The sequence below is a fragment of the Sus scrofa genome, chromosome 9 (genome assembly GCF_054392235.1).
Source record: "Sus scrofa isolate SSC_HxYL_T2T_F1_AM1 chromosome 9, Sscrofa_HxYL_maternal_Yorkshire_Landrace_v2.0, whole genome shotgun sequence".
Lineage (NCBI taxonomy): Eukaryota > Metazoa > Chordata > Mammalia > Artiodactyla > Suidae > Sus > Sus scrofa.
This window is the reverse complement of record NC_139391.1, coordinates 9,063,846-9,572,298: the sequence shown is the minus strand read 5'-3', so window position 1 is coordinate 9,572,298 and position 508,453 is coordinate 9,063,846. Positions and strand designations below refer to the sequence as shown.

General features: G+C 47.6%; 10 protein-coding genes, 6 long non-coding RNA genes, 1 other non-coding gene and 2 pseudogenes across 112 annotated transcripts; 10 read left to right on the top strand and 9 right to left on the bottom strand.

Annotated features, from left to right (window-relative positions):
• Window positions 1-5,075: 5,075 nt before the first annotated feature.
• On the bottom strand, window positions 5,076-8,310 carry TPBGL (trophoblast glycoprotein like). The gene has a single exon (XM_021062510.2). The coding sequence runs from the start codon at window positions 7,790-7,792 to the stop codon at window positions 6,623-6,625; it is 1,170 nt and encodes a 389-aa protein (XP_020918169.2). The 5' UTR covers window positions 7,793-8,310; the 3' UTR covers window positions 5,076-6,622.
• Window positions 8,311-38,364: 30,054 nt separating this feature from the next.
• On the bottom strand, window positions 38,365-86,345 carry SLCO2B1 (solute carrier organic anion transporter family member 2B1). 14 transcript variants are annotated; one of them, XM_084975244.1, is made up of 17 exons: window positions 80,472-80,856; window positions 79,170-79,907; window positions 78,398-78,529; window positions 76,476-76,585; window positions 71,875-72,005; window positions 70,660-70,797; window positions 68,516-68,678; window positions 65,347-65,586; window positions 65,031-65,129; window positions 61,938-62,128; window positions 52,735-52,837; window positions 48,210-48,567; window positions 45,814-45,979; window positions 43,082-43,245; window positions 41,645-41,709; window positions 41,198-41,318; window positions 38,365-40,155 (listed from the first exon to the last, which is right to left on the bottom strand). In XM_084975244.1, exons 5-17 carry the CDS (start codon window positions 71,956-71,958, stop codon window positions 39,975-39,977), a joined length of 2,073 nt encoding a protein of 690 aa, XP_084831370.1. In that variant the 5' UTR covers window positions 71,959-72,005; window positions 76,476-76,585; window positions 78,398-78,529; window positions 79,170-79,907; window positions 80,472-80,856; the 3' UTR covers window positions 38,365-39,974. The 14 variants fall into 14 exon arrangements, 13 of the variants coding, with proteins under 13 accessions (XP_084831370.1, XP_084831371.1, XP_084831373.1 ...); XM_084975245.1 differs by lacking the exon at window positions 78,398-78,529; XM_084975247.1 differs by lacking the exon at window positions 78,398-78,529 and having other exon boundaries at window positions 79,170-79,428.
• Window positions 63,051-78,943, top strand: LOC102160367 (uncharacterized). Its single transcript, XR_014814734.1, has 5 exons — window positions 63,051-63,139; window positions 63,629-64,904; window positions 65,724-65,840; window positions 74,298-74,757; window positions 76,580-78,943. It is a non-coding gene; the product is annotated as an uncharacterized LOC102160367 (long non-coding RNA).
• A 1,667-nt stretch (window positions 86,346-88,012) lies between the features above and the next one.
• LOC146399727 (uncharacterized) lies at window positions 88,013-109,563 on the bottom strand. 2 transcript variants are annotated; one of them, XR_014814735.1, is made up of 4 exons: window positions 109,399-109,563; window positions 90,143-90,263; window positions 88,680-88,859; window positions 88,013-88,128 (listed from the first exon to the last, which is right to left on the bottom strand). It is a non-coding gene; the product is annotated as an uncharacterized LOC146399727 (long non-coding RNA). The 2 variants fall into 2 exon arrangements; XR_014814736.1 differs by lacking the exons at window positions 88,013-88,128; window positions 109,399-109,563 and adding exons at window positions 91,479-92,095; window positions 94,288-94,516.
• On the top strand, window positions 104,318-105,280 carry LOC100739359 (olfactory receptor 2AT4-like). The gene is made up of 2 exons (XM_084978233.1): window positions 104,318-104,372; window positions 104,532-105,280. The coding sequence occupies exons 1-2, from the start codon at window positions 104,318-104,320 to the stop codon at window positions 105,278-105,280; spliced, it is 804 nt and encodes a 267-aa protein (XP_084834359.1).
• On the top strand, window positions 108,555-114,263 carry LOC100739332 (olfactory receptor 2AT4-like). Its single transcript, XM_084975262.1, has 3 exons — window positions 108,555-108,672; window positions 109,024-109,085; window positions 112,142-114,263. The coding sequence occupies exon 3, from the start codon at window positions 112,193-112,195 to the stop codon at window positions 113,156-113,158; it is 966 nt and encodes a 321-aa protein (XP_084831388.1). The 5' UTR covers window positions 108,555-108,672; window positions 109,024-109,085; window positions 112,142-112,192; the 3' UTR covers window positions 113,159-114,263.
• A 9,964-nt stretch (window positions 114,264-124,227) lies between these two features.
• Window positions 124,228-125,199, top strand: LOC100627340 (olfactory receptor 2AT4). Its single transcript, XM_005667128.4, has one exon. It carries the CDS (start codon window positions 124,228-124,230, stop codon window positions 125,197-125,199), a length of 972 nt encoding a protein of 323 aa, XP_005667185.4.
• Window positions 125,200-134,205: 9,006 nt separating this feature from the next.
• Window positions 134,206-135,173, top strand: LOC100739258 (olfactory receptor 2AT4-like; annotated as a pseudogene).
• Window positions 135,174-148,273: 13,100 nt separating this feature from the next.
• Window positions 148,274-207,671, top strand: LOC110255399 (uncharacterized). Of its 3 annotated transcripts, XR_014814715.1 has the most exons (7): window positions 194,460-194,605; window positions 194,708-194,770; window positions 195,234-195,361; window positions 196,250-196,354; window positions 201,302-201,391; window positions 203,375-203,535; window positions 204,645-207,216. It is a non-coding gene; the product is annotated as an uncharacterized LOC110255399 (long non-coding RNA). The 3 variants fall into 3 exon arrangements; XR_014814716.1 differs by lacking the exons at window positions 194,460-194,605; window positions 194,708-194,770; window positions 195,234-195,361 and adding exons at window positions 148,274-148,383; window positions 156,324-156,435 and having other exon boundaries at window positions 203,375-203,441; window positions 204,645-207,671; XR_014814713.1 differs by lacking the exons at window positions 194,460-194,605; window positions 194,708-194,770; window positions 195,234-195,361 and adding exons at window positions 148,274-148,383; window positions 156,324-156,435.
• On the bottom strand, window positions 176,318-208,254 carry NEU3 (neuraminidase 3). Of its 24 annotated transcripts, none has more exons than XR_014814702.1 (6): window positions 199,829-199,903; window positions 198,637-198,772; window positions 198,046-198,171; window positions 194,289-194,500; window positions 181,654-185,004; window positions 176,318-176,407 (listed from the first exon to the last, which is right to left on the bottom strand). XR_014814702.1 is itself a non-coding variant. In XM_084975236.1 (6 exons), the coding sequence occupies exons 5-6, from the start codon at window positions 184,920-184,922 to the stop codon at window positions 183,925-183,927; spliced, it is 828 nt and encodes a 275-aa protein (XP_084831362.1). In that variant the 5' UTR covers window positions 184,923-185,004; window positions 194,289-194,500; window positions 198,046-198,171; window positions 198,637-198,772; window positions 199,829-199,903; the 3' UTR covers window positions 179,707-183,924. The 24 variants fall into 24 exon arrangements, 13 of the variants coding, with proteins under 13 accessions (XP_084831362.1, XP_084831354.1, XP_084831351.1 ...); XR_014814700.1 differs by lacking the exon at window positions 176,318-176,407 and adding an exon at window positions 178,666-178,965 and having other exon boundaries at window positions 181,537-185,004; XM_084975236.1 differs by lacking the exon at window positions 176,318-176,407 and having other exon boundaries at window positions 179,707-184,621; window positions 184,792-185,004.
• SPCS2 (signal peptidase complex subunit 2) lies at window positions 208,235-233,015 on the bottom strand. The gene is made up of 5 exons (XM_003482563.5): window positions 232,878-233,015; window positions 222,236-222,319; window positions 221,247-221,407; window positions 214,525-214,659; window positions 208,235-209,136 (listed from the first exon to the last, which is right to left on the bottom strand). Exons 1-5 carry the CDS (start codon window positions 232,989-232,991, stop codon window positions 208,950-208,952), a joined length of 681 nt encoding a protein of 226 aa, XP_003482611.3. The 5' UTR covers window positions 232,992-233,015; the 3' UTR covers window positions 208,235-208,949.
• A 153-nt stretch (window positions 233,016-233,168) lies between these two features.
• On the top strand, window positions 233,169-360,239 carry XRRA1 (X-ray radiation resistance associated 1). Of its 50 annotated transcripts, none has more exons than XR_014814652.1 (21): window positions 233,169-233,349; window positions 236,297-236,352; window positions 239,143-239,240; window positions 244,884-245,068; window positions 248,847-248,918; window positions 250,768-250,840; window positions 253,891-253,988; window positions 259,702-259,835; window positions 272,943-273,071; window positions 273,819-274,036; window positions 305,965-306,005; window positions 309,034-309,159; window positions 327,686-327,779; window positions 328,790-328,905; window positions 331,387-331,731; window positions 334,213-334,411; window positions 335,139-335,254; window positions 335,462-335,567; window positions 335,977-336,225; window positions 338,192-338,393; window positions 359,659-360,239. XR_014814652.1 is itself a non-coding variant. In XM_084975215.1 (20 exons), the coding sequence occupies exons 9-20, from the start codon at window positions 273,010-273,012 to the stop codon at window positions 338,266-338,268; spliced, it is 1,749 nt and encodes a 582-aa protein (XP_084831341.1). In that variant the 5' UTR covers window positions 233,169-233,349; window positions 236,297-236,352; window positions 239,143-239,240; window positions 244,887-244,964; window positions 248,847-248,918; window positions 250,768-250,840; window positions 253,891-253,988; window positions 259,702-259,835; window positions 272,943-273,009; the 3' UTR covers window positions 338,269-339,411. The 50 variants fall into 50 exon arrangements, 10 of the variants coding, with proteins under 10 accessions (XP_084831341.1, XP_084831339.1, XP_084831338.1 ...); XR_014814692.1 differs by lacking the exon at window positions 359,659-360,239 and adding an exon at window positions 338,964-339,411 and having other exon boundaries at window positions 244,887-244,964; window positions 273,874-274,036; XR_014814671.1 differs by lacking the exon at window positions 359,659-360,239 and adding an exon at window positions 338,964-339,411 and having other exon boundaries at window positions 244,887-244,964.
• LOC146399725 (uncharacterized) lies at window positions 280,801-288,919 on the bottom strand. Its single transcript, XR_014814719.1, has 2 exons — window positions 288,865-288,919; window positions 280,801-284,642 (listed from the first exon to the last, which is right to left on the bottom strand). It is a non-coding gene; the product is annotated as an uncharacterized LOC146399725 (long non-coding RNA).
• On the bottom strand, window positions 282,725-282,831 carry LOC146399726 (U6 spliceosomal RNA). Its single transcript, XR_014816991.1, has one exon. It is a non-coding gene; the product is annotated as a U6 spliceosomal RNA (small nuclear RNA).
• LOC146399724 (uncharacterized) lies at window positions 338,069-341,499 on the bottom strand. Of its 2 annotated transcripts, none has more exons than XR_014814712.1 (5): window positions 341,381-341,467; window positions 340,293-340,526; window positions 339,593-339,713; window positions 339,195-339,364; window positions 338,069-338,260 (listed from the first exon to the last, which is right to left on the bottom strand). It is a non-coding gene; the product is annotated as an uncharacterized LOC146399724 (long non-coding RNA). The 2 variants fall into 2 exon arrangements; XR_014814711.1 differs by lacking the exon at window positions 338,069-338,260 and adding an exon at window positions 340,781-340,976 and having other exon boundaries at window positions 339,228-339,364; window positions 339,593-339,716; window positions 341,381-341,499.
• RNF169 (ring finger protein 169) lies at window positions 341,508-477,665 on the bottom strand. 5 transcript variants are annotated; one of them, XM_084975219.1, is made up of 7 exons: window positions 477,601-477,653; window positions 468,338-468,494; window positions 412,220-412,293; window positions 372,197-372,343; window positions 365,814-365,932; window positions 348,167-348,266; window positions 341,508-347,733 (listed from the first exon to the last, which is right to left on the bottom strand). In XM_084975219.1, the coding sequence occupies exons 2-7, from the start codon at window positions 468,393-468,395 to the stop codon at window positions 346,549-346,551; spliced, it is 1,683 nt and encodes a 560-aa protein (XP_084831345.1). In that variant the 5' UTR covers window positions 468,396-468,494; window positions 477,601-477,653; the 3' UTR covers window positions 341,508-346,548. The 5 variants fall into 5 exon arrangements, with proteins under 5 accessions (XP_084831345.1, XP_084831348.1, XP_084831346.1 ...); XM_084975222.1 differs by lacking the exon at window positions 365,814-365,932 and having other exon boundaries at window positions 477,601-477,665; XM_084975220.1 differs by lacking the exons at window positions 468,338-468,494; window positions 477,601-477,653 and adding an exon at window positions 462,904-463,213.
• On the top strand, window positions 395,245-396,094 carry LOC102158166 (small ribosomal subunit protein mS31 pseudogene; annotated as a pseudogene).
• Window positions 406,029-412,127, top strand: LOC146399723 (uncharacterized). The gene is made up of 4 exons (XR_014814718.1): window positions 406,029-407,279; window positions 408,344-408,690; window positions 408,992-409,820; window positions 410,117-412,127. It is a non-coding gene; the product is annotated as an uncharacterized LOC146399723 (long non-coding RNA).
• CHRDL2 (chordin like 2) lies at window positions 462,486-497,935 on the top strand. 3 transcript variants are annotated; one of them, XM_084975223.1, is made up of 13 exons: window positions 462,486-463,243; window positions 475,563-475,675; window positions 479,829-479,922; window positions 482,115-482,257; window positions 484,598-484,691; window positions 486,605-486,660; window positions 488,327-488,495; window positions 489,418-489,612; window positions 492,613-492,786; window positions 493,628-493,682; window positions 496,535-496,627; window positions 496,992-497,084; window positions 497,779-497,935. In XM_084975223.1, exons 1-13 carry the CDS (start codon window positions 463,162-463,164, stop codon window positions 497,867-497,869), a joined length of 1,452 nt encoding a protein of 483 aa, XP_084831349.1. In that variant the 5' UTR covers window positions 462,486-463,161; the 3' UTR covers window positions 497,870-497,935. The 3 variants fall into 3 exon arrangements, with proteins under 3 accessions (XP_084831349.1, XP_003482610.3, XP_005667181.3); XM_003482562.5 differs by lacking the exon at window positions 496,535-496,627; XM_005667124.4 differs by lacking the exons at window positions 493,628-493,682; window positions 496,535-496,627.
• Window positions 497,936-508,453: the final 10,518 nt, after the last annotated feature.

Genomic DNA, 508,453 nt, shown 5'->3' with positions numbered 1-508,453 from the left:
ACCTCATGCTTTCCAAAGGAGACAGTTTGGAGGGTGGGGGGATGCGCTAGCGGTTTGGGATGGAAATAATATAAAATTAGATTGTGATAATCACTGTACAACTATAAATGTAATAAATTCATTGAGTAATAATAATTTAAAAAATCTGTTTAAACTGCTTCCGCTCTGCCTCAAGCTGGCCAACAGATGTCACTGCAGCTCCCTGGGTGGAGGAGCCAAGGCCCCAGCAGGTTGAGCCAGGGCGATGCAGCTTACCCGGGGCACTGGACAGGTATCCCAAACGGAGGGCCAGAAATTATCATTGTATCGACAAGTCAAAGCCAAGCGCTAAAGCCAAATTATGTTTTATGTGATTACATATTCTAAAGCTGCGTTTTCTTTCTGTTTTCTCACTTTATTGAATAGTGACAAGGAGCTGGCCACGCAGGCATCTTCTATAACCGCAGCCTGAGTTCAACGAGGTGAAACGTAGTGGGAGATAAACAGAGCGGGCATCCGACTTGCAGGAGAGGAGGCCACGAGCCCTGCGTGACACCTCTTCCTCTGCGCTTTGGATTTGTGTGGGGCAGGGGCAGTGCCTGTGAATCTTCTCTGTGTGCCAGGGTCAGGGATATGCAGAAGGGAGCTGGGCCCGGCCCTGGGGAAGCGTCTGGTCTTCGCCCAGACAACCAATCTGGGCCAGCAAACCAATCAGTACTAATGACGGTCTGGGGGTGTCTAGTGACAGGAGGAAGAGGGTGAGGTCGGGAAATCGAGGGGGGCTTCTTGAGATGTCTGGCTGCTGTCTGTTGGGGCTAAGGCACCCTGGGCCGAGGTGCTTTGTGAGCAAAAGTGGGGGGCCTGGAATAGCTGGGCTCCGTGACTGGTATGGCTGGAGAAGAGCATTCAAGAAGCTGTTTAGCCTGCCTGGAGGACAGGGCCAAGGACAGGGAGCATGTTAGTTACCGAGCGCTGGCAGACTAGCTAGTCTAGCAGTCTAGCACTTTTTCTTTTCCCTGCCAGGTCTTGTCAAAAGTCAGTGGAGTCCAGCAGCCTGGTATAACCCTAGCGTATTTTTGTTCCAGTGTAATTATTCACGGAAGTCCCTTTCGCTCTCCAAACTTTCCTAGTTTGGACGGTCACCTTAGCTCGAGACCCACCTGCCTCCGTTACCATGGTGAGTCCCTCTTTCCTGAGCACAGGAGCTGGATGTTGTCCATCTCAGCAGGTACGGCTGGGAGGAGAGGAAGAGTGAGTCTCATTCCGGGGAACCTCGGAGCCTTTTCTCCTTCTGCGGAGGGGCTGAGATGTCTCTTCCCTTGAGAAGGAGCCCCCATCAGGGTCTCTGCCCGCAAGGGGTTGGAGCAGATTTCCGAGTTTGCTGGAAGCTGCCGATGGAGGCTGAAGAGAGCTCCTTGCCTGTTCCTTGTCGGCTGTTTTCCTACCTCCAGGCCACTGCAGGCCTGGCCGCAGGAGGCAATGGCCACAGGGGTTCAGATCCACAGTGAAGGGGTGGGGCAGCCCTGCCAGGTACTCAGACCCAGAGCAGGAGAGGATGGCCGGGGGTACCCCGAGCTCTGCATCTGCTCTGCTCCTGACACCCTGTGTGACCTGGCTGGGCTCCTGCCCTCTCTGGGCCTCGACTTCCCCACCAGTACCCTGAAGGGTTAGTTGAGATGGTCTGCGTGGGACTGGCCACCCCCGGGAAAGTCGCCCTGAGGCAGTTCTGTGGGCAGGGGGTGGGGGCGGTGAGGGAGGGGTGAGGGCACAGGCGGGGGGGACTCCGAAGGCGGCCGGGCACATCTCCGCAGGAATATTAACTGTCCCCGTCACTTCTCCCAGTCTGGGAAAGGCCATGCCCATAAATTAGGGCTGTGAGTCTGCCAGGAAGAGACTTAATGAAAGGAGGAGATGGACTTCGGAGAGAGCAGGCAGTGCCTCTGGAGGTCAAAAGTCCAGCCCCAGCCTGGACAGAAGGGACCTGGAGCCAGGGAGGGGCGGGGGAGTCCACAGTCAGGGGCGGCCTGGGCCAGGAAAGCAGTGCTCACCACTGAATTCCCAGCAGCCGGCACCCAGTAGGGCCTCACCAATGTGTCTGACTGACTGGGGACCAAATGACACGGCAAGTCATGCCGAGCTCAGATGGAAACCCGGGCCTCTGGACTCCAGCTGGTTCCCCGCCCCCCAGACCAGAAGGGTCTGGATAGGAAAGGGGTCGCAGAAGCAAAAGGCTTCTCCAGGAGATGGTGACGGCGGCTTCCTTTTGTTTTTGAGAGGAAAGGTCAGCTTTGACAGGGTTGCAGAACCCCCGGAAGCCTGATGCGTTTCTGTCCCGGCGCAGAGCTGCCTCATGTCTATCACATTTCTGACAGTCACACACCTCTTCTCTCCCCCCTACCTGCTCTTTAACGGCACATCCTGGATGGAGAGTCCCCCCACCCCCTGCCACCCCGCCCCTGGCACCTGCAGTTCCCTGCCCACATCAAACTTGCCCCAGCATTCGCAGCATCCTATTAGAGACAAAGGCCAGCCATTCGGTGGGTTCTTGGCTCTGCTGAGAGAGGGTGTCGGGAGGGCCGGCCAGACCCCTCCCTCTCGCCTTTTTCGGTGAGGCCTCTCTGTGGCCCCTTCCCTCACCCCCCTGCCTCCGGTGGACCTCTTCTGTCTCCAGTGCCCAGCATAGAATGGGCAGAAGGAAGGAACACGTAAGAGAGCTACGCAGTTCTCCTAGCCCACCTATCACAGCTCTCCACGTCCTGACTTTGCCAAGGGCGGAAGTCCCTCTAGCGCCTCCCAGTGGAAAATGAGGGGAATGCAGAACCATCTTACCCACCCACATCTCTGCCCCTAGCCATTAATGGTCTTCTTGAATTCTCAGACTCACAAGATCTTCTTGCCTCCAGGCCTTTGTACGAGTTGATGAGACTCCTGATCGGTCTCTGTTTTTCAAACGCCTACTCATCCTTCAAAACCCTGCTCATATGTGACTTTCAGAAGTTTCCCTAGGCTGGGTCAGGCCCTTACTCTGAGCTCTCATGATTTCCTTGGATTTCTTTTCTCTAGAACTTGATTGAATATAATTCCTCCCCTGGGTCATTAGCTTTTCTAGGACTGGAAAGGTTATATTCAGTAGAGACTAAGCGAATTGCTGGATTTGCAGAGGAGGCAAGGCTGGGGGCCCTGGGGACCTGCTGATAGTCCCATAAAGCCAAAGGCCACTGACAGGCTGCAGGAAGGGTAGCAGCTCAGAGACAACATTTAATGGCAATCAGGGAATGGCACTAAGGTTAAATGTTGATTGGCAAACATTCAGCACTCGATGAGTTGATTTTTTTTTTTTTGTCTTTTGTCTTTTTTGTTGTTGTTGCTGTTGCTATTTCTTGGGCCGCTCCCGCGGCATATGGAGGTTCCCAGGCTAGGGGTCGAATCGGAGCTGTAGCCACCGGCCTACGCCAGAGCCACAGCAACGCGGGATCCGAGCCGCGTCTGCGACCTACACTACAGCTCACGGTCACGCCGGATCGTTAACCCACTGAGCAAGGGCAGGGATCGAACCCGCAACCTCATGGTTCCCAGTCGGATTCGTTAACCATTGCGCCACGACGGGAACTCCCGATGAGTTGATTTTTGACAACTCTTGATTTGATATCTAGCTTAGCGACAGCTGTCATCTAAAACCCTCAAAAATTTTTGCTGACAATGAACCCACAGCTAGTAGCATTTCTCTGTGCCGGGACTCCCTGCGTGCCGTTTTAGTCTTCATTACCAAGGGGTATGTCTTTGGAAAGGCGGGGGGAGGGGGGCAAGGGGGTGCGGGGCTGACCCGTTAGAGACACAGACCTCTAACCTGCGTAAGCGAGACCATCACTATTGCGTCCTGCGGGATTGGTCGAGCACGCTTTGAAAGTCACTGATGGTTGGGAATGAGTCAAGAGAATTTAACCCCTTCTCCTGAGGAATGACTGGGAGGAGGGAGTTTGCTGGGAGGAGATGAGGAGACTCGTGCACTGCCAACCACTCTGTGAAGAGCTGTCCTGGGCTGAGGTGTGCTCCCGGCCTCCAAGGCAAAGCTGGGACTATTGAGAAATCCCAGGCGGATTCCTCTGGCGCCGAAAGGTATGCACCCAGGAGGGAGGTAGGTGAGTGCCTCATCAAGAGAGGGTGCTCCTTGCTGACATGGCTTTCAAGGCGTCCCACGTTACCTCTGAGGTCCCTTTCAATGTCTAGAAGACATGAATTCTAGAATGACACAGCCCTAAGATTCTAAAATGCGAGAACGCTAGACTTCTGCCACATAAAGGACATAAAGGAGTATCAGCTGATTCAACACAGGGGACGATGTCAAAGCAGCAAATAATGACCACTCCTCTTTCCTGTCTGAGTTAACTGCCTCTGATTCGCCGATGCTGGATTTGCTCCCTGACAGCCTCATCTGATGCTCGTGATTGTCAGTCCAACGCCATCTTCCCCACGACTCCCAACCCCACCAGAGTGATGGATGTGGAATCAAAGGTAAGAGGAGGGAGGTTCCCGTCGTGGCTCAGTGGTTAACGAATCCGACTAGGAACCATGAGGTTGCAGGTTCGATCCTTGGCCTCGCTCAGCAGGTTAAGGATCCGGTGTTGCCATGAGCTGTGGTGTAGGTCGCAGACGCGGCTCGGATCCCTTGTTGCTGTGGCTGTGGTGTAGGCCGGCGGCTACAGCTCCGATTAGACCCCTAGCCTGGGAACCTCCATATGCCACGGCAGCGGCCCAAGAAATGGCAAAAAGACAAAAAAAAAAAAAAAAAAAAAAGGTAAGAGGATGCAGAGGAAGTGTAGGATCCCACCCTGGCTGTGGAGAACCCTATCTCAGGATAAAGAGCAAACTGGTTTGGAGAGCAATGCATCCCATCGGGAAGTCCCTCCACATGTCTAGCCTCAAGCTTACGACATGCAGTCAGAGCCTGTTTCCTCTCCCCTTGTCTGGGAGAAGACACCGAGGGTCACCACTTCACCTCAGGAAGGTCCCAAATGCTCTCCCAAGGGTCCTCCCACCCCCTTCAACGACCAAGGTCAGCAGGAGTGACACGGCGCCATTTACAAGAACGGAGCATCTGAGATTATTGCAGACTTTATAGAAAACTGCTCAAGGGAGACTCAGATTTCTTGGGTGGGGGCGGGAAGACAGGCCTCAAGCCAATATGGTGGGGGAGGGGAACCTCCTGTGCGCAGAGGCAGCTCAGACCAGCCATTCCGCCTGACCTGGGGGTGGGAGTCAGGGAGAGGCAGCCCCCTCCCCTCTCACCAGTTGTGCTTTGGGATCATGCAGAAGGCAGGGCGCTGAGCTCTGACCCTGGACAGGAGGGCTTGTGCCTGAGACAGGAGGAGAGAACCCCCTTCCTCATCCAGAAGGTGTAGGGGGAGGGGAGACAGGGGTGGGAAGCCGGCAGCAAAAATTCCCAGGGGAGGAGTCAATGGGGGGCGGGGAGAACATGAGGGCAGCAGCTCCTGGCCCTTCAGAGACCCCTCCCCCACCCCTCTCTGTGACCCAATGGTCAGGTGACACCGGGTCTGAGGCCAGCCCATCTACTTTGCACCCCCAGGACTCTCCCCTCCAGGATCTCCCACGGGGATCTGCTGGACGGCTGGGGATGCTTGGCACCGGCGCCTGTTTTGCAGGGCTGGAGAGCTCACCCTCAGAGGGAAGCACAGGTGCATATAGCCCAAGGATGGATTCCTCGCTGACCTCGTGAGCAGCAGGTGCGGTACTGAGTGCAAATGATGGCCGTGAGGGGGACGGAGAGCCCAAGACTTGGGCAGGCGGATGAAACTCGGATTGAGGTGAAGAGCCGAGAGTTTGAGACGGGGGACAAGCACTGAGTATTGGGGGCTCAGAGCCAAAAGTGGAAAGGCTGAGGACTGGCTCCGCACTAAGGTGATAACGGGGTTTGCCTGTCCCTGGGACGGGAAAGACAGACAGGAGCTGGGCCAAGGAAGGAGGGGGCCAAGGAAGTGAGGGGCCTGAACCAGAGCCGGGTGGTGGGTGGTATGAAACACATCCACAGGTTGGGGAAGGGTGCTCGATTCTCAGAACCCCCGGATGTAGGTCTCTAGGATGGAGAGTTAAGAGCTCCAGAATGAGAGGGGAAAAAAGGCTCAAAATTCACAAAAACCTTGGGGGGGGGGGGCGCTCTGCCTGATACCGGAATAGGATATGAGGGCCCCTGAGCACTGGAACGGAGCTGAGGGCTCCAGGTGCAGAGTAGTCTAGAGGGATGTTTCCTGTTGAGAGGTCTGGGTGGCGGAAGCAGTCTCAGGGCCTCTAGACTGAAGGACAGAGTCTCGCGCGGGGTCGGGGGGGCGCGCTTTGGGTGGTTCAAGAGGGATGCCAGAGCCTGGGATGGGCAGGTGGGACTTATGGAATCAGAAGAGGGATGTCTCTGGGTCTTTGATGGAGACAATTCTTGGAAGCTGGCGGAGATGGGGTACCGCTTGGGGCCTCCGGGTAGGGGAGATGGCATAATCCCAAGGTCTCGGGTCGGTCGGGGTCAAGTCTCACAGCCCCAAGCTCGCGGGCGTCTCCGACCCACGGCTTCGAGCCAGGCAGCCTCAGTAAGATCATCAGCTGGCAGGGGCGGACCCCAAGCCCCAGCGGGCAGAGTTCAGAGGCCGGAGCCGGGGGAAGTGGCGCGAGAGCCGGCGGGGGCGGCCGGGGCGGGCGCGCGGCGCGGGTCGGCGTCCTGCTCGTAGCGGTAGTGGTAGCCTTCCATCTGGTCCCGGCAGGCCTCGCGCAAGTTGCGCATCCAGCGCTGGATGCCGCGGCGGTTTAGGTAGAGCACCATTAGGAAGATGAGGCCGATGAGCGCCAGAACCAGCCCGAAGAAGACGTAGGAGGCTTCCAGCTCCGGGCCAGCGAGTTCCACTTCTTCCCCGCGACCGTCGAGGTCGCCGTCGGCGCAGCGCAGCCGCGCCTCGTCCAGGTCCAGGAAAGGCCGGTCGTGCAGCGCCCGTGGGGCGGCACAGCGTAGGCGCCGCGCGTCGGGGACGCGCTCCGTGGCGTTCCGCAGCCAGGCCAGCAGGGGGCGCGCGGCACAGCCGCAGCGCAGGGGGTTGTCGGCGAGCAGCAGGCGCGGCGCCGGGAGGTCGCCCTCGCGCTCCAGCGCGCGCAGCTCGTCGGGGCCCAGGCCCGCCAGCGCGTTGAGGCGCGCGTCCAGCTGCTCCAGGCGCGGCCGGCGCAGCGCGGCGGGCGGCAGGTGGCTCAGCGCGTTGCCCGCCAGGCCCAGGAGGCGCAGCTCGTCCAGCGGGGCGAGCGCGACGTCCAGCGCAGCCAGCAGCGCGGGGCCGCCCCGCGCCAGCGCGTGGTTGAGCAGCAGCGAGCGCAGCGTGGGCAGCCCGCGGAAGGCGCCGCCGCCGAGGACGCGCAGCGGGTTGTGGCTCAGGTCGAGCGCCGCCAGGCTGGGAAGCCCGTCGAAGGCGCCGTCCTCCACCACCTCGATGTTGTTGTGCGTGAGGCGCAGCGCGGTCAGGAGCGGCAGGCGCACGCCGCCCGCCTCCGCCTCCTCGCCGTCCGCGTCCCCGCCGGCGAAGGCGGCCGCGCGCAGCACCGTCAGGTTGGCGCCCACGATGGTGAGGTTGCGCGCGTCGGGCGGCACGTCCCGCGGCGGCTGCCGGAGCTCGGCGCCCGACGCGCAGCGCAACAGCAGCCTGGGGCTGCCGAAGCAGTAGCACTGGAAGGGACAGGGCGCGGCGGGCCGGCTCAGCGCCGCCGCCACGAGCAGCAGTCCCGGCAGCAGCGGGCCCCTGTGTTCCGGCCGTCCCGCGCGCGGGGCCATCGCGACTGCCCCCGCATCCAGCGCCCGGGCCGCCGCGCTCACCAGTGAGTTCGGAGCGCCTGGGAGGGGAGGGGCAAGGGAGGGGGGCAGGTGGGGCAAGTCCTTGACCCGGAGCTCCTGGCGCTCGCGGTCGGTCCGTCCGCTGGCTTTGCAGTCCGAGGAGGCTTCACTTTCCTGGCTGGAGCGGGAGGGGTCAGGCGGGGAGCCGAGCCCCCCGCCCCCGGTGCCCTCCTCGCCCTGCGCACCGGCCTCCGACTTCCGCGGCGGTGCCGGGCTCCGAGCCGAGTGGGCAGGGTTTGCCTCCCCCCTCCCCGCCTCCTGGCCTCCTCCTCCGCCCCCAGTGGTGTCTCCGCGCCCTCCTTGCAGAGAGGCGGAGTGGGAGGCTCCCGAGAACCAGGGCTTTTGGCTGCCGCTCTCTGTCGCTCTCTCCTCTGCCTCCTCGGCTTCTGGGCTGCTGAGAAGTTTGGCTCCGAGGTTCTGACTTGCCTCCGCTTCATCTCCCCCTACCCGCCGCGTTTAAGCTGGTTCCTCCCTCTCCGGCACGTGTGGGGCGGGGCCCGCCCGGGCGGGGAGGGCTGGCAGGTGGGTCAGCATCACCGAGAGAGAAACTGGGGGGAAGACGTTCGAGTTCCTCCGACCAGCGCAGGCAGGGATGAGGGGTGGGCTGGGCAAGAACCTCATTTTTCCGCCTCTTCCTAATCCCTGTGATCAAGCAGAAGGCTGCGCTAGGAGGGAGGAAAATCCCCAGCCTCAGCCCCCTCCTCTGCGACCCCAGTTACATCAGGCCTGGCTGGGTCGACACCCCTGCAAGTCCCGCGAGACCACCTTCTTCTCCAGCCCCACCCCATCCACCCCGAGGAAGTCGGCAGCATCCCCTGCCTTCTCCCCACCCCTCCTCCCCCCAACTCACTGGCTTCTCTGCCCGAGTTCTGGCATCTGATTTCCTCCACCAGGCTGGACTCCTCCCCCAAGCCCTCGCCTAGGCCCTGGGACTCAGTGGGTGTGGTGATTCAGCTCTTTGCCATCCCCTCCCTGCCCCAAGACCTGGGGACCCCTGCTAGATGGTTCTGGGTCTCAGGACCTGAGGGTTGGATGCCTGCCCCTCCTCCCCTCCAGGGTACCCCACCTATACATGGTGAATGCCTCGGAGAGTTCTGGGCTCCAGAGGTTGTCCAAACAGAAACAGTTTTGCAGCATGGAGTAGGGGTCTCAGAGGGGGCTGGGGCTGAGCTGTTTTTAGGTTTGTTTTGTTCTGGATTTTTTTTTTTTTTTTTTCCCCAGAACTGGGAAGCTCAGGACCTGATTTAAAGAGACAGGCTCCTGAGAAGGGAACACTCTTGGCCTTGGCATGAATTATTCAGGCTAGAGAGGCTGACACTTGATCTGAAGGCCCTTCTGGTATCAGCAGAATTAGTTGGGATAAAGGCTCTGTGCCGCCCCCCACCTCCCCGCCCCCGAAGAATCAGTCAGTCTCTTTCTTCTGAATTAGGATTGGTTGTTGAGTTGACTCCTTCCGTGAGGTTATATTTAACTGATCCACCGACAGAGCGATACCACTTAAGGAGAAGAGGTAGACCCTGTGGTGGCCTGGGTCTCAGGCAAGGGCCAGTGTTAAGGAGCAGGGCTTTTGATGCTGGGGGTGGAGGGTAGCCCTCCTCTTCCCCTCCCCTCTCCGTCCCCGTCATCACTCCCAGGTATTGGCAGAAGAGAATAGTAACTTGCACATGCATATCGGCGTGTCCGATGGATGTACATGCGAGGTTGCACATGTACAGTAGAAGCTTGACACATAAAGAGACCTAGGTGTGTCCACATGTGAGCACACAGCCTCATGCTCACTTGGGTGTGCATACACATGCATAGGAAGGCTTGCACAAGCTTGTGCACAGCTCCAGGCAGGCTCAGGTGTGCCTCTTACAAGTCCATGCAGGCTCATTCACACACGGGCACATATGGACATAGATTTGAGAGCATCCTGATATGTGTCTGTAGACCCATAAGCACATACATATTTGAACATTCGTACTTCTGGATCCATGCAGGTGTTTGGGTGTGTTCTCAGAGGGGCACGCTTATGGGCTGATGCATGGAAGCACGTGCATCCAGAGGTTGCCCATCTCACTCTGACTGAGCCCACTTCTGCCGGCCACCATGCCCCTGGTCTGTGGAGTTAACAGGGCGTGGTGTCCTTTCTCATGTGGGCACAAGGACTCAAACAGATGCTGTTGAGGCTGAGCTCTCAGCTCTTGCCCCAGTCCCAGCCATGGCCCATGGCAGCTCTAAGCCCCAGCTCGGACATCTTCCTCAGTGGGAGGCACTGGCTCTTCTGCACTATTGTGTTTTCAGTACAAGGACTAGCATGAGACTGGGCAGTACATGTTTGCAGATGAATGAAAAGTTATTTGTCTCCTTGTCCTGCTGCATGGAGCCCCTTCTGCCTCCAGCCACTAAGAAATCACAGACCAACTGCCAAGGCCACACCTCCCTCCACAGGCCCCATGGTGGCTGGTTTCTGATTGGCTGATGGCTCTCCTGGAAAAGGCCTGCAGAGGAGCAGGCAGCTTTGCTTGGTGGGGGGGTGGGGGTGGGGGGGTGGGGTGCAGGTGCTAGACACCTCCTTTGGGGAAGGGAGGTCTAGCGAGAACCTAGCACCATCAGGAGCCAGAGAACAAGGCAATGACTATTTTATAAATGGGAAGGAGAGCCCAGAGGGTCAGGGACTTGCCCCAAAGCCTGTGGTCCTCAGGGCTTTGCCTGGAAATCTGGCCCCAGGGTCCTTTCCCAGGGCTTTGTCCAAGGTGGTAGCTGTGTCTGAGCGGGGCCAGCACCACAGGGAAATCTCACCCTGACCCCAGGAATCTGAAGCTAAGAACAGATGCCAGGGTGGGTCTGCTGTGACCTTGGGCCTCTCTTCACCCCTGGACTGTCGGCTTCTACTTCTGCAAAGAACGTGGGCTTCTGAATTCCTGGTCGTTTCAGAGCTATTGGGATATTATGAAAGGAAAATATTTTGAAACAAGAAACACTGTGTCATTAGGGCCCGGGGCCTGGCACCCATGTAACTCTGCATGAAGCACCGCCCTTTTGGGGACTCATTAGCTCCCATGTCGTTTTGCTCTGTTCCATCTTCCTTCATCCCCCGATACCACAAATTCATGGTAGCTGCTAACAGGGACAAGTCTGCAGGTGCTGTCTCTGCCTGTGCCTCCACCCTGCCTTCCCCCCATCTCCTGTTTGTGCAGGTGTTCCTCTCCTCTGTCCAGGACCCCATGGACCCAAGTTTGTGAGTCATTTGGGGGTGTCTGTTCTCTGGGGGAACAGCCCTCTCCCTTTCTGGGGTTGTCCGTGTTTGGCATGCAGTAGGTGTTCAGTAAATGTATGTCCAAACTACAGAACATTAGAGAACAGGTAAGCAGTTGGAAAGATAGTGTTAATATCAGAAAGAGGCTTCTCCACCCCAAACTGATCAATAAACAGTGCAACTCCAGCTAAAAAAAAAAAAGTCTCTGTCCAGTAGCTTCTGAGGCTGTGTGTCTGTTCTCTGATGCATCCAGTGGGTTTTTCTCACTCTTTGCCCCACGTGGGCACTCTCTGCCCTCCCCTGGATGTTATTTCTCCACTCAGGCCTTCTGCCCCTTCTGCTTGAGCTCTTTCCTCCTCCAGGGAGCCTTCTTGGCTTCTTCTCTCTCCTTGAACTTCACGTAGTGATCAGAGGGGGAGAGGTCCCCTGAGCCCCCTGAGGGTTGGCAGTTGGAACTCGGGCCCAGTTGTCGGCTCAGAGCTCAGCGTGCAGAGGGCCCCAGGGAACACTTACTAAATGCAGTACTGATTGAGAGATCTCTGGCTCCGTCCACCCTGTGAAGCAGGCTAGGTGAGGACCCCCCCCCCCCCCACCCCCATCTACACTTGACTCAGGAGACAGCTTCCCAGAAAGGTTAAGTGCTTTCCCCAAGGTTGCACAGCTGACCAGGGCCTGAGCATGCCAGCAGCTCGGGTTTCCTGTTCGTTCATCTCCCTTGCCGCAGCCCTCCCCATCCTAGATCCTCTCTCTAGGGAGTGTGACTGGGTCAGATCCCAGGGGAGCCTGTGGGCCAAGAGCTCAGGCCCTCAGGGTTTTCTTAGGACTCAGCAAACGAGTCACCCCAGCCCCGCCCAGGCAGAGTGATCCGCTGCCCTGGGCTGGAGTGACAGGCCCCATGTCAGCCCCACTGGACCCCAGTTCTTGAATCTGTTATCCCACAGGGTCTCAGGGCCCCCCTCAGCTTTCCAAGGCGCTGTCCCTCCCCTAAACTCCAGCTCCTACCCTGGATCCCCTTTCTCCCGGCAGAGACCCTGCTCTCTGGAAGCTCCTCTAGGCTTTGGTACAGAACCTGATGAGGTTTTTGACTTCCCTGAGGTCACCCGGCAGGTAGCGCTGCCCCATCTGCCTCCAGCTCCATTTCTAACAGGACAGAGTCTCCAGTGCCACTGGAGCCTGTGGGCAAGTCTGCCTTTCCCACTCTCGGCTTCTCTGTCTGCAAAGGTGCGTATGTGCACAGGATGAGCTAGGAGGGCTTTTGAGTCTTGCATCCCTTGGCCTTTTAAGAATTGGGGGTTGTGGAGGAGAAGGTAATACTGTGACTTGCCCGAGTCGGGGGCCCTCACCAAATTGTGACCTTGAACTTGGCCCCACCCTCCGCTATAGGGCAGTGGGAGGACGGTCGGGGGGTCCTCCTGAGTCTGATGTTCGAGCAGCCTGCAGTCCAGGCTCCCTTCATCCCGGCAGCCCTCATGCTGGCCTCCCCTTCCCTCCGCTCCCCCTTCCTCTGAGGCAAGTGGAGGAGCTGCCTGGCAGGCCTGACATGATGAAGCTCAGTCATTAGGTGGCGGGGGAGGCCCCAGGTTCTCTCCTGGAGCTTCTGCGCTGGCGGGGAGGGGCACACTCCACGGCGGCCTCTGCTGTTCCCATTTCTCCCTCCCCCCTGCCCCCACCACCGCGAAATGGGAAAATCCATAGGCCCAAGATTCATTTTCTCCATTGAGTCAGCAAAGGCCACACTCTGCTTCTGAGGGGCGGGCCAGTGGCTTTTAAATAACTCTCCGATATTTAATACCCTCCTCCTACATTCTGTGGCCTGGGCCTCTGGGGAAAGGCTAGAATAAACGAGTTGGATGAATCCTCTGAAAGTCTGAAAGTCATAAGGGCTCCTGCCCAAATCTTCCCCCCCTCCAGACCCCCAGGCCATGGGGGGTGGGGGGGGAACCCGTTCCTTACCACCTTCGCACTGTGCTGTATAGTTTCTAGGCGGTACCCCAGTTTAGAATTGGAAACGAGTTTAGAAAAGGGGATTTACCCCATTTGTCTTTTGGTCTTGGTCTCCGGCTGGCTGTGTGCTTTCGAGCAGGTCCCTGTCCCTCTCTGGGCTTCTATTTCCTCACAAGGTGCTTCACCCTGTGGGTTTCCACTTGTTCCGCGTGGGTGCTCTCTGCCCTCCCCTGGATGTTATTTCTCCGTTGCAGCCTTCTGCCCCTCAGGGCTCAGCTTGAGCTCTTTCCCCCTCCAGGGAGCCTTCCTGGCTTCTTCTCTCTCCTTGAACTTCACGTAGTGATCAGAGGGGGAGAGGTCCCCTGAGCCCCCAGAGGGTTGGCAGTTGGAACTCGGGCCCAGTTGTCGGCCCCCAGCTCAGAGCTCGGCGTGCAGAGGGCCCCAGGGAACACTTACTAAATGCACTACTGATTGAGAAATCTCTGGCTCCGTCCACCCTGTGAAGCAGGCTAGGTGAGGACCCCCCCCCACCCCCATCTACACTTGACCTCATCAGCCTGTGGGTTTCCACTTGTCCCTCTAGCTGTTCCATTTCCCGAGTTACTGCCCTGGTCCAGGTCTCCTCTCATGGAGCTACTTTTTGCCTTCTTGGGGAAGCTAAAGGGTAGGGCAGACTGAGGCGCAAAGCCAGGCAGCATCTGGCCCCAGGATGTCAGCGTAAGTCGGGGACAGGTGTGCGTGGGGGGATGGGGGGGAGGCACAGAGTTGGATTCTCAGGAGCCCTGCCCACCCCCATCCCTGTTTCCTTTCTTTTGCACGTAGAGGTCAGGACAGACCCAGGGCAATCATGTATGTAAATCTTGGCTTCCTTACAGCTCAGGGTCTCTTGGGTTTCAAGGCAGTTTGAGGAGGTAAGAGCAAAACCCTCTTCCTAAGCTGTGTCAGGGTCAGGCTCCTGACCTGAAGTTAGCGGCCAGTTCTCCCGGCTTCACCACTGTTCCGTGTCATTGGGAAGACAGGGATTGATATCTCTGTTGGTTATATGAGAACCCGGGAGGTTAAGAGATGTGCTTAGAGCCACCTCAGATGAGTGATGGAACAGGGCCTAATATCTAGGATTTCTAATTCCCAGCTCATGCCACCGCCTGCTCTGGGAGGAAGTTGGGGGCTGAAGGGTGGGACTGGAAGAGTCAGGTGGCCTCCTGCTTAGTCTGGGAGTGATCTTATTTTGCTTGACTGCCCTGGCATCCTCTGGGGTCCTTATGATCCTCCTCTGCTGTACCAAGCCTTCTACTTCTAACTCTATAGAATCTTAGACTCAAAGCATTGAATTCTAAGAACCGCAAGGCTTGGAGAGCCGTAGAACCATGATCTGTTCGAATCAGAACATAGGATTCTTATGGTGTTGGTTGTATGAATGGTGGTAAAACAGAAGCTGCAGTAGGTTGTTAATATTGATGTTCCCCAATGAAACCTGCCTGCTGTGGCCATGCTTTTATCCTGTCCCTTCCCACACTGACTTCGGTTTGGCCGTGTGAATTCCTTCAGCTCTTGAGACATCAGCAAATGTGATGCAATCGGAGGATTACAGATTGCTTGTGCCTGGGGTCTCCTCTCTTCTTGCTCCCCTGAGATCTCCATGTGTAGAAACCTAAGCTAGCCTCTTAGAGGAAGAGACCAGAAATGAGCCACCCTGCTGAAGCCTGCTAAACCAGCAACTCTCAGATGATCTTCCAGCTGCCTGAGTGACCCCAGATAAGATCAGGAGACCTACCCAGCTGGCCCAAGCCCAAACTGCTGACTTGCAGAATTGTGAACAAATAAAGGGGATGCTCTTTTGGGTCATTAACTTTTGGGGGCTGGTTTGTTACACAGCAGTGGATGACTGACTCAAAGCCTTAGAATTAGAACGGTAGATCTTAGTCACCGATTCCACATACTGCTACAATGACAGTATCATAGATTTCTGGGACCAGAAACTGGCGTCTTTGGTGTAGTACCAGAGGAGTGAAAGGGCCCTGGGACCTCACTTCTTTAACTCTCACCTGTGCTGCACTCTCTAATTCACGGACCAGTGGACCCACTTGCTCTCTTCCAACCTGGAGTCTTCTGCCCCAGGGACCCTGACTCTTTAGTGTCTGCCCTTCGTGTCATGCCGTCTTCTTGTTCCACCTCTCAACCAGTCTCTCAGTTCCATCCTTCTTTAGGGAAACTTCCCATATTGATCTACTTGCTCTGGTCTTGGGAGATAAATGTGGATTTGGTGGACGTTTGTCCTGGTATTTATCCCAGTTCCTGGCACAGTGCCTGGTACAGAGTGGGGGTCAGTGAACATAGCTGGAGGGAAACCAACCATCATCGCCATCAGGAAACTTCCCTCTTTTCCAGCCCTGTCCCCTCATTACTGCAGTCCATGAACTGTCCATGGTTCTGAACGCCTATCCTTGCTACTGTTTGCCTCAGAATGGCTACTTCCCAAGGGTAGGAATCCTGGAATTCAATCAGTCTCTCCCCAGCCCCCTCTCTCTTCCTTCCTCCCTCCCTCTCTCTCTCTCTCTCTTCATCCCTCCTCTCCTGCCCTATCTCCCTCTCCCCCCACCCCATCCATCATATACAGATCATTGGCCCAAACTATTTAATGCAAACTAATATGAGATGATATATACTAATTAGGCTTAGGTTTAGCCGTGTGCATCAGAATGCCCCAAACAGCAGTCTCTTAAATGATATGGAAGTAGTTCATGTTTTTCTTTCATAGAAGAGAACATGGTTCCAAGTCAGCCCAGAGTCTGAACAGCTGCTCCATAGTTATGAGAAACTAGCCCTCCTTCCAGTCTCCCACTCTGCCTTCCCTAGGGTGTAGTCCCTTATGGTACAAAATGGCTGCTAGGGCGCCAACACTCACATCAGGTAGCAGATGGAGGGAAAGGATAAATAAGGGTACCCCCTCCCTTTATGGGCACTTCCCATGATTTCAGGCAGCACTCTCACCCGCATGGCCACATCTAACTAGGTTCAAAGGGCCTGGGAACTACAGTCTTTTAACGAGGGGTCGATTTTCCTAGCAGAAAGTTGTGGTCTTTATTACTGCGGAGGAAGGAGAAATAGTTACTGCAAAGTAACTGGAAAGCTCTGACATTAGTACTGGAACAGTGGTGTTGGTGACAGCGACTGTGGCATCCTAGTTGTGTTGATGGTGACAGCAGCGGTCACGGTGGTAGAGGGAGTGGCAGTGGCGGTGACAGCGGTGATGAGAGTGGTGGCGGTGATGAAGAAGGACGTGATGGCGAGGGTGGTCACGATAAAGCTGCTGGTCCATAAACGCTCTGATCCAGGAGCACAGACTCACTCAAGCATCCTCCTGGACCAGGAGAAAAATGGGAAGATAGACCCAGTGATGCCAAGGTGTCTGGTGCTTGGGGCCTGCTCCAAGCCCCAGGGGAGTGATTTCTGGCCCTCCCCTCCGCTGCTTTGCGGTTCATCAGCCATGAGACTCTCACCTTCCTGAGTCCAAGTCACCCCCAGCCGAGCATGAATCAGATTTCCCCCACACCCCATTTAGGCTGGAAATAACTCTGGAACGAAAATGTAAGGCCTTAGGGAGGGGAAACAGGAAGGGTGATATTGGACTTCCATTTATTAGACAACAAATGTTGACGCAATTTGTTGTTTCAGTCAAGGAAATCTTTGCTGTGAAATATACAGAGAAACACATAGACATATAGTCTCAGACACAGAGATGAATGGTAGAGAGAGCTGCAGATGTGCAGAAACAGGCCCGTAGTCATGGAGACCCGTAGCCACAGACTCACGAGGAGGCACTAGGCCATCTGATTCCATAGGACGACCTTTCCTGTTACCCCAGGGTCCCATGCACTGAAGCCAAAAGGACAATGAAGAGGGGGCTCAGAGCTCAGTAGCCACTCAGAAAAGGAGGCCTTTCGACCTTTGAAACCTGTCTTGCCTGGGGTGAGATTGTACCAATGCACTGAGGCCTGCCCCGGGCCAGCCCAGGTTCTGCGGCTGAAGGTGACCAGAGGGGTGGGACTGGAGTAGGAGGGGGTGTGTCCTCCAGGACGTCTCCCCCCGGGGGCCCAAGGACACACCTGGAGGCCATTAGCAGAGGAGCCATCAGGCTCCGGCTCCAGGTGAGAAGGCGTGATGGGAACATGTGGCAGCCTCCTGGCCGCTGGAGCTGGAGCAGGGAGGACACCTTGGCCCGAGTGGATCCAGCATCACTCCCCCAGCACCGCCCCCCCCCCCCCAGGATGCGGCGGTAACCACAGCGCAGGCCCTGGTGCTCAAGATGGGTGGTGAGCCCACCTCAGCCCTTGGACACCAGATTTCCTGACCTTCGTAGTGACACTCCTCTTCTAGGGAGCCTTCCAGATGATTCCACTGCCCCCTTTCCCACCGCCCTGCCCCTGACCTACCTACCCTTTCCATCGATCTGTGCTTGTCGGTAAATGGCAGCCCTGCCCGGCCCAGCAGCTGCCGCCCTCCTCCTCTCTGCCTGGCTGGAGCGCTTTTTTTTTTTTTAACTACAGTTTCAGTTCTTTCCAGCGATTGACGATTTTAGGGTCCCCCTGGAGTCTCAGGGCCCTTTGCTGCTAAGCCTTGGCCCTGGGACTCGTAACTGCATCGTTTCCCACCACGGGAGCGCTGGCGCTCCAGCTCACCAAGGATCCCTAGAGAGCCCCCCTCTTTACAGACAGACCATCTCGTGCCACCCAGCCTAGACCTCAAGACCTGGAGGTTTCCTGCCATCCCAGAGCTTCTGGTCCTTTCCAGCCTCCTGTTGGCCATTTCCAGGGATGCCTTAGTGCCAGTTTTTCCCATTGGGTTCCATTCTAGTTCCCTCCCTTTCCCCGACTGTGTCCCCAAGTGGTAGAGAAAACATTCAGCCTCAGGTGTGGTTGGAGTAGCTTCCCCCAACCCTCATAAGGTCTCCTTCCCCTGGGGAGCTAGCTCTATGACTGCATCGCTTTCTCAAAGGCTGCGAGTGGGCAGGAGGACCTCGAAGCTGGCCAGAACATGGGTTATTAGCTGCCCCACGCATTCCTGGACGTCGGGCAGGAACCTGGGACAGACAGTGGAGGAACCTGAGCAGTTCCCTGCTGCGTGGCCCTCCCTCCGCGCCTGGCAGCCCCAGGGCACACCCGCCGTAGACAGTCCTCCCTCCTTAGCGCGGTGCTGGTGCCTCCTCGCTGTGCCGGGGCTTTAGCTCGGCCCTGCCCATGGGTCCCCGGCCCTGCCCTGGGGAAGGAAATAAGAAGCCAGTTGCAAGTTCAGAAAAAGAAAGGCTAAAAAGGAGCCCACAATCGGCCCTAATTAGCCACTGGGAAGAGAAAAGGAGGTCAGAGGACTGAGTCGACTTCTGAAAGGAAGCACCTGGCAGGCAGAGTGGGGCTGGTTGGTGCTCCACGCCACCCAGCATGGGGCTGGGCCTCGAGCATCCGGACCCACCCGACCCCCAGACTCCTAGGGCCCCCAGCTGGGGAGGGGCTCCACTTCTACCCACAGGCCCTTTGGAAGAGGCTCTGGATCTCGGGAAGGGGGAGGAAGGGCCATGGGAGGAAGGGAGCCGGAGGGAGGGCGGAAGCCAGGCTGACTTGACTGAGCATCCCTCGTACCCAGTGTGCTGAGTTGAGAGCTTTACACATGGTTGTGTTTAGTTCTCACGGTGGCTCTGAAATGGAGGTACTTTGGCCCCAATTTTTAAATAAAGAAGTGGACCCTCAGGTTAAGTAGTTGACCCAAGATCACACAGCTTAAAAGGGGCCGAGTGGAGAGTCCAGCTCAGGCTGTGGGCTCTGCAGCCTGTGCTCTTGGTGCTATAAAGTGAGCGCTCAGAGGGCAGAGCCCTAGCCCGCGTCATCCCTGTGCCCCCAGGACCCAGTCTGGGGAGGGGCAGGCACATGGCACGTGCCGAGAAGAGCGGTGAGCTCAACAGGCAGAACAGGCTGAACCAGGGAAGGACATAAAAAAGAGGGGGACAGATGGAGGGATGGGGGCGGCACTGCCTCTGGAGACAGCCAGATCACTCCGGTGCCGGGGGCCCCCATGCAGGGGACCCCCAGAGTGGGGTGGGGGGCTTTCCTGGGGCTGAGGACCGTGCTGGACTGAACACAGCCTGTGCCCAGCCATGAGGGAGACAGGCAGGGGACAAGTGCATGTCTTCTCCCCACTTTGCTGCTCCTCCTACCACTGCCCCACCCCAGACCGTTCAGCTGAAGCAGAAAACAAAATGAGGAACCCTTAGCTTTTGCTGGAGCCATGCCACCCCTGCCTGGGCAGATCACCAGCAGGCCAGCTGGGCCGGGGCCAGGCTGTGGTCCAGAGCGGCAGGGAGTGGGGGGCCGGGGGGCTGCGGAGGAGAGGAACATCGGGCCTTAGGGCAGGGCCACTGTGGGCAAGGCACCCCTCCACACTGGCTGCTGCTTCTGGCACAGGCTGAGTGTCCCTAACACAGGAGACAGGAGGCAGGATGATGAAGGGGATGGGGCCCCTCCTTTGGCTGCCTGTGAGCACCCCAGTAGCCCCTGGGGTGTAGGAGAGAGAGATTTGGGGTCAGGCTGACGTCGCATAGCAGCTGGTTCAGTCTTCACAACTACCACCCTGAAAGCTAGTGATTCTCAACCCTGATTTTAAAGATGAGGAAACTGTGCCTCGGGCGAGGAACTTGCCTAAGGTCACGGAGTGAGTAGGAGGAGGGCTGGGAGTCTACCCCAGGCTCCTTGGCTCCAGGCCTGCCCTTAATCACGATCTCCTGAGAGGAGCAGCAAGAGGCTTGCCTGTCTGCACCCACCAGCAATTAGGGGCCCCTCGGTATTGTGAAAAATGTCACTGGAGTGTGTCTGATTAGCCTCATCAGTGCCCAGCATGGGACACGTGTGTTTTTAAGATGGATTACCATTATCCTTGGCTGAAGAATTGCATGGGGTTTTCTAATTACAAATTATTCCTGCTGGATTTCATTATGCTCCCTCTTGTCCTGGCTTTTTGTGTTCTCAATAATCTTACAAAAGTTGAAAATCATAGTTTGCCAAGCTTATTTTCTAGGTCTTAAAATATACAGCTAAGCTTTTATTAAGGCACAGTGTTGTTATATACATATATTTTTGTTGTTGGTGGTTTTTTTTTTTTTTCAGTGTTGTTATATTTTTAACAAGGGAATGTTTGACTCAATAGTGTAGGCAAGCGTTTGAATTTCACCCTTCCACATTTATAATGAGTCAAAAGAGCAGGATGGAGATTTACCTTCCTATAGTAAAACGTTCATTCAAAAAGCAAATTTCCTGGGTTAGAGGGAGATTCTTAAAATGTTTCGAGCTGTTTTCAGTCAATAGCCAGTAGTTGTAGCTAAGTAGTCTGGGTAAATTTGGTCATTTCTAAGTGAGACTTTTCACTGAGGACTGAACATTCTTTCGATTTAACGACATTAACAAAGAGAGCAGATAAAGAGTGCTTTATAGCATTAAAAAATGAGGAAGAAGAAAATGCAGCAGTCAGCAGGACCCAGCATGGGTTTACCTAAAGGAAATTGGGCTAATCTCCCATCTCCTCCTTGGGGAGAACCTGAGTACTAGATCTGCGGTCGGTCAGAGTGCTGAAAATCTTGATTTCAAAAAGGCATTTAGAACCTCTCCCAAGGTATTTTTCTGGCAAGATGAGGGGCAGGATCAGATAGTGATCCTCGAGGGGAACCCCTAGCTGCCTGGCTAGCAGGTGCAGGAGAATTGATGAGTAAATCAAGGGCAGCCTGCAAGGCTGAGTAGCACTACTCGGGCTCCAGCCTCCATCTGACCAGCGGGTCTGATGTGTTTCTGAAGGACTTGGATGAGGCCAAGTAAGATGTGTGTCTAATCTGTGGGCGCGAGAGTGACTGTGTCAGGTGGACAGATTGGGTTTCAAAATGATCTGAATCGACTTGACCTACAGGTTCAAGTTCACCCAGGTAAATGTCAAGTCCGTACCTACCGGGGAAGAGGTTAGGGGAGGGAGAGGGGAAGGATTTATGGAGCACACACTATCTGCACACCCTTTGAATAAGATCGTTCATTTAGTTATGAAGCCCCTTGAGGGAGGACGTTGCTCTCATTGTATAGAGGAAGCAGCTGAGGCCCTGCGGGCGGAGCTAAGCCCTGGCTCTAGGTCATGGCTAGAAACAGAGCTGAGATCCAGACCAAAGCTGGTCGGACTCCTCAGTCCAACCGCTCACGAATTGTTTGGGATGCAGTGGAGCTTAACAGCGGATTATGCGAGAAGACAAAAACACCCATTTATGTGATGTTAGCCCCCACGTCGAATGCGGGGGCTTTCCTGAGCCTCAGTTCTGAGACCACCCCGGAGCCAGGCGTCGGGCACAGAGATGAGAACATCTAGCCCCTGGGCAAGCTGAGCATCTGGTCGAGGCAGAGAAACCAACACCACCACAGGTGAACTGACAGTTGTGGGCATCCTGGGCGCTATGGGGGTCTAGGAACAGGGGCCTCCTGCCTCAGGGCATCCGAGGACGGTTGATCTGGGAGGTCAGGGAGCACACGGGTTGCCGGCCCAGGTAGAGGACACCGGCCTGGGCATTTGATGTCACCCCCTCTGCTCTGGGCTCACTACGAGCCCCGGGAAGGGTTGGGGCTAAAGGGATGGGGAATTTTGCCAACCCTCCACTCCCAGCCCGCAACCCAGAAATGGAAGAGAGCAAGAGGAGTGGGTGTTCTGGAAACCAGCGTGAGGGCCGTGCCTCTGGGAACTCTGGGAGGTTTTGGGACCTTGGGCTCCAACCATGAGGGTTCCTTTGTCACCGCCAGTGTGTCCTAAAGCTCTTCCATACAGTGAGAAGGACCAGAAGCGGGTGTTCAGGGGCAGTGGACAGGCAAAGCGCAGATGTCCTAAGCATCATTTGGAAGAGGAAAGGACAGACCACGTCCTTGGGCCCGTGGGGGTGACGCTGTGAAGAGGCTACGGAGGTCTACGCGGTGGGGGTGGCCTAGGTGGGCAGAGGCAGGAGGTCAGGGGACGGAGGAGGGGGCTGCTGAGATGCAGTTGTCAAGGTCTTCAAAGGCCACACCATGTGGGCCTTGCCGGCCTGTTCAAGATGTTCACTTTTATCCCAAAGGCAAGGAGAAGCCACTGAAGGCTTTTTAAATAGAAGAGGTGACAATTTCATGAGCTTTTTGGAGAGATCACGGTCACTGCAGGATAGAAGAGGGGCCACATGTGAGAAGACAACTGAGGGGATGCTTGGAAGAGCACAGGTGGGTGGTGCCACTGCCTGGACTGTGAGGCGATGTGGACGTGGGGAGACTTGGTGGGTTTGTCCCTCGGAGACAAACTGGGTCTGGGGGCAGGGGTGGGATGGCTCTGGAGTGCCTGGCTTGTGGATGATGAGATCATTCACTGAGAGAGGGGAGATGAGGGCAGGGTGGGCAGAGAGGGTGAACTCGGCCTTGGTCCTGACGAGAGAGATGCCCGGAAGACCAAGTGAAGCTGCTGAATGGGCAGCTGGACACTGACGTCTGGGGTTTAGGAGCCGTGTCAGGGCTGGAGCTGCAAAGCTGGGGGTTGTTGGCATTCAGGTGGTAGTTGAAGCCACCTGCTTATTCAAGGCCCTTGGGATCCCCTGCCTTCCCTGGGGATGCAGGGCCCCGTCCTGCTCCGAGGCTGGCCCCGGGCCGCTGCCTGGGCTCCCACGGCTGCCCCATCACAGTGCGTGGTCAATGTCTGCCTCCCTTCTTAGGTGGCGAGCTCCTCGAGGGCAGAGACCACATCCATCTCTGCATCCCCAGGGCTCAGCCGGGGGCCTGGCACAGAGGAGGCATGGGTGGCAGTTTGATAACAGAGGCATGAACCATCTCTCAGTGGAGTGGGCATGAGTTTCCCACCCTAGAAGCACATGCATAAGGTTCTAGAGCCCACTGGGGAGTAGAGGGGATTCCTCTGTCCATCAGGTGTCCTCTCGGGATCCTCTGAGCCCTGGATTCGAATTTCCAGGACCTGAGTCACATTCCCTAGGGAGGAGGAAGTATTATTTCCTCTCATCCCTGAGTCCAAACCTCTCTGTGGCCTCCTCCTCCACTGGAGAGGTTTCTGGAGGCTGTGCTGACCTCAGCAGATGCTGCCCTCCCCCTCAAGCCTCTCAGCTCTGGAGCTGCCGCCCCAGCGTAGATGCCTTGTTAGAGGTTCGCAGAAGTTGCTGAGGTAGCTTTGGCCTGGCCGCTAGGGCTGGCTGCCTGCCCTGCCCAGCTTCTTCGACCTCAGCCCTGGCCTGGGCTCTCCTCCCTTCCCAGCCACCCCTACGCTACCCACTGCATTCCCTACTGCAGCAGCTTGGCCACTGCAGGAGCCAAAGTGGGCCTCCACCTGGAGATTCTGGGGGCTTGGCAGGAAAGGGGTGTACATGGAAGGAGGAGGCGGGGGAGCAGACTGGGGTGAAGAAGCTGGGCAGGGGGGCAGGGGATGGGCCTGGAAAGGGGCAGTGTGACACAGAGCAGAGGACATGCAGGATTATTTAGCTTCCTGGCTTTGCCCAGGGAGAAACTGAAGAGCTGGAAGGGAGGGGCTGGGAGGGGGGCAGGTGGGAGAGGGCCCAGGAGGCTGTGACTGTGACAGTCCCATCTGCAGGAGGGGCTGGGAGCTATGAGGGTCCTGGGGCGGGAGGTTCAGGAGTCCAGGTTGACTGAGATGGACTGTTTTCCTGTATGAATCAGGTGTCTCCTGTCTTGTCTCCCTGTTACACGGGGAGCTCCTTGAACACAGGGACTCTGCCTCCTCCATGTGACTGGGATATTCCTAAGGCGGGGACTCGTCTAGAGTCTCCCTGAGGTGGGTAGACACGGCCCAGGCAGGACCAAACCTTCAACCTCTGTCCAACCACAGCCCTTGGCGTTGGGGCAGCACAGAGAGGAGAGGGGACTGGGCCCCTGCAACTCAGACAAGGAGACAAGAAGACACCTCAGTGAGGCCTAAGTTGCACAGGGCTGAGCAGCCCTGCCCCCTTCGCAGGTGGGAAGGGGGAACCTCAAAGCCTGGGAAATGGGAGATAAAACCAGCAGAGAGGAAGGTTCCAGCCCCTCCACCCCCGGGGGCTGAATTCTTACAGAGGCAGCAGAGCCTGAGAACATGTACATTGTTACAAAAGGTGGGAATGCTGCAATCTTCCTACCCTGGCTCAGATAACTGGCCAGGCAGTGACCCACGCCAGCTATGCCAGCTACGCCAGCCTGGGTAGCAAACACTGTGAGGGACAGCCAGGCTGCTCCAGAAAACCCAGAACCCCCTTGGCTTCCAACCCACCATAGAACATGACCACAGGAACTTAAAATGGACCAAGACATGGCTGTACCATACCCTTTGTTAATATCATTTTTATGCCTGGTTTTAAAATAAAGCTTATTTTACTGGTTAGTTTCAGAGAGGGCTCACCATAGAAAATTTGAAAAATAGAAGTTGAAAGAAAAATAAATAGACCCACCATTCCACTATCCAGAGATTTTTTGGACAAATTTCCTCCCAGTCTCTTTTCTATGCATACTTTCTCCATAATGGTGTTAACACTGCCCCGATCTTTAACATTGTTTTTATTTTATCTTATTTTATTATTTTATTTACTTATTTTTGTACTTTTGTCTTTTTAGGGCCGCACCCGAGGCATATGGAGCTTCCCAGGCTAGGGGTCTAATCAGAGCTGTAGCCACTGACCTGCGAGACAGCCACAGCAACACCAGATCCAAGCCGCATCTGCGACCTACACCACAGCTCATGGCAATACCAGACCCTTAACCCACTGAGCGAAGCCAGGGATTGAACCCGCAACCTCATGGTTCCTAGTCGGATTCGTTTCCCCTGCACCATGACGGGAACTTCCCTATTTTATTTTTTCTTATAATTATTAAGGTAAAGCATAATCTTTGGGTTTTTTTTTTTTAAAGGAAAGTACAGAAAAAAAGCACAAAAAATCAAGAAAAAATTATTCACAATCCCATTAGCCCATAAATCATTGTGTGAAGATATTGGAATATTTACTTCCAGTCATTTTTCTGTGCCTCACACTTAAAACACGTTAGGAACCATAAGTACAAATTCTCTGTGTTTACAATTTGGGAGATAGCATTATGTATTTATAATAACAAAATCACCCACCTGTATTTGAATCCTGACTCCATCACTTACCAGCGGAGTGACTTTGAGAAAGTTACTAGACCTCTAGAACCTCAATTGCCTCATCTCTAAAATGGGATCAATCCTTACCCAGTGAAAAAGAGAGTTTGCTCAGTTCCCTTGCAGTGCAGCAGGTTAAGGATCTGGCATTGTCACAGCTTCAGACCCTGGCCAGGGAACTTCCACATGCCGTAGAGAGAGAGAGAGGGTGTGTTAGCTGTGCAGATTTGTTTATATAGAAGTCCTGGAATGTGTCCAGCATTTAGGGATAGTAGGCATCTGTCACATCTTGTGCTGCCTGTGACTAATCTATTGCCTTTTTTTTTTTTTTTTTTGAGTGAATATCCCACTAGGTCAGTTCTTATGGCACCTGGGATGGGGATCTTCCATTTCAAAGCTAAAAGGGGCCAGATATTTTCCCACTGCCACCATCTGCCAATTTGGCCAGTCCCTGGCTCAGGACTTTGATGTGACAATTAGTGAGGCTAGGAAGAATATTCATTCAAATTCACTTGTGCTGACATGTAGCAGTGCCACGTCCAGGTGTGCAGTGTTGTGGAGATGTTCAAAGGTTGGTCAGGCTGGTGGAGGTGTTGGGGCCCCCTGTTCCCATGGCATGAACTTAGCTGTGACTCCATCTGCCCACTCTTGATTCTCCAGCTTTCTCATCCATTCTGAGCTGCCCAGTGGAACTGCTACATTTTTTTTTTTCTGTTTTGCTTAGTCCGAGTCAATTTCTGTTGCTTGTAATCACAAAGGTTGCTTCCTAAATCTTTTCCACAGTAGCATAAATTTTAAGCACGAACTTCAATTCCCAGCCAAAGTTTTAATGCAGACAAGTCCTGGATGTGCCTGAATGTTGTGCTTAATGCTGATCTTTTGGACAAAGAACAGGGTGACCCTAGATCTGTGCCTTGTTGCTCAGCCCAGAGCCTGTGTGGAGAGAGGAGATACTCAGAGCTGCTTGAAGGAAAGAATGAAGGAAGAGAGAGAGCAGGCAAGGGATGGATTCCTACGTGCCCACTTTCTGCAAGCAGTTTGTCTGTGGTCCACTTGAATTTCTGAGTTTTTATGGGCCTCTCCCTGATGAATCCTGTGACTTGAGCAGCCTAAAACCATTGCAACTCATTTTCCCCTCCCGTGTTTTCCATTGGATGGCGTGACCCAAGATAAAACCCTGAGTAGCTCCCCAAACCTTTCCAGTCCAACTCTTAACTGTTTCTCAGTCCATGCCTTGCCTCCCTCCCCAGGATACCAGCTTAGTCTGTCATTTTCTGTCATCTATCTGAATTTGCTCATGGGGACCTGACCTTGCTCGCCACAAGACTGGGCTTCAAGAGTTAGGTATCAGGCTCCAGAGGCCAGGTCACGTTTGACCAGCAGGACTGCTTGCCTGGGTATCTCAGGCCTTAGGCAAGGGGCTGCAGGCAGACCCAGCCAACAAGCAGAGCACCAGAGATACCAGCCAGGCCTGGATCTCACCTGGAGCCAAGTTTGGGACTATCAGTTTGGTAAGGGGAGGTATTTGTGTGCCTTTCTAGAACTCCTAGAGGGCAGGGGATGAGTCTCATTCAGCTCTTTATCCCCCGCTCCCACTCCCCCAGCCCCCCTCCCCAGTCCCGGCATAGGGCTTGGCATACTGTTAGGGCTCAGGAAGTGGGCATTGATCCGAGACTTTGGGGTCACTGCCTCAGTCCCCCCTTGGCACGCCATCCGAAGCTAGACCTGGACCAGCTACCTCTCCTGCCTCAGCTCCCCGCTTCCTATCTCATGCTCTAGACTCCATCCACACCAACTAGTTCCCTGAATGTGTGCCAGGCTGTCTCAGCGCCATGCTTTCGTACATGCTGTTCTCTTTGCCGAAGGCCCTCCCTCAACCGGGCCAGCCTGCCGATCTCCCACTAATCCCTTCTTCCTTTTAGGCTCAGTAAGTGCAATTACCACCTCCCCTGGGGAGCCTTCTCGAACTGACCTCGTGACCCATCTGGGTCCTGCGTGCAGTGACACCACTAGGCCACACTTCTGCGGGAACTGGGTCTCTTTCTCTCCATACTTCCAGTGCCCAGCCGGGGCCTGGCACAGACGGCAAACCAGGGGGTGTTAGGTGGCCCTCTACCCCCCAACACACACACACCTGGAAGGCAGGAGATGCAGCTGGAGAGGTTGTAGGACCTTGAATGCCAGGCTAAGGAGAGAGGCCTAGTCAGGTTTCATTTTTCAATAATCCTGGTGGCCAGGACCCCCTCATTTTGGGGAAAGAAGATTGATTTTTCAGTTTATCCCTCCCCTAGCCCAGAGAATAGGGGATGGTTTTTGACAGGAAGGTGGGCCTCTGCCTGACGTCATGGCCTCCCCTTCCCCTGGACCCCCTTCCTTGCCTGCCTTTACCCCCAACGCCTGAAGTCTCTTCCCCCAAAGCTTGGGGTCCAGGATCCAACCGCACTACTCAAAGGCCAAGTCCAAACCTCATCCCCTGTTATGTAAGTGAATTATCCGCTGTTCCCAACTAGCGCCAGCCAGATCTCCTCCTCCTCCTAATTGATTTAATCTTCTCATACCAGAGAGCTGGGCGGGGCTGGGGAGACAGTGTTGATCAGATGCCAAAAAGTCAGTGACGTAGGCTCGTTAATTACAGAGAATCTAGGTCATGGATTGGCTCTGGGTGGCTGGTGTTTTTCCCCTCCCCTGCCATTTGGGCCTCTCCAAGGCCATTTTCAGCTTCTTCTTAGATTTTTCATCTTCTCCTTAGACCTCAAACCTCAGGCCTAAATGGAGTGAAAGCTGAGGGTCCCATTAAACCCTATTTCTGCCTCTCAAATCTCCCCAAACCCTCCGCTCAGGATGGAAATGCCCTGCATTCCAATCTAAACACAGCTCAGTTAACCTACTTGTTGAGGACTGAAAAGATACACAGATGATTTAATTTGAGGATGGGAAGAGCCTTCAGAGATGCCTTTATTTACTTCCCACACCAAGCACGTCTCCCCTCTGTAGCTTCTCTGATAGAAGATGCCCAGATCCTACCTGCGCAGCGCCACGGATAGGAAGCTCACTTCTCTAAGAAGGTTCTCCTCTTGTATTGATGTCCTTTCTCACGTGGGGCTGAGCTCTCAGCCTTGTGACTTCCTCGGGGAGCCAGTTTTGCCTCTGGAGCCACACGGCCGGCCCCAGGACGGCCACCTGATCCTGGGACATGGTCATTGTCACCCCTAACTTTTCTCTTCTCCAGGTTGAACACCTTGGTTGTTGTTGATCTTCTTCTTCTCCCCTCCCCTCCCCCCCTCCTTCTTTTTTTAAACCAGCTCTTCACTTGGTAGATTTTACAGATGACTCCTCTCTGTATCTCTCAGGTAGACAAGCCATGGATGTCATCACCCCCCACCCCCCACCCCTGATGCACAGAGCAGAGCACAGGCTCCAGGGCAGTGTGGACAGCTCAGGTCAGGGCTGGACCCCCACCCTGTTTGATCTTGATGTTAGACTTTCATTGATACCAAGCTGAGATCTTTTGGGGCCTTAGTGCACTTTGAACTCTACTTGGGTGCAAAGTCCACTCACCCCCGTAGTAATTTTTCTCACATTAGCAATGGAAGGTCTCCAAGAAAATGATCTTTGTTATATTAGGACTATCTCCATGTTTCCCATAATTCTTCTATCCATATACCCTGACATTTATCTTTCCATATAATCACGTAATTATATATCCACTCTTTCACCCACATGACTATATACCTATATATGAATCTATCCACTCACCAAACACACTATCCACCTACATACCCTTCCATTCAGGTGTCCCCATGCATGTACTCATTCACCTGTCCATCTGCCCACCTACCTACCAACCCAGTTGCCCATGTATCCATTTTCCTTCTGCCTCTACAATCATGTACTTATCTGCCAATCCATCCATCCACCCACCCATATACCCACTCAGCCATCCACACATCATCCCTTCATCTCCTCTCTCTCCTAGTCACCCATACATCTATATTCATCATCCGTCCAACTCTCTATTCATCCATCTAATACTGAGATTCTATTACATTTCGAACCTTGTGTTGAGTATTCTGAGTGATTCAAAGCTGAATAAAATACAGACTCTCTCTCTTCACTCTTCTTAGGAGAAGGACAGGAGCAGATAAGGCAGTTGATGCTGAGAGTTATAAAAGAGGAACAAAGAAAATGCTTTGGGGATTCAGAGGAGATATAAGTGGCATCTGGATAAGGCTATGGATGCCTTCTCACCAGGGGAGACTTTTGGTTTGAGCCTTGAAGGAATGGCAGGCGGTATTTGGACATACATAGATGCAATGGAAGTAATTTCAAGAAGCAGCAGCACATCCAAGATATAGAAAGAATTCCTATCTTCTTTTTTTTTTTTCTGTCTTTTTAAGGCCACACCCACAGCATGTGGAAATTCCCAGGTTAGGGGTAGAACTGGAGCTGCAGCTGCTGGCCTATGCCACAGCCACAGCAATGCAGGATCTAAGCCATGTCTGTGACCTACACCACAGCTCGTGGCAATGCCAGATCCTTAACCCACTGAGCGATGCCAGGGATCGAACCTGTGTCCTCATGGATACCAGTCGGGTTCATTAACCTCTGAGCCACGACAGGAACTTCGTGTCTTATTCTTTATATCCCTGCCAAAGTGCCTAGTGCAGATATGGACACACATTAGTAACCTAATACATACTTTCTGATATTTTTTCATTTCTTCTCGACAGGGGCACCTCCCAACACTTGATCAGGATCAGGATAAGAATTCATTCTTTCTCTTTAAGAGGATTCTACTTTTGCCTTGTTAGATGGCCTTGAGCAAGTCACAAAACCTTTCCAGGTCTCTCTGAGTCTAGGGTTGAATTTCTGTCTCTATCAGATGATCCTTTTCCCGTAATCTTAGTTCCCTTTACTGTGCATTCTGCAGGGAGGTCAGCATTTCCACACATCTTAATTTTTCTTTTCTTTTCTTGGCAGCAATGAACACAATCCCACCTGTCTTCAACGTCTTAAGACTCATCCCCAGGCAAACATCTGCACTGGCTCTAGTGTAGAGGGAGGGACATGTTCCGAAAGGGACATAGAAATGAAGTAGAAGCCAGGAGCCATGAACTCAAATCCACTTTTGCCTTGAGTTTGCTACATGACCTTGGGCAAATCTCTTTCCCTCTCTGTTTTAAAGTTTCCCCCTATAGAATTTTAGCTCTGAACACCACATTTGAGATCATCTAATCCAACATTCATCTTACAAATTGAAAAACAGGCTCAGAGAATGTACCTGTTTGCTCTAGAGCATGTCAGAATTAAGCTTCAAATTTTCTGACTTTCAGCTCAGGGTTTTCTTTATCCAACGACTACATTTTATCACCAGTCCTAGCCCCCAAAATCTTGGGGAGAGCGTCCTCTCCCACCTCCGTTCTCCAGGAAACAATAAGTGAGTCTTGCAAGCGTTCTGGCCGGGTATTCCTGATTCATGCCTAGGTGGGGGGCTGGGCAGGCAGTATTTAAGAGCAAGTATTCCGAGCCTGACGGAGTTAATTATGTTCATCAGGGAGAGAGAAGAGAAAGGAACAAGGCGCTCTGGTTATCTACTGGGCCTTAATCAAATTGAGAAACGAGGAAATCCATCACCCAGAGGCTAAGGGAGTTGGAGAGCTCAGCTTCCGCTGGCTCCAAGTCCTGTAATGGGTTGGGTGCTGTCCAAGGTGCTGACATCTTCACTTACTGCTCTGGGTTGCTGGGAGGAGCTGGGAGGGGCCGCATGGGGCAGAGGGATGGCAGCTTTTAGGAGATGGCCCAGGATAGAATGGAAAAATGTCTGGACACGTTGGGGAGAAGCTAGAGCTCCTAATCTTTCCTTTTCCATTTGCCTGTCTGATTTAGAGAAAATTATCCCTTCTTAAATCTAGAATCTTGGGCTGGGATTAGGGAAATGAGAGGGGAGTGCCCTAGAGCCTTTGATCCCAGGGAGTGCACCCCCCCCCGCCCCTGGCATGAGGATGGAAATTCAGTCTTTGTCCTTTGGAACTTCCACATATTAAGGGGAGATGCGGCTTCTGTTTTTAGAAAATCCTCAGTTCAATGGCAGAGAAATGAACTTGCCTTTGGGAATTTATTAATCTGGTGGAGAATCATCATTCTGCCTTTAACTCTAACTCAAGTATGATATAAGGGAGGCAAGGCACAGACCCTGTTTACAAGGAGCCTTCAGTCTAATGGGGAAGACATGGTCTTTCTTTAGAGAACTCTGAGTTTGGCTGAAGAGACATGCCTTAATTTAGAGGGGAATGTCAGTTATAATCAAAGGGACAAGATACACAGATATGTTAAAAGGTGCACTATGAAAAACCAAAGAGTCAGATCTTTACATTTGTAATTGAGGTTATTGGTCCTAGATGTTTTGTGTCAATCAAGGAAGGCTTCCTGGTAGAGGTGAACATTTTGAGCCCGTAGACCTTAGGCCTCCTGAGAATTACAGCCAGGCCTTTTCATTCTTTTATATCCCTTTTGGAATTAGCTCAAGTCTGGGCACAGAGAAGGTTCTTGTTTAATGAACAATCAGCAGATAGGGAGTGAATATTACTTGGTGGGTGTGGAGACAGCTGAGTGAGGATGAGGTAGGAATCAGGAAAGAGGACTGGTTGGAATGGAATGCCAGAGGTTGGGGGTGGGCTAGGGAAGGCAGTGGGATGATAGCATGAGCAGAGCAAGTAGCCCAATGTGTGCCCAGGACAGTGAAGCACAGCATATGGAGCAACTCCCTCATGTTTTTGGAGCTGGGGAGAGACACTCTATTGAATCTTGGGTTATTAAAGCTAGAGACTATTAAATTACAAAATCATAGACTGCTCAGCTTCTAGACCCACAGAGATGTGGAAAGTTAGGGTATTAAAAATCATAGCATCTTAGCAGGGCAGAATCACAAGGGTTGAAATTATACAACTGTGGAATATTAGAGCCAAAGAGTCAAAAATCCATATTAGAGAATCTTAAAACCCAAGAATCTCAGTGTCAAAAAGGAAAAAACCCCAACAATTTATTGACTCCCTCTATTTGTATCAGTTATGGTGCTGGGAATGTTGGAATATACTAGAGTATATTATCCTGTTTAATTCCCATGAGAAGCTTTAAGATGTTCAATCCCATTCCTACTTAATGCAGTACTTCTGACAAATGTTTATCAAGACAGACTTGCATAAATTTCACCACAGGGAAGACATTGCCTCAGTGCATACCTCTACCCCCTGCTGAATGGAAGCTAGGAAGCTCTCCCTTATATAAGCTGCATTCTGTCTCCCTGTAGTGTCCCCACACTGGTCCAGTTCATGTCCTCTGAGCTCCACTGAGTAAGTCTAATCTCCCACTCACATGACAGCTTTTCAGATGGCTAAAGACAGTCCTTATTTCTTTCTTCTCTAGGATAAGCTGGTTTGTTCATTCTGTAGCTAGAAATGGGACAGCAAGTCAAAGAATATTTGAGCTGGAAAAGCTCTTAGAGGTCATCTTGTCCAGAGACTTCCTTTTACCGCCAAGCAGTATAGAATCATGGTCAGGAGCCTGGGCTTTAGAAAGAGATGAGCCTAAATTCAGAATCCAGAGATCCAGCACTAACTTGCTATGTAACCTTGGGCTTCGATCTCCTTATCTATAAAATAAAGAGAATAATAATATCGACATAGCAGAGTTAGTTGATGCGAGGCTTGATTGAGATAATGCAAGGGAAGCTCTTAGCAGCATGCCTGGCACAAAGCAAGCAGTCAATAAATATTAGCTATGATTTTTGGAGGCCCAGAGGGGGCAGGGACTTGCTCAAAATCACAGAGCAACTCAGAGGCAGAGCTGGGGTGAGACCAAGGACTCCTGCCTCCCATCTCAGGGTCCTTTCCTGTTCCACATTTTTACTCTACCTTCCTGGGGGAAAGGAAAAAAAAAAACAAACACAGGGAACTGGAATACTTGGCTCACTGAATCAGTTAGAATGCAAGTAAGATGAAACTTGGTTTAGAGTGGCTTAAACCTTCTCTTTCCTTAACAAGGAAGCTGAAGGAAGGTGAATCCAGGATTGGTCTGGTGATTCAACCATGTCTCTGCTGACCCAGGCTTTTCCCATTCTAAACCTTGAGAGAGAGGCCCCTTGTGATCACAGACTGGCTGATGTGACACCAAGCATTATGTCCTCCCAAGCAGGAAGAAGGGGTATGGGGGCAAAAGGGGTCTTCTCTCTTGCCTCTCTCTTACCCAAGAGGGGAGGCTTCTTATATCTCACTGTCCAAAATAAAGTCACATGTCCGCTTAAGAGATGACTCACTGGCAAAGAGGAAGGGCATTTCCATGAATGGCTTGGCTCATCCTTGGGAACATTGCTACTGGAAAGAGGAAAAGGGGATTGGCTGTGGGAGGCAACCAACAGTGCCTGGCATACCCACCCTCTGTCTCTTTTCTGGGTTGGGCTTCCCTCTCAACTTGGCCTCTGCCAGGTGGCCTTCTCTGATTTCCACCTCCTTGTCTCACAGACCCTCTTGCACCATGTACGTGAGAATTGCCCAATTCGAGTCACAGTCTACTTTGCTAAGCTCTCATCTTTTCATGTCCAAATCTTGTCTTCCCAGCCCCTCTATGAGAATTGGGAGAATAATACCAGCTACTCATGAGCAAGAACGTCTTGGGTGCCAGGCACCATTCTAGGCACTTGTGGTAGCTTACTTCCAAATGATTCCCAAAGAGCCACACCTGCCAGTATCCATTCCATTTTGTGTTCCCTTCCTACACTGTACCAACGTTAGTCTGTGTGACACATAGAATATGGTAAAAGTAATGGTATGTCACTTCCAAGGTTAGGTTATAAAACATACTGTGGCTTCCATCTTGGTAGATTCTCTTTCTTGGATCATTCATTTGGGAGGAGGAGACCTCTTTCCCTGATGCATTTTCTCTCCCAATTACATTAGTTAGCAGCTATTACATCTATTGTGTATATGTGATTCAAGACAAATAGGTTTATTAGAAAAAATATTGGCGTTTTAAGAGGGGGCATCCCTGCGCTCTTGGGCAACCTTGGCCACATTAACTGCACTTTTCTAAGCTTTGGTTTCTTTATTCACCATACAGGGACGATAGCCCCTGTTCCACATTGCTCACCAGGAAGCCATGAGGATCAAGTGTGAAGATACTTTGTGAAATGTAGAGAAGAAATTGAGGGCCTCGACCCACTTCTTCAGTTTCATCACTCACCATGATCTCCTAGACTGCACTGTTGCCCTGCTGAGCTAGTGGAAATTTCCCAAGCCTGCCAGGAGCTCTCTGTGTGCTGAGCTTTTATTCTGTGTAGTTTCTTCTCCCTGAACACTCTTCCCAACTTCTCTACCTGGTGCGTTCCTACTCATCTTTCAAGACGCATCTTAGATGTCCCCACTTCTAGGATGCCTCTCTTGACCTGGTTCAAGGCCTCCTACTTCTCTTGATTAGAGCACTAGTCTCCTGCCTGAGCTCTGGGCCTCCAGCTTCCCTCTTCATTCAAAGCCCCCATGGTGCAGCCTGCAGCCTTTCTAAAACACAAATCTTGTCCTGTCACTCTTGGCTTAAAATAACCGGTCAATTGAATAATCCATCAATCAATGCTTCAAGGGCTCCTCTTTGCCCTCAGGAAGACATCCAAAGCTTTCGGCTAGAACTCAAGGCTTGGTCCCCACTGGTATCTCCAGCCTCAGCTCTCCTCTCTCTCCTGATGGCCCTGCACATGCAGCGCCTCCCAGCTACACCACTCTTACACCATAGTTTACACCAGCCTGCCCTCTCGTGTCTTCCTATCTCTGTTGGTCCTGTTGTTTCTCAGGCCCACTCACATCTGCTCTCCCTGGGGTTTCCCATCTAGTCTTTAAGGCCAGATCTGATTTAACCTTTTCTGGGAAGCCTTCCACAGTGGCCCCAAGAAGCAGCCCTGGCTCCCTCTTCTTCTCTCTGCAATATGACTACACATGCTTTTGTTAATCGTTGTCAGCTTGTCTTCTTATACTGGGGTTTTCCTGTACCAGACACACGGCTGCGTGCCCAGCATTGGCAGCACAGGGAAATAGAGCAGCCATGTGATCTGGTGGATAGTACGATGATTGAATGAATGAATGGATGGCAAATGAATGAATGAATGGTGAATGAATCCATCCTTGAACCACCACTTTTTGGCCAGTCTTAGAACTGTTGTTTCCAAGGATTAGCCCATTTCATAGCAAAAGGGGAAGCAGAAGGAAGGGACTGCTCTGGAAGGGAGAAAGAAAATCAATAAAAATGTAAATCTGGTTGAGAAAAGCTGTCCCAGGCTGGCTGTGGGGAGAGATAAGCCTGGGCTGACTGAGCCCTGCCTGACAGTGAAAGAGAGATTAGGCGACAACAGCACCGTAGCCGGGGCAGGGCAGGGGGAGCATGTCTCCCCTCCGTGGTGCCTCCTCCCTCTGACTTCACTGCCCACTCCCACCCCCACCTGCTCCTTAAATTCTTTCAGGGACATGGGAAGGGACAGGAAACTTACAAATAGTGATCCTCAGGTGCACTGCCTGTGCATGAGTATGTCCTCCTTATTTGGTTCTCCAAGCTTCTGGGAGATCAACTCACATTACAGGTGAAGAAAGTGAGAAGCAGAGAAGTTAAATCTTGTTCAGGGTCACACCATGAGCCAGTGGCAGAGTCAAGATGTGAACCCAAATCTGACTGACTCCAAAACTCCATTTTTTAAAAAAAAATTCCATTCAACTGGAGGGCTACAGCCAGGCTTCAGGTGGTCCCCGAGCTCTGAAATCAGAGGCACACTGGTGTATACGTTTGTGTGCATTTTCAATGGCGAGTCCATCTCTTTTATCAGATTCCCTAAGGTGGTTGTCACCACCCCATGGCTTATACCCTGCTGTGTCCCTGGAGATGGTGGCCTTTGAGCTGGGTCTGGAAGATTGGGTAGGACTTCATGAAGCAGGATGGAGAAGCAAGCAGTGGGGTGGGGCGTGAAGGGGTCCAGCTGCGTGGAGGGAGGAGCACATGCGGGGCTCGTTGGGGGAGAGAATTTGACATGTCCAAAGAGTGGCAAGGGGGCCGTGGATTCTTGCTCCTCATTTATTTATGCTCCAATTGAGGCTCCTGGCTCCCGGCTCCTGAGGGGCACTGCCTGCCCTGCAACTTCCCAGCGTGGGTATACAGGAAAGGAACTCCAGGCTGGGCATCAGGATGCCCATTCTGGTGCCAGCTCTGTCCTCTGCTAGATTTTACTGCCAAAAAATCTAGTAGGAGGGGTTCCCGTTGTGGCTGAGTGGTAACAAACCCGACTAGTATCCTTGAGGACATGGTTCGATCCCTGGCCTCACTCAGTGGGTTAAGGATCCAGTGCTGCCGTGAGCTGTGGTGTGGGTCACAGACGTGGCTCAGATCTGGTGTTGCTGTGACTGTGGCTGGCAGCTGCAGCTCCAATTCAGCCCCTAGCCTGGGAACTTCCATATGCTGTGGGTACGGCCCTAAAGAGGAGAACAAAATCTAGTAGGAGACTTAACACCTTCTCCTACAACTCCCAGGGACAAGGTAAGAAGAAAATGAGGTCACATGTGCAGTTGCTTGAGGCTTCTCATTGGCCAGAGGCTGTGTCAGGGAAAGGGCTGCTCCCTGGAGCCCCCAGGCCCCGGGAAGTCCTCTGGCCCTTACCTGCTCCAGCCCTGGCTCTCAGCCCCACATCTCACTTGGAGTTACTCCTGGAGTCTCCTCATCCTGACTAGCCCGGATTTTTTTTTTTTTTCTTCAGGGCTGCAACCACAGCATATGGAGGTTCCCAGGCTAGGGGTTGAATCAGAGCTGTAGCCGCTGGCCTACACCACAGCCACAGCCACGCAAGATCCGAGCCACATCTGTGACCTCCACCACAGCTCACGGCAACGCTGGATCCTTAAGCCACTGAGCAAGGCCAGAGATCGAACCTGTGTCCTCATGGCTGCTAGTCAGATGTGTTTCCGCTGCGCCACGACGGGAACTCCTCCAGCCTGGGTGTTTTTAAGCACAAGCACCTCATCTTTAAGTCTCAGCTTAACCTCAAGATGGACTCAGTACAAAGCTATGGCTGTTTGAGCATCAGGGCCTCTCCTCCGCCCGGACAGGGAGAGGCATCTGCAGTATGTTGATGCTGTCAGGTTCTCGGGAAATATGCACAGGTAGACACTTTGCCCACAATGGGGCAAGATTGCCAGTTCTTTCCGCTCCAGCTTCCCTTGTGTCCCAGTTTCCCTTTAACTGAGGTGGTTGGCACGGGCCTGTCTGGGATCTGGCTGAAGGGGACTGGAGTTGGGGATCAATTTAAGTTGGGTTCACAGGGAGATTTTATATCTCTATATGCAGTTCTCGGTCACTTTTGTGTACAGATAAATCATGGCTGGCTTCCTCTGTAGAGAAGATGGCTTCTAGGAATCTTCCTACCCATAGTCCAACCCGTTTGGCTCTGTGACATCAAGGTGTCATATCCAGAGGTCATCCTGTGATATGACTATGTCTTCTGCTGCCCAGCCCTGGACGTATGCGGGCAGTAGAAGAAAAACAGATTTGAAATGTACAGAACCAAAAGCTAGTCTGTAGAAAATATTTCCAGTCGTTCAAAGGAAAAATTGTGGAAGTTTGCCCAGCAGTTAGTAAAAAATCTTATGCTGTTTTTCTGAATTGTGGAATGTGTATGTTTTGACTCCTTTTTTTTTTTCCGTTCTAAGTAAATATTCACCTTCTTACCTAATTTTCTGTTCCTTTTCTTAAAGAGGAGTCTCCAGATTGTATAAGCTTCAGTTCCCCACACAATCTGGATCTCATTCTAGTGCTACCGTTACTTTTGTGTGATCCTGGAGAAGTGGCTTATCCTTCCTGAACAGCTCTCTCTCCTGGAAAACATGAGTGACAGTTTGGACAGGTGAGGACGTGGAAGGCCCTGTGACTTTGTTCCATTTCTGAAACTGTTCCTAGAGGAAGCTGCACAGCCAGACAAAAATTAGACCAGAATATACAGGTAGGGGAGGCTGTAATGTATGAGACATCATGGTGAGCCGTGCATCCAGTAAAACTTAAATCGAAAAACTGGCCATAAGGTGGTTGTTGCAAACTGCAATGCAGTTTATAAGAAAGGATTCTGGAAACAGAAGAGACTTTACGCAAGAACAAATTTAGTAGTGAGCTGTATCTATAATTCCAGGTTATTCCTGCAAAATCTGGGAAACAAGAGGGAAAGAAAAGGGGTATGAAGTACACAGAGCCTTCTCTTGTTGGAGGACTTTGAAATTCCTGGCATGGATAAATACAGGCTCAGATATTTGTTAAACAGTTGAAGGTATCAGCTAGTAGAATAAAAATGGGGCCGAGAACTCTGGTCCCTCTCTCTTCTTTCATGTGGGATGGCCTCGAAGCCCTGCCACTGAGAGAGGCATAGAGGGCCAGAGCCAGGTGCGCCCCAGGCCCCCAGCTTCTCCCCCAGCTCCCAGCAGAGGGCTGGACACAGGGTTCGGGAAGCCCCTGCTGATGGCTCCCCGCCTCCTGCCTCCCAAGTAGCCAGGCTGGGGATGGGTGGGGACCAAATGGGACAGGAGCAGAGGGAGAAACTCTCCCCTTCCCAGAGAGAGAACCAGGCCGGAGAAGACTGGCCATAAAACAAGCCAAGCCAGGACAAGGCCTGACACAGACAAGATCTGCTTGTTCAGACCCAAGCATCCCATGGACCACTTGTTACACAAACCCAGGCATTACCCCAAAAGCAGGTTCTTATGCCAACCCAGGCATCACAGAGAACCAGATGTTACCCCAAAACAGGGGTGTCACAGACCCAAACGGTGTCTACACACCCCAGGCGACACCACATCACTTAGGAAGGGATGAAATTAGAATTCTCATCACAAAAGTCACAGTGGCTTAGGTGGGCCCGGGTCAAAGGTGTGAAATCTTGGCAATGAATGGTACCAGTGAGTCTGTGCTGAATGCTTGGTCCTTGAAGTTAGAAAATGCCCTCCACCAGAGACCCTAAGGCACAGTCACCCACACTGTAGCTCCCTGAGGGCAAGGGCTGGGATTTCCTGAGTCCAGAGAGTGAATCCCCCAGCTCAGCCAAGACCCCTGGGACCCTCACACCAGGTGTCCTGAAGGCCCTGCCCAGCCCGGATGTCCCGAATGTGACCCATTCCCTCCCCAGTGGGTGTCCCCAGAGCTCTGCCTCCAGGGGGCGCCAAATGGACACTTCTCAACAGAGGCTGGACAGGCTCCACCTCCAGCAGAGCGGGCTTGGGGAGGAGACCTGAGTCCCTCCTGGCCACAGAGAAGGTCACCGTTGGAAGGAGCCTGAAAGCTGACAAGTTCATGTCCACCTGATAGAGGTAGAGGCTGAGGCTCAGAGAGGCGCTCCAGGTGAGCAGCAGAGAAGGGCCAGGACCCAGTGTGCAGGGCCACCTGGCCTACTACTGTCCACTTCTCCATCCTAGGGCCCTTGGGGAAAGAGATGCAGTCCTTCCACCCAGGAAAGCCTGGTTTCAAGTCAGCTGTGCAGCTGGAGGAGAAAGCGGGGAAACCCTAGTGCTTCAGGAGTGGCCAACGCAGCAACCCCCCACGTAATTCTTTGGTTCAGATGAGAAAACAAAGGCCCAAAATGGTCAGTAACTTGCCCAAAGCCACAAAGCAAGTGAGCAGAGGACTCAGAATTGGAAAATGGGGCTCTCGACACCCAATCTCAGGCCAAAGGCTCTTGCTGTGGCTGCCACTCTTGGCCAAGGTGGGGGGCCCAGGGATAGCTCACACTCTGGATTCCTCAGGCTCCTTCTTTGGCCCAGACACTAACAGCTGCTGCTGGAGGCCAGGGCTGGACATAGTCGCCTTGGTCCCCTCCTCTTTTTCCTGCTGTCTCAGGATGGCCAAAATCAAGGCGAAGCAGGCCAGGGAGCCTGTCTTGAAGAAGAACTGCAGACCAATGAACCTGGGAGAGAACAAGGAATCCCTGAACACAGGAGCGCCTTGTCCAGGGCTTGGGTGTCCTGGGGATGGGAGCAGAGCAGGGTCAGCAGTCATCACCCATTGTGTAGTTGGAGACATTGGGGCCTTGTAGGGGAGAGGCCTCTGGCTGCAGGGCAGTGGGCCCTGTCACCATGGCCTTGGTTGGGGAGACAGGAGAGCCCTTGGGAGTTGATCCCCATGGGGGGTCCTTTTGTGGAAGGGGGGAAAGGCTCTGAAAAGGGAGCCTCCAGTCGGGGCAGAAGCCCGGGCATCTTCCCTGCCCTGTCCCCCCTGTCTTGTGACCTGGGCTAGCCCCGCCTCTCTCTGAATCTCTCTAAGGGCTCAGGGGGTCTGACAACTGCAACTCTGGATCACCTCACCTGCCACAGAAAAGAAGGATTCCCTCTCCCCAGTTTGTCTAACTCATCAAGGCTCTTCTTTAATTTTCCTCCTCAAGGAAGCCCTCCTGGACCCATGTGCTCCTCAGAGCTGGAAGGGACCAGCTTCCTGCTCCCAGCCCTGCTGGCAAGTCCTTCTGCCCAACTGCTCATCTATCCCAGGGCCAGTGGCCTCTCTGCCTTCAGGTTCCTTTGGGCTCCCCATTGTACAGATGGGAAGACTGAGTCCCAGAAAAGGCAGGTCTCACAGTGAGGGAGACAGAGCTGAGCCTGGATCCCAGGCCTCCTGAGCCTAGACAGTCATCTTCCTACCCTGCCTCAACCTGCTCCCTCCCGCTGCTGGGCCGCTCCAGTTCCCCCTCACTCAGCCAGCACAGACTGGTTGGGCCGGTTATCAGCTGTGTGTCCTTGGGCCAGTTACTTAAATCTCACTTTCCCTCATCCATCAAAGGGGTAGACAGAGTCCAGCTCACAGGGCTGGTGAGCTCACCGCTGGATAGAGCACCTGTCACCCTGCAGGCGGATGTCAGTGGACCTCCCCTCCCTGCTGGTGTCCTGCCTGGGACCCCAAGAGTATTTCCAGGTTTCCCAGGCAGCCCCCCTGGCAGCTCTCAGCCCAGGTCTCACCGGTTTCGAAGCAGGTCGTGGTCATAGTAGCGACAGACGGCCCGGCGCCCACAGCTCTGGGCCCAGTACACACAGGTGGTGTCGATGGCGCTGCCGTGGATCACAGGGCTGGGCATCCAGGCTGGAGGAGGAAGTGCTCAGGGGACAATGGAATCTGGCATTCCTGTACCCCTCCCACTCCTGGCATATGTAACCCCCGAGGGGCTCCGAGCCCCTCCGGTTAGGTCTTCAGCCTTCAGGCCCACCCCTTACACTGGTATTGGGTGCCCTCTCCCTCATGGGCTGCTTAGCCGCTTGCGCACCCACCTCCAGGGCACCTACAATGGATCTGCGGCCCTGTGGGCCAGTGCACCCTAAGGCCAGGGACTGGGTCCCACTCCTCCCTGTGCCCCCCTGGCCCAGCACACAGTGGGTATCAGGACCAGTGGTCCCCAGCCGATTCCTTACCCAAGACTCTCTGGAGCATAAACTGGATCCCTACAGCCAGAGTCTTATCTTCTTTCTTCACTCCCCTAACGACAGGGACACAGTGACATGAGGACTGAGTGAGTTCCGGCCTTCAAGGGGCTCTCACCACCCTCATCTCTCCCATCACCCAGCCCCACCTGCCCCCAGTCTAAGGCCCTTGGACAGTGACCCAGCCCCAGCCTGCCCCCAGTCTAAGGCCCTTGGACGGTGACCCAGCCCCAGCCTGCCCCCAGTCTAAGGTCCTTGGACGGTGACCCAGCCCCAGCCTGCCCCCAGTCTAAGGCCCTTGGACGGTGACCCAGCCCCAGCCTGCCCCCAGTCTAAGGTCCTTGGACGGTGGGGCTCAGGCCCTATGCTCCCTTCAACCCGCAGAGCTAGGTCCCCAGCTACATCAGGGCCCCAGGCTGGCCTCCCTGGGTCCTGGTCACAGATACCTCCCCTCTTTCCCACTCCCTGGTCCCTCCGAATTCTTCCCTTCCTCCTACACTTGGCAAAACCTGGAGCTGGGCAGCCAGACACAGCATTTAGCTTCCCAATCATTGTAATGCTTCAGCCTGGGGGGCCCTGCCAACCCCTGGCTCCTCCTCCTGAGTAATCCCAGCACCTGGCATCTATCTACAGCTCAGTCCTTCTGCACTGTGCGCCCACATCACCCCCATGTGGTAGGCATAGTACCAGGCCCATTTTACAGATAAAGAGACTGACAGATGTTTCGACAGGTTAAGTGACTTAGCCTGGACCCCACGGCTGCTGGGTGTCAAGGATCAGAATTCTGCAGCTTTAATGCCACTTAATCAGGCTGCCGGCTGGGGCATCTGAGTCCTCTACTTCTGCACTTATGGCCAGATATGGATCTAATGCCTTCTAATAGTGTAAGGGGCTCCAACCCCCTTCTAATTTTCTAGAAAACAGGGAATAAGATAATCCCAACATAATGAAAATTTGGAATTATCCTGCTCTGCCCCTTATTCCAGCCCCCACACCAAGAGACGCTGACTTTGGCTTCAGGTAACAGTTTGCAGTCCCATCAGGCACCCTCAGGACAATGGCCAGAAAGATCTAGCACAGGCTGGGTCCAGAGTGGATACTGACAGGGGCCTAGGTGTGGCCTCTCCCTCTCTGTGGAACATAGTGTTCGGGGCTCTGGGCTCTGGCATCAGGACTGATCCACCCAACACTTGCTGTGTGACCTGGGGCTAGTGCTTGAATTTCTCTGAGCCTCAGTTTTCTTATCTGTAAGATGGGAAGAAAACTACATCTCATCAGGTTGCCAGGAGGATGAAGACGAGGGAGAGTCTAGTCTGCCACGGGGGCCCGGGACACGTCCTCCTTTGAATGGCTCCCTCCAGATTCCTTGTCCTGCCTGTGGTTAAGGCCCTCTTGGTACCACTGGTTCCAGTCCGCCTCTGCTATCACCTTAGGATGAGCATGAAGGAGGGCGTGTGGGTGACGCTGGCCACTGCTGCACCCAGGCTGACCAGGATCATGAAGGGCAGCACCAGGTGGCTGCAGGGGGACTCGCAGGAGCCCGCGGGCACAGGGCTGCCCCCCGCCACGCAGCTGCAGTTGGTGTAGAAGACCTGGGGGGCGGGGGAGAAGAGCCTCAGGAACCTCTAAGGACAAGCAGGCGGCCACGGGCCGAGGCCCTGGGAGGCTTATGAGAGACCCGTGGACACAAACAAGCTGGGGCAGAGCTGGCTGGATGCTGGGATTTCGGAGCCTTTGCCTGAGTCAGGACGGCCCGAGCTGGCAGACAGGCTTTCGACACACAAATGGGCTGAGGCTGGGCTGATGCCGTGGGGAGAGGTGGACATGGAGGAGGGAAAAGCAGAGCATCACACCCCCCCACACACACCCTCTACACACACTCTCACCCCCCCACACTCGCACATAGGCAGTCATTACATATACACACGGACTCCACATATGCAGCCCCCCCAACACACACACATGTTCACATGCTTACGTACTCACACTCAAACAGCACCGACACTCGCTCGTTCTTTAACCTGGTGATGCCAGCATACTCCACATCCCTGACTGTGCAAGGAATTAAAGCGTGTTTGGGGGAAGGAACTCAGATTTTCCAGTTCTTTCACTGAAGTCTTCCAGGACACTGGATTCTAGAGTGGGTTCTCCAGGGGCGATTCACGCACAGGATGGAGAGAGGCAGAGAGCACAGTGGGAGTCCTGGTTCCCCAGGTGAGGGAGGGGCAAGGACGTCTTCACCAGAGAGGGCTGTTGGATTGGGGCCTACTGCATGCTTAAAACGTCTCGGGGACTGTGCTCCTTTTCCTGGATTATGTCATGTGGCTCTACACTTCATGAATTTATCTGAGCGAAGCATTTAGCACAGTGCCTGGTATGCAGCAGGCACTCAATACTGTCACCTCCATTTTGCAGGCCAAGAAACCGAGGCACAGATTAAACCATTCGCCTAAGGTAACAGAGCCAATAGGAGGCAGAACAGGGATTCCAACCAGATGGCCTGGCCTCAGTGCTCATAGGCCCATATCCACAGGCGATCACTTGTCCCCTGGGGCCCCTGGAGGGGTCTCAGAGAGATCCAACCAGGACAGGACAGTGAGTGCTAGGAGGCTCGAAAGCCTTTCCAAATTCAAACAGTTTACACGGCTCGGGGGCACCTGGCTAGCTTCTGAAGCACCATCGACCAGGTGCTTTGCTCTGCGCCAGCCCAGGGGCCCAGGTCGCTCCCTGTAGGAGTCTCAGGCTTAGATGCTAATGCTCAGCAGGACACACACACTCCCACCCACCAGCCCAGGGCCTGAGGGAGGTGGGTCTTGTCCCCACTTGTCCTTTGGGGACAAGGAGGAGAAAGCGGAGGAGCCAGCTGGTCCTGGTGTTCTTCCTAAGGTTGGCACAGAATGCCCTGCTGCTAGTTATGCTGCTCTTCCTCCCTGCGCACCCCCCACCCCCCAGGAATTCCTTGAGAGCAGGGTCCCTTGGCTCTGGGTTTGTCCTCAGCCCCCCTGCACAGGGCCTGGCACAGAGGAGGGGCTCCGTGGAGGTTTGTTGACGGAGTGACTGACTGAATGGACTCATTGCTCCAACCTCCCCACTGGTCTCCCGTCTCCCTGTCTCCTGGCCTGCAGTCTGCATTCTTCCTCCTTTTTTTTTTTTTTTTTTTTTTTTTTTTTTTGCCTTTTTAGGGCTGCACCTCCCACATATGGAAGTTCCCAGGCTAGGGGTCCAATCAGAGCTGCAGCTGCCAGCCTACACCACAGCCACAGCAACGCCAGATCCAAGCCACGTCTGCCACCTACACCACAGCTCATGGCAACACTGAATCCTTAACCCACTGACCGAGGCCAGGGATTGAACTCGCATCCTCATGGATGCTAGTCAGGATTGTTACCGCTGAGCCACAGAAAGACTCCTTGGCCTGCATCCTGTTCGCCTTCCCCCTCATTATGGCCTCAGATGTGATCCAGCAGATCTGACCCTGTCACTGTGCTTAAAACCCATCCAGGTCTCCCCATTGCTCTCTGGAGAAAGTCTCCACTCATGGCCTCACATTCAAGGCCTTCCTCGCCTGGGCCTTGCTTTTCCTCTGTGAATCCTTAGGCTTCTGCTCCCAGAAGTTCTTTGCAGTGTCTTGAAACACTGCGCATGTGTGTGTGTGTGTGTTTGTGTGTGTGCGCGCCTGTGCGCATGCATGCACACAAGCAAGCTGTATGATGTGTCCCCTGCCTAGAAAGCCATTCGCTGGTTTGCCTGCTCACTCTTGAAGATCCAGCACAAATCCCGAGTCCTTGGAAGCCTCTGGAACCGTCCCGGGGGCTGCATCTCCTACCATCCTTGTCTGTATGTGTGGGGCCCACCTCTCCTGCCCGTCACCCCCCCGGGATTCCTGAGTTAGTTCCTTTTGCCCCGCCCCTGCCTGGACAGCTGGGGCCACATCTGATTCACCTCCGAGCTCTGGGCCCTGGCACATGTCTGGGCTGGGCTGGCAGTGAGAGCTTATTGAAAGCATAACATTCCACATCTGCCAACAGAAAGAGGCGGATGACAGAGAAGAGCCAGAGGATGAGACCACTCCGAGGTGGAGGGTGTGACGGGCACACAGAGACGGGGAGGGCGGAGCCCGTGGGAGGCAGAGGGGGCGGCCAGAGGCCTCACCCACCTACCTGGCTTTTGTCCCGAGCCTCCTGGACTAGCCGGCTGGTGCAGCCTGCGTGACAAGGCGTGAGGTACTCCACACGCGCGCTGGAGTCGCAGACGGGGTTAAAGTCATCGGATGGGCAGGAGCAGGGCTCCATGCAGCCTGGAAATAGCTCCAGCCCAGGCTGGGCGCTGCGGGGAGAGAAGGCCCGCCTGTTGGTCCAGCTCTCCCTCCCACAGGCCATGGAGCCAGAGCTACCTCAGCCCCGGAGAGCCGTGGTCAGAGATTTCGGCTCCACACAGAGGTTTTTCACTGCCAGGGCAGCTCCATCACAGGCAGTGATGAGCCCCTTGGCATGGACCCCACAAGAGGCCTCCAGTGGGAGAAGGGGGGGGCAGAGTCTGGACCAGAGGCTCTGAGAGCCCGTCCAGCCCCAAGATCCTACAGGTCTTTGAGCTGCGTCTGCAAACGTCTCTGCTCCTCAATGACCCATTTTTAGAGGCTGTAAGATAAATTCTTCGCAGAACGTAGTCTCAGCTGAAAAGGGCCTTTATCTGATGAGGTGGATGTGACTTCCTTTTCTGAGAGCACTCGAGTCGTCCATGTGGGGCCCAGTCAGGGTACCTGCGTAACTGGGATCTCTGAGCTGCTCCTGCCTCTCTCTGGCCTGGTTCTCTGACAGGTTGGCGGGTTCTCCTTTCCCACCTCCCTCCTGTCTTCTCTTGACCTCTCTCTCACTCTAGCAACCCTGCCTCCTGTCCAGGGAACATTTTAGTTCCACCCAGCTCCCTTCGGAGGGCCTGTCCCCCTGCCCCAACACCCAGGGGTGTCCCTGTTCTTGTCCAGCCAGGACCAGATGGGGTGCACAGGGGCAGGAGATCAGAAGAGAGGCAACTCAACCTCTCTGTGGCTTGCTAGCCTGCTGTCCTCATTGGTGAAACAGGGATGGTGGCAGGACCCGTCCTGGAGATGCCGTGAGGGTTCAGGGCGATGGAATATGGGAGGGGCTGGCACGTGGGAGACCCTTGGTTCTCGGCAGCTATTATATCACTAGGTGTGCTGGAGTATGAGGAATTCTCCTCAATTTGATCTGCTGCTCCCCAAAGACATCTTCAGTGACTTAGAACTCAAAGCTCAGTGAGTAAATTGTGAGAATATAGAAGAGAACGTGGGTGAGATGAGATGCCAGGGTCAAGGTGAAAGGCAGAGGAAGAGAAAAACGGGGCATGTGAGGTAGGCTGGTTTTCCCCCACTTGCCTTTTAAAAAATCATGGGAAAATAGTTATGTACTTTTGACTCGGAAAATCATTAAAAGGCCCCGGCTCCCTCCTCAGCCCAGGGGTTTCATGCAGGCCTGGCTGGAGCTCCACCTCTGTGCCCAGACTAGGCTCTGCAGAAGGATGCGTCCTGGACCTTTGGGAAAAGGAGAAGGGAGACAGAAGGTGGGCAGAGAGAAGGGAGACGGGGAAGGGGCTGGCGAGGTGGGACCGGGACCCAGGGGCAAGGGCTGAGCGTTTCTGGGCTGAGGCTCCCTGTAGTGACACAGAAGGAGCCTCAGGTGTGCAAAGTTGGCACCTGCGTGGAGGGAGGAGACGTTGAAGAATAGGAGGAAACAGAAAAAGTTGGGGACTTCTAGCTGAGTGTGGGGCCGCCGTATGCCTGGGGCAGTTCCTGGGCAAAATGGAGTCATTCTGGAGACGAGGCAGTGTTGGAACTTCCAACCTTCCCTCCAAGACGGCTCCCAAGGAGAGAGGGCCTGTGTCATGAGGGGTCGGGGGAGAGGGAGAGGGAGGGATTTTCAGAAGCTTTGCTCCTGGAGGGCGGGGGCAGGCACTGGCCCCCAGACAGGAGAAGAACTCCAATGTTAGGGTCATGGAACAGCAGCATTGTAGCTCCCAGGCTCTAAGGGCCAACGATCTCCAAAGTCTTTAGGCTAAACTCCTTCCAGGGTGTAAGCTTGCTCTGCAGCACTCCCAGCAGGGGCCTTCCAGCTCCCACCGCCCACCCCCAGCAATGAGAACTCCATGTCTACTGGGCAGGCCTTTCCTCTGCCAGGGGGGCAGAGCCTTCCTCAGGCTGAGCTGGTCCTGCTCCTGTGGTATGGCCTCTGCTCCAGCCCTGCTAGGCCACTCTGCCTTACTTACGCCATCCACCCTGGTGGCCTTGCCCTGCCCCGGCCTCCACGCCTCCTGAGGCCTGAGGGGTCCTGCCCGAGCAGTTCCATCACTCCCTCTTCCAGGGGTACCTGACACCTTCACTGGAGCCTTCGGGAAAGAAGCCCCACTGCTCACAACTGATCCCGGTGGGGAGCTGAGGGAGATTTGAGGTGCCCCCTTGTCCTGGCCTTATCTGGGCCACCCCCTCGCGTGTCCCCGGCACCCTCCTCCAAGCTTATGCCCGCAGGCTCCCGCCCGGACTCACCCAGGCTGGTGGTTGATGCCCGCGATATGGTGGGTAGAGCAGCCCATGAAGAAGAGGGGTGTGCTGAGGAGTAGGCATAACAGTGCCCCCAGCAGGCAAAGGATGCCGCAGTGCATGGGGCCCAGGCGGAGGCGCTTGACCAGGATGCCCCCTGCCACGATGCCCAAGATGGCCAAGGGGATGGTGAGGCAGCCGATGAGCAGGTTGGCGTAGGAGGCTGTGACGGAGAACTGGCGCTCCAGGAACTTGGGCAGGAAGGTGGCCATGCCCGCCACCATGGACGACATGCACACCTGGGACAGGACCACCAGCAGGAAGATGGGGTGGCGCAGGGTCCGCAACAGCACCCTGGGGAACACTGTGGGGGGAGCGGGGAGAAGGTCAGAGGGGACCGGCCATGCCACGCGTTTCCGCCCCATCCGGCGCCGTTCACATCGTTCCGTTCCTTCGTCTCACGGCCTTGCAGGTGATTCTCTTGCACTCAGCCCCACCCCATTTGACTCCTTTCCACTTAATTCTGTTCTGTCTTTGAAATGCGGTTGCCTTCCTTGCCATGGAGTCAGCCTTTCATTTGACTGCATTTCCTTCCATTCAATGCTACTCAAGATGCGATTCCACGTGGCTCTATTCCATTTCGATTCTATCTCATTCATCCCATCCCATCTCACTTCATTTCTTCTCTTCTATGTATTCATCTCATTTCCCCCACTCAGCTGTTTCCATCCTGTCCTGCTCTAGCTCTTTCCAGGCCAACCCAGGCCTTCGTCTTCCCTTTTGTGTCCCTGACATGGGCCAGCATCCGCTCCCCTGATCTTCCCATTCCTAGTTTGTGTTTGTTTCTTCAGAGCACTTTACCTAAAATCCTACACCTTTAACCCATTTAGCCACATTCTTGTCATCCCACCAGAATGTAAGCTTCGTTTCAAGCAGGGATCTTTGTCTGTTATGCCAGTTGCTGAATCTCCAGAGCCCAGGATATAGTAGTTACTCAACAGGTAGTTAAAGAATGAAGGAAAGAATGAGTGAATGGACATAGAAATGAATAGGTAATCAAACAGCCAAATATTGGGGCAGAATCTAAAACCTCCAGAGAAGGTGAAAGCTGAGAAGGCCTGGTGCTGGGCTGTTTCCTGGAGGTAGGGCCTGAGGAATGGGGCACAGCTGGAGCAAAAGCACGGAGACAGGCGTAGAATTGACAGCTCTGGCTTTGAAGCTGCCTCCTAAACCAATGCCTATGTACAGGTCTCCCCCCTTGCAAGTCGCTAAACTGTTTTTTTGTTTTTTGTTTTTGTATTTTTCTAGGCCACACTTGCGGCATATGGAGGTTCCCAGGCTAGGGGTCTAATCAGAGCTGTAGTTGCTGGCCTTCACCAGAGCCATAGCAATGCGGGATCTGAGCCATGTCTGCAACCTACACCATAGCTCATGGCAATGCCGGATCCTTAACCCACTGGGCAAGGCCAGGGATCGAACCCGCAACCTCATGGTTCCTAGTCGGATTCGTTAACCACTGTGCCATGTCGAGAACTCCTCCAAGTCACTAGACTGAAGGGCACATGACATTGAGAAAGGCCTGGCCTGTGGGCACATGACATTGAGAAAGGCCTGGCCTGTGGGCTTCAGGGCCTTCATCAGCGTAGGAAGAGCTGATACTGGAAGGAGGAGAGCGCGGGCCCTGGTTAGGGGAGGAAAGCCAAGGCGATGGCCAAGAAGACTTTGCTCTGACTCGTGAACTCTCTTCACTAACAACAAAAGAGAAGAGGTGTTTCTGCCCTCAGGAGGCTACACGGATTTAGACAAAGTGAGGGGAGAGAGGAGCAGAGGCCTTTGTAAGAAAAGGCATCAGAGGCACAAGGCCAGGCTGGGCTGGAGGAAAGAAGGCCACGGGCTCCTCTGGGCGAAGTGGGGGGCCCTTCTGTTCTGGCAGCAGAAGGACCCCGGCCTCTGCCACAGAGATTTCCCTCCATCCTCAGCGTATGACCAGGGCCAAGCCAGCTGGTTCCCTGGCCCCCTGGGCCTGGCCAAGAATGGTTTCCTTCAGAGCCAGAAAATAAAAACAGAGTCCAGGCAGGGTGGGTGGGAGCTGGGGCCATGGAATTCCCCCTTCTTCGTGTCCCAGGTCAGCCTCCTGGCCCTCGTCCCTTTCCATACATGCCATGTACATTCAGCTGGCACCTGGGATGGGGAGGGTGTGACGCCAGGCCTTCACCCCAGGGCACTGCTCCAGCTTCCCTCCCTCCCTGAGCTTCCCTGGCCAGGAGTAGCCTGGATTTGGCCCAAGCTGTATAGGTGACCTCATTGTACAGGTGGGGACAAGACAGGAGCAGGGACTTACCCAAGTTCATCCAAAGAGGTCGCAGCCAAGCCAGAGGGCCCCGGGGGTTTCCTGACTCCCGGGGTAAGGGCCGTTTCCCCTCTATCCCCCCCCCCCCCCCGCTGCCACCCCATTCAGCATTCCTGTGTCTCTGGCTGCCTGACTCCAGAAGGTTCCATCTCACAGACTGCTTCTCTCCCATTCTCCTGTGCTAATCACTGCAGTGCACTTTGTCCCCATTCTCTATCTCTCTCCGCATCTGCAACCTGTGCCTAGAACAGATGGAAAATTCCTGGAGGGCAGAGTGATGCCTTCCCCTTAGATAGGGATGCCTGAAAGAGAGCTCTGGGCTGTCTCTAGCTCAGAGACATCCTTCTCCACCGGACAGGGCCTTCCCTTAGCTCAGCGCAATGTCTCCTCCCATCAGACAAACCAGGGCCTCTTTCCAATTTGAGACTATGTCTCTCTTCTGAGACGGGGACTCCTCCTGCACGGAGGCCAGGTCTCCACCATTAGACAAGGCAAGTTCTCCCTCCATCCAGGGACTCGGTATCCTCCATCAGACAGAGACCTCCGTGTCTCTCATCAAAGAGGGCCTCTCCCAGCTCAGGGACCATATCTCCCCCATCAGAGAGGGCTCTTCCTTAGCTGAGGGCCCTCCCCCCCCAAGAGCTTAGGACTCCTCCAACTGAACGGCCATGGTTCCTCCTCCCTCTGCCTCCCTCCTGGCCCTAGGTGGTCAAGGCTAAGCCTCAGGATCAGACGGACCCCTCTGGAGCTCAGCAGAAAGCCCAGCAGCCAGGGTGGTGGACCAGCCACAAGGCCTATGCTGGCCCTGCCTTGGCCTGCCCCCAGGATCATGTAGGAGCTGAAACCGTCAGAGACAGTCTGGCCCAGGACACCCGCTCCAAGATCCATTTTCAGCAACTGGCCCCAGCTTTCCTCTGGGCTGGAGCCAAAGCAATGATTAATAAGCTCTTCCACGGAGCATCATACTGGGGCCTTCCAGCAGCTGGGGGTGACCTGAGGTTAAGGCATCTAAGCCCCTGCTGCGAGGCCCAGTACACCCCTTTCCTGGAGAAGTGGAGTCCTGGAGAAGTGGGGCGAGATTACTGGCATACCCCAGCATGGAATCATAGGAAACTCTTCCCAAGAAGCAGATCGAATAAACTTCCTATTTGCAAAAGTCCTTGTGGAGGGAGGTGGTTCAAGCAAACTCTGTGGTTATCCCACTCCTAAACCACAGGCAACTCAATTTACTGACCTGGGACATGGTCAGAGTAATAATAGGAGGGCGGGGTGGTAATTGAAAGAATAATTGTGTCTTATATAAGCACAGTTTTTTAAAAATAGTATACAAAGGGCCTTCCATTCATCATCCCAGCTGAGTCTCCTAACAGTCCTTGAGAGAGGCAGAGCAGATTACCGATCCAGTATTTCAGATGAGGAAACTCTGGTTAGGGGAGGAAAGTAACTTCAGATTGTGCCCAGTTAGTGTCAGGGCTGGGTCTCTAACCCAGGGCTTCTGACTCATCATCCAGGCTCTACAAGAGCCTGGCACACAGCAGGCACTCAGTCAATGCCTGTGGGATCAGACTCTTTAGAAATGATGGTGGGGTCACAACATGGACCCCAGTTACAGATAACTGAGTTCATAGTCTCGGGGTCGGAGTGACATGGATCTTACTTCTGTATTAACGGGGAAACAGAGGCCCAGAAAGGAGCAAGGACCTAGGACAAAAGCCCAGGTTTCTGGACTTTAGCCCAGAGCTTCTTCCACCCATGCCACAGCCTAGGAATTTAATCAGTATTTACTGAGAGCCTCCTCTTTGCAGGCTCTGGGGTGGGAGAAGAAGGGTCACAGAAGAGCTGGAATGGGCCTTGACCCTCAGGAGCTCGCGGCTTGGGAAAAGGGATGGACAACACAGATCCAAGCTGATACAGGAACTCCAAGGTTTTGGAACGCTGAGAAGCGGGAGAGCCAGGCTGGGGGAAAGAGAGAATGGCTTTGACCTAGAGGGATGAGGAAGATTTTAATAGATGGCAATAAAAAATGATGTTCAAGGCAAAGAGGATCTTATGAGCAAAGGACCGTACGGTGCTCACGAGGGGCCTGTAGGCATGGAAGATGCATCGAGAGAGGCAGGAGGGGCTGATCCTGTACAGTCCCATGTGCCTCTCTGGCCCCACCTCTGGCCTGAGCTCACTTACCTTTGATGAACTGGATCACAGTCAGGTCTGGGGCCATCTGGGCTAGGCCATCCTTCTTTTCTGGAGACGCTCCAGGGCTCTGCTCAGATGGGGAGTCCTCACCCTGGGAAGACACACAGCCAAGGACAGTCAGCTGGATGCCAGGCATTCTGCGCAGGGAAGCTCTGGGCCAGGGAAGGGAGCTCTGGGCCGGGGAAGGGAGCTCTTGGAGAGGACAGCACAGGGTCCACCACCTCATCAGGAACAACAGGGGCCAGCAGAGTCCCTTTTGATATTGGCCCTGCAAGTACTTAACAAGTGGGATTTTTTTTTTTTTTTTGACTACTCCAACAACTTGCATAAGTTCCCAGGCCAGGGATCGAACCTGAGCCACAACAGTGACAGCGTTGAGTGCTTAACCACTAGGCCACTAGGGAATTCCCTTAATAAATGATTTTGAAAGAACGGATGAAATCCCAACGGTGGAACTTGGCCATCACCATTATGAACATCGTTTTTGTTTAATTTTTTTATTATTCAATGAATTTATTACATTTATAGTTGTACAATGATCATCACAACTCAATTTTATAGGATTTCCATCCCAGACCCCCAGAGCATCCCCCCACCCCCCGAACTGTCCCCTTTGGAAACCATACATTGTTCAGAGTCTGTGAGTCTGTATCTGTTCTGCCAAGAAGTTCATTCTGTCCTCTTTTCCGAGTCCCCATCCCCGTTATTAACGTGGTAACAAGACACGTCGCCATGAAGTTCCCACCATAACCCCCCCATCATCGTCATCCCCAGCACCTTCACTCGCCCCATTCACGTCACCAAGGCCGTCAGGAACGAACGACCCGTACCGCCCTCACTGTTGTCACTGTCCCGGTCAGTATCCCCCACTGCCTGCGCGATCTCCACCGCTGTCACCTGACCCTTAGAATCACCAGCAACACCCATGATCAGAATCACTAATACCAAGATCACAGGCTCTGACAGCCACGCAGGAGCACATTCGTTGCGAGGTTAGGTAACGTGCTCCGCATCCCACAGCGAGAAAGTGGCAGAACTGAGATCGGAGCTCAGGCCTGCCCGAGTAGAAAAAGCATGCTTTACTTCTTAGGTCCTGTGAGTCCGAGTCCTGACACAGGAGGGGCCGAATTCGGAGGCACCTTTGTGGGGTGATGCGAAGGGGCCTGAAATCTGTCTTATTTCTCTGAGTGAGGCACTAGGGGTCTATTATTCATGCATATCTCAGAGCGGTGCTGTCCAATGGAGCAGCCACCAGCCGCATGCGGCCTCTGAGCACTGGAGCTAATGGCTGGGCCAAATTGAGATGTGTAAGATACATATTGCATTTCAAGGACTTAGAATGGAAAAAAAAAAAAAAGAATGGAAAATACATCATGATTAGTTTTCTATATTTACGAAATGCTTAAAAGAGGGTTTTTTTTTTTTTTTTGGTCCTTTTAGGGCCTCACTTGTGGCAAATGGAAGCTCCCAGACTAGGGATTGAATTGGGGCTGTAGCTGCCGGCCTACACCACAGCCACAGTAACACCAGATCCAAGCCAAGTCCACCACCCACACAGGAGCTGGCAGCAAGGTTGGATCCTTTAACCCACTGAGCGAGGCCAGGGATTGAACCCTCATCCTCATGGATACTAGTCAGATTCTTAACCTGCTGAGTCACAATGGGAACTCCAAAATGAGAATATTTCACATACAGTGGGTTAAAGAAAATATTTTGTTAAAATTAATATCTCGGAAGTCCCCATGTGGTGCAGAGGGTTAAGTATTCGACGTTGCCACAACCGTGGCATGGGTTCTCTCCCTGGCCTAGGAACTTCCACATGCTGCAGTTCCGGGCAGGAAAAAAGAAATTCAGTTCTTTTCCTTCTGAATGTGGCTCTTAGACAATTTAGAATGCCATTTATGGCTCACATGATATTTCTTTTGGACATGTTGCCCTAAGGAGAACTAGAGAAGTCCCCTCCTCGGTTCTCAGTCCTGGCCCAGCTGTGGGAGAGCGTGGGTCCCTGGGGGGGTGGGTGCTGCCCCAGGATCGGAAGTCAGAGAGGCGGGGACAGACTGCCAGCTTCCCACGTTTCTTATCAAGGAGGGGCAGGCTTGCTCTTCAGACAGGTAGCATCTTGTTAGTTCCTTGCCTGGGGTTCCTTGTCCCGAGGGAACAATAAAAACAAACACCATGTCATCTGCTGCCACATGTGTAACTCTGTGGTCGACACCTCACTTTCACAACTACCCTGTCCTTTAATTCCCACGAGTCTGATGCAGGGCCTTATCACTGCATCTATTTCACAGAAAAGGAAACGGAGGTCCCCAAAGGGGAAGTGTCACCCCGGAGTTATTGACAAAGCAGGGTCTAGTACCGTGCCCTGTACCCATCTTGCCCTCTGGGGTTTGTGGGGGAGAGAGACCTCAGGGGCCGGGGAGGGGGGTCTGGAGGGCATCCATGGGGAGGGGAGGTCTGGGAGCGGACAGACAGGAAGGAAGGTGTTTTGACGCAGGGGTGCAGTACCTGCAGGAGGGCCGGCGTGGGATGGGACCTGTCGGGTGCGGGACGTGGGGGAACCAATCTGACCACGGCCGAGAACCTCTCCGGGAGGGAGCAGGGCAGTTAGGAGGGCCGGGCTGAGGGGTCTGGGCTTTCTCCTGCAGGGGGGACTGAGAACACAGACCTCCAGCCCCTGTCTCTATGCTCTCCAGAAGTTTCCGCCTCTCTCCCCGCATCTGTTTTGAGGAATCCTGACTAATAGTGGGCTCCAGAAACAGGAAACATCTAGCCTCTGCTCAGACTGGGTCTCGGAGCACAGTCTATCTGGCCTGCGGTTTGCCCAGGTCAGCAGGTCTGGGCCGAGGGGGCTGGTCCAACTTCCCTTCTTGGGCCATATGCTGACTGCTGCAGCCTGCAGGACTGGGTCTCTGTGTGTGGTCCAGCTGGGCCTCCAGGGGGTCCAGAAACTGTCCTCAGAGGAAGCTGGGTTCCTCAAAAGATCCAGGCCAGGGCTGTGACCCCAGCCCCAGGGAGCCAGTGCTGACCCTGGGGGATGATGGGGAACTCTCTGTCAACTTTCAGCTTCCATCACATGTGGCCACAGGAGGCAGCCACGGGGATGGGGTTATCTGCTTAACTTCCCATCCTCTACAGGAAGGAGATACTGTTTTCTAGCAGAGTTCCTGAGCCTCTGAGCTTTGGGAAGGAGCAGCGTGCCCCTGGCTCCCTTACAATGGGATTCTTGCAATTGGCTGTGACTCTTTTCTCTTTGGCTACTGGAAAGCTCAGGAGCAAATAAGTGGTTCAAGGATACCAAGCAAATTCATCTCCATCTCTCTCCTGTTCTGATAACTTTTTGCTGTTATTTCTGGTGTCCTGTTTCTCCTTCTTGATTGAGGGACTCAGCACATGCCTAGCAATGGCGCTTCCAGGGCCTGGATTCCACGTTTCACTAGCCAATCCACCAGGTCATTTAATCTCTCTGTAAATCAGTACCTTGATTTAAAAGAGGGGTTAGGAGTACCCATCGTGGCTCAGGGGAAATGAATCTGACTCATATCCATGAGGACACAGGTTCAATCCCTGGCCTCACGCAGTGGGTTAAGGATCTGGTGTTTCTGTGAGCTGTGGTGTAGGTCACAGATGCAGCAGGGATGTGGCGTGGCTGTGGCTGTGGTGTAGGCTGGTGGCTATAGCTCTAATTATTCAACCCCTAGCCTGAGAACCTCCATATTCTGTGGGTGTGGCCCTAAAAAGACAAACAAACAAACCAACCAAAGGAAAGGTTAATAAATGAAACTATTTCATAGAATGGAGCGCACTTAACACAAAGGGCTCAGAAGAGGGTACGATCAGAGCAGGCGATATGTTTTGGCCTGATTTATTGGCCCTGTACATGTGTTTGGTGTGAGCTGCCTCAAACCTTTTACGGAATATAGTGAAAGTAGGAGACAGAAAAGCATCTAAGAAGAATACAAGAGAAAAGGTAATTTTCCCCTTATTTTTTCTTTTAAGACCTGGCCTGATCTGTGCTAAGAATGAGCACTCCTGGTTACTGAGCTTACATATCAAGTATTAAATCACCCACTTTTTAGCATCACTTTGCCTCATTTCCTTCTTACAAAAGCCCCAAGACGTAGGTGGTATGTTTCTACCCATTTTACAGATGTCAGACTTAGTGAGTGGCCAAGTCAGGATTCACACTCTGCTGGTGTGGTATAGACAAGCCTGCTGTTGGTCTCCCTCCCTGCCACTGAGGGGTGCCTCAGACACCGAGGAAACACTTGCATGGTGCCTCCTGGGCCAGGTCAGCTACCGGGCACTTCTCTTCTGTAGCCTCCGTCTCTTCCTCTGTCAAATGCTGTATTGGGCTAGATCAGTGTTCTTTTAAAAACTGGTTTTTAGCAGCAGAAACCTTTTCTCAATGGAAATCTCACTCAAAAGACTAGTATAAAAACCCCAAGTAGAACTGGTCTGATTGAAGTGTGTGTGTAGGAGAATTCTGGTCCTTCGCCCTGCTGGAGCACACCTAGCCTCAGTCCCCCTATGGTGGCACCCTTAGGATTCTATGGGGTGCAGTTTGAAAACCACTTGAGTAGACTACCCAAAAGGGCCCTCTAGCGCCATTGTTTGGGGAAGCTCTGATCTGCACCTGCGGGAAGAGGAATCCTCTCTTTAGTTTTTGGGGCTGAGATCCGGCCTTGTACAGGCCAATGCAGTGGGAGGTGGTAGTGGCCAAGCTATGAGCACAACCTTGATTGCCTCTGGGCCTGAACCCTGCTGTCCATCAGGCAGAGTGGAGGTTGAACCGGATGATCACATGGAGTTGGCAGAACTTGCCTAGTCTTCTGCCCATTGTACAGACAGGGAGACTGAGGCCAGAGACCTTCTCTGGGTCACTCAATCTTTTTTTTTTTCTTTTTTCTTTTTTCTTTTGGTCTTTTTGCTTTTTATAGGGCCACTTCCCAAGGCATATGGAGGTTCCCAGGCTAGGGGTCGAATTGGAGATGTAGCCGCCGGCCTAGGCCAGAGCCACAGCAATGCCAGATCCGAGCTGCATCTTTGACCTACACCACAGCTCACAGCAAAGCCGGAGCCTTAAGCCACTGAGCAAGGCCAGGGATCGAACCTGCAACCTCATGGCTACTAGTCGGATTTGTTAACCACTGCACCACGAACGGGAACTCCTCAATCTTTATCTTACATATCACCATCTCCTGGATACCAGCAAAAGCTGCATTTGCTTCTAGGAGGGTATCTTGGGGACCCCTGAGCCTGGGAGGGGGTGCTTGAAGGGACTTCAGAAAGGGCACCCCTTTTATGTGCTCCCCCTCCTGTTCCTACTCACTGCAGAAGATACACATCCCATGTCTGAGGACCTGGGCCTTCTGGCTGCTGATTTTGCCTAACTGGGCCCTTCCTCCTGTCCCTCCACTTCCCCATCAGTGGCTTGAGGGGGCGAGGCCAGCCTGAGCAACCGCGAGCGGACCCAGCCAAGGCGGCCTCGGGAGGCGGGGGAACAGTTCCTCCCACATCAATATTTATTGCCCCAGAGCTGCTGGAAGCAGATCATCATGTTCTTAGTCTTCGGTTCTTTTTTAAGAACCTCTCACCCCTTCCCTCCCCACTCCCCAACCCCGTGTGCTGACAACGGAATGAATCCAGACAGCCAGACAGGTTCACAGCCGGGGAGCCAGGGTTTCAAGGCATCACAGAGACGCGGCTCTTAAAACGCAGCATCTCTGCATTACAGCAACTTCAAGTCAAGGAATTGTGCATTCTCGGAACCCAAAGTACATAGAAGATTGATTGCTTCAGGAATATAACCTCAGCATCTTGCACAACGGCACATAATGAAGAAGTGACTTGCTCAAGGTCACATGACTGACATATGACTAAGCCTGGCACAGCCACGTTCACCCTTGTTTCTTCCACCTAGTCTACCCCATGGCCCAAGTGGCAGTTCTTCTCTGTACTGATGTAGGACCCAAACTGGGGACTACCCGAAACTAGCAGCTCTGTCTCTTCCTTTCCTCTGTGATCATCCCCGCTTCTAAGAACTCTCACCCAAGTTCCAGGAATTCTATCTCATTCACATTTTGGCTTGTGCTAAGCAGAACCGGGAAGGACCATGTGTGGGTCCAAGCCGTCGTCTTCCCCGGAAATCGGTCCTCTCCAGCGCCTGCCTCCCCCTGCTTCTGAGCCCACATCAGCCTTTTGCTGTCTCTGGGGTGCCCATCCCACAGCAGAGCAGGATCCAGGGCTGTGGGGTCCCCTCCCACGCTGCTCTTTGGGCTCATCCCCTGCCCCACCTTACTGCCGATGCCCTGGTTCCTGCCTGGACCAACGCCATAGCTGTCGGATCCATCACCCTGCCCCCAGCTGCTCTCTGCACACTCCCCTATCCTTTCAGAGCCTTTCTGTGCTTAGCACCTGTCATAAAGTCACAGGACTCCCTGCTTCCTGTCCAGGGCTACCCACCCCTCTTAAAACCGGCAGGAAGGCTTTTCCTGATCTGGCCCCTGCGGGCTGGTCAACGTCAACTCTCTTTGGTCCCCCGCCCTGCCCCGTGTAGACAGCCCCTGCCGCAGTAGGGGTGAGACATGGGATGGTGAGGTTTGAGGGGCAGTGGGTGTGGGGTTAGACCCCTTGGGACCAGGTCCCAGCTTTTCCAGGCAGGGACATTTTCAGCCCTTCCTCTTATGGCCAAACTTGCTTGCTCTAAGGAGGTCCTATCTCATATTATGGCAAACATATTCAAATGCACCATCCTGCCACATTAAATTGAATTATTCTTGCTGCAAAATAGTTGACAAGATTTTTACAAATTGTCCCTTTGAAATTAGAATTACTTAGTGACAACCAACTTCCTTAATTTATTATTGTGATTTCTCAACAAATACCTCCCGTGAAATAAGAAGAAACGTATTTATATATTTCTGTGCCACCGGTTCCTGGCACAGAACTCCAGAAACGCTTGAACATAAGGGCGCTAGGAGAATCTTTTGTTCTAATATTTTGTCTTTGACCTGGTTCCTGACACAGAGCTTCTAAGATCTTTGTACTTTGCTGGGATCTCAGATGCTCCTGACTTGGACTTTTTGGACTTTCCCTTGGACTCTCCTGAGTGGTAGGAACATCCTTTGTTTGAAGGAGGTGATGCTGGCCGGCTCCTGGATGAGGACAGCTCACCAGAAAGATCAAGCCATGATTGGAAGCTTGGAACTTTCAGCCCAATTCTGCAGAGAGGGGGAGGGGCTGAACATGGAATGAATAATCAACCATGCCTACAGCATGCAGCCTCCATAAAAATCCCTGGAGTATGGAATTCATAGTGCTTCCAGGTTGGTGAACACAGCCAGTGCCAGGTGGGTGATGCACCCCAGCTCCTCGGGGACAGGGGCTCCTGTGCTTGGCTTCCTCCCAGACCTCACCCTATGGGTCTCTTTGGCTGTTGGTCTGTATCCTTATCATATCCTTTATTACATAATGCGCTGGGAAACAAGTTTTCCCCGAGTTCTATGAGCCAGTCCAGCAAATCATGAAATGCAAGGAGGGGTTGGGGGATCCTCCAATGGGGAGCTGTGTCAGACAGAAGCTGTGTGGGTAACTCGGGGACTCTTCTACCTGGGTCTGGCCTCTGCAGTGGGGGTGGTCTTTTGGGGTTGAGCCCTTACCCTGTGGGGTCTGGCATTGTCTCCAGGTAGACAGTGTCAGCGTGGAGTCCCGTTTAGGACACCCAGTGGATGTCACAGAGAATTGATCAGTGCAGGAATAACCCCATGGACTTGGTCACAGAAGTACTGTGTGTCGGGGGGGCGGGGGGTGTAAAGGTGAAACAGGAATACTCTTCCTTTATACCCCCGGACTTGGGAGAAGAGAAAATCTAATGCACAAATTTTCAGAATGTAAAGAAATCTATAGGAGTACTAAAGAAAAATTAATGAAGCTGACATTAATGACATAATTGAGCTTTGGGGTTTTGTTTGTTTGTTTTGCTTTTTTCTTTTTAGGGCCACACCCGCAGCATATGGAGGTTCCCAGGTGAGGGGTCGAATTGGAGCTGTAGCCTCCAGCCTATGTCAGAGCCACAGCATCGCAGGATCTGAGCTGTGCCTGCGACCTACACCCCAGCTCACGGCAACGCCAGATCCTTAACCCATTGAGTGAGGTCAGGGATCGAACCTGCATCCTCATGGATGCTAGTCAGATTCGTTAACGGCTGAGCCATGCCAGGAACTCCCATGACTGAGTTTTTGGAAGACATTTCTATTTTGTCATTTTCTTTTGTATTTTAGAGTCAGTTTATTGTTTTTCAGGCCTCACATTTTTGTGGGTACCCGGAAAACTTAGAGACCGCCGGTCTAGAATCATCTCTCCTGCTCAGTGGCCCCACGTGGTCCCGGCGTCTCCTCCCACCTGCGACCTTGAGTGCATCCTTGCACCTTCTGGGCCTCAAGGTCCTCCTTTGAGGAAAGAGCCCAACCAGCTAAGCAGAGGGGTTCAGTGAGAGTGCCCTGACGGGCCTCGGCAGCTGTTACTTGTCAGAGAGCTTCTGTCCTCACCAGGCTGTGCCTGATTTAAGGGCAGAGCCTTGAGCTGAGCCCAGGGTCCAGCCCGATGCCTGGCCCAGGGGAGGCACGCAATGCATGTTGGTCCCCTCACTGTTCCTGAAAAAGCCAAGTTCATTTCTACAGGCAAATCCTTTGCCCAGGGTGGTTCCACACCTAGAATCCCACCCCCCTCTCTTTTCTGCGCTTCCACCCATCCTTCAAAGTCCAGCTCGGGTCCCCTCTCTTCAGAGCCGTCTTCTCAGATGCTTCTGCAAACCCTCCACCTCCTCCTAGCTCTCATCCTTGCTCTAGCACATTCAGAATCTACCAAACGCTTTAAGTAATGAGCAGAAAGGCAGTAGGGTCGTAGTTGGGGGTGTGGGCTCAGACAGGCTTGGCTTCTGGTCCCAGCCCTGTCCTTGCTGGCCTTCTGATCTTAGGCAGGTCACTTCCATCTCCAGCCCTCGATGGCCTCAGCTATGGAAGGGACTCACTATGCAGGGAGGCTGCGGGAAGGTGATGGAGCCTGGACAGGAACGGCTTTGTGAGCTGGGAAATGCAGCACCCAGGAAGGATGAAGTTTAATGTCACCAAGGAGGACCCATGGGTGGGGGCTGGAGCCTGGAGTAGGGCAGGGATGCAAAGGGGGCTTACTTTGCTGACAGGTGAGTCGGAAACTGCCAAGACCTTGCGCCGGAAGCGAAGCTCATGCTTCTCCTTGGGCATCTCCTTGGGGAAGAAGAAGTAGGGGATGGCCGCCAGGGCCACTGCGCCAGCAGAGATGAGGAAGCCCAGCCACCAGGCACCCACCCATCGGGGGTCCTTTGATGTTAGGCTGATGCCACCTGGAAGAAAAGGCCATGGTGATGTTGGGGTCAGGATGGGGTGTCACTTCTTGGTCACCACCCAGGACTGGCCTGAGACATGAAGTGGCCTGGGCCCAGAGTCAGGAGACCCAGCTTCCAGTCGTGGCTCTGACAGTTATGCCTTGTGTGACCTTGGGCAAGTCTCTGGCCTTTCCTAGGCCTTGACTTTTTCAACTACTAAGGCAATGTGTGCTGTGGTCACTGTCATTAACTTTGGAAACGGACTGCTGGGTCTGAATCCCACTGCTAACATAACCTTTGGCAAATTAGTTAATCTCTTGATGCCTCAGTTTCCTTCTCTGTAAAATACAGATATCAGTAGCACCTACATTATAGGGTTGTTGTGAGAATCATAGAAACTAAACTATGTAAAGCATTTAGAGGAGTTCCTGTCAGGGCTCAGTGGTTAATGAACCCGACTAGCTTCCATGAGGATGCAGGTTCGATCCCTGGCCTCTCGCAGTGGGTTAAGGATCCTGTGTTGCCGTGAGCTGTGGTGTAGGTCGCAGACGCAGCTCAGATCCTGAGTTGCTGTGGCTCTGGTGTAGGCTGGTGGCTATAGCTCAGATTTGACCCCTAGCCTGGGAACCTCCATGTACCACGGGTGTGGCTCTAAAAAGACAAAAACACACAAACAAAAACATTTAGAATAGTGCTGGGGGAGTTCCCTGGAGGCCTAGCAGTGAAGGATTCAATGTTGAAACTGCTGTGGCTTGGGTTTCAATCCTAGCCCAGGAACTTTGCAGGCTGCAGGCATAGCCCCTCCCACCCCCCCCGCAAAAAAGAATAGTACAGGCCCATAAATAGTACGGGCACATAAATGCCAGAGCATGAGGTGGGAAGGTGAGCAAGGAGTCTGTAACTTTATCAAGTTCCCCAGGTGATTTTGCTCCCCTTCCAGGTGTAATTGGGACAAGATTATCCCAGATGTACCTCCTGCCTGAAGTGCTTACATCTCCCATCAAACCTACTGACTCCCTGGCAAGTCGGGTATGTCCTCTCTCAATCACCACAGAATCTGAAAACACTTTATTTCTATTTTTTATTTTTTTGTCTATTTAGGGCCATACCCGCGGCATCTGGAAGTTCCCAGGTTAGGGCTCGAACTGCCTACATCACAGCCACAGCAATGTGGGATCTGAGCCGCGTCTGCGACCTACCCCACAGATCACAGCAACACCAGATCCTTACTAAACCTCTGAGCCACGATGGGAACTCCTGCAAACACTTTATAACAATTTAGATGCATGATGACACCAACCCCGTGAGTGGGGCTGGTTCCCGGGTGCTTGATCCTGAGCTCCTCCGGGACGGGGCCCAGAGTACACAGTCAGCACTCAGCAAATGTATCTGTAAAGCTGGGAGTGGAGCTGCCTTTGCACCGATTCCCTCCTCCACTTACTATGCCCTGGCTTCCGGGTCAGGCTGGTGGGAGCTCACACTCGCATCTCTTCAAACCCTCCGCCTCTCACTTTCAAGTCTGTGCCTGCAGTGAACATGACCGGCCCCGCTCATGAAATCCCCAGAGAGAAAGAAGGACTAGGGAGGTGGCACCCTGGTCCACAGAAATGGCACATCCACCCACGAAGGTGTCACAGCAGCCAGGATGATGTCAGCAGAGCCAGAAACATAATCCCTTGCCCTGAGCTGGCGTGTGTCTGGGAAACTGATTCCCGGACTCCCAGGACTATTCCATCAAGGGAGATAGGAGTTGCAGGAGTTCCCGTCTTGGCGCAGCGAAATGAATCTGACTAGGTTGCAGGTTTGGTCCCTGACCTTGCTCAGTGGGTTAAGGATCTGGCATTGCCATGAGCTGTGGTGTTGGTCGCAGACGTGGCTCGGATCCGCGTGGATGTGGCTGTGGCGTAGGTCAGCAGCAACAGCTCTGATTAGACCCCTAGCCTGGGAATCTCCATATGTCGCTACCAACTCTTGTTCAGAGCTGCCTGGACCTGTCCTGACTTTTGCAGGCGCACTTGGGCAAAAACCTGGAGAACAAGAAACAGAATCTGGTGCGTCCATCTACTCGATCACCTGAGGCATCTAGAGCTTGCTGAAAAATCTCCAGGTGCAGGATGGGACATCTGAACAGTGGGAGGCAGAAGGCAGAGTTGGGGGATCAGAGCTGCTTGGTGACCAGCAGGCAGCTGAGATGCCACAGTGACCTGTTCTACAAAGACGCCACTCCCATGCCCCTTAGGGCACCAGAGATGGAACCTACCCAAACTCCTCCCTCCTGGCTGCCTTCAGAACAAACTTTGGTCCCACTCCTTGGGCCACCTGACTATTTCCTGGAGCAGAGACTGCTGTTCCCCAGATGGTGACCTTGGCACAGGTTGCCAGGCTCCGGGGTTGTCAGAACTGGTAGAGTCCTTAGAGGTTACCCAGTGGATTTCCCACCTGAGACAGGCTCAGGGTAGCTGAGTCCTGCTTCAAAGTTCTCTCCAGCAGGCCAGCGTCCTCTCTGCGTCATCTGGGGCTTGTTCCCCCTAAAGATGGGAGCCCTCTATAGGCTGAGAGAATATGTGGCCCTGTCTGCCCCACAGCGTATCCGAACGTGGGGCTGGGGGCCTGGGCCAGCTCAAGGGTGGAACTGGGTGAGGATCTGTAACACCAGTGATAACTACAACGCCCCATTCAATGCCACTGTAGAGCTTATGGCTACCCTCTCACCACATTCTGACTGCAGCCTTGGGAGGTGGACAGGACAGAGCATCTCAAAGATGGGAAAGCTGAGGCTCAGAGAAGTTAAGAGGTAGGTCTAAGGTCAGTGGGACTGCTGGGATTTGAACCTGGGTCCCCCCAGGCTCAGTGTCTCCTACGATGCTCAGTGAGCTGGGTCTGCGTGCTCCTGGGGACAATTGCGTGTGCCGAGGCTCACCTGCTGGCATTCGATCGATGTCCACGTAAAGGCGCAGCATGAGGCCTCCCAGCCCATAGGCCATGCCTGGCCCCATCATGGTCACTGCAAACAGGATCCCTGCAACAGGATGCCTAGGTCAGGCCCCACTGGCATGGCTGCCCGCTGCAGGTCAGCGCCTGCCCAGCCTCCCGTGAACGCGAGCAGCCCATTCCCCCGCCCCTCAGGCCTGGGAAGCTCTCCAGGGCCTCTCTGGCCACATGGAGCAGAGGTCAGGGACTTGTACCCAGCCCGACCTGGCCCCCGCTCAGAGCCCCAGGCGTGGCCGGGTCCTTACCCAGGTAGAGGGGTGAGTTGCTGCTGTGGGCAAAGTCGTCGATGTAGGAGATGCCAAAGGGCTGAATGGGCACCCCGCCCACGCCGAGGAGGGTCTGGGCTGTGAACATGATCCCTACCACGGCCAGATGCTGGACCTCCGTGGAGCCTGAGCAGCTGCTGTTGGACAGGGCTGGGGCTGGGGCTGGGGCCTTTCTGGTGGGCAGGCACAGGGATGCCTCAAAGTCCTGAGACAGGTCCGCTGAGAGGTGATAAAAAGAGAAGAGCAGTCGCTAAGACTTACAGCACTTATTGGCGCAAGGTACTGTTCTGAGTGCCGTGTGTGTAAATTATCTGACCCCGCCACAAACCCAGGGCATGGGCGCTCTCATTTCGCAGATGAGAAAACTGATGCTCAGGCAGCAACCAGCAAGGGGTGGAGCCAGGATTGGAACCCAGCAGTCCAGCTGCAAGTCCATGCTCTTAAACGGCCCTGTGCCACCTATCTGAGCAGAGGTATGTGGAAGTGCCATGGCCATGGTGGCTCCTGGGTGGGGGTGGGGTGGGGCTATTGAAGGAGGTAGAGTTTGGACTCGGGGAAGAACAAACAAGATTTTCCAGAAAGAGAAGGTGGGGAGAGGTGTTCCAGGAAGAGGTCACAGCACATGCAACACCAGGGGCTTGAAAGTTCCGCAGGGCTGTCTCAGGGTCAGGAGCAGGCTGAAGGCAGGGCCTGGACCTCAGAGGGCTCTAATGCTCTTGGCCTTCATTTTGGGAAGGGCTCGGGGTCAGCTTGGGACACAGATGCAGGGTGCAGTAAAGGGACATTTCTTAAATTAGTACCAGACATTCGTTTTCTGTAACTCACCAATATTTGGTGAGCAAACTTAAAGAGACCCTCATACTATTATTATCCCAAATGTGGGTCTAGGAGGGGCCTTCTGTCTGTGGTTGGCCCCGCCCTTTCTGAAGCCGTGTCCACCTGGCCCAGAGAGCCACTCTCTGGAGCTGGAAAAAGCCACGTGAACCAAGGGCAAGGACCTAGAGCCTCACCCGAGGCTGCATGAATTGAAGACGGTGAGACTGACAGAGGCCATTGCTCAGCCCCTCTGGGTCTTGGCGTCCTCATCTCTCAAACAAGCTTCCTCAAATTCAAGTTCCACAAAAACATGGATTTCAGAAGCAGAATGATCCAGTAGTTCAAAGCAGGGGCTCTAAGGGCCAGGCTACCTGGGCATCTCAGTGCTCCACTAGTGGCTGGCCTTGGGGAAGCCCCACCCTCTCTGTGCCTCGGTTTCCTCATTTGCAAAGTAGGACAATGATAACACCTGCTCAAAGGATGGTAAACATTAAGAGTGATGAGCGGTGCCTGTGTACAGGGCCTGCTAGACATTAGATAAGAGGATTATACAGCTCTGTCTTCTTTTTCCACCCCGGGGTCCCCAGAGCCCAGCAGAGGGCCTGCACATAACTATTAATGAGAATTAATTAATTACTATTGCTGAGGAATGAGTGAAGGAAATAGCTGTGACCGTCAGAGCAGGTGGTATTTTGGGGGTCACCACGTCTGGTTCACCCATTTGACAGATGTGGACACTGAGGCTCAGACAGGAGAAGGGCTTTGCGGGCCTGGGGTTTCCTGGGGAGTAGCAGGGCGGTGTGCAGCAGTGAGCATGAAGAACGTGTGTGATCCTGTGCGGGAAAAGCTCTGTTAAAGTGAAAATTCTGCACAGAGAAATGCGAGGAAGCATCATTCTTCAGCATCCCCATCCGGCCTCTGGACAGTTCTCCGCTCAGGCCCCGACAAGCACTCTGCCTGCCAGAACTTCCTGCCCCCACGTGGCCATCACGCATGCGTCTCCCACCACCTGATATGCCCCCTCTCTCTACCCTGAGGCCCAAATGCCACCTCCCCCAGATCACTCCATCCTCCAGTGTCCTTCCCCTACTCAGGGCTCTACGGCTCCCTGGCCGTATCCCCAGGTGCCGGACTCTTCAGCCTGTGGCGGGGCCACCCGTGCTCATGCCAACACTTGCTCCCTTGGAGCTTCTTGAGGGCTGGTCATATCTGCTCCACCTTCCACCCCTGGGCCTGGCATGGAGTAGGAGCTCCGGGGTCTGAGCTGGTGGGAGGGCGAGGGAGGAAGGATGCTTTCTGACAGCCCTCCTCCCCTGGGAAGCCTTCCAGGATGTCAGGCTGGACTGCGGGCTCCTTCCTTGGGCTCCTACAGCCCTGTCCTTCCTTCTTCACACAATTGATACCCTGGGCAGGGGAATGGGAGGGGTTATTTGTCTCTCTTCTCTCCCAGACTGGGAGCTCCCAGGAGGCAAGGACTGAGTCCCCTGAGAGGGTCCACCACAAAGTAGGCAGTACTAGGGTTTCTTGGGTGGACCCCATATGGGAAGGGGTGGTGGATGGGGAGTGGATGGGCATGTGGATGGATAGGTGGGCGGATGGGTGGGCAGGTAGGTGGACGGATGGGTGGATGGGGAGGTGGACAGATGGGTGGATGGGTAGGTGGATGGATGGGTGGACAGGTAGGTGGATGGATGGGTGGACGGGTAGGTGGACAGATGGGTGGATGGGTAGGTGGATGGATGGGTAGACCGGACAGGAAAAACTGCTTGGGTCATTCTCCAAGGGATAAGCATTCATCTGTCAAGGTGATTCTCACAAATCCCACTGGGCTAAACAGAGGCTACACTATTCCTAAAATTCTTTCATGTTTTTGTCTGTGCATTCACTCACTCATTCTTTCTTTCATCAATATCATGGCTTCTTGTGAGGCTTAAATGCATCAATACATGTAAAGTGCTTAGAAGAGTGGTGTCTCATAGGTGCTGGGTGATACTGCTATTATTAGTCCACAAACATCTCCTGAGAACCTACACATGCCAGGCCCTCGATGAGGCTGTGTTATTAATTCACCCCCACCTCAAGAAAAGACAGTGACATACAAGCAGGCCCTCACCCCTCTGCCCCACTACACCCTACCTCCCTGCCCAGGGCTGCCAGAGGACCCGCCGGGGCTGAGACTGCTGGAGGCAGTGGAGTGGGTGGGGGGGGGGGGACTAGCAGACGTGCTGGGAAGCTGGGCACATCCTGACCGACGGAAGCCTGGGGATGGGCCCTGGTGCATGGAAATGCAGCAACTCCTGTCCACCCTCAGCCCGCCCCCTGCTGCTCTTACCAGGGCTGGTGTGGTCGTAGCGATACGGCTCTGAGATGAAGTGCGGGACAGTCATGAGCACGCCTGCCACGGTCACAAGGAGAGCACCATAGCCAATCAGCCGGGGGCGATGCACTCGGCTGCCAAAATAGCTCACGAACACGATCAGGGCTGTGTTCCCCACCTGCAAAGGGATGAGGGGACCCATTAAAGTGGAGCAGGGGGCCCTCCGTGTCACCATGGCCAATCTTGGTCTTCCCTTCTATAGAATGGACTAGCTGTCTGAATACGAATCATTTGGGTCCCTCTTACAAATACCGATGCCAGGGCTTCCTAGGAAGGGCCCCACTGCTCCCACTATGGAGAGAATTGAGAGCAGCGTGGACAAGGCTAGAGGTTCAGTTTCATTCTAGAATACGGGTTGGAGCCCGGGTTAGAACTTGGGGTGGTGGGGCAGTCAAGGAGAGGGATCTGAGCTTCCGGGACGTCCTGAATGAGTAACAAAGTCTAAAGCCAGAGGACTCAGGCTTGGAATTTCAAAATCCTCAGATGTGGGTGCTGGAGGGCACTTGAGGGCATGCAGGAAGGGCAGGCTCTGTGTCGGACGCTGGGTGTGTACCCCACTCAGCTGCTTACTGGCCGATCACCAAGGATGAAATACTCACCCTCTGAGCCCCGGGTTCCTTGTCGGCCGAGTGGGGCAGAATTAGCAGAGGGCCAGTGGGAGGGCTGACCCTGGGAAGGAGGGCCATTCTCCATTTTATAGACGGGACACCGAGCCCTGGAGTCAGGGAGCGACTTGCCCAAGGCCCCAGAGCTATGTAATGACGTTCCCTTTCCCCCTCTGAGATGGGGAGTTGGGTGATAAGGAATACTGAGGCTGTGGTGCAGACCGCAGGCCTTGGTTGGGAGGAAAGTGACACATCACTTCTGGAAAGTACAGATGGCCGGAGTTCTCCTTGTGGCTCCGCCATAACGAATCTGACTAGTATCCATGAGGATGTGGGTTCGATCCCTAGCCCTGCTCAGTGAGTTAAGGATCCAGCATTGCCATGAGCTGTGGTGTAGGCCGGCAGCTGCAGTTCCGATTCAACCCCTAGCCTGGGAACTTCCATATGCTGCAGGTGTGGCTCTAAAAAGACAAACAAACAAACAAATAAAAAAGACAAAAAAAAAAAAAATGGAGTTCCCATCGTGGTGCAGTGGTTAACGAATCCGACTAGGAACCATGAGGTTGCGGGTTCGATCCCTGCCCTTGCTCAGTGGGTTGGGGATCTGGCGTTGCCGTGAGCTGAGGTGTAGGTCACAGACGCGGCTCGGATCCTGCGTTGCTGTGGCTGTGGCATAGGCTGGTGGCTACAGCTCCGCTTAGACCCCTAGCCTGGGAACCTCCATATACCGTGGGAGCGGCCCAAGAAATGGCAAAAAGACAAAAAAAAAAAAAAAAAAAAGGCTAGATAGCCAAAGGACCATTTTGTATTGTTTCCTGGTTACTAATCCGATTACACTGTGCTAATGTACTCTATTCTTTTTGTTACAGATTATCTTAATGGTAGGCCAGGGTAATAAAAGAGATTAAAGAATTCAAATAATTCAAAAAAAAAAAAAAAAAAGGGCGGGGAGAGAATTTTACAGAAATCTGCAGAGGGTGGGGTAGAGAGAGAGGGTTCTGTGGACAGCGGCCTTCTCCGAGGGTGCAAACATCTGGTGGGGGAGGGGCTGGGCACAGCTGGACTCTGATCTCCAAATCCACCCAAAGCAGCTTGTCTACTCCCCACTGCTTGGCCCTCCGCCCAGAGGCAGAGGCCCGTGGATCCTGGGGCACCTCCAACCCTGGCATCCTCCCCGCCCCCCCCAAGTCTGCCTTGGATCTGATCTGAACCTCTCCCACTCCTGTGGAATTGACTGCCTCTGATTCCCTCCTGGGACAGACACTAGCTGGGTGCCTGGAAAAAGCTAAAGGACCCGAAAGGAGAGTGGGTGGATATGGGGACCCTGGCTAGCTCTGAAAGCCTCCCCCGTCCCCGTGCCCCAGCAGAGTGTCCCCAAGGGCGGCTGGGAAGTGGTTGTGATGGGGTTGCACGTGGCACTGGGAGGGAGGGGCTGGGGTGGCGGGGGTGGAGTCTCCGCAGGGTCTGCCCCTGAGGCTGCCCCGGGGCCAGTACCTCGTTGAAGGCGGCCAGCAGCCCGGAGGTCTGACTGGAGAGGCCGAAGCGCTTCTCCACCGTGGAGATGGAGCTCTTGAGGTAGCCGGAGATCATGAGCTGCGCCAGCTGCAGCAGGCTGTGACACAGGACGAAAAACTGCGGGGGCCCCCGCGGGGGCGGCAGCAGCGGGCGGGGGGGGGGGGGCAGGGAGACGGGTAGGGAGACAGAGATGGAGATGGAGGGAAAGTGAGGCCATGAGGTAGAGAAACAGAGAAACGAGCCAGAGGAGACAGATAGGCAGCAGCAGAGAGACGGAGGGAGGCAGAGACCAGAGCAAAAGGGGAGAGAGAGAGAGAGTTAGGGAGCAGCACACGGCTTCTCACCCGGGCCTAAAACCTGGAAAAGCCGTCCCGGGTGCCTGGGGGTGTGGTGGGCACCGGGGACCCACATGAAAGCCAGAAAGCAGGGTCTTCATGGGGCCCAGAATGGTGGGAAGCTCTCTGCCCCTCAGAGCACCCGTCACCAGGCTGGACTGGAACCCCCTCCCTGTTCCACCACTCTGCCCCTTTCTCCAGGAAGCTCTCTGCCCCACTCTGTGCTCTCTGGAAGCTCCCCTGGGCGGCCACCTGCACACAACAACCCCCCCCCAGCTGCCCAGCCCCACCCCACCCAACCTCACCCACATACCCCACCTGCCTGCAGTTCTACAAAACTGGCAGAATTTCTAAGGAAAAAAAAAAAAACTTGCTTCAAAGAATTAAAAATAGAGTGTTTATGCCAGAGCTTGAAAAATAGTCTTTGTTCTTGGTTTCCTCATCTGTGCAAGAGGGTGACATCCCTGCCTTCCTGGGTTGCTGTGAGAACTAAAGAAGATCATGCGGGAAAGATTCCAGCGGATGCTTGGATGTTTAGTGCTGCCCCTGGCGGAGCCAGAGCTCCCAGGATTCATACAGGTTCAGGGTCACCAAGGTCCTGCTCTTTCCTACTAGAAAAAGAGGCGGCAAAAAGACTGGCCCCTCACTGCCCCACAGAGAAGCCCCTCGGGAAGGAGAGAGCCTGGGCCTGGAACCGAGCTAAGGGCTGCTACCTAGATCACTGCCACCCATTCTACAGGAGAGGAAACTGAGGCTCAGGGAAAGGGAGCAATGTGCTTGGTGTTTCATGGCCAGTAAGTGGTAGAGCCTGCCCTGCCCAGCTCGGATAACCCCGCTCCTGCCAGGCCCTGAGAGGTACCTTGATGCTGTGGAACACACTTGGCCTCAAGTCCTGAGGATGCAGGCTGGCTTTGCCTCCAGGTGTGTCTTCTGTGCCCATCATGGCCTTGGTGTCTTTGTCTGGCACCTGGAGCGCCTCACCCACTGGCCCTGTGGGACAGACAGCCGGGGGTGAGAGTGGAGATGACCCAAGCAGCCCAAGGTGTTTCAAGGGGTGGTGAGAACCTGTCAGCCTTCTTGCATCGTAGGTGCTGGAAGGGCCCTTCCTGAGAAGGTGGGTGTGTGCTCCATATGCCCACGCTAGCCAGATCCCACTGGGACCGTCTAGTGATGCCTTCATTTCATTCCTAGCATAAAGCATCCTTCTAAGGAGAAGATGCTGCCACACAAGCTTTAAGCTGTGGCCTTACTGTAGAAATGCACAGCCTTAGCCGCCCTGGGGCCTCTAGCTGTGAGACATCCAGGGCTCATGGAGGCTGAGTCTCGGTCTGAGTCTGTCTTGCTCAGTCTAGGATCAGAGGTCTGGGACCAGGCGTAGGGTCAAGGCTTGGTCCAACGTCAGGCCATAAAGGCTTCACCTAGGGTTAGTTTTGGAGAAATACCATCACCTGCACAGGGCACCAGACTACATGTAACCACAGAGCTAACCAGCCCAATGCCCAAATCATGCAGGAACCGTGTTGCTGGGCTGTGCAGAAAGGGCCCTCAGAGGTCACCCCATTTAACCCCTGCCCATCCACCCCTGGTCAAAGAGAGGCCCCAAGTGTGGAGATGCCTCAGGAGGCAGAGCTGGGTTAGAACCTGGATCCTCGGCCCCATTGCATGTACCTCCCATGGTAACCGCGGTAACCACGTCAGGCTCCCCCTCACTGCAGCCCTTTCGGAGGCATCTCTCAAGGTCTCCTGACATGTAATCTCAGCGAGGAGCCAGAAGTCTGGCCTGGGGAGATTCCACCCCTTCATTTAGAATGAAAACCACCTGCACCTCCTGGCAGGCCAGGCCTCCTTGGCCTTCCTCCCCTCCCGAGGCCCCACTTCCTGAGGAAGCCTCTCCATTGTGTCAGATCCCTCTCAACCTGGCAGGAGCTTCCCCTCATTCAACAAACTCCATGGGGAAGCTGAACACTGCCCTGAGGACACTTCTAACCCAGAGCGGGGAGGTGGGGACTCCCACTCCATCTCCAGACCTGGAAGGCAAACTCAGGGAGGGGGGTGACAGAGAACCGCCACCAGAGAGGGTTTTGTGCTCCTCATAACGAGGTACCTGGAGCCGGAGGAATTTTTAAAAATTAAGATATAATTCACATACCATAAAACTTACCCTTTCAGAGTAGACAATTCAGTGGTTTTAATATATTCAAAAAGTCATATACCGTCACCACTACCTAATTCCAGAATATTTTCATCACCCCAATAAGAAATCCCATACCCATCAGCAATCATTCCCCATTCCTCCCTCTCCCAAGCTCCTGGCAACCACGAATCTATTTTCTAGCTCTCTAGGTTTGCCTGTTCTGGATATTTCATATACATTCATGTAAATGAAATCATTAAACATGTGGTCTTTTGGGACTGGCTTCTTTCAGTGAGTATAATTTCTCACAGTTCATCTACGTTGTGGCATGAATCAGTACTTCATTCCTTTTGATGGCTGAATAATATTCCAGGGCATGCATGTGTATCTATCACATTTTGTTTATCCACGTATCTCTTGATGGACATTGGCGCTGTTTCAGGTTTGGTGAACACGCATACACAATTTTTTGCGTGGACAGTTGTTCTCAGTTCTCTTGGGTATACAGCCAGAAGTCAGGCTCTTGGGTCACATGAGTTAACACTCGATGTTTAACTTTCTGAGGAACTGTTTTCCAACACTGACACTCCTGCCAGCAGTGGATAATGGTTGCAATTTCGCCACATTCTTGCTAATACTTATTATGGTCTGTCTCTTTTTTTTTTTTTTTTTTTTCAGTTCTTTCACAATCTATCTTGACTTATCATGGGTTTTTTTTTAATTTTTTTTATTTTCCCACTGTACAGCATGGGGGTCAGGTTATCCTTACATGTATACATTGCAATTACAGTTTTTTTCCCCCATGTCTCTTTGTTTTGTTTTGTTTTTGTCCTTTTGCCTTTTCTTGGGCCACTCCCGCAGCATATGGAGTTTCCCAGGCTAGGGGGTCGAATCGGAGCTGTAGTTGCTGGCCTATGCCAGAGCCACAGCCACGCAGGATCCGAGCCGCGTCTGCAACCTACACCGTAGCTCACAGCAACACTGGGTCCTTAACCCGCTAAGCCAGGCCAGGGATCGAACCTGCAACCTCATGGTTCCTAGTCGGATTCTTTAACCCCTGAGCCACAACGGGAACGCTTGGTCTGCCTCTTTGATGAGAATCATCCTCATGAGTGAGAAATGCTATCTCATGTGGTTTTGATTTGCAGTTTCCTAATGACGGATGAGGTGGAGCATCTTTTCCTTGCTTATTGGCCATGTCTTTGGGAAAATGTCCATTCAGAGAGCTTGAGGAATCTGGCTGAAGAAATGGAAGCGTGTGTGACTAGAGAGATGTCCCTTTTCAGAGGCCTGAGCACTCAGAGGAAACAAAGGAGATACTGAAGCAGAAGTAACACCTGCCAGGGAGAGCTAAGTGATTGGCCTAGGTAAGGGGCGTGGAGGGGGCTCTGTGGAGACCCCTTCGAAGGAGAAGAGAAGGTCCAAGCCAATGTGGCCTCAGGAGACTGATGGGACCGTTCCTGAACCCCGGTTCCTCTGACCAGCAGAAACCAGTCACGGATTCCAGCCCAGATCCTGTGCGGGCTCATGTGCCTATTCTACATGCTCCTGAAGCCTTGTCCACAATGCGCTGCCTCTGTGCTTCTGCGGAGGACCCGAGGCTCGCAGGTAACTAGCTCCGCTGGCTCTCACTGGCGCAGGAACTCAGGCCCAGGTATTACCCTCAAGGGGCCAGGCCAACCAGGTGATGAGGCTGGAGCAGAGGGTGGGAGGGCAGAAGTCCCTGACCTGGATCCCCAGCTCTGAAAGAAACCCATGGGATGGATGAGGGAGGGGTCAAAGGGTTACTGGGCTAGCGTAGACCCTTCCATCTCCCTGTGGTTCAGTCTAGAGTGTGCGCCTCTGTGTGGACGAGGGAAGACCTGGCCCCGTTCCCCGGGGTTCTGGGAGCAGCCACCAGTCAGTGGCCAGTCAGTCACTAACCAGGGCTGGTCAGATGGGTCATCAGCCCCCTTTTAGTCCTTCCTGTGAGCCGGAGGCCGCCACAGAAGGGCTGGTAGTAGACGGTCTGACCCCCCGATAAGGAATAGAACTCCCTCGAAAGGAGGGTCCCGAGTCCAGGGCTGTGTGTCCACCTTATGTGCTGTCTCTGAGGCCCTTCCTGTCCTGGGAGGGTTTTTTCAAGGACCAGTCCTGACAGGAGAGAGGGCAGCTGAAGAAGTGAACATGGGCCGGGCCAGGGTGGCCTACAGGAATGAGGGGAGACGCAGGGAGCCAGGCCCCAGGAAAAAATTCCAGCCTCTCCCTCTCCTAGGTGGGCAGTCAGTTTTGGGGGCCCCAGGAAGGCCAGGTGGTTCCAAGGGCTGGCAGCCCACAGCCCCAGAGCTGCCAGGCAAGGGTCTGTGTGACTGTAGTGGGTCACGCAGCTGGTCACAGACACAGGCACCCTCATGTCCATCAGCTGGCAGGTCACCAGTCCACTAGTCCACTGTCCTTTAGGAGACTTGTCTGCTGGGGCTGTCAGTTGACCGCCTGCCTTGCTGCTGCTCAGCAAGCTGGTCAAAGAGTGACTTTGAAAGCCTGCCAGCCTGAGACCTTCCGATTAGTCTGAGACTCTGGGGGTCTGCCAGGCAAAGGGTCTGTCTTTCCTTTGACCAGGAATCTGAGTCTTCAGGGAAGGGGCCAGGTTCCAAGAGCAGCCTGACAGGGAGGGCTGCTTTTCTCGGCCTCTTTCCTGGAAAGGCTCAGAGGCCTGCCTTCCCCAGCCACCTCCCAGCTACAAAGAGCAAACCTCAGGCAGATCTGGGGCTGCAGGTAGGTTTCAAAGTCCTCAGACCTGGGTCTGAACCGCAGCCCCATCACTGGTCTGCTCTCTGAGCCAGGATGTGGGACTGTTCCCTCTGTAAGGTGAGGAAGTAGCATCTATGTCAAGCAAAGACAGCTCAGTGCCTGGCTCAGGCCTGGCACACAGTAGGTCGGTCCCCTGAGGGCGGATGCTGTCCCCTCTCCTGATAACCTTCAAGAAGCTCCGAGGTTCAGGGCCCAGCTAAACGCACTTCCTTCCAGGCAGGCCTGGCTCCTCCACATCAGGGCCCCCCTGTCATCACCGTCACTCCTTCTCTGGGTCATCTCTCCGCTCCCATCCCAGCCCATCGTCCGCAAGACCCAAGGACCTGGACCCCCTCCTGCCGTGCACATACTCTAGCTGGGGAGGCAGCTGCCCAGACTGGAATCCTCCAGCTGCAATCCCTCTGTGCGGCCTTAGACCAGCAGCCCCTCTGCCTCCTCGTCCTCAATGCAGGGATGGCAATCCCCACCCCACCCTGCAGAGAGCACCTGCCGAGAGCCAGAAACTTCCACACCCACTCAGCCTGGGCATGCCTTACCGACTATGTGAACTTGACTTTGCTTTACCGCCTCATTAGCACTTTTTCTTCTTACTGTTCTTACACTGAGCAGCCCCAGCAAATGGTTTGATTTTTTATTACAGGAACTTCTGGAAAGACAGAGCGACTCTTCAAGGGGAACCATCAACAGAGTGTGCACCTCAGATTCTTGGACTATCTTCCCCCCAAATCCTCGCCTTGCTCTTTCTACCAACACAATTTTATCATGATTCTTTCCCAATCCGAGGCAAGCCTCCCTCCCCCACCCCCCTCCCCATCCTGCAGAGCCGGCCTTAAAACAAACTTCCAAATTCTCAACAAATATTGACCTTTCCTCCCCACTCTGAGACACTGCCAAAGCTTGGAGAAGTGGTGGCGTCCCTTACCACAGTAAAGAGACTTTGTCTGAGCGGCAGAGTGTGTCAGGAATGTGCAGGGAGCCAGCAAGGACATAATGCATCATAGGTGCACCGTCAGCATGGTTCTCCTCCCTGTCAAGTGCAAACACCTCGCCTGCCTCCGTCCTTGCTTTGGGACCTGAAGGAGCGTGGCCGAATCTAGAACCCGGGAATGGATGGAGAGGAAGTTCCATCCTGGAGGGAGAGGGGGAGCGAGGAGGGCTGGCTCCCTGGCTTGGCCCCACCCCCACAGGAAGTGGGAGGATGGAGGACTTTGTCCTGGGGTTGTGCTATGCGCTGGGCTGGGCACACGCACCCATCCTCTGAGCAAACCATTAGGGTAGGTGCTATGAGGAAACTGAAGCAGGGAGAGGGGATGGGCTCTTCCAGGTCCGGGGCTGGTAAACGGCAAAGCCTGGGCTGGAACTTAGATCTGCCTGTCCCCTGACACCACAAGGTGGTAGCTGCCAACGATGGACTTAGGACAAGTGGAAAATGCTCCTCAGGTAGCCATTTCTTTTTTCTTTTTTTTTTTTTTCTTTTTTTAAATGTCTTCCTTAGGGCCACACCTGCAGCATATGGAGGTTCCCAGGCTAGGTGTCTAGGTGTCCAATCAGAGCTGTCGCCGCTGGCCGATACCACAGCCACAGCCACTCGGGATCCTTAACCCACTGAGCAAGGCCAGGGATCGAACCTGTGTCCTCGTGGATGCTAGTCGGGTTCGTTAACCGCTGAGCCATGCAGTAGCCATTTCTTATTCTGGTCCAGCTTCCTTCCAGTGAATTTTCAAAGGGGGTTGTATGGAGATAGTCAGCCATTCCACCAGCTGACTCTTTTTAAAAAAATTTTTGGGCCATGCCCATGGCATGAGGATATTCTCAGGCCAGGGACTGAACCCGAGCCACAGCAGTGACAGGGCTAAATCCTTAACTACTAGGCCACCAGGGAACTCCCTACCAGCTGACTCTTGAGCAAGTCAGTCAGTCAGTCACGGGTCGGTAAACACCTGACAGGCCTCAGAGAGCACGGTCCGGGCGAGGCGGGACAGAGAAAGGTGCTGAGAAGGACGTGTGGCTCCCGTCTGGGGGACGTGCTCATGACAAAGGTTAAGACTCTTAACCAGGGCCCAGGTTTGAACTCTGAGGAGGGATGTGGTGAGAAATGCCGAGAGAACCTGGGAGGGTTGTCGCATCCTGAGGGCTTAGCCCAAGGAGGGGTAGGCAAAGGCCACATTTTCTCCAGAACTTTCCAGCCTGTCTCTCAGCAGAGACAGCACAGACTAGGATCACGTAGACCCAGTGTGGCCTTGGGCCAGCAACGAGACCTCTCTGAGCCTCTGCAAAATAATGTCTCGCGTCTCACAAGGGTCCCATGGGATGAAGTTCAAACTCCGAGATGTCCCACATTGTCGTCTGGTCAGTGTTTGCCCTAAATTCGCCAGGGAGCAATTTCCAAGCCTGGGCACCAGGCTTCAGAACCTACCATCCTCCTGTGGGACACTCAGCCCCAGTGTTATTCTCTCACCTCCTCCTGATCCCCGAAGAGGCACAGGCACATCTGGAAGCTTCCTTCCGCTGTCTCCTGTCTGCCCTTTCCACTCCTTCCCTGCCTGCTGCATTCTAAGGCCATTTATGGGTTTCTTTTGATAGTCTCCCCCTGTGAGAGAAAGAACGACCTCTCGTCAACACCTGCCACCACACACGCTTTGCTGGGGCCATCGGAGGAGCCAGCAGAGAGAGAACACAAGGCAGAGCCCTGGCCAAAGGCTCCATATGCAGCTGTGTGAACTGTGCACCATGAGGTGACCAGCGCCCTCTGGAGTTGTGCAGCGCATAGCAGTCCCGCCTAAGGACATCTGACTCTCAGATATTTTTCTTGGCCTTGCATAATGCTGGCTTGCTGAGTGTTTTTACGTTAGTTGCCAGCATCAGGAAATTTCATATAAAACTCCCAACTTTTGTTTTTTCTTGGAAGATTAGTAGATCTGGCAACACTGGGCCCACATTTCCAGTCGGGTTTTTTTGTTTTGTTTTGTCTTTTAGGGCTACATCTGCTGCATATGGAGGTTCCCAGGTAGGGGTTGAATCAGAGCTGTAGCTGCCGGCCTATGACAGAGCCACAGCAGCACAGCATCTGAGCCACATCTGTGCACCACAGCTCACGGCAACGCCGGATCCTTAACCCACTGAGCGAGGCCAGGGATCAAACATGCTTCCTCATGGATGCTAATCAGATTCATTCCCGCTGAGCCACGATGGGAACTCCTGGGCCCACGTTTCCATGTGAAAACACTCACCTGGTCTCAGACTGCCGACTTTCATGTGGCGATTTGGCCTGTCAGAGCCCCTTTGGGTCCACCTGGCCTACTTTAGAACCCTCTTCGCCGGCCTTTGAGCTTCCCCATCTGTGCCCCATAGCAGCCCTGGGCCTGAGGCGTCTGCTGGCCAAGAAGCCAGGGCTGCATTAACCCTCTGAGAGGTGAGGCGACAAAGCCAGAAAGGGCCGTGACTTGCCCAAGGTCGCCATGGAGGGGACAGAGCTGGTCTCTGCTGGTTCTAGGAGTGAGGATGAAGATTAGTTCCATACATCCTGACAGCTCAGCAGGGCAAGTGGCTGGGGTCCCAGAAGCCAGCAGCCCAGGGCTCTGCTTTCAGGGAGCTCCCAGGGTGTGTGTGTGTGTGTATGTGTGAGATGGTGAGGCAGACATTTAACAGACATGTGCTCACTCTGTGACACAAGGAGTTCCAAATCTATAGAAACATAGTGAGAGGTCCCAGCCTACACTGGAAGGTTCTAGAAGGCTTCCTGGCAGAAGAAACATCAGAGTAAAGGGCAGAAGTATGCAAGTGCAAAGACTGCTCAGGGAACAAAGAGTCCAGCAAGACTGGAGCGCCGGGTTCAAGGTGAGGAGGTGATGCTGAGATGTTGGAGGGGCTAAGCTCTGACCGCCCTTGAACACCAGACAGGAGGGCTGGGCTTTGTCCTGAGCCCAGTGGTGAGGTCTGATGTGGCTTCCTGGGAAGGCGTCAGGTGCCTGCGGAGGGTTAGTGGAGACGTCAGGATGGGCGCTGGGGCTGGGGAGACGGCAGGGGTGGAGTCCAGGGGACCGAGTGACCGGAGGGCCTGGGCCAGGTCGTAGCAGTGGGGTGTAGAGTAATGAGCTGATGGCCCCCGGGGAGGTGGGAGGGCTAGGACTTGGTGGGAAAGCAGGTGGGTGGGGAGTAGGGGGGACTGAGTTGTCCTGGGGTCAGGGAAGCGGGGAGAGGTGAGGCTTGGGTCTGTGTACCCCATTGAGGGCAGGTTTTAGGGTGATGGTCTCAGATGTGGTGAGACTGGGCTGGTGAGAGTCTCTAGGGGGCGATGGCCAGGGGGCTCTCAGTCTGGAAGGCCTGCAGGCAGAGACCGAACAGGAGGCACACATGGGCAAACTCGCCTTGAGAGGGAGCAGCCCCCACCATACGACCTGATGGAGGAGGACAGAGCAAGAGAAGGAACCCATCCTGCCACCACAGTCAGGGGCCAACACTGAGCGCGTGGGGGGCGGGGGGGCGCGGTAGTGTCACAAAGGAGCCGGGATGTTTCTGGAAAACCTACCAACCTTATACCTTCACACCAGAGCGCAGAAAAGGAAATATTCCCAGCAGCACTGGGCCATCCGTCTGTCACAGTGATGGGAGAGACCGCTCTCCAGAGGTGATGGGGTGGGAGGAGGCCGACCCCTGCCTCCAGCCCCTCCTACCCCCGAGATTGTCCTGGGCTCCCCAGGCCTGCCGGCTCCCCTGCCTAGCTCCGGAAGCCCATGCCAGCTGCTTCTCCCTCCGCAAACCTCACCCCTACTCCTGATCCAGGTCCTCAGCCCTTTTTCAGGGAGGCCAGGCTAGTCACCATCCTGCATGATTTACGTTCCCCTCTTACCTGCTTGATTAGCCAGTGGACTCTCCCAGACAGAGGCTGTCCTCTCCTGGGTCCTGATGGAGCCTATCAAGTTCCTGTTGAAACCCTCTGGGCCAGAAGACTTTGAAATCAAATATTTGTTTTGCCCCACGGTGGCTCTGACCTTGAGAAGTTGATTTAGCCTGTCTAAGCCTCAGCGTCTGCCCCCGAGCACAAGCATTTTGGGTAGGATTAAAGGAAAATGCCCTGCCTGGTAGGCTGTGGTCCTTAACAACGGCTAACCCCCTTCCCCCCAACCCCATCTGCAGCTTGGGACTCCAGACACCTCAGCCTCCAGGAGGTCAAGGCCACCCCTAGTAACCACTCTTCTCTGGCCCCAGGAAATGCTTGCCATTCGCCAAATTCATCCTATGCTTTTTCCGCTTCTCAGCCTTTGCATGTGCTGTTCCCTCAGCCCGGAGTGTCCTGCCTTTCCAGCAAACCGCTTCTCATCTTTCAAGCCTGGCCCGCCTTAAAAACATGATGGTTGAATTGAGCTAAACTGAATGAGGGAGAAGAAAAAGTTGGGGTGGGGGTAGGGGGTTCTGGGGAAGCAGGGGCTGCAGTGTGGGCCTGGGCTGGGGTGGGAGCCGTGCGGGGACACTGAAGCTTTCACTTCCCAGTGTGGCCTCACGGGCGCGGGGTGAGGGTGGTCTCTGGCTTTGGACTTGGCTGTCATCTTTGGGAAATTCCTCCTAGCAAGACCCTTGGATGGTCTCTTGGGAGGACAGCATGCGGCAGGCATCCAGCTGTTGCTTTCTGGTGGTTTCCAGGCTGGGTCAGAGACCTTGTGCTGGGACTTTCTAATCCCGATTCTGGCCCTGACTATCCCATCTAGACCCGAGATGACCCAGGAGACAGTGATGGGGGGGAGGCGGCAGAGCCCTGAGCCCACAGGGAATCTGGATCAGCCTCTTTAGGCCTTAAACACGGCACCTGAGGCTCAGAGACATGTGGCTATTGACTCAGGCTGCAGCAGCTCTCCCCAACCACGAGTCCCAGCTCATCTTTCTTTGTGCTCACATTATTCCCCAAGGCCCCATTGCAACCCCCCTCACTCCTTATCATGAGTCTTGAGTCCTCACTAAGAGTAGGCTTTCATGACTGACAAGGGATTAATCTCCAAAATATGCAAACATCTCATGGAGCTTAATATAAAAAAACGAACAACCTAAGCAAAAGAAATGAACAGAAGAATTCAACAGCAATGTCTCCAAAGAAGACAGAGAGGTGGCCAAAAAAAAAAAATATATATATATATATATATATATATGAAAAGACGTTCAACATCACTAATTATTAGAGAAATCCAAGTCCAAACTACAGTGAGGTACCACCTCACACCAGTCAGAATGGCCATTATCAAAAAATCTACAAACGATAAATTCTAGAAAGGGTGTGGAGAAAAGGGAAGCCTTCTACACTGTTGGTGGAAATGGAGGACAGTATGGAGGTTCCTTTAAAAAAACTAAATATAGAACTACCATATGATCCAGCAATTCCACTCCAGGGCATCTATCCAGAGAAAATCACAATTTGGAAAGATACATGCATCCCAACGTTCATAGCAACACTGTCTACAATAGCCAAGACACGGAAGCAACCTAAATGTCCATCAACAGAGGAATGGATCAAGAAGATACGGTACATACATGCAATGGAATATTATTCAGCCATAAAAAAGAATGAAATAATGCCATTTGCAGCATCATGGATGGACCTAGAGATTATCATACCGAGTGACGTAACTCAAAGACAAATATTATGCACTATCACTTATATGGGGAATCTAATAAAAATGATACAAGAGATCTTATTTAAAAAACAAAAACAGGAGTGCCATTGTGGCACAGTAGAAATGAATCCAACTACTATTCATGAAGATGTGGGTTTGATCCCTGGCCTCGCTCAGTGGGTCGGGGATCAGGCATTGCTGTGAGCAGTGGTGTAGGTTGTGGACGTGGCTTGGATCCCCAACTGCTGTGGCTGTAGCTCCGATTTGACCCCTAGCCTGGGAACTTTCATATGCTGCTGGTGTGACCCTAAAAAGCAATAAATAAATAAATAAAATTAAAAAACAAACTCACAGATTTCAAAACCAATCTTATGGTTACCATAGGTGAAACTGTTGAGGGGCGGGAAGAATTGGGAAAGTGGGAATAAGGTACACACACCACTGTATAAAAGAGATGATTAATGAGAACCTCCTGCACAGCACAGGAAAATCTACTCAATAGTTTGTAATAACCTATATGGGAAAAAATATGGATATATTTGGATGTATGACTGACTCACTTTGCTGTACACCTGAACCTAATACAACCTTGGAAATGAACTATACTCCAATAAAATAAAATTAAAAAAAAAAAAAGAGTAGGCTTTCGAAGCAGGTTGGAGGAAAGGGAACAAGGTCATGGGGTGGGGATGGGGGGGTAGGAGCATGGGGAGGCAGGAGGACAGCATCTCTGCTAAGCCTTCCCCAATAACCCATCTCTGCCCAGCCTGTACAGAGTTCTGCGGCCTCAGGAATGGCTCATGTCAGATCCTCTCCCCAAGAGGCTCCCAGCCTGGTAAAGTAGGCATTGTTTCCCATCACTTCAAGTATTAGTGCTTAGGGCTCTGGGCTGCAGCCCAAGAGGGGGAGCAGGAACTCAGTTTACCTCCTCTGTACCCCTAGGGTGTGGCTGAGGCCTAGACTGGCATGGAAGAGGGAGCCAAGGCTGCTCTTACAGAGAGGCCGTCAATATTTCCTCCAGGGACAGAAAACTGAGCTTCTCAGCACAGGAAGGGACCTAGGGACCGCTTCAGCTGACCCCTAACGTCTAGCGCACAGGTGAAGAAATGAGCCCCAGAAAGGGACAGAAGTAGACTGGGCGCTGGCTACCTGGCACCCATTTGCAGGGTTTCAGCAAGCTCACTCGCCATCTGGTTCCCAGCTGCCCGAGAACTGGCCCATCAGGCAAGGCCTGGCCTGGGAGGAATAATGCCTCTGCCCGCTCCCCAGCCACTAGCTCCCAGAGAACAGCTAGCTTTGTCTGGAGGCAGTGGAGGAGCACACAGGCGGGTGGAGGCTCACCAGCGTGGGCTGTGTGGCCGGAAGAGAAACTGCTGAGGGCAAGGGCATAGGACGGAAAGGGCTTTGGCATTGGGCAGACCTGGTTCTGGCCCCTACTCTGCTGCTTGTTTGCTGGGTGACCTCGGACAAGCCACTTGCCCTCTCTGAGCATCTGTTTCCTCACACATTAAAAAGGGGCAGAGCATGGCACTAAATTCTCATAAAGCCAGTGATGCAGCGTTGCAATTCGGACCTGGTTCTTTCCCTTGCCCCACCTCCCTGTCCTGGGTTGGCCCACATTTAGGTCTAGGACAAAAAAGAGCAAAAGAAACAACACCAGGCACAGGGAAGGGTGAACACAGAGAGGGTCAAACAGCATATGGGAGAGAGGTTACTTCCAGCTGGGAAAATCAGCCTGGAAAGCTTCCTGGAAGAGGAGGAGGAGTTAAAAAAACAGGGCAAATTTCACCAGGATGGAATGTGGGCAGGTGTCTTCCAGGTAGAGCTAAAGCCGAGCGATGAGGCAGAGGTAGGAAAAGGTAGGAAAAGCCGGCTTCTCTGAATCGCAAAGTGGGAATAGCCTAGGGAGAACATTTTCTCAGGCCCCTCCTCCACTGATAGGGAAGCGCTGCCTGTTGCCTAAGGGCACGTGGTGAACGGCTGGTGGGGCCTGGCCGAGGGCCGGATCGGACCCTGATTCCTCTCTCTCTGGTGCCTGCCCCTGGCTGGGACAGCTGGCCCCTCTCCCTCAGGAATGGGTCCCTTCCCAGGCTCCAGGCTGGGTATCCTGCCCCGCCTGCATCGCCACATTCCCCAGAAAGAGTGCACAGGGGAAAAAGCCTGGCCACAGCTCAGGTTGGGGCTCAGGAAGGGAGGCCAGAGGTGGCTTCTGGTGGCTCAGTGGGGGTCAGCCTCCTGCTGCACGTGTGGGAAGTGGAGGGGCAGCGAGAGAATATTCTGGAGCTGCGCCCTACCCGGGTCAGGATGACAGCTGGAGGATCAGCGCAGTACAGCCAAAGTCACTAGATTCTTCCCGTATCCACGGGATCACCGACCCTCTGACGCCAAGGCTGACTGGGAATTGGGGTTGTCAGTGGCCCATCTCCAAACCAACCCACCCAAATCTGACCCCGCTGTCACCTCTCCTGGAGGAACTGCAGAGGGAGCATCCAGCCCTACCCTGCCTTCCACGCCACAATCCTCAAGCCGTGGCTGCAACACAGCCACGCCTGCCTGCTCGGCCAAGGAAGCCCTCACATCGTGCGTGCCCTGGTCGCAAGTCCGGCCTTGCCTGAGCAGGCGGGAGGCACACGGATGGCTGGAGGGAGGCCAGAGGTGATGGCCACAGCGTGTCCCGCCCCAGAGCCACTGTGTCTGAAGAGCCTTTGTTTCTTCCACCTCCCGCCTCCTGCCCAAGAAATGCTCCACTGGGAGCTCCGTTTCCAGAACCACGGCCCTCTCCACATGGTGCTTTGGTCACATGCCAGACTTGGCTTCTCAAGGCTTCAAGCCACCTCCCCTGCAGACTCCTCCCACACCACCGCCACCCGGTGCCTGTAGGGCTCTGCAGGTCGCTCTCTGCATCAGCTCCTTTGCTGTGCTAATCTTTCCGCTTCTCCGCCTGCAGCTCTGTCTCTCTTCTGTGGCTCTTTTGGTCTGGTTCTCTCTTTCTCTCACTGCTCTGCTTGTCTTTATTTCTGCTGGTCCCTCCCGCAGCCCCCTCTCCTGCTGGTCGCCCCTGTCCCTGCAGATACTCCAGCTGACACCTGTCGATCTTTGTCTCCAGCTGTCTCTGGCCTTCTGTCTCAGCCTTTGTCTGACTCCATCTATCTCTGGATTTGCTTCGTCTCTGACTACACGTCTATCTGTTTTTATCTGCTTTGTCTCTATCTTTGCCTGCTTCAGAGAAGGAGCAGGGCTCGAGGAACTGGCAGGGGGCCTGCTTTCCAATCCCATCTTGGGAGATCAAGGGAGAAGAGAACCTCAGGGAGGTCAGGCTGGGTGCCCTGCCTCCAGCTGAGTAAACAGCTAGTCCTGCCCCTCTGGTCATTATTCATTCAGCACGCCTGCCCGCTCTAGGTCCAACCACATGCCTGGCTCCCCGTAGGGACCTGCAAGCCCCCTGCTGTGCACAGCACACTTGCGTTAGCTCTGTAGCCTCACCCTTTGCAATGCCTCTCCCTTACTTTGTCTGGACTTACCTATCCGGGGTCCCATGACTTCTGGGGTGCGCTGTTTCAATCTCAGGACTGGAGCTCAGCAGGAGAGAGGAAGCGCAGACCTCTCGAGGGCTCCTGGAGATGGGGATGCCCGGCGTGGGGACTCCAGGCACCAGGTCGGTCGATGCTTCTTGGCCACACAGGACAGCAGCCACCTCTCAGCCTCCCACCGAGTACGGGCTAAGAAGTCCTGCTCAAACTTGACTGCACTCCCCAAGTGCCTATGTCACTTGTTCCTTCTCTCTCTCTTTCTCTGAATTCCTCTGATTTCTGGCCAGGGCAGCCCGGGGCTAGAGTTGTGTAGGAGGCTGGGTCTGTTTAGATCCAGCCCCACGGATGGGAGGAGGCTGCTGACTAGCCTCCCCTCCGCCTGTTCCTTCCCAGCCCCTAGGCTTGGCATTTCCCCTGGATGTTTTCTCCTACTAGCGGTGGAGCTGGAGCCGTGAGGGGCCCCGCAGAGGGGAAAGCGGCTGGGCCGGGCCCTCCCAGGCCTGGGGTCATTCAGTGCTGATTTTCCTGAGTCTCCTCTCTGCACCCCCATTCTCACTCCCAGCCTCCCCCCCACCAAACTGTTGTCCCCGTCCTGGTACCTTTCCCACCCTCCATGAGCCCCAGGCAAGCCCCTTTCCCTCTCTGTCCCCCTTCACAGAACCTCTGTCCCCCTTAAGCTCTCATCCTCTCCCATCGAACCCCAAATCCTGTCTCCTCTCTGGGCTCCACAAACCCAGAGCAAGGAAGGACCCTATCCCCTGGGAATCAGAGTGGCCAGCGCCTGCAGGAGGGATGGCGGGGTGGGGGATGGGGGTGGGTGGGGGGCGGGGAGGGGTAGCAGGGGATGACTCATGGTAGCAACTCCCTAAGTAAGACGATCTCAGTGGAGGGGGCTGGAGAACAGAAGGGCACATATAACACCGGCCCAGGATTTTGGGGACTGTAGCCTGAGGATGGAGGCCTTGGAGCCAGACCCTCTGAGTCCCATCTCAGCCTTGTCATTTACCAGTCAAGTGCCTCAGGCAAGTCCCTGCACCTCTCCTGGTGTCAGCTGCCTCATCTATAAAGAAGGAGCAATCGTCCTCCCTTGCAGGGCTGCTGTGCAAGTTCAGTGAGTGAGAACGAAGCCAAGCCTGAGGCCCGGAGCTCTGAGAAGGTAGCAGCAGAGATGGGGCTCAGAACAGGGCAGCAAGAGGGACAGCAAATCTGGTTTGCTCCTTCCAGGTTGCTCAGCACTTTCACGCGTGAGGTCCTGTTGGGGCCTCCTAGTGGCAGAGGGCGCCGGGCACCTCTTCCTCCACTTTGCTGATGAGATGTTGAGTCTCAGTAACCATCCAGAGGCCACCTTTTAGTAAGTGGTAGGGTTGTGCCTTGAACCTCTGATGCCAGGAACCAGGCTTTTTCCTCTGCCCAGGCTGCGATTTTCTGAGGAAGACCTCTGGGTTTCCCCAAATCCAAGATACAGAAGTGAACCCAACTCGCTTCTGAGAATAGAGTGATATGAGGAGGTGGAATTGGAGTCCAGCTTTGGAGGTGCAATGACAGACAGACATCAGCCCCACTTGGCTCCTAGTGGCTGTATGGGATGCTAGAAGGAGGTGGGGTGTATCTGAAATAATCAGATCAGCCTGGCACATAGTAGGCCTTCAACTGATACTCATAGTGTGAATCTCCGAGAATCCAGAAATTGGAATGGAAGACCATCACTTGGGGAAAGGTCAACAGTTGGCTTGGGTTGATAGAAAAACCAGACCCCCATCCTGCTTAAAATCAGGGTCTCTTAAGCAAACTGGCCTAAGAGCAAATTGACTCTCTCTTTAAATCCTTCAGACTGAAGTCCACCCACAGAGTCGGGCAGAGGTGCAGACTTCCAGACTCCAAAGTGCAGGTGCACGGTTGAGAGAGGGAAGGTCCCTTTAGACTTTCTGGAGGCTTACTCACCTCCATCTTGGTCCTGAGGACTGCGTATGGGGTGGCATAATCTGGGTATAGGCTGGGACCAGCGTGGCTGGCTACGTTCACTTCATCAGTCTTTGAGCACAGCAATGCACACCATCCTGCAGGGCACGGAACATGCAGTAACCTCAGGCATGAGGGAACTTCATTGATGATTCCAGCCTTCCCAGGCTAACACAGCCGAGTCCAAGTATATTCCCAAACTTAGCTGTAGAACAGGAGCAAGAGTCCAGTCCCCAGAACCTTCTGGGAGTTAGATTAACAGGACTTCAGACAGTTCTTGGGCTGATCCTGCAGGGAGGTCCCACTCTGGGTGGCCCGGGCTGGAGGTTCAACCAAACTGGTTTGCGCCCCACCTTTGCCACTTGTGGTATGGTGTTTGCCGAGCCCCGTGCATTTGACAGAGCCCCGTGATGTGTGTGCATGGCAGCACCATCCATGGAGTCCCACAGTTTGCAAAGACAGACACCCTTTTTTTAAAGTCCCACACTGTTGGCAAAGCCTGGCATGGTTTGCAGAGTGCTGCAGCTTCCAGGGCTCTGCGACGTTGGTACAGCGTCTTGCGCTGGAACTGATGCTGCTTGTGAAACCCTAGGCTGTTTGCAGAACCCAAGCCCTTCTGCTCTTTAAGTCAACCCACGTGGGAAAATGCCTTTTTGCCAATGAGACAAAATAGGAGACTCCTCATTTTGTAGAACCATCTGAATTTGGGTACAAGGGAAGGGTCCTGGGCTCCAGCCTCAAGACCTCAGTTCTGGTCCCAGATCAGTCGCTACCTCGCTGTGGGACTTGGAGCAAGTCCTGTCTCCTCTCCGGGCCTCAGTCTTCTCATCTGTTAAATGGAAATGGTGACATCAAACCACCCACCCTCAGAACTGTTAGGAAGGTCACTGTAAAGACGCCTGGAGGATGGGGAGCAGAGCGGGGGCGGGGGGAAGAGGAAGAGTGGCCAGAGGCCCCTTCCTGAAAAAAGGCTCCAAACTCAAATGGCCACATCAGCATGTTTACTCCCACTTCCCTGTGGCCTGGCAGCTGGGGAGCGGATATCTATAAATGAGCCCTGGGCTAGGCAGACAAGTAACGGCCTCAGCGCCTCAGCCATCCCTACCCCAGATGCTGCCTGGGGGTCTGACCCCCAGCTGTGCTGACATCCTCTTACGCCTGGCTCATTAGATCTGCCCCTAGAAGGCAGTGTCATATTTATTTCACCCATGAGGCCTCTGACACGCAGAGAGGCCATGTGACTTGCCCAGGGCTATCTGTCAAGCAGATATCCGGGGCTAGGATCTGCGCCAAGGGCACCAAGGCTAGATGCATGGTAGTAAGAAGGTCAGAGCAGGGAAGAACTGGGAGCTCACTTGATGCAATGCCTCCCTTCTTCAGATTGGGAGACTGAGGCCCCGAGAGGGACAGGCTCTGATGTTTTGTGACCACGAAGAAGTCACAAATCTCTCTCTGGGCTTTAGTTTCTTCCCCTAGTGGAGGAGAAAGAGACCCCCTCCTGCCAAGGGTTCAGGACTTTCCCCTCTTTGTTGGCATGGCTCCTGGATCGGAAGGCAGCAAATTTCCCAACAGGGTAAAAGGGAAAACATGGATCTGCAGGCAGGTGGCCGTCCGGCCTGGCCACCCAGCCCTCCCCACCCTGGCTCAGCACACCCACCCTTGCACAGCCCATGCCGTGCTCCCTGCAGCCTAATTGGCCTGGAGTTTCTTCCTGGAGAAGCCCTTTTGCCCTAACAGCAGCCTTCCCCTAAGAACACCTGCCTCCACCTCTCAGCGGCCTCTCCCTCCAGCTCAGAGAGAACACGTTCTCTGCTAGAAACTCTGCATCCCTCCCTGAAAGCAGCAGCCCTGCGTCCCAGACAGAGCATGAGCTTGGGCCTCAGCTGCTTCAGTCTTGACTCAGTAAGAAGATCTCTGAGACTCAACTTCCTCACATGAAAAGATGTCAAGAAACCTGGCAGGGCTCTACTAAACCCAATCATCTCACCCTCTCATCAGTCTGGGTGTTTGAAGTTCTCCCAGGAGACTGTAAACTCCCCAGTGGCCAAGCTGGGTGACCTGAGACCAGTCGCTTGCCCTCTCTGATCCCCAGTGCCTTTGTCTGTGAAATACCTTCCAGGGCTGTCCAAAGGCTCAGAGGGGTTGATGGATTGTGCTCGCTCCGTCTGAGAGCTGAGCAGACATAAGCCGATATTAATATGGCGATGATGTAATGATGATGAGTCTCGGAATTCTGGAAGCAGAGGATGAGGAAGAAGCAAATGAGATGCGTGCCAGGTCAGTCTGACCTCATTGACAACCCCATGCGAATCAATCACTGCGAAGGCCCTCTGAAGCGGAAGGGCGCTCACGGGCGAAATGGGGGCTCACGGGCAGTGGGGGCGGGTGGGTGGGGGGAAGTTATTAGCAGCTACTGTTCTCTGAGTGCTGCCCGCTATGCCCTCTCACAGGGCCCAGACTGGACACTGGCTGGCCCGTGGTCCCCAGCCCTGGGTCTGCCACTCACACACGCCCTGGCATTGGTCAGGGCCTCTCTCCTGCCTGGTCCTCAGTGTCCTTATTTAAAGCGGTGAGAGTGGGCTCACTCTGCTCTGCCCGGCTTTGGGGAAGGAACCTGGGAGCTGATGGATGTACCGCTGCTTTTGTAAAGTGCTAAGTACGGGACATGAGGGATGATGGTTATTAATAATCCTGCTCCTGGGAGAGAGGGCATGGGGGAGGGGATGCAGCAGAGGCTGGGGGAGGGGAGTGAGCATCTGCCCCTGGCCGTCAGGGCCTCAGCGCCCCGCAGACTTTGTAACACTGCCCCCTGGGGGTCAGAGAGGAGGTCTGTGCCCCTGGCTCTTCCAGGAGAGTCCAGTCCAGGAGGAGGGACCAGAAGGACCACTGTCGGAGGAGGCTGAAATGGATGCTCCTGAAAGAGCCCAGTGAGAGCAGTCACTGCCTGCTCCCTGCTCTCTCTCCTCCACACTCTCAAATCGGCCCACTTCTTCCCATCCTGCTGTCACTGCCCTGGTCCTGCCACCAGCAGCTCTGGACTGGAGAGTCCCAGCCTCCTCTCCATCTCCAGGCTCTACCTTCCTGTGAGCCAGAGAGAACCTTCCAGCCCTTCAATCTGCCCATGCCCTTCCTGCTTAAAACCCTGTCCCCACCTTGGCCCCCCAATAACCTCAGGATAAACCCATCTCTCTCAGCCTGACATGGAGTGCCCCCAACTCTCTGTCTTTTTTTTTTTTTTTTTTTTTTTTGTCTTTTTAGGGCCACACCAGTGGTACATGGAAGTTCCCAGGCTAGAGGTCGAATCGGAGCTGTAGCCACCTGCCTACACCACAGCTACAGCAACACCAGATCCGAGCCTCGTCTTCGACCTACACCACAGCTCACGGCAACACCGGATCCTTAACCCACTGAACGAGGCCAGGGATTGAGCCCACATCCTCCTGGATACCTGTCGGGTTTGTTAACTGCCGAGCCACGACAGGTACTCCTACTTCTCTGTCTTCTGCCAGATCGGAATTTCCACTTGCAGGTGAGGGGAAATGGTGGTTAAGCCCAAGGCTTTGGGGCAGGAATACTGGCTTCTCCATAGGGTAGCTGGATTATTGAACTCATTGCTTGTTGGGTTTTTTGGTGCGTACGTGTGGTAGAATATCCAAAATGCAAGATTGACCATTTGAACCATTTTACGTATAGAGTTCAGTGGCATTAAGTTCAGTCACATTGTTGTGGCATCGTCCCCACCGTTCATCTCCAGAATTTCTGCATCTTCCCAAACTGAAATTCTGTTCCCAAGAGTGAGTTAATCCTTTATGCTTCTGTTTTCTCATCTGCAAGTTGGGACTGATAAGTGGACAGCTTTGCACAGTACCTGGGAGGTAAGTAATAGACGCTTAACAATCATTGCTACTCTTTTATGCTCTGGAGGAAAGTAAGTGTGGCAGCACTGCAGGGGTTGTCTCTAGAAGTCCAGGGCTGTCACAGCCCAGAGTCATTTCTGTGACTGGCAAAGTTTATGACAGCTGCTGGGGAAGATGAGTCACTTCCTCCCCTGAGGAGGCGATGAGCCTGGAGATGGGAAGGCAGGAAGCAGAGTGAGCTCGAGCAGCTGCTTCTTGACCAGGCTGGCCCTCCTAGGATGCTCTGGGGACCACTATGCAGGCAAGGAGGATTCTGACAGGCAGTAGGGTCCAGTGTGGGCCCGTTTTCATCAGTACAGTTTCTTTTTCTTTGCTTTGCTTTTTTTCCTTTTTTTTTTTTTTTCTTTTTTAAGGGCTGCATCCTTGGCATATGAAGGTTCCCAGGCTAGGGATTTAATCAGAGCTATAGCTGCTGGCCTACACCACAGCGCACGGCAACGCCAGATCCTTAACCCACTGAGCGAGGCCAGGGATTGAGCCCACAACCTCATGGTTCCTAGTTAGATTCGTTTCTGCTTTGCCACAATAGGAACTCCCCCCTTTCTTTCTTTCTTTCTTTCTTTCCTTCTTTTTTTCTTTCTTTCTCTCCTTCTTTTTCTTTTTTTTTGTCTTTTTAGGGCCACACATGCAGCATATGGAAGTTCCCAGGCTAGGCATTCAATCGGAGCTGCAGCTGCTGGCCTACACCACAGCCACAGCAATGCGGTATCTGAGCCAAGTCTGTGACCTACACCACAGTTCACGGAAACGCCGGATCCTTAACCACTGAGCGAGGCCAGGGATCGAACCCAAGTCCTCATGGATACTAGTCAGGTTTGTCACCGCTGAGCCTCAACGGGAACTCCAGGACTCCTGTCTCTTGAGTGAAAAATATGGACTATCTTTCAGAAATAGCCACAAGGGAAGGCAGTTCACAGAAGCAAACCAGTCTATTCCCTGGAGTCCCTCAGACCTGAAATCTGCGAACAATGAGCTGTGTATTTCATTTTTCTAAGCCTCAGGGTCCTTGACTATACAATGAATGTGATAATTATGACTGAAATTCATTACAGGACAAGTATTATCCAAAGTACTTTATGGAGTTCCCGTCGTGGCGCAGTGGTTAACGAATCTGACTAGGAACCATGAGGTTGCGGGTTCGGTCCCTGCCCCTGCTCAGTGGGTTAACGATCCGGCGTGGCCGTGAGCTGTGGTGTAGGTTGCAGACGCGGCTCGGATCCTGCGTTGCTGTGGCTCTGGCGTAGGCTGGTGGCCACAGCTCTGATTAGACCCCTAGCCTGGGAACCTCCATATGCCGCAGGAGCGGCCCAAGAAATAGCAAAAAAAAAAAAAAAACAAACCCAAAACAAACAAAAAAAAAACAAAGTACTTTACTTGTATTAATTCAGTTAATGTTCCAACTACCTATGATAATCCTCCATATCCTGCGCAGCTTAGTGCTGTGCAGTGAGCAGTAAGGTCTGAGGCACACATGCAGTGGTATCACAGCTCCGCTGGCCGTGTGGTAAGATGCGAACGATCACCACACAGCCTGTGACGGCTTTCACAGCATTTCCATGTACCTTAGCATGACACACACCACAGCTCATTCACCAGAGGAAGCTGTGACAGAGGTGCCGGTGGGCCCCAGAGCTGACCACTCCCCACGAGTCCTCTCACCTGAGGAGGCTGTGACAGCTGTGCACATTTACCTCAGATATGACCACTGACCACAAGTCCCCTCACCCCAGAAGGCTGTGAACGAGGTTCACAGGTATCCCAGGCGTGACTGCTGACCACAAGTCCCTTCTGGGGAGGTTTGACTGCAGTGGTCATGATCCCCAGACCTGATCCCTCACCAGAAGTCCCCCCACCTGAGGAGGCTGTGACAGAGGTGCATGTGGACAACAAACCTGACCACTGACTACAAGTCCCCTTTCCCAAGGAAGCGTGACTGCAGCACACCTGTACCCCAGACCTGACCACTCACAATTTGCCTTGCCTGAGGAGGCTGTGACAGCAGTGCCCATAGACCCCACACTTGACCCCTCACCACAAGTTCCCTCACCTGAGGAGGCTGTGACAGCAGTACAGGAGTACCTCAGCGGTGACCCCTTACCACAAGTCCCAACCCTGAGGAGGCTGTGACAGCACTGCATTTTATCCCAGACCTGACCCCTCACCACAAGTCCCCTCACTTGAGGAGGCTGTGACAGAGCTGCATGTATATTTCAGACCCGATCTCTCACCACAAGTCCCCAAACCTGAGGAGGTTGTGATGGCCGTGAAGGCATACCCCAGACGTGACCTCTCACCACAAGTCCCAAACCTGAGACGGCTTTGACAGAGGTGCATATATACCTCAGACCTGACCACTGACCACAAGTCCCTGCACCAGAGGAGGCTGTGACAGCAGTGCCCTTGTATCCCAGACGTGACTGCTGCCCGCAAGTGCCTTCTCCTTGTTGGAAATTACAATAACTCTGGCTCAGGTCGTCAGTGTTGGAAAGTGAGACATATGGACAAGGAGAAATCTCGACAAGGATCTTTACTTCTGCAGAAGGGCGTGGGCACTCCAAAAAGTGTGCGCGCCGAACAAAGGACCCTCCCCTATTTATCCCTAACGCAGGTGATGTACCTGTCCCCTTCCCATTGGTCAGGTCTGGGCGCACACTCTTCCTGGTTGGCTAATTTGAAACAAACTGTTACTGCGAGAAGAGGGAAAGGGGAGGGGGAGGGGTCGCAGGAAGGTGAAACGGAGCAAAATGGAGTGACCAAGATTTCCTTTGATAGAAAAGATATTATGTTACTTTCCACATCCTGAGGAGGCTTGACTGCAGCGCACGAGGACCCCAGACCTAACTGCTGACCACAAGTCCTCTCACAGGAGGAGGCTGTGATGGCAGCGCAGGGGTACCTCACAGATGTCTGCTCACTACAAGTCCCCTCACCCAAGGAGGCTGTGATGGAAGTTCCAGGTTACCTCAGAGGTGACTTCTCACCAGACACCCTCACCTTGAGGAGGCTGTGACATGGTGCACCTGTACCCCAGACCTGACCCCTCACCACAAATCCCCACACCTGAGGAAACTGGGACAGCGGTGCCCACGTACTCAGACATGACCCCTCACCACAAGTCCCCTGACCTGAGGAGGCTGGGATGGCTGTGAAGGCATACTGCCGACGTGACCCCTCACCACAAGTTCAAGCTGGAGAAGGCTGTGACAGAGGTGCATGTATACCTCAGACCTGACCAATGACCACCAGTCCCCTCACCTGAGGAGGCTGTGACAGCAGTGAAGGGGTTCCTCAGAGGTGACCCCTCAGCACAAGTCCCCTGAGGGGGCTCTGATGAAGGTGCACTTAACCCAGAACTAATTCCTCACCATAAGTCTCGTTACCTGAGGAGACTGTGACAGAGGTACCCATGGACCCAGACCTGATTGCTCACCCCAAGTCCCTGCCCCCAAGGAGACCATGACAGCAGTGCCTTGTATCCCAGACATGACTGCTGACAATAAGTTTCACCTCCCAAGGAGGCTTGATTGTGGTGCACATGGACCCCAGACCTGACCAGTTTCTACAAGTTCTCTCACATGAGGAGGCTGTGACATCAGTTCAGGGGTACCTCAGAGATGACTGGTCACCACAAGTCTGCAAACCTAAGGAAGTTGTGATGGCCATGCAGGCATACCCCAGACATGACCTCTCACCACAAGTCCCCACACCCAAGGAGGCTGTGATAGCAGTGCCCGTGGACCCAGACTTGATTCCTCACACAAGTCCCCAAATCTGAGGAGGCTGTGACAGCAGTGCAGGAGAACCTCGCAGGTGACCCCTCACCATAAATCCCTGAACCTGAGGAGACTATGACAGCAGTGTCCTTGTATCACAGATGTGACCGCTGACCACGAGCCCCTTTTCCAGGGAGGCTTATCTGCGGTGCATGTGGACCCCAGACCTGAACGTTCACCACACCTCCTCTCCTGTGAGGAGGGTGTAACAGCAGTGCGGCAAGCCTGAGATGTGACCCCTCACCACAAGTCCCCGCACGCAAAGAGGCTGTGACAGCAGTGCCCGTGGATCCAGACTTGATCCCTCACCAAGAGTCTCCTCACTCGAGGAAGCTGTGACAGCAGTGCACCTTTACCCCCCATCTGACCCCTCACCCCAAGTCCTGGAATCTCAGGAGACTGTCGCAGCAGTGCTTATATCCCAGACGTAACTGCTGCCCACAAGTCCTCCTTCTACGAAGGAGCCTTAACTGCAGACCTGACCATTTACCATAAGTCCCTGACCCTGAGGAGGCTGTGACAGCAGTGCAAGGCGACCTCAGAGGTGACCGCTCACCATGAGTCCCCAAACCTAAGGAGGATGCGATAGCTGTGAAGGCATACCTCAGACGTGACCTCTCACAAGTCCCAAATCTGAGACAGCTGTGACAGAGGTGCACGTATACCTCAGATCCGACCTACGACCACAAGTCTCCTCACCCGAGGAGGCTGTGAGGGCAGATATGGGGTACCCCAGATCTGACGCTTCGCCACGAGTCCCCTCACCCAGAGAGGCTGTGACAGAGCTGCACATTTAGCTCCGATCTGGCTGATACCACCTCCCAAGCTGTGACAGCCATGCGTGTGTACCTCAGACATGGCCACTCAACACCTATCTCCTCCTCTAAGGAGAAGGCTGTGGCACAGAGAGGTGAGGAGACTCGCTCAAGGTTACACAACTGGTAAGAGGCAGACTGGCATAACCTGGCCCCAGAGCTCACGTTCCTAACTATGGCACTTAACTGTCCCAAGGGCTAGTGAGAGGACTTTGTCATCGGTCCACTGGTCACTCAACCATGGGGTTGAAGACAGAGCAGCGTAGGAGCAAACCACCTTCGCCTGGGTTCCGGAAAGAACGTGGATGGGATCAGGGTATCCGTGTTCTCCGCAGGACCCCGGTCAAAGAACATTAAACCTCATACCCTCAGGGAACTTTCATTAGCCAGATCCTCTGCCTCTGGAGGGAAAAACCTTAGAGGGAAAGCTATCCGGGATGGCCCCTCAGTGGCTGTGGTGGCGATGGCAGAGAACACGTCTTCACAGCACTTCACAGTTTGCAAAAATCTCATCTAGCATGTCTTCTGAAACCTCCACTCCAGCCAGAATTGCTGGTACTACTCTCCTGGTTCACAAAGAGGAGATGGAGGCAGAGAGAAGCGAAGTAATTGCCCAAGGAGAGCTGGCAAGTGGAGGGGCTGGGATTTGAACCCAAGGGTGTTGGCCCCTGAAGCTGATGCTACACTGCCTCCTGGTGGCAGGAAAGTTGGTGACAGTGATAAGTGTGCTGGAGGCGCGGTCTCTTCTCTCCCGAGCTCCAGGAACCTCTTGCCCGCAGCAGGAGGCAGCCCAGATTCTCCCCAGCCTTTTATAACTTCCCTTTCCTCCTTGGCACCTTCATTTTCTAGCCTCTTGGCTCTGTTGGAGCCTGGCGCCAGCGAAGGTGAGGAGCAGCAGGGGTGAGACGGAGACAGACAGGGTGTCACTGACGACTTCCCGGGGCAGAGGGCTGTGGGCGCTGCCTGCCACTCAGGGGGAGCTTCAGAGGGCTGCCTGCCTTCGCTTAGGAGCTCAAAGATGTTCCTGAGATACACAAGCTCCTCCTGGAGACATTTCTGGACCTCCCCACTTTCTCAAGGGGGAGAGATCCGGACTGGGTGTGCTATGGGCTCCCCATGGCCCCAGGAGAGAGATGCAGGGCTGTGTAACCTGGGTGGATGCTTATGACACCTGCCGGCACCTTTCACCTCTTCTCAGCCTGCACAGAGCGTGCATTAAGTGAACAAGCCCTCATTCTGGGAGAGGCAACCGTTTCAGAGAGCTCCAAGCCAGGCTTGATTCACACGGGTCTGGAACCAAGACCTGAGCACATAGGCACTATCTAACCTCCCACACCCACTCGGTGGGGAACAAACACCCCCGCAGTCTCAGATCTTCACAAAATTCTCCTCCACTCTTGTCTTGAGCTCTGCCGCCCTACATGCACCGCGCCACTAAATCCGAAAACTTGCTTTTGTCTCTCTCTCATCTCCTTCTCTCCTATCTGATCTGACTCACTGGGAGCTGGACCCTGAGCTCAGAAGTCCCTGTCCTCCTCCTCTGCTGACTGTCCCTCCCACTCCCCTCCTGTTCCTTCCTCCTCCCCCTTTCTACTGGCCAATGCCCATCAACCAGTGGTAGGAATCTGTTCAATTTTATCTTTTTATTTATTTGTTTGTTTGTTTATTTATTCAGGGCGGAAACAGCAGCGTATGGAAGTTCCCAGGCTAGGGGTCAAATCAGATTTGTAGCCTCTGGCCTACACCACAGCCACAGTCATGCCAGATCTGAGCCACATCTGCAGCCTATACCACAGCTCATGGCAACACCAGATCCTTAACCCTCTGAGCGAGGCCAGGGATCGAACCTGCATCCTCATGGATACTAGTCAGATTCGTTTCCGCTGAGCCACAACGGGAACTCCTCCAATTTTAAAATGCAACAAAATCTCCCCTGACCCCTCATTGCCCTCCAGTCACCCATGTCTCTTTACAAACATCTTGAAAATATTGTTCACTTTCTCCATTTACCCCCTAAATGTCCATGTCCCCAAACTCCCACCCCCACTGTTCCACTGGACCTGTCCAGGCTGAGGTGGGCAGTAATTTCCTCCTTACTGGATCCCTCAGCCCTTCTTTTTTTTTTTTTTTTTTTTTTTTTTTTTGTCTTTTTGCTATTTCTTGGGTCGCTCCTGCGGCATATGGAGGTTCCCAGGCTAGGGGTTGAATCGGAGCTGTAGCTGCCAGCCTACACCAGAGTCACAGCAACTCGGGATCCAAGCCGTGTCTGCAACCTACACCACAGCTCACAGCAATGCTGGATCGTTAACCCACTGAGCAAGGGCAGGGACCGAACCCGCAACCTCATGGTTCCTAGTCGGATTCGTTAACCACTGCGCCACAACGGGAACTCCCCTCAGCCCTTCTTAACTGATCATCTTTCCAGTTTCATTAAGCAGCTTTTACTGCTGCTGGCCACGCGTGCCCTTTGGAGAGCTTTCGTGATGTCACATGCTCCTGGCTTTGCTTCGCTCTCTCCGGCCATTTTTCTCCCCAGCATGTTTTGCCAACCCTTCTTGTTCTGCCTCATTCTCATGCTGGTTTACCTCCAAGGTTATGTCCTTACTCTAAACCCTCTCACTAGCCCCATAAAACATAGACCTTCCAAGTCTTTGTATGCAACTTGGCTCTCTCCTGAGCTCCAGACTTAAACCCTCCAATTTCTGCTAGACCTCCCCACCTAACTATCCCATGGGCTCCTCTAATGCAACATGTCCAAGACCAGACTCCTTGTCTTCCTCCAAAACCTTCTTCTACCTACACTGCCCGCTGCCACCTGCTCCACCCCATCAACATCACCGCCCTCTGCCTTGTCACCCAAGCCAGAAAGCCAGCCTCATCTCACCCTCTTGCATATGCAGTTATCAAATTCTGACTATCCTTCCCCTGGAAGATTTCTCTGATTCTTGATAGTTAAGAAGCAGGAGGCTTGGATACTAAAAACTAGGGTAATGAAACCACTGCTCAGATGAACTGAAGTGAAGCATGTGACCCCCTGGGCACAGTCATTGGCACAAGGAAGCACTCAGTAAAGGGCAGCGGCTTCTGCCATCATTACCATCGTTCCTTCTCCTTCTTTCTCTCCCGCCATCTCGCTCCCTGGCTGGCCTCCCTGCCTGTTGCCTCTCCCGCTTGAATCTCTTCTCCTTGTGGCAGTAGGTGTGATCTTTCCGAAACGTGCACCTGTTAGTCCCCTGCCTGAAGGCTGCCGTGGTTCTCAGTGTCCTCGTGCTGAGTTCATATTCCTTGGCCTGGAATTCAAGACCCTTCTGGCTCTGGCCCCTGCCGACCTCTTTAGCCTCGTCTTTGGAGACTCCCAGTCTCTCCCTCTGTTCCACATCCCAAACACACTTTTCTCTGCCCCTCGGACACAACTGCCCCTTCCTGACTCTGCCACACATTTTCCACCCTGTCCCTGCCCTGTTGGCCCGGAGAGCGCTCCTCCACTGCTTATAATTCACAACCACCTGAAAGATGTCTTCTGAGAGGCAAGCCTGTTTTGTTCCCTTCTCTGGGCCCATCAGCTCTGCAGTAGCCCAGATCACACTAGACATGATGGGGGGTCAGTTTTTTCCATAGGCTATGCCACCCCCCCCCCCGACGCTGTCAATTCACTGTGATCAGGCACCCAACCTGAAGCCAGCTTCATTTACCGTGGAATGAACGCTGGACCTCAGTTCTCCTGATCTTCAAAGTGTAAGACTCTTGCTGTAGCGTGGATAGCTGTGACTGGTGAGTCGACCATCTGCGGCTACCAGTTACACCAAGATTGCAACAGCATTTTTACTTTCAGTACAACCAAGCAGCTCTGTAAATAAAATCTTAACATTTTGGGCCTGTTTTTTTTTTTTTGGTTTTGTTTTGTTTTGTTTTTTTCATGCCTTTCTTTTCTTTTTAATGAAACTTTTTTACATTAGGACATTTTATGTGACAACTGCCAAAAAAGTATTTTTAAGAATTTAAGTGAAGTAAACACCTTCCTCTTTGGTTAAAAAACAAAACAAAACAAATTTTTTTTAATTTAAAAATCAAGTAGACAGCAAAGGCAGAGAGCCTGGTTAACCCAGAGGAGAACAAGAACCCTGGGCAATGGAGGAAGATGAAGTCACAGAAGGCTTCCTGGAGGAGGTTTGACTTAAGAGTTAATAGATATCGAAGAAAGCGTGAGGGTGAGCCAGAGAGGGCAAACGAGCGAGAGAGCGTGCAGCTGTGGGAAACGGAGTGGCTCTCTGTTCCGTCACACTCGTTCCTCTTGCCTCAAAATACTCAAACTGTCCTCTCACCCCCATCTTCTGGCCAATAGCACAGCACTTTACAGTTTACACAGAGGGTTTTCACAGCTTGTTCCTGATTTGTGTGTTTGTCTTAGAGGCTAGCCTGAGAGTTGGCTAATCTGAGACTCCATTCTGCCTTGTCCTCGGCCCACTGTGTGACCTGGGAAATTCCTTTCACCTCTGAGCCTCGGTTTCCTCGTGTCACATGGGGATGGCAGTTGATGCTCAGTAGGTAGCAAAGCCTCCATAGACCACAGAGTTCTGTGCCCCCGTGAGGACTATTAATCTTGTTGTTCTAATATCAGCGAAGCCCAGGGGAAGCTGCTAACCAGCCACTTGGGTGTCCCCAGAAAAACATTACATTTGGCCCTATTAGAAGGGGAGCCTGGGGGCAGGACCCCAGCAGGCTAAGGATGGGAGGGCCTGAAGATTTAATGAAACCAGTCTCAGCCCCGGCCTAGTCCTCCCCACTGAAGCAGTGCTGGCCTGGGGAGAGGAAGGGACAGCTGGAGTGGCCCAGGTTGCAGGTGAGCTGAACCACCTTCCTTAGGCTGCAAAGGAAGTGCCTGGCACCTGTCAGAGACCAGGAGGGACAAGGTTCTGAAAAGGCACAGTTTAGAGGAACAGGCAGCGAGGGCCCCTCGCCCCAGTGTAAGAGGGGCTCTAAGGGAAGGGAGGTGGCCTAAAATCTTTCTGCCCCAATTTACAGCATTCCAGGCTGGCTGCTGATTTACTCTGTGGCTTTGGCCACACACAGCCCATCCCTGGGCCTCGCCCTCCTTGTCAGCAGCAATAGGGCAGCAGGACAAGAAGTTCTCCACAGCCAAGGGTTTGATTTCTCAGAAATGCTGGAGGGGAAGCCCTGACGTGGCCAGGACAACACAGACGCCATCTCCAGCCCCAAGGGACCCCCTGGCTGTGAGGGAAACATGGATGATGACACACAGAACGATTTGGGCCACCAGACAGGGACACGTCAGTGCTTCTCCCTTGGTGGGCCTTTGGGAGCCCTGGGCAGGGAACCTGGAGTCTGCTTCAGTGCAGCTCTGTCACCAGCTCCTTGTGTGACCATGAGCAAGTCACTCCTTTCTCTGAGTTTTTTTTTAATTTGAAAAACAGGGGGAGGCGCATGGGGATTGGACTACATTGCTCGCTTTTAAGGACCTTCTGGCTTTGATGTTCTGCAATTACCCTGCAAAGCGTGTCCAACCCGCTTTCATGGGCCCAGTCAGCGGAGGGAACAGCTTCTCAGAGTTGCCGTGGCTTTCAAAGAAACGTGGCATCTCATAAGATGCTGAAATAAAAGAATAAAAATTCCCCCTGGCTAGCTGATTATGGGAAAGAGTTCTGCTTAACTCAGGCAAACCCTTTTATTCATGAATTCATTTATGAACACTATTTGTTGAGGGTCTATCATGAGCCAAGCTCTACCAGGCCCTGGTTGTACAACAGTGCTGCCCAGGACACAGGGCCTGACTGTCACAACCTTTTCCTATGGAGATGAACCCAGTTTACCTTTCTCTTAAATCCGTTCTTGAAAAGAACATTTTTCTAGCCATGGAGAGCCTCTGTTTCAGAGTCCATCTGAAACTAGTTGAAAATGCCCTCGGAACAAAACAGAAATTCATAACTCTGACATCTGCCTAAGAAATGGAGAGAGGAAAATAAAACCTTTGCCCTGACTCTTCCCCGGGGGAAACGAGAGCTTCCGAAGCCTCCAGGTGTCTTGGCTTGGTGGAAAGAGTCCAAGGCAGAGCCAGAGGCCTGGTTTCCAGCGCCAAGAATGGTACAGACCAGCTGTTGACCTGGGCTGCTCCCAGCTCCCACCCAGGCCTGACTCTTCATTTGTGAAGAAAGAATCAGGGACTCAACGATCCGAGGGCTGGTCCCACGCTTCCTTGCTCTGTGATGTGACAAGGCTTTTGTTAGAAGAGGGAGAAGCTGGAGGTGGTTTTGGAAAAGCAAGAGCATCTGCACCAGGGGTCACAGGGGCAGAGAGGCGTGATCTGAACATCAACGCGACCTGGCCCTGGATCGCTCAGTCAAGGTGAAGGGCAAGTCAGCACTTCTCTAGCTCAGTTCTGGGGGTTGGAAAGTCTCGCCTGGGGGGTCTTGGGCTGCCAGGCCTATGCGGAAACCTTCTTCAACAGCCTGGGGAGGGGACTGACTCCCTGCACTGCTTGGTCTTCTCTCCTGACACTGGTTCTGGGGCTTTTCAGTTCTCTGTAGTTCCCCCCGAGCTGGGCATGAAATGGCTAAACAGTGACATGTGCTAAGCTGCAGCCCGGAGTGGGAAAGACCCCAGTGTGATGTGGGGTCTGGCTTTCCCCCCCCGCCCCCCAATACGGGGAGAATCCATCTTCCACTTGGATTCCATTTGGGAAATGACTCCTTCTACCCAAGGCACGGATAATGCCTCTACCCTTGTAGGATCACCAACCTCTGGGGTTGTTGGGGACTAAGGGATTTCCTGGGACATTGGACTTGCAGTGCCAAAACCGGCAGTTTTGGGCAAATCAGGATGGTTGGCCCCTGGATATGACCAAGAAACCGGACACAAAGACAGATCCCAGGGCCCCAGCAGACACTGCACAGAAAGGGGAGCTGTTCTTGGCTGAAGCAGATGGCATTCTGCAGCAGCCTTTGGGGCCGGTAGCTCTCCCTGCCAATAAGATTTCATAGAAAGGGGATACTCCATGATCTGATTGATATGGTTCATTTATGTTACTTTTTTTTTTTTTTTAAAGAATCAATGGATTGAGGGTGAGAAGTTTGCTTAAAGGTGTAAGTTCCCATGCTAGGGGTCGAATCAGAGCTACAGGTGCCAGCCTACACCACAGCTCACAGCAACACCAGATCCTTAACCCACTGAGCGAGTCCAGGGATTGAACCTGCATCTTCACAGATACTAGTCATTTTGCTTCACCTACACCTCAATGGGAACTCCTTGCTTAAAGGTTTTTTAATCCAGTTCCTATTGATATAGTTCCTATGTTGAACTTCCTTTGCATCATTTCAGCCCAAATACCCCAGTTTGCATACCTCTAGTTATATGGAATTCACTCATTTTCAAGCCAGTCTTTTGCCTTATGGGATAGTTCTAATTGTTAGAAAATTATTCCCTGTATGGGACTAAAAAAACTCTGGGTCCCTGGAGCTTCTAAAACTGGTCCCCCAGTTCTTTGTGAGTCTTGTAACTGCCCTTTGACAGCCCTTCAGGCACTTATATTCACCTCTCTTCCCCACCAGACAGAACCAGCTTTTCAACCACTGAGCATTAGATAACTCACCATCTTGGGCATCTTGGTTGTGCAATGGAATTCCAGACACAAAGAAACTGCTGGGGTTAAGATCCATGATTCGAAAGGAAAAGATGCATGTTCTAGCTAACGATTCCTTGATTTTTCTGGTTTCCAGTATGGGCTGATGTTTGCTGTGTCTGTCTGCAAACTTGCTGATCTGACCCACTATGGAGTCCACCTGTAATGGATCAAAGGACTCCTCACCTGTCTTCTACCTGGTGGGCATCCCCTCTCTGCCTGAAACCCTCTTCTTCCTTGTCTTCTTGCTTTTCCTCTTAATTTACCTGCTTATCCTGGTGGGTAACGCCCTGATCCTGGTGGCCGTGGGGACAGAGCCCAGACTCCATAAACCCATGTACTTCTTCCTGATCAACCTCTCAGCCCTGGACATCCTCTCCACTACAACCACCCTCCCCAAAATGCTGTCCCTCCTCTTGCTTGGGGACCACGTCTTCAGCTTCCCCGCCTGCTTCCTGCAGATGTACCTCTTCCATGGCCTTAACTGCTCTGAAGCCTTCATCCTGGTGGTCATGGCCTATGACCGCTACGTGGCTATCTGCCGGCCCCTGCACTACCCTGTGCACATGACCCCGCAGACCAATGCTGCCCTGGCGGCCAGTGCCTGGCTCGCCGCCCTCCTTCTGCCCATCCCAGCAGTGGTGAAGACCTCCCAGATGGCATATGACAACATTGCTCGAATCTACCACTGCTTCTGTGACCACCTGGCTCTAGTTCAGGCCTCCTGCTCTGACACCACCCCCCAGACCCTCCTGGGCTTCTGCATCGCCATGGTCGTGTCCTTCCTGCCCCTCCTCCTGGTGCTTCTCTCCTATGCCCACATTGTGGCCTCGGTGCTTCGCATCAGCTCCCGAGAAGGACGCTCCAAAGCCTTCTCCACCTGCACCTCCCACCTGCTGGTGGTTGGCACCTACTACTCATCCATCGCCATAGCCTATGTGGCCTACAGGGCTGACCTGCCCCTTGACTTCCACATCGTGGGCAACGTGGTGTTTGCCATCCTCACACCTGTCCTCAACCCTCTCATCTACACCCTGAGAAACAAGGATGTCAAGGCAGCCATCACCAAAATTGCATGTCGCCAGGAGCCAGGACATCCTGGGGGCCCTTGATCCTTAGATGTACTTAATTCTGTTCCCAGGATATCAGTGTGCTAAGAAGACAGAATGCCATCAAAAAAGTTCCTTGAAGGAAAGAATGACATAGCAGGGCTGTCACCAAAGTGGCACATCCCCAAGACCCAGGGCATTCTGAGCCACTTGATCCTTAGTTGCAACTAATTTAGCTCCCTGGACACCAATGACAGTGCCCAGCACAGAATAAACACAGTATTTTAAAATGACTTACTGCAGCCCAAATTGACTTTATTCAGTTGACCAGAGAGCTAAAACCTGCTACTCAAATATGGGATCAAGAAGTCCTAGAAGTTCCCTGGTGGCTCAGCTGGTAAAGCAGATTTGTCACTGCTGTGGCACAGGTTCAATTCCTGGCCCAGAAACTTCTACATGCCATAAGCAGGGCCAAAAGTAACAACAACAACAACAACAAAAACAAAAGAAGTCTTCCCACAGGTGCTGTGGAATAATTATAGTTTTCTTGTTTTTACTCAGTCCTGAATGTGATGATTAAAATTTGATCACCCAATCACATATATCTGGACCATACTTCCCTTAAAAAAGACACAGGCACCCGCATGTTTATTGCAGCTCTATTCACAATAACCAAGACACGGAAACAACCCAAATGTCCATTGACAGATGATTGGATTAGGAAGATGTGGTATAAACACACAATGGAATACTACTCAGCCATAGAAAAGAACGAAATAATGCCATTTGCAGCAACATGGTTGAAACTAGAGACTCTTATACTGAGTGAAGTACATCTGAAAGAGAAAGACAAATACCATGTGATATCACTTATATCTGGAATCTAATATATAGCACAAATGAACCTTTCCACAGAAAAGAAAATCATGGACTTGGAGGATAGACTTGTGGTTGCCAAGGGGCGGGGGGAGTGGGGTGGATGGGGAGCTTGGGGTTAACAGATCCAAACTATTGCCTTTGGAATGGATTAGCAATGAGATCCTGCTGTGTAGCACTGGGAACTATGTCTAGTCACTTATGATGGAGCATGATAATGTGAGAAAAAAGAATGTATACATGTATGTGTAACTGGGTCACCATGCTGTACAGTAGAAAAAAATTGTATTGGGGAAATAAGTATTACAAATAATAATAACAACAAAAAATTTGATCACCCAATCATTTATAAAAATTTTTACTAGGTGCTAGAGAAAGAAATAAACCAGACATAGTTGCTGCCCTCAAGGAATCCATAGTCTAGTTTGAGAGTTGGACTCAAGGAAATAGTGTAAGGTGATAGAACAGAGAGAAGAAAAGGTGGCTGTGGGAGCCAAGAAGTTAGCATTCAATTCAGTGTTAAAAATTTCTCTTGTAAGTTCTTAGACTTTTGGCATTGATACCACTTTTTTTTTTTTTTTTTTTTTTTTTTAGAGCTGCACCCGTGGCATATGGAGGTTCCCAGGCTACAGCTGCCAGCCTGCACCACAGCAATGCGGGACCTGAGCCGCACTTGTGACTTACACCACAGCCCGCAGCAATGCTGGATCCTTAACCCAGTAAGCTAGGCCAGGGATCGAAACCACGTCCTCATAGATCCTAATCGGGATCGTTAACCGCTGAGCCACAAAGGGAACTCCTGATACCATTTGTTTTTTAACAAGTACTCAGGCGTCAGCAATATGGTCGGGTGGGAGGCTTAAAATAACTGCATAAGAAAATCACTGGCTGCTCTAATCAGGGAACTCTGATAGGGTCCACGTTCCTGTCCAATGGGAAGAATCCGTTTTCAGCTTGGATGCCCATTAAAAAGTGATGCTGCCTGCCAAGAGCCAGTGGGAGGAAGTCAGAGTGGCTCCACGCACCATTGCCCACAGTGACCCATTTGGGGGAACTTGTGCTTCCAGTATTGACGCTTCTGGCCTCTGGATTAAGCAGTCCTGATTCAACAGAAGACACAGTAAATCTCACTAAGTTTAGAGTTACAACTTCTGCCTGGTCATTTTCAGCCCACTGTGCAAGTGGACCAGCCATCAAAAAAAGGAGTTGCCATCCTTAGAAGGCCAATGGACCCTGATCTCCTGGAGGAAGTGAGACCGCTCTTACATAATGGGGGCTTCGAGGTCGGTCCTCAGGCACAGGAGCATTTCTTGTTTCTTCCATGAACTTTAACTTTTAGTGGGCAATTAAAGCAACCCTAGCTTGATGAGACATAGTGACCAGGGTATCCGAACTGTCAGGGATGAGGGTCTGGGTCATGCTAGAAGGAAATCCATCTAGACCAACTGAAGTGACAGAATGTGAAGGAAAGAGGTTGGAATATAGGATGGGAGGCAGAAGAGAGAGAAGATGAGTGTCACTGGTGGCTTTGGGACTGACTGCGGCAACTGGGGCAGTAGTTAATCCTTTGCTTAGACATTCTCCCTGGGAGTTCCCCTCATGACTCAGCGGAAACGAATTTGACTGGCATCAATGAGGTTGTGGGTTCGATCCCTGGCCTCGCTCAGTGGGTTAAGGATCCGGCGTTGCTGTGGCTGTGGTGTAGGTCGGCAGCTGCCGCTCTGATTTGATCCCTAACCTAGGAACTCCCATGTGCCATGGGTGTGGACCTAAAAAGACAAAAAAAAAAAAAAAAGAATTTTCCCCTGAAATTGTGACTAATCAGAATCCTGGAAACCCTATGTCCAAATGGAGCAAACTTTTTGTGATAAGTATATGACGTAAGAGGTTCAAGGCTTAGACTGTGAAGTAGACACAGCTGGTGGTCTGCCCTCCAGCAGCTGAGCGTTAGCTGCTAACACCTCACACACATACATCCCAAAATAGAGGCATAATGGCCCTGGATCTTGTTGCCTTTCTTTTGGGAGGCAGGGAGGGAGCACGAGAGTAACGTTACAAGCAGAGCAGACCAACCACTGGGTACTAAGCCATCTAAGCTTAGATGCCAGCTTTTGATTGCGGAACGTGGTAAAGCCAGCTGTTTGGCATCTAGAGACCCTGAGAGCCCATGAAAGTTGCATCTTCTCCTGCAAGAAAAGAGTATCACCAGTCCCCCTGGTAAACTGAATATGTGCAGGCAGCCTCTGGCCTGGATCTTGCTAGATAATACAAACGAAGCTCCTGGAATAATTTTCAAAGACTCCTGTCCTACTCCCATCATTATCTCATTAATCCTCTCCAAACCTCTATGAGCTGGGCAAATTATGTTCCATTGTTTACAGCTGGAGAAACTCAGACCGGGAGAGGTTAAGTAATTTACCGAAGGTGACAGAGTTAAAATATATTAGAACTGGTATTCAAAGCCCAGACTTGTCCCTTTGGACCCCACGCTCTTAGCCACGATAGAGCAGTTAGAACAAAGGCTGGGGAACGAAGTCTTGATCAGCCCAGCAGCTCTGATGTTAAGCATGAGCATCAGCGTAAGTCATTTCACTTCTCTGGACCCCAGTTTCCTCCTCTTGGCTGCCTGCCTCCCCTGGCTGTTTGGGGGACTGGACCGAATAATGTCAATAAAAGCTGCCCCATTGATTGTCAAGTTCTGGAACCCATGCGGGCCGATAACAACATTGTTCTCATTATCAGCAAATCCCAGAGGCAAGTCCCCTCCCAACACCTGCTCTAGGAGGGGCCAAGAGGTTGATCCTGGGTGACTGGGTGGGGCTGAGTGCCCCCAAAGGAGCCCCATCTTGAGGGAGAGGGCCCCAGCAGGCCTGGCTGAAAGGAGGGTTAATAAGCTACAGCCTAGCACCTACCTGCTTCTCTCCTGCCAGGCCAGGTTGGAAGACACAAAGAAGACACCACAGGAGACACCAAGGTAGACGGGGCTTGGCAGGTGAGTGGGCTGGGGATGAAGTGCCAAAGCCCAGCAAAGACCAGAGTGGGGAGATGGGGCAAGGATGGTGGGGGGCGCGGTTTAGAACCAGGGCCAGGGATCGGGAAGATGGGCTGGGTGTATACAAGAGGCAGGCAACCAGGATCCAGGTTGGCTGTGCACATGTGGGCTGTGGGACCTTGGACCACACATCCCGGCAGGTCTGTGTGCTCAGAGGTGGGATTCACATCATCCTGGCCAAGTCCTTCCCACAGGAAGGCAAGGCTGATGACAGCAATGATAATGAAAACGCCAACAGACTTCGAGTTCTTACCTGTTCTGGGCTCTTGTGTAGCATTGTCTAAGCATTCTTTCCACAAGAACTCACAACAAACCCTGGCCATCACAGATGAGGGAAATGAGCTCAGAGAGGGGAGAGCGACTGGCCCAAGGTCACGCAACTGCAGGTAGGAGCTGGGATTGGAATCCAGCCCTTTCCGACTCACAGGTGCACACACTTGACCACTAAGGCCCACAGGACGTGATGGAGGGCAAGTCCCTGGCTGGCAGCAGGTGCTCACTAGGCGGGAGAGCCTTCATCCTCTCCCTATGGAGCACGGACCCTGTGACATGCGCTCTGCCAAGCCCGGCGGCGGGGGGACACCCCAGAAAGAGTTCATGGAATTAGAAACCCCTTAGAGATCGTCTCCTCCAAACCCCTCACTGTACAGGTAAGAAAACCAAGGCTCAGGGGCCCAAGGTCACAGCAAGCACGTGGGAGAGCTGGTCCAGGAGCCAGGCCCCGTGGTTGCCGCTCCTTTACAGCAGGCTGCCTCCTGAACAGCCTCCGCTCTCACCCCTCACCGGCCATGGCCTTGAACGAGGGCCTGTCCTCCAACCCTCAGACTCTCATTTGCTAAAGGCCACAGCCACTCCCGGGAGGCGCTGGATGACGGACAGGGGGGACATACCTGAAGTGTAGCACCAGGTCGGACACGTGCTGATCGGCTTTGCTGTCCTTCCCTGTCCCCACCTGCACCGTCACCAGCTCGTAGACAGTCAGTGCCAACAGGGAGCACGCGTGGGGCAAGTTCTGTGCCCTGGGAAGCAGCGCCCTTAGGCCCTGAGCCCAGGCTGTGTCACTCAGGTATAGTGTGCAATTCAAAGCAAACCGAGAGCCCTGACCGGTGACACAGGTGTGAGCAAGTCCAGCCACGTGTGGCTAGTTCCTCTGATGGGCTCGAGGAATGGGCTTTGAAAGAGCAAAGGTGAAATTCTTTGGGGATGTATTTGTGGTGTCCCTCCTTGGCTGATGGCGCAGTGCCACCTGGCAATGAAAAGCCATGTGCCACCTCTCCACTGTGGCCTCACATCCCTACCTCCATCCGCAAAGCAGCGGGACAGAGCAGGGGCAAGAGAGGTAGCAGAGTTGATGGCTTCTAAGGAGCCCTCTGGCCTCAGCTCTCTGTGTTTCTGCCCCTCGGATCCTCCGTTTTGCCTCCCCTGGGCCTGGCAGCCGTGACCGCCTCTCTGAGAGCAGAAATGTCCAGGGCAATGCAGTTTGCATTCCTTCAGGTGTGAGGAAAAACCTGGTGACCACACTATTTGGAGTGGGGTTCTACCTAACTGAGGGTAAACCTTTTAAAATGGAGACCATCAGGTCACGCTCTTGCCAGGTCCTGGGGGTGGCCTCTGAGGTTCTCTTCCAAGGAGCACACACGCGGGCTGGTTGTCTCTTCCCCGCTCATTTCAGACAAAGCATTGGCCAGTCACCACTTCCAAATCTAGAAACCAGGCTTCATGATCCAAATCAATCACAGAGCAAACCTGTACATTTTTAAAAGGTGGTGAAGACGGGTGGCGGAGGGGAATCTGGCTGGAAGAGAAGATTCAAAAAACCCTTTTTTTTTCTAGTCTGATATTCCATGATTCTAGGACCTGAGAAGTGTTTTTTACCTAGTTTGTTTTGCATTTGTTTTAGAAAAGAAAGAAGGTTGCTGTCATTCCTAGGAATTCAAAGGGAAACCCCTGGTGAAATCACTAGGGTTCAAACAGCAGTGATGCAAATATAAACATGAAGCTGCCTGAACTGCTCATCAGAGACTCCCCCTGAAGTAGGGATGAGCCCGAATCGCCTCGGCTCAAGCCCAGAAGCCCCCCTGTTGATCCCAGTGCAGTTAGCAAACATCCTCTGATATAGGGGTTCTTGTCTTTGGGCAGCTATAGCTTTTGGTTCCCTGGGTCCTTTCCAGCAACAAGAGGTCTCATGACAGCTCCTTGTGGCTTCTTCTGAGCTGGTATTGGAGGAGCCAACAGCAGAATGGGCATCAAAAAATGAAACAGCATCCCCACTGGGCTGTGACAGCCAGGAGGAAGGAAGGTGGCAGATGCAGGATGCACCCTCAATGGGGGGGGGGGGAGATACATCTGCTTGGACTCCAAAAGGGAGAGAGTTGTCCTGCTGAAGGCATTTGTCCCTCTCATCGATGCCACATGAGTGGGAGAGCACCCGGAGAATTCAGCAGGGAGAGAGGCAGGTGGAGCTGCTGCACCTGCAAAATGAGAGGGGGGCCATTCACTGAGTCTTGAGTAGCCTGAGCAGCAGCATGTGGCAGAAAACCCAAGAAAAATCAGCCCTTCCTAGTGAGGTGGTGATAGTGATGTTACTTTAAAAAAGAAAAAACAAAACAAAACAAAAACAATAACATAGGAATATAAGAGCTCATCTAAGACCTGACGCCCAAAAGATAGTGTGGGACTTGGAGCAGAGACGAGACAGAAATTCTTTCAATGCACTTATCACAGTTGTAACTAGATAATTAACTGTGTTGTTAGCTGCTAAAAATACCATCCTTCTACTAGAATTGAAGCCCCGTAAAGACAGAGGCCTCATATGCCCTGATTACCGTGTACACTGTAGCTGCTTACTAAACACCTGATGGAAGAAAGAAGGAGTAAACTGTAGGTTAAGATAGAAGAATTTATCTTGGATGGTTCCAGTCCTCTAGGGATTTGGATTGCAATAATTGTAGATGGGACCATGCAGAAATCTCCTTGCAAACTCCTGTTTTATCCAGTTTCCAGATGATCTGGTTGCCTGTTGCTCCAGCATGTAGTTCTGTCCCACCATGGATGCCACAGCCTGTAATGGATCAAAAGACTCTTCACCTGTCTTCTACCTGGTGGGCATCCCTACTCTCCAGGGGTCCCTCTTCCTCCCTGTCTTCTTCATCTTCTTGTTCTTCTACCTGCTCATCCTGGTGGGTAACGCCCTGATCCTGGTGGCCGTGGGGACAGAGCCCAGACTCCATAAACCCATGTACTTCTTCCTGATCAACCTCTCAGCCCTGGACATCCTCTTCACCACAACCACTGTCCCCAAGATGCTGTCCCTCCTCTTGCTTGGGGACCACGTCCTAAGCTTCCCCGCCTGCTTCCTGCAGATGTACCTCTTCCATGGCCTTAACTGCGCCGAAGCCTTCATCCTGGTGGTCATGGCCTATGACCGCTACGTGGCTATCTGCCGGCCCCTGCACTACCCTGTGCACTTGACCCCGCAGACCAATGCTGCCCTGGCAGCCAGTGCCTGGCTCGCCGCCCTCCTTCTGCCCATCCCAGCAGTGGCACAGACCTCCCACATGGCTTTTGCCAGCACTGTTTACATCTACCACTGCTTCTGTGACCACCTGGCTGTGGTCCAGGCCTCCTGCTCTGACACCACCCCCCAGACCCTCCTGGGCTTCTGCATCGCCATGGTCGTGTCCTTCCTGCCCCTCCTCCTGGTGCTTCTCTCCTATGCCCACATTGTGGCCTCGGTGCTTCGCATCAGCTCCCGAGAAGGACGCTCCAAAGCCTTCTCCACCTGCACCTCCCACCTGCTGGTGGTTGGCACCTACTACTCATCCATCGCCATAGCCTATGTGGCCTACAGGGCTGACCTGCCCCTTGACTTCCACATCGTGGGCAACGTGGTGTATGCCATCCTCACACCTGTCCTCAACCCTCTCATCTACACCCTGAGAAACAAGGATGTCAAGGCAGCCATCACCAAAATTGCATGTCCCCAGGAGCCAGGACATCCTGGGGGCCCTTGATCCTTAGATGTACTTAATTCTGTTCCCAGGATACCAGTGTGCTAAGAAGACAGAATGCCATCAGTAAAGTTTCTTGGAAGTTCCTGTCGTGGCACAGTGGTAAACGAATCTGACTAGGAACCATGAGGTCTCGGGTTCAATCCCTGGCCTCGCTCAATGGGTTAATGATCCAGCGTTGCTGTGAGCTGTGGTGTAGGTTGTAGACATGGCTGGGATCCTGCGTTGCTGTGGCTGTGGTGTCGGCTGGCAGCTACAGCTCCAATTAGACCCCTAGCCTGGGAACCTCCATATGCCGCAGGTGTGGCCCTAAAAAGAAAAAAAAGACCAAAAAAAAAAAAAAGTTTCTTGAAGGAAAGAATGACTTATAGCAGGGCCAAAAATACACCATTGAGTCTTCCCTTTTCATTAATCATAGGCTAGGTAATAAAATCAATCCTTCTGTGGAAAGAAATAGAATAAATAAGATAAAATACAAAAAGGAGATCTCTGGTGGCCTAGTGGGTTAAGGATCTGGCATCGTCACTGGTGTGACTCGAGTTGTTGCCATGGTATGGGTTCAATCCCTGGCCCTGGAAATTCTGCATGCCATGGGTATGGCCAAAAAATTTTTTTTTTTTTTTTATCTTTTTGCCTTTTCTATAGCTGCCGGCCTATGCTACAGCCACAGCAACACAGGATTCGAGCCAAGTCTGTGACCTACACCACAGCTCATGGCAATGCTGGATCCTTAACCCCCTAATCGAGGCCAGGGATTCAACCAGCAACCTCATGGTTCATAGTCAGATTCGTTAACCACTGAGCCACAATAGGAACTCCCCCCCCCAATTTTTTTTAAATATATAAAAAGTCATATAAAATATGAAAGTATCTTTTTAAAAGTATTACATAGATTTTTAAACATATAATAAGGGTAAAAGGTAGTAAGATGGGAACACAGAGAGGTTAGTTATTGAGACAGAGAGAGGCATATAGATCAATGAAACAGAATAAAGAGACCCAAAGGAGACCCTTGAATATATGGGCAACCGATATATATGTTATGATATATAAATGACATTGCAGTTCAGTATCAAAGATGGATACATAATAAAAGATATTAGTACTATCAAGGCTCCAAATGTCAAAAATGAAATGTGTCTCTTACCTCAAAGAAACACAATCAATCTCAACCTAAGTATGAAAGGTGAAACTATGAAACTGTATAGAAGACTGTAATTCTGATTTGGGGAGGGGGAAATATTTCTTAAACAAGATTTTTTTAAAAGGATGTAAACCTAGAGAAACAAGTATAAACTCAACTGCTTTCAAATGTAAAATTTCTATTTATCAAAAACACCAAAAAAAAAAAAAAAAAGAGAGAGAGAGAGAGGGGAAAGTCAAGCTACAGAACAGAAGAAATTTTTTTGCAATGCATATAATCAACTAAAAGACTCAGGAGTCCTGGCCAGGATATTTAGATTCATCTTATATCAATTTTTTAAAAAGGTAGTCAAGCCATTAGAAAAATGAGCAAAAGAATTCACAAGAAGGAATAAATGTCCAATACATATAAGAAAATGTGCCCAACTTCTTTAGTAGAAGGAAAAGCACAAATTACAACAGTTATCACTAGAAACCACTCGCTTCCACTAGAAATAGTTAGCGCTAGAAACCAAATGTCAGTCTGATGATACCCAGGTTGGCAAGGATATGGGTTGATGGGGCACTCATACATTGAGAGTGGGAAAGGTTTTTTGTTTCTTTGCTTTTTCTTTTCATGGCCGCACCTGCAGCATATGGAAGGTCCCAGGTTAGGGGGAGAATCAGAGCTGCAGCTGCTGACGTATGCCACAGCCGCAGCAATACCAGGTCTGAGCTGCATCTACAACCTACACCAAAGCCTGGGGCAATGCTGGATCTTTAACCCACTGAGCAAGGCCAGGGGTGAACCCATCCTCATGGACGCTATGTTGGCTTCTTAACCCACTGAGCCATGACAGGGACTCCGAGAGTGGGAATGCTAATTGGCACAGACAGACACTTTGGAAAATGGTTTATCACTATCTTATAATGTTGAGGACACACATGCTCTGTGATCTAGCACAGCAGCATTTCTTTGTGAAATGTTCATAAAAAGTAACACTACATATACCAAGAAAATATGAAGGAGGAGTTCCCGTTGTGGCACAGTGGAAACGAAACTGACTAGGAACCATGAGGCTGCGGGTTCGATCCCAGGCCTCGCTCAGAGGGTTAAGGATTTGGTGTTGCCATAAGCTGTGGTGTAGTTCGCAGCCGCGTCTTGGCTCTAGTGTTGCTGTGGCGTAGGCCGGTGGCTACAGCTCTGATTAGATCCCTGGCCTGGGAACCTCCATATGTCACGGGAGCGGCCCTAAAAAGAAATAAAAGACAAAAAAAAGAAAAAAAAGAAAAGGAGGAATTAGGTATACATGCGCCATAGAGGAATCTCACATAGTGCTGGGTGAAATAATCACAACTCAGTTATACAAAACTCAGGCACAACTAAACTGCATTTTTGATCAATACATACAGATGTAATTATGAAGAAAAGAGAAGGCATGTTTATTTAAAAGTCAGAATCACAGTTATTTCTGCAGGTGAGGAAGAGGTTTGTAATCAGAGAGGGCTACCAAGGGGCTTATGGGGTGAGGTCAAAATTTTGGTCTCCCCTGAATAATAGTGACATGGTATATTCTTTATGATTAGACTCTATATACTTAGGCTTTGCCGTGAGCTGCGGTGCAGGTCGCAGGCGGAGATGCTGTGGGACTTCCCTCCTGATTGGCTGGAGTGACAATAGGAGGCGGTACCGGTGAATTTAAAGGAGAAGGTGTGAAAAAGTGTAGAAGAGGAGACAAGGGAACAAAGCAGGAAAGTATAGGACGACTACCTGCCAGCATTAAAGTCTTATTTGAGTGAGGTTTATTGTCTGCAGAGCCTTCTTGTGTTAAACTCAGATACATCAGGAAAATACTTAAAATCGATTTCATTTTTACCTAAAAGAGCAGTTCTCCTCCTGAGTTATAGTATGTGACTACCTGTGCTAATGTTACTGATTCTTCCCAGTGGAGATGGTTTTTTTTTTTTTTTTTTTTTTTTTTAAGGCTAAGCTTTGGGGCTTTGTTGTATCTGCAGAGATGATCTGATTTTTTTTTTTAAATCGACCCTCACAAATGGCTGCCTAAGCTTCTTGTCAGAAAAATCAAATCTGTCAGCAAATGACATAAGGTGTCTTTCATGTGTTACGTGCACAAATCATGAGCCTACTATGTGCTATATTTTATAGCTCAGTGTTACTGGGAGAGGAAGGAAGAAGAAAGAGATAAAAATAAATTCCAAGATTTCAAAAGCAACTTTAAAATACTTCTAAACTTAATTAGAATATTGAGCTCTAAAACTGACTTTAGTTGTCACTTAAGTGAAAACATTTTTGCAGCCATGAAATTTTGGTTACATTTTAAGAACGATATTTATGTAATACCATTTTTCTGAACTGGTTTTTTTATATTCTTGATGATAGACAAAATATTCTTATTTTCTGCTTTCTATTTGTATTCTAAATAGTATGGTTCACTTTAATTTCTTGTATCTTCCCCTTAAGTTTGCTTCAAATATATTCCCAGAATCATTTGCACTTACCCTGTCTAGTGTCACCTTTGAAGACTTCGTTATTTCTAAGTTAACTTTGTTTTGTTCTAAGCAGTGCATGTTTTAAATAACCTGCCCACTTTTCCTAAGCTGGGTCACCAAATGCTACACCCACAACATGTGGAAAGTGAACAGCACCCTCCTAAACAACCAGTGGGTCACAAAAGTAACCAAAGACAAAGCAGAACATATTTTGAGATGAATGAAGATGAAAGAACAATGTGCTGAAACTTATGAGATGCAGCGAAAGAGAGTGCTTAGAGGGAAATTTATAGCTGTAAATAATATTTACGTTAAAAAGGAAGATAGCTCTCAAATGAATAACCCAATTTTTAACTTTAAGAAATGAGACGAGAAAAGCAAACTAAGGGAGTTCCCAGTGTGGCTCAGTGGTAATGAATCCAACTAGTTTCCATGAGGATGTGGCTGTGGCCAGCAGCTACAGCTCCAATTTGACCCCTAGCCTGGGAACGTCCATATGCCGTGGGGTTTGGCCCTTAAAAAGACCAAAAAAAAAAAAAAAAAAAAAGAAAAAAGAAAAAAGAAAAGCAAACTGAACTCAAAGCAATCAGCAGGCATGAAATAATGATAAAGATGAGAATGGAAATAAATGGAAAGAGTAGAAAAACAATAGAGAAAACAGACAGAAGCAAAATTGGCTCTTTGAATGTATCAACAAAACTGACAAACATTTAGCAAGATGGGCAAAGGAAAAGGAAAGAAGACCTAATTACTAAAATCGGTAGGACGCAACGTTGTCTCTATGAGGATTTGGGTTCGATCCCTGGCCTTGCTTGGTGGGTTGAAGATCCTGCATTGCTGTGGCTGTGGCGTAGACCAGTAGCTGCAGCTCCAATTTGACCCATAGCCTCGGAACTTCCATTTGTCACAGATGCGGCCGAAAGAAAGGAAGAAAGAAAGAAAGGGAGTTCCCATTAAGAAAGGAATTCAGCTGGTTAAGAACCTGACATAGTCTTGTGAGGATTCGAGTTCAATATCTGGCCTGATCAGTGGGTTAAGGATTCAGGTGTTGCCATAAGCTGTGGCGTGGGTCACAGATGTACTTGGATCTGGCGTAGCTGTGGCTGTCGTGTAGCTTGGCAGCTGCAGCTCTGATATGACCCCTAGCCTGAGAACTTCCATATGCCTCAAGTGCAGGTGTGAAAAGAAAAAGAAAAGAAAAAAAATGAAAGAAAGGACATGACCTCTGATTACAGAGACATAAAAATGATAAGAGACTGCCACATAACATCTGAAACAAAAAGCTGAATTTATCCCTTAAGCATGGAAATGTTTCGTTTGTGGCATAGTTTATTTCCGAGCAACACAGGGAGCTGACCTCATAGGGTTGTGGAAAATCTGGAGATTAGGCGTTGGTGGACTTTTAGGAGGAGGAGGAGTGTCTAGAGACTGGTTTGCCTTTAGCTCTGGAAGTGTGGTTACAGCAGTGAAGCGGCTGCTGGGTGGCTGGCTTTCAGCAGTGTGTGTGCTGATGCGAAGTTGTCATTGAGTGATGAAACAGGTTTAAAAAAAGTTCTGATGACTATTTGTCACCATGGCTACGGAGGAGCCAGTCATTTCCTAGAAGTATGGGAACATTTTTATGCTCAGAGGTAATGAAATAAATCATATTTTATCCCATAATGGTAAAATGGTAAGTCTCAGAATGTTGGCTTTTGACAAGGAAATCTCAGCCAACTCTTAACTCTCCTATTGAGGTTCATTTTCTTTAGTAAAACCAAACAAAATTAGAAACCTGAAGGGAATCGAGGTCTCGGTTTTTGTTGGATGTCTCCAGCTTAACTGCAATTCTACCAACTGTTGTACTCCAAGTGGATTCTTCTGGCCCAAGTCCCCAAGTCTCTTAATTAGTTTTATCCATAACACACCAGAAAGTCTTTAGTCATCCTCGTGTTGCTGACAGCTGGGTCTGGATGGTCCTTAAGGAGTTCTGTAGTCTCTGAGAGACAGAAAACAGATCAAAAGAATCCACCTGTTGTGTGGATTGTTATCTGCTGATTCTGCAGAATTCTTTGCCTTTAACTTAAGAATGATTATATCTTCTCCCCCAGAAACACCTCTAGCATTTACATTTATGATCTGGAAGCAAAGATCCATAGACACAAATTTATTCCAAATGCGAAGTTCTCTCTTCCATCAGAGGGAGAAGGTCTGGAGAGAAGATGGCCCATATAGCGCTTGTTTGCTATTCAAAGAAACGACGGAACCACCTTCAGCTCCATGGTGAAGTTCATTAGATCACGAGGAGCAGCTACAGCCTCTGCTGTACCAGTTTCTGCTTTCCATGAAGTTTGATACTCAGCTGCCAATGGCTTAGTATTCTCGAATCCTACACTATCTGCTATGGAAGTCTCTTCTCTGGGCTGAAATGAATCATTCATGCATGGTTTCTCCCAGTTCTGGGCAGCAGCCTCAGGCACTGGTGTAACAATGTCATCCCAGTCATTGCTGTGACTCAGCATCCTCAGAGCCTCTGGGTTTGAAGCTTGGACTGTCCCGGTACAGGCATATACACACAGATTTTATTTTATCTTATTTTATTATTTTATTTATTGCATTTTAGGGTCACGCCCACAGCATTTGGAAGTTCCCAGGCTAGGGATCGAATTGGAGCTACAGCTGCCGGCCTGCACCACAGCTACAGCAACGCCAGATTCTTAACCACTCACCACGGCTAGGGATCGAACCCACAACCTCATGGGTCCTACTCAAGTTCGTTAACCACGGAGCCATGAAGGAAACTCCAACACACACATTTTAGAATCTGCTTACCTCTTGGCCCAGAATTCCTACTTCTAAGGATCTATCTCAGAGAAATATTTGGGTATATATGTCCCCAAATACATATTAAGAGGATGTTAATTATAATATTATTCATAATAGCAATAACTGGGTACAACTTAAATGTCTGTCGTCAGGGAAATTACTACACAAATGTCATGTCCACGCCATCAAATACCAAATTCAGATAAAAGAATAAAGTAGATCAGATAAACGATTCCAAGGCTTGGTTTCTTTCATTTTTCTCTCAATTTAATTTTTATTTTACTTCAGCGTATGCTAGATTTACAATGTTGTGTTAGTTTCAAGTGTCCAGCAAAGTGGTTTAGTTATACGTATATTCAATCTTTTTCAGATTTCTTTTCCCATATTGGTTATCACAGAATTTGAGTCAAGTTGCCTGTGCCAGACAGTAGGTTTTTGTTGATTATATATTTAGTATGTAGTAATGTGTATATTTCAAGACATTAGGTTAGAATATAACGGGATAAGGACAAAATGATTCAAGATATGCTAAAAGCAAAACAAAGCAAAACCACACACACGCACATGTTTAGAAAAGGTCTGACACGAACACACCAGTTTAGTAACAGTGATTTCCTCTGAGGAAGGAAGGAGAAAAATGGGGAAGGGCTGGTGTGAAAACTTCCACTTTTACAAAAGAAAGCTCTGGATTGATGAAAATACTTTACCAGGGGATCTATCTGTTGCATGTGAAATTTTAAAAATCACTTAAATTTTGTACATGTTACTGAAAGAATGACAGAGTCAGAAATAGAGAGCTATGGAGCCAAAGGAAGCATCAGGAAGCCGAGGCAGGAACCATCTGTGACTTGACCTTGGCCTTGGGGCACAGACCTCCGCCTCACATATAACAGCACTAGTTCTATTCAATCATGCAGCAGGTTTTTCCTATTTGGGTTGATTGAAATAACTGCTCTTTTTAATTGAATGTTTATCATGAAATCTTACCGATAGCCCATTACACTCTTTTTACAGATAAGGAAGAAAGGCTCAGTGAGGGAAGGGATTTGTCCAAGGTGACGTAACTGGAAAGAATTCAGATCACAGCCACCATGTGCTGCTCACTAAGCTGCTGAACCCGTCCAAATCCCAGCTCTGCCACCAGCCATTTGCACGACTTTAAGTCCACCAGTCACTCGTTGGACCTTGGCCAAGCCACTTCTCTAGATCACAGTTGCCTCAAATGTCAAACACTAGGAATAAACCTAATGGCTGTTGTGAGACCAGACAGGCCAGCAGGAAGCAAACTGCTTCATTAGTGATAAAGTTCCGGGACTCAGGAGGGTGGTTAATGATGCTGTTTTCATCCTCCGCAAAGCCCAGAGCCAAGTCCCCTGCTCCATCCTAGGAAGTTGCTCCCAGCTGGCAGGGACAGGGTCCCATAGGAGAGTCGACTTAACAAAGAGCGCCCAGCAGGCCCTGGCTCTGAGGTTTAATGGGCCGTGACTCAGCCCCAACCTGGCTCTCCCCCTAGGGCCAAGGTGATGACTCCACAGATGACACCAAGCTGAATCGGGCGGGTCAGGTGAGCGGGGCTAGGGAGGGAGTATCTGCGTGGCTGAGGGAGGCCTGGGGCAGGTAGAGCCATGCGGAGGAGCCTGGGGGCGCCCCCCTCCCATGTGTGAACCTCAGGGTCCCCATGTGCACACACTGTCAGATTGTGTGACTGTGGGTCAGCGACCCCAGCAGGACAGACAGGGATGAGCGGTCACAAACCAAGAGCCCGATGGTATGGTTAGAGTTTGTCACAAGGAATCCAGGCCCATGACAGGTAAAGAAATGAGACTATTGACTGAGGCCTCTGCCACCACTGAGCCACAGATGGGGGACCTGCAGTTCAGAGACAGAAAATGGAAGGTGGTGGGGCCAGCGTGGAAACCCAGGTCTTTCTCACTCCAGTTAAGGAGCCCAAACTCTGTAATTCACACATGTCCTGCTCCTCTTCTGTGGGAACAGCACAAGTTAGGGGAACTATGAGAGAATGGCATGGATTTGGGAATTGCAATGACATGTAATGGCACAAAGACTCTAAGGAATCAAGCATGCAACAGGAGCTTCACAAATGGGAGAACCTCACTCTCCCTTCTTAGAGGCTTGGGCCACGAGACATCTCTGACCCCTCACCGGGCCACTCAAAAATGTGTACTGAGGAGTTCCCACTGAGGCTCGGCGAAATCAATCTGACTAGTATCTATGAGGACACAGGTTCAATCCCTGGCCTCGCTCAGTGGGTTGAAGATTCAGTGTGGCCATGAGCTATGGTGTAGGTTGCATACCCGGCCTGGATCTGGCGTTGCTGTGGCCGTGGTATAGGCCGGCGGCTATAGCTCTGATTCGACCCCTAACCTAGGAACCTCCATATGCCACACCTGTGGCCCTAAAAAAAAAGACAAAAAAAAAAAAAGTGTGCTGAGTTGGGAGAGACGTTTCAGATGGGAAAAATGAGTTTCAGATGGGAGAAAAGAGTCTCAGAGGCCCGAAGTCACAGCAAGTGAATGGCAGAACTGGCCCAGAAGTCAAGATGGACTCAGTCCTTTGTAACAGCCTGGCTCCAGAACAGTCTCTGCTCTCAACCCCTCACCACGCTTGAACAAGGCTCTGCTCTTCTCCAGCCTCCAGCTTCTCATTGTTGAAGGGGTGTACCTGCTCCCTGGCAGGGTGGGATAATGGGAGGAGAAATATAGTGTTGGGGTGGACTTTTGGTAATTGGTCTTTCTGTCCTTCTCTGTCCCCCACCAGCACTGTAATTGGCTCATAGATGATCCTGACCAAGGAAATGGTCTTATAACAACATTTAGTGTCCTTAAGCCCTGAAAGCATCCCCGTGGAGTCCCTTTGCGGAGCACAGGGTTAGGGATCTGGCATTGTCACTGGGGTAGCTTGGGTTGCTGCTGTGGTGTGGGTTTGACTCCTGACCCAGGAACTTCTACAGGCCAAGGGCTTGGCCAAAAAAAAGCCTCAAAAACAAACCATCAAAAGCCCTCTATAATGTGTATTCAAAATAAAGTCATTTAATTAAGGCAAAAAAAAAAAAAAAAAGAAATGTAAAGTCTAGAACATTTCTGATTTTTACCATGATGCTACACCAATGCTTTTTAAAAGATGTGGAATTCTAAAGTCTTTCCAAAACATTTTTTGGTGTCCCCATCTGACTAATGCCCTAAGCACGTACTTTGTTTGTCTGTTGCATAGGCCCATTCTGCCCAATAGACGTTTAGAGAAGGGAAGTGCTTCAGTGCCTTTGGGGTGAGCAAATAAACCTCAACTCCATGGTCTGACTTGTGGCCCCGAGTAGGTGGAGCAGCCTGGGCTTATTGATGAATTGTCCCCAGGCTCAAGGTGATAATCCTGCCCAGATGCTAGTTTAGTTCTGGTTCTGTCACCACTGACTGTGTGACTTTGGGCAAATTATAGCCCACATCTGAGCCCCCCTGTTGTATTCCTAATCCGTATAAGAAAAGGATTAGACTAAAACTATTTCTTGCTAATGACCCTTTCATTCCAATTTTATGATTCAGTAGCAAAACAAAGCCAGTTGGGAAAGCTGCATTCGGGCTCCTGCCTCTGGAGCACCGGGTCCTGAAAACGGTGGTGGTGGATTATTAAACAGAAACAATCAGTCTCCATTACAGCCCCTGCAAATGCTGGCTGTCTGATGGAGCCGTAGACACAAGACAACCCAGTGTGATCAGTGATGACAAAGAAAAGTGCAGGAACCCAGAAAAGAGACGCCCAAGCCAGGGGGACAAAGGCCTCACGGAGGAGGGAAAGATGAGGCAAGAGCAAGGAGTGGCCATTTGATGAGAGTAAGGAGAAACAAAGCTGAAGAGAGGGTAAGGAATCAGCTTCGCTCATGAAAAATCCTTATGAACACTGGGTGGGAACCAAGACACTGGGTTTAAGACCCACCTCTGCTATGAACTTAAGGGCTGACCGTGAAAAGACACTCTGTTTCCAGACTTCAAATTCAGACCCCTCAATAGAAATGGGCCAGGAGTTCCTGTTGTGGCTCAGGGGTTAAGACCTGACATTGTCTCTGTGAGGATGCGGGTTCGATTCCTGGCCTTGCTCAGTGTGTTAAGGATCTGTTGTTGCCACAAGCTGTAGCATAAACCTCAGCTGCAGCTCCAATTTGACCCGTAGCCTGGGAATTTCCATTTGCCACAGGTGCAGCAGAAAGAAAGTAAGAAAGAAAGAAAGAAAGAAAGAAAGAAAGAAAGAAAGAAAGAAAGAAAGAAAGAAAGAAAGAAATGAGGGAGGGAGGGAGGGAGGGAGGGAAGGAAGAAAGAAAGAAAGAAAGAAATGGGCCAGAGGAGGGAGGAGGAGGTGTACGACTGGACTTGATAGCTCTGAATTTCTGCCCCTCAAACCCCACCTCAGCTTAACTCAGTGACATTCAATCCAAAATTGACTTTTTTCTAACAATGTGCAGGAAAATGTGATCAAGAGTTGGTTGTAAGTAATTATGCTTATACTTAACTAGAGAGTAAATATAGAATTCTCATTCCAGAATCCTTTGTTTCTGTGGTTTCCAAATATTCCAGTGTCCAGATGTTCCAGTTGCCCATCTTGCAAAAATCCAGCTCTGTCTCACCATGGAGGCCACAACTTGTAATGGATCAGTGGGTGGCTCACCAGTCTTCTACCTGGTGGGCCTCCCCTCTCTTCCAGAGTCCCTCTTCCTCCCTGTGTTTTTTATTTTTCTCCTCTTCTATCTTCTCATCCTTACGGGTAACACCCTGATCCTGGTGGCCGTGGTGACAGAGCCCAGACTCCATAAACCCATGTACTTCTTCCTGATCAACCTCTCAGCCCTGGACATCCTCTTCACCACAACCACTGTCCCCAAGATGCTGTCCCTCCTCTTGTTTGGGGACCACGTCCTCAGCTTTACTTCCTGCTTATTGCAGATGTACCTCTTCCAAAGCTTTACCTGCGCCGAAGCCTTCATCCTGGTGGTCATGGCCTATGACCGCTACGTGGCTATCTGCCGCCCCCTGCACTACCCTGTGCACATGACCCCGCAGACCAATGCTGCCCTGGCGGCCAGTGCCTGGCTCACCGCCCTCCTTCTGCCCATCCCAGCAGTGGTGAAGACCTCCCAGATGGCATATGACAACATTGCTCGAATCTACCACTGCTTCTGTGACCACCTGGCTCTAGTTCAGGCCTCCTGCTCTGACACCACCCCCCAGACCCTCCTGGGCTTCTGCATCGCCATGGTCGTGTCCTTCCTGCCCCTCCTCCTGGTGCTTCTCTCCTATGCCCACATTGTGGCCTCGGTGCTTCGCATCAGCTCCCGAGAAGGACGCTCCAAAGCCTTCTCCACCTGCACCTCCCACCTGCTGGTGGTTGGCACCTACTACTCATCCATCGCCATAGCCTATGTGGCCTACAGGGCTGACCTGCCCCTTGACTTCCACATCGTGGGCAACGTGGTGTATGCTATTCTCACACCAATCCTCAATCCTCTCATCTACACTCTAAGAAACAAGGATGTCAAGGCAGCCATCACCAAAATCGCATGTCTCAAGACCCGTTCTGGGATAGGAGACTTTGACCTTTAGATGTGGCTAATTCTGCTCTCAGGATACCAAGTAACAGTGTCCAGCACAGACTGGAACAGAATAAATAATCTTGAATGTATAGATTAATGAATGTGCGGTAGGAAGAGAAAATTCAGTTGAGCAGATGGCTTCAAAAGTTGTCAGGATTTCCCATCGTGGCTCAGTGGAAACAAATCTGACTAGCATCCATGAGGATGCAGGTTTGATCCCTGGCCTCACTGGGTGGGTTAAAGAGTGTTGCCATGAGCTGTGACGTAGGTTGCCGATGTGGCTTGGATCCCAAGTTGCTGTGGCTGTGGTGTAGGCCAGTGGCTGTAGCTCCAACTGGACCCCTTGCCTGGGAACCTCCATATGACATAGGTGTGGCCTTAAAAAAATAAATAAATAAATACAAAGTGGTTGTCATATCTTGGTCCGAGGCTTTCGTCCAGTACAATGGAATAATGTTAATCTTTACATGACATCTTGATTTGTTGTATAAGAATTTCACTACTTCATAATTCAAAAAGCCTTTTATTTATTTATTTATTTTAAATTACTCAAATGAATTTATCACATCTGTAGTTGTATAATGATCATAACAATCTGATTTCACAGGGTTTCCATCCCACAGCCCAAGCACATCCCCCCACCCCCCAAACTGTCTCCTCCAGAGACCGTAAGTTTTTCAATGTCTGTGAGTCAGCATCTGCTCTGCAAAGAAGTTCAGTCTGTACTTTTTTCAGATTCCCCATGTCAGTGAAAGCATTGGATGTTGGTGTCTCATTGTATGGCTGACTTCACTTAGCATGATAATTTCTAGGTCCATCCATGTTGCTAAAAATGCCGGTATTTCGTTCCTTTTAATGGCTGAGTAATATTCCACTGTGTATATGTACCACATCTTCTGGATCCACTCCTCTGTCAATGGACATTTAGGTTGTCTCCATGTTTTGGCTATTGTAAACAGTGCTGCAATGAACATTGGAGTACATGTGTCTTTGCGAGTCATAGTTTTCTCTGCATAGATGCCCAGGAGTGGAATTGCTGGATCAAATGGTAGTTCTATTTTCAGTTTTCTGAGGAATCTCCATACTGCTTTCCACAGTGGTTGCACCAATTTACAGTCCCACCAACAGTGTACTAGTGTCCCTTTTTCTCCACACCCTCTCCAGCACTTATTGTTTGTAGACTTTTTGATGGCGGCCATTCTGGCTGGTGTAAGGTGGTACCTCAGAGTGGTTTTGATTTGCATTTCTCTAATAATGAGTGATTTGAACATCTTTTCATGTGTTTTTTTGGCCATTTGTATGTCTTCTTTGGAGACCTGTCTGTTTAGATCTTCTGCCCATTTTTGGATGGGGTTGTTTGTTTTTTTGGTATGGAGCGGTAGGAGGAGTTTATAAATTTTGGAGATTAATCCCTTGCCAGTCGATTCACTTTCAAAGATTTTCTCCTATTCTGTGAGTTGTCTTTTCATGTTGTTTAGGGTTTCCTTTGCTGTGCAGAAAATTTTCAGTTTGATTAAGTCCCATTTCTTTATTTTTCTTTTTGTTGTCAATACTCTAAGAGGTGGATCTGAGAAGATGTTGCTGTGGTTGATGTCAGAGAGTGTTTGGCCTGTGTTTTCCTCTAAGAGTTTTATAGTGTCTGGTCTTATATCTAGGTCTTTAATCCATTTTGAGTTTATTTTTGTGTATGGTGTCAAAAAGCCTTTTCTAAAAAATATCTGCATGGCAAAAAAATATTTATAAGCAAAGTCAAGTAACAAAAGACTTACATCACAGGGAAAGGGCAAATATTCACAATAGATGAAGAGTTCCTAAAATTTTAGAGGAAAAAAAGTCTAACTTTCCAATATAAAAATGGCCAAAACATGTGAAAAGACAGATTATAAAAAATTGCAGTGGTCTTTAAACAATGAAAAAGTATTCAGTCTACTGTATTAAAAATACTGTGTAAAGAAGAATTTAAACTAAAGCTTTGCTAAAATGTCATTTTTCACATCATCAGATTAGCAAAAATCCAGTATCTTGGCAATATGTGTGTAGAAAATCAGCACTCTCACCAGTTGCTTGTGAGTAGCGTGCTGCTATAAGACCCACCAAGAGTGTATATGCACTTACTCTTTGACCCAACAATCTCATTTCTAGGATTCTATCTCAAAGACACACTGACAATGATTCATTAGGCTACTCATTCCTCAAAAGGGGACTGGTCTGGAAAATTTTTTTCATTTTCCCTGAGAATTCCCAAATGTGCCATGTTTTCTCATATCACTGCTTCATGCATCCATCCATTCACCCACCTGTGTATCCACTAAACATTTATGTATCCCCTTCTTTCTACAAGATACTGCTTGGGACTAAAAATGCAAGGGTAAACAAGAAAGATTCTAACCTTATTTTCAGGAATCTCACAGTCAGGCAAGGAATAATATAGGATGGTAAATGGTATAGTACAGAAGATTTATGGAGATTCACAAGAGGAAAACCATACTTCAAGTAGGACCTCAGAATCTTTCGAAGGAATAATACATTTAAAAAAGCATCTAGGGGAGTTCCCGTCGTGGCGCAGTGGTTAACGAATCCGACTAGGAACCATGAGGTTGCGGGTTCGGTCCCTGCCCTTGCTCAGTGGGTTAACGATCCGGCGTTGCCGTGAGCTGTGGTGTAGGTTGCAGACACGGCTCGGATCCTGCGTTGCTGTGGCTCTGGCGTAGGCTGGTGGCTACAGCTCCGATTCGACCCCTAGCCTGGGAACCTCCATATGCTGCAGGAGCGGCCCAAGAAATAGCAACAACAACAACAACAACAACAACAAAAAGACAAAAGACAAAAAAAAAAAAAAAAAACTAAGAAGCTAACATTGGAAAATACCAACACTGTAAGCTTTATTCAGATTTCTCTAAGTTTTCTATTCATGTCCTTCTTTCATTCTAGAATCTAATTCAGATACCACGTTGCATTTAGGCATCACGTCTCTTTGGTGGACTGACAGTATCCTGATCTTTCCTTGTCTTTTCACGACCATTGTCGTTGTGAAAAGTAGTAATAAATTTAAATGCAGATGATCAAGTGAAAAAAAGTCCATCTGAAAAGGCTACCTACTGTATGATTCCAACAGGGTGACGTTCTGGAAAAGCGAACAATGGAGGCTGTAAAGATCAGGGGTTATCAGGGTTTAGGAGGTAGGAGGCATGAACTGGCAGAGCACAGGGGATTTTTAGGGCACTGAACCTATTCTGCACAATCCTGTAACAGTATATCTGTCTATCTATCAATCAGCCTATCTCCTATATACATAGTATACATTTGTCTAAACCCAGAGAATGTACCACACCAAGAGTGAACCTTAAACTATAGACTTTGAGTGATGATGTTGTGTTATGTAGGTTCACGGATTACAACAAATGTACCACCAGAATGCATGATGCATAGCAGGGGAAGTTGGGTGATGGGGAGATGGGAGGGTATGGACAGGAAATATATGAGAATCCCACTCAGTTTTGCTGTGAACATAAAATTGCTCTAAAAATAAAGTCTCAAAAATTTTTTTAAAGGGGGCAATAGGTATTTTGTTGAATATTCCTCAATTTGGACATTATATCATTAATGGACTGAGGTTATGAATTTTGGTTGGATTGAGGTAATATGCCTTTCTTGCCACAACATATCGGTGGACAAATGGCATCAATATTATTTATTAACCTAGGACTGGTTTCGCTGTGTGTATTGTTAGCTTGGTAAGAAACGGATAGGAGTTCCTGTCGTGGCTCAGTGGTTAACAAATCCGACTAGGAACCATGAAGTTGTGGGTTTGATCCCTGGCCTCACTCAGGGGTTAAGGCTCCAGCATTGCCATGAGCTGTAGTGTAGGTTGCAGACATGGCTCGGATCCTGTGCTGCTGTGGCTGTGGTGTAGACCAGTGGCTACAGCTCCAATTCAACCCCTAGCCTGGGAACCTCCATATGCCGCGGGAGTGGCCCTAGAAATGGCAAAAAGACAAACAAAAAAGACAAAACAAAAAACCACTCCTTTTTTTGGTCTTTTGATGGCCACCCCCGTGGCATATGGAGGTTCCCAGGCTAGGGGTCCAATCGGAGCTGTAGCCACTGGTCTACACCACAGCCACAGCAGCACAGGATCCGAGCCGCATCTGCAACCTACACTGCAGCTCACAGCAATGCCGGATCCTTAACCCACTGAGCGAGGCCAGGGATCAAACCTGCATCCTCATGGATACTAGTCGTGTCGGTTAATCACTGAGCCACGATGGGAACTCCACAAATAATTCTTCAAAATATTCTGGGGCCGCCCAAAAGTGGACTGCTGCTGCATTATAGTTCATTCAGTAGGGCCTTGAAGGGTGAACAAAAAGGTAAATCCTGACAGTTCACCTGAACTTTGACAGTTCACCTGGTTTTTCACCTGGCAGGTTCATTTCACCTGGAAGATAAAATGAAATGATCGATGGCCAAAGTCTTTGCTGGGCTATGAAGGAACTTAGAACAAGATAAGAGGATTGGTGAAGAGAACACCTAGAGAAGACTTAAGGTGACAGACTTCTCAGAAGGGGCACAAACTGTGAAGATATTTGGTCCCATGTGACAATTTACCAAAGGGAACCCATCATGGAAAAGGCTCTCAAAATCAGCAAAAGCAGAACAAATCAGGTAAACAAGATGGTCTATCCATGGCTAGCAGCCAGACTCAGTGAGTCTGAAGGCTACACCCCTGGCACGAAGTGCTAGGTCCCCGAGAACTGTTCATAACGCTCTTCTCATTACCACCAAAGCCTAGGGACAAATCCAACCCCCACCCCTCATATATGCTCTTGGAGATGCCAGGGAGTTGATCCCTCAGGGATAGTGGGTTCTCAAGGGAACACCATCATAAGGAAAAGTACCCCAGGGGGCCTGGCAGAAAGGAGGAAGCGAGGGGTTTTAATGGGTCACATCTTAGCCCCTAACAAGTCCTTGCATGGAGGCATCACAGGAAACACCGCTATGGACCAGGCTTAACAGGTGAGCAGGACGAGGGATGGAGTGTCCAGAGACAGGCAGAGAAAACTGGGGCAGGGAGATAGAGGCCAAGAACCTAGGACCTATAGACCTAGGCCATGGATGAGGAAGACTGGTTGGGTGTATACAAGAGGCAGGTGTCCAGAATGGAGGTTGGCCATGTGGGCTGTGGGACCTTGGACCACACATCCTGGCTGTTCTGGGCAAGGGGGGCACATTCACAGGTGAGATTCCTTATCTCATCAAATCATTTCCTCCCACAAGAAAGCAAGGCTGATGGCAGCAGGAACACGGAAAACACTAGCACATTTCAAGGGTTTCTGGCTCTTGCGTAGCGTTGGCTAAGCACTCTCGTCACAAGAACTCATAACCTGTGGAGGTCACAGATGATAAGGGAAATGAGCTCAGAGAGGGGAGAGCGACTGGCCCAAGGTCACACAACTGCAGGTAGGAGCTGGGATTGGAATCCAGCCCTTTCCGACTCACAGGTGCACACACTTGACCACTAAGGCCCACAGGACGTGATGGAGGGCAAGTCCCTGGCTGGCAGCAGGTGCTCACTAGGCGGGAGAGCCTTCATCCTCTCCCTATGGAGCACGGACCCTGTGACATGCGCTCTGCCAAGCCCGGGGGCGGGGGGACACCCCAGAAAGAGTTCATGGAATTAGAAACCCCTTAGAGATCGTCTCCTCCAAACCCCTCACTGTACAGGTAAGAAAACCAAGGCTCAGGGGCCCAAGGTCACAGCAAGCGCGTGGGAGAGCTGGTCCAGGAGCCAGGCCCTGTGGTTGCCACTCCTTTACAGCAGGCTGCCTCCTGAACAGCCTCCGCTCTCACCCCCCACAGGCCGTGGCCTTGAACGAGGGCCTGTCCTCCAACCCTCAGACTCTCATTTGCTAAAGGCCACAGCCACGCCCGGGTGGTGCTGGATGACGGGCAGGGGGGACGTACCTGAAGTGCAGCACCAGGTCGGACACTTGCTGATCGGCTTTGCTGTCCTTCCCTGTCCTCACCTGCACCGTCACCAGCTCGTAGACAGTCAGTCCTAACAGGGAGCACGCGTGGGGCAAGTTCTGTGCCCTAGGAAGCAGCGCCCTTAGGCCGTGAGCCCAGGCTGCGTCACTCAGGTATAGTGTGCAATTCAAAGCAAACCGAGAGCCCTGACCGGTGACACAGGTGTGAGCAAGTCCAGCCACGTGTGGCTAGTTCCTCTGATGGGCTCGAGGAATGGGCTTTGAAAGAGCAAAGGTGAAATTCTTTGGGGATGTATTTGTGGTGTCCCTTCTTGGCTGGTGACCCTGTTGGATGGCTCAGTGCCACCTGGCAATGAAAAGCCATGTGCCACCTCTCCACTGTGGCCTCACATCCCTACCTCCATCCGCAAAGCAGCGGGACAGAGCAGGGGCAAGAGAGGTAGCAGAGTTGATGGCTTCTAAGGAGCCCTCTGGCCTCGGCCCACTGTGTTTCTGCCCCTCAGGTCCCCTGTCTGCCTCCCAGGTGCGGGCAGCCCTGCCTGTTTGAGATCAAAAGTGTCCAGGGCGGTGCAGAGCCGGTTCACTCTTTTGCTAGGTCCTGGAGTCTGATTTCTGGAACATTATTTCAAAGGAAAGTTTGCATTGCCAAGCACTGTTGCCAAAACTCAGCCTCTGTCCTCTAGTGCCACAGAGAAACACAGAGACAAGAGCTGTGGGTGAAGGAGAAAAAAAAATAGCTTTTATTGCTTTGTCAGGCAAAGGAGGCCACAGCAGGCTAATTAATGCTTTAAAGAGTGTGCGCCTCTTTGGGAAAGAATTACAGGGAGTTTTATAGTCTAAAAGGAGAAAAACAGGGTTTCAGATAAGAATCAGGTTAGGGCAAACATGCATTCTTCTTTCTTTTGGGGAATCTTAATCAGCAAAGCTGCCGTCAGGAGATGTGATCCCAGTGGGGGGTCTTCTGGGTTATTTCCTAGAATAACGGTACTTGCGAAAAGGGCATATTGATCAGAAATTAGAAGAAACAAGGAAAGTTCCTGAAAAATATCCTGTGCTACTCATCTTTAACCCAAAGGCAATTGTGCTCAGGGTGCCTCATCTTTAGCTTACAGGTGATGCGTTTAGGGTGCAGTCAAACAAGGGAGAAACACAAGGAAGGGTTCCTTGCTGTTTAATATTAAAGTGTTAATTTCTAAAAGAAGCATAAGGAATATAAGATGCCTACATCATTATGTGCATCCCTTGAGGGGGAACCAGGATCCTGCCTCAAGGCTGTACTATTGTCTCTTGACTCTTCCTCCCTTGTCTTCACGTCCCCCTCCCTTCCCACCCACTCCCCTATCAGGAAATGTTAGAACCTGCCTCTTGGAACTCGGGGAAGGCCCTGGAGGCTGAATGAGGTCCATTTCCTAAAAATAAGAAATGGAAGACACGGGAAGTCTTTTGGACCGAGGAGCCCTACGGGGCCCTGCTCAATTAAACTACAAGTTCCTAGTACTTATCGCAGAGCGACTCAGATAAAAACCTGAAATATAAATTTGTCTGAAGTTATCCATGGAAAAGCAGAAAAGGAAACAGAAAATCTTGGTCTTAGTATTATCTCCCTTGGGAACTTGAACTTCTGGATTCTCTAGAAAACGTGGTATAGATGAAAGAGTCCTGCTCTGGGAATCGAAGACCTGATGCTGGTGGTGGCTCTGCTTCCAGTGACTTTGGCATCTGAGAAAACTTCTGCCCTTTCTGTGCTCAGGGTCTGGCCTTCCAGAGGAAAACTGGTTAGACTTGAAAATAAAAAAGCTTTTTTTCCAGAGTTTACAGCAGTGGTTTTACACATAAGAGATGTTTTGGGGAGAGAGAGGATCAGAAATGACTAGAAAAAAGTCACGGGGCCGCTGCTCATGGAATCATTAGGATCAACATGGACTTGCCTGAGTCTATGTCACTTGCGGGGCAGGAGTTGCTCAGTCCAAAGAACAAGTAAAATGTAGAGGGTGAAACAGTATTTTTCCCCCCAGATCTGTGGGTTGAAAATACTCCCTCCTAATTCTTCTGAGAAGGGTTCCTTCCTTGGAACAGCTATTGCAAGCAAATCTCCTGTTCCTCTCCATCCAAAATTCTTCTCCTGCAGTGACTAGGGACGAGGGAAGCACGCTAGGCAGAGGGCATGCAGAACAGGAGCATCTGATGAGCTGCAGCAGCCGGTAGGGAGGCAAGGTCAGTGGAATAGTAGGGATTCTGTCTTGGATTCTCTGTGCTGCCTAGTTGTGGCAGCCACACATGAATCCACGATCGGCTCCGACTTCAGGCAGGCATGACTCTTCCTACCAAGAGCATTTTCAAAGTCATTCCCTTCACTGTAACTTGTCAAACAGCCCCACACCCAGAGATAGGACAGGGGGAACTCAGACAGAGCCAGGCGAAACCACTGCAGCCAGCGGACAAGGGAGAGGGAGCCATTCCCTGGTTAATAATTATGATTGCAAGAGAGCGTGTTGCCGTAAACCTTAGAGAATCAGCCCTCTCTAGTGATGTGCTGACAAAGCTGTCACTTTTTAAAAACTTAAAGCAAATGCCAAAAGAGAAAGGGGCTTAGGGGCCTGGTTGAAGATATCTGATATTCCCCAAAGGACCCTATGGGACATGAAAAAGGGACCAGCAGCAGCAGTTCTTCCATAGCACTTAACACACCTGAAGTTAGGTTAATATGTGATTCTTTGTTCAATCTCTTTCTCTACCACTAAAACATCAGCTCCGTGAAATTAGAGATCTTCTTTGTTTTGTTCAACCTGTTACATACCTGGAATATAACACATGGTGTGTATATTATAGGTACTCTGTCCACACTTAATTTTCCAAAGGGAAAAGGGATAGAATGAAAGAGCCCATCATTTCTCTCTGAGAGCTGGTTGTAAAGAAATGTGATTACATTGATTATGCAGTGATCACTGTGTAGACTGATTTCTAGGATCATTCTTCTGGTTTCCAGATGTTCCCCCTGCTGATTTCCTGGGCATCCAGCTTAAGCCATCATGGAGACGGCAACCTGTAATGGATCAGAGGACCCATCGACCGTCTTCTACCTGGTGGGCCTCCCCTCTCTTCCAGAGTCCCTCTTCCTCCCTGTGTTTTTTTTTTTTTCTCCTCTTCTATCTTCTCATCCTTACGGGTAACACCCTGATCCTGGTGGCCGTGGGGACAGAGCCCAGACTCCATAAACCCATGTACTTCTTCCTGATCAACCTCTCAGCCCTGGACATCCTCTTCACCACATCCACTGTCCCCAAGATGCTGTCCCTCCTCTTGCTTGGGGACCACGTCCTCAGCTTCCCCGCCTGCTTCCTGCAGATGTACCTCTTCCATGGCCTTAACTGCACCGAAGCCTTCATCCTGGTGGTCATGGCCTATGACCGCTACGTGGCTATCTGCCGGCCCCTGCACTACCCTGTGCACATGACCCCGCAGACCAATGCTGCCCTGGCGGCCAGTGCCTGGCTCACCGCCCTCCTTCTGCCCATCCCAGCAGTGGCACAGACCTCCCACATGGCTTTTGCCAGCACTGTTTACATCTACCACTGCTTCTGTGACCACCTGGCTGTGGTCCAGGCCTCCTGCTCTGACACCACCCCCCCAGACCCTCCTGGGCTTCTGCATCGCCATGGTCGTGTCCTTCCTGCCCCTCCTCCTGGTGCTTCTCTCCTATGCCCACATTGTGGCCTCGGTGCTTCGCATCAGCTCCCGAGAAGGACGCTCCAAAGCCTTCTCCACCTGCACCTCCCACCTGCTGGTGGTTGGCACCTACTACTCATCCATCGCCATAGCCTATGTGGCCTACAGGGCTGACCTGCCCCTTGACTTCCACATCGTGGGCAACGTGGTGTATGCCATCCTCACACCTGTCCTCAACCCTCTCATCTACACCCTGAGAAACAAGGATGTCAAGGCAGCCATCACCAAAATCGCATGTCCCCAGGACCCAAAAAATGCTGGGAAACACTGATTCATAGGGGAAATTCATTCTCCCACAAACACCGGTAATAATAAAGGAAAATTTGGACAATTCAGACAGCCAGGCAATTAGAACAATAACTCTCAAAAGACAGTCCTAGGAGTTCCCGTCGTGGCGCGGTGGTTAACAAATCCGACTAGGAACCATGAGGTTGCGGGTTTGGTCCCTGCCCTTGCTCAGTGGGTTAATGATCCAGCATTGCCGTGAGCTGTGCTGTGGGTTGCAGACACGGCTCAGATCCCGCGTTGCTATGGCTGTGGTGTTGGCCAGAGGCTACAGCTCCGATTGGACCCCTAGCCTGGGAACCCCCATATGCCGCGGGAACGGCCCAAGAAATGGCAAAAAGACAAAAAAAAAAAAAAAAAAAAAAAAAAAAAAAGACAGTCCTAGTTATTCTTCCATTGTAATAAAATAATGATTTTCTTTCCTTAATTCAAAGACAAAATGGATTGGACTTTTCCATTCAATTTTTAAGCTGAAAATCCCAAATTTCAAAAGACTGTGAGTACAATTGTGGTCACAGTTCCATTAATTCAAATAATTTTGATTCTCAGGGACTTCAAGTATTTGACTCGAAAGAAATTCAGTCTTTTCCTTTGTGTCGCTTCTTCTAATACTTCTCAAATGTCCCCAGGATTCCTGACACAGAGCTAAGAATCAGTCTTGCCCTTTTTTGCTGGAATGTCAAAAAATCTGAAACTGCTACCCTCTCAATCTCTGTTGCCTGAAATTTCATTGCCAATACTGAAATTTCAAAAACAGTCACACAAGAAATTTACCTCTCGTGTGGAACCCCTCATGTGTTGTTAAATTAGAGCATGCCATTCTTCTAGCTTATATTTAGGCAAAAAGTATCCATTACCAGGTCTGTGTGGGCATGAAAGCATTACAATTCTTTTAATTCTAAACCACACCGTAGTTTTTCCATCCATGACAATGGGGAGCTAAGAAGAGAAATTTCCCCTTACAAGCGTATGCTGTGTCCCAGACATACCACTCTTTCTCAAAATACAGTCCTAGGTATTCTTTCTGGCCTTAGAAGCCAGCCCCAGTTGTTTATTCCTTCCCCATGCCAAATTTCATCGTGAAGAATGTTCGTTACATGCAGCCTGCGCTGCCCATTGGCACAATCTCTCTGTATTTCCCAATTAAAAAAATTAGTTTCAACTTTTGTGCATCAAAGGACTATCAAGAGAGTGAAAAGACAACCCATAATGGGAGGAAATATTTAATATTTGCAAATCTGATAAGGGATTAATACCCAAAATACATAAAGAACTCCTACAGCTAAACAGCAACAACAATGACAAGCCAAAACAATCAATTCCAAATATGGGCAAAAGATTTGAATAGATATTTTTTTGAAGAAGATATACAAATGGCAAATAAGCACATGAAAGATGCTCAACATTATCAGACATCAGGCAAATCAAAACCATAATAAAATATCACTTCATCCCCATTAGGATAGCTATTATTTAAAAAAGAAAAATAGTAAGTGTTAGTGAGGATGGGAGAAATTGAAAACCTAGAAAAAAATCATGGAGCCATTGCGGAAAACAATATGGTGGGTCCTCAAAAAATTAAACATAGGGAGTTCCCATTGTGGCTGAGAGAAAACAAACCTGACTAGTATCCATGAGCCTGTGGGTTCGATCCCTGGCCTCGCTTGGTAGGTTAAGGATCCAACGTTGCCATGAACTGTGGTGTAGGTCGAAGTCGCAGCTTGGATCCTGCATTGCTGTGGCTGGGGCATAGGCTGGCAGCTGCAGCTCCCATTCAACCCCTAGCCTGGGAACCTCCATATGTCATGGGTGTGACCCTAAAAAATAAATAAATAAATAGTTAATTAAACATAGAATTACCAAATAATCCATAAATTCCACTTCTGGGTATATATCCGAAGGAATTGAAAGCAGAGCCCTAAAACATATTTGTATACCTGTGTTCATAGCAGCGTTATTCACAACAGCCAAAAGGTGGAAACAACCCAAATGTCTATCAACAGATGAACAGATAACATGTACATACAATAGAACATCATCCAGCCTTAAAAAGGAGAGAAATTCTGACACATGGATAAACCTTGACGACATCATGCTAGGTGAAATAAGCCAGGCATAAAAGGACAAATATGGTGTAATTCCACTTATATGAGGTAGTTGGAACAGTCAGATCATAAAAACGGAAAGAAAAACAATAGTTACCAGGAGCTGGGGGTGAGGGGCAAAGGAGAGTTATTTTATGCATATGGAGTTCCATTGGGGATGATGAAAGTCCTGGAAAGGCCAGTGGTGATGTTTGTACAACATCGTGAATCGACTGGATGCCACTCTACTGTGCATTTAAAAGTGGTTTAAAAGGTAACTTTTAGAGTTCCCATTGTGGCTCAGTGGGTTAGGAACCCAACTAGCATTCATGCGGATACATGTTTGATCCCTGGCCTTGCTCAGTGGGTTGAGGATCCAGCATTGCCATGAGCTGTGCTGTAAGTCGCAGATGTGGCTCAGATTCCACGTTGCTGTGGCTGTGGTGTAGGCCAGCAGCTGCAGCTCTGATTCACCCCCTAGCCTGGGAACCTCCATATGCTGTGGGTGCCACCATAAAAAGAAAAGAAAAAGAAAAAAGCTAATTTTTATGTTATGTATATTTTACCACAATAAAAAATATTTTAACTGGTAGTTTCACATCAGGCTATAAGCTACAGGTCCTGGAGTAGCCGAGGGGCTGTGTGCCATTTTGTCAGCTGCCGACCTCTGTGTGGACTGATGGATGAGCTGTGGCCAGAGGGAGGTGTATGGAGTTTAATCACATGATTTAACACAGACACAAGGATCAGTGGAGCAGTTTGCCCTAAACAGCAGGCTGGGAAGGCGGGCATTTGAAACCTGCACACTTAGGGGAGTTGTTGCCCCGTCTGTATCAGGCTGCTGGGAGGATTTGCGTGAGACAGGGAAATCTCACATCTCAAATATTGCTAGGCTGCGTCCAGGAAATTTCACCCCCTCTCCATCCACACTTCATCCACCTGGTCCAGATGTTCCTAACATCTCTCTCCTGAATTAGCACAACAGTCTCTGCACTGGTCCCTCTGCCTTTGTGCCTGCCCTCCACTTAAGTGGCCAGAAGGGGCTTTCTGACACACAAATCTGAGGCACACACCTTACCATTCTCAACATAACTTAAAGGCTCTCTCTGATCTGGCCCTAAATGACTTTTTTGACATAACATCTCACCACTGCCTCCCTCACAGCAGTTCTGAACTTCTTTCAGTTTCCCAAACACACCAAGTTCTCATTTTCACCAATAACTCACTCTTGTCTCTTCCTAAGCCCTCTTCCTCTTGGGATATTTCAGTAGAAATCTTACTCAGTCTTCTGAAACATCACCCTGGCACCTCACCTGAAGAGTGAGGTAGATACCTTTTGTAGGTGCCCCTTAGCACTCGATAATTCCCCCATCATGGCACGTTTTCACTTTTAATTCTTAGTCCTTAGGAGAAAAGAGCTCTGGGCTCGTATACCTATTAGTCTGTGTAGGTGCCTTGCTTGTTTTATTTTTCTTCTCCTGTACCTCCAATGCCCCAATTCCCATCTCATTCCTCTTCCCACTGAAGCACCTACTCTGATGTATTTGCTGTATGTCCATAAATATACGCATATCTTTGTAAATATGCAGTGTTTTTGTGCTTGTATGTACATGTTTAATTTACATCAAAAATAATTATGTTACATATCTTCATTTATTACATTTTCTACTCAGTTCTGTTTTTTAGATCTGTCTGTATTGGTATTTATGTATCTAGTCTCATTGGTTCCTGTTGATAGTAAGATTCCATAGTATGACTTCATCAATTTCACTTTTCTAGTGGAGGACACCTAAATGGGCTCCAACTCTTTGCTACCACTGTGTCGTGATAAATGTCCTTGCGTCTGTCCTTGTATGAACCCATGGACGAATCTCCCTGAAATATATAACAGGAGTCAAGTAGGTTAATCATGGGTATGCCTAAACTTTAGCTAAACATAGTCCCTGTTCATTATTTGCAGTTTCTGTATTTGTCAATTTGCTTACTCACTAACCCCAAAACCAATATTCATGGCACTGTCAGGGTCACTCACAGACACACCCGGAGAGCAAAACAGCTGAGTCCCCCTTGTGCAGGTTGCCAGATGAGGTCTAACAAGGCAATACTCTGCCCTCCTGTTTCAGTTCATACTGTAAACAAGGGTCCTTTCCATGGTCTATTTTTTTGCCAGTTTTTTTTTTCACATTTTCAGCCTTTTTTGGTAAATTCCCTATATAAATTGGTACTCAAACATAGTGCTCAAATGCTATCTAGGCCCCTCATCTCAAAAACTCTGTGATGTGCCTTATGGAGAAAATCCATATGTTAGATAAGCTTCATTCAGACATGAGTTACAGTGCTGTTGGCCATGAATTCAATGTTAATGACTCAAGAATATATACCAAATAAGGGGTTTTTAAACAGAAACATCCATTGGAGTTCCCCGTCATGGCTCAGTGGTTAATGTACCTGACTAGCATCCATGAGGACACAGGTTCGATCCCTGGCCTTGCTCAGTGGGTTAAGGGTCCAGTGTTGCTGTGAGCTGTGGTGTAGGTCGCAGATGCAGCTCAGATCCGTGTTGCTGTGACTGTGGTGTAGGCTGCAGCTACAGCTCCAATTGTACCCCTAGCCCAGGAACTCTCATATGCTCCACGTACAGCCCTAAAAAAAAAAAAAAAAAAAAAAAAAAAAAAAAAAAAAAAAGAAAAAGAAAAGAGTAAGAGCTGCTCCTGGCCAACGTTTCCATCAGTTGTAAAATGGAAGAGCCAGGGTTGGCTTATCCATGGGCACAGTAGCACAGTGCCAAAGGCTCACCGTATTTTTAGGAACCCATGAAAATGCTTTCATTACTTTTAAAATCAGAAGAAAAAAGGACTACAATCCAGCCTTGGTTATATTCATCTTTATCACAATGTAATCGTAAAATATAATATTTTATATTTTTTGGTAGAGGGAGGAACTCAAAAAACAAAAAAACACTGAGGGGCCCTGAAAGTTATAATGCGACTCTGAAAAGAATCTCTCAGAATGAAACCAACATGGGAAAAATGCCTTTGAGAGATGGAGCAAGGAGAGCAAAGTCATCACGTGACTCTCTGGATTGGCCATGTCAGAAACGCAACTACCCACTTGGACTCCCCGGTTAAGTGAACAATAGAGTCTACATTTTACTTGAGCTGTGAGTTGGACGTTTGTTATTTTCTTGGCTGCCCAGAAACTTCCTACGTTTGTGGGTTTCTATCTTCTCCCACTAAGGATGCCTTCACGTGTTCTCCAGCTTCCCTTTCAAGTAGATCCCAGGCATGTGACCTAAATTCTCTGGCCCAATAGAGATTTTGTGATCTACCTGGAATCTCTTATTCTATTTTTTATAATGATTTTTTTTCCATTATAGCTGATTTACAGTGTTCTGTCAATTTTCTACTGCACATCGAGGTGACCCAGTCACACATACATGTATACATTCTTTTTTTCTCATATTATCATGCTCCATCACAAGTGACCAGATCCCAGTGCTGTACAGCAGGATCTCATTGCTTATCCATTCCAAAGGCAATAGTTTGCATCTACTAACCCCAAATTCCCAATCCCTCCCACTCCATCCCCCTCCCCCTTGGCAACCACAACTCTGTTCTCTATGTCCATGGTTTTCTTTTCTGTGGAAAGGTTCATTTGTGCCATATATTAGATTCCAGATATAAGTGAAATCATATGGTATTTGTCTTTCTCTTTCTGACTTAACTTTACTTAGTATGAGAGTCTAGTTCCATCCATGTTGCTGAAAATGCCATTATTTTGTTCTTTTATGGCTGAGTAGTATTCCATTGTGTATATATACCACTTATTCTTAATCTGATCATCTGTTGATGGACATTTAGGTTTTTTCCATGTCTTGGCTATTGTGAATAGTACTGCAATGAACAGGCGGGTGCATATGTCTTTCAAGGAAAGTTTTGTCTGGATATACGCCCAAGAGTGGGATTGCTGAGTCATATGGTAGATCTATGTATAGTTTTCTAAGGTACCTCCATACTGTTTTCCATAGTGATTGCACCAATTTATATTCCCACCAACAGTGCAGGAGGGTTCCCTTTTCTCCACACCCTCTCCAGCATTTGTTATTTGTGGACTTATTAATGATTGCCATTCTGACTGGTGTGAGGTGGTATGTCATAGTAGTCTTGATTTGCATTTCTCTAATAATTAGTGATGCTGAGCATTTTTTCATGTGCTTGTTGGCCATCTGTACATTTTCTTTGGAGAAATGTCTATTCAGGTCTTTTTCCCATTTTTCAATTGGGTTGCTGGGTTTTTTCCTATTGAGTTGTGTAAGTTGTTTGTAAATTTTAGAGATTAAGCCCTTGTCAGTTGCATCATTTGAAACTATTTTCTCCCATTCTGTAAGTTGTCTTTTTTTTTTTAAAGTTTCCTTTGCTGTATAAAAGCCTGTCAGTTTGATTAGGTCCCATTGGTTTATTTTTGCTTTTATTTCTGTTGCCTTGGGAGACTGACCTGAGAAAACATTTGTAAGGTTGATGTCAGAGAATGTTTTGCCTATGTTCTCTTCTGGGATTTTGATGCTATCTTGTTTTACATTTAAGTCTTTAAGCCATTTTGAGTGTATTTTTGTGCCTGGTATGAGGGCATGTTCCAGTTTTATTGATTTACATGTGGCTGTCCAGTTTTCCCAGCACCATTTGCTGAAAAGACTGTCTTTTTCCCACTTTATGTTCTTGCCTCCTTTGTCAAAGATTAATTGACCATAGGTGTCTGGGTTTATTTCTGGGCTCTCTGTTCAGTTCCATTGGTCTATGTCTCTTCTGGTACCAGTACCACACCATCTTGATTACTGTGACTTTGTAATATTGCCCGAAGTCTGGGAGAGTTATGCCTCCAGCTTGGTTTTTGTTCCTCAGGATTGCTCTGGCAATTCAGGGTCTTTTGTGGTTCCATGTAAATTTTTGGATTGTTTGTTCTAGTTCTGTGAAAAATGTCATGGGTAATTTGCTAGAGATTGCACTGAATCTGTAGATTGCTTTGGGTAGTATGGCCATTTTTACAATATTAATTTTTCCAGCACAGGAGCATGGAATAGCTTTCCATTTCTTTGCATCCTCTTTAATTTCCTTGATGAATGTTTTATAGTTCTCAGCATATAAGTCTTTCACCTCCTTGGTCAGGTTTGTCCCCAGGTATTTGATTTTTTGGTGTAATTTTAAAAGTTATTGTAGTTTTATATTCCTTTTCTAATATTTCACTGTTAGTATACAGAAATGTGACTGATTTCTGAATGTTAATCCTATATCTTGCTACTTTGCTGAATTTGTTGATCAGTTCAAGTAGTTTTGGGGTTGAGTCCTTAGGGTTTTCTATATATAGTATCATGTCATCTGCATACAGTGACAATTTTACCTCTTCTCTTCCAATTTGGATACCTTTTATTTCTATTGTTTGTCTGATTGCTATGGCTATTACTTCCAATACTTGGTTGAACAGCAGTGGTGAGAGTGGGCATCCTTGTCTTATTCCAGATTTTAGTGGGAAGGCCTTCAGCTTTTCTCCATTGAGTATTATATTTGCTGTGGGTTTGTCATAAATGGCTTTTATTATGTTAAGGTATGTTCCCTCTATACCCACTTTGGTAAGTGTTTTTATCCTGAATGGATGTTGGACTTTGTCCAAAGCTTTTTCTGTGTCAATTGAGATGATCAGGCAGTTTTTGACTTTTCTTTTGTTAATGTGATGTATGCTGTTGATTGATTTGCATATGTTGAACCATCCTTGTGAACCTGGGATGAATCCCACTTGGTTGTGAAGTCTGATCTTTTATATGTTGTTGGATTCGGTTGGCTAAAATTTTGTTGAGAATTTTTGTGTCTATATTCATCAGAGATATTGGTCTATAGTTTTCTTTTTTCATGGTATTTTTGTCTGGTTTTGGTATTAGTGTGATGGTGGCATCATAGAATGTCTTTGGGAGTGTTCCTTCTTCTTCAACCTTTTGGAAAAATTTAAGGAGGATGCATATAAGTTCCTCTTTGTATGTTTAGTAGATTTCACCTGTGAAGCCATCTGGTCCTGGACTTTTATTTGTAGGGAGTGTTTTTATGACATATTCAATTTCATTTGTAGTGATCGGTCTGTTCAGCTGATCTATTTCTTCTTGATTCAGTTTTGGCAGGCTGTAAGCCTCTAGAAAGTTGTCCATTTCTTCTAGGTTGTCAAATTTGTTGGCATACAATTGTTCATAGTATTCTCTTGTGGTTTTTTTGTATTTCTGCAGTATCCATTTTGGTTTCTCCTTTTTCATTTCTTATTTTGTTTATTTGGGTTTTTTCTCTCCTCTTCTTGGTGAGTCTGGCTGGAAGATTGCCAACTGTGTTTACCTTTTCCAAAAACTAGCTGTTGGTTTTAATGATTTTTTCTACTGCTTTTTGAATCCCTATTTTATTGATTTCCTTCCTTCTGCTGACTTTAGGTTTCATTTGTTCTTCTTCTAATTCATTTAGGTGATGGGTTAAATTGTCAATTTGAGATTTTTCTTCATTTTTGGGAAAGGCCTGTTTTGCTATGAATTTCCCTCTGAGCACTGCTTTTGCAGCATCCCATAGATTTTGAATGGTTGTGTCTTCTTTATCATTTGTTTTGAGGTATTTTTAAATTTCCTTTTTGATTTCCTCATTGACCCATTGTTTTTTTAGTAGCATATTATTTAGTCTCCATGTAGTTAGTTTTTTCTCATTTCTTTTCCTGTGGTTGAATTCTACTTTCATGCCATTGTGGTCAGAGAAAGTACTTGAAATAATTTCCATACTCTTAAATTTGTTGAGGTTAGATTTGTGCCCCAGTATGTGATCAATCCTTGAGAATGTTCAATATGCACTTGAGAAGAATGTACATTCTAATTTTTTTTTTATGTAATCTCCTGAAAACGTCTAACTTTTCTATTGTGTCATTTAGGATCTCTGTTGCCTTATTGATTTTCTGTCTAGAGGATCTATCCATTGATGGTAGTGGAGTGTTAAAGTCTCCTACTATGATTGTATTCCCATCAATTTCTCCTTTTATGTCTGCTAGTATTTGTTGTAGGTATCCGAGTGCTCCTATATTAGGGGCATATATATTGATGATTGTAAGATCCTCTTCTTGAATAGATCCTTTTACCATTAAATAGTGTCCTTCTTTGTCTTTCTTTATGGGCTTTGTTTTAAAGTCTATTTTGTCTGATATGAGTATTGCAACTCCTGCTTTCCTTTCTTGTCCATTGGCATGAAATATCTTTTCCCAACCCCTCACTTTCTATCTACATGTGCTCTTTGAGCTAAGGTGAGCCTCTTGGAGATAGCAGACTGAAGGTGTTTGCTTTTTTATCCAATCCGCCACTCTGTGTCTTTTGATTGGAGCATTCAGTCCACTGACATTTAAGGTAATTATTGATAAATATGTATTTATTTCCATTTTAAACCTTGTTTTCCAGTTGATTCTATGTTTTCTTTTTTGGTTGGATGATTTCCATTTATTTTATGCTTGAGTACTTTTCTTTTTAGTTTTTGTGAATGTAAAAACTACATTTGGTTTTGATTTGTGGTTTCCCTGTTTTTCAAGTATGTTAACCCCTTCCTGTATCTGCTTCCTTTAGCCTGAGAGACATATAGGCTCAAACACATTATTTAAAAAAAAGGAAAAGAAAAAGAAAAATGAATATATATTTTCTTACTTTCCTTCCCCACATTCTAAGATTTTGTAGTTCTTTTTTAACATCTTCCTGTGTATCCTTTTGTTGTTCCTTGTGTTTATCATTGCGTTTAGAGTAGGTTTTTTTCGTCTTGTAGATCTATATGCTGGCTTATTTAAGTGATTGCTTTCCAATTGTGGTTTCCTTCATCCTATTTCTTCCTACTTCTGTTTCATTTAGAGAAGCCCTTTCAGTATTTCTTTTAGAATGGGGTTAGTATTTCTGTACTCTTTTAGCTTTTGTTTGTTGGGGAAATTCTTTATTTCCCCTTCTATTTTAAATGACATTCTTGCTGGATAGAGTATTCTAGGCTGCAAATTTTTTCCTTTCAGAACTTTAAATATATCTTGCCACTCCCTTCTGGCCTGTAGTGTTTCTGTAGAGAAATCAGCTGTTAGCCTTATGTGGTTCACTTACAATTAATGCTTAGTTTTTTCTTGCTGCCTTTAGAATCCTCTGTCTTTAATTTTTGCCATTTTTACTATAATATGTCTTGGTGTGGGCCTATTTGGGTTCAACTTGTTTGGGGCCCTCTATGCTTGATATCAGTTTCCTTTAGATTTGGAAAGTTTTCAGATATAATTTCTTTTTTTAATTACTTAATGAATTGTATTACATTTATATTTGTACAACAATCATCACAATCAAATTTTACAGCATTTCCATCACAAACCCTCAGTGCATCCCCCACCCCCAACCTGTCTCATTTGGAAACCATAAGTTTTTCAAAGTCAGTATCTGTTCTGCAAAGAAGTTCACTGTGTCCTTTTTTTAGATTCCACATGTAAGTGATAGCATTTGATGTTGGTGTCTCATTGTCTGACTGACTTCACTCAGCATGATAATTTCTAGGACCATCCATGTTGCAGAAAATGCTGTTATTTCTTTCCTTTTAATGGCTTAGTAATATTCCATTGTGTATATGTACCACATCTTCTTTATCCACTCCTCTGTCAATGGACATTTAGGTTGTTTCCATGTCTTGGCTATTGTATATAGTGCTGCAATGAACATTGGAGCACATGTGTCTTTTCGAGTCATGGTTTTCTCTGTCAGACATAATTTCTTCAAATATATTTTCAATCCCCTTTTCTTTTTCTTTTCCTTCTGGAATTCCTATTATGTGTAGATTGGCCCACTTTATATTATCCCATAGATCTCTTATATTGCTTTCCTGGTTTTTTTCATTTAGTTTTCTGTCTGCTGTCTTGATTGGGTGATTTCCATTATTCTACCTTCCAAGTCACTAATTCGTTCCTCTGAATTATTCATTCTGCTTTTAGTGCTTTAGCTCAGTTTGCATCTCTGCAAATGAATTTTATATTTTTTCTATGTTCCTCCTTATATTTCCTAGTTCTTTTCTAAAGGAATCTACATTACTTTTTATCTCTGCTTTTAATTTGTTGATATTCAGCCTTAATTCCTTCAGTATTTTCACTATATCCCTTTTGAACTCAATGTCTGTCAAACTGCAGAGGTCTGTTTCATTGTTTGCTACTTTAGGTGAATTCTCCTGGTCCTTTAACTGGGAATGGTTTCTGAGCTTCTTCATCATGCTTATGTTTTTCTTTTTCTGGGAGTTTAGCGAAGCCAAACTGTAGTCTTGGGGGTCTATTTCTATGCAAGAGCACCTCTTTGTATTTTGTGGGGGGTTACTATTTATTTTTTTGTGTGGGAGTTTGAATATTTGCTGTCTGTTTCTTTGGTGTGAGCAGGCTGTTCTCCCCAGGGTGCTGAGTGTGTTTCTGGGAGAAGGAGGCAATGGGTCGGGCTAGTAGTCGGTGCCCGGTTGTAGGGCTCTCAACAGAAGCAAGGATCTGCAGGAAGGTGGCACAGGCTACTCCTAGTTGCAGGGTCCTGGAAAGTGGCAATGAGCCTAGGCAGATTGACAAGGTGCCCAGAGCCTTTGGCAGCGGCAGCAGCAGGGTGTGTGAGTTCCCAGGGGAGTGAGAGCAACAACAGGTAGTGTTTCATTGCAATGCCCTCCTCTGAGATGACTGGAGTCACAAGTGGTGCCTGTTCAGGGACCCCTAATGGTAGTGGCCCACACCCACCTCTGGAGTCACTGATAACTGCAGTGGTTTGCCCCTGCCACCTGCAGATCACGCAAGAAGCACCCCCATCTCACTTAGCCCATGCAGGAGGTGCTACACAGGCTGCTCCTAGTTGTAGGTTCCTGGGAAGTGACAGAGATCAAGCATATGGGTACTGCCCGGAGCATTCGGCTATGGCAGCAACTGGGTGGATGTGCTCTCAGGGGAGCAACAGCAACAACAGGTGGTGTCCCGTCACAATGCCCTCCTCTATGGTGCCCTTGAGGTAATGGGGGCCGCAGGTGGTGCCTCTTCATGGACCCCCTAGTAGTGGTGGGCCACATCCACCTCTGGAGTCAGTGATAACTGGGTGATTTGCCCCTGCCACCTGCAGACCACGCAAGAAGCACCTCATCCCACTTAGCCCCCACAGGAGATGCTGCACCAGCTGCTCCTAGTTGTAGGTTCCTGGGAAGGGACAGTGATCAAGCATCTAGGCACTGCCCAGAGTGTTTGGCAGTAGCAGCAACTGGATGTGCTCCCAGAGGAGCAAGAGCAACAACAGGTGGTATCCCGTCTCAATGTCCTCCTCTGTGGTGCCCTCTGAGGTGGTTGGGGCTGCAAGTGGTTCTCCTTCAGGGATCCCCAGTGGTGGTGGGCCATGCCCACCTCTGGAGTCAGTAATAATTGCAGTGTTTTGTGACCCCCCCATAGGCTGTGCAGGAAGCACCCCATCCCACTTAGCCCATGCAGGAGATGCTGCACCAACTGGTCCTAGTTGTAGGGTCTTGGAAAGGGACAGTGATCAAGCATCTGGGTGCCACCCAGAGCATTTGGCAGTGGCAGCTGCAGGGCAGTGTGTTCCCAAGGGAGTGCAAGCAACAGCGTATGGTGATTGGTTGCAATGTCCTCTTTTTTTTTTTTTTTTTTTTGTGCCAACCCCTGAGGTGACTGGGGCCATGGGCAGAGCGCACTCACAGGCCCCCAGTGGTGGCAGGCCACTCCTCCCTCTGGCCTCTGAGAAGACTGCCACAGTCTTTCGCCGCTGCCTGTAGGTCACGCAAGAGGCACCACCTCCCATTAGCCCCTCGCTGCCCCCAGCCCGCCCAAGAGGTGCCCGGCCACCTGCAGCCCATACAAGAAGCACCAATCTCCCAAAGCCTGAGCAAGTGGCTTCTCGCACCCCGTAGTCTGAGCCAGAGGCGCCCCGCCCTCTGAGAGCTCGCTCGCGCATGCGCAGGGAGACTGCTATGGCGGCCGCCTCTCCTGCGCTTGGCCTCGCCAGCAATGGCGCCTCGCCTCCCCTGTGGGCCCAGCCCTTCTCCCGGGTTCCCTCTGCGGAGGCGGTCCACTCCCCAGCCTGTAAGTAGCACACCGCTCCCCGGCCCGTGGCACGACCCCCCCTGGCCCCTCAGGCTGTCCTCACACAGCCAGCCAGGTCCTCTCCCCGGGACTGACCCCCAGAGCCTGAGGCTCGGCGCCCAGCCCCCGCCGGAGCGTCTCGGGCGGTGGGGTCGGGGTGGTGGTGCCGGGAGTCTGGGTGGCGGCTGGGTGGCGTCTGGGTGGCGCAGGTGTCTGGGCGGCTCCCACTCTGCTTTGCCCTCCTCAGTCCAGCTGCTGCGCTTTTCTCCGTGACTTCGTGACTTCGAGGTCCCACCCTCTCGGCTGATCTCCGGGTGGGTTAGGTGGCTTCCCAGGGGGCGGGTTCCTTTCCTCCTTCACAGCGTCCTCTCAGGAATGCTGTCCCCACCCAGTTCCTTCTCTCTCTCTTTCTTTTGTTCTGCCCGGTTATGTCAAGAGTTTCTTGCCCTTTTTGGAGGTTTAAGTTCTTCTGCCAGCGTTCAGTAGATGTTCCATGGGAGTCGTTTTCCATGTAGATGTGGGGATTTTTGATGTGTTTGTGGGAGAAAGTGAGCGCGACGTCTTGCTCCTCCACCATCTTAATCCGCCTCCTACCTGGAATCCTGAGTAAAATTCTTTCCTGATTAAGCCAGCTAGAATTGGTTTCCGCTTTTGCAACAAGACTCTAACAGGTACAGCTAGTTTGAACTGAGCTTCTGTTACCTGCAACCAAAAGTGTTCTGTCTGATACACGGCAGAGCCCTCTTCTGCCCCTGCTCCTTCCTTAGGGAACAGAGCCTATCACTGGTGGTGTCTTCCCGGCAGTCAAAGCTCATTTGTCCCCAGACAGAGAATGAGTCAGGCTAGATTCTAGCCAGGAGAGGACTCCCAGGGCCGGGAGAGCTACATAATCGCAGCTTGAAAGGTCAGTGTGATTTCAGGACTCTCCCTTGTCTTCCTGACTCCAGCCTCTTGTTTACCCAGGACCTTCCCTCTGACACCGTTTTTAGGAGGTGGTGTGTAAGCAAAATCCCTTTGTTTGTTACTTTTTCCCTCCCACAAGCACCGCAGACACTCCCTGTTTGTAAGAAAAGTGCCTCTTCCTCTTCCCAGTGCCTAAATGGAGAGAAGGTAATAAATATGGAAGAAATTTTTTATCTATTTGTTGTCCTTGAAGTAGAGAACCCAATGACCATGACAGAAGGAGTGTCCCGAGACAAACTGCAGGGAGGTTCAATGAAATGAACTAATTCTGCAATGCTAAACAGTGCAGTACATTTCAAGAAAACTTGGTGCAGGAAGATCAGTACCTATACATGTCTCGATTAAGTTATCAAACTTCAAGGATAAAGAAAAACTATTTCAAGTATTTGGGGAGAAAAAAACAGCAATTCTTGTATTCCTCCTCAGCAGCATCATCAATGTTCCAAATGGTAGAATAATGTCTCTGAAGTCATTCAAGCCTAAAGGCAGTAGGTAAATATTCTGAAATATGAAGGCACTTGGGAAGTATAGCGTCTGTGAGCTCTTCATTAAAAACCTACTTCAGGAGTTTCCGTCGTGGCGCAGTGGTTAACGAATCCGACTAGGAACCACGAGGTTGCGGGTTCGGTCCCTGCCCTTGCTCAGTGGGTTAATGATCCGGCGTTGCCGTGAGCTGTGGTGTAGGTTGCAGACGCGGCTCGGATCCAGCGTTGCTGTGGCTCTGGCGTAGGCTGGTGGCTACGGCTCCGATTCAACCCCTAGCCTGGGAATCTCCATATGCCGCGGGAGCGGCTTAAGAAATAGCAAAAAGACAAAAAAAAAAAAAAAACCTACTTCATAAAGTAATCCAGACAACCAAGAGATGAATCAAAATAAAGGATTCTGGAATAGCGAAGCATGATAAAAGGATAATGGTGAGTACTAAATAATCCACTTAAATGTAGAACTAAGACTCAAGAACTCTGGAGATTATAACTGCAGAAAAGAACTTAATGTTAGAAACCTTGACAAAGTAAAATTAATTACTAACATTTTTGAGGATCCAAAGGAAATGAGAACAAATGTACAAAGTTAATATCTTCTAAAATTGAAATGAGAAATTTAAAAAAATGACTCCACTATCTTAATTTTTTTATAACTTTTTCATTTTTTAATCATTGTGTTATTTTCAAGAAGTAATATCTCTTGGCATTCCCATAGTGATGCAGTGGAAATGAATCTGACTAGGAACCATGAGGTGGGTTCGATCCCTGGCCTCACTCAGTGGGTTAAGGACCGGCATTGCCGTGAGCTGTGGGGTAGGTCGCAGACTTGGCTTGGATCCTACATGGCTGTGGCTATGGTATAGGCGGCAGCTGTAGCTCCGATTAGACCCCTAGCCTGGGAACCTCCATATGCCACAGGTTCAGCCCTAAAGAGACAAAAAAAAAAAAAAAAAAATTAATATCTCTTGAGCTGAGTACACGTTTATCTGACCTTCATTGGTTTCTTCAGTTTCACTTCATTTCCCTTGCCTTCTATTAAATGTAAGTAAAATAAAATTTAACTATTTATATATGTTTTTTCAGATTATTTTCCATTATAGGTTATTATAAGATATTGAATATGGGGAGGGATAAATTAGGAGTATGGGATTAACAGATATACACTACTGTGCATAAGATAAGCAACAAGGATTTACTGTACAAAACAGGGAACTAGTTATATTTTTAGTAGGACTTGTGTAATAATAAAAAAATAAAAGAAGCTTCATGTTGAAAATAAATAAAGAGGTTCTTTCCCGGTCATCCAACTACCAAACTGCTGGCTCCCTTCCACAGTCTCAACCTCAAGAAGCCAAAGAAGGAAAACACTGGGACTCTGAAAAAACTGTGCAAAATCCTTGGTATGACAGGGGCCTTTTTAGAACTGGTATATTAAAAGGTGATTTGGGGCAGGAGGCAGCCTTAAAGAGTTGGAGAAAGAGGAGTTCTCATGGTGGCACAGTAGATTAAGAATCTGACTGTAGCAGCTTGGGTCACTGTGAAGGCATGGGTTTGATCCCTCACCCAGTGTAGTGGGTGAAAAGATCCAGTGTTGCTGTAGCTGTGGCTTGGATTCAGTCCCTGGCCCAGGATCTTCCATATACATAAAATTTTTAAAAATTTTAAAAAAAAAGGGGAGTTGTAGGAGGAGAAAACGAAAGGGGAACCTATTGGAGTTCTGCTTTGATGTCTTTCCCACCATTATCTTGGAACAGATACTGCCTGTCCCTCACACCAGCAGCAACTCAGAACTCCATTCAAAGTGGCCTCAGCAAAACCAGGGCCGTACAGAGAACTTCTGAGGAACCAAGAAACAGAGGTGTGAATCACTGGCTCAGGCATTTGCCCAGATCTTTTGTTCCCCTCTAAAACCTCAAAATTGGGTAATTGCAGTCTAATTATTATCTGATCCTAAGGCTACTTCTGCCTATGGGGCAAGAGGTGACTTGACTCCTGAGGACTCGATTGTTAGGAAGAGAGGGATTGGTTGTGGTTTTTTCTAGCTGTGGCTCAGCTTCTCCCCACATCCTGAGTTAATTGGGACTGACAGAGTTTGGGTCTAGCCTTCCCTCATATGTATTGCTTGACACTGCTAACCAATATGAACAATGAATTACAAGACTAAAATAACAAGGCATTTGAGGTACAGAACCGTTTTTTAGGAAAAGCAATGTACTGGGTTACATATTTCAACAATATCAGAAATACTAGGAGTTCCCATTGTGGTGCAGTGGAAACAAATCCAACTAGGAATCATTAGGTTGCCAGTTAGATCCCTGGCCTCACTAAGTGGGTTAAGGATCCGGTGTTGCTGTGAGCTGTGGTGTAGGTCACAGACACAGTTCAGATCTGACATTGCTGTGGCTGTGGTATAGGCTGGTGGCTCCATCTCCGATTAGACCTCTAGCCTGGGAACCTCCACATGCCGTGGGTGCGGCCCTAAAAAAGACAAAAAAAAAAAATTAAAAAATAAAAGAGGAGTTCCCGTCGTGGCGCAGTGGTTAACGAATCCGACTAGGAACCATGAGGTTGCGGGTTCGGTCCCTGCCCTTGCTCAGTGGGTTAACGATCTGGTGTTGCCGTGAGCTGTGGTGTAGGTTGCAGACACGGCTCGGATCCCGCGTTGCTGTGGCTCTGGCGTAGGCCGGTGGCTACAGCTGCGATTCAACCCCTAGCCTGGGAACCTCCATATGCCACGGGAGTGGCCCAAGAAATAGCAACAACAACAACAAAAAAAAGACAAACGACAAAAACAAAAACAAAAACAAAATAAATAAAAGAAATACTAAAGGAGAGAGACCAAGAATTATAGTTAGCTTATTAAATGCATGTATTATGATGCAGTAAGACATTAGCAGTGTATAACACAAACAAGGAAACTGAAAAAATCCATATATGAGTTCCCATTGTGGCACAGGGGAAACAAATCCAACCAGTATCCATGAGGATGTGGGTTCCATCTGTGGCCTCACTCAGTAGGTCAGGGATTCAGCATTGCTGTGACCTGTGGTGTAGGTTGCAGAAACAGCTTGGATCCTGCGTTGCTGTGGCTGTGGTGTAGGCAGGCAGCTGTAGCTCCAATTTGACCCCTAGCCTGGGAACTTCCATATGCCATGGGTGCGGGTCTAAAAAGCAAAAAAGAAAAGATCCATGCAGAAGTATTAAAGATTAAAAATATAATGGTAATAATATTTTAAATTATACTACATCAAATATAATAGTAGTATAATTTAAGTAAAGAATACTACCTGTGTGTGAAGTTAATAACAGAATAGATATAACTGAGGAAGTTGGAGGAAATTACTACATTGAAAAAACATTACACTGAAAAAAAAGTGCCTAGAATTAAGAAGAACAAAGAAGAAGAAATATTTAATATCAGATATTTTTCTAAAACCTGTGTAGAGATATGGAGAATTTCAACAGAAAACAGGAAACTATCATAAAGAACTAGATAATAATTCTAAAACTGAAAAATATAATATTTGTAATTAAGATGCAGTGGTTGAGTTTAACAGCCATCTAGACTACTGAAGAAAAAAATAAATGAGCTGAAACATGTGTCAGAGTAAAATATCAAGAATTAGGAATGAGGCAACAAAAGCATGACAAATAAAGTAGAAAGTATGAGATTTATGGAATAAAGAAAGAAGGTTTAACAGGCAAATCCAGAGGCAATGGGGAGAGAAAATGTGGCAGAAGCAATACATGAAGATCTAACGATTGAGAATTTTTCAAAACTGACTGAAGACTTCAATTCACATACTCAAGTAATACTGCAAACCCTAATTAGGATAAACAGGCAGATCATAGTAAAGTTGCTAAAAACCAAAAACCAATAAAAACTCTTAAAGAAGCCAGAGAAAAAAGACAGATTTTCTTCAAGTAACAATCTTTATGCACTGACAGCATATTTTTCAACAGAATGATGGAAACAGAAGATAATGTAATAATATTTTCAAAGTGATGATAGAAAATAATTGTCAACCAAAACTGTATACCCAGTGAGAGTATCCCTTAAAAAAGAAAGACAAAATCATTTTCTGACCAAAACAAAGCTGAAAGAATACATCATCATCAAGTTCATACCAAAGGGTGTTTCAGACAAAAGGAAACCAAATTCTGATGATGGGCAGAAGCAGGCAGAGTAAGATTCCACACACACAGACACACACACATCTAACTCCATGGTCCTTATAATGACCATCTCCCCTACATTTCTCAAATGCTGGAGATACTAATCCAGAGTTGATTTACCACAAGTCTAAGACCTCTACACAGGAAACTCAATACATTAGTGAGAGAAATTAAAAAGCTCTTCATAAATGGATATACCATGCTGGTATGTTGGAAGACTTAATGTTGTAAACATGTTGATTTTTCCTAAATTAATGTTTATGTACAATGAACTTCTAATCAGGATCCGTGCAGGGTTTTGTGCATGTATGTGAGGAAATTAACAGTGATTCTAAAATTTAAACAGGGAGTTAACATTGTGGCTCACTGGGTTAAGAACTCACCATAGTGTCTGTGAGGATGCGGGCTTGATCCCTGGCCTCTTCACTGGGTTAAGGATCCTACATTGCCACAAGATGCAGCATAGGTCACAGAGGCAGCTCAGATCTGGTGTGGCTGTGGCTGTGGTGTAGGCTATCAGCTGTAGCTCCAACTCGACCCCTAGCCTGGGAACTCCCATATGTCACAAGTGTGACTGTAAAAATAAAAAATAACATTTAAGTGTAAATGCAGAGAGCCAAGAATAGAAAAGATGGTCTTGAGCAGAAGGAGGAGAGGAGGGTGCAGAGGAAGGAGAAAGATGAAGAAGGTGGAGGAGATTAGGGAGAAGACGACTCCGAAGACTGAGAGGAGGAGGCGGAAGAGGGAGGGGAAGGTGAGAGTTGAAGAGCATGAAGGTTTGATGTGGCAAATAGTGCAGTAGCAAGTGGGAGAGGGAGCTGACACTAAGATTTCTGGGTGGTGCTGAAGACTCAGCTATGACATGGGTCTTCACAGATGGGTGAGGATTTGGGGTTGAGGAGACTCAATCCCCAACACTAAACAGAGTTTACTGAAAATTCTTCAGACATATCATTTCAGCTGTTTTTTCACAACATGTTGGGAGAGACTATTCTCCCCAGTATATAAATGAACCTGGGCAGGGAGATGACCAGCCCACATCACACCGTGAGTCGGTGATGGATCCCTAACCACAGAGCCTGTGGCAGAGCTGAGTGCCTGGGGGAGGGACCAGGATCTGCTCACTTGGACTTTCTCCACAGGAGCCATCGTGTGGCGCTCACTAGGAGGACTTTGAACAAGCCCCTGACCCCTTCTTGGCCTCAGCATCCCTATCGAGACAGATGGAGGCATAGGTCTATGATCCTGGAACCCCATCTCCCATCCATCCCCTCTCCACACTGGGAGGGTGGCACAGAGCTCTGCCTGCATTTGAGGCAATGGAGAGCACCCCCCCCCTGGGGGGGGCGAGCGCAGAACCCAGGAGCACAGGAAGCAGTCACTGATGTATGACTACAATCACTCCAAGTGTAAAGCCCTCCTCTAGGCTTTTCTTCTCACATTCCTGGGGTAAACAACCTGCCCCTGGGGTGGAAAACAAGCCTGGGCTGGGCAGCAGAACACCAGGGTTCCAGTTAAGCTTTGTCATGGGCTTGTTGGGTCCCTTGCCAAGTCCTTACCCATCTCTGAGCCTCAGTTCTCTCCTTGAAAAATAAGGGGCTTAGACAGAGGTATCTTTAAAGGTCCATCTGAATCTGACCCTGTAGGATGCTGAAAGTTGGATGTAAGTCCAGGGATCTCAATATTCTTAAAAGGGGCAGGCTTCAGTGGACTTTTTTTTTTTTTTTTTTTTTGCTTTTTAGAGCTACACCTGCAGCATATGGAAGTTTCTAGGCTAGGGGTTGACTTGGAGCTGTAGCTGCTGGCCACAGCCACAGTAATACCAGATCCGAGCCATATCTGTGACCTACACCACAGCTCACAGCAACACCAGATCTTAACCCACTGAGAGAGGCCAGTGGTTGAACTCACATCCTCATGGCTACTAGTCAGATTCTTAATCCACTGATTGACAATGGGAACTCCCTCAATAGACATTCTGAATTAACTGTTCTGCACTGCCTTTTCCTTTGAATCAAATTGATAACATTCACTCATTCAACAAGCACCTATGAAGAAAACACTGTAAGCTAGGCATAGGAAATAGATGAACAAGACCCTTTCTTGTCCTCATCGAGTCTATGTTCAAGTGAGAATACAGACAAGAAGTAAGGAAATAAGCAAGATAATTTTACTTTATATAGTGCTATTCATGAAATAAACCATTTAACAATGCATAAATAAATAAACCATCAGATCCACGGGTGGGAGACCTAGCTAATAAGAGTGATTCTAAGTAATTCACTCTTCCATTCTGGGCCTCATTTCTTTCTGCAGGAGAATAACAATCCTGGGTTGAGGGAGAGAATGAGCACAGGGTGATTTTTCTGCTGCGCTGCCATGACAGTGAGAACCAGAGTCATTGGAGTGGAACACATCCACGATCCAGGTGAGAAGAGCACACTCACACTCAGGTCACAGGGAGGAGGGAAGGGAGAGAGAAGCCACAACCAATATCCGAACACTTGCTCTGGGCTGTGCACTGTGTCAAGGGGTTTTGTTCATTGTTTCTAAGCCTCACAACAAACCAGCCATGTGAGCATCTCTGTCCCCATTTTGCAGAGGAGGAAACACATTTTGAGAGATGACGTGACTTTACAAAATAGCAGAAAGATGAGTCAGGTTTCTCTGATTCCAAGTCTGTAGCTGATTCAAGTATTAAAAAGATTTTTAGGGAGTTCCCGTCGTGGTGCAGTGGTTAACGAATCCGACTAGGAACCGTGAGGTTGCGGGTTCCGTCCTTGCCCTTGCTCAGTGGGTTAATGATCGCCGGCGTTGCTGTGAGCTGTGGTGTAGGTTGCAGACGCGGCTCGGATCCTGCATTGCTGTGGCTCTGGCGTAGGCCGGTGGCTACAGCTCCGATTCGACCCCTAGCCTGGGAACCTCCATGTGCCACGGGAGTGCCAAAGAAATAGCAAAAAGACAAAAAAAAAAAAAAAAAAAAAAAAAAGATTTTTAGTGAGATACAAATAAGTATGATACAAAGACTTTGCATTCTTTGAGAAGAGAAGGGAATAGATGTGAGGGCTGAGAGGTTAGGAAAGTCTTCCTGGAGCAGGTGGGTTGTCAGCTGGGGCTTTGTAAGTGGGTTTGAGACAAAAGAGAGAAACAAGAGAGCATGAAGCATTGGACTGAGACATGGTCACTGGCTCAAGGGAGGGGTGCCTAACAGTGGCTCAGGACAGATGAGGCTGGAAATGTAGACTGGCCCAAGAAAGAGTCCAGGATGCCTTATTGTGGATTATGGTCTTGGTTCTTGGACATTCAGGAGCTGCAGGAGGTGAGCAAACAGGGGAGGGACATAGCACAGGAGAGTTAATTCGAAGTCACAAGACCTAAGGTGGGATCATGATTCTCCCACTTATTAGCTGTGTGACCCTAGACAGTTTGCTTCATTTCACTGAAGCCAAATAGCTCGCTCTATAACATGCCTGACTTGTGTTCATCATTGCATCCTCAAGCCACTGGCCCAGGATCCAGTAAGTGTTCAGTAGATGTCTATTAAATGAATTAAGACTAAAAACTCCCTATCCCAAAGACCTAAACATAAAAGCTAAAAGCATAAAACTCTTAGAACAAAACACAGAGGAAAAGCTTCATGACACTGGGTTGAATAATGATTTTTTGGATATGACAACAAAAGCGCAGGCAACAGTAGAAAAAAATAGATGGATTGGGCTTCATCGAAATAAAAATCTTTTCTTCATCAAAGGATACTATCAAAGGAGTAAAAAGGCAAAGCATAGAATGGGAGAAAATATTTGCAAAGCATGTATCTGTTAAGGAATTAACGTCTAGAATACGTAAAGAATACCAACAGGAGTTCCTGTCATGGCTTAGTGGTTAATGAACCTGACTAGCATCCATGACGATGTGGGTTCGATCCCTGGCCTCCCTTAGTGGGTTAAGGATCTGGTGTCAGCTGAGATGTAGGTTGCAGATGTGGCTCGGATCTGGCATTACTGTGGCTGTGGCATAGGCTGGCATCTACAGCTTTGATTGAACCCCTAACCTGGGAACCTCCACATGCTGCGAGTGTGGCCCCAAAAAGACCAAAAAAAAAAAAAAAAATGCCAACAACTCAACAACAACAAAAATTCCCAATGATCCAATTCAAAAATGCACAAAAGACTTGAAGAGACTGCTCTCCAAAGAAGATATGCAAATGGCCTAAAGCACATGAAATGGTGTTCAACATCTCTAATTATTAGGGAAATTCAAATCAAAACCACAATGAAATACCACTTCACCATCAGAATGGCTATTAGCAAAAAGAAAAAACAAGCAAAATCACGTGGAAAATTGAAACCCTTGTGTGTTTCTGGTGGATCACGTATGTGAAGGCCAAGCCTAGGGCCTGGCCCCAGGGAGCGCTCAGTACAGGACAGCGCTCTGGAGGCGAGGTGATTTCTGGGATGGTGATAATACACTTGGTCCAGTGCAGCCTGAAAGTTCTCTTCTTAGATGACGAAAACAGTTCTGTGATTATCTTTGCCCTTGTACTTTTCCTGTAAGTGAACCGGATTCCCCTGAGGTCTAGTCTCCCCTCAGAGGGACCCAGCACAGGATAGACGGGCCTGCCTCAGGCACACACACACGTCCTACCTCCCTTCTCCCCACCTCCCAAGCTTCCTGATGCCCTAATTGGCCTCCAGAGGGGAGATGGATCTCATTGAAGGGCCCTAATTAATCCCCAGGAACCCAGGTCCCCACAGTCTCCTCTCACTCCACACCAACTCCCCAGTTATTTGTTCCAGACAAGAAAGGAACTTTGCAGACTCCCCAAGGAAAGAGAGGCCTTGGGAAGGGGATGTCACATGTGTGCTCTGTGCCGACTGTTGTAATGAGGGCCCAGGAGACCTGGCCTCATCAAGACAGACCTGGGACTTGAGAAGTGAATGCTAAGTACCCTTCCCTGCACCTGTTCTGGCTGGACACCCACACTCACCTTTGCCCTGCATTATAGGCATCTGTGTTCTCACCTGGCTTCCCCATGGGCATCTAATTTCCATGTCTCTGTTCATACAGCTCCATCTGTCCCTCCATCACTGCTAGAGGTCCTGTCCTCACAAGAGGTATTTCCATCCCACACTTCTACTCATCCTTCAAGGCCCCGAACAAACTCGCCTCTAAGACTTAGCTGAATGCCAGACAGGCCACCTTGCTCTCCCTGGGGCACTCAGGGTTTGTGGCTCCTGGCAGAGCTCTTAGGGCTGCGGGCCTCAGAGTAGAACTGGTCATGTGCATGGCACCCTTCTTGGCCAGACCCCGGATCCACAAGCAAGTGGAAGCTGGGGCAGAGGAGGCCTCTGTCTCGGTGCTTCTCTGCTCCACCTTTCCTCCCAAGTGGATGCTCTGCATTGTGCTTAGGGCTGTTATGTAACAACAGGTTCTATAGTGAAATAGAAAATGACATAAAAATTTCCTTGCTGCAGGACTCCTCTGAGCCATCACCACATCTGTGTGACACTCTAAGAAGGTTATTGAGCTCCAACAGTTCTTAAACATTTTCGACTACAGATCTTTTTTTATGGTATTTTATTACTCTCATTTCTATTTTCTTTATCAGCCAGAACACTCTTGTATGTTTTTAACAAACCCATTTTTTTTCTTTGGCTTTTTAGGACCACACCCGCTGCACATGGAGGTTCCCAGGCTAGGGGTTGAATCGGAGCTACAGCTGCCGGCCTATGCCACAGCCACAGCAGTGCCAGATCCAAGCCATGTCTGTGACCTACACCATAGCTCACAGCAATGCTGGATCCTTAACTCACTGAGCAAGGCCAGGGATCAAACCTGCATCCTCATGGATCCTAGTTGGGTTCATTAACCCCTGAGCCACAACAGAAACTCCTTGACTACAGATCTTTTTCACTCTTGAGCATCTTATGGGACCAGTGTTCTGTAGAATCACTCTGGAAAATTCTGACCTAGTTTACAACTCACGTGTGCCTGGTCCAGTTGGGGGAAGATCATTTTAGAGCTTCATCTGATACCATATGCCCAAATAAACCCTAGGTGAATTAAAAAATGAAATGTGAAAAATGAAACTATAAAAAACTAAAGGAGGAGTTCCCGTTGTGGCTGTTGTTAACGAATCCGACAAGGAACTATGAGGTTGCGGGTTTGATCTCTGTCCTCGCTCAGTGGGTTAAGGATCTGGTGTTGCCATGCGCTGTGGTGTAAGTCGCAGACATGGCTCGGGTCTGGCATTGCTGTGGCTCTGGCGTAGGCTGGCGGCTACAGCTCCAATTAGACCCCTAGCCTGGGAACCCCCATATGCCGAGGGTGTGGCCCTAGAAAAGACAAAAAGACCAAAAAAAATTTTTTTTAATTTTTTTTTAAATAATAAAAAATAAAAAACTAAAGGAAATGTGGGCCTAGACTGTGGATCCCCCAAGTCTGGCCCTGAGCCTCGCTCACAGGGTTCTGTCATTATCTGCAGAATGAACACAGGATTTATGATGTCACTGACAGACAAGCGATGTAGGTTCCTCAATTTTGCATCCTGAATAAGCTGCTTCAGGTGTCAGATTAACAAGCTTCCATTTTGGCTCTATTCCTCCTATGAAAATACATCTAGGAAACTAAGAACCTGACACCTGAAAAAGTTCCCTAATGGTGCCACTTACATGGCCCTCACATTGGGCCTGCATTAAACACCCTTTCATCCAAGCAGTGACTTCAGCCCTGAGATGATGGTTCCCTGGCAGATGGAGAGGGACCTGGAGAGAATCTCCTAGACCTTCTCCTAATAGGTCTGGTCTTTCTGAGCAGGACTTATTCCCCCAAAAGACCCTGTGGTCTCATTCCCTAGGGCAGATGCTTCGTACTTTCCCACTTGGCCACCCTCTCCTCTCGACACCTGGGATCCTGACATCACACATCCTTTTAGCCAGTTCTGTTTCTCTGGCGACCTTCCTCTCCTCTCTTCCCACCACCACTGCCATGATTTAGTCTTATCTTCTCTGCCCTCAAGCATCCCTGTCGCCCATCTCCAGGCCTGTGAGCTGGAAGGGCAAGGACCAGGTGTCCCTGACTGGCAGCAAGGAGCTCATGTTTCTGGATGGGTGGCTTCACTTGCTAGGGAGAAGTTCCAACCACAGGTGGAAATTGGGTTGGGTAACCTGGAGAAGGAAGCTGAGCCCCTTTCCAGTACGCATGTGCCCAACAATATCATGAAGTTGTCAGTGACTAAGATTTGCAACTTTTAAAAATTGAAGTATAGTTGATTTACAATATTAGTTTCAGACATATAGTGTGGTGGTTCTGTAGTTTTGCAGATTATACTCCATTATAGGTTATGACAAGATAATGGCTATAATTCCCTTGCTATACATCCTGTGGCTTATCTGTTTTACACACAACAGTGTGTATCTGCTAATCCCATACTCCTAATTTGTCCCTCTCTCCCATTCGCTCTCCCCTTTGGTAACCACAAGTTTGTTTTCTATGTCTGTGAGTCTGTTTCTGTTTTGCATATAATTCATTTGTACTGTTTTTTAGATTTCACATACAAGGGTTATCATATAATATTTGTCTTTCTCTGACTTATTTCACTAAATATTCTCTAGGTCCATCCATATTGCTGCAATGGCAGAATTTCATTCCTTTTTTATGGCCAAGCAATATTCCATTGTATATATGTACCACATCTTCTTAATCCAGTCATCTGTTGATGGACATTTGGGTTGCTTATATCTTGGCTGTCGTAAATAGCGTTGCTATGAACATTAGGGTGCATGTATCTTTTGCAGTTAGTGTTTTTGTTTTTTTCTGGATATATACCCAGGAATGGAATTTTTGAATCATATGGAAATTCTATTTTTAGTTTTTTGAGGACCCTGCATACTGCTTTTCCGTAAAAGTAAAAATAAACAAACGGGCCCTAATTAAACTTAAAAGCTTTTGGATAGCAAAGGAAACTATTGACAAAATAAAAAGACAATCTATGGGATAGGAGAAAATATTTGCAAATGATACATGGTTAATATCCAAAATACACAAACACCTCATACCACTCAATGTCAGAAACCAAACAGCCCAATCAAAAAATGGGCAGAAGACATGAATAGACATTTTCCCAAAGATATACAGATGGCTAACTGACACATATAAAGATGCTCAACATTGCTGATTATTAGATAAATACAAATCAAAGCAGCAGTGAGCTATGACCTCACATCTGTCAGAATGGCCATCATCAAAAAGTCTACAAATGGGAGTTCTCTGGTGGCTCAGTGGGTTAAAGATCTGGCATCAGGTTGCTGCTGTGGCATGGGTTTGACCTCTGGCCCAGAACTTCTGCGTGTCATGGGTGTGGCAAAAAAAAAAAAAAAAAAAAAAAGTCTACAAATAACAAATGCTGGAGAGGATGTGGAGAAAAGGAAACCCTTGTGCATTATTGGCAGGAATGTAAACTGGTAAGATGTGTAACTTTAATACTGATCTCCAGGCAGGATGGAGACTCTCTCCCCAGCCCCAAGTTTAGGAGACTAGTATCTTCTGAGAAGAAATACCAGGTGATCACATCTGTCACATCCCCATGGGCAGAGACTAGCAGCAAGAGGTGCTGCTGGAGTGGAAGAGTGAGGGAAAGCATCCTGTCTCTTTGCTTCCACAGGAGTAGGAATCATTTTGAGTCCTCAGCATGTGGCGGTTTGTCAAAGGAGAAAGCCTCAGTGACATGAGATGAATGGACGGACGGACGGATGGATGGATGGATGGATGGATGGATGAGTAGACGGAAGAGTAGGTAAAGAGATGAATGAGGTGGTTTCAGGGTTGGGCATAGAGCCCTCCCCTATAGGGAAGCCCACTTTCTAGGACTCTCCTGCCATCACTACTGTCCTCCAGATCAAACCTGAGACATACTCTTAACTCCTCCTTCCTCACCCTACTATCTGATGTTCATCTTGGGTTGAACAGAACTGTTGGAAGATCTTTCAAACCCATAACCTCCTTTCCACCCCCAGCCTCTGCCCACCCTGAGTCTCATTGCCTTTCTCCAGTGTCATGATTTTAACCTACTCTCTGACCTTCCTGTCTTCTGTGGCTCCCCCAATCCACTTTTGTTACTATATATCAGTGATCTTTCTAGAACACAATTGTAACCATGCCATTGCCTATCTGTATTGCATGTCTGTCTCCCGTAGGATAAAGTTTGAACTCTTTGGTTTGGCACCAAGGGCTCTGTCTAGCCTGGCTCCAAACTGCTAATCTATAGGTGTTCTACCACTAGTCTATACCACAGCCTTTATGCAGATCCTCTTATGGCATATGGATTACAAAGAAGCCCTCTTTCTGGTGAATTCAAAACCGTGTCATTGAGAGCAGATGCTGTTTGATCTAAGCACAAGCAGGAGAGAGGGTAAGGGGAGGGAAGACCTTATGAGTGGAATGAGGGCTGAATGGTGCCTTTGTGCAGTGTGCAACTTTTTTTTTTTTTTTTTTTTTTGTCTTTTTGGGGCTGCACCCACAGCATATGGAGGTTCTCAAGCTAGGGGTCAAATCGGAGCCATAGTTGCCAGCCTACACCACAGCCACAGCAATGCCAGATCCTTAACCCACTGATCCAGGCCAGGGATCAGACCTGCATCCTCATGGATACTAGTTGGGTTTGTTACCACTGAGCCGTGATGGGAACTCCCAGGTGAAGCATGCATCTCCATGTAGGGAGGGACTAGGAAGTGTCCCCTTGTCCATGGCCTTCTTTTTAGACTCTGAGCTCTGGCAGGGCAGGCTGCTTCCATCCCATCTCACTGAGCACAAGCCCTCCTCGGCAGTTGCTCGTCTCTCCTTCTGCAAGCCTGGGGCTCACAGACTTGGGGCGGAATGTGGGATGCTGGGTGGGCTCCTGGCTGGGGATCTGGGGCCTTGGGTTTTGGTCTCCGGCCCGGCCCTAACATTCTGGGGCCATCGGGCAAATCTTATCCTATCCTGTCCCTTGATCAGGTCAAGTTTAGAGCCCTGCAAGCCCTGACAGAATAGAACCAGAAAGGGCCCAGTGAGGGTGGGAGCCCAATCAGCGGAAGCCCTTCCACCTTCCTGAGCTCCTGTGAAGCTCTGTCACTCTGAGGGGCACATAGCCTGGATGGCCCTCCTGCCCAAGCCTCTGGAGTGTTCAGTCCTACTCCAGCCCATGCCCCAACCCTGGACAGTAGGCATAGGAGGAGCCCTAGCCCTGGCTGTGCACTGTGCCGAGTAGCTGGTGGCCACTGCTCCCTCTGGACCTCAGTTTCTCCCTCTGTACAGTGGGGATTAAAGGAGGTTATGCCTGGGCCCCTGTGGCTCATACATCCTCTGGTCACATAGGCAGCAGGAGGGACAACAGGCAGCATCATTCCCACCTGAGACTGTAGAACTCCACAGACTAGGTACACTGTGGGGCTCAGATCTCCAGACGCTTCTGGAGGGGCTGAAACAGGGACCTAGGCACAACTCTGACCCCATGTGGCTAGGGCCCCAGAGCCTCCCAATGGCCAGTTTGGGAAGGCCTGATGGCAGAGCTAAGGACAGGGAAGGAGAGAGCCTGGGAGATCCGCTTGAGCCAAGGTTTGGAAGAGGGGAGCAAGGAGGCCAGCCTGCAGGTGCAGACAGCTGGGGCCAGGAGGACAAGGCAGGGCCAGGTCATGCAGGGCCTTCAACGCCAAGCTGAGGAGCTCAACTGAGGACAGTGGGGGGCTGAGGCACAGTTTGATACACGGAGGGGCAGGCATGCCCAGATACATGCTCTAGAAAAGTCACTCTGACTAGAGAGTAGGGAGGGGGTAGCGGATGCCAGTGACCAGTGAAGAGGCCACTGCCCTGGTCTGGGAGGGGACGATGGGTACTGATGTGTGGCACTGGCCACAGTGGAGGGGGTGGGGTGGACTGCAGGACACTTAGAGGGGAAGCTGCAGAACCTAGCTGCTGACGGGCTCTGGGCTTGCGTCGCCTAATGCCACCCAGAGTCAGAAATCTCCAGGTGGGGAATCAGGCCTGAAGAGGGTGGGGAGACTGGTCCAGAACCCAGGCTCCTGGCTGCCAGCCCCGGACCCTCTCCTACAACAGCGCAAATCATCGAGGTGATACTGCGTAGTTTCCTCAGGCCTCAGACACCAAGCCCGGGACTGTGGATCATCAGGGACCATACCAGGTTCTTCACATTCAGCAGGATTTCCGGATTGTTTTGCCCTCCTGCAACAGGGAGCCTTCCAGTGCTGCTGCTAAAATGCACAGCCTGGCTGCTTGTAGGCCATGTCAACCCCCTCAGTCTTCTACAAGGAGAAAGCACAGAGCTCAGAGAGGTAGAGAAGCACCTAAAGCCAGGCAAGCAAATGAGTAGCCCAGATTTTCCCAGGTTCCAGAACAGCTCTCCCATACCCAGAAGCCTGAAACCATGGGCCTGGAGACGGAAGGGTCTGACCCAAGGTCATCATAAGTGGGAGGCAGCAGCAGGACCCTGGCCCTGGGTCAGCCCCCAGGGGCCACAGCAGCAGCCAACTAGCTGCCTCCCCTTCGGGCCCCCCTCCCCCAGCTGCAGCCCTGGGAGAAAGCCGGTGTCCTGACTTTCCAGCAGTCACTGGGCCCCCATCTGTCTTGCTGGGGCCAGTGCTGGGACATCTCCAGGCTGCCTTCAATTATGAGCTAATAAATATGAGATGTGCTGGGCGAGGAGGGGCTGCTCAGGCTGCCAGCCCTACCCCCCACCACACTGCTGCCAGCCTCTGCTCCAGGGAAGATTGGATTTTGTGTTGTTCATTTTTTATCTCTAGTCCATGTCGGATGGGGAGATACAAGGCGTGGGCAGTGGATAATTTTGTCCTTCCTCCGCTATCTGGCGCAGCACTGAGATGAGGCAGGTGATGTCCTAGGGCCGCCTGCAGCCCTCATGTGAGGCAGTCCCCCACCCCAAGCCATCAGCCCTGGGGTCCTGCTCTCTGCTGAGGCAAAATGACATGCATAGAGGAAAGAGTCCTGGATAGGAAGACAAGGGACCAGTGTTCAAGCCTTGGCCTTGCTGCTGACCCTCTCTGCAACCTAGTCAAGTGTTGGAAGACATTCTGTGAGGCTCTTCTGTATACCAAGCCTTACATAGGCAGGCAGGAGCCACAAGAAAACAGACCTGCTCCCTGCCCTCAAGGAGCTGGCAGTCAGCTCCAAGTAAACAGACATCCATGGGAGTCTGTTTGGCTCAGCGGAAACCAATCCAACTAGGAACCATGAGGTTGTAGGTTCGATCCCTGGTCTTGCTCAGTGAGTCAGGGATTCAGGGTTGCCATGAGCTGTGGTGTAGGCCAGCAGCTGTAGCTCTGATTTGACCCCTAGCCTGGGAACCTCCATGTGCTGCGCACGGCCCTAAAAAGCAATTAAAAAAAAAAAGACATCCGTGGAGGGGTGGCAGATGTTGGCACTGGCATGAAGGATGAGGATTTGCCGGGAGGGAGGGAGGGGAGGGGGAGAAAGGAGACGTGCGGGCAGAGGCAGAGGCAACTGCTTGAGTGAAACGCAGCAGAACACAGTGAGGGACCATCGTGTGCTTAGAGACCTGGGTGAGGCTGGGGCACCAGGTAGAAGGAAAACCAGGAGAGGAGAATTTCAGGTAGATGAGTATCGTGATCAGATTTGCATGTTAGGAAAAAAATCTCTCCAGTAACTGTGAAGAGCAGATTTCAGGGAGTGGTGGTGGAGAGTGAAGGCAGAGAGTTCAGAGAGGAGGCTGATGGTCCAGGAGAGAGAGGAGGTAATGTCCTAAATCAGAGCGCTGAATAGTGAATCCGGAAGCCATCACTGTCATCACGCTCATCATTGTGATGAGTGCTGCCGTTCAGTGTTCCTAGGCACAGGCTCGGTGTTTACATCATCGTTTCTAACTCCTAAACAACTCTCCAGATGAGGGTATTGTCCCCATCTTTAGGATAAGAAAATTAAACCCTGGGTGAATTAAAGAGTTGCCCAGGAGTTCCCACTGTGGCTCAGGGAAAACAAATCCAGCTAGTATCCATGAGGATGAGGGTTCTATCCCTGGCCTCAATCAGTGGGTTAGGGATCTGGCCTTGCCATGAGCTGGGGTGTAGCTTCCAGGTGTGGCTCGCATCCGTCGTTGCTGTGGCTGTGGCATAGGTGAGCAACTGCAGCTCCAATTTGACCCCTTACCTAGGAAACTCCATATGCTGCAGGCGTGGCCCTAAAAAAAAAAAAAAGCAAAATAGAGTTGCCCAGAGTCACATACATGATGAGTGGCAGAGGTAGGATTTCCACCCCAAAAGCCCACGCTTTAGGATTTATCACTAAAGCTCATGCTGTTGCTACTGTGTCCTGCTTCCTGGAAAGGAAGGCACAGCTTTCAGAAGGTCTAAGAGGGCATAACATCCATCTGATTCCTGTGATTATTTGGATGTGGAAGCAAAGGACAGAGAGGATCAGAGGAAGCTGTGCAGGCTTCAGGCCGGGGAGGCTGGAAAGATGGAGCATGGGAGGAAGCACAGGTGTGGGAGCAGCGGACGTGTTTGGTGGTTGAATTAGAGATCAGTTGGATATCTGGAAGTGGAGCCAAGCCCAGCCTGGAGAAGGAGATTTTGGAGTTGTTGACAAACAGTTGGTCACAGTTGTGTGAGTAGATTAGGTCATTAGAAGAAATTTGTATCGCAAATGGAAGATTGAGGCTGGAACTTTGGAGAATTCCAAAGCAGCAGGAGTACACATAGGGGATCACAGTGGTGCAAGGTGAGTCAGCCCTGTAGAAATGGAATTGCTTTAGGAAGGTCAGGGAGTAAGAGGTTTAAGAACCAGCAGGCAGACAGCTGTCATTGGAAACTTGTAGTCTTCATGGGCACCTGGTTACCAAACAGTTGGAGGGGCCTATACATGCCCTACCCACTGCCCTGGGGGCATTTTTTGACCCTGGCGCATGAGTGAATCCTATCCAAACTCTTCCAGAAGTCCTGAATCAGGTAAGGAAAGCAGCAATGTTAAAAAGGAAGTAGAGGAGTTCCCTTTGTAGCTGCAGATTAAATGAATCTGACTAGTATCCGTGAGGATGTGGGTTCAATCCCTGGCCTCGCTCAGTGGGTCAGGGATCCGGCATTGCCAAGAGCTGAGGTGTAGGTTGCAGACATGGCTCTGATCCGAGTTGCTTTGGCTGTGGTGTAGGCTGGCAGTGGTAGCTCAAATTCAACCCCTAGGCTGGGAAATATATGCTGCGAGTGTGGCCCTAAAAAGAAAAAAAAAAAAAAAAAAGGAAGTAGAGGAGCACTGTGAAGGGAAGAAAACAGAAGATTGTAGGAGGAAGAGAGAATGGCTGAGAAACGCTTAAAGACTGTTAGGAAGGTATGATAACTGAGAAACCACCGAGAAGAAAAGAAGACTTTATTTTGATGCTGTTTTCTTTTTTCTTTCTTTTTTTTTTTTTTTCCTGTGTCCTCATGGTTACTAGTCAGATTCATTTCCAGTGAGCCATAACGGGAGCAACTGATGCTATTTTCTAATAAAATCGTAGTTAGCAAGGAAGAAGCCATGGTCCACTGTGGCTGAATGTTATTTTATTTTATATTATATTATTTCATTTTATTTTATGTTATATTTATGTTTGTTTTTTGGCCGCCCACAGTATATGGAGTTCCCAGGCCAGGGATCAGATCAAAATCACAGTTGCAACTGATGTCACAGCAGCAGCAATGCCATATCCTTAACCCATTGTGCCAGGGATCAAACCTGTGTCCCAGCACTACCAAGATGCTGTCGATCCCATTGCCCCACAGCAGGAACCCATGTGGCTGAATGTTAAATGAGTGAAGAGTAAGAACTGCATAGAGCAAGGGAACTAGAACAGCACAAGTGCCGGTTGCTGCCTGGAAAGACATGTGGAATGTTACCTTTACACTTGGATGACATATCAGTTGGGTATAATATTGCAGTGCACGTTAACAGAAAAGCAAAACTCCAACTGGATTGAGAAGACTCAACTCAAGGGCCATCATAAAGTGGGTTGTACCAGAGTACTCAGTGTTTGTTTTTGCTCCTCTTTTTAATCTTGATGAAAAATTTGTTGTAGAACTATCAGAATTGTAATATGCTTTACCACTGACTCAGCTAATTTCATGTTTGATTGGCAGGGTTTTTTTTTTAGGCTGTTGATGGACATAAATTGTTTTCCTCTGGAAAAGGTGGGGCACAATCTCCATAGGCTTAGGGCAGTTTGGTGGAGTGAGAGGAGGGGAAGCCAGTGTGAAGAGGGGCGAGGAAGTGTAGACAGCAAGAGGAGAAACGTTTTCAAGAAAACAGGCTGTGCTGTGATAGGAAAGAAACAGGAGTAGTTGTAGAGTACCGTGAGATGGGAAAGTCATAAACACCTTGAACACGAAGGAGTCAGTGGAGGGAGCGCTTAGAGAGGAAGGAGTGATGGAGGGAACCAGTTCCTGAAGGGAGTGGGCAGAAGATGGGTTCCAGGGCTTGGAACCCACGTAGGGGCACCTCTATGGCCACCATACCCCATATAGCACAGTGGTTCAGCTCAGGGATTAGAGGGAGATGGTCTGGCTTTGAAACCTGCATCATCAAGACGGCTTGACTTTGGTCAAGTTACTTACTCGAAGGCAGAAATGTCCGTTCCTTGTTTCCAAACCGGGGATACTAGCAGCATTGGTGGTACAGTGGTGAACATAGCTGTCTTCCAAAATGGGGATACTGACAGTGCCTGTCCCAGAAAGTTATTATGAAGATCAGATGAGTTGATACAGGTAAAGAGCTTAGGACAGTGCCTGGAACATATGAAGTGCTGGATAAAAGATAGCTATCTGTGGTCAGTGCAGACTAGCGGTTAGCTAACTTGTAAAGCTAGAGAGAGGAGGGGAAAGACTGCTGAGGCTTGTGGAAACTCCACTTGGAAAAGAGGAAAGATAATAGAGCCCACACCAGGGGCTTTGTTCTTTGGAGTTAGAGCTGGGCGCACCTCCCTGTGCCAGCCAAACCTTGATGTTTTTATCTGGACAGAGCTCCATCTCAAGAGCGATTGTGATGAGTAATAACATAAATGGGTAAAACACTTAGCACAGGGCCAGGCACTGAGAGGTGCTCAATGACTGGTAGAAACTTACAGCGATCACCCTCCCAGTGGCATAGACCTGGCTGGTCTGGGCCTGGAGCTTTAAGCATGAGCAGGTGTGCTGAGGAGCAGGGTGGGGGTGCTGGGCTCTGCAGAGGGTCTGAATGGAATGATCGCACCATCCCAGGTCCAGGTTGGCCAGGAGAAGAAGAGAAGCCAAGGAAACTTCGAGGATAAGGGGATCTGAGGCTGGAGGCCTCCATGAAGGTAAAAGCAAGAGGAAGGGGCCAGGAGAAAGATCTATGGTTTGAGAGGAGGATTTCTAAGTTTCATTCTGTCCTACTTCTGAGCACTCACAGTATGCCAGGTGCCAGGTGCGGCAATTTACATCCCTAACCTCATCCAACCCTGAGACCCCCCCCCCCCCGAGGCGTGTTCATTCCAGGCGCCTGTCCCTCCCCCAGATCTATGAGGCCTTGTGACCCCCTGATCAGGTGCAGACCCTAAGTGGTTCTGCAGTCATTGTCAAGGTTGGGCAGGACAAAGGAGCAGGGCCAGTCAGATCCCCTCTGTCACGTATGTGAATTGGGAAGGATGGGGAATATCTGGTCATAAGAAGTGACAACAGCAACGTGGTTCAGAGGGAGGAGCCATGGCATTGGGTTGTAGCTGTGAGAGGTCATGTGCAAAGGTCGTGGGGAGCAGGGTCTCTGAGGAACGAGAAGAGAGAGGCAGAGAAGAGAGGGCAGACTCAGCCTATGAGCAGACAGCAGCCGAGATCCACGGGCGGAGAGATGAAGAGAGACACCGGCCCCCCAGGTAGCCTCTGTTCCTCCCAAGGTCTAGGTCTGGTTCCAGTCCTTGAAGCTTCCTCCTTCCCCAACTCCCCTTTGTTTGATTGGGCTCCATTATTTTTCTGTCCTTTGCCTCTGAAGAAATCCAGATAAAGTATATTCCCATTTGGCAGATGAGAAAACTAAGGCTGGGGTGGGAAATGACTTAAAAAGTCACGTAGCTAGCAGGCTAAGGGGTAGAGCTAGAATTAGAATCCAAGAACCTTCTTTCTCCAGAGCCCTGTCTCCTCCTTCCTGAGCCCCAATTAGGCCAGGGCCCCTTCTCTTCATCCCTGGTTCTTACCCTTAGACGCTGTTGCTCCTTAAATCCCAGAGTCCTGCCAAGTGGGAGCGCAGTCAGGTGCCAGCAAGAGGCTCTCCTGGCTGAGAGGATTGCTTTGTTCCCCAAATCTACCCCGCCTCAGGGCCCCTTCTTGGGATCCCTCACCCCCCCAGTCCCTTTGAGTCTTCCCACCCCTCTGGGAACTCTTGGCATTCATGTGGAAAACACCCACAGTGGCTGGGCATGACATTTTAGGGCTCTGGGGAGAGGATAAAGGGGCTTGCAGGATGCAGATGGGGGGACGAAGGCCAGATCTGAGCAGTGATGGTGAGAATACGTTCCCCCAGAGTGGGTCCCAGGTCTACATAAGGCCCAATAATCCCCTTGAAACCTCACAACTTCCTAGTAAAGTCAGTCCTGTCATCCCCATTTTACAGCTGGGAAAACTGAGACTCGGAGATACATATAAAGTCCTTCCCAAAGCGAAGTACCCAGTAAGAGACAAAGCTGGGCTTTCCCCCCTGACCTCTTAAGTCTAAGCCTCGGCACCTCCTGCCACTACAGCTGCCTGTCCTCCCCCAGGAGGAAGCTGCCACTCAGAGAAGAGCCCTCACCTGTGGGATGGCTGTGGCTCTGGGCCAGTGGCCTCCCTCCCTGGGTCTCAGCTGAGTGGGGAAGGGTCCAGAAGGCAAGGGATTTCTAAGATCCACCCGCCTGCTGGTCCAGTGACTTACAGTCTCCACTGCTGGGCATCGTCCAGTCCACTCCCCATCCTCCCTAACAATTAATCTCCAGCCAACAGTCCCAGCTGCAGTGCTCTCACCATCCAATTACCGGAGTTGCTAGCACAATAAATCTTGGTCACACAAATGCAGGCAAATCTGCAGCTATTTTCATGGCCATTACTGTGCATAGGACATTGTGACTCAGGTCATTTGCCTTTTTAACAGGGGGCGCTGCTCCCCGCCTCCCATCTTTCCTGTCTTCTTTCACATCTCTTGGGTGGCTGCCCCACCCCCTCCCGTCCCCCTCTGCCCATCGTCCCCCTAAGCACACAGTCCTCCCTCCCCTCGCCTAACTGTAGGTCATGGGGCCAAGATCAGAAGAGTCTGTGTGACTTTGGTTAAGTCAGTTCACCTCTCTGAGCTTCTGTTTCTTTACCTGTCAGACAGAAGTAGTATCGATCTTATACGGTTTGGGGAAACTAACCCCAGCGTGGCACACACCTCACTGGTGGTACATAGGATGTTTGTTTTATTGGCTACATATTAAATGTGTAGAAGGAAAAATACGACCAATGTATCAAACCTGTGATCTCCTGCGTATTATTACCTAAAAGACAGTGAAATTAGGTATAGACATAAAATATGCTAAAGAAAAATATTAAGAATAATACATGGATTTACAAAAATCATGGGAGAGGCATGGGACCGAGAGAAACTGCATGGCTACCCTTGGTAAATATTTGTTCTGCTCTCCACACTGCCTGCCTGTGGAGGGAGCGTGGGGACCCGTCCAGCTCTGAGAGGCAACCGGATCTAATCTGGTGTATGGGAGGGGTGCCTCATTCTTGTGATAAAGTGTCCCCAGTGCCTGTTCCATGCAGGCTTCTGGTGGGTGCTGGGGACACAGAGCTCAAATGGCAGGTCCTTGCCCCAGTGAAGGCCCCGCTGGTCTCCCTCACTTCGGAATGAAACCCTCTCGGGACGCGCCCAGGTAGCTGTCTTGACTGTTACCTGACATGATGTTGAGTGGCCTTTCCCTGAGGCTCTGGTTTGAGGAATGGCAGCACCAGGCCCCAAGCTGAGGAGCGGAGCTTGAAGGCTGCACACACTCCATAAAGACAGACGTGAAGGAGCATGTGGGACACAGGACAGGATGGGCTGTGGGGGCAGAAGTGAGCAGCAGCCTTGTAAGACGTGCTCTCTTTGTGCTGAGAAGTCACTGCCATGATGGAGAGCGGAGTGTCCCAGAGCTCCTGAGAGGAGTGGGTGAGCCTGAGGGTGGGCAGCAAGCTTGGGGAGTTGGGAACCCACAAGCCCACCCCGGGGCAGCCCCTGAGTTGCGCAGAGATGGGGATGAGGCCTGCAGGGCAGGACTCCCACTGCAGGCAACTGTCCAGCACCAGGGATGAAAGGAGCATGAGCAGTGGACTCAGAGGATGCCTCCCGGCCTTCCTGGCCTTCCCACGCTCCACCCAAGAACACACAGGCGAGAACAGGGGCAGGATCCGTGGACAGGACAGATGACCTCGGACCACCTAAGGGTGACGCCATCCATAGACAGGGCCAGGCCTTGGGCCTCTGACAGAAGCAAAGGAAAACTCAGCTGCCATCTCTGAGTGAGGTCTTGGCAACAGAGGGGGCAGAGGGGGAAGCATGCTGTGCCAGGAAAACCACGCCCACCATACCTCAGTGGACGAGACAGGTCTGTAGGTCCACTGATCTCAAACAGAGCAGGACAGAAGCAGATCAGGCACACACCCAGAATTTCCTCCTCTGGAAAGCCACTGCCCACCTCAGGGCATCCATTTCTCCTTGGGGACAGCAGAGTTAGTCACTTATTGTGATGCTGCAGGATGGTTTTGAAAGACTGACAGATTGCTGCCCTGTCACCAACTCCAGGCACTGCTGTTGAAGAGTCCAGGGTGTCTGTGGCCAGTGGGGAGTTGGAGGAGATTGCCATCTGGTGGTCACTGTTGGCAGTGCCATGGGGCCACAGGCAAAATCCTGGTCTGGGGGCTCCCAGGCTTAGATCCAGGCTTGACTTTAATTGTATGACCTTGGGCAAGTCACCCTCTGGGCCTCGTTTTTCTCATCTAAAATATATCCAATGATGCCAGCCTTACATGGCAATAGTGGGCATTAAACTGAACAATTGTGCTGACATACCTCTCTTGGGCAGGCCCCTTAGCAAAGGTTGGATACACTCAGGTCTTGTCCTAGTCAGACTCAGAGCAAGGATCACCTCCGAGACAGCGGAGGAGGTGAGTGCTCTCAATTTAGATGCAGGAAAGCAATCCTAGGCCCAAATCACCCTCTCTTAGAATCCCCCAGAGAAGCCAGACCTGGGCTCCCAAGCCTTGAGCTTTCAGGTAGCCATGCTCAGCCCAATCTCAGACACTCAAACCCAGGGTTTCCCACGTCTGCCCTGTACTCATTAGAAGAAGGTGTGCCCTCTGGGTGGTTGCAGCCTTACAGGTACATGGCTTGGGGAGTACATGGCTCTGCACTAGCTGGATTTCAGGCCCCCTTGCCCATTGGCCAGACACTTTTGTGTGCTATACCAAAAGAGCAGCTCTGTCCAAATGCATCTCTTACCTGAGCTCCTGACTCTGAAACCCATCTTTTCCTAGTTGGCAGGATCAGCCTCAGCTCCCCAGCGAGTACAAGTGTGTCTGTTGCTATGGACCCTTCTCAGGTCCCATTGGGTCCATGAAGGTGTGATGAAGACCTGAGCTTAGTATGAGGCTTCTGCCCTCCATCAGCAACCCCTGGAGCACTGGGATACTCCCTGGCCCAGAAACCAGACTTGCAACCCTACTCCCCAGCCCTAACACAACCTCCTGAGAGTTGTATTAAAAAAAAAAAAAAAAAAGTTACTCTCCTGCAAAGGGAATCTTTACATGAGGGGTGAAAGGTGGTAGATTCAGTGTCCCCTTTAGGTCTTCTCTGATTCCTGTTGCCACTACCACGCTGGCTTGTGGGAGCCTCACTCTCCACTGCCAAGGCTCCAGGTCAAGTACGCTTACCCAGTTATCCCGCAGTGCCAACAACCTAGTGGAAGCCAGCCTGCAGTGTTAGATCAGGCTTTAGGAAAGGTTTTTGAGTAAAAGCACAAAATGTGGCATGAACCTGGATTTTGCTGAAGTGACAAAGAAGGTGTCCCTCAGCTCTAATCCGGGTGCCATAATGGCACCTTCCTGAATCCAGGATGACCAGTGATCCTCCTCTAGGTCACTTAGATGCCATGAAGTCCCACCAAAGGAATGAGGTCAGGAAAGGCAGCAGCGTCCCATCCTACCTCAGCCCCACCTTTGAGTTCCCAAATCTGGAGGATCTCTACTTCTCCAAGTGAATGAAAATGGAAATGGCCATTCATTCATTCATTCATTCCAGTAAGGATTGAGCACCCGCAATGCTCGGGGATGGGATAATACGGTGAACATACATACATACATGTGTGTCTGTGTATAACTGAATCACTTTGTTGTATAGCAGAAATTATCACAACCATGCAAATCAACTACACCTCAATGCAACTTTTTTTAAAAACGTATTTATTGAGCACCTACTATGCTAGGAGATGGAATAGTATGGTGAACAAGTGGGCACTGGGCAGGTCTCCGATGGAGCCACTAGTGGACATAGCGCCTCCCCCTCAGAGCTCCTACCTATCCATAGGACTTAACCTTATGCAAACTCCATGGCCTAGATCCATCATTCAACTTCAGCAACAGGTACCTGAGCTTTCATGTCAAGCACACAAAGTCGTAGGACAGGTGCTGCAGCTTTCTAACCATTTTGCAATGGCTTGACCTGAAAGAAATCTAAGTCTGAGGCCCCTGAGGAGAAGGAGTCAAAGCAAGGGGTGTCAGGAGACAGTAAGGCGGACCGTTGCCTTGTGGCCACAGTGTGACTGCTAAGGGCAGAACATGCCAATTCAGACGAGACCCAGGGTCAGACTGAAGGGGACCACATGGACAGCAGTACTAGCCATCTCTGTTCCTCCCACCCCACAGGGCTGGTGAGGGTGTGGAGGTGGCAGGTGAGGGGAGCAGTGAAGAGCAGGTCATGCATCTGCCGCATCAGCATTGCTTGGGGACTTGGTAGAAATGCAAATTCTCAGGCCCCACCCCAAACCTGCTGAGCTAGATTCTGGAGTAGGCAGAGGGCAGGAGACAACTAAAAAAAAAACTCTTCAGGTGATGCATAGGCACACACAAGCTTAGAAGCACTTCCGTGGGCACGTGATGGGCTAACCTAATTACTGCAGGGCAAGACCATAATTACCGCGGCTTCCATTTTCTGAGTATCTGCTGCGTGCCAGGCACTTGGTAACTTGTAAGTTTAAATACCTTATCTCACAGAACTTTCAACATCGCTTTGGGGTACTTTTAGTATCCTAGTTCTTTTTGTTTTTGTTGTTTTCTTTTCTTTATTTAGGGCCGCATTTGTGGCATATGGAAGTTCCCAGGGTAGGGATCAAACCAGAGCTGCAGCTGCCAGCCTACACCACAGCCACAGCAATGCCAGATCTGAGCTGCATCTGTGACCTACATCACACCTCAGGACAACACTGGATCCTTAACCCACTGAGCGAGGCCAGGGATTGAACCCACATCCTCATGGATACTAGTTGGGTTCATAACCTGTGGAGTCACAACGAAAACTCCCTTAGTATCCTAGTTTTTACAGATGAAGAAATTACAGTTAACTGCCAAGTCGTTTATCCTTTCCAAGGCTCAGTTTCCTCGTCTGTAGGGCAGAGACAATGTCTTGCCATCCTGGTTGTTGCGAGGATTAGAGACAGTGCTGAAGGACCACCCACCTTGCATGATGGCCTCAGGCCTGGCACAGGGTGCAGCCCCAGGGACTGGCCCACAGTGGGGAAATGCAGAGGCAGCCTCACTATCTCCAACTTGCGGCTCAGTCGGAGACCCACCCAGTGCGCACAGGCTCCTGACCTCACTCTGCACTAGGTCAGCTTCACCTGCTACCAAAGTTCTATGTTTACCCCTCAAAGGAGCTTATGCTCTCATTTGTGTTTCTATTCCTAGTTGATGACAACAAAATCTATGTTTAGGATGACTCTGGGACTTGGAAGGCAGCTGCACTGAAGGTTGAGGGTATTGGAAAGTAATTTCCAGCTGGATCTAGGTTCCCAAGGGGAGAAATTAATGCCTTTCTCTTGGATGAAACAGAAGGGGAAGACCTTCGGTCTGAGAGGCCACTCTAGAGAACTTACTATCACAGGGATCAGCAGAAGCAGCAGCCTCTTACTAGCTGCAGAATGCCCACCCTGTTCCAAGGACCTAAGAGGCACTGCCTCTGCTTTGTAGCAACCTGCAGGGTAAGCATCACCAAGAGTTCTGCTCCTTATTTGCCATATGGCAAAATTATAGACTCCATTACTTACAGGTGTGTGACCTTGCAATATATCATGTGATTGTTGAATGAAATGGGAGAATCTATGTATACCTCTAAGCAGACAGCAGGCACTTTATCAGTGTTACGCCCCTCGCATCGTCTTTCCCACGTTGTGCTATAACCTGGCCCTGCAGTGGGAATGGGGAATAGCAATGACTCAGACCAAGTCCCTTCCTACTTGAAGCTGAGATTTCCTTTTCTATATACAGGCTGGGCCATTCCTTAGTAAGGGAGCAAAAGGTCTGGGGCGAAGTCAGAAAATTGGGCAAAATCATAAAGCCTGTGGTTTGCTGAGGATGCGACGGAGGCAAGGCCAGATGGCTGTCCAGCTTTGGCGAGCCCTCCTCAGTGGGCCATGCCTTCCTCTCCTCCCCTCCATCCATCGCCCTCGTTTTCAGCCTAACTGTCCAGTGTTGCCAGTGAAGGTGAAGGAGTGAAGTCATTTATCCCCTATCTACAGTAAATGACTCCATTTCCTAAATTCTTTTGAGGATTCGCTAGCTCATCAGATCCACACGACTCCGAGGTGAATCTCAGGGCTCGGAGCATGCTCCTGCCATAGGTGAATAAATGGGTTCCCAGAGAGGGCCCATCGGGTCAGGCCAAGACCCTGGACTCCTGATTTCCTAGTCTGGTCCTTTCTCCATTCCATCCCAGTGTCTCTCCTGGTAATATACCCTTCAGGTAACACTGTCAAACTTTAGTAGACTCAACTGACATTTCTCACAGCTTGTAGTTCTGCTCCAGGGAGTGACTGACAGGTTGTGGTACCAAGTAATCAAAGTTTATATTCCCCTGGTTGCAAGCTATATACATCCAGTCCATATTCGCTTAAGAAATAAATAAAAATCAAAGGTCGGGGGTCAGATTCCCGTAACAGGGAGGATCCTCGTGGATGACATCAGGACTGGCGTTGCCTGGCTCAGTTCTTTCAGGCTTCTGCCCCATACAGGCATTGTCCCCTGGCTGAGGGCGAGATGGCTCGTTGTGTTCCCAGGCCTCCAAACTTCCCAGTTTAATGCTCCCAGCAAAACAGAGAGTTTACCTGAAATGCTATTCTTCTTCCTTCGAATATGCTATTACTAAATCCCTAGGAAGATAAGGGGACAAAATCTTCAAGTTACTAAAACTCTAAAGAGGTCTGAAAGAACTCCCAAAGTTAAATCCATGGCATCCGCTCTCTTGTACTCCATTTTTGGTATAAGGATATGTTTTATACTCATTAGATTTATGCAAATCTTACCTACTATTTGAAATATTCAAAAGGATCAGCTATACTAAATTTGTAACTGGTAATTATATTTAAGCAGTTTAATCAAATTTGTCACTGTTTAAATATTCAAGAGGTTTTCAATGTTTTATTGAATGAGTTTAATAAACTAAGCACTAGACTTTATATAGTAGTGCACATTCCTCTCAAACCCACAGGTCCCTGTTAGTAATCCAACAGAACGTACAAGAATAAAATAGATCATTGGATTTTAAAAAGTGATAATATAAATAATTATTGTAAAACAGTTTTGGGGGGGGCTGCACTCGAGGCATATGGAGGTTCCTAGGCTAGGGGTCAATAGGAGCTACAACAGCCAGCCTACACCACAGCTCATGGCAGTGCCAGATCCTTAACCCACTGAGCAAGGCCAGGGATCGAACACACACCCTCATCATTCCTAGTTGGATTCGTTTCCGCTGCACCATGATGGGAACTCCCTGTAAAATGATTTTTAAGAGGAAAATGAGAAGTTCTCAGAACTTCATTTATTCTTTCATCTTTATATTACTTAGTGTTATGACGAAAGGCTCATTTGAAAGTTTTTCAATAGTCAATTTAAGAAAGCAGATTGACCTACTTAAGTAGAACTTGAGGATTTTTGCTGAAACATTTGACAAAGTTCAGCAGTGCATTAAGCATTTCAATGGGACAAACCGTCAAGCAAAAACCATGAGTTAAGTTAAAGCTATCACCCCACTTAACTGAGGAAAATATGTGTGGCCTCTCCAGCTTCCATTTAAGAATAACCTCAAGGTTATTTTCAAAATAGAAAGACACGCAGTGACAAGCATGGGGCTGGTGTCAGCCAGGGGTGATTCTGTGCATCCTAAGTCCTCCACTTAATGGCTAGTATGTAATATGCAGCCAAACCAGTCACGCTAATCTCTGCCCTGCTTCTCTCAGAAGGAAACTATGTTCAAATGACAGTGTGTGAAAATGCAAAGGATTATTATTAATCAGGTTTTCGGAAAGTTAAAGTTCTTATGAAAAGCAAGAAAGTGCCTCAAATTCATTTTTTGAAAGTAGTTGGCTGCAAACTAAATATAAGTATCAGGGTGATAAATGTCTCACTGTTTCCTCAATGACAACAAAACAGTAGCCATCAGAATTAAGCTATTTATTCATCTTCCTTGTTTCCAAGAGTCATGGTGGTTCTTATAGTACAGAGAGCATTTCTGGCACTTGGCATCACAAAGCCAAAGCACACCCAAACGCACTGAGCCCTGGTATCTCCCTGAGTCCCAGAGAATCCACTCTGCCACAGAGGGGGATTCCAGTGCAGTGAGAAGCCCCAAGTCAAAGCTTGGCTTTAGGCTTGGGCTGTGATCCTGGGACAGCCAGGCAGGACGCAAGCTGAAGCCTGAGAGCAGCTCACTTGCGGCAAGTGCTGTGTGACTGGCCTGGATGTAGGTCCCCACAGAGGAGACTCATTTGGACCCAGCATTCAATAGGCTGAGAGTGCCGTGCCAGCCACAGAGGGACACAACCCCTCCTCCCATGGGGGGACTCGCCTGCCCTTTCAGTCAGCTCCAGAAGGCCAAGGGTCTTTGACCCCTTTGTTCATTCAGCACACCTTTACTGCTGTCTATTCTATGCCAGGCCCCATGCGAGGTGCAGAGGACAGAGAGGCGTCAGACACAGTCCTTACCTTCAGGGAATTCAAAATAGGAAAGAAAAATGTATTTAAAAATAAGTCACTGTGGTTCAAAGTAAAAAGGATGCAGAGAGGTGTGAGACGGACTTGGCCCTCAGGGAGTTCCCAACACAGACAATAACTCAGGGCAGCCTGGGTTAAGAACCAAGGAGCTCGGGCCATGCATTCTGGCAGCACAGGCAAGGATAACGCGACAGCCACTGGGTAATGCAGTGGGGAAGCTTTGCAGCTTTTTGGAGAAGTCTTAGCAGCCTAATCTGCCCAAAGTGGAAGTAATGAGCCCTGCTGCCCTCGGGCCCACCTCTGTGCCAGCTTGCTTATCCCTGGCTGCAGCTGCATGACACCCTGTGGGTATCTGAGGGGAGCCTGGTGATCAGGAGGAGCAGGTCCAAATTACAAAGGCCTGCAGTAAACGTTAGGGGCCCAGGAGTGAGTGAACCAGGCGTTAGCATAAGCCGGGCCAGTGGCTGAATGAGGAGGCTGGTCTGGGTGCATACCAGTGGGAGGCCCCTAGGTGGGCCTTCCTGCACCCCTAACAGAGGGCCATCTGCGCTGGATGGGTCCATCCTAAGGGTCCGAGGACAGGGCCCGGGCCTCGGGACCACAGCCTACACAGTCTTCTCTTCATGCTGCTAGACTGGAGGCCTCCAGTCTGCGTTCCTCTTTTCTTCACAGCTGCCATCACCTGCTCTATCTTTGCATTTTCCCAACATGCTGTGGCTGAAACTGGCTGTTAGGGAACCAATTCCTGGTATAGGTCCCAGGCCCTGAGGACCCTGACGAGGTGGAGTGCCTACAGCCCTTTCTGCTTGTCACCTGGCACACAGAGAGCTTAAAGTTACAGGTTGCGTCAGAACTTGTGCAGCCTGACCGGTGTGGGCCTCTTTCCCTTCCCACACATTTCAGCAACAGCTCTAGCCTGCTGTCATTTTGCCTTCATAGCAGCCACCACCCACACTATCTCTCCAGCCCAGGCGTTGTCTGTGCCCCTTTCTCTTTCTTCCTAAAGGTGCTAGGACTCCCACTTGCTGTTTTTTTTCCTTCAAAGCTGCTGTCACCCCTCTGCTCCTTTCCCTAATCCTTATCCTGGATGGCCCCTGCCCCCAGTCCTCTTTTCTTGCTATACTTGAAACACACACATAGGTCCTTCACCTATTAAGAGTTTCACTGTTGGAGTTCCCGTCGTGGCTCAGTGGAAACGAACCCGACTGGTATCCATAAGGACACAGGTTCGATCCCTGGCCTTGCTCAGTGGGTTAAGGATCTGGTGTTGCCATGAGCTGAGGTGTAGGTTGCAGACTTGGCTCAGATCCCACATGGCTGTGGCTGTGGTGTAGGCCGGCGGCTACAGCTCTGATTTGACCCCTAATCTGGGAATTTCCATATGCTGCAGATGTGGCCCTAAAAAAAAAAAAAAAAAGGACACATACAAAAAAAGTTTCACTGCTAGTCTTCAAGGAGAAGCAAACATGAGGCAAAGAGGAAGAAGAAAGAGGCAACTGAAAGATGGATGAGATATCTTAGGACAACTGGACATCTGTGGTCCTCAGTGGCATTAGACTTGGCTCCCTTCCTTGACTCCCTTTTTGGATGGTCCCGAAGGAGTCCCATGTTATCTTCTCCACCCTCAACTCTGGCTGTATAACTTAGCCACCTCCCCATTCCTGTCTACTTGAGGTATGCTCAGGAAAGCTGTGCTGACGGAGGAGTTGCTACTACTCAGAGGAGGGGGCCTCCCTTTCAACTCTCTCCCCTCCCCAGTTCCTACCTGTACCCTCAACTCTGCCCACTCCCGGAGCCCCACCCCTCTCCACTTGCCAACTTGACAGAGGTCCTCTCTGACGGCGGCTTCACATAGAGAAGTAGAGATGACTAGTCACCATTTCTCCCACCTGCTGAAGGTCCCACATGCCAGGCTAAATGTAAACACCCTTCAGCCGGCCAGGTGGAGCTATTGCTTTTCAACCAGGCAGTGATTTTCAACCAGGGAATGGCAACAGAAAGGACCTCACATTATGCACAGGCACCCAACTGGAGAAATAGATAAACAGACAAATGAGTAAATGAATGATCATAACCAGGTATTGGGAAGATAACTTTGGCACATGTATGGGAGGCTGGGGGGATTTTTAAAAGCCACATTAAGCCCTGGGCTTAAGCCATATGCAGAAGTAGGTGAAGTTATTAATCTCTCCTTTCATGCCGTAGGACTTTCTGCCATCTGACTGGTGTGTCTGCAACCCCTGGCCCCCTAGGCTGTGCGTCATGACTCAAACCTGCTCTCCAGGATCATTACCCAGCACCCAAATATATGCACCTGGCACCTGTTTAGGGCAATACCCACCCAAAACAGGGACAAAAAAGAAATCTCTCATGATAGAAATGTCTGTCACAGTAACAGGCGAGGGGGGAAACGACCTAAAATAAGAGCAGCCATCTGCTGTCATCTGAGAGACCCGGCTCTGGCAAAGTTCAGCCCCAGACAGAGAAGCATTCCCTCCTTCCCCATCAGTGATTTTGGTAGATCCAAACACACAGGCCTGATGCAGAGGTTTGGGAGTCTGGAGAGCTTCCTGATGGGCCCAGACAGCACCCTGGAAAAAACAAACTGAGAAACCCAGCAGCGTGGACAAGCCCGGGGCAGATGCCTCCAGGAACCAAGGAAGATGCAACTAAGATAATGACATTAGGAGCTACCATCACTCCTAACTTAGAGCCCAGCATCTACAAACTGCCCCACCAGTTGCATTTATCTTCTTCCTCTTCCAACCCTACCACCTGTGAGCTCCTCGAGGGCAGAGACCGTGGGAAGTTTTGTCCAGTGCTTTACAGTCCTAACGAATGTCCTTTTCCCATTAAGAACTGTCCTAATAAATGAACTTCCAGTTCATCTTTCATAGGAGTCATGCCATCAGAGTCCAGAAGTACCACTATCAAGGACCACTGGGACACTGAGCTTCTCATTTTCTCTGTCGGAGAGAATGCTTGCGGGCTGAGGCAGGGAAGCTTGAGCAGAGCTGCAAAGCTGGAGAACATAGGTGACCTCATGATTCTACTGTTCTGTCCAGCTTCTCTAGAGAGCCTGGAGAGCTCTGAGCATGATTAGAAGGGTGTGGGTGTTTTGTTATTAAAAACAGGACAGTCCATCTGGACCTTCCTTTGTGCCGGGACATCTGCTTGTAACTTCATGCTTGGATAAGTGGCAAGCCATTGGAAAAGCTGAGTCATTGGACTTCCATTTTGAGATCAGAGTCCCATATGCAGCCAGGACTTGCTGATCAGGGAGCATGCAGGCACTGGGCCTCTCCTAGGAATGGGAAGAAGTAAAAAAATCCCAGAACCAAGCCTCTCATTCTACAGATGGAGACCTGAGGCCCAGAGAGTTCAGGTGACATGTCCAAAGTCCCAGAGCAAGCCAGTGACAGAGCCAGAACTACATCATGGTCTTTCAACCCACCGTCCAGTGCTCTTCCCACTGCAGGAGCTATGGCATGATTTTCATTTTGCTCTTTGGAGGAGAAGTGAAGAATGGTCGGGAGCAGAGTATTACATTTTTGGATTCCCTGTGGACTTCGGTAACCTCTGCTATCCTGGCTTCCACTGTCCTGGCAGTGGTTGCCTCCCAGGGCAATCCTTCTAACGACAGTTGGGTCCTAAGCCAATTAGCTTTGAGCTGGCTCAGAGTTCCTGTCAGGGCTGGTGCAGTCCCCCCGCACATGGCTCAGGATCTCTCGGTCTGTAAACAGGCGGAAGGCAATCTGCTCACACTCCTGCTTGGCCCCACATTCAAACAAACACCCAAACAAACCTTCCTTCTCCAGGGCAGCCAAATCAGAGTAACCACAGGGCCCACAGTGCAAAATCCAGGGGCGGGACCAGCAGGCAGCCTCCAAAGGGCTCTGGTTGAGGTAGATGCCCAGGTTGACCCTCCGTTTCTTACTGGTTGGGTGTGAGTACAAGAGCCATGATTCTGACAGGGTTCCAGCTCCCCGCTGTGGCCTCCATGAACTGCCCAGCAGAGGGCTCTGTTGAACGGTAGGAACGTCCTTGCCAGCAGGGTCCTGGTGCCCACTTGGGATCTCCAGGGGCTGGAAACTCACCACGCTGCCTTGGCAGCCATGCGGAGGCTCACAGAGCTGTTGGCTCAGGGCTGGACTCTGAAAGCATTCACCATGGTCAGTGCTGAGCGCCTCCGCCCGACACCTGTTTGGTGTCCGGGCACTACAGTATAGCACAGGTTGACCAGCCCTACTGGTCACCTCTGCCACTTCGCACTCCACTGTCACCGTGGGCTTAATAAGCCTGCCATGGTGCCATGTGGCTCCTAGGTCATCACTGTAGATCATCAGGGAATGAGGCCTGGCTTTGTAAAGGAACCGAAAGCAAAAGAACCGGTAAGGGATGTAGTAGGTGTATGCAGGGATGACCAGCCTCCCCGACTGCAGCTGGATGCCATGCCCCGGGCCCACAGCAAATGTGGCCCAATGCGCCACATCCGGGCCAATGACCTCCTCGGTCAGGTCCCTCACCTCACTCCACGAACAGCCAGAATCCTGACTGCAGATGAAGCAGAGGCGGGCAGCATTCCTGCCCGATACGATCTGTTGACACTCAGTGACGTGGCCCCGCACACAGATGAAGAATAGGTACACGAGGCCATTCTTCCGTTCCCACACAGGACAGGGGTTCATGGTCCGATGCCCGGGTAACGTGGCTTCCATTAATGGCTTCATGGGCTCCCACTAAACAAGGGGAAAAGTGAGAGAGCAGGAGTGAAAGACTAATAGGAAGACATGAGGCTCATTAAAAGCATTAGCACTTCTCAGAGATAAGAAATAAATGGTACTGAAATCAATAAAATCGTGAATGCGCAAGTGTTCACTGAACCTTCCAATCTCCTCTGTCTGGAACACTCTCCCCACCCTGCCTCGATGTCCACGTCATCTTCCCAAACCCAACTCAAGGTCACCTCCTTTATGAAGCCTTCCATGAGCCTCCCTCCCCAACCCTACCGAAGACAAAGCAGTGGTTTCCTCTTTGTACACAAAGAAGAGTTACAGCACATATCACATGTCATACAGGTAGACCTTGGAGATACTGTCATTCAGCTCCAGGTCCCTGCAATAAAGTGAGTCACATGAAATTTTTAGCTTCCCAGTTTTTAAGTTTTATTTACTATATACTATAGGAAGTGTGCAATAACATAACGTCAAAAAAGTCACACCCCGATGTACACACCTTAAGTTAAAAGTACTTTATTGGAGTTCCTGACTAGTGACCATGAGGACACAGGTTCAATCCCTAGCCTCACTCAGTGGGTTAAGGATCCAGTGTTGCCATGAGCTGTGGTATAGCTCACAGATGCAGCTTGGATCTGGCACTGCTGGGGCTGTGGTGTAGGCCAGCAGCAGCAGCTCTAATTTGACCCCTTAGCCTGGGAACTTCCATAGGTCATGGGTGTGGCCCTAAAGAGACAAGAGACCAAAAACAAAAACAAAAAACTTTATTGCTAAAAAATGCTAACCATCATCTGAGCCTTCAGCAAATTGTAATCTTTTTGCTGGCAGAGGGTTTGAAATATCTCAAGAATTACCAATATGTAAGAGACTCAAAGTGAGCAAATACTGTTGGAAAAATGGTGCCAACTTGCTTGACACAGAGTTGCCACAAACCTTCAATTTGTTAAAACTATTGTATTACCTATGAAGCACAGTAAGGTGAAGTGCTATAAAATGAGCTATGTGTGTAATTTTTTTATGTGATTGGCACCCTTCTTAGACTATGAGTCTTTTGAATATAGAAAGTGAATTATTCTAATAACTGCATCACTAGTGCCTAGCACATGATGGAAGCAAAATATTTTTTTTAAAAGACACCCCCCACAAAAAGAAAAGGAAGCAAAGCAAAGCAGACAAATATGGAAATTTTAGGCAAATAAAGGGAAATTTAAGGTTTTTTTGTTTTGTTTTTCTCCTTCCTCTAGTACCCTGGGAGGCAATTCAAACAATGTCATTAAAAACTAAAGCAGAGGAGTTGCTGTTGTGGCTCAGCAGAAACGAATCAGACCAGCACATATGAGGATGTGGGTTTGATCTCTGGCCTCGCTCAGTGGGTTAAGGATGCAGCATTGCCGTTATGGTGTAGGTCACAGATGTAGCTCAGATCTGGTGGGCTGTGGCTGTGGCTGTGGCACAGGCCAGTAGCTATAGCTTCAATTTGACCTCTAGCCTGGGAACCTCCATATGCTGCAGGTGTGGCCCTAAAAAAAAGAAAACCAAAAAACCCTCAAGCAGAGAGTCAGAGATACCTAGTTCAAAGCCTGCATTCATCACTTATCTTGTGATCTTGACCAAGTTACTTCATCTCACTTTATCTCATTTCTTCATCGGTTGAATGGAGGATCTAATAGTGTGCTCACAGAGGAGCTGGTAAGAATAAAAAGTGAAACGAAGCCTCGTCAGACATCACAAAGACCTAATTTCCATTAATATATTTTTAAAATGATATTAGAAACTGGTAAGAAAATTTCCAAAAACCCAGAAGAATTACACAAAGAATAAGATCAGACAACTCACAGAAAGAGGAAAAAAACAAAATGTGAAGGAAAAGGACTTCCAATTACAACAATTTGAACCAAACTTTCTACTAAGAACTAAGATAGATAAAAAATTAAGAAAAAAACATCACCTGAAAGCACCAGAGAGCAAAAAAGGCCATGAAGAATTATAATTATAGGCCAAGAACTGAGAGAAGTTCATTCAGAGAGGCTGCTGTGGTATTTTGAGTACCTTTTCCCCTGACGTATCTCTAATTCTCAAAGAGGTTGAGAAGCTGAGCAGTTCATCTGAAAGCCCTCTGGGGCTAGAAGGACAAAAATTAGAAGTCCTGGTAAGGGCACCACACTTTGGAAAACCTTAGCTAAATCCCCAGGAGTAAGGGTGAAACTGAAGTACACCAGCCCTTACAAACATCACTCTAGAAAACTGGTTGCTTTTATCTACTAAAGTGGCACATGAACACATACCCTGCAATCCAGTAATCCTATTTGTAAATATAAACCCAACAAAAGTGCATGCACACAGTACTGAAAACATGTCCAGTATCTATACACGTAATGGCTAACCTGAACAGGCAACAAGAGTAGAAGGGCTCAATTCACTGTGTGCAGTCATACAATGGAAAACTATGTAACAATGAAAATGAAAAAAATGATAGCTGTCACAACAATCTGGATAAACCTCAAGAATACTGAACAAAAAAAGCCAAACATGAAGAATATATACATTAAAAACAAACAAAACTAGGAGTTTGCATCGTGGCACAGTGGTTAATGAATCCGACTAGGAACCATGAGGTTGCGGGTTCGATCCCTGCCCTTGCTCAGTGGGTTAAGGATCCGGTGTTGCCATGAGCTGTGGTGGAGGTTGCAGACATGGCTCTGATCCCGAGTTGCTGTGGCTGTGGTGTAGGCAGGGGGCTACAGCTCCGATTAGACCCCTAGCCTGGGAACCTCCATATGCCGCGAGAGCGGCCCAAGAAATGCCAAAAAGACAAAAAAAAAAAAAAAAAAAAAAAACAAACAAAAAAAAAACTAGAGAACTGTAACTCTGGCTCCTAAGTACCTATGGGAAGAGAAGCTTCTGCAGTGCTGGCAATAGTCAATTTTTAAGCTGAGCGGTGAGTCCAGGAGTGTTGGCTTTGTCGACACACACAGCTGACATTTATGTTTTATGCATTTGACACTTGTTTTATGTTTTCTGTATCTCTGTTACCATTTTACATTGAAAAAATTTTAAAAGGGGGTATTAGGATTACGTACTTGTATTTCGTTGTTTCTGTATAAAGCACTGGAAGCATACATTTGAAATAGCAGTGACTGCCCCTAGGAGGTGGAGGCCTGGGAATGGGATGTACACCTTTTTATATGGTTTTTATCCTTCAGCTGTAAAAATGTGTTAACTTCCCAAAACAAGGTGAAAGAAAATTAATTCCTGCATGAATGAGCAAAACATATCAAACAAAGCTCAGATCACAGAATCTCGGCATCATAAGGACTTTGTGCTAACTCTGTCCTACAGAAGATTCTCCTCTAAGTCTTGTGGACAAGGCCATTCAGTGTCTCCTTGAACTAGTCTAGGAACATGGAACTCACTCTCTTTGGGGCAGCCCATTCCATACCAGAGTGCCTTATAACTTCAAACATGTACCAAAGTCGACTTAAATTGTTGGGCAGAAGCCCATCTTCCTCCACAAAGCTCTCCCAGATTGGCCAATCGATCAAAGACCGCTTCCTAAATGCTCCCAAATGGCGCTGTTTCTCTCTGGAAACTATGCATGAGAAGTCACATCACTGTCTGATCTGACTGCATTTTAAACTGATGGAGGCAGGGACCTCAGTCCCCCGTGACTCTCAGGAAATTGAGGCCCAGAAGGCCACCTGCAGGAGGGGATAGCCAGACCTGCCTCAAGGGGGAGTGAAAAGGCACCCACAGAGGCTACTCCAGAGCCTTGCAGATACTACCAGAAAGAGGAGGTACAGAAAGTGCTGTGGATGTCAGAGACAGAAAAGACTGTGTCTGGACACAGAGAATCCAAGGAGAAATCACCCTGACTCTGCTCACCTTCACTGCACCCACTTCAGTATCAGCTTAGATGCCGTGCCCTGCACCAGAGCCTCTCTGATCCCCACTGCATTTCCCCCTCTAAGGAAACACTTCACTTGTCATGGACCTGCCCTGTGACACCTGATGGATTCTGAGTGGGCGTTTTTGACAGTTCTCTCTGTGCCCAGCTTTGCTTTCTCTCTGCGGTTTGGTTGTGCAAATTCTTCCCAAGAGGGATCAGAGTCTTATCAACTTTTGTATCCCCTCCATTCACAACATCCCCCAACCTAATGCCTGTCCTTTGTAGAGAAAAGGAGCTAGGAGATGCTCTCAGATGAAAACAATCATCTATAAACAATGTATGGAGGCTTCTCTCCATGCTCCTCCGGGACCTATCTCCCCTCCCTTACAAGTGCCAACAAAAAGGTCTAAGGAGGCTTAATTTCTACTGTCACCCTGGGGATAGTGCCCCGTCTCCTCAGCACCCTGTGGGGCAGACCAACACCTTATGGATAGCACTGAATATGGGATCTGATGAGAAGTAACAGCTGCAAACTCATCTGGATGATTAAGATTGCTCAGATCAACAACCCTGAGCAGGATCCAGGAAGATTTAAGAAATCCATTAGCACAGCTACTCCCTTTGGGAACAGAAGGGGAAAAAAATGATTGGGTTGTCTTGCCATTGGCAGTCAGAAGCTCAGTCATCCTTACTAGCTGAGAGGAGCAAATGATATGGGCGGAATCATTTTGCTAGTCAGCGGAAACGAATGTGACTAGCATCCATGAGGATGCAGGTTTGATCCCTGGCCTCACTCAGTGGGTTAAGGATCCAGTGCTGCCGTGAGCTGTGGTGTAGGTTGCAGATGCGGCTCAATCGGGCACTGATGTGGCTGTGATATAGGCCAGTGTCTACAATTCCAATTCAACCCCTAGCCTGGGAACCTCCACATGCCAAAAGTATGGCCCTAAAAAGACAAAAAAAAAAAAAAAAGATTTGGGCCAGATAATGTCTAATATAAAGTTGACATGAAGCTGGAAGGAACTGTGAACAAAACATGAAAGTGTAGAAAGATTAGAAATGATCTCAACCAGATGGGAGTAGTAGGATATAAACAAGCTAAGGTCTGACAGAAAAAACCAGTCTTGAGATAAAAAACTTAGATGGAGAACATGATTAAAAAACAGCAAATGTGGAGTTCCCGTTGTGGCGCAGTGGAAATGAGTTTGACTGGTATTCATGAGGATGCAGGTTCAATCCCTGGCCTTGCTTAGTGGGCCAGGGATCCGGCAATGCCATGAGCTGTGGTGTAGGTCACAGATGCGGCTCAGATCTGGCATAGATGGGGCTGTGATGTAGGCCGGCAGCTATAGCTCCAATTTGACACCCAGCCTGGGAACTTCCATATGCTTCAGGTGTGGCCCTAAAAAGCAAAAACAAAAAACAAAACAAAACAAATATAAGAGCCAACAAGCATATCAAAAGATACTGAACACTGATAATAATTAGGGAAACGCAAGTTGAAATGATGATATCGCTTCCTATCTATTAGGATGAAAATTATCAAAAAAAAAAAAAAACAGGAAACAAAATAAGCATTGGTGAGGCTACGGAAAGATTGTGCTGTTAGTGGGAATATAAAATGGTGTGTCACTGTCTGTGGAAAACAAATAGAGGTTCCTTAAAAACTTAAAATAGAATTACCACATGTACTAGCAATTCAATTTCTTAGGTCTATAATCAAAGAACTGAAAAAAACTGTCTCAAAGAGATGTTTGTACATCCATGTTCCACAGCCGCATTATTCACAACAGCCAAAAGGTGGGAGCAACTCAAGAGTCCATCAACCAATAAATAAACACAATAGAATATTATTCAGCCTTTAAAAAGGTAATCCTGACACATGCTACAACATGGATGAACCCTGAGGACATCACACTAAGTGATATAAGCCAGTCACAAATGACAAATACTGCATGATTCCACTTATGTGAAGTATCTAAAATAATCAAACCCATAGAAACAAAGTACAGTAATGGTTTCTAGGGGCTGTGGAAGGGGGTAATGAGTTACCGCTCAGTGAGTATAAAGTTGCAGCCATGCACTGATGAATAAGTTCTAGAGATCAGCTGCACAACAATGAGATACAGTTACAGTACTGCGGTGTTCACTTAAAATGGAGAAAATGGAAAGTTTAATGTTCATTTAAAATGTTGAGTTAATGTTAGGTTGATTTTACTTAACAAAAATCTCTCTCTCTCTCTCTCTCTTTTTTTTTTTTTTTTTGTCTTTTTGCCTTTTCTAGGACCGCTCCCATGGCATATGGAGGTTCTCAGGCCAGGGGTCGAATTGGAGCTACAGATGCTGGCTTACGCCAGAGCCACAGCAACATAGGATCTGAGCCGAGTCTGTGACCTACACCACAGTTCATGACAATGCTGGATTCTTAACCCACTGAGCAAGGCCAGGGATTGAACCTACAACCTCATGGTTCCCAGTCAGATTCATTAACCACTGAGCCATGACAGGAACTCCAACAATTAAAAATCTTTTACCACAATTAAAAATCTTTTAAAAGAACATAAAATGTGAAAAAGACTTGGAAGTTTTCATTGACCATCTACTTAACACTTATGCAGTTACCAAAAAAGTAACTGCTATTTTAACTTAGGTTGTATTGAAAGGATCTAAGACAGGATAGGCAGCTCTCTGCTGAGCAGGTCAATCTATCCTTGGGGTCCTAAGTTCCATTCTAATTACCATACTTGAAAAAAGACACTGACATCCCAGACCACGTCCAAGGACAGTAATCAGTTTTCAAGGGACCAAAAACTAAATCAAGACTGTGGCCTAGGGAGCCGCTCAAAGAACTGAAGCTGTTGAACTCAAAAAATAGAAGGTGTGAACACTGCTTACAGGTACATCCAAGAGTAGCTCTCCAGAACAGGGACTTTATAGAAGGTACAGGTGGACTTCTCCAAAAGGGTAATTATAGGAAAGTACACTTACCACCGAAGTTCCTCATTTGAGGAGTTGTAAAAGTGGAACCTTAAGATGACTAATGAGTTCCTACTAGGAATATGCAATTGCTATTATTTAATTACATATTTAATTACATCTGCAGATAATGAAACAGAGTCAAGTATTCAAGGTCACAGCCAAAAAATGATAGGTCTTGCCTGACTCCAAAGCCATGCTCTTCTTAACCACTAAGATATTAGTAGCCACCAGTGGACTACAGAAGATTTCTATACTGGGAAAGAAGTTGGGCTGATAATTCTTCTAAGACTCTACAATTAAGTAAATGAGAGAATGAATGTGAATAAAATAAAGAGAAGAGAGAAGCGTTAAAGTGGGCACATCTCTGAATGTGTGTGACTAGCGGGTAGTGAGGTTATGGTAACAGATAAAAATTGCTTAACTGCCTGTCTGTGGCAGAAAGGAGGGCAACATAACCACAGCATTGCCTGAAGGAAACCTCGAGCCAGAATTCCCAGCTGGGCTGCAGGACACCAGTGATATAAGCAGAGCTTTGACCCTGGGAAGCCAAAATAAAGACTCGTGACAAGGTCTAAGATCAAGGACCGGAAATTCCCTAAAGCAAAAAACTTCCCCACAGGGAAACAGAAGTCCTCAAAATCAAAGGCGCGGTGCGTGTAGCTGGCAAGACCCACCTTCAGCATTTGCACTGTAAAGGCAAAGCAAGGCATCCCTTCGGGACATGGAAGTTTGTTGTTATTGTTTTTCTTTTTAGGGTCCCACCTGTGGTATATGGAGGTTCCCAGGCTAGGGGTTAAGTTGGAGCTGCAGCTGCCGGCCTACACCACAGCCACAGCCAAGCAGGATCTGAGCCATATCTGGGACCTAAGCCACGGCTTGCGGATCCTTAACCCACTGAGCAAGGCCAGGGATTGAACCTGCATCCTCATGGATACTGGTCAGGTTCTTAACCCACTGAGCCACAATGGGAACTAGGACATAGAAGTTTTAGTGGTGATATTTCTGTGAGCAGAAAAGCAGGGCAGGTTAGGAGGATTAAAGTACCTCTTATTATAAAAAATGTATGTATGTATATAATGAACTCTCAAATCCATTGTCTCACTTGATCCTCATTTCAGCTAGCTCTGAGAAAAAAAAAAGGCAACAATAAGAAAAATGAGATCTAGGAGTTCCCTTCATGGCTCAGCGGTTAAGGAACCTGACTAGGATCCATGAGGCTGCAGGTTTGATCCCTGGCCTCGCTCAGTGGGTTAAGGATCTGGCGTTGTCATGAGCTGTGGTGTAGGTTGCAGATGCAGCTTGGATCCCGAGTTGCTGTGGCTGTGGTCTAGGCCAACAGCAGGTGTGTCCCTAGAAAGAAAAAAACTAAAAGGGGGGGAGGCAAAAAAAAAAAGGAGGGGGGATCTGAACTGTAGTTCACAGACCCATGGGCAGCAATCATTCTAAAAGGTGCTACTTAGGGACAAGGGCTCCAACCCCTGTTCTGCCACCTATCTGCACACCTTGTGTGCCTAAGACAAGTCACTTTCAGCCCATTTCCTCTTGTAAAATGGAGATAATAATATGTACCCCATATAAAGCATGGAGGAGGAAGAGGAAGAAGAGGGGTACAGGTGTTGTTACCCTCCACTGCATCTTCTGCTGGTTGTGGTCTTAAGCTACTTACCCGTTGGAGCACCAGGATCCCTCCTCAGAAAAACTAGATGAGCAATGCTTACTACTTTGGATGACTTAGGAGGCAAAAAGAGAATGAGAATAAAAAGCATATCACACATTGGCTAAACCCAATGAACCAAAGAAGTCTTTAGTCAGTGTCTGAGTTGGAAGTCTGCTTTTACTGCTTTATTATAGCTGTGTGACCTTGAGCAAGTAGCAACCTCTCTGAGCCTGTTTCCTCAGTTGCAAAATGTAACTGACAACAGTTTCTGGGTCATGGAATGGCTGTGAGATTCAGCGTGCTCCTGGCTCACGATAAGCACTCAGTGAAAGCCACTGCTTTTACTGCTTTTTTTTTCCTCCTCAGCTCTGACACAAGGCTTTTCTTTCACTGATGGAAAAAGGCACAGGAGTTCCCATCGTGGCGCAGTGGTTAATGAATCCAGCTAGGAACCATGAGGTTGCGGGTTTGATCTCTGGCCTTGCTCAGTGGGTTAAGGATCCGGCTTTGCCGTAAGCTGTGGTGTAAGTCGCAGATGCGGCTGGGATCCTGTGTTGCTGTGGCTGTGGTGTAGGCCAGCAGCTGTAGCTCCAATTAGACCCCTAGCCTAGGAACCTCCATATACCACAGGAGTGGCCGTAGGAAAGGCAAAAAGACAAAAAAAAAAAAAAAAAAAAGAAGAAAAAAGAAAAAGACACAGACTCTGACATGCTCTGAACAATGTAGAAACCGAGACGCAGGCTCAGATCTGGGATGAAAAGTCACCTGTACTGAGTGCCCAGTCCTCACCCCTCGCCTCAGCACCAGGTGGAGTGCATCCTCGTCCCTGCTCGTGGAGCGCTTCTCTGCAAAGGCCAGGAAAGTGCGGGTGGGGGGGATATAGAGCAGGGCTGGGATCCGGTAGGTGACCCCTCTCTTGTCTTCCTGCTGGAACAGAGGACGGTTGAAGGAGCACGATGTCATTTCTTCCATGACCTCTGCAAGGAGAGGAGGCAGCTAAATGGGTGTCGCAACCAAACGCTGGCTTGTATACAAGTTCTGCTCTAATAGTCTGCTTCTGGAGATCACTGGGAGGCACAGATGTACTCAAATGTTTACATTTTTATACCAAAGTTCCATCATGACCTCCACAGCACAAAGCCAGCAACATACCATTTACCAAGTCTATCTTCCGGACTCTACAGGAATCCTACACAGCCTCGGTCAAGTGCCTCTCCAGAGATTCTAATGTGTGCTTCTGCCAAGAGGTATTACCAGCTCAGATGATTTCTAATGTCAGTTGCTTGTCTTGGAGTTTTTAGGTCATTCAAGTAACATAAATATAAACCCAAATTCATGAGGGAGTGCCTGGGGTTAAGAATTCTCCTGGGAGGGAGTTCCCTTCGTGGCTCAGCAGTTAATGGACCCAACTAGGATCCATGAGCATGGAGGTTTTGATCCCTGGCCTCAGGGGTTAAGGATCTGGTGTTGCTGTGAGCTGTGGTATAGGTTGCAGACTTCAGCTCGGATCCCATGTTGCTGTGGCTGTGGCAGGCAGCTGTAGCTCTGATACCACCCCTGGCCTGGGAACTTCCATATGCCATCAGTTTGACCCTAAAAAGCAAAAAAAAAAAAAAAGCATTTTCCTGGGAAACTTTTCCCTTCTCCTAAAGCCTAGGCAATCTTCTTTGTCCTCTCTGTCAGTAGTGAGATTTCTTTTTCCTACTCCAGTCAGAGGATATAGACTTTCAAAGCACCTAGCTTCATTTGGGGATCTCAGTTCCAACCAGAGTCTAACCCGTGCAGGCCCATCATTTTATTCACCGTGACAGCAGGTCTACTAAAACCCAAGCTTCTGGGTAAGTGGGACCAGCAAACATCCAAGGGAGCTGAAGTCAGGTAAAGGGTTTTGCTTACACTTGGTCTTTGGGGCCCTTGAGCTTTCTCTTACTTTCTGGCAAATTCAACCATAAATGAACATTTATCCAACACTGTACAGGTTAGCTAGCCTGCCATTACACTGAAAATTGAAGTCTCAAGGTACATGTCTCAAAGACACTCAGGTGTTCAACTTCTCAGAGGCCCCCAAAGAGAATCAAGCCTGTCACCCAAGCCTTATCTTCCAAATTAATTGTAAAAATAGTCAGGCTGTAGGAGTGAGGCCAAGATCAAGTACACATTTTAGACCACACCTTCTGGGCAATGAACTGAAGAATAAGGTTGCACTGCTTTTAGCTGCAGCCTCCCAGTGTCAATCAAGACAAGCTTTGCCATGGACAGCAGGTGAATGATTTATTTAGCATATGAATTCATTTTTCATGTAAATGATTCATTTCACTCGTTTCTAACTCAAAAAGAGAGAATAAACAAGGCTCACTATCTAACTGGGTAGGGAGGTGGCCTCCTTAGTCCCGAAGAACAGGCTGCCTCACTCCAATTCTGGGCTCACAGTAACTGTCTTCCTCACACCATAGCTGAATACATCTCTCTTTCCCCAATTCAGGCTGTCCTGCTGGAGGGTCAGGCTTTCTTCCAGGCAAGGATCCATCCCTGGGCCAGGCTGGTGTAATGGTTTAGAACACAGGGTTGGACCAGGCCAGGACTACATCAGTCTGGGCATGGCCTTTACTTCCTCTGTGCTTCCAGATCCTCACTTATAAAATTCAGGAGAATGGCTGAGAGAATTAAGACGTTTAAGTGGCCGTTACATGACAGAGTAACCTTGTGCTAACCATTTCTCTCTCTAGGTCTTGGCTTCCTTGCTTAAAAGCTGTGACCCACCATACTTACCTAAGACGATCCAATGAAGAACCCACTCAAAAGTGCCTTATAAACAGTAAAGCACAATGGAGGTAAAAAAGTATTATAAATTCTGATGTCTTCAAAGTTTCGCGTACGGCTTTGCTATCACTGTAGCCATTGGAGTCCCTGTCGTTACTCTTTATTAACTGTGATCATGCTGATCGTGTTGATGACACAGGTAACACAAGAGGTGGCTCTAGCACCGATACCCAAACTATTGGGCCCAAACCATATGCTGGGAGCTAGGGGTAGAGCAGACTCAGATATGGTTCCGCTCTGGAGTAGTTCATTTTAGCAGAGAACTCAAAGTTATTAATTAATTGCTGCTCCATATAATCATCTTTCAACCAAGCCCTGCCTGTTTTCTTACTGGGAGAAAATATAGCATAGTATGGACTTTGAAATCCAAATGGCTTTCACACTTACTAGCAAATCTTTTTACCTCTAAGCCTGTTTCCTCAATTGTAATGGAGGTAATACCATCTATTTCTCCAGCTTTAAGAACAATGTTGGAGTTCCCTTGTGTCTCAGCTCTAACAAACCTGACTAATATCCATAAAGATGAGGTTCTGATCCCTGGCCTTGATCAGTGGATTAAAGATCTGGCCAAGAGCTGCGGTGTAGGTCGTAGATGCTGCTCGAATCCAGTGTTGCTGTGGCTGTGCTGTAGTTTGGCAGCTGTAACGGTGATTCAACCCCTAGCCTGGGAACTTCCACATGCCGTGGGTGCAGCCTTAAAAAGGAAAAAAAAAAACAAAAAAAACCCAACAGACATATGAAAAGATACTGAACACTGGTATAATTAGGGAAATGCAAGTCAAGACGATATTGCTATCATTTCCTATCAGGATGGCAACTATCAAAAAAAATGAGAAACGAAATAAGCGTTGGTGAGGCTGTGGAAAAACTGCACTGTTGGTGGGAATATAAAATGGTGTGTCACTGTGGGAAACAGTATGGAAGTTCCTTAAAAATTTTAAATAGGGTAGTTCTCATTGTGGCTCAGCGGTAATGAATCCGACTAGTATCCATGAGAATTCGTACTTGATCCCTGGCTGTGCTCAGTGGGTTAAGGACGTGGCATTGTCTGAGCTGTGGTGTAGGTTGCAGACATGGCTCGGATCTGAGCTTGCTGTGGCTGTGGTTAGGCTGGCAGCTGTAGCTTCCCTTCGACCCCTAGCCTGGGAACGTCCATAGGCCGCTACTGCAGCCCTAAAAAACAATGTAATTCCAGACTCCAATTAACTCCGTGTTGCAATCAGTCTCCAGTGAACCCTAGAAGGAGGCCTCCCTATTAACAACTAAACTTAAGGAGCACCCATCAAATGCCAGGCCTCTGAAGACCCCGTGGTCCAAACCCCTCTCCTGGTACACATGGGAAAACTCAGACTCACAGAGGGGAATAAACTCCTCTAAGGCCACTCAGTGATCAGGAACAAAATCCGGACCAAGGCCCAGATCTCTTAAGTTTCAGCTTAGCGCTCTCTGCAGCCCACAGGTCCTCTCTAGTAACGAGGGTCTCGGTTCCCTTTCATCTCCAAGTAAGTGTGGCTTCAGGCGAAGGAAAGCAAGCACAGAGCTGGCGGAGAACACTGCCTACGTCTGAGACCCCGGCCAACTAGGGTGGCTTAGACTCAGTATTTCCCGCGGCTGCAGTACCTAAGCCCACGTGATGCTGCCGAACCTGTGCCCAGTCACAGTGCCCCACAGTCGGGGGCTCCAGTCCTCCAGCCCCACTCACCTGCGCGGGGTCCCGGCTCCTCCTTCGCTCGGGGCAGAGCTGGCCGCGAGGCCAAGCCTTCACGTCCCGGATACCGACGTCCGGGAGAATGCCCAAGGCTGGGGACACCGAGGCAGGAGAGCGAGACTGCGGACACGGTCACAGGCCACGGAAAGTGGAGAAAGAGGCGACAGAGACATAGAGGACAGTGCGGTGGCTGACAGACCCGGGACGCCACGAAGAGCCGGTAGGAAAGCGGGGCGGGGACGTGCGGAAGCCGCGGCGGGCGGAGGTTGGGACCTGCCGTTGGCTGCGGCGGGGAGTCGGCCCCGCCCCTCGGGCGGGCGTAGGCGAGGCCCCGCCCCCGCCCGCCCGCTCCCCCGCCACCCCGCGGGGTTCCCCTTGCGGCCCTGCCTGGGACGTCACCCTGCTTTCTCCAGCTCCCGGTGCTTGGGACTTGGGACTTCCCGGTCCTTCTCCGACCCCCGGACTACCACCCGCTCCAACTCGGGCCCAACTTCAGTCTCCGACGAGCGCTCCGCTCCCTGGCTCCGCCCCACCCCCTTCCACTTCCTCACCCTCGTCTTCAGTCCCCTGGCCTCGCGCTCTCACCTATTGGCTGCGGGTTTGTTGCTAAGTATCACCGCCTAAAACTTCCCTGAACAGCTTGAGAGTTGAGCAAAGGTTCCAGGTTTCGGAGGTGACTCCGCCAAAAGGTTCAGAGATGCAGAGCATTGGGCAGCCCACCCTTTAAAAAAAGGATAGATATTATTTTTATATATGCGTGTGTGTGCGTATATAAAAATGTATGAGAAAAAATAGTATAGGTTATAACACGCTGAATAAAATAAAACCCCGTGAGTTCATACTGTTAAGCGCAAATGAGTAAAGAGGAGGGAAAGGACAGCTCTTCCTTTGGTAGATTTCCAATTATTGAATGTAGCACGTGCCTGAATACAGAATGGCTTATGTTGAACACCTGGTTTCCTTTTGGGAGTTTGGAATTTTGATACATGCCAGGCGACAGTGCCCACATGGCCAACCTCCAATGAACACCAGGTACGGAGTCTCTCATGGGTACTCTAGGCAGGAACGTGGCACACACGCTGCATTGCATTGCTCGGGGAAATTGTGCTTAGTGTTGGAACCGAGCTACTGCTCTGGGGGGGTCTTAGGCACACAAGCCTTTCTGATTGTTCTTAGGGAATAAGCCTGAGCCTCCATGACCTTCCCTGAGTTCCAAAGGGCAGTTGCTAATCAGGGAAGGGAAGGGAGGCAGAGACCCGAGAGGAGCAGTGCAGCCCTGGGGCAGGGCCCTGGTTCCTCCTTAAGGAATATACATAATAACAATTTTGAGCCTTTCTGTAGAACTAAAACCCCCAACAAATAACTTTTTTTTTTTTTTTTTTCCTTTTTGTTCCCAGGCTAGGGGTCTAATCGGAGCTGTAGCCACCAGCCTACACCAGAGCCACAGCAACTCGGGATCTGAGCCGAATCTGCGACATACACAGCTCACGGCAACGCCGGATCCTTAACCCACTGAGCAAGGCCAGGCATCAAACCCGCAACCTCATGGTTCCTAGTCGGATTCGTTAACCACTGAGCCACGACAGGAACTCCCAGTGTTCGGTATCTTTTCATATGTTTGTAAAAATATAATACTGAGGCAGAATAATAACTCAAGATAGTCAGTGGAGGAGCATGGGCTTCATTTTTTGATATGACTGTTGATTAACATTTGTGGTTTAAGGGCTTCAGGGAATAACATCCCACAGGCCTTGTTTCCTGCAGGGAGTGTACCTACCCCCAGGTGGACTTGAAAGGCCAGTCGAGTTAAAATCCCTCTCGTCCTGACTCGGAAGAGGCGACACCCCAAATCACTCACGAGAAGCGGTCTTGATGCAAACAGCAAGAGGATTTTTATTCCGAGCGCGCTGGGGCCCACAGTCGTACGCCACGCAGGGGTAGAGGACTGCGGCCCCGAGTGTGGAGTCAGGACAGCTTTTATGGGGTTCATAACAAAGCCCGCGCTTTTACAAACTAATCATTTTTAAAATATCGCAAACCAGTCAATTCAAAACTTCGAGAGCCCGCGCTTTGTGGACCAATTAATTTTAAGTTGTTCTGGAGTTACATGTTTGTGCCTGTCTCTGGGTGGGGGAGACATATTGTCACCAAGATATATTTATCAGGATTTTCAACATTTTGTGGCACGCCCGATCTTACTGGGGTCGGTTAGGCGATTGACTTCTCCTCTTTTTATCTTATGCAAGCAGGTTTACAGAAGCCAAACAAGCAGTTAGGAGCAGTTTCAAGAAGTTTCAAGCATAGAGGCACATACTCAGGGGCCTGTTTTTCCCCTTCCACAAAGTTTTGTACAGAGCAGAAAGCAAGCCCTAAAACAGCAAAAAGTATGATCTTTTACCTATAGGGAACAGGGTCTGGAATTCGAGGGCATTTAGAGCTTCTTATTAACTTCCTGGGTTCTGGGAGAGTCAGGTTGCATTTTCATCCTTTCAGACATAACCCCCTGTGACTCAGTTTACGGGAAGAAAAGGGCAAAGAAACCCTGAGACTTAGGGGACATGTCCACCCCTAAGACCCCTATTGAACAAGCACTAATAGAGGTAACTGGGCAAGGGCAATGGGAGAAAACCACAGCTTTCTGGACCTCATATTGGTAACCCCCATCTTTATGGGATTAAAAACACCTATAGGACAATAGAGAGGGGGACTCATCTTCCCCCTCCCAGCTGTCCTGGGAGCTGTTTGCTTTCCTGTAATAAAGACTTTGCTTGCTTGCTGCCTGTGTGTTCTCAAAATTCATTCTTTGGCTCTGTGAACAAGAACCTGGATTTGGTAACATCTTTCTGGCATCAATACCATAATTGGTAATGACACATGTATGAAGAAAATGCACAGGTTGTTCCTGTCGTGGCTCAGCAGTCACAAACCTGACCAGTACCCAGGACCTGGCTTGATCCCTATACTCGCTCAGGAGGTTAAGGATCTGGCATTGCCACGAGCTGTGTGTGGTGTAGATCACAGATGCAGCTCAGATCTGGAGTTGCTGTGGCTGTGGCTAGGCTGGCAGCTGTAGCTCTGATTCAACCCCTAGCCTGGGAACCTCCATGTGTGGCCCTAGAAAGTAAACAAAACAAAAAAAAAAGTTGGGGTAAGAGAGAATTCACTGTCTCTGCCTGACTGCTCTCAAACGAGGGCATTAGTCTTCTGCTTCTGGACTGGAACTTACACTTTTGGTTCTTCGGATTCTCAGGACTTTGAACTCATTCTGGAACTACACCACTGGCTCTCCTGGATCTCCAGCTTACAGACACATCATGGACTTCTCAGCCTCTATAAGCATGTAAGCTAATTCCATATAATACATTTCTTTATATCTACTCAAACAAATACTATTAGTTCTCTTTCTCTGGAGAACCCTGATACAGTGGTAAAGAGGAAGTGATGATTTCTAGGGTCAGCGATATTCAGTGACCTTTCTAAGATATATTGACCATAATGAGATGAGAGGTAGGAGTCAGAAATCTTTAAAGTAGGCTGTTCCAACATTCAACACTACTATATAACTATAAATGAAAGAGTTGAAGGGCCGTAAAATACCTTGACTATCAGCCCACTATTGACTGGCTTTAGCAATAAAAGTCAGACTGTATACAGACCAAAAAAAAGAACCCCAAAACACAAAGCAGAGGAGTTCCCATTGTGGCGCAGCAGAAACTAATCTGACTAGGAACCACGAGGCCTCGCTGAGTGGGTTAAGGATCCAGCGTTGCCATGGGCGGTGGTGTAGGTCACAGACATGGCTTGAATCTGGTGTTGCTGTGGCTGTGGCTAGGCTGGCATCTGTAGCTCCAATTGAACCGGTAGCCTGCGAACCTCCATATGCTGTGGGTGTGGCCTTAAAAAAGCAAAACAAGGAGTTCCCGTCGTGGCGCAGTGGTTAACGAATCCGACTAGGAACCATGAGGTTGCGGGTTCGGTCCCTGCCCTTGTTCAGTGGGTTAACGGTCCGGCGTTGCTGTGAGCTGTGGTGTAGGTTGCAGACGCAGCTCGGATCCTGCGTTGCTGTGGCTCTGGCGTAGGCCGGTGGCTACAGCTCCGATTCAACCCCTAGCCTGGGAACCTCCATATGCCTCGGGAGCGGTCCAAGAAATAGCAACAACAACAACAACAACAAAAAGACAAAAAGACAAAAAATAAATAAATAAATAAATAAATAAAAGCAAAACAAAAAACAAAGCATGAAGCAGACTGGTTTCAAGACCAAAATGGTGTGGTCAGAGCTGGATGAGTGGACTAGAATGACACTGTAACCTGAAAAAGTGTCGGCAGTGGTGAGGCACTACTGAGATCTAGAGCCAAAGGTCTGATACAGTCAATAAGCCAGGAGACGGGGGGAGGCCATGCCTTGTGCTCGTGGCCTCACTCAAGGGTAGACAAACAGGAGTCATAAGCCTGGCATGCAGTGGTAGCCTCTGCGTCGGAAGCATAAGCTTTTCAGCTTTGTGCCTAGGCTGCGATGGTGCGTGTGATGCCATGTCAGGTGTGATGATGGGTCCAGGCAACAATGGTAGATACCTGGGTGGTACAGGAAGCTTGATTATAGTTGGTCTCATCAAAGAAAGTGTCCTCTTTGAATAAGCCATGAATGACCCAGACAATTCAATTAATAGCTGTAATTCACTTCTACTTTGGGGCCCCGAGGAAGAGTATCTTGGACAGTCTGCAATCTTCTAAGTGAAAGACTAAAAGACCCGGTCACTGGCAACAGCCCCAGAATCAATAAAAATGACAACCTATCCAGGTCCTAGGAATATTGTCTAAGGTAAGGGTGGCAGTTTTCAATACAGCCCTTTGTCCTGATCAAGCCCTCAGCATAGTCAGTCTTCCAGAATTCTCACTGGGCGCCAAAAGCTTGCCGCTCAGCCGGACCATCAGTGAACCAGGCCCTTGGAGAAGTCTCTGAACCAAGGGGCCCAGTGAGCTAGTAGCTTTGCTTCACACAGCCGGGAGGGGAATACCTTTCCTCTGAAGGAATAGCTGTCATTTTTCATGGAAAACTAAGATGCTGAGGCTGGCCACATCCCAGCCATTTCCACTTGACTAGGCGACTGCTGGGCTTTCTTGTTAGTTGTCAAATCTGAGTTGATATGGCTTCCATGGGTCAAATGTTTGGTTTCAGCAAGAGCTCTGTAATAGCCTAATCGTAATTCCTTTTTTATTTGGTATTTGCAAAAATACACCGTTGTACTGGGAAGTGGCCTGAGTGCTCCAGCAGTCACCAAGTTTGCAACTAAAGCTGTGATTTTCATTTCTTTCTTCTCAGAATTCCATATTGTTTTTTTTGGTGGAAGACTCAAGAGGAGACAGAGGCCACTTCTCTCTATGCAGAGGTAGTCCCTGAATGGGAGACTTAGAGCATTCACAGTTCAATCAAATGTACAACTGACGGCAGTAACACACGGATGTGAAAGCCACAAAATATTAGTACGCTGAATCCGTTTAGAGGGTCCCCCTACAGCTCATTTTAATTTTCCTTTCCTATTGCAAATTTTATCCAAACCCCACCAGAATTCAGGCACTTTCTCCTCCTCCATGGGAAGCCAAACCAAGCAGTTTAAAATAGGCAGGCTGCAGGCTATAGCCATTGTGAGACTAGGACTCTCCCAGCCAAGAGTGTGGGGACATCACAGGAGTGGGAGGAGGCAGCCTACAGGGGCAGCTGGGTCAGTGAAAAGGCCTTTTCTCCTGACTCCTGCTCGGGGATCAGTGCTGCCTCTTCCCTACTTCTTGGCTCTGACATGCACCTGTGGCTCAGGGATGCTATTTTGTTTGGAGCCCCCACCCCCACCCCCCACACCACACCACTGTGGATCTGCCCCCAGTCCTTGGCACTTACGACCATTCCTATGCCCAGGGTTCCCTGTCCTCAAGCGACAAAGTAGTATGGTGACTTAGATGCTTATATTCAATTGTGTTATAAAAGGGGAATCCCTCCCCTCCTCAAAGATCCCCCCACATACCCCGCTTCTTTCCTTAAAGCAGGAGAAGGAGTGGGAGGGATCAGGTCATGTACTTACTTTTGTTTCAGGTAGTCACCTGCTTGGACTGAACAAACTCTCAGGATTTTTGGTCCATTCAAAGCTCTATATCCTAACTGCTGACACCACTTACTTCACTTTTGGGGCACCCTTTCCTCATCAATCACAACCATTCTGCTACATACCTGGGGCCACAGGCTCGCTGCCTCATTGTCAAAACATCCTTTCCTTCTCCTGCACCAAGGAGAACGAGCAACAACCTAAGTACCAGCTGGGCAGTGTTTCAGTCCTACCTCCTGCTGCTTAGTCTCAGAACATTAATATGCAAGACAGCCAAGGACCCTTACTTCCCTCCTCACTCAGCAGTATTTGCTACCAGACCCCAAATTATCTTCTCAAATCCTCACCTGGCCCATGACCTTTCTCTTCTGGAAAGGCTTGTCAGGATACCATCCCTTTTACCAAATCGTCAAGAGTAGTGCATGAAGGGTCTCGAATTTCATCCTACTTGCAAACTAACAGGTTAACTTATTATTTTTTCATGGATATTGGCAGATGACATGAGACTCCGGATCAGAGACAAAGAACTTTATTACTTAGAGCGCAGCAAGCAGTAAGAAGCACCTTTGTGCCAGTTCCCATCCCCGCTCCCCAACAAAAGCGTCACGGGTAGGTCTAGATGGATGCCTCAACCTGCAGTGGGTTGTGTCACAGGAAAAAAAACTCTGAGCTTAAGGGAGTCAGCACTTTCACAGTAAAGAGTGGGCCAACGTGCTCCCAGGGAAGAGACGTGACCTCCTCTCTCCAGGTTGCTAACTACCAACACAACACTGAGTTACGGCCCAGGCAAAGAGTGGGCAGGCTCTCGAGTTCACACAAAGCAAGAACGTGCAGGGATGCTCAGGGCTCTTGGCCGACTGCCTCTCCCAAGGCTTTCTCCTTCTCCAGGGGGTCACCTGCCACAGCATTATAAACCAAGTCCCGGGCACTAAGAGCCTGGACACTATTTGATGGTTTCCCAGAAAAGTCTGTCAGTCACAGGGAAATATTCCCAGAGCCAAAGCTCCCTTACAGCAGCCAAGACCCACTGCAAAAAAATTCTGACACCTTTACTACTGCCTCTGAACGGATCTAAAGCTGGCGTGATAAACTATGGGAAGAGGCTGGCTACAAGACAACCTACCATTGCCACCCCTCCTCACCCGAGCCAACCAGCCCAAGTTCTAACAGTTCACATGGTTTCTGTGCACAGAGGTAGGGACGCCCCTCCTTTCACGCTTGTGCAGGTGTGTCTCTGTCGGGAAGCAGGAGGAACCTGCTGTCCACCTGGGATGAACACTAGCGTCCGCAGTTTCAATGGGTGGATGACTGCTCGATTACTGAGGAAGTCCTCCTGCTCAGAGGAGACAGAGCACCATCGAGCAGCTTCTGAGCAACTCCCAGTACTAAGAGCCCACAACCACCTCCCCAATCCTCATGAACAGGCAATAATGTGTTTAAAACATTATTTTGAGAAGCAGGTCATAGACAACACCCGACTGGCGTGAAAGATCCATGGCATAAAAAAAGGTTAAGAATCCTTGTCAGTTATTCTTGAAGAGGTTGTGGATATCAGCGGAGTTATCTGAGCACGTGTGCTTTCAGGCTAGTGAAGAATATTCTATTTAAAAACATTAGGGGCTGTCAGTGGGGACAGGATATATTTTTACAAAAAATACTGTGGTATTAGCAGTTTTCTGATAACTTCCAACAGGGAGACAGGGTTTGGGTCAGGGAGGAGAGGTGTCTAGTCATGGGTGGAGACACGGTAGAAAGTTGGAAAGAGAAAGCTCAAAATTGAGTAGAAACCTGGGACTCAAGGAGAAATACAACTTGGGTGTATTCAAAGGAACTTTTACATTTTCTTCCATTCCTTAACATTGTCCTGAAGCAAAAAGAGTTGTTTCTAAAGATATAGGAAAACACGAATTATCAAACACACATTAGCAGCTCAAATTTGCAAATGCAAATGAAAAACAGCTGTCTTTCCCCACTCTCTTCTGCATTCTTAAACATTTGGAAGACTTAAGTCCACCCTAGACAGGTGTGAGGAGTAGAGAAACAGGAGGAAAATTCGACGGATGTCAGGGTTTCCTGGTGAGAGGGGGGCTGCAGACCTACTAAAAAGAGTTAAGAATAGCCCAGCAACATTCAGAACTGGCTGGAGTGACCACTCGGTTAAAACGTGTCAAAACCCAGCCAGAGGGGCTCTGCAGCTTTACCAAGGGCACCCACACTGAGGCTTGAGCACATTCAAGTGATGGGAAACTGTCCTGAAATCCCGTAATTGGGAAGGTGGGGTGGTGGGGGTACTGCAAGAGGACCATGTGGCTGGACTGCTAACCCACTTCTTTATTTATCAAATTGATACTGCCTTAACTGGTTACTGGAATCAGGGAAAAACCTTCAGCGATCCATACAGCCTAAGAAATTTCCAAGTGGGGCTTATGGGCAGATTTAAGGGATTACAGGATTCATATTTGATTAAAACATTCATCAGAAATGTTTTTATATGTGGGCATTTCAAGGGGGTTAAGGAGCCTCCATAATCTGAAAGTATACATATCTGAAACCTCTTTGACAGGTTCAGACACTTAGTCCTAGAAAATGAATGAGATTTGCCCAAGGTCACAAATTAGAACAGAGCTAGAAACAGCCCAGGTCTTTTGTCTCTCACTTGAGGACCTCTTTACCTGCCCCCAACTCTCCCAAACCAATTTCCTTCCTTGGGATAGTGAAAAACTAAACTACAGACAAACATATCAAGTAATAGGGAAATAGTTAAAACTATTTCTACTATGGAATACTATGCAGCTATTAAAAATGCATGTGACCTATGTATAGTGACAAGTACCTAAGAAATATTAAGTTAAAAAACAACATATTTCAACATAATTCAACCTCATTTTAAAAAATGTGAAAATTTTTACCATATACAAACATAAAAAATGTTTGTATATGGTAAAGAAAAAGGTAAAACTGGTGTGAAAGAATTCCAGAGTCATCATGGGGGGGGGGAGGCATTATTCCCTGTCTCTAACCTCAGGCTCTGGGATCTCTGACAGACAGTAACTCCTTCATATAAAAATGATTATCCAATTACACACTTTTAAAAGCTTCAAGGAGCTGACAAAGTAGGATTATTACTAGAGGAAAAAAAAAAAAAAGACACTAGAAGCTCAGAGAATTATATGGCCTATCCAAAGTTTATGGAGATGAAGAGTACAGAGTCCAAGGCTTCGAGTCCTGACCAGTGATGCTCCACAATCCCCTACTGTGTGGGGCTAGACAGGGGAACATTCCCATGTCAGAGGAAGGTGTGCTAAGTAGGATTTCTTAAAAGCTGATTATAGTTTTAGGTATGAGTGAGGCTCAGCTGGAACTCTCCGTATGTAAAGCTGGAGAGACAGTATTCCCACAGGTCACAGGTTCTAGGCAAGTGCCCAGGTCTCCATTCACAACTGGAGCTGGACACATCAGGTTTAAATCCCAGCTCCATCACTAGCCGTGTGAAATATTATTAAATTTTTGTGCTTCAGTTTACTCATCTATAAAATGGGGATAATGGGAGTTTCTGTTGTGGCACAGTGGTTAACGAATCCAACTAGGAACCGCTAGGTTGCAGGTTCGATCCCTGGCCTTGCTCAATGCGTTAAGGATCCAGCGTTGCCAGAGCTGTGGTGTAGGTTGCAGATACCGCTCAGATCCTGCATGGCTCTGGTGTAGGCTGGCGACTGTAGCTCCGATTAGACCCCTAGCCTGGGAACCTCCATATGCCGTGGAGGCGGCCCTAGAAAAGGCAAAAAGACAAAATAGAATAAATAAAATAAAATAAAATGGGCACAGTAACAGTACCTACTTTCTTAGGGCTGCTGTGAGCATTACCACAGTATAAGTTAAAGCCCTTTAAGTACCTGGAACACGCCCCGGGCACAGAGTAAGTACCGTCACCACTGTTCTCAGTGGAAAGCTAGCACTTCCTCACCTACAGGTTCTCAGGGGCCTCTGGCCAGTGCAACAGCCTAGAAATCGAAGGAACTTAGAGTCATAAGACCACTACTGTTCACATGTGCTGTTCAGTTCCTTCCATCAAGACTATGACTCCATTTTTTTCACATCTTCTTTCCTTTTATTGAAAAAAATTTTAGAAAACGGCAGTTAATAAAGGGCACAAACAAATCAACAGGGAAATCAACAGGGATATACTAGTGGAAAACATAGACAAGATAAAACTAAAAATACCATTGGCTTCTTTAATTGGTTAAGAGCACAAAAATGTAACAGGCAAAAAGTCTTTTTTAAACGAATTAAAAAGCTGTGTTTTCTTCCCCCAATTCTCCCCAAGTCAGATATATACACACCCACAAAAACGGTGTGTGAAAGAAAATTGTTGTACACAAGAAGTTGTATCCTGAATTAAGGGAAACAGCTATTGAAACGGGCATTAACACAATAAAGTTAGCAACAGGTTAACAATTAAACTGAGTCTTCAGAGGCGGCATGGCACAAAGCTATACTATATAAAGTACTGCTAGGTATGAAGGAAGAATTTGTACAGCTCTTAGCAAAAATGCTTTTCCAGAAAAGCAAATCAAAACAATGCAATCAGCAGACCAAAGAGGCTATAGCTAGCTATCAGAGCTACAACTTCTCATATCTGAGCTAGAAAATCCTATTTATCCAGAATAGACTAAAACTTTAGGACAAAATGGGGACATTTTTAATATCTCTTACGTTAATCCATTTTAGGGCTTCTATTTCTTTTCCCTCACCCTTCGATTCAGCACGATCCAGCAGAAAGATGGCTGCTTTTAGAACTGGCTATTTTATTTTTCTTTCTGTGGCGAGACTGTCATGGAGCCTTGATATTTCAGGCTCGTATGCATCCATGACCAGTGTCCCACTGTGGTCAAAAAACTTAGCAATGGACTTGGTGAACTCGGCTTCCCGTTGCTGCTTTGTTCTTCCACTGATGAAGGTCAGCTTCAGAGTGTATTTGTCATCGAACCTAAGCAAAGATAACAAATCCAAGACCAAACACAGACATTCAATCAGTAACAACAGAGCACCAAGTGTTTTTGAAGAACTGGGCTGAGCTGGCTACTGGTAATGCAGGGGACACACAGCATTGTCCTTTAAAAGAAAATCCAGGGACACCTTCAAGACAGATGTTTGGGTTTAAAGGCGTTGCCACACCTTCCCTGACTGAATTACCACACGCCTCCTTTACCTCGTCATAAACTACTGAACCACAGGGACCATCTTCTCCCACTTTGTTGTTATGCTAGAAGGCAGGGTCTTCCCAGTAGACACTCCTCTCCAATCTTCCTTGACTAGTTCCCATTTGTTAATACTATACTTGGGCATAAACTTCTGGGAAAACCTCCCAAACACTCCCTAACTAGGTCAGATGTCTCACCTTCCTCATCCACAGAACTGTTCATCAACAGTCAACCCCAATACTGAGTGCCTAGCACCTGCTAGGTCTATTGACAGGCTCTCGAGCTGTCAATGAAATTAGCTATTGAGATGCTAACTATGTATCTGTGTTCTTCACTTGTCTCAGGGATTCTTGAGGGCAAGGATTTCCTTTTTTTTTTTTGGTCTTTTTGCCATTTTCTTGGGCCGCATCTGCAGTATATGGAGGTTCCCAGGCTAGGGGTCGAATTGGAGCTGTAGCAGACACTTGAGCCTGTCCGCCCCCCTCCCCCCCTGGATGTTTAAAACAGGAAAACTACCACCTACTTTTCAGGATCACTGCTATGGCTATAACAGTGCCTATGATTAACGTGCTCAAAAAAAAAAAAAAAATTTCACAGCTTGATAAATTGTTGTCTAGCCAGTTACTTCCAACCTGGAGAGCTAGGAGTCCTTGAAGTATTTTCAACACCTCAAAATTTTTTCTCCAGCTCTGATCAACTGCTGCTGATATGACATTCATTTTTGAATTTGGAGCCCAGTTTCATGGCAGGACATGATCTAATGCATTTCAGAAATAGTTACTCATTAATTCAACAAACATTTATTCAGGACCAACCATATATATTAGGCAATTTTGAATTCTAAGGATATACAGCAATGAACACAACAGACAAATCTGTCTTTGAGACTTTTAGTGTGTGTGAAGGGAGTCAATAATGAAATATAGCAAGTCTTCACCAAGCAGATGCTTGAGCATAGCATAAAAAAGGTGAGAGAACAAGCTATCTAGACAAAAAATATTCCAGGCAGAGGACACAGTAAATGCAAAGGCCCTGAGGCAAGTACATGCTCAGAATGTCTGAATAAGAGAAAGGAGGCCAATGCCAACAGAATGGAGAGGAAGAGGATGAGAGCTACAGAGATGAGGAGTGTGTTTGCATGTGTGTGGGATGCAGAGAACAGATTAAGTATGGACTTGTAAGCTATGCTTAGGATTTCAGTTTTTTCCCAGTGAGAGGATTTTGAGCTGCGGGTTGAGCTGATCTGCCTTATGTTTTAAAAGGATCACTCTGTCTACTGGAAATAGACCGTGGGCAGGGCAGGGAGAGCAGCTGCAGAGGTCCATCAGGGCATTCTTAGAGTAACCTAATTGAGAGATGACGGCCGCAGTGGAGATAGTAAGAGGTTAGAATGAATATAATTAGAAAGCAGAGCTGACAGAATTTGCTGACGACCTATTTGAAGGACTGAGAGAGGATTCAAAATGATTCTGGAGTTCTTGCCTGAGTAACTAGAAAGATGAAGCTGCCATTTTCTCCATTGCAGAAAAAGGGAGAAAGCAGGTTTAGATGAGGGACAGCAGTTAGGTTTTTAATATGTTAAAATTCTGAAATGCTTATTAGGAGCCAGTGTTAAACAGAAAGCCGGGTCATGGCTGGAGTTGAGAGAAGAGGTCTAGGATGAAAATACTGATTGAGAGATCTTCATCATTACCGACGGAATTTAAAGTCCTGAAAGTCTGAGAGTTCCTGCTGTGGTGCCATGGGTTAAGGACCTGGCATTGCTGCAGCTGGGATGTAGGTCCCAGCTGTGGCTCGCATTCGATCGCTGGCCTGGGAACTTCCATAGGCCACAGGTGTGGCCATTAAAAAAAAAAAGTCCTGGAAGTCTGGATGACATTACACCTGGTGAGTGACTATAGCTGGAGAAGGGGTGCTAGGAGTATGCACTGGTGGCATTTGAAATTTAGAGGAAGGAGATAATGAAGAATCAATGAGGAGACTTGGGAGAAAACACTAAGGTAAGAAGAAAATTAGAATATTATGGTATTTTAGAAGTCTAGCTTTTTTTTTTCCCTTTCCTTTTTGGCCACCCAGCAGAATATGGAGTTTCCAGGCCAGGGATCAGATCCAAGCCGCAGCCGCAGCGACACTGGAGCCTTAACCCACTGTGCCAGGCTGGGGATTAAACCTGAGTCCCAGTGATGCCCTGATGCCGCAGATCCTGGTGTGCCACAGCAGGTTCTCCTAGAAGCCTAGTTTAAAAAAAATAAAAAAGCTTAACAAGGAGAGAGTGAGCTACTGTGTCAAATGCTGCTGACAAGTCAAGTATAATGAGGAAAGAGAAGTGAAGATGATGGGAAGGAAGAAGGCAAAGGGAGCAGAGAAGTGAGAAGACCACGTGAGGAGAATAAGGGAAAAGAAAACAACTCATTTAGTTGGGAGAAATTACATCTGTACACTAGAAAGAATGACCCAGCAGAGGGAGAAACGTCCAATAAAGGAGAAGGATATAACCTAGTGGACAAATGGAGGCTTCAGATAGGCACTGAGAGAAGGTCCCATCGTGGTGCAGCAGAGACGCAGCCGATAGGAACCAGGAGGTTGCGGGTTCAATCCCTGGCCTCACTCAGTGGGTTCAGGATCTAGCACTGCCACGAGCTGGTGTAGGCTGCAGATGTGGCTTGGATCCCATGTTGCTGTGGCGAAGGGCGGCAAATGTAGCTCCAATTAGACCCCTAGCCTGGGAACCTCCATGTGCTGTGGGCGCGGCCCTATAAAGACAAAAAAAAAAAGATAGGAACGGAGAAAGAAGGCAGTGTGTGGTGAGCGCTGAAGTGGATAAGGATGGGAGACTTCTGATGGCTGCTATCTTCTCAGAAACAAAAGCTGAGAGTGGAGATGCGGGAGGAGGGCAGGAAGTTTGAGGACAGAGGTGAAGGTTTGCAAGACCCTCTAGGACAGTGGGAGAGTAGAGCGAGTAACTGGACTGCAGAAACGCCATGGATCTCAGCCAGCTAAGGAGGAAGCGAGACAACGAAGAAGAGAGGGTCAGGGAGAAGGGGGTGGTGGACGCCTCCGGGGCTGAAGGGCTGTGGGACAAGAGAACGAGAAGGAGATAAACTGGAAAAATAAACATGCTCAGAAAGTGGGATACTTGAAAATGAAATTATGGAAGGTAGTAGTTATCAGTAATAGCAAAATCTAGGGTACTGTCCAGGGAAAAAAGTATTTAAGACGTGGTGGTAAACAAGATAATCAAAGGAGAGGAAGTAAAACTGAGAGGCCAGAGGACTGGAAGAATCACGAAGCTCTGAAAGGAGCGATGTTAGACAGAGTGCCAACGAGCCAGGCGCCAGGGCCGTGAAAGAGAAGTGCGCCTGCATCCAACCATGAGACGTGAGAGAGGTGGTCTGCTTCACCTCCATGGGCACCAACAGTGCAGCAGGTGGTAAAAGTCAGCAAGGAATGTTAAAAAAAATTAGAACCCTCACACACTGCTAGTGGGATTGGAACACAGTGCAGCTGTTTGGGAAAACAGCCTGGCAGGTCCTTAAGCTATTAAGAGTTCCCATATGATCCAGCAGTTCCTCTCAAGTAGGTATATACAGGGGAAATGAAAACGTCTGTCTACCCACAAACTTGTATAGGAATGTTCATAGCAGCACTATTCTTCATAGTCAAAAGGTGGAAATGACTCAAATATCCATCAACTAACAAATGGATACATAACAAAGATCATGTTATGTGATTCCATTGCTATGAAATTTTCAGAACAGGGAAATGTATTAGAAACAGAAGGTAGACTAGTGGTTATCTAAGGCTGGGAGAATGAGGTACCTCTTTCAAAGACGATAATGTTCTCAAGTGACTGTGGTGATGGTCGCGAACATCTTGAAATACACTAGAAACCACTGAACCACACACTGTATAAGGAGGTCAACCATGGTATGTGAACTATACTTCAACGAAGCTGTTAAAAAAGGCCTAAGTCAGAGGGAAAATAATTCAGTCAACATGTTGGGACGGTCTAACATTCTGCACCTCTGCTTTCGTGGTGTGGCACGGGGTGGAGACTTACGACAGCTGAGACCAAAACGGCAGCTAGGAGCCCTGCCAGGAGACAGAGAGGAGAACTCGGCTGCAACTTCCGAATGAAAGTCAGCTCCTCCTCACAGGCATCTCCACAAGTTGGTGATGAAAGGCTGTTTGGCATCGATGCTATAAATAGCTTCATATATGTGAATAACTGTACTTAAAATCTGAGAGCCTACTATGTGCCAGGGACTGCACCATGCATTTTTAGAACAGTGACTAAAAGCATGAGTTCTGGGCTCAGACATGGGCTAAATTCACTTGGGGGCACTAGCCCTCCCTGAGGTTGAAATTCATGTATAACCTGTAATCACTCCTTCATACAGATGGGTTCCCCTGTATTCATAGTTCCACATCTGTGGATTCAACCAACTAGGGATTGTGCAGGACTTCGGTATTGACTACTGAGCAAGAAGTCCTTGTATAAGTGGACCCACACAGTTCAAACCCCTGTTGTTCAAGAGTCAACTATGTATACCAAGTGGCATCCTCCTGACAACTCTGAGTCATTTTTTTTAAACTTTCCTAAAGCTTAAATAGTTCACCTGGTACACCAGAAGTCACACAGCTAGAGAGAGATGAGCTGGAATTTGAACCTGGTTCTGGATACCTAGAAAGACCTGGGGTGTCAGCGGTACAAGCTACACCCACTGCTGGTCAGAAACAGATTGAACTGTGCTTCTCTGAGCTGCCCAGTGCACTGCTTCAGAGAGTCCTGATTGCACAGACTGCAGTCAGGACCACAGAAGACACAGAAGCTAATGGGGTTCTTCAAAGATAACTGACGCCATACCTTTGGCCTTTACAGTTATATATTATAGTTTATAATTCTGCTAATTGGCTCAGTTTATTGACCACAAGACACATCGTTCTTCATTCTTCTACCAAAGTGCTTTTGCCTACAGTTTATTCCCAGAGCACAAGCTCAGAAGTTCACTGCCAGGGAAAACTGTCTAGTCCATTCGTAACCCTCTGTTCATTTTATTTGAGTAGCACTACGATCTGCAAAGAGCAGGCATAGAAAATAGTCTGCGGATGATGACTCAACACCCAGAGAAAACGCAACATTAGGATTTAAGACTTCGTGAGGATAGTCATACCTTTTGAGACTGGATGACAGCTGCCAAATATCATCCGGATCCATCCCTGTAGGATCTTTCCTGTGGGCCACGAGGAAAATGCTCTTCTCCTTATACGACGTATAAATGGTCAGGATCCCCATCATCACAAAATAGGTTCAGACAAAGTTAAGGGGAAAAATCCACAAACATACACTCAAGAGAGAAATGACACAAATGGACAAGCAAGGGCCACACAAACTTTCATAGTGACAGTCCTAAAAGAGTTTTGTCTTGCTGCAAAAACACAGAAAATGTGACTATTTCATTTTCACCCTTGTTTATATACCAAGACAGGCAAAGCTCTCTCTCTGGTTAACTCTCCAAAGAACACCTCGAAAATAGGAAAATGGTAGAAGGCATGTACCAGCTCTCATCTTTCCTGTTCAAGGACAACACGTATGAGAAGCTTCTCTATTATCTAGTTTGTCTCCACACAATACAAAACTAGTAATCACAGTGGATTTGATCATGCTCAACCAATTTCAAGGGTCATTAAAAAAGAAGAAAACTGACTTCTGATTAGTTTACTACAAGAACAGTTACTTCCTGTATACATGTAGGCTTATTATTATACTTGGTTTTTGACAGTATTAACTACCATGTTTGAGTACGTGTGTGTCAGAAACTGGCACGATAGTTTTGTGTATGTGTGTCATTTAAATTTTATGAAGGGGACAGGCAGGAAAGTATAGAACAAAGTGTAAGAGCTTTGCAGTAAAGCAGCCCTAGATGTGAATTCTGGCTTTTAGCCAACAAATTACTCCTTACCCTAAGGCCTAATACTGTCACCTCTAAAATGGGGATAAAACTGACTTTTTAGAATTGTCATGAGATTTAAAGATGGTGTATATATTTTCAGTGTCTAGTACACAGAAAACATTTACAATGGTTGTCATTACTATTATGTATAAAAACAACATGATTATAAACATGGCAAGATCTTTTAAATAAATATAACCAAACAAATGAAATTCCATCAAGGCACTTCTCTTGGGTGGCCATATAATTGTAAGAGGATTGCTGTTACTGTTCAAACCTCATTGGAACGCCTCTGTGAAATGTCTTTAGAATCCATGGCATAGGCTTCTGAACTGCTATAACAGTGAAAAAGTTCATACTAGGATGATATATCTGATACTTAAAGGAGTCAAGATGCAAATTCTGGGACTATGATTTGTGATCAATTTGGCTAATAATTTTTTTTTTTAGCTGCATGTCCAGTACACAGAAGTTCCCAGACTGGGGATCAAATCCAAGCCACAGCAGTGACATAAGCTATAGCAGTGAAAATGCCAGATCCCTAGCCTGCTGAGCCACTGGGGAACTCCAGGATAATACCATTTTTGATCAGAATATGCTTTATTCAATGGCTTTCTAATTACCTCTGAAGAAAAAATCCCCAAAGTGTAATTTTTTAGAAATATTTTAGGTAGGGTAAGTTACAACAAAACTGCCTACCAAAATGATTTGTTTTAAACAACGAGTACAAAGCAGACATGCAATAGCCCTAGGTAGCTATTAAGAATGAGGTAGTCCTGGAGTTCCCACTGTGGAGCAGCAGAATAAGGATCCTGCATTGTCTCTGCAGTGGCATAGGTTCAAATCCTGGCCCAGGTACAGTGCGTTAAGCTGCTGCAGCTGCAGCTCAGATTTTATCCCTGGACTGGGAACTTCCATGTGCTGAAAGTGGGGTCAAAAAAAAAGAGAGTTCCCGTTGTGGCGCAGCAGAAACAAATCCAACTAGTCTTCATGAGGATGCAGGTTCAATCCCTGGCCTTGCTGTGGCTGTGTTGGCTGGCATCTGTAGCTCCAATTTGACCTGGGAACTTCCATATGCCTCTGGTGTAAAAAAAAAAAAAAACAACAAACAAAGAGATAAAAAAAGGATGAGGTAGTCCTGTACATACTAATATGGAAAGACATACAATATATATATTTTTTAAGTTAAAAAAAAGTTGACTTGGAGTTCCTGTTGTGGCTCAGTGGAAACAAATCAGACTAGTAACCATGAGGTTGCAGGCTTGATCCCTGGCCTTGCTCAGTGGGTTAAGGATCCAGCATTGCCCTGAGCTGTGGTATAAGTTGCAGACAAGGCATGGATCCTGCACTGCTGTGGCTGTGGTGTAAGCCGGCAGCCACAGATCTGATTCTACCCTTAGCATGGGAACTTCCATAAGACATGGGTGTGGCCCTAAAAAAAAAAAAGTTGACTTGGGGAGGAGGGAGTGGGAACTGTTAGAGGGGGTCGGCGGTTTATGCGGTTTAATCTGGCTTTAAGAGGAACCACAGGAAAACTATGAACATATATAACTTTATATATCAATGCATTATAAACTCATTTGATTTTTATAATAATTCTGAGTGTGTATTACTCAATTTATAAGTGAGAAGCATTCAAACAGTCTCCAAAAAGTTAAGTTCTTTTTTATTTCTTTTTTTTTTTTTTTTGTCTTTTTAGTTATTTCTTGGGCCGCTCCCGCGGCATATGGGGGTTCCCAGGCTAGGGGTCCAATCGGAGCTGTAGCCACTGGCCTACACCAGAGCCACAGCAACGCGAGATCCGAGCCGCGTCTGCAACCTACACCACAGCTCACGGCAACGCCGGATCGTTAACCCACTGAGCAAGGGCAGGGACCGAACCCGCGACCTCATGGTTCCTAGTCGGATTCGTTAACCACTGCGCCACGACGGGAACTCCCAAAAAAAGTTAAGTTCTTATTAGCATAAGGCAACAAAATAATTTGGAGTTTCTTTTTTTTTTTAGGGCCGCACCTGCGGCATATGGAGGTTCCCAGGCTGGGGGGTCTAATCAGAGCTGTTGCTGCTGGCCTACACCACAGCCACAGCAGTGTAGGATCTGAGCTGCATCTGTGACCTACACCACAGCTCAGGGCAACACCAGATCCTTAACCCACTGAGCATGGCCAGGGATTGAACCTACAACCTCATGGTTCCTAGTCAGATTCGCTTCTGCTGCGCCACAACGGGAACTCCCAGAATAGGTTCTTACTGTTACAGAAGCCACACTTACATCTCAACATCGGTAACTTTCAGCCCAGCCCCTTGGCTTCAAGGAAACCCGACACATATCTGAACCTTCAAAATCTGATCTCTTCCTAATGCAAGTACACCTCAGATATTGTGGGTTTGGTTCCAGACCACAAATATAAAGTAAGTGTTGCAATGAGTCACACCAAATTTTTTGTCTTCCTAGTACACAGAAAAGTTATGTTTACATATATTGTAGTCCGTTAAGTGAACAGTAGCATTATGTCTAAAAAAAAACAATGTAGGAGTTCCTGTGTGGCTCAGCAGGTTAAGTATCTGATGTTAACACTGCTGTGGTGTGGGTTCAGCCCCTGGCCCAGGAACCTCTGTATGCTGCAAGTGCAGGCAAAATAAATAAAAATTTAAAAACCAATGTACATACTTTAATTAGAAAAAAAAAACTTTATTGGACTTCCCATCATGGTGCAGTGGGTTAAGACTCTGACTGTAGCAACTTGGATGGCTGCAGAGATGTGGCTTTGATCCCCAACCTCGCACAGTGGGTTAAATAAAGGATCTGGCATTGCCACAGCTGTGGCTAGAATTCAATCCCTGGCTTAGGAATTTCCATACGCTGTGGGTGCAGCCATAAAAGTTAGCCATAAAACTAAGTTGTAATCTTTTTGCTGTTGGAGGGTCTTGACTCAATGGCTGTTGACTGAACAGACCGCTGAAGGTTGGGGTAGCTGTAGCAATTTCTTAAAATAAGACAACAATGAAGCTTACTGCATCAATTAACTCTTCCTTTCATGATTTCTCTGTAGCATGTAATGCTGTTTGATGGAATTTCACCCAAGTAGAACTTCTTTCAAAATTCTAATCAATCCTCTCTCAATCCCTGCTGCTTTATCAACTAAGTTTATGCATTATTCTAAATCCTTTATCATTTCAACAATATTCAAAACATCTTTACCGGAAGTATATGCCAGCTCAAGAAACCACTTTGTCAGAGTTCCTGCTGTGGCTCAGTGGAAACGAATCTCACTAGCATCCATGAGGATGCAGGTTCAATCCCTGGCCTCACTTAGTGGGATAAGGATCCCGTGCTGCCGTGAGCTGTGGTGTAGGTCACAGAGGCGGCTCGGATCTGCATTGCTGTGGCTGGTGGCTACAGCTCCAATTCGACCCCTCGCCTAGGAACCTCTATATGCCTCAGGTGTGGCCCTAAAAAAAAAAGAAGGAAAGAAACCACTTTCTCTGCTCATCCATAACAAGCAACTTCTCATCTGTTCAAGTTTGATCATGAGATTGCAGCAATTTAGTCACATTTTTAGGCTCTACTTCTAGTCTTCTTGCTATTTCCTCACTTCGAGGTCATTCATGAGGATTGGAATCAACTTCTTCCAAACTCCTGTTAATATGTGCTATTTTGTCCTCTTTCCATAAATCACAAATGTTCTTAGTGGCATCTAGAATGGTGAATCCTTTCCAGAAGGTTTTCAATTTACCTTGCCCAAATCCATCAGAGGAATCACTATCTACAGGAGCCTTATGAAGTATATTTCTTTTTTTTGCTTGTTTGTTTTTTTGCCATTTCTCAGGCCGCTCCTGAGGCATATGGAGGTTCCCAGGCTAGGGGTCCAATCGGAGCTGTAGCTGCCAGCCTGCGCCACAGCCACAGCAACGCAGGATCCGAGCCGCATCTGCGACCTACACCACAGCTCACAGCAACACCAGATCCCTAACCCACTGAGCAAGGCCAGGGATCGAACCTGCAACCTTATGGTTCCTAGTCAGATTCGTTAACCACTGAGCCACGACGGGAACTCCTGAAATGTATTTCTTAAATAATAAAATCTGAAAGTTGAAATTACTCCTTGGTCTGTGGGCTGCAAAATGCATGTCAGGTTAGCAGGCATGAAAGCAACATTAAACTACTGAACACTCCCATCAGAACCTGCGTGAGTGCATTGTCAATGAGCAGTAATATCTTGAAAAGAATCTTTTTTTTCTGATCAGTAGGGCTCAACAGTGGGCTTAAAATAGTCAGTAAACCGTATTGTAAATTGATACGCTGTCATCCAAATGTGCTGTCCTCCAGACTCTCTTGTTCCATTTATAGAGCACAAGCAGAGTAGATTTAGCATAATTCTTAAGGGCCCTGGGGTTTTCAGAATAATAAATGAGCACTCACTTCAACTTAGAGGCATTAATAATGACTTAAAGTCATTAGCCCCTAACAAGAGAGTCAGCCTGTCCTCTGAATCCTTGAAGCCAGGCACTGTTTTCTCTCTAGCCATCAAAGTCCCGGATGGCTTTTTCTTTCAACATAAGGCTGTTTCATCTACACTGAAAATCTGTTGTTTCGTACAGCCACTCTCATGAATGATCTTAGCCAGATCTTCTGGAAAACTTGCTGCTTCACCTTGCACTGTTATGTTACAGAGATGGCTTCTTTCCTTAAGTCTCATGAATCAACCCATGTTAGCGTCAAACCTTTGGTCTGAAGCTACTTTACCTCTCAGCTTTCATAGAACTGAAGAGAGAGCACCTTAATCTGGATGAGACATTGGCTGAAGACAATCCTTAGCTGATTTGCATCTTCAAATAACCAGACCACTACAACTTTCTCCATTTCAGGATTAAGGCGGTTTCACTTTCTTATCATTGGTGTGTTCACTGGAATAGTGTTTTTAATTTCCTTTAAGAACTTTTTCTTTGTATTCACAATTTATCTGTTTGGCACAAGAGTCTTAGCTTTTGGCCTGTTTCAGCTTTTCTTCTTCTTTTCTCTCTTTTTTGCCACACCCACAGCATGCAGAAGTTCCTGGGTCAGGGATCAAATCAGGAGTGACAACACCAGATCCTTTACCTGCTGAGCCACCAGGGAACTCCCTATCTCAGCTTTCAACATGCCTTCCTCGCTCAATTATTCCTAAGCTTTTGATTTAGAGTGAGAGACACTTAAACACTTCCTTTCAGTTAAACACTTAGTGGCCACTGTAGGGTTATCAATTGGCCTAAGTGCAATATTGCTGCATCTCAGGGTATTGGGAGAGATGGAGGGACAGCCAGGCTGAAGCCGTCTGGACACACACACATTTATTACGTTCATTGTTTGTGGTGCTTCAGAAAACAATTACAACAGCAACATCAATGATCACTGATCACAGATCACCATGACAAATATAATGATAATGAGAAAGACTGAAATACTGTGAAAATTACCAAAACGTGACAGAGATACAAAGTGAGTAAATGCTGTTGGAAAAATGGTTCTGATAGACTTGCTTATTAACACACAGGGTTGCCAGAGACTTTCAATTTGTGGAGGAAAAAAAAAAAAGCAGTACCTGTGCAGCACAATCAAGTGAGGTATGCCCATACCCTGGAATGAGTGGCTTGAAGCAACCTGGTCTTACGGGAGAGGAATGCAAAGAGCTGGTTCTCACTATTAATGTGTGGCTTGTTATTAGGTGCTCACACCTGGATTATAATAACCTCTACATTAGTAACTACACAGAAATAAAGATAAATCTAGATCTAAAATATCCATGATAATTATGACACAAATTTCCAGATGCACACACTTCATAATCCTAACACTAGCAGGCCCCCAAATCAAAGTTTGTTTTTTGTAGGGAGCAGAGAAAAGCATCCGTAGAGATTTTAAAAAACTGTCAGTAGAAAACAAACCTGATTTTAAAGGATATGATATGACACACAAAGCCAAAACAGGCTTGGACTCTGGAAAGGGGTGCATATAATCCCAAATCAAAGCCACTATGGCAAAGAAACAGGAGATGGTACAGATGGTGAGGCGACCGTCAATTAGACCAAAATTCTCCACATACTTGTACTTTTCCAGAAGTACCTAGTGAGAAGAACAAGGAGTCAAGCTAAAAGGAATACCTCTTTCCTTATACCTGCTTTTATTCTTAACTTCCATGATGAAAGTTAAGTTAATCATGCAAATGACCAAGTAGTTTCCTCAGATCAAGATTTTGCCACTCAAGCTGCTTACAAAGATCCCAGAGATAAAGTTCATCAATTTCGCATACATTGAAAAAAAAATCCACATTTCCTTCCCTAGAAGGAAGCTAATTACCCCACTTCCTTTTTTTTTTTTTTTTGGTCTTTTTAGGGCCGCACCTGAGGTGTATGGCAGTTCCCAGCCTAGGGGTTGAATCAGAACTGCAGCTGCCGGCCTACACCACAGTTCAACCTATGCTGCAGCTCATGGCAACGCCGAATCCTTAACCCCTTGAGCGAAGCCAGGGACTGAACTCAGGTTCTCATGGATATTGGCTGGGTTTGCTACCCTGAGCCACGACAGCAACTCCCTTTTCTCCCCCTTTTAAGTGCAGACATGATCCAGCATGGAAGAATACTCTCTATTCCCTCAACCCTTTTGGCTCTAGGCTAATTAACCTCAAAAACAGTAGCCTACCAGCTTTCTAGAATTCAAAATTTAGAGAATTTGAGGAGATGTGAGGTAATTAAAAATCACACTTTAACACATGCTCCCCTACATAAACTGTGCGGATTTTAGAATCTGCTTTCTGGTTCAATTCTTAAGACTGAATACTAAGGTCACTCCAAGTCACAGATGGAAAAAACCCTGCAAGAAACAGGCTATCAGCTGCACACATACTAAGAGACCCTCCCTACCCCCTCCACAACTTCCACCTCAAGAAAATACCTTTTTGGCGGAATCATCCAAAGAATTTTTCACAGCCGATCCATCCCATTTGTCAATTTTCACAGGCTTATCATCAATCTTCCACTGTCAAACAAAAAGGTAAGTTGCACATTAAGAGATGTGGCGTCTTACTGAGATGAACTCCTTCCTTAAGAGCATCCTCATGTTTATATAACATTTATTCTCTCTTCTGATGCTGGACAGCTAACAGACAGAGCACTTAAAAAGGAAGCTGAAGGAGACTAGGTCACTAGGATCAGGTGGTACTAACACGACGTGGCCAGTCTCAGTGCCAAAAGTCCAATCAACAAGCTCCAAACCGGAACACTGACATGGGCTACAGAGATTATAGTGTGACTCAAATATCCCGTCCCCATTCCACCCAAATGTGGGAATGGAAAGAAATTCCGCATGCTCATTCTTTCATCCTGTGATCACAAAACTCAGCCAACATATACCCATGAACTTTAAGACACTAACAAAATGATGAGGGTCCCTTTAATGTTATTTTTGTCTGCTAAGAAACAACTTGTATATTTTACCAGCATGTCTTAACTGTAGGGAAACAGCACATCCAGTGTAACCTATTGGAAAGCACTTTGAATTAAAAACTGAGTCCTAGCATGTTGTATGACTTGGGACAAACCCTGTTTTGATTTCCCTCATCCACAGAGGTTTATAAGGATTCCTAAACACTGTGCTAGTCAGAGGAAGTGGTTCTCTCACACACTGTTGTTCTATCACAAAATGGTAGAACACCTATGGGTAACAATTTAGCACCTTGGATTCAACTTCCCACTTCCAAGAATTTTTTCAAACCTGCACACATATGAAATAATATATGAGACTAGCAATGTAGCGGCACTGATAATAGTAAAAAGTGACTCAAAGGCTGGCTGGGGACTGGTTAAACAAACTATGGTAAACCAGATATCCTGAGAAGGGAGGGGGACATGGGTGGGAGTGAGACTTCTCAATGTATATCTTTTTGCTAACCACCTGAGTATATTACGTAGTAAAAATTTTTCTAAAATTCAAGTGACTGTGAACACAGCTTAGGAGGAACAGGGTCCCCCAAGGATCTGATAAGCCCGCCTTTTATAGATCATCACGCCCAAAGCTTAATTGTTTAGACCAAGTGAGCAAATATGGTATTTTATAAAAACTACAAACCAGGAGTTCCCGTTGTGGCTCAGCGGTAATGAACCCAACCAGTATCCACGAGGACGTGGATTCAATTGCCAGCCGTGCTCAGTGGGTTAAGGATCCAGCGTTGCCATGAGCTGCAGTGTAGGTCATAGATTTGGCTCGGATCCCAGTGTTGCTGCAGCTATGCTCTAGGCTGGCGGCTGCAGCTCCAATTCGTTCAACCCCTAGCCTGGGAACTTCCATATGCCGCAGGTGCGGCCCTAAAAAGACCCCCCCCCCACCCAAATTTACAAACCAGCAAGCAATCCAAAATTCATCTGGCTTTTTAATGCATATTTTACTGAAGTACAGAAACTTCATGTTTATCTTTCTGATTGAGCATAAGTTCAGAGATAGTGCATATAAAAAATAAAAAAAATGGAACAAATATCTGTGAAAAGTGAAATTTTAAATGAATGTAAAATATAATTCATCAAACTTAATTTTGTGATTCTCTATACCATTACACAAAAAGACAAACTATGAAGTTTGTTGGGAGAAAAAACACAAACGAAAACAGTCATATTCCATGTGATTAAAAGTCAATCAAGGTTTTTTCCCTCTGGTGTCTCATAAAAACAAGAATTTTCTTCAGGAAAATCATGAGTGGCAACATGTTATAATAATGATCCTCTCAGCCTGCCAGCCTACAAATCAAACATGATGCCTAATTTTAAAAATACAAATTGAGGAGTTCCCGTCGTGGCACAGTGGTTAACGAATCTGACTAGGAACCATGAGGTTTCAGGTTCGGTCCCTGGCCTTGCTTGGTGGGTTAAGGATCTGGCGTTGCCATGGGCTGTGGTGTAGGTCGCAGACATGGCTTGGATCCTGAGTTGCTGTGGCTCTGGAATAGGCTGGCAGCTACAGCTCCTATTAGACCCCTAGCCTGGGAAACTCCATATGCCGCGAGCACAGCCCAAGAAATCGCAAAAAAAGCCAAAAACAAAACAAAACAAAACAAATTGAACCAAGAAGAAATTAATAGGATATCTAAATAGCTCCCTCAGTTAGGTAAATCCCATTTGATAACAGCAAGCAAAAAAAACACAAAAAAACAAAAAAAACCCCTGTACAGCTAGAATCCAAAACAGAATTTGAATTATTTGTGAGTCAAAGATATTAACAATTTTTTTGGCTCATTCCAAAAATTTTTAAATAAAATTATATTCTCATAGAACCTTAGCCACACATCACTACCTGCAGGGCATCACAGAAAAAAACCTTTCCTCTATAATTCAGAGGGTAATTTGGAGTTTTGGGATTAGAAGCCATTATAATACATGCTAAAATAGCCTCAGCTCTAACTCCACTGGTACCTAGAAGCATCTTCAGTAAATGGAATAAGAACATTTCCAGTGAGTTAAACGAACAAGAAAGTTTATCACTGATTTCTCAAGAGATGGGAGCATCATTCACTCTGTGTACATGAAAAACCTTAGCCTATTTCAAGGCGAACGGCATTTCTGCCATAGGACAGAGACATACCTGGAGAAAGGGCATGAGGGTGGGGCGTTCCCATTGTGGCTCAGCAGCAAGGAACCCAACTAGTATCCACGAGGATGAGGGTTCAATCCCTGGCCTTGATCAGCGGGTTAAAGATCCATCGTTGCTGTGAGCTGTGGTGTAGGCTGCAGATGTGGCTAGGATCCCGAGTTGCTGTGGCTGTGGTGTAAGCTGGCACCTGCAGCTCCGATTCGTCCCCTAGCCTGGGAACGTCCATATGCCACGGGTGCAGCCCTAAAAAAGACATTAAAAAGAAAAAAGACATAGCAGATGTGGTAACTCTGCACGTAATTCCTCTTCCCCTCATTTCCTCCTGCATAGTATAAATACATGTATATTGCACGTAATCAACAATCACAAGTATTGACTTAGTTACTATTTGCACCAAGGGCATATATGTACACAAAGAGTTCTGTAAGTTATTTAAAAAAATAGCAGTCCTGCATCTCCTTAAGATTCTTGTTACTGTCATTTCTCACTCCTCAGACAGAAAGACTTATTTCAACTCCTTTTGCTGACTTTTTAGGTATACAACTGAAGAAGAAAAGTTTATATAGTTATAGAAGATCAATATTGCTTTGGTCTTTTTTTTTTTTTTTGTCTTTTGAGGGCTGCACCTGCGGCATATGAGGTTCTAGGCTGGGGGTCTAATCAGAGCTGTTGCTGCTGGCCTACACCACAGCCACAGCAACGCTGGATCCGAGCTGCATCTGTGACCTACACCACAGCTCACAGCAATGCCGGATCCTTAACCTGCTGAGCAAGGCCAGGGATCGAACCTGTGTCCTCACGGATGCTAGTAAGATTCATCTCTGCTGAGCCATGATGGGAACTCCAGTTGTGGGTCTTTGAAAGATTTTTTTTTTTTTTTTTTTGGTGAAGTTGACTCGAAAGGTTGTAAACATGAGCGTTTTCCACCACGTGAGCATACGAGATGGTGTGCAAGCACTGACACACTGAACCTGGACTTCCTAGCCCACAAAACTGTGAGAAATAAATTCCTGTTGTTGAAGTTACCTGGGCTACGGTATTTTGGGGAGAACAGCCCAAACTAACTAGTTTAAAGATAATACTAAGTAAGGGTTTATGAAATTTGTACAAGGTGAAAGCTAGGAAGTGATAAAGCTAGGACTCAGTTTTCATGATTTCAAAACCTGTGCTCTTTCACTGTTGCACACTGCTTCCCACAAAGTATAAGGAATTATTAGCGATCGAAAACAAAAGGACACAAAACAGACCCCCTGAAGTACCATGATTCTTATCTAATAAGTTATAGTTAATAACAAAAAATGTAAAAAAGATTTTAATCTTGAATATGCTACCCAAACCTACAAGATATAAACTATTTTGAATTCTCCATTTTCCTCCACTTAAAACCAACTGCAATTTGACTGAAAGTAGTTCAAAAAGCTTTACTTTAAGGAAGTTCCCTTCGTGGCTCAGTGGTCAACAAACCCAACTAGGATCCATAAGGATGTGGGTTGGATCGCTGGCCTTGCTCAGTGGGTTAAGGATCTGGTGTTGCTGTGAGCTGTGGTATAGATCACAGATGCGGCTCAGATTCTGCATTGCTGTGGCTGTGGTGTAGGCTGGCAGTTGTAGCTCTGATTTGACCCCTAGCCTAGGAACTTCCATATGCCAGGAGTGAAAGAAAAAATAAAAAAATAAAAAAGTCATGTTTTAAAGAATCACTTCCCTGCCACTATCAACATAAAACATTTTATCAAATAAGCATACTTGATGCCAGATCTGGAGGGCTAACCACTCACAAAAATTATGTATTTGATGGTTTTAATACAGTACAAAGACTCACTTTAGTTATGATTCTCTGCTGCAAATTCAAACAAGAAAAAAAGATTTTTGGTAACGGTGAAAATAGAAGTAGAGTTAGGCAGTGATAAAGACCTCAGTGGATTGCTTCATAAAGTTTCTTAGCTTGACAACTGGGCTGTTAAGACTCAAAGGATCCCTCAATTCACACTGAAGAGACGAAGGATACCGTAGGCGAGTTGTGCTCATGCAAGGTCCCTGCTCCGGTTTTAAAAGAACTGAGCATGGCTCTAAGAAAAACTAATACACCTTTTCTCTCCCTTCTTTGGTCTCACCCAGTTTGGAAAGTGGATAACAGGCTGCAAAGGGGGAAAGTAGCAGGAGATGAGGCACAGGACAGAGGGAGCATATTCTAGACAGCCTTGTTTACTAGGCTAACAGACTTGGGACAAAATCTGAAACAAGCAATGGAGAATATTTTAAGCAGGTAACAACACCATCAAACTTACGGTTTGCTTTTTTTTAGTCATTTTTAGTGGCAACCTAGCAGATGGACTGGAGGGGAGTAACACTGGAAATACATCAGATGGGGCCTGATTTAGAGCAGCAGCAAGGGGGATGAAAGGAGACTATTTCTAGAGTAGAATCAGCAGGACTTACTATCAGACTAGTTATAAAAAACATGAAAGAGAGACAACAGAGATGACCACTCTTCCAGAATTAGGGCTTCCACAAGTGTCTGAGCTGTCATGCTGTTTTCCAAGAGAAGGAATACAAGAGGAAAGAGGAGAAATACCCATTGGTATATGCTGAGTCTGAGAGGTATACGCTCTATAATTACACTGATTTTAGAACTTTCTAAACCAAAATCAGATCGTGAACTGATGGCAGACTCAGAGATACTGTTCAAGTTGGAATATGCACCCTTACCTCCCGTATGCACACATCTGGCAAAAGATCAGAAAGCAGCAAGTTCAAAATAAAAAAATGTTCAATTTGGGGCGCTAATGACATCTACCTTGAGAATGCTATCATCTAATTGAGATCCTAATTCAGAAATACTAGGATATCTCAATGAAAGATACAGCTCTTGGTGACACACTTAATCTTCAATTCCAATCTATTTTTTTATAAAAACGGCCAAGAAATACTAAAATGAAAATTACTTGCTTAATAGAGGCTTATTATTGGCTGCAGCGATCACTGGAGTTATGCTGGAGGTCAGAAATGACCATGTGGGAGTTCCCGTCGTGGCACAGTGGTTAACGAATCTGACTAGGAACCATGAGGTCGCGGGTTCGGTCCCTGCCCTTGCTCAGTGGGTTAATGATCTGGCGTTGCCGTGAGCTGTGGTGTAGGTTGCAGACGCGGCTCGGATCCCGCGTTGCTGTGGCTCTGGTGTAGGCCGGCGGCTACAGCTCTGATTAGAACCCTAGCCTGGGAACCTCCATATGCCTCGGGAGCGGCCCAAAGAAATAGCAAAAAGACAAAAAAAAAAGAAATTACCATGTGTTAACTGTGAGCACAGACATTCATGGCAGCACCAGAGAAACTGGAGGTCAGCAGACTGGCTCTGGCTGCTAGTCTCACACACTGATCAGAGAGCTAAGTGGAGATGACAAGCAGGCATTTGGACATTTAAGTCTTAGGCTCCGTGGAACAGTCCAGGCTGGAAATACAAATGTGGAAATCATCAACTTATAGATGGTATTTAAGCCATGACACTGGATAGGTATTTCCTTGGCATGAGTGTAGACAGAGGCTTGACAGTATTTACAGGACATTATTACCAAAAAAAAAAAAAAAAAAAATCAACAACAATAAAGACAGAGACAAGTGGAAGAAGAGGAAGACCAGAACAAGCGGTGTTCTAAGAGTCACATAAAGAAAATAAATATTTTAAGAAAGAAGTAAACGATGAGTCAAATGTCCAAGGTCAAGTAACATGAAAAACCACCACTGGGATTTGACAAGAGGGAAGGCAGAACACAGAAATGGTGCAGGCAGCACCTAAAAAGGGGCCTGGGCGGGTGGAGGTTATTCATGTCTGTGTTACACAGTGAGTAGTTAACTCAACAAAATGTACACATCAGTGGTTTTTAATGTACTCACACAGTTGTGCAACCATCACCATCTAATTCCAGAATATCTTCATCACCCCAAAAGAAACCCCAAATCCATAAGCAGTCACTCCAGGGAGTTCCTGTTGTTGGGCAGTGGAAACGAATTCCGATTATTATACATGAGGATGCAGGTTCAATCCCTGGCCTTGCTCAGTGGGTTGGGGATCCAGCATTGCCATGAGCTGTGGTGCAGCCCGGCAGCTACAGCTCCAATTTGACCCCTAGCCTGGGAACTTCCATATGCCATTCCATAAGCCCTAAAAAAGACAAATTAAATAAGTAAATAAATAGGTCTGGATATAACTTCCAGAAGCTACAGTTCAACACCACATTTTTTTTTTTTTTTTTTTTTTTGGTCTTTTGTTGTTGTTGCTATTTCTTGGGCTGCTCCCGCGGCATATGGAGGTTCCCAGGCTAGGGGTTGAATCGGAGCTGTAGCCACCGGCCTACGCCAGAGCCACAGCAACGCGGGATCCGAGCCGCGTCTGCAACCTACACCACAGCTCACGGCAACGCCGGATCGTTAACCCACTGAGCAAGGGCAGGGACCGAACCCGCGACCTCATGGTTCCTAGTCGGATTCGTTAACCACTGCGCCACGACGGGAACTCCTCAACACCACATTTTAATAGCCAAAACAAATCTAGCCAGGAGACAGAAATCCAGCTACGAGGTTAAAAGGATTTGGATATAGTTCTGGATAGCATGCTTTAATACCACATGGCAATTTTAATAGCCAGAACAAATTAAGCAAACAATTTTTCTTTATAACCTGCTGTGTAAAACAAAATGCTCTGATGTATTTTGGGGAAAATAACTTACTGTAATGAGCTAAGTTATTCTGTGATGGAAGCTGGAAGGTTATATTTGCACACCTATTTTTAGGATCAGGAAATGAGAATTGCTTTGTTCTTAAAGTCAGTTTCATAGAAGCAGAAATTCACAGCTGCTTAGGGAAAACTAGAAACACATTTGCATCTCTTATTACAGTTCTTCATGGCAAGTGAAACTACAGCTGCAGGAAATAAAATAACCCTCCAAAATACCAAGACAAATCAAATCAAAGAGATTGTGAGCCTCTCATTCCCACAAAGCAAGTTTCTCTATTCATTCAGCTCCGACTCCACTGACAGTAACATTTTCCCCATGTTTTCTTCCACAGTACCCTCAGCTTTCAGACAGTTAGAGGCACCATCCCCTAAGGCCGTTTCTGAAGACCGAGGTGGCAGATCTGAAGTTTTTTCTCTGCTAAATTCAATGCTCCGAGTACTTATTCTGTGTTGATCACTTTAGAGAACTATAACAAACTGGACAAATACAAATTGGTAAAATACAAGACAGTATGTCATGTTAAGTGGCAGCTTAATTCTTATGTGCAATAAATGCTAGAGACTTCAGAGGAAGAACTCAATTCAAGGCTGAAATGAAGTTTTCCAAGAAAAAGCACCTCAACAGCTGCTGACTTATTTTCTCTCTCCTGGGCCCCTCACTTCCTGGTCAATTCTTTTTTTTTCGGTCTTTTTAGGGCCATACAAGCAGCACATGAAGGTTCCCAGGCTAGGGACTGAATCAGAGCTGTAGCCACTGGCCTACACCACAGCTCACAGCAACGTCGAATCCTTAACCCACTGAGTGAGGCCAGGAATTGAATCTGCGTCCTCGTGGATACTAGTCAGATTCGCTTCCTCTGAGCCATGACGGGAACTCCATCCAAGGCCACGTAGTTTTTAACATGCTGTACTAGAACTCAAACTTGTCTTTCTTTTTATCTAAACCCTATATACTAGTATACCCTATATACCTTTTTTTTTTTTTTTTTTTTTTTTTTTTTTTTTTGCTTTCTACGGCCACAGCTGTGGCATATGGAGGTTCCCAGGCCAGGGGCTGGAACTCCAGAATACTTCTAATTTCTCCCACTTTAAACTATTGGAATAATTTTTCTAAAACCACTATCTATAGATATATGCTATCTATATAATGGTTTTAGAAAAACTATTCATATACTATATGTATATAGTGGTTTTAGAAAAACAATTGACACTCTATTATATGTATATATATGTGTATACATACACACACACACATATACATATGGCTTAAAACCCTTCAACAACTTCCTATGCCTACTTCAAGCAATACATCCCCTCCTCCATCTGGTTTTATCTACTTGCCACTACAGGTCTCTTAGAGAACAGTCAGTCAACTCATTACCTAAGAAACACCAAGCATGAGGCACCCACCATGGACCTTTGCTCAAGGACAATCCTCCCTGGTAGGCAGTATGTCCCTGTCTCTCTCAAAATAAGGTCACAGCTCCACTCTCAAACATGAGGTCTTTCCTTGGGGGCAGTCACTCCCTCATTAGTTAGATCTTAGGGATCATTCTCTCTCTAACTTCTGTAAAAGGAACAGATGTAAATACCAAATACTTTTTTTTTCCCTTTCTTTTTTCGCTGCCCTGTGGCATATGGAGTTCCCAGGCCAGGGATCAGATTTGAGTCGCAGTTGCAGCAACACCAGATCCTTAACCCACAGTGCCTGGCCAGGGATTGAACCTATGTCCAGTGCTCCCAAGAGGCCACCGATTCTGTCGTGCCACAGCAGGAACTACCCAAACACTTCTGTTTAATATTTTGGGTACCCCATGTCCTATATGCAGCTATATTGCGTACTGATTTCTTTTGTCTGCCATCATGCTTCTCTGTTAGATACTACAAGTTATAGACATCTTTCACCTGTATTATCTCATTTGATTCTCCCCCAAATCCTAATATTTCAGGTGAAGAAAGGGAAGCTTAGTGAGGTTAACTGACTTGTCAGTCTTCATACAGTTTGAAACTAGCAGAGCTATGTCAAAGCCCAAATCTTATGATTCCCCAAATCCAGGTTCTTCCAATAATGCACCGATGCCGTATACTTTTCAGTAATCACTGCCTTTGAAGACTGTCCACACTTCATGTTTGCCTACCATGTGTTACACACAGAGAAGTCTGAAAGCTGTTTTCAATTAAAGTAAACAATCCTGATTTTTCACTCTATTAAAATAAAGACCCCCTGTGTAACATTCCTTATCAAACTGGCCCAGGGCCCTAAAATGAGAGAATTGGAAGGAACCTTAGGGTGGATGAAGACTAACTCCCTCATTTTACAAATGAGGAAACAAGACACAGGGAAAACAAGCATATTTCAAGGTCACACAGCTAATTAGACGCAGGCCCAGTACTAGGACCCAGATCTCTACACAATTGTTACTTTCAAAATGCTATGCAAAGGGCAGGAAGGGCCTACCCCGAGAAGAAGTTTCCTTTTTTTTTTTTTTTTTTTTTTTTTTTTTTAAGCCCTTGTTGCTAAGACTGCATTTAAAAAAGAATAAAGCAAGAAAGAGAGAAACAGAGAAAGACTGGATGGGCGGGGCGGGGGGAGAGAAGAGTGAACAGGCAGCAAGCTCAAGAATCTGATTCACCTAAGGCACTTGGTGGCAGGAAGAGAGGGGAAAGGGTAGGGGGTTGGGTGAAAAAGGCGAGAGAAAAAAGATAAATCTTAAAAGCTTCCTGTCAGCATGTAGGTCAAGTTCAGTATTCGGGGTATCACAACAAAACGCCTAGAAACTTTAGTAAGCAAAAGGCCAAAGGCACTCTAGAATCAGTAGCAAAACTCAAGTGTGGCGGGGAGTTTGGACACCACTGACTTCAAACAGCTGCCTTCATTTAGTCGAGATTCAGCTTTCCCTGTCGGGGAAACGGGCACACTGAACAGTGGCCCCGAGTACCACCGAGGAAAAGCGAGGGCCGCAGGAAATGTGGAAATAATCAAATTATCCTAAGTAGCAGCAGTGGCCGAGGTTAAGGACCAAAAAGGAATGAAGTCCTAAAGAGGAGAGAGCCCGAGTCTGAGGTGCGTAGAGAGCTGAACACAAGGGCCCGTAGGGTCCCCGAGGTGGGCCAAACGAGGACTCCCCTAGAGAAGCCGCATAAGAAAAGGGGGGAGAGGATGGTGGGCTCGCCGCCTCCCAGGAGTCCCCAGGCCTCGGCTGTCCCCAAAATCCGACTCCTCACCTTGTCCAACAAGCCGCTACGGCTACTGCCCGTCCCGCAGCTGGGACCGCCGCCAGCCCCACTACTGCCTCCGCCACCACCGGATCTCCCACCCTGAGCAGCCGCCGCCGCCATCTTTCCTGCCTGTGCGTCTCCCTCCCCTCCTACTTGTCCGAAGCTGATTGGCTGGAACTGGCGGCGTGGCGTGCCGCGCGGAGTACATCGGGACCCGTAGTTCAGGGCTGGCTGACGCGAGGTTGCCAGCGGAAGTGGCCGCGGGGCTTGCTGGGACTTGTAGTAATCAGAAGCTCCAGCCATCGGTTGCCGCCTACTCGGCCAGCCGTCGCGTCGCGGTTACTAAGGGTTGGAGAAGGTAGTGGTAAGCGCCACCGTGGAGCTACTCCGAGATCCCCGGGAGGCTCGCCGAGCTGCCCGCCTGACCGGGACGTCGCCCCCGCGGAAACCTCGGAGGCGGAAGCGACGCCGGAGGCAGGTGCGGCTGGAAACTTAGTTTCATATGTAGAGTTTCCCAAAGAAGCGAAGGAGCTTGTCTTTAATCCTTTTCTACCCCTGTTACTGCCCTTACCGGTTCTTTGGTGACTGTCATCTTAGCTGTTAGTATTGTTTTCGTATTTTAGGGAACTCACCTTCATTGTCTTCTATCTGCATTTGTAGCCATGCTCTCATTTAGTCCCGTAACAGACCAGTCAGAGGAGGATACTAAGAAACTTAAGGCCAGAGAGCATGTATCAGAACCTAGTTTAGAAGCCGGGTTTTTTTGTTTTGTTTTGTTTTTGTTTTTTACATCAAACCCGTGTTATACTCCCTTTGCCATTGACTGGGGTCCTTGAACCCTCTAATCAATAGAAAATGGTAAGAGGCCAGATGAGAAATTCAGGTGAGGCTTTATTGGGACTCCTGCTTTAATGCTATGGAGCAAAAATAAGAAACAGGTGCTCCCTGAGGGAAGGAGGCAAGCTGGTCCCTTAAATGAGATGAAAGAAGGGGAGGAAGGGATGGCTCAGGTGGTCTGCCTACTGCCTTGGTGGTATTGGGATTATGCCCAGTACCCTCCTCACTCTTGGCACCTCAGAAGTGGCAGTTGGCTTATGGCCTTTTTGTGTTTTATTGTTCATAATCATAGTGTATAAGCCTCAACTGTGCTTGCATGCAATTATGTTTTGTTCCTTCTTGTTTCTTTGTATTTTGTTGCTCAAGGCGATGTCTGTCCAGGTGCAGGCACTCCAGTAAAGGATCCCAGATCCCAGCCTAACTCACCTTTGCCACTCTGCTTTTACAGCTTTAGGACACAATAATATTATAGATTTTTATTGCTTTTGTTTACACAAGTATTTGTTGAGCACCAACATCACTGGAAACTGTACCGAGGAATCCTAGGGGATCCTGTCCCCTACTTTCATGGAACTCCTACTCTAATGACCTAGAGTTATCATATAACAGGTCTTAATACACTATGATTTAGTACACTGCATTATTAGTTGTTTTGTTTTTTGTTTTATCCCCATGAATTCCTCATATGTGTCCAAATGACTGAACAAATGGAGTACATACTCTGGAGTGGTCACTGTTCTGGTCATGAAGGACAGATCGCTGAGTAACAGGCAAAATACCTGTTTTCATGAAGCCAACACTCATGTGGTCATCATTATTACTAAAGAATACTAGGTGCAATTTCTTCACTTCTGTGAAGCAATCCAGTCAGATGCCCCTGTAGCTTTTTGTTCATCTTTTATAATTTATTGTGTTTCAAAACCCAGTTCTAATGTCACTTGCCCTGTGAAACCTTCCCTGACCCTTACTTCGCCCCTCTTTGCAGGCAGGATGAAGAGCTCCATAGATAGCATTGTGGGCACGATTCCATTTAGTTCAGTAAACACTCACTTGAGCCTCTTCAACGCACCAGACCCTGTATGAGACACTGGGGATAAAGATATAGGTAGGACCCAGGCCTGGCCTTACAGAGCTCATCGCCGGAGGTTGGGGTGTGAGGAGTGGGGAACAGACAGGTAAATAGGTCATTACAATACGGCATGGCACAGTGCCTCCATTAAGAGGTGAGCTGGGAGCTCCCATTGTGGCTTAGCAGTAACAAACCCGACTAGTATCCATGAGGACACAGGTTCGATCCCTGGCCTCACTCAGTGGGTTAAAGAATCCAGCGTTGCCACAAGCTGCGGTGTAGGTCACAGATGAGGCTCAGATCTGGCATTGCTGTGGCGGTGGTGTAGGCCAGCAGCTGTAGCTCTGATTCTGCCCCTAGCCTGGGAACTTCCATATGCCATAGGTGCAGCCTGAAAAGCAGGGGAAAAAAAAAAAAAAAAAAAAGGTGGGCTGAAGTGGTAGTAAAGATAAGGGCCAATCTGAGGAGGGGGATATACAGGAGAGCTTTCTGTTTGAGTCAGACAAAGAAGAGGGGCAGAAGTGTGAGAGCCCAAAGGAATGGAAAAAGCAAATGTACGCAGGTGAGAAGCATTACTCTGTGTGTGTGCGTGCGTGCGTGCGTGCGCGCGCGCTCGGAGGTCCCACATTTAGATTGAGATTAGCTGCTTCAAGGTTGAAAGAGAGACGAGAGTTAGCTGGAGCTAACTAGGCAGGCAGCCTCGAAGTCTGCAAGCTGGGCTTTCTTATTTTCACCATGCAGATGAAGTTCATACTTAGGATTACGTTGTGGGCCGTGTAACGCGGGGGTTCTGTGCTCTTCTTAGCCGTTAGTCATACATCTGTGCCTCCTCGCCTAGTATCTTTTTTGCGGAACTGGAGTTCCTAGGATAGCTAGTGAGTATCTTTTCCCAGATTGTGTCTTATCTTTCAACTTTGTTTGCTACTTTTATTGTGCATGATTTTGTGTAAATGATCACATAGTAAATCCTTTCCTTCCTAATTTGTGATTTGTGCTTCTTTAGCCCCACCCCATTGTCATAAAATGATCTTTTTTTTTTTTTTTTGTCTTTTTGCCATTTCTTGGGCCGCTCCTGCGGCATATAGAGGTTTCCAGGCTAGGGGTCTAATCGGAGCTGTAGCTGCCAGCCTACACCAGAGCCACAGCAACGCTGGATCCGAGCCGCGTCTGGGACCTACACCACAGCTCACGGCAACGCCGGATCCTTAACCCACTGAGCAAGGGCAGGGATCGAACCCGCAACCTCATGGTTCCTAGTCGGATTTGTTAACCACTGCGCCACGACGGGAACTCCCCGTAAAATGATCTTCTTGTCCCATCTTCCTGTCTATGTTTTTCTATTTTCTATTTCTGGGATCTTTAGTTCTTTTTTTGGTGGGGGGGGGCTTTAGTTCTATGGTATTTTTTCAGGCCCCAGGTGAGATACATTTTGGAGCAAAGGGTCACAGCAGGATATAATTAACGAGAAAGTTCAAGATCCCTAAAAGACAGACGAAGGAATGCAATATCTATTTTACAGGCAAAGAAACAGGTGAAGAAACCAAAAAAAAAGGAAGTCAAGAGGTCAAAGATCAAGTAAGTACTATGCAGATCAAAGCCAGCATCTCGTATATTCTGTAAGCTATTGGAGTTTTCTCCAAAAGTCATCGTCTCTGACATTTCCCAGCCAGCTATTTACTCATTCATTCATTCATTCACCTATCTAGCAGGTATATGTAATTGGTCACAAGAGGGATTGCCTGAAAGACAGATTGACTAGACGACTGTCTTTCCCCATCCAGCCATCCATATATCTCTTCATCCAACACATTTTGGGTGAGTTCTAGGCTCTTTCCTGGGCTCTGAGATTACATAGGTGAATAGCCATTATAGGCCCCTAGCAGGTGGAAAGTTTGTAAAGGGAGCAAATATTATAGTGATAAGTATTATACCGGAAGTATGGGGCATCATGGAAACACACAGGAAGGGCCTCCAACCCATTTCAGGGTGGTTAGGGGTCAGGAAATTCTGTGCGCTGTGTTGAACCAAAGGAGACCTCAAGATCACCCATTCATGCCAAAAATAATCATGGAATCTATTATGCACCAGTATTAGGTGCTGAGAGTGAAGAGGTGAACACTGTAGGTGCTGTCCTTCCTCTGGGGGAGCTCAGAGTCTAATTAGGGAGGTTAGAAATATATATAAAAACCCTTGGGCCCTGGGCATACCATCGAATCCTTCCGTTTGGCTCACTGTATTTATTGGGTGTTTTCTATGAGCTTTCCAAGGGTGGTGAGAGACAGTGAATTGGACATGTTTCTAGACTTGGAAGTTCAGGGACCGTTGAAAGAGCCCCCTCGAGATTTTTTGTAATCTTATAAGGTGAAAAGGAGTCCAGCCATGGAACAGATACAGGAGAAGCACTCTAGAATTTAGCCAAAGCAGCAGTTGTTTCCCTCTGGTGAGGGCTTTATGGAAGCGGTGACATCTGGACTGGGTCTTTAGAAAGACCCTTTTTTCCCTATTACCTCATTTAATTCTTAGCAACACTGCTCTGAGGCACAGGGTTGGTTTGGTTTTGTTTTTTAAATTTTATGGCCACACCTGCAGCAAATGGAAGTTCCCAGTCCAGGAATTGAATCCCAGCCACAGCTGTGGCAACACAGGCTCCTTTAACCCAATGCTCAGGGCCAGAGACTGAACCCACACCTCTGCAATGATCTGAGCCACTGCAGTCGGATATTCAACCCATTGTGCCGTGGAGGGAACTCTGAGGCTCAGGTTTGTATTGTCGTTTGATACGTGAGAAATAGCAGGCACAGAGAGGTAAAGTGATTTGCCCGAGGTCACTGATAGAAACCAGCTTCAAATTTAGGTCTCATGGCTCCAAAACTGCTGCCACTCCTACCGCATCCTTCTGCTTTTCATGTTTATCATGTCCAGGAAAATTTTCTCAGGAGGCCTGATCCCAACTCTCCACTCTGCTCCTTCCTTGTCCTGAATCTCTTCCCAGACCCTGTATCTCAGGGTCCCACATTTCTTGCCAAGGCCTCCCTTCTCCTGGCCAGGGACTTACGGGTTCCCAAAGCTCTGCTACCGCAAGTTGTCTGAAACTGTCCCAAAGCAGATTTGGGAATGACTGGATCCCTTTAAAGAAAAATTCCTGTCTCTTAAAGAGCTCACGGCTTAAAAAATTTACATCTTCGATTAGAGAGGTTTTTTTTTTTTCCCTAAAGGAAGTGCCATTTGAGCTGATCTTAAAGTGTGAGATCAGCCAGGTGAACAAGATGGAAAGGGCTAATTTAGGCCAAAGGAGTACCAAGGCCAAAGGCACAGAAGGCGGCATGTGTTGGGGGAATGGAAGATGATTCTGTGAGCCTCTTGGGCAGGGCTGCCTGGTGCTGGAAGGATTAGGACACAGGTCCCAGGGGCCTTCAAGACCAGGCTCAGACGTGCTCAGTGGAAATCCAGTTGGAAGACCGCTGCCGTGTTCCAGGTGGGAGATGATGAAAGATTTAATGAAAACAGGGAGAGACAGAGCAAAGCGCACTAGAACTGTACTTCTGAGCTGGAATCGTCATGACTCAGTGACCAGTTAGTAGAATGCCCTTTCACCTGGCGTTATATTTGTCAGACATCTCTTTCTAAAGCACAGCTTGGCTCATGGCTCTCCCGCTTAGCTGTTATCCATGGCCTTCTGTTACCCACAAGGCGAAGCCTGGGCTCCTAACCTGGCACTGAAGGTCTTCAGGAATGGGCACCAGCCTTATTGACCCAGACTGCCCAAAATGCCCTTCCCCACCCTGGGTCAGGTTGTTTCTTTTCTGCACCAGATGTATCCACCAGGGTGCCCCCAGGCCTGTGGCCATTTCTGTTTGGAAATGCTCGTCCCTCTTTCTATCAGCAAACTCAATTCCTCTCTCGAATCCCGTTTGTCCAGTTCATACCTCATCATTTGCATATCATCTGGCCTAAAATATGAGAGCCCTCTTCCCTAAACTCAACATTTCTAGCAAGCACTTAATATGCACCAGGCATTATCTTTCTAACTTGATCCTCTCACTTGTTTATTAGATACTTTGCAGGTGAGGAAACCGAGGCTTAGCCAGGTAGAGTGATTTGCTCAGTCCACAGCAAGACAGAGCCAAGATTCAAACCTGGTCTCTCTGAGGCCAAAAGTGATGCTTTTCCTAGGGGTTCATTGAGTTACAATTGGTTTAAACCAAAAAACCTGAGGGTCTATCTACTTCTTTACTTAAAGGGCCGGCCCATTTCTGAAGCAGGCCAGTGGGCCTCTAGGGCCTCGGAGAGAGGCTGTGTGTTGGGGTGGTCCTTCTCACTCCTTACTGCCCCTTCTCACTCCTTACTTCCTTGCTTGCCTCTCAGGGACATGGCCTCCTCAGGAGTCTACAAACTGGACGATGGGAAGCCTTACCTGAGCAACTGCTTTCCAGCCAAAAGTCTGCTTCGGATGCCAGAGGAAGGTCAGGTGACTTCTCACTTCGGTACCTTTGCCTCACCCCCCGGTCCCGCTTCAGAATGTCTCTGATGTTCATTTCTTCCTCTTCAGCCCCCTTCGCTGCTGTTCCCTGCCCCGCCCAGTCCCCTTCCTGCCAACCCATCTCCCTCCAGCAGCCTCAGGGAGGTTTCTTTTTTTTAAAAAAAAAAATTATTCATTTATTAAAATTTTTATTTGTATAGGTTGTTTTCCATTTACAGTTATTAGAAAATAATGGCTATATCCCCTGTGTTGTACAGTAAATCCTTGAGTCTAACTTAAACCCAGAGTTTGTTCCTCCCACTCTCTCTCCTCTATATTGTGACCCCCCACCCCCACCCCCACGCTGGTAACCACTAGCTTCTCTGTATTTGTGAATCTGCTTCTTTTATGTTATAGTCTAGTTGGTTGTATTTTTTTAGATTCCACATATAGGCAATATCATACAGTATCTTTCTCTGACTTGTTTCACTTTGTATAATGTCCTCCAAGTCTATCCATGTTATTGCAAATGGCAACATTTCCTTCTTTTTAATGGCTAAGTGGTATTCCATTGTGTGTGTGTGTGTGTGTGTGTGTGTGTGTGTGTGTGTACACACACACACACATCTTCTTTATCCATTTGTTGTTAATAGACCCTTAGGTTGTTTCCATGTCTTGGCTGTTGTAAATAATGCTACTGTGAACTTTGGGGTCCATGTATCTTTTCAAATCAGTGACTTTCATTGGGGGGTATATACGCAGGAGTGGAATTTCTGGATCATACAGTAGTTCTGTTTTTAGCTTTTTGGAGGAACCTCTATACCGTTTTCTGCAGTGGCTGCACCAGTTTATATTCCCACCAACAGTATACGAGGGCTCGCAGGGAGCCTTCTAAAGTACACACCTGATCATAATATTCCCTTCTGTTCAGTGACTTCTGACTGCTGGTTCCTTTACCTGCAGCTCTGATGGCCCTTATCCTTGGTTACAACGCCATCCTTTGATTTATGCCCTCTTCCATTGTGTTGCATTTTCACATAGCTTTTAACATTTTCCCAGAACGTTCCAGCCCTTATTCCAGTTCTCCAAACTCCTCCTATCCCACAGCGCTCAGCTCTTCTCCCGCGTCTGCCAGTAAGCCCTGTCCAGCAGCTCGAGCCCTTGGAGCCCAGCCATTCTTGTGAGCTGTCCTTCTCTGTTTCTTATTTGATGCATAATCATCTTCTGCCCAGCTCATAAGTAAAATGGCTTCAACTTGACTTTGCTAGGTAGTTTTTCAAACATTTGCCTGGTCGAAGACTCTCCTGGGGCAGGGACTCCTCCAGAGTCCTGCAGATGGAACACTGCCCAGGAATGTGGGTTCACTGGATTGGATGTGTTGCTTCGAAAGGGTAGAGCACGGGAGAAGGACCTTAATTCCTCTAGATGAGGTGACTTGCTGGTCACTCTGTACATGGACTGTTGGAAGAACCTTTTCCTCTAGTCTGTCCTCCCCACGTCTCTTCAGTGATTTCATTTTTCACAGAGACCGTCTACGGCTGCCTCCCTGTTTAAAACCCTCCCGTGGAGCCCTCACTGTGAACTCGTGATTTCACACATGTAGATGGACAGAGAGAGAAGTAAATACAGCTGTGTGTATCTGCCTGTGTTCGTATATGTATATGGACCGAGGGCAGTGACACCTCAGTCGTGAAGACCCTGGCATCTAGATGTTGGTTTCTAAATACCATTCTCCAGTAAGAGGAGCCAGGGATCCTCAGGCAAAAAGTTGTTTCTAGGGCTGAGGCAGGGAAAATACATATTGAGCCTGGAACACGTGTGATGCCAGAAAATAAAGCAGTGCTGGGAAAAATGATGATGGCTGCAGTTCCCATCGTGGCGCAGCGGAAACGAATCCAACTAGAAACCAAGAGGATGCAGGTTCGATCCCCGGCCTCACTCAGTGGGTTAAGGATCTGGTGTTGCCGTGAGCTGTGGTGTAGGTCGCAGATGTGGCTCGGATCTGGCATTGCTGTGGCTGTGGTGTAGGCTGGTAGCTGTAGCTCTGATTAGACCCCTAGCCTAGGAACCTCCATGTGCCATGGGTGTGGCCCTAAAAAGACAAAAGAAAGAAAAAAAGGAAAAAAATGATGACGGCATTTTTTTTTTTTTTTTTTTTTTTAGGGCCACATCCGTGGCATGTGGAAGTTCCTGGGCTAAGGGTTGAATTGGAGCTACAGCTGCTGGCCTACACCACAGCTCACAGCAATGCCGGATCATTAACCCGCTGAAGGAGGCCAGGGATCAAGCCCATATCCTTGTGGATGCTAGTCAGATTAATTACTGCTGAGCCATGATGGGAACTCTGCTGGGGGCAGTTTGAAAGGGTTCAGGCACCACCCTGAAGGAGCACCCAATGGCCAAAGCTGGAACAGTGTAGAGCAGCAAATAAATAAAGGTAGAATTGGGTTGTAATCCACAGAATAAGTTAATAGTCATAATCCCATACTTAGGTAATTGAACGTACAAATATGTAATTAAGTGAGGGAAAAGGAACAGCTCTTCCTTACAATAGAATTCCAGGTAATGAATTTGAAGGAATGAGGAAATAGAAAATTAACTTTTTTTTTTTTTTTTTTGTCTTTTTAGGGCCATACCCGCCATATGGAGGTTTCCAGGCTAGGGGTCTAATCAGAGCTGTAGCTGCCCAGCCTGCACCACAGCCACAGCATCACCAGATCCGAGCCTTGTCTGTGACCTGCAGCACAGCTCACGGCAACACCGGATCCCTAACCCACTGAGTGAGGCCAGGGATCAAACCCTCAACCTCATGGTTCCTAGTCAGATTTGTTTCCACTGTGCCACGACGGGAACTCTGAACATAGCTATTAAAACATCACAATAATCATTTTTACAGGCTAGAAATTTCTGTGGATGCTATATCAGTCAGGGTTCTCCAAAGAAATAGAACCAATGTGATATGTGCATGTATGTGTGCGTGTGCATCTACTACTAGTTGTATTTGCATATACATATATGTGTATATGTATGTGGACATACACACACATGTAAAGCATATAGTTTCGAGAACTTGGTTTGTGAAATGGTGGAGGTTGGCAATTCTGAAATCTACAGGACGGGCAGGCTGATAACTCAGGGAAGAGCCAGTGCTGCAGTCTTAAGGCAAGATTTCTTCTTCCTTTGGGAAGGCTGTTTTTGCTTTTAAGGTCTTTCAAGTGATTGGGAGAGGCCCCGCCTTGTCAAGGATAGTCTCCTTCATTTAAAATCAACTGGTTGTGTTATTAACCACATCAACAAAATACATTCACAGCAGCATGTAGACTAGCATTTGATTGACTGCTTACCATAGACTACCTAGCAGGTCGACACATAAAATTAACCATCACAGATGCTGGGAATAGTGGGTTAAAGTCTGATGAGAAACAGAATATCTGTATAGTCTTGAGCTATCTCTGTTAATTATAGAAGGACTTCTTAGTAGAAAACTAGGGGGACACCTCTTTGGCCGAGTGATCAAAATCAACATCACCAGTAATAAGACCTCGTGACATCATGTACCTTCTGATACGCGGCGCTGAGAAAGGCTTGGCGTCACTTCTTCTCAAACTACCAGGCCTTCACCTAGTTACGAGAAAACATCAAACAAACTCACCTTGAGGGACATTTATGAAACAGTTGGCTAGTACCCTTCAAAAGTGTCAGGATCACACAAGAAAAAGAGAGAATGCAGATCTGTCAGGATTGGGGGAGACGAAGGAGACATGACAAGTAAATCTTGTGACAAGTGGCTCTCTTTAGAGATCTCTCCACGTGTGAGATCTTGCATTGGATCCTGGAACGGAAAGGACACTAGTGAGAAAGCTGGCAACCTTCAGTGTGTAGATTAATTACTAATATTATACTAATACTAATTTCTTGCTCACCGTCATTGTCTTATGATTCCATAGAATGTTAGCGGGGAAACCGGGCAAACGCTGTGCAGGAGCTGTGTATTATTTTACATCTTTTTCTGTAAGTCTGAAATTATCTCGAAATGAAAATTTATGGGAAAAAAAGCCCTTTCCTGGATACTCTTCTTGCTAAAAGCCTACCCCATTAAAAGCCAGACTCCTCCTTCTGGTCCTCACGGCCCTTCAGATCTGCCCCTGCTGACCGCCTCAGCCTCATCTCTTTTCCCTCCTGTTCATCTGCTGACACAACCCCGGCCTTCCTGGCTATGTGGGCGGTTTTCGCACCAACTGAGCCTGGAGTCTCAGGAGTTGGGGCTACTGGGATAGGGCCAAGGTCCATGCTCCAGATGGGGGCAGCCTGAGAAATGAGTGCCTGGGCTTTCAGGCCCAGGAGGGCGTAGGACAGGGCTCACGTCAGACAGAGGGTGGGAGCTGCATCAGAGGCAGGATTAGGGGCAGTGGTCAGGCAAGCCAGGGTGAGCCCCCGAGGCAGGGGTAGTGGGCTAAGTGAGCTGGTATCCAGTGGTCGGAGGCACCAGGCTGGTCCCCACCACTCTGTGCTGTTCTTCTGTGCGGTACCAATCTTCCATGCCTCTGAGTGCTGCTTGTGCCCAGGCTGCTTGGTTTTTCCATCTTCTAGTCAACTTTCCACAGACAAGAGCTAGCTCATGCCCTGGCTGGTAGCTCCCTGCTCCGGGGCTCACAGCACACTTGACATTATTGAGCTCTTTCATTCAGATCCTCTGCTGTCATCTTCTCCATCCATAAGCCCCAACTCCCGGCATAAAGTAGATGCTCAGAAAAGGTCTGAATGGATGATCGTGGGTGGGGGCTGTGGCTCAGGGTTCATTCAGCAACACTCACAGCGTGGCAAGCTCTGCACAGGCCTGGGTAACATGGACGTGAATGAATCCAACCAAGTCTGTGCTTTTAGGGAGCTTCCACTCTAGACGGCAAGACAGACGGTAAACAAGTGAACACACACTCTAATTACAAATACTATAATGAATAAACTACTGAGAAAGGAAAGAATAGATTCTAGAATGTTGTCATGATTTTTGTTAGGTGGGCTTTCTAGTAAATCTCTTTTTTTTTTTAAGCTTAATTTTCTAGTTCTTTCTGCAGTGAACACGTGTTATTGGGTCTTTAAAAAAATGCCAACTGTCGTATCATTTTCTTGTCCTGAACTCCTAATGCAGCCTTTGCCCTATAATAATAGACTCCAGGGTAAGGTCTGGCAAGATGCAGCCTGTTGAGTTGCTGTCACACAAGGGCCTTTATCCAAGAGATGGTAAATGAGGGAGTAATTAGCCGGCCCAGGAAGAAATCCGCTCTGCGGAGGAGAGTCAGAGACAGTGCTGCATATTGGGAAATACTTTTATCTGCAATCTTGAAGAAACAATTAGAGTTTGGCAGCAAAAATAGAGAGGAAGAAATTGGGCAGGTCAGTCTACACTTTGAGTCTTAGCCTTTTCATTGGTAAAAGGGCGAGTCGCAGGTCTTCATTGGGTTTATGGGTCAGTTCAATGAGACAGGTGTATAGACGCCCCGCCACCCCCAGCGACAGCACAGGATTTGTACATATTAGGTAAAGAGGAGCTAATTTTGATTTTAGTCATAAAGGCAAGCATTCTGTAAGTGCACTGGTTGTGGCTTTGGGGGAGTTTGCTCCTTTTTCACTGTTCTGATCTCCTCAGCAGGCCGAGGACACTGGTTAGTGGCTCGGAAATGTGGCCCCAAGAAGAAGCCCAAGGCTGTGGTTGCAGCACCAGCTGAAGGTCAGGAAAGCCGGAAGGTTTCTTTTGAGGTCGGAGGGAAGAAGGGGTCTTGGCAGGAAAACCAAGTGGACGTTCCTGGACACGTGCTGGACCAGGCTTTTCTGGTGAGAGTAAACGCGCCCTGGAAAGGCTAGCAGCACCAGCTGGCGACTATCTTGGTGGGGACAAGGACGTGTCCTGCTGCCCTCTGGTACTGGGACTCCCAATTTGCCCCAAACTATTAGTGTGATCTTGGCAAACTGAGTACAGCCAGGATGAGGAAGGGACCTGAAGCTTTCTTTATATGTAAAGCTTGTGAGATGGGTACTATCGCCCCTATCGTGTTGTCACTGTTGTTCAGACAAGGAAACCGAGGGTCCAAGAAGCAGTTTTCCTTGGTCAGGGTCCCTCAGCTAGTAATTAGGGCTCCACTTTACCCAGGATTGGAACTGCTCAGCATTAGAGTTCTGGTCTGCTGCCTCCAGAGCCTGTGCCTTCAGGTTTTATCAGGTAAAAAGTCCTAATTGAGCTGCAGAGGCAAAGAAGAAGGTCAGGGGAAACAGTAAATAGGAAATCCTGGAGCTCCCGTTGTGGCACAGTGGAAACGCATCCGACTAGGAACCAGGAGGTTTCAGGTTCAATCCCTGGCCTCACTCAGTGGGTGAAGAGTCTGGTGTTGCCGTGAGCTGTGGTATAGGTTGCAGACACGGCTTGAATCCTGCGTTGCTGTGGTGTACGCTGGCAGCTACAGCTCCAGTTAAACCCCTAGCCTGGGAACTTCCATATGCTGTGGGTGTGGCCCCAAAAAGCAAAAGAAAATCCCATTCTAGCGCCTATTAGGGTATAAAGATTCCTACTTTATTGTGGGGAGATGTCTCTAGGAGCAGGTGCACTGGGAAGGTCCCACAGACCACAACCTTTGTCCTTTGGGTTTAGTGTTTGGCTGAAAGTTGGGATGCCGACTAGGTATACCCAGTGTCTAGGGAGGCTTTATGAAGAGGGCTGGGCTGGGCCTGGTTGGCACTGCTGGAGGCCAGGCAGGTGATTTCACATCTACTCTGTGCAGTGCCTCAGCGTCTTTGCAAAAGAAGACATTCCGTAAACCACTATCACTGTGAAGTCCAGTGCTCCTAGCTCTCTAAGAGCAACTCTGGCAGCCTCCTTTGTTCCCAGGCTCTGCTTATGGTTCCCAAGAGGTAGGTCTCTGCACAGATCAGATTTGGTGAGAGCTTTAAGGAAGCAGCTGGTTGCATCTTAGGATGGGTAGTATGAGCTTTTGGCAGAAGCCTGTGGCATTTTTTTGCTTATTATGTCCGCTTCTCACTGGTGGTGAGGAAGATTGAAACAGCAGTGCTGAGGAAGGGCAGAAACACTTCCCATAGTGCTCTTCTGTTCCCTTTGTTTTCAGCAGCACATGCATCCCGCATTAGCTGAGGTAGTTTATCAGCCACGTTGCCACTTTGGGTGGCAGAAGCATCAAGGTTGTTTTTCAGAGCAATGGGATACCTGTTCTTCTGTTGGACAGTTCTGCTTGAGTGTTTCTTCATATTGACCTACTGCACCAATCCCCTTACTCCAAGTCCCCAGAACACCTCTTGTCTAGTTTGTACGATACTGTCTCGGTGATGGTGCTGCTGTCTGCCCAGTCACCAAGGGGCTGTCCTTGACGCTTGCCTCTCCCTCACGGTCCCGGTCCCTCCCATTACCAGCCCTTGCACGTCTGTGAAATAGCCATCAAATCTGCATTCTTCTCATCTGCACTGCCTCTGCTCTAATCTGGCCCCCCATCACCTTTTATTGGGCTAATCCAGAAACTTCCTCAGTAGTTTGAACCAACTAGGATGCTTTTGTTTCACATAAAAAGAAGCCAGAGGCAGAGTTCCCATCATGGCTCAGCAGTTAACAAATCTGACTAGGAACCATGAGGTTGTGGGTTCGATCCCTGGCCTTGCTCAGTGGGTTAAGGATCTGGCGTTGCCATGAGCTGTGGTGTAGGTTGCAGACGTGGCTTGGATCCCACGTTGCTGTGGCTCTGGCATAGGCTGGCAGCTACAGCTCCGATTCAACCCCTAGCCTGGGAACCTTCATGTGCCGTGGGAGCAGCCCAAGAAATGGCAAAAAGACAAAAAAAAAAAAAAAAAGAAGAAGAAGAAGAAGCCAGAGGCATTTTATTCCAGGGTAGTTTAATTCGCTGGTTTACTAACATCTTCTAAGGCCCAGGTTCCTCCATCTTTCTGCTCTTATCTCCTCGGCACATTAACTTGTCCTCTTGGGCTGATTGCCTTCGTGATCCTGAGGTGGCAGCTAAAACACTGGTCATCACATTTAAAGGATGATATCCAGAGGTAGGAAAGAGATTGTCACTGTCTTATATCCATTTTTAAAAGTAAGAAGGTTCCCAAAACTGGCCTCCCATCCCTAGCAGCCATCGTGTCCTTGGCCAGATGTATATCGCAAGTTCCAAGGTCATTGGTTAGGGGAACGTGACATCATGATTGGATTAGACACAGTCAAGACTTAGCTTGTTCATCTGGGGTTGAAGGATGCATCCACTCAGAAATGTGAATGATGTTGGGGTTCTTTAACAAGAAGTAGGGAAGAGGCTTTAGTTAACCATGTCTGGTATATTGGTCTCTCCCCACCCTTTCCGGTCTTGTCATCCTTTCTGTATGTGTCAGACTCAGCAGTTTTTATAAACTTGCTATCAGCCCCTTGCCAAAGAACCTCTGAGAGTTTTCCATCGATTGTAAGGTAAAACTCACGCTCCTTCCCAGAGCCACCGTGAACCCGAATGATCTAATCCTTCCTAGCCTTGACCTTGTTTTTCATCCTTCCAAATGCATCTTGCTTTCTTGCGCCTTGGTAGCTTGCCCCCCACCCCCACCCTGCCACAACCCTTGCCACCCACTTTCATGGTACTGACTCGTACTTAGTACTTAGGTATCAGCTGAAATAGAACTTCCTCAAGTGAGTAGTTTCTCACTTCGACACTGAAGTTAGGACCTCTTGGTACCATCTCTCAGAGCATCTTGGGTTTCTCCTTTAAAATACTTATCACACTTATAAATACGTGCTGGCTCCATGGCTTCCATGCACTTTTAAGCTTCACGAAGGCATGGAATATTTCTGCTTTTTCTTCATTGTCTTCTAAATTCCTAGTTCTCTGCCCAAACATAAAAGGTACCATAACTAAATGATTAACCAAAAAAAGGAATGGGATTTGATTAGACAGAAATAGAAACTCCAAAGCTGAGATTTTCCTCTAACTTTTTGATTATGAAGAGCAATGTATGACAGTCCTAAGAACATAGTGTTCAGTGATTACAAATTTGGATTTATTTATTTATTTTTCGCTTTTTGGAGCCGCACCTGCAGCATATGGAGGTTTCCAGGCTAGGGGTTTAATCTGAGCTACAGTTGCCAACCTACACCACAGCCACAGCAACGCGGGATCCAAGTCGCCTCTGCAGCCAACACCACAGCTCACGGCAACGCCGGATCCTTAACCCCCTGAGCGAGGCCAGAGATCAAACCCGCAACCTCATGGTTCCTAGTCGGCTCTGTTTCCACTGTGCCATGAGGGGAACTCCTAGATTTTTTTTTTTTTTTTAAAGAGCCAAGTAGAGGAAGGGGGGACCAGAAAAGAGAAGGAAGAGAGAGGGAGCAATCCTCCTAAGAGCCCCAAAAGTCAGCGTTTCCATCCCCAGCTCACAGGTGGGGAAGAGGCGGAAGAGCTGAGGTGGCAGCTTGGTTCTGAGCACCTCCACAGCTCCACAGCCCCACAGCCCGGGCTCTCTCCACGGTGCCGGGCTGCCCTCCTCCATGGGGAGTCATTTGTTGTCTTGGCCAATTCCGTGAGCTTTGTTGGGGCCTTGAGTGCTGCTTCCCCGCCCTGTGTTCCAGCTGAAGCACCACTGTGTGAAGAATCCGTCAGACCTGTGCAGCATTAATGTGAGCGGCCTCAAGTTCTCCCAGGTAAGGCCGGCCGGCAGGGCTGCGACTGCGCTGAGCCAGACCTTAACTAGCTCCTGGCTGTTTGACCATTGAATTTCTAGAGTCCCCAGCAGCTGGGAATCTGGTCACAGGGAGGGGCCGGGTGAAACAAGGTCTTTCCAGGAGAAGCAACATTCAGATACAATATTGTGCTATAAATTTGGTATTGCCATTGCCCCAGGTGGAGTGAATTAAAGGAAATAAATCGCCTTTGGAAGTGGTTTGAATTGGCACAGAATGTTGTTGGGGATGATTCATTGTGTGACACTGATTTCCCTTTGACCGAGAAATTTCTCAGGTTTCGCTGCCAGGAGGAGTAATGGTTCTCCCAAGATGCTGGTTTGTTCTTAACTCGCTGGCTCTGGAGCTTATGTAATGAGTCATGTTTCTTTGTTTGCGCTGGGCTAATAGGTAGCTTGGAGCCAGATTTGCGGCCTACTATTAGCCACTATATATATTGCATGTTACGGCATATGTTTTTGGTTTATAGGCCTTCCATGGCCTCTGAAGAGAGATTGCTTTATAAAGCCACACAGCAATTAAAATGTATCAACACAGGGAGTTCCCTGGTGGTCTAGTGGTTAGGACTTGGCACTTTCACTACTATGGCCAGGATTCAGTCCCTGGTCTGGGAACTGAGATCCCACATCAAGCCACTGCATGCTGTGGCAAAAACAAAAAAAACCCGTACCTTCAATAAATAAGTAAATAAATGAAAACTAATCTTAAAAATGTGTCAACACAAGAAATAATAGTCTTTTTTTTTTGCTTTTTCTAGGGCCACCCCCACGGCATGTAGAGGTTCCCAGGCTAGGGGTCTAATCAAAGCTGTAGACGCTGGCACAGCAGTGCGGGATCCGAGCTGCGTCTGTGACCTACACCACAGTTCACAGCAATGCCGGATCCTTAATCCACTAAGCAAGGCCAGGGATCGAACCCGCAACCTCATGGTTCCTAGTCGGATTTGTTAACTACTGCGCCACAAGGGGAACTCCTCAAAAATAGTCTTGAAGTGAAGAAGGCAGGTTGCAGAATGATAGCTATGTATGATAGAAAAGTATGAGGACATAAAGTTTTAAGTTTTAAAACATGTAAATAATACCACATATGGTTTATGGATACACCTACATACATGTAATACAAGTAAAAAAAGATATGGGGAGTTCCTGCCGTGGCTCAGTGGAAACAAATCTGACTAGCATCCATGAGGATGTGGGTTCGATCACTGGCCTTGCTCAGTGGGTTAAGGATCCAGTGTTGCTGTGAGCCAGGGTGTAGGTTGCAGACAAGGCTTGGATCTGGTGTTGCTGTGGCTGTGTTGTAGGCCGGGCAGCTACAGCTCCGATTAGACCCCTAGCCTGGGAACCTCCATATGCCACGGGTGCAGCCCTAAAAAGACAAAAACCCCACAAAAACCACAGATAATGGGAGTGATACTCATTAATTCAGGGTAGCTGTCATCTGTGGAGAGAGGGAGACAGGTGTGATTGCAGAGGGTTATGTTGGGGGGCGGGTGAAGTCTCTGCAGGGTTTTATTTCTTTAAAGAAATTGGAAGCAAAGACAGCAAAACATTCAGATTTATTAAAGCTGGATGGTGGTTACATGAGTCTTCAGGGTGTCACTCACTATACCTTTCTGAACATTCGAACTATTTCGTACTAGAAAGAAAGGAGCAGGGAAGCCCTGCCTGCTTTCAGCGAGTTATCTGCTGTTGTGCTTAGGAGTATTTTACCCTTTGAGGCCTTTGCTCCTCCGACAGCAGCTCTGGAGCTTCAGCAAGGCCTCCAGGCAGGGAACTAATCTTGTATTCTTTGAAATGCCTTCCCACAGGCTAAAGACAAGGACTTCAAACATTTTAATTCTGTGATTTACATCAATGCCTCGGAAAACCTGCTGCCTCTAGGTAAGTGTTCTTCCTGGAAACTATCTTTTGCCTCTTGGCTGGCACATCCAGGCTCTCACAGTAGAATTTGCCTGTCAGTCCCTCCGTGACTGGCAGTGCATCTTTTTTGGGATGCAGTAGGCAGGGTGCCTGAGGACGCACAGACCTAGTTTCCAGCCCAGCGCTGGCACGTACAATATTTCTCTACCTGCACAGAACATTTCTCTGCGAGCTGCTGCTTCTCTGTTTGTAGATGGAGATAATCCCTTTCCTTTCTTCCTCCCCAAAGCAGGATACCTTATAAACTCTGACAAGGAAAGTATAGTCAGCCCTCCATATCCACGGGTTCCACATCCACAGATCCAACCAAATAGAATAGAAATTATTTAGGAAAGAAAAAAATTCTAGGAAGTTCCAAAAAGCAAAACTTAAATTTGCCATGCACCAGCAACTATCTACATAACACTTATGTAGATGTTTACGGAGCATTTACATTATATTGGGTATTATTAGTAATCTAGAGATGATTTGAAGTATACAAGAGGCTGTGTGTGGGTTATATGCAAATACTACATCGTTTGAGCATCCACAGGTTTTGATGTCCTTGGTGGTAGCGCAGGATGGGAGGTCAAGGTGGAGGAAGGGGGCTACGGTCCTGGAACCCATCCCCTGCGGAAACTGAGAGACCGTATCCACCAAGCGCTCCTGTAGGACTTCCTTGTGTATTCAGCGATCCACAGCGACCCCTGCTGGGTGTCAGGACTGCATGACGGCTTAGCTTTAACAAACGAGTGTGTCCCTTTCCTGTTCTGGTGAGCTCAGTTATAGCAGGATACGGTAAGTGCAGTGATAGAGGGAATCAGAAAATGCTATGCAAGCAAATAAGCAGGCCATCAGCTGAGCCTAGAGTGTCAGAAGAAACTTCTGAGAAGAAGAGTATGTAAGCTGAGACCTGAAACATCCATAGGAGTGATTCAGGAGTTAGAAGATGAGAAGGTTATTTCAGGCCAGTGCGACAGATGTGGGACAGCAGTGCCTGATCAGGGGCCCTGAAGAAGCTTTGAGTGCTTGCAGGGGCTGTAGGTGGGGAGAATGGAGACTAGAAAGGTGGGTGCGGACTACATCCTCGAGGGCCCGGGGTGACTGGACTTCATCCTGCAGGCAGAAGAGAGCCTTGGAAGGCTTCGAGATAGAGAGGCTCTGTGGTGGCTGTGAGCGTGGATTATAAAATGGGAGGCCAGGAACCCTGGGAGATGGTTTCCCTTTTCCAGGAGCGGGGGCGGTGAGGCCTCGCCCAGGGCTGTGCAGGCAGGGTGGAGGGGCTTGAGAGAGAGGGATTCAGGAGGGAGAGAGAACCAGACGTGGTAACTGAAGGGCATATGGAGAAAGGGAGGAACCAAGGGCGTTGACTGCCACAGACAGCAGGAGAGGAAGGTTTGGGAAGAAACAGGATGAATTCGGTTTTGAACGCTTTGAATTTAAGGGGTGTTTTTAAAGAAGCACGTGGGCGGCAGAGTGCCTGCACTTGAGGAAGCAGCTTGGTCGTCTGGAGCATGGGCTTGAAAAAAACAACAAAGGCCAGCAGGCATATGAAAAGATGCTCAACTTCACTAGTAAATAAAACAATATCAAAGTAGTAGTTTCTGCCTATTAAATATTGACAAAAACGAGAAGGACTGATGCCTGCCAGTGTTGGTAGGGAAATGGGTACTCTCACATTCCAGTGTGAAAAATTGGAACATCTTTGGAAGGTAGTTTGGTGATGTCTCTTAAAATCGTCTGGTAGTTGTACTTCCATGAATTTACTCTGCAACCACATACTCATACAAGGATGTTCCATGGAAGCATCCTGAAAGCAGATCTTTCATCAGACTCTACAGGACAGCGCCACACACAAAACCACCGTTGGCCGCACTTTACACCAGGCTCACCTAGACAACTCGGAGTAATCCCACCCAGTATGCCAGGCGCACGGCGCCGGCAGTTCCTTTTACGGAGGAATCCTCACAGCAATTCATGCAGCTGTTGATGTACCATCTGAGAGCCATTCTCTGGCCCCCAGCTCGGGTCCAAGACGATGAGACTCTCACTGGGTGGATGCAGGAGCCACTCTGGCTTAGAAACCTTGTTCCCATAGGAGCAAAGAACTGTTGTAACATGTGTAGACATGACTCCTAGAGTTCCTGCAAAGGACGTGTCTAATTATAGAAGCCCTCCCCTTCAGAGAGAGTTCCTTTATAGTTTCTCATAGTCCCGATGTGATTTAATCAATCTGGGGTCTTTTTTTTAACCACAGCAATATTGCCTAAAAACGCTATGACCGTACCATTTATTTCAGGTAACCGGGGGAAGAGGGCTAGAAAGTGAACCCAGGGTCCAATTCTCAAGCAGAAGGGGAAAAGTGTCCTTACCTTTTATCCAGATAGTCTAGCGACTATCACTAGGGAAATGGTTAAATAAAGTAGGTTATGTCTATACTAGAGACCATAATTCAGACATTATGGAGATCTACACATCTTGACTTGGAATAATCTTCAAGTCATATTGTTAAGGGGAAAAAACACGTCACAGCACAAGGTGTATAGTATAATCCCCTTTTTGTAGAAAGAAGTGTGTGTTTCAGTACACGCATGAGAGAAAGTCTGAAGTATTTTATGTGAAACTTTGAATAGTTATCTCTGGATGTTGAGATTAAAGGGAACGTTGATTTTTCTGTTTTTTGTTTTAACTTATTTTGGTGGGAATATTCTACTTTAATAATCAAATAATAAAGATACTTTTTAAGTGGGCTTTGGAGTTAGACTTGGATTCAGCTCTTGGCCTTGCCGCGTACCAGCAGTTCTATTTCTAGCAAAGCACTTAGTCCAGCTGAGCCCTAGTGTCTTCAGCAGTAGAATGGAAGTAGCAAACCCTGCTTTTCAGGGTGGTTATAGATCGAGAGCCCATGTATGTAAAGCACTTTACACAGAGTCTGGCCTGACCCTAGAGGAACCCAGTAAATGACCACCGTTAACAGCTTTCTCTTTTGTCCTTCACAAGCTACACTTTCCCTCTTTCTCCTCCCCTTATAGAGGCATTTCACACCTTTCCAGCCTTGAAGGAACTGGAGCTGGCATTTAACTGCATCAAAACAGTCTACGTGAAATATGGAGACTTTAAGTCCTTGGAAGTAAGTTAGAGGTAGGGAGTTTTTGGTGCCCACCTGTTTCCCTGCAAGGAATGATGTAGAGGAGTCTGCTGGGTGGAAGGGGCTCTGAGCCTTTGGAGCTGGGCCCTTGCTTCAGGGCGTTCCTTTGGGGAGGGTGGCGGAGTTGGTGGTGGTGATAAAGGAGTCAGGGTGGGAGTGGTGGCAAGTGGATGAGCATGTGCTCTACCTGTGGCCATGGTGCCTGATCCTGGAACATAAATGCCAAAGGTCATGGCCAGAGGGGTCTGTGCAGAAGAGTGAGTTGAAACGGAGTATTACAAGAAGGAGAATTTGAGGGGAGATCTAGAGCCAGTGGAGTCTGAGCCATGGAGGTTAAGGCACGGCAGATTGGATCAGCCGAACTAGAGAAATAAATAGTGCCCGGTCTGAGTGAGCCAGATTGGTTCTGATGAGCTTGGGTGAGGCTACAGGCCACAGGCCCAGGGATGAGAGTGACACAGTGTAGGCCTCCTAGAAGTTCCGCAGCAGATGCTTGACTTTTGTACCTCCATGCTGTTTTGTCTTCAAAAATACACCAAAAAATTGCATTCTTGGCTTTCTCCTAAATTAAAATTTCCCAGTCATTCATTTTCTCATCCTGCAGGTTAATCACCTCTTCACCATTCATAAAAACTTTGAGGCCCTTTTCCCCGAAGAAACAAAGCTTTTGTCACTACCTGATGGTGATGGTCTCTGCTTCCACAGAGAGTGGAGAAGAGCAGAGCTCGAGTGAGATGTGGGCCTCCAGCCAGGCTCCCTCACGAATGATGGGCTCTTCCCCACAGGTTGGCCTTCTGGAAAGTTTCAGAGTCACACCTCAGCAAAACATCTGCATGTCATGAGTCTTGGGGTTTACCCCAAAGAGCTGATAACTTAAATTTTTTAATCTGTAAACATCAAGGATCAGCCATTCTTCACAAAAACTGTATTGAACCTGGTCTGACCTAAGAGAGAGAGAGACTCAGAAACAAAGACAGACCTGCTACAAGAGTGAATTTTTAAGAGTTAAGGCCGCTTATGTGCCAAGGTTTTAACAGCTTGGGAAGGCAGTCTTCCTAAAATGGATTATATGTCCTTGAGTGTTTAAAGTGTGTGTGTCCTGGAAGTAATCGTACCTGTTGTCTGTGATTTCCAGTCATATCGAGAATAACAGTGATTTATGGTGATTTGGGAGAGGAGTGGTCCTCATACTTATCCAGGATGCAAAGCTCTTGAAAGTCCAATAAAACGGGGATCGGGGGGAGAGAGAGAGAATTTATAATAACCGATGCAATTTTGTGTTAGGTTAAAAAACATTTCGTAGCAGAGTTTATTACAGACAGTGGGAAACAAATTCCAGGTGTTCTAGAAATACAGGGAGCCATTTCCCTCCCCTGCAGCCCTGGGAGCTTCTTACATACTTTCATCAGTTTCTTATTTTGCCTTTTAAAAGAGTAGTTATGGAGCTCCTGTGTGTTGTGCACTGTGGCAGGCAACTTAGCTTCTTCAGCCCTACTATGTCAACCCCCTATTTTATTTTTATTTATTTTTTTCCCTTGATTTTTTTTTTTCCGCTGTACAGCATGGGGATCAAGTTACTCTTACATGTATACATTTTTCCCCCCACCCTTTGTTCTGTTGCAGTATGAGTATCTAGGCATAGTTCTCACTGCTACTCAGCAGGATCTCCTTGTAAATCTATTCTAAGTTGTATCTGATAACCCCAAGCTCCCGAGCCCTCCCACTCCCTCCCTCTCCCGTCGGGCAGCCACAAGTCTGTTATCCAAGTCCATGGTTTTCTTTATTGTGGAGATGTTCATTTGTGCTGGATATTAGATTCCAGTTATATAAGTGATATCATATGGTATTTGTCTTTGTCTTTCTGACTTATTTCACTCATTATGAGAGTCTCTAGTTCCATCCATGTTGCTGCAAATGGCATCATGTCATTCTTTTTTATGGCTGAGTAGTATTCCATTGTGTATATATATACCACATCTTCCGAATTCAATCATCTGTTGATGGACATTTGGGTTGTTTCCATGTCCTGGCTATTGTGAATAGTGCTGCAATGAACATGCGGGTGCATGTGTCTCTTTTAAGTAGAGTTTTGTCTGGATATATGCCCAAGAGTGGGATTGCGGGGTCATATGGAAGTTCTATGTATAGGTTTCTAAGGTATCTCCAAACTGTTCTCCATAGTGGCTGTACCAGTTTACATTCCCACCAACAGTGCAGGAGGGTTCCCTTTTCTCCACAACCCCTCCAGCATTTGTTATTTGTGGATTTATTAATGATGGCCATTCTGACTGGTGTGAGGTGGTATCTCATGGTGGTTTTGATTTGCATTTCTCTTATAATCAGCGATGTTGAGCATTTTTTCAGGTGTTTGTTGGCCATCTGTATATCTTCCTTGGAGAACAGTCTATTCAGGTCTTTTGCCCATTTTTCCATTGGTTGGTTGGCTTTTTTGCTGTTGAGTTATAGAAGTTATTTATATATTCTGGAGATTAAGCCCTTGTCCGTTGCGTCATTTGAAACTATTTTCTCCCATTCTGAAAGTTGTCTTTTTGTTTTCTTTTTGGTTTCCTTTGCTGTGCAAAAGCTTTTCAGTTTGATGTGGTCCCATGGGTTTATTTTTGCTCTAATTTCTATTGCTTTGGGAGACTGACCTGAGAAAATATTCATGATGCTGATGTCAGAGAGTGTTTTGCCTATATTTCCTTCTAGGAGTTTGATGGTGTCTTGTCTTATATTTAAGTCTTTCAACCATTTTGAGTTTATTTTTATTCATGGCGTGAGGGTGTGTTCTAATTTCATTGCTTTGCATGCAGCTGTTCAGGTTTCCCAACAATGCTTGCTGAATAGACTTTCTTTTTCCCATTTTATGTTCTTGCCTCCCTTGTCAAAGATTAATTGACCATAGGTGTCAGGGTTTATTTCCGGATTCTCTATTCTGTTCCATTGGTCTGTCTGTCTGTTTTAATACCAGTACCACACAGTTTTGATGACCGTGGCTTTTTAATATATCTTGAAGTCTGGGAGAGTTATGCCTCCTGCTTGGTTTTTGTTTCTCAGGATTGCTTTGGCGATTCTGGGTCTTTTGTTGTTCCATATAAATTTTTGGATTGGTTTTTCTAGTTCTGTGAAAAATGTCATGGGTAATTTAATAGGGATTGCATTGAATCTGTAGATTGCTTTGTCAACCCCCATTTTAAGTGCCAGGGATCCATAGGAAGGAGACGTGACCAGGCTCTGACTCCACAGCTTGGATCTACGGGTTGATCATGATTGATGCTTTGAAGGACCTACTTCACAGTTTGATAGCAACTGATGGAGATTAGTTATCTGGCAGACCAAAGTCAAGATGCAGAATATGAATGAAAAGAGGAAATCTGGCCAAGCATCTGTCTTCACCTTTCTGTGATTTGCACAGGCTCTCTAAGAAAAAGGATAAACCTGTCAAATGTCCTGAACTCGCGGCTCACAGCAATGAATACTTTGATGTGTAATAAAACAGTGTGACTCAGCAGATGCAGCATCCAAGTTAGGAATCTTTTGTCCTCGTTTGCCAAGAAGGCTGTCACCCAGAGTAGAACTCTTGCGGAGTCCGTTTAGCTTTGTCATGATTTGATTCTCTGCATACATGTCTGAAGAAGAGTCTGGAGCCCTACCCTGAAAGTCAGGGGACCTTGTTTCTAGTCTTGGTTAGCCACTACTTTGCCACACGTCTTTGGCCAAATAATGTACCCTCTCTGGAACTTACGTTTCCTCCTCCTCTAGATTCTGGCCAGCTGCGAAATTCTCTGAGTCTATTCATTTCTTTGAGCTGCCCTTAATTCCATAGAAAGCAACTTTAGACCCAACATTAAATAGCCACAACAGCCAGAGCAAAGGTCAGCAAACATTTTCCATAAGAGGCCAGACAGTAAATATTTTAGGCTTTGCAATGCATATGGTCATAACTAATCGTAACCGGTCAACTCTGCTGTTGTAGAAGGAAAGCGGCTCTGGACCAATGGGCAGGCCTGTGTTCCTGTAACACCGTACGATGCTGACAGTTGAATGTTACATAATGTTCATACAGTGTTATCCATGTGTGTGTGTTTTTCCAATCATTTAAAAGTGTACAAAGCATTCTTAGCTTACAGGCCATATAAAACAGGCAGCTGGCCAGATTTGGCTGACAGGCCTTTGTTTGCCAATCTGAGCTAAAACACTGATGAACAGCTCAGCGTGGTTGGAATGGAGTGAGACGCAGTGGAGTGTGGGGATAGTGAGCCTGACTAGGATCCATGAGGATGCGGGTTCGATCCCTGGCCTTGCTCAGTGGGTCAAGGATCTGGCGCCAGATCCACTGAGTGAGGCCAGCGATCGAACCCGCATCCTCATGGATCCTAGTCAGGTTCTTTTCCACTGCACCACAGTGGGAACTCCTGAGAAACGAATTGTTGAGGCAAGGAATAGCGACTTTATTCAGAAAGCCAGCAGACCGAGAAGATGGTGGACTAGTGTCCCAAAGAACCATCTTACCTGGGTTAGAATTCAGGCTTCTTTTATACTAAGGCAGGGGGGGGAGTGGAGTCAGACATTTCCTGGTTCCTCTGGAGGGGATGTGTTAACTTCTTCCTGCCTGCAGTCATTCACAGCTGAGCCTGGTCGGGTGTTTCCTATGAGTTAAACCAAAGTATTTTAGCTGAATGCTCATTATCTGGGAGGTAAGGTTCCCAGAGATGGGCCATTATGTATAATTAAGCTTATGGGCAACATGCCTTCAGTGCATGGCTTGTAATAGAACGCAAATGTTCTTCCCTGTGACAGAGGGGGGGGGGGAGCAGACTTGCACAGAAGGGCCAAAGTGAGTGTGCAGAGGCTTTTCTAGAAGAGAAAGAACAGAGACCAGGCTGATACCATTTATCACAACTGCCTTTGCCTTGGCAGAGAGAAACTCAGTTTCCTGACTGGCCCCCCAACCCAAGTCAGCTACCTCATGAATCTAGGTGGCCAGTTAGGATGAGCTTTGGGTTGTTGTCCTCATAAGCCAGTTTAATTCAGCTGATTTTTGTGTGTGTACCTACTATGTGCCAGATGCTAGGTTACAGGGATACAGAGATCCTGTGACAATGCCTTTTACTCCAAAAAGTTTATAGCCCAGTCCACCACTGCCTGCCACAACCTGCTAAGCCCATCAGGTACCAGTATTCTCATTCCTCAGGCTTATATTCAGTCATCACAGATACCCGGCTGACTGAGAAGTACCTCAGAGAAGTCCAGATGAAGCAGTCAAAGCCAGAGGAAGGACAGATTTCATCTGGCTGGGGAATTAAGAAAGGTTTTATAAGGAGGCAGCTCTTGAACTGGGCTTTTAGGGCTGGAATTCGGATGCGTGGATCAGGGGCCTTCCTGGAGGAGTGAAAAGCTCAAGCAAAGATCTCTATGTGGGGGGATGGGGAGAGGTCGCTTTGGCCGGCTCCAGAGGATAAGCAGAAGGCTCTCACCGTGGGAGCAAGGGTTAGCAAACAGGTTGAGAAGTGACTCGAGTAGACCTTGGGTATTCATCCAGAGTCAGGAGGGTTTTGGTCTGTGGGTGATGCCCCCTGGCCCTGGAAAATTAAAAAAAAAGAAGAAGAAGTAGTAGCCAGCTCCCACCTCATGTATGAGCATCATTGTCACAAGTCGTGCTCCTGTTCCCTCATCTTCTGTCTTTGTGCCATAGTTCCTGGACCTTTCCTTCAACAGCCTGACTGTGGAGGCCATCTGTGACTTGGGGATTCTGCCACACCTCCGTGTCTTGCTCCTCACAGGCAACGGGCTCACCTCCCTGCCACCCAACTTGGCTGTCACAGAGCAGTAAGTGTTACATCCCGGCGTCTGCCCCACGTCATCCCTTACGAGCCTTTGTCCCTGTAGGTGCAAGTATCCAAGGAAATAGTCCAGAGCAGCTCACAAGGGCAGCACGGCCAGGCCGTGAGTGTCAAAGCCACCTCCTGAAGCTCCCAGAAAAGGCAACCGCGGGAACAGGGCCCCGAACATCGAGGAGGCCTCAGCTGAGTGTCCCACACACCTCTGTGCTCTCAGGGGGACACCAGCATCTAGCGAGTCACTTTCCCTTCCTGATTGGTCGTTGCTTAGTTGGTGCTTCTCACTAGACTCTTCCCCTTTGCAACCTTCTAAAGGTGTTTGCTTTGCATATTCCCATTTTGCACATTTGCTGAGGCCGCGCGTTCTGGCCAGAATATACCAGTCCTTCCTCTCGTAATAAAACAGGGAGTTCCCGCTGTGGCACGGTGAGTAAATGGTCCAGCTTGTCTCTGTGGAGGCACTGATTTGATCCCATCCCTGGCATGACCCAGGAGGTAGCGTTGCTGCAGCTGGGGTGTAAGTTGCAGCACTGGCTCGGATTCCATCCCTTGCCTGGGAACATCCGTATGCCACAGGCATGGCCAAAAAAGAAATAAAAAGTACATCTGTGTATGTCAAGCACTGTTCTGACACACTTAGCATATATCAACTCATTTAATCTTTACAATAATCCTATTATTATCCCCATTTTATAGACGAGGAAATTGAGGCACAGATGGGTTAAATAATTCACCCAGAGTTACAGAGCTGATGAGTGGCAGAGCCAGGATTTGAAGGTTGTCCGTCTGACTCCAGAGACCACCCTGTGATCCTTACATTCTGCTCTTGTGTAGATTCTGTCCCTACTCCAAGGGCTAGTTCAGACCGTCCTGCTTTCCCCATCGGAGCCTTCCTGTCTCAGCCAATTTTTTTTTTTTGACGTATGGTCGATTTACAATGTTATGCTGGTGATTCAGTTTTATGTATGTATGTATATATATTTTTCATTATAGTTTATTACAAGATGTGGAATAAATACAGTGCCCTCTGCTGTTCAGTAGGACCTCGTTGTTTATCTGTTTTATGTGTAGTAGTTTGTATCTGCTAATCCCAAACTCCTCGTTTATCCCCTCACCCCTTCCGCTTTGGTAACTACACATTTGTTTTCTATGTCTGTGAACCTCCTTCTGTTTTGTAAATAAGTTCATTCGTATCATCGCTGAGATTCCAGACATCAGCGATAGCCTGTGACTTCATTTAATATGATAATCTCCAGGTTTATCCATGTTGCTGCAAATGGTATTTTTTCATTCTTTTTTAACAGCTAAGCAGTTGCTACTGCACTGTGTATATGTACCACATCAGCTTTACCCATTCCTCTGTCGATGGGCACTTAGGTTGTTGCCATGTCTTGGCTTTTGTAAGTGGTGCTGCTGTGAACATAGGGATGCATGTATCTTTTTCAGTTAGAGTTTCCTCCAGAAGTATGTCCAGGATTGGGATTGCAGCATCATATGATAGCACTGTTTTTAGTTTTTTTAAGAAACTTCTGTACTATTTTCCATAGTGACTGCACCAACTTACAGTCCCACCAATAGTGTGAGAGGGTTCCCCCTTCTCCACACCCTCTGCAACATTTATTACTTGTAGACTTTTTGATGATGGCCATTCTGACCAGTGTGAGGTGATACTTAATTGTAGTTTTGATTTACATTTCTCTAATAATTAGGTTTTTTTTTTTTTTTTTTTTTTTTGCTTTTTAGGGCTGCATCTGAGGCATATGGAGGTTCTCAGGCTGGGGTCTAATCAGAACTACAGCTTACAGCTGCTGGCCTGTGCCACAACCACAGCAACATGGGATCCAAGCTGTTTCTGCAGCCTACACCACAGCTTACGGCAATTCTGGATCCTTAACTCACTGAGCGAGGCCAGGGTTCGAACCCACAGCCTACCTCATGGTTGCTAGCTGGATTCATTTCCACTGAGTCACAATAGGAACTCCCTCTAATCATTGGCAATATTGAGTGTCTTTTCATGTGCCTGTTGGCCATCTGTATGTCTTCTTTGGAGAAATGTCTATTTAGGTCTTCTGTCTCATCATAACCATTTTTAAGTGTGCAGTGAAGTGACATTAAGCACATTCACACTGTTGTGCAGCTGTCACCACCATCCCTCCCCAGAACTCTTCATCTTGTAAAAATTCCATTGACTTTTTTTTTTAACTCAGTGAATTTTATTACATTTATAGTTGTACAACAATCATCGCAATCCAATTTTATAGCATTTCCATCCCAAACCCCTAGGCCATCCCCCCTGCCCCCCATCCTGTCTCCTTTGGAAACCATAAGTTTTTCAAAATCTGTAAGTCAGATCTGTTCTGCAAAGAAGTTCATTGTATCCTTTTTTAAGATTATAAGTGATAGCATATGACATCAGTGTCTCACTGTCTGACCTACTTCACTTAGCATGATAATTTTAGGTCCATCCATGTTGCTGCAAATGCCATTATTTCTTTCCTTTTTAATGGCTGAGTAATATTCCATTGGGTATATAGACCACATCTTCTTTATCCACTCCTCTGTTGATGGACATTTAGGTTGCGTCCATGTCTTTAATATTGTATATAGATAGCACTTTAATGAACATTGAAGAACGTGTATCTTTTTGAGTCATGATTTTCTCTGGATAGATGCCCAGGAATGGGATTGCTGGATCAAATGGTAATTCTATTTTTAGTTTTCTGAGGAATCTCCATACTGTATTCCATAGTGATTGTACCAATTTACACTCCCACCAACAGTGTAAGAGGGTTCCCTTTTCTCCACACCCTCTCCAGCATTTATTATTTGTAGACTTTTTGATGATGGCCATTCTGGCTGGTGTAAGATGGTACCTCATAGTTGTTTTGATTTGCATTTCTCTAATAACGAGTAATGTTGAACATCTTTTCATGTGTTTTTTAGCCATCTGTATGTCTTTGGATAATTGTCTGTTTAGATCTTCTGCCCATTTTTTGATGGGGTTGTTTGTTTTTTTTGGTATTGAGTTGCAGGAGGTGTTTATAAATTTTGGAGATTATTCCCTTGTCAATCACTTCATCAGCAAATATTTTCTTCCATTCTGTGGATTGTCTTTTCATTTTGTTTAGGGTTTCCTTTACCGTGCAAAAACTTTTAATTGGGTCCCACTTGTTAATTTATTTTTTTATTGTCATTACTCTAGGAGGTAGATCTGAGAAGATATTGCTGTGGTTTATGTCAGAGAGTGTTTAGACTATGTTTTCCTCTAAGAGTTTCTCTCTTTTTTTTTAATTTTCATTTCTATTTATGTATTTATTTATTTGGTCTTTTTGCTGTTTCTTTGGGCCGCTCCCGCGGCATATGGAGGTTCCCAGGCTAGGGGTCCAATCGGAGCTGTAGCCACCGGCCTATGCCAGAGCCATAGCAACGTGGGATCCGAGCCGCGTCTGCAACCTACACCACAGCTCACGGCAACGCCGGATCGTTAACCCACTGAGCAAGGGCAGGGACCGAACCCACAACCTCATGGTTCCTAGTCGGATTCATTAACCACTGCGCCACGACGGGAACTCCCCTCTAAGAGTTTCATAGTATCTGGTCTTATATTTAGCTCTTTAATCCATTTTGAGTTTGCTTATGTGTATTGTGTTAGGAAGTATTCTAATTTCATTCTTGTACATGTGGCTGTCCAGTTTTCCCAGAACCACTTATTGAAGAGACTGTCTTTTCTCCATTGTATATTCTTGCCTCCTTTGTCATAGATTAGTTAACTGTAGGTGCATGGGTTTAATTCTGGGCTTTCTGTCCTGTTCCACTGATCTATGTTTCTGTCTTTGTGCCCGTACCATATGGTTTTGATGACTGTAGCTTTGTAATATAGTCTGAAGTCAGGGAGCCTGGTTCGTCTAGCTCCATTTTTTTTCTTTCTTAGGATGGCTTTAGCTATTCTGGGTCTTTTGTGCCTCCAAACAATATTTTGTTCTAGTTCTGTGAAGAAAGTCCTTGGTAATTTGATAGGGATTGCCTTGAATCTGTAGATTGCCTTGGGTAGTGTAGTCATTTTGACCATATTGATTCTTCCAATACAAGAGCATGGTATGTTTTTCCATTCGTTTGTGTCATCTTTGATTTGTATTTTTTTTTTTTTTTGTCTTTTTGCCTTTTCTGGGGCTGCTCCCACAGCATATGGAAGTTCCCAGGCTAGGGATCTAATCAGAGCTGTAGCCACCAGCCTACACCAGAGCCACAGCAATGCAGGATCCGAGCTGTATCTGCAACCTACACCATAGCTCATGGCAACACCAGATCCTTAACCCACTGAACAAGGCCAGGGATCAAACCCACAACCTTATGATTCCTAGTCGGATTCATTTCTGCTATGTCACAATGGGAACTCCTCCTTCCACTGCTTCAGGTGGAGTGTTAAAGTCCCCTGCTATTACTGTGTTATTGTCAGTTTCTCATTTTAAGGTCGTTAGCAGTTGCCCTATATATTGAGGTGATCCTATGTTGGCTGCATGTATAGTTACCATTGTTGTATCTTCTACTTGGATCCATCTTTTGATCATTATGTAATGTCCTTGTCTCTTATAATATTCTTTATTTTAAGGTCTGTTTTGTCCAATATGAGTATTGCTACTCCAGCTTTCTTTTGATTCCCATTTGCATGGAACATTTTCTTCCATCCTCTCACTTTCAATTTTTAATTTTTTAGTTTTTATTTTTTTTACTCTTTATGGCCTCACCCATGGCATATGGAGGGTCCCCGGCTAGGGGTAGAATCAGAGCTACAGCTGCTAGCCTACACCACAGCCACAGCAACACAGGATCCAAGCTGTGTCTGCCACAGGTACCACAGCTCACAGCAATGCCACATCCCCAACCCTCTGAGCAAGGCCAGGGATCAAAGCAGCATCCTCATGGACACTAGTTGGATTTGTCTCCCCTGTGCCTCAATGGGAACTCCCTCACTTTCAATTTGTATGTGTCCCTAGAACTGAAGTGGGTCTCTTGAAGACAGCATGTATATGGGTCTTATTTTTGTATCCATTCAGTCACTCTATCTTTTGGATTGGGGCATTTAGTCCATTTACAGTTAAGGTAGTAACATTGATATATATGTTCTTTTTTTGTCTTTTTTTTTTTTTTTTTTTTTTTGCTATTTCTTTGGGCCGCTCCCGCGGCATATGGAGGTTCCCAGGCTAGGGGTCGAATCGGAGCTGTAGCCACTGGCCTATGCCAGAGCCACAGCAACGCGGGATCCGAGCCATGTCTGCAACCTACACCACAGCTCACGGCAACGCCGGATCGTTAACCCACTGAGCAAGGGCAGGGACCGAACCCGTAACCTCATGGTTCCTAGTCGGATTCGTTAACCACTGCGCCGTGACGGGAACTCTGATATATATGTTCTTATTGCTGTTTTATTAACTGTTTTGGATTTGTTTTTGTTGGTCTTTTTGCTTCCCCTCTTGTTATCTTGTGGTTTGATGGCTATTTTTAGTGTTGTATTTGGATTACTTTTTCTTATTTGTGTGTTTATCTATTGTAGATTTTTGGTTTGCAGTTACCCTGAAGTTTTGATATAGGAGTCTATATACATATGAGATTGTTCTGAACCTTAACTGTTTAAAGATGTTGGTCTCTTAATTGCATCTCCATTGTCCTGCATTGGTACCCTCCTCTTCTCATGATTTCTGATTTTGGTAGCATATTTGTGTGTGGATGATTTCCTACCTTTACTATATCTATGCCTTTGCTGGTGAGCCTTGTCATTTGTAATATTTTTGTTTCTAGTTATGGCATTTTCTTTTCTGCCAAGAAAAGTTCCTTTAGTATTTGTTGTAAAGGTGGTTTAGTGGTGCTGAATTCTCTTAGCTTTTGCTTGTCTGTAAGGCTTTTGATTTCTCCTTTTAATCTGAATGAGAGTCTTGCAGGGTAAAGTAATCTTGGCTGGAGGTTTTTTCCTTTCATCACTTTAAATATATTGTGCCGCTCCCTCTGGCCTGCAGAGTTTCTGCCGAAAAATCTGCTGATAACCTTATCGGGATTCCCTTGTATGATATTTGTTTCTTTTCCCTAGCTGCTTTCAATATTTTCCCTTTGTCATTCATTTTGGTCAGTTTGATTAATGTGTGTCTTGGGGTGTTCCTCCTTGGGTTTATTTTACATGGTATTTGTTGTGCTTCCTGGATTTGAGTGAGTGATTCCTTTCCCATGTTAGGGCAGTTTTGGTTATTACCTTTTAAAATATTTTCTCTGGCTCTTTCTCTCTCTCTTCTCCTTCTTGTACTCCTATAGTATGGATGTTGGTGCATTTAAAGTTGTCCCAGTGTTCTCTTAGACTGTCTTCATTTCTTTTCAGTCTTTTTTCTTTTCTGTGGCAGTGATTTCCACCAATCTGTCTTCCCCTTTGCTTATTTGTTCTTCTGCCTCCTATAACCTGCTGTAGGTTCCTTCTGGTGAATTTTTTATTTCAGTTATTGTAATTTGCATCTCTGCTTGCTTAATCTTTAAATATTCTATTTCTTTGTTCACGGTTTCCTATAATTTATCAACTTTGCATCCAGTTTATTTTCAAGATCTTGAATCATCTTTAATATTATTAAAGTCTTTGTCATGGAGGTTGGTAATCTCCAGATCACTTAGTTGTTTTTCTGTTTTTTTTTTTTTCTTGTTCCTTCATCTGAGTCATAATTCTCTGCCTTTCCCCCCCTGCCCCCGGAGCCACACTTGCAGCATGTGGAAGTTCCAAGGCTAGGGGTCAAATTGGAGCTGCAGCTGCCGGCCTAGCCACAGCTACAGAATGCCATGTCTGCAAGCTGCACACAGCAACACAAGATCCTTAACCCACTGATCAAGACTAGGGATTGAGGAGTTCCCGTCGTGACGCAGTGGTTAACGAATCCGACTAGGAACCATGAGGTTGCAGGTTTGGTCCCTGCCCTTGCTCAGTGGGTTGACGATCCGGCGTTGCCATGAGCTGTGGTGTAGGTTGCAGACGCGGCTCGGATCCCACGTTGCTGTGGCTCTGGCGTAGGCCGGTGGCTACAGCTCCGATTCGACCCCTAGCCTGGGAACCTCCATATGCCGCGGGAGTGGCCCAAGAAATAGCAACAACAACAACAACAAAAAAGACAAAAAAAAAAAAAAAAAAAAGACTAGGGATTGAACCCCTGTCCTCATGGATACTAGTCAGTTTCGTTGCTGCTGAGCCACAACAGGAACTCCCTGCCTTTTCATTTTTTATACATTTTTTGTGTAGTCTCCTTTTTGCAAGCAATAGGGTTGTAGCCTCTCTTGTTTCTGATGTCTGCTCCCCTTGTGGCTGAAGTTGGTACAGGAGCTTGCTGCAGGCTTCCTGATGGGAGGGACTGGTGCCTGGCCACTGGTAGGTAGAGCTTATTTTTATCCCTGTGGTGGGTGGGGCTTTGTCTCTGCATGTGATTAGAGATGGCTGTGTGCCTGGGAGGTCCTTAGGCAGCCTCTTTGCTGATGGGTGGGGCTGTGTTCCCACCTGGTTTGCTGTTTGGCCTGGGGCTTCTCATCTCTGATATGTGGGGCTAGATTTTTCCAAAACGGCTACCTCCAGGGGAGTTCTCAGTGGATTATTCCTGAGACCTTTGCCTCTACTGGTCTTCCCTCACAATGAGCCACAGTCACCCCCTGTTTTCCCAGGAGATCCTTCAAGAACCACAGGCAGGTCTGACCCAGATTCCTGTGGAGTCTCTGCTTTGCCCTGGGACCCAGTGCACACAAAGGATTGTGTGTGCCTTTCAGTAGCGGAGTCTCTGGGAGTTCCCATTGTGGCTCAGCGGAAACCAACCTGACTGATATCCATGAGGATGTGGGTTTGATCCCTGGCCTTGCTTAGTGGGTTAAAGATCTGTGCTGTAGGTTGCAGATGCAGCTCAGTTTCTGCATAGCTGTGGCTGTGGTGTAGGCCGGCAGCTGCAGCTCTAATTTGACCCCTAGCCTGGGAACATATATATGCTGCAAGTGTGGCCCTAAAAAGAAAAAAGAAAAAAAAAGTGGAGTCTGTTTCCCCCAGTCCCATGAAGCTTCTGTGTATAAGCCCACCGGCCCTCAATGGCAAACGCTCCAGGGACCCCTCTTCCCAATGCTGGACCCCTAGGTGTGGGAACCTGATTTGGGGCTCAGAAGTCTCACTCCCATTGGTGAGCCTCTGCAGTATAGTTGTTTTCCAGTCTGTGGGCCGCCCACCTGGCAGGTATGGGGTTGCTTATATTGTGTAATATCCCCTTCTACCATCTCAATGCGGCCTCCTCTTTGTCTTTTGGTGTAAGATATCTTTTTTTTTTTTTTTTTGGTAATTTCCAATCTATTTTGTTGACAGTTGTTCAGCAATTGGTTGTAATTTTGTTGTTTTCATGAGAGAGGGTAAGTTCCAGTCCTTCTCCACCCTCTTGTACCTATCTGTTGTGTATATAGTGGTGTGTATGTGTCAGTCCCAACCCCCTGATTTGTTCCTCCTGCCCCACATTTCCCCTTTGGTAACTATGAATTTGGTTTCAAGATCGTTGAGTCTGTCTCTGTTTTATAAGTTCTTTTGTATCATTTTTTGGTTAGATTCCACATATTAGTGATCCCATGTGATATTTGTCTTTGCCTGACTTATTTCACTTCATATGATAATTTCTAGGTCCATCCATGTTGCTGCAAATGGCCTTATTTCATTCTTTTTTATGGCTGAGTAATATTCCATTGCGTATATGTACCACATCTTCTTTATCCATCCCTCTGTTGATGGACATTTAGGTTGCTTCCATTTTTTGGCTTTTGTAAATAGTGCTGCAGTGAACATTCAGGTGCATGTATCTTTTTGAGTTGTTGTTTTCTCTGAATATATGCCCAGGAGTGGGGTTGCTGAATCATATGGTAGTTCTATATTTAGTTTTTTTTTTTTCGAGAAACCTACATACTGTTTTCCACAGCAGTTGCACCAATGTGCATTCCCACCAAGAGTGTAGGAGGGTTCCCTTTTCTCTATAACCTTTCCAGAATTTATTGTTTATAAATTTTTTTTTGATGATGGCCATTCTGGCTGGTGTAAGGTGATACCTCATAGTTGTTTTGATTTGCATTTCTCTAATAATTAGCAATGTTGAGGATCTTTTCATGTGTTTTTTTTTTTTTTTTTTTTGCTGATTAGTTTTAACTCAAATGTGAATAGAAACAATGAGAGATCATGACTTTCCCTGGCAACTCAAATCACTTTTTTTATCACCAGATCTAGAGTTTTTGGTTATATAGATCACCATTAATTCCAAATCATCTTTATTTATTTATGGAAATTGATGTTGGTTGAAGCTATTCTTCAATCCCTGCAGGAACTGCACTGTTTCTAATTCATACTTCTCCTAGGGTTTAGTCCTCCACTGCCCTAACTTCAAGCAGGGGCAGTTGCTCAGGGATCCTTTTCTGTGGCACACTCTCCAGTTTTTGGTACTTGGAATTAGCAAGCTTGTTAGAATCTCTGCTTACTTTCTTAGCTTCTCAGCTACATTTGGAGTCAGCAGAGAGCCTAAGGGAAAAGTGCCCAGAGTGTTATATGATTCCCTTTGGGTTTCCTTCTCCTTCCAAATCTTGGCCCCTAATTTTTTTCTCAGCTTGTTAGTTCGGATGCCTTAGAGAAGATTATTTTTAGGAGTTCTCTTGTGGTGCAGCTGGTTAAGGATCTGGTGTTGTCACTGCAGCTGTTTAGGTCACAGCTGTGGCAGGGATTTATTCCCTGGCCTGGGAACTTCTATATGCTGCAGGTGTGGCCAAAAAAAAAAAAAAGGAAAGATTGTTTTTAATAGTATATTTTGTCTGGATTTTCTACTTTATACTTAAGGGAGAATTGGCTCATGTTTTTTTAGTCTACAGTACTGTAAATCTTCCCATTTATTTTGGCTAGGTACCTAGGTGCCTGGTATGGAAGCTTTTTTTTCCCCTTTTCCTTTTTTAGGGCCACACCCGTGACATATAGAAGTTCCCAGGCTAGGGGCTGAATCAGAGCTACAGCTGCTGGCCTATACCACAGCACTTCAGGATCCCAGTACCCCTACACCACAGCTCATGGCATTGCCGGATTGTTAACCCACTGGGCGAGGCCAGGGATCGAACCCATGTCCTCATGGATACTAGTCAGGTTAATTATCACTGAGCCATGACAGGAACTCCAGTTTTTCTTAATCTTTATGGTCTTTCTCAGTAGTCTCATCCCTTCCCAAGTCTTAGTTATTTCTGTCTCACTTCTGTCTTCTGAGCTGTACGTCCATATATCCTATGTATCGTACCAAAGGCATCGCACACATGCCCAAACCAAGTCTCCTTCTCCTGTGTCCCTGGCCTCAGTGCTGGGCACGGCTCTTCATTCCCTGTGCAATTGTCCAGGCTAGAAATGTGGTCCTCAGCCCGAAATCTTCCCTTCCGCACCCCACACATCTGTTCACTTGCCAGGTTCTGCGAATTGCACCTCCTAAATTTTTCTTAAACTTGCCCTTTTCTGTTGTCCTGTTTGGTCTCAGTCTCCGGTTTCTCACCTCCCAATCCATGCTCCTCACCGCCAGCCAGAGGGATGCTGTCACTGCCCTGCCGAAAGTTCTGCAGCAGCTTTCCAGTGTTCTAACCTCCGTTAACATAGACCGCAAGGCTTTTCATGCCTCGGCTCTACCGACTTCTCCCTCCTCCTTTCTTTTTACTTATTTTTCATTGCGCAACACACCTCATCCATTCTGAACCATTTTTATCTCCATTTCTGGGTAGATCACAGTCTGTCTGGGTGAGGGAAGGGAATCATGTTTGACCTACTCCACCCTGAGACTGCTCTCTCACTGTTTTTGACCAACACCGGGCACTTGGTCCTGTTAGGCCTGTTCCCTCTCCCCCTTGGACGGAAGGGCCAGCTCTCCGGCTTGACCAGTACAGAGCAGGGGGGGATGGTGACCTCCTTTTTTCTAATTACTGTGTTCCTCATAATGCCACTTAAAAGAGCACTGGCCTTTTAGCAGCTACATCATAAGTTCTTTTTTTACACAAGCAAGCCGTTAAGCTCTGTCTCCCTCATTCTGTGTTTGCGTGGTGGGTTTTCTGTATCTTATCACAGAAGCTGAACTGACAAGTGAATGAACATAAGAGTTTGCTAAATTTCATCTTGCTGGCTGCAGTCCTTGGTCCAGTCTGTTAAACAGTTAGTTTTAACCTAATCCAAAGTCTTACAGCAGAAAGTAAATGAAATCCCCTTTCAGCATATCGATAGAGGGTGAAACTGACTGGCCCAGAGATGCTCTGTACTAACTAGAAGCACGCAGCAAGCAAAGCTGCAGCACCATCAGAACCCAAGCCCAGGCTCCTGGTCTCTATCCCCATGCTGCTTCTAAGACGGCACCTAAGATCCCTTTCCCGAAAGGAAATGCAGCCACTGGGGTCTACTGCTGCCTTCTACAAATTCCCTTGAAGCTGTCAGATTTTCAGTGGTGTCAATTCCCCTTGCCAAGAGAAGGTATGATAAAAATAGCACTACTCTGAGCAGCTGGAAACCCCAGTTTTTCCGTAACAGACTCCTGCCTCTCTAAAGACCTCTCCTCCCAAGACTGCCATGGGAAGGGCTCAGCGGGAGAGTCTGGTGCTTCTCTGTGAAGCTTTGCATCTTGCCTTCCTCACCTACCTAGTGATGCCCTCCTATTTTAAGACATCTGTTTTCGAGACAAAGTGAACCTTCTCTCCATTCTAATTAGAGTTGAACTTTAAAAAGGCAAAGCAGTGTACCTGTCTCAAGTGATAGGCCAGAGCTAGCTTCTTTATTATGGGCCTTCCGAGGAATTTTGTGAAGGCTTATTTCTTTGCCGTTTCATATTTGGCTGGAAAACAATAAGGATCGGCCAGTCAGTTATCAATCAACAGAGCTGATGTGCACCTTCCTGTAACTGCTTTCAGGCAGATTAAAAATTCAGTGTATGAAAGTTGGTCGTTTCAGGAAGAGGAAGAGAGTCATCTGTGACCTTGAAAAGTCCCCATGAACTAAAGGCTTCTTTCCTTCTCTGCGGAGGGTCTCTGCTCTCTGCCTTGAAGCCCCTTCCCCCACACCTTTCCAGGAGGGCTCTTTCTGAGACCATGTCTGACCTGTGCCTGTTTTCATCAGAACTGTCATGGTTATAATCTACAGAAACCCGTCATGATTAAAGAAACAGAAAGGGAGGAAGAGCAGCAGCAGGGCGTCTCACAGCCGTGCCCCAGGGACAGACTGAATGTAGGTCCCGAGCATTGTGGAGCAGCCCAGAAGTTCTTTCTCTCGGCTTTCACAGCCGCTCCTCTCTGTGCCTTGCCTTGGTCCCCTGGGCCCCATGATGAGACACATGACTGGCCAGAGCTTCTAAAAATATTACAGCTCCAGCCACAAAGAGGTGATTTTTCTCCCCGCTTCCCTCCCTCTCTCCCAGCTGTCAAGAGCGTGGCCAGTGCCGGCTCCGAACCGCTGCCGCTGCCCCTGGGTCCTCCCTGCAGCGTGGGCCACCGCCCCCCAGCCTCGTGCCTGCCTCTGCTCCGGCGTTTGTCCCTCTCTCTGCTGTGCGCCCATGGCCTCCACGAGTCTCTAAGCACTTTTGAGAGGGGCGTGTTCCCGTTCACATTCCTAGTCTCTGGCTTCGCAAATATGTGTTAAAGAAATTCATGAGTGTGAGTGAATGAATGCACAGTTGACTCTCCATCTTTCTCAATTCACCTTTGAAGCCTCGCTGCCTTCAGGTGTGCGGTTACAGGCCTTTTGGCCTCCCCGCCTCTCTTTGTCGCGCTCCATCTGGCCCAGGCGACAGCGACCCTTCCCCTCCCCACCCTTCAGTCCACGGAGGGCTGGAAGATGTGCTGCGAAGCCGGTGCCGCAGCCGAAAGTGCCTGGGGTTTGGCGTTAAATTTGCCCTCTGCCGCTTTCTGGCTATAAGACTTTGGGCAGGTGACTCTGCGTTTGAATTCCGTCATCTGCAAAGGGGGTAAAAGCCAGTTAGGCCTCTCGGTGGGTTCCCCCTCCTCCATTTCTTCCTGGGCGTGGCAGAGTGTGTCCTCTGCCGTGTTCATTACGAGTTCTTTGCACTCACAGGGAGGCATCTGTGACATCGCTGACCAGCAAGAGGTACATCCTGAGGTTCCCGGCACTGGAGACCCTGATGCTGGATGACAACAAGCTCTCCCACCCCAGCTGCTTTGCCAGCCTGGCTGGGCTCAGGAGGTAAAGCTGCAAGCCTCTCTCCACAGGGCCCTCTGTAACCCCCAGCCTTGCGCACACTGTGAGCACTGCTCTGGAAGCCAAAAGGCCAGGGCTTAAATCCCAGCTCCACCACTTTTATCTCTGCTGCGGGTAAGTCGTGGCGCCTCTGAGCTTTAGCTCAGGCCCAAAAAGTGGGCTATGAGTAAGGGTGTCTCTGACCATGTGACTGGATTAGAAGAAGCAACGAGAAGAGAGGAGAGGAGATGATGTTGGAGATGGGATCCTGACCCTGGGAGGAGGCAGAAAAAAAAGAATCAGAATCAGAAAGATAACCTCTACCTGTAGTCTGCCCTCTGTATCTGTGGGGTTTGTATCCAGAGATTCACCCAGCGTAGAACCTGCAGATGTGGATGGAGGGCTGCCTGTATTAGGTCGAAGTAATGAAATGCTGGCATTTAAATGGTTACGTTTTAGATCCCTGGAATATTTACTTTGGATTCAAATTCCACTTACTAAACACTGCTTTGTTCCAGGTCATTTACATATAGTCTCATGTTATCCTTGCAAGAACTTTGAAAGGTTGATAAATACTACCCCCATTGTAGAGACAGGGGTGCTGAGGCCCAGAGAGGGTGAGTCACTGGCTCAGGGTCACACAGAAGAGTAAGTGTCCAAGCCGACTCCCTGTGCTTTCCCTAACGTTGCTCCGTAAATGTCCCTGAAGTATCATTACTCCTGTGATTCTGTATTCACTTTCCTTAATTGAAGACTGAAGAAGTTAAGCCTGGATCAAAACAGGATTTTCCGGATCCCGTACCTACAGCAGGTTCAGCTCCGAGATGGGTCTGGAGACTGGGTTGGAGGCAGGAGAAGTCCCCGGAAAGGGCCCCAATCCAGGCTGCAGCCCAAGTTGTGGATGTTTGAGGCCTCAGATGACCAACCGGATTATACAGTGCTGCCCATGAAAAAGGATGTTGACCGGACAGGTTAGTGAAACCCCTTGATGCAGAGACACTCTAGCCCCGTGGTGTGAGTAAGCTTCGGAGAGTTGGTTCTGAAAGTCTGTAGTTCCCCGGGGAGCTGCTGCTTTTAAATTGCTGGGCCCAGGGAGATTGTGGCCTCATGTGAACTATTTCAGTGTCTTCCTAACTGGTTCTGTCAGTCAGGATGCTTTTAAAATCCAGTTGTGGAGTTCCCATCGTGGCGCAGTAGTTAACGAATCTGACTAAGAACCATGAGGTTGCGGGTTCGGTCCCTGCCCTTGCTCGGTGGGTTAACGATCCGGCATTGCTGTGAGCTGTGGTGTAGGTTGCAGATGTGGCTCGGATCCCGCGTTGCTGTGGCTCTGGCGTAGGCCAGTGGCTACAGCTCCGACTGGACCCCTAGCTTGGGAACCTCCACATGCCGCGGGAGCGGCCCAAGGGAAAAAAAAAAAAAAAAATCCAGTTGCAAGTGGATTTTTTTCTTTTTTATCTCAAATAACAAACTCGTAAGTAAGACTTTCCAGAGGTGGTTGGTTCTGGGGGCATGGATGTTCTTGAGGAGCTCAGGCTCTTTGTGCCCTCTCTCCTCTATCCATGACCTGCTTGCTTGCCCTTCTGGCGTTTTCTTGGAGGCGGGTTCCCATTGAGGTCTCACGGGGGCTACTTCAGTTCCAGGAATCACAGCTAGATGGCGACATTCAGAGGCAAAAAATGAAGGAAATGTGACCTTTATTCTAACCCCAAATTTCTTTAATACATGAGTGTGTATCTGGATTACGTATTCTCCGCTGATCTAGTTCTCCGTTACTCAGCCAATACCACGCTGTTTTTCTTTATATTTGCTTTAAATTGAGGAATAATTTACATAGAATAAATTACGAAGATTTTAGGTAGAGCTTCAATTTTTACATACACACCCCCCCCCCACAATTTTAGCTATCACCCGTGTCATCCCACTGGTAACCTCCTCTGAGAATACCCAGCATGCTGACTCCTGTCACCGCAGTTGGGTTGTGCCCGATACGCTGCTTTGCCATACAGCACGCGCTCTTTTCTCGGGGGATGTGTTTCACTCAGCACTGTGTCTGGGGGGCTCGTTCATGTTGTTGCATATGTCAGTGGTTCACTCTCTTCTGTTCTCTTATTTATTCCCTTTGTACCGCAATTTATTTGCCCTTCTCACTGTTGATAGGCATTTTGGTTATTTCTGTTTGGGGGCCATAATGGATAAAGCTGTTAATTTTTTACACATCTTTTAGTGGACATAAGCACTCATTTCTGTTGGGTGTATACCCAAGAGTGGAATTGCTGAGTCACAGAGTAAAAAACGTTTGTTTAGCATTGGAGGATATCGCCAAATACTTTTCTGATGTGGTTGTACCAGTTTTCAGTCTCATATTAATGAAAGAGATTTCCGGTTACTCCCTATCCTCACACATGCGTGGTAACACCAGTCTTTTTCATTTTACTGGTTTGGGTAGGTATGTAGTGGTATCTCTTTGTGGTTTTGACTTCATTTCTCAAGTGACTAATGATGATGGGTATCTTTTCATATGTTTATTTGTCACTCTGATAATCCTTTTTGGACGTGTCTCTTGGCCTTTTTGCCTATCTTTTTTTTTTTTTTTTTTTTTTTTTGCCTTATCTTGAGCTGCTCCCTCAACCCACCGAGCAAGGCCAGGGATCGAACTGCAACCTCATGGTTCTCAGTCGGATTCGTTAACCACTGCGCCACAACGGAAATTCCCCTTTTGCCTATCTTTAAATTGAGTTAGGTGTCCTTTTCTTGTTGATTTGAGTCCTTTATATACTGAATACAAGTTCTTTGTGGATCCGCATATCACAAAAATCTTGTCTCAGTCTGTGGTTTGCTTTTTCATATTAATGGTGAATTTTGATGAACAGTTCTTAATTTTAATGAAGCCCAGTTCATCAGTTTTATGGTTAGTGCTTTATATTTCCTGATCAAGAATTTTTGCCTCTCTCAAGCCATGAAAATATTTTTCTATGTTTTCTTCTGGAAGCTTATTTTAGTTTTTTCACATTTGGTCTGTGATCTATCTAGAATTAATTTTTGTGTATGGTGTGAGGAGGTAGAGGTGAAATTTCCTTTTTTTTTTTTTTTTTTTTTTTTTGCTTTTTAGGGCCACACCCATAGCACATGGAGGTTCCTAGGCTAGGGGTTGAATCAGAGCTACAGCTGCAGACCTATGCCACAGCCCCAGCAACTCAGGATCCGAGCTGCGTCTGCAACCTATGCCACAGCTCACAGCAATGCTGGATCCTTAATCCACTGAGCGTGAGGCCAGGGATCGAACCTGCAACCTCATTTATTAGTCAAATTTGTTTCTGCTGCACAACAGCAGGAACTCTGAAGTTTACTTTTTTTATATAGATATTTAATTGACCCAACACTATCTGTTGAAAAGATGGATATCTTTTTCCCCATTGAGTTGTCCGGGAGGCACTTTGGTAAGGCAGGTAACAATGTATGTGCTTAAATTGCTGGAGACAAGTAATTTGTAACACGTAGATAGTGAAGTTCTCTAGCCACATTGTTGTTCTCGAAAATTGCTGTAGGTGTTATAAGGCCTTTGCCTTTCTCTGCAAATTCTATAATCAGCTTGTCAGCTTCCACACAAAATCCTGCTGGGATTTTGACTGGAACTGCATTGACCCTGTAGACCATTTGGGAGAGAACTGACATCTCTACAATATTGAATCTTCAGATTCGTTAAAATAATACATCCCCCATTTTTTAGGCCATTTAAAATTCTTCTCAACAATGCTAGTCTTCACTGGCAAGTTTATGCATATCTTTCATTAGATTTATTCCTAGACATTTGGTCTTTTTTATGCTGTTATCAGTGGTATTGCTTTTTCACGTGCCATTTCTATGTTTGTTGCTAGTACGTAGAAATTTTGATCATATATCCAGCAGCCTTTCTGAATTCCCTTATCATTTTTAGCCATTTGCAGGGTCTTTGGGTTGCCCGTGTTCTCGATCATGACGTCTACAGGTAGTGGTCATTTCTTCTTTGTCAGCCTTATACCTCTTATGCCTTTTCATTTCTTCCTTTTGCTGGCTGAGACTTCCAGTACAGTGTCGAGAGTGGTGGTTGTAGACATCCTTGTGTTGTTCCCAACCTCAGGGGGACACAGTTCAGTATTTCAAAATTATTTCCAAAGTATTTCAAAATTATGAGTTAGCTGGAGATATTTTTTGTCAATGCCTTTTATCAGATTACAGAAATGTCTTTGTAGTCCTCGTTTGCTGAGAGTTCTTCTTATGTATGGGTATTGAATTTTGTCAAACACTTTTTCTTTATCTGTTGAGACAATCATGTGATTTCTCTTCCTTAATCCATTAATGTGATTCATTACATTGATTTCTTTGTACGGCCACACCCGTAGCATATGGGAGTTCCTGGGCCAGGGATTGAAATCAAGCTGCAGCTGCAACCTGTGCTGTAGCTGTGGCAGCACCAAATCACTGCACAGGGCCAGAGATTGAACCCACACCTCAGCAACAACCTGAGCCACTGAAATCAGATTTTTAACCCACTGCACCTCAGCGGGTACCTCTACATTGATTTTTTTTTAAGTTTTTATTTAAAATTTTTTAGATTAAAGTGTAGTTGATTTACAGTGTTGTGCCAACTTATGCTGTACAGCAAAGTGACCCAGTCATACATGTATATACATTCCCTTTTTTATCTTATCTTCTGTCAGGGTCTATCCCAAGAGACTGTTGAGTTCCCTGTGCTATACAGTAGAACCTCATTGCTTATCCATTCTAAATGTATTAGTTTACATCTGCTACCCCCGAACTCCCCATCCATCCCACTCCCTCCTCCCTCCCCACTCCCCCTTGGCAACCACAAGTCTGTTCTCTGTATCTGTGAGTCTGTTTCTGATTTGTAGATGGATTCATTTGTGCCATATTTTTGATTCCACATGTAAGTGATATCATATGGTATTTGTCTTTTTCTTTCTGACTTCACTTGGTATGAGAGTCTCTAGCTGCATCCATGTTGCTGCAAATAGCATTATTTTATTCTTTTTTATGAGTAATATTCCATTGTATATATGTACCACATCTTAATCCAGTCATCTATTAATGGATATTTAGGTTGTTTCCATGTCTTGGCTTTTGTGAATAGTGCTGCAGTGAACATAGGGGTCATGTATTTTTTTGAATTACAGTTTTCTCTGAATAGACGCCCCAGAGAGGGATTGCTGGGTCATATGGTAGCTCTACATTTAGTTTTCTGGGGCTCCTCCGCACTGTTTTCCACAGTGGTTGTACCAATTTACATTCCCACCAACAGTGTAGGAGGGTTCCCTTTTCTCCACACCCTCTCCAGCATTTTTTTTTTTTTGTAGATGAATTAAAGATTAACGATGGCCATTCTGATTGGCGTGAGGTGGTACCTCGTTGTTGTTTTGAATTGCATTTCTCTAACAATTAGTGGTGTTGAGTATTGTTTCATGTGTCTGTTGGCTATCTGTATGTCTTCTTTGGAGAAATGTCCAGTTAGGTCTTCTGCTCTTTTTTTTTTTTTTTTTTTTTTTTTGTCTTTTGTCTTGTTGTTGTTGTTGTTGTTGCTATTTCTTGGGCCGCTCCCGCGGCATATGGAGGTTCCCAGGCTAGGGGTCGAATCGGAGCTGTAGCCACCGGCCTACGCCAGAGCCACAGCAACGCGGGATCCGAGCCGCGTCTGCAACCTACACCACAGCTCACAGCAACGCCAGATCCTTAACCCACTGAGCAAGGGCAGGGACCGAACCTGCAACCTCATGGTTCCTAGTCGGATTCGTTAACCACTGTGCCACGACGGGAACTCCTGCTCATTTTTTTGATTGGGTTGTTTGTTTGGTTTTTATTGCTGAGTTGTCTGTATATTTTGAAGATGAAGCCCTTGTTGGTTGCATTGTTGGCACCTATTTTCTCCCATTTCCTAGGTTGTCTTTTCATTGTTTTTTTATGGTTTCCTTTGCTGTGCAAAAGCTTGTAAGTTTAGTTAGGTTCCATTGGTTTATTTTTGTTTTTATGTCTATTGCCTTGGAAGACAGACCTAAGAAAACATTTATACGGTTTTTGTCAGAGAATATTTTGCCTATGTTCTCTTCTAGGAGTTTTATGGTGTCATGTCTTATGTTTTAGTCTTCAAGCCATTTTATAGCCTGGATTCTTTTTATTTTTTTTTACAGCCACAGCTGTGGCATATGGAATTTTCCAGGCTAAGGGTATAATTGGAGCTGCAGCTGAGACCTACAACACAGCCATGGCAACATCAGATCCGAGCTGTATTTGCAACCTACACCACAGATTGTGGCAATGCTGGATCCTTAACTCTCTGAACGAGGCCAGAAATTGAACCCACATTTCTTACAGAGACAATGTCGGGTCCTTAACCCACTGAGCCACAATGGGAACTCCCTAAAAGGTATTTTTTTTAATATTCTTTTTGTAATTATTGATTGTTGATATACAGAAATGCAACTGACTTCAGAATGTTGATCTTGTATCCTGCTACTTTGCTGAATTTGTTGATCAGTTCCAATAGTTTTTGTGTGGAGTCCCTAGGGTTTTCTGTATATAGTATCGTGTCATCTGCATAGAGTGACAATTTTACCTCTCTGCTTCCAATTTGGATATCTTTCATTTGTCCGATTGCTGTGGCTAGGACTTCAGTACTATGTTGAATAAAAGTGGTGAGAGTGGGCATCCTTGTTCCAGATTTTAGTGGTAAGGCTTTCAGCTTTTCTTCATTGAGTATTATATTGGCTATTTGTCATAAATGCTTTTATTATGTTGAGATTGTTCCCTCTATACCCACTTTAGTAGGAGTTTTTATCATTAATGGATGTTGGATTTTGTCAAATGCTTTTTCTGCATCTGTGGGGATGATCGTGTTTATGTATTTTTTTTTTTTTTTTTTACTTTTCTCTTGTTAATGTGGTATATGACATTGAGTTGCATAAGTTGAACCATCCTTGTGAACTTGGGCTCAATCCTACTTGGTTGTGGTGTATGATCTTTTTTATGTGTTATTGGATTCAGTTGGCTTAAATTTTGTTGAGAATTTTTGCATCTATATCCATCAAAGATATTGGTCTATAATTTTCTTTTTTGATAGTGTCTTTGTCCGGTTTTGGGATTAGGGTGATGGTGGCTTCATAGAATGTCTTTGGGAGTGTTCCTTCTTCAACCTTTTGGAAAAGTTTAAGAAGGATGGGTATAAGTTCTTTTTTGTATGTTTGTTAGAATTCACCTGTGAAGTCATCTGGTCCTGTAGGGAGTTTTTAAATTACATATTCAATTTCATTTCTAGAGATTGATCTGTTCAAATGATCTATTTCTTTTTGATTTGGTTTTGGTGGGCTGTGTCTTTCTAGAAAGTTGTCCATTTCTTCTAGGTTGTCAAATTTGTTGGCATGTAATTATTAATAGTATTCTTTTATGTTTATTTGTATTTCTGCAGTATCCATTGAGATTTATCCTTTTTCATTTCTTATCTTGTTTATTTGTGTTCACTTTGTCATCTTCTTGGTGAGTCTGGCCAGAGGTTTGTTAATTTTGTTTACCTGTTCAAAGAACAAACTCTTGGTTTTATTGATTTTTTTTTCTATTTTTTAAAAATCTCTATTTCATTGCTTTCCTTTCTGATCTTTATGATTTCCTTCCTTCTGCTGACTTTAGGTTTTGTTTGTTCTTCTTTTTCTAATTCTTTTAGGTGTTAGGTCAGGTTATTGATTTGAGATTTTTCTTGCTTTTTTTTTTTTTTTTTTTTTGAGGAAGGCTTGTGTTGCTGTGAACTTCCCTTTAAGAACTGCTTTTACGGTATTCCATAGCTTTTGTATGGTTGTTTTCATTTTTTGTTTGTCTCAAGGTATTTTTTAATTTCCTCATTGACCTATTGGTTTTTGAATAGTATATTGTTTGGTCTCCATGTGGACAGTTTTTTCTCACTTATTTTCCTTAGGTTGATTTCTGATTTCATGTCATTGTGGTCAGAGAAGGTTTTTGAAATAATTTCTGTAGTCTTAAATTTGTTGAGGTTAGTTTTGTGCCCCAGTTATGTGGTCAGTCCTAGAGAATGTTCCATGTGCACTTGAAAAGAATGTATGTTCTGGGAGTTCCCATTGTGAATCAGTGGGTCAAGAATCTAACTAGAATCCATGAGGACACAGGTTTGATCCCTGGCCCTGCTCAGTGGGTTAGGGATCTGGCATTGCTGTGAGCTGCAGTGTAGGTCACAGATGAAGCTTGGATCTGGCATGGCTGTGGTATAGGCCAGCAGCTGCAGTTCCAACTCAACCCCTCATCTAGGAACTTATGTATGCTGTGGGTGTGGCCCTAAAAAAGAAGAGAAAAGAATGTATATTATGGGTGTTTTTTTTTATGTAATGTCCTAAAAATATCAAGTAAGTTTAACTGTTCTGTTTTGTCGTTTAGGGTCTCTAGTGCCTTATTGTTTTTCTGTCTGTAAGATCTGTTCATTGAGGGGTATGGATATTAAAGTCTCCTACTATTAGTTTGTTCCCATAAATTTCTCCCTTTGGGAGTTCCCATCATGGCACAGTGGTTAACAGAACTGACTAGGAACCACGAGGTTGCAGGTTCGATCCCTGGCCTTGCTCAGTGGATTAAGGATCTAGCATTGCCGTGAGTTGGTGGAGGACGAGGCTCAGATCCTGCATTGCTGTGGCTCTGGCGTGGGCCAGCATCTACAGCTCTGATTTGGCCCCTAGCCTGGCCACCTCCATATGCCGTGGGAGTGGCCCTAGGAAAGGCAAAAAGACAAAAAAAAATTTTCTCCCTTTGTTTAAGTTTGTATTTTGGTGCTCCTATATTAGGGGCATATATATTGATGGATGTGTAATATCCTTTTCTTGAATTGATCCTTTTATCATTAAATAGTGTCCTTCATCTTTCTTTATGGCCTTTGTTTTACAATCTGTTTTGTCTGATATGACTATTTTTCTTTTTCTTTCTTTCTTTTTTTTGGTCTTTTTAGGTCCATGCCTATGGCATATGAAAGTTCCCAGGTTAAGTGTCAAATTGGAGCTGCAGCCACAGCCACAGCGACGTAGGATCCGAGCCACATCTGCAGCCTACAGTGCAGCTCACAGCAGTGCTGGATCCTTAACCCACTGAGTGGGCCTACGGATTGAACCTGAGTCCCCACGGATACTAGTCTGGTTTGTTACTGCTGAACCACAACAGGAACTCCTGTCTGATAGGAGTATTGCGACTCCTGTTTTCCTGCCATTTCCAGTCATATGAGGCATCTTTTTCCATCCCCTTACTTTCAATTTAATGTGTCCTTTGCCCTAAGGTGGGTCTCTTGTAGGCAACATAGTGTAGGCTCTTGGTTTTTTTATTCAGTCTGCCACTCTATGTCTTTTGATTAGAGCATTCAGTCCATTGACATTTAAGGTAATTATTGATAAATATGTGTTTGTTGCAGTTTTAAACCTTGTTTTCCAGTTGATTCAATGTTTCTCCTTCGTTGCTTTCTCTTTTTTTAGTTGGATGATCTCCCTTTATGCTTGTGTCCTCTTCTTTTTTTTTGTGAAGGTATTCTTTGTTTCTGATTTATGGTTGCCCTGTTTTTCAAGTATGTTAATCCATTTCTATTTCTGCTTGCTATAGACCGATAGTCACATAGTCTCAATCATGTGAAAAAGTTGGAACACTTCGTGAATCTGCATGTCATCCATGCGCAGGGGCCCTGCTCATCTTCTCTGTGTCATTCCAGTTTTAGTATGTGTGCTGCTGAAGCGAGCCCCTGAATTGTTTTGAGAAAGTAGGGTCACTGGAGAGCATGGAGGGCCTCTGATCCTTGAGTCCAAATGGCCTCACCTGATAGAGGGGGTGTAGTTCTGCCTTTAAACCCATGGTCACTTCCAGACTGGTCGTATTGTTCCAGTGGCTAGTTTGACTGACTCTTTGGGGTCTGTCTTCCATTTGGTTCTTCAGAGATAGAACTCTGTCCCCAGAAATACCTAGCTTGAATCTAGGGCCCGCGGTTTTCCAAAATCAGGGTTGTATGAGGTTTGTCATCTGGAAAGCTGGGATGGAGGTTGTGATTGGAGAATATAAATGCTCTTATAATTAGGTGGGCAGACTTCAGCTCTTCCTTTGAACTCTTTCTTGAGAGTTCTTTCCAGAATTCATTTATTTTCCCCATCTGAACCTCTCCCTCATCTTTTTCACCCTGAGGCAAGTACCTTAGCTAAAACCAGGCCAAGAAGATTAAAAGGGAGCTGATTAATTTAAATAAGGTTACCTGTTTTGAAGTGGATTTGGCTGATTGACTTACAGGAGTGGTGTTGGATAGGGAGGTCTGAGTGCCCTAGGAGATTGCGAGAGATAAATACACCCTTCCGTTAAGGCAGTTGCTTGTGCTCAGTGAAAGAAGAAAAAGGAAACCATGATGTCAGGTACAAAATCAAGTTCTGCCTGGTACGTTTGGTCAGGGAGTTGGGAGGGAGGTCTCTGAGTCGTTGTTAGAGGGAACACCCTCCAGAGGGCGCCAGAGCACAGTTTGAGCCCAATCGTGGTTCTGTGTTGGTACTTCTGGTCTCAGAGATGGGGTTTGCGATGGGAAGGTAGGAACCCAGAGGACGTGCACAGTGAGCAGTGGTTGGTTACAGGCTGCCCCTGACTCTCAGGTTCCAAAGGCCTCACGTGGTGGAGAGGATATAGGTCTGCCTTCACGTCTGTGGATCACTTCCTGGTCGGGCAGCCCAGTGGCCAGACACTTAGACCGGCTGTCAGGGGTCTGAGAGCCATTTGTTATCCAGAGGCAGAACTCTGAACCCATAAAGATCTGCTTTGAATCCTGGGTATTCAAATTTGCAGAATCATTTTTGTGTGTGGTCTGGCATCTGGAAATTTAGACTGGTCATCGTGAATGGAACGTGTAGTCGTGGAAGTCCTTTGGTGGGCACGCTGTGACCTTACCTGTGAACGAGCTCTGGAAAGTTCTCTCCAAAGTGCTTTATTATTTTCCATCTGAGCCCCTCCCTTCTGTTCTTCACTCCCGAGGGAAGTAACATAGCTAAAACAAGGTCAAGAAAATTAATGGTGAGCTGATTAATTTAAAGCCGGTTAAGGAACCTGAATTGGTTTTGTCTGATTGATTAAGGTAGTGGTCCTAGGTGAGGATTGAATGCCCTGGGAGACTTTGAGAAAGAAGCACACACCTCTGTTGCCTGTGTTCAGTGGGAGCGGAAAAAGGAAATCAGGCTGTCAGGTGCTCAAGTCAAGTTCTGCCCCAGAGTATGATCCAGAGCCCAGAGGAAGGGTTCTGTGTTGCGCTTAGAGGTAACGGCCACTAGAGGGCGCAGGAGCCCAAGTTGAATCCATGTTCCCACTTAAAAGCTCAGCGATGTTCAGCATAGGAATGGAAAAACCCCAAGGAGTGGATGGTTACAGGCCGCCTCTGACTCTCATGTTCGAATGGTCTCGTCTGATGGAGGCGACATTGTTCTGCCCGCACATCTCATCTCTGGGTCACTTCCAGACTGGTTGGGTAGCACAATGGCCAGACAATTTGATAGGCTTTTTAAAAAAAAATTTTTTTAAGGGCCATACCTGCAGCCTATGGAGGTTCCCAGGCTAGGGGTTGAATCAGAGCTACAGCTGCCGGCCTAGACCACAGCCACAGCAATGTGGGATCCGAGCCTTGTCTGCGACCTACACCACAGCTCACAGCAATGCCAAATCCTTAACCCACTGAGTGAGGCCAAGGATTGAACCCACAACCTCATGGTTCCTAGTTGGATTTGTTTCTGCTGTGCCACAACAGGAACTCCTTGACAGGCTTTCTAAAGTCTAGCTGCTGTTGGATTATCCGGAGGAAGAGCTCTGGACTCAGATATACCTGGCCTTACTATTGGGCATGGAGTTTTCCAGAAGGAGGCTTGCATGGGTTTTCCTATCCAGAAAGCTGGGTTGTGGATAGGAATGAAGTTTCTAAAAGCTGTGGTCCTTTGTGGTCACGCTGAGTCCATCCCTGTGAATTATCCCTGCAGAGTTCTCCCCCAGAATACTTATTTTTTTTCCATCTGAGCTTCTACCTTCTGTCCTTCACCCCTGAGAGAACAACCTTAGCTAAATCCAGCTTCCATAATTTAAGGGAAGGCTGATTAAGTTAAAGAGGTTTCCCTCTTTCGCTGATTGACTTAAAGTAGTGGTGTTGGATATGGAGGATTGAGTTTCCTGGGAGACTCTTGAGTGAGAAATAATCTGCTCTGTAAGATTGTAAGATTGTTGAGGGGAGATGCGAAATCAGGCTGTCAGGTGGGCCAGTCAGGTTCAGCCCCAGTGTGTGGTCAGGGAGTCAGTGGGAAGTGCTCTGAGTTGGCGTTAGCAGGAAGGGCTGCTGGAGGGTTTCAGTGCTGTGGCAGTGCACACCTGCTGTCCTGTGTTGACACTTCCAAGATCAGGTTCAAGATGGGGTTAGCAGAACCACAAGAAAGTGCCCAGGGAGGGGTGATCGGTTACAGCTGCTTCTGAGTCTCCGGTCCAGACTGCCTCGTCCCATAGAGGGGATGTAGCTCTGTCATCGTCGCTGTGGGTCACTTAGTGCTTGTGTAGCCCAATGGCCAGACACTTCGACAGGCCGTCTGGGGTCTGAAAGCCCTCTGATTATCCAGAGGCAGAACTCTGAGCCCATTAATGCCTGGCTTGGATCTTGGGTATTCAGGTTTCCAGACTCTTGCTTGTGTGTGGTTTGGCATCTGGAACTCTGGGCTGAGTCAGAGTGGTTATAATTCATTGAGTGGCCCTTCCCGCTCCCTGTGAGCACTCTCCTGACAGGACTCCCCAAAGCTTCTTATTCCTTCTGAGACTTTTCCTCGTGTCATTGAGCCCTGTGGGAAGACTCTTACCTGAGTTCAGGTCCTTGAATTCAGGGGAGGCTGATTGACTTCAAGCAGCTTAAGTGCCGCGTGGTGGGTTCAGCTGGCCGACGTGAAGCAGTGGAGGGGTTGGGGAGGATTGGGTGCTCTGGGAGGATCTGAGAGAGACACCCCTCTTGGGCAGAGATTGCTGTTCCTGGGAGAGGAGGAGGGACATCGGGCTTTCCTGTGCTGACGCGCAGTGCAACCCCCGGCCCTGTTCAGGAGCAAGGGCTCTGACCTGGCTTTGGAGGGAAGGGCCGCTAGAGGGCGTCTCGTGCCGGCAGAGCCCCCCTGCTGCTCTGTGTTGGTACTTGCAGGCTCAGAAATTAGGTTAGTGTTGGGGATGGCAGAGCCTCAGGAATGATAGCAGCAAGGGAAGGATGGTTACAGGCGCCTCCCACCCCTCAGTCCAAATCGCCTCTCTGGTTAGAGGGCCCGTAGTTCTGTGTTCAGATCGATGGCTTCCTTCCGGACTTGTCGGGGGACCCACTGTCCAGACACTTTGAAAGACTGTCTGGGGTCTGGCTGTTTTTTTGATTCTCCAGAGAAAAAAAACTGTGGACACAGAAATTCCTGGCTTGAATCCTGGGCCTGTGATTTTCCAGAATCAGCCTCGAATGAGGTTCGGCATTTAAAAATTGGGCGGGTGATCGTGAATGGAGTTTGTAAAAGCGGTTGTAATTCAGTGGGGCTGTCTTTGCCTCTCCCTGTGAATTCTTTCTCCCCAGAGCCCCTTATTCTTTCATCTTAGCCTCTCCCTCCTGTCGTCGACATCTGTGGGAAGAGCCTGACCTAAAACTGTGTCTGTGAGTTAAGGGGGTGATTAGGTGAAGGCTGGATACATAATTTGTAGTGTGCTAGGCAGTGGACCTCAAGCACTGGTATTGGGTAGGAAGGATTGGGTGGCCTTGGAGAATGAGAGAGAGAAGCACCCATCCTGTATACAGTCCTTGATTGTCGTTAGAGGAGGAAGGAAGTCAGGCTGTAGGTGCTCAAGCCCAGGGCAGCCCGTGGATGTTGAGGGAGCAGGATGAATGGCTCTGAGTTGTTTTGAGAGCGGAAGGTGGCCTGAGGGCGCTGCAGGGCTGGCAGAGCCCACCTGCTGCTCTCTGTTGGGCTCCAGATGGGGATGGGGGAACCTCAAAGACGTGACCAGGACGGAGGGGTTGGTCAGAGGCCATCTCTGATTCTTGGGTCCACATGGTCTCACTGGATGGAGGGGACATTGTTCTGCCTTCACATCCATGGCTCCCTTCCAGACTTGGGGTATGTTCCAGTGGTCAGACACTTTGCCCCACGGTCTGGGGGGCCGACTCCCATTGGATTCTCCAGAGGCAGAACTCGGGATCCAGAAGGACTCAGTTTGAATCTTGGACATGCAGTTTTCCAGATTCCGGCTTGCATGGGGGTGGCATCTGGATAGCTGGGCTGGTGGTTGTGAGCAGTGTTGAGAGAAAAGGTTATAATTTGTTGGGGAGGGGTCTTTACCTCTCTCTGAACCTCTCTCGAGAGTTCTCCCCAAAGTTCTTTGTTTTTGTTGCGTCTGAGACGTTTCCTCCTGTCCTACACCTTTGTGGGAAGAACCTGACCTAAAACAAGCTCTGCAAATTCAGGACTGGCCGATTAACTTAGATCTGGTTATGTGACTTGTATTGGGTTCTGCTAAGTGATTTAAAAGGTGGGGTTTCTGGAGTTCCCTTCGTGGCTCAGTGGTTAACGAATCTGACTAGTGAACCATGAGGTTGAGGGTTCGATCCCTGGCCTTGCTCAGTGGGTTAAGGATCCAGCGTTGCTGTGAGCTGTGGTGTAGGTTGCAGACGCGGCTCAGAACCTGCGTTTCTGGGAGTTCCCATCGTGGCGCAGTGGTTAACGAATCCGACTAGGAACCATGAGGTTGCGGGTTCGATCCCTGCCCTTGCTCAGTGGGTTAACGATCCGGCGTTGCCGTGAGCTGTGGTGTAGGTTGCAGACGCGGCTCGGATCCCGCGTTTCTGTGGCTCTGGTGTAGGCTGGTGGCTACAGTTCCGATTTGACCCCTAGCCTGGGAACCTCCATATGCCGTGGGAGCGGCCCAAGAAATGGCAAAAAGACAAAAAATAAATAAATAAAACCAGATCCCTGAATTAAGGGGCGGGGCTGATTAATTTCAAGCTGGTTTTGTTACTTGTGGTGTGTTAGGCTGATGGACTTAGGGTTGTGGGGTTGGATGAGGAGGATCGTTTGCCTTGGGAGACTTTGAGAGAGAAACACCACCCTCTGTATGGCGCTTAATAGTCGTTAGAGGGAGAAGAGGAAGGAACTCAGGCTGTCAGGTGCTCAAGCCAGTGCAGTGCCTTTGTTTAGGAGGCAGGAGGAAGGGCTGTGATTGTTATTAGAATGAATGGCCGCCAGAGGGCGCCAGAGCGCCCTCAGAGCCCAACTGCTTTCCAGTATTTGCACTTCCAGGCTAAGAGCTGATGTTTGAGATGCAGATTGCGGATCCCCAAGGATGTAACCAGAAATGAAGCATTGGTTACAGGCCACCTCTGATTCTTTGGTCCACACTGCCTCACCTGTTAGAGGGGATATAGTTCTCCCTTCACATCTGTAGATCGATTCCAGCCTTGTCATGTGTCCCAGTGGCCAGACAGTTTGACCTGTCTCGGCCCTGACTGCCAGTTGATTCTCCAGAGGCATAACTCTGGACTCAGAAATACTTGGCTTCTGGAGTTCCCGTCGTGGCTCAGTGGTTAACAAATCCGAGTAGGAACCATGTGGTTGCAGGTTCGATCCCTGGCCTTGCTCAGTGGGTTGGGGATCCGGTGTTGCTGTAAGCTGTGGTGTAGGTTGCAGACACGGCTCGGAACCCGTGTTGCTGTGGCTCTGGTGTAGGCCGGTGGCTACAGCTCCACTTCGACCCCTAGCCTGGGAACCTCCATATGCCATGGAAGCAGCCCTAGAAAAGGCAAAAAAAAAAAAAAAAAGAAAGGAATACTTGGCTTGGATCTTGGGAATGCATTTTTCCAGAATCAGGCTTGCTTGGGCGTTTTGCGTTTGGAAAGCTTGTTGGTGGCTGTGAATAAATTGTGTAAAAGCCATGATAATGTGGTAGGTGGTTTTTGCCTGTCTCTGAGAGCTCTCTCTGGAGAGTTTTCTCCAAAGTTCCTTATTCTTCTTCCATCTGAGCCTTTTCCTTCTGTCACTGAACCCTGCAGGAAGAACCTGAACTAAACCAGGTCTGTGAATTAAGGCTGGATCTGATTAATTTAAAACCAGTTATGTAACTTGTAGTGTGTTCAGCAGATGGTCTTAAAGTGATGGTTGTTGGATGAGGAGGACTCTGTGCCCTGGGAGACTTGGAAGGAGAACCACCAGCCTGTTTAAGGCGCTTGATTGTTGATAGAGGAAGAGGAGGGTGGAAATCAGGCCAAAAGTCCCCAGCCCAGTACAGCACCTGGATTTGGTCCAGAGGCAAGAGGAAGGGCTCGGAATTGTTGCTGGGGACAATGGCCACAAGAGGGCGCCAGAATGCTGGCCCACCCCGACTGCTGCTGTGTGTTGGAACTTCCAAGCTCAGAGTTGGGGTTCAATAAGGGGGTGCAGGAGTTCCCATCGTGGCTCAGTGGTTAACGAACACGACTAGTATCCATGAGGATGCGGGTTTGATGCCTGGCCTTGCTCAGTGGGTTAAGGATCCAGTGTTGCTGTGAGCTGTGGTGTAGGTCACAGACACGGCTTGGATCTGGCGTTGCTGGGGCTGTGGTGTAGGCCAGCGGCTACAGCTCTGATCATTGACCTCCATATGCTGCGGGTGCAGCCCTAAATAGACAAAATACAAAAAAATAATAATAATAATAATAAAGGGAGTGTAGAACTCTGAAGAGGTGATCAGAAAAGGGGGGTTGGTTCCAGGTTGCCTCTGATCTTTGGTGCAGATGGCCTCGCCTGAGCGGTGTGGGTGGTACAGCGGTGGGCACAGCCGCCTTCCAGATGGCCTCGCCTGATAGAAGGGACGTAGTTCTGCTTGTACATCTATGGGTCTCTTCCAGACTCGTCTTGTGTCCCATTAGCCAGACAGTTTGACCGTCTGTCTGGGTTCTGATAGCCATCAGGTTCTCCTGAGGCAGAATTCTGGACCCAGAAATACCTGGCTTGAATCTTAGTCATGCAGTTTTCCAGAAGCTGGCTTGCTTGGGGTTTGGCATCTGGAAAGCTGGGCTGGTGGTCGTGAACGGAGTGTGTAAAAGTGGTGATAATTCTGTGGCTGGGGGGTGGTCTTTACCTAACCCTGTGGACACTCCCTTGAGAGTCCTCCCCGGAGTTCCTTATTCTTCTGAGCCTCTTCCTTCTGTCCTTGACCTCTGTGGGGAGAACCTGACCTAAAACCAGGCCCCTGAATTCGGAGGGGGTGATTAATTTAAAGCGGGTTATGTGCCTGACATCAAGCTGTGGTGTTGGATGAGGAGGACTGTGTCCTTGGGAGACTCTGAGAACATCGCCCTCTGTGAGGGGCTTGATTGTTAGTCGAGGAAGAGGAGGGGGAAATCAGGCTGTCAGGTGCCCAAGCCCACTGTAGCCCCTTTGTTCAATGGGCAGGAGGAAGGGCTCTGAGTTGTTATACGAACGGCCACTGGAGGTCGCCAGAGTGCTGGCAGTGCCCAGTTGCTTCTCTCTTTTTTTTGCTTTTGAGGGCCGCACCCACCGCATATGGAGGTTCCCAGGCTAGGGGTTGAATTAGAGCTGCAGCTGCCGGCCTACACCACAGCCACAGCAACGCCTGATCCGAGCAGCATCTGTGACCTACACCACAGCTCACGGCAATGCCAGATCCTTAACCTACTGACCAAGGCCAGGGATTGAACCCATGTCCTCAGGATACTAATCAGGTCCACTACCGCTGAGCCATGACGGGAACTCCCCCAGCTGCTTCTCTGTTGTTGGCATTTTCAGGTCAGAGTTGAGGTTCGAGATGGGGATGGCGGGTCCCCGAGGATATGACAGCAAGGAGGGGCTGATTACAGGCTGCCTCTGATTCTTTTGTCCAAATTCCATCACCTAATAGAAGGGACACTGTTCTGCCTTCATGTGTGTGGATTGATTCCAGAGTTGTCATGTGTCTCAGTGTCCAGAGAGTTTGACCCATTGTCTGGGGTCTGACTGCTGTTTGATTCTCCAGAGGTAGAACTCTGGACCCAAAATACCTGGGTTGAATCTTGGGAATGCGTTTTTCCAAAATCAGGCTTGCATGGCGTTTGCCATCTGGAAGGCTGTGCCTGTGCTCCTCCTCAATGGAGTCTATAAAATTGGTGATCATTTGAAGGGCTTTCTTCGCCTCTTCCTCCCAACTCTCTCTTGGGAGTACCCCCCAGAGTTCCTTACCTTTCTTCCTTCTGTCGTTGACCTCTGCAGGAGGAACCTGAGCTAAAACCAAGTTCATGAATGAAGGGGCGGGGCTGTTATATCGTGTAAAGCCGGTTATGTGATTTGCAGTGGGTTCGGCTGATTGACTTAAGTAAGTCGTGGTGTTGGATAGGGAGGATTGTGTGCCTGGGAGACTTAGAGAAACACCACCCTCATTAAGGCACTTAATTGTTAGAGGGTGAAGAGGCGGGAAAGGAGGCTTTCAGGTGCCCTGTTCAGCTCATGGGGTTTGGTCAGGAGGGAGGAAGGTCTCTGAGTTGTTGTTAGAAGTAATGGCCCCTAGAGGGTGCCAGCGTGCAAGCAGAGCCAGTTGTTTCTCACTCTCTTTTTTTTTCTTTTTTTTTTTTTGCCTTTTTAGGGCCTCCCCATGGCATATGGCAGTTCCTAGGCTAGGGGTTGAATTAGAGCTGCAGCTGCTGGCCCACACCACAGCCAGAACAACATGGGATCCAAGCCACATCTGTGACCTACACCACAGCTCACGGCAATGCCGGATCCTCAACCCACTGAGCGAGGCCAGGGATCGAACCCATGTCCTCATGGATGTCAGTCGGGTTCATTAACACTGAGCCACAACAGGAGCTCCGCCAACTGCTTTTCTGTGTTGGCGCTTCCAGGCTAAGAATTGGGGTTCCAGAGGAGATGGCAAAATACGGATGTGATCAGAAGAGAGGTGCTGGTTTCAGGCCGCCTCTAATTCTCTGGTTCAAGTTGTCTCACTTGATAAAGGGGGCATAGTTCTGCTTTCATGTCTATGGGCCCGTTCCAGACTGGTCATGTTTTCCAATAGCCAAATTTACCTGCTGTCTTGGGTCTTTCACTGAATTCTCCAGAGGCAAACATATGGACTCAGGAATACCCACCTCGATTCTTAGGTATTCGACCTTGGAATGCAGTTTTCCAAAGTCAGGCTTGCGTGGGTTTGGCATCTGGAGGCTGGGTGGTGGTCGTGAGTGGTGCGTGTAAAAGTGGTGATGATTTAGTGGGGTCTCTGCCTATCACCGTGCACTCTCAAGAGAGAGTTCTCCCCGCAGTTTCTTATTCTTGCTCCATCTGAGACTTCTCCTGTCATTGACCCCTGCTTTTAGAACCTGCCCTAAAACAAAGTCCTTGAATTAAGGGGAATGGCTGATTATTTAAAGCCAGTTATATGACCTGTAGTGGGTTAGGCAGATTAACTTAATGTAGTGTTGTTGGATAGAGAGGGATGAGTGCCGTGGGAACGTTTTAGAGGAAGATACCCCATCAGGAAAGCACTTGGTTGTTGTTAGAGGGAAGGGAGCTAGGAAATCAGGCTGTCAGGCACTCAAGGCCAGTGCCGTCTTTGGGTTTGGTCTGGAGGCAGGAGGAAGGGCTCTGAGTTGTTGTTAGAAATAATGGCCACAAGAGGGCGCCAGAACACTGGCAGATGCCACCTGCTCCTTCCTGTTGGCATTTCCCAGCTCAGAGTTGGGATTCCAGAAGGGGAGGGTGGAACCCCAAGGAACTGACCAAAAAGGAGGTGTTGGTCACAGACCACCTCTGACGCTTCATTCCGAATGGCCCTGCCTGAGAGAGGGAGCATAGTTGTGCCCCCACATCCGTGGGCTCCTGGTAGCATCATCCAGTGGCCACACAGTGGGAACGACTTTGTGGGCTCTGACAGTGCTTGTCGCAGAGGCAGACCGGACCCAGGAATACCTGGCTTGAATCCTGTGTGTGTAATTTCCAGAATCAGGTGGGCGTGGGCTCTGGTGTCTGGGAATGTGCTCCGGGGGTGGTGAATGGCTGGCATAAAAGTGGTCCTTTGTGGGGGCACCCCGTGGACATCCCTGTGGACTCTCTCTGGAGAGGTCTCTCCAAAGTGCTTTATTTTTCCACCTGATCCCCTCCAGCCTTTTGTTCACCCCTGAGGGAAGTATCTTAAATTAAACCAGGTCAAGAAAAAAGAGGGGGCTGAATTATTTAAAGCGGGTTACCAGATCTGAAGTGTATTCGGCTCATTGACAAAAAGAATTGGTGTTGCATAAAGAGGATTGAGGGCCCTGGAAGATTTTGAGCGAGAAATACACCCCCTACTGCTTGTGCTCAGTGAGAGCAAAAAGGAAATCAGGCTGCCTGCCAGGTGCTCAAGTCAGATAGCCTACAAGGGTACTGTCGCGGAGCCGGGAGGAGGGTAGTGGCCTCTAGAGGCACCAGGTCGCAGGTTGAGCCCACCTGCTGCTCCCTGTTGGAACTTCCCAGCTCAGAGATGGTGTTCGAGATGGGAATGGCAGAACCCCAAGGGCGTGTCCAGCGAAAAGGGCTTGGTTGCAGGCTGCCTCTGGTTCTCAGGTTCAAATGGTCTTGCCTGATGGAGGGGACATAGCTCTGCCTTCACATCGGTGGGTCCCTTCTAGCCTGGCCAGGCGGCTCAATGGCTGGACAATTTGATAGGCTGGCTGAGGTCTGACTGCAGTTGGGTTCTGGGTATACCATGCTTGAATCTTGGGCAGGCACTTTTCCAGAGTCAGTCTTGCGTGGATTTAGTCACCTGGAAATCTGGGCTGGTGGTCCTGAATGGCTTGTGGAACAGCTGTTGGTTGTTGGGTGGGCGCATGGTGCCCACCTCTGTGAACTGTCTTTGGATGCTTCTCCCCCCAAATCCTTATCTTTTCCATCTGAAACAGTCCCTTTTGTCATTCATTCCTGAAGGAAGATCCCTTGCTCAGTGCAATTCATGTAAACTAACAGGACATTCATTAAAGACGTTTGCCAGACTCGCAGTGGGTTCGGCCCATTGACTCAAAGTAGTGGAGGTGGATATGGAGATTGAGTTTCCTGGGAGATTTTGCGGAAACACCCCTCTTTGTAGGCAGCGAGGTGGTCTTTTCGTGAGCGAGCTGTGTGTATTCCTGTAAAGGCTCCCTGAGAGTGCTCCCCGCAGTTCCTTCCGTATAGTTTTCCGTCTGATCCTCTCCTTCCTGCTGTTCACTCCAAGGATTGTACCATTGCTAAAACCAGGTCATGAAAATTAAAGGCCGATTAATTTAGAGCCAGTTACCTGGCATGACGTGGGTTTTTGTGGACTCTCTTAAAGAAGGGGTGTTGGGTAGCGAGGATTGAGGGTCCTGGGACATTTTGAGAGAGAACTGTCCCCTCTTGTGCTCCCTGAGAAGAAAAAGAAATCAGGCTGTCAGGTGCTCAGCTCAAGGTCAGACCCAGTGTTCGATCATGGAGTAAAGAGAACGGGTTCTGAGTGAGTGTTAGGGGACCAGCTGCTAGAGCGCAGCCCAGCACCCGCAGAGCCCATCAGAGGCTCCAGTTCCACGCAGCCCTGGGCATTGTTCAGGAGGCCGAGGAAGGGCTCTGGGTGGTTCTTAGAGGGAACGGACGTTAGAGGGCGCCAGAGCGCAGGTTGCCCACCTGCTGCTCCGTGTTGGCACTTCTGAGCTCAGAGATGGGGTTCAAGCTGGGACTGACGGAACGTCAAGAACCAGCAGAGCGAGGAGAGCTTGGTTGCAGCACTCTGGCTCTCAGGTTCAAGTGGCCTCACCTGATGGAGGGGACATAGTTCTGCCTTCACATTTGTGGGTCTGGATGGGGAGCCCAGTGGCCAATCTGACAGGCTGTCTGAGGTCTGACTGCCACTTGATGCTCCAGAGGCATAACTCTGGACCCGGAGATACCAGGCTTGCGTCTTGAGTGTGCGTTTTTCCTCAGTCAGGCTTTCATAGTGTTTGACATCTGGCAGTCCGGGCACGTGGTCCTGAATGGTTTGTGTGAAAGTAGTGGTCTTTTGGTGGCCCAAAGGGTCACACCTCGTGCCCAGCAGATCACACCTGCTGCTCTGCATTGGCACTTTCAGGCTCAGAGATGGGTAAGATGGGTATGACATTGGCTTATGGAACCCCGAGGATGTGCCCAGTGATCAGGCGTTGGTTACAGGCAGCCTCCAAACCGCCAGTACCAATCGCCTGGCCTGAAAGAAGGGACATAGTTTTTCCCCACCTTTGAGTCCCATCCAGACTGGCCAGGGAGCCCAGTGGGCGGACACTCTGATGGGCTGTTCGAAGTCTAACGGCCTTTTGATTCTCCAGAGGCAGAACTCTGTACCCAGAAATACCTGGCTTGAATCTTGGGCATGTGGTTTCCAGAATCAGGCCTGCATGGGGTTTGGCATCTGGAAACCTGGGCTGGTGGTGAATGGATTGTGTGAAGGTGGTGGCCCTTTGATGGCGCACACTGTGCATCCCTGTACACTAATCTCTGGAGAGTTCTCTCCAGGGTTCCTTATTTTTTTTCCATCTGAGCCTTTCCCCCCGTTGTTCACCCCTGAGGGAAGTACCATTGCTAAAACCAGGTCACAGAAGTTAAAAGGGGGTGATTAATTTAAAGCCAGTTACCTGACACGAAGTGGGTTGGTTGATTGACTTAAAGTGGTGGTGTTGGATCGGGAGGATTGAGAGCCCTGGGGAGCTTTGAGAGAGCAGGGCACCCTCCCTTAAGACAGTTCCTGTGTTCACTGTAAGAGGAAATAGGGAAAGAGGCCGTCAGGTGCTCAGGTCAAGTTCAGCCCCAGGATATGGTCAGGAAGTAAAGAGAAAGGGTTCTGAGCCACTGGCCGCTAGTGGGCGCTGTGGCGCAGGTTGAGCCCACCTGCTGCTCTGTGTTGGCACATCCAAGCTCAGAGAAGGAGTTCTAGATCAGAACAGAGGAACTGCAGGAACTCAGACAGCAAGGGGAAGTTGGATGCAGGCCATAACTGACTCTCAGGCTCCAATGGCCTCACCTGATAGAGGGGAAATCGTTCTGCCTTCACATCTGTGGGCCACTTTCCAACTGTTGGGTACCCCAGTACCCAGACAATTTCATAGGCTATCTAAGGCTTGACTCCCATTTGATTCTCAGGAGGCAGAACTCTGGACCCACACATACCAGGCCTGAATCTTGGACCTGCAGTTTTCTAGAATGAGGCTTGCGTGGGTTTTGGCACCCGGAAAGGTGGGATGGTGGCCATGAATGGTGTGTGTGGCCTGCTCTGCACATTCCTGTGAACTGTCTCTGGAGATTTCTTCCCCTCAGTCCTTGTGTTTTTTGTTTGTTTTTCCATCTGAGACTTTCTCTTCTGATCTTTACCCCTGAGGGAAGATCCTTAGCTAAATCCAGTTCATGTAAATTAGTGGGGGTGATTAATTTAAAAACCATTACCTGAATTATAGTGGGTTCAGCTGGTTGACTTAAAGTCAGTTGTGTTGGATATGGAGGATTGAGTTTCCTGGGACACTTTTACAGAGAAATACTCGCCTTTGTAAGGCAGTTGATTGTGCTTAGTGGGAGAGGAGAAGCTAAATCGGGCTGTCAGGTCCTCAAGTTCAGCCCTCCTGTATGATCAGGGAAGCAGGAGAAAGGGCTCTGAGTTGTCGTTAGAGGATACGGCCGCTAGAGGGCGAGGAAGTGCCGGCGGAGCCTCACCTCATAGAGGGGACATAGTTCTGCCTTCCCATCTGTGGTTCACTTCCAGCCCGGTCGGGTAGCTCAGTGGCTAGACGGTTTGGCAGGCTGTTAGAGATCTGACTGCCATGTGACTGTCCAGAGGCAGAACTGTGGATCCAGATATACCAGGATGGATCTTGGGCATGCAGTTTTCAGGAAGCAGGCTTGCATGTATTTTGACATCTGGAAATCTAGGCTAAGGGTCCTAAAAGGTTTGTGTCAAACAGGTGGTCCTTTGGCGGGTACGCTGTACGCATCCCTGTGAACTCTCTCTAAAAAGTTCTCCCCAAAGTCCCTTACTCCTTTCTCTCCTATTTTTTCACTCCTGAGAGAAGTACCTTAGCTAAATCCAGGTCAGGAAAATGAAAGGGGCTGATTAATTAAAGCCGGAGTGAGTTCAATTCATTAACTAAAAGTAGCAGTGTTGAATAGAGAGGAGCAAGTGCCCGGGGAGACTTTGAGGAAGAAATGACCCCCTCTCTAAGGCAGTTGATTATGCGTATTGGAGAAGAGGAAAGAAAATCAGGTTGTCAGGAGCTCAAGTTGAGCGCAGCCGTTGTGATTTGTTCAGGAGACAGGAGGAAGGGCTCTGAGTTGTTGTTGGCGGGCATGGCCACTGGAGGGCACCAGAGCGCTGGCAGAGCCCACCTGCTGCTGTGTTCTGGCACTTTCAGTGTCTGAGCTGGGACATGAGAGTGGGATAACGAAGCCCCAAGGGCGTTCCAGGTGAGGAAGGGTTGGTGACAGGCTGACTCTCTAGTCCAAATTCCAGACTGGCTGCGTGGTCCAACAGCAGGACATTTTGACAGGCTGCCTGGGGTCAGACAGCGGTTGGAGTCTCCACAGGCAGAACTCTGGACGCAGAAACACCTGTCTAGACTCTTGGGCATGCAGTTTTCCAGAATCGACTTGCGTGAGGTCTGACATCTGGAAACCCTATGGGGGTCGTGAATGGGTTGTGTAAAGCGGTGGTCCCCTGGGGGCTCACTGTGCCCACCCCTGTGAACTATCTGTGGGGAGTTCTCCCCAGAATTCCTTATTTTTTCCATCCGATCCTCTCCCTCCTGTTGTTCACCCCTGAGGGAAGTACAGTAGCTAAAACTAGGTCAAGAAAATTAAGAGGAGGGCTGGCTGATGTCAAGCCCGGTACCCGCCTTGCCGTGGGCTCGGCTGATTGACCTGAAGAAGTGGATTGGATAAGAAGGCTTGAGTGCCCTCGGAGACTTCGGGGGAGAGATACGCTCTGCTGTAAGGCAGTTGCTTTGGTCAGTGGGAGAGGAAGATGGGGATGGGACTGCCAGGTGCTCGGGTTCAGCCCGTGTTTGTGCAGAGGAGCCGGAGGAAGCGTCGTGGTTGTTGTTGGTAGAACGGCGGCTCGAGGGCGATGCGGTGCTGGCAGAGCCCCCCTGCTGCTCTGAGTTGGCACTTTGGGGCTCAGAGATGGGGTTCGAGATGGGATTGGGGAACCCGAAGGACGTGTCAAGCAGGTGGGGCTGGTTACAGGCTGCCTCTGCCTCTGGTGGAAATCGCCTGGCCTGATACAGGGAGATCCTTCTGAGGTCACCTTTATGGGTCATGTTCAGCCTGGTCGGGAGCCCAGTGGCCAACACTTCATGGGCTCTCTGGGGACTTGTGATTCTCTAGAGGCAGAACTCTGGACCCAGATTCTAACTGACTTGAATCTTGGGCATCCAGTTTTTCAGAATCGGGCTTGTGTTTGGTTTGGCGTCTGGACCTCTGGGCCGATGGTCGTGAACAGACTGGGTGAACATGGTGTCTTTCGGCGAGCTCGCTGTGCCCATCCCTGTGAACAGTCTCTGGAGAGTTCTTCCCAACCCTCCTTATTCTTGTTCCGTCTGAACCTGTCCATCCTGTGGTTCAGTCCCAAGGGAAGTGCCATTGCTAAGCCAAGTCGTGAAAATTAAAAGGGGGCTGAGTAATTTAAAGCCGACTATCGACATGAAGTGGGTTGACTTACAGGAGTGGTACTGGATAGGAAGGGTTGAGTGCCCTGGGGGACTTTGGGAGACAAACACACCCTCTGTGAGGCAGTTGCAGGTGCTCAGGGCGAGAGGAAGAAGGATTCAGGCTCCCAGATTCTCAAGTCTAGTTCAGCCCCAGTGTATGTTAAGAGAGTCGGGAAGAAGGGTTCTTGGTTGTCGTGAGAGGGAACAGCAGCTAGAAAGTTCTGGATGTCAGGTTGAGCCCAACTGCTGCACCCGTTGGCACGGCACGTCCCTCCTCAGAGGAGGGGTTCATAACTGGAATGACAGAACCACAAGGACGTGCCCGGCGAGGAGGGGTTGTGTCCAGGCCCCTCTGACTTTCAGGTTCAGTTGGCCTCACCTGATGGTGGGGACATAGTTCTGCCTTCAGGTCTGTGTGCCTACGTGGCCCACTGGCCGGACAGTTTGGCAGGCTGAGGTCTGACTGCCAGTTGATTCTCGAGAGGCAAAACTCTGAACGAGGATGTCCCTGGCTTGGGCATCTTGTTTTTCAGAATCAGGCTTGTGTGCGTTGTGGCCTCTGGAAAGCTGGGCTGTGGTGGTGCATGGCGTGTGTAACGGCTGTGGTCCTTTGGTGGCTACCGTGCTCATTCCCGTGAACCATCCATGGTGGGTCCTCACCCCAGATCCTTATTTTTCCATCTCGGCCTCTCCCTTCCGTTCCCCACCCCTGAGAGAAGAATCTGAGCTAAATCCAGTTCGTGTATAAAGACGGGCGGGGGCAGGCTGATGAAAGACTTAAGCAGCTGTACTGGGTTTGGCTGAGGGACTTCAAATAGTGGAGTTGTGTATGGAGGACTGAGTTTCCTTCCAACTCCGGGAGGGAAATAACCCTTTGGCAAAGAACCTGGTTCTGCTTTAGTGGGAGAGGAGAAAGGAGATCAGGCTGTCAGGTGCTCAGGTCAAGGTCAGACCCAGTGAACGATCGGGGAGTCAGGAGGAGGGGCTCTGAGCTGTTAGAGGGAAGGCCGCCCAAGGGCACCTGAGCGCCAGCAGAGCCCACCTGCTGCTCTGTGTTTGCGCTCGGCTCTGCGGGCTCAGAGATGGGCCGCAGAGTGGGCTGGCGGAGCCCCAAGGATGTGCCCGGCGAGGCGTGTTGGTCATGGGCTGCCTTTGACTCTCCAGACCCAATCGCCTCACCTGATAGAGGGGACAGTAGTTCTGACCTCACTCCCCCGGGTCACTTTCCCACTGGTCACGTAGCCCAAGGGCCAGACACTTTGATGGGCTGTCTGGGGTCTGATAGCCTTTCTTTCCGTTCTTCAGATGAGCAAATCTGGACCGAGAAGTACCTGACTTGAGATTTCCGCATGCAAGATTCCAGAGTCAGGCTTGTGTGGGGTTTGGCATCCGAAAATCTGGGCGGTGGTCATGAATGAATCGTATAAATTGGTAGTCCTTCGGTGGTCAGGCTGTGCACATCCCTGGGAACTATCTCTGGAGAGATTTTCTTATTAAGGAAGAAGAATTTCCTTATTCTTGTTCCATCTGAGCCTGTGGTACCTGTTGTTTACCTGAGGGAATTACCTTGGGTGAAACAAGCTCAAGAAAATAAAGAGGGGGCCGATTAAAGCCTGTTACCTGACATGAAGTGGCTTTGGCTTATTGAGTTAAAGAAGTGGGGTTGAGGAGTTCCTGTCGTGGCTCAGCAGTGACGAACCCAACTAGGATCCATGAGGACACAGGCTCCATCCCTGGCCTCGCTCAGTGGGTTAAGGATCCAGCGTTGCCGTGAGCTGTGGTGTAGGTTGCAGACGCAAATTGGATCCTGCGTTGCTGTAACTGTGGGCATAGGCCCACAGCTGCTGCTCTGATTCGACCCCTAGCCTAGGAACTTCCATATGCTCAGGGTGAGGCCCTAAAAAGAAAAAAAAAAAGTTGAAGGATTGAAGAGCGCTCCCTCCAAATCTTTTATTTCTTTCATCTGTGCCTATATCGTCTGTCCTTCACCCCTGAGGAATGAACTTAAGCTAGATCAAGTTCACGTACATAAATGAAGAGCTGATTAAAGACTTTTCATGACTCGTAATGGGTTCAGCTGATAGACTTACAATATTGGTATTGAATATGTAGGACTGAGTTTACTGGGAGACTTTGAGAAATAAATACCACCTTTCGGTAAAGCAGTTGCATGTGCTCGGAGGGAGAGGAAAAAGGAATCAGGTTCCCTTGAGTCAGACTCAACCACAGTGTAGGATCAGGTCCTAGGAAGGAAGGCTTCTGAGTGGTTGTTAGAGGGAAGGGCCGCTAGAGGGCGCCAGAGCGTAGGTTGAGCCCAAACGGGGCTCCGTGTTGGCCTTTCCAAGCTCGGAGATGTGGTTGGAGATGGGAATGCGAGATCCCCAAGGTAGTGCGCCCTGAGGTCTGATTGGTTGCAGGCTGCCTCTGACTCTCAGGTTCAAATGTCCGCGCCTGATGGAGGGAACACGGTTCTGCATTCCCATCTGTGGGTCACTTCCAGACTGGGAGAATAGCCCAGTAGCTGGACACATTGATAGGCTGCCTGGGGTCTGATAGCCTTTTGATTTTCCAGAAGCATGACTCTGAACCCGTGAATACCTGGCTTGAATTCAGTCTTCCATAATCATGCTTGTGGGGGTTTGGCCTCTGGAACTCGGGACTACAGATTTGAATAGAGAATGTGTGAAAGTGGAAGTTCTTTGATGGCACACGGCTTCCTTCCCTGTGAACTCTCTCTGGAGCCTTTCCCGCCAAGTTCCTTATTTGTGTTCATCTGAGCCTCTCTTTTCTGTTCTTCACGCCTAAGGGAAGTAATTTAGCTAAAACAAGGTCAAGAAAGTGACGAGGGGGCCCGAGTAATTTAAAGCCACTTAGCTGACTTGAAGAGGGTTTGGCTGATTGACTTAAAGTAGTGGTGTTAGATAAGAAGGACTGAGTGCCCTGGGAGTCTTTGAGAGAGAACTACACCCCTCAATAAGGCACACACTTGTGCTCAGAGGGAGAGGAAAAAGGAAATCAGGCTGCCAGGTGCTCAAGTCAAATTCAGCCACAGTATTTGCTCAGGGGAATAGGAAGGGTTCTGAGTTGCAATTAGAATGGCCACTAGAGGGCACCCGAGCACAGGTTGAGCCCAGCAGCTGCTCTGTGGGTCAGTCCAAGCTCAGAGATGGGGTTCAAGAGGGAAATGGTGGAACCCCAAGGATCCCAGCAAGAAGGGGCTGGTTATAGGCCAACACTAACTGTAGGTTCAAATGGCCTCACCTGGAATTCCCATCATGGCTCAGCGGAAATGAATCCAACTAGGAACCATGAGGTTGCAGGTTCCATCCCTGGCCTCACTCAGTGAGTTAAGGATCCTCCGTTGCTGTGGCTCTGGCACAGGCCGGCAGCTGTAGCTCCAATTAGACCCCTAGCCTGGGAACCTCCATATGCCGCAGGTGCAGCCCTGAAAAGCAAAAATAATAATAATAATAATAATAATGGCCTTACCTGATGGAGGGGACATAGTTTTGCCTTCACATCTGGGGGTTACTTCCACTGGTTGGGCAGACCAGTGGCCAGTTTGATAGGCTGTCTGAGGTCTGCCTGCCATTTGATACTTCAAAGGCAGAAGTCTGCATCTGGATATACCCATCCTGAGTATGTGGCAGGCACTTTTCCAGAATCTGGCTTGTGTGGATTTAGTCATCTGGAAAGCTGGGCTGGTGCTGTGCAAAAGCTAAGGCCCTTTGGTGCACAAGCAGGCCCCATCCCTCAGAACTATCTCTGGAGAGTTCTCCCCTTAAATACTGATCCCCCCCTCATCTGAGCATCTCCTATCTGTCCTTCATCCCTGAGGGAAGAACCTCAGCTAAACCCAGTTCATGTAAAGTAAGGGGGTGCTTATTAATTTAGAAAGGTTTTCTGCCATATAGCACTGGGAACTCTGATGGAACATGTAATGTGAGAAAAAAGAATGTATACATGTAAATAATAATAATTACAAAAAAGGTTTTCTTCTAGTGGGTGCAGCTGATTGACTTAAAGTGGTGATGTTGGATATGGAGGATTAAGTTTTGGGGGAGCCTTTGGAAGAGACATAGCCCCATTTGTAAGTGATTGTGTTTAGTGGAAGAGGGTAAGTCAAATCCGGCTGTCAGGTGCTCAGATCATGTTGAGCCCCAGTCAGTGAGTCAGATGGAAGGGCTCTGAGTTGTGCTTAGAGGAAACAGCCTCTAGAGGGCGACACAGTGCTGGCAGAGCCCATTGGCCGGTCTGCGTTGGCGCTTGCCGACTTGGAGGTGGGGTTAGAATGGTGGAACCCCAAAGACGTGCCCAGTGAGGAGGGGTCAGGTACAGGCTGCCTCTGACCCTTCGGTCCAATGTGTCTTGCTTGATGGAGGGGACACATTTCTGCTGTCACCTCTACGGGTCCCTTTCAGACTTGTTAGCCCAGAGTCTAAACACTCTGACAGACCTTCTGGAGTCTGACAGCCTTTGGACGCTCCAGAGGCTGAACTCAGGACCCAGGAAACCCTGGCTTGATTACGGGGCAGGCAGTTTTCCAGAATCAGGCTTGCGTGGGATTTGGCATCTGGAAATCTGGGCTGGTGGCCGTGAATGGATTGTGAAAATGGCCATCCTTTGGTGGTCAGGCTGTGCCCATCCTGTGAGCTGCTCTGGAGAATTGTCAGCGAAGTTTCTCATTTTGTTCCATCTGAGCCTCTCCCTCTTGTTCACCCATGAGGAGAGTTCCCTTCTTCAATCTTTTGGAAAAGTTTAAGCAGGATGGATATAATTTCTTCTTTGTATGTTTGGTTGAATTAGCCTGTGAAGCTGTCTGGTCCTGGGCTTTTGTCTGTAGGGAGTTTTTTTTTTAAATTACATGATCAGTTTCATTACCAGTGATCACCAGTGATCGATCTATTCAAATTAACCATTTCTTTCTTTTTCTCTCTCTCTTTTTTTTTTTTCTTTTGATCGGTCTATTCAGATTAACTGTTTCTTCTTTTTGCAGCTGCATATGTAGCATACGGAAGTTCCTGGGCCAGGGATTGAATTAGCACTGCAGTTGGGGCTTCTGCCACAGCCACAGCAACACTGGATCCCAGCCGTGTCTTTGACCTACACCACAGCTCACGGCAACACCAGATCCTTAACCCACTGAGCGAGGCCAGGGATCGAACACGCAACCTCATGGTTCCTAGTCGGATTCATTTCTGCTGCACTGTGACAGGAACCCCTCTCCTCTCTGATCTTTATGATTTCCTTCCTTCTGCTGTGAACTCTCACCGAGGTTTTATTCCTCTTTTTCTAATTATTTTAGGTGGTAGGTTAGGTTGTTTATTTGAGGAAGGCATATCGCTATGAACTTCATTCTAAGAACTGCTTTTGTGCCATCCAGTAGATTTTGTATGGTGGTGTGTTTTCATTTTTGTTTGTCTCAAGGTATTTTTTAATTTCTTCGTTGACCTATTGGCTTTTTTTTTTTTTTTTTTTTTTTTTTTGCTTTTTAGGGCCACACCTGTGGTATATGGAGGTTCCCAGGCTAGGGGTCCATTTGGAGCTACAGCTGCTGGCCTATGCCACAGCCACAGCAACGAGAGATCCGAGACGCGTCTGCCACCTACACCACAGCCACAGCAACACCAGATCCTTAACCCACTGAGCAAGGCCAGGGACCGAACGCGCAACCTTATGGTTCCTAGTCAGATTCGTTAACCACTGAGCCATGACGGGAACTCCTAGGAAACCTATTTTTGATCCCTGGAATCTCTTAATATTTCCCTTTTATCCTTTGAAAATTTGACTAAGATGCATGTATATTTACCGTTCCTTTTTTCGTTGGTACCGTTAGGTGTTTTAAGAGTTCTTCCAGATGGTTTCTTTCCTCTTGGAACATTTTTTTTTTACTTTCCCATTTCCATTCTCTGTTTTAAATTAGTTTTTCACAAGGGCCTGTTCTTCTCCACAACACATTTATGAAGTCTCTTATTTTATCATCCTTTGAAATTACAGAATTATTAAGTTTCTCTTCCATACTAACATACTTTTTAAACGAATGAAATAGCCTTTTGAATTCCTTAGAGGACATTAATTAGTCTCTTTAAAGTTTGTATTCTTTAGTAAACTCTGTTGCTTTTTTTCAGATGCTAGTTCTTTATATTTTATAACCTTCATCGTGTTAATTTTCCTCAACTCTTAGGAAATGCTCGATGGTGGGTCTCTCTCTTGAAGAATCCCCAGTCTGAGCCTTAGAATGAGGTTCGGGTTTCTGTAGGCGCTTCCTGTGATTTGAGGAGGGCCAGGGATGAGTTCCGGGGAGGGCTCCTCAGCGCGTCTCTCTCTGCGTAGGGCGCGCTCTCCCCAGGGGATCACTGCTTAGCACCTGTACCTGCGACCAGGGCCGTCCTCCGACGGACTCCCACTTTGTTCCTTGCACAAGCATTTCCCCAGTTCCTTCCACACCCTTGTCGTAGAAGTTATTTATGCCACCTCGTGTTCCATCCCTACGTCTGCTGGTTTCATTTTAATGTAACATTTCTCAGTATAATATCATTCACATTTGGAAGTGGTCCCGTTAGGACAAAGGTGAGTGGTCCCTGCACAGGATCCAGGCTCAGCAGATGCTTTGCTTCATTGGGTTGAACTTAGCTGTTTATTGGCTCATCCTGGTGGATGGGCCCAAGAATGGCATCACTCCGCAGCCTCCTCCTCACTTGCTCATCTCTCCTGCGTTCACTGTCTTGACACACTTATTTCTGCTAACACAACAAATCCTCTGGCAGAATATCTTTTAGGTCCGTTTCTCTCTTCTAAGGCAGTTGGTTTGCCTTCTGACCAATACTGACTGCCCAGTAGTTCTGAGGCTTGGAAGAACTTGCATGGTGCAAAGTCAGAAAGAAGCCCAGCGTGGCTAAAATATAGTGAGCGAGGGCGGGGTGTCCTGAGAGGTGGGATTGGAGAGGTAGGCAGGGGCCAGATCAGGCAGGACCTTGAAGGGCTGGCCAAGGACTTTGAATTTCATTCTGAGTGCAAAAGCCTTCTTACCCAACATGTCACAGCTCCTCTTCCCAGTTGGCAGTGGAGCGGAGGACCTCTGGGGACCTCCTGTAGGAGGCACCCTGCTGCCTGCAGTGGGCGGCCGACCCAGACCCTGCCTGCTCAGCTAGTGCTCTCACCAACCTTTGTTCTGTTGCTTTTTTATTTCAGAGGTCGTGTTTTCATCTTACCCTGGATTTTCAACCTCAGAGGTAGGAACTGCCTATTTTGTATTGGAGTTAAAACATTAATTTTAATAAACTGAAACAAGTTAATGGAGCCACGAGCAGCATTTGAATATATCTCACACTGAGGAGACCCATTTACTGAGTGTCTGCCACGTGCTGGGCCCTGCGCTGGCCTGCAGAGATGCAGCAGGGGGCTCAACAGACAGGTCCCTAACCCTGCACAGCCACAGGCTGGCTTCCAGTGTTGGCAGACACTGTTGAGCAGTAATGATCACTGCCGCAGGTCGTCAGGCTGGCATTGAAGTGAGGCTGCCACCAGGATGAAGCCTGGAAGCTCCCTAACAAGAGCCTCCCTCTCGAAGCTAGAGTGATCCTGGCCAGACATAGCCTCGCCCAGAGTCTCATCCTTGGAGTCACAAGCTTAGACACTTGATTTTGGTCAGCACAGAAAACTGGACTTTCTCTAGGATAGATGCTCACCAGCCAAGCTCATGAAGACTGATGCACCAGCTCCTGAGTTATTCACTTCTAGGAAGAAGTACCACCAGGCAGTTAGCCACCTGCATCCTTGGAAGGTAGCTCAGTGTCCCCACACACACAGCTGGGTGAGAAATTAGGCCAGTTGCTGTATTGTTGCCACTTAACAAACCAACCCTACAGTTGCTGACTTCAAACCATAGCAGTTTATTATTTCATCCAGTCATTTGGGTTAGTTACGTAGCTCTGCTGGTGCTGAGGCAGGCACATTCATGCAGCTGGCTGGTTGGCTGGAGGCTGGGCCTATGGACAGCTGGCCCAGCTTGGCATCTTTATGTTGTCTCTTCATCCTGGACTTCTTTCCAGCCTGGTGGCATCAGGGTTCCAAGAGAACAAGGCTCTGACACTCAAACAATGGCCCTTTCTATTGGTCACAGCAAGTCGTCAGGCCAGTATAATACTGCAGTACAGTTCTGATACTAGGCACCCGACTTAGCACAGATCCCACAAGTTAAGGGCACAGTGCCCAGCAAGACTGCCCCCACTTCAAATACCAGCTGCAGGTTTGGGGTCCCTAGGCTGTTCCTGCTTGTGACCTACTAGCAATAACTTCTAGAGTTCCCACGATCCCCTAAGCTTCAGTAATTTGCTGGAACGACTCATAGACTGCAGGAGAGCGCTATACTTAGGTTCCAGTTTTACCATAAAGGGCACACATCAGGACCAGCCAAATGAAAAGACACGTGATGAGGGCTGGGAGGGTCTGAGACGCAGAGCCTCTGTGTCCCCCTCCTGTGGAGTCCATGCGTGTCCCCCTCCCGCGCATTTGAGGTTTTCCTCAACCAGGAAGCTCACCTGAGCCCCAGCATCAAGAACTTTTATCAGAATTCATTACACAGGCATGACTGATGGAACCATTGGCCACATGATTAAATCAGTCTCCAGCCCCTCTTCTCTCGGCGATGGCAGGCTGGCTCAGATCCCGGATCCTCTAACCCCATGGTTGTCTTTCTGGGGTGGCCAGCCCCCATCCTAAGTCACTTCATCAGCAGGAACTCAGGTATGATCCAGGGGCTGGTGAATAACGAAGACATTCCTGTCACTAAGAGATTGCAACACTCAGCGCCAGAACCCCAGACAGATTTTTAATCAGCAGCAGCCAGTGTGCTTTCAAGGAGGTCGAGACACAGGCTCCACGTCTGAATGGGGGAGCAGCAAGCTCACTCCACGGAAGGGCCTGCGTGAGGCCTGGACCCGCTTGCGGCCGCAGAAGCCAGAGGTAATGGTAGGTTGCTCGGTGCTCAGTTTCCAGCTCTCTGGCATCCGAGAACGCAGAGAGAGAATCGAATGGTTGAAACCTGTAGTGGCTTCTGTTAAGGTCAGATGGTCTCCCTCGGAGACAGGGCCCTCTGTCCTCAGCCGTGCCCTCAGGTCAGGACGCCCCTGCCCCTGGACAGAGCTGGGTGCCCGCCCTGGCCTGTCTGGCTCTTTCTTTCCTGTGCTCCGGTCTCCCTGCCCCCTCTGCCTCACCCAGCCTTGCTCCAGGTAGGGATGGCACAGCTGAGGACACAGCTTATCAGAAAGACACCGCGTTCCGCTCCGGCCTCGTGAGAGGAGGTGTCTCGAGTCCATTTAAGGGCCAAGCACTGTTTCTAGAGCTTTTGTTTTACTTTCACCCCTACTTATCTCGCTTGTGGCTCAGGTTGGACCCCAGGAGGACACCCAATCCTTGGCCAAAAGTAGGTGCTCCCCAAATGGTCATCGAATGACCAAGTGAAATGGAAGTGACTTGCTCAAGATGACACAGCAGTTAATGGAGCTCAGAGCAGAATCCGTTTCATCTGAACCCAGTCATCAGCGCAGCATCCACCCTGTAGTTTCCTCTGAGCCCCGTGCCTCCCGCAGAGCCAGTGAGTGACTGGGCGAGGCCGAGTTAAGCCAGCAACTTCTGTTTTCTGCCTGATGAAACATGTTGGGCCTGAGGCAGGCCGGGGTGTGTGCAGAGACTGACCCAGATGCACTGGCCACACCCAGGCCCCAAGACTGGCCTGAAGTCTTCCAGGATTTAGCAGTTTCAGTCCTGGAATAAAGAACCTCCACCAAAGGACGTGGATTAGCCCCTTAGACTAGGTGTTCAAGGCTCACGTCCTTTCTGCTCTGTCTCCTCACGAGGAAACATCCCCTTAGCGGTGCAAACACCTGCCCTTTTGGCTTCTGGAGAAACTTTAGCTCAACTGTATAGAGGGGCCTCTACGGCCCCCCTAGGGCAGAAAGTGGGAGCTGGGAGCAAAGACTCTGGTGTCCGCACCACTGCTGAATTGTCCTTTGGCTTCAGAGGCCTTGAAACGGAACTTAGGGTGCCAGAGAACCAGCTCACCTTGTGACGTCAGAGAACTTGGAGCCAGAACCCGTGACATGGGACCTTTGGTGACTCCGGCCTTGTGACCCTAGACGTCTCTTCCGGCGGGGCCTCTCCAGAATGGTCCTTCTTTCCACCTCACTGCTTAGGAACGCTCTGCCGGCCCCCTTCTTTGTCACCAGGGCACTTTGACCTTGACTTTCTTTTCCTTCTCAGACGACCAAGGTCTGTGCTCTTCCTCCGGTATTCGAGATTCTTCCTGTGAACTCGCTGAAGGCGAGGAACCAGACGCTGGCCCCGCCCTTCCCCGAGCTGAGGTGCCTTAGCCTGGCCTACAACAAGGTGACTCCCTGCCCTCGCCCTCTCTCCTCGGGGACGTAGACGGGCAGCTGGGGTGTGCGCCGATCCGGCCCGAAAGCGGGCTCAGGAGTTCCAGGGTGCGGGTTCTCCGGGTGGGGGAAGCCGAGCGCATGCAGGCGGAGGCAGGAGTCATCCACGCAGTCGCAGATAGTGGTTTAGCCCTTAGCGTGCGCCAGGCTCCGTGCCAGGCGCTGCGAATACAAATGTGCAAAGAAACATTTGGCCTGTGCCCTTGCGCTTGTCCCCTGCAGGGAAGACTGGCCCTGGGTGCACCGGGACGATGTGCGCGTGCGCAGTTCTGGAGACACGGCCGAGCTGGGACGCATTGAGGGGGCGGGGCCCTAACCCAGTGTCTGGGGTCGGGGGAGGCTCCCGCCCGAGGGTGTTGGAGCTGAGATGGGAATCCGTGAGCTGGGCGAGGTGGAGAGCGAGGGTAGAGTGACGTGAGAACGGCCTGGCCTCATGGCGTGGCGGATTTAACATGTGTTTCCTTAACGCGTGTTAGGTTAGCATGTTTTTCCAACCGCCGTGTCCTCTAAAACGTAAACGTAAACCCCGCTCATTAAACCCTGCTCCGATGCGGGATGCAGGCCACTTTCAAGCTACTCTGCTTACATTCCTTCCAGGCAAGCAGCTGCTGCGGCTCCCCAGCCCCCAAGTGTTCCCTCCTAAGAGTTACAATTTTAGCTGCGACATTTAGGTCTTTGGTCTATTTTGAGGTAACCTTTATATATGGCGTGAGACAGGGCTGCAACTTCATTCTTTTTTTTTTTTTTTTTTTTTTTTTGTCTTTGTGCCTTTTTCTGGGGCCGCTCCTGCAGCACGTGGAGGTTCCCAGGCTGGGGATCGAATCGGAGCTGTAGCCGCTGGCCTGCACCACAGCCACAGCAATGCGGGATCCGAGCCATGTCTGCGATCTACACCACAGCTCACGGCAACACCAGATCCTTAACCCACTGAGCGAGGCCAGGGGTAAGACCTGCGTCCTCATGGTTCCTAGTCAGATTTGTTAACCACTGAGCCACGATGGGAACTCCTCCAACTTCATTCTTTTGTATGTGGATGTGCGGTTTGTCGGTATCATTTATTGAGAAGAACTATTCTTTCTCCATTGAGTGGTCTGCTCACTCTTTTCAAAAATTAGTGGACTATTGATATATTAAAGGTCCTCCTCTTATTCTTGAAACTGGTAATTTGTGTCTTTCCTGTATTTTATTGATCCAAAATAGAAGTTATCCCTTTTACTGACTTTTTTTTAATGCTAAGCTGCTTCTTTCTTTGGATGTCTCTATTATCTGTTTTCCATTTCATTGATTTCTGCTCATAATTTTATTTCTGTCCTACTCAAAATGAGTTTAATTGGTTCTTTTTCTAGTTTCCTAAGTAGTATAATTTTATCATTGAATTAGACTTTCTTCTTTTTCACATAAGCATGTAAAACTATAAATTTCTTCTTTAAGAAGAAGGAATGGTGGAGCTGTGTCCTACAAATTGTGCTTTGCGTTTTGATTTTCACTCAATTAAAACATTTAAAATTTTTTTGTGATTTCTTCTTTGGCCCATGGGTTATTTAGAAGTCAGTCATTTAATCTCCAAATATACAGGGATCTTCTAGATAACTTATATTTGTTGAGTCCTATTGTGGTCAAATAATATCTTTGTAAGATTTCATTCTTCTGAAATTTATTTATTTTATGGCCCACCCTCTATTCTGTCTTGGTGAACGTGCTGTGCGTACTTAGAAAAAAATGTATATTCTGAAGTTTTGGGAGCTAGTGTTTTATAAATACCAATTAAGTTAATGCGGTTGGCAGTGTTCACTGAGTTGTTTCTGTACTATTATGTTATCAATTATTGAGAGCAGTATGCTGAAATTTCCAGTCATGATTGTGGACTTGTTTATTTCTCCCTTTAGTTCTGTCAGTTTTTGCTGCATGTATTTTGAAGCTCTACCACCAGGTACATATTCATTTAGAGTTTTTATATCTACTTGCTGTATTGATCCTTTTATTATTACTTGTCTTCTTTTGCCTCTAATAAAACTCCTTGTCTTAATGTCTCTTTTGTCTGATTTTAATAGAGGTACACTCTCCTAGGCTCACTGTTTGTATGGTGTATCTTTCTTTTTACTTTCAACCTATTTTTAGCTTTGTAGTTAAAGTGCATCTCAGGGAGTTCCTTTTGTGGCTCAGCAGTTAACAAACCTGATAAGGATCTATGAGAATGTGGGTTTGATCCCTGGCCTCTCTCTGTGGGTTAAGGATCTGGCATTGCCATGAGCTGTGGTGTAGGTCGTAGATGCGGCTTTCTTTTTCATCTTCTAAAACTACATTACTAGTAGTGGTGAGAATAGGCATCCTTGTCGTCTTCTTGATATTAATGGAAATGCTTTCAGCTTTTCACCGTTGAGTATGATATTGTGAGTTTTTCATACATGGCCTTTATTATGTTGAGGTAGTTTCCCTCTCTGCCCCATTTCTGGAAGCTTTGTGTCATAAATAGATACTGAAATTTTTCAGAAGTTTTTTCTGCATCTATTGAGATGATAATATGTTTTTTATTCTTCAGTTTGTTAATGTGGTGTATCATATTGATTGATTTGCAAATATTGAAAAATCTTTGTGTCCCTGAGATAAATCCCACTTGATCATGGTGTATGATTCCCTTAATATTTTGTTGGATTTGGTTTTCTGCTATTTTGTTGAGCATTTTTGCATCTATGTTCATGTGATATTGGCCTATAATTTTGTGTGATATCTTTGTTTGGTTTTCTGCCAAACCAGAGGAGATACTGGACTCATGGAATGAGTTTTGGCCATGGTGAAGGTGGCATCATAGAATGAGTTGCTTCCTCTGCAATTTTTTTCAGAGTAGTTTGAGAAGGATAGGTGTTAACTCTTCTCTAAATGTTTGGTAGAATTCATTTATGAAGCCATCTGGTGCTAGATGTTTATTTGTTGGGAGTTTTTTAAAATTAATGATTAAATTTAATTATTGGTGATTAGTCTGTTTATATTTTTATTTCTTCCTGGTTCAATTTTGGGAGATTGTACCTTTATAGGAATTTTGCCCATTTCTTCTAGGTTGTCCATTTTATTGGCATATAGTTTTTTGTAGTAGGCTCTTATGATCCTTTGTATTTCTGTATCAGTTGTAGCTTCTGATTTTTCATTTTTGATTTTATTGATTTGGGACCGCTCCCTTTTATTCTTCATGTACTTGGCTAAAGTTTTATCACTTTTGTTGATCTCTTCACAGAACCAGCTTTTCGTTTCTTTTCTATTTTTTTTTTTTTTTAGTCTCTATTTCATTTACTTCTTCTCTGATCTTTTTGATTTCTTTCCTTTTGCTAACTTTGGGTTTTGTTTGTTCTTTCTCTGATGCTTTTAGGTATAAGTTCAGGTAGTTTATTTGAGATTTTTCTTATTTCCTGAGATAAGCTTCTATCACTATGAACTTTACTTTTAGAAATTTTTTTGCTGTGTCCCATAGGTTTTGGGTCATCATGTTATCAATTCCTTTGTCTCTAGGTATTTTTAATTTCCTGTTTGTTTCTTCAGTGATCCACTCTGGATGGTAACATGTATGAATTAGGTAACATGAATTAGGTAACATGTATTTTAGCCTCCACATGTTTGTGTTTTTTGAAAATTTTTTTCTGGTCATTTATTTCTAGTCTCATAGTGCTGTGGTCAGAAAAGATGCTTGATGTGATTTTAGTTTACTAAGACTTGTTTTGTGACCTAGCATGTGATCTGTCCTAGAGAATTTTCCACGTGTTCTTGAAAAGAATGTGTACTGTGTTGCTTTGGGAGGTAATGGCATATATGCATATACATATGTATCATTTTTTTGATACGTATATTTATTTTTTGATATATATATCAAGAAAGTCCATCTAGCCCAGTGTGTCATTTAAGACCACTGTTTCTTTACTGATGTTTTGCCTGGATGAACTGTTCATTGATGTAAGTGGGGTGTTAAAGTCGTCTACTACTATTGTGTTACTGTGGATTACTCCTTTTATGTCTGTTAATATTTGACTTATATATTTCAGTGTCTCATGTTGGGTACATATATAGTTACATTTGGTATGCTTTTTTTTTTTTTTGTCTGTGCCCACAGCATGCGAAATTCCCAGGCCATGGATTGAACCTGTGCCACAGCAGTGACTCAAGCCACTGCAGTAACAATGACAGATCCTTAACCCACTGTACCACCACAGAATTCCTTTACCTTTGTTTTGGATTGATCTCTTGATCATTGTGTAATGTCCTTCTTTTTCTTTTATTAAATCTTTATTTTAAAGATTATTTTGTCTGATATAAGTGTTGCTACTTGGCTTTCTTTTGATTTCTATTTGCATAGAATACCTTTTTCTAGCCCCTCACTTTCAGTCTGTGTGTGTCTTTAGATCAGAAGTGAGTCTCTTGTAGGCAGCATATATGCAGATCTTGTTTTTTGTATCTGTTCAGCCACTCTGTTTCTTTCAGTTGGAACACTTAGTCCTTTTACATTTAGAGTAATTATCGAAATGTATGTTCTTATTGCCATTTTGTTAATTGTTTTGGATTTTTTTTTTAGGTCTTTTTTTGCCTTTTTATATTCTCTTCTCTTGGCATTGATGACCATCTTTGTTTCGGTTTTTTGTCTTTTTTTTCTCTCTCTTTTTTTCTTTTTTTTTTTTTTTTTTTTTTTTTTTTGGTCTTTTTAGGGCCACACCTGCGGCATATGGAGGTTCCCAGGCTAGGAGTCTAATCAGAGCTACAGCTGCTGGCCTATGCTACAGCCACAGCAACACTAGATCTGAGGCGTGTCTGCGACCTACACCACAGCTCATGGCAATGCCAGATCCTTAACCCAATGAGCGAGGCTGGGGATTGAACCCGAAATCTCATGGTTCCTAGTTGGATTTGTTTCCTCTGCACCACAGCAGGAACTCCTTGATGACCATCTTTAGTGGTATGTTTGGATTCCTTTTTCTTTTTTGTGTGTATATCTATTATAGGTTTTTGGTTTGTGATTACCATGAAGTTTTTGTAAAGCAGTTTATATATATATATATATAAGTGACCATTTTAAATTGCTGATCTCTTTCAAATACATTTGACAACCCTGCCTTTGTACTCCAGTCCCCTCATAATTACTGGTTTTATATCATATTTTACATCTAATTGTTTTATGTATCCCTTAACTGCTTGTTGTAGACATAGATAATATTATTACTTTTGTCTTTTAACCTCTGTACTAGTTTATTTGTGGGTAATTTTATAATTTTTCTTGTATGTTTGCCTTTACTGATGAGTTTTTGCCTTTCTTATTATCTTCTAATTGTGGCCTTTTCTTTTTAAGCTAGAGAAGTTCCTTTAACATTTATTGTAAAGTTGGTTTGGCAGTGCTGACCTCTTAGCTTTAGCTTATGTGCAAAGCTTTTGATTTCTCATAATCTAAAGGACAGCCTTGCTAGATAGAGTGTCCTTGGTTGTAATTTTTTCCCTTTCATTACTTTAAATATTTGATGCCACTCCCTTCTGTCTGGCAGAGTTTGCACAGAAAAATCAGGATAGCCTTAGGGGAATTCCCTTGTTTGTTGTTTCTTGTGTTTCCCTTGCCACTTTTAGTATTCTCTCTTTAATGTCTGTCTTTTTAATTACAGTTTGTATTGGTGTGTTCCTCTTTGGGTTAATCCTGTGTGGGACTTTCTGTGCTTTCTGGACTTAGGTGACTGTATCCTTTTCCAAGTTAGGGAAGTTTTCAGCTATTATGTCATCAAATATTTTCTCAGGCCCTTTCTGTCTCTTATCTCCTTCTGCGATCCTTACAATGTGAATAGTAATGCACTTGGCGTTGTTCCACAGGCCTCTTTAGCTGTTCTCATGTTTTTTAATTACTTTTATTTTTTCTGTTCAGTAATTTTCACTACTCTGTCTTCAGCTTACTAATCCATTCCTCTGTATCATTTAAGCTACTCTTGATTCCTTCTAGTATGTTTTTCATTTTAGTTATTGTATTTTCCATCTCTCTCTCTCTGCTTGTTCTTTATATTTTCTTTCCTTTTTTTTTTTTTTTTTTTTGGCAACATCCATGGAATGTGGAAGGTCCCGGGCCAGGGATCAAACCCACACCACATCAATGACCCAAGCCACTGCAGTGACAATGCCATATCCTTAACCTACTGAGCCACACAGAAAATCCCTATATTTTCTAATTTTCTGTTTAAAATTTATAATTTTCTCACTCTGGCATCCACTGTCCTCCTGAGTTCTCTGATCATCTTTACAATCATTACTCTGAACTCTTTCTCAGGTATATTGCCTGTCTCTACTTACTTTTTATTTTGGGGTTTTGTTCCTTCATCTGAAACTTATTCCTCTGCCACCTTATTTTGTCTAAGTTGCTATTTATGTGGAAGGTTGTTTCTTGACCTTTAAGAAGTGGCCTTCTGTAGGAGATGTCCTGGTGTCCCAGCAGTGCGTTTCCTCTTGATCACCTAAGCTGTGTGCTCTAGGGGTTCTCCCTAAGCAGCCTGCATGAGTCTTACTATTGTGGCAGGCTAACTATATGTGCAGTCTGGTAGGCATTGTTGGCCCCTAGGCTGGTTGGGTGCCAGACCTTGTCTTGTGTTGATGCTTGGCTGCAGGTTACTGGGGCCTGGTCATGAGGCAAGTGGCTACAGAATCTTATAGGTCCTCATGGCTAGTGCAGGCTCACTGGTGGGCAGAGTCAGGTCCTGGGGTTAGTGCTGGACTCCTGGCAGGCAGTACCATGTCCTGGAGGCTGGCTGTAGGCCAGGGTATCCCAGAGCTGGCTTTAAGATAGCTGGGTATGTGGAGGGTTCCTGAAACAGTTGGGTATGGGGTCCAGGATGTCCCGAAGCTTGTGTTGGCCAACTTGTGGGTAGGGCCAGGGCCCAGGTAAGATCTGGGCTTCTGAATGCTGGCTCCATAGGCTGCAGGATTGTGGGTTTTTTTGTGTCTAGTATCTGCCTCCTGTTGGGTGAGTGTGGTCTGGAGGCTAGTGCAGGCTTCCTAGTGGGCAGGACTGTGGTCCCTGTCCAGTGGTGGGAGGATCTGTGTCTTGGCCCTCTGGTTGTCAGGGGCATGTCTAGAGATGGAGCTGGGCTCAGAAAGACTTCAGGCAGCCTATCTGCTGATAGGTGGGGCTCTGTTGTCACCCAGTTAATTATTTGGCCTGAGGTATCCCAGAGCCTACAGGCTGTTTGATCAGGCTAGGTCTTGGCACTAATGGTCCAGTGGAAGGATCTCAAGATGGAGGGCACCAGTTGAAATATTCACATGGTAGAAACCTCCCAAATATGACTGGCACCTGTGTTCACATTGTGAATCACAGCTAAGCCCTGCCTTGCTGGGAGACTATAAGACTAGCAAGTAGACCTGGCCTGGGTTCCTATCATGTTACTCCTTTTGACCTGGTTCTCAGTGCACATGAGATTTTATGTGTGCCCTTTGATAGTGAAGTCTTTATTTCCCCCAGTCTTTGGGGGCTTCTGAAATTAAGCCCTGCTGGCCTTCAAAGCCAAATTCTCTGGGCGGGACGGTGGGGGGGAGCTCATCTTCCTGGTGCATGACTGCTGTGCTAGGGAGCCGGATGTGGGGCTTAGAAGTCTTACTCCTGTGGGACAGCCTCTAAAATACAAATTTCTTCCAGTTTGTTTCACAGACTGGGTCTGGGGCTTGAGTTTATTGTAAGTCTGCCCTCCTACTTGGTTCAGTGGGGTTCCTTTTCATTACGTCTTTAGTTGTAGATTTTTTCTGGTAGGTTCTGTTTGTTTGTTTGTTTTATTTCACTGATGCTTGTTCTGCAGATAGTTGTGATTTTGATGTACTTGTGAGAGGAGGTGAGCTCAGGGTCTTTCTTCTCTGCCAGCTTGGCCTTTGATGCAATTTTATTTTATTTTATTTTATTTTTATTATTATTTTTTTATTTTCCCACTGTAAATGCAATTTTAAATAAGATTATTTCATTATTAGTTTGTAACAATGCAACAGACTTTTGTATCTAAATCTTTTTTTTTTTCTTTTTAGGGCTGCAGATGCAGCATATGGAAGATCCCAGACTAGGGGTCAAATCAAAGCTGCAGCTGCCAGCCTACGACACAGCCACAGCAACACCAGATTCAAACCATGTCTGCAACCTACACCACAGCTTGTGGCAACACCAGATCCCCAACCCACTGAGAAAGGCCAGGGATCGAGCTGGCATCCTCATGGATATTAGTGGGGTTCTTAACCTGCTGATCCATAACAGGAACTCCCTGAATATAAATTTTGTTTCCTATATCCTTGGTGAATTCATTTATTAGTTATAATAGCTTTTGGGTGAAGTGCTCTCTATATAGAGTATTATGTCATCTGCAAACAGTGATAGTTTTACCTCTTCCTTTCCAATTTGGATACCTTTCTTTCTCTTTCTTGTCTATTGCCATGACTAGGACTCGGAATACTATGTTAAACAGAAGCTGCAAGAATAGCCATGACTTTGTTCTGAATTTAGCAGGAATACTTTCAGCTTTTCATTGTTGAATATAACGTTGGCCTTGGGTTTGTCATGAATGGTCTCTATCATGTTGAAATATGGTCCCTCTATACTCACTTTGATGAGAGGCTTTTTTTTTTTATATCATGAATGGATGTTGAATTTTGTCAGATGTTTTTCCTGCATCTCTTGAAATGATTATGTGATTTTTTTTGCCTTTCCTTTTGTTAATGTGGTATATCACATTCATTGATTTACCTATACTGAGTCATCCTGTGACCCTGGAGTAAATCCAACTTGATCATGGTTTATGATCTTTTTTATGTATTGTTGGATTTAGTTTGCTAATATTTTTTTGAGGATTGTTGCATCTATATTCATCAAAGATAATGGCCTATAATTTTTTCATATTGATTTTGTCTGGTTTTGGGATAAAGGTGATGTGGGATGAATATGGGAGTGTTGCCTTCTCCAGTTTTTTCGAATAGTTTGAGAAGAATAAATACACGTTCTAATTTATATTTTTGGTAGAAATCCCCTGTGAAGCCATCTAGTTCTGGACTTTTGATTTCTGATTTTTAAAAATTACAGATTCAATTTCATTTCTAGTGGTCAGTCTGTTTCAAATTGTCTGTTTCTTCTTGACTCAGGATTGGAAGGCTGTATGTTTCTAGAAATTTGTCCATTTTTTTCAGATTGTTCAATTTGTTGGCACAGAACTATTTGTATTTCTCTGATACCAGTTATTTCTCCTCTTTCATTTGTTATTTTCTTTACTTGGGTCCTCTCATTTTTGTTGGTGAACCTTGCTAAAAGTTTATCAATTCTGTTTGTCTTTTCAAAAAAGCAACTCTTGGTTTCATTGTTCTTTTTTAAAAAAATCTGTTTCCCCTCTGATCTTTATTATTTCCTTCCTTTTTCTGACAGGCATTTCTTCGTTGTACTTTTACTAATCCTTTTAGGTAGTAGCTTAGGTTGTTTATTCTCTTTCTTTCTCTCTTTCTTCCTTCCTTTCTTTGTCTTTTCTAGTGCCGCACTCATGGCACATTGAGGTTCTCAGGCTGGGGGTCCAATTGGAGCTATAGCTGCTGGCCTACGCCAGAGCCATAGCAATGCAGGATCTGAGCCGCATCTGCGACCTACACCACAGCTTACAGCAACACCGAATCCTTAACCCACTGAGTGAGGCCAGGGATTGAACCCACAACCTCATGGTTCCTGGTCAAATTCTTTAACCACTGAGCCACGACGGGAACTCCATATTTTTTTATTTCTTGAGAAAGGCATATATCACTATGAACTTCCCTTTTAGCTTTGCTGTAGATTTTTCAAAATTGTATTTTCATTTTCATTTGTCTCAGGGTATTTTCTGAATTCCTTTTTGATTTCATAATTGATGCATTGGGTTTTAAGTAGCATGTTGTTTAGTCTCCACATGTTTATTCTGTTCCCATTTTTCTTTCTGTAGTTGATTTCTAATTTCATACCATTGTAATCAGAAAAAAATGTTTGGTAGAATTTCTATCCTCTTAAATTTGTTGAGGCTTGTTTTGTGAACTAGTATGTGACTTATCCTGGAGAACATTCCATGTGTACCTGAAAAGAATGTGTATTCTGAGTTTGGGGATGTAGTGCCCTGTAGATACCATTGGGTCCAATTGGTCCATTGTGTCAGTAAGACCTCTGTCGCCTTACTTATTTTCTGCCTGGATATCTGTCCATTGATGTCACTGTGGTGTTAAATTTTCCTACTATTACTGCATTATTGTCAGTTTCTCCCTTTATGTCTAGCAGTATTTTATACACTTAGGTGGTCCTCTATTGGATGTCCATACATATGTGCTAGAGAGTATAATATCGTCTTCTTGTATTGATTAATTTACCATTATATAATGCCCTTCTTTGTCTTTTAATTATAGCTTTTAAGTCTGTTCTGTCTGATATGAATATTGATACCCCCCCACTTTCTTGTCATTTCCATTTGCATGAAATATCTTTATCCATTCCCTAAATTTCAGCCTCTGTGTGTCTTTCATCTGGAATGAATCTCTATTAGGCAGAATATTGATTTGTGTTGTATTTTTGTCCAATCAGCAGCCCTCTTTGTTTTCATTAGAACATTTAGTCCATTGACATTTAAAGTAATTATTGTGTTCTAGGAGTTTTATGGTTTCTGGTCTTACATGTAGGTTTTTAATCTATTTATATTTTTACAAATGGTGTTAGAGAGTATTCTAACTTCATTCTTTTATATGTAGCTATCCAGTTTTCCTGGCCTTTTTTTTTTTTTCTTTTTATGCCTGTACCTGTGGCATGTGAAAGTTCCTGGGCTAGGGGTCAAATTGAAGCTGCAGCTGAAGGCCTATGCCACAGTCATGGCGACACCAGCTCGGAGTCACATCTGTGACCTACACTGCAATGTGTGGCAACCCTGGATCCTTAATCCCTGGAGTGAGGCCAGGGATTGAATCCATATCTTCATGGATACCATGTCAGATTCTTAACTTGCTGAGCCACAGCAGGAACTCCCCCAGCATCATTTATCAAAGAGATTATCTTTTCCATTGTATATTCTTGCCCCTTTGTCATAGATAAATTCTGTGGTTTTATTTCTGGGCTTTCTATTCTGTTCCATTGATCTATGTGTCTTTTTTGGTGTCAGTACCATACTGTTTTGTTTACTGTAGCTCAAAGCCTATCAGATATTACTTATGAACATAGTATATGCTCAGCAATATACTGACAAACCAAATCCAACAAAACATTAACAGGGTCCTTGATCAAGTGAATTCACATCACAGCTGTATAGAGAGTTGCAGCAGTGATAGCAGCAGATCCTTAATCCACTGAGCCATGAGGGAACGCCACTTATCATGTTCTTCACCTCTGTTGGCTTATTATTTATATTTTCTCTCTCTTTTTTTAAAAAGAGTTCTAACTTCTCTCTTCCCTGGTTCTTCCTTCATGTTTCCAATCATTGCTCTGAACTCTCTCAGGTATATTGCTTATCTCCACTTCTCTTAGTAGTTCTTCTACAGTTTTATCTTGTTCCTTTGTCTGGAACCTAATCTTTTGCCATGTTATTTTGACTAAGTTGCTATTTGCACTTTTATGTATGTGGTTGGTTACATTTCTTGGCTTTGCAAGAGTGGGCCTCTGTAGATGTCCCATGCTTCCCAGCATTGCTCTCCTCTCTTGTCATCAAGGCTATATGGTTCCCCCTAAGAGGGCTCTGTGTATCTCGGGTCTTTCTCTTGTGAGAGGCTGACTATGTGGGTGGTCTGGTAGGCTTTTTTGGTCCCTAGTCTGTTTGGTTTCCCAGGCTTTGCCTTGTATGGATGCTGCTGACCTCTTTTTAGCAGGACCTGGTCATGAGGCAGCTGGTTTCAGGACTCTTGAGGGCCTAGGACTGGTACTGTCTTACTGGTGGGTGGAGCCATGGTCTTGAAGACTCTGTGCTTGTTGCCCACCAACTGGCCGGTGAAGCCAGATCTTGGTGTTAGTACTTGACTGTTGGCAGGCAGAGCTGTTTCCTGATGTCTGCCTGTAGGGTGCAGAAATCCCAGAGCTTGTTTCATGGGGGCGGGGAGGTGGTTTTTGACATAACTGTGTATAAGGTCCAGGGTGTCCTGAAGATTGCGTTGGCCTGGTAGTAGGCAGTGCCAGGTCCCAGCCGGTACCAGGGTACTGGCCTGCTGTTGTCAGGCTCAGTCCATAGGTTGCAGGATTACAGTTTTCTTGCTATTGGTGTCTGCCCTGTACTGAGTGAGGCTGATCTAGAAGCTAGTGCAGGCTTCCTGGTGGGAAAGGTTGGTGCCTGCCCATTGATGGGGAGAGCTGGATCTTGGCCCTGTGGTGGGAAGGGCCATGTCTAAGTGCACATCTAGAGGCAGTTTGTGGGCTCAGGAAGTCTTTAGGCAGTCTTTTTGGTAATAGGAGTGGATGTGTCCCTGCCCAGTTAGTTGGTTTGGCCCGAGGTGTCATAGCACTGGGGCTCACAGGCTGTTGGGTAGGGCCAGGTCTTAGAGCTAACGAGCCACCAGCAGTGGCACCCACCAGCAGTGGTGTTCACACAATGGAATGTTCGCAGATGTGTTTGCCATCAGTGTCTGTGTCCTGTGGGTGAGCTGCAGCTGTCCCCCACCTCCCCAGGATACTCTCCAAGGCCAGCAGGTACATCAGCCCCAGGATCCTGGTGCATGAGGTTTTGGGTGCACCCTTTAAGGGTGAAGTTTCTATTTCCCCACTCCTATGGGGCTACTGCAGTTAAGCCCTGCTGGCCTTCAAAGCCAAATGTTCTGGGGGTTTGTCTTCCTAATACCAGACCCCTGGATGGGGAACCTGAGGGGGCTTAGAGCTCTCACTCCTGTAGAAGAGTCTCTGCAATATAATTATTCTCCAATTTGTGTGTCACCCAAGGGGTATGAGATTTGATTATATCCTGAGTCCACCCCTCCTACCCATCTAGCTGTGGTTCCTTCTTATGTCTTTGGTTGTAGAAGTTCTGTTCTGATAGGCTCCAGTTTTTTCATCAATAGCTGTTCTGTAGATAGTTGTGATTTTTGGTGTGCTCACGAGAGCCGAGCTCAGGGTCTTTCTGCTCCACCATCTTGGCCCAATAGTAACAGAGTCATAGTCCATTTACATTGAAAGTAGTCCTGGATGTGTATGTTCTTATTGCTATTTTGTTAATTGTTGGAGGGCTGTTTTTATGGGTCTTTTTTTGTTCTTTTGTGCTGTTCTCTTGTGATTTGACCACTGTCTTTAGTGTTATGTTTGTATTACTTTTTCTTTTGTATCTATTACTGACTTTTTGTTAATAGCTACCATTATTTTGTTTATCTTTTTTTTATATAATTTTTTTTTATTTTCCCACTGTACAGCAAGGGGGTCAGGTTATCCTTACATGTATACATTACAATTACATTTTTTCCCTCACCCTTTCTTCTGTTGCAACATGAGTATCTAGACAAAGTTCTCAATGCTATTCAGCAGGATCTCCTTGTAAATCTATTCTAAGTTGTGTCTGATAAGCCCAAGCTCCCGATCTTTATCTTTTAATTTCAAATGCATTTTAACAGCCCTGCCTTTGTACATTTCTCCCCTCACAATCCCCCCCACTTTTTTGGGTCTTTTTTAGGGCTGCACCCGCAGCATATGGAGGTTCTCAGGCTATGGGATGAATTGGAGCTGCAGCCACTGGCCTACACCACAGCCACAGCCACACCAGATCTGAGCCATGCCTGCAGTTTACACCATAGCTCACAGCAATGGTGGATCCTTAACCCACTGGGCGAGGCCAGGGATCAAACCTGTGTCCTTGTGGATACTGGTCAGATTTGTTTCTACTGACCCACAACAGGAACTCCCACAATTCCTGTTTTGATATCATATTTTACATCTGATTGTTTTGTGTATCCATTAAGTGCTTGTTGTGGATACAGATGATTTTCCTGCCTTCGTCTTTTCACCTTCCTACCTTTAAGTTTACCAATGAGTTTTTTCCTTTTGCAATTTTCATGTTTCTAGAGTGGCCTTTCTTTTTTGCTCCAAAAAGTTCTTTTAGCATTTCTTGTAAAACTGGTTTGGTGGTGCTGAACACTTTTAGATGTTGCTTGTCTATAAAGTTTTTGATTTCTCCATCAATTGACCACAGCCTTGCTAGGTAGAGCATTCTTGCTTGTGTATTCTCTTTCATCGTTAAATATATCATGCCACTTCGTTCTGGCCTGCAGAGTTTCTGCCGAATATCAGCTAATAGCCTTATGGGAGTTCCCTTGTATGTTATTTGTTGCTTTTCCTTTGCTTTGCTGCTTTTCATATTCTTTTTTGTCTTTAATTTTCCCCATTTTCATTACTGTATGTCTTTGTGTGTTTCTCTTCGAGTTAATCCTGCACAGAACTCTCTGTGCTTCTGCACTTGGATGTCTGTTTCCTTTCCCAGGTAGGGAATCCTTCAGCCAATACGTCTTCAGGTACCTGGTAGGTCGACTATGATTCTCGGCCCTGGATAAGTGTTGTTTTGTAGGAGACGTTCTGTGCACCCAGCAGTGCCCTACCCTCTCCTCACTAGAGCTGTAGGCTCTAGGGGTTCCCCCCAGGAGGGCTGCTTGGGTTTTTCGGTTATAGCTGGCAAGCCTGTTAGACTCACTTGGCCCCAGGTCCTGTTGGTTGCCAGACCCTGCCTTGTATGGAGGCTGTTGGCTGCTAGTTTGCATGACCCAGTCACCAGGTGACTTACTACAGAACCCTTGGGAGCCCTGGGGCCAGCTTACTGGTAGACAGAGTTGGGGTCCAAGAGACCCTGGACTGTTGTGTGTCCCCCGGTGGGTGAGGACAGGTTCTGGGTCTAGTGCTGGCCTACTGGTGGGCAGAGCCGTTTCCTGAAATCTGGTTCCAGGGCCCAGGGATCTCAGAACTGGTGGTGGATCGCTGGCGGGTGGGTCTGATTCCTGACATTTGGTTGGGGGTGTCGAGGGTATCCCAGAGCACATGTTGGCCTGCTAGTGAGTGAGACTAGGGCCCAGCTGGTCTGAGGGCAAGGTCTGGCCTACTGGTGGGCAGGCCGTATCTGCAGACTGCAGGGCTGTGGTTTTCTTATGGCTGCTGTCTGCCACTGGTGGATGAAGCTGGGCCCAAGGCTATGGCAGGTTTCCTGGAGGGCGGGTCTGGGTCCAAAGGATTGGGAGGCTGGTGCCTGCCCACTGGTAGGTGGAGCAGGGTTCCAGGGTCTCAGGTCTAGTGCCTGCACCCTGGTGTATGGGGCAGGTTCTTGGCCCTCTGGTGGGCAGGGCCATATCTCGGTGGAGCTGTGGGCTCGGGGGTGCTTAAGGCAGCCTGTCTGCTGGTGAATGGGGCCATGCCCATGCTCAGTTAGGTGCTCAGCCTGAGGTGTCCCATGCTGATGTCTACAGACTGTAGGGCCAGGAAGTGGCTGCATCCTGGGGCTAATAAGCTAGAGGGAAGATGCAGAAATGGTGCTTTCCAGCACCACGGTCCATGTGATAGCATGAGCTCCCCCAGGTGGCTGCTACCAGGTGTCTCTGTCCCAAGGATGAGCTCATTTGCATCGTGCTCTCTGGGAGATTCTCCAAGCTCATCATTTGGGTCTGACCCAGGCTTCTGTCAAATTACTGCTTCTGCCCTGGGTCCTGGAGGATGGGATTGTGCGTGTGCTCCCAGCCTTCTGGGACTCCCTAAAGTAAGCCCCACCGGCCCTCAAAGCCAAATGCTCTGGGGGATCATCTTCCTGGTACAGGACCCCTGGTCTGGGGAGACCAACTTGGGGCTTAGACTCTCACTTCTTGGGGAGAACCGCTACAGTTACAGTTAATTCGTCCATTTGTGGGCCACCCACCCTCGGGGTAGGAGACCTTTCCCCTCCTGCCCGGCTCATTGTGGTTCCTTCTTTACATCTTTACTCATAGACCGTCTCTTTCGGTAGATTACAGCCCTCGTCACTGATGGTCATTCTGCAGGTAGTTGTGATTTGGTGCGCCCATGAGCTCGGGCTCTTCCTACTCCGCATCTTGGCTGATCTCTGCACTTAAACGGATGACCGGGTATGCCCAGTGTCTTTGGTGTGAGGGCTGGATTTGATGTGGATGCCAACCACATCTTTCCTCGGGGTGTGCTGGACACTGTCACCTTGATAGAGTGTGTGGCTGGTATGGGAGGAGCTAGAGAGCCTCCAGCAGGGTGCGAGGCCGGGCCTCTCTCTGCTCAGTGGCCGCCGTTGCTCTGTCAGGAGTGGGGTCTGCTGCCAAGTTACTGGAGTGGACGCCCTGAGGGTCTGGCTCGAGCTGCTCTGTCCCCTTAGGTGGGTTTCTCCTTGTCCCCACTCTGGCACCTGTGCCCTAAAGGAGTGGACTACTCTAGTGAGTGGGCTTCATGCACTTGGAGAGGCCCAGCGCTCTGCCTGCGTCGGCGTCTGTAGCTCTGCTCAGCTGCAGCCTAAGGCTGCATCTTCTCCCCTGTTGTGGTCGGCCCAGATTTCGTGCAGGGTTGTGGCATAGTGCGCAGGGCCGGGGCATTCACTAGGCTGGGACTGGGGATCACGGCGCTGTGGCTGTGGGGCCGAAGCGGCTGTGCTGCATTGAAAGTTGGTGCTGCTTCTGGGGTGCTGTTGGAGTACATGCCAACAAAGGCGACTGCTGCCCCACGTGGACTATGCCCTGGACCCCGAGCCACCTCTGCATCCCTAGACTGAGTTTCTTCCAGGCACCTGGCCACCCTAGATCCAGTGCCAGGCTGTGGCGGGTGACGGCTACCAGGCTGACCTTTCTTCTCCTGAAGCAATAGCCTTGGTCCTCATATTTCTAAAAATTCATCTAATAGGTTCTCCAAGGACCAAAATCTTTAACTTTGTTCTGGCCCCTACGTGCCTCTGCAGCCTCATTTGGCACCAACCACCCTTTCTCGCTGCTTTTAGTCCCACAAGCCTCCTTTAAACTTCCAGCAGGCCCTTCCCTCCTTGGCCGCGAGGCCTTTCACGCGTCCTCTCTTCGTGGGGAACGTTTCCCCCGCATCAGAGCAACGTAAAACCTCAGTGACTGAGCACACAAGCTGCTCTCGTGCTTTTGCAGAATCCGTTGTGGATGCTCCCAGTTGGCAGGGGCCCTTCCACCTGATCCCGCAGAGCCCCGGTCCCTTCCTGCTCTGGCCGCCATCCCCCAGGCCCGTACGTGTACTGGGTTGGATCCTATGAAACTGGTGGCAGTCGGTTGAGTGAGAAGAGGGTGGTGAGACACAGCGGATCCCACAGGAGGTTTTCAGTGGCCTGTGCCTGGAAACTTCCACCCATGTTACACTGGCTGGAATGGACTCTTATGCCCACATCCAGCTGCCTAGGGGGCAAGACGGTGCCGTCTAGCTGTGTGCCCGGAACGTAGAGGAAACGGGTTTGGGTACAGTTTGTGTGACAGAGTCCACCCTCCACCGCGTTCACTGGTGACCTCTGCCCATCCTGCAGATCTCAGGGTGCCCTGTCCTGCCCTGTGACTAGGTCAGGTCACCCTAGTGCTTCCTGCGCCTCTCTTTGGTGGCACTAATCACGGCTAAAATTTACTCTCTTTGTGGTCCTCGTTTGCCACTCGTGCTGTTCTTTAAGGCTGGGACCTGTCTCTGTCTTGCTCCGTACCAAGCAAGTGCTCGCTGCAGGTAGGCATTCAGTAAATATGTGCTGATTGAAGGAACAGAAATGAAGGAGAGTGACTGGGTCACTGTCCAGGGGGCATCTAGTGCTCCCGCAGCAGTGAGGCTCCAGAGAAGCCAGCCTGAAGTAGCGTCCCCGTCTGACCCACCGCCGTTCACTGTGTCCAGGCCTCTGAAAGGCACTGCTCCTCCTGGCCCCTCTCTCCTTTGTCACTGCTAACAGACACCCTGTCCACGCTTGTCCCCGGAATTTCCAGCCACTCTGCTCAACAAGGACTATGACCGCTTTGCCCTTCATGGTGGCAGAATGCCTCTGGGTCCCAGCCAGCCAGGAGGTGTTCCTTACCGGCTTTGCTTATCCTTCAGCTGCGTGTGGACCCCAGACCTCCTGTCTCTCCCCGGATCAGTGCCCAGGACAGGCTGTGGTGGAAGAGACCATCAGTGCTGTTCAAAGACGGACGGGGTGTCTGAGGTGGCACTGAGGAAGGTTAAGTGTCAGGCAGCTCACATCCTGAGTCAGAGCCTTGCCACGTCTCTAGGCTCTTTGTGAGATGAGTGCAGATGTGTTTGTTATTATTTCGTTGCCAACATCCTCGTACTTGGTAGAGGGTACATATCCAGTGTGGAGAAGTGAAAAAAATTCTTACCTTTCAAATGTGAAACAGCGCTGGTGGGATTCCGGACAGGAGAGAGCAGGTGAAACTGCAGGGATGGGAATGCTGCCCGGCAGAGTCCGCAGCCTCACTCCCCCAGCCCCAGCCCAGTGCTGGCGAGCGTGCAGCGCTGCATTGTGGGGCCTGGCAGCCCTTGGGCAGAGGTGGGGCCGGTTCCATCTGATGCTCTCGTGCGTTCCTTACAGATCGCAAAGGAAGATGCCGTCCTGCCAGTAGCTCTGTTCCCCTCTCTCTGCGAACTCATCTTTCACAACAACCCTCTGGTGGCCCATACACGAGGTATGGCACCTACAGACCTGTGCCCTCGGCCCAGTCCCCCAGAAGCAATGTGGGCATCCTCACCCCTGTCTCGTCATGCCAAGCCCTGTTCTGCTTTGTGTCAAGGGTGGACAAGGTTCATAGTGCACTGCGGGCTGGAGAAAAGAACAGATGCCACTAAGCACCCACTCAGCACCAAATCATCCTGACAGCAACCCTGTGAGGCAGGCATTATTGTTCCCGTGCACAGTGGGAGAAACTGAGGACCAGAGAGGGTCACAGTCCACCCAAGGTCACACAGCAATAGAGGCAGAGCTGAAAATGGAATAAGAATTACCTAAATCCTGCATGAGCTCTTTAATGCCACCCTGCTTTGTGGAACAGGTCTGTTGTGACTTTCATTCCCACTTCTCAGGTGGGGAGGAACACGGGGACAAACTGCAGGGCCCTCCCCTCCCAGAGCATACTGAATGTGGGCAGTGCCACGTCAGTGGTGAACTCACTGTCCAGGAGCTGAAAGCATTTTAGATCCTGGGCCCTGGAGTGACACCAGTGGAGTTCTATCATTGCCTGACACTGTGTTGATTTCGGCAAATTCTGCCCCCCCCCCCCCCCCGCTTTTGCGTTTTAAGGGCCACACCCGCGGCATGTGGAGGTTCCCAGGCTAGGGGTCCAATCAGAGCTGCAGCTGCCGGCTTACACCACAGCCACAGCAACACAGGATCCAAGCCACATCTGCGACCTCCACCACAGCTCACGGCAACACTGGATCCTTAACCCGCTGAGTGAGGCCAGGGATCGAGCCTGCAACCTCATGGTTCCTAGTCGTATTTGTTTCTGCTGCACCACAACAGGAACTCCATGATTTAGGCGAATTCCTTAACCTCTCTGTGCCTCAGTTTCCTCAGCTGGCACAATGTAGGGCTAGTGTGAGAATTAAGTTTATACATGTGCGTGAACAGTGCCTGGCACACATAAGCCCCCAGCAAATGTTAGCTAACAGTTATCTTATTTCCCCCCCATGGCTCCAGGGGTGCCTCCACTGCTCAAAAGCTTCCTCCAGGAGCGGCTGGGAATCCACTTAATTCGAAGGAAGATAGTAAAGGCTAAGCATCATATTTTGATGCCTCGGAGGGACTCAAGGAAGGTAAGGCCTTGAAGGCAGGACCCCAAGCCCAGGGGGAGTGCAGCCTACTTAGCGCACGCAGGGCACCTGGCAGCAGAGCTGCTGAGAATCAGAGTAGAGCAGAGCCTGGGAGGACACTGAGTCTGACCCCCAATTTTAAGGAGAAAGTGAGGCCCAGAGAAGATGCTGTGGAGAAATGGAGAAATCATTTAGAACTGGTGTCAGTCTGGCTCTAGCAGCTCCCTGGCTTCCTGAACTAGGGCGAGATTTCTATTCTCTGAGTTTCAGCTTCTCAACTTTAAAGCTCAGAGCTGCTAAGAGGACTGCATGAAACAACAGATTCAAAAATACATTATAAACTCCTACGACCCCTACCAATGCAAGGTATAGTCACCCGCAGCCATCACGAATGGCTGCAGCAGGGCTCGAACACACATCTCCTGCCTGACTCTTAAGAAGCATTTCCGAAGGTTGAGAGCCATCTGCCCCTTCAGCACCTCCCCGGCTAGTGGCCTGAGGGTTGCCTTCTTGGATGCCGTAAGGTCAGTCAGGATGCCAGAAGTTTCTGTAAGATGCTCCTCCCTCTGGCACTTTGGTCTTCTCGTAGCCAGACGCGGGGCTGGGCATTGCCGATCCCCATGGTTAAGTACAGTGGTTTCCCTGGCCACCCTGGGTACCGCTGTGCTTATCTTATCCTGAGCCCTCAGACGACTAGAGTAGCGTTGAAAACCAGAGAGAGACATTGAGCGCGTTGCCATCGTCTTTCCCCTTGTGCGCTGCCTCCTCCCAGGATCCTGCTCCCTCCCTTCCCATCAGCCCCCTGGGGAGGGCGGGGTCAGGGTGAGCCAGATGCCAGGCACCCAGTCGTCTCTCCGCTGCACACAGCGCCCCTGCTGAGACCCTGTCCCGTGCTGCCCCGTAGCCCTCCACACGGACAAGGAAACGGTCTCAGAGACATGACGTAACTACCTGTTAAAACGCAGCGTTGGGATCCAGGGGAGCCTCCGAGGTTCCGACTAATAGAGGGTAAACGCGAATACCAGCGGCCACGTGAGAAGCAAGTCAGTGCTTTGGAAACCTCGGCCAGCAGCGTCTAGCCTCCAGAGCGTGGTGTGGCCTGGAGGCGGGTGGGAGGTGCCTGCGTGTCCCCAGAGCTGTGCTGGCTGTACAGCCTTTTCTTCGGGTAGTTACACAGACCAGGGCTGCTGGCCCTCCCTCATCCTAGGCATGGCCAGGACTGGGGCGGGGGTGGAGAACCCACCAGCAGGGACCACGGCGCCGTGTGGGTCCTCCAGTGCGAGAACACAAACGGGAGGTAGAACAGCCTGCCCGCCATGCCCAGCAGTGCAGCCCACCTGGGACCCGGGGCCTAGTGACTCTCCGGCCGGACCAACCCGATGGCGCAGTCTTCCCCAGGAGAGTGATGGCAGAGAAGACAAAGAGCATCCCCAGCACAGGCCTGTGACAGGGAGGGATAAACGCGGCCCTGTCCCCACCAGCCAGCAAGTGATGGCACTTCGTGTTTTGGCCGCTGAGACATGAGTTCTGAAAAAAGGTTCCCTCAGGCTCCAAGTCTGAATACTGACGTTTTACCTACTTTGAAAAGGAAACCTTAAGAAGAACCTTGTTTTATAAAGCGGTCGCCCTCGCACTCCCCTCGCACACCATCTCGCGCGGGAGGGCCCTGAGCCGGCAGGCAGGGCCTGTCCCCCGTTTAAAAGCTCAGGGGATAGAACTGTGCTTGAGATCGCTGCACCGCACTGCCTGGTCTTTCAAAGTACAGGTATAAGCAGACAAAGAATCAAAACCACCCACCGTGTAACGAGGCAGAGGAGGCAGAAGGAAGCCCAGTCGGGGGAGACTGGGCCCCTGGCTCCCTCCTGGCAGATGAGGCACAGGAGAAGCAGGAAGGATGACGGGCTTTTGCTGATTAAGGAAGCTGAGCGGGTTTGCAGGACACATGTCATCTCCTTGGTTCTGAACCCTGGGAGACATGTGCCTAATGGGTCTGTACCTCAAATACAGGAACCAGCACCCAAAAAAGGACCTGATGCTGCCACTTTCCAGAAAATGCGGGACCATCTCCCCCAGGAAAGTCAAGGGCACTCTGTGAAACCTTGATCAGAGGAATGAGGCTACTGAAGGCCAGAGTCTTAGGGTCAAGAATGCAGAATGAGGCCTGGAGTCTGGGACAGGAATCAGAAAGGCTGGCTTCTGCCACTGAAAAACTCTGTGACCTTGGACAAGTCACTTTACCTCTCTGAGCCCCAGTCTCCTTATTTATAAAATGAGGGCACTTATTTACTAGATAATTTGGGGTGTAAATAAATATTTCATGGATGGGGCATATCATAGATGCCCAGTAAGTGTCATTTTGTCCCCTCGCTCCCCCTCTGAGTCTTCACCCAGTGTTCTGATACCCGTGGGCCCTAGGCTGGGGAGGTCCAGGAGGAAAGATTCTGATTAGGAAGCAAACCAATTAAGCCCTTTCTCCCACAACAGGTGAAAACTCAAGTCCCAAAGGTACCAAAGCAGCCTCTGCTTCTCCATCATCCGCCTGTGACCACAATCCAGTCTTCCTCAAAGGAGGGGCTGGAGTCCGAGGCGGAGCTCATGAAAGAGCTGCCCACCAGTAACTCCGGTTCCGTGAAGCGAGAGATGCCCATCGAGGGCCTGGAGGGCCTTTCCCTGTCCCACCGGACCTTCGTGCCACTGCCTCCCATCTGCTCCGACTCCACTGTGCAGAGTGAAGAGACAGCCCACCAAAGCGATGCCCCCGGCCGCCTGAGCCCAGACCGCCTGTCAGACGAGGACATCAAAAGCACAGAGTCCGTCTTCTTGACCCAGGTGCCTGGACCCACCTGACCCTCGTTCCTGTCTTCCCACGGGTTCCTTCCCCCCTTAGATGACCGGACTACCGTGGGCAGCTGGAACTAAGCACGAGGCAGGTCTGGAAACCAGAAAGCAGCACCCTCGGCAGGGCCTGCAAATCCCTTCTGGGAGATCCACTGATCCAGGCTACTGCCAGGGACACCCATGGGGACGAGTCATGGTCCTGTGGCACAGACAGCATCTGGGCCCGGCTGGGGCAGTGGTTCTGACCAGTTTCTTGGAAGGGTTTCCTGCTGTCTCTGCCTGTCTGCTTAAAGTCACTTCTGATGCTGCCTCTGAATCCTGAGAACGCAGATGAGACGCTGGTCCTGCCCTCAAGATGTGCTCAGTCTAATGGGGGAGCCGGACAGGAACACCACCTGCAGTCAGTGCTGAGCCGGAGGAAAAGCCAGGGGCTGGGAGCCTAGAGGACAAGGAGTGCCTTTGCCCTAGACCACGAGGGCTTCCTGGAAGCCGTTCAGACGAGCTGAGCTTGGCAGGCTGCGTAGGAGTTAATGAGGTGAAGGCCTGGGCAGCAGGGACATGCTGGGCAGAGCCAGCAGCATGACGCAGGGTACGGAGGGAGGAAACAAAACGAGTCCACAGAGGACCCGCACCTGGTGCAGTGTAAATACAGGCGAAGGGACGATGGGAAGAGGGGATTACAAGGCCAGAGGAGTTGGCAGGGCCCCCCTGAACTTTATCATTGTAACATTAGCCTTCCTCATCTTCCTGCTTCCAGTGTTTAGCTGCCAATCGCCAGATCCTCCCAAGATGTGCATCTGTTCATCCATGTCTCTCCATCCATCCATCCCCTACTTGTTCCACAGATGACTTACAGTGACATACAGATTCATACACTACGAAAGTATCTTTGTTGACTGTACATGAGAACCTTTTTGGAACAAAGCAGAGTATAAACAGACAAGTATTAAAAAAAATAAAAGAGAGTTGGATGAAAGGGCAGTATAGACAGAAAAGGACATAGTAAGTGCAAGGCCAATTCTGCCACTGAAACATGCACATCATGTGCTGCTACTCTCAGAGGTGTATTGTGAAAATGCAATTCTGAGCTTCCTGGCAGTCAATTATGAGTTCTCATGATTGAAAAAAAAATCTTTTTTCCTCCTTTGCCTAACTGCCCAGGCTGTAACGTCCAATACATCAATGTCTTACTCCTCCTGATCTTAGTGAAAAGACCTTCAGTCTTTCAACATTAATATGGCGTCTGGGTTTTCCGTAAGTGTCCTTTGTCAAGTTGAGGGAATTTCTTTCTCTTCCTAGTTTGTTGAATATTAGCAGTTAGATGTTGCTACTTGCATCTGTGTCTATTGAGACTATGGTTTTTGTCCTTTATCTAATGGTATGGTAATATGGATTGATTTCCAGATGTTAAACCAACCTGGCATACCTGGGATAAATTCCATTTGGTTATGGCATATAATCATTTTTCTATGAGGCTGGTTTGGTCTGCTGGTATTGGGGGGGGGGCATTTTTGTGTGTAGTTTGGTCTGTAGTTTTCTGTGTTGTTGTCCCCTAGTTTGAGTTTCATGGTAATACTGACCTTAGAGAATGAGCTCAGAATATTCCTACTTTCTCTTATTTTTGGAAGAATTTATGAAAATTGGTGTTAATTCTTCTTGAAATTCACTGCTGAAAATTGGTGTTCTTTTTGAAATTCACTACTGAAGCCATCTGACCCTTAGGCTTTTCTTTGTGGGAAGTTTCAAAATTACTAATTCAGTCTTTTTACCTGTTAGATAGGTCTATCCAGATTTTGTTTCTTCCTTAATCAGCTCTAAGTTTTAACACAGGGTGTAACTGCATTCCTCCCGTCCTCATAGAGGTGTTTCTAATCACACTATCAGGGTAAGGCTGGAAAAGGGAATTCAGATGATGTCCATTCACCCCTTTTAAAATTCTCTATGGCTTGCCATTAGAGTGAGGACAAAGAAAGATAGAACTAACACCTCAGCTTGGCATTTAAAGGTCCTCACTGACCTGAACCTGCTTGTTGCTCCAGCTGCTTACTCTGTATGGTACCTTCGACCACACCAGGTTTCACCTCCGTCACATGCACTTGGCTGCATCTTTGCTCCTGCTATTCCCTGCCTGCAGCAGGCCTCCTTGCTCATCACTTGCAGCCCAACCCCCAACCACTGCCTGGGGATGATGGCTCTCCTGGTTCTTCAAGACGTAGCTCAGGCTAAAGCATCAATCTTTCCAATAAGCTTCCTGGCCCCCCAGGTTGGTTAGGGTTTTCTGTGGCCTCACCCAGCACCGCTGTGCTCCCTTCTGTTACAGCATTTATCATAGTGTATGGTCCTTGTCTGTTTTCATGTCTGCTTCCCCTCAGCCCAGTCTTGGTTCTTGCCCTTAACAGGATCTAGCTTGGGGACCTACACAGAGCTTGGAGGTGTCAGGGGAATGCATTTTCTTTCTCTTTCTGGGCACAGGTCAGTGGGCTGTCTTCCTGCATCTTCCAGAGGGATGATTCAGAGACAAAGGAGAAAGGCCGGAGTCCACCCCCCACAGCACCCGGAGAGGCGAGGAAGACTCGGAAGAAGCTCCAGTCTGCCTCGCTCCCTCGAAAGTACCACGGCTATGAGGAGCTGCTGACAGCCAGGCCTGACCCAGACTTCATTGAGCCAAAAGGTAGGTGAGGAGAATGGCTCTGGGCAAGGGGTCTTCTCCATGGCCCAGGGCAGGTCGGGGCCAGGCCTCTTTTCCAGGCCAGGGTGCTGTCCTCTGTCTGAACGTCTGTCAAAGGGCCCCCGAGGGTGTCCTGGTTTGGAGGCCTACTTGTTAGAACCCCTGGCTCGGGTCTTCATGGGCTTTGGGGGTGTCACATCTGATCAGGGATTCCAGCATGTCTGGACTCAGCTGCTTTGGTTGGAAAAGTCTCTCCAGAAAGGGTCTGATAAACAGACACCCAGACTGGTCAGGTTCCTAGGCTCCTCCCAACCCAGTTAAGCCTCAAACTGAGCATCTAAAACCCTGTTTGAGACAAGGGAGGCAGCACCTTCTCTGACCCCTTACTTCAGATGGATGTGTTTACCGTTGCGTACTGGCACTCAGCTCTGCTCCTTTGGGTGTCCCTTCAGTGTGACCCCCTGAGGTCAGGGGGTTACCTGGGGGTCCATCCCTTTCCCTACTCCCAGGCTTTTTTCCATCAAGATCTGTGCACATAGGGAACAGGTATTTCCTGGCTCCGTGATGGCACATCTGGCACCACGACCGATGAGGGCAGGAAGCGGGAACAGTGTTATCTTCTTGGGGCCCCCGTCCTTTTCCTTGGGGCTGTTAGGAGATGGGAATGAGGAACTGGGGGACATCTAGGAGGAAGGGAGCGTGCCCTGACTCGGTCTTCCCCGGGCCCTAGGAATCCAGAAGAACACCCAGGCCTTGAAGCGCATGTTCAAACACCCGCTCCCGTACCGTCCCGGCAGGCCCAGGCTGGACGCGCCTCAGAAACGCTATGTTCCCAAGGAGAAGCGGGTAAACCCCCACCTCACTGGGTGTGTGAACGGCACCCCAAGACTGACAAGTACGGAGGTGGCTGTCACCTTGGGACCTTCAGAGAGCCGAGCTTCCCCCCAGGGCCCCCACGTTTCTCTGTCCTGTCATCGGGACTGTACGAGGAGGTGAGACCACGGAAGCGCAAGCGGTTGACGGCTGACCCTCTGCTCTCTCCCCTCCCGTCAGACCCAGAGGATCCCCGTCCCCCCTCCACGGAAGACGCGAGCCCAGCTGCTGGATGACATCCTTATTCGGATGCGGGACCCCCGGCATCTCACAGAGGCGCCACTAGGTACAGCCCTGGCCCCTGGTCCTCAGCGGCCAGGCCCCGAGATCCAGCCGGTGACTCGCTTGCTGGCCTAAGGCCGAGGCGTGCGTCGGAGCAGGAAGGGCCCTTGGAGAGCAGCTCCCCTCCCCTCCCCTCCCCGAGTGCGGATGGAGACCCTCAGGTTGGAGTCGGGTAACCAGCTGCCTCAAGTCCCACCGTGGTTACCAGCCCCACCTGCGGCTTGAGACCGCATCAGGAGGGGGTTCCTCGGGCTTCTAAGGCCTAACGGGGGAGACCATTTTCAGGGCCGGCCGCTCCTCTCCCCACCCCACCCCACCCCACTTTCCGGAGGACTCTGGACCAGTCCCTGCTGCTGGGGGTTAGGTGGGACCCGGGGCAACCATGGTGCCCCTCCTGGCTTCCCCTCCTGCAGGAGCTGTTCTGCAGCAACGGACAGAGCAGCGGCTGGTGAACCAGAAGCAGTACCTGGAGGCCAAGCGGCTGCTGAAGGAGTTCCGCGCTCGCTACCGGCGGCTGGTGCGCACCTCGCTGCGCACAGTGCTCGGGGCCACAGCGCCACCCCAGGCCCGCCCCGCGCTAAGCGAGGCGCAGCCTAAGTTCAGCCGCTTCCTCGAGTTGATGGATGAGTTCTACCAGGAGCCCACGGCCAGTGACTCAAAAGGCTAGTTCTGCACACAGGGCCATAGGCGCCACCCGGCCTGCACCCCATACCCTCCCTGGGGCCCCACCCCGCTGACTGCTCCTTGGGACCAGTGTGGGGCTCAGAGCTGGGCATGGGCCTCGCTCGCTGGCTGCAGAGGGTGGGGAGCCATCAGGACCCCCCTTCCTGGAGCTGGGCAGGGACTGACGCCTGGCCCAGCAGCAATAAAGACTCTGGGTGCATAGAGCAAGGCAGCCCTGGTTCCCTTTTTGGAGCCTGGGCCAGGGCGTCGCGCTGGGGAAAGAAATCCCAGCTGATGTGCCTCCCGGGGTCCTATGGGGAACCCGCCTGGGTCCCACGTACCCAGCAGAGCCGGGGTAAGTGCTAGGACGAGAAACGGGGGTGGCGAAACACAGATGCAGCACAGACGTAAAACCTCACAAAAGTTAACAGACTTAGCCAGTGGGGCGGTGGGTGGGTGTGTGTGTGCCCAAGCGCGCGTGCGTGCATGCGTGCAAGGGAGGCCACAGAAGCGAAGCCTCTAGGCCCCCAAAACGGTGCTTTTTTTCGGGTGGGCGTCTTTTCCCATTGTGAGGGCAAACGTGGGGAAGAAGAGAGGATTGGGAGTTTCCTTCTTTAGATGGTCGTGGCCACAAAGTTGGGACAAGTTGAGAGGAGGGCTTACGTGGAGTTTCCCAAGCTCTTCTAATCCGGGACATGAACCGAAGTCCCACATGCAAACCCAGTGGGATGTGGCTCTAAAGCGGCGCAAAGTCGGCCAGGACCCGAGGTAGGTAAGCTAGTTCTGGCCAAGGCAGCCTGTGAGGTTGGCCCATTCTAGGGAGTGCAAAGCAGTCAGCACCTGCGACAGAGGAGGATCAGAGGACCCCGGGACTGAAGCCCAGGGATGTGCGTTTGCGGATGGGTGCTGGGTGTGACTCAGTCACCGGGGCAATGCTTGCGGCTCAGACTCCCCTCCTGGAGGTGCCTACAGTTCAGACATGGGGAGGAGGCCTGCAGCTCCCGGGATCCCGGATCAGCAGCCTGAGGGTTAAGGATCCTCAGCAAGGTACAGACTCCTACAACCTAAGCTGCAACTAAGGTGACTGTAGAAGTACACAGTCTTGGAGCCGCAGGTGTGAGGGCAGCATGGTGCAGTATCTGCTGTGTTTCCAGTGTGAGACTGAGGATACAAAGGTTTGCATGTTATCATACTCAGCCAGTCTCATACTTGTGGCCAGATGCATATTTCTACCAAGCCGAGGTCGCAGCGGCTGCATTCAAGTGCAGACCGCCTCACACCCGGATCAGGTTAGAGTCTGTCCGTCCCGTCTCACTCGCTCACAGACACTTGGACAGAGGCGGGCACTCAGGGTCGCCTCGGCGGCGCTCGCAGCCGGGCGCACATCGCCAACGTCCCACGTGGGCTCTGCCGAGTCCCACCCCCACCCCCTCGTGTTCAGGAGACTCCACGCCCACATGCACACGGTAAACCTTGCTAGGCTCACGTTCTGGAGATCTGGAATACTCCCTTCCACCAGAGACACTCAAACTGGAAGGCTCCTGCAGCACCCCGTCCCGGCCTCAAGGCAGGAAGCCTGCTGCCCATCTCCCCGACAGATGATGCGGCGCCTACCCGCGCATCCAGTTCCCTCCAAAGGCGGCCCCTTCCTTTGCTGGGGAAGCTCTAGCCAGTGGGGGTTCAGCATCCGCCCGCGTCCCTCAGCTGACCCAGCTCTGCTCTTTGGCCCGGAGTGGATCTGCTCTCTGTCCAGCCAGGCAGCCCTTTACTGCCGTGAGACACCCTGAAGGGGCTGGACCTGCCGCGCTCAACTCCCGCAGTGATTCCACGCGCGACGCCCTCTGAACAAACGGGAGGCTTTATTGAGCCTTTATCAGCAGACTAATACCAGCACTGCTGTCCCTCTTTTATCCTTGAAATTAACCTTTGGTATCTGATGCAGGATTTTACACTTTATCATCTTAGTCTCAGCCCGGAGTTCCAGGCTGCGGGACCATTCTGCGTTGCTGCTTGTTGACTTTCCCATCTCGGAGCCTGTTTAGAGAGTACACCGAGTGCTGGCCCCCTTTCCCTCGGCTGTAAACAAATCCTGTCAACGTTGAATTCCCCAGAAGGAAGCCGCCAGAAAGCTACCAGGGCTCTGCCGAGCGCATCTAGGAAGACCCAGGTATGACCGCTTGGCAGCTCATGTTCCTCATTCATCCTTTCAGCCTCAGCTGTGTCCTTGGCCTCTGCTCCCAAACTCAACTGTGCTTTTCTTTGTGACCCAGTATGACCTCGATGGGCACCATACTGTGTGGTACTAAGAACTGATTATACCTCTGGTGCTCAGCCTAGAGCCGGGGTCCCTCATTCATTTCTGGAATGAATGTGCCGGGAGCAACAGGAACCAGCTCTTGCCGGCCGTCTTAACGGGGTTATACATGGCGGTGGCGAAGGCCGCTAGAAGCCAGTGCTGGGCAGCTTTCCACAGGCACTGCTTGGCATTTCCTCAAACCCATGTGTCTATCAAGAAAAAGCAGGAGTGCCCGTCATGGCTCGATGGTTAACAAACCCGACTAGCATCCATGAGGATGTGGGTTCGATCCCTGGCTTCATTCAGTGGGTTAAGGATCTGGCGTGGCCGTAAGCTGTGGTGTAGGTCACAGACTCGGCTTGGATCTGGTGTGGCTGTGGCATAGGCCAGCGGCTACAGCTGTGATTGGACCCCTGGACTAGGAACCTCCATATGCCACAGGTGCAGCCCTAAAAAGACGAAAAAGCCGCCTTCCAGCCTGCCTGCTGCTGTGAAGTATCAGCTCAGTGGTGTATCGCACTGTATGTGCATCACCTCCCCACACTGGTGACAGCCGCACCCTGGGAAGCCGTTCAATCCATCTCAAGTAATTTGGACTTAGTCACATTACAGGGTTCAATTTTAACTGTCTCCTGTTTGCTATATGATATTGGGCAGGTCATTCAAACTTACCCCTGGCATCAGTGGGGTTTTCAATCTCTATGGGTCCTTCGGGTGTTAAAAATACACTTTGAAAGTTCCCCTCTGGCGCAGCGGGTTACGGATCCGGTGTTGCCACAGCTGTGGTGCAGGTTGCAGTTGCAGTGCAGGTTTGACACCTGGCCTGGGAACTTCCACATGCCCTTGGGTGCAACCAAAAAATAAATAAAAACGTATGTTGAGCTCTGGAGTAAATTTCAATTGCTTAATATCCAGGATTTTGTGTTTCTGAAGCAGCATGTAGTCCTCATTGCAGTGACTGAAGCCTTCAGCTGGATTTGTCAACTGAATGAGCACTGAGCACTTATCAGGGAGGCCTCAGTGATGGAAGCCAACCCCCCACCCCCACCGCTGCCATCACGGTCACTTACTCTCTCCACACATCCTAGGTGTCACAGGGCATCACGCCCTGGGCTGGCTGTCACCCAGAGCCCCCTTCCTTCTCCACAGCAGATGCAAAGGTGGCTGCCACTCTTCTGAGCCTTCTCCAACCTTCTAACAAAAGCAAAAACCAGAAGAAATCCTTTCTCCCACTACCAATTCTCCAGAATTAGGTAGGCCCATCCCATTTTCCACGTCACTTATGCAAGAGTCCAGTGAACACCCAAGGAGAGTCAGCAGTGGCCACAGGAGAACAACTGAGACACAGCGTGTGCCTCACCATCCTTGCTGTCCCAGGGTCCCTCCCACCCCACAGGCCCAGTCCGGGAGGAGATCCGACCTCAGAAGCACCCTGAACCATACTGTTAACCAAAGCCAGTGGCGCAAAATGGCACCACCCCGAGCTTGATTTGGGCCAGGGCAGCAGAAGCAGCGGTTGGTAGCTTTGGAGTCAGGGCTCCAGCTTCCAGGCTACACGAGGGCCACCTGCTTCAGCACGCCAGGCTGTCGTTAATGAGTGTGGCACATAGAGCATCTCCTCTCACTCTAGGGACTAAGGGACCATCACGCCTGTTCTCCTGCCTCGAACCAGGTGCGCTATTTCTTGCAAATCATTTTGCAAGAGGTTGGGCCAGATGGTTTCAAAGGTCCCTCAAGAGCTGGTTTACCATGTATGGCATGGAATCTTACCTCAATCCTTCAGATTGGTTTTACAGGTTTAGATGGAACATGGATACATTTGTTGTTTGTTGGATGAGAAACTGACACAGGCTTTCAATTCCTGAACATGGTTCCATAAGAGAGCGTTTTTAAAAATCAGATGTTCTGAGAACAGCCCCACTATGCAAGGGCAGTGTCACCCTGCATATTTGGTCTTTCTTTACTCATGGTCTTTTTTGATGCCTTCATCAGGAGTAAGAATGGCTGAATACAAGAATAACAGAAATAACTTAGAACTCAAAAGATGTAGTTGTACCCCCTGGAAACCCCATCCCACTTAATTTCTGCCATCTGAAGGCCAAAACAAGACATTTCAACACAGGCATCTCCCAGGGGGCAAAGAGCACCAAAACTCCACACAGTCACAGCTTGCCTCGGGTGTGTCGGAGTTTGCTCTCCAGAGCTAAGGCTTTGACTGCAAACATAACATTCATGTGTTTGCCTGACCATATTCTCACCTCGGGCCTCTCAGCGGGCAGACGTACGTGGAAGAATGCACTTGGGGACATACTGTCACATGTGATTGCTTGTTGGCAGGAGCATCCCTGACGGGGCTTACCACGTCCCGGGTCCCCTTGGCCAAAATGCTCTTTGTGATGAGTTGGAGGGGAGGCAGCCAGCACAAGTCCCAAGGATTGAGGCCCCTTCTCCATTCTACTACCGAGAGCAGATGGAATAAAACCAAAATTCAGCCCATCTCCGATGTCTCGGGGGGTGGGGGGGAGATAAGGCCCTAAGGACAACTGGGAGTAAACAGTGCATCAGGGGCACACGCGCACGCACACAAATCTGTGAGTTGGCCCTCTTCCCATCCGTAGGCATCCATTCCCTCATCAGGACTTGAGAGTCCTGCCGGAGGTTAAGGGTTGAACCCACTGGTGGCAGACCTTGGAGAGGGGGCAGAGGGGGCAGGGCTAACAAGGGAGGATCTGGTGCCATCTGACACCAGGGCCCAAGAGCTACGCTTGAGGTCCCACGGCTTGATCTTCGAGGAGAGCGCTGCCTGTTTTACCCCTTAGGGAAGAAGAAGAAAGGGTGAGGAACAAACCTGGCCTTACCTTGGCTCTGTCCAACCAGTTCTTGATTTGAGACACCAGAAAAGGTAAAGAGGGAGCCTGCCCCAAGTTTGAGGTTGCCTCCCACACCTACTGAGACAAGGCAATAAGGAAGGATTTACTCACAAAGCAAAGTGTGTAAATATTTTTCTTAGGAAAAAAAAAATACTGATAATACATAGAACAATGTGCACATTCAAGTCTTGGCACTTTTCCTTCATCCAATTTCACCAGTTTCTAAACTGGCGATTTCTGTAGGTATCACACGTCTCTTTTCTGTAGAACAATCTTTAAAAAGCTACTGTGGATAACAAGCATGTAAAGATGCATTTCTGGATTATCTTTGGAGGAAAGGCTAGTCAGCAGCCTCTTTTCCTGGAATCCCAACCCTTTAAAAAAAAAAAAAAGCAAACCTGGTTTCTCATTGAGTCACATGAATTTATAAGCAGCTATACGCACTTCTAAAATCCAGGCCAAGCGACCAATCTGTGGGTTGATGAGGAAAAGGCTGGTGAAGAAAAACTTAAGTCCCTAAGGAGTTCTTGATTTGCAAAGAAAAATGAAGGGCTGGCTGGGTTTTAATCTCTCATAGTTGACATGACGGCTTTTCCAATCACAAGACATCACTTCCCAGGACTCCCATTCACATTACTCTCACGTGGGGTTTCTCCCTGTCTGGGTGTGCGTTTCGGGGATCTGGGCACATTTTAATTCTTAACTGAAAACAAGCAGGAAGAAAAAGCTGTTAAAAAGTCTCCTAAATCATTTGGGCATCCTCCTCGTGAGCAAATTTTGTGTGTAACTTAAAGACTATTCATTCTGACCCTAGGATTAAAAAAACAAAACTGCAGTACAAACTAAGACACAGGGCACTGAACCTCCAGTTCCTCATTTCTCTAAAAAGGGAAGAGGGGTGTCTGGGGAAACTGAGTTGCCCATTCCAGCTATAAAATATATTTTATGGTTATGACCCAGCCTTCATTTTTCTTCCCTTCCTCACTGGCTGCCCTTCCATCTCAAAGGAAAGCCACACAGGACAAAGGAAAGGAATCAGCTCTGATGCCAGGTCTGGTCGGGAAAGGCATTAGGAGGTTACTAGGTTGAGACATGAGCCGCCTCTGCCCACGGCAGTGGTCTTCGAGCTGCCTCACTTCTTGGGCTTTGTGCCGAAAGCAGCTCTGTCGGGACAGAGGGATGCTCCTGTCCTTACAAGCACGGAGGAGAGAAAATCGTTCTCCCCTGGCGAAACTCCTAACCCTAACCCTAACAGTATGGAAAGCAATACTGCCACCACACCCACGCCACTGATGGCGCGCCCTAAAATGCTCAAGGGTGCTGGACAGGACCCTGAAGGGGCCTCCACGACCATCACCATGGCTCGGCTTGTCATAAACCCTCCAGCCACACACACGTTTGAATGCACCCCAGTAGACACTCGGCTCATCAAGAGCAGGGACGGCCCTTTCCATCTCTATCCATGACCCAGCACAGGCCTGGCGCACAGTTCGAAGCTCAGGAAGTATCTGTCATATCGAGCAAAGAGGATGAGCCGCACAGCTTTCGGCTGTCAGCTTCACCAGTCAGGCACAGTGACAACCTTCCATCTTGGTTTGTCAGTTTATAATCACACAGCAATTAAGTAAGCAGCTTTTAAACTCTTAAGGGCATTTTTTTCCTTAAAAGAAAATGAACAAGAAACACAAGAGGCATTCATCACCAGTGCTTCCTCCAGGCAAAAATTTTGAAATTAAAAGAATAAATGAAGCCACTTACAAAAGGTTTTCCCGGGGAAGCCTCCGTCAAGAAGAATTAACCTCCTAAAAGGAGACAATCATACGAAAGGGGCCAGAGGCATAATCCCCAAATGTGACACCAACCCAACAGGCCCTGATGACTCCTTCCAGCAGGTACAACCCACGGGTCACGACCATGCTCCCGAGTGTCCTTCCCCTTCTCGGGGGCACGTTTCTTGGATTTCCCATTCCAATGACTTCCATCTTCAACCTCTCACAACTTGCTCTTTAATAAAAAAACAACACAGAATGCGTATACAGAAGGAGCAAAGTTAGTAGGACATGGGAAATTTCTTTTTCTTTCTTTCCGACTCTTTTTTTTTGTTTTTGGCCGCCCTGTGGCATGTGAATTTCCCAGGCCCAGGATCAGATCTAAGCCACAGTTGCTACCGAAGCTGCAGCTGCGGCAACACTGGATCCTTAACCCACTATGCCAGGCTGGGGACTGAACCTGCGTCTCAGCCTTCCTAAGAGGCCGCTGATCCCATTGTGCCACAGCGGGAACTCTGACGTGAGAGATTTCTGTGGGGAACTGGATTCCAGTAGTTTGTATGAAATGTTCTGTGAGCCAGTGCATCTTTCACTCTAGTTCACAAATCTTCCCCAGCATGCTCTTTTCCTTCCCTGTCTTTTTCTGCAAAGAATTTATGTCAACAACTCCATTGGTGACCAACTTTCCAACTAAGCAACAAAAGGGAAATTTTTCAGAAAGAAAAACTGTTCAGGTTTTAGATGTTAAGTATGGGAAGCATCTTAAAATACAGACAATACCATAGTGGTTTTACCCTCTACCAAAGCTGAGCAGATCAAAGATTAGGTCTCCTCCCGCCTTAATGTAACCTCCTTTGGGTGTGTTTAGAGGACTCCTGCTCGGCTGGAAGTCTGGAAACAACAACTGTCAAGACCATTCGAGGCTCCACAGTAGGTGATCTGGAAGCTGGATCCAGCGTTTGGAATATTCACTTAACAAGAAATGTTCACTCTGCACCTGGTGCTAAAACTTGTTGCTACTACTAAGCAATTTCTTAAAATGAAAGTATTATTACTTTGGGGAAATATTTAAAATATATGTATCTTTTCTATTAAAAATATTTATCTTTTTTCCAAAAACAAAAATCAGTTCCAACGGAAACGTGTTTTTCAAATTACTAGAGATATAGAAAAAGGTAACAAGTGGAAAAATAAGTGTCTTTGCTACCACCAATGAGACCAGCCTTCCAGCCAGTCACATTTACTACGATCGAAAAGGAACTCCAGGACGTGGCAGTGACCGAGGTCTTCTCTGAGGGCTCCGCGTCCCCTACAGACTGGTGCCAGCTCTTCTCTCCGGGGCACCCGTATGCCCTCCAGCAGCCTTTGGAGGACATGTGTTGCTGGCAGGACCTAAAACTGAAGTGGCATGAATATAAAGTCATGAGCTCCATGTCTGTTTTCCAAACACACATCTGCATGTGTGCACGCGCAGACACACACGACACAGCATACATACATTCAGGTGAGTGTCGCTCCCCACCGGCGTGGTCACGGAGGAGGTTCCGTGTATCTCAGGGACGACCAGAAGGCTTAAGACATACCTGGAACTCCTCTTTGGCAACTGTTTACGAGCTGCCCGAGAAAACGGTGCTGACTGCTTTACAGCTGCGCCTCATTCATGACTCCAAACCCTTTTGATAACCTGCCTTCTCTTCCAAAGGCCTGCAAAGAGCTTCTAATCACAAACTGAAAATTCTCTTTCCTGTAACCCCAGAGAGTAAAGACTTGCCCAAGAAGGGAGGCAAATCTCCTGAGAAGAGTCCCAAGTCGGGGATGGAGTAGATTCTCGGGGATCTTGGGAAGCGAGTCGCTGTTGGGGAGCACGGTTCCTGCCTTAGTGGGAGGCGGGAGTTGGAAGAGGTGACCATTAACACCCTTCCCAGTTCAAACCTTAGCGTCCAGACGTCTCTAGACCTTGAGGACAGTTCCAGAAATGTTTTCATCAGTGGCAACAGCATTGGGAAAACTCTGCAGGATCCTGCTGAGGCCACTTCAGGGGGACAACATGTATCGGGAGATAGAAGACCTGAAGGGTTACAATGTCACGTGACTTTATAGCAACAGCTCACACATGCACAGGGAATGCCAGCCCACCTGAGCTTCCCTAAAAATCCTATCCTAATCCCTACTCTCAAGGAGCCCAGATGGGCAGGAGCACCAAGCACCACCAGAGATGCAAAAGACACATGGTGTCAGCTGCTAAGGAAAATAAACCCCAAAGGTCCATGGGACTGAATTTACCAGCTGCATCCAGCTAGATACCTTGTTTCCATAGTATGGAGTTTCAGTATTGTTCTTGCCTGACTTGTGGGCAATTTTTTGGATTTTAGATCAACATTGCAGATAACCCTTGGCCACGTGGAGAGTAATAATGAAGTCTAAGTGTACTTTATCTCACAGAGTAGGGCCCCTGGAAAAACAGAAGGCTGTAAACTGGGGGGCGGGACAACTGCACAGTGTATGTGGATACGTCCGGTCAGTCTCAATCATCTGCATGTGGATTTTGCACAATCAATATTCAAAGCCCAGCAGCCTTCCCTGGGCTCCCCTGGCATGCCCTCGAATTGCCGTCCATTATGGCAACATCTTTAAGTGTGGGAAATCCATGGGATTTGTTGTTGGGACACCCAGCAGTCAGTCTGGGCTATGCCACTTAGCAGTTGAGTGAACCCCAACACCTGCACGGCAGTTTCATCACCTGGAAACGGGGCCAGTACCGCTTACATGTCAGGTCTCCTGAGAAGACCAAATTAAACAATGACTGCGAATGTGGTCTGTCAATGACACAGCATTAATCAAGTGTTATTTTTTAAACAAGGAATGTAAATTCACTTTTGTAGAAGCATAAAAACTGATTTCATTAGGCATATTTACTTGTGGCAAGGGAAGGGGGCACATAATCTTTTTGGATCTGCCAAAGCAGCACACTGTTCCACTTCTTTGCAAAAAAGATGGAACTAATTCTTATCTGCAAGGCTGATTTAAAACAACACCTGCTGAGGAGGTCAGGAGGGCTCTCCGTTTGAGAAGGTAACCCCTCTTTCTCTACCACGTCTAACCCTGGCCATTGCGCTCCTGAATTTCATTCCAAGCAGGTGCTGCCAGATTTGGCCCAGAAGCTCTAAGGGGTGGGTCATTAGGGGTGAGAAGTGCTTCTGGCCTGGGTCACAGGGAGGCAGGGATGCAGTCCCTTGAATATATACTACAAGGCCCTGGAACCTCTCAGAATCATATCAGACAGTATCTTGCCAGCCAAAGAAACCCCAAGTGAGAACACCTTGCTCTTCAGGGTAAAGGACCAACCCCCAAGACCTCTGAAAAGTAGCCAACACTGTTCCTCGGGAGCTACTTGGCCCCGGCCACGTTGCTGGACCGCAGGAGATACTGATCCACGCTTCCTTTTCGCCGACTCACAGTCCGCCGCTCGTTGTCAAACATGCGCTGCAACTGCAGCGCCAGCTGCCGGTCCTCTTCCTCTTGCTGCAGCTTCTGCTCCATCTCCCGCAGCACCGGGTCGGCTGGGGCCAGACCCACCTCCCCACCGCTTTGCCGCAGTTTCTTAAAGGAGCCGTTCTGCTCCAAGTGCTTGGTCTTGCAGCGCCTCTTGCGGCCCCGCCGCAAGGACGGAAGGGGCTCCTCACCCAGGCCGTCTGTCAGCGCACCGTTAGGCAGCTCGAAGTGCTTCCCTGCCTTCAGCTGTTTCTTTGCTTTGAGGACCCCACCCAAAACACTGTTTTTCGGGAGCACGGAATTAACAGCCGAGACTTTCACCGTTGTGGTTACACAGTTTTTATCCATCTTGGCATCTGGGGATGACCCTGCCCCTTCAAACGGCTCCCTCTCCAAAGAGGTCCCACTGGCTCCCACTTTGAGCTCTGAAGAACAGCAGGTTTCCAGCAGGCTCTCGGTGCTCCTTTTATTGTCACTGCCCCGTTCTGCTGGCGTCTGGCTAACAGAGGGGAGATGATCCAGGTCCGTGGGCGTGGGTCCTGTATACTCGGAGAGGACCTGCCCACTGGACAGTCTTGTGTTCAGAGCCAGAAGTGACCTCTCCTTGCTGGAATGGGTAACTTCAGAGACCAGTAAGTCTTCCCCGGTGTCCGGAGCCAGGGAGGTCAGGGTGGCTTTTGAAAGGGTCTTTTTGATTTGCCTCTCCTGAAAGATCTGTTCCCATTTTTTGAGGATCCGTGGACTAGCCTCGTAAGAAGTCTGCTTCTGCAGGCTTCTGTTTAGGTTTCGAGGCGTCGATTTGATGATGAGGGGACTCAGCACTCGGCCATCAGGGAGTCTCTTGGGAGGGGTACACGGTGAGCAGACAATGGGCTTGAAATGATTTAGTTCTTCGGAGATGCTGTCATTGCTCTCAGGGCTGATGGAGCGCTCTGGCTTATGCAGGGAAGTCAAGGATGCAAGGGAGCTGAAGGGTAGGCGCTTTTCAACGGTTAAGTCGGGGGCAGAGAGGCAGCGGTTGTTCTGGGTGGACAGGAGGACGCCAATGATGGGGTTGGAGGCTGGGGTTATGGTTGTGACCTGAAAGATTTTAAAAATTACACAGACATACACTTTTCCCCTTCATAATTCATTCATGATGGCAGAGAGACAGGGAGAAGGGTAAGAAAAGGGACAAAGGGTGAGGTGAGCCGAACACACGTGGGAAATCCCAACCCAGAATGCACCCGCCATGCGCAGAAACGCCCACACACTTGAAACAATGAAAGTGAAAATCTTTAGGGGGAAAACTCATCTAGACCTTTTAAGAAGGTTCTTCTAGAGGCGCTCATTCCGCCCATGTGGCTACTAAATCAAACTCTCTTCTAGCAGGTCTATTTGTAAAATTCTCCAACGTAATTAGTATGCCCAGGACCCGTTCTGCCTCTTCTCATCTGGAATAGTTTCTTTCATGGCCATGTGCAAGCGGTTAGATGAGACTAGGGAACCCCAGAAGCCTGAGTCTGAGGTTTACCTTGGCTTTGCTGGTTGGGGCTGCCCTGAGTCGGCTCTTTGCTCGGTCCTGACCCGTGTCACTGCAGCTCTGACTCCTTTCCATCTTGGAATTTAGGTTCCTAAAGAATAAATAAAAGACAAATAGTCAAAAGTAGCCCATGATAGCTAAGGAAAAAGAATGACAATCCCTTCTGTGCTTTTTCAAAGCCATGCAGCTACAACAGAAAATGAATGAATTTATTAACAAAATACTTTCTAAGAGCAAATCCTGTCCGAGGAGAGGGAGTTCTCCAGAGAGGACATCTGGCTTAACCTGTTTTTCCAAACTCAGACTCTGCCCAAATGACACACGACCAATGGCGATTTCACTCATGCTTAGAAAGATACAGGAACGCCTCACCTTCCTTAACGGGGTGGATACAGTATAAAATCTCCTCTACAAACAGTGAATTTTTTCCTTTTAGTAGATCTGAACCTCTCCTCAGGCTAAATCAGCCAAGAAACAAATATATAAGTACTTACAAACTGCACAGATAGCAATGCACTAGATTCCCATGAGGGAGTCCAAGTTAAATGTCACCAATCCCTCGATCCATTACATTTGCGTTTCCAAAGGCCTACATTTTGGTTAAGAGATTTCAGGAACACATGGTTTTTTTGGTCTTGTGCATGCATTACATTATGACTTTGCAAGCAAACCAAAAACTACAGTACCTGCACCATCACGTTAATCTCGCTGTGGGAGAACATGTGCAGATGGCCACCCCTGCCCCGCAGACTGTAGGCGGGGATTCCTGATCATCTCACGACTCACCTTTGTTTTCTACACTCCAGCTCTTGCCTAATACATGTCTAATGAGACTGACGCTTTTACACATGTTTGCAACAGATATTTTACCCGTGATACGACGTTACTCAACAAGCATTTAACATACACTAACTACGTGTCAATCACTGACGAGCACTATCCAGGCCTGGAGATACAGAAAAGAGGGAAGTACAGTCTAGGTTGTCAAGGAATCAGAGACCAGTGAGGCAGACAAATAATTCGGTACAATATAGTGAAATGGTACAACAAAAAATGATGCCTTGGAGACAGAAAGGCGTAAAAGAGTTCCTAATTACCTGGATGGACTAAGAGCGGGGTTTGAAAAGCCTTCCTGTGGCATGTGTATTTTGAAGGATAAATAAGAATTTGCCAGAAGACAAGATGGACACGTAGCCATGCAGATGATCCCAAAGAGAAATTACTTCCTTGGGTGGTTCCATTTAGCTTTGAAATGGAATAGTGGTATCTACTCTTTTGAGCAAACAATTTAAAATTTTACTCTGCCAGACTAGCTCCTTATAAAGGAGGTGATAAGGTTCGTTTCCAGGGTACCTCTCCTCTCCCTGCACCTCTACGAAGGCCTAGCCTACTTGTTCCAGCATTTCTGTGTTACTCCTCCCATTCAAACCCCCTAACGTCTCAGGACCACATCACTTGCTAGATGGCTCCAATCTGATGGACTGATCTACACTATGGTATTAATAGGAGAAAGGGATGGCCAACCTGCATCATACGTTTGCATTTTACTAAGAAAATTCAACATATCCAAAAAAAGTCATGTGAGAGTTATACTGTCTGGTGGGACATCTATTTTGGAACCGGTCAGAAAACACAACATTACCCTATAAAGGCAACTGCTTACAAGTCAGCTTGGTTTGTATTTTACCTAGAATAGTACTGAAATTCATTTGCACTCTAGAACTCACAGAAACTTTCAGTGGTGTAAGCCACCCAGAGGTAAACTGTAGGGCAGATTGAAATGCTGGGGTGAATAACATTTACTTTGGGTCAAAAAGAATGGATGCAGAGCTAAAAGAGATAGTACTGCTATTTCAAATATGTGACTTGTTTTGCATGATTCCACAGAAGAAACAAGTACACTAGGAGAAAGAGATTTTCTCATCAACATAGAAAGAATTTTGAATTTTCAACAGGAAGAGCAGTTCACTGATACCTGCCTTCAGATGTACTAAGCTCCATGTCATTTGAGGTGCTCAGACTGAGGCCAGATCTATACTTTAAGGTCCAAACATTCCAAAATTTTAAAATTGGCTTAGTTTTTTTTTTTTTTTTAAACAAGCTATGCATCTATTTTGTCAGCAATAACAGCAGTCAAATTTAAAGATACTGGCTACAGGCCCAAGTTATCAGAGGTACCAACGACAACCTGCTGGAGAGAACCTCTTTACAAGCCCTCTCAATGGAGCTCTATTTGGTGAAAGAAAAGGCCCAGGGAGGAAACTCATACCTGCGGCGCTCGGGCACACAACATGGACACCTAAAGCCATTTCTGACAATGTAAAATCTTTCTAGTAAACCTCGGCATGGCTGGACCTGTCATTGTCTCTTCCATCCATCCGGTCAACACTTGGCTGAGCCTCAGTGCAAAAGCACTTGAGATGGATGAAAGATAATTTTCAACCACAGAAGCATCCAGGCATGGAAGCTCATCATAACATTCCACAGAACGGCTGTAAGAGAGCAATAATTATACAACTAACCGCTCTAGGTGTGTTCTTTTAAGAGTTTTATGTTACATTTCTTACCTTTAGGTATCTGAACCAGTTTGACTTAGTTTTTGCCTATGGTGTGAATGAGGTTGGCATGTGGATATCCAGCTGTCTCAGCACCATATGTAAAGAGACTATTCTGTCCCCCACTGAATGGTCTTGGCACCATTACTGAGAATCAGCAGACCATGGATGTATGGGTTTATTTCTGAATTCTCAGTTCTGTTCCACTGACCGATATATCTACCCTTATTTCAGAAAACACTCTTGATTTCTGTAGCTCTGCGGTGAGTTTGGAAATCAGGAAGTGCAAGTCCTCCACCTTTGTTCTTTTTCAGGATTGTCTGAGCTTTTTAGGATCCTTTGCAAGTCCCTATGTGAATTCAGGGTCACCTTATTCATTTCTGTAAAAAAGGAGATTGGATTTAAACAGGTATTATAATGAATGTGTAAAAAACAAACGGGCGTACTGCCATACTAATAACATAAAGTCTCCTAATCCATGGGCATAGAAGATCTTTTCCTTAATGTAGGTGTTTTTTAAATTTCAACAACAGTTTTTAGTGTACATGTCTTGCATCTCCTTGGTTAAAGTTATTCATAACTACCTGGTTTGTTGATGCTACTGTAAATGGAATTGCTTTCCTAATTACATTTTCGCATTGTTCACTGCTAGTATACAGAAATGCAACTGGTTATTGTGTGTGGTGACCTTGTATCCTGTGACTTTGCTAAGTTTATTAGCTCTTAACAGTTTTTCACGAATTTCTCAGGATCGCCTACAAATACTATCATGCCATCTGTGAATAGAGATGTGAAAGGAAGAATTCCATTGCAATCCGGATTCTTTTTCTTTTTTCCCCAGTTTTACTGAGATATGTTCGACACATAATATTGTGTAAGTTGAAGGTGAACGCTGTATTGATTAGATACACTTATACACTGTGAAATGATTCCGCGGCAGGGTTAGTTGACACCTCCATCACCTCATATAATTACCATTCATTTTTTTGTTGTGAGAACATTTACGATCGACTCTCTTAGCAACTTTCAAATACATAATTCAGTGTTAACTATAGTCACCATGCAGTACATGAGATGCCCAGAACTTATGCATCTTGTGACTGGAGTCTATACCCTGTGACCAACCTTTCCCCATTCTGCGCCCCCTCTGGCAACCACCATTATAACTCTCTGTTTTTATGGATTTGGCTTTTTTTTTTTTTTTTTTTTGTCTTTTTGCTATTTCTTTGAGCCGCTCCCACGGCATATGGAGGTTCCCAGGCTAGGGGTCCAATCGGATCTGTAGCCACCGGCCTACGCCAGAGCCACAGCAACGCGGGATCCGAGCCGCGTCTGCAACCTACACCACAGCTCACGGCAACGCCGGATCGTTAACCCACTGAGCAAGGGCAGGGACCGAACCCGCAACCTCATGGTTCCTAGTCGGATTCGTTAACCACTGCGCCACGATGGGAACTCCTGGATTTGGCTTTTTAAGATTCCACATAAAATTGATATATAATATTTGTCTTTCTCTCTGACTTACTAGTTCACTTAGCATAATGTCCTCAAGGTCTGTCCATGTTGTTGCAAATGGCAGGATTTTCTTTTTGCTCACGGCTGATGTCTATGTAACATTTTCTAAGTCCATGTATTGACACTTAGAGATGGTTTCCTTACCTTGCTTACTGTGAATAATGTTGCAATGACTGTGGGAGTGCAGACGGCTCTCTGAGATCCTGACTTCGTTTGGACATATACCCAGAAGTGGGATTGCTGGATTACAGGGAGTGATGGTTTCAATTTTTTGAGGAACTGCCACACTGTCTTCCACAGTGGCTGTGCCAGTCTACATTCCTACCAAAAGCGCACCAAGTCCCCTTTCTCCACATCCTTACCAACACTTATTATCACTCATACTCTTTTTTGGTTTGTTTGAGTCTTTGTTCGTTTGTTTTTTTAGGGCTACCCAGCAGCATTTTTAACTGGTTTGGATTTTTTGTTTTCAAATTGTATGAATTCCTTCTATAATTTTGACATTAACCCCCTTATCAGGCTAGTGGTCGAATCGGAGCTGCAGCTGCCGGCCTTCGCCACAGCCACTCCAGATTCAGGCCATGTCTTCGACTGATGCCACAGCTCACAGCAATGCCAGATCCTTAACCCACTGTGCAAGGCCAAGGATCGAACGAGAATCCTCGTGGATACTTAGTTGGGTTCATTACCACTGAGCCACAACGGGAACTCCTATCTCTTATATTCTTGAGGATAGCCATTCTAACAGGTGTGAGGTGAAATCGCATCGTGGTTTTGATATGCATTTTACTGATAATTAGCGATGCTTAGCAACTTTTCATGTACTTGTTGGCTATCTGTATGTCTTCTTTGGAAAAATGTCCAGTTACCCTGCTGATTTTTAACTGGTTTGGACTTTTTGTTTTCAAATTGTATGAGTTCTTTCTATAATTTTGACATTAACCCCCTTATCAAATATGATTTACATTTGTATGGAATCTTTCCCTGCCCCTTCATTTTGAGTCTATGTATCAGTAAAGCTGAAATGAGTCTCTTGTAGACAGAATACAGTTAAGCCTTTTTAAGAATTCATCCAGCCACTGTACGTTTTTGTTTTTGTTTTTTTTTGCTTTTTAGTTCCGAACCCATGGCATATGGAGGTTCCCAGCCTAGAGATCAAATCAGAGCTATAGCTGCCAGCCTATGACACACCCACAGCAATGCCAGATCCAAGTCATGTCTGTGACCTATACCACAGCTCACAGCAATGCTCAATCCTTAACCCACTGAGTGAGGCTAGGATCGAACTTGCAACCTCATGGTTCCTAGTCAGATTCATTTCCACTGCGCCACAATGGGAACTCCCACTGTATGCCTTTTGACTAGAAATTTTAATCTGAGTAATATATTCTATTGTATGTGTACACACACACACACACACTTCTTTATCCATTCATCTGCAGATGGATACTTAGGTTGCTTCCATGTCTTGGCTATTGTAAATAGTGCTGCAATAAACACTGAGGTCCATGTATCTTTTCAAACTGGATTTTTCTCTGGATATATGCCCAGGAGTGGGAATGTAGGATCATATGGTAACTCTATTTTTAGTTTTTTAAGGAACATCCATACTTTTCTCTGGAGTGGCTGTACCAATTTACATTCCTACCAACAGTGTAAGAGGGTTCCTTTTTCTCCTCACCCTCTCCAGCATTTGTTATCTGCAGACTTTCTGATGACGGCCGTCCTGACTCCAACGAGGTGCTGCTTCACTGTGGAGTGATGTTGGGGGTCAGCGGGGAGGGTGCATAGGTGAGGTGCCCCAGTGGCTTGTGGGTAGGCTTCTTGATGGCGTCGTGATGTAGGTAGTGAGATGGTCATCCTTTAATGCCCTCTCCGAGTCGCCTCTGCTGCCTTCCCAGCCTCTTCCAGCCCTCGGTCACATAGCTCAGGGCTCAGTACTCTGGTTGAGGCAGGAGGAGAAGCCAGCTGCTTCCCCCTGACTTTCCCCCCGGGGCAATCGCAGCACAGGAAAATCTCTCGGCCCCGAGCTGTGCCACCTTGGAGGAGAGGGATTCGGGTGAAGTCAAAGGGATCCTCTTCCCTCTCTAACGCATCAAAACGCATGTATATTTTTGCTCCAGTGGTGTGCTGGAACTATATTCATAAAGGATACTGGTTTGTGGTTTTCTTTTCTTGTGATGTCTGCATCTGGCTTTGATGTTAGGATGATCTCGGCCGCAAAGAATGAGTGAAGAGGGACGAGTTCACGCCTACTTGTTGAAGGAGTCTGAGAAACAGTCACGTGGGTTCTTCTTTTAACGTTTGGTAGAAACATCAACGAAATCATCTGGTCCTGGGCTTGTCTCTGTCGGAAGTTTCAAATTACTGGTTCAACCTTTTCACTGGTTATGGGTCTATTCAGATTTTCAATTTCTTGATCACTTAAGTACTTTGTTTCTAGGAATGTGTCTATTTCGTTCAGGTTATCTAATCTGTTGGCGTAAAATTGTTCACAGTATTTTCTTTTTTATATTTTTATTTATTTTTTTGTCTTTTTGCTATTTCTTTGGGCCGCTCCCGCGGCATATGGAGATTCCCAGGCTAGGGGTCGAATCGGAGCTGTAGCCACCAGCCTACGCCAGAGCCACAGCAATGCAGGATCCGAGCCGCGTCTGCCACCTACACCACAGCTCACGGCAACGCCGGAGCGTCAACCCACTGAGCAAGGGCAGGGACCGAACCCGCATCCTCATGGTTCCTAGTTGGATTCGTTAACCACTGCGCCACGACGGGAACTCCCACAGTATTCTTTTACAATCCTTTTTTACTTCTATGGGTCAGTTAGCAATGGCCCCATTTTCCTTCCTGATTTTGCATGTTCTCCCTTTTTTCTTCATCAATCCATCTAAAGGTTTGTCAGTTTTGGCGATCTTTCTGAAAAACCAACTTTTGCTTCCTCTATTTCATTTATCTTCACTATGATCTTTATTATTTCCTTCCTTTTGCTTGATATGTGTTTAGTTCACTCTTCTTTTTCTGGTTTGTCAAAAGATTACATTATTTGAGGTTTTTTTTCTTTTTTAGTGTAGGCATTTACAGACATCCCTTTCCTTCTAATCACTGCTCTTACTGCAGCCCAGAAGCTTTAGTTGTTGGTTTTCTTTCTTTCCTCTTAAAGAATTTAAAAATTTATCTTATGATTACTTTTTGGCCTACTGATTTTTAAAGAATGTGTTTGTTTAACTTCTACATATTTGTGCATTTTTCAATTTTCCTTCTGTTACTGATTTCTAGCTTCATACCACTGTGGTCAAAAAAAGATATTTTACATATTCCAATCTATTCAGATTTACTGAGACTTACTTTAGGGTCTAACATGTGGTCTATTGTGGAGAATGTCCCATGTGTGCTATAAAAGAAAGTGTGTTCAGTTGTTGGTCAGAGTGCTCTATGTACGTTAGGTCTTGTTGGTACACAGTTTTATGCAGGTCTTCTATAGCCTTTGTTTACCTTTCATCGTTGAAAGTGGGTATTAAAGTCTCCAATTATTAATATTAAAATGTCTATTACTCTCTTCAGTTCTGTCAGTTTCTGCTTTACATATTTTATGGATCCATTATTACGTGTGTATGTCTTTACAGCTGTCATTCCATCTTCTAGTGGAATGACTCTTTTCTCATTATCCAGTGCCCTCTTTGTCTCTTGTAATAATTGTCCTAAAGTCTACATTGCTGGACATTGTATAACTACTCTAGTTTTCTTTTGGTCACTGTTTGCATCTTTCACTTTCAACCTCTTTCTGTCTCTGGATCTAAAGTGAGTCTCAGTATATATTTGGATCATATTTATTTTATAAAAATCCATTCTGCCACTTTCTGCCTTTTAATTGGAGAGTTTAATTCACTTACATTAATTTACTTACTGATAAGGAAGGACTTCTGCCATTTTCCTATTGTTTTCCATACCCCCTATACCTTTTGTGTGCCACAATGCCTCCAGCAATGCCTTCTTCTGTGTCAGATATCTCCCAGTGTACCAATTTTATTTCCTTTTTCCTTCTTTAAGGATATATATTTTATTTTCTCAGTGGTTGCCCTGGGGAAAACTATTAACATCTTAATGTTTTAAATTAATACCAACTTAATTTTTTTTTGATAGGCAAGAAATAGATTTAATTAAGATAGGATGACGCTTGTGAGAGATGCCAGCAGGCAGGCACAGAAGCTCTCCCATCTTAATTTTCAACAGCATACATAATCTTTACCTCCCTTATTTTGTTATTGTAACACAGAGAGTTGAAAATATCATGTAAACCATAAACATAACATATAGATATTATTACTGAACTATTTGGTCAAGTTAAGAGGCTTCAAGCTGGCTAAGGATAGTTAAGAGCAGAGAACTTGATAATGTTCTTAAGATGTAAGAGCTCAAACCATACCTTCACTAAAAAATAGGGGAAGTAACTACTCCCTTCACCTTTGTGCCCATCCATTTCTATATTCCCAAGCCCTAACACAGTGCCTGGCATATATTGGACATACTCAATAAATTTCTTTTTTTTTTTTTTTTTTTGTCTTTTTGCCTTTTCTAGGGCTGCTCCTACGGAATAAGGAGGTTCCCAGGTTAGGGGTCTAATCTGAGCTACAGCCGCCATCCTACGCCAGAGCCACAGCAACTCGGGATCCGAGCCACATCTGCAAGGTGCACCACAGCTCATGGCAATGCCGGATCCTTAACCCACTGAGCAAGGCCAGGGATCGAACCTGCAACCTCATGGTTCCTAGTTGGATTCGTTAACCACTGCACCACAAGGGGAACTCCTCAATAAATTTCTTATAAATGAATAAAAATATGTACAAAAATGCCTATCTACTCTTTAAGGAAAGGAAATTTCAGCATTTATTAGGAATCTATTATCTGTCAGGCATTGTGTACATGGTTTAAATATACTGTATCTTATCTAATCCATATAGAAACCCTGTAAGTATCAGCATCCTCAATTTACAAAGAACTGAGGCAAGTGACTTTTCCCGGGTCCCACAGCTGATGCCAACCAAGGTTTAAATCTGTATGTCCAAGATTCTACGGTTGTGCTCTTTCTATCGCAGCATTCCCACCTTATATCCTACTCTACTCTGCCACAGAACAGACCCAGCACGTCCAGGGAGGCTCTTGCTTCCAAACACATAATGAAGTCATAAACAAGAGAAAGCAGCATTGTCTGAAAAGGCAACCAGCTTAAAATTTCCACTGCCAAGAGACCAGATGGTTTCTGGGATGTCTAGTTAAGCTAAAAATACCAACAACCACAATGAATCTGACTTACAAACAGAGAAAAGGAGGAACAGCCAGTGTAAACATGCAGCTGGAAAGCTAGAAAATTTAGTGCTTATAAAACACTGCTTAAAGAGCTTTCAAATGGTAATACAGGATGTCAAACATCAGACAGCTCATGTTCCTGACTGCCCGCCATCCCTCTCTCTTCTCTCACCCACCCGCACCACATTAGTTTCCTAATCGAGCGCGCAGGTCTGGCCGAGCTGAGTCTCACCAAGACGCTACATGCTGGACAGGATCCTCCTCCCAGCCCCTAGCCTGAGAAACGGGCAAGAGTCTGCTACAATCCTTCCCTTGTTTACTTATTACGGGGTTACCTGTCCCGTGTACACAAGCATTCTTTATTAAAAGTGTACAACTGAATGATTTTTAGTATATTCACAGAGTTGTTTACCCATCATCAGATCTTTAGTCCCTTTCCACCACCTCATAAGGAACCTCACACCCTTTAGCTGTCACTCCTAAACCCTGCCTTCTCCTCCAGTCTAAGCAACCACTGATCTACTTTCTGTTTCTACATAGTTGCCCATTCAGGACATACACTAGTACTTGCTGATGGACAGGGACACTGGCTCCACAGCTGTGTTTCAAAAGGCCTAGCATCATGAAAAAGGATTGAAGTACCCTCAAACAATGGGATAATGTCACAAACTTGTATTTTTTTAGAATAAGGTAGGTTATAAATTATTAAACAAACAGAGGCAAGGGAGCTTCCTGTGCAAAGGCAGATCATTTCAAGACACAGATCCAAGCACAGAGCCTTCTGTCACAGGTAGCAGGGCACAGGTTTGGAGTCAGAGAGACTGGGGTTCCAGGTCCATCTCTGTCACCTACTGAGGTGAGACGTTCTGGAGAGAGTGACTTAACTTCTTTGAACTGTATTTTCCTTACCTGAAAATGGACAATAATGTTATAAACCTTACAGGATTAACCTAAGAACGAAAGGAAATGAGGTATGTAAAGTAGCAAACGTGGCAGGAAGCCCTAGGAAAAAGGTGGGTCCCTGATGCCACCCTTACCATCCTGCTGGGCCCCTCTGAAACGACCAAGGTATTTCTATTTTAGTCTGGCAGAGGGATTACTGACACCTCTAAAACCTGCTCCTCAAGGTCCGCTTCTTCCTTTTCCAGCCATACTCCAGACTTTTAACAAGGTTGGTCCTCTTAACCAGCTCATCCACTTGTTTTCATTCTCTTATCCGTCCCCCAACACACACACACACACACACACACACACACACACACACACACACGATCTGCTCCAAGCCATCATCAAGCCTTGCTGTGGTTTCTTTCAAATCACTACCTCATTTTCTCTCTCAGAGTCTCCTTTATGTTACTGTTTGGACTATTCCCCACATAAAACTTGCTAATTCTAATCCCGGGATTTTTACAGACTCTCTGACTGCCCCTGCCTCTTCATGCCCTGGCCACATTCCTCCACCCTTTAAAACTCTGCTCTCAGCCACCTGGACACTTCGATTTTAGAGGTGAAAAGAATCTTGAGAAACCACTCGGTAAAGTCCCCTGCCCAGCAACAGGTAGGGCGCAACAACTTGCATTTTGCATGAGACAGAAGGAGGTCAACTGACTTGACTTAAGCTCACCCCACTTCCCTAAACCCCCCTAGACAGGCTTCCCTACCCTCACTTCCCTGGTTTGCCTCCTTTATGGATTCTAGTCCTCCAGCATCATGTCATTTATGCGTCTGGTATCTGTTAACTGAAAGCATCTGTATTTTCATTTGTTCGTTTTGACACCAGAGGAACAAGTCTGCATATTTCAATTCACTGCAGCACTGGGAGTGACCGGGTGTGCTGGTACCACTGCTGAGTCTGCGCTCGGTCTCCGTCTCCCCTTGCGCACGTGCGCGCGTGTATACACACACACACACACACACAGCCCTTAGAGTGAGCACACACACTTCATGCAAGGAGCCTTTGGCAGGTCGGAGCTCTCTGATGAGGCGCCTTTGTCCGGGTCACTAGCCTTGAGCCAGGCACCCCTGCTCTCCTCGGCTCCGGGCCTAGCAGCCCTTTTACACCTTGTGGTCACACAATGCCTTTGGCTAAACTGTTGGTTCTTTCCGTAGATGGAAGATGTGGAAATGAAGAATAAGTAATTACCCGAGGACGAGACCTTTTCCTAGCTTCCCCTTTGGTGAGCTCAGGAACGAACTGTGCGAACAAGAGAGCATTTAAGAAAAATCACAAGAAGATGACCAGCCTGCACACACAGTGGGGGACGGCGAAGGCTCTGGCCTTACTCATCTCAGCGATTAACCAAGATCACGTCCCCTTTTCCCTTTAAAAACTTTCACGGCTGAGCAGAACCTTCCGAAGCGTTTTGGAGGGAATACTGAGTCTACTGTCTCCTCAGATGGCTGGCATTTTTTTTTTCCCCCCACAGCTGCAGCTGAGGGATAGGGAAGTTTCCAGGCTAGGGGTTGAAACAGAGCTGCAGCTGGGGCCTACACCACAGCCATGGCAACACCGGATCCAAGCTGCATCTGCAACCTATGACACAGCTTTCGGCAACGCTGGATCCTTAACCCACTGAGTGAGGCCAGGGATCAAACCTGCATCCTCAAGACGACAATGTCAGGTCCTTAACTGGCTGAGCCACAATGGAACTCCCAGCATTTGGATAAAAAGCTACCTTCCTCTCTACTAACACTTGTCTGTCTGATTGATTCTCTCTCTCTCTCTCTCTCGTACTGTTTTTCGAGTGGTGAGCGGAAGGACTTGAGTTCGGTAATATTCATGTCTCTTTTTGCTGTACCCCACTCCGAACTACAGACTCAGCCTTAAAGTATTTAGACACTAGAAAACAAAATAATGTAGCTTATCTCCACTTAATTAAGGCTTAATTATTACTCAGTAGAACACAGATTTTTCTTTTACAAAATCTATACAAAGGATCATGATGAGTTGTTGCTAATGCATTAACGGGCCAAAGGCAACCATAAGGTAGAAAAGCTTAATGAATGAAGTCCCTAGGACCCCTCCCTTAAATCCCACATCAATCCTACGGAGTCTAGTCTAAAACACAGCCCCAGACAACCTGTTTCCTCTCTAGCGCCCAGAGTCCTCTCTCCTAAAGACCCTGTGCTGCAAGTCTGACAATCAGTTCTGACAAAGACCCTTACCTACCCACAAGCTAGCTTTTCAAACATTCCACACTTATTTATTGAGCCTCTGCTACGTGCCAGGCACTGTACTAGGTACTGTGAATGCAATGGTGAACAAGATTTTATCCCTGCTTGCAAAAGATTTAAAATCCAGGGGGGTAGTTGCCGTTGTGGCGCAGTGGGTTAATGACCTAGCTTGTCTCTGTGGAAGTGCCAGTTCAATCCCCAGCCCTGCACAGTGGATTAGGGATCTGGTGTTGCTGCAACTGTGGCAGAGGTTGCGGCTCGGGCTCAGATTCAACCCCTGGCCCAGGAACTTCCATATGCTGTAGATGTGACCAAAAAAGGAAAAAGAAAAATCCAGTGGGAAATGCACATGAGGGCCTATATGAGGGTCATGGGGGACAGAAGGGGGGAGCGGAAGGAGCCAAGAGACCGCAGTTCTAACTCAGCGTCCTGCTACTCTAGCAGTCTAGAATTTGGCAAGCCACGTTTCCTTGCTGGGCTTTATTTAGTCTTCTCATCCATACAACAATGGATCTAGGTAAGACAATATTTAAGGTCCTTTTCAGCTCTAAGAGTTCTAAAGGACGATAACAACAAAAGAGCAGCAACAATACTCACTGAAGCCTTATCGTGTGCCAGAAATATCACCAGGCACCATTAACTTAAGATACTTTTGGGAGTTCTCATCGTGGCTCAGCGGTGAACGAACTTGACTAGCATCCATGAGGACGAGGGTCTGAGCCGTGGCCTCGCTCAGTGGGTTAAGGATTAGGCATTGCCGTGAGCTGTGGTGCACGCCAGCAGCTGTAGCTCCGATTCAACCCCTAGACTGGGAACCTCCACATGCTGCTAGAGTAGCCCTAAAAAGCAAAAAGAGAGACAGAGAAGAATAACAAAAATTATTTTTTAAATTATAGGTCATGTTGGAAAGCTGTGATGACCGAATTGAAAACTCTGTCATAATCCCAAACTTCCTGATAGCCAAAGCAAAGAGGAAAAACACAACCGGATGTGTAGCTCTTAGAAAGGACACTGGCCCAACAGAGAAAAATTTTCCAGATTGAGCTTTTAGAATAATTCGCAACCAGGTGTTTTGTTGGATTCTTCTAGTAGTGAAGAGGGGATGAGGAACGAAGGGAAATAAATTTAAACAAACCAACCAGATTAATTCTTTTAAATGAGCATATGTTTTATGATTAACGTAGAAATGACCTTGGGTCAACTATTATTCTATCTGCCTATCTGGAAAAAGTTTCATTTTCAAAGGGCTGTAGAACTGTATTAATGTGCTCAAAAGGCCTCTTGGCTTTTGAATTTTTCAAATGAAAACAGGCTGAGCTGCTGGCCAGACTCAGCCAGAATCTATTGATGGATTTCTTCCAAAGTAATCAGCCTACCAGGCTTACCCACTCTATAACTTTCAAGTTTTTAGGCTTAAGAAACAAAAGTTTATAAAGTTGATAAGAAAAATAAATGCAAATTAATTTGACTTTAATACAGTTGTAAAAAATTCTGAAGGTTTTTCATATAAACTCTCTTTAGGAAATGAACTTGCAGAGAAAACCTATCCTTTTGCTGTTGCTTAGCAGATAGTAAAAAAAAAATGCATTTGAAATATCTCCAAACTATTAACAATGCTAATTCTTTTCTTATTGTCATAAAATATATATATATAAAACATAAAAATTATCATTTTAACCATTTTAAATTTATAGGCACATTGCTATACAATCATCACCACACTAACTCCTTTTTTTTTCATGGCTGTACCCACGGCACATGGAAGTTCCTGGGCCAGGGACTGAGTCCGAACTGAAGCTGTGACCTATGCTGTAGCTGTAGCAATGCCAGATCCTTTAACCCACTGCACCAAGCCAGGGATCAAACACACACCCCTGCAGTGACCCAAGTTGCTGCAGTCCGATTCTTAACCCACTGCACCACAGCACGAACTCTACTTTTTTAATATATCTACTGCTTCATCTCATTGTCAGCACTCACAACCCCACACTGTTTTCCTAAAAATCATTTAGAATTGAGACTTAATATTTCCTTATCTAAGGAGTGAAACATGTTGACTAAATAAGAGATGCAATTCGCCGTATTACCATACTAAATTTTCTAACCTAAGGTTCCCATAACATCAACAAGTTATTTCCTACAAAGAAACCCTACCAACCAGATCTAATTAGCTGTTTTAATAACTATACTCATAATTGAACTCAACCCATAACTTTGGCTATTTGGAAAAGAAAAATGCTGAAATCCAGAAATACATACTGCTGACTGCAAATATATATATATTTGCCATATATATATATATGCCATTCCTGAAGCATGCAGAAGTTCCTGGGCCAGGAATTGTACCCATGCCACATCTGTAACCAGAGCCACAGCAGTGACCACACTGGATCCTTAACCCACTGAGCCACCAGGAAACTCTTGCAAATATTTCTTTTTTTTTTTTTTTTTTTTTTTTTGGCTTTTTTTGCTATTTCTTGGGCCGCTCCCGCGGCATATGGAGATTCCCAGGCTAGGGGTCTAATTGGAGCAGTAGCCACCAGCCTACACCACAGCCACAGCAACGCAGGATCTGAGCCGCGTCTGCAACCTACACCACAGCTCACGGCAACGCCAGATCCTTAACCCACTGAGCAAGGGCAGGGACCGAACCTGCAACCTCATGGTTCCTAGTCGGATTCGTTAACCACTGCGCCACGACGGGAACTCCTGCAAATATTTCTTAATGATAACATGTTAAGTGAATATTTTCCTATAAATTAATCCCTTTGTGACTCAGTGTTATAAAAAAGGGCAAAGATGGGCCAAGGAGCAGGAAAAGAAGATATATTACAGATATTCCAGAGCCATATATAACCAAAAGCACAACCCTTCTGAGGAGGGGTAAGAATATTGGGTTACAGGTAAATGAGCTTGGGCTTCAAAGGGCACACCTGCTTTTTCCAAACTGTGTTCCACAGAATGTAACTTTGAAAATTTAAAGAGCTATTCCATTGGAGACATAGAAAAAAACAGTTCAAGAGGTAACTTCATTTGGCAAATATTGAGTAATTAAATGAAAGGTTTTTTTTTTCTTCAGAAAAAAAAAGCCACACCCTTCTATACAGACCACATTTTGCCCCTTTAGAGAAAAATTTTCTAGGTTCCTTGCTAGGCATTTCTAAGTAATGACATATTAAACTTACACCCACTTTAAAAGAGTGAATTAACAAGGGTACAGACTGGAATGGTAATAAGTAATTCATCTGTCCAATGTCCACGCCAATTAATTGGGGCAACATGGCCTTCACGTAATATTTGAATTTCAATAAAATTTTCTTTTTTCCAAGTCATTTCAAATTATGAGATGTTAATTAATTAAGCAGAGATTGCCTAAAGCAACATCTAGGTGTTTCAGTGGGTATTTATTGTGACTTGATTGGAATTAATGACACGATCTTTTTTTTCTTCTCAGTAGACCCCTATTATAATCATTAAGATAGACCTACTATAAATGGAGAAAAATCCACATACACATTCAGCCATTGACAATTGTTAGCCAAGCAATCTGGAATTTTTTTTACCTTCAGAGGGTATCTATAGTTCAAGCTCATAAGCACAAAGCAAGAGTTTCAACATCACCGTAAATGGTTAAGTACGCTGGCTTACATCTCACTTTTTGGGTCCTAATTACATCCATCAAGCTTCAGGGGCTAAAATACAGTGGCTGTTCCACAAATGCCAAATGAATGAAAAAATATTCTAGGAAAGGGCATTCCTGAAAGAAGGAGTTACCATCACCTACAGAAGGGGAGGCATTTAAGGGAAGGAGAGGTTTTGTGAATTTTACTCACAGGAATAACAGGAAAACCAGACTATTCCAAGAGAATGTATACAAAAAGGATTCAGACGTAAAACCATCAGGGATGCAATACCATGAACTTTACAACATTCTTAAACTTAGCAGCTTTTTTGTCATATTTATTAGTGACTAGCAAGGAAAAGGGTCCAGGTCCATAGGAATAGCAAGAAAGAGACCCACTTCGTCGTGCTGTGTGTGCGAAGAAAGAAAAGCACCCGAGACGGAGTTCCCGTCATGGCACAACAGAAATGAATGCAACTAATAACCATGAGGTTGCGGGTTTGATCCCTGGCCTTGCACTGTGGATTAAGGATCAGGCGTTGCCGCGAGCTGTGGTGTAGGCTGCAGACATGGCTTGGATCCTGCATTGCCGTGGCTGTGGTGTAGGCCTGCAGCTGTAGCCCTGATTATACCCCTAGCCTGGGAACCTCCATATGCCACAGGAGCAGCCCTAAAAAAAAGAAAAAGAAAAAAACAAAGGAAAAAGCAAAGGAAAAGCACCCTAGAAATAAGGGTGAGTAATGCCAGCTTTAAACCAAAAAAGGTAACAAAATGGGGTAAAGATGGTGTCTTTTCATACTAAAACAGACAGCATGGCCCGTAGGAGCTCTCCACAAAATGTCTGTTGAATTCTTTTGAATAAATGATTCCTTCCAACCTTCTTCCCTTCTTTCATTTCTTCTCTTCTTTTCCCATATCTTCTCTCCCCGCCTCCCTCCCTTCCTTCACCGAGCGCTTCTTTATTCCTCCATCACCCAACATCCATCCAACTCCTCCCGCCTTTCCCCCTCGGGGCCTTCAAAAGTCTGAATGGTCAAGAGACTGCTTGACCAGGGTCTTAACCCCCTTGAAACCGCTCAAGACATATATTTACTTCTAGGCACTGAAAATAAAATCAGCTCTGGCCTCGGGTTCCTACTAAAGGAAAAAGTCCACAGAGAGAATCCATGGAAAATCCACTGTCAGCTGAAGAAGTCTTGGTAGTTTCCTCCCGGGACAGAAAGTTCCACTCTGCAGCAGAGCGATTAGACAATCCTACCGTGAGGATACCAGGAGTGGGTAAATTTTACTTTTCTTTAAAAGTTCAGGTCAGCCCCTTGTTCCTAATCCATATTTGAAAACCAGTCCCCCCTTCTCCCCACTCCCACCTCCCCAAAGGAGCTACAACAGGTACGTTTGCTTCCCCAGTCCCCTTGTCTCATACCCCAAAATGAAAAAACCCTGAGTGAGTTCAGAATCAGTCTCTTACCCTGCCAGGAAAGCTAAGGAGTAGGAGCTGTTCTTGGAAACAAATGCCGACCGGTGTGTCTGTATCATCTTGCCTCGGGAAGGTTCTTCATTCTCTGAATCTGAGAGACGTGCAGGACACTGGCAGGAGACAAGGGAGACAACACTGTCCATTTGGGGTTCCCATGGAATCCCCCATCAGCACTGTTCAGAGCTATTACATGCCACTTCTCTCGGAGTTCCAATCTATCTCGGAGAGCCCCATCTAGATAGCCTCAATATAGCTCACACTTCATGTATCCAAAATCACACTCAGTATTTCTCTTCTCTAAGCCCCTCTACCAACCCAGCTGGAAGCCTCAATGACATCCATCATCTTTCCTTTCCTTTCTTCGAAGTCACAACAACATTTCTACAGAGGTTTTTAAGCACCCCAACACATCCAAATATTTTACTTACTCTTCCCAGTAAGAAGGGATTACTACCTGTCTTTTACAGATGGCGAACTGAGGCTCAGAGAAGTTACTGTGCCTACGACGGTGGAGTTCATGCGTAGCTAACTAACACTGGTACTGAGATCCAGAGCGTCCACCTCCGGAGCGCCCCCACGGTATTTCTCCTCTGCTCCTCTCCACTCCTGGAAGGTCCCTCCGATTTCACTCTTCTCACGTATGCTCGTGTTCACTGCCTCTCCTTAGATTCTCATCCTCTCCGACCTTGACTGCTTCAATAATCTACTCATAGGTCTTGCTCTCTAGCTTTTCTTTCCTCCAATCCCCTCCACACTGTCAAGCACACAGAATCCCACCTCTTCGCTGCTTAACTGTTGGTGACTTCAGGATAAGTCCAATCATCTTCACAAACCTTCACAAAGATCTAACCTTTCACAGTTTTTCTCCGCACAGGGAACTCCTTGAGCTCTAGGACCATCAAGCTACTTTTACTCTCCACAGGTACCATCACGGTCTTTCAAAACCCCTTTTCTTTTGGGCCTGCCATGTGTCCCTCTGCCTAAGAGTCTCCTTCCACACTCTTTGTCTGCCTATAAAATACTCATTGGCCTTTCAGAGGCATCTTAAATATTACTTTCTCTGCAAGGGCTTCCAAAAAAACCCTTAGATTAGCTTTCTGCATCTGGCTGATACCCATTCACCTATCTTCATTTTATTTTAGAGTCTCTCTCTCTCTCTCTCTCTTTTTTTTTTTTTTTTTTTTTTTGATCTTTTTGTATTTTCTAGGGCCGCACTTGCGGTACATGGAGGTTCCCAGGCTAGAGGTCTAATCGGAGCTGTGATGTAGGTCACAGACATGGCTCGGATCCCGTACTGCTATGGCTGTGGCGTAGGCCAGATCCTTAACCCACTGAGCGTGGCCAGGGATCGAACCCACAACCTCATGGTTCCTAGTCGGATTTGTTAACCACTGAACCACAACAGGAATTCCTAGAGTCTCTTTTTGAGTCTTTTCTTTTCTTTTCTTTTTTTTTGGCCATGCCCACATGATGTAGAAGTTCCTGGGTCAAAGATCGAACCCAAGCCACAGCAGCAAAAAGGCCAGATCCTTAACCTACCAGGCCACCAGGGAACCCCTCTTTTTGAATCTTTAAATTTATGTTTGAAGTTTCTTTTAAATATGCCTTTTGCATACAACACATCATGAGGATTTGCTCATGATTCAATATGAGTCTTCCTTTGAGGGGGAGCCACTAACCACACTGACCTGCAGCTTCTTTAGGAGTCTAACTTCTGCTTTAGACAATAAACTCTGTGAAAGAAGGTCACCACCTTTTCTTTAAACCTCTAAAACCTTTGCAGAGTAGATAAACAGAAAAATGTCTAATGATGAAGCAGTCATCTGACGACTAAAGGACCATCGAAGTTAGAGTTGAGACAGAGGCACGTAAAGCTTTGTATGGCTCAGAGTACCTTGTATTCCTTAAATGCTTTGTTATTCTCTAACCTTGACAGGCAGATATAGACTATGTTTCCTAACAACCTTTGAGAAAGGGTTGAAGGATTATAATTTACAGAGAAGCTTTTCAATTTTGTGGGGTTCTCACTCCTTAGGAACCCTTCACACAAACTATTTGCTGGAAAAACTTTAATAGCACTAACCTATTATCAAATTTTCTGGGGGAAAAGAAAAGGCTTTGACATCAATGGACTCAACAAGGGATAAATAACGGTAATTTCTGTTTATTTAGGTCTTTGTTATGTAATCAATTCAGCACCAAGTAAAAGCATGCTCAAATCCCAGCCCTGTTACTGAGCTCGCATTGTCACTGTAGGTTAGTTGCTTCATCTTTCTGAGCCTCAGTTTCTCATCTATAAAATTAAGAATACTCTACTACATATATTGTGATAAACCATTAAAAGCATATAATACCTTAGTTAACAAGTAGTAAGTGCTCAACAAAAGACAGATTTTGTTTATATCAATTTAAATGCTATTCATCTTTTAAGAAAAAACTTTACCATTATAATAGATACATGCCAGGTCCCTTTTGATTATTGAAAATAAATATACATTATTATAAATAAATAATTATGTAAACAGAAGGCACCCCCATCTCCAATCCCTCTGTTTCTACCCCCACGAAAGCTGTAGCCATAAGATAGGAAAATATTTACTTCTCATCTTTAACTGTGGATAAAAATAAGCCTATAAGAACTATGGATTCCTAAAATGGAAATCTGTGAAGTGATTTTTTTAAAATTTGTACGTAAAAAAAATTAAAAGAATGATAATACCCAGAGTTGGCAAAAGAGGAAATTAGTTTCGCACATCTGTTTACTGCTGGTGGGAGTATAACTATATATAAACTTCCCGGAGGTCAATAAAGAATAAATACCAAAAAGTCTTTAAAAGTACACTCCTTTCTATCTGGTCATTCCACTTCTAGTAGTTTATTCTAAGGACCTAATGAGACAAGTAGATTTCATCACTGTGGTGGTCTAAGATAGTAAAATATCAACAGGAGATTAATTAAATGAATTGATTACATAAATTCTGCAGTAAAGAAGAATTAGCAGGCCACTAAATAATTATATGGGATTCCTGAAGTTCCCGTTGTGGCTCAGCGGAAACGAAGCCAACTAGCATCCATGAGGATGCGGATTTGATCCCTGGCCCTGCAGAGTGGGTTAAGGATCTGGCGATTTGCTCACTGCCACAAGCTACAGTGTAGGTCACAGACACAGCTCAGATCTGGCATTGCTGTGGCCACGGCTGCAGCTCTGATTCAACCCCTAGCCTAGGAACACCCGCAGACCTAAAAAAAAAAAAAAATGTGGGATTCTTTATTTACACGGAAAGACATCCATGACTTAAAACTTATTTAAAATGTTTATAAAACAGTGTACATACTGACTTACATTTCTGAAAAGGAAAACTATGTTTTACACACACGCATACTCACACATGCAAGTCTAGACGGACGTTTACAGGGATTATCTCCAGGTTGTGGGATGACGAGCCATTTTTCACGTTCAGCTTTAAAATCTTTGGTATGACTATAACTGTCTCACCAAATTGTTCTCTAACAATTTGCATTATTATTGGTATTAACTGTACCATAACAAATATAAGAAATTAAACATTGTGCCTAATTTATTTCCATTCCTTTTTTTTTTTTTTTTGTCTTTTTAGGGCCGAACCTTCGGCATATGGAGGCTCCCAGGCTAGGGGTCTAATCGGAGCTACAGCTGCCGGCCTACACCACAGCCACAGCAACACCAGATTCTTAACCCACTGAGCGAGGCCAGAGATCGAACCTGCAACCTCATGGTTTCAGCGGATTCATTTCCACCACGCCGCGACAGGAACTCCTTATTTCCATTCTGAATAAAAGATAACTGCTTCCAGAGTAAGCATTCCTCCTTCTATTTGAATGCAACTTGATTAACATATATCAAACACTTGTGATATGCAAGGTACTATGGGGGATTTAAAACAGGTTAAGATGAATTTCCTATACCCTACAAATTTACAAATCAAGTAGAGACATATAAACACACAAATAACTATAACATAAGGAAAAATGAAATAAGCCCTATAAAAGTTACAAAGTGGGGGGAGGAAAGTTGAGGAGGAGAAAGAGAGAATGGATGATGGGAATAGAGAAGTAGGTGAGGAATCCCTATAGGTTTCAGGAAGGTGACAGCTTTTGAACTGGACATGGAAAGATAAATAGCCTTTCGATAGGTAAGGTCAGTGGCATTTCAATGAGATGAAATGCAAGAGCAAAGATTCTCAGGAGGGCAAGCATAGATTATACATTTGAGGAAAAGCAAACAGCTCTGTTCTCTAGAGTTTGGGGATGTAAGCAAGGATGGAAAGATACGCTAGAATAATTCTAAGGACCTCAATGTTGGTGGGAAGAGTTCTCATTTAACTCCACTGGAAAAAGGGAGCCGCTAAGGTTTTTGGAGCAGGTGGGTGAAATAATCAGTCCACCTCTAATCATAATATTCTCTCTATAAAATATAATCCTTCAGCTGGCGTTCCCCTGAGACCAATTTGAATGTGTCTTGACTAAACTAAATGAAATTATTTGTTTAACATCAACATTTCTTAAGACGTATTTAAAGCTAAATTAGCATAATTTGAAAGTCCTCAAAAATATAAAAGCAAACAGAGAAAAAGGTAAAAATGACAAAAATCTAAAACTTGAAGTGTTCATAGATCCAACTTTACGTATTTTTGCATCGAAAATTTTGCCAAGTTGGCTACTGCCAATCAGAATTTTTACTTACTGATTCAAGATTAAATTTCAGGTTGATACAATTAATTTCTATTTCAAAGACTGAAGTGGCAGAGGAAAAAATAATTAGAGCAATTTCCCATTCTTCTTATGAATTAATGCTAGAGATAGTTCCCGGAGGAAACCTGGATCTGGCAAAGTCAGAGACAGCAGGTCCTTTCTCTCAAAGGACCATGTAAAGATTAAGTTCTCTCTGCCAAGAATGGCTTGTTCTGAAAAGAAATGCCCTTCTGGGTTATTTTCCTTGGGGACTCTAGTGGACAGTCCTGCTGGAGTGAAGAGGCAGAATCTGCAGTCTTTAGAGACCAAGACCACAAATAACTGGGGCTATGAGAACATACACTGCGTGCCCGAGACTGTCATAGATTTTGTTCTCGCCTTCCTTCTTTCACAGCTCCCAAGAAGAGAGCACTGAGAATACACAAGCATTTCATGTTTGTTAAACTGAAGCTTTTATAAGGTGGGAATGAAAATGGTTGTTTTTAACAATAATTTTAAAGCAACAATTATTATTACAACTGGAATCAAAAAGCCCTACATATATGCCGAGAGTCAGTAAATACTACCAATCCAAGAAACTTAAGTAATCTCAATTTTTGAAGTTCCTGAAATACTAACGAGCCTGAATCACAAAATGTTTTAACAGATACGACTCTAAAGGTATGTTAAGTACATATAGCAAGTAATAGAAGATGTCTGACCCAATATGAATTACTCAAGAAAAAAAAAACACCTCAATTGTAATCATCCATTAAGCATAATTAATGGGTCCTCCAAAGTGCTTTCTTATATTAGTTAAATACACCATTTACAACCTTTCCAATAATTTGCTTCTTAAATAAGTAATGAAAAAATTCAGGCAAGATTTGGCCAATTAGAAGTCTATTAGGTTAAGTTTAAACTAAGTATCTAATCTAATATTGAGGACCTACCTTGCAAATAGAACTGTGTTCCTTACAGCATTATGAGGAGCAAAAGGAAATAAAATAAAAGCTTTAAAAGGAAATCTAGTTGAGAATATAACACACACAGAACTCAAATGTCAAACAGCAATACACAGGAGCTCCTGTCGTGGCTCAGAAGAAATGAATCTGACTAGGAACCATGAGGTTGCGGGTTCGATCCCTGGCCTCGCTCAGTGGGTTAAGGATCCTACATTGCTATGAGCTATGGTGTAGGTCACAGACGTGGCTCACAGCTCGGATCCTGGGTTGCTGTGGCTGTGGTGTAGGCTGGCGGCTACAGCTCCGATTAGACCCCTAGCCTGGGAACCTCCATATGCCGCAGGTGCATCCCTAAAAAGACAAAAACAAAAACGAAAACAAAAAAAACTCCAACACATACATCAAAATGACAAAGTAGGCATAAAACTTGCCACACGGGGTATACTACACTAGGGTTTTCCTCTCGTTCACCTTTTCTCCCCACTGTTCCCCTTAATCTTTCCACAAGTCTTTCTGCCCCATTCATAAATCACTTTCTCCAGCTCTCAGCAGATGCTAAAGTTCTTCACTGCTCTTGAGCTGCACAGTCAAGACTGTTCCTGTTCACCAGCATAGGTTTTTCACATCCATCAGATCCATGTCACTTGGGCCAAGTGCTGATTTTAAGGCAGGTGTCCATCAGAAAGGTGACCTACTTACACGCTCCAGATTTGTCTTCAGTACTGATGGCTCATCTCTTTTTTTCTGCTCATCCATTTTCTTTTTTCCTATTTCTGTGTCCTCTGGTAACAGCTTGTGAATTGGATCCTCAGAGGTTTTCTCCTCTTGTAACTTTTCTTCTTTTAGCTAAAAATACAAATCACACCAAAGAGTAAAGTTTTAGGCAACTACAGACTTAAAAACATCTTTTACTAAGTAGGCTTTTAGTACAAACAGGGAAGTTTTGAGACTTTTTCTTACTGGATATTAAGCCCTCTTAATTTTTAAGTAAGTCGACTTTTACTTGACTCTTGCCAAATATTTGCTTCATGGCTAAAGATTTAACTGCTCTGCATTCTTGAGCAATATGAAATCATAAAAGCTAAGATAACAACATAATCAAAAATAAAGTTTATTCACTTGGCCAAAAAAGGCTGAACCTAAAAACTTCCCTTGTTCCCATAAACCAGTTACAACTGCATTGGACCAGAAGAACAGCAAAGATGCAGTCCACGGAGGGTCAGAGAAGTTGGGCTGGGCAAGGTAAGTCTCTGGGCCTACCGGCAACAGAAAAAAAGGGGCTGGTCACAGTTCCAGTGCCCGACCGTTTGTGCTGTTACCTTGTGATCCACAGGACATGCCAAGGTACAGGGTCTACAAGGACATTTAAGGCAGACTGAAATGCTCCTCACTTGGGGGAGGCGGCACGGCGTTATGAAAAACCCGGGTTCTAGTGGTTCTGTCACCTAGTTATTAGCTATACGATCTGGGGCCAGTGAACCTTCACATGGTCACCTACTAAACTGGGCTCATGTTACTTTGCAGAGATTGTTTTAAGAAGTAAATTCAGTAATAGTTTAAAGTACTTAGTGTAGCATCTTGCTATATACTTATATAATATCAAGAGTTCTCTTTTCTAACCTCTTTATGCTCTTTTTTTTTTTTTTTTTTATGGCCAGACCACGGGATATGGAAGTTCCAGGCCTAGGCGTCGAATCAGAGCTACAAGAGCAGGCTTACACCACAGCCACCACAACACCACCGTCTGTGCTGTTACCTTGTGAGCCACAGGATATGGATCACAGCTTGCAGCACCACCGGATACTTAACCCTCAGAATGAGGCCACAGATCGAACCCACATACTCATGGACACTATGTTGGGTTCTTAACCCGCTGAGTCACAATGGGAACTCCTATTCTCTTTTCATTGCTTGAGATGTTAAGGAAATTTAAATGATATAATGTTCATGAAAGCAATCTGAGGCCACTAATATTTTTAATCATACCTGTAAAAAAATAAAGCTGAAGAACAAATAAATACATTTCATTGGCTATTGACTCAGGGTTAAAAAACTAATGCAAATGCAAAAATAACAATAAACAACAGTAAAGACTTAGTCTTATCTTTCTAATTTCTACAGGTATGATTTCGATAAGCCTGAACTAGTTTTTAACATGCTGAGTCTAATTCAAGAGGCTGTGAATATGGGAAAAAACCAACATACACAATATGTTATGTCAGGAAGAGATTCAGATGAAGTAATGTACTCCCAACTCTGCCCAAGCCAAATAAGGAAGAAAGCTACTCCATAGGTAAGGAGAAGGCAAACCTGAAGTCTGTGCTAACGGCTCACAGGAAAGATCAATGCCTTTTGATGGTCACTGCCTTTAGATGAGAAGTTCTTATTCAACAACAGGCCCACAGACTACACAAAGGGGCATTTCACTTTTCCAGAAAAAAAAAAAGGCAGAGGGGCACAAGAGAGAACAGGTTTTAGCATCACATTAATTATCATTTACTGAACTCCATGTGTCAGGCCTGGGCTAAAGCACTGTACCTACATTATCTCATTAACTCACTTTAAAGAAGAAACTAAGGTTTAAGAGTTAGGTGAGGTATTCAAATTCACAGAGCCATAACCTTGGAGCTGGAATTCCAATCTACACTTGTCTCAGTGGTTCTCAACCAAGGATGATTTTTGCCTCGCAGAGTACATCTGACAATGTCTAGTGACACTTTTTGTTGTCACAGCTGAGGGGATGAAGTGTGTGTACTACTGGCATGCAGAAAGCAGAGTCCAGGAATTCTACTAAACATCGCAAATGCCCAGGATAGCCCCCCATATATACATGCACAGATATTGCTATTTTAAAAAAACTAAATATTAAATTTCCTGCTTTATGATTTTAGTGTTATTTTGTTTAGTGCTTAATGGTGTCTACATACTATGTTCTCCGTCTTTTCTAGTGTTTTAGAATGTATCCTTTGCCTCCTAATAATGTTTATTGCTGCTCTCAAAAGTTTTTGATAATGAACTTGTGTTGCTGGCAGAACAACCTTTTCACTGCAATGCTGAGTCTCTGCTAACACAGCATCATCTTAACAAATCCAAAAATTTACAAAATTGAAAAACCCATATATCCATTTAAATCTTCACATGAATCATGTTGTTTTCTTTCACTGGGTTCTTTAGATGCTATCTTTTGTCCCTTTTGATAGTTATTTACAAGGTCCTGAGACCTTTGTGTTGTGCCACAAGGGAACTCCTACACAAATGCTTTTTATATTTTTTAAAGAAATTCTCAGTAGTTCCCGTCATGGCTCAGCAGAAATGAATCTAACGTCCATGAGGACTCAGGTTCGATCCCTGGCCTCGCTCAGTGGGTTGAGGATCTGGTGTTGCCATGAGCTGTGGTGTAGGGTGCAGACATGGCTCAGACCTGGCATTGCTGTAGCTATGGCTGTGGCCAGCAGCTATATCTCTGATTCGACCCCTAGCCTGGGAACCTCCATATGCCATGAGTGTGACCCTAAAAAGACAAAAGACAAAAAAGAAAAGAAATGAAAGAAATTCTCCCATGCTATCTTTAAAAAGCTTATTATTTGACCTCTCACATTTAGATCTATAATCTACTTAGAATTGATTTTTTTTTAAGTCAACTATGTTAAGGCCTAACCTACATTATGATAAAATGAACACATATGGAATACAGAGCTCAGTGAACTGAGAGTGTATATATTTATGTAACCACATCCCTAAGCAAGATATAGAACATTTTTAACACTCAACAGAGTCCCATCAAACCCACGAGTAATCAATCTCCCACCCTACTCAGCCCTAGGCAACCTTTAATCTGATAACTATGACTATAGGTTAGTTTTGCCTGTTGTAAAATTATACAGCATATATTCCCTTATGTCGGGATTCATTTATTCAGCATATTTTTTTATATTCATCCATGTTACTAAGTTTATTATTACATTATATTCCTTTTATGGATGAGTTGTATTCCATTGTATGAATGTACCATAATTTGTCTATCCATTCAAGTGTTGTACATTTGAGTTGTATTTAGTTTGGGGCTGTCATGAATAAAACTGTAATGAACATTCATGTCGTTTTGTGGATAGATATTTTTATTTTGCCCGTCTAAACAGCTACGAGTGGAATTGCTGGGTCAAGCAGTCAGTATATGTTTAAATTTATAACTTTCCAAAATGTTTCCCATGGAGATTACACCGTTTTATACAGTCAGCCCTCCATATCTGTGGGTTTCCACATCAGTAGATTCAACCAATCACAGATCGAAAATCGAATTACCCAGCTACCAAAGGCCAACTGCACTATGCCATTTTATATAGAAGACTTGAGCATCCACAGACATTGGCATCCACGGGGTTTCTAGAACAATTCCTCCTCGCATATGGAGGGAGGATTGTACTCCCACTAACAATGCATGAGAGCTCCAGCTTATTCACATTCTTACATTCATTTGCACACACAGAAATCTTAGCTGTTCTAGAGAATGGAAGGGGATACACTGCATGTGGTTTTAATAAGTATTTACCTGCTGGCTAACAATGCTGAACATCTTCTCATATGTTTAGTAGCCTATCTTATTTTGTGAACTATCTATCCAATCAAACCTTTTACCCTATTACATAAACTTTATTATTAAGTCCAAGAAAATCTTCATAAACTCTGGCTAAAGGTCCACTGTTAGGTAGGCATTTTGAAAATATCTTCTCCCAGTCTTGACTATGCCTTTTTATTTATTTATTCACTAAGGAGTAAAAGATTTTACCCTTAATAAAATCCAATCTATCATTTTTGTTCTTCTGTGATTAAGATTCTTGGTTTTTTTTTTTTTTTTTTTGTCTTTTTTTGTCTTTTTTTGTCTTTTTGCTATTTCTTTGGGCTGCTCCCGCGGCATATGGAGGTTCCCAGGCTAGGGGTCGAATCGGAGCTGTAGCCTCCGGCCTACACCAGAGCCACAGCAACACTGGATCCGAGCCACGTCTGCAATCTACACCACAGCTCACGGCAACGCCGGATCGTTAACCCACTGAGCAAGGCCAGGGACCGAACCCGCAACCTCATGGTTCCTAGTCGGATTCGTTAACCACTGCGCCACGACGGGAACTCCAGATTCTTAGGTTCTTGACTAGTAAATCTCTGCCTGCTCCAGGGTCATTACTTTTTCTTCTACATAATTTTAACTTTTATGTTTAGTCTATGATGCTTGTTTTCTTTTCTTTTTTTTCTTTTTGTCTTTTTTGTCTTTTTAGGGCCACACCAGCAGCATATGGAAGTTCCCAGGCCATATGCTGTAGCCACTGGCCTATACACTAGTCACAGCAAAGCAGGATCCCAGGCACGTCTGCAACCACACCACAGCTCAAGGCAACACTGGATCTTTAACCCACTGAGAGGCCAGGGATTGAACCTGCGTCCTCATGGATGCTAGTCAGATTTGTTTCCACTGAGCCGTGACGGGAACTCTCTATGATCCATTTTGAGTTAATGTCTGATCAACATTTGCTTTTCCTTATTCATCAGTTTGTACCAGGACCATTGTTGAAAGATTGTTCTTTTCCTACTGAATCACCTTTGCGCCTTTGTGAACATCAACTGACTACACATGAGGGTCTACTGCAAAACTACATTCTAGTCCATCGATCTATGTGTCTTCTCCTCATGCCAATACCATACTATCTTGATGACTATCATTTTTAAATCTGGTAGTAAAGTCCTCCATCAGAATCTACCAAAAAAAAAAAAAAAAAAAAGCTACTAGAACTATTGAATGAGTTTAGCACAGTTGTAGGATAGAATATCAAAATATAAAAATCAATAGTATTTTTATATACTCACAAAGATTATATACCATCTACAGTAATATCAAAAGATGTGAAATACTTCAGATAAATTTGACAAAAGATAGGAAACTGAAAACCACAAAACACTGCTGAGAGAAACTACAGAGGACCTAAATAAATAGAAGGATACAATGTTGATGGGTCTAGAGCCTCAGTTACTGAGATGTCAATTCTCCCCAAATTGATCTATAGAGTCAATGTAATTCCAATCAGAACCCCAGAAAACTTTCTGGTAGAAATTGGCAAGCCAATACTAAAATTCAGGTGGATATACAGAGAACCAAGAAGCCAAAATAACTTTTAAAAAGAACAAAGTTGTAGGGTTAATACTAGGCTTATTATAAAGCTACAATAATCAAAACAGAATGGTACTGGTATGAAAATAAACAAATAGATCAATAATGAAGATAGAATACAGAGTTTAGAAATAAACCAACAAACACATGGGTAACTAATTTTTGATAAAGATAGAAAAGGCAATCCAATGGAGAAAGGACAGTCTTCTCAATAAGTGGTGGGAGAAAAACTGAGACACTCACCTGAACACCACATATAAAAATTAACTCTAAATGGAACATATACCTAAATGTAAAGCCTAAAACTATAAAATTTCCAGAAGAAAACGTAAGAGAAAATTTTTGTGACCTTGGGCTGGGCAAATAATTCTTGGATATAATACCAAAAGCACAATCCACAAAGGAAAAATGTATATAAATTGTATTTTTTGAAAGTTAAAAACTTTTACTCTTCAAAAGGCTCTATGAGAATGAGCCTCCCATTGGGAAAAAATATTTGCAAAGCATATACACCTGATAAAAGACTTGTATCCAGAATATATAAAGACCTTTCAAAATTCAACAGCAAGAAAATACATGACCACTTTTTTTATTTAAGAAGGCAAAAGATTTGAATAGATATTAAGTCAAAGAAAACATACAAAAGGCAAATAAACACATGAAAAGATGCTCAACATCATTAGTCATTAGGGAAACAGAAATTAAAACCAGAATGAGATCCCACTACAGACCAGTTAGAATTGCTAAAATTAAAAAGACTGACCATAACAAATGCTGACAAAGATCAAGAGAAACCAAAACTTTCATACACTACTGGTAGGAATTAAAATGGTAAAACCACTTTGGAAAAACTTGGCAGTTTCTTAAAAAAAGAAACACACCTACCATATGATCCAGCCATCTCATGCCTATGTATTTACCTATCTTAAAAAAGGAAAAAAACCTACCATACAATCCAGCATCTCATGCCTAAGTACTTACCTATGAGAAATATTCCATACAAAGACTTGTACGTGAATATTCATGGTAGTTTATTTGTAATAGCAAAGAACTGGAAACAACCCAAATGTCTATCAACAAGCAAACAGATTGAAATGAAATGTGATATATCCACACAATGAAATGCTATTTTGCAATAAAAATAATAAACTATTGATACATGCAACTAAGTGAATGAATCTCAAAATAATTGTGCTGAGTGAAAAATTCAAACAGAAAAGCATAAACAACAAAATAAAAAACAGATAAGCTGGACTTCATCAAAATTAAAAACTTTTGTGCAAAGGAAATTATCAAATTGTCAAAGTGAAAAGACAACCCATAGAATGGGAGAAAATATTTCAAATCACCTACGTGATAAGGATTTAATATTGAGAATTTATAAAAACTCTTACAACTGAACAACAAAGACAACCCAATTCCAACTGAACTAAAGACTTGAACAGACATTTCTCCAAAGAAGAGATATAAAATGGTCAACGAGCACACGGAAAGATGCTCGACATCAGAATTCATTAGAGAAATGGAAATATAAAACCTATTGAGATACCCATTAGAACGATTACTTCAAAAAAATCAGAAAATAACAAGTGCTAATGAATGTGGATAACTGGAGCCCTCATACATTGCTGGTAGGAATGTAAAATGGTACAGCTGTTTTCTCAAAAAATTAAATATACAATTATTTCTATGACTCAGCAATTACACTCCTAGTTATATACCTCAAAGAAAAGAAGGTAGGGGGTCAAACAAATGCTTGTATACCAATGTTTACTGCAGCATTATTCACAACAGCCAAAAAGTGGGAACAATCCAAGTGTCCATCAGGAGATGAAAGGATAAACAAAATGTGAATACATACAATGGATATCCAGTCATAAAACGGAATCGAAGTACTAAAACATTCTACCATGTGTATGAACCTTGAAAACACTATGTTGAGGGAAATAAGTCAGACAAGAGGACAAATATTTCCTTATATATTTTGGATTGGCAAATCTCTAGAAAGTGGAAGTAGGTTAGAGGTTATTAGGGGGTGGGAGATAGGGAGGTGATTAATACGTAAAGAGTTTCTATTTGGAGTGATGAAAAAATTTTGGAAAAAGAGAACAGTGATAATTGCACCACATTGTGAACGTACAAGCTACTGAATTGGTTAAAATGGCAAATTTTGTGTGTGTGTGTGTATGTGTGTGTGTTTATTTTTAGGGCTGCACCCGCAGCATATCGAGTTTCCAGGCTAGGGGTCCAATCAGAGCTACAGCTGCCAGCCCAAGCCACAGCCACAGCCACTTGGAATCCAAGCCGTGTCTGTGACCTACACCATAGCTCACGGCAATGCTGGATCCTTAACCCACTAAGTGAGGAAGCCAGGGATTGAACCTGTAACCTCATGGACACTGGTTGGGTTCGTTAACCACTGAGCCACAACAGGAACTCCTATGTTGTATATATTTAATAGCACTTAAAAAGCTTTTTAAGTGTCAAATAACTTATTATATAAGTATTATGAATAATAATAAGTATAATAAGTATAAGTATGATAAGTATAAGCATTGTAATAACTTATAATAATAATAACTTATAATAAGTATAATTAGTATAAGTATAATAAGTATTATAATAACTTATTATGTAAGTATTATATAAGTATTATCTTTTTAATACGACAATAAACAACTTGTATGACAAGTTACCTAAGACAATATTTTAGTAGAAGACTTCAACTAACCTTCTGGTTAGAATCAGGTACTTAAACTTTCTACTAAAAGCCACAGAGCAAATTCCTAGCTAGAGGGCAAGACTCCATCAGAGCCCTACTGAGCTCACTAGATTCTTAAATCCTGTTCACACAAAGGCAGAGATGCCTATTCAATATTTGGAGCTAATTCACAGGTCTTGAATTAATACTTGTTTCACTGTGAAAAATTATTTATCTTCAAAATTGCAGAATCTGAGAGATAGGTATACAGGGGTTCATTTTATTATTTTTTCCACCTTTATATTTGTTTGAATGTTACAAAAATTAAAAATTTAGAAATCATTTATAACATCCACTATGCTACTTAACAAACCTCAGGTCCTGGGTGATTACAGAAATAACTGAAGGGCTTATAGAGCCTATACAGAGAGTTCTAATTACGGTTTTCAAATGCTAAGTAACTCCTCCAAAGTGCTATTAGCACTTCATATGGTAACTAGCCATTCTTAGAGTTTAGAAGAAAACACATATACATACTACATTGTTTCAAATGAAATAAATATATATATATATATTTTTTTTTTAAGGCCACACCCATGGCACATGGAAGTTCCTGGGCCAGGGACTGAATCTGACCTGCAACTGCAGCAATGCCAGATCCTTTAACTCATGGCACCAGGCCAGGGATTGAAGCCACACTCCATAGCAACCTGAGCCTCTGCAGGAGGATTCTGAACCCACTGCACCACAGCACGAACTCCTCAAATGAAATATTTTAAAATACATTTCATAACACTCAGAATATAATCCTATCATGAATTTTCAACACAAAGTGCTTGTGTCCCATAACTTGTTTTCAAGCTTCTCCTCCCCCAGACACTAAGAGCGTCTTTCAATCTGGAACCATGTCTTATTCATCCTCGGTTTCCCTCTCCCACTTAAGTCTAGACACATGCTTGTGTTCAGTAAGTTTAGTTCCACAAATATTTACGGAGCACTAAAATCTATATGTCAGGCAGTGCTCTCAGTGCTGGGAACAAAGCTGCTTGCATAAGCCTTACATTATAGTGGAATATGATTGAAATGAGAGATGAGATCTGACTGACCAACTTCTAAAAGGTCCTTTCAGGACTGAGGACAAGATGGCAGAGCAGAAGCACTCTGAGTTCATCTCCTCTCACAAGCACAACAAAGTCACAACTTACTTCTGAACAACTATCGTTAAAAAAGACGGGAACCTACCAAAAAAGATATTCTACATCCAAAGACATAAAAACGAAACACAATGAGGAAAGGTGCGCTCGCAATATAACCAAATCTCATAACACCAAGTAGCCGACCCACAAACTGGAGAAGAAGTACACTGAGAAGTTCTCCCATAGGAGCGAGAGCTCTGAGCTCAACGTCAGGCTTCCCTGCTTGCAGGTCTGGCATTGAGAGAAGCCCACAGAGCATCTGCTTTGAAAGCCAGCGGGGCTTGACTGCAGGAGTTCCACAGGACTGGAGGAAACAGAGACTCCACTCTTGGAGGGTACACACAAAGTCATGTGTGCACTGGGACCCAGGACAAAAGTAGTGCCTTCATAGGAGCCTGAGCCGGACCTACCTGCTGGTCTTGGAGGGTCTCCTGGGGAGGCAGGGGGGCGGCTGTGTCTCAATGTAGGGCAAGGACACTGGTGGCAGATGTACTGAGGAACATTCATCTGTGTGAACTCTCCTGGAGGCCACCATTTTCGCACCAAGACCTGGTCCCATCCAACAGCTTGTCTCCAGGGCTGGGACACTTCAGGCCAAAAGACCCAACAGGGTGGGAACACAGTCCCACCCCTCAGCTGATAAGCTGCCTAAAGACATCCTGAGCCCACAGCCACCTCTAGATATGCCACTTGACCCTGCCCTGACCACCTGAGGGCCAAGACCCAGCTCTACCCGCCAGTGGACAGGCACCAACCCCTCCCACCAGGAAGCCTGCACAAGCCTCTAGATCAGCCTCACTCACAATGGGGCAGACACCAGGAGCAAGCAAGCTATGATCTGGCAGCCTCCAGAATTGAATCTGAAATGCAGATCAGAACCTACCCTAGGACTAACTGGTCCCTGACCCTTGGGTGACAAGAGGGGAGTGTACTGCTGGGACACTTAGGACAACCCTCACAGTAGGCCACTTCTCCAAGGTATAGAAATATAATTAACCTTTTACATACATAAAAATACAAATAGAAATTTAAATGAGATGGCAGAGGAATATGTTCCAAAAAAAAGGAACAAGACAAAACCCCAGAAGAACTAAGTGACATGGAGATAGGCAATCGACCAGAGAAAGAGTACAGAGTAATGCTTATAAAGAACTCAGGAAAAGAATGGATGGATGCACAGAGCAGGAAGTTCTAAGAAGTTTTTAATAAAGAATAACCAAATAGCGTTGAAGAGCACAATAACTGACATGAAAAAGACACAAGACAGAATCAATGAATAAATGAGGCAGAAGAACTGATAAGTGAGCTGGAAGACAAAGTAGTGAAAAGCACTGCCACAGAACAGAACAAAGAAAAAGGATGAAAAGAAATGAGGACAGCTTAGAGACTTCTGGGAAAATGTCAAATGTACCAACAATTGCATTCAGTGATTCTGGAGGAAGAGAAAGAAAGGGCCTGAGAAAATATTTGTAGAGATAATAGCTGAAAACTTGCCTTTTATGGGAAAAGAAACAGTTACCCAAGTTCAGGAATCACAGAGTCCCATACAAGATGAATCCAAGGAAGAAGACACATGGTAATCAAACAGACAAAAATTAAAGAGACAATAGTAAGAGCAACAAGGGAAAGTAACAAATAACATACAAGACTCCTCATAAGGTTATCAGCTGATTTTTCAGCAGAAACTCTGCAGACCAGAGGGAGTGGTAAGATATATTTAAACTGATAAACAGGAAAAACCTATATTCAAGAATATCCAGCAAGGCTCTCATTCAGTGTTTTTTTCTCTTTTTTTTCTTTTTACAGCTGCACCTGCAGTATATGGAAGTTCCCAGGCTAGGGGTCGAAGGGTCGAATAGGAGCTGTAGCTGTCAGCCTATGCCACAGCAATACAGGATCCAAGCTGCATTTGGGACCTATACCACTGCTCACAGCAATGCCAGATCTGTACCTGACTGAGCACGGCCAGGGATTAAACCTGCATCCTTATGGATACTAGTTGGGTTCGTTACACTAAGCCACAATGGGTACTCCTCTCATTCAGATTTGATAGAGAAGTCAAAAGTTTTACAGACAAGCTAAAGCTAAAAGATTTCAGCACCACCAAAATGGCTTTACAACATGCTAAAAAACAAACAAACAAAAACATCCTCTAAGCAGGGGGAAGAAAAGGCCACAACTAGAAACAAGAAATGGAAATGCTCATCAGTAAAGTCAAACGTACAGTAAGGTAGAAAACCATCCACACACAAATATGATATCCAAATCAGTAATGGTGAAGAGAGTACAAATGCAGAATTTTCAAAATGCAACTGAAAGGAAGAGATCAGCAGCTTAAAACAATCATGTGTATATACAGACTGCTATATCAAAACCTCAAGGTAACCAGAAACCAAACATCTATAATAGATAGACACGGAAAAGAAAAAGGAATCCAAGCATAACACTAAAGATAGTCATTAAATCTTTTGTTCAAGAGAAGAGAACAAAAACAAAAGAAAGAAAAAATACCTACAGAAAAAAATCCAAAACAATTAATAAAATGGCAATAAGGGACATTTTTCACAGAACTCGAACAAAATATTTTTAAAATTGTTTGGAAGGACAAAAGACCCAGAATAGCCAAGGCCATCTGGAGAAAGAAAAATGGTGCTGGAGGAATCAGGCTCCCTGACTTCAGACTATACTACAAAGCTACACTCATCCAAACCGTATGGTACTGGCCCAAAGACAGAAATGTAGATCAGTGGAACAGGATAGCCCAGAATTAAACCCACGCACCTACAGTCAGCTCATCTATGACAAAGGAGGCAAGAATATACAATGGAGAAAAGACAGCCTGTTCAATAAGTGGTGCTGGGAAAACTGGACAGCCACATGTAAAAGAATGAAATTAGAACACTTCCTAACACCATACACAAAAATAAACTCAAAACAAACCTTTCCACAGAAAAGAAAATCATGGACTTGGAGATTAGACTTGTGGTTGCCAAGGGGGAAGGGGAGGGAATGGGAGGGACTAGGAGCTTGGGTAAATAGATGCAGAATGTTGCCTTCAGGATGTATTAGCAATGGGATCCTGCTATGTAGCACTGGGAACTCTTTCTAGTCACTTATGATGGAACATGTAATGTGAGGAAAAAGAATGTATACATATATGTGTAACTGGGTCACCATGCTGTATGGTAAAAAAAAAAAAAATATATATATATATATAACTAAATGATAAAAAAATAAAAAAATAAGCTCAAAATGGATTAAAGACCTAAATATAAAATCGGATACTGTAAAACTCTTAGAGGAAAACGTAGGCCAAACACTCTCTGACATAAACCACAGCAACATCTTCTCCGATCCACCTCCTACAGTAATGACAATAAGAACAAAAATAAACAAATGGGACTTAATTAAACTGAAAAGTTTCTGCCCAGCAAAGGAAACCCTAAACAAAACGAAAAGACAACCCACAGAATGGGAGAAAATATTTGAAAATGAGTCAGCTGACAAGGGATTAAGCTCCAAAATTTATAAACTCCTCCTGCCGCTCCATACCAAAAAAAACCACAAACAACCCCATCAAAAAACGGGCAGAAGATCTAAACAGACAATTCTCCAAAGGAGACATGCAGATGGCCACAAAACACATGAAAAGATGTTCAACATCACTCATCATTAGAGAAATGCAAATCAGAACCACTATGAGGTACCACCTTACCCAGAATGGCCATCATCAAAAAGACTACAAACAATAAATGCTGGAGAAGGTGTGGAGAAAGAGCAATCCTATTACACTGTTGGTGGGATTATAAATTGGTACAACCACTGTGGAAAAGAGTATTGAGATTCCTCCGAAAACTAAAACTAGAACTACCATTTGATCCAGCCATCTCACTCCTGGCCATCTAGCCAGAGAAAACCATGACTCAGAAAGAGACATGTACTCCAGTGTTCACTGCAGCACTATGTAGAAAAGCCAAGACATGGAAACAACCTAAATGCCCATGGACAGAGGAGTGGATAAAAAAGATGTGGTACATATACACAATGGAATATTACTCAGTCATTAAAAGGAACGAAAGAACAGCACTCTTAGCAACATGGATGGACCTAGAAATTATCATGAGAAGCGAAGTCAGACATTGAGACACCAACATCAAATGCTCTCACTTACATGTGGAATCCAAAAAAACGGCACAATGAACCTCTTTGCAGAACAGATAATGACTCACTTACTTTGAAAAACTTATGGTTTCCAAATGAGAAAGGTTGGGGGTGGGGGGATGCGCTGGGGGTTTGGGATGGAAATGCTATAAAATTGGGTTGTGATGATCATTGTACAACTATAAAAGTAATAAATTCATTGAGTAATATAAAGAAACTTTTAAAAAGTCCCCCCTCAAAAAAAAAGGCAATAAGAACATACATATTCATAATTACCTTAAATGTAAATGGAGTAAATGCTCCAGCCAAAAGACTTAGAATGACTGAATGGATACAAAAATAAGACCTGTATATATGCTGTATACAAGAAGCTCATGTGTCTGCATCTAGAGACATATGCAGACTGAAAGTGAGGGGGTGGGAAAAGATATTCCACGCAAATAGAAATCCAAAGAAAGCAGGAGTAGCAATACTCTTATCAGATAAAACAGACTTTAAAAATAAAGACAGAGAAAAGAAGGACACTACAAAATGATCAAGGGATCAATTCAAGAATAAGATCTAACAACTGTAAATACATATGCATCCAACATATGAGCACCTCAATATGTAAGGCAAATATTAATAGACATAAAAGGAGAAACTGACAGTAACACAATAATAGTGGGGGACTTTAACACCCCCACCTACATCAATCGGAAGATCATCCAGACAGAAAATCAACAAAGAAACACAGGCCTTAAATGACACCCTAGACCAGACAGACTTAATTGATATTTACAGAACATTCCATCCCAAAGCAGCAGAAAATACATTTTTCTCAAGTGCACACAGAACATTCCCCAGGATAAGATCACATTCTGGGCTACAAAGCAAGTCTTGGTAAATTTAAGAAAATTGAAATTACATCAAACATCTTTTCTGACCACAATACTATGAGATTAGAAATCAACTATTAAAAAAAAAAAATCTGCCAAAACCACAAACACGTGGAGGCTAAACAACATGCTACTAAACACTGAAGAAGTCAAAGAGGAAATCAAGAAATACCTAGAGACAAATGAAAACGAAAGCACAATGATACAAAACTGTGAAAGGCAGAAAAAAGTTCTAAGAGGAAAGTTTATAGCAGTATAAGCTTACCTCATGAAACAGGAAAAATCTCAAAAAACCTAACCTTACACCTAAAACAACTAGAAAAAGAAGAACAAACAAAACCCAAAGTTAGTAGAAGGAAAGAAAGCATAAGGATGAGAGCAGAAGTAAATGAAATAGAGACCAAGAAAACAACAGAAAAGATCAATGAAACTAAACTCTAGTCTTTTTGAAAAGATAAGCAAAATTGATAAACCTTTAGCCAGACTTACCCAGAAAAAGAGGGCCCAAATCAATAAAATTAGAAATGAAAAAGGACAAGTTACAAGTGACACCAGAGAAATACAAAAGACCGTAAGAGACTACTATAAGCAACTATATACAATAAAATGGACGACCTAGAAGAAATGGACAGATTCTTAGAAAGACACAATCTCCCAAGACTGAACCAGGAAAAAACAGAAAATAGGAACAAAACAATTCGAGTACTGAAACTGAATCTGTGCTTAAAAAGTCCCAACAACAACAACAAAAACCAGTCCAGAACCAAATGGCTTCACAGGCAAATTCTACCAAACAGTGAAGAATTAGCTTCTATCCTTCTGAAACTATTCCAAAATATTGCAAAAGAAGGAACACTTATAAATTTACTCTGTTAAGGTAACCATCACCCTGATACCAAAACCAATATCACACACAAAAAAGAAAATTATAGGCCAATATCATTGATGAACATAGACACAAAAATTCTCAATAAAATACAAGCAAACTGAATCCAACAATACAATAGGATCACATATGATCAAGAAGGATTTATCCCAGAGATGCAACAATTTTTCAATATCCACAAATCAGTATGATATACCACATTAACAAAGTGAAGAATAAAAACCATGTGATTATCTCAATAGACGCAGAAAAAGCTTTGGCTAAAATTCAACATCCATTTATGATAAAAACACTCCAGAAAGTGGGTATAGAGAGAACCTACCTCGGAGTTCCCTCGTGGCCTAGTAGTTAAGGATCTGGCATTGTTATTGCTGTGGCATGTTTTCAATCCCTGGCCCGAGAACTTCCATATGCTGCAGATGTGGCAGAAAAAAAAGAGAGAAAGAACCTACCTCAACATAATAAAGGCCACATATGACACACCCACAGCTAACATACTCAATGGTGAAAAGCTGAAAACATTTCTTTTAAGATCAGAAACAAGAAAAGGATGTGCACTCTCACCACTTTCATTCAATACAGTTCTGGAAGTTCTAGTCACAGCAATCACAGAGGATAAAGAAATAAAAGGAATCCAAATTGGAAAAGAAGAAGTAAAACTGTCACTGTTTGCAGATGACATGATTGTATACATAAAAAATCTTAAAGATGCTACCAGAAAACTACTAGAGCTCTGCAATAAATTCAGTGAAATTGTAGGATACAAAATTAATACACAGAAATCTGTTGCATTTCTATATGCTAACAATGAAAGATCAGAAAGAGAAATTAGGGAAACAATCTCATTTACCAGTGCTAAAAAGAATAAAATAGCTAGCAATAAACCTATCTAAGGAGGGCAAAGAACTGTTACTTTGAAAACTGTAAGATGTTGATGGAAGAAGTCAAAGATGACACAAACAGATGGAAAGATATATCATGTTCTTGGACTCTAGGATGACTAGTCTATTCAAGGCAATGAAATTGCTATCAAATTACTACTGGCACGAACTCGAACAAAAAAAATTTTAATTTGCATGGCAAAGCAAAAGCAATAGTCAAAGGAATCTTGAGAAAGAAAAATGGCTTTCTGACTTCAGGCTATACTACAAAGCTACAGTCATCAAAACAGTACGGTACTGGCGGGGAAAAAAAAAAAACCCCACAGAAATTAGATCCATGGAACAGAAGAGAAAGTCCAGAAATAAACCCACACACTTATGGTCAATCAATCTACAACAAAGGAGGCAACAATATACAATGGAGAAAAGAAGAGTCTCTTTAATATGTGGTGCTGGGAAAATTGGACAGTTACAGGTAAAAGAATGAAATTAGAACATTCTCTAACACCATACACAAAAATTAACTCAAAATGGATTAAAGGCCTAAAAGTAAGACTGGACACTATAAAATTCCTAGAGAAAAACAGGCAGAATACTCTTTGACATAAATCACAGCAGTACCTTTTTGGATCCATCTCTTAAGAATAATGGGGGAAAAAGGCAAAAATAAACAAATAGGATCTAATTAAACTTAAAAGCTTTTGCATAGCAAAGGAAACTATAAGCAAAACGAAAAGACAGCCTACTTAATTGGAGAAAATATTTGCAAAATGATGCAACCAACAAGGGGGTTAATCTCCAAATATACAAACAGCTTACACAGCTCAATATTAAAAAAAAAAAAAAAAAAAAAACAGGCAACCCAATCAAAAAATGGGCAGAAGACCTAAAAAAACATTTCTCTAAAGAAGATAGGCACATGAAAAGATGCTCAATATTGCTAATCATCAGAGAAATCCAAGTCAAATCTATAGTGAGGTTATCATCTCACACCAGTCAGAATGGCCATCATACTGTCTACAAATAATAAATGTTAAAATGTCTACAAATAATAAATGTTGATGGTGAGGAGAAAAAGGAACGCTCCTACAATGTTAGTGTGAATGAAAACTGGTACAGCCCCTAGAGAGAGCAGTATGTAGGCTCCTGAGAAAACTAAAAATAGAACCACTATATGATCCTACAATCCCATTCCTGGGTATTATCTGGAGAAAAACATAATTCAAAAAGATACATTCAACATTCACTGCAGCACTGTTTACAACAGCCAAGACATGGAAGCAACTTAAATGTCCATCGACATATGAATGGATAAATATGTAGTACATAGATACACATGGAATATTACTCAGCCATAAAAAAGGATGAAATAATGCCATTTGCAGCAACATGGATGGACCTAGAGATTTCCAAACTAAGTGAAGCAAGCCAGACAGAAAAGGACAAATATCATATGATACTGCTTATATGCAGAATCTAAAAGATGAGATATAAATTAACTTATATACAAAACGAATAGACCCACAGACATAGAAAATAAATTTATGGTTACCAAAGGGGAAATAGGGTGGGAAGGGATAAATTAGGAGTTTAGAATTAACATAAACACACACTACTATATATAAATAGAAAACAACAAAGACCTATTGCATAGCACAGGGAACTATATTCAATACTTTGTGATAACCTATAAGGGGAAAGAATCTGAAAAAAAATAGATATGTGTATAATGCCATATATCTCAAACTAACAGAACATTGTAAATCAATATAAATTAAATAATACATAAATAAATAAGTAATCCTTCCAACAAATATTCTATGCAATATCAACTATACTTATTTGTGTAAACTGTACCAGTCACCACGTTTTTGGAAGCTTCTCTTCATTCCTCAATAAAAGGTAACCAAGCTGACAGTGCCATGAACACAGGGCTGATGGGAAGAGTGCTGCCCAATGGTACTTTAAAGATTTGAGGTTCACATATCTATAATTTTCTCTTTTTCTTATCTAAATTGGTAAAATAGTCCACCACCCAATGACAGTAGACTATAGAAATACTTGATGAGAGTTGTAGGACTTTCTGGCCTCATGGTGTTTCAGTAATTTTTTCCCCAATAAACAACTAATAACAGATTTTTCCTATATGATTATATTTAAGACATATAGTAAATTATTTAAGTTAGCACATTTAACTCATTTCCTACATTTTCTAGTTATCTCTCAGCCAAAGGTTCTCAAACTGGGACCCTAAACCCATAAGAAAATTCACAAAGGAGTAATGGAAAGATTTTAAGTTAATTTTCAATATGTACTTTAACAATCTAACTAATCATACACTGATAGTCCATAAGGTTGTATCTGCTAAATATCACTCTCTCAATAAATAGGCTGAATACATTTTTGTTGCTTATCTAGGGCTTATTCTTTAATAGAAGGCATCAACAACATTTTAAATTGTTATTGGGGTTATGAAAGGAGTATAATGTAAGTTGATAAAGTTGGGCACCACTGCTTCAGAAACATTGCTTTAGAACAGGATGAACTTGTTCGATATTCAAATTAGTGTCAGAACATTTCAATTTACCTTCGTATCTATAGTGATTAGTGCTCTGTATCTTCTTTCTGGCTCCTAGACTCTCATTTAATACCAACAGCTACCACTTCTATAGAGTCTAACTGGTGACTACTGCTGATGCCACTCACAAAAATAGTGTTTGGAGTAAGTAAGAACTACTTGAAGCTTCTACCTCACAGCATCCTGAAATCATACCAAATATTGCATACAGGCTAAAGCCATGACTTCAACTTTAGCCATCACAAAAAGAGCACCAAAGCAACCATCTGCTCTTCTGATTCTTACCCAATTTTAAAGAAATCACACTGATGATACTGTGCTATCTTCACTTTAAATTCTCAACACTTTTCAATTTAAACGTTATGCTTAGAATAAAGTATGCCTATTTATGACAGCATAACGTTTTACAAATGTTTCCCTTTATACAGTAAAGTGTTTTATTTACTATTTATTTATTTATTTTTAATTTTATGGCCACACCCATGACATATGGAAGTTCCCGGGCTAGGGATCGAATCCAAGCTGCAGCTGCAACCTACGCCACAGCCAAGGCAACGCTGAATCCTTTAACCCACTGCGCCAGACTGGGGATCAAACCTGCACCTCTTCAGTGACCCGAGCCACTGCAGTCAAATTCTTAACTCACTGTGCCACAGCAGGAACTCCTATAATAAAATGTTTTAAATTACTTCAATATAAGTTTTAAATTACTACATGTGTTACACAGAAATGCATATAAAATTAATTTTTTTTTTTTGGTCTTTTTGCTATTTCTTGGGCCGCTCCCACGGCATATGGAGGTTCCCAGGCTAGGGGTCCAATCGGAGCTGTAGCCACTGGCCTACGCCAGAGCCACAGCAACGTGGGATCCGAGCCGCGTCTGCAACCTACACCACAGCTCACAGCAACACCGGATTGATAACCCACTGAGCAAGGGCAGGGACCGAACCCGCAACCTCATGGTTCCTAGTCAGATTCGTTAACCACTGCGCCACGATGGGAACTCCTAAAATTAATTTTATGTGTTAAAGTTTATATAAAAATTGAACCAGCAGATCATATATATAGTTGCCAAGCTAAAAGGCTAAATGAAGGGGAAGGCACTTAGGAGAAGTATCAAGTAAGAGCTCTAAGTCATTGGTTACAAAAAGGTAAAAATAGGTCTTCACTGTCCAAAGTTCAAAGAATTCATTTCTGGTTCACACCAATAACTTTCCAGCTTCTTTTTTGTTTTTTTTTTAGTCTTTTTGCCATTTCTTGGGCCACTCCCGTGGCATATGGAGAGTTCAAAGAATTCATTTCTGGTTCACACCAATAACTTTCCAGCTTCTTTTTTGTTTTTTTTAGTCTTTTTGCCATTTCTTGGGCCACTCCCGTGGCATATGGAGGTTCCCAGGCTAGGGGTCGAATCGGAGCTGTAGCCGCCGGCCTACACCAGAGCCACAGCAACTCGGGATCCGAGCCTCATCTGTGACCTACACCACAGCTCAGGGCAACACTAGATCCTTAACCCACTGAGAAAGGCCAGGGACTGAACCCGCAACCTCATGGTTCCTAGTCGGATTCGTTAACCACTGCACCACAACAGGAACTCCACTTTCTAGCTTCTTAACCACAACTTTTTTTTTTCTGTCTTTTTGTCTTTTTAGGGCCGCACCCTTGGCATATGGAGGTTCCCAGGCTAGGGGTCGAATCAGAGCTGCAGCTGCCAGCCTACACCACAGCCACAGCAATGCAGGATCCTAGCCGCTTCTGTGACCTACACCACAGCTCATGGCAACACCAGATCCTTAACCCACTGAGCGAGGCCAGGGATCAAACCTGCATCCTCACAGATAACTAGTTGGACTCGTTTCCGCTGTGCCACGATGGGAGCTTCTTCATCATGACTTTTTGACAGTCAGCCATTGGTCAGCCATTTCTTACTCAAATGAACAAATTTAAAAATGGCAGCAATGGAGGGGGAATACTTTGTGCTAGATTTTTTTACAATTCCTAATTTTAAAGAATAATAGTTCTTATATATGGATTACTACTATGTCCCAGGCACTCTTGTACAGTAACCCTATAAGCTAGGAACTATGAGGTCCATTTTACAGACCAGGAAACTAAGACATGGAGAGATGAACTAACTTGCCCAAATTCACATGCAGAACTCAGTCGGCCCTTAAGCATTTTAATACCACCATCTCTCAGCTTAGGGCAAGACAGCCACATCATCTGTATGGTGATTTATTGAGCACCTGAAATTTTTTTTAAACGTTTGAGATAAACAAGAAAGTTGACTCTCAGAAGTAAGTAGCAAATGAAGCTTTAAACTCTCATTTGAATCCAAAAAAACAACTAAACTTATAATTTTACTGAAAGCGAATTATTTTTTAATTTTTACACAAATTTGGATAGATTTGGGAAATTTAGAAAATCTTCTTGTGGGAGCTTTATTAAATACCATATTTTTGGCAACTCCCGCAACATACAAAAGTTCTCAGGCCAGGGATTCAATCCATGCCACAACCATAGCCAAAGCTACAGCAGTGACAATGCTGAATCTTTAACCCACTGGGCCACAGGGAACTCCTAAATATCATATTTTTAAAAGTTATTTCTGATTCCTGAGTGATTTGGCTTTGAGGAAAATGCTGATATGCATATATTACAATGACATTTCCTATTATTCTATACAGCCATGAAAAACACTGGCATGTAGAGCAGAAACGATCACAGCCTTGTAAATCAGCTATACTTCAATAGAACTTTAAAAAATGAAAAAAATGTTAGCATGGATCTAAATATATAGATATGGAAAGCTCTATGTTAAATGAAAAAGTTAGTAAAAATGGCAGGAACAGTGTGATCCCACCACAAATCTGTTTCGTAAAAACTCTTAAGCTTAAGATAAACAAGTTTTCCTTCCAGCTTTACTGAGATATAATTGACATAGAGCACTGTACAAGTTCAAGGTGTAGAGCGTAATCATTTGGCTCAGATACATCATGAAACGATTCTTACATTAAGTTTAGGGAACATTCACCATTCCATATAGATACAAAATTAAAGAAATAGGCAAGTGTTTTCCTTGTGATGAGAACTCCTAGGATTTGCTCTTTCATACTCCGCATACAGCAGTGTTCATTCTATTTATCATGTTGTACACTGCATCTCTAGGACGCATATTTACCTTAGAACTGAGACCTTTGTACTCTTTGACTACCTCCCAGTTCCCTCTCCTGTCATCTCCTGCTTCTGGTGACCACAAACCTTTCTGAGTCTGTTTGTTTGTATCTGAAGTATAACTTACAACACTCTGTTGGTTCCTGTTACACAACGCAGTGATTCAACATTTCTCTACTCAAGATGATCAGCATGATAAGTCTAGTTCAGATCGGTCACCATAACAAAGACAGTACACGGTTATCAACTGTTTCCCACACTGCACATTTTCACACTTGATGACGCAATTGTTCTCCAATTGGAAGTTCGTGTCTCTTAATCTCCCTTCCCTATTTCTTTTCTCCCTGCTCCCCTCTGGCAACCACCTGTTTGTTTCCTGTATCTGTAACTGTTTCTGTTTTGTTGTTGTGTTCATTTGTTTTGTTCTTTAGATTCCACCAACGAGTGAAACCATACAGTATCCGTATTTTGCTGTCTGATTTATTTCACTCAGCATAATGGGGGTGGGGGACGTTTGGCAGAGGATGCACTATCCTCAGTGAGTTCCTGTTCAGTTTGTTTCTCCACAATGTTTCCAAGTGTCTGGGGGTTCCCACTTCTCTGTCCCCTTTCCTGCTTCCCTCTGATCTCTGGAGGCTCAGAGTAATCAGTGGTTGTGACTATATTACTCACTTCTCCGCATGGAATGGTCAGAACAACAACAACAAAATACCCAAAGATATTTTGGTACTAACATAGTGTGATCTATAGCAAGAAAGATGTGCATTCTGCTCCAACCTATGAGATTACCAAGGAGAGAGAGAGCCAAGACAGTGTAAAGGAGAATAAGAAAAAAAGACTTGATTAATACTATTAAGAGTACAGAAGCCAGAGAGTTCCCATTGTAGCGCAGCGGAAACAAATCCAACTAGGAACCATGGGGTTTCGGGTTCAATACCTGGCCTTGCTCAGTGGGTTAAGGATCTGGCATTGCCATGAGCTGTGGTGTAGGTCACAAAAGTGGCTCGGATCCACCGTTGCTGTGGCTCTGGCGTAGGCTGGCAGCTACAGCTCCGATTAGACCCCTAACCTGGGAACCTCCATATGCTGCTGGTGCAGCCCTAAAAAGACCAAAGAAAAAAGAGTAGGGAAACTGAATTAAGTAAATGTACAAACAATAAAGCCGCCCAACAGAGAACAACTTAAATGTTTGGAGGCTATAACTGGCAGACTTCAAAAAGCCCCAGAAGATGCCTAAAAAAGAGAAGTGAGTCTCTGAGTCCTCAGTTGGTAGTAGCTGCACCTGCTATTGCAGACTCTCTCCCTTTTGACACACAGACAACCAAGTCCAAGCTGCTCAGGCAGCTCCAGTGGCACTTCAACTTAAGGGCATAGAAAGAAACAGAAATACCTAAAATTCATTTCAGTAACATTAGCTATAAAAGTTGCCAGATCTGCCACAGCCAGCATTGGAATAAGACCACTGTATCAGATTTAGTTTGATGAAGGAGCTGAGAGTAATGCTGGCCAGGAGAAGACCCTTAATTTTAGAAAAAGTTTTAGGGAAAATGTACTCGAGAGGAACAGACAATATTTTTGGGCTTAAGGCAGTTACCGAAGAGGCACCTGACACATCTCACTTTGGGATGTGTAATTTGCTAAGCAGTTAGCCGCAGTCAGTGAACAGCCTTTTCAGAATGATTTTCAGGAGATGAGCCAATGGACAGAAGAGGAAAAAACTGTGGCAGTTCCTAATTAACAATGGAGCAGTTCTTGATGATAATGGTTTAGAATTTCATGAATATATGTTTCTGAATAAATACCTGGAGGATTTTCCAAAACAAGGACCAAGCTGCCACTTCATGGAGCCTGGTGACCTTTGGCTTTTCCAAAAACCCCTGAGTGTTAAGCAAAAGGTCAAACAATAGACTGACTTTATAAATTATTTTAGTGAAAAACAGGACATTCTAAAAGGAAGTGGCATACAGGTCAACTGGAGACCATGGTAATTTTTATTCTCATAATTTTACTAGAAAAATATGATAAACATTTAAATATGGTTATTAGGTGACAGAATTATTGGTAATTTTCCCTTTCTCCTTTAAATCTTTTTGTAACTTGAATTTTTTTCTTTTTACAAGTCACAGAATTTTACAATTCTGTTCACTTTTATAACTAAGAAGAAAAGCTATTTAAATTTACTAAAAGCCTCACTAATCAGATATTTTAACAAAATATCTTCTTTCGTAGTAGAGACAAAAGACTTGCAACTGTTTCTAGAAAATTCCCTCGTTTGGCTTTCAAGTGGCATTGAAATTATTTTATTGATTGACTGCTTTTTTGGGGCCACACCCGCAGCACACAGAAGTTCCCAGGTTGGGGGTTGAATCAGAGCTGTAGCTGCTGGCCTATGCCACAGCCACAGCAACGCCAGATCCAAGTGGGAGCTGCAACCTACACCACAGCTCACGGCAACACCAGATGCCTAAACCACTGAGCGAGGCCAGGGATCGAGCCTGTGTCCTCATGGATGCTAGTCAGATTCGTTAACCACTCAGCCACGACGGGAACTCCCATGAAATGATTTTATTTAAACTAGTCTCTAAACCATATAAACTATCAGGCTAATATGGTAATAGATCATCTCCTCTCATAAGCGAAAGAAATAAGAAAAAATAGCACACTACAGATATAACTTGAATAACCTGCAATTCTAATTAAATTTTATCATGCTCTGAACTTCCCAACTGTGTTATTTCCTCTGAAAAGTGTGTTACTGGATAAGCTGTTTCCTGTCATCTGGGTACATGTAAACAGCAAAAGAAGAAAACAACCGTGTTACTAAAATTTTCAGACGCTGAACATCCTACAAGCCAAACAGTTCTTCTCTCATGCAGTCAAAATTAAAATTTATTCTTTTATTTAGAGTTTTCCTTTTTAGAACCACAGAGCTTACCTGCTCTTAAAAATGTACTGTGAGGAGTTCCCATCGTGGCTCAGTGGAAACGAATCTGACTAGGATCCATGAGGACACAGGTTCCATCCCTGGCCTCGCTCAGTGGGTTAAGGATCCAGAATTGTCGTGAGCTGTGGTGTAGGTCACAGACATGGCTTGGATCCTGCGTAGCTGTGGCTGTGGTGTGGGCCAGCAGCTATAGCTCCAATTTGACCCATAGCCTGGGAACCTCCATATGCTGCAGGTGCAGCCCTAAAAAGACAAAAAAGGAAAATTGCACTAAGAGATTCTGTATTTATTTCTGGTTCTGGAAAGACGCAGATCAGAACATGCCCAAAGTAGCTACTTCCTCAAAGATTACATATTAACATTTCAGAGGAAGAAGGAAAAAATAGTGAATAATGTAATAAAAAGAACTCTAGAAATCTTAAAACCCATCTGGTTCTATTATGAGCCAGTTGTCCTTACAAAAATTACTTCTCTTAAAGAAGGGGCTTTTAAAATGGATGATCAACAATTCAATTCAATCAGCATGTAATACATACACAGTGCAAGTGCAAGCTATTATAATAGATGTGGTGGAGAATTAAAGAGACTAAACAAACAGATCCATCTTGAAAGATTTTATAATACAACAGGAAAAAATGTTTAAACAAGCAAATAAACTGCTGCTTCCGTGGTGCAACAGAACATATTTTAGTAAATACTAGCTTTTTTTAAAACAAGTAAAATTTTGGAGTTCGCGTTGTGGTGCAGCAGAAACGAATCTGACTAGCATCCATGAGGACACAGGCTCGATCCCTGGCCTCGCTCAGTGGTTTAGGCATCTGGCGTTGCCGTGAGCTGTGGTGTAGGCTGCAGATACCGCTTGGATTTGGCATTGCTGTGGCTGTGGCATAGGCTAGCAGCTACAGCTCTGATTCGACCCCTGGCCTGGGAACCTCCATATGCCACAGGTGTGGCCCGAAGAAGACAAAAAACAAAAAAACAAAAAACCAAGTAAAAAATTTTTTTAAAAGGGAAAGGCCAGCTCAATATTAAGCTCATGATACATTGCACAGTCAAACAGATTTAAGTACATTATATTTTATAGTTCATGGCAGAAAGATAGTAAAAGGAACTTTAAAGATACACAATTTCAAAGATAATTGGGCCCCAAAAGTTTACTTACCTTTAAAAAATTCCTTCAGAAAAGTTAATGTCTGCCTCACAGAGTCAGTACTCACTTCCACTGACTCTATCTGATGACTCTGTGCCCTGGCTGAGGACGAAACTGCATGCTTACCACTTGAACACTTCAGCCAGAAGAGGGAGAAATACCCCTCACAAATGAACCAGTGGTGAGGGAGTGAAAAGAAAATGGATAGGTGAGCAAACCAATTCGGAGAAAGCCTATGGGAGCCACAGAATCATCAAAAGCAGTTCATCTTTCCCACTGCAGAAACCAGGGAGATAAGCAGTCTAGAAACAAAGGCTGTTTCCCCCCAGCCTTCAACCTTTCAGAGTCCAGTGAGTCAAAGTGGACAGACAAGAGTATGCTGGATTATACGTTTCTCAAATCGAACACAAAGCAACTATTATTTAACCAAGTGGTAAAAGTTAAGCACCAACAAATTGTAGGAAATAATGGTGTAAAAAATAAGCTTAAGGCAACCAATAAAAAGAACCTAAAGGGATGAATGAACTATTTCAAGAGACAAAATGACTGAGAGTCAAACTTAAACAGTTTAGAACCATAAAAGGAAATCAATATTGAAAGAATATCTCTATAAAAATTATTTTTTCATTTCAGCATATATTTACTACAGACAAGAATATGACAAGAAGACAAATATTCAAGAGTGAATACAACAAAATTTTTTACCCAAACAATGCAACAAGATGGAGGACCGGGCACATGTTAATATATTTTCCTTCATCTTAGAACCCCATAAAATGTCAGAAAACTTTTTTTCTTTTTGTCTTTTTGTCTTTCTAGGGGCACGCCCGCAGCATATGGAGGTTCCAGGTTAGGGGTCTAATCGGAGCTGTTGCCACCAGCCTACACCACAGCCACAGCAATGCTAGATTCGAGCCTCATCTGCGACCTACACCATAGCTCACAGCAACGCCAGATCCTTAACCTGCTGAGCGAGGCCAGGGATCGAACCTGCAACCTCATGGTTCCTAGTCAGATTCATTTCCACTGCGCTATGACGGAACTCCACAAAACTTTTTAATAGAATATAAAAGCACAGAAAAAAATAGCACGCCATTAGCAATCAAGATCACAAATGACAAAAAGATGAAATTGGTTTTCGCACTTAAATGTTATAAACAAGAAATTCATAGAAAATCTATAAATGGCCAGTAAGCACAAGACGCTCCTCCACTCTAGAATAGGGAAAGGTAGATTAAAACAAGGAGATATTTTATCCAGCAGATAGCAAAATATTAAAAATAATGATAAAGGCTTAGCAAAGATTTAACGAAAAGGGACTCTAGTCCCTCTTACTGCTAGTGAGAGAGTTATGCAGTGAGAGAGTTATAAAAAAAAGTCTTTTTAGGAGTTCCCTTCGGGGCTCAGCAGTTAACAAATCTGACTAGGATCCATGAAGATGCCGATTCCATCCCTGGCCTTGCTCAGTGAGTGAAGGATCCATCATTGTCGTGAGCTGTGGTGTAGGTCGCGGACACGGCTCAGATATGGCATTGCTGTGGCTGTGGTGTAGGCCGACAGCTGTAGCTCCAACTGGACTTCTAGCCTGGGAACTTCCATATGCCATAGGTGCGGGCCTAAAAAGCAAAAAAATAAAATAAATGATCAATGATAATAGAATGGTTAATCAAATTTTGCCTCAACCATACTATGAAATGTTATTCAGAATGAAAAAAAAAAATCTATATGAAAGCACCTGCTGACCCCCTACAAAATAAAAAAAAAAAATCCACAGTTAGTTTTTTTTAAAAAAATAGTTACAGAATAGATCATATTATTCCTCAAAATTCCCAGCTTCGGAGTTCCCGTTGTGGCGCAGTGGTTAACGAATCCGACTAGAAACCATGAGGATGCAGGTTCGATCCCTGGCCTTGCTCAGTAGGTTAAGGATCCAGCGTGGCTGTAGCTGTGGCTGTGACTGTGGCATAGGCCGGCAGCTACAGCTCCAATTAGACCCCTAGCCTGGGACATTTTTCACAGAACTCGAACAAAATATTTTAAAGTTTGTTTGGAAGCACAAAGGACCCAGAATAGCCAAAGCTATCTTGAGAAAGAAAAATGGTGCTGGAGGAATCAGGCTCCCTGACTTCAGACTATACTACAAAGCTACACTCATCAAAACCGTATGGTATTGGCACAAAGACAGAAATGTAGATCAGTGGAACAGGATAGCCCAGAATTAAACCCATGCACCTACAGTCAACTCATCTATGACAAAGGAGGCAAGAACATACAATGGAGAAAAGACAGCCTGTTCAATAAGTGGTGCTGGGAAAACTGGACAGCCACGTGTAAAAGAATGAAATTAGAACACTTCCTAACACCATACACAAAAATAAACTCAAAATGGATTAAAGACCTAAATATAAAATCGGATACTGTAAAACTCTTAGAGGAAAACATAGGCCAAACACTCTCTGACATAAACCACAGCAACATCTTCTCCGATCCACCTCCTACAGTAATGACAATAAGAACAAAAATAAACAAATGGGACTTAATTAAACTGAAAAGTTTCTGCCCAGCAAAGGAAACCCTAAACAAAACGAAAAGACAACCCACAGAATGGGAGAAAATATTTGAAAATGAGTCAGCTGACAAGGGATTAAGCTCCAAAATTTATAAACTCCTCCTGCCGCTCCATACCAAAAAAAAACACAAACAACCCCATCAAAAAACGGGCAGAAGATCTAAACAGACAATTCTCCAAAGGAGACATGCAGATGGCCACAAAACACATGAAAAGATGTTTAACATCACTCATCATTAGAGAAACGCAAATCAGAACCACTATGAGGTACCACCTTACCCAGAATGGCCATCATCAAAAAGACTACAAACAATAAATGCTGGAGAAGGTGTGGAGAAAGAGCAATCCTATTACACTGTTGGTGGGATTATAAATTGGTACAACCACTGTGGAAAAGAGTATTGAGATTCCTCCGAAAACTAAAACTAGAACTACCATTTGATCCAGCCATCTCACTCCTGGCCATCTAGCCAGAGAAAACCATGACTCAGAAAGAGACATGTACTCCAGTGTTCACTGCAGCACTATGTAGAAAAGCCAAGACATGGAAACAACCTAAATGCCCATGGACAGAGGAGTGGATAAAAAAGATGTGGTACATATATACACAATGGAATATTACTCAGTCATTAAAAGGAACAAAAGAACAGCACTCTTAGCAACATGGATGGACCTAGAAATTATCATGTGAAGTGAAGTCAGTCAGACATTGAGACACCAACATCAAATGCTCTCACTTACATGTGGAATCTGAAAAAAGGACACGATGAACCTCTTTGCAGAACAGATGACTCACTTACTTTGAAAAACTTATGGTTTCCAAATGAGAAAGGTTGGGGGTGGGGGGATGCGCTGGGGGTTTGGGATGGAAATGCTATAAAATTGGGTTGTGATGATTGTTGTACAATTATAAATGTAATAAAATTCATTGAGTAATAAAAATAATAATTAAAAAAGAAATCTTTAGGAATGATCACTGGGCAGAAGCTTAAGTGCCAGGTTTTTCTGTGACTAAGAGTTGATAGACAGGCGGTAGGTGACTACCACAGAGCAGGGTTGTGAGTGTTGCAGTCCGGGAGCCTGATTCCTCCAGCTCCATTTTTCTTTCTCATGATGGCTTTGGCTATGCTGGGTCCTTTATGCTTCCAAACAAACTTTAAAATACTTTGTTCGAGTTCTGTGAAAAATGTCCTTGGTAATTTGATAGGGATTGCATTGAATCTGTAGATTGAGTTGGGTATAATGGTCGTTTTGATATTGACTATTCCAATCCAAGAGCATGGTATGTCTTTCCATCTCTTTGCATCATCTGTGATTTCTTTCATTAGCGTCTTATAGTTTTCAGAGTACAGGCCTTTTGTCTCTTTAGGTAGGTTTATTCCTAAGTATTTCATTATTTTTGAAGCAATAGTAAATGGGATTGTTTCCCTAATTTCTCTTTCTTTTGTTGTTGGTATATAGAAATGCAGTTGATTTCTGTGTATTAATTTTGTGTCCTGCGACTTTGCCAAATTCATTGATGAGCTCTAACAGTTTTCTCATAGAGTCTTTAGCATTCTCTAGGTATAGTATCATGTCATCTGCAAATAGTGATAGTTTTACTTCTTCCTTTCCAATTTGGATTCCTTTTATTTCTTTTACTTCTCTGATTGCCGCGGCTAGGACATCCAAAACTATGTTGAATAGTAGTGGTGAGAGCAGACATCCTTGTCTTGTTCCTGATCTAGGCAGAAATTCTTTCAACTTTTCACTATTGAGAATGATGTTAGCTCTGAGTTTGTCATATATGGCCTTTATTATGTTGAGGTAGGTTCCCTCTATACCCACTTTATAAAGGGTTTTTATCAGAAATGGGTGTTGGATTTTGTCAAAGGCTTTTTCTTCATCTACTGAGAGGATCACATGGTTTTTATTCTTCAGTTTGTTAATGTGGTGTATCCCACTGATTGATATGCAGATAAGGAAGAATCCTTGCATTCCTGGGATAAATCCCACTTGATCATGATGTACAATCCTTTTAATGTATTGTTGGATTAAGTTTGCTAGTATCTTGTTGAAGATGTTTGCATCTATGTTCATCAGTGAAATTGGCCCATAGTTTTCTTTCTTTGTGATATCTTTGGCTGGTTTTGGTATCAGGGTGATGGTGGCCTCATAGAATGAGTTCGGGAGTGTTCCTTCCCCTGCGATTTTTTGGAATAGTTTCAGAAGGATAGGTGTTAGCTCTTCTCTAAATGTTCAATAGAATTCTCCTGTGAAGCCGCCATGTGGTCCTGGACTTTTGTTTGTTGGATGTTTTTAATCACAGTTTCAATATCAGTACTTGTGATTGGCCTGTTCATCTTTTCTATTTCATCTTGGTTTAGTCTTGGAAGATTGTACTTTTCTTTTTTTTTTTTCTTTTTGGTCTTTTTACTATTTCTTGGGCTGCTTCCGCGGCACATGGAGGTTCCCACGCTGGGGGTCAAATCGGAGCCATAGCCACCGGCCTACACCAGAGCCACAGCAGTGTGGGATCCGAGCTGCGTCTGCAACCTACACCACAGCTCACGGCAACGACGGATCCTTAACCCACTGAGCAAGGTCAGGGATTGAACCTGTAACCTCATGGTTCCTAGTCAGATTCGTTAACCACTGCGCCATGACAGGAACTCCGAAGATTGTACTTTTCTAAGAATTTGTCCATTTCTTCTAGGTTTTCCATTTTATTGGCATATAGTTGCATATAGTAGTCTCTTATGATCCTTTGTATTTCTGTGATGTCTGTTGTAATTTCTCCTTTTTCAGTTCTAATTTTATTGATTTGAGTCCTCTTTTTTTCTTGATAAGTCTGGTTAAGGGTTTATCAATTTTGTTGATCTTTTCAAAGAACCAGATTTTAGTTTCATTGATCTTTTCTATGATTTTCTTTGTTTCTATTTCATTGATTTCTGCTCTGACCCCTATGATTTCTTTCCTTCTCCTAACTTTGTGTCTTGTCTGTTCTTCTCTCTCTAGCTGCTTTAGATGTAAAGTTAGGTTGTTTATTTGAGCTTTTTCTAGTTTCCTGAGGTAGGCTTGTATTGCTATAAACTTCCCTCTTAGAACTCCTCTTGCTGCATCCCATAGGTTTTGGAGTGTCGTTATCTTTGTTGTCATTTTCTTCTAGGTATTTTTTTAATTTCCTCTTTGATTTCTTCAGCGATCCCTTGGTTGTTTAGTAGCATGTTGTTTGGTCTCCACATGTTTCTGTTTTTTTGCAGTTTTTTCCTTGTTGATCTTGATTTCCAGTCATATAGCTTTGTGGTAGGAAAAGATGCTTGATATGATTTCAATTTTAATAAAGTTACCAAGGCTTGATTTGTAGCCCAGAATGTGATCAATCTTAGAGAATGTTCCATGTGCACTTGAGAAGAATGTGTATTCTGCTGCTTTTGAATGGAATGTCCTTTAAATATCTATTAAGTCCATCTGGTCTAATGCTTTATTCAGGGCCTGTGTTTCCTTACTGATTTTCTGTCTGGATGATCTGTCCATTGCTGTAAGTGGGGTGTTAAAGTAACACTATTACTGTGTTATTGTCAGTTTCTCCTTTTAAGATTGTTAGCAGTTGCCTTATATATTGTGGTGAACCTTTGTTGGGTGCATAGACATTTACGATTGTTATATCTTCTTCTTTTGATTGACCCTATGAGCATTAGGTAATGTCCGTCCTTGTCTCTTAAAATATTCTTCATTTTAAGGTCTATTTTGTTTCATATGACTATTGCTACACCAGCTTTCTTTTGATTCCTATTTGCATGGAATATTTTCTTACATCCTCTCACTTGCAGTTTGTATGTATCCCTAGAAGTGAAGTGGGTCTCTTGAAGACACCATTTATATGGGTCTTGCTTTTGTATCCATTCAGCCAGTCTATGACTTTTGGTTGGGGCATTTAGTCCATTAACATTTAAGGTAATTATTGATACATATGTTCTCATTGCCACTTTATTAACTGTTTTGGATTTGGTTTTGTTGCTTTTTTTTCTTCCCTTCTTCTCTTGTTCTCTGCTCTTGTGGTTTGATGACTACCTTTAGTGTTGTATTTGAGTTGATTTTTCTTGTGTGGCACCTGTAGATTTTTGGTTTGCAGTTGCCCTGAAGTTTTGATATGGGAGTCTATATATATATATATATACACATGAGATTGTTTTAAGGTGTTGGTCTCTTAATTGCAAGTGTATCTCCAGTGTCCTGAATTCGTACCCTCCTCACAATTTCTGATTTTGGTAGCATAATTGTGTGTGGATGATTTCCTATCTTTACTGTACATATCCCTTTACTGGTGAGCCTTGTCATGTGTGGTATTTTTGTTTCTGATTGTGGCCTTTTTTCTGCCTGAGAAGTTCCCTTAGTATTTGTTGTAAAGCTAGTTTAGTGGTGCTAAATTCTCTTAGCTTTTGCTTAATGTGAAGCTTTTGATTTCTCCTTCTAATCTGAATGAGAGTCTTCAGGTAAAGTAATCTCGGTTGGAGGTTTTTTCCTTTCATCACGTTAAGTATATCATGCCATTCCCTTCCGGCCTGCAGAGTTTCTGCCAAAAAATCTGCTGATAACCTTATCGGGGTTCCCTTGTATGTTATTTGTTTGTTTTCCCTAGCTTCTTTCAATATTTTCTCTTTAATTTTACTCAGTTGATTAGTATGTGTCTCGGGGTGTTCCTCCTTGGGTTTCTTTCATATAGTACTCGTTGTGCTTCCTGGATTTAAGCGAGTGGTTCCTTTCCCATCTTAGGGAAGTTTCTGGCTATTATCTCTTCAAATATTTTTTCTGTCCCTTTCTCTCTCTCTTTTCCTTTTGGCACCCTTATAATATGGATGTTGGTGCATTTAACATTGTCCTAGAGTTCTCTGAAAATTTCTTCATTTTTTTTCAATCTTTTTTCTCTTTTTTGTTCTGTGTCAGTGATTTCTACTAGTCTGTCTTCCACTTTGCTTATTCGTTCTTCTGCCTCCTATATTCTGCTGTTGGTTGCTTTTAATGAATTTTTTATTGCAGTTATTGTATTTTGCATCTCTGCTTAAGTTTTAAATCTTGTATTTCTTTGCTCAGTGTTTGCTGTAAATTATCAATCTTTGCCTCCAGTTTATTTCTAATGTTTTGCATGATCTTCAGCATCATCAGTATAAAGTCTTTTTCCTGGAGACTGATAATCTCCAGATCCTTTAGCTGTTTTTCTGGGGGGTTTTCTTTCTCTCTTATCTGAGGTATAGCACTCTGCCTTTTCATTTTTATAGGTTTTTGGTGTGGTCTCCTTTTTGCAGACAATATCGTTGTAGCCTCTCTTACTTCTGATGTCTGCCCCCCTTGTTACTGAAGTTGGTACAGGGGCTTGCTGTAGGCTTCCTGATGGGAGGGACTGGTGCCTGCCCACTGGTAGAGGGCTGCTGATTCCTATTCCTCTGGTGGATGGGGCTTTGTCTCTGGGTGAGATTAGATGTAGCTGTGTGCCTGGGGCGGGGGTGGGGGGGGTTCTTTAGGCAGCCTGTTTACTGATGGGTGGGGCTGTGATCCCACCTGGATTATTGTTTGGCCTTGGGCTTCTCAGTGCTGATATGTACAGCCAGATTTTCCCAAAATGGCCACCTCCAGAGAAATACACATTGATAAATAGTCCCAAGAGTTTTGCCTTCAATGTCCTTCCCCAACAATGAGCCACAGTCATCCCATTTTCCCAGGAGATTCTCCAAGAACTGCAGTCAGGTTTGACCCATATTCCTATGGAGCCTCTGCTTTGCCTTGGGACCCAGTGCACATGAAAGCCTGTGTGCACCTTTCAAGAAGGGGGTCTCCATTTCCCCCAGTCCTATGGAGCTCCTGTGCACAAGCTCCACTGGCTTTCAATGCCAGATGCTCTGGAGGCTCTTTATGCCAATGCCAGATCCCCAGGCATGGGGCCTTGACATGGGGCTCGGAACTCTCACTCCTGTAGGTGGGTCTCTGTGATACAGTTACTTTCCAGTCTGTGGGCTTCCCACCTGGGAGGTATGGGGTGGCTTATATTGCATAATCACCCCTCCTACCTCTTGCTGTGGCTTCCTCTTTGTCTTCTGGAGTGGGATATCTTTTTGAAAGTTTCCAGTCCATTTGTTTTGGTTGAAGGTTGTTTAGCACTTGGTTGCAATTTTGTTGTTTTTATGAGAGAAGCTGAGCTCCAGTCCTTCTATTCTGCCAGCTTAATCCTGTCTCTGACTGGGGGTAGGTTTCTAGGTGGGGGATTCCAGGTGGGAGTTGAAATGCTGACTTAAGGTTGTACTTGTGGAAAAGAGAGAGTCTGAAGATTTCAACATCAGTATATTCTCTCAGTTTCTTCATTTCCTTCCAGATAAATCTTTTCTTTGATCCTACTTGAGTTATCTCCTCCCATAATCACACCCTAAACCTTGTCATGTTCAATAACTAAACTACCTCCCAGTCTCACTTTTTTTTTTTTTTTTGGTATTTTTGCCTTTTCTAGGGCTGCTTCCTGTGGCATATGGAGACTCCCAGGCTAGGGTTCTAATCGGAGCTGTAGACACCGGCCTACGCCAGAGCCACAGCAACACTGGATCTGAGCCGTGGCTGCAACCTATACCAGAGCTCACAGCAACGCCGGATCCTTAACCCACTGAGTGAGGCCAGGGATCGAACCTGCAACCTCATGGTTCCTAGTCAGATTCGTTAACCACTGTGCCATGACAGGAACTCCTCCCAATCTCACTTTTAAGGCTCTCACACTTAGACCACCACTTCCCAGCTTTCCAAGTTTACTTATATGCTAGTGACCCTACTTTTACAATTCTTTATCACCATCAAAACTTTCAGTCTACTGACTCTACTACTCTTACTATTCATCATGTCCCTCATGCTCTTAATTCTGTCCCTTAAATAACCATGGTCTAAAATGACAACAACTTCCTTTATACACCTTCAAGTCCACAGCATCTCTCCCTTTGTCACACTTTTGGCAATACCCTAACCCTGGTCAAACTCAACCCACTGCTTACTCCAAAAGTGCTCTAATTGGTCTTATTTCCATTTTTATCCTAAGAGGCAGAGTCAGCTAGCTGCCTACCCAGTATTCATTCTTTCAATCCTTCTTAAAAGAACTTGAGTTTACTTAGGAAGTTAATGCACCCAGCTAAAACATTATGCTGCCCTGGCAGCTAGAGGGAGTCTGTGATACTGACTATAAAATACATGTGAAGTCACTAGGTGGGGTGCTGGAGAAAACCCTTTAAAAGGCCCAGTTAAGGAGTTCCCGTCATGGCGCAGTGGTTAACGAATCCAACTAGGAACCATGAGGTTGCGGGTTCGGTCCCTGCCCTTGCTCAGTGGGTTAACGATCTGGCGCTGCCGTGAGCTGTGGTGTAGGTTGCAGACACGGCTGGGATCCAGCGTTGCTGTGGCTCTGGTGTAGGCCGGTGGCTGCAGCTCAGATTCAACCCCTAGCCTGGGAACCTCCATATGCCACGGGAGTGGCCCAAGAAATAGCAAAAAGACAAAAAAAAAATTTAATAAATAAATAAATAAATAAATAAATAAATAAATAAATAAATAAATAAAAGGCCCAGTTAAGCTGAAATATGCCCTTTTCCCTCAGCTTTCTGTCTAGCTTGGATTCTAGAGAAGGATCAACCACCTCACACCACAAGGAGACAGGCACACTTGAAGATGTCTAAATAGAAAAACAAAAGGAATCTGAACCCCTGATGTCCTAGAGCTGCCATATCAGTCCTGGGCAGCTCATCTCCAGTTGTTGTTGTTGTTGTTGTTTTACTTGAGAAAAATAAAACTAATTCATTTAGTCATTATTTGGGAGTCTCTACTATTCACAGTAAACACAATTCCTAACTCCTAGATCCATTCTAGTTTATTCCCCACACAGTAACCAGAGACCTTTTAAAAGCATACATCAGGAGTTCCTGTCGTGGCGCAGTGGTTAACGAATCCGACTAGGAACCATGAGGTCGCGGGTTCGGTCCCTGCCCTTGCTCAGTGGGTTAACGATCCGGCGTTGCCGTGAGCTGTGGTGTAGGTTGCAGACGCGGCTCGGATCCCGCGTTGCTGTGGCTCTGGCGTAGGCCGGTGGCTGCAGCTCCGATTGGACCCCTAGCCTGGGAACCTCCATGTGCCGCGGAAGCGGCCCAAGAGATAGCAACAACAACAACAACAACAAAAGACAAAAAGAGACAAAAAAAAAAAATAAAAGCATACATCAGATCATATTCCTGGCTTCCCATCACACTTAAACTAAAGTTAGGCTCCTTTCCAGGCAACTAGGCCTTCTTTGATCTGGCCCTTCTACCTCTCCCAACTCACCTCTTACCAAATCCCCATACCACCCTTCCACCCACAACCTGCACACTCAGCTACAGCCACACTGTTCCTTAAACAAGTGAAACTCGTTGACACCTCAGGGCCTTTGAATTTGCTGCTCCCTCTGCCTGGAAAGCTCTTTACTCATGCCTTTACGTAGCTTTCTCCCTCATGTCTTTCAGGTAGCAACTCAAATGTTGCCTTCTCTAAGACTTTCTCTGATCACTGTATTGAAAACAGTCTTTTTGTGTCTCAAATTTCCCTTCCATTCCCCTGTAACTCTTCTTACTCTGCTTTATTAATATATATTAAATATGTGTTTGCTTATTCACTGTATGACTATCCCCCACTGAATGAAATCTCCCTGAGAGCAAGAACCTTGGATGTCTTCTACAGCATCATATCCCTAGTATCTGGCACGCAGTAGGGACACAATAGATATCTGATGACTAAATGAATATATATCATGATCTCATTTATACTGAGAAAGACTAACGTGTGTGTGTGGGTGTATCGAAGTATATAAAGGATCTAGGATATATACTAAACTGTTGACACTAGTTATCTCTGGGGAAGAAAGTGGAAAATAAAAAAAAAAAAGAACTTTTATCTTTTGCTCTGCATATTTCTATATAAGACAAAACTAACTGTAACACATTGCAGGAAGAAAATTTTAAACATACTTAGAAATACAAACATATTCATAGAATCATAAAATTTAGAAAATCAGGAGTTCCCGTCGTGGTGCAGTGGTTAACGAATCCGACTAGGAACCATGAGGTTGCGGGTTCGATCCCTGCCCTTGCTCAGTGGGTTAACGATCCGGCGTTGCCGTGAGCTGTGGTGTAGGTTGCAGACGCGGCTCGGATCCCGCGCTGCTGTGGCTCTGGCGTAGGCCGGTGGCTACAGCTCCGATTCAACCCCTAGCCTGGGAACCTCCATATGCCGCGGAAGTGGCCCAAGAGATAGCAACAACAACAACAACAACAACAAAAAGACAAAAAAAAAAAAAAAAAAGAAAATCATAGTAACCTCAGTGACCATAACACTGTACCATGGGTAGGAGGACCTATGATTATTAAGCAAACATCTTTTAAAAGAACTAGAATTAGGGGAATGAAATTTCGTGTTAATTTTTTATAGCCCTTATAAAGATTCTTACTGTCACTTAAAATAATAAAGTATACTAAATAATAAGTATACATCAAATTAGCAATGATGAGTTGTGTAGAGTTAATTGCCATCTCTTGTTCAGTAGAAACTGAAACATCTCCCCCCACCCAAGGATTCATCTAGATAATCATATGTTTACTTTGTTTCAGAAAACACACTTTCTAGAGACATCTTTTATCAAGTTCTCCATCCAAATGTCTAGTGTCTTAATTTGTTTTAATTTATTGAGGCATATTTTTACATATTTTATAATCCATCCATTTCAAGTATATAATTCAATGATTTTTAGTACACTTGCCAAGTTGTGGAACATACCATTCATCAGTTTTAGAAATCTTCACCAGCGCAATAAAATCATTAATGCACATTTACTGTTAATCCTCATTCCAATCCTACTCAATTGCCCATTAATCTACTATCTGTCTCTACGCTTTTGTCTCTTCTAGACATTTCCTATAAATGGAAACATACAATATGTGGTCTCTTACATCTGGCTTCTTTCACTCAGCATCTTTTTGAGGTTCATCCACCTGGTATCACTGGTTCATTCCCTGTTATTGCTGAATAATATTCCATTGCATGGATATGTCATATTGGCACCTTCTGATTCTATGAGTTGGATTTCTATTTTCCAGGTTATACAATGGATGTAGGACAACTTGGGTACTTAGGGTATGGTTACCTTTTATTTAACCCAAGTGACACAGGTGAGTGTTTTTCAAACCCAATCCAGTTAATACAGATGAGACTGTCCTACCTTCAATCAAGAACATCCTGCCACTGGTTGCTTTTAAAACCACTTTCCTATCCCTCTCTCCTAACAGGAACAAAAGAACGGTTCCTCGAGGCTTCTTCCTCCTCCCCTGGCTTACAAACACCTCTATGTTCACCATGCCTTCTACTTTACCTCCGTTTTCTATCTCCAAGTCCTTGTTTTCTCTTTGTCTTCAAGCTGATAGCTTTAAAATTTCCATTTTCTCCAAGTTTCTGAGAAGTTAATTAGAACTATACATCTGCATATCTTGGAATTTTATTTAAGAGAAATCTGTGGTTCTTTTGATGCTGTCCTTGAGAATAACTGCTTTTTATGTAGAAAAAAAAGCAAGGTCAAAGATATATAGTAATTAAGGACCATTTTCTATTACCTCTTCTCTTTAACATACAGATTTTTCTCATTCAGTCTAAAATACCACAACAATGTCATTGTCTTACCTCTGTTTTATGATGTTGTCTGATTCAGACTAAGTGCCATGTAAAACATTAAATATCTACATGTAGAATGATTATCTAATCATTTATGAACATGGGTATGGGATGGTGGTTCAGGGAGAGGACTGGAGAAAGATGATACAAATCTTACACTTCTTATTACCAGCTTTTTTGAAGTCTTAACTCTCCAAACGATTCCCAGACAACCAGTTTGAAAACATCAAAAATAAGATGATGTGGACACAGCTAAAAGCTTTCCGATGGTAAATGTTCTCTAACGAACGAATTATTCCATACCCCCTTACTAGTCTAAGTTACAGTTCTTCTGGAATACTTACTAAAGTGAAAGGACTAAAGATAACCAGCTACATGTGTAATTAGAGGAACCCTACAAGATAAGGAAAAATAATAGAGCTATTATTATTAAAGCTTAAATGTTAACTTTTAACTAACAGTTAAATGCCATGAATACCTCTCCTGGTGGCCAGATATTGCAGAAGGTGTGTGATAGGCCCTGTGAGCAATATTTTCATCTTTCAAAGAAGAGCTTAAAAAGGGGTTCTTAGTTAGTATACTCTACTTCCATTACAGCTACAGAATCTAACTGGAACTGTATAAGGTAGGGTAGAGAAAGACATCATAAATCTTTAAAACCCCTAGTAAACCGAAACTCCCACAAACTATTCTTTAATGTCATTATTACAATTTGCTTTAAGAAAATGAATGGCATAACAATATGTATACTATACCCTTCTCAGGCTTTCATATTCCTCACGAAGTCCCCCAGGCTTGCTTAATTTGATTGGTGCTCTGAATATAAACTCTGGAGAGAAGGGAAAAGAAAACAACTGTTAACAGAATCTTCTAGGAAGGAACCAAGCCCTTGTCCTACTGCTGCCCTCAAGCATAAACCACAGAGAAATTGTGCTCATCTCCCACAACTTGAATATTCGCTCATTCATTCAACAAATATTTATTAAAGGGTATAAACCAGGCACATTTCTAAGCACTGGGGAGAAGGACTGAATAAATACAGTCCTTGCTCTCATGCAGCTTACAGTACTGTGAAGAGAACTAGACAACAAACAAACGTGTGTATATAATACAACTGGTGGTACTAATGGCTGTCGAGGAAAATAAACATAGGATAGAAGAAAAAAGGTTATTTTAGGTGGAGTGGTCCTGAAGGGTCTCCCTGGTAAAGAAACATGTTAAAAGACCTCAAGGAAAACTGTATTTAAAGCTCTTAGGGCAATGTCACCAAATACCATTTTAAATGAGCTAAAGTTCTACTCATAATACTATGTATTTCTACTTCTTTTCAAGATGATCAACAGAATATTTTCCTGTCTATAACCTATAAATATTTTCATTATACGACCTGATTTTTTTTTATCCTCAAAGCCTTTGGTGGTTTTGTTCAGCTCATAGTATAAAGTCAAAACTCTTCAAAATGTCACTCAAGGTTCTGCAGAGACTGATGACAACTTTAACTTTCTAAAGCACTGCATCTCTCAACTCTTGACTATCTAGTTACTATATATGTATATAATATACTTTCAGACCTTTTTATGCTGTTTTCTCAACTAAAATTCTGTTTTCTCCCCTTCTCCATATATCCAGGCCCACAGGAGGTACACAATACATATTGGTTACATATACAGGTAATAAAAATCCAACTTAAGAACAGAAATAAATGATAAGCCCTAAATGCTATCAAAGAGGAAGGAGAATAACTCCCTGTGCTCGCACCCCCCATCTCTTTCCACCATCCGTCCAGGCCACCGTACAGTGAGTATGAGCATTCTGGCTGATGTCGTCGAAAAGAGAAGTAAAGGCCAGGTTCTTAGGCCATGCTCCCAAGTCATCATCCACTTTCTTTTTCTTTTTTTTTTTTCTTTGTCTTTTTAGGTCCTCACCTGCAGCATATGCAAGTTCTCAGGCTAGGGGTTGAATCAGAGCTCCATTTGCAGCCTACACCACAGCCACCGGCCCTACAGGCATAGCAACGCTGGATCGGAGCCGCATCTGCGACCCATACCACAGCTCAGGGCAATGTGGGACCCCGACCCAGTGAGTGAGGCCAGGGATGGAACCTAGATCCTCATGGATACTAGTCAGATTCATTTCCACTCCCATCATCCAGTTTCTACCTGTGATGATGAAGCGTGGCTCCACTGGCCAAGTTTGAAATCATGGATGATCATAAAGCTGGGAAAACCGCCGTGAACCTCAGAGGCAGGCTAAATAAAGTATGGAGTGATGAGTCCCAGATGCGATGGGCAACTCGAAGATCTAGAAAAATGGCAGAATAACCTGCTCCCGTCCTGTCAGTTTGGTTTCACTGTACTGACAACCTCCGCTGGCATCACCGACCATGAAGAAGCAAGACGAAAACACCCAGGAGGGAAAATCCTCAGATTCTTTCTCCAGGCATGTAATACACACATGCAAATAAAACGCCTCAGTGGGGAAGGGGGGAGAAAATACACACTTCTGCCTCCTTAAAAGTACATGACAACATTTCTGCATAATTCTACGTACATTTACTGTTTAAAAACTATTCTAGACTTACTAATAACTCTACTTCCCATTCAGGCTGATAATATTTGTTATAGAAAAGTAGGCTCCTCAAAAAGTTGACTTTTGTCCTTTTTCAACTATTTTATAAAGACTCATACCCACCAAAGAAATGTAGAAGAGACTTAGACAGAAACCCTGAACCTAATGCAGATGCAGAGAACAGTAACTTAAAGCTCTACCAAGCAGTAGAGAATTGTTAGACCCTGGGCTTAGGAGCAAACATTCCATCACCTTCACCTACTTTAAAAAAAAAAAAAAAAAAAAAAAAGAGTTCCCATTGTGGCGCAGTAGGAACAAATCCGTCTAGTATCCATGAGGATGCGGGTTCGATCCCTGGCCCTGGTCAGTGGGTCAGAGATCTGGCTTTGCCGTGAGCTGCAGTGTAGGTCACAGATGCGGCCCAGATCCCATGTTGCTGTGGCTGTGGTGTAGGTGGGCAGCTGCAGCTCTGATTCAGTCCCTAGTCCCTCCATATGCTGAGGATGTGGCCCTAAAAAAAAAAAATGCCAGAAGTTTCCTTGTGGCGCGGTGGGTTAGGGACCTGGCATTGTCACTGCAGGGGTCTGGGCTGCTGCTGTGACCCAGATTAGATCCCTGCCCTAGGAATCTCCACATGCCATGGGAGCAGCCAAAAAAAAGGGAAAAGAAAAAGGAAAAAGTCCTGATGACTATCTTAGTCATATTGCTTAAGCACATTTCTAATTGCAGGCAAACAGTATTTAAAATTAGATGCTTTATAAGAGGAGCAGAAGAAGGGAGGGAAAAGCAAAACCCTTAAGGCAAAAATGTACTTTTAATCCACTTACGGAGAAACATATTACCTGAAAGATACTTTATACAAATTTTGTCAGTGAATCTTCACAGCTGCTTTATAAGGTAGTTTTTAATACCTATTTTATAATGAGGAAAATTTGAAGTTAATGCTGTGCCTAAGGCCACAGAACTATTCCATGGCAAAATTAAGAGAAAATCAACAGGAATAAAGAGGGAAATTACACAAAGATGATAAAGGCAACCCATTAAAGAAGATGTAATAATTATGAACTTGTATGAACCTTCAACAGAGCAAGAAACAATATAAGAGAATAAATCTAAAATTATAATAAAAAATTTAACATACCACAATTAAACACATGTAGATCAGGCAGATCAAAATGTAACAAAAATACAGAAAAATTGAAATATAAAATTAACAAACTTGATAATATCTATATACACGTATGGACTCAGTGAACAAAATATATATTCCTTAAAGCAAACAGGGAACAATTATAAATACATTAGTTCACAAAGAAGTTGCAAAAAATTGCAAAGAATTCATATTATACAGACTTTGCTCTTGGAACTTATCTGCCATTTTCCAAATCAAGTTCTCTAGCTACCTGGCTGATTACTCTGGGTTACCCAATATTCTTCCTCAATAAATTCCTTTTCTGCTTAAATTTGCCAGAGTAGACTTCTGCTGATTAAAACTAGCAACACTGGCTGATTCTGTTTTGAACATGGTACTGTGAGATGACCAATAAATAAAACACTATTAAAACTAAGAAAAAAGAGAGAAACACTGTAAATCAACTACACTTTGAGAAATGGAAAGAATAAAAAAAGAAGACAAATAACAAGAATAAAAAAGGAGGGCAAAATTAGAGATATCAAGGTGAGTTTAAATCTCCAGACACTATTAAAAACCATGTTACAATGAATGATCATTTTGCATGTCTGCAAGCACATCCACAGGTTAAATTGCGGAAATCAGAATTGCTGGGTCAAAGAATAGGTGCTTCTGTAATTCTGACCGACAATAACAAACCCCCTTCATAAAACCTCTACAGATTTATAGTTCTACCAGCAACGCATCAGAGTGCCCTTTCCTCACAGCTTTTCCAACACAGTGAGTATTGAAAATTTTAGCTTTGCCAATCTAACAGGTGAAATTTTATGTCTTATGTACTTATTTTATGAGTAAAATCGAGTACTTTTCATATGTTTGAATAACTGCATTTCCTCTGATATGAAATGTAAATGCATTTCTTTTATTCCTGTTGGAGTGAACCTTTTCTTTCTTTCTTTTTTTTTTTTTTTTTTTTGCTTTTTAGGCCACACCTGAGGCATATGGAAATTCCCAGGCTAGGCATCCAACTGGAGCTACAGCTACTAGCCACAGCCACAGCCACAGCCACAGCCACAGCAGATCCAAGCTGTGGATCTGCAACCCACACCACAGCTCACAGCAATGCCGGCTCCTTGACCCAGTGAGCAAGGCCAGGGATTGGACCTGCGTCCTCATGGATACTGGTTGGGTTCGTTTCTACTGAGCCACAATGGGAACTCCCTGGAGTTAACTTTTTCTTCTTGATTTGTTAAAGCTCTCTCTATATAAGGAAAGTTACGCCTATGTCACATGAAGAGCAACACTTTTCCTAGTTTATTATCGGTCTCGACTTTGCCTATGGTAGTGATTTTTATATAGTTATATTAATCAAACTCCTTTATGGCTTCTGCATTTTGCATCACATTTGGAAATACCTTCGGGCTATAACAAATTCTATCATAATTTCTTCTGGTACAAAGTATAAGATTCTTTTCATACCTACTTTTAAAAATTCTAAATCTATTATATTTTTATTTGGAAGGAACATAATGAACATAATCTTATTCAGACTTTTAATAAGTCTACCATCCAACACAAAGGAACAAAATATTTTAGTGATAGCCTGCTAAAAATGATTATAACTTTTACTTACTTTTGGAGAATTTGCTTTCTCTAGAATAGTTCTTGCTGACATTTAGAAGAAATGTCCAGAGACCTTTACATCTTCATTATATAGTGTAAACACTATAAAATTAAAAGCCTGCTCCCCAACTTAGAAGCTTCCAAAGACTTGGATAAGTCATTCTCAACTGCCTCTTCTGTAAAATCAGAATAATATCTATCATGACAGGCAATTACAAGGATCAAATGAATATAATGAGTGAAAACACTCTATAAACTATTTTCAGCCAGTAGAGTGGCAAGCAGTAGAATCTAATAACTATAAAATAGTCTTTGGTGTTGGTGGGATAAATAAATGGTAGTTTGGTCTGATTTATTTGCAGGTGCAACTTACAAGAAACAAAAATTATGATCCAGTGGCTTTGATATATACATTATATGGCAGTTAAATTCACTTTGGGACACTTACTAAGAAATCTCACACATAAGGCCAAGTAGGAACTTCATGTAGTAATGAAATATTACTATGCCTTGGCTCATTTGAGAATAAAAGGTAATGGCAGAGGTAGGGATGAGGTACTAATTTATATTCACCAAAATCAGAACTGAAAGAGGTTATTTTACTCTTGGATTAAGATTAATGATGTTTAATGCTTTAAGAACACAAAATGCTGGAGTTCCCATCGTGGCTCAGTGGAAAGGAATCCGACTAGCATCCATGAGGACTCAGGTTCAATCCCTGGCCTCGCTCACTGGGTTAAGGATCCCGCGTTGCTATGAGCTGTGATGTAGGTCGCAGACGTGGCTTGGAGCCCTTGTTGCTGTGGCTCTGGCGTAGGCCGGTGGCTACAGTTCTGATTGGTCCCCTAGCCTGGGAACCTCCATATGCCACAGGTGTGGCCCTAAAAAAGACAAAAAGACCAAAAAAAAAAAAAAAAAAAAAAAAAAAAAAAAAAAAAAAAAAGACAAGAATACAAAATGCTGGAGTTCCCGTTGTGGCGCAGCGGAAATGAACCTGACTAGTATACATGAGGCTGCAGGTTCAATCCCTGGCCTTGCTCAGTGGGTTAGGGATCCAGCATTGCCATGAGCTGTGGTGTAGGTCACAGACGCAGCCCGGATCCCGAACTGCTGTGGCTCCAAATGGACCCCTAGCCTGAGAACTTTCATATGCCACAGGCACAGCTCTTAATAGCCCCCCCCCCAAAAAAAAAATATATATGTATATATATATATATATATATACAAAATGCTAAATAGCCACGTTTTGTGACTTTTTCCTCCAACAGGACTATGCTGTATGAACTGGCATCATGCCCAAAAGCTCAAAAAACTACACAGTCAACAAAATAATGCTTGAATACAAAAACAGGTAAGCATAAAAGATTATAAATGATCCAATATGACATTAACTTAAATATTTAATCCTATTTCTTGGTTTAGTAATGCCCTCTAGAAATGTCAACAAGGCAAAAAAAAAAAAAAGAAAAAGAATTTTTTGTGGTCTTTTTAGGGCCCTACTCACAGAATATGGAAGTTAGCAGGCTAGGAGTCAGGAGCTGCAGCTGCTGGCCTACACTCCAGCCACAGTAATGCCAGATCCAAGCCAGGAATGCAACCTACATTGCAGCTGATGGCAATGCGGGATCCTTAACCCACTGAGTGAGGCCAGAGATCGAACCTGCCTCCTCATGGATACTAGTCAGGCTCACTACCACTGAGCCACAACAAAAACTCCCAAAATTCCATATTTCTCCCTACTGGCTTGGCAAAACCAACATATTAAGTTCTGATAATCTGAACTATCAAGTAAGTAAGAGTATTTAGAAATTCCAAACTTCTCTGCCTTGGCCTCATCTATCACAGTATTTTAATGGAAATTAAAATACTGGCCACATCTACCTCACAGGAATGCAAAAGACCACACTTAATTGTAGTACTAGTACGTTGTACAACTATAAATGTAATAAAATTCATTGAGTAATTAAAAAAAAAGAATCAGAACAGGCATCAGAATTCCCATGGTTACTGTAGCATTATTCACAATACCCAAGATACAGAAACAACCTAAGTGTCCATTGATGGATAAATGGTTAAAGATGTGACATATAAATACACATATGAATATTATCAGCCATTAAAAAAAGGAGGAGTTCTCACTGTGGCTCAGAGCCTTAAGGACCCAACATAGTTTCAGTGAGGATACGGGTTTGATCCCTGGCCTCGCTCAGTGGGTTAAGGGTCTGGCGCTGTCACAAGCTGTGGCATAAGTCGCAGATGCAGCTTGGATCCAGTATTGCTGTGGTTGTGGCATAGGCTGGCAACTGACGCTCTGATTCGACTCCTAGCGCAGAAACTTCATATGCTGCAGGTGCGGCCAAAAAAAAGCAAATAAAGAAAGAGAGAAGGAGATCCTGCCATTTGCAGCAAAGTGGATGGACCTTGTGAAATAAGTCTCAATGAAATAAATGCAATAAGTCAGACAAAAAAGACAAACATTGTATGAACTCATTTATATATGAAATATAAAAATATGAATTTATAGAACTAGAGATGGTTGCCAGCCAGGTTCTAGGAATGGGGGAAATGGGGAGATCTAGTCAAAGTGTATAAAGTTGCAGTTATACTGTAGATAAGTTTTGGGGATCTGATGTCCAGTATGGTGACTATAGTTCAAAGTGCTGTATTATATACTTGAAAGTTGCTAAGAGAATTGGTATTTATGTGAGATGATGGAGTTGTTAGCTAACACTACGAAGATAGTCATTTTTGCAGTATATAAATGCATCAGTTCAACCCACTGTATACCTCAAACATACTACTGACATAAACACAATTATATGCCAATTGTATCTCAATAAAGGTTGGAAAAATACCATCTCAAACATAACCTGTGTCATGCAGTTTTTATCTCTGTTGACTAGTTTAATGTACTACAACAAAATGGAAAAGCAGGTAAATCCAAACCCACCATCATTCTGGAAGCAGCGAAGGTACATTCTTTTTAATAAACTGAATTTTTACAAAAACAGGATTAGTAGTAATCAATGAAGAGTCCCTATAATAAATAAAAACAGCTTACATTTAATCTGAACACACTGTATGCTAAATGCTGCACACATACACACACACAGAGAAAACAGAAAAGACTTAACAACGGCAGGTCTAAATGCCTATCTTAAAAGACCTGCTTACAGGGTTGGCCCTTGGCTAATGCCTAAGGACTTGGATTTCAGGAGAGCTCCCCCCTCCCTGATTAGGTACAGGTTCACTATACCAAAACTGTTGTTTTAAACATAGTTATATGGAAGACCTTCTTTCCTGCTGGGGTTCTGGAATTTTGGTACATGCTAGGCAGACAGTCCCCACATGATCAGCCTACAGTAAAAACTCTGGGCACTGAGTCTCTAAGATGTTTCTCTGGTTGGCACCATTTAACACATATTGTCACAACTTGTTGCTGGTGGAATTAAGCACATCCTGTGAGACTCGACAGAGAGAGAACTCTAGAAGCTTATGCCTGGTTTCCCTTGGACTTTGTCCTCTCCCTTTGTTGGTTTTAACCTGTATCCTTTCACTGTAATGAATGCTAACCATGAGGACTACATGCTGGACTATATGCTTAGTAGGACTACATGCTGAGTCCTCCTAGTAACTAACTCACTGAATCTGTGTGTGGGAGGGGGCGGTCTTGGAGCCCTCCTGAGACACACAAACACACATATCCTGGACTAAAATCTCCCCAAATCTCCGTTTCTACTGGAGAAATGCAGACAACACACCAGATAACTTCTAAAGTTAATGATTCAGTACAGGTACACCTGGCTTTACTCTGCTTTCTTGCAGTTCACACAAATTTAAGGTTTATGGCAACCCTGTGTTGTCAGATGATGATTGGCATTTTTTAGAAATACAGTATTTTTATTTTGGGTTTTTTTGAGTAATAAAGTATTTTAAATTAAGGTATGTATATTGTTTTTTTAAGACATAATGCTATTGCACACTTAATAGACTATAGCATAGTAAAACCCTAAACTTTTATATACACTGGGAAACCAAAAATTCATGTGACTCACTTTATTGATGTATTTGCTTTATTGTAGTGGTATGGAGCCAAACTTGAAATATCTCCAAAGTATGCCTGTAATAACTTTTTTGTTTGTTTCTTTAGGGCCGCACCCGAGGCATATGAAGTTCCCAGGCTAGGGGTCAAATCAGAGCTGTAGCCACCAGTGTACATCACAGCCAGAGCAACTTGGGATTTGAGCCGTATATGTGACCTACATCACAGCTCACAGCAACCCCAGATCCTTAAGCCACTGGGCGAGGCCAGGGATCGAAGGTGCATCCTCATGGATATTGGCAGCATTTGTTACCCCTGAGCCATAACAGGGACTCCCTGTAATAATATTTTTATTTCATTTTCACTCACTACTTAATGAGTTTCCCTAAATTCTGAAATACTCTATTAAAGTCTAATATAATGAGTAAAAGTTTAAACTTACATAAGAGTAGTTACAACATCAAAATAATTTCTTTGAAGTTTTATGAAATGTGGTATTTCAATCCACCTGGTCCATGATGAGAAAAAGAGCAGAAAACAACAAGAAAAGTGAAAATCTCCTCTTTTAAATCAAAGTCTTTTTCTGAAGAATATTACACTCAACATTATTAATTATGCTAAGATATTTATCAATCATGATTAACCTTTTAGATTTCTTGACTTTTAGTAAAGAAAGAACAATCATTTATAATAATAATAGTTTCTGCTGCTGATGTCTTTACTTTTCTTAGTTTCTCTTTACTTCCCTCTGCCTTCCTAGAGTCATAAGTAAGCTGCCTCTACTCCACAAGTTGAAGCTGTGGTTGAAATCTCTGCAATACTACTATAAAAACAGAGCAACAGGAAAAAATCTAGATAATCTGGTATGTGATACCTTTTTAGATCAATATCAAAGACATGATTCATAAAATAAGTAATTGATAAGCTGGATTTCATTAAAATTAAAAATTTCTCGGAGTTCCCGTCGTGGCGCAGTGGTTAATGAATCCGACTAGGAACCATAAGGTTGCGGGTTCGGTCCCCGCCCTTGCTCAGTGGGTTAACGATCCGGCGTTGCCGTGAGCTGTGGTGTAGGTTGCAGACGCAGCTCGGATCCCGAGTTGCTGTGGCTCTGGCGTAGGCCGGTGGCTGCAGCTCTGATTCAACCACTAGCCTGGGAACCTCCATATGCCGCGGGAGCGGCCCAAGAAATAGCAAAAAAAAAAAAAAAAAAAAAAAATTCTGCTCTGCAAAAGACGTCAAGAAAGCGAGAAGAAAAACCACAGCTTGGAAGAAAAACATTTGCAATAGATGTGTTTGATAAAAGACTGTTATCCAAAATATACAAAGAACTATCAAAACTTCATCAGAAAACCTGATTTTGGGGGAAAAAAAAATGGGCAAAGACCTTAACAGATCCTCATCAAAGAAGATATACACTTAGCAAATAAGTATATGAAAAGATATTCAACAGCATATGTCATTAGGGAATTACAAATTAACACAAGACGCCGTACCCCTAATTAGAGAGGCTAAAATCCAAAACAATGACAATACCAAATGCTGGTGAGGATGCACAGCAACAAGAATTCTCAAGAATCCATTTTTGCTTCTGGGAATGCAAAACGGTAGAGCCACTTTGGAAGACATCTGGCAATTTCTTACAAAACTAAACTTAGTCTTACCATACAATCCAGCCGTTGTACTCCTTGATCTTCACCCCAATGAGTTAAAAAGTTACATCCACACAAAAACCTGTACGTGGATGTTTATAGCAGCTTTTGTTATAATCACCCAAACGTGGAAGCAAGCAAGATATGCTTTAGTTGGTAAATGGAGAAAACTGAGGTACCTACTGTGAAATTAAAGAAACCTCAGCTAAAATTGGCGTAGGGACAGGCTGTAGAGGGAGTGCTCACATCCCACCCTGCACCTGTTAGTTATTCCAAAGAGGAAGAGCTGTACACCTATGCCTCCAACACAAAGGTGTTGCTTACTTTACTATCCAGCAGGAAGAAGAAAATTTCTCTCCACTCAACAAGAGCTCTGCCAGCCAGATACTGGAGCAGTCCATAGACATCCAGCTTCTTCAGATGGACTCTTTCGTTATCACAGCCCCTTCTCAAGTCCCCTCTTTCCCCTATAAAAGCAAATTCCCCTTCCTTGTGCTCTGGCCTGCCATAGTTTACCTATCCCCAATTGCAATTCCTCTGGCTGTTCCCAAATAAACTCACTTTTGCTGGTAAAATATTGGCTACTATATTATTAAGTTGATAATCCACACAATGCTATTCAGTGCTAAAAAGAAATGGGCTATCAAAGCCATGAAAAGACATGGAAGGAAATGCTAATGCATGTTACTAAGTGAGAAAAGCCAATCTGAAAATGCTACCTACTGTGTGTTCCCAAATATATGACATTCTGGAAAAGATAAAACTACAGAGACAATAAAAACATCAGCAGGAGTTCCCGTCGTGGCGCAGTGGTTAACGAATCTGACTAGGAACCATGAAGTTGCGGGTTCGGTCCCTGCCCTTGCTCAGTGGGTTAACGATCCGGTGTTGCCGTGAGCTGTGGTGTAGGTTGCAGACACGGCTTGGATCCCGCGTTGCTGTGGCTCTGGTGTAGGCCAGTGGCTACAGCTCCGATTCAACCACTAGCCTGGGAACCTCCATATGCCGCGGGAGCGGCCCAAAGAAATAGCAAAAAGACAAAAAAACAAAACAAAACAAAAAAAAAACATCAGCAGTTGAGTAGGCAGAACACAGAGGATTCTCAGGGCAATGAAAAGACTCCTAACATTATAATGATGGAAAAATGTCATTACATGTTTGTCCAAATCCACTAAATATACAACACCAGGAGTGAACACTAAGGCAAACTATGTACTTTGGGTGATTTATGATGTGTCACTGTAGGTTCACCCTTGGTAACCAATCTACCATTCTGGGGAGTGACAGTGACAATGCAGGAAGCGATGTATGGGTCGGGGCAGGGATCATCAGGGAACTCTCTGTACCTTCCTTCCAATTTTGCTGTGAAACTAAAACTGCTCTAAAAAATAAATTCTCTGGGGGGGGGGGAGCAACAAGATGTCAAAATAACCAGAAAAAGCAACATCACCCTTCTCAGTCCAGAGGAATTAGTTCCAAAACCCACTAATCCCTCCCCTAGAATCTATAGGGATTTTCAAGTGTTTCAGTAGCACAGAAGAAAAAAAAAACAAACAAACTCATCCTTCCTTCAACTCACAGAAAAGAAATAGTAGGAATTATTTCAGGTGTCACTGAGCTGCTGAGTATCTTGGTATCTATAAATGAATCCAAGAGTGGAAGTTCTTTTTTTTTTTTTTTTTTTTTTGTCTTTTTTTTTTCTATTTCTTTGGGCCGCTCCCGCAGCATATGGAGGTTCCCAGGCTAGGGGTCCAATCGGAGCTGTAGCCACCGGCCTACGCCAGAGCCACAGCAACTCGGGATCCGAGCCGCGTCTGCAACCTACACCACAGCTCACGGCAATGCCGGATCGTTAACCCACTGAGCAAGGGACCGAACCCGCAACCTCATGGTTCCTAGTCGGATTCATTAACAAGAGTGGAAGTTCTTAACATCTGTTCTCTGCTGACTGCATCTGACCCTTGAACAACACAGGTTTGAACAGTGCAGGTCCACTTATGTGCAGGTTTTGTGGTTTTTTTTCAATAAAGACATTCTACACTACCATAGTGGAATCTGTGGTTTAATCTGCAGTTGGTTAAATCCATGTATCCACCATAAGGTTATACACAGATTTTGCGCACGGGGTCAGTTCCCCTGACCCCTGCATTGTTCAAGGGTCAACTATACCATGTTTAACAGGAAGAGAACCTCTCTAAGGATATAAGGAAGCTATATTTCCTTGATGGCCCTTCCTGAAAAGGATCTTCTCTGGGCGGGGTGACTGGTTATTAATAAAGACAAACAGACAAAACAAACTACAAGACTGGCATTTCGCTAACTGCACAAAACCTTCAGGATTAAAGTGTCATTTACAAAATGTCCATGCTCAATACAAAATTAGAAAAAGATCCTCACTCGACTATATTGGGAAAACACTATCCTAACAATTTTCAAACCCAAAGGTAATCATCCCTTGGTACTTGCCTATGCTTGAGTTTTTACCTCTCGAGGTTCAATTTCTTATCAGTACAGCAGAATGAAATAGAACTTTCAATTTAGGAATCCCAAGACCTTGATCTGAATTTGAATACTCCAACTTATTACCTAGTTGTCCTTTGGTAAATTAAAAAAAAAAAAAATCTCTTTTGGAGTTCCCATTATGGCTCAGTGGGTTAAGGATGCGATGTTGTCTCCATGAGGATGCAGGTTGGATCCCTGGCCTCACTCAGTGGGTTAAGGATCTAATGTTGCCATAGAGGTCGAAGATGCAGCCTGGATCCAGTGTTGCTGTGGCTATGGCGCAGGCCTCAGCTGCAGGTCGAATTTGACCCCTGGCCCCAGGAACTTCCATATGGTGCAGGTGCAGCCATAAAAAGAAAAATAAAATCTCTTTGGCAAATTTCCACCTCTGTTTCCACCACTAGCATCATTCTGATAGCTGGCAGTTATGCAGCAGTTAACATTATGCCAAGCCACTTCTAAGTACTTTATATTTTTAACTCATCTAATCTTCATAATGACCCAATGGGGGAGATGCTATCATCCCCATTTTACAGATGAGGAAACTGAAGCACAGAGCACTTAAGTTGCCTAAGGCTCCATTGCTGTGGGTGAAAGAGCTATGATTTAAACTCAGGCACTCTAGCTCCAGGGTCAGTGCTCTTACCTACTACTCTTACCTACTATTCTTTATTACCTCTTCAATATCAGAAAAAAGAAAAAAAAAAGAACAACTCTACGTAACAAAGGACAGAGGATGTGAATGGGTAGTTTATAGAAAAAAATAGATTCAGATGACAAACATATTAATATATATTCAATTTTACTAAATTCAAGATATTTAAAACTACTGAAATAATCTGAAACTTTTATGTATCATATTGGAAAGGATCAAAAAGTTTGACACAGACAAGAGTTAATAAGGGTATACTTAATGATATATCATACATGTATACAAGGCTGTGTGCATAAGAATATTCACAGCAGATCAATCATAATTCTAAAGACTGGAAACAACCTAAATGTCCTTCATTTAGAGGCCGACTGGATAAATTATCAGTGACTAGGATACAACAGATCTATTTCAATACTTTTATTCCTACTCTGGTTTCTTAGTTTACCTGGTTTTGTTAGAATGCCATTCATTGTATATGAAAAAACACAGAGGCTGTGGATATTATATTCCTAGAGGATTCACCATGCTCTCTGATGGGCAGTTAGAATGATGGCACAGCACCCCAAAAACCAATCAGGACATGAACCGATTCAAAGTTGGCTGCAGTTTTTGGAAAGCTTGGAAAGCTCATTCAACTCGTTTGCAGACCTCTAAGGATCTAACTGACAGTGTGGGGTATTTACCAAGCCGGCCTTCCTTGGAAGGTCCTGAACTTTTTTCTCCTCAACACTGAAAAACTGCTAAAAGAGTGCTTTGCTTTTCATTAGCCTTCTGTGAAGCTTCTTAGCCTTTTACCTGCAGAGCTAAAGAATCATCAAATGCCTCAAGAGCAAAAAAAGCAGGTGGAGAGGCCTAGAGTTGGGAGTCGGGAAGATGTACCCCCCTCCTCCCTGGATCCTGGCCTCTCAAGTTCTGGTTGCCTTGGCAGCCGTGAGCTATAATTTCTGCATCCTTAGCCCCATGAAGAAACTCTGCTGGCTTTTCTGACTCTTAATGGCTATACTTTCCGTTTGCCAAGAATCCACAAATGTCCAAAGTCCTAGCTGCCTTGGCAATTTACCAATTCCTTCATATAGGGTTTTTTTGTTTTTTTAAATCAGGCTTTTCTAGTTATTTTCAGCAAGAGTTTGGTCTGCTACTATCTGCCCCATCATCGCCAGAGGCACAATCTACATTCTTCACAAGCAGCGAAGAAGACAAGATTTTCGTCATGAAACCACAAACCAGCACTAGAGAGGGAACAGTGAGGAAGAAGACAAAAGGAGAGAACATTCTTTTGAGAAAGTCAAAAGAGGAATCTAATAATGGTAGAATATGTGTGGTCCAAGTCCGAGAGAAACTTACAATCTTACTAGAAAACAAAAAATACATGTGAGTGAAACAACTATAAAACAACGAAGAGTTGTAAAACCAAATACCTACGAGCTGCACAGACAGCACGAGGCAGAGGTGCGCAACAGCAAAAGAAGACAAAGGACATCTTCTCCAACAAAGCATATGCAAGGAAGGAAGAGCCCATTATCCACATTAATCTCAAGGTTACCTCCTTACACTCCCCACCAAACTTCTGAACTACCATCAAACGGAGCATGAGAAAGGAGAAACTTCAATGTTAAGAATACTACTTAGAAGTAAGGAGGTAGAAACATGGGAAGGGAACCCAACATGTGTTCTAAAACCAAACTAAAGTGCTTTCTATTTTATCTTTTGTTTGTTTGCTTGTTTACTTCTTCTAACTCTCCAAGAGTGCCAATACCAGCCAAGTACCAACTGTCTTGAACTAATGCAATTGTTCACTTGGCCACTTGCCCAAGTCAGTAACAATTCACAGCAGGCAACACAGTGTTTACCTGGGGAAGAAAGGAAGAAGAAGTGCGCAGAGGAAAAGTTAAAAGCTGATAAAAACTCAAACTGTGCTTTAATCCTTTGGCAAAGAACTAATGAAATAAAAACGTCACAGCCCACACACCAAGAACTTGTAAAATGTTTGTAACTTGTGACCTAATAATTTCTAAGAAATTTAGCTAAGAAAATAATCTAAAGTACAAAAAAACTTTCCATAAAAAGATGTTCACTACAACATTGTTCATAATCGCAAAACAGAAACTGAGAATAACCTCAAGGCCCAATATCAAAGGAATGATTATGCTAGTTATGGACAGTCCATACAATGCACTATTATTATTCTGGCATCAAAATTATATGGAAATATTTTTAAATAAGCTGAGATACTGCTTTACTAAGACAGGAAACCATTTAGGTTAAATGAGAAATACACGTCACGAGACTGCATATGCCTTATAATTTCAAACACGAACATCAAACAAAGAAACAGTAATGTAACTGTAGAATCCACAAAGGGAGAAGAAAACATTGTGATATTTCTATGTGATAGTGACAACGCATCTAATTATCACACGTAAATGTGTAAGAATAATGGAAGCCATTATCAGAGATCAGGAAGTTAAAGAGGGAGGTGCTATGGGGAGAGAAAATGGACACACACAAAAGACTTGCGACCTTCTCCCCAAAGCATTTACTAATATAGCTTATTAGCTAAGACAAAGTCAAAAAAAAGTTTTAAGAAGAACTTTAAATAACTAGAGACGATGACAAATGCAAAGTCACAAAATAAACAATTGCCAAATGCAACTTACGAGCAAACCTTGCTACAGACATCTATAAGAGGAAGAGAACAAGAGCTGGGTAGGAGAGGCAAGGCTTTAGGAAAGCAGATGAAGCTGCATCTATCTAACTGGTAAAACTTAGATAAGTGAAAAGACGGAGGAGGAGCGATTCATGTGAACAGCAAAGCATGATCAGAAGTGTGATAATACTACCGAAATGCACGTTTAAAAGGCTGAAATGGTAAGTTTCAAGTTGTTTTTGCTTTGCTTTGTTGTTGTTTTGTTTTGTTTTTTGTCTTTTTAGGGCCATACCTGGGGCATATGGAGGGTCCCAGGCTAGGGGTCAAATCGGAGCTATAGCCGCCGGCCTACGCCACAGCCACAGCCATGCCAGATCTGAGCCATGTCTGCGACCTACACCACAGCTCATGGCAATGCTAGATCCTTAACCCACTGAGCGAGGCCAAGGATAGAACCTGCAACCTTGTGGGTACTAGTCAGATTCGTTTCCATGGAGTCATGATGGGAACTCCCTCGAGTTGTGTTTTTTATCACAATTGTAATTTTTCTTTTAAGGGGGAAAGCTGGATAGTGAATATATATATTCTGCTAGAGCAGCAAGTTTATGTAGAAGAGCTGTATGGGCCAGAAAGGTAGGCTGGGTCAAATCATAGAGAACCTTCAACATTAGGTGAAGGAATCTAGACTCATCCATCTTCAACAATGATAATATTATCATATTTAATCTTATTAATATGGTAAAACTATTAATACACAATAAAACCTCAGTTATTCAGCTTGGGAAATAGGATGTTTCTTAATTTTATGTGCTAACAATGCCAAATCTGGGCAGAATCCTCCCCATGCATAGGCTAAGGGAGCTATTCAGGACCCCTGTTGCTGTTTCAGGAATGCCTGAGCTAGTCACTCAGGTAAACATCTGTTGTTAACATAGCACTGTACCATTCACCTGTTATGCCTGGTAACTTCCACAGTAGAAAGATGCCAGGCTGTGGAGGCCAATCAGACTCTATCACTTAGTGTGACACTGGGCATGCTACAACTTCTGTAGCCCTATTTCCCTGTTTCCCAAATAAATTGTTATGAATGATTGAATGACATGATTTTAAAGCAATGTCTGGTACAATGTTGGATACATAATGATATTCATTAAATGTAGATAACCTCCTTTACAAGGAAAAAGAAAAATTCTACTTCATCTTTTCAGGGATAGAAATTTCTCATAATTGTAGGGAAGTATAAGGAATTCAATGAAAAAATAAATGACATCAGAAATTTTTTTTCCTATGTATGAGTGGAGCAACTAGACAGTGCTTATTAAGCTAAAATTAAGGATAAACATTCAAATTCCAAGTTGCATCTTGCTTCCTTAAAGAATTAACCTAATTTGTACCTTGATTTGGAAAGAATAATAAGGGGTCCTAAGCAGCCTAAGGCTGTGTAGACTCATGGTCAGATAGTAAATATTTTCAGCTTTGCAAACCAAAAGACAGCTGCTCAATTCTGCCACTGCAGCATGAAAGCAGTCATAGACAAGATGAATGAACATGGCTGTGTTCCAATAAAAATTTACAAAAATAACCAGCAGGCTGGATGTGGCCTGCTGAATGTAGTTTCCTAAATCTGGTACTATGGATGGAATGTCTGCGTCTCCCTCAAAACTCATATGTTGAAACCTAATCCCCCATGAGATGGCATATGGTAGTGGGGTCTTGGAAAGGTAATGAGGGCCTGAGGACAAAGCCCTCAGGAATAGGATCAGGGCCCTTTTGAAAGGGACCTCAGCGAGCTCCCTTGTCCCTTCCACCAAGTGAAGACACAGCAAGACAGCCATCGATGAACTGGGAGGCAGACCCTCACGAGGCACTGAATCTACCAGTCTTGATCTTTTACTTCTCTGCCCTCCAGGACTGTGAGAAACACAGTTCTGTTGTTTATAAACCAGCTACTCCACGATAGTCTGTTATCACAGCCGAAACTGCTTAAGGCACCTGGTTTAGAAAAAGACAAAGAGTAGAAATCAACGGAACTTGTAACAGCAGGTATTTAAACGAGAGAAAAGTATAAGCTTCCTTGTTGAATCCAGAAGTGGCCCAAACAACAAGGCACAGTAAGGCCGATCAGCACAAAGCCTGAGACACACAGTAAGAGACCACAGCACCAAAGGTAGGTATAAGAATGCTACCGAGATGAAGGCCATGCAGACCTGGACAGACCAAGACCATGTGGCTGTCCCCATCACTAAATCCACCACCACACCGGTACAAAAGCTTTGGACTTAATTTCTGCTCTTTTCGCAGCAAAGAATCCACCACACGGTCCACGAGGTGTAATGATCCCACTGGCTTTGCATGTATCCCTGCTAAGCCTGAGCCTGTTTCTTCATCCACAAAAGGGGAGTAACATCTACCTTAACTGGGCTGTTTCTCTCATCGGCTCTTGCGGTACCTATTCGGTAGAGATTCTGTGTGTGTTGAATGGTAGCCTAACTACCAAGGCCTGTCTCTTAAACTCCTTGCTTTTCTATCTACATACTGCTTCCCTAGCTCTTTATAAAGCAGAGAGCTGACCCTATCATCCTCCTGCTTAGTAACTTTCATTGGCTTCTCTCTGCCTCCAAGATTTATAACTAGGACCCAATCTACCGTTCCAGCCACATTTTCTCCCATTCCCTCAGTCGCCTCCCCTCCCCAGTTTGCACACGTCACAGGGTAGATATGGCACACCCTGTCTCCTCTATGACTTTATATATGCCACTTCCTCTTCCCACAATGCTTTTTTCTCCTTTTCACTGTATTAATTAGTTCAGAACTCTGTTCACTGTCCTCTCCTTTGCAGAGCTTTTCTCATTTAGCCCAGAGAACTATTCTGCACTTGCCTCAAGTATAGGAGAATTTATTATCTGTGTTATAATTACACGTCTCTGCCTCTGATCCCGCACACCCTCATTTTCTTGACGATGGAGATGATTTCCAGGTAAAACAGTGTCTCAGGGTAAAACAGTGGCTTAACATTTTTTTTTTTTTTGAATGAACCAACAAAAAAGTTCTTTAATACTAGCACCATTTTGTACTAAGATCATTAAAGAATTTATTGTCTGAAGGAAGATGAACTTAGTAAAGCTTTTCTTTATAATTAAGGCAAAGGTAAACTTCAGTAAAGTTCAAGGCAAATCCAAAGAGCCCGACCTTTTAGGAGGTGTTATTACAAGAGTTTTACAGAACCAAACACCAGACAACACTCAAGAGAAATGGCAAAGCAGAAGTAAAGGGAAAACCGGTCCTCTGCTATTTAGAAAAATAAAAACCAAAACTGGATATAATTTGTCTTCAAGCTTAAAAATTTAATCGCACACACATGTGATGAGGAAGACTGCCTCGGTAGTTCATGGGGGAAAAAAAAAGTTCTGCTGCCTACAAACTCTGTATGAGCAAGGCCAATGCAGTCTTTGGCAGTATTAATAAGAATTCAGCATCCAGGCAGAGAGGCAGTAAATTCGACTACACTTTGCACTGGTCAGGAACTATTTAAAGAATGAAGGTCAGTTCTGAGCGGCATATCGAAAGATGAACAGAGGGTAAAGGAATCATGATACATAATCAAAAACTTTTAAAAAGGACTTTTTCAGGGCTTTTTCCCTTATTAAACATTTACTGAGTATCTAATATTCTAGGCACCATATTAAGTGCTAAACACACAAAGACATAGTCCCTGACTTCAAGGATTTCCGCGTAGTGCCAGCAACACACAATGAACTGAAATCCAGGGACATGACAAATACACATACTCACCTGGTGGCACAGAGGAAGATCATCAACTCCTATCTGAGTGAGAAAAACCACAGAGATCTTTTTTCACGTGGGTCTTATGAGTCTGATTTGACAGGAGGGGAAGAGGGGAGGAGTATTCCAGGTAGAACCATCATAGGTAACAAAAGGTCAAAAAGGTTTCAAAAAGCATACTGAACTTCAAGAACTCGAGGTAGCGGAGTATGACCAGAACCTTGGGAAAGGGAAAGAGAGGGCCAACGGGATGAAATTGAGAAGTTTAACCTAAAAATTTAGATAGAAAGAATCAGTCTTTAAATATTTGAACATTGAAACTAGGGAAGAATATTTTAATTCACTAGACACTTAATTTCAAAAAATTAAAATTGTCTAAAAATAGAGAGCAATGAGAACAGAGTCACCAGAATGTGAGAAATAGCCTTATTCATGTGTAAGATCAATCTTCCCCTGGTATTTGAGATCTCGTCCCTAACTACTAATGATATTGAGTGTAATTCCAGATGCTTATTGGCCTTTCCGTTTCCTCCTGTGAAACATCTGCTCCAACCCCTGCACCACTTTTTCTATCGAGGTATCTGTCATAGTGATTTGTAGTTCATTCATCATTGCAAATATTTTCTACCACCCTGTGGTTTATCTCTTTTTTCACATGGTAGTTTCAATTTTTTTTTTTTTTTTTTTTTTTTTTTTTGGCTCTTCTAGGGCTGCACCCACGGCACATGGAGGTTCCCAGGCAAGGGGTAAAATTGGAGCTGTAGTCACTGGCCTACACCACAGCCACAGCAACGCCAGATCCAAGCCGCATCTGCGACCTACACCGCAGCTCACGGCAACACCGGATCTTTAACCCACTGAGCAAGGCCAGGGATCAAACCCGAAACCTCATGGTTCCTAGTCGGATTCGTTAACCACTGCGCCATGACGGGAACTCCAGTTTTGATTTTAATTTGACCAAATATCAATCTTTTCCTTTATTCTTTGCATTTGTGTTTGAATAAAGAACTCTTCCTATCCCATTTTCATAGATATGCCTAGTAGTTTCTAAGTTTTATAGCTTGACCTTTAATCCATTTGGAATTAACTTTTTGTGAATTGTGTGAGATAAAGATCTATTTTGTAGTTGTTGTTTTCTATAAGGTTACCTAACTATCCACAATAACTGAAAATATTTTTGCCTCACTGATTTGTAATCCCACAAATATATAATATATACGGACATGTCACTGGACTCTTTACTTTTTTTGGACTCTTTAAATATTTTATACTGATTCAGTGTTCTTGGCCACTAATCATCCTAATTGACAAGTTCCACTAAAAAAAATAAAAATTAATCCCTTCTATTTCAAGTGTTCTAAAATGTAAAATAATGAATGAATGCTAAATTCTGTCAGATGCTCTTCTGAGCATCTACTGAGATGATCATATGGTTTTATTCTAATTTATTAATATGGTGAATTATAGTAGATTCTTAATGTTAAATTGAACTCTCATTCCCAGAAAGCTACTTGATTGTGATATTAAAAAAAATACACTAGTGCAGATTTCACTTGGGACTTTTAAAATCTACATTCATGAGAATGGCCTATATTTTTCCTTCCTTATACTATCCTTGTGTAATTTTGATATCAAGTTCTAAAAGCTGCCCCCCCCCAATGAGTCTGGGAACATTTTTATTCCCTGAAATAGTCTGCACAAAGATTATCTTATTCTTCAATATTTGGGTAACCTGTAAAACCATCTGTGCCTTGTGCTCCTTTAATGCATAAAATTTCTTCTGCTTTTTATTATTGGAATGTCTCAAATAGTAGAGAGATGAGTATAATGAACCCCAATTTGTCCATCACCCAGCTTCCACAATCAATTCACTGCCAATCTTATTTCATCTATTCCACTCATCTTCCCCCCTCCCCTTGAGTAAATTATTTTAAAGAAGTCACAGACACCATTATCATCTTACCTATAAATGTCTTAGCATCACTCTTAAAAATAAGGACTCTTTAAAATATGTAACCAGAAAACTACTGAAACTACTGTCACACTATAAATTAAAGTCTTTAATACCAGCGAGTATCCAGCCAATATTCAAATCCCTATCAAATATTTTTAGTTTTTCAAATCAGAATCCAAATAAGTCCATACACTTAAACTGGTTGCGTGTGTGTGTGTGTGTGCAGATTTTTTTTTTTTTTTTTTGGTTTTTAGGGCCACACCTGTGGCATATGGAGATTCCCAGGCTAGGGGTCGAATTCGGACCCACAGCCAAGCAGGATCTGAACCCCATCTGTGACTTATGCCACAGCTCACGGGCAACACCAGATCCTTAACCCATGAGCAAGACCAGGGATCGAACCCACAACCTCATGGTTCTTAGGTGGATTCGTTTCCGCTGTGCCATGACGGGAACTCCTTAAACCGGTTGTATCTCTTAACCTGCAGGTTTCCTCTTCAAATTGCATTTCTTCTTCCTCCTCTTCTCCTTCTTCATACATTTAGGGGAAAAAATGGGCGATCTATCCTGTATTTTCACACATTCTGGACTTTCCTCATTGTATCCACATATCGCTTAGTGGGTAGATTTTACCATTTGTTCAATTTCATTTTTAGTTACACTTCCATTAATATTTTCTACTTATTCTTCTTGATTCAGCTGTGATAGGTTGTATTTTTTAGGAGACTATTTTATACAATTTTTCAAATTCACATAAAGCTTTCCATTCTAAATGTATGGGTTCAAAACTCTGTATCATATCTCTAATTGTATGCCATTTCATTCCTAACATTATTTATGCCTTCCTGCTTTTCTTTCTCCTTGACCAATCTTGCCAGAGATTTGTCTATAATATAGAGCCTATATTAATATTTTCAATGAAAAAGATTTTGGTTTTATTAAGCCTCTTCACTGTTTGTTTTCAACTCCATTAATTTCTATTCTTATCTTTTCCTACCTTCTACTTCCTTTGAGTTTAACCTGCTGTTACGTTTCTAACCTTTTCAATTGGCCTTTTAACTCAATAATTTTCAGCCTTCTATTCAAATATCTTACAGTTTCTATGACATAAGTTTTTTTCATATTAATATCTCTGAAATCAGGCTGTTTCTTAAAATCAGTGTCAGTCAGGCAAGCAGTGATAGTGCCAATGTCACTGGTTATATATGCATGAACGCAGACAATTAAAAGAAATTATTTGGCAGTTATCCCTCCTGGCACAACTGGCAACTGTAGCTTCTCAATGTTACTCAATAAAGCTATTACAGACCATCTGACAAAGAACTGAGTCCCATCTGAAGACCTTCTACGGATACCTTCTGACCAGTTCAAGAAAACATCAGAATGAAAATTTGATGGGTACCGGCAGTTTTAAAGAAAATGCTAGAGACTGAGTTTTTTTAAGAACTGTTCCATCACTAATGCTCTCAATGGCATAGTGACCAATACTACGTAGAAAAACACAGACCCCTATGAGTCAGTCAAAAGGTGATTTCGAAGGATCAGACCCAGAGAATGAAGCCACAGGAATATTCTGCTAGTTTATGACGTCACTTCCTTTTACAAATGTACACATGTATCTAAATAAATGCAGATGAGCTCTTTCAGTAAGCATGGAGTCTCAAAGACCAAGTCATAGGAAAGCATTGTATTTGGAAAGGAAGTGACCATCTCACAAATGATGGCATCTTCAGATTAAATGTATATGATACAGGCACTTAAATTTTTCCCGTAGTATTGCTTTAGGTGTTTTCCACAGATTTTGACAGATAGTGTTTCCATTGTTACTTAATTCTTTTTTTTTTTTTCTTTGTCTTTTTGCCTTTTCTAGGGCCACACCCATGGCACATGGAGGTTCCCAGGCTAGGGGTCTGATCGGAGCCGTAGCCACCGGCCTACCCCACAGCCACAGCAACGCGGGATCTGAGCGCATCTGTGACCTACACCACAGCTCACGGGCAACCCCGGATCCTTAACCCACTGAGCAAGGCCAGGGATCGAACCCACAACCTCTTGGTTCCTAGTCGGATTCATTAACCACTGCACCATGATGGGAAATCCTTTAATTCTAAATATTTTCCAATTTCCATGAATTTTTCTTCATCAAACATTATTTTGGCTTTAATTTTTAAATTTTCAAATATGGGTTGGAGGTGGGGGAATCAGTTATATTTGCTATTAATTTTTAATTTTATCATATTGGGGTCAGATAACATGGTTTATATATCAAGCTTTGATATTTGTTGAAACTTTGTGCCTAATTATGTAAATCTTCCACATTTGGTTAAAAAGATGTATATTCTCTAATTTGGGAAGTATCTGATTCTCTACATGTGTAGTAGATCAAGCTATACATTGGTTTTTTTTTTTCTTTTTAGTGCTTACACTTAAATTTTTAATATGCATCTGACTGAAAGCCTAAACTTAATCAATATCTCTCTCCTCTTCCTGAACTATATATAACTTTTTAATGCTGATCACTTTCCCTCCCAGCTTACATTTTATCCTTGTCTGGTATTTCAGTTCCACTTTGGTTTTAGCCCCCACTATCAGGCATAATTATTCTTTTTCATACAGTCAACGCTAAGTTTTTACCTACTAATTTGTTCATCCTGACTTCTTGTATCCCACTCCCTCCCCTAAGTTACATTCCTCTCCCCTGGAAGTACATTCTTTAGTGATAGCTCTTTCAGAAGTCTATATGTTTTTGTTTCATCTGAAGATACTTTTATTTTGCCTCACTCTGGAATGATACCTTAGCTGAGTATGAAATTCAGATCTCTCTCGGCACTTGGCAGCTATTATTCAATTTTGTTCTGGCCTCTCTTATTGAGAGACGTCTGCTCTCAGTCAGATTCTTGCCCCTTTGTTTTTCCTTTCTGGTGGTTTTCAAGTGTTTTGGTCTTCCACAGTTTCACTGCAATGTGTTCAGGTGTGGGATTTGTTTTGGTTTGCTCATTTAATTCTGCTAGATCCTCATGAGTCCTAAACCTAAAAGGTCATGTCTTTTTTAAATTAATTCCAAAAAATTCTCAAGTCATCATCTCTTTAAATACCATGTTCCCCTTGTTTTCTCCTTCTCCTTCTGGAGTTGCTGTGAGCTGCTGGGTCCTCCTGCTTAGTCTGTCAGTTCTCCCCTCTCTCCTATTTTTCTTCATCTTACTGTTGTGCATGCGCAGGAGTTCCTCATATCTAACTCCCAGCTTACTATTTTCTCTTCGTCTGTGTAAGCTATTGCTTATTTACTGAGATTTTTTTTAACCTGACTATATTTTTCATTTCACTATGTTTAGTTCTTTTCAAATCTATGTTTCATGTCTTATTCACTTACTGGGATGTCAATTATTTCATGTCTCTAGCCACTTAAAATACACTAATTTATCTTTCAAACTTGCCGTTCTATTTCAGTCCTTAGAGCTATAATCCTCCTGCTTGTTATAGCTGCTGACTCTCATTTGTGGTAGAAAATTATTTCCTTGTGTGGCGCTTTTTTTTTAATGGCCACATCTGTGGCAAATGGAAGTTCCCAGCTAGGGATCAGATCAGAGCTGCAGCTGCTGGCCTACACCACAGCCACAGGCACACCAGACCCAAGCCACATCTGCAACCTACACCACAGCTCACAGCAACGCGAGATGCTTTAACCCACCGATAGAGGCCAGAGTTAGAACCTGCATCGTCAAGGATACTAGCCAGGTTTTTAACCAGCTGAGCCACAATGGAAACGCCTGCGTGTCATTTTTAATCATAGATTCATCTTCTGTTGGGCTTATTTCTTCTGCGGAATTCCCTGGGCCCAAGATATGGACCACCCCTCAGAGTCTCGTTTTTTCTTTCTCCAAGTGACCCACAGGTATCATTAGTTTGGAGCCAGCTTTTATATTCATTTCTCAGCACGGAGATACTTGACGCATATAATATACACTCAGATCCCAACTATGAGTAAGGCATAGTTTTTGCGTTACAGTTTCTCAAGGAAGCTTTTTTCTACCTCTTCCTTATACAACACCCAGCCAAAACAAGACGAGATTTCTTTTTATTGACTTGTGTCAGTAGGAAGGTTTTTTCCTAGCTCACCCTTTCACCTAGAATCCAGCAAATCAAGAATCCCAGATTAGTGCAGAAGTCTCAGTTTTGGTTCCTTCTTCCACGCAGTGAACACTCAATCCCTAGGAATGAAAACCAGAAATAACCTCTCACTCCATTACTTCATCTTGTCCAGCACATGAGCTCAAGGTCTTACTGAGGTTTTGGGTTTTAGTTGCATTTCTGGTTTTGGAACGTGGGGGTTTTCCTGCAAGCTCAGAAACGCACTTTTAAAAACTGCTGTATATCATCCTACTTTTCTGGTTACTTGTTGCAGCAGAGTCTTCAGCTAATTTCAGTTAGCCATCCTGATGAAGAGAATTTGGGATTTTCAGTCCATTTGCTACACTGTCCCTGTAGGAGTGGTCTCTCTAAAATCCAGAGAGGAACTCCTCTAGAAAGCCCCTCAGTGGCTCCTCCCTTCTCGGAATGACATTCGAAGTCCACCAGTATCCAGTAACCGCTTATTTCTGCAATTCTGCCTCCTTCCACTCTCCCACATGTACTCTGTGCTCCAGCTACCACTACGTGCAAGCCCTAGAACTCTCCTTTTGTTTCATACGCCTATGCTCATTTTTCTTTTTCGGCTACACCACAGCATATGGAGTTCCTGGGCCAGGGATCAGATCTGAGCCACAGCTGCGATCTGATCTGCAGTCCTTAACCCACTGTTGCACCACAGCAAGAACTCCCTGTTTCATACTCCGATGCTTCTAAATGCACTGATTTCTCTCAGTTTTATCCTGCCCCCCTCCACCCACTGAACACCTGAATACTCAGGGTCAAGGGTCTGCCTTTCACTGAAGCCATTCCCGACCCATTCAAGCTGGGTTCTCACCCCTCCCCCACCCAAAGAGCTAACATTTGTAGGGCTCTTTATGTACTAATACCCCATTCTAAGAACTCATTTATTCTTCACAACAGCCTTATGATTTTGCTACCATTATTATCCCATTTTCAAAATGAGGAAACTAAGGTACAGAGAAGTCAAGCAATGTGTCCAATGGCACACAGCTATAAATGGCAGACCTGGAATTTGAACACAGGTAGTCTGTCTACAGATCCTGCTTCATTAACTTGCTCTATTTAAATATACCATATTGCCTTCAATTATATCTTGCATTACAGTTTTTGCACTTAACACACATTCAGTTGTATGTTTATATACCACTCTTCTCAACTACACTGACCTTAAGAAACAGAATTATGCTTTATTTCTATTTGCAGCCCCAGCGCCTAGCACACAGAAAGCCTTTAACTCAAAAGGTTATTAAACTAATGAATAACTGAGGGAAGGAAATATCCCCACAGCCACTGCTTTAGTCCAGCCCCTTCTCATCTCTTGTCTGAACTACTAAAACAGTCCCCTAACTGGGCTCCCTTCCTTCAGTTTCTAGGGACTCCAAGCTCCAATCAATACTCTCTCTCTAAAGCACATTAGGACAATGTCATTCGATTAAACATTTTTAAGGGCTCCGCACTGTCTATAGGATAAAGTCCCAAATTCCTTCAGCGTGACACACCATGACCTTCGTCATCCAGCTTCTGGAGTCTCTTCTCTTCTCTTCCCCCTTCCAGCCCCACAGCCCATCTATATTTAACTTCTTGCCAGTTCCTGAATGTGCCAAGAACCTTCCTGCTTCTATACATAAAGGTTCTCCCGTCTGGCATCGCCGTCCCCTCCTCTCTCACCTGGTGACTTCCTACGCTTTTCCCAACACACAGTGCAAATGCCTTCCTCAAGTTTCCTTACAAGGCTGTCAGTCAGCCCAGGGCTCTACTCTTCCTGGCACTTACATTTACCTCCCTGCCCACTTTGCATTGTTATCTGATAAGGTGTTTCCCTAACCAGACTGTGGGAGCTTAAAAGACAGGAACTGTGTCTCATTCATCTCCTTTATTGTATTATCTTACATGGTGTGCACCCTAAACGCTCACTGAATTACTAGAATGAAATCTGACAAACACATCCTACACTCAAGCAAATTCAGATATAAATGAATTCAAGGAGTTCCCATCGGGGCTCAGCGGAAATGAATCTGACCAGGAACCATGAGGATGCAGGTTCGATCCCTGGTCTTGCTCAGTGGGTTAAGGATCCGGTGTTGCTCTGAGCTGTGGTGTAGGTCAAAGATGCGGCCTGGATCCCACGTTGCTGTGCCTGTGGCATAGGCTGGCAGCTACAGCTCAAATTCGACCCCTAGCCTGGGAACGTCCATATGCCACAGTGCAGCCCTAAAAAAAAAAGAAAAAAAAATGAATTCAAGGTAGGCAAGTCTAAGATGAACTGGAAGTGGGACAGGGAATGGAAATATGAATGGAAAACAAATACCACCTAAATTCCTGCTGCTCAATCCTGAATTCTATAGGACAGAGCTATTCCATCAATAGTAATGAAGGCTTAGCTTGTGAGGTAATCACATCCCAAGTTTTAAAAAACACAAGGTAAATATTTCCACATTAGTATAACACACAAGGGCACTCTCGAATTCTAGAATATGTATTGCTAAGGATACAAAGTTGAGTCATTCTACACATTTTAAGACAAATCTCTTCAGACGAGGAAATTCCTGTCCTTTGACACCACAGTCACGTGACTGCCTTAGGCATTAGTCCTACATGCACTTTAGGTTGCACATATAGCAAACACTGTCTGCAAACTGAGTAATAACCCAGAACTACTTGTTTTTCATAAAAAGAGGAAATTTTTTCAATGTATAAATGTTAACCCTAAGTAAACAGCGAGGTTGGCATGGGATAAAGGTAAGGAATAAACGGGACCCTATTCAATTTTTTTGATATATTTGATTTCATGAAATGCACTCTTTTTTTCTTTGTTTTTTAGGGATGCACCCACAGCATATAGAGGCTCCCAGGCTAGGGGTCCAAGCGGAGCTGTAGCTACCAGCCACAGCAGCATGGGATCTGAGACCCAAAAAAAAAAAATCAATGGAGGGAGTTCCCACTGTGGCTCAGCAGATTAAGGGCCCAACGTAGTCTCTGTGAGGATATGGGTTCCATCCCTGGCCTTACTCAGTGGGTTAAGAATTCAGCCTTGCCATAAGCTGCAGTGTGGGTCGCAGATGTAGCCTGAATCTGTGTGGATCTGCCGTGGCTGTGGCTTAAGCCTCAGCTGCAGCTCCAATTCAACTCCTAGCCTGAGAATTTCCATATGGCACAGGTATGGCCATAAAAAGAACAACAACAACAACAAAAAATGGGCCAGAACTGTTTATAAGAATTATATTCTCTAGAATATAAGCTCTACGAGGGAGGGATTTTTGCATATTTCATTCACTGATACGACCTAGGACCCAAAACAGAGCAGGCATTCATTATATACTTGCTGGGATTTTGCTCAAGATGGTCCAGATTCTCAATGTGTCAATACATACACTAGGCTGCAGATCCACATAGAACAGAAAGATGAAGTCTGAGTTCATCTTGAAATGATCCCTGACTTAGCCTTTGCATACACTGTTGCACAGATCAACCGATACTGTATCCAAAAGCAAATCGACAATGTATATAAGAATAAAATAAAACATTTTACACAGGAGTTATTAAGCTTCTCAACTTTACAACTTTCCAAGAAGCTGACAAAAACCAAAAATGTCACCAGCACAACCAAATTTTCAACACGTACAAACTCATGCACTTTTTTCATTGATGATTTAATTCCAAAAGAGCCAGGATAATAACAATACTCAGATAAAATAATACCCAGTATAATAATACCCAGATAATACTCAGTTATTTTGTAATAACTTATATGAGAAAAGAATCTGAAAAAAAATATGTATATATAACTGAATCACTTTGCTGTACACCTGAATGTTACACAGCATTGTAAATCAACTACATGTCAATAAAAAAGGAGAAAAAAAAAATACTGCAACAAGAAAAATAAAATAAAATATTTCATTGCACAGGTGATGGTATAAAACCCTTGGTCCAGTGTGGAGTTAGAGCTGAAGCTTCTTATAAGCGGAAGCAAATCAAAACAGAATCGGCAGTAAAGTAGCCCTGGAAGTAAATGAAGAATGAAAAAAAAAATCAAAATAATGAATCACATCTTACAGATTGAGAAGGAAACCTGTGAAATATTATTGCAAAAATAACAAACAAACAAACAAACGAGTCAGGGGGCTTCAACAACAACCACAAAATAAAAAAAAAATATATATATATATATATATATATATACATTTTTTTTTTTTTTTTTGCCATTTCTTGGGCTGGTCCCTCGGCATATGAAGGTTCCCAGGCTAGGGGTCTACTGAGAGCTGTAGCCACCAGGCTACACCAGAGCTGCAGCAACAAGGGATCCAAGCCGCATCTGCAACCTACACCAGAGCTCACAGCAACGCTGGGTCCTTAACCCACTGAGCAAAGCCAGGGATCGAACTCGCAACCTCATGATTCCTAGTCAGATTCGTTAACCACTGCGCCATGACGGGAACTCCATAAAAAAATTTTTTAGTTGTAAGAATTTCACTTACAACAATTTTTAGTTGTAGTAAATTTCACAGCAGTGAATTTACTACAAAATTTCATTTCCAATTTTATAAAGCAGATCTGCCTTTTTTTTTAATCAACTGACTACTGCTAAGCAATTTACTTCTGAATATACCTAAAACTGCTAATTCTATTGCTATTTCCCTCCCACAAAAGTGCAATGTAAATATTTATGAAACTGGTATTTTTACTTTCTCTATTAAAAACTATCATGAACATTTAACTGTGTGTTAGGCTCTTTTAGCTCTTCTTTAAGGGTTATCCTTTCAGCCCTTGTTTATCTGCTCCTAATGACTGTAGCTGGTCGCTCTCTGCTGTTATGGGCTTTGGTACTCCCATACAATGAAGGACTTGGGTTAAAACAATCGTTATTAACCCTTTTTCATGCAACCCTTTGAGAATCTGTTGAAAGCCTCAAGTGATCTCTTCATAAAAATGTTATATAACAATTTTATTTTTTATTTTATTTTTAGGGCTGTATCTGCAGCATATGGAAGTTCCAGAGCTAGGGGTCGAATCAGAGCTGCAACTGCTGGTCTACACCACTGCCACACAATGACAGATCCAAGTCACATCTGTGACCTAAACTGAAGCTTTCAGCAATGCCGGACCCTTAACCCACTGAGCAAAGCCAGGTATGGAACCTGCATCCTCATAGATACTAGGTGGGTTCTTAACCCACTGAGCCACAACAGGAACTCCTATAATAACTTTATAAACAATAATTTATAATAGCAAAAGATTGGAAACAACCCAAATGTCCACCAACAGATGGTTAATAAAATGTTATGTCCATTCAATGAAATTCCTTGCAACTGTTAAGTCAAATGAAAAAACCTATGTACTGATAGGAAAAGATATCCATCACTTATATTAAAAAAGCAAGTTACAGAATACTATGTATAATACATAACCTTTTATGTAAGAACATCAAAAAAATATATTTGAATTTCCATATGTAAGCATAAAGAAACTGAGGAAGAATAAACATGAAAATTTGATGCAAACGGGAAATGAAAAAAGGAGTCTAAGGAAGCTTTTCACTGTATATTTTCTTGTATTTTTGTTTAAATTATGTAAATTGCCATTAAATTTTTAAATTAAAAAATATTGCATATAACCTCAAGAGGCCTAGACAACCTGCCAAAGCTAGAAGATGATTCCTAAACACTGTTCAGCAATATTTTGACTTAACAAGTATGCAATTATATATTCAATGATCCAACAATAAGAACAGCCAAAGGAAAATATTTTTCTTTATGTTCCTTATATAAACTTACAAAGTAGTTGGTGGCTACTAAATGAATCAATAGATCCTATTTTGGAATCTCATTTTATATAATTTTCCTTAAGTACTGATAAACAAATTTCTTCAAGGAAAAAGTGTGTACACATCTTCGAGCCATACACCCTCTCCTAGTTCAAATCTCAGAACTGCCATGTCACAGGGAGGTCCAGGCTTGGGAAATAAAAACAGAAATGTCTGTCCTCCTGGACCACACAGTCAACAGCACTAGCAGGGGGACCGGAGAAATACTCTTATTTTCTGACCATAATCTCGGAATTTGAAGCAAATTAAATAGCATATGAGATCATCACATGGCATCTACCAATTAGATGACGCCTGTGGAGGCCTTCATCCCTGATCTGAGCAAGAATCAGATGAAAATGGGTTTTCATCCTTGGGCAAGTTACTTAACCTCTCTTGGCCTCAGTTCCATCTGTAAAATGGAAACAAAAAATACTTATCTCATAAGGCTGTTATGAAACTTAAAAGACATAATAAGGACCAAAGACAATAAGACACAAATAAAAGTAAAGTATCCTAGGACAGTGGCAGGGGTCTGATTGCTCGAATCAAAAGAGACTGCATCCTGGAACCTGCAGTTTCTAGGGAAGTGCACGTTCATACACAAGCGATGCCTCCTTTTCGCTACTGAAAATAACCCATGGCAGAACTCTCACCACAAAGGTACAAGTATCTGGCCTTTCCTGATTATGTTTCTTGAAAATCTCTTCCTAGGCAAGCTTTTATCAAAGAACTCTAGCTGTTATGTTGACTAGGTGTGTCTCAGAGAGTCCCGAGTTATAACACTGATTTGTTTTGTGTTTTAAACAGGGCACTTGCTATGTCAAGCTCAGCACCGAAGAGTGGCAGGCTGCTGGCGGGGGTGGGGCAAGAAAGGCAAAGAAGTCGAAAGCAACAGTCCTACTACAAACTTTGAATTGCCAGGATAATAACCGGAAACCTACGCTGCCATGGAGACAGCCCCCGCCAACCAACCTCCATTTGCAAAACTTTTAACCCCCAACCACCTTTTTCTTGAAGAGCTCTACTAGAGATTATTAGTGTTATTATAAATGCCATCATGTATCGTTTCTGCTCGGTGCCAGGCTCTGTGCTAAGCATGCATTTTTCAAGATTCTGTGCAAACTGCACATGTGAGCTCATTCTCGCAACCCACTCTCCCCTCGAGTCTGAAAAGCTCCCTTCACATCCTCAAAATCGACCGGTCCCCTAAACTCCGGACACTCCACACTTCTCACTGACCCATTCAGGATCAGGAGTCGCATCCTTACAAGCAATGCCACGCCAAGCTCCTCACCAAACACTAAACCAAGCAAGCATTTCTCTGATTCTCCACGGCCCCTGCCAAGTTCGGTACCCCGTTCCACTCGCCAAATCCAACCTGGCCCTAACTTGTTCCAAGAAGGCTCCGGTTCCCTCCAAACTTCCGACTTACGTAAAGCGCGGGATCCCCTCACCGCCCCTCCAAATCCTGCCCGTACTTCGCTGCGAAGTTCAAAATTCATCCAAACAGACCGCACCTGGGCAGCGCCCGGTTGCAACCCCTCGAGACCTCTCCACGCCCGCTCGAGCAGGGCCTGGGACCCGCCACCCGCTAACCAGGCCGGGCCGGGGCGCCGCGGCCTCGCTCCGGACCCCAAGGGGAGGAGGGGAGGCTCCACCTGGCTCCGCGGGCGCGGCGCGCGGCTCCTGCTCCGGCCTGGGCCCCGCGACGGCCGCGCCCCCGTCCCGACGCGGGCGGCAGCGCTCCGGTGGGCCGCGGCGGGCGCGCTCGCCCAGCACCTCGGCGTCGGCCTGCTCGTCGTCGCGGGCCCGACGGCAGGCCCAGCCCGGGCCGCGGGCGCGGCAGCGCGGGCAGCCGGGGCCCGCCGCGTCGGCGGCGCGCTGGGCGCAGCCTCGGCACAGCGAGTGGCCGCAGGGCAGAGCCGCCGCTTCCCCCGAGGTCTCCAGGCACCCGGCGCAGCCCGACTCCTCCGGCCGCGGCGGTAGCGGCGGCTGCAGCAACGGCGGCGGCAGCACCAGCAGCGCGGGGCCGGAGGCCGGGCCTGGGGTTCCTGTCTTGGCTGCCGCCATCTCGTCACAGCGGCCCCGCCGACCCCGCCGACTCAGAGCGGCCGCTGCCGCCGCGGAAGAGGCCCGAGTACTCGGACCTGCCGCCGCCATCTTGTTTCCCGTTTGAAGGCAGAGTCCGTTGCGAGGGAGAAGAGTAGAGGGCGGGGCCGTGCGCGGCGGGCAGCGCCATATACATATTCATGAGGGGCGGGGCTCCAGAGGAGGCCCGCCCGGGACCGGGTTGGCGGGAGGTGAAGTCGCGTTAATATTTATTAGTTATCCTTCCTCTCTCCTGTCTTCAGCCTCGCTTTCCAGTCTTTGGCAATTTCCTCTTATTGAACCAAAATAAGTTGAGAACTGAGGAATTTATGTGTAAACGCTGAACAACATTAAACCTTCTGAAGCAATGACACTTGTTTACCCTGCAATACTCTGATAACGGGCTGACGTGAGTGGGGATTATGTGAATTATCCAGAACCCTGCCTCCGTGCTTCATTTGATGGGCGGTAGCTGTTGGGACCAGCAACTAACTGCCAAAAATAACAGCTTCTTGTCAGTCCTCATCTCTGCATACCCTCTCTCTCCACATCCCTTCCTGAAACTTCCCTCCCTTGGTTTGCGAAACCACACTTTCCTGGTTTTACCCCCACCGTCTCAGCTCTTCGATTCCGCTCTTGAGCCCTCTCCCTTGTTCTCGGCTTCAGTGTGGGTATTACTCGAGGCTCTGGCCTCAGTCCTCTCCTTACTCCTTTCCGTGCAGTGCCCATCCCCACGGCCCCCGCCCCCTCCGTACCCCCGTTTTCTTCCAGCTGAAACTCCTGAATGGGTATCTGCAGCCCAGCCCTGCATAGTCAACTGCCTGAGGGAAACATCATCTTGGATGCCTGCATCCCTCACGTGCTCAAGTCACTGTCTCCCACCCTCCTTTCCAAACAGCTCTTCTTATTTCCCTCATTCTATTCAAGGCACTATTTTCCCACTTCCTCAAGCGCCAAACCTGGTAATCTTTACTTCTGCCTCATCCCCCACATCTGTCGGTTTCCTAGTCCTGCCAGTTCTCCCACCAAAATGACCCTTTTCCCACCCCTCCCCTCCTCTTCATCCCATTCCCACTGCCCAATTCACGTGTCATCATCTTTTACCTAGATTATTGCAGCGGCTTCTATGAATTGTCTCCCAGCCCACAGACTCTTCCTCCAATCCATCCTTCAGAGGTCTCAGAGTCGCTTCCTAAAGGACAGCTCTGACCATGCCATTCCTTCTTGGCTGAGTCACCGAGTGAGGTGCTCAGACTTTGGTGCCAGCCCGCTCTTGGGACACAGAGGGTATGGGAGAAGCAATGGCTTCTCTCTGATAGAGACATGGGTTTGCTACAGCAATTCTCCCACTCTTTGCTTTTTTTTTTTTTTTCCCCTCAATAAAGTACATTTGGAGCAGGAAGGCATTAAAGAAATGGCATTTCCTGTTGGGAATCTTTATGGGAATGCACAAGTTTTGTAAGGAGAGAGAAATTAAAAAAAAAAAAAAAAAACCAGCATCATGTAATGGAAGGCATCAGAGACCCTGGGTTTCCACGAGATTGCCTGGAAACAGTGCCTGAGCTGATAGTAAACCAGTCCAAGGCAGAGTGATTGGTGGGAGTCAGAGAGCAGAGAAAAGACGTGGATTCCCAAAATGAGAACCAGATGGCTACAGCACGGTCAAGAACAGAAGAAGGTCAATGAGTAATTGAAGCAAGAGCTTGTGTGCACAGAGGCCCAGACCATCAGCATCCTGCCAAACACAGAAGCATGGCCTCAGCCAGACTGTCCTTTCTCCAGGGATCCTCTTTCTTTCACGTCCCACTTGAGGTTCTTGAGGACTCTTTGCCCACATTTTGACAGGGGAGGCCTGTGGTCCAGATATCAAGCCAATTACCATCAGACATGGGGTGAGCTGTTCACTCTTGACAAGCTGGGGCTCTTAGTCTGAAGTCTCTTTACGGGTGGAGAACCACCAAAATGTAGCCTTCACACAAAGAGAGGAAATGTCTTTGTGCAGAGGGAGAAAGCAAGAGTTCTGAGTAGCACCAGACCAAAACCCAGGAGATGGAGAATCACCTGTGGCCACCTTCTCCCTCGCACTAACTCGTATGATCTCAAACAGAAAAATTCTCTCTGGACCTCAGTCACCTTATCTGTAAAACAAGGGTATTGGGGAGTTCCCGTCATGGTGCGGTGGTGAACGAAGCTGACTAGGAACCATGAGGTTGCAGGTTCAATCCCTGGCCTTGCTCAGTGGGTTAAGGATCCAGAATTGCCATGAGCTGTGGTGTAGGTCGAAGGCATGGCTCGGATCCCACGTTGCTATGGCTCTGGCGTAGGCCGGCGGCTACAGCTCTGATTTGACCCCTAGCCTGGGAACCTCCATGTGCTGAGGGAGCGGCCCTAGAAAAAGGCAAAAAGACAAAAAAAGAAAAACAAAAAACAAAAACAAGGGTATTGGGATTCAGCAGTTCTCAACCCGGAATGCACCTCAGAGAGAGACACACACACACATATGCACACACGTATACAGACATAGGTCAGAGTCCCTTCTCAGATCTGCTGAGCCCCAAAACTGAGGGTGGGATGCAAGCATGTAAATATTTATAATGCCATAGGAATTCTAATGTATATGTCTAGATAAGACCACTACGATAAATAAATTCAAAAGTCCTTTCTGGCTCTAACATTCTAGAAGTCTGACTCCCCATTTCCAGTCTCTTCTTTCCTTTATGCTGTTGCTGAAGTAATCTCACTAAAGCAGGAGCTCTGGCAGAAGGCAGGGCAAATCTAAAACACTTGGAGAGTTGTTCACACGTGAGAAAGGGAGGGCAATGAGGATGGTTTTAAAGTGTCAAGCCTGGGAGCCTGAGATCATGAGCACGACGGACACCTTACGGAGTTCCCAGCGTGGCTCAGCAGAAGTGAATCTGACTAGCATCCGTGAGGTTGCAGGTTCGACCCCTAGTCCCACTCAGTGGGTTAAGGATCTGGCGTTGCCGGGAGCTGTAGTGTGGGGTTGAAGATGCGGCTTGGATCCTGCATGGCTGTGGCTGTGGTGCAGGCCGGCAGCTGCAGCTCTGATTCAACCCCTCGCCTGGGAACTTCCATATGCCTCGGGTGCAGCCCTAAAAAAACAAAACAAAGCAACAAAAACAAAGAAACGAAAACACTCGACAACTTACAAAAGAGTGTGACTGGCTGGGGAAAGCAGGCTGAAAGATGGGGGCATGGTGGATGTATTATTTCGCTTACCACTGGTGTCCTAAACTTCTTCCTCTTTAGGGGAATGCCTCATTCTACACAGTATTGCTGAGATGAGGGAAGCCAAACCAGGAAGCTAGGCTTCTCCGTGCCCTGGAGCAGCCAGAACATGACATGTGACCTAGGCTCGGCCGCCTGGCCACCCCTCTCTGAACTTTGAATCTTCAGAAGATGACACAAGGACATATTGACACGTTAAGAATTATTCACAGGAACAGAGAGAGGAGGCGTCCAATCACGGTGGGTCCCTTGGGGGCTGGGGTTGAGGGGATGGCCGCCGTGCCAGACTGTTCCTGAGGCATGAACTTAGCTGTCATGCCTGCTGCCTGGCCTTCCTAGGTTACAACCCATTTTCCCCACCTCGCTCTCCAGCCTCCCTGTCAACTCTTTGCATCTTTTGAGTGAACTCCTCTTTTTTTTTCCCCCTTACATTTCTCACAATTTCTGTTGTCTGCAACAAAGTACTCTGACTGAGATACTGATTTGTTGTTGTTTTTGTTTGTTTGTTTTTGTCTTTTTGCCTTTCCTAGGGCCGCTCCAGCGGCATACAGAGGTTCCCAGGCCAGGGGTTGAATCGGAACTGTAGCCACCGGCCTACGCCAGAGCCACAGCAATGAGGGATCTGAGCTGTGTCTGAGACCTACACCACAGCTCACAGCAACGCTGGATCCTTAACCCACTGAGCAAGGCCAGGGATCAAACCCGCAACCTCATGGTTCCTAGTCAGATTCATTAACCACTGAGCCACCACGACAACTCCCTGATTTGTTGCTTCTGAAGTGTCACCTGAAAATGCTTGTCAGGACTGCTTCCTAAGTTATGCAATAATCGGAGAAGCTTAGTCCAACAGCCCAGTGTAAAAGACGCCCCAGTGTTGCTTTTTCTCTAAGTCCCCTCCTGTGCCACAGCCCAGCAAGGGAAGGAGGACGCACACACTCAAATGCTGTCATCGAGGAGGCCACCTGGAATGGGTCACAGTCAGCCACACCTTCCAGCACGTCCTCTCCTGCTGCCTTTGCTCTGCCACTCCCGACCGTTTGCATCGCTGCCCACACTCCCCGCCATCCTTCTCGTAGTGTGTACCTAACTGGCACGCCACGGTCTACACCACTGCTACCCCGTCGGCCCTCCTCACCCACATCATGAGCTCAATTTTGGAGGATAAGGACGAGGTCACCAGTTAGACACAGGGAAGCCATTCTGGGCAGAGGGAAAACAAGAGCAGAAGCACAAATGTATGAAAGTTCAGGAGCTGTGGGGGACTGATAAGGAATTTGATGTGGCTGGAACATTGGGTTGGACGTGAGTTGAGAAAATTGGAGAAGAAGCAATGAGATCCTGCTGTGTAGCACTGGGAATTGTGTCTAGTCACTTATGATGGAGCATCAATGGGAGAAAAAAGAATGTATACATGTATGTGTAATTGGGTCACCATGCTGTGCAGGAGGAAAAAAAATAATTTATTTGGAGGAGAAAAGAAAATTGGAGAAGAAAAGGAACTAGAATTCAGTGAGCAACTTCCACATGCTTGGCACAGGCCAACAATAATATATGTGTCTTATCTAAACCTAAAGAAACCCTCTGAGCTGAGTATATTATCATCTCCGTTTTACAGAGAAAGAAATTCAGGCTATTGGGGGACCACTGGAAGGCTTAATACTTGGACCAAGGGAGGGTCATATACAGATCTATATTTTATAAGGATACCCCCGATCCTATCATTATCAGTGAGGAATAAAAAATAATCTAAGCGAACTTCATTCCACCCCCCATGGAACCAAGATCTCACTGGAGAAAGTACAGTGCCCCCAACATTCACATATGTAACAAATATCTAGTGAGCACCTGCTATGTGGTAGGATCACAGATCTGCTGAGAAATCAGCAGAGAACAAAAAGGCAGGCCAGGTATGGATGCTGAGCCAGCTTTGGTGGGACCAGCTTCAGGTACAGTATTTAGCACATTCCAGATGCTGTGGAATGAACCAACATTATCGCCTTAGTTATGGCTTTAGTGTTTCACGAGGTCTGAAGTGTGGAGCACTGCCAGAAAAGAAAAAGTTCCGTTTAACAAACAAGCCGCACTGGTGGAGAAAAAGAATTCACTTTCTTTACATTTCCCCTCCAGATACCTACAGACCCACCTAGAATCCGCAACCGGGCTCACCCTCTCTCTCTCTGCACCCCTCTCCCACCCGCTAGTCTCGTTTCCTCTCTACCCTACCCTCAGAGACCCTCTCCTTCTTCCTCTAGGCTCTGGCTCAGGATTCCAAGCAACCAGTGCTCTCTTTGATTGGGTTGGTCTTCTTTTAAGGGAAGAGAGGTGGCTCTGAATCCTTTAGGTTGGACATACAGAGTCTAAGGAAATAAAATGGGCAAATGGCCCTCCCTAACTCTGTTTCAGAGGGAGACATCTAACAGGCAAAAGTTTCCAGTCCACTGGGAGCCACACAGGTCAGAATTCTGGGCCACAGAACAGATAGGAGTAGGGTGGAGAGAGCATCTGAGGAAGCACAGAGAAAATACCCAGCACACTTTCCACCCAGTCTTGTCTTTAGCTTTTTTTGTTTTCTTTTTAGGGCTGCACCTGCAGCATATGGAAGTTCCCAGGCTCTGGGTCAGAACCACAGCAACGTGAGATCTGAGACGAGTCTGCAACCTACACCACGGCTCCTGGAAACGCCGGATCCTTGATCCACTGAGCAAGGCTAAGGATTGAACCTGCATCCTCATGGATACCAGTCCGGTTCATTTCCGCTAAGCCACAACAGGAACTCCTAGTCTTGTCTTTTTCTATTCTCTGTGTTGCAGCTAGAATGATCTTTCTAAAGCATGAGCCTGGGGGGAGAAGGAAGGGGGATTCAATGAAGGTGGTCCAAAGGTATAGACTTCCAGCAACACGATACACGAGTACTACAGCTGTAATGTGCTACTTGGTTAATGCAATTAACACTGTTGCATGTTGCTTATGAAAGTTGTTGGAGTAAGTCTTAAATTCTCATCACAAGGGAAAAAAAATTTCTTTTTAATTTTGTATCTCTGTGAGATGAGGGATGTTCCCTGGACTTATTGTGTTGCTCATTTCATGACGTATGTAAGTGTAACCACTATGTCTACACCTTAAACTACTACAGTGCTGAATTATGTCTATTATATCTCAATAAAACTGGAAGAACAACATAAAGCATGAATCTAAAAAAAAAAAAGACAAACATTTCTCTGCTAGTATTGATCACCTTTTCAGTATAAATTACATGTCTTATTCTAGTCTGTTATCCTCATGTCATCAAAGAAATCCTGTCCCTTCATCTTTTCTGGACCAAATGCTCCAGCAAGAGGAAAAAGAGGAAAAGAGTGAGAAAGAGAGAAAAACTTTCATTTTTGTCATAAATGGATGGATAGTAATATTGACAAGAATGAAAAATTTGCCTTCGTACTGTGATGAAAGCAGGGGGAAAAAGTCAGGGGGGCCACCTAAGAGCCTCTAAAGATGGACTTTTGGTTCGGAAAGAAACAGACATGAGATCGGCTCGGCGGGAGCCTGAGAACAGAGAGCATGATCTCCTAAGTTCCTTTGTCCTTGAAGGAGGATAGATTCTATACTAATCCACCAGGGACCAGCTGATTGGTTCTCTTCTAGAAATTTCTGAGCTCTGCTACCTCCAGGCCCGAGAAAAGCCTGAGGCCAGGTCTCCCGGGACTGTGATGTTGCTAAGTGACCACCAGGGGGCGAACCAAGACTACTGAGCTCTCCCCACCATCCCTTGCCCCCAGTTTCCATGGAGCCAAATGCAGAACGTCAGAGCGGGAATCCACTTTAGAAAACATCCAAGGCTTCTCATCAAACATCTTTGTTAACAGGGAAGAAAACCAAGGTCTGAAAAAGAGAAATAATTTGTCAAGGCCACACAGTGAAAATGGTAAAGCAGTGTCACCAGAAACCAAGTCTACCAGCGACTCCAGACCGGTTCATGCTCTACTGCGCCAAGATTTAAATCGGTTCATATTTAATTCTACAATACACTGGTTTTTAATGATATCTTTTCTATGAAAATGACTTGTCTCTCGAATTAGATTGTAAGTTCTTGGGGCCAGGGACCGTGTTTTGCCCAGCATCGTACGTCTCCTTCAGCATTTGGCGTATGGCTCTGCAGGCAGCCTCTGCCCAACACCAGGCGGAGGATTTCAGCAAATAACCTGCAGCAGACCCAGCAGTGGTTTCTGAGAACACAGAGACGAAAATATACTGTCCCTGCCCTCAAAGAGTCCACTATCTAGGGGAGAAGGCAGATATATCAACTAATGACTATAATTATGGAGGTGAGTTTTGTTTTATTTTTTACAACAACTCCTTCCTTTATTAATTTTTTTGGCTGCGCCCATGGCATGTGAAAATTCCCAGGTCAGGGATCCAACCCATGCCACAGCAGCGACCCAAGCTGCTGTAGTGACAACTCCCAGATCCTTAACCTGCTATACCATAAGAGAACTCCTAGGAGGAGGTTTTTTGGCTTATTGTTTTTTGGTTTTGCTTTTTGGGCCTGCACTCGAGGCATATGGAAATTACAAGGCTGGGAGTCTAATTGGAGCTGCGGCTGCCGGTCTGCGCCACAGCCTCAGCCATGGCAACGCTGGATCTGAGCCTCATCTGCGCCCTACACCACAGCTCATGGCAACGCCGGATCCTCAACCCACTGAGGGAGGCCAGGAATCGAACCCGCATCCTCATGGATACTAACCAGGCTCGTTTCCGCTGAGCCACAACAGGAACTCCGCAGAATGAGTGTTTAATAGTGGTGTAGACAAAGTGATATGAAAGTGCAAGAACAGGAAGTGACTAACTACTGGATGAAACACAAAACTGGGTCCTAAAGGAAGAATAATTCATCAACGACGGGAAATGGGGGAATTCCCTGGAACGCCAGTTAGGGAGCTGGCACTGTCACCCTGAAGTGCCAGTTAGGGGTCTGGCATTGTCACTGCTGTGGTCCAGGTCACTGCTATGGCATGGGTTCGATCCTTGGCCCAGGAACGTCTACAGTCAAAAAAAAAAAAAAAGGGCAAGGAATGCGTTCCAAATAGAAGGAAGAGTAGACTAAGCCAACACACTAAGACATAAAGACATGGTGTATCCAGTGGTTCTGAGTAGCCAGAGCGTAGTATATACAAGCAGCTGGAGGGAGGGAGCAGCAAATAAGCCTGGAAAGGAAGTTTGAGGTCAGCTGTAATGCTGATGTCTATCCATTCACTTTCATTCTACACACAGTAAGTCCCCCCATGTGCTGTGCAGCACTGTTGTCGATAACTATGGTTGTGAAATGAGAATAAAATGAGGGCGGTCATAACAACGATGAAAACATGAGTGTGGTTTAATTCCAAGAATTTGGAGTCTTGCGTTTATGGTTCATTCCTCACATGAATCATATAGTCCAGATAAGTAGTCTCTCCTCCAATTATTTTCATTAAAAAAAAAAATGCAGTAAGCCCCTTCTATGTCCTAGGCACTATTCTAAGAACTAGGAATATAGCAGCGATCAAGAATGAAGGTCCAGGCTGTTATAACGCTTTCCTCGCTCATCGGGGAAGCAGATTATATGTAAGTGAAGAAATACACTTCAGGTAATGATGTGCCACAAGGAAGATAATATAAGGCAATACTGTGATAGAAACTGACTGGAGGGGACATCGTTAGATCGGCTGAGTATGGAAAACCTCACCAAGGAAGTGACGTGTGAGCAGAATGAAGTGTCAGCTGGGGAAAAAAAAAATGAGGGAAGAGCGTTTTGAGCAGGAGGAACCTCCAGGGTGAAGACCCTGGGGAGGGTCCAGGCAGCTTGGTGTACATGGGGACAGAAGGGCCAGTGCCCTGGAGCATGACCAGAACCCGGAGAACGGTCGCAAGTCAGAGGGCAGGTGGCGGCCAGGTCATGGAGGGGCTTCCAGAATGTGGCAAAGGATTGAGATTTTATTCTAGGTGCAGTGAAGAGGGCTTAAACAAGAAAGTCACAGCGAGGAGTTCCTGTCGTGGCGCAGTGGTTAACGAATCCGACTAGGAACCATGAGGTTGTGGGTTCCGTCCCTGGTCTTGCTCAGTGGGTTAACGATCCGGCGTTGCCGTGAGCTGTGGTGTAGGTTGCAGACGCGGCTCGGATCCCACGTTGCTGTGACTCTGGCGTAGGCCGGTGGCTACAGCTCCGATTAGACCCCTAGCCTGGGAACCTCCATATGCCGCGGGAGCGGCCCAAAGAAATAGCAGACAAAAAAAAAAAAAGTCACAGCGAATGACTCACATTTTTAAAAGATAACTCTGGCAGCTCCCCATTCCATCTTTGGGTGGATGTTGTGGCTGCCACTTGGGCTATGGATCCCAAGTTGTAGGGCGCCCAGCACCCTTTCACTGGTGCTCTAGCTACATCTTCATGGACCTATGAAAAGAAGTCTCTGAGGGAGTTCCCGCTGTGGCGCAACAGGATCAGCAGTATCTCTGCAGGGCCAGGATGCAGATTTGATCTCTGCCCTGTGCAGCGGGTTAAAGGATCTGGCATTGTCGCAGCTGCAGCGCAGGTCACAAGTGCGGCTCGGAAAGTCCCCCTGAGCATAGAGGAAGCAGGAGCAGAAGATCTGTTCTCCTTAGGGCTTTGGTTACCAATGATGCCGGCTAGGAGTTCCCTGGTGGCTTAGCAGATTAAGCAGCTGGACTTGTCACAGCTGTGGCGCAGGTTTGAACCCTGGCCCGGGGAATATTTGCATGCCGTGGACATGGTCAAAAAAAGATTTGACATTCACAGTATTGATGTCGGCTAAGGGCTGTATCTTTCCCACTCATGCTTTCCTGATACCTCCTCCATCAGCATCTCTGTGGACAGACTGTCCTGGGAAGAGTAGGGATTGCTCGCTTTACAAATAACATCAACTTTCACGGTTCCTTTAACTAAGACTTTCCTCCTCCTGTACCTAAGCTGGACACAACTTTCAAGAGTCAATTCGTTTATCCTTTTCAGGACACCATCAAGTAAAGGCTGTGCTGTAAGGGCTCTGGAGAGCCGAGAGATGTATTTCCAGGGATTTTACAAGCGATCATTAAAACATGATTTCTCTCTTTCTTCCTGTCTCTCTTTCTTTCTTTCCTTCCTTCCTTCTTGCCATACCCAAGGCATGTGGAAGTTCCCAGGCCAATGACTGAACGCAAGCCATAGCAGTGACAATGCTGAGTCCTTTACCCATAGGCCACCAGGGAACTCCATAAACACGATGATTTTTCAACATTAAATTATATAAATTTCCAATTAAATAAGTTATATTTAAAACACTGAACTCATCATTCCCTACTTTTACTACATTTTACTGTTTTACTGCATTTTACGGTCAATGTTCTTTTTTTTTTTTTTTTTGTCTCTTTTTTTAGGGCTGCGCCCTCAGCATACAGAGGTTCCCAAGCTAGCGGTGGAATTGGAGCTGTAGCTGCCAGCCTACACCGCAGCCACAGCAACGAGTCTGTGACCTACACCACAGCTCACAGCAACCCCACTGAGTGAGGCCAGGGATTGAACCTGTGTCCTCGTGGATACTAGTCAGATTTGTTGCTGCTGAGCCATGGCAGGAACTCTCAATGCTCTTGAAGTTGTTTACCATTCTATTGTCTGTATGATGGAGATGCTGCATGATGGTGCCCTACTGTGCATCTCAACTCCACATCCAGCGAATGCCTTTGACAGCCTGAGATTGGCTATGATGGGAGTATTCACACCAGGGAAACTGGCAAATGCTACAAACCAGGGCTTTTTTCCCCTGAAGAGCTGGTTGTTAAACACTTGTCAGCACACCACTACTGTAGCATCTAGTCTTCTTCTTCTTCTTCTTTTTTTTTTTTTTTTTTTTTTTTTTTTTGTCCTTTCTAGGGCCACACCCTCGGCATATGGAGGTTCCCAGGCTAGGGGTCGAATCAGAGCTGTAGCCACCTGCCTACACCAGAGCCACAGCAACGCGGGATACCAGCCTTGCCTGCAACCTACACCACAGCTCACGGCAACGCCGGGTCCTTAACCCACTGAGCGATGCCAGGGATCGAACCTGCAACCTCATGGTTCCTAGTCGGATTTGTTAACCACTGAGCCACGACGGGAACTCCCATATCTAGTCTTCTTAAATGGGGCAGATCTGCTTTTAGAATCTCACAGAATTAAGGAAGGCTTTCCTTGACACTGAACTCTATGATTCTTAGTTAAGCAAGTTTTACAGAATCAATCAGCCTGCAGCCCAGAAGAAGGCCCATTAGTCACAAATAACAAGTCCCAAGAGTACTACTTGAAAGAACAAGAATTTAATATTAACAGGCCTTTTATTTAGCTGCTACTATGTACAAGCTGTGTGCTGAGGGCGAGGGAAGACATTAGATAGGTAACAGTGCGTGTTCTCACTTTGGAGGAGGTGACATAAACCTCGGGATGATTTAATGTGATAAGGGCTATAACAGAGCGATGATGGAGAAGCATGAAGGAAAGAAAGCTGTTAGAGAGACTTCAGTGAGAACCTGAATCAAACAGAGGCATCCGCGTCTGTTTGATTCTCCGTGGTGTCCCTAGCACCCAGCACAGCGCCTGGGACAGGCCTGGCTCTCAATAACTGTCAAGTGAGTGACATTTACCTTGATCCTGGAAAAATAAGCCAGACAGATAGAGTAGGTAGAGGGAAGGTATTACAAAAAACTTAATGTGCAGAGGCATTGGGGAGGGGGGGTGGCAAAAGAATACTAAGCGTGTTTGGAGTTCCCATCGTGGAGTTCTCAGCGGAAATGAATCTAACTAGGAACCACGAGGTTGCAGGTTCAATCCCTGGCCTCGCTCAGTGGGTTAAAGATCTGGTGTTGCCGTGAGCTGTGGTGTAGGTTGCAGATGTGCAGATGCGGCCCAGATCTGGCGTTGGCTGTGGCTGTGGTGGAGGCCAGCAGCTGCAGCTCCGATTTGACCCCTAGCCTGAGAACCTCCATGTGCCGCAGGTGCGGCCCTTAAAAAAAAAAAAAAAAAAGAAAGAAAGAAAAGAATACCGAGAGTATTTGAAGAGAGAGAAAGTTTAATGTGGCATGAGGGGTTCCTGGGGCCAGAAGTAGTAAGGATGAGAGTACAGAAGAAGGGTTCTCTGCCTCGTCTCCTCTCAAAAGATCAAAGGGCTTGGCTTGTCCTGAGGGCAGAGCTAGGAGCAATGTGGGGAATCTCAGAGAATCAGATTTCAGCTGGAAGAATTTTCTTTTTTGTTGTTTTTGTTTGTTTGTTTGTTTGTTTTTGTCTTTTTAAGGCCACACCCACAGCATATGGAGGTTGCCAAGCTAGGGGTCTAATCGGAGCTATAGCTGCCGGCCGCAGCCACAGCCACAGCAACTCGGGATCCAAGCGGCATCTGCGACCTACACCACAGCTCACGGCAATGCCGGATCCTTAACCCACTGAGCGAGGCCAGGAATCAAACCCACAACCTCATCGTTCCTAGTCAGATTCGTTAACCACTGAGCTACGATGGGAACTCCCTTTTTCCTTTTTTTTTTTTAAGAATTTTCTAACAGAGCTGCCCAACAGTGTGGTGGGCCACCTTGGAAGGCTGTGAACAAGTTCCCTAAGAAGGGAAGCAAGCAGGTGCCAGGCAAACTTGGTGCAACAAATTGCTATGGGTAGATCCATTTTTTGTGTCCTGACTCGATTTTGGAAGAATGTATCAAACTGCCCTGCTAAAAGGACATGAGATGACATATGGACAACCATCCTCCCTAGCATTTCTACAGAAGACACAGAAACTCTCCTCAAGGGCTTGTTCCTTATGTCAATCACTGATTAAAGCAGAGGGAGGGCAAGAGGGATGCCAAAGGCTCTCCCATGAAAGAATAAGAACTCTTCACATCACTGAGGTCCTCCCTCATTCAGGAAACAAGAATCTATCAGTATCTTTGTGTGCTGCAGACTTTACTAAGAGCTGAGAAAACAGGTATCAATGAGAGAAAAAGACCCCTGCCCTCAGAGCGCGGGATAGAAATGCACGTATTTACAGTGCAATAGCTACAACAGGAAATGCTACCAGCGGAAGCAAATCTGACGAGCATCCATGAGGATGCCTGTTGGATCCCTGGCCTCGCTCAGTAGGTTAAGGATCTGGTGTTGACCTGAGCTGCGGTGTAGGTTGCAGACTTGGCTTGGATCTGCCATTGCTGTGGCTGTGGTGTAGGCCGGTGGCTACAGCTCTGATTGGACCCCTAGCCCAGGAACCTCCATATGCTGTGGGGGTGGCCCTAAAAAGACAAGAAAAAAAAAAAAGTGCTGCTAAAGATTCACTTCGCTTGAGGGACCCAGGGAAGGCCTCAGGGAGAGAAGTGACTCAGAGCCGATTTTTGAAAAGTAAAACAGAATTCACTCGATGCAGGAGAAGAAAGACAGTCCAGGCAGAAGGAGAACACGCACACAGCTATGCAGCTATGAAAACGCATGGCCAATGTGGGGAGGTGCCTGGCTGGTGAAAACACACGATGGGCGCAACAGAGAGCAGGAGCCAAAGCATCAAGGATCTTACTGATCTTGAATCCAAAGCTAACAATCTTGAATTTTGATCTGTAAGTGATGGGGAGCCAATTGTGTTTTATTCTCTTATTTATTTAATAAACTTTTATTTTGGAAGGAGTTTAGGTTGTCAGAAAGATGGCAAAGAGAGTACAGAGTATTTATGTAAGAACCATATATCTCTCCCTGTTTCCCTCACTGCTGTCATCTCACTTGGCCACAGCACATGTGTCAAGACTAAGAAATCCACGTTGGTCCGTTCCCTTGTGGTGCAGCGGGTTAAGGAGCTGGCATTGCCATAGCTATCGTACAGACTGCAACTGTAGGGTGGGCTCGATCCCTGGCCTGGGAACTTCCCACGTGCCACAGGTGCAGCCGAAAAATAAAAAGAAACTAATATTGGTACCTTCCTATTAACTAAAACTAAAATACAGACTTTATTCACCAGTTTTTCCACTAATTTTGTTTTGTTTTGTTTTGTTTTGGCTGCACCTACAGCGTGCAGAAGTTCCCACACCAGGGATTGAATCTGAACTGCAGTTGTGATCTGTACTACAGCTGCAGCAATGCCAGATCCTTAACCCACTGTACCACCAGGAAACTCCCTCCACAAATGTCCTTTTACTGGGCCAGAATCCAATGCAGGAGATCACATCGCATTTCATGTTATTTTTTATTTCCAATAATGCATTTTAAGTGGGAAAGCAATGGGATCAGATTTGTCAGTAGAAACAATCTACATAATTCTTACAGCAGGTGTGAGGAGAATGGACTAGAGGAGCTCCCGCTAGGGGTGGGAGGCTGGTTAAGAGGCTGTTAGGAAAGTCTAGGAGGGGATGGTGACGGCCTGAAGTCTGACGACAACAAAGATGGGGAGAAGGACTGAGAACCTTTTTTGTCTCATGGTAGAGACCCTTCCTGAGAGAGAATGGATAGGATGAAGGGGGTGCCAGTCTTTTGGTTTTTTTTTTTTTTTTTGCTACACCCATGGCATATGGAAGTTCCTGGGCCAGGGACTGAATCTGAACTGCAGCTGCAAGCTTCGCCTCAGCAGTGACCATGCCAGATCCTTAACCCGCTGTGCCACAGCAGGAACTCCAAGGATGCCAAGCTTAATCGCCCTCTTATACCTAAGACATGAATCTATGTGTATAACAGACTTTAGACAAAGATGGAGAAAGGAAAAAACCTCTGCTCCAGAGCCTTCAGATGAGGTAATTTCTGCAATTAAAAAACTCTAATTTAACTCTGAGTTCCCTGAAAGCCTAGGCAAAAAGGGAAGCAAGATGACCTATGGAGCTCTCATTACCCGTTAAAATAAAGGATACTCAAGGGAGAGGAAGTGGCCGGCCAGGTTGGAGTGGGAGAAATTAGGCCTGAAGGCACCTGGGGGCAGATCAGGTTTATCTCTGACTCTGAGAGCCCCGGTTAAGCTCTGCTTCTGAGATCCCTGGTTCCTCCCAGGCCTCTCTGTTCTGGAAGGGGATGCCCTGGCAGCACAGTGGATGGGAGCCCAGCCTGAGCCCAGGAAGTTCTCTTTATAGACAGCCAGTCAGAAGCATTGCGGCCTGGCACTGCGATTCCTCCCGGAGTGGAATGTGATTCCACATCTCACCTCACCTCTTCCCACTCATCTCCCCTCCAACAGTCCCTGGAGTTTCCAGCAGCTCTGCAAGAGAAGCGGGGCAGGACGTTGAGGTCCAAAGTGGGGATGGATAAACTTGCCCAAGATACCCAAGCAAGCTGGAGAGTGAGCCAGTGAGAGCTCTGGGCTTTGGAGTTCAGAATCTGAGGGTTTCTTGTCTAGACAGAGCTCTTGCTCTTGTCTTAGGTCCTATTAAGTCATGCTCTCATTCAGCACAAGGTAGGGCGCACCAACCCTGGGCTGGGGTGGGAAGCTCCAGGGCTCTGCCCTCTGGGAGCTCACCTTCTGGTAAGAAAGACAACACTTTGGCAAAAAGCAGTTACCTAACAGACTAAGTATGACCAACACTGTCAGAGAGGTAAGGGCCTGACCTCAGAGGCAAAGGAAAGGCTGCGTCCTGCTTTGAGAGTGAGGGGGGGGGAAGCAGAGGAAGGCCCCCCCCCGGGGGGGGGGACCAAGGATCCAGCTGGGCTGGATTTCAGCTTGGGCATGGCGCCTGTGGGTTTGGGGGGTAACTGGGAAGAGCATTCCAGGCGCCTGGAATTACCACCCCCCTTCTTTTCGAGATCTGAGTGCTTTGATGTTCATTATCTCATTTCATGTTCCCAAGTTCTGGGAAGACATTTAAAATAGTAAAACACACTAAGACCCTCATTTTAGTATTGGGATCTGGGAAACAGACTCTGAGGTGGCGTGGCCAAGACCACAAACAGAATTAAGACGAGCAAGTGTCCCGATTCCATCCAGAGGCGGGGTTTGGGGCACACACCCGCGGAGCTCTCAGCGACATCTCATCCTTCTCCCCGCCCCCCGCCCCGACACCCCCGCCCGCACCCCCGAAAGTTCCATCAGACGCTTAACTGGGCTCCATCCTCCTGCCTTCTGGGCGCCGCGGGGAGTCAGGGGTTAAAATCCGTGGCCCGGGTGGCTCCTTCCCCCTCCCCAGCCCCCTCGCCTCCTCTCGGCGCCGCGCCTGGAGCGTCGGTCCCAGAGACCGGCACGAGAGAGGAGGGGGAGAGTGGGCCTGTTTCTCGGGTGGCCAATCCACCGAGCCCGCGGTGCCCCAGAGGAGGCGCCAGCGCCAGGCCAGCGCCAGGCTGGGGCTGCCTGCTTCCCGCGGCAAAGTACAAATGCGCCCGAGCGCGGCGCCTGGCGCCCTTGGCGAGCACAGCCGGCCCGCGCGCAGCCTCCCCCCGCGGCCGCCGCGCCGTCGCCGCCGCGGGTACCGCCGCCTCGCCGGGCCCCAGGACCCCAGGGCCCGAGCCCGAGCCCAGCGAGCAGGGGGCGCCGGCCGCTGCTAGCCCGCGCGCCCCGAGCAGCCCGCCGGCCCCGCGCGCCTCGCCCCACGCGGCGCGCTCCGCAGAGCCCGGTGCTCTCGCGTCTTTCTGCTCCTCCCCGCCCTCTCACCTTCTGCGTTGCTCTCCTCGCTCTTGCCTCTCGGCCACCTTCCTCCATCTCTCCATCTCTCCCGCTCCGTTCCCGTCCCACCTTCCTCTTAGTCCCACCGCGGACCTCCCTCGCCACCTTCTTCTGGACGCTGCTTCCACTGCAGCGGTTGCCCCTGCCGGGTCCGTGCCTTGCGCCGTGCCCCCGTGCCTCAGTGTCCCCCTCATCGCACTTTCTCCCGGCTCAGTGCCTGGAGGCCTGGCCCCGGGAAGAGGGAGGATGGTTCCCGAGGTGAGGCTCCTCTCCTCCTTGCTGGGACTCGCGCTGCTCTGGTTCCCCTTGGACTCCCACGCACGAGCCCGTAAGTCGTGGGATGGGTGTGCCGGGCGGGCGGGAGAGGGATGCGAGCCCCCGGGGCTGTGCGGGAAAGTGCCGGGACTTGGGATCCCAGGCTGTTCTGACAGCCGTCCGGGGAGCACCTGCCCGGAGGGTGGAGACTCCTCTGCGGACCAGCATGAGCTGATGAGTCTGGGAGACTGGGGGGAACTCGGCAGGACTCAGAGCCAAGGGGCTGCTGCCAGGGGGCCTGAGGATAAGGGGGCTGAGAACAGTGGGAGAGAGGGCAGGGAGCTGTGCTTTGAGGGCGGCGGCAGGAGCCGGGGCGGGGGGACGCTTATTTCTAGTAGAGAGTCTGGTATGTTTGGTTGCAAAGGTGTGACGAAGATGAAGAGGCTACTGCATTTACAGAGAGCCGGTGCAAAGAAAGAGCCAACTAGGATAACCTTTCTAGTCCTTTTCTCTTATGATGCTCAAGACACTCCCATGAGGTGGGTATTATCATGTGCATTTTACAGAGGAGAAAACTTAGACTGAGAGAAGAAACTTGCTCAAGTTTAGTTTACCAAGCCAATGAGACATCCACAGCCAGAACGCGGCAATTCCAGATCCTATGGTTCCCCCCCCACCCTGCCCCACAGCATCTGGAAGGAACCCCGGTTTGGAGCTGTGAGACTCTGGGAGGCAGCAGGGCACAGCCAGCTAGACCAGGGTCTTCAGTATCCCAGATCTATTGCATACCAGCTGAGAGGAGGTAGGCGTGGTGGGCACATCTCTGAGCCTCAGTTTCCCAGTCTATAAAATGGGAGCGAAAAATCCGGGGACTGTGGTGAGGACTGAATTTGAGAAAACGTGGAAAGCAACCAGCACCCACAACTAGCTGGTCCATGATAGATTCTTGAAAAACACCTTCCCTAATTCATGCTTTTCCTCTTGGATACAGTATCATCTCAAATCATTTATAAAATCCCTCGGAACCTCAGTTTCCTCACTGTTTCCACAATAGGCTGGTGGACCTCCTCGCCATCCTCTGCCGAGTTCTTGGAATGCTCTGAGGATGGAAAACAAAGCCAGAGAGTCTCCTTAAAAGAAGGAAGGGGCTTAGGTCAAACCCTGACATACCTGATAAAGAAACTGAAGCCCGGGAGGGGCGGTGATCCGCTCCGGGTTACACGGGGTGCAGCCTGGGATCAAGACCCCAGCTACCCAGCCTAGAGCTCTTTCTTCTGCACAGCTTAGCTTCCCCGTCTCTGCCTTCATTTGCACATGACTTTCTGGAGCCGGCAGTGCTGGATTTTGTTTCATGCTTGTCTCCGCTCATGAGGGCAGGCTGCGTGCCCGGTCATCTCTGGGCAGCCGGCAGCCTGAGACTCACAGAAGTCCTTAGTCACAAGCCCTGAAAAGAGCCCAGTGTTGGTTCAAGCCTTGGCTCTGCCCATGAGCAGCTGTGTGATTTTTCATAAGTGACAACTTCTCTGAGCCTCAGTTTCTGCATCTGTCTAAGACACATGCTCACTCGGAGCCCGAAGGTTTCTTGGGAGGATTAAGGGAGGTAACTGTGCCAGCATGCCCAGCACAATGCCTACTACTCATTCGATGTCTCCTCCCCCTCCTGGAGCCCTGGAGGTTTCCTCCTAACACCTTCCTGTTGTTTCTTAAAAGAGACTCAGCACAGGATACCTTCCATGCCTGCCTCCCTTCCACTTGGCGCGGTGCTCTCAAGCCCCGAGGCTTTCCTCCAGGTATCACTGCCCTGGGTGCATCTTAGAAAGATGATCAAGAATCACATCTTTCTGCAGATTGCTCATGTCCTGCCCGCACCACTCTGGCTTGCCTGTCAGCCCTCTGCAGCCTCGCTTAGGTCATACCTCTTCCAGCAAACACTCCCCACAGCCTGATCCACTCTCTTCTCCCCTCCTCTGCGCCTCCACCAGCCTTCGGGCCATATTTCTCACTAGGCGCTGCCAGTATTCCCTGTCCCCTTGTCTGGATCCTAGTTCCCCAGTGACATGCAAGAAAAACCTCAGAGCAGAATTGTGAAGGTGAGGTGGGCTGCTAGTCAGAGGCGGGGGAAGACTCTGGGATGTCAGAGCTGGAAGGACCTTTGAAAAGCATCTGCTCCTACCCCTCAGTGTTCCAAACCTTACAGTTAACCTGAAGCCCAGAAAGGGAGAGTGACTTGCCCAAGGTCTCATAGCAAATGTATTAAAGAGAAGAAGGGAGACCTGGATCCGAGGCCCTGACTTGTCCCTTCAGAGTTATGGGAATTAGGACACGTCACTTTCCTTCTCTGAGCCTCATTTTGGGTAGCGCTGACCGTCTATGCATCTGGAAACAATGCTATCATTAGTCACCAAAATCTTAAGTCTCCTACGAAGGGCCTCATCCTAGCTGAGTAAATTTAGTTTGTCAGGTCTCAGGCCCGTTTGTAGGTAAGAAATCTCCTAGTGACATCTTTGGTGCTTTCAGAAGTGGGGCCAGTGGTTGGAAATTCTCAAACCCACATGGCATCTGACTCTTGAGGTGGCGCCGTCCTGCAGAATGCCAAGGGCCTGTGAACATGTGTGGCAGCTTGCTCCTCACTTGAAGTACAAAGTTATTCACACAAAGGTTATTCTGTCCTTGGCGGTACTTCCAGCCACAGATGGAGCCTTGATCCCAGCCCAAACTGAGTCTTAACTCCAGCCACAGGCTGAGCCCTAATCCCCCAGTGTTACCATAGACCGAACCTCGAGTCCACTCCTGGGTAGAGCCCTTAGCCAGGTCTCTGGCCTGGTCACTGCCCAGTACTGACCCCAGTCCCAGGCTGAGCTGCATGTATGCATGTCAGTTGCTTTGGGTACCCAGCCCTTGCGCCCGAGAACCCGTCTCTCCAGGGCATCTTTCTCCTGTGGAAGCGCCTCTTCTTTGGACTCTTTCCTTACTAATTATCACACACTGTCCCCCACTTTAAGGTGACCAGCAGGCTTCCGCTTTCTGGTCTTTCTCGCCATCCAATCCTGACTTCAGGAGAGAGTCAGCTACCAGGTACACACATTGGCCCTTCCTACTTCCCAGGGTTATGTACAATATGGGAATCAGAGTTTTCGTTCCCAGGTACCCAGGTGACAAAATCCCAGACCCCAGAAGCAGAGATGGCACGGGAAGAGGGCTCCCGTGGAACAATGAGGGAAAATGTGGAACAGGAAGGTCAGGGCCCCAGCCCTGGCTCTGTCACCAATTCCAAGGCAGGTCACCTTTCTCTGCCCCTGAGTTCCCAGCTGTAAGGCAAGATGGTTGGAGTCAAAGAGATTATCACTGAGAACCATTCCAGCTTGATATCCCACGATTCTAAGCCTCTAAGATCCAAAGATGCTGGTACTTAGTCCAGAGTCCACGTGGACCTTTGCAAAGGGACTTGCAGGAGAGTGGATCTGCAGCCGGGTATTCCTGCCCTGCCAGGGAGGAGTGGATAGACAGACAGACCCTCAGACAGAAACCAACAGAACGGGCCTAGAGGGCCTGGGACAGTGGGCACGGAGGGAGACCTGCCGGTGGGGAGCTTTCCCTGCTGTTCAGCTTAGTCGCATCCCGATCCACCTGTACAGATGTACACGGGGGTGAAGGGGGCACCTGAGGGAAGGCCTGACATCTGGCTCCAGTCAGGCCTCTCTCTGGGTCTGTCTAGGAGGTTCTGCACCTCCTCTCTCCCACCAGTAGAGGTCTCTGTCTCACTCACTGGCTTGTCCGCTGCTGAGCAGGAGCCTGGCAGCAGCTGTGCAGTTGCTCCAGCTGTTGCACCTGTTCCAGGACGGGCCTCTCAAGTTCCCCCAGCCGCTGGCCATGGCGCCAGGCTCTGGGAGAGGGACCTCGAATTCTCTGGACTCCCAAAGAAAAGGACTGGTGTGCAAGCAGTGCCGCTGGGAGGTGCAATGCAGAGATCACTGCTGGCATCCCCCTGCCTCTGGGCGAGAGCCCATCCCCAGAGGAGGCTGTTCCACACGCTGCCTCTGTGACCCATTCTCGCAGTCAGGATTCTTCCTTGTGTCTCGCCTGAATCCTTTCGTTTGCAATTTAAAGCCATTTATTCTGGTTCTGACCCTTAGGGGATGGGTGTTCCTATAAACAGCGCCCCCTACCCAGGTCTGAAGTCCCAATCCCTCTCTGAGATTCAGTGTTCAGTGTCCACATGTATAAAATAGCAGATTAGACATCATCATTAAGTCCCTAACTTTCTAAGATTCTGTGACTCTTTAAAGCGTACATGTCCAAGGCAGAATGGAATATAAACCGTCTCTTCTCTGCCCCCCTGACCCTCGCCAGGCCACAGAGCTGCCTTTCTTGGTTTGATGGCTCTTTCCTTTGAGGTCCTTATTTTCCCCTGAACATCTGTCATGTGCCCCCTAAGAATTCAGGTTCAGAGACGTGAGGGCCCTTTCCCTGGGTTGCAGAGCTCAGCCACTGAGAAGCCGAGGTTTTTACTTCTGATTCCTTTGGGAGGCCTCCCCCATTGAGCGCTGGTGCCCAGAGCAGAGCTTATGTCTCGGAGGGGAGTCAGTTTGTTTGTGTGAAAGGGGAATCGTAAATAAATAAAGTATGACTGTGTGGGCGCGAGGGAAAGGATATAAACCTTCTCACATTCCCGCACAGGCCGGCTCGCTCGGGTTTCCCGAGTTCTCACAGACTGGGGACAGGCCAGCCACAGTTCCAGTCTGAGCTCCGCCTAGTGCCACTTTCGTGGCCTTCTCCTGCCCCTCCTGCAGCCCTGAAGCGTCTTTCTGTGTGTCTTTTCTGCCTCCTATTGGAAGAATCCCCAGCCATACTACTCCCTCCTAATTGACCCCAAGAGACCTTTATCATAGCATGCGGGTTTCAAGCAGACTGTGAGATGCCCTGGGATGGGAGAATTGGGGATTTTTTTTTTCACTTCCCCGTGAAAATCACGGAATCGCTCATCCACATACCTGCCCAGGCTCTTGGCCTTTTGCTACACGGTGTTCAGTTTGGTGGGCAGTTTGGGAGGTCAGAGGAAGGGAGCTGAAAAGGGGAAGTCAAAAGCTAATTCCTGTTAGGTGGCAAGGTCAAAGTGCAGAGAGGAACTTGGCTCTCCTACCCCGCAGTGAAGCAAGAGGGTCCTTACCTGAGTCAATCGCCTCCTCTTCCAGACCCGCCTTGAACTCCATGCTTTCATCATGCATTCATTTATCAAGTGCCAACTCTTTGTAGGCTCTGCACAGAGCACTGGAGAGGCAAGAGTGAATGGATCCAGTCCTTGCTTTCAAGGAGCTCACAGTTTCCTAAGGAAGAGGAAGCCATTCAATAAGTACTTCTAAGCCCGGGTGATGACAGTTGGGACAGAAGGCTGAACTCAGTTCTGTGGGAGGCCAGGGAGGAACTGGCCATGGCCTGGAAGGTCGGAGTGGTTTCACAGGGTGGCATCTAAACAGGCTTTGGAGGGATGAGGGGTAGGTTGGGCAAACACTGGAGATAGGCAACCGCCTTCCAAGCGGAGGAAGAGCAGGTGCAAAGGCGCAGAAGCATGAGGGAGTGTCCGTGTAGGTGGGGGCGGAGGCGAGAAATTGAGCAAGAGGAGATGAGGCTGAACAAAGGGTCGGTGCAGGGAGTTGCTGGAAAACCAGGTGGGAGCCTGCGTATGACAGGCTGGGGTGACATGGTGAGATTGTAGCAGGTACCAGAGTCTGTCTGATAAACGATTGCTCCCCTGAATTTAGCAAAGCCCAATCACTTTAAGTCGGTATCAAGCTAGGCACAGAGCTTTGGCTATGACATCTCCCAGTGGGTGCTTCCTGCAGGAAGAGGTGCCAGCACCCAGCATGCTCCAGGTACCTTCAGTGGCCTGGGTGACCACGGTCACCCCTCCCCTTCCCTTTGCATGCAGCTCCTGCTCTGCCCATCTCTACGTTTTTCTCTCTCTCTCTCTCTCTCTTTTTTTTTTAGGACTGCACCCAAGGCATATGAAGGTTCCCAGGCTAGGGGTCGAATCAGAGCGACAGCTGCCAGCCTGCACCACAGCCACAGTAACACCGGATCCGAGGTGCATCTGCAACCTACACCACAGCTCACGGCAACGCCGGATCCTTAACCCACTGAGTGAGGCCAGGGATCAAACCCGCAACCTCATGGTTCCTAGTCAGATTCGTTTCCACTGTGCCATGACGGGAACTCCCCCGTCTCTACCTTAACTCCTTCAAGATCCAGCTCAGGCAGCTTCTCAGGGAAGCCTTCCCTGAAGACCCCTTGTCACTTGTCTGCTGTAGGTGTTATGTCTGCCTTCTTCATTATTAGGCTGTAAGCTCCTGGAGGGTAGGGACTGTGTCTTATCAGGCCCGTGGACATGTAGGACTTGATATACAAAATGCTCAATGAACGAATAGCAGGAACTAATGTCGCTCATGATAACAATAGGTCAAAACTAATAATAATAATGTTTGCTGCCTATTGTGCCCAGAACCCTACAAACACCTGTTACTCAGGCCCAAAACCTCAATGCCATCCTTGACGGCCTTTCATCCTCACAGCCCACATCCAGTCCACCTGAAAGCCTACCCACCGTACCTGCCACGTGTGCCCCAGGTCTGTACTTTTATCCACCAGCAGAGCTTCCACCTTAGCTGAGGCTAGCACTATCTCAAAACAAACGACCGTAACAGCCTTCCCTAATCTCTCCACCTCCAGGCTTCCTCTCCAATCCATTCTCCATTCCCGTGGCCACAGCAGTGATTTTAAAATGCAGATCTACGAAGTTCCCATTGTGGCTCAGTGGAAGCGAATCTGACTAGCATCCATGAGGATGCGGTTCGATCCCTGGCCTCACTCCATGGGTTAAAGATCCAGCATTGCCGTGAGCTGTGGTGTAGGTCGCAGGCTCGGCTTGGATCTGACATTGCTGTGGCTGTGGTGTAGGCCGGCAGCTGTAGCTCCAAATGGACCCCTAGCCTGGGAACCTTCATATGCCAAGAATCTGGCGTTGCTATGGCTGTGGTGTAGGCCAGCAGCTGTAGCTCTGATTCTGCTCCTAGCCTGGGAACTTCCATATGGCAAGGGTGCAACCCTAAAAAGATAAAATAAAATAAACAAAACAATAAAATGCAAACCTGACCACAGGCATACCCCAGTTTAAAGCCTTTCTGTGGCCCCCCTTTGCCCGTGGGCTCTCAGGGCCCTTTAGGAGCCAATGCCTCTTTCTCTGCCCTGATCTCTGGCCCCTCACCCCTGCCCTCCCATTCTCTCCTCCAGCCTTTCTGACCTCTTCCATCTCTGTCCCCCAGCCCGAGATGTGTGTAGGCAGAGGGGGCGTTGAGGGAATCTGGCTTGTGAGTGGGCCTGGGGAACCACACAAAACAGGGTTGGTAACGTTGAGACCTGGGAGATTTATTTATGTCTTCTTATTTTATTTTATTATTTTTATTTTTTGCTTTTTAGGGCCATACCCGCGGCATATGGAAGTTCCCAGGTTAGGGGGCTCATCGGAGCTACAGCTGCCTATATCACAGCCACAGCAATGGCAGATCTGAGCCACGTCTGTGACCTACACCACAGCTCACAGCAACCCCGGATCCCCACCAACCTGCTGAGTGAGGCCAGGGATCCAGCCCGCATCCTCATGGATACTAGCCACAACGGGAACTCTGAGGCCTGGGAGATTGGACCTTAATGGCAGGTACCATGATGTTTTTGCCCTAAGAGGTGCCTGGGGGCTGCCCACAGAGTTCTGGGAGTCAAGGGAGTTCCGTGAGAAACAGACTGTTAGGCAAGATTGGGGTTGGCACTCCGATCTGCTCTTGGCCTGTTCGTTTTGAACCTACCATTTGATTCAGTATCTAATATATGGCAGGCATGAGGCATCTTACAGATACTATTCGATCTAATTCTGCAGGAACCCCAAAGGTAGAGATTATGACTAATCCCACTGAACAGATAAGGAAACTGAGGCCTGGAGTGTTTAAATAGCTTGTCTAAATGCAGGCGGCAGACGAAAGGCAAATCCAAGTGGACCCCCGGCCTATCTGACTCCAAAGCCAGGTTTGGAAACTATTTGGACACATCCACCAAGGGGGAGGTTGTGAGCGATCTGAGACCTGTCCCATTTTAGCTCTTCTCTGCCTCCTTAAAGCCGGGAACAGGGCCAGTTGTCCTCAAGCAAAAACTTCCTCCACCGACTTCTTTTCCTGGGTTAGACATCCCTGCCTGGGACCCTCACCTCCTAAAGTTCCCTGAGAGAAGGCACCGTTGGCCCCTGACCTGGACAGAGAGAGAGATGATGGGTGGATAAGCCATGGTGGTGGGTGGAGAGAAGAAGCAGGGCAGGATAAGGCCAGGGCCGGAATGGGAGGCCCCAGAGACATAGGCAGTGGCTGGGAAGGGAGGGGACATGAGAAACAAACGTGGCCTCCTTCTCCGTGTCACTTAGGATCGGCCACCCTGGCTGCCTGCACCCCAGCCCAGCCCACCATGGAGCTCCTTGGAGCCCCTAAGAATTTGAGAGCATTTCTCAAACTCTGATTAACATAGTTTGTGAATTTATTGCACTGATGCTCTAAGACCTGAGGATCCCAGAGAGCAAGTGACTTGCCTAACGCCACCCATCTATGGATTGAACCCAGGACCCTGGACTTTGAACCCTGGACTTTGGGGTGTATCTGTCCCTAAATAAGTGGTGTTTTCTCCCCTTCAGTACTGCCCTAAACAGTGGCACCCATGCCACATATGTGTGACTTTTCTTTTTTAATGTGGTGTATGAAAACTACAAACTACCTTAATTTACATGTTTCCTCATTGGAAATAAGCTTGTCTTCCTATCTGGATTTTTTTTGTTTTGTGTGTTCTACCAGTTAACTACGTTTGCCGTTTCAATCCTATTTCTTCTATTTTGTTTTGTTTTCTTCTACTTTGTTTTGTGTAAAAGGGGAAACGTAAAAAAGCTGGAATCCCTCAAAAAGACAAAAAAGAAAAAAGAGCCTAAGGCGTCTGGGACCTTCAGCACATCCTAAATCATGGAAACTTGAAAGGGTCAAATCTTAGAACCATAACATTGTGTAATTCTAGAAGCTTCATATTCTAATGAATTATAGGCTCCTAGAAGCCTGGAATTCTCAAATCTTGAATCTTGGAAACCTAGAACCTTGGAGTCACAGACTGGTGAAATCAAGGGTTCATAAACCATCTCTACAAAAAATCTTTGAAGATCAAAATTCACCCCTGCCCCGTATTTTGTAGATGGGAAATTGAGGCTCAGAGAAGGGAAGAGACTTCCTCCACCTCGTACAGTGAATTTGTAGCATAAGGAGCTAGAGTTCCTTCCACCAGCCACGTGAGCAAGGACGGGGGCGAGTGCCAGGACCGCGGGGATGGAGGCAGCCTGCGGTCTTGGCAGGTCCTCCTGCTGCCTGGTTTGGCCTGGCCCCGGGGCACTCACCTCCCGAGAAGAAGAGAGCGCTCCGAGCAATGGCACCTTTCCTTGTGCCTCTCACCTTGGGGGGCATGCTGGGCTTGGGGGGTGTGACTCCTGGAGTTGAGGGATGGCTTGCCAGGCCCCCCACATTCCCAGCCATTGCCAGGTCCGCGTGTGGACCTTCTGTCTTCAGCTCTGAGCAGGCGGGGAGGGGCAGGGGTGCCAGCTGGCACAGGGGCCGAGCTACGAAGCTGCAGGAAGGTGGGACGGGTTTCTTCAGCCACGAGGCTGAGACCTAAGGCCACAGCAGTGTGGCAATGGCTCCCTTCCCTGGTCGGGGGAGGGCACTGGGGAAGAAAGACATTATTCAGTCCTTGGAGAGTTGGGCTGGCTCTGACAGGCACCCCAGCTGGGCCTGTGTCCCGCCCTCTCTGCCAGCGGAGGCTGAGAGATAAACACAGCTCATTTGATACGGGCCAGCCGGGGCCTTGCTGGGAATGGGATCCGCTGTCTGATCCCCCCTCTACTTTGGGGCTGGGGAGGGGCTGAGGAGAGAACTGAGCACGGTCCCCAGCGGCTGTCGAAGCACAGACATGAGGGCATCATGACCGTGGCCTTGGAGCTCCGTATTTCGAGGTCCAAGAGGCAGAGCAGAAGCAGAGCAGGGAGCCAGGGGGAGGCTGGTTTCAGCTTCTCACAGAAGAAACTTTCTAAAGCCCGGGAATGGCCCTTAGCTCTTGTCCCCCAGAGGTGTGTGCCAAGGGGCTGCCGCCCACCCACAACACAGACAGGGAATTCCTGCCTCATGGGTCAGCTGCCCCAGCTCCTGTGCTGCTCTCGCTGCTCTGCCATTCTGTGAGTTTAAACGTCTAAGAGAATGATTCAGAAAGTGTGAGACTCTAGAAAGTGGGCCAGAGGAGGCATGAAAGGCAACTTCTAGGCACTCCCATTGTGGCACAGCGGAAACAATTCAACTAAGAACCATGAGGTTGTGGGTTCGATCCCTGGCCTCGCTCAGTGGGTTAAGGATCCAGCATTGCCATGACCTGTGTGTAGGTCGCAGACTCGGCTTGGATCTGGCATTGCCGTGGCTGTGGTGTAGGCTGGCAGCTGTAGCTCCAATTGGACCCCTAGCCTGGAAACCTGCATTTGCTGCAGGTGTGGCCCTAAAAAGCAAAAAAAAAAAAAAAAGGCAACCTCTAGATTTGAGATCAACAGGGAAGAGGAAAAAAATAGGGAAAAGGGGATGGTGGCCAGTGGACTGAGAGAAGACTCTAGAGCCTGGGTTTGGGCAAAAAGTTGTAGCGGGGCAGGTGAACTGAAGGTATCTCAACTTGGGAGCCTGGGGTCCTGGGTTCAAATCAATAGATGGGTGGCCTCAGGCAAGTCACTTGGTCTCTGGGATCCTCAGGTTTCTCATCTAGTTTTCGCATAATTATGGTAACAATGCCAGTGAATGATGCCTGCAAAACTGCCCTTATCCTCTAGAGTCTGGACCAGATGATGCTGGTCCTCTCGCAAGGTCATTGTTACTGCCATTATCATCATAATAGCTTCCCGCTATTATGTCGGGCACTGGGCTAAGTAAGCACTTTCCAAGTGCTATCCAATTTAATTCTCAAAACATTGGTGTTAATAAGACACGTAATTTATGCAAAGTGAATGTCATCAATAAATGTTGGTTCCTTTCTCCAAATTTCAATCTCGTCGAATTCAACAAGGCTTCATGGACATTTAGCTTGTGCTGAGCCTCCCAGAGTGCCCCCTAAAAGAGCCTAGGTTATTCTTTGGATAATGGAGAGTTTTTTTGGTGGGAATGATAGCACCTCTTCTGGGTTGTAAAAATCACCAGGTACCTTGTAAAAATCACCAGGAGGAAGGTTGGCAGGTTCAGAGCCAGTGGCAGAGGGACAGGGCAGGGAGCCACCTGCCTGACCCGAATCCCTGACCCAGGGCTAGACGCAGAGCTGGTGAGAGGTGAGGAGTATTCCAGAAAGAGCTGGAAAGATGGGCAGACTGACTGGCTAAGGGAGGAGGAGTGGGTGGAGGTTTCAGGAAAGCCGAATGGCAGGGGAGGTATCTGAGCTACAGACTCTTTCAGTTGTTCTTAGACGCGTTCATCTGCGCATTGACAACTGATAACGCAGACAAGCAATCGATGTGCATAGAACCAACGACTATTTTTAAGGCTATTGAAAAGTCAGCTTTCTGGCAACCTTTCACTAGGCAGCTCTTTGTGTTCCCAATGCCAGCACTTTCCATCAGAGCTCACTGAGTGACAGGGACGCAGCACAGTATGAAAGTGAGAAAGCTGCTCAGTCGCTTTTTTTCAAAAGGCAGGTCACAGGGCCGTGTGTGTGTGTGTGTGTGTGTCTGTGTGTGTGTGTGTGTGTGTGTGTGTGTGTGTGTGTGTGTGTGTAGGCAGGGGAACAGCAGAGGGCAAGAGAGGGGAGGATGCATAGACACAGTAAATAAATGAGCAAAATGGGACAAAGGAAAAGGAAGCGCGTGTGATTATGAGGGCGGAAGGAACACTGCGCTGTGAGTCAGGGGACTTGGGCTGTCATCTCTGCTTGATGACTGACTTGCTGTGTGTCCTTAGAGGTGTGGTTTAGCTTCTCTGGGCCTCAGATTATTCATCTAATCATAATAACTAACATTTATGCCACAATTAAGATCTGAAAAGCATTTCTACTTCTTGAGTCCTTAAACACTCTGTGAGAGAAGTTCAGAGAGGGACAGCGACATGCCCAAGGTCACACAGCAAGTGCGTGGTCAAGCTGGTATTCAAACTCAGACATTCTGGACCGCTGACTAGGAGAGTATGTCCCATGGATTCCCTTTCGTCTGCATGGTCCAGATGACATCCTTCCTAGAGCCAGAAAGAAGGGATGAGGCAGGGACCTTGGGCTGGAGCCTCCTGGGACTGACAAAGCGCTGGTTGGTTTGCCAGGCCCAGACATGTTCTGCCTTTTCCACGGGAAGAGATACTCCCCCGGCGAGAGCTGGCACCCCTACCTGGAGCCCCAGGGCCTGATGTACTGCCTGCGCTGTACCTGCTCCGAGGTAGGTTCTCTGGCTGCCTGACTACCTGCGATGGGTGTGTCCAAGAGACCTCCAGAGAAGGCACCCCAGTGGGAGGGAGGCCAGGCTGACTCTAGGGGCCAAGGGGCCCCTGGAACCAGGCCCCTTAAAACCATGCTCTGTCAGGCTCAGGGCCACAGCACTTCACTACTGAGTATCTCACACATGGGCGCAGGTGCCCGCTGCGTGCCTCCCAGAGCTAATCACAAGGTGAGTCAGTGGCTGGGCTGGGATGAGGATCCGGGCCTTGCATCTATCATGCAGCTTTCTTTCCTGCTGGTGTCAGCCTCCTGGCACCCATGCAGCACCCTCCTGACCTGACCTCCCGTCCTTCTTTCCTCCAGCCACCTCTCTGGCCACCCTGCATTCTCCCAGCACCACTGGTCCAAATATTTATTCTTTGCCGCTTGGCCCAAATCCCACCTCCACCAGTAGTCTTACTGGATTCCTCACTTGGAAGTATTTTCTTCTTCTGGGAAGCCACATTTGTGTCTCCGTCCCTGTCTCATCCTTCTTGGCCAGGTGACATGGTTCTGTGTCTGTCAGCTACTGCCCCTCACAGATGAGCCTTGGGAGCAAGTCTTCCTGGGTGTTCACTCATGCCAATTCCAGGCCTTGCAGAGGCTGGAACGTACTCGGGCTGAGGCCAGATCTTTCTGCTCAGCTCTGTTTCCTCCCAGCCCACCCCCGCCCAGCACCCTCCACAGGGCCTTATACCATCAACTGGGTCAAACAGATGAGGCCCCCATGTGGTCCAGAATTCCCAGGCCAGGTATGGGTTGGAGGATGGGGAAGGAGGGATTGGTTTAGGAGGTCTGAACCTCCCTGGCCCTGGCTCAGCTGCTGGGGGCCCAGCTCTCTCTCTGTCCAGTGCTGGTGCTAGGGGGAGGGGGCTCTAGCTCCCTGGAGAGGGGGTTCTAGCTCCCAGGGGAGAGGGTACTAGTACTAGCTCCCGGGGGGGGGGCACTAATACTAGCTCCCCAGGGAGGGGGTACTAGTTCCCAGGAGAGGGGTACTAGCTCCAGGGAACGGGAACTAGTACCTGCTCCCAGGGGAGGGGGTACTAGCTCCCAGAGGAGGAGGCACTAGCTCCAGGGAGGGGAACTGGCTCCCAGCTGGAGCCATCCCCTTAGCTCCTGTCTTTTCCTGCACAAAGCCAAGAGCAGAATGCGGAAGGCCTGGGGGAGCCTCTCTTATTAAAACACTCCTCGGGGCAGGAGCAGAGAGCTGCTTCTGAGGAAATACAGGAGGTGGAGACGGGCCGGCCTCTCTCCTGACTCTGAACCGGGGTCTCACTCCTCCCGGGGTCCTTCCCTCTGAGTCCCCACTGCTTCTACCACATTGGACCCAGGTGGAAGCTGACGCCAGCGGGGGCACGAGCCCCCATCTCTGCATCCCCCTGGTTTTCCTTAGCACATCTGAGGCCAATCAGGCTTTTCAAAAAGAACTTTATGAAATATAGCCAAAAAACAGGAGGGCAACCATAACAGAAAATTCCAGACATATCATGCGGTCCAGTTGACAAAGCCCAAGCTCTGTAACCCAGGGGAGCTAATTCACTTCTCCCTCCCCGGGGTTCACACATACACGGTGTCCTCAGCCAACCCCCGGAGACACACCCCGAATCCCTTCCTTCTCTCCGTCATCACTGCTCCCCTGATCTAAGCCGCCTCCCGCTCTCACCTGGGCTGCGGTGCGAGCATCCCACAGGGTCTCCCTGGGTCTGCATCTAATCCACCCCCCACAGCAGCCAAACGATCATTTCTGAATAAAACGAATCATGTCCTTCTTAAAGCCTCTTAAAACCCTCCGATAGCTTTCCTTTGCACCTACAGTAAAATTCCCATCGCCTGCCATGGGCCCTATGGGACCTGCCCTCTGCCTCGTGCTCTCACTCCACTTCCTACCTGCGCCAACGCGTCAAGCTCATTCCGACTTGTTGTTCCTCCACCCGGAATGTGCTTCCCCCACCTCCTCCCAGGAATGGCTCCTTCTCATCTTTCAGTTCATAACATAAAGTTACGTCCTTATGAGGCTCTCTCTACAGCTGTTTCTAAAATAGTCCAACCTCGTTAACGCAATCCCGTTGCCTGGGTTTATTCCTATTATAAATTTAACATCTGACATGATCTTGTTCCTACTTGTTTATTTTTCATAGTCTGTCTCCCCCCCTCTGCTAGGAAGGCAGCTCGGTGAGAGCAGAACCCTTGTCTCTGGCTTCCTGCCATGTCATGAGTGCTCAGAAGAAGACATGGCACCCGGTAGTCATGCTAAGTGAATGAATGAGCCCTGTGCCACCCACCAGAGGCGGCTGAGCAACTTGGCGAGGGCACGGACCCTAGACAGTGCTGGCTTGTTGTGCGATCTTGGGCAGTGTAACCTCTCAGAAGCTCCTTTTTGAAATTGTGGATAATAACACCTGCCTCTAGGGTTGTTGAGAGGATAAAGTGAGATAACACATTTCTTTTTCCTTTCTTTTTTTGCTTTTTAGGGCCATGCCTACAGCATATGGAAGTTCCCAGGCTAGGAGTCAAATTCAAGCGACAGTTGCTGGCCAACATCACAGACACAGCAGTGCAGGATCCGAGCTGAGTTGGCGACCTACATCACAGCTCACGGCAATGCCGGATCCCCAACCCACTGGGCAAGGCCAGGGATCGAACCCGCAACCTCATGGTTCCTAGTCAGATTCGTTTCCACTGCACTACGACGGGAACTCCTGAGATAATCCCATTTCTATACAACATAAAGCCCCTAGCTAGTAGCCACTCAGTGAGTGGTGGTTAGGACTCCTGAGAGCCACCTCTGGCGGCAAGGCCTCCTCCTCCCCCCTGCCCTTTTGCACCCCTGCTGTCTACACCTTAGTCCCCAGTGCCTGTCTCTCGTCATCTCCATCCCTTGGTTCCTTCAAGGCCAGAATCAAGAGAGAGATTCTAACTCTTCAGACCACACAGTTCCCCACACTCCACCCTCGTTTCTCGTTTCAGGGGCTCAGTTCACCCTCTGGACATTTATGAAGCGCCCCTGTATAGCAGGCCTCTAGGAGGCCCCTTTTGGAGCTCCGACCAATTCTGTGGATTCTAGGAGGCCCCTTAGCTCTAATTAGTCCTTGCGATCCCCTCTGGCCATCTGGGGAAGCAGGGACCCCAGAGGAACGAGCGCCTGGTCCAGGGTTCTCACTGGGGCAGGAAGCTGCCTTGGGAGAAGTGCTGTCAGGGCCTCAGGTGGGCCAGGGGGCTGGAAACACACTCGCCTACACCAGAGTTTAAAGAGAACCGGCTCCGTCTGTCTAACAGAGACCGTCTCTCCCTCCCGTCCTGGCCTCGTTCATTGACTCACGGGTTCCTTCCCACTTGAGCAGGTGCTCGCCCGGAACAAGGCCCTGGACTGACAATTCAGAGATGCGTACAGGGAGGCCTGCTCTTGTTCTTGGGGATTCACGGTTGAATAGCAGAGACAGACGTAATGATTTGTCACAACACAGGGAGGAGAGGAAGGCATGGGGCGTGGGGGACAGGCCAACAAGCTGCCCAACGGGCTGGAAAACCCCCAGCGGTGGCCTTTCTGTCCAGCTGCTCTGCGTCCCCTCGCCTCTCTGTCAATGCTTCTCTCATTCGCTGCACTTGAAAAAGCCGAGGCATTTCAGGCCCCTCCTTCTCTGGGGCCAATTCCAAGGCTTTGTGCGGGGTCCCCCAAACCTCCGAGAGACTTAGGGAGAACATCACAAAGCCCCGAGTCTTCTCCACACCCTGTTTCTAGCTGTGCCCCCGTCCCTGTCCCCTGTCCTCATGTGTCACACGCCGCAGCCATGAGGCTCAGGTCCAGAGGTAAAAGAACAAAGCCCCCGAGTTAAGATCGACGTCCAAATAACTCAAGTCTTTTACTCGCATGTCTCAAAGCCCCGGAAGGGACACACACCTGTGCGAATCCAGGCACCCTGTGCCCTCCTCCATGGTGGGGGAAGGACACAAACGAGTGAGCCACACGAGTGGGCACAGGAGGGGAGAGGCCAGACACGCGGAGTTTAACACTTTTTATCCCATTGCAGGCTTAAAACGAGTGCAGTGCCTTGTGGTTGGGAGGGACCTGGGGAGGGAACAGTGGGAGGAAAGACTGACCCCTCTGTCCCCTTCAGAGTGCCCACGTAAGTTGCTACCGCCTCCACTGCCCGCCTGTCCACTGCTCCCAGCCTGTGACGGAGCCGCAGCAGTGCTGTCCCCGGTGTGTGGGTAAGTAGCCTCGCTCCTGCCCTTGTGCCAGCCTCCCACGTGCCCCCTGACCCTTCCTTCTCCCACTCCTGACACAGGCCTCCAGCGGGAGGTGGCCCTGGCATGGGAGGGGCGGGCTCTAGCCACCAGAGTGGTTGAGATCGAAAGGTGCTCAGGGAGAAACACAATCCACGGAAGGCTGGGGGTTGCAACAAACTGCTCATTCTTAAGAAGCTGTGCCTGCCAGGGGGAGGGGTGGGGGACGCGGGAAACAGCTGAAGGAGGGGGTTCCGGTGGTGGCTCAGCAGTAAAGAAGCAACGAGTATCCATGAGGACACAGGTTTGATCCCTGGCCTCGCTCAGCGGGTTAAGGATCCAGCGTTGCCATGAGCTAGGGTGTAGGTCGCAGAGGCAGCTCGGATCTGGCGTTGCTGTGGCCGTGGTGCAGGCCGGCGGTGACAGCTCCGATTGGATCCCTAGCCCGGGAACCTCTGTATGCCACAGGTGCAGCCCTAAAAAGACAAAATAAAACAAATAAAAAAAGGAAGGAAGGAAGGGAAGGAGGGAGGGAGGAAGGAAGGAAAGAAAAAAGAAAAGGAAGGAAAAAAGCTGAAGGGAACGGCGTGCTCGGCCTGTGGGTGGCACACCCGGGGTCCCATCTCTCCGGGGAGGGGATGTGGCCTGCGTAAGTGGAGGTGCCCCAGCGGAGGCTGGGAGGCCTGCAGGGTGAGCCCAGGATCACTGCTGAGGGCGCCAGAGCGCCTGTCCGCTGAGATTCCTGCCGGCGCTGCGGCTCAGGGACTCTGTGTGTCCCGACGCTAAATGTCCATGGTTTCAAGTTTCTACTGAGACTGGGATTCTAGGAAGCAGAGGTAAGAGAGGAGCGGGGAGGTGGTCTGAGAAGAAACGGGCAGAAGTGACTAGCAGACGAGGGGCAGGCCAACAGAGAGGGCGGGAGATGTTTAGAGGAGAATCCACGATGAGAAGCATCGCGAGGGTGATAAGGGACAGAGGCTCCAGACGCCGGAACCATGGCTCTCCGGGCACACCGGGGACCTGCGCAGGCTTGTATGGAGAGGGGTTTGCTTTCCAAGGGGGACCCCCGGGAGTGGGGGGAGGTGACAGAGCTCCAGCCTGGGTCATCGAGTTCCCTGGCTCTGGGTTCCCTAGGGCATCAGGGGCTGTGCCCTCCATCCTACCCAGTGAGGGGACATCAGGCTTCCTCCCCACTGGGCTGACCCCAGGCGTCCTTTCCGCTCCCTGCTGACTGCGCCTTGGCCCAGCCCCCCCCCTCCCCCTGCCACACACTCCTCACTATGTCTTTCCAGGCCCTTTGCCAGCCTGGTCTGCATCTCCCTCGAGACTCAGCTCAGCCATCAGACTCTTCCAGAAGCTTTTGCTGGTCCCCTCACCCCAGCCGAGTTAGGGGTACATGCTCTGTGCTGCCACAGCTTCTATGCACCCATCGCCCTGGCCCAGACCATACCAGTGTCACAGCTTGTCACGGCCTCTCTAACCAGTTAGATTGTCACTTTCCTGATGGGAGGGCCTGGGTCTAGTCCGCACTCCATCCCAACATGAAGTGTGGGCCTGATGCAGGGCAGGTGCTTAGCCAAGGTGTCCTGACAGAATGAGTGGGTTCCCCCTGGACCAGAGGCTCACAGGGTGAGGACTGGCCACCTGGCAGGTGATGGGGAGGGGGCTCTGGTGGCCCAGGAGTGACAGGAGTTCACACCAAGCACAAGGACAGTTCACATCATGCCAGCAGACTCCACCAGCATGTGTCTCCACCTGGAACCCTGTTTTGTGCACTGTATCCCCAGCGCCTAGGACACTGCCTGGCACTCCAAGGTGCTCCACAGCCGCTCACTGAATGTTGAATGAACTAATGCAGGTCCCTACCGAGTGGGATTCGGCGGAGCTGAGGCTTCTGGCTCTGCTTTCTTGATCCAGTCAGGGCCAGCTCAGCCACCGATGGGCTGAAAGGCCGGGGGCTGGGGTGGGGGTGTGTGTGTGTGTGTGACATGGTCAGATGTAGGTGTCAGTGAGACCTCTTGGTTCCCTGATAGGGGGTCTGGCTGGGAAGGCTGAGGCCAGAGCTCAGTTTAAATAACATGGGATAATATCCATCATTTTCAGGAAAGCAGCCCGGTTAATTCTGGCAAAGCTCTTAGATCCACGTGACACCTCATTCTCTTCTCCTCCACCTGCAGAGCCTCACACCCCTTCTGGGCTTCGGGCGCCCCCAAGGTCCTGCCAGCACAACGGGACCATGTACCAACAAGGCGAGATCTTCAGTGCCCACGAGCTGCTCCCTTCCCGCCTGCCCAACCAGTGCGTCCTCTGCAGCTGCACCGTAAGACCTTCTACTGCCTTTAGCACAGGCTGGCAGTGTGGCCAGGGGTGGGGGTGGGTTGGGATTCCTCCCGGTCAAAGAACAGTGAGCGGGAATGGGCTCTGGGATTCGGAGCGTCCTGCATTCCCCTGGGCTTCTGGACCCTCCTGGGCTGCCTGTCCCCTCACACTGACACTTGCCGTATCTGTTTCCCCCGGTAGAGTCTGTACGCCTTGAGTGGCGGGGAGATTCTCAGTTCACTTCGGTGTCCTCTGCTGCCCCCAGCTCAGGGCCTGGCACATAGATGGCTGTAATAATTGTTGAATGAATGAGTGAGTGAGTGAATGATCAGGCATCTCTCCTGGGGCACAGAGACAGGGCCTGACTCTTTGTAGCAAATGCAACTGAGTCGGAAGCTGCTTCAACTCCCCCTGCTGTGGTCAGGGTTGGACCTGAGGACAGGCAGGGCTGATCCAGAGGTGTTCTCAGGGGACAGAGGCTGAGGCCAAGCACGGCCAGTGCTGGAAGGTCTTCCCCCGCTCCCCGGGGGGATTCTAGGCAGGGCTCTGCCGCATGTCTGCAGGTGGCCTTCGGCATGTCATCCTCGCCCTTGGGCTTAGCGCTTGTGGGTGTTGGCGGGAGAAACTCCTGCTGTCCTGATTTCCCTCCCACCTGATCATCACACTTCTCTGGGCCTCAGTTCCTCGAGGGCGTAGGGAGTCTGACCAAGTGATTTTCAGGGTCTTCCCCGTTTAAAGGAATAATCGGATTCAGCAGTGATGAGAGGGTACGAGGCTTACCCTCGGGGCCGGACACCCACGTTTCGGTGCCAGCTCTGCCACGGCTCCCTGTGTGAACTTCGGAGTCACCTCTCTCAGCCCGCCTCTCATCTGTTCAGCGAGAGGAGCCCATCACTCTGAGAGTCTGAACTTAAGGTGTCTGGGCTGCGGAGCAAAACAGCTTAGCAATACCAAGGGGGGATCACTTAGAAATCAACCCCGAGAATGATTATTTTTGTAGGGCCTGGGCCTCTCGCAGTGAGGGAGCCACTAGAAAACACCTGTTTAAATAGAGCATCCCCGTGGCCCTATGAGAAGCCTATCACTAGTCACATTTTTAGATAAGAAACCCGCGGCTCAGAGTGATTGAGTGATTTGCCTAAGGTCACACAGCAAAGCCAGAATTCAGACCCAGCGTCACATGATCCCAAACCCCCCGTGTCCTTACCTGCATGGTGTGGCTTCTTATGAAGGGATGAGCACCCGGATGGGTAGGGGGCCGGGGGAGGAAGGGGACGATCCTGCGTCCCCTCTCCCTGGATCCTTGGGTCTCCTTTCTCCTCAGCCCTGTTCACATGGGACTGGTCTGAAGGATCAGAATCCTTATTCTGAGACCCCCTGCAAGAGGAAGAGCCAAAGGACTCAAGGCAACATCGCTCCCTCCGGGCACCCTTTGTGACTCTGTGACTTCGACAAGGGTTTTCACCACCATGTCCTCACTCGATCCCTGCCACCCCGATGGGACTGTCCCCATTTCACAGAGGAGGAAAGGGAGGCCCAGAGAAGAGAGGTGACTCACCCAAGATCATCGGGCCTCCTGCCTCCAGGAAGGCCCCTCCCCCGCAGTCTCGCCTGTCCAGGCTGGGTCCTGAAGCTGAGGACCTAGGGTTTCCCATACGAGGACGGTGAGCCCCAGAGGCTCCCCACGCACCCCCTCCCTCTGCTGTTCCAGGCCAGGGGAGAAGGACATTGATAGCAGCTGGAAAAGCCTGAGGTCTGGGCTCTAGTGCATTCTGCCCGGCTGGGTCTCTGACTCCAGAGGGTCCAGGCCCCTCGACAGTCCCTCCCCATCGCAGGACGGGAGAATCCCACCTCCCTGGGTTGCTGGGAGAGCCTAGGGAGAGATTGGGTCTAAAAAAGAGCTTCAGAGGAGTTCCCGTTGTGGCGCAGTAGAAACAAACCTGACTAGGAACCATGAGGTTGCGGGTTTGATCCCTGGCCTCCCTCAGTGGGTTAAGGATCCAGCGTTGCTGTGGTGTAGGTCACAGACATGGCTCAGATCCTACATGGCTGTGGCTGTGGTGTAGGCTGGCCTCTGTAGCTCTGATTGGACTCCTAACCTGGGAACCTCCATATGCCACGGGTGTGGCCCTAAAAAGAAAGAAAGAAAAAGCTTTAGAAGCTGAAGGATGACTGACTCTTACCCCAGGGCCTGGAGTGCTGGTTCCCCCCCTGGCTCCCCACCTCGGAGGAGAGCTCAAGGCCATTTGCCCCCAGCGATGATGGGGTGGGGGTGTCTCCCACCCCCAAGGCTTGTCCTCATCAGAGCTCCTGTCCCAGCTCCGCCCCCTCTGTCTGCCAGGAGGGCCAGATCTACTGCGGCCTCATGACCTGCCCGGAACCAGGCTGCCCCGCCCCCCTCCCGCTGCCCGCCTCCTGCTGCCAGGTCTGCAAAGGTGAGTCTGTCCCTGGTCTGGCGGTGCCCACCCACCCCTCCTCAGGGACCTAGCCATGGACTGTTGGTGGGGAATCTTGGGGTACCACAAAACCCTCCTTCTTTAGCTGCGCCCCCCTCCCCGCCCCCACCAGAGCTGGGTCTGTGCCAGAGGAGAATGCACATGATTTTGCATTGTGACCTCAGAGAGCAGGAGGCGGGGAGGGAGAGTGACACAGGAAGGTGTGGGGGGCTGGCCTTTGCTTAACATCGAGGGTGACCTAGCGCTCTGAGTGGTCTTCTGCTTCTCAGAAAACTCTGGAGGTGGAGTTTCCTGTGTGGCTCAGTGGTTAGCGAACTGAACTAGTATTGGTGAGGACTGGGTTCGATCCCTGGCCTCGCTCAGCGGGTTAAGCATCTGGCGTTACTGTGAGCTGTGGTGTAGGTCACAGACACAGCTCAGATCCCGTGTTCCTGTGGCTGTGGCTGCGGTGTAGGCTGGTGGCTGTAGCTCGGATTCCACCTGTGGCCTGGGAACCTCCATATGCTGCAGGGGCGGCCCTAAAAGACAAAGAAAAGTCTGGAGGTGACAGAGGAAGAGGAAGAATTTGTCTGTCACCCACCAACTCCCCCTGGTCAAAGTGTCACCTCAAGGAGGGTAATTCCTTCCTGCTCCCCTGTGCTGCCAGGCTGGCCAGGGAGCAGGGTAAGGAGTGGGCAGAGACAGGGAGGGAGGGTGCTGCTGGCAGGTAGAGTCTGAGCAAAGTCAGCTGGAGCCCTGAGGAGGGGCAGCTGCTGCAGGGCCTGCGACAAGGGCACAAAGCCCCTGCAATCAGATGAGACTGAGAGGCTCAGATGAGGCCCAGGAGAGGGGGTCTGCACAGGCAAGGACCCTGTCTCCTCCCGTCTTCTTCATGGTGGAGCTGGGCACAGGCCTGGGTTCACCTGCCAGAGCCCCTGTGTCAAGCAGAACCAGGCAGCATTTCTGCATAGAACAGAGAGAGGCTAGTGCAGGGCAAGCAGCTTGGGCAGAATGAAGTGCACAGATGGTCTGACCGCTCCCTGTAGTCCAGGAATGCTTCCTGGAGGAGGAAGGACTCGGGGAGGGGAACACTCCCCTGTAGAAGCTTCCCCAGATGTTGGCCTTGGACAAGGAGCCGGGCGATCCCAGTTTAGTCCTGTTCTTCCAGCTAATTCCTGCAGAATCCGTCCCGTCTCTGGGCCTCGGCTGTGCCGTGTGTGCACTGAGCACTTGGCCTTGGTGATGTCTAATTCCAGTGTTCTGGGTCCTTGGACCCGGAATGCTCGGTGGCAGCCAGACTACATGTGAGGCAAGGGTGAGCGGGGGAGAACTGCACTCCGGGCTGTAGGGGGCCGAGAGGCTCAGAGGGTTTCGTGTGCTGGTGTGCCCGGCGGGGGGGGGATGGAGGACTCCTCGGCTGTTGCAGCTGGAGGGGCGGAGGGCTGGAGAGCAGTGCTGGGGCTGCAGAGTGTAGACCAAGTCTGTTGCTTCAGGTGTGGCTGGGCAGAGAGGCTGCCAAGCAGGCGGGGGGTGGGGGTGGGGCTCGGAGCCCTTGGGCCATTCAGGACGAGCCCTGAGCAAGAGGCTCTGGCCCATGAGCAGCTCAGGCTTCAGGGCGACCAGGAGGCCAGTGTGGGGACTGAGGCAGTGGCTCAATGGCAGGGTCTTATCAATGCCAGGGTGAGGAGAGGCTGTAATGAGACGTGGGGGTAAGTCCCCACCGGGCAAAGGGTCCGCCTGGTGTGAACGAGCTGCAGAAGTAGCACTAGGCCTTGAAAGGGCAGAGCTTAGAGGCGGGGGTGTGCAGGGACCCAGAGCCAGAGGCGTGCAGGGACCCAGAGGCAGGGCATGCGGGGCTCTGGCTGGCAAGGCTGAGAGCCAGAGGCGACCCGAATTTCCTCTGGGCTTTCCAGACGGGTCAGGTGAGAAATCCTCGGAAGAAGACACCACGGAGCCTCACCCTGGGGCGGTAAGTGCACAGCTTTACAGGGAGGGTGGGGAGAGGCGGGGAGGGGGCTGGTTTCAGGGCCTAAATCTCCCCGGCCGTGGCGCAGGCGCCACCAGTTACTGTCCTCATTCCTCGCTTGTCCCCTGGGCTGGCCTCATCAGCCCGCACCACGCTCTAGGCCCCGTCCTTGGGCTTCCATCTCGGCTCCCACCTTGGCTGCTGGGGCAGGAGGGGTCTGAGGAAACACGCCACACAGGGCTGGAGCAGGGCCCGAGCATCCTGATTCCCCTCCTGGGAGACTCTCAGACTGTTCCAGCCAGAATCTATGTCTGTCCTTATTCAGGACACCAGCAGGGAGCATCCCCCGAGACAGTGGCCCTGACTGGAGCCAACCTCCTGCAGCCAGCTCCTGAGGTGCCAGGTGTCTGGTTATCTCTACTGCCGCCTCTGACTTGGCCCCTCTCAGTCTTGGTCTAGAGTGGAGGCAGGCTAAGCTGCCCGGGTCTCTCTCTGGGTGGAGAGGAAAGAGGTGGGAGAGGGAGCTCACACACTGATTCACACCCCAGGCCGCCATCCGGGCTGCGTCTCTGAACTGAGGCGCCCCCGTCTCCTCTGCCCGCCCATCCCCGCTTCCCAGGCTGCACCTTCTCTCGTGGGACTTCGACCATGTCACCCCCCTTCCCGCCCATCCTCCCCCGCAAGAGGCAGCCAAGTGAAACCCACAGGCTCAGTTCCAGGCCCTGAACAGCTACCTACTGACTTGCTGGATAACGCGGCCAAGGCACCATATGGGGTCCCGGCACTGCTTCCAGGCTTTTTGCCTCTTTTCCACGTGACAAGCATTTCCTGGGAGCCGTCTAGGTGCCTGTGCTGGGGCCTGGGACACAGTTTTCAGTCTGGGAGCTCCTGTCTAGCCAGCAAAGGACTGACTTAGAGACCTGCGGCCAGGAAGGGGCTGCAGAAGGAACATGAGTGACTCAGGGTCAGCGGGTGGGTGATAAGCTCTGCCCCTCGCCCTCGGCCCACCCACTCCTCTCCCACAGCCTGAGCCCCCAATCCCCAATTTCTGGGCTAGGAACCTCCTGCCCCCTTACGCTGCCCTCGCACCCAGCCTTTGCTCTCACCGCCCGCCCTCCCAAGACCTGATCGGCAAGGGCGGGGTCTCGGGATGTTGGACTCCAGGGGCTCAGGAAAGGGGGCCCCCCCGCCCATCATCGCTGGCCAGGCCCTGCTCTGGTCCACCTGCCCCGTGGGATTCTGGAGCCGGGAGGGATCTTCAAAGGCTCATTCCCCGTTCCATCACCTAAATCTTCTCAGACAAAGAAGAATTTCCTGGCTCTCATCCTCACGACATTCTCACCTTCCATTTCTTAACTATTAAGTTCTCCAGGCCCCCGATCACTTACATCCCCCAGATCAAGATGCCAGCCCCTCCTGACCCCCTGAGCCCCGTGGCTCTGGCCCTGCCGGCCTGAGAATGGCTCAGTGGAGCCTGGATTTCCAAACTGCCATCCTCTGAGAATGTTCAAAGATCCATGGTCTGGGAACATCTTTGACGCCATTCAGTCCGTCTTTCCACCCAGACCCTGTGTCCCCGCTTGCCTGGCCTCTGGCTGCAGCCTCTGTCCAGCTGCCCCTCCACGGGCAGTGGCCCGTCAGCGGTCTCCGTCCTTCCCGCCCTTTGCAGAGACACTCCCAGGATCCGTGTTCCGGGGACGGCGGGAGGAAGAGGGGCCTGGGCACCCCAACCCCCACTGGCCCCAGCGCCCCTCTGGGCTTCATCCCTCGCCACTTCCGGCCAAAGGAGGCCGGCAGCACAACGGTCAAGATTGTCCTGAAGGAGAAGCATAAGAAAGGTGGGGATTGGAATCTCCGCCGACCCCGGAGGTGGGAAATGGGGCCCTGACTGCTCCCGTCTCCCATCATCCCTGCACCCCCACCCAGAGGTTCCCCAACCCCAACTCGTGTAGACCTGCAGAACGGCAGGTCTAAACCCCCACTTGACAGGTGAAGACACCGAGGTTCAGAGTATTGAGTCAGAGCCAGAAGCAGTCCTGGAACCAGGACTACAGGTCACGTAATGGTATTTTTTTGGAGCACCTGTCATGTCTTTGCTGGGAATTTAGGGGCGCAGGACAGGGAGATGGACATGGCCCCTGTCCTCAAGGGGCTCATAGGCTCACGGGGGAGACAGACATGTGTGTCAATTAGACTCTCAGGATGTGCTGGGGGGAATTTTTGATGCAAGAAGGAGGTTGTGGAGCTGGGCTGCAGGGACCATCGGGATGGAGCAGGGAAGGGGGCCAAGCAGACGATTATGGCAGCAGAGGGGAAGGAAGGAGGCCTCAGAGCAGGGCACCCCTAACTGGGGCAGCGGGAGGAGCTGCAGATGCCTCCGTCCAGCCCCTCTGTACAGATTGGACACCAGGCTGAGAAAGGGGAAGGGACCTGCCAGAGCTGGCATGGCCAGGTGGTGACAGCCCTTGATCATGAGTCTCCTACGTCAGGCCATCCACCCACCTGCCCCATCAGAGGTGCCCGTGAAGGGCAGGTGAAGACGCTCCATCTTCGGCAAGAACTTACTGGGCCCTGCATGATGAGATGTGGGATGCCAGGGACAGGGGGCTGGGTTATTCCCTGACTCCACTTTGCAGGCTGTGTGGAGGGCTAGACAGGTGACACAGGGGTGCCCCGAGGTCTTAACCGCCCCCCCATTACTGGACTCTGGCCCGAGTCCAAGGCACTCAGCCTCCTCCCTTCCCACCCTCCCTGGCCCAGCCTGTGTGCACGGCGGGAAGACATACTCCCATGGGGAGGTGTGGCACCCAGCCTTCCGCTCCTTCGGACCCCTGCCCTGCATCCTGTGCACCTGTCAGGACGGCCGCCAGGACTGCCAGCGTGTGACCTGCCCCACCGAGTACCCCTGCCATCGCCCCGAGAAAGTGGCTGGGAAGTGCTGCAAGATTTGTCCAGGTACAAGGAACGCCTGGGGGCAGGAAGGCGCTGGCGGAGTCAGCCCTGGGTCTCTCTCCCCAGGGCGCAGGCGCTTGGGACATGTCTCACAGGGTCGGGGCACAGACTCAGAGGGTTTCACAGGATGAGGGTTTTCAGATGCACAGGACGTGAGAAGTGCAGCAACGGGAAATGCCCAACTGGTAAAACATTAGACGCATGGAACCACCTAAGGCTACAGATTCGGAGGCTCTCAGACACTTGCAGAGTCAAATAATGTCCTGGGTTCTGGGAAGTCACGAAATCTAGGTTGTTAGGACTTTGAAGAGGAGTGGCCAGGAAGGTATTTTGCATGAGTCTGAGTAATCTTCACCACAGTGGACAGGACAGGCATCTTTGTGTCCATTTCACAGGATAGGAAAATAAATACCTTGTCCCAGGTCCTGAAGCTGTAAGTGACAGAGATGGGATTTGAACCCTGGTCTGTCTTCTTCCACAGACAATGCCCTTGACCCCTGTCATCTTCCTTCAGTCCTTATCAACACATGGGAAAGCTGAGAGCCAGAGAGGGGAAGGGACTTTTCCGAAGTCACACAGCAAAGGAGCAGGGGAGCTGGAACTACAGCTCAGGCTTCTAGAACCTCTCCCGTGTCACATTCATCATTGCTGCCATTATCACCTCGACCCCTCTGAAACCTCCCATTCCGTGTGTGTTTATTGAGAGCCTGTGCTTGCTGGTGTGAGTGACCCCAAAGACCTGGGGGGCCTGATCCCTTCCCTTGACCTTATGGGTCTATTTTAGGGAGAAAACACACCCACGAGAGCGGTTACAGGCAATGCAGGACAGCGTGGGTTCAAGGGCATTAGCGAGAAGGCTTTAAAAGCAGAGTTCCCATTGTGGCTCAGCGGAAACCAATCCGACTAGGAACCCTGAGGTTGAGGGTTTGGTCCCTGGCCTCGCTCAGTGGGTTAAGGATCCGGAATTGCTGTGAGCTGTGGTGTAGGTCACAGACGCGGCTCAGATCCTGCATGGCTGTGGCTCTGGCATAGGCCAGCGGCTGTAGCTCCGATTGGACCCCTAGCCTGGGAACCTCCATGTGCCACGAGTACGGCCCTAAAAAGCAAAAAAAAAAAAAAAAAAAAAAAACAAAAGTTTTAAAAACTATGGTTGGGAAGAAAGAGGGTGGGCTGAGCTTTGAGAAGCTTTTAGAAAGTCAGGCTTCCAGACTTGCCGGGTGAATTCTTTCAACGATGTCATGTGGCTCTAGGATCAACATGTGCAGAAGAAAACATCAGAGCATCTCACTGAGAAGAACAGCCTGTGACTATCAACAGTAGCTGCTCTGAGGGGCTGGGCCCATCCCCTCGAGCCCAGAAGGACGGCAGGGTTGTGGCCAGACTGAAAGGAGGGGGACGGAGAAGAAAAAGAGGAAGGCAACACAAACCGAGCGCCTCCGAGGTGCCCAGGGCTGTGCTGTGCTCTGGTTCCACACGGTGCATTTAATTCTCAGAGCTCAGTCATCCTGCAGATGAGAGAGCTGCGAGGTTAAGATCACGCGGTCACCACCTGCCCTAGGATTCAGGGTCAGGAGCCGGGCGTTTGCATGAGCCCGCTTCCTGATTCACCTGCCTGAGTGCCTGTTTTAGGCCAAGATAGGTTATTTACCTTTCTGAGCCCTACACATAGGGCTGATGAAAATGCTTTATGAATTGCGAGCCGAAACCCAGACAGAAAGAATAACGATTACTTATAGTCATATACAGTAGGGACGGGGTTAGGGAGGAGGCGTGACGGGACGGGGGTTCAGTCTGAGTTCTCTCTGGGAATGGCTGCGGCTCGCCGCTGGGCTCCCTTACAAACGCACCTGCTCTTGGCTTCCATCCCCAGACCCCACTCCACTGCCCCTTGCAGATCATGGGACGGTAGCCTTGCGGCCCTTAACCAGCCGTCTCAAAGGGCTTCCCAACCACTGAGAGTCTAGAAGGCGGGAGATGCGTTGGGACTTGGTCCTTCAGTCCCTGGAAAACAGTCAGGGGATATTGGCACATGGAAAGTTCTGGGCAATGTCCTTGGAATTCCAGCATGTCGGGGCTTTAGGATCGGATCCGGTTTGGTACCCAAACCTTATGATCATCCCCTCATCATCGCCACCCCCATGCCCACCCGAGCATCCCGACCACCACCACTAGTCATGCTCGCCACCACCTCTCCCGTCTCACACCCGTCATCAGTCATCAGCACTGCATCAGCAACACCCCACACCTTTCATGGGTGTTCACTGAGAGTCTGTTTGTCGGTGCCAGTGACTCAAAAGACTTGGAGGCCCTGATCCCTGCCCTTTACCCTGTGGGTTTGTTTTATTTTTATTTTTTAGTTTTAGCTTTCGCTTTTTAGGGCCGTGCCCGTGGCATATGGAGGTTCCCAGGGTAGGGGTCGAATCAGAGCTGTAGCCGCTGGCCTACACCACAGCCACAGCAACATCAGATCCGAGCCAAGTCTGCAAACCCCTCCACAGCTCACGGTAATGCTGGATCCCTAACCCAATGAGCGAGGCCAGGGATCGAACCTACATCCTCATGGATCCTGGTCAGATTCACTTCTGCTGTGCCACAACGGGAACTCCCCTATGGGTTTATTTTATAAAGAAAAAACATACCCAAGCGAAACGATTACAGGACAATGCAAGGCAGCGTGGGATTGAGGGCATGAGTGAGAGGCATAAGCAAGAAGGATTTGACAAGCTCTGGGCAGGAGGAAATAGGGTGGGCTAAGCTGTTCCAGGTGGGCTGCCTGGAGGAGGTGGAAGGTAAGACGTTTTCCTGACATGCTAATATCAATGGGAGGTGAATGGGGGAGAGGCCCCCCTCTCTCTTCCCCAGAGACCTCCTCCTCTTCCCAGGGACAACAGAACCTTCCCCAGGACCCTAGAGATGTGAGGGGGATGTCAGACCAGTGGCCCCCCTTCCTGGCCTACCAGGGGTGGGGAGACAGAGCATTCACCAGCTCCCTGTCTCTCCCAGAGGACAAGGCCGACCCTGGCCCCAGTGAGGTCAGCACCACCAGGTGTCCGAAGGCGCCAGGCCGAGTCCTCGTCCACACGTCGGTGTCCCCGAGCCCGGACAACCTGCGTCGCTTTGCCCTGGAGCGTGAAGCCTCCGAGCAGGTGGAGATCTACCTCTGGAAGCTGGTAAAAGGTGAGCAGTGGCCCACTCTCACTCCGGCCTGTGCCCCTTCCTCTGCCCCAGGCCCCTAAGGGCATTAGGGGATTTTCGCTGAAGGGTCTCTGGCCCAGGAAGACCTGCCTCGGGCCACCTTCCAGCTTTGAGTCCCAGACTCCGAGAGAGAGGGAGGAGGTGATTCTGACAGTTCTCATCAGCTCCCCTACTCTGAGATGCCAGGGCCTTGAAGGGCTCCCTCTCCTGGGGGAGAGGGGTTGTTACACTTTGCGAGGAGCCCAGTCGGCGCAACCCCAGCCCTGAGAAAGGAAAGAGCTGCCTGCCTACTGGCAGAATTTCAGCAGCCTGGGAGGAGAGGTCTTTTCAAGCAGGAGGGCCCTCACGGGGTCCCCAAGGCCTCAAGGCGAGTCTCACTCAGCCTTTTCTAGATGGTGGACTCTATCCCTCCAAGGTAAGTCCACATCTGAATATGTTTCACCTCCTATGAGAAACGCACCCTATCCAACAGGCTGCTCCTGCCACCAACAGAAGGTCAGAGTTTTCACCGATGAGGGGATGGCTGGGGGTTTTCTTGTAAAACAGAAAGTCCCCCAGGGAGAGTAAAACACATTAAGCCCTTTAAATGGGAATTCGTTCGAAGGTCACTTTTCTCTACCGAGGTGTTTGGCTGGCAGTGGGGAGGGGAGGTGGGTGGGCATGGGGGGGGGCAGTGGAAGCGGGGATGATAATTAAAATGCTGAAATGCTAGTAACAGCCAATGTGGGAAGCACTCTGGAGCTTACAGAGGGCTTTCGCATTCATGATCTCATTTGATCCTCAACGATCCTGAGAGTTAGGTATTATTATCCCCATTTTACAGATGAGGAAACTGAGGCTCAGAGAGGTGAAGTACCTGGCCCAAGGCCACACAGCCAGTAAGTGGAGGACGGGGGCTAGAGCCCAGGTCTTGTGACGTCAGATGCGGCTCTTTCCCGGCTCTGCTCTGCCCCCTGTCGTAGGAGGAATGGACGAAGACAGCGGAGCTGTTCAGCTTGGAGAAGAGGAGACTCAGGGGGACAGGACCGCTGGCTTCCTGGCTCTGCAGGGCTGCCCCCGGCACAGGGAGCGGTTGTGTTCTGAGTGACCGCAAGGGTCAGAACAACAAGCAGGGGCTTTGGCATCAGACAGACCCGGGTTTGAATCCCGGCTCTGCCATTTCTTCGCTATGTGACCCCTGGGCAATCACTTGACTTCTCTGGGCCTCAGATTTCTCTTCTGTTAAGGGGGTGTGGGGCGGGCAGATGGGTTTTGGAGGATGAAATTCAGGAATGTAGGGGCCACCCCTCCAGCAGGTGCTAAAAATATGAGCCTTGTTCTCACCCACCTCATCATCACCTAGAAATGCAGAGAAGCAGGTTTCAGTCAATGAGAGGAGGCGCCTTCTCACCCTTAGGGCTTCCTGCTGCGAGGGATTCTGCCCGTGGCCAAGGAGGAGGTTCAGAAACTCTCATGATTATTTTGAGCCTTGAGACTCTGTCAGTCCCTGCTCAGGTGGGGCTGCATGTTCCTGCTGCCTGCTCCTTCCCTAGGGGCACAGAGAGCAACAGGCTCAGCCTCTGGCCTTGGGGCCGCAGGGCTCTGTGCCCTGGACGCAGCAGGAGCTCATCAGGGAGGGCTTTGTGGAGGACGGGCCTGGGCTGGGCAGGATTTAGAAGGGCAAGGCTGGGGGCGACAGCCTCCAGCTCTGGCTCTAGAGCCGGAGCTTATATGCCTGGTGCCCTGTGACTGGTGTGTAGCAGGCGCTGTGTATCGTGTGCTTCCACTCACCCACGTAGGAACCCGGGGCGGGGGGGTATGTGTGGATGCCCCATTTTGCAGATAAACAAACTGAGTCCGAGAGAGTAAAATGACTTGCTCAAAAGTCACACAGTGTAAGCAGTGAAGCAATGATTCAAACCCAGGTCTCACTGGCCCCAGAGCCGCCTCCACAAAGGTGACCTGTTTTTAAGGAAGGGGCCTGAGGAAGGTCCGGGACGGCGGAGAGGGAGGCGTCACAGCTCAAGGCCAAATCTCATCACCACGGGCCCAGCAAAAGGGTCCAGGTGGGAAGGGCCCTTCCACCTGACAAAGCCAGGCCCTGCCATCCTGTCGCTAGCAAATGCCTCCCCACCCACCGCCTCCTGAGCCCCGAAGTGGCTGAAATGCTTCATCAGCCTCCCCGTTATCTCTGTATCTCGGACTGCGGGAGTCAAAAACTCTCCAAGGTCCAACTGTCAGTGGGAAACCTTTGTTTCCTCACCCCAGACAAGTGGACAGAGCACCTGGGGGCCGGGAGCGGAAGAGAACTGGCCTGGAGACGGTGAGCAGGTGGCTGCGGGAAGCTGGGCTAAGCGAGGCCGCCCCACGATGGGGCCACCCCCGGCCCCAGACTCTGGGCAGAGAGTCGGCGTAGGATAAAGGGCTTTATAGATTCTAGAATTTCAGAGTAGAAGTGACCATGTGGGTCTCAATTCCTACCCGTGCCCAGGAAGGAAGCCCCCCGCAGCCTCCCCGGTGGTCTCTAGCCCGACGGCACCCCCCCACCCCACCTGCAGTCGTCCAGACGGTTCACTGACCATTCTGGGAACAACTCCTGCCAGGGAGGGCTCTTTGCTGTACGCCGAGCCTGTCCTGTCTCTTGGACCTCACCCACCCCTGCCCCCTCTGCCCAGGACACACAGAGCCCAACCACTCAGGCCTGGCACACCTTTCAAAGAGCAAGAGGCACAACCATGAGCCTCAGACAAGCTCTGGATTCCAGGCCCAAGAACCCAGATCTTTCCATCGTGCTTTTTGGCCACCGCGTGGGGAACTGCCCTTACCCCCGTCACCTCTCCAGGTTGTATGTAGGGATTTGTGCAGTGGCCGGCCTGGGGCACAAGGGCCTGTCGCCCTCTCCTGTGTGTGATGGAGTGCGTCCCTCTCCTATTCTGGTCCTTGGCATCGGGGCCGGGGCCTGCAAGCAGTGCTGGGCATCCCCAGCTGTCTGGACCTCCATGCCAGGACCTGTGCTGTCAGTTCCCCTCGGTGGGATCCCACTCAGATTCCCATAAGGAAGCCCAGTTCTTGCTTTTCTTAAGTGCAGTGCTGGCCGAGCTGAGGCCTTGCTGTCACTTCTGTTCTTTCTGGCCACGGACCCCGGTGGTAACAGCTGGTGCGACCTCACAGCCCATGTGTTCAGGGCCTCAGGGTCATGTGCGGTGCCCCTGGCCAGCTCCCCAGGGATGCAGACATCAGGAGATCCAGCTAATACCTCATCCCCGTCAGGGCCTGGCCCAGACCGGGTGCACATAGTTGCTCATTCACCCCCCCCCCCATTCACCCAGGGATTCACTCATTCCTTCATTCAGCGTGTCCAGTGGGGGCCAGGCTCAGGGACACCGGAAAGGAAGGCCCTCCACGTGTGCCGGTCTGATGGGGAGGCAAGAACAGACGCAATGACAGCACAAAACATAGAAAACAGAAACAGGGACCCTCTGGAGGACATTCTAAGTATTTGGGAAGACCTCCCAGCTGAGACAGGGAGCACGAGTCGGGCTGACCTGGTGGCCAGAGCCGATGGTGTTCTGGTGGGGGGGGGGGGGGCCATACAGTCCTCAGGGGCTGGTTAGGGCCAGAGCACAGGCAAGGCCACTCAGAGCCGTGGGGTGAACTGAGCCTTGCGCTGAAGGGGGGCGCCTGCGATCCTGACACCTGCTGTGCTTTGGTGTCTGAAGCAAATCACTACTGATTTTTATCACACATCCAGAGAAAAGCTTGCCCCATCCCTACGGGCCCGGCTTTTCTTCCATCCTTCATCCTGCTGTACCTCCTTCCCCTTCTTGCTGTGGACAAGTGACTGGCGTGAGAGCAGGGTGGTGTCAGGAGCAGGGTCACAGAAGGAGAATGAAGGGTCACGTGCCTGTTTTCAAAGGCCCACGTGGAGTCGGGATCACAGATGAGAGGGAGCTAAAGGGGTCAGGAGGTTGGTGTAGGGACCCAGGCAAGACGTGATGGGGTCCCCAGGGGGAGGGTGCCAGTGGGGAGGGGCGGGCACATTCAAAATACGTGGCAATTTGAGTCCACAGGCTTTGGTAGCTGATCGGAGTGGGGGAGGGGAGGGAGGGAGGGGGCCGGGTCTGTCCCAGGCCTAAGGCCCCCCGGTTCGCGGACCATATCCCCCCCACCCCCGCCTCTCCTGCTCACACCCTCGTCTCTGCCCTCAGGAATCTTCCACTTGATTCAGATCAAGAAAGTCAGGAAGCAAGACTTCCAGAAGGAGGCACAGAACTTCCGGCTGCTCACTGGCACCCACGAAGGTGGGACCCCGGGCTGAGGACGGGGGCCTGGGAAGAGAGCGGGGCTAGAGGCTGGGGCCTCCTGGGGAGTTCCAGGCCGCTGGTGCCGGGAGGGGGGCTGTCGGCACGGACGTCAGTTCCCGGCACAGGAATCCAGTGGGCGTCTGGGCCAGAGATTTCCCAACTCAGGCGCTCGGGAGCCTGGGAGCGGGGAGGTGAAGCAGAGCCAGCTGGACTCGGTCTTGGGGGCGAGGGGGGCAGGGCTGTGGAAGGGGGAGGTCCGAGCCCCTAAATCCTGGTGCTGCCTAGTCCCTTCCTGCTGGAACCTCTCCCACTGAAACCTCTAACCACGCTCCTTCCAACGCCCTCCCTGTGCTCCGTGCCACACTGAGAAAGCAGCACGCAGGTGTCTGCAGGTGGGGAGAGGGAGTCACAGGCGGGAGGGTCACCGCCAGGTGTCAGGAAGCCAGCCCAGCCCCCAAACGCTGGCTGGACGAAGGTGGGGTCCCGTGCCAGAACCTTCTGGGATGTGGGGGTATGTTGGGGTCCCCACCTCTTTCCTCCCTGCGGCTGCAAACCCGGGCTGCACAAACCTTGTCCCAAGTTTTCCCCACGCCAGTCACTCTCCCTCTGTTGTGCCCAAGTGTACACACACACACACACAGCACATACACCCCCCTACATGCACACACCTCTTCCTCTTTTGTGCATACAGGTCACTGGAACGTCTTCCTAGCCCAGACCCCGGAGCTGAAGGTCACGGCCAGTCCAGACAAAGAGACCAAGACCTTATAACAAAGACCTGAACAGCTGCAGATATGAGCTTTGTCATTTTTGTTGTTATATATTAATAAATAAGTGTAGTTGCATTACCCCTCGACTCTGCCTGCTGAGTCCGCATCCGGCCTCCACGTGTTCTCACAGGGACTGCGAGGCGGGCCTGGTCACCCCACCTTCAGGGCTGGAAACGGAGGCAGCAGGGGACAGAGCCTGGCCCCTGTCCTTGTGCTGAGGTGGGACCAGAGCCGGGGCTGGGTCCCCGGCCTCTGACCCAGGCCCTCATCTGCCGTCGTGGCCTCTCCCCCGCCCTGGGCTGCTGCTGTCCCCCGCCTCCAGCCACAGCGCCTCTTGCCTTTGTGGGCAGCCCCCGTGCCATGGCTCTATGGCACCGAGCCCAGCCAGGGGACGGTCTCGGGAGCCAGCAGAGGGGGCGTGGGGAGCCTCGAATCCCTGCAGATATTCCAGGGAGCCTTGTGACTGTCGGCTCCACTTTGCAATGAAGACGCTGAGTTTGGGGAGGAGCAGTAATTTGCCTGAAGCCACAGAGCAGGGTGGTAGCCGGTTGGGAACTGGATGCCAGGGCTCTCGCTCCAAGCTAACACTCCTCCGCGTTCCACCGTGACCAATGTTATAAACCCAAATATTCTCACCTCAGAGGATTTCCAAGACTCGGCAGTCAGATTGCCAACCCCTGCCAACCTTGTTAGGCCTTCTGCCCTGCCCGGGAAGAAGGCCTAACAGTCACAAGTAGAGACAACAACAATAATTTATCCTGCCCACATGTACAATTCCCTGCCATTGCAAAGGCATTTTAATGCCCCATGAGTCTACTTAAGGTGAATGGTGTGGGCATTCCCCCCATTTTAGAGGAGAAAACAGAGGTTCAGAATCGGCCAGTGTCTTTCCCACAGCCTCGCCGTGAGGCGTGATGAAGCCAGGGCCAGAACTCAGACCTACCGACTCTCGCACCCGTGCGCTCTCCCCAGTACATTGGCCTCCGTCATCCCACAGTCCCCTCGGCAATCTGAGTGCCAAGGCTGGTGGCACACCATGGAGAGATGGTGTCATGTGGCCTGTTGGCTGGATTCTGCCACCTGCAGCCACTTAGAGGGCCCTGCTCTGAGCCCTAGTCTGGTCCCCGGGCGTCTGAGGTCTGGAAAGTTGACGAAGCGGTCTCCCAATGCCCCCTTCGCTGAGTGGGCATTGGCAGCGCCCTCCCCAGACTCCCCCTGCCAGCTCTCAGGGGCCTGGTTTAAGAGTCTCCCAGGGGCCTGGTTTAAGACTCTCCTCCTCATCCTCCGTGTCAAAAGACCTCCAGCCCCTCCCGGCCTCCGCCTCTCCCTCCCAGACTCATCATTCCAGCTTGCTCAGCACGTGGGGTTCACTTGGACGTCGGGATGCTCAAAGCACAGGAATCAGCCACACCCATGTGTAACGGGTCATCCTTCAGCCCAGCCCTCCTCCTCAGTGGAGCTCTCCCTGCCGCCCCAACCCCCCCACCCCCTGCCCAGCTCCCCCACCCCCCACCCCTGCCCAGCCCCCCCCCCATCACCTCCACAGGAGGCGGGGCTCTGCCATCAGGGAATGACCTCCCCGTATTCCTTTCCTGGGGTTGCGGGCCAATCCCCTTCCTGGTTTCTCTGATGGACTTGTGAGGTCTGCGAAGTTCAGCCCAGATCTTTCCCCACCGTAAGGCACATTCCGCACTGCAGCACCTCCTGACTTTGGCCTAGACTTTTCTGAGTGTGTCAACACAAGGCTTGCCTCGGGAATCTCGAAGCAGCTCTCCCAGGGATCTATGGGACTCAGAGCTGTCTTCTCCTTCCCCGTATCTGTTCGCAAAACACCTTCCGGGCTCCACTGGGCTCCACTAGATGACGGACACGGTGTGAGGAGCCGAGATGCCCCTGCCTGTCCTTAGGGAGCCAAAGTCTTGAGGCGTCCCAACACCATGAGTGCACGAGCTGTGACAGCAGGGCTGGGGGGAGCGCAGCCCCTGCCCCCGTGGAGAACCCTCAGCTGGCTCTGAAGGATGAGCAGGAGTTAGAAGAAAGCGTTGGAGGGGAGGTGGCACAGGAGGAGACAGCCGCATGGAAGATGGAAAACAGCATCTTCTTACAGGGAAAACCACAGACAGCTCCCTGTTGCTGGATAATAAAATGTGAGGCAAAGAGCAGAGGGAGGTGAGGCTGGTACCGGGCCAAGAGGCTTTGGCATCATCCTGAGGGCAGCGGAGAGCCCTGGAAGGCGTCCGGTAGTTTGGTCAGATCTGTGGTTTAAAAGCTGGCCCTGGCTGCTGGGTGAAGGGGGGCGTGCGGAGGGGCGAGGCGGAGACCAGGTAGGGGGCGCTTGTGGGATGTGGGGAAGGGATGACAGCGCCTGCGCAGGAGAGGGGGGCGGGGATGGGAGGGGAGGCGGAGCTGATAACACCCGCAAGCTGAAGAAGGGGGCCGTCCCAGGGCAGTTGGTGCCTCGTGTAGTATCTGAGAGGTGAGCCCAGGAGTTTCAGCTGAGCTGAGTCTCAGGGGAGGACCCCAGCCCTTTGGGTATAATATTATGGCCTGGAGAGAAGGCTGGGCCAGAGGAGGGGACTGGGGAGCTGTTGGCCTGCAGGTGGTACTAAAGCCTGGAGACGTTGGCCTGGGAGAGACTGTAGGGTGAAAAGAGATAGAACCTTGGGGCATCAGCAGAGAAACCACGTGGAGGTGAGCAAGAAGCCAGGAGAGTGACCAACTGAGCATCCAACACATGAAGCCTGGAAAGCGTCCTCCGTGGGGGAAGGGGGCCTCCGATGACCATGGCCTTGGGCCATGTCAGGGCAGCAGCAGCAGGGCAGGAGCGGGATATGGGGGCTGAGGAAGCAGATGAGCCTTTGAAGAACCTGGGGGGTAAAGGAGAGGCGAGAGGCGGGTGGGGCAGGGGCTGGAGTGGACATGAGCTGGACAAAGGCGGTTTCTCCAGCAGGAGAGATTTAAGCAAGTCTTGGGTGATGAGGTCTCACAGGAGAGGCAAAAGGAGAAGAAACAGGAGTGAGGATGGAGGGAGAGAAGGTTCGGGGCAAGTCAAAACCCTCTGTTCCTTGGCCACTAATTGGTTGGCTGGTCTCCCCATGAGTGGGGGGACAGGGGGAGTCGTCTCCTGGGGCTGCCCAGCTCTGTCCGTGATGAGCCCCCCAAAACTGAGCAGGGTGTCCCGTGGGATCCACTGTCCTGTTTGGTGGCACAGTCCAGGCTCTGGATGAAGCAGAGACATCCCATCTCACACGCACGGTCAAGTCCATTGTCTCCTCTGATCTCGAGGACAAACCCACGAGGTGGGGACGGTCAACCACATCACGGAGCTGAGGACACTAAGGCTCGACGAAAGGAAGTGACCTCATCAGGGTCACACACAGCTAAACGGAGGGGCGGATTCCAGCTGAGGTCTGGGATTCTGGGCCCTGATGGAGCCCAGAGCGCTGGCGGGCTCAGGTCCTGGGCTGGGACGGGCACAGCCTCTGCGCCACCTTACCTGCCCAGGTAGCTTCCTGGCTCCCAAACTTGATCGTCCTATCGTGAGGCCAAGTCTGGCTTCCAGGTTTCCAGGAGAGGCTCCCTCCTTCTCCCCCTCCTCTTCCTCCTCCTCTTCCTCCTCCTCCTGCTCCAGCAGCGGTGAAGCCACCTCCCTCCTGTCCCCCCACGAACCCTGGGCTCTGGGAAATGGCAGTATTTCTGAGAAACAGGACGTGGCCTGTGGTTTGGGGCTGGCCTGGGGGTGAGGGAAGGCTTGGGGCCCCACCGGGCACAATGGTATCTCTCTCAAGGGCAGGCCCAGCCACCCTCCTTCCCTTCGCCCGGGTCCCTGGAAGACTCCCACTGTCTGCCTTCTCCTCCTGCAGCATCAGTTCACAGAAGAAGCACAGGAAGCGCCTTAGGAGGTTGGCCGAGGTCGGACAGGGGTTTCTGCACACAAGGGTTCTCTCAGACCTCCTGTAAGGAGAACTAGGACCTGGCTCTCTGGCCTGCAGCTCAAGGCTGTTTGAATGACCACATGAGACACATCTCATGTCTCTCCCCACCTCAATCTTGTCTCCAGCACGAAACAGAGCCCACATAACTTGCCCAGAGCCAACTTCAAGGAAGAGTTGGGGCTGTGACTGGAACCCACAGGGTCTGACTCCAAAGTCTGCCCCCTCCCTCTGCCCCATGATGTCTGCGATGAAGCTGAGATCTGTCCTCTCGCCAGCTGCCGCCAGCCCCTCCTCTCCACTTAGCAAGTCTTGCCTATCAACCTAGAATGATCTTTCAAAAACTCAAATCTTACCGCCTCCCCTCCATTAAGCCCCGGCATCCCTCTGCCCTCCGAATAACATCGAAACTCTGTCTCCTGGCCCTTCAGATGGCTCCTGCTGCCTCCACGGCGGTAAATCCCCCACCTTTCCTCCCAACAGCATCCCAGGGTCCAGTCTGCTGCCCCACCTGATCAAGCTGGGATGAACATGGGTCACGTGTCCTGACCCCATCAGGATGTTGCCCCCTAAACAGCAACACTTTCTACCCAAAGAATCCTTTCGAGGTGCAGACAACACAGTGTGCCCTGCTCAGCGCCCTCAGAGCTCTCGATCAGATAGGATACAAAGGCTCTTCCCTTCCAATTCCAATAGAACAATTCTAGGGAAGGATGCAGACTGGTCCATCTTGGGTGATGAGGAAGGAGGTACTAGAATCATATGATTGGATTGGGGGAGCAGTCCCCCTAAATAAGAGAAGGGACAGCGCAAAAGGGATCCCTGTGCCCAGGCTGCCACTACTATACCTTCGGACCATTTCTTAGATCAGTTTCCTCTTTTCCACACCTTAAACATGCTGTTCCCACTTTTGAACATGCTTTTCCCTATTCTCTATTTTCCCTATTCTCCCAGCTTAGACTATTCTCTTATGCGTTTCCCTATTCTCTGCCTAGAGTAGTCTAGCTTAGACCTCAAGTGCGCCTGAGATAGCCCTCCCTGGTCCCCCCTATTGCCTCAGCTTTGCATGCTCTTCTGTAATTGAATTCATCCTTTTGTACTGAAATGATCTGTTACTGAGACTTTCTCCCACTGGACAGTAAGCTTCTCGAGCCAGAGACCGGAAGGGGGGTCAGCTTTGCATTCCCAGCCTCTAGCATGGCCCCAGTAACACACACTTACTGAAGAAGGCAACGAGGAAAGGAAGAGAGGCAACGAGGCTAAAGACGATGGAGGAGTGTGATGGGGTTGACTGCTGACCCAGGGCAGGTGCTCAATAAATGCTGAGCCCCTGAATGATCCCACTGCTGTTTTCACCACCATCACCACCACTGCCACCCCCACTACTGCTCCCCGCCCATGTTTTCGGGGCCCAGCTAGGAATACAGATGGAGTCTACTTATCACATCCTAAATGTTTAAACGTTGTAAATCAAACTAATGATTGAATAGATACGTTCTACCTTCCTACCTTGACAAACATACTTTCTTAATGACCTGGAAGTCCAAGTTCAAATTTAAAATTTTCTGACTTCTCCGAATTCTTTGCCAGGACATGGAAACACAGGGAGACCAACCCCTGGCTTCCAGTTCTTGGCCCAACTCTCTTCTCATTCCAGCTGCGTCCTGAACTTCCAGGGGCCTCACACACACACAAACTAGGTATGGAACCCTCGTCTGCCTGTCTTTGGTGGTTTTAAAACATGTCCACAGCTACTTTGCTTTGTGCTTTTTTTTTTCAGGGCCACACCTGTGGCATATGGAAGTTCCCTGGCTAGGGGTCCAATCGGAGCTACAGCTGCTGGCCGGCCTCTGCCACAGTCACAGCAACCCAGATCCAAGCTGCATCCGAAACCTACGCCACAGCTCACGGCACTGCTGAATGCTTAATCCACTGAGCGAGGCCAGGGACTGAACTCGCGTCTTCATGGATACTATCAGGTTCATTACCACTGAACTACAACAGGAACTCCCACAACTACTTTTATACTCCTCTTATTGAGAAGTAGGGCCCATGTCTCCTGCCTTAAGTCTGGTGGGCTGTGATTCATTTGCAACCAATAGATTATGCCGGGTGACTTTCAAGACTAGGCCAGAAAAGGCCGTGGGGCTTCTGTTCTGCTTGCTCCTAAGATACTTGCTTGAAATAAGAAGTCCAACTGGTCTGAGGCCACCATGCTGTGAAGAAATCCGGGGCACAAGGAGAGACCCCACACAGATGCTCCAGTGTGTGGAGCCCCAACTGACCTCCCAACCAACTACCAGCATCAACCATCAGACATACAGATAAAGAGCCCTCCAGTTGATTCCAATCCCCGGTTACCAGTCTTCCCAGCTGAGACTCCAGTCCTTATGGAGCAGAGACTCAGCATTACCACGTGTCCCGTCCAAGTTCTGAAGCCACAGCGTTTGCCAGCATGAAATAATACTTGTTTTACAGAAACTCTAAAGTCTGTATGGCAACGCAAAAGACCCCCAAAAGCTAAAACAATCTTGAGAAAGAAGAACCAGTCTAGCAGTATCATGCTTCCTGATTTCAAACTATACTGCAAAGCTACGATAATCACAAAGGTATGGTGCTGGCCCAAAAACAAACACACAGATCAATGGAAGAGACTAGAGAGCTGAAAAATGAACACACACTTATATGGGCAATTAATCCACAACAAAGGAGGCAAAAATACACAATGGGGAAATGACAGCCTCTTCAGGAGTTCCCGTCGTGGCACAGTGGAAACAAATCCAACTAGAACCATGAGGTTGTGGGCTCAATCCTGGGCCTCGCTCAGTGGGTTAAGGATCCAGCATTGCTGTGAGCTGTGGTGTAGGTGGCAGACGCGGCTCGGATCTGGCCTTGCTGTGGCTGTGGTGTAGGCCGGCAGCTGTAGCTCTGATTAGACCCCTAGCCTGGGAATGTCCATATGCCGCAGGTGAGGCCCTAAAAAAACAAAAAGACCAAAAAAAAAAAAAAAAAAAAAAAAAAAGACAGCCTCTTCAATAAATGGTGTTGGGAAAGCTGGCCAGCTACACACTACAGAGTCAAACCACACTACTTTTCACACCATATACAAGAATAAATTCAAAATGGTTTAAAGACTTAAATGTAAGACCCCAAATCACAAAACTCGTAGAAAACACAGGCAGTATGCTCTTTTACATCAGTCTTAGCAATGCGTTTTTTTTTTTTTTTTTTTTTTTTTTTTTTTTTTTTTTGGATATGTCTCTCTGGTTGAGGGGAACAAAAGCAAAAATAAACAAATGGGACTATGTCAAACTCAAAAGCTTGTGGCAGAGCAAAGGAATCTGTCAACAAAATGAAAAGGCAGCATAAATAAATGGAAGAAGATATCTGCAAACGATATATCAGATAAGGTGTTAATATCCAAAATATACAAAGATCTCATGCATCTTCACATCAAAAAAACAAACAACCCAATTAAAAAATGGGCAGAGGAACTGGGAATAGTCATTTTTTCCACAGAACACATACAGATGGCCCACAGACACACACTTCAACAGCATGAACGGTCAGAGAAACGCAAATCAAAACCACAATATATCACCGCACATCTGTCACAAGGGCTACCATCAAAAAGACAACGAAGAACGAGTGTGGGTGAGGATGTGGAGAAAAGGGAACCCTTGTACACTGATGGTAGGATTGTAAATTCATGCAGCCACCATGCAAAACATTATGGAGATTCCTCAAAAAATTAAAACTAGAACTACCATATGAACCACTAATTCTACTCCTGGGCATTTATCCAAAGAAAATAAAAATACTAATTAGAAAAGATATATGCATATCAATGTTCACTGCAGCATTATTTTGAACAGTCAAGATGTGGAAGAAACCAAGTGTCCATCAACAGAATAAATAAGATACACATACTCAATGAAATATTACTCAGCCATGAAAAAGAATGAAATCTTGCCATTTGCGACAGGGATGGACCTAGAGTGTATTACACTACGTGAAATAAGTCAGACAGAGAGAGACAAATACGGCATGATCTCCCTTATATGTGGATTCTAAAAAATAAAACAAACAAAACAAAAAACAGACTCATAGATACAGGGAACAAGTAGGTGGTTGCCAGAAGCGAGGGAAGCTGGGGGAGGACAGGCAAAATAGGTGTAGGGGATAAAGAGGAACAAACCTCTGGTTATATAAGAAATAAGCCACAGGGATGTAATATGCAGCATCAGGAAGACAGTCAACCATATCATGATAACTTTACATGGGGACAAACGGTTGCTAGACTTACCAGGGTAACCATGTCATAATGTCTGCACATGTTACATCCTTATGTGGAACACCTGAAAGAAACAGAATATTGCACATCAACCGTATGTCAATAAAAATATTTCAAATCCCCTCCAACTCTCTCTCGACTCTCCCCTGTCCCTGGACAGAAGACCCATCAGGCTTAGAGAGCAGACCTGGGAAGAGGACTGAACATTTCTGGAAGAAGATGCAAGCTGTTTGAGCAGAGAATTCTAGGATCCTGGTTTCCTGGGCTAAAGGGGGGGGGCTCATATCCTTTGGATCCCGCAGACTCTGTGTTATATGCAGGGGTGCAGCTGAAAGGGGGTCAGAGTGCAGCTATAGGGGGTGTGGTCCAGGATGGGGAGCCCCCTTGCCTGGGTCCAAGGGTCATCCTGCCCTCCACCACCACTGTCCCCACCACTGTCCCCACCCATTACTACCAGCACCAGGGGTGTAACCATCCTCTCTGCCCCTCTGTACCCTCAAAAAGACCCCAGTCTGGCGAGGGAGAGAGAGATAGAAAAATGACAACTGGAGTTCCTGTTGTGGCTCAGCAGAAATGAATCTGACTAGGAACCACGAGGATGCGGGTTCCATCCCTCGCCTTACTCAGCGGGTTAAGGATCCGCTGTTGCTGTGAGCTGTAGTGTAGGTGGCAGACGCGACTCAGATCCAGCGTTGCTGTGGCTCTGGCGTAGGCCGGTGGCTACAGCTCTGATTGGACCCCTAGCCCGGGCGAACCTCCGTATGCCGCGGGTGTGGCCCAAGAAATGGCAAAAAGACAAAAAAAAGGGGGGGGGGTCAACTGACAGTGACAAGCACTTTGATAGAAGAAACCATGAGGGGGCTGTGAGCACAGTGGTCGGAGTGGGGTGAGGATATATATTTTTATATCTATGTAAAAGTGGGTGGGTGTAAATTGCCAGGCTTTTCTGCCTTCCACGCTCACAAGCATCTTGGGGGGACCCTCAAAGAGAAACTTGAAGGATGGATGTAGCCAGAGAAAGTGGGGAGATCACATTCCAGCCTCAGAAACAGCATGTTCAGAGGCCTGGGCACAAGTGAGAGTGGCACACCTGGGAGATTCAAGCAGACCAGCCTGGCAAGAGAGTCGGACTGGACAGTGGAGGCGAGTGACGTAGGCAGCAGGGGCAGGGGGACCCGTCTCCAGAGAAAAGCCTAGACAGGTGAGCAGAGGCCAGCTCTTCCAGGACCCTCAGGACAGGGATGGTGCTTGGGGGGGACACCATGGCATGGCTGTCAAGGCTGGTGCCTATTCGGATTGCTCAGAGCCCATTTCAAATCACTAAGTATTCTGAATATCACCCCTATTTCTTTTCTTTCTTTTTTTTTTTTTTTCCGAGCCTGGAATTGTTTTCAGCAAGGGGGTGACTCAATCAGATTTGTGTTTTACAAAGATTCCTGAAGCTTCTATAGGAGAAAAAGCTTTGGAGGGAGCCAAGCATGGAAGCAAAGCCATCCATGAGGAATTCATCACGGCTATGGTGAGAGAGAGGGTGGCAGTTGGGACGAGGGTGTGGCACCAGAGATGGGAGAGTTGACCATTTAGAGCACCATTTAGAGGGTAGAATCAAGGGGAGTGAAGGAGAGTTAGGCATGGCCTCTACCCACAATAGCTCACAGTGCCACAGAAGAAACAACGTGAATACACACAGCAGCTCAAATCAGCTCACTTCATCCTCGCCATGAATCTCAGAGGCAGGTCTCAATATTCCCCTTTTGCAAATAAGGGAATGTGATTTGCTAAAAGAACCCCACTTGGATGGGTGCTCCACATCCGGAGTGAACCAGCACTGACCTAAGTCAGCCTTGGCAACCCAACTCTGCTTTGCCAGCGACTGGTCTGGGGCTGGGCACATGACGCCACCACTGGTGGGGTCAGGCGGGGGAGTACGTGGGGAGATCTTCCTCCACATGGTAGGGAGTCACATGAGAAGAAAGTCTCTTTTTGCTGCTGCCCTCCCTTTGCTTCCTGTTTCAAATGCCATTAGTTACAGACATGAGACATGGAGCTGCAGCAGCTATCTTGTGACCATGAGGCCAGGGTTTAGGAAAGCCAGCAATACTGAAGAAGGCTGTAGGGAACTGAATCCACAATGACATCAGTGACCCTCACTGCGCCAAGCTGGGGATCATCTGCATCTTTTTGTTAAGAAAACAACAGATGTCCTTATAGCTTAGGCCCCTGTTAGCAGCACTGCCAATGACTCGCTCATACACGCTGGCTCCCAGGGTGCTTCAAACTCCCAACAGCCAGCTTCCCCTGGACGAAAGACTGCCCTCGGGCTGCCGGAGCCCACTTTGCCTGTGAGTGTGGAAAGGCAGAATGGCCTGG

Excerpts from the sequence above, each read along its gene's own strand:
- TPBGL (XM_021062510.2), bottom strand. The coding sequence starts at position 7,792 with ATGGCCCCGCGCGCGGGACGGCCGGAACACAGGGGCCCGCTGCTGCCG.
- SLCO2B1 (XM_084975238.1), bottom strand. The coding sequence starts at position 78,491 with ATGCAGCAGGCAGGGAAGGAGTGGAAAGGGCAGACAGGAGACAGCGGA. Across the intron at positions 72,006-78,397 it reads TCTTCGGGGATCAGGAGGAG|GGCCAGTGGGTGAGGCGCTC; the intron begins GTGAGAGAATAA and ends TCTGTCCCACAG. Across the intron at positions 70,798-71,874 it reads GTGTGTTCCACAGCATCAAG|TTTTTCGTCCTGTGTCACAG; the intron begins GTACCTCTCAGG and ends GGGCCCCCGCAG.
- LOC100739359 (XM_084978233.1), top strand. The coding sequence starts at position 104,318 with ATGGAGTCCACCTGTAATGGATCAAAGGACTCCTCACCTGTCTTCTAC. Across the intron at positions 104,373-104,531 it reads ACCTGTCTTCTACCTGGTGG|CCCTGGACATCCTCTCCACT; the intron begins GCATCCCCTCTC and ends TCAACCTCTCAG.
- LOC100739332 (XM_084975262.1), top strand. The coding sequence starts at position 112,193 with ATGGATGCCACAGCCTGTAATGGATCAAAAGACTCTTCACCTGTCTTC.
- LOC100627340 (XM_005667128.4), top strand. The coding sequence starts at position 124,228 with ATGGAGGCCACAACTTGTAATGGATCAGTGGGTGGCTCACCAGTCTTC.
- NEU3 (XM_084975228.1), bottom strand. The coding sequence starts at position 194,495 with ATGGAAGAAATGACATCGTGCTCCTTCAACCGTCCTCTGTTCCAGCAG. Across the intron at positions 185,005-194,288 it reads GGACTGGGCACTCAGTACAG|TGGGAGCCCATGAAGCCATT; the intron begins GTGACTTTTCAT and ends CCCCTTGTTTAG.
- SPCS2 (XM_003482563.5), bottom strand. The coding sequence starts at position 232,991 with ATGGCGGCGGCGGCTGCTCAGGGTGGGAGATCCGGTGGTGGCGGAGGC. Across the intron at positions 222,320-232,877 it reads GTAGCGGCTTGTTGGACAAG|TGGAAGATTGATGATAAGCC; the intron begins GTGAGGAGTCGG and ends TTTGTTTGACAG. Across the intron at positions 221,408-222,235 it reads TGGATGATTCCGCCAAAAAG|GTACTTCTGGAAAAGTACAA; the intron begins GTATTTTCTTGA and ends TCTTCTCACTAG.
- XRRA1 (XM_084975212.1), top strand. The coding sequence starts at position 239,147 with ATGGCCTCCTCAGGAGTCTACAAACTGGACGATGGGAAGCCTTACCTG. Across the intron at positions 328,906-331,386 it reads CTCGGAGGGACTCAAGGAAG|GTGAAAACTCAAGTCCCAAA; the intron begins GTAAGGCCTTGA and ends CTCCCACAACAG. Across the intron at positions 335,255-335,461 it reads ATGTTCCCAAGGAGAAGCGG|ACCCAGAGGATCCCCGTCCC; the intron begins GTAAACCCCCAC and ends CCCTCCCGTCAG.
- RNF169 (XM_021062507.2), bottom strand. The coding sequence starts at position 446,137 with ATGGCGGCGGCAGGTCCGAGTACTCGGGCCTCTTCCGCGGCGGCAGCG. Across the intron at positions 365,933-372,196 it reads TGAAGACAAATCTGGAGCGT|TGTCCTGCACGTCTCTCAGA; the intron begins GTAAGTAGGTCA and ends GTCTCCTGCCAG. Across the intron at positions 347,734-348,166 it reads CCCCAACCAGCAAAGCCAAG|GTCACAACCATAACCCCAGC; the intron begins GTAAACCTCAGA and ends AAAATCTTTCAG.
- CHRDL2 (XM_084975223.1), top strand. The coding sequence starts at position 463,162 with ATGGTTCCCGAGGTGAGGCTCCTCTCCTCCTTGCTGGGACTCGCGCTG. Across the intron at positions 484,692-486,604 it reads CTGCTGCCAGGTCTGCAAAG|ACGGGTCAGGTGAGAAATCC; the intron begins GTGAGTCTGTCC and ends TGGGCTTTCCAG. Across the intron at positions 486,661-488,326 it reads CGGAGCCTCACCCTGGGGCG|AGACACTCCCAGGATCCGTG; the intron begins GTAAGTGCACAG and ends CGCCCTTTGCAG.